The 479,801-nt window shown below is 35.3% G+C and overlaps 23 protein-coding genes and 3 long non-coding RNA genes across 31 annotated transcripts; 12 read left to right on the top strand and 14 right to left on the bottom strand.

Moving 5' to 3' along the window:
• Positions 1-7,431: 7,431 nt before the first annotated feature.
• LOC138702274 (serpin A9-like) lies at positions 7,432-245,691 on the bottom strand. Its single transcript, XM_069829855.1, has 13 exons — positions 245,665-245,691; positions 240,829-240,891; positions 179,250-179,327; positions 37,712-37,801; positions 36,851-37,046; positions 23,035-23,141; positions 22,688-22,864; positions 16,914-17,127; positions 14,556-14,761; positions 11,607-11,660; positions 10,743-10,934; positions 9,804-9,939; positions 7,432-7,680 (listed from the first exon to the last, which is right to left on the bottom strand). The coding sequence occupies exons 1-13, from the start codon at positions 245,689-245,691 to the stop codon at positions 7,520-7,522; spliced, it is 1,701 nt and encodes a 566-aa protein (XP_069685956.1). The 3' UTR covers positions 7,432-7,519.
• On the top strand, positions 55,416-56,555 carry LOC138702308 (cuticle protein 19-like). The gene is made up of 3 exons (XM_069829899.1): positions 55,416-55,469; positions 55,585-55,668; positions 55,803-56,555. Exons 1-3 carry the CDS (start codon positions 55,455-55,457, stop codon positions 56,046-56,048), a joined length of 345 nt encoding a protein of 114 aa, XP_069686000.1. The 5' UTR covers positions 55,416-55,454; the 3' UTR covers positions 56,049-56,555.
• LOC138701915 (cuticle protein 19-like) lies at positions 59,344-60,134 on the bottom strand. Its single transcript, XM_069829277.1, has 3 exons — positions 59,978-60,134; positions 59,795-59,878; positions 59,344-59,645 (listed from the first exon to the last, which is right to left on the bottom strand). Exons 1-3 carry the CDS (start codon positions 59,990-59,992, stop codon positions 59,400-59,402), a joined length of 345 nt encoding a protein of 114 aa, XP_069685378.1. The 5' UTR covers positions 59,993-60,134; the 3' UTR covers positions 59,344-59,399.
• LOC138702307 (cuticle protein 19-like) lies at positions 64,460-65,165 on the top strand. The gene is made up of 3 exons (XM_069829898.1): positions 64,460-64,510; positions 64,625-64,708; positions 64,843-65,165. Exons 1-3 carry the CDS (start codon positions 64,496-64,498, stop codon positions 65,086-65,088), a joined length of 345 nt encoding a protein of 114 aa, XP_069685999.1. The 5' UTR covers positions 64,460-64,495; the 3' UTR covers positions 65,089-65,165.
• Positions 68,344-77,678, bottom strand: LOC138701916 (cuticle protein 8-like). Its single transcript, XM_069829278.1, has 3 exons — positions 77,641-77,678; positions 68,840-68,923; positions 68,344-68,674 (listed from the first exon to the last, which is right to left on the bottom strand). Exons 1-3 carry the CDS (start codon positions 77,653-77,655, stop codon positions 68,429-68,431), a joined length of 345 nt encoding a protein of 114 aa, XP_069685379.1. The 5' UTR covers positions 77,656-77,678; the 3' UTR covers positions 68,344-68,428.
• LOC138702306 (cuticle protein 19-like) lies at positions 72,022-72,734 on the top strand. The gene is made up of 3 exons (XM_069829897.1): positions 72,022-72,076; positions 72,197-72,280; positions 72,415-72,734. Exons 1-3 carry the CDS (start codon positions 72,062-72,064, stop codon positions 72,658-72,660), a joined length of 345 nt encoding a protein of 114 aa, XP_069685998.1. The 5' UTR covers positions 72,022-72,061; the 3' UTR covers positions 72,661-72,734.
• Positions 76,958-77,541, bottom strand: LOC138702305 (uncharacterized). Its single transcript, XR_011332830.1, has 2 exons — positions 77,454-77,541; positions 76,958-77,295 (listed from the first exon to the last, which is right to left on the bottom strand). It is a non-coding gene; the product is annotated as an uncharacterized lncRNA (long non-coding RNA).
• Positions 79,736-80,450, top strand: LOC138702304 (cuticle protein 19-like). The gene is made up of 3 exons (XM_069829895.1): positions 79,736-79,776; positions 79,892-79,975; positions 80,128-80,450. The coding sequence occupies exons 1-3, from the start codon at positions 79,762-79,764 to the stop codon at positions 80,371-80,373; spliced, it is 345 nt and encodes a 114-aa protein (XP_069685996.1). The 5' UTR covers positions 79,736-79,761; the 3' UTR covers positions 80,374-80,450.
• LOC138702303 (cuticle protein 19-like) lies at positions 85,099-85,841 on the bottom strand. Its single transcript, XM_069829894.1, has 3 exons — positions 85,797-85,841; positions 85,612-85,695; positions 85,099-85,472 (listed from the first exon to the last, which is right to left on the bottom strand). Exons 1-3 carry the CDS (start codon positions 85,809-85,811, stop codon positions 85,227-85,229), a joined length of 345 nt encoding a protein of 114 aa, XP_069685995.1. The 5' UTR covers positions 85,812-85,841; the 3' UTR covers positions 85,099-85,226.
• Positions 88,882-89,778, top strand: LOC138702302 (cuticle protein 19-like). The gene is made up of 3 exons (XM_069829893.1): positions 88,882-88,922; positions 89,020-89,100; positions 89,262-89,778. Exons 1-3 carry the CDS (start codon positions 88,908-88,910, stop codon positions 89,505-89,507), a joined length of 342 nt encoding a protein of 113 aa, XP_069685994.1. The 5' UTR covers positions 88,882-88,907; the 3' UTR covers positions 89,508-89,778.
• On the bottom strand, positions 92,898-93,697 carry LOC138702301 (cuticle protein 19-like). Its single transcript, XM_069829892.1, has 3 exons — positions 93,631-93,697; positions 93,432-93,515; positions 92,898-93,297 (listed from the first exon to the last, which is right to left on the bottom strand). Exons 1-3 carry the CDS (start codon positions 93,643-93,645, stop codon positions 93,052-93,054), a joined length of 345 nt encoding a protein of 114 aa, XP_069685993.1. The 5' UTR covers positions 93,646-93,697; the 3' UTR covers positions 92,898-93,051.
• Positions 96,737-97,512, top strand: LOC138702300 (cuticle protein 19-like). Its single transcript, XM_069829891.1, has 3 exons — positions 96,737-96,840; positions 96,939-97,019; positions 97,180-97,512. The coding sequence occupies exons 1-3, from the start codon at positions 96,826-96,828 to the stop codon at positions 97,423-97,425; spliced, it is 342 nt and encodes a 113-aa protein (XP_069685992.1). The 5' UTR covers positions 96,737-96,825; the 3' UTR covers positions 97,426-97,512.
• On the bottom strand, positions 102,383-128,095 carry LOC138702299 (cuticle protein 19-like). Of its 6 annotated transcripts, none has more exons than XM_069829885.1 (3): positions 120,317-120,466; positions 102,922-103,005; positions 102,383-102,759 (listed from the first exon to the last, which is right to left on the bottom strand). In XM_069829885.1, the coding sequence occupies exons 1-3, from the start codon at positions 120,329-120,331 to the stop codon at positions 102,514-102,516; spliced, it is 345 nt and encodes a 114-aa protein (XP_069685986.1). In that variant the 5' UTR covers positions 120,332-120,466; the 3' UTR covers positions 102,383-102,513. The 6 variants fall into 6 exon arrangements, with proteins under 6 accessions (XP_069685986.1, XP_069685988.1, XP_069685991.1 ...); XM_069829887.1 differs by lacking the exons at positions 102,383-102,759; positions 102,922-103,005 and adding exons at positions 110,065-110,440; positions 120,118-120,201; XM_069829890.1 differs by lacking the exons at positions 102,383-102,759; positions 102,922-103,005; positions 120,317-120,466 and adding exons at positions 110,068-110,440; positions 127,882-127,962; positions 128,057-128,095.
• LOC138702298 (cuticle protein 19-like) lies at positions 113,487-114,186 on the top strand. The gene is made up of 3 exons (XM_069829883.1): positions 113,487-113,538; positions 113,631-113,714; positions 113,865-114,186. The coding sequence occupies exons 1-3, from the start codon at positions 113,524-113,526 to the stop codon at positions 114,108-114,110; spliced, it is 345 nt and encodes a 114-aa protein (XP_069685984.1). The 5' UTR covers positions 113,487-113,523; the 3' UTR covers positions 114,111-114,186.
• Positions 122,009-122,685, top strand: LOC138702297 (cuticle protein 19-like). Its single transcript, XM_069829882.1, has 3 exons — positions 122,009-122,049; positions 122,142-122,225; positions 122,373-122,685. Exons 1-3 carry the CDS (start codon positions 122,035-122,037, stop codon positions 122,616-122,618), a joined length of 345 nt encoding a protein of 114 aa, XP_069685983.1. The 5' UTR covers positions 122,009-122,034; the 3' UTR covers positions 122,619-122,685.
• LOC138702296 (cuticle protein 19-like) lies at positions 149,292-152,713 on the top strand. The gene is made up of 3 exons (XM_069829881.1): positions 149,292-149,320; positions 149,417-149,494; positions 152,463-152,713. The coding sequence occupies exons 1-3, from the start codon at positions 149,306-149,308 to the stop codon at positions 152,706-152,708; spliced, it is 339 nt and encodes a 112-aa protein (XP_069685982.1). The 5' UTR covers positions 149,292-149,305; the 3' UTR covers positions 152,709-152,713.
• On the bottom strand, positions 158,012-158,918 carry LOC138701917 (cuticle protein 19-like). The gene is made up of 3 exons (XM_069829279.1): positions 158,869-158,918; positions 158,699-158,779; positions 158,012-158,367 (listed from the first exon to the last, which is right to left on the bottom strand). The coding sequence occupies exons 1-3, from the start codon at positions 158,881-158,883 to the stop codon at positions 158,122-158,124; spliced, it is 342 nt and encodes a 113-aa protein (XP_069685380.1). The 5' UTR covers positions 158,884-158,918; the 3' UTR covers positions 158,012-158,121.
• Positions 188,585-191,082, top strand: LOC138702295 (cuticle protein 19-like). The gene is made up of 3 exons (XM_069829880.1): positions 188,585-188,644; positions 190,543-190,620; positions 190,741-191,082. The coding sequence occupies exons 1-3, from the start codon at positions 188,630-188,632 to the stop codon at positions 190,984-190,986; spliced, it is 339 nt and encodes a 112-aa protein (XP_069685981.1). The 5' UTR covers positions 188,585-188,629; the 3' UTR covers positions 190,987-191,082.
• Positions 204,963-230,748, top strand: LOC138701914 (leukocyte elastase inhibitor-like). The gene is made up of 9 exons (XM_069829276.1): positions 204,963-205,261; positions 217,368-217,480; positions 221,430-221,606; positions 223,787-223,988; positions 224,643-224,851; positions 225,342-225,389; positions 227,295-227,489; positions 229,199-229,337; positions 230,495-230,748. Exons 1-9 carry the CDS (start codon positions 205,207-205,209, stop codon positions 230,668-230,670), a joined length of 1,314 nt encoding a protein of 437 aa, XP_069685377.1. The 5' UTR covers positions 204,963-205,206; the 3' UTR covers positions 230,671-230,748.
• Positions 245,692-247,331: 1,640 nt separating the features above from the next.
• LOC138701913 (uncharacterized) lies at positions 247,332-297,595 on the bottom strand. The gene is made up of 19 exons (XM_069829274.1): positions 297,284-297,595; positions 296,982-297,107; positions 294,897-295,044; positions 292,572-292,682; positions 289,917-290,122; positions 288,547-288,699; positions 287,331-287,475; positions 281,812-282,093; positions 280,585-280,664; positions 277,091-277,397; positions 274,516-274,658; positions 273,185-273,298; positions 272,385-272,521; positions 267,109-267,352; positions 258,376-258,588; positions 256,738-256,888; positions 252,357-252,471; positions 250,510-251,980; positions 247,332-248,371 (listed from the first exon to the last, which is right to left on the bottom strand). The coding sequence occupies exons 2-18, from the start codon at positions 297,053-297,055 to the stop codon at positions 251,892-251,894; spliced, it is 2,712 nt and encodes a 903-aa protein (XP_069685375.1). The 5' UTR covers positions 297,056-297,107; positions 297,284-297,595; the 3' UTR covers positions 247,332-248,371; positions 250,510-251,891.
• Positions 297,596-324,077: 26,482 nt separating this feature from the next.
• On the top strand, positions 324,078-346,877 carry LOC138701912 (glutathione S-transferase 1-1-like). The gene is made up of 6 exons (XM_069829273.1): positions 324,078-324,234; positions 328,139-328,279; positions 333,615-333,673; positions 338,499-338,640; positions 343,152-343,319; positions 346,445-346,877. The coding sequence occupies exons 2-6, from the start codon at positions 328,139-328,141 to the stop codon at positions 346,595-346,597; spliced, it is 663 nt and encodes a 220-aa protein (XP_069685374.1). The 5' UTR covers positions 324,078-324,234; the 3' UTR covers positions 346,598-346,877.
• Positions 346,878-349,192: 2,315 nt separating this feature from the next.
• On the bottom strand, positions 349,193-371,488 carry LOC138701911 (alpha-amylase-like). The gene is made up of 11 exons (XM_069829272.1): positions 371,268-371,488; positions 370,309-370,460; positions 369,064-369,232; positions 365,474-365,589; positions 363,741-363,871; positions 359,930-360,052; positions 356,799-356,923; positions 356,255-356,471; positions 352,699-352,817; positions 349,606-349,761; positions 349,193-349,287 (listed from the first exon to the last, which is right to left on the bottom strand). Exons 1-11 carry the CDS (start codon positions 371,457-371,459, stop codon positions 349,261-349,263), a joined length of 1,527 nt encoding a protein of 508 aa, XP_069685373.1. The 5' UTR covers positions 371,460-371,488; the 3' UTR covers positions 349,193-349,260.
• Positions 371,489-389,861: 18,373 nt separating this feature from the next.
• Positions 389,862-416,090, bottom strand: LOC138701909 (alpha-amylase-like). The gene is made up of 11 exons (XM_069829271.1): positions 415,712-416,090; positions 413,961-414,112; positions 412,725-412,893; positions 409,518-409,633; positions 404,611-404,741; positions 404,285-404,407; positions 399,756-399,871; positions 394,472-394,688; positions 392,129-392,244; positions 391,868-392,023; positions 389,862-390,333 (listed from the first exon to the last, which is right to left on the bottom strand). Exons 1-11 carry the CDS (start codon positions 415,877-415,879, stop codon positions 390,322-390,324), a joined length of 1,476 nt encoding a protein of 491 aa, XP_069685372.1. The 5' UTR covers positions 415,880-416,090; the 3' UTR covers positions 389,862-390,321.
• A 6,866-nt stretch (positions 416,091-422,956) lies between these two features.
• LOC138701908 (uncharacterized) lies at positions 422,957-431,931 on the bottom strand. The gene is made up of 3 exons (XR_011332721.1): positions 431,774-431,931; positions 428,444-428,558; positions 422,957-423,121 (listed from the first exon to the last, which is right to left on the bottom strand). It is a non-coding gene; the product is annotated as an uncharacterized lncRNA (long non-coding RNA).
• A 9,609-nt stretch (positions 431,932-441,540) lies between these two features.
• Positions 441,541-447,710, bottom strand: LOC138701907 (uncharacterized). The gene is made up of 3 exons (XR_011332720.1): positions 447,555-447,710; positions 444,078-444,192; positions 441,541-441,731 (listed from the first exon to the last, which is right to left on the bottom strand). It is a non-coding gene; the product is annotated as an uncharacterized lncRNA (long non-coding RNA).
• A 5,011-nt stretch (positions 447,711-452,721) lies between these two features.
• LOC138701906 (cuticle protein 10.9-like) lies at positions 452,722-471,707 on the bottom strand. Its single transcript, XM_069829270.1, has 3 exons — positions 471,551-471,707; positions 469,650-469,830; positions 452,722-461,423 (listed from the first exon to the last, which is right to left on the bottom strand). Exons 1-3 carry the CDS (start codon positions 471,554-471,556, stop codon positions 461,194-461,196), a joined length of 417 nt encoding a protein of 138 aa, XP_069685371.1. The 5' UTR covers positions 471,557-471,707; the 3' UTR covers positions 452,722-461,193.
• Positions 471,708-479,801: the final 8,094 nt, after the last annotated feature.

Raw genomic sequence — 479,801 nt, 5'->3', positions numbered from 1 at the left:
GATTATCGCCTTAATATCCTAAGGGCGACAAGGGGGGCACACATAGAAGTGCATTAAGGTGGTAAAAAACAAGACTTTGAGAGATTCTCTTTTACATGAAAAAAAAAAACAGAAATGAGTTACCTCGTTTCATTATTTAGTTATTTACATCTGAAGTTGTAAAGATAGTTTATGGAAACGGTGTACAATAAAATACAATACAATATAATAGGCCTATGATTAACACAATATATCGATGGTGTTGAACAGCAATCTCGAGCGTCAAAAAATGAACAAATTAAGATTTCACTTAATTTGCGCCAAAGAAATTTTCCGGAATCTTCTACAAACACATCTTACGTCAAGGCATGGATATAAACTTCGTAAGAAGAGATTTAAATTTATTTAGCATTATTTCACTCTATATTTATTTGTGGCATTACAGGATGGGGTGGAACTTATAATTCCAACCTTTATCCGTTAATTTTACTACATAAAAAGTATTAATAATTTGTGTAAAAAAGCAGAAAGATTACTCATCTGAACTGTTGTTTACACTAGGGGTTCCCAACCGGTGTGTCGCGCAGCCCCATGGAGTGTGTCGCGAAATTTTGGAATTGAAAAATAAATTTTATGCCATCCAGAAAGTCTCTTTACAACGCAATATTTTATTTGTAACGAAGTCTTTGATATGGTACATTTTATTTTGGGATAGATTTTACCAATGAAACGTGAACAACTGCAACAATGCCCAGTTCAGTTTTTATTTTTTTCCAACCATAAGACCACGTATAGAGAAACTCTGTGCAACCCACTAAGCGCAGACATCACATTAATTTAAATACGCGAGTTTTCAAAAACGATAATAACAATTTTTTATCAGACATCCAGCATAGATAAGTTGGAAATTTTGACACATACCTTTGCTTTTTATAATGTCATTCAAGCTTGTTCTTTTAGAATTTTCAATTGAATGTTAACATGGACCTATCTACAACACTGTATGTCCGGCACTACATAGAAGTTTTTATCAGTGCTGTTTTTCTGGCGGAACGCGCTGAAACGACGTTCCGGCACCATTTTGTTGCATTTTTCATCATGGAATCGAAATATGTGTGAATAACTATGTTTTTAATATTATTTTTCTTTGAATTCCGCTTAGATCTTCAAAGTTTTAGTGGGACGGAAAGGAGGTTAAAACGACAAAATTCCTATGCAGTGAACAGCAATCATCTCCCCGTCCGCTATGAAATATTCTACACAGAGTTCTATCGCCTTTTTCTCCAGAAGAAATGTACTAGTTTTATTATTGTTATTATTATTAATTATTATTATTTTGTCTATGCAGATGACGTGAATATGTTAGGAGAAAATACACAAACGATTAGGGAAAACACGGAAATTTTACTTGAAGCAAGTAAAGCGATCGGTTTGGAAGTAAATCCCGAAAAGACAAAGTATATGATTATGTCTCGTGACCAGAATATTGTACGAAATGGAAATATAAAAATTGGAGATTTATCCTTCGAAGAGGTGGAAAAATTCAAATATCTTGGAGCAACAGTAACAAATATAAATGACACTCGGGAGGAAATTAAACGCAGAATAAATATGGGAAATGCGTGTTATTATTCGGTTGAGAAGCTCTTATCATCCAGTCTGCTGTCCAAAAATCTGAAAGTTAGAATTTATAAAACAGTTATATTACCGGTTATTCTGTATGGTTGTGAAACTTGGACTATCACTTTGAGAGGAACATAGGTTAAGGGTGTTTGAGAATAAGGTGCTTAGGAAAATATTTGGGGCTAAGCCGGATGAAGTTACAGGAGAATGGAGAAAGTTACACAATGCAGAACTGCACGCATTGTATTCTTCACCTAACATAATTAGGAACTTAAAATCCAGACGTTTGAGATGGGCAGGGCATGTAGCACGTATGGGCGAATCCATAAATGCATATAGAGTGTTAGTTGGGAGACTGGAGGGAAAAAGACCTTTAGGGAGACCGAGACGTAGATGGGAGGATAATATTAAAATGGATTTGAGGGAGGTGGGGTGTGATGATAGAGACTGGATTAATCTTGCACAGGATAGGGACCGATGGCGGGCTTATGTGAGGGCGGCAATGAACCTTCGGGTTCCTTAAAAGCCTTTTATAAGTAAGTAAGTATTATTATTATTATTATTATTATTATTATTATTATTATTATTATTATTAATAAAATCAAATAAGTGTGTTGCGATATCGTGGCGTTCAATAAAGTATGTCGTCAGTCAAAAAAGGTTGAAAACCGCTGGTTTAAACAATTAAAAGTTTTCAACGTTAAACAAATTTATTATTATTTTTTTTTAATATTTTCACAAAAATCTTAATAACCTTGAACTGTATATACTCGTACATAAGTATAGAACTAAAAATATTAATTTTCTAAGTTCATTTGGACGTAAATGTAAAATCAATGCAACATTTACTATCACAGCATGCGTCAAAGTCCTAGGTTACTAAACAAATTTTATTCTAATAATATTTTAATCATTAATCCTCTTCAAATTAATAATCTTCTAATATATAAAAGTGTATGTATGTATGTATGTATGTATGTATGTATGTATGTATGTATGTATGTATGTATGTATGTATGTATGTATGTATGTATGTATGTATGTATGTATGTATGTATGTATGTATGTATGTATGTATGTATGTATGTATGTATGTATGTATGTATGTATGTATGTATGTTCCCTATACAAATCTACACGCTTTGACCAATATATGCCAAAGCTTGCACATTTAACCTTCATAACCAGGAGAAGAACATAGGCTATATTAAAATTGTTAAAATGGACGTTAAATTAATTAAAACAGTAAAAAATAGAAATAAATACGATCAAACATTCATGTATAATACCAAATGCAATCTTCTATAGTCAATTGTTCTTTATTATTGTCTGTTGTATTCAACATCGACTTTCATGAGGCCATGGAAAAAGCAAAACGATGTAAAATAACATTGTAGATACATCATGAAGGCCAAAATGTAGACAATTCATGCAGTAAGTATCCTTATGCAGTTCAGAACCGTATTATGTATTTCTCGAGACAGTTGTAGATAGTGAGCAGACTGTGTTTTATCAAACGAATTCTTAAATTCTTTGAAATCACAAGAATTGCCAACAGATAATATAATACTTAATATTGAATCACCAATTGTACCATTGCGAAATATTGATCCACAAGAATTATGCAATGGAACAGGAATTGGTGTGAAAAAACTCATGACAAACGTAATAGAAGTGACAGTATTAACTGGCAAAACGAAAGGAAAATATGTTTTTATCCCACATATTCTTATGATAGCCAGTAACATGCCATTCGATTTTAAGCAACTGCCATTTCAGTGCAACTAGCATTCGTAATGACCGTAGTAAAACAAAGCTCAAGGATAGTCGCTCAAGTTGCAGACATTCACCTAAATTTCCGTGTTTTTCATATTGTCAATAATTGCGTAACTTGCTTTCAAGTGAGCACACCTAAACATACACATTTATACAAAAGACGGGAAAACGAATTGTATGCATATCAATGATACTTTTGACATGTTCTATATGTAGTATGTGAATATACGTAAGCCCACTGAAAATAAGACATTAATTTACATTTTCTCTATTTTTGTTCATTTGAATTGATTGGGATGCCGATATTTTAAATCCAAGATTTGGACGGCTATCATTTCGATATACTATTTAATTCTAAAATATATATCTTTCAAAATATTATTGCCCATGTCCAATAACGTGTTATCTGTGTAATCAGGTTGCCAGTGTAGTATGTCAAGCGTTGTGGAAAGAACGGTGACTTCATTTTCTATAACATAGGATGTCTTTCAGAATATTATTATTTATGCTGAACAATGACTTCTTGCAAAATTATAGTCTATCTGCATTCTGTATATAAAATAAAAAGTAATATATTTGATATGTTCTGAATTTGTTAGATGTAATATCTTAAGCAATATTTAAAAAAAAAGGCCGGGTATGATATAAGCGGGCGTACAGCTGTCAAGGTGTAAAAAATATTCCAATATAAATTGAATTACATACGTATATATTGATTCTTTGGGACGACCGATAGATAAATTTAGGCTCACGATGACACCCCAACGATTCAGACTGGGAACAAGAGAATTCTCTAATTACCATCAGCTGTCTCTGAAGTTCAAGTGAAAGCATACATAGGCATGAAATTACGTGAAATGTATGTCAGCACAGCTTCAGTTAAATGTACAGATCTTATAATTATTTTTTCTCTGCCTCTGTACAACGTCACATTTGTGGCGGGGGGAGGGAGGAGACAGCAGAAAAATTAATGGTGTTTAATAAGCTGACAGCCACGACTAAGATAAATCACTTGAAATTTAGCGGTAACTGACCGGCAGAGATAGATAAACAAAACAAATAAATATATAAATTTAAAACAAAGTTGAACGTCAGGCACATGATAAAATATTTCCTTTTTCGGTGCTTGATCTACAATTGTTTTAAATTTAGTTAAACCTGGCAGGCATTTGGCTAAGTAGTATTAATTCATGTAAGTGAAGTTAAGTAAAGATTCATCTTTATGTGCGAGGAAAGCTTAGTAAAACAATTCGTTTTGGTTGTCTATAGTTGGGTTTCCGAAAATTTTAACAAACAGTTCATTTGAAAACAGAAGCAGAAAGGAAAACCCGGGCAACGCCGGGTACTTTCTGCTAGTCTAATATATAAAAGTGAATGTGGGTATGTATGTATGTATGTATGTATGTATGTATGTATGTATGTATGTATGTATGTATGTATGTATGTATGTATGTATGTATGTATGTATGTATGTATGTATGTATATATGTATGTATGTATGTATGTATGTATGTATGTATGTATGTATGTATGTATGTATGTATGTTCCCTATACAAATCTACACGCTTTGACCAATATGTACCAAAGTTTGCACATTTAACCTTCATAACCAGGAGAAGAACATAGGCTATATTAAAATTGTTAAAATGGACGTTAAATTGATTAAAAAAGTAAAAAATAAAAATAAATACGATCAAACATTCATGTATAATACCAAATGCAATCTTCTATAGTCAATTGTTCTTTATTACTGTCTGTTGTATTGAACATCGACTTTCATGAGGCCATGGAAAAAGCAAAACGATATAAAATAACATTGTAGAGACATCATGAAGGCCAAAATCTAGACAATTTATTCATGCAGTAAGTATCCTTACGCAGTCCAGAACCATATTAGGCCTATGTGTTTCTCGAGACAGTTGTAGATAGTGAGCAGACTGTGTTTTATCAAACTGAATTCTTAAATTCTTTGAAATCACAAGGATTGCCAACACATAATTTAATACTTAATATTGAATCACCAATAGTACTATTGCGAAATATTGATCCACAAGAACTATGCAATGGAACAGGAATTGGTGTGAAAAAACTCATGACAAACGTAATAGAAGTGACAGTATTAACTGGCAAAACGAAAGGAAAATATGTTTTTATCCCACATATTCTTATGATAGCCAGTAACATGCCATTCGATTTTAAGCAACTGCCATTTCAGTGCAACTAGCATTCGTAATGACCGTAGTAAAACAAAGCTCAAGGATAGTCGCTCAAAGTTGCAGACATTCACCTAAATCTCCGTGTTTTTCATTTTGTCAATAATTGCGTAACTTGCTTTCAAGTGAGCACACCTAAACATACACATTTATACAAAAGACGGGAAAACGAATTGTATGCATATCAATGAGACTTTTGTCATGTTCCTAATGTAGTATGTGAATATACGTAAGCCCACTGAAAATAAGACATTAATTTACATTTTCTTTATTTTTGTTCATTTGAATTGATTGGGATGCCGGTATTTTAAATCCAAGATTTGGACGGCTATCATTTCGATATAGTCTACTACTTAATTCTAAAATATATATCTTTCAAAATATTATTGCCCATGTCCAATAATGTGTTATTGTGAAATTTTATCTGTGTAATCAGGTTGCCAGTGTAGTATGTCAAGCGTTGTGGAAAGAACGGTGACTTCATTTTCTATAACATAGGATGTCTTTCAGAATATTATTATTTATGCTGAACAATGACTTCTTGCAAAATTATACTCTATCTGCATTCTGTATATAAAATAAAAAGTAATATATTTAATATGTTCTAAATTTGTTAGATATTATATCTTAAGTCATATTTTAAAGAGCCCTGGTATGATATAAGCGGGCGTACAGCTGTCAAGGGGTAAAAAATATTCCAATATAAATTGAATTACATACGTATATATTGATTCTTTGGGACGACCGATAGATAAATTAGGCTCACGATAACATCCCAACGACTCAGACTGGGAACAAGGGAATTCTCTAATTACCATCAGCTGTCTCTGAAGTTCAAGTGAAAGCACACATAGATATGAAATTACGTGAAATGTATGTCAGCACAGCTTCAGTTAAATGTACAGATCTTATAATTATTTTTTCTCTGCCTCTGTACAACGTCACATTTTTGGCGGGAGGAAAGGAGACGGCAGAAAAATTAATGGTGTTTAATACGCTGACAGCCACGACTAAGATAAATCACTTGAAATTTAGCGGTAACTGACCGGCAGAGATAAATAAACAAAACAAATAAATATATAAATTTAAAACAAAGTTGAACGTCAGACACATGATGAAATATTTTCTTTTCGGTGCCTGATCTACAATTGTTTTAAATTTAGTTAAACCTGGCAGGCATTTGGCTAAGGAGTATTAATTCATGTAAGTGAAGTTAAGTAAAGATTCATCTTTATGTGCGAGGAAAGCTTAGTAAAACAATTCGTTTTGGTTGTCTATAGTTGGGTTTCCGAAATTTTCGAAAATTTAACAAACAATTCATTTGAAAACAGAAGCAGAAAGGAAAATCCGGGCAACGCCGGGTACTTTCAGCTAGTAAAATATAAAAAGATTTGTATTGGATTTATAGTTTGGGTTTAAAGATATTTAACACGTACGTTTTGAAGTGCGCATTCAAGGAATTAAATTTGTTACTCGACTTGACCATATAATAGTTTTGCTCTCCCCAGTGAATTAGAGGTAATATTTGTCCAGAACGTCAAAATATGCGGACAATCGGCGTAGTCGGGGATACGAGAGGCACTCGTAATTCTAAGCTGCACACAACCGTGGGTTCGAATTCCTCTAGGGACGATTGAAGATTTCCCTTAACTGTAAGACTGATACCATATAATCCCATCGCGAATCTTCGGACTCACCTCGTCAGAACAGACTTCGCTATGACAAACTCTAACCAACGCTAGATAACCGCCTAGCTGATGCAGCCTATTAAGTATGCCATGTAAAAATAAAAATATACAGTATATGTTATAACAAATATTAAACTTATCTGAAAAGGTTTGCATTTTATTCCGAGAAAATAGCAAACATTTATTAACAAGTATATCACATTCATATAAATGAGTACATTCCTCTTCTTCTTCCTCATCTATTGCAGATTTTGGGGCGATGGATCCGTCACTCTTCCTGCGATGATGGGCACTAAATTGATATCATCTACAATGAAGAACAGGAACGGCTGGTCCACTGCGATCTCCAATATTTCTCCCTTAGAAATTCTTGATTTTCCAAAGTGAAATGGACTTGTTCCTGTAATTAAATTGATAACTGAAGTCTTAATTAACAATAACACATACAGAGAACAGTCTATTATACCCATAAACCTCAGATTCAAAGGCTATCACAGCAACCAGATCAAGGAAACTGAAGGTCTCGATATTCTATCACATGAAATAATAATTAATTAATTACTTAACTAACCAATTAACTACATAAGTAAATAAATAAATACATAACTAACAAAATAGATAAATAAACAGTAACAGTAATAAATAAATAAATAAATAAATATAAACAAATAAATAAATATAAATAAAGAACCAAATAAATAAGTAAATAAATATATAACTACATATAACACTAAACAACTACATAAACAACAAAATAAATAAATAGATAAATAAAGAATTAAATAAATAAAGAAATGATTAAATAATTAAATAAATAAATAACATTTATAAATAACTACATAAATAAATACATATATAAATAAACAACTACAAAAACAACAAATAAAATAGATAAATAAAGAGTTGATAACTAAATGAATAAATATAATTAAACAAAAAAGAACTAAATAAATAAGTAAATAAAAAATAAATAACTACATATAACTAAACAACTACATAAACAAGTAAATAAATAAATATAAATAAAGATCCGAATAAATAAGTAAATAAATAAATAACTACATTTATAAATAAACAACTGCACAAACAACAAAATAAACAAATAAATAAGTAAATAAATAAATAACTACATTTATAAATAAACAACTGCACAAACAACAAAATAAACAAATAAATAAGTAAATAAATAAATAACTACATTTATAAATAAACAACTGCACAAACAACAAAATAAACAAATAAATAAGTAAATAAATAAATAACTACATTTATAAATAAACAACTGCGCAAACAACAAAATAAACAAATAAATAAGTAAATAAATAAATAACTACATTTATAAATAAACAACTGCGCAAACAACAAAATAAACAAATAAATAAGTAAATAAATAAATAACTACATTTATAAATAAACAACTGCGCAAACAACAAAATAAACAAATAAATAAGTAAATAAATAAATAACTACATTTATAAATAAACAACTCCACAAACAACAAAATAAACAAATAAATAAGTAAATAAATAAATAACTACATTTATAAATAAACAACTGCGCAAACAACAAAATAAACAAATAAATAAGTAAATAAATAAATAACTACATTTATAAATAAACAACTGCGCAAACAACAAAATAAACAAATAAATAAGTAAATAAATAAATAACTACATTTATAAATAAACAACTGCGCAAACAACAAAATAAACAAATAAATAAGTAAATAAATAAATAACTACATTTATAAATAAACAACTGCACAAACAACAAAATAAACAAATAAATAAGTAAATAAATAAATAACTACATTTATAAATAAACAACTCCACAAACAACAAAATAAACAAATAAATAAGTAAATAAATAAATAACTACATTTATAAATAAACAACTCCACAAACAACAAAATAAACAAATAAATAAGTAAATAAATAAATAACTACATTTATAAATAAACAACTCCACAAACAACAAAATAAACAAATAAATAAGTAAATAAATAAATAACTACATTTATAAATAAACAACTGCGCAAACAACAAAATAAACAAATAAATAAGTAAATAAATAAATAACTACATTTATAAATAAACAACTGCGCAAACAACAAAATAAACAAATAAATAAGTAAATAAATAAAGAGCGAAATAAAGAAGTAAATAAATAACTACATATATAACTAAATAACTACATAAACAACTAAATAAATAAAAATTAAATAAATAAGTAAATAAAAAAATAAATAACTGAATAAGTATATATATATATATATATATATATATATATATATATATATATTCTAATAATCGTGCAGTGAACGAAATTACACGTTTAGTACACACTAATTAACCGTTCAAATATTTTCATTAGATTATGATGTAAAGTGTGAGTATTAGTATGTCTGTATTGCTTACGAAAATGGTGGATGTGGAGACCAGATGACTAATCACTATCAGAAAGAGAACGTAAGGCAAAGGAAGGACAAAATAATATTCTGTAAAAGTCTATTATTGCAAATACCTGTGCTGTTCTGTGTCCCGACACCAAACCTGTCGACATTAAGATTTATCTTATCGTAGAAACGAGATATCTTCGTCTGGTACTTCGCTATGCCTCCGAGGTCAGCTGATTTCTTGAACAGTTCATGCATTCCCATCTGCCAAACAAAACCCAGAAACTAGGTCAATACAAATCCAAGTATATTTCTGTAGTGCTCGGGAAAAGTGACACAAGTCAGTTTCCACAAACCTTTTTTGATAATTTATTGACAGCTTACGGAACATCTGTTCGCTTGTAAAAAAAATACAAAGGTATTCCTCCCATTACAATAATTCATACAGAAAAAAATCAAATCGACATAAACCAGTGTAAGATGTCAATAAATTATCAAAAAAGGTTTGTGGAAACTGACTTATGTCACTTTTCCCAAGAATTGCAGGTTTATGAGAAGTCAAGTTTTTTTTATGACGAGCATAGGCCTATTTAACTCTGTAATTGACGAAAGCGTCCCTCTCCTAGTAGTAACGTACTCAACTTTTACACTCTCCGTTGTTTTTGGAGCTCCAGAGAAAGCAGACCTTCGTCGCATCAATATTACGATAATTAATACATTATTAGTACATTTGATGGAATTTCGGCTGCGATTTTACCACAGTTTTTTTAATTTAATTTTAAATTGCTGGGATTTTAACTCTGAGAAAAATCGAGTCTTACCGTTCTTATGACATGATGAAAAACATTAAGATATTTATAGGGATCGAATGAGGAAATTAAGAGGAAAGCGTAAAATCGGGAAGATTGAAGAATGATAGGTTTGCAGTGAAAGATCTATCCTTGGGCAGAAAATTATGAATGATCTTCAAGGAATTAATTAATTACGACGAACCGTAGGCCTATAGATAATCAAGTAATTCATTTAATTTCTGAGCAAGACTTATAACACTGAAACTGTCACAGTACCTCTTTCAAGACAGGAATCAGGTTGGTACTCAAGTCGAACGAAAACTGGGGCATCAAGATTCGTGCTCGTTTGTTGTTCTTCTTGGCAGAGAAAAATGCAGCGAGTTGTCTAGATTTCAGTTGTTTTACTACATCGTCTAAGCCATGTTTCTTCGTGGGAACGATGAGAAGCAGGGATGCATCCTTATCAGTCTGATGAACAGTAAATGAAAACAAATGAGTGACTTAGGCATAAAACATGATAACTGACATTTTGATGAAAAATGAGATATGTAGCTTATAATATGGTATCTTACATTCTGCGTCTGATGCAGTAGTTAGTTTTCTAACATCTCAATAGATGGCAGAAGTATACAGATTTACTTTCCTGATAACTATACAGACTGTATTAATTTTAACTACCTAATAACTTCAAACTAAAACGTCATTTATCATGTTTTACTCCCGAATTCCTCAAATAATGTTGATTATAGTTGAGTGTAATTTTTATGTTTAGGCATATTTAGCAGATTCGTGGGCTAGCCTGTTTTAGACTTCATGCATTTTTAACTGATAAATAATTTTAATAAATTAAATTAGCTAGAGACGTTTAAATAATTTTACAATCACAACGTAACTGAAAACTACGGTAGTTTTTTTTCCTAAAATCCAAGTATTTAGAGTACTTGAATTATTCTCTCCCTTAAATTCATGCATTCCTAATTGGCATGCAAGCATTCTGGCGAAAATTCATTAATTTTAACTATAAAATTAATGGCTTATAATAATATTTATTCAGTATGAACTGTAACTGAAAGTTTTAAGTATAGTATTATACCTTCGTGTTTACAAATTTTCATCTCTGTTTTACTAAATTCAACTCACCCACATTTGTTTTGGACTGAAGAAGAACTCATCTGATGTCCGAGGAATCTGCATCTGAAAAGAAGTTATTCTTGATTCCATTACAGCACATCAGTAACACTTAAAACATTAATATTATGTTTATAATCTTCATTTCTTTGCCTGCTTTCTATTCAGACTCACATACATGTGCGGTTTAGGAATGAGAATATTAATTTAAACCGAGAGCGAGAATAAATGCTTAGGAAACTAATCGATTGGGGGTGGAGCCAAAATGAGTTTAATTGAGAGATACAGTATTAGCTCATGCCTCCACGTTAATTTAGAATCAGTCTACTCATTATAACCAGGTATCCAGCTGCTACAGTCGTCAACCCTATAGAAATGCAATTTTTTTAAGTCCGCTATTCATTAATTAACTTTTCTTTTCATTTTTCAAGTAAAGAGAAAATCATTTTTGTAGTTTTGATGTAGCTGTTGAAAGTAAGCACATTCTGGCTCGTGTCCCCTAATTCAGACGGTTATTTTGATAAATAATATCGCGGACTATTTTGTGGGTACATCCACGAACACACTTGAATTTGACCAAAGGAGATACAAATCTCGCTGATATTATTTTTAATACGAATAGAATAGTAATAAGTAATTGATTAACTAGCGGACTTACTCGTGTTAATTATGTAAGTCTGTCCGGATTACAGCTGTTTCGGTGCTTCATCACACCATCCTCAGAGCCTACTAGATCTCGGCGTCATCTCGAACTTCTCTGCCTGTTGTGTGGGTGCGTTTGATTGTTGAAAAGTTGAGTCAAATAGTGTGTGTGTACTGAAACTGATCTGTGTGTTGAGAATTTGATGAGGGTGTGTTTTAGTGTCTTTGTATATTTAGTATTGTTCTAGTGTGTTGAGTTTTTGGTTCTTGGGTTGTATGTGTAGTATTTCCATGTCCGCATTTATGTTATTGTATGTATGGTTAGCATTGGTTATGTGATCGGCGTATGTAGATATATTGTGTCTTCTGGTTATTGCTTTAATGTGTTCTTTGTAGCGTGTTTGGAATGATCTCAACACACAGATCAATTTCAGTACACACACACTATTTGACTCCACTTTTCAACACTTTTCAACAATCAAACGCACCCACACAACAGGCAGAGAAGTTCGAGATAACGCCGAGATCTAGTAGGCTCTGAGGATGGTGTGATGAAGCACCGAAACAGCTGTAAGCCGCACAGACTTACATAATTAACACGAGTAAGTCCGCTAGTTAATCAGTTACTTATATTCAAGTGTTAAAAGTAGTGTACGCAAGATTCAAAATGGAGAATAATAATAATTACTATAATATAATAAACATCGTATCATATTTCATTCCATTCGCAAAGACAAAATTAAAATATCTATTTACAATTATAACTAAATCCATCGGTGTCAACTATTCTAACTATACACGACAGACTCAACATGATACTTATTGTTAATATTTTATTGTATTTAAATACAATTATATTTTAAAAAATAAATTAATTTAAATGTAGCTGGCATGTATGGAAGTGACATAACATAGAAGTTAATTTATTGAACGTACTTGTTGATTATTTCTGAGTATATTGATATTTGACTTATGGTGTTTTCTTATTGATTTGTTGAAACAATTGCAAAGCTTCAGCGCCAAGGCAAAAATGGCAATATTAAATGGACATTATTATAGTGATACATGATTTTGATTGTTTAAAAGTCAACGGTTTCTTGCCCTTCATTGTTGGCTTCGTACGTAAGGGCTATTCCATATGAAATCGATCAGTAAAAAACCTCGCAATTTTTTTATACTCTAATTTTTTCCCTGTTTACAGAAGGTGCTGAGGAGAGTGCATTTGCAAAAATATACTATCGAAAGTCAAACGGTTTTCGTATTGTTGAGCGACAAATTTAGCGTATTTTATAAAAACAAGCCTCTTTCAGCGCTCAGAACTCTGGAACCATTTACTGTAGGACATTGAACGAGAGCTTATTTTGAAGCTGACATTTGGTAGGTTATGATAAGAAGTAATCCTTATTTTTATTGTGTACAGAGAGACAGATAATCTGATTTTACTTACTTTTAGGCTTTTTGCTCATTTTTAAAAATGTAAAAAAATATTGAGAAAAAACCTTGCATTATTAAGAGGAATTCGGTATTGTTTGCTTAGTGGTACAGCAATAAGTTTCGAGGGTATTAAATAGATTATTTTCACACGCCTAGACTTGAACAGCGCAGTACCGCACGCACTGGCCGAGAGATGATAAACGAGCGTTGGGTGTCATTTTACTCCTGTATTTATGAAAACTTGTGATAAAGCTAGCCCAGCTATGCGCTACTAGACGAAACATCACGTGTTTGTCTCCTGGCCTTGCTTGTCTCGGCTAGGTCCCGTCTCACAGTCAGCTGGTTAGTTCACGCGCGTACTATCTATTTTCATTATTTGATATTTCTTATCAACATACCATCACTAAAAAATATATGTTTATTTGTGCTTTAAATGCGGTATCTAACTATATATTTTTAAAATATTTTTTCCTAAGCAAAGGCGTCTTAATGAGGAAAAATCTAAATTTCTCTATTTCCATAAAAAGTAAGAAAATCTGTTTATATGTCAATATAAACTTTAATTTCTCAGCATCAAAATAAACCATGATTTTGATCATTGGCTGAAAGGATTTTGGAGCTACAGCAGTTTAAATTTGCTAATATTATGAAAATACGATAAATTTAAATATTTTTAATTTAAACACTATGAAGTTCTGATGCCTCAAACTTTGCACAAAGCATTGTATCACAATTCTCTACGTACAAAAAAGGTTCATTGCATTTAGAAATTGTAAGGTCAATTTTCTCTATATTTCGGTCGATTTGAGATGGAATAGCTCGTAAGGAAAATAATCAAGAATAATTTATCAACATTTCTTCACCAAACTCTAAGAAGAGCCTTACCATCAGGCTGAGTCGAATCCATTTTGCGCCAAGTTTTTTTGAAATTCCCCCATCGCAGCTGACTTCGTGGTAGAGGCCCCTCACCTGCACCTCCTTGTCAGGACTTGGACTGAAAGTCATGTTGCTCCTCTCTTCAAATGGTTGGCTCCAGCAACTATTGAAGGACATCTGGTTGCAAAAGGAGAGAAATGGAGTGTAGTCCTGATCTGAAATGCAAGTTGTGAGAACATGTGAATAAACCAACCGAGAAAAGAGTTTCAGTATACCGATCCTTACCAAATAAAGACAAAATGGGCCAAATAACGCTGATGAATGATGATGTATATGAGAATGAAATATTGATATACAGGATGGAAGGGGACTAATGCACCAAAATTTAAGAGGTGATTATACATGTTAAATGAACCAAAACTTTTATTGAACTCTTCCTTCGATGAAGCACCGTAAAGCTTTGGTTTTTCTGAACCGACGCATGCGACGTGCGAGGTGCGAGGCCAGCCTCGCACAAATCCGGAGTACACGAGAGATAGTGAGTGGTTTCTATGGCTGCGAGGTGCGCAGGTCTCACATCTCGCAGTTATAGAAGCCACCCATCTCTCGTGTAGTCCGGATTTGTGCGAGGCCGGCCTCGCACGTCGCATGCGTCGGTTCAGAAAAACCAAGGCTTTAAGCAGGAAAAAATTAGTCTTTGGCCAATGTTTGTAGCGCTCTATTGAGGTAATGGCCCGAGAGAAATGGCTGATTGCTATACAAACAGATAGGTAAAAATAATTTCAACAGTTAATGTCTTGAATATTTTTTTGCATATTAAACTGTTTAGCAACAAATTTAAATTGAATAATTGCGAAAATCGTTAAAATAAATCTTGCAACGCAGTGCACTATCGCACGTCACCGACTGAGTATAGCAGGGGGAGGGGAAGGTAAGGAGTGCAGGCCGCGCTTAGTAGAGTTATTTCAGTAGCCGTGATGTTGCCAAATGCTTCATAGAAGCATAACGATTTCCTCTAAAACAATAAATGTTAGAGAAAAAACTAATTTACATTTTTCAAATCTCTCCTCATGATCTATTACCAGTTTCATTTTGGTGCAGGCGTTACCATCCACCCTGTATGCATTCTAACGTACGAGCTATTCCATCTCAAATCGATCGAAATATAGAGAAAATTGACCTTACAATTTCTAAATACAATGAAACTTTTTTGTAAGTAGAAAACTGTGATACAATGTTTTGTGCAAAGTTTGAGGCATCAGAACTTAATAGTGTTTAAATTTAAAATATTTAAATTTATCGTATTTTCATAAAATTAGCAAGTTTAAACTGTTGTAGCTCCGAAACCCTTTCACCCAATGATCAAAAGCATGGTTTATTTTGATGCTGAGAAATTAAAGTTTATATTGACATATAAACAGTTTTTCTTACTTTTTATGGAAATGGAGAAATTTAGATTTTTCCTCATTAAGACGCCTTTGCTTAGGAAAAAATATTTAAAAAATATATAGTTAGATTCCGCATTGAAAGTACAAATAAACACATTTTTACTGATGGTATGTTGATGAGAAATATCAAATAAAGAAAGTAGATAGTACGCGCGTGAACTAACCAGCTGACTGTGAGACGGGACCTAGCCGAGACAAGCAAGGCCAGGAGACAAACACGTGATGTTTCGTCTAGTAGCGCATAGCTGGGCTAGCCTTGTCACAAGTTTTCATAAACACAGGAGTAAAATGACGCCCAAAGCCAGCTTATCATCATCTCTCGGCCAGTGCGTGCGGTACTGCGCTGTTCAAGTCCAGGCGTTTAAAAATAATTTATTTAATACCCTCGAAACTTATTGCCGTATCACTAAGCAAACAATGCCGAATTCCTCTTAATAATGCAAGGTGTTTTCTCAATACTTTTTTTTACATTTTTACAAATGAGCAAAAAGCCTAAAAGTAAGTAAAATCAGATTATCTGTCTCTCTGTATACAATAAAAATAAGGATTACTTCTTATCATAACCTACCAAATGTCAGCTTCAAAATAAGCTCTCGTTCAATGTTCTGCAGTAAATGGTTCCAGAGTTCTGAGCGCTGAAAGAGGCTTGTTTTTATAAAATACGCTAAATTTGTCGCTCAACAATACGAAAACCGTTTGACTTTCGATAGTATATTTTTGCAAATGCACTCTCCTCAGCACCTTCTATAAATAGGGAAAAAATTAGAGTATAAAAAAATGCGAGGTTTTTTACAGATCGATTTCATAATGAATAGCCCGTACAGTAAATGCTCTCTGTGATTTTTAATATTTTTCAGAGAAATACAACTAGAGCAGTTTCAGATGATAAATAATTTGACGTTTTTATTTTTAAACATACCAACAGTTACTAGTTCAGTCAGAGCTGAAGTTTGTAGACCAGAAGAAATCCAATCTTCGTACTCCTCCGGATTTACAGAAGAGAAATAAAAGAGATTGGAAAACGTAATTAGGAAGTTCTCGACAGTCCTGTTGTAAAATGCAGGCAGCGTATCAAGCACCTGTCCGCGCGATATCCGTCCGCTGGGCCGCAGTATGGGGAATGTGTCTGAAATCTGGAATACAGATCTGTACAGGTAAATTCATAGAGTAGGCCTATACATGCTGTAATCGATACAAACTGCCAAACAAAAATACTGGTGGTAGAGCACAGGGCTGCCGACAGAATTTATGGGCCCCAATGCAATACTGTATTCGGACCCCCATTGAAAAAGTAACAATTACAAGTTACCAGTTATTCTAACATTAATAATTATTTGCAAAATAGACTAAATAAAGATAACCCTATCTACAGATACGAACTTAAAAATATACACTTTTATTACGTTAAAAACTTTTAGCAAAACTTCAGATTAGTACAATATATTATATTCATAAAACATTCTTAAACACTTGTAATTTCTAACTTCTAATTTCTAATTTGCAGTCCAACATCAACAAACAACTCTCCTCGACTTCATTGATGCAAAATCATCAATTATATCATCAAAATTTAAAGACCTAGCAAGATCGCTCTCCACACTAAGGAGGCCAAGGTTACTCAGTCGTTCTTACACATTGTTTATCTGAATACGTTTTTTATTTCCTTCATTTTGATGAAGGATCTTTCAGCATCAGCAACTGTTACAGGAATTGTAGAGAATATTCTAATGGCTATACAAATATTTGGAAATAAGTGTTCAGTTTTAATTTCCTCAGACTATTTAGGAGATTCATACGTTTCAGTGGGGTTGGCCCTAAATTAGAGGCATGAATTAATTTTAAATTTTTCGGCTCATCACTGATCTCTTTGTTAATGTCTCCATAATATTTTTCACGCAGTCTAGCACCCATATTAATATCTTCCAATTTTTTCTGTCTCTCCTTGTGCTTCTCAGCTCCCGACTTATGCCTGTACTTGTCCATTGTGCAGTTAAACTATAACCGGTAACAGTAATGAACAGAATTTACTAGACGAAAGTTTCGACACGAAACATACAATGTACTGAAAAAGAAACGTATCCTGCGACTTCGGTTTGGAAGAGTCCACTAGCATATTGTGGTGGTTAAAAAGGACAAGCCAATAAATAATTGAACGTGTTCAGTACAAGCGACAGGAACATATTTCAGGCAAATGCCAGGGCCCTCAATTGTCGTGTCGGTGAATGTTAATGCGAGAAACCGATATTCTAGTCAAATATTTACATATGAAGTGGTAATTTGTATTAATTCTACTATTGTTGAGTTAATATGTCAAATTCATGTAACAAATGTTTTTACAAAATTTTATAGTATTCGTATGTTCTACAAATAGTTATTCATGGTAATAAAAAGTAATCGGACTCACTTAATCTGACGGGCCCTTATTGTTCACGGGCCCATATGCACTCGCCCCCTTTGCCCCCCCCCCTTCTCGGCGGCCCTGGACTAGAGCATACACAACTGAAGACAAAAAGTCAAATGTTGTTTTTCTGTAACTGTCATGGTTTTCCCAGAAAAAATGCATTTTATAAATCTAACTTCTTTGGAAAAGAGAATAGACAGTCGTTATTTAGGATACTTTGCATGTAAGCTGAAGCAGTCGTTTGTTAATCTCTTGTGTACTGCCATGTGTTGGGTGTAAGGTCATTGGCAATATGTCAGGGTGGTCCTCTCAAAATAAATACACTGGTGGCCATAATTCTGGAAACTTTTTGTTTTTGTACTGAATTATTATAACATCTGTATTGATTCACACATTTATACAAATTAAAATGTTACTCGTGACTGATTCGTTAATTATGGGTGATAATAAAGGTATTATATAAAATCCTGATTAATTTAACAATAAATAATCATTGATATGTGGGAAATTATGTTCTTGTCGTTTAAAATCTAAATATTAATTTCAGATTTCATTATAATTTCCCATTATTTACTATAATAAAAGCTAGTCCATTGTTGATTTTAAGATTATTGTTGATCAGTTGAAGCATTGTTGAGCACTTTTAGCATACAATGTGGACATTTTTTTAGTGTTTTTCTATAATTACACAGCAGTGGACTTAGCATTTCTGCGAGAAGAGTTCGAAGGAAGTTATTTGACAATGGACTGAAAGCAAGAGCACCCAGAAAAAATCCATTTATAAACAAAAGGCGACGAGAAAATCGTGTAGATTGGTGCAAAAATCATCAATCATGGACCAATGATGACTGGACGAAAGTGTTATGGAGCGATGAAACAAGGATTTCTATATTTGAAAGTGACGGAGTTAAATACGTTTGTCGCCGAAATGGAGAAGCTTTGAATCCTGAGTGCCTAACCTGTGTAGAACTTCCTGTATCTCTTTAGAAGATTTCCTTCGATCTTTCAATGCTAATCGACAAATCTGCCTCACAACTCTTGGACTTACTACCAGTCCTAGGAGTTGTTTTATAAGATTTTGTGGATTTGTACCTCTGCTATAGCTTCTGGACGCCAGACACTGTAGCACCATTACCAAGTGGAATGTGTAACCTTCTTCTCGAAGTGTGACTGCCCTACTACGTTTAGAAGGTGTTCAGTCCTTTCGTGGAGCCATTGTGAAAAAATGATCAATAAAGTTTGTTGTAAAGCAATGAGGTGTTAACCGAACGAAATCTTAAGTCAGACTAATGATAGAAACACAATAGTAATCTCCATATTTTATGCTAACAGTGCTCAACAATGCTTCATCTGATCAACAATAATCTTAAAATCAACAATGGACTAGATTTTATTATAGTAAATAATGGGAAATTATAATGAAATCTGAAATTAATATTTAGATCTTAAACGACAAGAACATAATTTCCCACATGTCAATGATTATTTATTGTTAAATTATTCAGGATTTAATATAATACTTTTATTATCATCCCATAATTAACGAATCAGTCACGGGTAACATTTTCAATTGTATAAATCTGTGAATCAATACAGATGTTACAATAATTCAGTACAAAAACAAAAAGTTTCCAGAATTATGGCCACCAGTGTACATTTAAGGAAAGGTTGAGAAGATTAGACTGAAAATGTAGTTGTAGGTGCAGTATAATTATCTAAGTTGTATCATGTAATTAATTAAGATGATATGTAATTACGTTGATTTCTAATTAATTAAGGTGATATGTAATTACTTAAATTGGTAATAGTTGGATGATATAGAAGTACTTATAAGTTAGGTTTACTTTTGCTTATTGTTAGCCGTTATTATAGAAGTTTTTATTTATAGGCTAGTCCTAGGTTTATTGCATCTAGTTATCTATAGTTATAAATAAATTTAGGGTGATTTTATTTTATTTTATTTCTTTTCTTTTATTGCTGTAATTATTGTATAATTGTAATGATATTATTGTATATTATATATCACTGCCACCGGGTGTATACCCAATTGTAGTGTTAATAAATACATACATACAACATTCATGTTTAGTCGCAATGCACACAAATAATGAAATTACTTTCGATCTTAAAACGTTATACTTTACAAATTAAAAATGAAATTATATATAATTAAATTTCACTGCATATTTTGTTCAGTAAACCGATATGTACAGACCGATTATTTAGTACTGACAGTTCAGCGACGCGAAAGAGGGAAAGTAATAGGAGTAGTGGGGAGAGCTACGGAGTAGAGATAAGAGCGAGCGGTCAGTAAAGAAATGCAGTACAGCTTAACTGTATTGAAAAGACATCGCTCTACCGGACGCGTGACATCCGACCGCTCTGAATGCAAGCAACTGACTAACCCGAACAACCCTTGGCGTAAATTATTGGACTCACCTGACCCAGGCGCATATTGTCGGCGACTGCCAGGACTAAATAATCGTACTGTACCGCCTATATAATATTGGCAGTTTATATTGTTTGCACCCTGTTCATTAGGTGAAAATTCCCTTTATGTGCGTAAATCATACAAATGATGCATTACAAAAGCTGTAAAATACAAGCGATAACTATAATGATAATGTTCATTTTGTCAGTGATAACGGTAATAATAATAATAATAATAATAATAATAATAATAATAGTAATAATAATAATAATAATAATAATAATAATAATAACAATAATACAGTAGAAACCCTCTTAACCGGCACCAAAGGGACCAGGCTACTTTCGGATACGAGATTTTGCCGGATAATTGAATAAATACCGGTATAGGCCTATAAAAAAGTTAGTATTCCATGGTGCCAAATGTTGAAACTTCAGCTATGTGAAGCTTATTTCTCTATCAGTGCTCATAACTGAGTAAACATACAAACTGTGTGGATTTTCATTTTTAAAACACATCAAACAACACAAATAATACATTAATGTTAGGTTCGAATATTCACTGAAAACGAAAGTTCGTGCGAACTTCCTAATGACGGCCCGAACATAATTAAATAAACATAAAAACTGAGTGGATTTTCATTTTTAAAACACGTCTCACAACACAAATAATACACTAATTTTAGGTTCGTGCGAACTTCCTAATGTGACAAAACTGATGGCCCAGACTGTGGCATTATGACAAATTTAAACTGTTTTTTTTTTTGGCCCAGCCAAGAGTGCCGTTGTTTTGGTATTGCCGATTATTTGGGTGCCGGATACGAGGGATTTGACTGTAGATGGTTAACAATATCCTGAAAAACTTCCCGATCCAAAACATATTTTATTGTTTCTTTCACTTTTTTCCATCTTCACAATTATGCCTTCTTTACAGTCCCGTCTGCGAAATTATGTCTTCAATTTCTTGCGTCCAAATGATTTTGAGTCTTTCTTTCTCTTTCTTCCTCATGACTTTGTCATCCCTTTTATATTAAAATAATCACTTAATGTTGCTATTATAAAAGCTGGAAGAAAATTTTTAAACAATTATTTTCCCCGTACTGATTATTATTGTTCCTGATTTTGTTTCTCCTAGAGATATTAAATTTATCAAATGTCGCTTAAAATTTGTTTCTTTAGAACAAAGTATCTACTTTATCTTTACCAATAAAAATAATAGTTCTATTCCACGCAAATCTGGTTTTCAGGTACAGCTTCCTGTGAAGCTGATTTGAATAATTTCAAGGGAAAAATTGTTTCGGGGCCGGGTATCGAAAGTCAATGCTCTAACGACTGAGCTACTCAGGAACTGTAACCTACACGCTTGAATTTTTCCCTTTATATCCACATACCTCAAGTGATCTGACAAGGCGCCAAAACCCAACACTGAGTACACACAAACTCTGTGCGACTTCAATTGTGGTTTTCTGTTAACGAACAGTGACGTGTGTTATGCAAATCTGGTTTTCAGGTGAAGCTGTTTTGAATAATTTCAAGGGGAAAATTGTTCCGGGGCCGGATATTCAGTTCTATTCCATTCACTATAGCACTTTAGACTATTGCATGTTAAATATTTATTTTTGTTTTAGGAGTAATATTTCGATTCCACAAGTAATGCTTTATTTCGACTGTTGCTATAACACAGTCGAAATTTGCTTAAGGAACTTTCTTATGAAAATTCTTCAAACGTTTTCCAAATTTCTCTTTCTTTTTTGGTTCTTGATAACATGAGTATTCCATCTCTTGAAATATGAAGCTATTATCTATATCAAATTGTTTGAAATTTAATATTTAATTTAAGTGTGATTAGATGGGAAACTGACCAATGACTTTTGTGTAAAGTTGTGGTACCCCACTATGGTGTCACTTGGAGAGGCTTGCAGCACGCTTGTAACTTGCTGTCGTGATACTCCACGCGCAGCTTGCTGGAGTAAAGCCAGGGAAGTGTATACGTTCACAGGAGAGACCATGACGTTCCCCGGGTTGCTTTTTGTTAGTGTCTGCAAGAAAATGTTAAACTATGTATAACAATTTTTTTTTTTGTAAATATACGTATTTTTCCAACATATCAAGGGGTTGAAATACACGAAAATTAGACATGACGACAATGATGCGATAACTATTATGATTTGTTGCAATTTAATAAGCAGATGTATTGCGAGTATATTACCTGAAGCAACTGCAGGGAGAATTTATTTGTGGCATCGTAAATCTCTTTGCTGTCTGTAATTGTTGAGAAAAGACACGGGTAGAGTGCCAACATAAGGAAACAAAAACCTGAAACAAGGCAAAAATAATGAACTCAATTATTTGAATAAAAAAGGAAAAAATTGATGCTGATGTTAAGATTCTTGACTTACGGGGATATATTTACCTAATGTCAAGCATGAAATAGTAAATATACATGTTTAAAAAAAAAGTTTGGTCTTTTTTATTGGTCTACTATATTCCTGCCAGAGTCCTTCATTACATCTAGCAGGGGGCACTTGGCGACATACGCTGTATTAAATAACGTTAAATCCTATGACAGTGTGGGAAAATTTTTGGCAAAAGTTCGACAGTTGAGGGTGGAATTGGTCGAGGGGGAGGGAGCCGATGGATAAGGGAAAGATTTATTAGTGTTGCAATGAGTAATATTAACATTGAGCGAATGATAGAATTAGGGGATAATGTTTTTGTTTTTTACTGTGTCTTTTGTATTTTATTGCGTGTGTATGTTTTTATTTATATACTTTATTGCCTTTATATCTATTATTTGGATTATTTGGTGCAGCTTCAACAAGAAATTGAATTGTTTATACTGTATATATGTATATATATATATATATATATATATATATATATATATATATGTGTGTGTGTGTGAGACACTGTGCGTGTCTGTTTTTCATATCTCCCTTTTATTTTATTTGTATTATTTTTGTGAAATTTGGTATAAATAAAGTTAGATTATTTATAATAGTGGTAATCAATGATAACGGTAGTAATAATAATAACTGTTGTTTCACTATTTTATTATTAGTAGGCATTATTTTCGTTTTGAAGATTCAAACTGTGCATAGTTACAGCACGAATGGCCGTATGAGCTCGTGCGAAGGATCTTGTGTACATGAGTTTGTATAATTTATTATGCATCAATAAATGCACTTACCTATCTATCTATCTATCTATCTGTCTATCTGTCTCCCTGTCTATCTGTCTGTCTGTCTCCCTGTCTATCTGTCTGTCTGTCTCCCTATCTGTCTGTCTATCTATCTATCTATCTATCTGTCTGTCTGTCTGTCTGTCTGTCTGTCTGTCTGTCTGTCTGTCTATCTATCTATGTATCTGTCTATCTATATTATATAGTAGGCATTGATTTCTAGGGGATAGCTCTCTTAACGTAATTCTGATTGACAATTAAATAATTTTTATTAAACGATAATTAAATTGTAATACTTTTGTAAAACAATCATATTAATGTTACAATATTGAAGTAAAAACTTTTTTTCGTATAAATTAAAAGTCAGGTAATCAAAACAATCTTCGTATACCTGAATGTTGATAGCTAAACAAAACGAACTTAATTCGGTCAATAACAAATAAATTTATAAATTAGTTACAATTCGAATTTTACTGCATTCCTCTGAACGCTGTATTTTGCTGGATATGAAGAGAAAAAACAAAACCGTTCGAAGTAATAGAAATTAGAATTAAATTACCAATAAATAAAATAGACACAGAAATAAAACACCGCAGACAGAAGTATTGCATTTGTCATAAAATAGTGTAGGTATGTGATTCTCTGATCACTGGATTCCATAAAGTGCTACATAATTACAAACCAGTGACTTACAAAGAATTTTAGACAAAAGTTTAAGGGAAGAATGTAACTTATTGTATAATTTCATAAAATATAGATATCGAATTTTAATTGTAGGCTATTGTTTATACTTTCTGATAATTTTAACTAATACATTTAAAATTGCATTTTTTCCCCAGGCAATAAAATTACTTGTAACCGAAACAAATCAACGAATGTTTCTTCTTTCATTTATTTTATTTGGATTATTTTACGACGCTACACCAACTACTATGGCTATCGACTGAATGAGGTGAAGATGAGTACAGGATACAGCACCGAAACCTACTCAGCATTTTCTCTTACAGGGTTGAGGGGAAAGCTTTGTATAAAGTTTCAACCGGGATTCGAACCTGGGGTCACTTGTTTACGGTCAGGTATGCTAACCGTTACTCCACAGCTGTGGACTCAACGAATGTAGTCCATTAATTGGACTGTTTTGAAATTCTTTGAAGTTTTATACCCCGTATTCATTCACTCTCTTTAACATTTTCCTGAGAAATTCAGAAGTTCGTCATTTTAAAACTGATAAACGATTCTAAAAAGAAGATTCATAGCACTACAGCTGCGACAATGTTACATTATTTGTTCATTTTACTGGAGGAATTTATGTACGGTACATATACTGTACGTGCATTAACATTTTTAGTAAAAGAATTTAAGATTTTAACCTACATTTATATGTCTCCTATACAATTTTTTTGAAAATGACAAAATAGAGGTCTTATAGGAATATACTGATTAAAGCAGAGTTGCTTTATATTCAGAGACTTACACAGAGACAGATTCCAGATACGTAATATCTTTTTTGCACATTATAAAACGTCTTACGAGAATTTAAGAAATGCTTTACCTATGTTTTGTTAAAGGTAATGTGTAGTGACGGATGAAACTTGTATATTTCGTCTAATGACGAAAGGAACGAAAAAAAAAAAACACTGAAATATAAAATATTACATCCAGTAGTAAAGTGCTTTGTATGGAGTGTAGCATTGTATGGGGCAGAAACATGGACATTACGACGAAGTGAAGAGAAGCGACTAGAAGCATTTGAAATGTGGATATGCAGAAGAATGGAACGTGTGAAGTGGACAGACAGAATAAAAAAGAAGCTGTGTTGGAAAGAGTGGGTGAAGAAGGAATGATGATGAAACTGATCAGGAAGAGAAAAATGAAATGGTTGGGTTACTGGCTGAGAAGAAACTGCCTACTGACTGATGCACAGAAAATAATGGTGAACGGGAGAAGAGTTCGGGGTATAAGAAGATATCAGATGATAGACGATATTAAGATATATAGAACATATGAGGAAACAAAGAGGAAGGCAGAAAATAGGAAAGACTGGAGAAAGCTGGGTTTGCAATGAAAGACCTGCCCTTGAGCGGAACACTAAGTGAAGTTATTCTGAAGTTAAATTACATATGTAGTGCTCATTGCAGCAAGATGTAGCATTCAACTTCTCCTAACTGTTTTGTTGATTATGACCAGTTTAAACGGCCATGAAATCGTGATCATTAATAAAACAGGCTGTTATTCCATGGAAACTTATTTCTTAATTGGTTCTGAATTTAGAAGACCATGACGTCGTGATCTTGCAACCTCTCCAACTAGACATTTTTATACATCTTGATTACACAACATTTAACACTATATCACTTGGGAATACAAAGTTTATATTGCTAGGATAGAGTACCCTGTTGGTCACAGCCATAACCAAATCACAAAACACTTGAACATACGCAGAACACATCACAAATGCCAACCACACTTATAGCAACATAAACACAGACATGGAAATTTTTCATCTCCAACCAAAAAGCCAGAAACGTAACACACTAGAACAATACGAAATATACAGACCCATAAAAGCACACCCCCACCAAATTCTCAACACACAACTCAATTTCAGAACACATTCCCCTTTTTTGACTCCACATTACACTACACAAACCCACCCTCACAGGAAACGCAATGAGAAGGCGCGAAGACCACCCAGTTCTGAGGATAGTCCACAGCCTGAAACTAGTCAACAAGGTACTATAACCTAATATTTAACACGTGAAAGCAATATAAACTTTATAATCCGACGTACCCTTGTTTCACAAACTTCACACTCGTGCCAAATAAAAAAAATCTTTACGAACTTGTATAATATTCACTTTTAAAGACCAGTTTCTGTTTTAGTGTTATTAATCTAAGTGACATTTGTGGAAATCAAAATATATAGTGTTGTAGTATATTTTCTTGGCTCATTTCAGTTTTCTCTATCATCAATCCACTATTTCTTATACCCTATTATTCACAAAGGCGCACAGTGAATCTGATGCTAGACAACAAACGCCACAATTATCAAAACACAACTTGAAATACTCGTGATCTTGGTCCAGTGAATCTAAAAATACCACATACACATACGCTCATGGGAATAGTTTATTCCCAGGAAAAATTTTAATTTTGTGAGGTGGTAGGAATTGCATGAATAGAGGTATGGAAATAGCTAACGTAATCTCAGCAAGAGCTGAATTCTTGTACTCACCAAGCTTCATATCTGCTGCCGCGATTCAACTGTCACTTCAGTGCAAAGCTAAGATGCAAGTGCAACTGTCCAGCTCTACAACGCCACTCCTTCCGATTGCATATCTGTGACATTTCCTTCGCGATATATAGCCCAGTATTTAGGACACGACTGTGCGCACTTACTATTTCGTGGAAAGTACGATAAGTTAATTAAGACTTAATTTCTGTATTCGTTTTCATTTCCAAGAAGGTTTTCTAACATGAAACCAGTACAAATATTTCACATTCGTATCTCATGCAGTACAATGGTGATTCAAAGAAATGATAATTTTGAACATTAGCTGAAAGGGACACACATTCTGTAATTAATTATACAATGTATAAAATATAAATATTTCTTGATATGGAACATATAATTGAATCGGTGAGAATTAAAAAGCACTAAGTGAAACTTTTTGGTAAAGTGAATTATACAGTGAAACCTGTTCAAGACGGAAGTGACATGGTCCTAATTTTTTTTCCGTTGTGGACAGGTTTCCATATTATTCAGGTGTGACATTAAAATGGAATATTGTGTCATTCGTATACATGAAAAACAAAATGGCATGCCGCAAATTGCAACAAGTACAAAATATTCCATTTAACACTAATCACATTAAATCAGCTTTCTGTCGCTTATTACGTTGGCGAATCATCTTGATTAAAATCTCATTTTCTGTATAAATATTATCGTAACTCACTCATTAGTCATTAAACATTACTAAAGTTTACTAATCTCATTCTATTTAATACCTAACACTATACTCTAATACTGTACTGCATATCACTGCACATTATCAATTAATTGGACTAAGAGCCATCTATTAGAAGCCTTGAATACTGGTTTATTTAATTTCTTTCCCAGTTCAATAGCTTGCTTTGCAGGATAGGTCCAGAAATTGGCATGCTCTTTGAAAGGTCATGAAGAACTCACTCTCACAACAGTTCATTTATTTCCACATAAACAGTTGCTTTCTGGTTCCTTTTTTGTCACCAATATCGGCCGCAAGCCACTCACTCATTACGATCTTTAATTTTTAAAGTGTCACACCTGAGTTTTCCACAACTGAACTTCAACATTAATTCACATAGATTTTGTTTCTAATTTTCCTTTATCTCGATAACTTTTACTTCATCACTTAATGTTAATGCCACATTTTATGCAACTTTTTTTTTTTTTTACCTGGAAATCACTACACTTGCGCTCTATTTAGCTACGACAGTTTACGGGTGTGAAGCATTGAAAATCTTTGAAGGGACTCGTCTGCCTAGTCAACAGGGTAATAAAATTTATTACCGACAGGCCAACACACCCTCCTACCCTCTAAAATTTTGCAAAGAAAACTTGTTTTTATCTTAGTGACCTATGTATTTCGTATATTCCTTGAAATTACACGCTGTTTCAAAATATAGTTACAAAATATAGTGTGTCCAAATATTGTTTCCGTTTTGAACAGTAGCAGACAGTTTCTGTTTCCGCGTTGGACAGTTTCCGTTTTATTCAGGAAAAATTACACGTAATACATACAAATTTCGCCGGGACCAATCAATTGTTCCGAAATAGACAGGATTCCGGATTATTCAGGTTCCGATTTGAACAGGTTTCACTGTACATGAATGTATGTATTTAATGCTCAACCAGATTGATTCAACATCATTTGGTTTCTGGCAGACCAGTACAAAGTCCTCATAGAAAATTTAAAATTTACAAGTTTTCTTACAAACATTTAAATGTTCCCAATCCATAATAGAATTTTCCTCATTACAAACGACACACTGAGGTGATGGTAAAATACCCAGTTTATATAAATATTCAGCCAGGCAGTCGTGTCCTGTGACAATCCTTATGGCGGCTACAGTCTTTTTACGGGGATGATCAGGGAGTATCTCTGACTTGTCAACAAGACCAATCCATTTCTTGCCATCACTCTTTATTTGAAGATCTGAGAGAAACTCATTCTTAAACGAGCGGTTAACTAATCGTTTCAAGCTGTGATACGAAAGTTGGGAGGTCGTCCGTAAAAAATATTTCAGTCACCTTTTTTGCTAGGAAGTCCGCAATCTCATTCCCTGAAATACCAACATACGAAGGTAAGTGAATTATACATTGTTTCTGATATTTTAAAGATAGTCCTATCGATTGGTATTGAAATGAACTACTTATAACTGTGTAAGGGAGTAGATTACTATCTATTCTTCAGAGTTGGTGAAGAAGGAACTAACTGTTGCACTTAACTCCGTTCAATTCCAAAAGTTGCATCACCTGACTTGACACTGACTGCATTTACGTGTAAAATAAATTAATATGTATTTGCATGGAGTAAACCTTTGTACCCTTTCAGAGTTTAATTTGTTAGTTTTTCAACATTTGTTTGGAATTATTTCGGAAAACAGTAGTTTGGAATGGATTCTGAAGAAGAACAAGACCAGTTAAAACTTTCTTGGTAAAGGTAAGACTCAAACCTCTTAAAAATGCAAAGAAAAACTTTAATAAACCTTCAATTCATACCACAGATAAAAGGGTTTTCACTTTTGGTCTCAGGCTCTTTTCCTGGTAGAGGACATTCATTCTTTGATTGCGATAGGAATTTTGGCCTTACAAAAGTGCTGTAATTTTGTGTTTGCAAAAATAACAATGAAGTAATCTGATGTACTAATTTATTGTCTGATACTTAATTAAATAGAATTGAGAGGAATTAAGGAGGCTACAATACATTCATTTGTTTATGTAATGATTGTAATGATGATAATGATGTCTAATCTGTTCAGCATTGTGTCCAGTTATTATTCCACATGTTACAATTTAATTTTATGCTTGCAAAAATGAAGATAAAGTAATCTGAAGTGCCAATTTATTATCTGGTACATTCATGTAGAATTAAAAGGAACTAACTGCAATGAATTTTGTTTTCCCCAACTACAGTATTAATATTTACATTCAATTTTTAACGTCAGTGACCCACTCTCTTCTTCTTTGAAAAATAAAATAAATGCAAATACTAAAAACCTAACTTTCCGACACTTTTTTTTTAATTTACAGGAAACACACAAAGTGTAGTTAGTTCCTTTCACGACTCACCAATTCAATTGTTATGACTTCTATAAAGGAAAAGTCTTGCTCTTCATAAATAGAAATTGACGAAACAATGTTACAAATATTTGCAACGAAGTTTCCAAGAAAAATATTTCGATCCACAATCCACTCAACAAGCAAGGACGGAGAACTGGAAACAAAGATAGAATTCATAAATAGATAACTAGATGTGGTGTCTTTTTTATCTTATTTGTTCATTTATTGACTCTGTAACAACTACTGGGTTATTTAGCGCCGATGGAATTTGTGATAGTGAGATTGTATTTGGCGAGATGAGGCCAAGAATTCACCATAGATTACCTGACATTCGCCTTACTGTTGAGAACAACCTCGGAAAAAAAAAACCAAGTCTTGACTATACACTGTATACAACTAACTTCAATTGGTTCAAACCGGTGTCTGGGTTACCTGTGACTGGGCTATACTTATCATTTTTCTTTCTTAATATTTTAGTGTCAACTAAAGATGTTAGTTTTACGTAGCCTTTCATGTTTACATTCAATAAACAGAGTGAAACCAAGAGAATAAAATTATGTTCAAGAGTTTATCAGTTAGTGTGAGCTGCAACGTGTTTATTGTATCAAATCCAGTTTAATTCGTAAATCTTTTTTCGTTGCGGAATGCACATGAGAAATTGTTTGTTAAAATACGGACGGAAAAACCCAACCATAAATTTAATGTAAGATTAGGTCATTCATTATCTCGTGAAACCTACTTGCGCGTGAAAACAGACACAGAAGCTTCCCTCCCTCGCCACGCTTCCACTTGTAGCTAGCTAGCTCACTTACCCCACCATAAGGTTTTTATTATGAGCTGCGGCGCACGCATGCATTTGGTTTCACTTGATAACGAATAGCCTATAACGTTCTTACACAGAACGTCCCAGCGATTGGAGATTCCTCCACCAAACGAACGAATACCGCTCAAGGCCGAGGTCAAAGTTTGGCGCCAGCTCAATTTGTGCTGGACTAAACAGCGAGTTAACATGTTAACTGCTCTTACTATGTAAGTACTGTATATTTCTTATTATTGCATAGTTGAGAGCGTGTGAATTAAAATCAGTTTATTGTCGTTATACGTTTATTGAAATACCACCCCAAAAGTTATGTGTTAACACTACAACAGGACATTTTCTGTGTATGGCACTTATGTGAAAATAAAGTCTTACAGGGGAGTGTACAGGCAATTTGCAAATAAGTTTCCTGGTGTTCAGATTCCACAAAGAAATCTTGTTTACTGTCTTAGGTAAATAGAAGGAATAAACGACATAATTCCTAACAGAAATAAACATGTTCTAACAGAAGAAAAATTACAAAAAATTGGACAATCATTCGAGCGTTCTCCAAAGAAATCTCTACTCCGTGTTTCAAAATGTAGGCATTTAAAAAATTCAGCATATAGAGCTTCTAAATTATTACATTTGAAACCATACAAAATGGCTGTAATACATGAATTGAAACCGCAAGACGTGAGTCGTGTGAATTTATGTAAATGGGTTTTACAAAATATTACGACAGTACTGTTCTTCGGCACTTAATCATTTTCTCAGATGTGGTTTGGTTTAATTTAAATGATTATGATGTGTTTTGAAATGTGGATATGGAGAAGGATGGAACGCGTGAAATGGACAGAGTAAGAAACGAAGCTGTGTTGGAAAGAGTGGATGAAGAAAGAATGATGCTGAAGCTGATCAGAAAGCGGTAAAGAAATTGGTTGGGTCACTGGTTGAGAAGAAACTGCCTACTGAAGGATGCACTGGAACAAATGGTGAACGAGAGAAGAGTTCGTGGCAGAAGATATCAGATGATAGACGACATTAAGCTATATGGATCGTATGAGGAGGCAAAGCAGAAGGCAGAAAATAGGAAAGACTGGATAATGTTGGGTTTGCAGTAAAAGACCTGCCCTTTTGGCAGAACACTAAATGAATGAATGAATGAATGAATGAATGAATGTGTGTTCAGAAACCTATAGGCACTGGAGCACAGACAATCCCCGATTAATTCACTAAGTTTATTTTTATTTTAGTAGGTTATTTTACGACGCTGTATCAACATCTACGTTATTTATGTAGCGTCTGAATGAAATGAAAGTGATAATGCCGGTGAAATGAGTCCGGGGTCCAGCACCGAAAGTTGCTCGTATTGGGTTGAGGGAAAAACCCGGAAAAAACCTCAACCAGGTAACTTGCCCCGACCGGGATTCGAACCCGGGCCACCTGCTTTCGCGGCCAGACGCGCTGACCGTTACTCCATAGGTGTTCACTAAGTTCCCTTGCATGATAAAAGAGTTTGGGTGTGGCATGCTATAACTGCACACGAATAATAGGGCCCATATTCTTTCAAGACATTATAATTCGGAGTGGTTTTGCACCCAAATACTCGCACCATTTTTTGAACAATTAACAGATAATGAACCTTTTATATAAATACAGGCAATGCACAAGGAAAATTAAGTAGACCTACTGCAAATTTCACCCTACAAACTATTCCAGTGCATGTAATGTTAAAAAAAAGAAACACGAGTATGTGAAATGTCAAATTTTCAAGAGCACTAGCCGCCACTGGTTTATTTACATCCGGACGTGCGTAGGCCTAGTTTCTTTTGATTCCCGTATCCGTAGACTGCTTAATATATGCCGAGACACTTATCAGTTCGGTCTAGTGATATAAGTGGAAGTAGCTGGTAATTAATTGAATTAAATGTAGGACGTAAAAGAAACTGGTTTATTCAGAAACTGATACGAAGTTCTCACTGCTCTTGACCTACAATCGTTATCTAACATCGCATTTCATTGCAATGACATTGCTAACATATCCTAGGAAGCCACAGCGCCTGCCAGGAATGCAACTTTACCCTAGTTTTAAACAATTTGAGAAAGTTCTTTAAGATGAGAGCAGCCTAAACAGAAATCAATGTGCACTGTAAAATAGACTTCATCATCATCGCCATTGTGATTACGGTCATATTCATTAGAGTTTTCATTAACGTCTTCATCAATATCTTAGTCAGAAATGTTTCCATTATTGTTAATGTTTTTATCATCATAGAGATGCCAACATCAGTGTCTTTAATCAACATCATTAATTCCTCACCATCATAAATGCCAACATTATATAATAATATTATTAATGTCTTCATAATCATAAATATCAACATCATTACTGTCATCAACATCATTACTGTCTTCATAATCATAAATATCAACATCATTACTGTCATCAATATCATTAATGTCTTCATAATCATAAATATCAACATCATTACTGTCATCAATATCATTAATGTCTTCAAAATCATAAATATCAACATCATTACTGTCATCAATATCATTACTGTCTTCATAATCAAAAATATCAACATCATTATTGTCATCAATATCATTAATGTCTTCATAATCAAAAATATCAACATCATTACTGTCATCAATATCATTACTGTCTTCATAATCAAAAATATCAACATCATTATTGTCATCAATATCATTAATGTCTTCATCACTCATTTAAAGTTTGTGTGACTGCAGCCTGTGTATATTTTTGTGTGGCTTTACTTTGTTCATAGTGTTTTTTCTCTCTTTTTATTTCTTGTGTAGCTTTACTTTGTATATTATAGTGTATTTTTTTCTGTTTATTTATATTATTTTATTTGTATTCCTGATGTTGTGGAAGAGAAGGCCTGATGGCCTTAACTACACCAGAATAAATAAATAAATAAATAAATAAATAAATAAATAAATAAATAAATAATGTCTTCATAATCATAAATATCAACACCATTACTGTCATCAGTATCATTTAATGTCTTCATAATCATAAATATCCACATCATTACTGTCATCAATACCATTAATGCCTTCATAATCATAAATATCAACATTATTACTGTCATCAATATCATTGATGTCTTCATAACCATAAATACTGTCATCAATATCATTAATGTCTTCATAATCATATATATCAACATTGTTACTGTCATCAATATCATTAATGTCTTCATAATCATAAATATCAATATCTTTACTGCCATCAATATTATTAATGTCTTCATAATCATAAATATCAACGTCATCACTGTCATCAATATCATTGATGTCTTCATAATCATAAATACTGTTTTCAATATCATTAATGTCTTCATAATCATATATATCAACATTGTTACTGTCATCAATATCATTAATGTCTTCATAATCATAAATATCAATATCTTTACTGCCATCAATATTATTAATGTCTTCATAATCATAAATATCAACGTCATCACTGTCATCAATATCATTAATGTCTTCATAATCACAAATATCAACATTACTGCCATTAATATCATTAATGTCTTTATAATCATAAATATCAACATCATCAATCATCAATATCATTAATGTCTTCATAATCATAAATATCAACATCATTACTGTCATCAATATATCATTAATATCTCCATAATCATAAATATTAGCATCATTACTGTCAACAATATCATTAATGTCTTCATAATCAAATATCAACATCATTACTGTCATCAATATAATTAATGTCTTCACCAGCATAAATGTCAACTTAATGTCATCATCAACAATTTCATTGTCTTCATCATCGTAAATATAAACATCATTACTACCATCACTATCAACTAATCTCTGACTGAATGGCTGAGTATCATACGGACAAAAAGTATGGTAATGTAGAATATAATATGTATACTTATTTACTATATCTGAGTTTCATAAATGAAGACTTTCCCGGAGTAAGGATGTATCCACAACCAACAGAATTATAATTCGTATTTCAGGAGAAAAAAAATAATTTCAGGGACAGATTTCATTAGGCCTATATTTACTATAACAAACATTTGACTAAACAAGGATTCAAATTTATTCAGCCATTAAACGCAATGATTTATAGTTATAAATAAAAGCTTTAAAATTATTTTTTCCACCTACATCACATATTTCAAGAATCTGATGTTACGCTCTTCTTCCAGGGAGGTCTTCAAATATGCATTTAAAAAATTACTTCAAAAGTTACGCGGTAGTAATAGAGTAAACTGTAAAATATAACGATGCAAGCAAAATAATATCAGAATAATTTCTGAGTAATGAACACGGTTATTTCGAAATATAATTTCAAACTAAGGCAAACTTTGACAAGATGCCAGAATTAATCTCTTACCTTTACCCTATCTATCACGTCCACCAAGTGTTGTCATTCAAACATAAACATTTAATAGCATTTGAGGAACTTAAAAGAGGACTAGTATTTCATCTTCAATACATAAATAGTTTATTTACATTAATAAATATCTAGAAAAATTTAAATACAAAATTCAACAACAGATATATTATGAGTTTACTAATTTTTGCTGGATGATGAATAAAGCCTTAAACATAAAAAATAACAATTGAAATTCTGAAAACTTATAGTAATAGCGAGATTATCATTTGTCCCTTCATTTTTAACCTCAGTTTAAATATAAAAACATTTAAACAAAAATAGGTTTTCCTGAAGCGATAAAAAGGCACACACTTCTGGATAAAGAAAGAATTAAAATACTCAGATGAAACTGTGTGTATGTATCTATGCCTACCCACATCACGTTCGTGATTCGGATTCCGCATATTACTGATAGATGGTAGAACTGTGAGCTATTTTATTGTTGCACACCACTTCGGCGGACCACGTTATGAATGATGTGTATCTGTGGAGAGTTAGGTCGTGTACTAGGGTGAGTGTATGTGTAAGTATTCGTGTAAGTGTAGTGTAGGAAATGGGTAGGAATGATGAAGATGAGGAAGGGAGTAAGGGAAACCCGGTGCCGGCACGTACCCTACCCCTGTCGAATAGTACCATGGGGACCGCCAGGCTTAACGTCCCCAACCGACGGACGAATCACTATCAACAGTGACATATGCCTTCTCTTCATATGCACTGCGGAGAGATTTAGGATTTAACCCATGCATATTGGTGCACTATTTAGTGATTAGAAGTTGTACACCGCCATCTCCCCTAGTCCAGAGGTAGAAATTTTACATGAAAATCTCTGACTCCGCCGGGAATTGAACCCGGGCCGGCTAGTCTGGAGGCAGAAGCGCTACTACAGAACTAACTCGGCGGACTTACTCAGTTGGAACTAAACCGTTTTAAATTAATAGGCAAAATACTGAAATACAAAAGAAAAATATGAAAACCATATGTTGAAATGACTAATGGATCATATCCCGAAATTAATAGTGAATTACATATGCATATCAACAGAAATAGCAGAAATGTCAGGAAGAAATAACTTCCAATATTTCAAATATTTACTTCATGAGATAGAATATGCATAAACATGATGATGATGATGATGATGATGATAAAAGCAACGATGGAAATTTAACAACAGCTAATAGAAAATCTTGTCCCCGTGGTAAGTTGTACTGCAAGTACAGATTTATACAAATTTAGTAATGAGGTTTGGCTCCATGGTAAGTGATCTCAGGTTTGGAGTGACCTCCAGCTTTCTTGACGACGGCGATGAAACCGTTGTGTTTGTCGGCGTGGTACTCCACGGTGCGGGTTCCTCCATCAGCTTCCTTCAGACTGTAAGATCCCTTCACTGCGTCTCCATCCCTGGACTCCCACTGTTCCTTGACGTCACCGGTATGTGGGTCATGAACGGCGTATTCAAACTTGTATTTTGGGTGAGCCTGAAGAATGGAAGCGATATTAATTTTTCGGTTAAATTTTTAGTTTTAGTTTTATTTGTATTAAGGTAAGCGTTCACTACATCGAATCGCACGGATCGGAAAAAGACTATCTTTGCAGTAATTGTTATGTAACCGCGTTCACTACATCGTATCGGACGCATCGCCTCGCGGCAAATCCGTCCACGTTTCTCGGATGGGCAACTTTTACGATGCGTGCGATCATGGCCTTCTTTAATAAATCAATTTTAATTGGTCAACTGTTACTATTATGTTGTGTCATGTTCAGTGTTGCGCCAAAATGGCAGACGGAAAACTTATTTCGCGTGTAGAAAATTGCGAAGAATTATACAAATTATTATTCGCTAACAGACGTAATTAATAGACCTAACCTCAACTCCTCTGCTTTCAGTAATGTCAATATCGTACGACGTCATGTTTTAAACAGCTGATAGGGGAATCCGATGAGGCGATGAGGTGAAGCCGTTACAGTGAACGCACTGCTCTTAAAATATCCGTTGCGTGCGATTCGTACGAGGAGTGCGATACGATGTAGTGAACGCTTACCTTTATAGACACGTGTATATATTGGACAACTTGAAAAGAATTGGCAATTCTACAGGAAATCGATATATGCCTGAGGTATGATTACTCTTTTCTTGTATTACCTCATGGTGAGAGGTTTCGCTGAATCCAGGAAATGCGCTAACGGCTGCCACTGCCACGAGCGCGAATACTACCAGGAAAGTTCTAAGGACCTGCAGGATTAAAATAATAATATATACAAAAACTGTCGTAAATTTGGTAATTTCATGCCAAAGAAAAACATACAAACATACAGAGATTCAATTGTATCTATACACATAAAGAGTACATACACACAACTGCGGACAGTTTTTATTGTCAGTTTCATAAACAAAACATCTCTTGCCGAATGTTACACGTTTAACAATTAGTACGAAGAATCTATACTAATAATAAATCTGTAGCCGAAATTTTTCTGGTAATTTTCCATTTTCCAAAAATAATTGGTCCTAACATATATAATTAACCGCTCTGAAACCGAAAATCGCTTTTTTTAAATTTTTGTTTGTATGTCTGTCTGGATGTTTGTTACCTTTTCACGCGATAATGGCTGAACCGATTTATATGACAATTGGAATGTAAATTAAGTTCGTTGTATCTTAGAATTTAGGCTATATGGCATTCAAAATATTTTATTTAAAAGGGGGGTTATAAGGGGGCTTGAATTAAATAAATCGAAATATCTCCCTTATTATTAATTTTCATGAAAAATATTACATAACAAAAGTTTCATTAAAAATAATTTTCGATGAGTTTTATTCCCTGAAAAATTTTGATAGGACTGATATTTAATGAGATAAATGAGTTTCAAAATTACAATAACAACGGCATCTAAGGCTGTGTAATGAAATAAAAAACAAATGACTTCGTCTATAAGGGACCTTGGACAACAATCGAAAGCTATGAAACATAGCCTACAGAGAATGTTTCTGTGTTTGTATGAAGTAATATGGGAAGCTAAATTAACCGATTTGTATAATTAATTATTAATTCACCATTGGAAAGTGTAGTTTCTCTAGATGGACATAATGCTAGGCCTATAATGTTATTACAGTAACTTCAGAGTGAATCGAGGACAGGTAAGATTAAAATAGCTTCTTATGCACAGAAAACTTGATAGGCATTCGTTTCCTGTATTTCCTAAAATAATTTTTATGACCAAATGAGTGGTCTCTGGATCAAAATGATCGCATTTTAATTTTTAAATACAATTTAAATTAAGTAACATAATAAACGATTTATCCTTCTATCAAACACGAATGTTCCCTGGATCAAATGTCCTATTTCAATTATGTAATTACTTTATATTTATTTCTAACGGGTGCAGCGGAGCGCACGGGTACGGCTAGTTTATTTATAAAACGTAAGGACATATTATTGTGATATATTATGTCTTCCTACACCTCTCTCAAGAATATTTTATCGAGTCAGTTTATATACCGTACATATAGCCTAAACGTTCAAATCACAAGTAACACCAACACAGAAACTTTACTATCTTATGAATGAAAAGTTTTTTTTTTTTTTTTTACATTATCGTATGTACATTTCTTTTATAAATACTGTACCTTAAGGCTTTCCATTGTTATTTAAATGGCGGTTACCAGTTCAGGCGCTGTATTGTGGGGGTTGTAAGCTAATGTCGACTATGGACTAGTGCTATCCTTTTATACACGAAAGTTGAAATAGAGTTTTCTGTTACGTCGCTAGTTATGACATAAGCGTGACAATTAGTTCCACGTTTCTAGCCTCAAATAACAACAGACGTCCTGGAATGAGGAATGGTTCCTCTGCACTGTAGGAAAGCACTCGCTTATTTCCTCGTCAAACAAAATACAGGGAAAGCACCACAATGGTATAAAAATGTTATGGTGCCGCAATTCTTAAAAAATACATTTTAGGTGTTGTAAAAGGAATAACATTCCTAGAATCTATACATAACGAAAAGGAGAGTTTGCCATTCTCTTAAACTAGTGCAACGCTTCAATGGTTAAAGACTTGTATTTATCCGGAAGAATTTTATGTTAAAATTCTTATTATGGTTGGCACAAATAATATAGAGCTCAAAATGGTGATAGTCTCGTTCATAATTTAAGTGGAATTGCCATTTAAGTAAACTATGAAGTGAGAACTACTGAATTTCCATCAGCGAACTGTTAAAACTAGTCGACTGAACCATCAGTTCCATTACACAAACCCAGTGGGTAAAATAAACGCCTATTACATGACACAAAAGGCCCAATTTTAAGAAGTATATGGTTGAACATTACATTTAATGACATTTTTAAGCTCTCTCAGTAATCCCACACTTGCAAATCTGGCATCCTTCTGTGCAAGGAATTGCTGGATTAGCAAGAGTCTAGTGTATGCAGAAGTAAATAAGTGGATGAATGGATAAGCAGGAAACAAACAAACAAACAAACAAACAAGTAAACAAGTAAATAAGTAATTAAGTAAATAAATAAATAAATAAATAAATAAATAAATAAATAAATAAATAAATAAATAAATAAATAAATAAATAAGTAAATAACTAGATAAATAAATAGATAAGTAAATAAATAAATAAACAAATAAACAAGTAAATAAATAAATAAACAAGTAATTAAATAAATAAATAAACAAGTAATTAAATAAATAAATAAACAAATAAATAAATAAGTAAATAAATAAATAAATAGCCTAACAGAGAGGCAAATAAATAAATAAATAAATAGCCTAACAGACAGGCAGGCAAATAAATAAATAAATAAATAAATAGCCTTACAGACAGGCAGATAAATATATAAATAAATAAATAAATAAGTAAATAAGTAAATACGTAAATAAGTAAGTAAGTAATTAAGTAAGTAAATACATAAATACATAAATAAATAAATAAATAAATAAATAAATAAATAAATAAATAAGTAAATAAATAAATAAATAAACAAATAAACAAGTAAATAAATAAGTAAATAAATAAATAAGTAAATAAATCAATAAATAAACAAATAAATAAGTAAATAAATAAATAAAATAAATATATAAATAGCCTAACAGAGAGGCAAATAAATGAATAAACAAATAGCCTAACAGACAGGCAGATAAATAAATAAATAGCCTAACAGACACGCAGATAAATAAATACATAGCCTAACAGACAGGCAGATAAATAAGTAAATAAATAAATAAACAAATAGCCTAACAGACAGGCAGATAAATAAATAAATAGCCTAACAGACAGGCATATAAATAAACAAATAAATAGCCTAACAGACAGGCAGGCAAATAAATAAACAAACAAATAGCCTAGCAGACAGGCAGGAAAATAAATAAATAAATAGCCTTACAGACAGGCAGATAAATGAATAAATAAATAAATAAATAGCCTTACAGACAGGCAGATAAATGAATAAATAAATAAATAGCCTAACAGACAGGCAGGAAAATAAATAAACAAATAGCTTAGCAGACAGGCAGGAAAATAAATAAACAAATAGCCTTACAGACAGGCAGATAAATGAATAAATAAATAAATGAATAAATAGCCTTACAGACAGGCAGATAAATGAATAAATAAATAAATAAATAGCCTAACAGACAGGCAGGAAAATAAATAAACAAATAGCTTAGCAGACAGGCAGGAAAATAAATAAACAAATAGCCTTACAGACAGGCAGATAAATGAATAAATAAATAAATAAATAAATAGCCTTACAGACAGGCAGATAAATGAATAAATAAATAAATAAATAGCCTAACAGACAGGCAGGAAAATAAATAAACAAATAGCTTAGCAGACAGGCAGGAAAATAAATAAACAAATGGCCTTACAGACAGGCAGATAAATGAATAAATAAATAAATAAATAAATAAATAAATAAATAAATAAATAAGTAAATAGCCTAACAGACAGGCAGGCAAATAAATAAACAAATAGTCTAGCAGACAGGCAGGAAAATAAATAAATAAATAGCCTTACAGACAGGCAGATAAATGAATAAATAAATAAATAGCCTTACAGACAGGCAGATAAATGAATAAATAAATAAATAAATAGCCTAACAGACAGGCAGATAAATAAGTAAATAAATAAATAAATAGCCTAACAGACAGGCAGGAAAATAAATAAATAGCTTAGCAGACAGGCAGGAAAATAAATAAACAAATAGCCTTACAGACAGGCAGATAAATGAATAAATAAATAAATAAATAGCCTAACAGACAGGCAGGCAAATAAATAAACAAATAGCCTAGCAGACAGGCAGGAAAATAAATAAATAGCCTTACAGACAGGCAGATAAATGAATAAATAAATAAATAAGTAAATAGCCTAACAGACAGGCAGGCAAATAAATAAACAAATAGCCTAGCAGACAGGCAGGAAAATAAATAAACAAATAGCCTAACAGACAGGCAGATAAATAAATATATAAGTAAGTAAATAGCCTAACAGACAGGCAGGCAAATAAATAAATAAATAAATAGCCTAACAGATAGGCAGGCAAATAAGTAAATAAATAGCCTAACAGATATGCAGGAAATAAATAAATAAAAATAGTTATACTTCATCATTCAACATACAGTACAGTTACTAAGGAAAAAGCTCTACATATCATGGCAAAAACAATACGCAATTAAACATCTTTGAAATCACGAACTTCTTCAAAATAAATATATTCGACTTAATACGCAGTATGCAACAGCATTTTTAATACCTCTCTGTCTTGATCATGTTGTCCTTGTTCTTGATTTATAAGCAGGCTGAAGTTCGATTCTACGAACTGGTTTCACTACTAAAAACACACGACTTATATCACGTAGCAATGTGTCCTCTTTGACTTTCCTCCTGGACGACTGAAAGAGAAATAAGCGTCCAGTACCTCCATCCCTTCCAACCCCTCTGTGTTCACCACCTAACTCTAGCTCGATGAAGTATATACATAGAAATTTAAAATTGTCTTTACTTCGTTTGAGATTTTCTCAACGTTACATCGCAAGATAATCAGAGAGATAATAAAATATACATTTTTTTTTGTACTCAAGCATTATAAACAGTCTTCATCGTTAGTGAAAATCGTGCATAATATGCCACTTTATTGTACCACAGCCGTATCTCCTCTACGTCGTTATAGCCAGTTAGAACTTACCGTGGTAAGCATTCTGTTTAAAATACTAAACGTGGTCGATGCACGGTAAAAATGTTTAACCATGAGTTAAGTAGAAAGTTTAATGATGGTTAAGCTAACCGACGTTGATGCACGTGATCATTTAGGGCCATATTCATATACATTCTTAGCGCGGGCTTCCGGTGGATGATCAGCGAATTAACGTTTTTCGTATTCATAAACCAGTGTTAGCGATATGATATAAATCCTGTACAAGTAATCAGTCGATAGCCGGGGCTAGTTTAGCACGCTCGTAGCGCGGGCTAGAGAAATGTCTATGAATAGCACCCTTAGTGCTCTTTATTAAGTCCCCAGTAAATCATTCTATTTTTGTTTGACTGCAGAATATATTCTACGCACACTTTTTTTTATTTGTAATGGGTCGATCTTTTATGAGTTGCAATGCCATTGAGCACAATGTGCAATTAGTTGAATGTTGATCAATTGTTTGTATTTAATTACCCGAGTTGCAATCACTGACTCAATTCATTAGGATGGAAATTTTAGAAAAATTTACTCAGAATGACAAACTTTGCTCACAAGTGTAGGTTCTGCATCTGATGGTTTCAACCACAGACATGAAACTTGTACCGTTTCTTTTACTTATACTACAGGTAAGTAAATTAAATAGCTGTAAAACTTAGAAACAGGGAATATAAATGATGTACTATTTTTCCTTTCAAATATGGATTACAATGCACTACACTAAACGATTTTTCAACTGTGACATTTTTAAATCGAGTTTTTGCAACAATCTTTCACTAATAAGAAAGTAAAATTGTATTAGACACGTTTGGTTACAAATTGCATCCTCTATGAACCATTAGCGAAAGGCACTCATTATCTTCACAGTTTGTATATACAGGGCGATTAAGGAGGAATAGTAAATATTTAGGGGGTGATAATATGGACTATTCTGACTAAATAGGTCCATTTTTCAATGGGTGTGGGAATATAGTTGCTAAAATGTTACGCATAAAAGAAGTTGGGGTTCGTTATCCGGCACTTCTGAAGGCTTTTAGTGAACAAAGCTGCTGTTGAATATGGGCTATTATCTCAGAGTAAGTGACTTGCTTCTGCTTTCCTACAATTTGCATTCCACGATGCATCATTATCGTCACATCTGTGTTAGTCTTTATCTTACGCGGAACAATTACAATTGACTTCTTTCTTTCAGTATGCTGGCTTGATTCGAGGGAATAATGAAGCAGGTAAGAGCTAGGCCTATATCTTCTCTTTTTCATCATCATCATCATCATCATCATCATCATCATCATCATCATCATTTCTAGCAAAGATTGTGCCCTTATTCCCTTCATTTCCCGTAGAAATTATTTACCAACACTAATACTTATATTTCAAAGGATTAGTTACTTATTTGAGAACGAATTTTTTAGCATTTTCATCTGACTGTCTATTTTGATATTAAAATGTCCTATAAAGTTACATTATGTCTAATGGTGGCGCATTTGAGGGGTTTCTAAGGATACATACACACATACATGCATACATACATACATACATACATAGCCTACATACATAGATACATTCATACATGCATGCATACATACATACATACATACATACATACATACATACATACATACATACATATACACACATATATACCTGTTCTGCCCCAGGAGAAGACTTTCACTGAAAACCCACAATTCTCCAATCTTTCCTATTTTCTGTCTTCCTCTTAGTCTCCTCATATGATCCATATAGCTTAATGTCGTCTATCATCTGATACCTTCTTCTACCCCGACCTCTTCTCCCGTTCACCATTCCTTCCAGTGCATCCTTCAGTAGGCAGTTTCTTCTCAGCCAGTGACCCAACTAATTCCTTTTTCTCTTCCTGATCAGTTTCAGCATCATTCTTTCTTCACACACTCTTTCCAACACAGCTTCATTTTATTCTATCTGTCCATTTCACACGCTACATTCAAATGCTTCTATTCGCTTCTCTTCACTTCGTCATAATGTCCATTTTCTGCCCCCATACAATACCATACTCCACACAAAGCACTTCCTTAATCTCTTCCTTTGTTCTTCTTTAAGAGAACAATAGAAGATGCTCCTTTTTCAATTAAAATTTTCCTTTGCCATTGCTATCCTCCTTTTGACTTCCTGGCAGTAGCTTATGTTACTGCTTGTAGCAAACCCGAAGTGTTTGATGCTGTTCACTTGTTCTTCTGCCTCTTTTAGAATTCGCACTTTCATCTTCTTTTTTTTTCTTCCTGTAATCATGGTCTTCGTCTTATTTGCATTGATCTTTATCCCATGGCGCTTACAGCTTTCATTTAGCTCCAGTAGCATATCCTTTAGTATCGTCTCCTCTTCTGCTAACAACTCCACATCATCACAAATCTGATACGCTTTATTCTTATTAGAGCTAAAATTATTGTTAAATTAACAAAAATAGTAGAGATTAAAAAATAAAACTGTTTAGAATTCAATTTCTGTGAAGTCTACACATATTAAAGTAAAAGAAAGTATGCTGTTTGCTCTAGTCCATGTTTTCCTTTCCTTCCCCTTGTTCTCCTTGTCTTTTCTTTGTCCTTTGATTTAATTTATTCCCCTTGTTTTCCTCGCAATCCCCTCGTTCTCCTTGTATTCCACTTGTTTTTCTTGTCTTCCTCATGTTCCCATTGCCTTCCCTCGCCCTCCGAGCTCTGTTCAACAACCGCTTCAACATAAAGAAATACTAAAGCTATGAACTTGTCGATTTTGTGTGTCTAGTGCCATCAGTGCAGCCGCATAAGTCAATGGAAAGCTGCTTCCCTGGTAGTATACACATAGAAGGAAATTGTAAGTGCTTCTGCGACACTACTGGAACGTCCTTCTGCAACCTGGAGGGATGTGTAAGTAAATTATGTGGTTTGAAAAGAAATGGTGATTGCAAAACATTGTTTCTTTCTCCGAATAAAATCGATTTCAAATTAATCATTTTTTTGCTTCCTCGATCTATTTATGATGTTGGTATGTTTCAATATCCTTTCAAACAAGTTTGCTCCTAAATTAATCGACGAACTCAAAACCTCTCTTGGCAATGGATATTGAAACATACGACCATCATACTGTACTTAGGTCGAGAAAGAAAAAATTATGTATATTTTGAGTCAAATTTTGAACTATTAAAATGTTTGTCTTGCTTGTTGTATCTCTCATACAAAGAAAAGTATTCCATACAAATACTTCGTAGCATAGCGTCTCTGAAATAATATTCCTTCTTTACATTATGTATACACATTACATAATTTTCACGGAATATGTAATCTGCATTTGCTGATAGGCTTGTATGATTACCCGTAAATCTTGAAATTTTGCATTCAACTTCGTGTGAATGGAAGATTTAAATTCTGTCATGTTAAAAACCACTCCCTAAACTGCATAACTCCGCTACAAACGTTAGCACGTAATGAAGCTGTTTCTCTACTGTGCATATTGCTGTAATGTAATTACGAAAGCCATCCGACCACAGTTGCGGATATACTGTGAGTTGTTTATGTGAACAGAATTAGTATACACAGCAGACAGCTAGTGAGTTAGAGCCGACTTGATCTATATGCGTGGCTGCAGTCAACCTGAAAGCTATGTTTTGGTACGAACTTCCTACCTATACTAATATGACCCATGAAAAGCATTTTATTTTTACGTGGCTTTCAGTAACTTATTTTACATTTGAGAATAAAATGTTACGCATTTCATTGTGAACCATCCGAGTATTAGTAATTATAATTAATAATATCAGTAGTCTTGAAGTATAACAGCAAAGAATGTCTGTGAAGTAATGATGTCATTATTCAGGCAGTTGAGAAGAAAGTTTTAAATTCGTTTACATCCCGGTAGCAGCGTTACCAAACATCCATTACTCATAATTAAAGTACACTATGGATATGGAAGTTGGCCCCATGTTTCGGCGGCTACTATGCAGTGCTATGCAGACAATAATGTTCACCGGTTGGACTGGCCTGCACAGAGTCCTGGTCTCAATCCCATAGAGCACATTTGGGACAAATAGGACAGGCGATTGAGGTCTCGGGAGATGCGGTCAACTTCCATTGTCCAACTGAGTGCCATGTTGCAAGAGGAATGGCGACGCATTCCATTGGATATCCTACACAAACTAGTGGAGAGCATGCCTGACAGGGTGGCTGGTGTTATAGCAACAAGAGGTGGTATCATGAGGCTCTAAAGGGGAAAAAACAGTGCCCAATTACTTTTTGGTAGCTAGTGTATTAAAATACTATTAAACCGTAAACGAGTCATAAACATCATGCAAAATATATGTTGTAATTGAGAATTCTGATGTAAAAACTTTTATAAAATGCCTCTTATAGGATAAAGATAATTTATTATGTAAAATAATATTATTTCCGGGAAATCTAAGGGTAGGGAAACAAAAATATGGTAAAGGCCTTTTCCATTCATACTATGCTCAAGATTCGTCCCTTGAAAAGACTGTCACTGAATACTTTTCATTCTGTACAGTAAGAATTAATATATGTAAGATTACAAGCGCTAAGTTATTTATTATTATTATTATTATTATTATTATTATTGTTATTATTATTATTATTTATTGTATGCAATCTTTTCTCTCATTTTCAGGATTTCCCACATCTACAATAATTTTGCGTGTCACCGATCAGCATGTATTCGGAAATGTTAAGTCTTGAGTCGTTAAAATTGAAGTGAGATTGTTGAAACCTAATTTACCGAGATTTTGGAGTAGGAAGATTATTTTTTTTAATTGTAAGCCTATGTATTTTTATTCACATTAAAATAAACATCAACCTTTGAAACATCCAAATTAATGCTTGTTCTCCATTAGTTCGTAGTTACCTCAGATTCTTCCAGTTGCTTTTTGGTGGATTTATGGTTATCATGGATCCGAGATTTAGAGATTCAAATCCAACCGAAGGCGATGGATTTTAATTGGCGATAAAATCCTTAGCATGGATTCCTTGGAGAAAAACACCGGGAGTCGTACGTCGTAGATTTACAGTAAAATAATCATGTCATTGAATGAGCAGATCTCCGTACTGTACAGTTACCGACGATGATTCACTTATTTATTTACTTTTTCAGTCTCGTAGTTTCAATAGAAGGTTAGGGCATTCACAAAGCAGCGCCATGTCATTCTTTTCAACAGCTATCTCATTAGAGGTTTTGATTTTATCGATAAATCTGCCATACGTGTTCGACTCGCAGATTTATCTAGAGAAAATCGAAACTCGAGTGGAATTTAATTGACTATCACACGATTAGAAGAAGGTAGAACAAAGATTAAAAGAAATAAAGTACTCTAAAAAAAATAAAATATTAATTGACTTGCTGAAATTCTATTTCACTAATGTTAACTTCACCAAAACGTTTCAACGGAACCACCATTTTCAGTTGACTGTCTATGCTGTAAGCAAATGACGATCGCAAAGCATGTTTTATAGTACCGTAAAGAATTTACAGTTTGAAATGTGGTAACCAAAGAAACAAATGGTAGGAAGGTGATAAAAACAGAAGAAAGTATATAACGATTAAAAGAAATAAAGTACTCGAATACAATAAAATAGATATTAATTGACTTACTAAAATTATATTTCACTAATGTTACTTTCACCAAAAGTTTGAACGGAGCCGCCATTTTCAGTCGACTATCTATGTGGGAAACAAATTACGATCGCAAAGCATGTTTTATAGTACCGTAAAGAATTTGCAGTTTGAAATGCTGGCAAACAAAGAAACAAATGCTAGAGTAGTGATAAAAAGAAACAAATGCTAGGGAAGCGATAAAAATAAACAAATGCTAGGGAAGCGATAAAATTGTGCGATAAGCAGTCATAATTGATTGAAAGACGTCCTTTCGTACCGTTTTACTGGTCAAAAGTAGTATGACGTAGTAAAAGACAGTGTAATAGTTGTTCAAAAACATTTCAACAGCCCTCCAACACAGTTCTTTTTCCTTTTAATAGGATTTATTTCTAATTGTTTGACTGTATGCTTTTATAGCGATTACTTATTAAAATTAGACAGTCTATAATTTAGATACGTTATTATACACTGATCCTCTGATTGAGGTTCTGGCTGATATGTACATCTATTATCAGGCAGTACATTTCACTTGATCATACGTATCACAGGAAGAACAAATTGTTTTCTATGCACCTGAAGTCTGATTAGTGTAATATGTAGCTAGTCGGCGATGTATTCAATGGAGGGGGAAAGGAACTGGTAGTCCTATCCCATTACCTCATGGCCTAGTTGCCTCATAAGTGGTGCATTTTTGTATCACTTGTGAGGTTCAGACCTGTCTTCGGACAGTTGACTAAACAATTAGCCTGTACACTGAACCACAAAATGGACAAAGAAGTAAGGAAGAGAGGAAGAAAAGAAAAACTAAAAGTAACCATAATCTACATCCTTTCATTGAGATATAACATAGATTCCTCTAGCGGTATGGAGTTCGTATGTTAACAGTAATACGGTACGTTAAAACGCCATTGTAACACAAACTTTATTTTGTAAAATGTACAAACTTATATTTAAATAAATATTTTAAGGCACACTGCATTACTGTATTGGCTTAATAATGAGGTTTGGCTCCGTGGTAAGTGATCTCAGGTTTGGAGTGTCCTCCAGCTTTCTTGACGACGGCGATGAAACCGTTGTGTTTGTCGGCGTGGTACTCCACGGTGCGGGTTCCTCCATCAGCTTCCTTCAGACTGTAAGATCCCTTCACTGCGTCTCCATCCCTGGACTCCCACTGTTCCTTGACGTCACCGGTATGTGGGTCATGAACTGCGTACTCGAACTTGTATTTGGGATGTTCCTGAATTATGGTTAAATCAGAAAATTAACAGGAATATGTACAGCAATATGTCTCTGTCTTTTGCTTATGCAAATCATTGTATGAGTTAATTAAAATTAGTAGAACACTTTTATGTGACGAAATATGTCAATTGAAGTATAATAGACATACATAATGATGGTCTTCTGCAGAATAGCCAGGGAAGGCATCTACTGCAGCTAGCAGGGCCGCCACGATGGCAATGAATGGAACAACCTTAATGAAAGATAAATAGCTTTGAATTAATAGTCTATTTATTACTATTGCGATGTTTAAAAACATAACTTCTGTAGTTACGTACCTTAGTCTGCTGCATGATGGTAGAGAACGCTCTGCTGATTGTTCTGCTGCATGAATGTGCTGCAAAATGAGAGAGGAGCTCTTTTATAGTGTGGAATTTCTCTGTCTTCTCTGTTATGTCACAGAATCGTTCGCGTAATGGAATATTAACGTATAAACACATTCGCCGGATGTTATATCTTCCTGAAGGTAAGGAACAAGAAAATTTATATGTACTATATTCCTTATTCTTCAAGTATTTTGCGTATTACATAATAATAATCACTATTTTGACGTAAAAGTCTACAAGGTGTCCCTTGGCTTTTGGAACACTGCCATAACTAACGTATTTTAGTGCATTCAAAAATAGTTTTGTATTCGCGTTATAGCGTTGACCAAAGCCTACAATTTGGAGTAACTAGCCAATACACTGTATTACAAAACATAGCAACACAAAATCATGTGCCTTTAATGAGACATCTTATATATCATTGCATGAATTTGTTGCACCTTTCATCCTCATTCAAATGATACAAGCTTGAAGTGTTATAGCTTTGTATTCAGGTTAGCAACAAAACGAAAACAATTTAAAGATCGTGTGTACATTTTTACCTATTTCATGAAAAATGTCTTTGAAATGATGAATTTCAAAACAAATATTCAAATTGCTTCTCCTCTTCTGTGATATAAATTTTAAAATGATTTTTTTTTTTTGTGGAGATTTCTGATTTTAAATGTACCCATAACAAAATCTAATGATGTCATATCTGGAGAGCGTTCTAGGCATCTCATTGGCCCGTTGGTTTCAATCAATTTTTGTAGGAATACCTTGTCCAGATATTCACAAATAACTGCTGCATTGTCTGCAGGAACGTCATTCTGCTAAAAAAAACACTTTTGAAGTATATCTTGAAGAGGTAGTTCGGACAAGAAGTCAACCAGAGAATTCTGAATAAATTATAGGCCTAGATAGGTATATGGCGCCAGGCAATGTTCATTGATAAAAGTATGGACCTAACAAGCGTCCATCTAAAATCCCATTCCATACATTAAATCCCACACTTATTTATGATTGGTTTTTCTGCAGCCCAATAGTGTGTATTATGACGATTCACTATTCCACTGTTATGAAAACTTACTTCATCTGTTCGTAAAATTTTAGATAGAAAACTGAAACTACTACATAGTTTAACTATTGCTTCAAAATTAAAATTAAATTGTCTCTCAAAATCTATATTTCTAAGGTCTTACATCGAATGCAATTTTAACAGATGCAGTTTGTGCCATTTTAAAATTCGATGTACTGAACTTTTGGATATACCTGATTCTTTGGAAATAATCTTTCGGTATGACTGTGGGCTTGGATCAATACCCGCCAACACTGGTAGTGAATTATCATCACAAGTCACTCTCTTCTTCTGACTTGGTTGTTTGCTATTTGACAATTCTGTATCACGGCAAAGTTTTGTTCAAGTCTTCCTTCGTTCTCGATAATGTTCAAGATACAGTCTATAATTATCTCGTGAATTTTTCCTGCATTCTACACAAATAAGAATCATATCCACATATTTATCGCTGGATTAACTAAACAGTGCGCACTACGTTTTTTCTATAGCATTTATTAATTTATGGTATCTGCTTGTGGTGTGTTGTAAGTGGTATATAAAAGAAACCTATTAGTATAGTAACAGGATTTTGTTTTATGCTCACTGTACACTTTATTTATATGTGAAAAAATCTTAACTGTTGTTAATATTTATGTACATCATTGTCTTCTTCACAGACAAAAATTAATAGCCACTATAATTACATAATCTATTACTTAAAAGAAGAAACCAACACCTTATCGAGTATTACGTCAGATTAACTCAATTCAAAAGGTGGTTTGAATGCATGGCTAATTATATGTCCAAATCAAATATACAGAATGTAAATTATGAAGTTTTCAATCAAACTTTACATATTTGACTTCTTACTTACCAATTTTATAACATCAGGGAATATTTAGTCGTTTTGTACTTTATTTTAATACTGTCATTCTCTAAATAAATATATTTTAATTGCTTTAGTTGCATATGGAAGTATTTAAGGTTCAATATTATTATTCTTATGGTGAACGGATGAAGAGTTCGGGTCAGAAGAAGATATCAGATGATAGACGACATTAAGATATATTAATCATATGCGGAGACTAACAGGAAGGCAGAAAATAGGATAGGTTGGAGAATGCTGGGTTTTCACTAAAATACCTGCCCTTGGGCAGAACACTATGAACGAATAAAAGAATGAATTATTATTTTAATGTGCAACCTTAGACACAAAAAATGATTGACCTCCTGTGAATTAGTCCAAGTCCAGCGCCTGGTTCACACGACTAGGGAAAGGATTTTTATTTCGCACCTAATTTACATCTTGAATACAATATCTGTTATAGATTAGTTATAACCAGGGAAAGGATTTATATGTAAATACATATTTACTTATAAAGCTAATATAATTTATATTTTGCATTATCTTTATGTTTCACAATGTGTAGGGTTGAAAAATCCTACTTTTATTTTCCATATTTTTCCATATTTTAGAGTTTAGTACATATTTTCGTTAATTTCCATATATTTTCCATATTTCATATAAAACAGTCCATATTATATTAGGTTTAACAATAAAACAAAACAAAATTCCATTAACTTTTAAAAATACATTTCAACAATAGAGATTTAAACACATGTTCAGTAATCCCTTTAACATCAGAGTTATTTGAAAATTAGCAGTCCTATCAACAATGGGAAAGTAAGTTACAAAACTGTATTAATTTAATTTAAAATTTTTAACAGACTTCAGTTGTGCAGCTCAACAGTTAAATGCCAGTCAGAGTACACATAGGTTCAGTTTTGTAAATCATACTATAAAGACGGTAAATATGCCAAAAGTACGTCATTCAGTCAATTTAAAATCAAAACTAACAAGTTACATTTCAGAATTTAAAGAAGATGGTTTATCAACTGACAATAAAATATTATTTTGTAATTTGTGTCAGTGTGCAGTATCATCTACACAAAAGTTCCTGGTGCAACAACACATTACAACTAGTAAACATCAGGCCAACAAACAACTAAATTCCAAGCAGAGACAATTGTTTTTAACACAACCAACAACATCGAATGTAAGATCTGAGTTTAACATCGACCTGTGCCGTTCTCTCATCTCTGCTGACATTCCTCTCTACAAACTAAAGAATAAGGTCTTCAGGGAATTCCTTGAAAAATATACTCAACATACAATCCCGGATGAGTCAACACTTAGGAAGACGTATGCTCCATCCATCTACGATGAGACAATACAGAAGATAAGAGATGATATTAAAGATAGTTCAATTTGGGTTTCCATTGATGAGACTCCCGACAAAGAAGGTAGACTTGTTGGTAATGTAGTTATCGGTTTGTTAAGTGAACATATTCTGAACGAATTCTTTTACATTGTGATGTTCTAGAAAAGTGCAATAACAAAACTATAGTTAAACTGTTCAACGAAGCTATGGGTATCCTGTGGCCAAAGGGTATTATGTACGATAATGTGTTATTCTTTATTAGCGATGCTGCCCCTTATATGGTCAAAGCTGGACAAGCATTATCTGTTGTATATCCTAAATTGACTCATTTTACTTGTGTGGCGCATGCATTTCATCGTGTGGCAGAAGTGGTCAGAGACAATTTCCCTAAAGTAGATTTGTTGATTTCATCAGTGAAAAAAGTATTTCTCAAAGCTCGCAGTAGAGTTAACGTGTTGAAAGAAATGTACCCTGAAATTCCATTGCCACCAAAGCCAATTTTAACTAGATGGGGTACATGGCTAGAAGCAGTTGAATATTATGCCGAACATATAGACTCTATTAACAATGTTCTCCTTGCATTGGACTCTGAAGATGCAGTCTCAATTGATACTGCGAAAACAGTTACCTGTGACATAAGTGTGAAGAATGACTTAGCTCACATTCAGCATACATTTTCATGCATCATAAAAACGCTCAAAAGTCTCCAAAATAGGCACCTTTCACTATCTGAAAGTTTTGAAATTATAAATAGTACTGTGGAACAACTGAATCGTGGTAGAGGTAAAGTTGCAGATGCAGTAAGAGCTAAGGTGGACACTGTACTTTCAAAAAACCCTGGATATGAAGAACTACAAAAGGTTGTTGCTGTGATGAGTGGTGAATCAACAGTGAAGATTAACTTGGACTTATCCCCAGCAGACATTGTGAAATTGAATTATGTACCAGTTACTTCTTGTGACGTCGAACGCTCTTTTAGTCAGTATAAATCTATCCTCAGAGACAATAGAAGAAGATTCACTTTTCAGCACTTGAAAGAAATGTTTGTAACCTATTGTTATGGTAACAGACAATAAAAATTGTGTTTTGTTGAAACTACATTGGAAGATAAGGTACGTCCATTATATTTTTTGTTTAGTTTGATTAAAATGTACCAATATTTAACGTACATAGTCATTTTTTTATAATTTTAAGTCCATATTTAATTCCATATTTTGGTAAAAATCCATATTTAATTCCATATTTTGGTAAAAATAACTACATATATATTTACATATTTCATATATTTTTAGTCCATATAAATCCGTTCCCTGGTTATAACACTTCATCTATAAACAAACAGAAAAAGTAACAAACAAACATACAAAGCAAAGGAAAAACATAGTGGAATCGTGCATAAGAAATTTATTGTCCATGTTTGAAACCTAAGCTCTCACGGAATCAAACGAAGCCTTCCAAAGGGAACTTAGCGTATGGCAGCCAGTCTGTTTTTTTTTTTTTTTTTTTTTTTTTTTTTTTTTTTTTTTTTTTTTTTTTTTTTAAAGATTATACACACCGGTTTATTCCTGGAAATTGTCTTTATATTTGTTATTATTAGGCAATGACATTGTGTACAGTAACACATTGTTTCATGACAATAATCGATCCCGAAGCTCGAAAACATGTTATACTGTCATTTAATAACAGTCAAATTCATAAAAACAATCATTTTGTTGCATAGAAACATTATAGCCCAATTAATATTTATATTGAAGTTAACCATTTCAAAGATATTTTTCATGAAATAAGTAAAAATGTACATATGATTTTCAGTTTTGTTAATAACATTATACAAAGTTATGGTACTTCATACGTATATAATTTCAATCAGAATGCAAGAAATTTATAGAATCATATACAGTAAAAAAACACAACTTTGTATTACCAGTTCTGTGAATTTCTATAACATCTCGCATAATTTATCTACTACAAACTTTAGGACAACAATGAAGAATAGGGACTGAACTATTTGAAAAGTCTGTCAAGAAAATGGAATGTCTCGTTAATTAACTTAAGGCAGAAATTATTTCCAATGTATCTCTTAATAATACACTCATAGCACGATCCTGTGACATAACTGCAGGTGAAATTGTACACATCGCAAACACTATAAAACAGTTGCTCTAACGTTTGCAGGCACATTCATCCAGCGGAACAACTGCTATACATTCTCTACCATCATGCAGCATACCAAGGTAACCTATGTGGCTAAGTACAGATGCTCTCCATTTGTGTGAATATTGAAACTGTTTTGAATGTCTAACATTAGGAAGTACTCTTATGAATTAGCTAAATTTATTTTCAATTAAGGTTCTCCCATTCATTGCCGTCTTGGTGGCCTTGATGGCAACAGCAAATGCTTTTCCTGGACATTTAGTGGATGACGATCATTATGTATGTATAACATATTTTAACATAACTATAAATCAATAAATTCACTTATTCACATATTTAATGGAACAACACATGCCAATAGCGTATCCTTCTTAAATTTTAATTGTGCTACGTTAATTTAATGTACAATTCAGGAACATCCCAAATACAAGTTCGAATACGCAGTTCATGACCCACATACCGGTGACGTCAAGGAACAGTGGGAGTCCAGGGATGGAGACGCAGTGAAGGGATCTTACAGTCTGAAGGAAGCTGATGGAGGAACCCGCACCGTGGAGTACCACGCCGACAAACACAACGGTTTCGTCGCCGTCGTCAAGAAAGCTGGAGGACACTCCAAACCTGAGATCACTTACCACGGAGCCAAACCTCATTATTAAGTGAATGTAGTAATGAAAATATAATTTAAATTATTTATGCAAATCTTAATTGTAAATTTTTACCTTTTACTAAATAAAAGCACTGTAACCATGACGTTGAAATTTAAGTGAATTACTGTTGACATACGAGTATCACAGCCATATCGTCACAAAATGGTGCAATATTTTCAATGAAGGGAAATGATTCATGTTTACTTTTAGTATCTATGTTTTCCCTTTCCGAATCAGTTTTCAGTACATTAATGTCTTGAATCATAAGCTTTGCACCACCATTTTAAGTGGTTGAATTACGTTGTTAAATGAATCATATATCACTACAGAAATAAGAAATATAAAAGATAGCAAAACATTCCTACAGAGCAATATTCTCATAGTAGGGGGTTCTATTCTTCTCACATGGTGAACCAGTCCATGAGAAATCTGAAATATAGACCTATTGTAGATAGTCTCAATGAGTTCATTTTCAGACTTTACGCTTAGTATTGTCTTTTTTTTAGTGATATTAATAATTTTGAGTTGTTACTCATCACTGGACAGTTTGGAGTTATAACTCGCATGAGTATTAATAAACATTACTTATCTCTCACTCATACTGGCACTGATTTTTTACCTTTGAGTAACAACTCTTCGTGACGTAACAGGCGAGTGATCTGTCACGATCCGATATTAATAAATGTTCCTACTTACTCGTGAATTTGAGTTTATACTACCGATTTTTTTAAACACCTCGTAAAAGGAAAGGTATAATACCTCACTGGGGAACTTGTAAACATAGTTACAAAGATATGTACAAATTTATGAAGGAGAATATATAATGGCTAGAGCAGATTTTCTTGCAAAATTCAAAGGGAAAAAGAGGAAAAGTTCTTGAGAATGAAATGAAAATGGGAATTTTCTCACGATTTGTTGTCGATCTAGATTTTCATATGGGCGTTCCAGGGGATATGGGTGTTTCCCAAGGTGATGTGTCACTTAACATTTCATTTTTTGTATTCCACAGATCTTACATTAGCATTGAAACTTCAAGATATGAAACAAGTCAAAAGTTACACAAAATCTTTTGGTGAGGACGAGGATTCTCCATAGATTACCTGGCATTTGCCTTACGATTGGGAAAACCTCGAAAAAAAAAAAACAACCAGATAATCAGCCCAAGCGGGATCCAATCCAAGCCTGAGTGCAGCTCCTGATCAGCAGGTTATCGAGTTTGCCGACTAATTTACGCTGGTGACCCTACAAATTTATACAATGCATGGTAAACAGTTTTATCAGTTGATCTTTATAAACATATAGAATACATAGAAAGTAGAATTATTCAATTTACAAGCATAAATCCTGTCACATTAAATAAATAATAATAAAGAAATAATTCGTCAGTTGTATAGAAGGTATAAGTATTTAGAAATTTTTTAAATTCTGTTCTCAACATTTTCTTATGCTCCTTGAAAGCTTTAAGATAATTACGAAGTACATTGAAGACCGTAATACATGAATAGTTAACTTTTTTTTTTTGTAACAGCTTACAAGCATACATTCTGATGAGGGCAGATAAAAATTTAATTTTTACTTCCTCCATGTTAATGATGCCAAAAGAAGTGCTTATACAAATTTTGACCACTCGACTACAATTACGAGGCCGTCCAGAAAGTGATTTTCCCTGGGGCAATTTACAGATAAAAGCACAATTGCATGACATTTATTGAAACAGGTACAGCAATTGTTGCGCTATTTTTCAACATATCCTCCACTGGAATTGAGACATTTGTCACACCATGGGATCAATTTTGTATTCTTGAGTCGTAGAAGTCAACCGCCTGGATTCGGAACCAGCGTTTGACAGCCGTCTGCACCTTTCTGTCGGTCGCATGATATGACGAACGTCTCAATTCCGGTGGGGAATATGTTGAAAAATAGCTCAACAATTGCTGTGTCTGTTCCAAAAAAATTTTCCAATGATTGTATTTTCTTTCTGTTAAAAGCCCCTGGCGAATTTATTTTTCAAGGCCCTCGCAATTGCGATCTAGTGGCCAAAATTTGTATAAGCACTTCTTTTGACATTATTAACATTGTAAAAGAAAAAAAAATATCTTTTTTATCTGCATCCTTCAGAATGTTTGCTTGTTAGACTAACACAGGGTAGATGAAGATCTGATTTGTGTCTTTTTTAAAATTATAAATGTTTTGTGTAGTATTAAATATACCTTGGTTTTTAATTTTAAAACATCATCAGGTAAAGAATATACTCACAATGTACAGTCAAGATTCCTAAGTTTTTGTTAAATCTTTTTTTGTAATGTTCTTTTATGCGTCCCAGCCATTATACTTATAGCTTTCTTTTATAAAACAAATACTAAATACTGGGATGTTGTAGACGTTTTTAAATTAATATCGCTTACTTCGATTCAATTTCCAACAACTGTCCAAGTGCTACAGGATGTAAAAAGTGAGTGAAAGTACTCATTACCTGATGCCATTGGAGCTATGGATTGTATCAAAATTTTTATAAAGAAAAAACCAAATATAAGCGTAGATACTTATTTATTGGCCTGGATCTGTACATGGCTCCCGTAGACAGTTATGGATAAAATTTAGAATGATGTGTGTAGAGTAATGTGTGCTGATATGGGGAACAAAATTCCAACTGCACAAAAAATGACATCCGCCTTTATCCGAACACAGATTTAGTATATGCTCCGCAAAATGAGGAAGTCAGGTTCTTTGAAGCACGCTTGCACATCAAATAATCGCCATGCACTACAATTCTTTCCCATAATTACGACCTAAATGAACATAATTACATTGATGCTATTTATCTGGAAGGGAAATGATGTGTGATAAATGGTTGGACAGATAGCATCCTGCATATCAAATGCAGCTTCCCATGTATGAACATTGAGCAGGTAAGGAACTCACGATATCGAGTGGCTCAAGACATCTTTCCTTCAGTCCTTCCGTATAGTCTCTTTTCATATTCATCTGTCCATGCACCCATCCAATCATTTGTTTGTCTATCATTCAACCTCCATGTATTTCTTTCGATCTCTTTGGCTGTCTACCTTAAAATATACTACAAGCCTATCCACTCACTCACTCACTACACATTGCATGAACCATGTGCACATTATGACACAAATGATAGAAAGAAACGAAAGGGATGAAAAGAAGAAAAGAAATACTAAAAGTAACCATCATCTTCACCCCTTCATTGAGATACAGTATATAATATATTCTTCTTCTATCGGTATGAAGTTCGTATAATAATAGTAATACGTTAAAACTTAACGTCATGGCGTAACATAACTTTATTTTGTAAAATGTACAAACTTGTAATTAAATAAATACAGTATTGGTTTAATAATGAGGTTTGGCTCCGTGGTAAGTGATCTGAGGTTTGGAGTGTCCTCCAGCTTTCTTGACGACGGCGACGAAACCGTTGTGTTTGTCGGCGTGGTACTCCACGGTGCGGGTTCCTCCATCAGCTTCCTTCAGACTGTAAGATCCCTTCACTGCGTCTCCATCCCTGGACTCCCACTGTTCCTTGACGTCACCGGTATGTGGGTCATGCACGGCGTACTCGAACTTGTATTTGGGATATTCCTGAATTATGGTTAAATCAGAAAATTAACAGGAATATGTACAGCAATATGTCTCTGTGTATTGCATATGCAAATCATTCTATGAGTTAATTAAAAAATGTTTAACACTTTATGTGAATAAATGTGTTAATTAAAGTACAATATACATACATAATGATGGTCTTCTGCAGAATAGCCAGGAGAGGCAACTACTGCAGCTAGCAGGGCAGCCACGATGGCAATGAATGGAAGAACCTTAATGAAAGATAAATGGATTTGATTTACTAGACTATTATTACTATTACGATGTTTAAAAACGCAATATTTTGTTATTAATCACGTGTGTTATTGTACCTTAATCTGCTGCATGATGATAGAGGACGCTCTGCTGATCTTTCTGCTGGTTGAATGTGCTGCCAAACAAGAGAGGAGCTCTTTTATAGTGTGGAATTTCGCTGTCTTCCCTGTTATGTCACAGAATCACTCACTAGAGTATTAACGTATAAACACATTCGCCGGATGTTACATCTTCCTGAAGGTAAGGAACAAGCAATTTTATACGTACTCTATTCCTTATTCTTCAAGTAGATATTTTGCGTATTACATAATAAGAAATTAATATTATTTTGACGTAAAAATTCTACAAGATATCCCTCGAGTTTTGGAAGGCCCCGTAACTAGCGTATTTTAGTGTATCAAAAAATAGCTTTGTATTTGCGTTATAGAATTGAACAAACCCTACCGTTTGGAGCAATTAGCCAATATACTGTACTACAGAACTAGTAACTAAAAGTCATGATCTTTTTTATTAGACATCTTATACATCATAGCATGAATTTGTTACACTCTTCATCCTGATCCAAATGATATAAACTTGAAGTACCATAGCTTTGTATTTGGGTTAGTAACAACACAAAAAAATTTAAATATCTTGTGTACATTTTTGGCTATTTCATGAAAAATATCTTTGAAATAGTAAATTTCAATACAAATACTTAAAATGCTTCCCCTCTTGTGTAATACAACTTTTAAAATTATTTTTAGATACGTGGCGCCTGTTAATGTTCTTTGAAGGAAGTATGGACCTAACAAGCGTCCATCTAAAATCCCATGTCATACATTCATACCTCACACTTATTTATTATTAACTTTTCGCACCAATGGGGATTTTCTGCAGCCCAGTAGAGTGTATTGTGACGACTCACTACTCAATTGTTATGAAATGTTACTTCATCTCTCCATAAAACTGGGACCACCATCTGTTTTAAACAATTAAATTATTTCAAAAGTAAAATTGAAACATGTTTCAAAATCTATATCTCTAAGGTCTTATATAAATGTAATTTGAACAGATTCAATTTGTGCTGTTTCAAAATTCAATGTTCTGAACTTTTGGTTATACTTGATTCTTTGGCAATAACCTTTTGGGATATCTGTAGGCTTTGATCAATATACGTCAGTAATGCTACTGAATTATTATCACAATTTACTTTCTTCTTATGTCCTGGCTGTTTGCTATTTGGCAATTCTGTATCACGGCAAAGGTTTGTTCAAATCTGTCTTCCTTCTGGATAACGTTGAAGATACAGTCTACAACTATCTCGTGAATTTTTCTTGCACTCTATTCAAATCAGAATCATATCCGCATATTAATTGCTGCATTAACTAAACAATGTGCATTACGTTTTTTTCTATAGGATATTAATTTATGGCATCAGTTTATGGAGTATTATCAGTTATATATACATGACTTTAATCCTTCGAAAAAGATATTAGGATACTAACAGAATTTTGTTGTATGCTCACTGTACACTTTTATTTATAAGTGAAAAAATCTTAACTGTTTTTAATATTCATGTATATCACTGTATTCTTCACATTAAAAAATTAATAGCCACTATAGTTGCATAATCTATTACACAAAAGAAGAAACCAATACCTTATCGAGCACTACGTCAGACTAACCCAATTCAAAAGGTGGTTTGAATACATGGCTAATTATATGTCCAAATAAAAAGCCATCAAATGTACAGAATGTAGATTATGGCGTTTTTAATCAAACTTTACATATTTGATTTCTTATTGACCAATTTTATAACATCGGGGAATATTTAGTCGTTTTGTACTTTATTTTAATATTGCCATTCTCTTAATAAATATATTTTAAATGTTTAGTTGCATATGGAAGTATTTACGGTTCTATATTCTTATTTCTTATGGTTAACGGGAGAAGAGTTCGGGTCAGAAGAAGATATCAGACGATATGACAACATTAAGGTATAAGTTATGGATCATATGCGGAGGCTAAGAGGAAAGCAGAAAATAGGATACATTGGAGAATGCTGGATTTGCACTAAAATACCTGCCCTTGGGCAGAACACTATGAATGAATAAAAGAATGAATTATTATTTTTATGTGCAACCTTAGACACAAAAAATGATTGACCTCCAGTGAATTAGTCCAAGTCCAGCGCCTGATTCACACAACTAGGGAAAGGATTTTCATTTCGCACCTAATTTACATCTTGAATACAATATCTGTAATAGATTAGTTATAACACTTCATCTATAAACAAACAGAAAAAGCAATAAACAAACAAAGCAAAGGAAAAACAGAGTGGAATCGTGCATAAGAAATTTATTATTCATGTGTCAAACCTAAGCTCTCACGGAATCAACCAAAGCCTTCCGAAGGAGACTTAGCGTATGGCAGAAGGCCTGATTTTTTTTTGTTCTAGATTATACATGCCGGTTTATTCCTGGAAATTATCTTTATATTTGAATAATTTCGAGAGAAAAATTGTTCCGGAGCCGGGTATCGAACCCGGGACCTTTGGATTAACGTACCAACGCTCTACCACTGAGCTACTCGGGAACTCTAACCGACACCGATCCAATTTTTCCCTCTATATCCACAGACCTCAAAGTGGGCTGACAACCGTCAAGCAACCAACTTCGAGTGCACACTAACTCCGTGTGACTTAAATTGTGGTTTTCTGTTAACGAACAGTGACGTGTATTATGCAAATCAAGATTTTCAGGTATAACTCCCTGTAAATCTTGATTTGCATCTTTATATTTGTTACTAGCCGTACACGTGCGCTCCGCTGTACAGGTTAAAAATAAATATAAAGTAATTACATAATTAAAATAGGACATTTGATCCAGGGAACATTCGTGTTTGATAGAAGGATAAACCGTTTATTATGTTGCTTAATTTAAATTGCATCCAAATAATTAAAATGCGATCATTTTGGTCCAGAGACCACTCATAGGTGCAATGACAATTCCTGTAACATGTTTCTAATTTTTATTACATGCAACCATAGTTTAATGAACATTGACATCATTTAGATTTAATGTGTATACTTTATTTTACTTGTTATAGGTTTCCATTGAATTATGGTAATAACTTAATTTTAACCCTTGTTTTCTACGTATTCAGTAAATGGCGTTTGGCCCACTATGGTTCTGAACCCATTCAAATAACTTAAATTATATTATATAATATTACATTACATATATTATATTATATTATATTATATTATATTATATATCAGAAGTTACTGTAATAACATTATAGAATTATGTACATCTAGAGAAACTACACTTTCCATGGGGAAATAATAATTAATTATACATATCGGTTAATTTAGCTTCCGATATTACTTCATACAAACACAGAAACATTCTCTGTAAGCTATCTTTCATAGCTTTCGACTGTTGCTGTCCAAGGTCCCTTATAGACGAAGTCATTTGTTTTTTATTTCATTATACGGCCTTAGATGGCAATTATTTTAATTTTAAAACTCATTTATCTCATTAAATATCAGTCCTATCAAAATTTTTCAAGGAATAAAACTTATCGAAAATTATTGTTAAAGAAATTGTTGTTATGTAATATTTTTCACAGAAATCAATAATAAGAGAGATATTTCGATTTATTTAATTCAGGCCCCCTTATAACCCCCCTTTAAAATAATGTATTTTGAATGCCATATAGCCTAAAATCTAAGTTACAACGAACTTAATTTATATTCCAATTTTCATCGAAATCCGTTCATCTATTATCGTGTGAAAAGGTAACAAACATACAGAAGACACAGACAGACATACAAACAACAATTTCAAAAAAGCGAATTTCGGTTTCAGGGTGGTTAATTATATATGTTAGGACCAATTATTTTTGGAAAATCGAAAATTACCAGAAAAATTTCGGCTACAGATTTATTATTAGTATAGATTATTAAGCAATGGCATTGTACATAGCAACAATAATCGATCCTGAATCTCGAAAACTTGTTATGCTGTCATTTAATAACAAGCAGTCAAACAAAATAATTATTTTGTCGCATAGAAACATTATAGCCCACATAATATTTGTATTGAAGTTAACCATTTCAAACATATTTTTCATGAAATAAGCAAAAATGCAGACATGATTTTTAGTTTTGTTAATGACATAATACAAAGTTATGGTACTTCACACGTATATAATTTCAATCAGAATGCAACAAATGTTTGGAAATACATACCGTATTATACGGTATCCCATTTAAAAACATAAATTTGTATTACCAGTTCTGTGAATTTCTATAACATCTCGCATAATTAACTACTACAAACATTAGGACAACAATGAAGAATAGGGACTGAAGTATTTGAAAAGTCTGTCAAGAAAATGGAATGTCTCGTTAATTAACTTAAGGCAGAAATTATTTCCAATGTATCTGTTAATAATACATTCATAGCACGATCCTGTGACATAACTGCCGGTGAAATTGCACACATCGCAAACACTATAAAAGAGTTGCTCTAACGTTTGCAGGCACATTCATCCAGCGGAACAACTGCTATACATTCTCTACCATCATGCAGCAGACCAAGGTAACCTATGTGGCTAAGTACAGATGCTCTCATTTGTGTGAATATTGAAACTGTCCTGAATGTCTAACACTAGGAAGTACTCTATGAATTTAGCTAAATTTATTTTCAATTAAGGTTCTCCCATTCATTGCCGTCTCGGTGGCCTTGATGGCAGCAGCAAATGCTTTTCCTGGACATTTAGTGGATGACGATCATTATGTATGTATAACATATTTTAACATAACTATAAATCAATAATTTCACTTATTCACATATTTAATGGAAGAACACATGCCAATAGCGTATCCTTCTTAAATTTTAATTGTGCTATATTAATTTAATTTACAATTCAGGAACATCCCAAATACAAGTTCGAATACGAAGTTCATGACCCACATACCGGTGACGTCAAGGAACAGTGGGAGTCCAGGGATGGAGACGCAGTGAAGGGATCTTACAGTCTGAAGGAAGCTGATGGAGGAACCCGCACCGTGGAGTACCACGCCGACAAACACAACGGTTTCGTCGCCGTCGTCAAGAAAGCAGGAGGACATTCCAAACCTGAGATCACTTACCATGGAGCTAAACCTCATTATTAAGTGAATGTAGTAATGAAAATATAACTTAAATTATTTATGCAAAATATAATTGTAAATTTTTATCTTTTACAAAATAAAGTCGGTGTTGAAGTTCAAATGAATTACTGTTGACATACGAGTATCACAGCTATATCGTCACAAGATGGTGCAATATTTCTCAATGAAGGAAGGTGACTCATATTTTCTTTCAATATTTGCGTTTTCCCTTTCTCAATCAACTGTCAGTACATTACTGTCTTGAATCATGACCTTTGCATCACCACCATTTTAAGTGGTGGAATTACGTTGTTAAATGTTACAAAAGGTAACAAATATAAAAGAAAGCAAAAAGTTCGTACAGGGCAATATTCCCTTAGTTGGAGGTTCTATTCTTCTCACATGGTGAACCAGTTCATGAGAAATCTGAAATATAGGCCTATTGTAAACAGTCTGAATGAGTTCATTTTCAGAGTTTACACTTAGTATTGTCTTTTTTTAGTGATATTAATAATATTGAGTTGTTACTCATGACTGGACAATTTCGAGTTCTAACTCGCATGTGTATTAATAAACATACTTATCTCTCACTCGGACTGGCACTGATCTTTGACTTTTGAATAACAACTCTTCGTGACGTAACAGACGAGTGATCTGTCACGATCCGATATTAATAAATGTTACTACTTACTTGTGAACTTGAGTTTATACTGCCGACTTTTTAAATCACCTTGTAGAAGAAGAGGTATAATCTCACAGACAAGCAAAGTATAAATATATGTACAAATTTAAGAAGGAGAATGTATAATGGCTAGAGCAGAATTTCTTGCAAAATTCAAGTGGGGAAAAAAGAAAAGTTCTTGAGAATGAAATGAAAATGGGAATTTTCTCACGATTTGTTGGCGATCCAGATTTTCATATGGGCGTTCCAGGGAATATGGATGTTTCCCAAGGTGATGTGTCACTTTTCATTTCATTTCATTTCATTTCATTTTTTGTATTCCACAGATCTTACATTAGCAATGAAACTTTAAGATATGAAACAATTCAAGAGTTACACAAAATCTTTTGGCGAGATGAAGTGAGGACAAGGATTCTTCATAGATTACCTGGCATTTGCCTTACGATTGGGAAAGCCTCGAAAAAACCCAACCAGATAATCGTCCAAGCGGGATCCAATCCAAGCCTGAGAGTACCTCCTGATCAGCAGGCTAGCGAGTTTACCGACTAATTTGCTCTGGTGACCCTACAAATTTATACAATGCATAGTAAACAGTTTTATCAGTTGATCTATACAAACATATAGAATACATAGAAAGCAGAATAATTCAATTTACAATCATAAATCCTGTCACATTAAATAAATAATAATAAAGACATAATTCGTCAGTTGTGTAGAAGGTATGAGTATTTATAAATTTTGTTAATTCTGTTCTCAACATTTTCTTATGCTCCTTGAAGATAATTAGGCAGTACATTGAAGACCGTAATACATGAATAGTGAACTCTTTTTTTTTGTAACAGTTTACAAGCAAACTTTCTGATGGGGGCAGAGAAAAAAGTTATTTTTTTTTCCACCATGATAATTATGTCAAAAGAAATGCTTATACAAATTTTGACCACTCGACTACAATTACGAGGCCATCCAGAACGTGATTTTCCCTGGGGCCGTTTACAGAAAGAAAGATAATTCCATGAAAAGATTTATTGAAACAGATACAACAATTGTTGCGCTTTGTATTCTTGTGTCGTAGAAGTCAACCGCCTGGGTTCGTAACCAGCGTTTGACAGCCGTCTGCACGTTTCTGTCGGTCCCATGATATGACGAATGTCTCAATTCCGGTGGGGAATATGTTGAAAAATAACTCAACAATTGCTGTGTCTGTTCCAAAAAATTTTTCCATTGATTGTGTTTTTTTTTGTTAACGGCCTCTGTCGAACTTATTTTTCAAGGCCCTCGTAATTGTGATCGAGTGGCCAAAATTTGTATAAGCATTTCTTTTGACATTATTAACATGGTGTAAGAAAAAAAAAAACTTTTTCATCTGCCCCGTTCAGAATGTTTGCTTCTTAGACTAGCAGAGAGTAGACGAAGATCTGATTTGTGTCTTGTATTAAAATTAAAAATGTTTTGTGTAGTATTAAATATACCTCGGTTTTTAATTTTAAAACATCATCAGAGAAAGAATGTACTCACAATTTACATTCAAAATTTCTAAATTTTGGTAAATATTTTTTGTGATGTTCTTTTATGCGCTCCAGTCACTATCCTTATAGCTTTCTTTTATAAAACAAATAGGCCTACTAAATACTGGGATGTTGTAAACGTTTTTAAATTAAAATCGTTTAATTTAATTCAATTTCCAACAACTGTCCAAGTGCTACAGGATGTAAAAAGGGAGTCAAAGTACTCATTACCTGACGCCATTGGAGATGTGGATTGTGTCAAAATTTTTATAAAGAAAAAACCAAATACAAGCGTAGATTATTATTTCTTGGCCTGGATCTGTACATGACTTCCGTATTCAGTTATGGATAAATTTATAATGATATGTGTAGAGTAATGTGTGTTGATATGGGGAACAAAATTCCAACTGCACAAAAAATGACATCCGCCTTTATCCGAACACATATTTAGTTTATGCTCCGCAAAATGAGGAAGTCAGGTTCTTTGAAGCACTCATGCACATAAAAAAATCGCCATGCACTACAATTCTTTCCCATAATTACGACCTAAATGAACATAATTACATTGATGCTATTTATCTGGAAGGGAAATTATGTGTGATAAATGGTTGGACAGATATTATTCTGCATAAAATATGCAGCTTCCCATGTTTGAACATTGAGCAGGTAAGGAACTCACGATAGCGAATGGCTGAAGACATCTTTCCTTCAGTCCTTCCGTATAGTCTTTCTTCCTATTCATCCGTCCATGCACCCATCAAATCATTTGTTTGTCCATCATTCAACCTCCATGTATTTCTTTCAATCTCTCTGACTGTCTACCTTAAAAAATACTGCCAGCCTATCCACTCACTCACTCACTCACTCACTCACTCACTCACTCACTCACTCACTCACTCACTCACCATTACATGAACCATGTGCACATTATGACACGCAAATGATAGAAAGAGACGAAAGGGATGAAAAGAAGAAAAGAAATTCTAAAAGTAACCATCATCTGCATCCCTTCATTGAGATACAGTATATAATATATTCTTCTTCCATCGGTATGAAGTTCGTATAATAACAGTAATACGTTAAAACTTAACGTCATGATAACATAACTTTATTTTGTAAAATGTACAAACTTGTAATTAAATAAACATTTTAAATCACACTGCACTACTGTATTTGCTTAGTAACGAGGTTTGGCTCCGTGGTAAGTGATCTCAGGTTTGGAGTGTCCTCCAGCTTTCTTGACGACGGCGACGAAACCGTTGTGTTTGTCGGCGTGGTACTCCACAGTGCGGGTTCCTCCATCAGCTTCCTTCAGACTGTAAGATCCCTTCACTGCGTCTCCATCCCTGGACTCCCACTGTTCCTTGACGTCACCGGTATGTGGGTCATGCACGGCATATTCGAACTTGTATTTGGGATGTTCCTGAATTAGAATTTAATTTATGGTTAAATCAGAAAATTAACAGGAATATGTACAGCAATATGTCTCTGTGTATTTCATATGCAAATCATTCTAAGATTTAATTAAAATTTTTTTACACTTTATGTGAATAAATGTGTTAATTAAACTACAATATACTGTACATACATGATGGTGGTCTTCTGACGAATAGCCAGGAGAGGCAACTACTGCAGCTAGCAGGGCAGCCACGATGGCAATGAATGGAATAACCTTAATGAAAGATAAATAGATTTGATTTAATAGACTATTATTAGTATTACGATGTTTAAAAACGTAACAATTGTTATTAATCACAGAGTTATTGTACCTTAGTCAGCTGCATGATTGTAGAGAACGCTCTGCTGATTGTTCTGCTGGATGAATGTGCTGCCAAACAGGAGAGGAGCTCTTTTATAGTGTGGAATGTCGCTGTCTTCTCTGTTATGTCACAAGATCGCTCACGTAATAGATTATTAATGTATAAACACATTCGCCGGATGTTATATCTTCCTGAAGGTAAGGAACAAGAAATTATATACGTACTCCATTCCTTATTCTTCAAGTACATATTTTGCGTATTACATAATAAGAAATTAATATTATTTTGACGTAAAAATCGACTTTTAGAAGACCCCCATAACTAGCGTATTTTAGTGTATAAAAATAGCTTCGTATTTGCGTTATAGAGTTGAACAAAGCCTACGACCATTTGGAGCAATTAGCCAATACACTGTACTACAGAACTAGTAACTAAACGTAATGATCTTTTTTATTAGACATCTTATACATCATAGCATGAATTTGTTATATTCTTCATCCTGATCCAAATGATATAAGCTTGAAGTATCATAGCTTTGTATTTGGGTTAGTAACAACAGAAAAAAATAAAGATCATGTGTACATTTTTGGCTATTTCATGAAAAATATCTTTGAAATAGTAAATTTCAATACAAATACTCCAAATGCTTCCCCTCTTGTGTAATACAACTTTTAAAAGTATTTTTAGATACATGGCGCCTGTTAATGTTCTTTGAAGCAAGTATGGACCTAACAAGCGTCCATCTAAAATCCCATGTCATACATTCATACCTCACACTTATTTATTATTAACTTTTCGCACCAATGGGGCTTTTCTGCACTCCAGTAGAGTGTAATATGACGACTCACTACTGAATTGTTATGAAATGTCACTTCATCTGTCCATAAAACTGGGACCACCATCTGTTTTAAACAATTAAATTACTTCAAAAGTAAAATTGAAACGTGTTTCAAAATGTATATCTCTAAGGCCTTATATAAATGTAATTTGAACAGATAGAATTTGTGCTGTTTCAAAATTCAATGTTCTGAACTTTTGGTTATACTTGATTCTTTGGCAATAACCCTTTGGGATATCTGTAGGCTTTGATCAATATACGCCAGTACTGGTACTGAATTATTATCACAATTTACTTTCTTCTTATGTTCTGGCTGTTTGCTATTTGGCAATGCTGTATCACGGCAAAGGTTTGTTCAAGTCTGTCTTCCTTCTGGATTACGTTCAAGAAACAGTCTACAAATATCTCGTGAATTTTTCCTGCACTATACACAAATCAGAATCATATCCACATATTAATTGCTGGATTAACTAAACAATGTGCACTACGTTTTTTTCTATAGGATATTAATTTACGGCATCTGTTTATGGAGTACTGTCAGATATATATACATGATTTTAATCCCTCGAACAGGGTATTGAGATACTAACAGAATTTTGTTTTATGCTCACTGTACACTTTTATTTATAAGTGAAAAAATCTTAACTGTTTTAAATATCCATGTATATCACTGTCTTCTTCACATTAAAAAAATAATAGCCACTATAGTTGTATAATCTATTACTCAAAAGTAGAAACCAGCACCTTATTGAGCACAATGTCAGATTAACCCAATTCAAAAATGTGGTTTGAATGATTGGCTAATTATATATCCAAATAAAAAGCCATCAAATACACAGAATGTAGATTATGAAGTTTTTAATCAAACTTTACATATTTGATTTCTTATTGACCAATTTTATAACATCAGGGAATATTTAGTCGTTTTGTACTTTATTTTAACATTGTTTTAGTTCCGTATGGAAGTATTTACGGTTCTATATTATTATTTTTTATGGTGAACGAGAGAAGAGTTCAGGTCAGAAGAAGATATCAGATGATAGACGACATTAAGATATATGGATCATATGCGGAGACTAAGAGGAAGGCAGAAAATAGGATAGATTGGAGAATGCTGGATTTGACTAAAATACCTGTCCTTGGGCAGAACACTATGGACGAAAAACGGAATTAATTATTATTTTGAATGTGCAGCCTTAGACACAAAAAGTGATTGATCTCCTGTGAATTAGTCCAAGTTCTCTTCGGTCATCGCTTGGTTCACACAGATTGGGAAAGGACTTTTATTTTCCATATAATTTACCTCTTGATTATATCTTCATTATAGACTAGTGATCATATTTTATCTATAAAGAACAGAAAAAGCAACAAACAAAGAAACAAACAAAGCAAATGAAAAACAGAGCGAAATCGTGCACAAGAAATTTATTGATCAAGTGTCAAACCTAAGCACTCACGGAATCAACTGAAGTCTTCCAAAGGGGCAGCCAATATGTTGTTTTCTTTGTCTAATATTATACATGCCGGTTTATTCCTGGAAATTATCTTTAAATATGTTATTATTAGGCAATGACACTGTACATAGAAACAACTTGTTTCATGACAATAATCAATATCGAACCTCGAAAACATGTTACACTGTAATTTAATAACAAAGAGTCAAATTCAATGAAACAATTATTTTATTACATTATTTTGTTGCTCACCTAATATTTGTATTGAAATTAATCATTTCAAAGACATTTTTCATGAAATAAGTAAAAATGTACCTATTATCTTTAGTTTTGTTGATAATACGTGTATAATATTAAGTTATGGTACTTCATGCGTATATAATTTCAATCAGAATGCAACAAATTTATGGAATTACATACCGTATTATACGGTATCCCATTTAAAAACATAACTTTGTATTACCAGTTCTGTGAATTTTTATAACATCTCGCATAATTATCTACTCCAACGTTAGGACAACAATGAAGAATGGGACTGAAGTATGTGAAAAGTCTGTCAAGAAAATGGAATGTCTCAATTACCTTAAGGCAGAAATTATTTCCAATGTACAGTATGTGTTAATAATACACTTATTGCACGATAATATGACATAACTGCCAGTGAAATTGTACACATCGTAAACGCTATAAAAGAGTTGCTCTATCGTTTGGAGGCACATTCATCCAGCGGAACAATCTGCTATACATTCTCTACCATCATGCAGCAGACTAAGGTAGCTTATGTGGCTAAGTATACAGTAGGTGCTCTCCATTTGTATGAATATTGTAAGAGTTTTGAATACCTAACGTTAGGAAGTGCTCTATGAATTCAATGAAATCTATTTTTAATTAAGGTTTTACAATTCATTGCCATCTTGGGAGTCCTGGTGGCAGCAGCAAATGCTTTTCCTGGACATTTAGTGCATGACGATCATTATGTAAGTATAACATATTTTAACATAACTATAAATCAATAAATTCACTTATTCGCATATTTAATTGAAGAACATACGCTAATAGGGTATTCTTCTTAAATTCTAATTGTGCTATGTTAATTTAATGTATAATGCAGGAACATCCCCAATACAAGTTCGAGTACGCAGTTCATGACCCACATACCGGTGACGTCAAGGAACAGTGGGAGTCCAGGGATGGAGACGCAGTGAAGGGATCTTACAGTCTGAAGGAAGCTGATGGAGGAACCCGCACCGTGGAGTACCACGCCGACAAACACAACGGTTTCGTCGCCGACGTCAAGAAAGCTGAAGGACATTCCAAACCTGAGATCACTTACCATGGAGCTAAACCTCATTATTAAATGAATGTAGTAATGAAAATATAATCTAAATTATTTGTGCAACTCCTAATTGCAAATTTTTATATTTTACTAAATAAAATCACTGTAACCATGACGTTGAAGATTAAATAGATTGCTGTTCGCATACTGGTACCACACCTATATCGTCACAAGATGGTGCAATATTTCTCAATGAAGGAAAGTGACTCATATTTACTTTCAGTATTTGCGTTTTACCTTTCTGAATCAACTGTCAGCACATTACTGGCTTGAATCATGTGCTTTGCATCACCATTTTAAGTGGTTGATATATGTTGTTAAATGAATCATATATAATTTTAAATGATAAAAAATATAAAAGATAGTGAAAAATATTACTACAGGGCAATAACCTCTTAGTAGGGAGTTCTATTTTTCTCACATTGTGAACCATTCCAAGATAAATCTAACATATAGGCCTATTGTAGACAGTCTCAGTGAGTTCACTTTAACACTTTACACTTAGTACTGTCTTTTTTTTTTAGTGGTATTAATAATTGTTTGTTGTTACTGGACAATTCCGAGTTCTAACTCGCATATAAACAAACTTATTGGCGTAATCTTACCAACACTGTCACATATTTTCAACGCTTCGCTGACGACAACTATTTTTCCTAAGCTTGGAAGTATGCCTTGTGCGTCCTATACCCAAGTTAAAACGCCGACTACTCCCAACGACTATCGACCTATTAGTATTCTACCTACCTTATCGAAGGCGTTAGAGAGGATAGTACACAGACAACTCATTGACTACCTAAACAGGTATGAACTCCTTGACACATATCAGTCAGGTTTTCGGACTCGACACAGTACAGCGACTGCACTGTTGGAAGTAACGGAAGACATCCGAAAAGCTATGGACGTATTGTATTCGCCATACTTAGACGACCACAGCTCAGAGGAAAGAAGTCAAAGAAGTCACATCAGCATGCTATCGATGTTTATGTTGTGCAGTTGGCCGCGTCCGATAACAGAATTGCTTTATAATAGAGTTGCCAAACATAGACGGCCTCAGCCCGAGTAGATAGGTTAGCGTACCTTGCCGCAAGAGATAACTACTAGCCTCTCTGTTTAAAAAATCGTACTTGCCTCAACCCAGCGGCTGGGCTAATTTTGAGTCATAATGTGACAACGCTACATAACTAACAGGCGTGTACCGTATGATTTATTATGTTTTGGGTAAGGCAGGAGTCAGCAGAGTGGTGTGAGTGAGGTGGTCTAAGCTTGGCGAGAACAATACGTAAAATTATAATACTGACACTATTAGACTTCAGCAAAGCGTTTGACCCTGTAAATATAGACTTACTGAAGAGAAAATTACGATCACTCCAATTATCAGAAAGCGCAGTTCTTGGTCCTCCTCTTATCTCAGCTAACGTCAGCAGTGTGTTTCCATTGGAAGTCGAACTTCCTCTTGGCGTATCGTTGATACTGGAGTCCCACAGGAATCTGTCTTATCACCACTACTACTCACTATTTACGTAAATGACATCCCTTCGACTCTACAGCACTGTAAGCATCACCTTTACGCAGACGATTTACAAATATATATCCATACAACTCGTGAATCACTCAATGACGCAATAAACATTCTTAACGAGGACCTTGAATCTAGAACTGCATGGACCAGAAAGTTCGGTTTGACTCTCAATGCAAGAAAATCACAAGCAATCCTATTTAGTGGGACATCAACGTCTATTATGCAACATTACTCCTGCTCTTCCAGTCGAATTAAACGACACAATAATCCCTTTTGCTTCCTGTGTTAGAAACCTTCGAATTTACTTCGATACGCAATTAAACTGGAATAACCAAGTAACTCATATTTCAAAAAAGTGCTTTCCATACTACATTCCTTAAATAGCAATCGAAAATTTCTCTCGCTATCACTAAAAAATTAGTGGAAACACTAGTAATGCTCCACTTTGATTATTGTGGTTTTCTACTAACTGACCTCAATATCAACCAGTCGCAAAGATTACAACGTGTTCATAATTCTTGTGTTTGCTTCGTTTGCGATGTCCGTCGCGCTGACTACATTATCCCATCCTTTCAAACTCTAAACTGGCTACGGCTTAACGAACGTAGAAATTTTCATTCCCTTGTTCTCCTTTTCCAAGCCCTTCACACCTCTACACCTACCTACCTTGCCTCCCGTTTCAGTTACCTATCATCATATCACAATCTCTTCACACGCACGCAAAATATCCGCATAATACCCATACCAACACATAAGACATCATCGTATTCATCATCATACACAATCTCGCTATCGCGCTTGTGGAATACCCTACCCAGTGACATTAGAGACTGTCGGAATTTAACAGTGTTCAAAAACAAACTCATTAAGCATTTTCTTACTGCGTAAAATGCCATGCTGTAAAATGAGTATACTAACTCATTGCAAATGTTTCGAAATTGTTACTGTTTTGCTCACTTTACATTTGCACAGACAGCTACTTACTTCTAGATATTTAATCATATTTCTTAATCACTAACATATTATGTAAACAATATACTGTATTAGTACCTTTTGTGCAATTTGTGATCTTATCTTTCTACTAGTATATGTATGTATATATATATATATTTCTCTCATTCTTTTTGTATTTGTGCTTTTTGTATTTATATCTGCAATTTTACTACTATTTCCTATTTACTTCTCCTCTCTGCATTTGTTACTTGTATAATTATATCTATCTGTATTCTGGTGGTGTGGTAGAGAAGGCCTGATGGCCTTAACTCCGCCTGATTAAATAGACGGACAGACGGACGGACAGACAGGACAGACGGACGGACGGACAGATAGATAGATAAAGTAAAAAATAAATAAAATAAATAAATAAATAAATAAATAAATAAATAAATAAATAAATAAATAAATAATATTTACTCTATGCTCCGCAAAATGAGGAAGTCAGGTTCTTTGAAGCACTCATGCACATCAAATAATCACCATGCACATTTCTTTCCCATAATTACGACCTAAATGAACAAATTACATTGATTGCTATTTATCTGGAACGGAAATGATGTGTGATAAATGGCTGCTCAGATAACTGATTAGCCTGCATATCAAAAGCAGCTTCCCGTGCAAGAACATTGAGCGGGTAAGGACCTCACGATAGCGAGTGGCTCAAGACATCTTTCCTTCAATCCTTCCGTATAGTCTTTCTTCCTATTCATCCGTCCATGCACTCATCCAATCATTTGTTTGTCCATCATTCAATCTCCATGTATTTCTTTCAATCTCTCTGGCTGCCTACTTTAAAATATACTACAGTAGAACCTCGATTATCAGTCATCGTATTAACCGATCGACGGTTTATCCGACTGTCTTCGTCTCGCTCTTTTCTTTCCTTTGCTGCGGTAAAAAATGTAGTAATATATCTTATATTATAATTTATTTTTTTCTACAGTGCATTATTACAAGTCTTTACCCTTACATAGTACCACTATCGGCAATAAGAACAGTTACTTGAAGGTGTTTTTCCCAATTTGTAAAATAATCGCTACCTGCCTTCAAAGAAATGGTGCCAAGAACATCCGCACAATTTACAGCAAACCCGTACAGCATTCAGTTCTTGTCCTACTGTTCGAGTGCCCGTACTTTATATTTTCAAATCAAAATATCTTCCACGGGTATCAAAAGTGTTTTGCTAAGTATCGAAATAAAAGTGCAAATAATTGAGAGTTTTGGGAAAAGAGAAATCGCGGATCATTTCGCATTAGAATACGACTTAATGAAAAACAAGGATAAAGTGTATAAAGTATGTAAATCTACAACAGGAGACCTCTACTATTCCTATCTTTCCGCGAACAAGAACCACAAGGAATTTCCTTGGTCCTTATAAACCCATCATTGACAACCAGACTTAAATTAGTGAACTTCTGGTCCACTATCTAGCATGTTAAACGAAACATTGCGGAGGAAATTACAAAACTGTAATATAACTTAATTAATGAAAATATTTTATCGTACTAATTATCCGATTTTTTCGATTAACCGTCCAGTCCACCCCCTTCATTACCACAGATAATAGAGGTTTTACTGTACCAGCCTATCCACTCACTCACTCACTCACTCACTCACTCACTACACATTGCATGAACCATATGCACATTATGACACGCAAATGATACAAAGAAACGAAAGGGAGGAAAAGAAGGAAAGAAATACTAAAAGTAAACATTATCTGCATCCCTTCATTGAGATACAGTATACCATATATTCTTCTGTCGGTATGAATTTCGTATAATAACAGTAATACGTTAAAACTTAACGTCATGGTAACACAACTTTATTTTGTAAAATGTACAAAATTATAATTAAATAAATATTTTAAATAATACTGCATTACTGTTACTGGCTTAATAATGAGGTTTGGCTCCATGGTAAGTAATCTCAGGTTTGGAGTGTCCTCCAGCTTTCTTGACGACGGCGACGAAACCGTTGTGTTTGTCGGCATGGTACTCCACGGTGCGGGTTCCTCCATCAGCTTCCTTCAGACTGTAAGATCCCTTCACTGCATCTCCATCCCTGGACTCCCACTGTTCCTTGACGTCACCGGTATGTGGGTCATGCACGGCATATTCGAACTTGTATTTGGGATGTTCCTGAATTAGAAATTAATTTATGGTTAAATCAGAAAATTAACAGGAATATGTACAGCAATATTTCTCTGTGTATTGCATATGTAAATCATTCTATGAGTTAATTAAACAACTTTTAACACTTTATGTGAATGAAGTACAATATAAGTTACTGTTCATACGTAATGATGATCTTCTGCCGAATATCCAGGGAAGGCAACTACTGCAGCTAGCAGGGCAGCCACGATGGTAATGAATGGAAGAGCCTTAACGAAAGATAAATGGCTTTGAATTAATAGACTATTATTACTATTACGATGTTTAAAAACGTAACATTAGTTATTAATCACGTGAGTTACTGTACTGTACCTTAGTCTGCTGCATGATGGTAGAGGACGCTCCGTTGATTGTTCTGCTGGATGAATGTGCTGCCAAACAGGAGAGGAGCTCTTTTATAGTGTGGAATTTCGCTGTCTTCTCTGTTATGTCACAAGATCACTCACGTAATAGATTATTAATGTATAAACACATTCGCCGGATATTATATCTTCCTGAAGTTAAGGAACAAGACATTTTATACGTACTGTATTCCTTAACTACAAGATGTTCCTCGACTTTCGGGCGACTCCCATAACTGCATATTTTAGTGTATCAAAAAATAGCTTTGTATTTGCATTATAGCGTTGAACAAAGCCTACAATTTGGAGCGATTACAGAACATAGTAACAAAAAGTCAAGTTCTTTTTTATTAGACATGCTACACATCATTGCATGAATTTGTTATACTCTTCATCCTGATTCAAATGATATAAACTTGAAGTATCATAGCTTTGTATTTGGATTAGTAACAACATAAAACAATTTAAAGATCATGTATACATGTTTAGCTATTTCATAAAAAATATCTTTGAAAAAGTGAATTTCAATAAAAACACTCAAAATGCTTCCCCTCTTGTGTAATACAACTTTTAAATTTATTTTTATGTATATGGCGCCTGTTAATGTTCCTTGATAGAAGTGTGGGCCTAACAAGTGTCCATCTAAAATCCCATACCATACCCCACTTATTTATGATTAATTCCTCTAACACAATGGGGATTTTCTGCAGTCCAATAGACTACGCCATTGTTATGAAATGTTACTTCATCTGTCCATAAAACTTTAGATATAAAACTGGGACCAACGTCTATTTTAAACAATTAAATTACTTCAAAAGTAAAATTGAAACGTTCAATAAATAGATATCAAATCCACAGAATGTAGGTTATGAAGTTATTAATCAAACATACTGTACATATTTGATTTCTTATTACCCAGTTTTATAACATCAGGGAATATTTGGTAGTGATGTATTATATTCTAATACTGTTACTTTCTCAATTAATATATTTTAATTGTAAAAGTTGCACATGGATGTATTTACGGTTTTATATTATTATTATTTTTAATGTGCAGACTTAGACACAAAAAATGGTCGATCTCCTGTAGCGTGAATTTGTCCAAATTCACTTTGGGCAGCCTGGTTTACGCGACTAGGGAAAATATGTTTATTTTGCACCTAATTTATCACTTCAATATATCTTTGTTATAGATTATATAAAACTTGATCTATATCAAACAGAAAAAGCAAACGAACAAATCAAAGAAAGAACAGAGCGAAATCGATCATATTAAGAAATTTATTGATCACGTGTCAAATCTAAGCTCTAACGGAATCAACTGAAGTCTTCCGAAGGGGGTTCGGTTATAGGAGTAGGTCACTTTTTTGTGTAAGATTATACATATGGATTTATTCCTGGAAATTAACTTTATATTTGTTGTTATTCGCATTGATATTGCTCATGACAATACCTTGTTGTTGCATGACAATAAACAATCCAGAATCTCGAAAACATGTTACACCGTCATTTAGTATCTAACAGTCAAGTTCAATGAAAACAATTGTTTTGTTACATAGAAACAACATGGCCAACCTAATATTTGCATTAAAATTAACCTCTACAAAGACATTTTTAATAGAATAGGTAAAAATGTATATGTAATATTTAAATTCTTTTCGTTTTGTTAATGCCATGAATATAAAGTTAAGGTACTTCATGTTCATATAATTTAAAAAACAGAATGAAGAATGCAACAAATTTATGGAATACTATATAGGCTGTCCCATTTCAAAAATATAACTTTGTTTAATCAGTATTTTAAATTTCTATAACATTTTTCATTATTACCAACTACTACAAACTTTAGGCGAACAATGAAGAATAGGGACTGAAGTAACAATTCTGTTAAGGAAATGAAATTTCTCGTTAATTAACTTAAGGCAGAAATTATTTCCAATGTATGTCTTAATAATAGACTACATTCATTGCACGATCCTGTGACATAACTGCCAGTGAAATTGTACACATCGCAAACGCTATAAAAGAGTTGCTCTAACGTTTGGAGGTACATTCATCCAGCGGAACAACCTGCTATACATTCTCTACCATCATGCAACAGACCAAGGTAACTTATATGGCTACGTATAGGTGCTCTCCTTTTGTATCAATATTGTAAGAGTTTTGAATATCTAGCGTTAGAAAGTACTCTATGAATTCAACGAAATCTATCTTCAATTTAGGTTCTCCCATTCATTGCCATCTTGGTGGTCCTGGTGGCAGCAGCAAATGCTTTCCCTGGGCATTTAGTGGATGACCATCATTATGTACGTAATAACTCAAACAACATATTTTTAATATAAGTATAAATCAATTCAAATTCACTTATTAGCATGTTTAACGGAGAAACACGTAATGCAAATAATGGTAGTTTTGTTAAATTCCTAATTGATCTATGATAATTTAATTTAAAATTTAGGAACACCCAAAATACAAGTTCGAATACGCAGTTCATGACCCACATACCGGTGACGTCAAGGAACAGTGGGAGTCCAGGGATGGAGACGCAGTGAAGGGATCTTACAGTCTGAAGGAAGCTGATGGAGGAACCCGCACCGTGGAGTACCACGCCGACAAACACAACGGTTTCGTCGCCGTCGTCAAGAAAGCTGGAGGACACTCCAAACCTGAGATCACTTACCACGGAGCTAAACCTCATTATTAAGTGAATGTAGTAGTGGAAGTATAGTATAAATTATTTATGCAAATTATAATTGTAAATTTTTATCTTTTACTAAATAAAGTCAGTATAACCATAACGTTGAAGTTTAAATGAATTACTGTTGACATTCGAGTACCAACATCATATCATCACAAGATGGTGCAATGTTTCTCAATGAAGGGAAGTGATTGATGTTTACTTTCAGTATTTGCGTTTTCCCTTTCTGAATCAACTGTACATTACTGACTTGAATCATAATCTTTGCATCATCATTTTAATTGGTTAAAATATGTTGTTAATTGGATCATTTATCAATATAAAAGTTAAAAACAAATAAGCTTAGGCAAAAAATTTCTACAGAGCAATAGCTTTCTAATATAGTAGGGTTTCTATTCTTCTCATATCGGGAATCAATCGTTGAGAGATGTAACATATATACCCACTGTGGACAGTCTTAAGGAGTTCATTTTTACACTTTACACTTAGTACTGTGAATTGTCTCTGATGCACTAGTGTAGGCACCACTACGTTTTCATTCAGCTCACTGTTGTGAGCCTCCGTAAGGAACGATCCCTGACCTGTATGAGTGCTCATTGTGCGGAACATGAAGCAAATATTGTGATGCTGCAGAAATATCAAGTTCGACATTTAAGACAAATCTTACAAGCACTTCTATGAGGAACCATACTTTCGTCATATTGTTCGTCAATCTATATATAATTTCGCTCTATGCAATGAACATATGTTTAGCTTGTTATACACATCAATGACAGCCGGAACGCAGTTTTCGAGGCATGACTGTCTTACCCGTTTCGCCGGCCTTGAGGATCCGAACGGTTTAGTTAGAATATTTACTGTTATGGGACAACTTTGTCTACACCAGGAATGGACATAACGGAGGGGAGGTACATGTGATCCAGTTCACACCTTTCACAATATTTCCGACGTGTTTACATCACAAGAACATAGCTTCTCTTCCGCTTGGAGATGTACAAACTAATTCGACATGCTATTATATTAAACATTTCTAATCAAGTCAAATATGTAATATAAGCATTCATGTCGTCATTATAGCTTAGCATTCATTATAAATAATCACTTATAAGCTTTAGATCGCCAATACCTGGGGTTCCCAACCGGTGTGACGCGAAATTTTGAAATTGAAAAATAAATTTTATGTCATTCAGAAAGTTTCTTTACAACGCATTTTTTTATTTACAATTAAGTCTTTGATATTGTATATTTTATTTTGAGACAGACTTTACCAATGAAACGTGAACATTTGCAACAATGCTCAGTTTAATCTTTGTGTCTGGTGATAATTTTAATTAAAGTGAACACCTGCGACAATGCATTGTAATTAGTTTATTCTTCCCACGTATTAGCAAACAGAGTACAGGAGAGCCTGAAAGCCCAACAGTGTGTGTCACCAGACGGAAATTAAAAGAAAGTTCTACAGGTACATATAAGGTAGAATCGAAACAAAATACATCCCTCGGATCAAAAGGAGTAATACAGCAGTGACTGACTTCTAGGTCTGAAGTGACTACTAGAGACCATATCCGCACTGAAAATGTCGAAAAAGCTGTTATTTATTCGATATATACAAATATTGAAAAGGGAAACTGTATAGGTATCCTTAATACCGATATGATGTCACTATACGAAGTTTGTACTAGTATAGACTTGCATCAATAAAACACCGGTACAGTACAGGTAAAACCATCTTAAGTAAAAGAAGCACGAATATATATAATTAACTGAAACAGTGTTCACCCAATTTGACCGTACCAGATTTATTCTCATGGGGGTATTTGAAACAGGAGCTATTCTCCCATAGATTACATGATGAAGATATCAAGAACATGATTCGGCATGAAACTCAATACATTGGTCAGAAATGTGTACGTGATGTGGCAATTTTTCCGGAAGTGACTTCAGCAGTGCCTTGTAAAAGAAGGAGGTCGCCTGAAGTAAATTAAAAAAACTGCAATTATTGTGCAAATAAACAAATTCCAGATGTGTATATAAGCTATTAGACTGTATAATACAGTGACCGGCATGTTCCGTGCTCTGTGACGTCATACCACGGAGCCGCCACGCTCTTTGCTCGGCAATCTCTGCATACTGAGCACAGCGAGGAGAGAAGGTTCAACTGAACAGTGATGGTGCGGCGCCTATGCACTGAAAGAGCGCGATCCATTCGTCTGAGGTAGTATGGGAACAGCACAATTACAATACATTTGTACGAAAACAAAACTGTACATCCGTGATAAATCAATGTAACAAAATGTTTTGGTTTGTAATCAAATTTAATATACTTATAATAATATGAAATTCATAATACAGCCAGCTGCAGAAGCGTTCGCATTATGTAAATGAGGCTCCGAAACTGCTATAAATATACAAATATAGAAATAAATAATTTAAGCAGTACTACAACACTTTGTCTACTCGGAAACTTGAAAACATTTTTAACAGACATTTTCCTACACAATATACAGATTGAAGTATATAGGCCCTAACTTGGTGAGTAGTATGCAAAGTATATTTCAACTTTTGAAACACACCATCACTTTGTGTTACTACCGTGCCCAAGTTAAATGCTTTGTCGAGATCAAACTGTGTTATGGAGTATGGAGGAATGGCGAAGTGTTTGATTTGTGGCAAGCTGTTTCAGCATGTAAAGAAATTCAATATACAACGCCATTATTCTCTATGCCACACAAATGATTATGACAAATATGGGGGAGAATATCGACAAGTACTAGTGCAGCAATTGAAAGATAAATTGTTAAGTGAAGCTGGGGAACACACTGTCAGTGAATCAATGGTAAGGTTAAGGCTTAAGATATAGGATTTCACTAGCCATTGCAAAGAACATGCGTTCTTTTAATGACGGGAATTTGCCAAGAATGTTGCCATCATGACCGCAGAGTAGTTATTCCCTAGCAAAACACAGGATTGTGATTCCATCAATTTATCTCCAAGAACTGTCGTATCATTGCTGCACTGACGCCACTGCGCTGGTGCGTGATAACAGTAATACGACTCAACTGCTCGCTCTTCCAAGCTCTTGAGGCCTGACTGACTCTTACGTCATAACTGCAGCATCTGCCGGCCACTGGTATAATACATTATTTGGTTAACTTCATACCGTTTTACCACACTTTACAAATAGTTCGCTGTAAATGACTCATCTTGCACACGTAAAAATGCTGTGCTTCCATTAGGAATAGGACAGTTAATAGACAAATGAGCGTGTGTACTGTAGGGTAAAGAAAAAGTAATGCAGCAGCATTCACTTGCTTCGATAACAGATATATTGCCACTAATCCATACACCCAAGCCATAAGTGTTCGTCCATTAGAAATAAAGAATAGAAGGAGGAATTTCAGTAGGCCCTTGGATTCGTTTACTAATGTCTAACAGAAACAAATGAATGTAGCAGACATACGTAATTGGAATAACTTCAGGAAAAGTCTGTCGATTCTCCCGTCCATCTACCCGTCTGTCCTAACATAACATAACCTAACCTAACCTAACCTAACGTATCTCTCCCAGTGAATATAATAAAATTATAACATACTTCCTCGCTATCTGATAGCGTGTCTGTGTGTCGGCCTCTATTTCTGTTATTTATGTTTCCTCCCTTTCTCCCATTCTGACTTTCTTTTCTCCTTTCTGTTTTACTAGATTTGTTTTTATTTTCTTATTTTTCATTATTTAGAAAATAAATGTTGAATTTCCTGTAATATACAGGCTGAAACAGAATGACTTTTTCAAAATTTGGGATGTTGTAGAGGGTGACATGGTGAAGAATTTTTACTCAGGAACCCATGACCGGAAATGAGAATTATAGCATCTACAGCACCGTGAGATGTTACTTTCCTGTTCTTGTGATGATGAACTTTCTATGCATTCAGTAGGTTAAATAAAACATCAAAGTAGTTTGAGGAACTTTATTGACTTTCAAATGTTCAGAGAGTGACAGCCAACTTGGTTACATAGCGTGCAACGAAAATTCATATTTTGTCTTATTCTCTAGAAGGTTTTACGTTCCTCTCTTACGGTAGCAAAACCTATAAAGATACGCTCAGTAAACTCATTACCTGCTTCTACCGTTCCTGTGTCCACAATAGCCTTCACGTACCCCCAAAGGAAAAAGTCTGGAGAAGTGAGGTGAGGGGAGCGCACAGGCCAATTATTCTCTGTGTGAGATGCACGGGCCAAGATATCGAAGTGCGATGGAGCATCGTCGTGCTGCTACCAATTACTGGCAAGCAATTGCAAGGGAACATTTATTGTAAATGTGAAAGTCAATAAAGTTCTTCAAAATACTTTGACGTTTTATTTAGCGTACCGAATATGTAGAAATTTCGCAATCAAAAGAACAGGAAGAGCAACATCTCACAATGTTCTAAATACTATAATTTCCATTTCAATTATATGTTCCTCGGTGAAAAATCTTCACCATATCTCCCTCTACATCCCCCCAAACTTTTAAGAAGTAATTCAGTTACACCCTGTAAATTCATTTATGAATGAAAATATTGTTAAAATGAAATTCTTCATTCAACAACACATTTCAACTGCTTCTAATGAGCATCCAAAACTTAAGACAATGATGTAGCCTAGCGACAATCAGAAAGTGAAGACAAAACGGAAATAGTGAATGATCTACTTCCCTTCATTGAGAACTATCACACTAACTTGTGGCGATATGATTTTCACATTTGAACAGTAATCCATTTGAATTCCGATGTCATTTACAATAACTTTATTTAATAAAAGGTACAAATTGAAAATTAGAAATTACATAAGTAATTTAAATTACATTCCGTTGTCATATTAGTTTAGTAATGAGGTTTAGCTCCATGGTAAGTGATCTCAGGTTTGGAGTGTCCTCCAGCTTTCTTGACGACGGCGACGAAACCGTTGTGTTTGTCGGCGTGGTACTCCACGGTGCGCGTTCCTCCATCAGCTTCCTTCAGACTGTAAGATCCCTTCACTGCGTCTCCATCCCTGGACTCCCACTGTTCCTTGACGTCACCGGTATGCGGGTCATGAACTGCGTATTCGAACTTGTATTTGGGATGTTCCTGAATTGTAAATTAAATTAATATAGCACAATTAAAATTTAAGAAGGATATCCTATTGACATGTATTCTTCCGTTAAATATGCGAATAACTGAATTTATTGATTTATAATTATGTTAAAATATGTTATAGTGTACATACATAATGATCGTCATCCACTAAATGTCCAGGAAAAGCATTTGCTGCTGCCATCAGGGCCACCAAGACGACAATGAATGGGAAAACCTTAATTGAAAATAAATTTAATTAAGTTCATAGAGTACTTCCTAACGTTAGATATTCAGACCAGTTACAATATTCTTACAAATCTTAGCCACATAGGTTACCTTAGTGTGCTGCATGATGGTAGAGAATGTACGTATAGCAGATTGTTCCGCTGGATGAATGTGCCTTCAAACTATAGAGAGACTCTTTTATAGCGTTTGCAATGTGTACAATTTCACTGGCAGTTATGTCACATTATCGTGCAGAGAGAGAATTAATGAGACATATACTGGAAATGATTTCTCCCTGAAGTTAAGTAATGATAAATTCCATTTTTGACAGACATTTTACGTACTGTACTTTAGTTCGTATTGTTCATGGTTGACCAAAGGCTACCGTTTGCTGTATTTGGCAATTATACGTGGTTTTACACAAATTCGTAGCAATAGAAATTTGTATTTTTTTTTTTGATGAGATACCCTAGGTTTTATTTAATTTTTTTGCGTTTGTCATTCTTATTCAAATGATATATGTTAAAGGTTAGTAATACTGTGATACGAGTAATATTGTGATAGTTCTTTTTGAGAATTTATTACAATTTTACTGAGCGATAGAAGGACTGGTTTTGTGCAGAAACTTGTGCACAAACATTGCCTTAATACGTTGACGCAAAAATCCGATCTTCCTATCGCTCAGTAAAATTGTAATAAATTGTCAAAAAGATCTATCACAATATTATTCGTATCACAATTCACCAACTTATACCCTACCGGAAAACATGAAGTGCCATATCTTTGTGTTCAGGTCTTTAATAAAAGAAAAACAATTTAAAGATTATGTGTACATTTTTACCTATTTTATAAAATATACCTCTGAAAAAAATACATGGTGTCGTGTGAAGAGCTGAGGGAGGCGGGATCGCGATATGACTTACAAAATAAAACAAAAACGTCTGTTTAACACACACTTACTGTGTGTTCAGAAACATGAACAACATTTAACATAAAGAATCTGTAGTTATACACTAAAGCAAAAAATATTTTATTAATGCAACAGATGTTTTTTTTTTTTTTTTTTTTTTTTTTTTTTTTCTGAAAGTAGCTCTCTAATCCGGACTCTATTTGATACACACATTGTGATATCACTTTGAAGTTCAAGGATATTTCTCGTTTTTTATTCGATGGGAATTAAAACGAGAAGTTTATTTTGCATAAATATGAGGTTGCGAATGTTATTAAAAATATATGAGCTCCTCTCGCAAGCTCGAGGTATTTGTGCATCTTTCCATCCAGAACTGAGCTACAATCTGTGAAAAGCCTAGTTTCAACATGCTTTCAATAGGTACCGGTATGTACATATTTCAATGACTTTTTCATTCATTTTTTTCTAAATTTCAACCAGTTGAACGCATCTGTCTAAAAATGGATTTATTTTTCTTCTTGCACTGCAGCCTGAGGTTTATTGTGCTTACCACTCCTATTTTGTGAATGATTGGGTAGCCGATCGGCCTTGCTCTTGTACAAGTACAGCACGCCGTACCGTGAACTTAACCCGGGCTATGGTATGGATGATGATAGACCATGTCAATTAATGATTGTGAAATGAGTCCGAGGTCCAACGCCGAAAGTTACCCAGCAATTCTGCTTCAATTGTTTAGAGTAAAACCCCCGAAAAACCCCAACCAGGTAGATTGTTTCAACCAGGACTTGAACCCGAGCCCACTCGTTTCATGACCAGACATGCTAACCATTACTCCCTACCGATGGACAAAGAAAAATGGGTTTAGTATCCGGGACGGCCGTTTTGTTTTGAGTATCTTTCGAAAAATGCTGAAAAGCTGTTGTTTAAATTTTTCCAAACTTAATAATAATAATAATAATAATAATAATAATAATAATAATAATAATAATAATAATAATAATAATAATAATAATTTATTATTATTATTATTATTATTATTATTATTATTTATTCTTGCGAAGTTAAGGCCATCAGACCTTCTCTTCCCCTTAGCCAGAATCAAAAGAAGCTGATACAATTTTACAGACTAATATTTAAAGAACACTAATAAAAAAATAAAATAGTCATACAAGCACAAGTTGAGTAAAATAATGCAAACACACTAAATGATATTTAAAAAATTATGTAAGGCTAGAAGTTACATTCAATGAATATGAAAGCGGTAAATGAAACAATATTACAAATTGCAAGAATAACAAGTTCATGTGTAAATTATAACTATAAAACACTGAGGTAAATTACATATATACACACATATACACAATTGCATGTCCGCAAAAAAAGAAAACTCAGTATTTGTCGTACCACATGCAGCAAAATTTTCCAGGAATCCTTTAATATGCAAATCTGGCTTTCAGGTAGTAGCTCCCTATAAAGAAGGTTTGAATAAAAAAGTGACGGTGTCTGTATAGTTCCTGGAGTAGCTCAATCTATAGAGCATTCGTTCGCTAAGTGAAGGGTCCTGGGATCGATACCTGGTCCCAGAACAAATTTTCCTTGAAATTATTCATTTATTTAATACGTTGCAATGAAATGCATTCTCTTTTGTCACGTGATGCCTAACAAAAATCAAGTTCCTTTATAAATCCTATGATTTTATCTCTTGCTGTTATTATGTTAACATCTTGGAATAGCAAACTATTATTCAAAGTGTTATCCTTTCTGAAACATTAGTAGGTAGGCTAACAGAAATGATGTTAATGTAATATCATGTCATTGTTGCACTATATTCTTCTATTTTGGTCGCTCTTTAGGTGGTATCCACTTATTTTAAGTAAAATAGTCGTTGTTTTCGATTTTACAGAGATTTGTACTTTTCGAGCCCAGTTAAGTACTCAACCAGTTCGGTAGTTGGGGATCGCATATAGAAATCTCGCCCAAATGTGGGTCGCTCTTCCAAAACGTTTGAAAAAGAAACTATTATTTCATTACTTACAAATATGTAATAAGTAAGATATCTAATTGAAAAATAGAGAATATAGAATGTATAAAATTTTAGAAAGAAAACCTTTTTTTCATTCCTTACTTCCAGGGATATGTAATATCTGACGTAGGTATGTGTTTATATGTTACTACTCCATTATGTGAATGATTCTGTGACATAACAGACAAGACAGTGAAATTCTACACATCGCGACACTATAAAAGAGTTGGTCTCTCGTTTGGAAGCACATTCATCCAGCGGAACAACCAGCAATACCTTCTCTACCATCATGCAGCAGATTAAGGTAACTCACGTGTCTGTCTAATCATAGATGTTACGTTTTTAAACATTGAAATAGCAGTAAACATGTATTAATTCAAAGCCATGTATCTTTCAAAAAGGTTGTTCCATTCATTGCCATCGTGGCGGCCCTTCTAGCTGCAGTAGCTGCCTTCCCTGGCCATTTGGTAGAAGACCATCATGTAAGTGTAATACTTTATATAAGTTATTCTTTACATAAAAGCGTTAAATAAATGTTAATCAGACAATTAAATCAAACAATAATTCTCATATTCAACAGATGTAGGCATGTTCATATTCTTGTTAATTTTATAATTTAACCATAACTAATTTTATAATCCAGGAGCATCCCCAGTACAAGTTTGAATACGCAGTTCATGACCCACATACCGGTGACGTCAAGGAACAATGGGAGTCCAGGGATGGAGACGCAGTGAAGGGATCTTACAGTCTGAAGGAAGCTGATGGAGGAACCCGCACCGTGGAGTACCACGCCGACAAACACAACGGTTTCATCGCCGTCGTCAAGAAGGCTGGAGGACACTCCAAACCTGAGATTACTTACCACGGAGCCAAACCTCATTATTAAGAGAATATAACAAAGTAAATTGATTTAAAATATATTTAATTTCAAGTTTGTATATTTTACTAAATAAAGTTGTGTGTTGCCATAACGTTAAATGTGAACTTATTACGGTTGATGAACGAAATCCAAACCGGATTTAAGAATATATGATATTTCTGAATGAAGGGATGTGAATGAGTCACTGTTAGTAGGCCTATTTCTTTGAATCTTTTTTCGTTTTAATTCAGTTCTCTTCAGCATTTAACCTACATTTCATAATGTCATCAGTAAGATTCGGATGAAGTAGCTGTATCAGGGTAGACATCCTTGGTCCGTACGTTTTGTTTACAAACATTAACTAACTTAGTTCTCGCGTATGTCGCAGCCGACAGTATGTACAGTCAGTTTTTATCGTCTGTACTGTCCATTCACTGCTTCCCAGTAGGTAGTTTTAGCTAGTGGAAGGAGGTAGTGTTTAGTCTGAAGCAAGTTAAGATGCTATCCTATACAGCTACACAGCCTATCCTGATGCAGCTACTTTATCCGAACCATAGTCATCAGCTATGAATGGTGATTTTATTATATTTTCCAAAGAAAAATACATTTTCACTGATTTTATCTGTAATAAATTACTGCATTTCCCATACATTATATTGGTCTCTAATCAACGCAATTTTACCAGTTACAGGAAGCTCAGAAGAAGAATTTTGTTAGAGAAAAATTTTGGACAAATAATTTAAGAACGAAGGGGGAAAATATCAATGACTGACAAGTGAAGTCAGTCGGAGAGTTTATGGACATAAGACGGCAGAGAGAGCAAGAGAGCGGCAGCGCACGTGAGCTCCGTGGACTCTGTGGCTATAGATTGGTGAAAAGCGTCACCGCAGCCATCTTCACTTTTGCATTCTCTTAACGTTTGAGTTTTGAGGAATTTTGAAAGTTCATAAATTTTCACCAATACTTGTAGAGAATTGAGAATTCAATTTATCCCAGATAATTTTTTTCACGTTTAAGTAGTCCATCGCGCTGCGATGCGCTCGATTCCATCTCAAACATTCGGATCGGCTCACACCTCACGGAGTTATAAGCATAAAATAGTTTCCGCAAAGCAGTTTTCGAGGCATGTTTTGCCTCACCCATCTCACCGGCCTTGAGTATCCGACCGGTTTGATGTGAATATTTACGGTTACGGAACTTCTTTGTCTACACGGTGGTATACTTTTCATTTCGCTTTGTTTACTTGTTCAAACATTATTAATGATTTTAATGTAACACTTTTTGAAATCATTATAAAGCAGTTGACGATCTACTGTGCTGAATACAGAAGTAGTTGTATGTTAAATGATGTACTCGAAGCCACTTTTTATAGATGAATGGATCGATGGATGGATGAATGGATTGATGGATGGATGGACGGACGGACGGATGGCTAGATGGATGGATGGATGGATGGATGAATAGATGGATGGATGGGACTGATGCATGAATGGGTGGAAGGATGGGATGGATTGAAGGGTGGATGGATTTTAGTTGGATAGATAAATGGATGGATGGATAGAAAGACGAGGGGAAGAATGGATGGATTGATGGATATAAAAATGAAAGGGTGGATGGAGGATGGAAAAAAATGTTATGTTTGATTTAACGACGCTCGCAACTGCCGAGGTAATATCAGCGTCGCCGGTGTGCCGGAATGCCATCGACCTGGCCCGGGATCGAACCCGCAACCTCGGACATAGAAGGCCAGCGCTATACCAACTCTGCCAACCAGGCCGACTTGGAGGATGGATGGTTATGATGGATGGAGAGATGGAAGGGTAGACGGATGGAAGGATGGCTGAATAGATGGGTGGATAGTTGGACGGATGGATGAATGGAAGTGAGGATGGATAGGATTGATAGAATGGATGAAGGAGGGATGGATGGAGAGATGAAAGGGTGGATAGATGGATAGAAAATTGGCTGAATAGATGGATGGATAGTTGGATGGATGGATGTAAGTAAGGATGGATTGGATGGATATAAAAACGGAAAGGTGGATGGAAGAGGGATGGATGGAGAGGTGGAGAAGTGGATAGATGGATGGATAGTTGGACGGACGGATGAACGGATGGACGAATGGATGGAGAGTCAGATGGATGGATGGAAGTATGGCTGAACAGATGGATAGATACTTGGACGGACGGACGGATTGATGGATGGATGGATGGATGGACGGACGGACGGACGGCCTGTTGGGTGATTGAATAAATGGATAGCTTGGCAGTATATTTTAAGATAGACAGCCAGAGAGATTGAAAGAAAAACAGACGTGTTGAAAGATGGAGGAATCAATGATTGGATAGATGTGTGGACGGATGAATAGGAAGAAAGACTATACGGAAGGATTGAAGGAAAGATGTCTTGAGCCACTTGCTATCGCGAGTTCCCTACCCGCTCAATGTTCTTGCACGGGAAGCTGCATTTGATATGCAGGCTACTATGCATCCAGCCATTTATCACACATCATTTCCGTTCCAGATAAATAGCAGTCAATGTAAATATGTTCATTTAGGTCGTAATTATGGGAAAGAAATGTAGTGCATGGCGATTATTTGATTGATGTGTTCCGGTGTTGCCGATGCGTTTTCTGCGGTTAGGTACGCTTCATTGGCATTTCATTGTCTAACTACGATCTTCATCTGCTGCAGTTGACCGTTCGGTAGTCTAGAAATACTAGTTCGATTTCTTCTTTATAAATTTACTGTCAATGTAGTTTATTTATTTTTTTTTTTTTACTAGGCGTTGATTAGAATACGTTCCATGTGGTGTTTCAAGTTTAGTATTTAAAACAAATTTTGGTGTAAGTACCGTTGATTTCGTATTAATTTCATTACAGCCTGTTTGCTCAGATTATGAACAATTTCGTTGCGAGGTACTCAGGCGCGCCCTGAGGGAAGACTGAAAACCCGACTGAGCTCGTCTCCAGGAGACACTTAGAAGACAATTCTACAGTTCAGGGACCGTTCCTTATTAGAGGAGCAATACAGTGACCTGGATGAACACGTGGTGGTGTTTACACTAGTCAATCAGATACAATATTGACAGTACTAAATGCAAAGTGTGAAAAGAACTCATTGGGACTGTCCACAATAGGCCTCTATGTTAGATCTCCCATCGATTAATTCACCGTGTGAAGAGAATAGAATCCCACACTCTAGTAAGACGCTATTGTCCTGTAGGAATTTTTTTGGCTATCTTTCATATTTTCTATCTTTTATAATAATATATGATCCATTTAACAACATACTTAAAATGATGATACAAAGTTTATGATTCAAGACATTAACGTCCTGACAGCTGATTCAGAAAGAAAAAACGAAAATACTGAAAGTAAACATGAGTCACTTCTCTTTACTGAGAAACTTTGCACAATCTCGTGAAGATATGGGTGTGGTACTCGTATGTGAACAGTAATCTATTTGAACTTCAACGTCATGGTCACAGTGATTTTATTAAATAAAAGATAAAAGTTTACAATTAGGATTTGCATAAATAATTTAAATTACATTTCCACTACTACATTCACTTAATAATGAGGTTTGTCTCCATGGTAAGTGATCTCAGGTTTGGAGTGTCCTCCAGCTTTCTTGACGACGGCGATGAAACCGTTGTGTTTGTCGGCGTGGTACTCCACGGTGCGGGTTCCTCCATCAGCTTCCTTCAGACTGTAAGATCCCTTCACTGCGTCTCCATCCCTGGACTCCCACTGTTCCTTGACGTCACCGGTATGTGAGTCATGAACTGCGTATTCGAACTTGTATTTGGGATGTTCCTGGATTGTAAATTAAATTAACAGACTTCAATTAAAGCTTAAGAAAGATACCCTATTGACATATGTTCTTCCGTTAAATATGCGAATAAGTAAATTTATTGATTTATAGTTATGTTAAAATATGTTATACATACATAATGATCGTCATCCACTAAATGTCCAGGAAAAGCATTTGCTGCTGCCATCAAGGCCGCCAAGATGGCAATGAATGGGAAAACCTTAATTGAAAATAAATTGAGTTAAATTCATAGAGTACTTTCTAACGTTAGATACTCAGAACAGTTACAATATTCATACAAATCGAAAGCATCTGTACTTAGCCATATAAGTTACCTTAGTCTGCTGCATGATGATAGAGAATCCTACGTATAGCAGGTTGTTCCGCTGGATGAATGTGCCTGCAAACGATAGAGCAACTCTTTTATAGCGTTTACGATGTGTACAATTTCACTGGCAGTTATGTCACAGTATCGTGCAAAGAAGGAATTACTCAGACATATATTGGAAATGATTTCTCCCTGAAGTTAAGTAATGATAAATTCCATTTTTGACAGAAATTTTACGCACCGTGCTTTAGTTCATATTGTTCATGGTTGACCAAAGGCTACCGTTTACTGTATTTGGCAATTATACGTGGTTCTACACAAATTCGTAGCAATAGAATTTTTTAACGAAATACCATACGTTTTATTTCATATTTTTTTCGCTCTTCATCCTAATTGAAATGATATAGGGTAAAGGTTGATAATATTGTGATACGAAAAATTGTGATAGTTATATTTGAGAATTTATTACAATTTTACTGAGCGAGGAGGAGGACCAGTTTTGTGCAGAAACTTGTGCACAAACATTCCCTTAATACGTTGACGCAAAAAACCGATCTTAGTATCATTAGTAAATTTGTAATAAATTCTGAAAAAGAACTATCACAATATTACTCATATTACAATATTACCATCCTCTACCCTACTGGTAAACATTAAGTGGCATATCTTTGAATTCAAGACATTAACAAAACAAAAACAATTTAAAGGTTATGTGTACATTTTTACCTATATTATGAAACACAACTCTGAAAAAATAAATTTTAATACAAATATGTTAGGTATAGGCCATGATGTTTCTACAGGAGTGGTTCCCAAGGTAGGGTCGTGATTCCCAAGAGGTCGTATAAAGAGCTGAAGGGGTCGCGATACTTACAAAATAAAACAAAAACGTCTGTTTAACAAACACTTACTGTGTGTTCAGAAACATGAATAACATTTAATATAAAAAATCAATAGTTCTACACTAAAGTAAAGAATTATTTTATTATTGCGACAGATGTAGGCTACTTTTTTTTGAAAGTAGATCTCTAATCTAGACTCTATTCGATACAGACATAGTGATTTCACTTTCAAATTCAAGGATATTTCTCGTATTTGATTTTAAGGGTATTAAAACGAGGAGTTTGTTTTGCATAAATATGAGGTTGCGAATGTTATTAAAAATATATGGGCTTCTGTTGCAAGCTCGAGGTATTTGTGCATCTTTCCATCCAGAACTGAGGTACAATCTGTGACAAGTCTAGTTTAAACATACCTTCAATAGGTACCGCTACGTACATATTTAAATGAATTTTTTCTTCATTTTTTTTTTAAATTTCAGCCAGTTAAACGCAACTATCTAAAAGCGCATTTTTTTTCTCTTGCATTGCAGCCTGATGTTTATTGTGCTTACCACCCCTATTATTTTGAATTATTGGGTAGCCCAATGATCTTGCTCTTGTACAAGTACAGCACGCAGCACCGTGAACTTAACCTGGGCTATGGTATGGATGATGATAGACCATGTGAATTAATGATTGCGAAATTAGTCCAAGGTCCAACGCCGAAAGTTACCCCGCAATTCTGCTCCAATTGTTTCAAGTAGAACCCTGGAATGACCACAACCAGGTAAATTGTCCCAACCAGGATTTGAAACCGGACCAGCTAGTTTTATGGCTAGACGTGCTAACCATTACTCCACAGCGGTGGACCAAAAAAAGTGAATTTTATTATCCGTGACAGCTGTATTATTTTGGGAATCTTCCGAAAAATACTCAAAAGCTGTTGTTTAAACTTTTAGCAAAATTAATTGCATGTTCGCGAAAAGAAAGACTCAGTATTTGTCGTACCACACGCAGGTAAATTTTCCAGGAGATCTTAAATACTTTGCACTGCAACGCATTCCGTTCTGTAACATGATATCTAACAAAAATCAAGTTCCTTTATAAATCCTCTGATTTTTATCACTTGCTGTTATTATGTTAACATCTTGGCCTAGCAAACTATTATTCAAAGTGTTATCTGTTCTAAAACATTAGTACGTAGGCTACTGGAAATGAATTGGCGTAATATTTCGTGTCATTGGTGCACTATATCCTTTTATTTTAAAAGGGTTGTGTGTATTAAAGGGATGGTGGATCGAAAAGGAGAAATGTGATAGTCCTCCATAACTATGGATAGTAAAGTTGGCTGACAAATATATCATATCATATCATATCATATCATATCATATCATATCATATCATATCATATCATATCATATCATATCATATCATACCATACCATATCATAACATATATCATATCATATATCATGTCATATCATACATCTCACATCACATCATATCATATAACTCACATCACATCACATCATATATTATATCATATCATATATTACATCACATATCATATAATATCATATCATATCATATCATATCATATCATATCATATCATATCATATCATATCAGATCATATCATACCATATCATAACATATATCATATCATATCATATCATGTCATATCATATATCTCACATCACATCATATATCATATCATATCATATCATATCATATCATATCATATCATATCATATCATATCATATCATGTCATATCATATATTACATCACATGTCACACAATATCATCATATCATATCATATATCATATCATATCATATCATCATATCATCATATCATATCATATCATATATCATATCATATAGTATCATATATCATATCATATATCATATCATATTCTTTTATTTTCGTCCTTATTCGGGTGGTATCCACTTATTTTGAATAAAATCGTCGTCATTTTCGATTTTACAGAGATTTGTACTTTTCGAGCGGAGTTAGGCCTAAGTACTCAGCCAGTTCGGTAGTGGGGGTCACATATAGAAGTCTGGGCCAAATGTGGATCGCGCTTTCAAACGTTTGAGAAAGGAAATGTGTAAAAAGTGTAATATCTAATTGAAAAATAGAGAAAGGAGTATGTATAAAATTTTAGAAAGAAAATAAAATTTTTTCATTACTTACTTCCAGGAATGAGTAATATCTGACGTAGGCATGTGTTTATATGTTAGTACTCAATTATGTGAACGATCCTGTGACATAACAGACAAGACAGTGAAATTCTACACATCGCGGCACTATAAAAGAGTTGCTCTCTCGTTTGGCAGCACATTCATCCAGCGGAACAACCAGCAATACCTTCTCTACCATCATGCAGCAGATTAAGGTAACTCACGTGTGTGTCTAATCATAGATGATATGTTTTTAAATATCGCAATATTAATAAACAGTCGATTAATTCAAAGCCATGTATTTTTCAAAAAGGTTGTTCCATTCATTGCCATCGTGGCGACCCTTCTAGCTGTAGCAGCTGCCTTCCCTGGCCACTCGGTAGAAGACCATCATGTAAGTGTAATATTTTAAATAAGCTATTCTTTTCAATACAGCATTAAATAAATGTTAATCAAACAATTAAATCATACAATAATTCTCACATTCAACAGGTGTAGGCATGTTCATATTCTTGGTAATTTCTAATTTAATCATAACTTAATTTATAATCCAGGAGCATCCCCAGTACAAGTTTGAATACGCAGTTCATGACCCACATACCGGTGACGTCAAGGAACAGTGGGAGTCCAGGGATGGAGACGCAGTGAAGGGATCTTACAGTCTGAAGGAAGCTGATGGAGGAACCCGCACCGTGGAGTACCACGCCGACAAACACAACGGTTTCGTCGCCGTCGTCAAGAAAGCTGGAGGTCACTCCAAGCCTGAGATCACTTACCACGGAGCCAAACCTCATTATTAAGAAAATATAACAATTTAATTGACTTAAAATATTTATTTAATTTCAAGTTTTTATATATTTTACTAAATAAAGTTCGTGTTGCAATGACGTTCAGAGTGAACTTATTACTGTTAATATACGAAATCCAAACCGGTTTTAAAAATCTGTGATATTTCTGAATGAAGGGATGTGAATGAGTTACTGTTAGTAGGACTACTTCTTTGACTCTCTATTCGTTTTAATTTAATCCTCTTCAGCATTTAACCTACATTTCATAATGTCATCGGTAAGTTTCGGATAAAGTAGCTGTATCAGGATAGGCATCCTTGGTCCGTGCGTTTTGTTTACAAACATTAACTAGTTGTCGCGTGTCCCACAGCCGACAGTACGTACACTCAGTTCTTATCGTCTGTATTGTCCATTCACTGCTTCCCAGTAGGTAGTTTTAGCTAGTGGAAAGAGGTACCCTAGTGTTTAGTCTGAAGCAAGTCAAGGCGCTATCTTATACGGCTATACAGCCTATCCTGATGCAGCTGCTTTATCCAAACCATAATCATCGGCTATGAATATTGATTTTATTATATTGTGCAAAGAAAAATACATTTTCACTGATATTATTGGTAATAAAATGACAGCGGAGATAAAGTCAAATAAAAGTCATGTTTACGGTTTACAAGTACTGTACGCATAGACTATGGCATGAGGTGTGCACGCTTTCCAAGTAGGTAGCTACAACACGGTACCGTACGCAGAGAGCTCCACGCGAACACCGAAAACAACTGCCACTCTGCGTTCTCAGTCAGTCCTCGTCCGTACGTGAACAGAGAACATTGAGATACGTAAACATATTATTCATTTGTGTTCAGTGAAGTGATCATAATGCCGAAGACGTGTTAAAAAAAACATAGGGTGTATTCTTTAATACAAGAATATGGTGCCCACATTTTTAGTAGTGATACTGGTGAAAGAATTAGGTGTCTGTTATGTATGTGTGCGTTAAAAAAGATAACAAAACAATCGGTAGAACATCACTGTAAAACACAGCACCAGATGAAAAATGTTCCTCGTATGTTAGAAGAAAATGTACACACCTGTGGAATAACGGTTAGCACGTCTGGCCGCAAAACCAGGTGGCCCGGTTTCGATTCCCGGTCGGGGCAAGTTACCTGGTTGACGTTTTTTCCGGGCTTTTCCCTCAACCCAATACGAGCAAATGCAGGGTAACTTTCGGTGCTGGACCCCGGACTCATTTCACAGGCATTATCACCTTCATCTCATTCAGACGCTAAATAACCTAAGATGTTGATAAAGCGTCGTAAAATAACCTACTAAAATAAATAGAAGAAAATAAGGGTTCAAGTTCAAATTCCGCCTCAAATATGAAATATGACTGACTTGAGGCTTTCCCGTCGTTTGATGTAGAATAACTCTTCTCGGGTTCTCAGCCAGGTGAGTTGGAGATGCGCCTGGCGGTCGGGACTAGGAACTAGCTCCTGATTGGCCCGCAGCGGGAAGCCCTACTATTGCATATATACCGGCTAGACATGGTCCCACATCACTTCATTCCCTGAAGAAGATGGCAGAGCTAGCCGTCGAAAGCTTGGAAGCAAATCTCCAACTCACCTGGTTGAGAACCCGAGATGAGTTATTCTATGAAATATGACCTTAGCCAGGGTTTGTGTCGAATGATCATAAGTTGCAATATTCCATTCAAAACGTTGAACAATCCTCACTTTAGAGGATTTATAGAAAAGTACGCAAAATAATATGTCATTACAATAGTTATATCAACGTACAACCAATATTTAGTGATTATTCCGTGTGTAAATTTACATCTCCCTCGCCCTATAGGGTCTACCTCCCCGCCCCTCTAGTGTACCTGCTGTGCTTACGTAAACAACAGCCCTCTGACGAGAAAAAATAGTCGCGTTGTAGTTACCTTCACATCCGAATGACTTTTTTTTCCGCTGCCTAGTAATAAATCACTGCATTTCCCATATATTGCATTGGTCTCTAACCAACGCAATTGTACCAGTGACAGGAAGTTTAGAAGAAGAATTTTGTTAGAGAAAAATTAAGAATAAAACTGGACAAATAATTTAAGATGGAAGGGGAAAAATATCAATGACTGACTAGTGAAGTCAATCGGAGAGTTTCTGGACATAAGACGGCAGAGAGAGCAAGAGAGCGGCAGCGCAAGTGATCTCCGTGGACTCTGTGGCTACAGATTGGTGAAAAGCGTCACCGCAGCCATATTCACTTTTGCATTCTCTTAACTTTTGAGTTTTGAGGCATTTTGAAAGTTCATAAATTTTCACCACTTCGTTTAGAATATTGAGGGTTCAATTTATCCCAGATAATTTTTTTCATATTTATGTAGTCCATCGCGCTGCGCCGCGCTCGATCTCCATCTCAAACATTCGGATCGGCTCGCATCGCATGGAGTTATAAGCATAAAATGGTTCCCGCAAAGCAGTTTTCGAGGCATGTTTTGCCTCACCCATCTCGTTGGCCTTGAGTGTCCGACCGGTTTGGTGCGAATGTTTACGGTTACGGGACGTCTTTGTCTACACGGTGGTATACTTTTAATTTCACTTTGTTTACTTGTTGAAAAGTTATTAATGATTTTAACGTAACTTTTTTTTACATCATTATAAAGCGGTTGGCTGAATACAGAACGTAGTTATACTCAAATAATTTAATGGAAGGAGACTTTTTATAGATGAATGTTTCAAAGGAAGTATGGATGGGTTGATTGATGGATGGATGGATGGATGGGTGGAAGGATGGGTGGATGAGTGGATGGATGGAAGGGTGGATGGGTGGTAGCGTGGATAGATGAATGGATGAATAGATAAAAAACGGATGAATGAGTGGATGGATGGAAGTGAGGATGGATGGAATGGATATTAAAAATGGAAGGGAAGATGGAGGATGGATAGATGGATGGAATAGATGGAGAAATGGAAGAATGGATAGATGGATGGAAGGTTTGCTAAATAGATGGACGGGTGGATGGATGGATGGACGATGGACGGATGAACGGTTAGATGGATGGACGGATGGCTGAATGGATGAACAGATGGAAGGATGGTTGAATGGATGGACGAATAGTTGCACGGATGGACGGATGAACGTATAAATGGCTGGATGGACGGATGAACGGATGGAGAGGTGAACGGATGGATGGAGAGATGAATTGATGGACTGATGAATGGATGGACGGATGGCTGAATAGTTCGACGGAAGGTCGGATGAACGGATGGATGGATACATGGATGGATGGATGCATGGATGAACAGATGGAAGGATGATAAAATGGATGGATGAATAGTTGGACGGATGAACGGATGGATGGCTGGATGGACGGATGAACGGATGGACAGATGGACGGATGGATGGACAGGTCAATGGATGAATGGACGGACCAATGGATGGATGGACGGATAGACAGTTGAACGGATGGAAGGATGGCTGAATAGTTAGACGGATGAATTGATGGATGGACGGATGCATGGATAGATGGACGGATGAATGGATGGACAGATGAATGGATGAACGGATGGATAGTTGGACGGATAAACGGATGGAGAGATGAACGGATGGATGGATGGATGGACAGGTGAAAGGATGGTTGAATGCATGAATACTTGGACGGATGGAAGGATGAATGGATGGATGAATAATTGGACGGATGGATGGATCGACGGATGAACAGGTGAACGGATGGAAGGATGGCTGAATATATGGATAGATAGATGGACGGATGGATGGATTGATTGACGGACGGACTGATGGATGGATGGACAGATGGATAGATAGGTTGACAGTATATTTTAAGATAGATATCCAGATAGATTGATAGAAGAACAGACGTGTTGAAAGATTTACAAATGAATGATTGGATGGATGTGTGGTCGGATGAATAGGAAGAAAGGCTGTATGGAAAGAATGAACAAAAATGTCTTGAGCCACTTGCTATCGTGAGTTCCTTACCCGCTCAATGTTCTTGCACGGGAAGCTGCATTTGATATGCAGACTACTATGCGTCCAGCCATTTATCACACATTTCCGTTCCAGATAAATAGCAGTCAATGTAATTATGTTCATTTAGGTCGTAATTAAGGGAAAGAAATGTAGTGCATGGCGATTATTTGATTGATGTGTTCCGGTGTGCCGATGCGTTTCTGGTTTGGTACGCTTCATTGGCATTTCATTGTCTAACTACGATCTTAATCTGCTGCAGTTGACCACTCAGTAGTCTAGAAACACTGGTTTGATTTCTTCATTATAAATTTACTGTCAGTGTAGTTCCATTTTTTTTTACTAGGCGTTGATTGGAAATACGTTCCATCTGTTGTTTCAAGATTATATTTAATACAAATTTTGGTGTAAGTACCGCTGATTTCGTATTAATTTCATTACAGTCTGTTTGCTCAGATTATGAACAATTTCGTTGCGAGGTACTCAGATGCGCCCGAAGGGAAGACTGAAGACCCGACTGAGCTCGTCTCCAGGAGACACTTACAAGAAAGTGCTACAGTTCAAGGACCGTTCCTTATTAGAGGTGCACTACAGTGAGCTGGATGAACACGTGGTGGTGTTTACACTAGTGAATCCGATACAATTGACAGTACTAAGTGTAAAGTGTGAAAAAGAAGTCATTGTGACTGTCCACAATAGGTCTATATGTTAGATCTCCCATCGATTAATTCACTATGTGAAGAGAATAGGATCTCCTACTCTAGTAAGACGCTATTGTCCTGTAGGAATGTTTGGGATATCCTTTATAATGATATATGATCCATTTAACAACATATTTCAGTCATTTAAAATGATGATACAAAGCTTATGATTCAAGACATTAACGTACTGACAGCTGATTCAGAAAGGAAAAACGCAAATACTGAAAGTAAACATGGGTTACTTCACTTCATTGAGAAATTTTGCACCCTCTTGTGACGATAAGGGTATGGTACTCGTATGTGAACAGTTATCTATTTAAACTTCTACGTCATGGTTACACTGACTTTATTTAGTAAAAGATAAAAAATATACAATTATGATTTGCATAAATAATTTAAATTACATTTCCACTACTACATTCACTTAGCAATGAGGCTTGACTCCATGGTAAGTGATCTCAGGTTTGGAGTGTCCTCCAGCTTTCTTGACGACGGCGGCGAATTCGTTGTGTTTGTCGGCGTGGTACTCCACGGTGCGGGTTCCTCCATCAGCTTCCTTCAGACTGTAAGATCCCTTCACTGCGTCTCCATCCCTGGACTCCCACTGTTCCTTGACGTCACCGGTATGTGGGTCATGAACTGCGTACTCGAACTTGTACTGGGAATGCTCCTGAATTTTAAATTAAATTTTCATAGATAAATTAGAAGATTTAACAAAAATACCTTTATTTGTATTTTGTGTTCTTCCACTAAACATGCGAATAAGTGAATTTATATTGATTTATACTTTTATGAAAAATATGTTGTTTGAATTATAATATAGGCTACATACATAATGATGGTCATCCACTAAATGCCCAGGAAAAGCATTTGCTGCTGCCACCAGCACCACCAGGATGGCAATGAATGGGAGAACCTAAATTGAAGATGGATTTCATTGAATTCTTAGAGTAATTCCAAACGCTGGCTATTGAAAACGTTTACAAATGGAGAAGATCTGTACTTAGACACATAAGCTACCTTAGTCTGCTGCATGATGGTAGAGAATATATAGCAGGTTGTTCCGCTGGATGAATGTGCCTCCAAACGATAGAGAAACTCTATTATACCACTTGCGATGTGTACAATTTCACTGGCAGTTATGTCACAGTATCGTGGAGAGAGAGAATTACTAAGACATATATTGGAAATAATTTCTCCATGAAGTTAAGTAACGAGAAATTCCACTTTTTGACAGAAATTTTACGTACCATACTGAGTTCCTATTGTTCATTGTTGATCAAAGGCTACCTTTGGGAGGATTTGGCAATTATACGTAGTAGTCTCTATTACACAAATGAAGGGTACATGGGAATAACGATCAAGGTCCGTTTTAGAAAGTTTCGAGAAAAACGAATTTTAAAGTTTAAGCACTTAATACTTTGTTATGTGTGTATTTAATAGAAATTGACGTAGTGAAATGTCAAGAACGATTAGTTCTTATTACTAGCTAGACCACATGATAGTACTTCCTTTCCACTATAAGATAGCATTATTAACTCAATTTCGATTTTTGATGGACATTGATCGCTTTTCCCGTGTACCCTTCAAATTCGTGGCATTAGAAATTTGTTTTTTTTTTAATGAGATACCCTACGTTCTGTCTGTCTGTCTGTCTGTCTATTTATATTGCATTATTTATCTCGATTCAAATGATGTACGGTAAAGTTTGGTAATGTTGTGAAACGAGTAACATTGTGATAGTTCTTTTTGAGAATTTATTACAATTTTACTGAACGAGAGAAGGACCGGTTTTGTGCAAAACAATTTAAAGATTATGTGAAAATTTTACCTACTTTATGAAAAATATCTCTGAAAAATAAATTTTAAGACAAATATATATTAGGTATAGGCCATGATGTTTCTATAGCAGTGGTTCCCAAGCTGGGGTCGCAATCTCCAAGGGGTCGTATAAAGAGCTGATGGGGTCGCGATATGATTTACAAAATAAAACAAGAACGCCTGTTTAACATATACTTACTGTGTGTTCAGAAACATGAGCAACATTTAACATAAAAAATCAGTAGTTATACATTAAAGTAAAAAATTATTTTATTAATCCGACAGATGTATATGTTTTTCTGAAACATATCTGGACTCTATTCAGTACACACATAGTGATATCACTTTTAAGTTCAATAAGATTTCTCGTTTTTGATTTGATGGGTGTGGTAAATTGTATGTTTTATTTAACGACGCTCGCAACTGCAGAGGTTATATCAGCTTTGCCGGAAGTGCCGGAATTTTGTCCCGCGGGAGTTCTTTTACATGCCAGTAAATCTACTGACATGAGCCTGTCGCATTTAAGCACACTTAAATGCCATCGACATGGCCCGGGATCGAACCCGCAACCTTGGACATAGAAGTCCAGCGCTATACCAACTCTCCAATCAGGTCGACTGGATTTGATGGGAATCATAACGAGAAGCTTATTTTGCATAAATATGAGGTAGCCAACGTTATTAAAATATATGAGCTTCTCTTGCAGGCTCGAAGTATTTTCCATAAAGAACTGAGCTACAATCTGTGAAAACCCTAGTTTAAACATACTTTCAATAGGTACCGGTACGTACATATTTAAATGAATTTTTTTCTTCATTTTTTTTTTAATTTCAGCCAGTTGAATGCAACTGTCTAAAATTGGATTTTCTCTTGCACTGCAGCCAGAGGCTTATTGTGCTTACCACTCACATTCTTGTGAATGATTGGATAGCCGAATGATCTTGCTCTTATACAAGTACAGCACGCCGCACAATGAACTTAACTCGGGCTATGGTATGGATGATGATAGACTATGTGAATTAATGATTGCGAAATGAGTCCGAGGCCCAACGCCGAAAGTTACCCAGCAATTCTCCTTCAATTGTTTCAAGTAAAACCCCGTAATAGCCCCAACCAGGTAAATTGAAGGGCTCAGAGCCAAGGGCGACCAACCCACAATTTTGTATTGTCCATTATTAAGCCTTTTTTCAAAACTATACATTGTTGTTATAGATTCATGATATTTTTTTTTGTATTTACTCAATGTAGACCATTTAAAATAAATTGTGAAACCAATCATTTTTGTAAGGATCCTCTTAATATCAACTCTTATTTACTCATTTTGTAATTGTGGGTTAGTCGCCTTTGGTTCTGAGCCCTTCAATTTTCCCAACCAGGATTTGACACCGGGCAAGCTCGTTTCATGGCCAGACGTGCTAACCATTACTTCACAGCGGTGGACCAAAAAAAGTGAATTTAATATCCGTGACAGCCGTATTCTTTTGAGTATCTTCCGAAAAATACTCAAAAGCTGTTGTTTAAATTTTTGCAAACTTAATTGCAAGTTCGCAGTATTTGTCGTACCACACGCAGCTAAATTTTCCAAGAGTTCTTCAATACATTGCTCTGCAACGCATTCCTTATTGTCACGTGATGTCTAACAAAAATCAGGTTCGTCTATAAATCTTCTGATTTTATCCCTTGCTGTTATTACGTTAACTTCTTGGCCTAGCAAAGTATTATTCAAAGTGTTGTCTGTTCTAAAACATTAGTAAGTAGGCCACTAGAAATTATGCTGGTGTAATATTTCGTGTCATTGTTGCACTATATTCTTCTGTTTTGGTCCTTATTCGGGTGATATCCACTTATTTTGAGTGAAATCGTTGTTGTTTCAGATTTTTTAGAGATCTGTACTTTTTCAGCGGAGTTAAGTACTCAAACAGTTCGGTCGCATACAGAAGTCTCGCTGAAATGTGGGTCGTGCTTTCAAAACGTTTGAGAAAGAAAATAATGTTTTTTCATTACTTCCAGGAATATGTAATATCTGACGCAGATATGTATTTATATGTTACACTACATTATGTGAACGATTTTGTGACATAACAGACAAGACAGTGAAATTCTACACATCGCAGGTACTATAAAAGAGTTGCTCTCTCGTTTGGCAGCACATTCATCCAGCTGAACAACCAGCAGTTCCTTCTCTACTATCATGCAGCAGATTAAGGTAACTCACGTGTCTATCTAACCACAGATGTTACGTTTTTAAACATTGAAATAGCAGTAAACATGTATTAATTCAAAGCCATGTATCTTTCAAAAAGATTGTTCCATTCATTGCCATCGTGGCGGCCCTTCTAGCTGCAGTAGCTGCCTTCCCTGGCCATTCGGTAGAAGACCATCATGTACGTGTAATAATTTAGATAAGCTATTCTTCACATAAAAGCGTTAAACAAATGTTAATCACACAATTAAATCATATAATAATTCTCATATTCAACAGATGTAGGCCTGTTCATATTCCTGTTAATTTTCTAATTTATCCTTAACTTAATTTGTAATCCAGAAGCATCCCCAGTACAAGTTTGAATACGCAGTTCATGTCCCACATACCGGTGACGTCAAGGAACAGTGGGAGTCCAGGGATGGAGACGCAGTGAAGGGATCTTACAGTCTGAAGGAAGCTGATGGAGGAACCCGCACCGTGGAGTACCACGCCGACAAACACAACGGTTTCGTCGCCGTCGTCAAGAAAGCTGGAGGACACTCCAAACCTGAGATCACTTACCACGGAGCTAAACATCATTATTAAGAGGATATACCAATGTAAATTGATTTCGAATATTTATTTAATTTCAAGTTTGTATATTTTACTAAATAAAGTTGGTGTTACCATGACGTTAAATGTGAATTTATTACTGTTCATGAATGAAATCCAAACGAGCTTTAAGAATCTGTGATATTTGTCAATGAAGGGCTGTAGATGAGTTAATGTTAGTAGGACTATTTCTTTCAAACTTTATTCGTTTCAATTGAATTCTCTCCAGCATTTAACTTAGGTTTCATAATGTAATCGTTGTCATCATTAAGGTTCTGATAAAGTAGCTGTATCAGGATAGGCATCCTTGGTCCGTGCGTTTTGTTTACAAACATTAACTAGTTGTCGCGTGTCCCCCAGCCGACAGTAGTGACGTACAGTCAGTTCCTATCGTCTGTATTGTCCATTGACTGATGTTTCAGCTAGCTAGGGGAGCGCTCTTCCCAGTAGGTAGTTTTACTCGTAGATAGTGGAAGGAGGTAATGTTTAGTCTGAAGCAAGTCAAGGTGCTATCCTATTGTACAGCTATACAGTCTATCCTAATGCAGCTACTTTATCCGAACCATAGTCATCAGTTATGATTATTACTGGTTTTATCGGTATTAAGTCACTGTATTTCCCATGTACTGTATTGGTCTGTAATCAACGCAATTATACCAGTGACAGGAAGTTTGGAAGAAGAATTTTGTTACAGAAAAATAAAGAATAAGACTAGACAAATAATTTAAGAACGAAAGGGAAAAATGTCAATGACTGACAAGTGAAGTCAGTCGGAGAGCTTATGGACATAAGATGGCAGAGAGAGAGAGAGAGAGAGAGAGAGAGAGAGAGCGGCAGCGCAAGTGAGCTCCATGGACTCTGTGGTTATAGATTGGTGAAAAGCGTCACCGCAGCCATATTCACTTCTGCATTCTCTTAACGTTTGAGTTTTGAGGCATTTTGAAAGTTCATAACTTTTCACCACTACTTTTAGAAAATTGTGGGTTCAATTTATCCCAGATAATTTTTTTCACTTTTATGTAGCCATCGCGCTGCGTTTCATCGATCTCCATCTCAAACATTCGAATCGGCTCACATCTCACGGAGTTATAAGCATAAAATAGTTTCCGCAATGCAGTTTTCAAGGCATCTTTTGCCTCACCCTTCTCGCCAGCATTGAGTGTTCGACCGGTTTGGTGCGAATGTTCACGGTTACGGGACTTGTTTGTGGTATACTTTTCATTTCGCTTTGTTTACTTGTTCAAACATTATTAATGATTTTAATGTAACACTTTTTGATATCATTATAAAGAGGTTGACGATTTATCGTGCCGAATACAGAACGTAGTTGCATGTCAAATAATCTACTTGAAGGCACTTTTATAGATGAATTGATCAAAGGATGGATGGGTTCATGGATAGATGGATAGATGAATGGATGGATGGATGGATGGGCGGACGGACGGTCGGATGGATAGATGGACGGATGGATAGATGAATAGATGGTTGGATGAGATTGATGCATGAATGGGTGGAAGGATGGGATGGATGTTTGGATGAATGGATGGATGGATGGAAGGATGGATGGATGGTAGTTGGATAGAAAGACGAAAAGGTGTATGGATGAATGGATGTATCTAAGTGAGGATAGTTAGGATGGAAATAAAAATGGAAGAGTGGATAGGTAAGATGGATGGAGAGATGGAAGTGTGGATAGATGGATGAAAGGATGGCTGAATAGATGGATGGATAGTTGGACAGATGGATGCAGGTGAGGATGAATGGGATTGATGGGATGGTTGGAGGAGAGATGGATGGAGAGATGGAAGGATGGCTAGATGGATAGAAAATTGGCTAAATAGATGGATGGATAATTCGACGGATGGATGGATTAAATGAATAAGATGGATATAAAAATGGAAAGGTGGATGGAGGAGGGATGGATGGAGAGGTGGAAGAATGGATAGATGGATGGATAGTTGGACGAATGGATGGACAGATGGATGGATGGATGGATGGATGGAAGAATGGCTGAATAGATGGAAGGATAGTTGGACGGATGGATGGACGAATGAACGGATGGACAGACGGATGGATGGAAGTATGGCTGAATAGATGGATAGATAGTTGGACGAATGGATGGACGGATGAACGAATTGACGGACGGAAGGACGGATGGATGGACTGATTGATGACTGGATGGATAGCCCGGCAGTATATTTTAAGATAGAAGCCAGAGAGATTGATAGAAGAACAGACGTGTTGAAAGATTTACAAATGAATGATTAGATGGATATGTGGTCGGATGAATAGGAAGAAAGACTATAGGCTTATGGAAAGAGAGAACGAAAAATGTCTTGAGCCAGTCGCTCTCGTGAGTTCCTCATCCGCTCAATGTTCTTGCACGGAAAGCTGCATTTGATATGCAGGCTATTATCCGTGCAACCAATTATCACACATCATTTCCGTTCCAGACAAATAGCAGTCAATGTAATTATGTTCATTTAGGTCGTAATTACGGGAAAGAAATGTAGTGCATGGCGATTATTTGATTCATGTTTTCCGGTGTTGCCGATGCGTTTCTGCGTTTGGTACGCTTCATTGGAATTTCACTGTCTAACCTACGATCTTCATCTGCTGCAATTGACCGTTCGGTAGTCTAGAAATACTAGTTGGATTTCTTCTTTATAAATTTACAGTCGATGTAGTTCCAATTCCTTTTACTAGGCGTTGATTGGCAATATGTTCCATGTGCTGTTTCAAGTTTATATTTAATAAAAATCTTGGTGTAAGTATCGCTGATTTCGTATTAATTTCATTACAGCCTGTTTGCTCAGATTATGAACAATTTCATTGCGAGGTACTCAGACGCGCCCTGAGGGAAGACTGAAACCCGAATGAGCTCGTCTCCAAGAGGCACTTAGAAGAAAGTTCTACAGTTCAGGGACCGTTTCTTATTAGAAGTGCACTACAGTGAGCTGGATGAACACGTGGTGGTGTTTACACTAGTGAATCCGATACAATTGACAGTACTAAGTGTAAAGTGTGAAAAAGAACTCATTGTGACCGCCCACAATAGGCCTATATGCTAGATCTCCAATCGATTAATTCACTATGTGAAGAGAATAGAATCCCCTACTCTAGTAAAACGCCATTGTCCTGTAGGAATTTTTTGGCTATCTTTTATAATGATATATGATCCATTAGCAACATATTTCAGCCAGTTAAAATGATGATACACAGCTTATGATTCAAGACATTATTGCACTGGCAGCTGATTCAGAAAGGAAAAACGCAAATACTGAAAGTAAACATGAGTCACTTCTCTCCACTGAGAACGTTTGCACATTCTTGTGACGATATGGGTGTGGTACTCGTATGTGAACAATAATACAATATATTTAAACTTCAACGTCATGGTTATACTGACTTTATTTAGTAAAAGATAAGAATATACAATTAGAATTTACATAAATAATTTAAATTACATTTGCACTACTACATTCACTTAATAATGAGGTTTGGCTCCGTGGTAAGTGATCTCAGGTTTGGAGTGTCCTCCAGCTTTCTTGACGACGGCGACGAAACCGTTGTGTTTGTCGGCGTGGTACTCCACGGTGCGGGTTCCTCCATCAGCTTCCTTCAGACTGTAAGATCCCTTCACTGCGTCTCCATCCCTGGACTCCCACTGTTCCTTGACGTCACCGGTATGTGGGTCATGAACTGCGTATTCGAACTTGTACTGGGGATGCTCCTGAATTTTAAATTAAATTATCATAGATCAATGAGGAGTTCTAACAAAAATACCTTTATTTGCATTTTGTGTTCCTCCACTAAACGTACGAATAAATGAATTTATATTGATTTATGCTTTTATGAAAAATATGTTGTTTGAACTGTAATATACATACATAATGATGGTTATCCACTAAATGTCCAGGGAAAGCATTTACTGCTGCCATCAGGACCACCAAGATGACAATGAATGGAAGAACCTAAATTGAAGATATATTTCGTTGAATTCATGGAGTACTTCCTAACGTTAGATATTTACAACTCTTACAATACTCATACAAAAGAAGAGCATCTATGCTTAGCCATATAACTTACCTTAACCTGCTGCATGATGGTAGAGAATGTATAGCAGGTTGTTCCGCTGGATGAATGTGCCTCCAAACGTTAGAGCAACTCTTTTATAGTGTTTGCGATGTGTGCAATTTCACTGGTAGTTATGTCACAGGATCGTGCAATGAGTGTAGCCTATTATTAAGACATACATTAGAAATAATTTCTGCCTTAAGTTAAGTATCGAGAAATTCCATTTTCTTGACAGATTTTTTTTTACGTATTTCATTTCCTATTCTTCATTGTTGGTCTAACGGTTCTAGAAGTTGGTAATAATGCGAGATGTGATAGAAATTCACGACTCTGATTATACAATGTTTCGTTTTTTAAATGGGACATTCTATATATCATTCCATAAATTTGCTGCATTCTTCATTCTGATTCAGATTATATAAGCATGAAGCACCGTAACTTTGTATTCATGTCATTCACAAAACAAAAACAAATTAAATATCACGTGTACATTTTTACCTATTTCATAAAAAATATATTTGAAGAGGATAATTTCAATACAAATATTAGGGGGCCATGATGTTTCTATGCAAGAAAATAGTTGTTTTCATTATTGTTCTATATATACTTTTAATATTTATATAATCACTGATTAGCTTTACAACTTCTTTACTGTGTTAACTTTTCAGGAAATTACCTGGTTGACAAGTATCCACAGGGAAATGAAGAATAACACTTCGAAACTAGGCAACTAGGTGATATCCTAAAAAGTTAACACAGTAAAGAAGTTGTAAGTTTAATCCGCAATTATTTTCATTGAATTTGACAGTTTGTTACTAAATGACAGTGTAATATGTTTTCGAGATTCGGATATGTTTATTGTCATAAAACAACAAGGTTTTACTATGGACAATGTCATTGTCTAATTATAACTAATATAAATGTAATTTCCATGAATAATCCCGCATGCATAATCTTAGAAAAAAAAAAAAAGACAGGCTGCCATACGCTACTTCCCTTCGGAAGAATACGGTTGATTCCGTGACAGCTTAGTTTCGACACGTGAACAATAAATTTCTTATGCACGATTCTGTTCTGTTTTTCCTTTGCTTTGTTTGTTTGATGTTTTTTTCTGTTTCTTTATAGATCAAGTGTTATAATGTATAATTAATCTATAACAAAGATATATTGAAGAGGTAAATTAGATGCAAAATGAACATTCTTTCCGTAGTCGTGTGAACCAGGCGCTGCCCGAAGTGGACTTGGACAAATTCACGCTACAGGAGAGCGGTCATTTTTTGTGTCTAAGTCTGTACATTAAAAATAATAATATATCTATATGCAACTAATATAAATAAAATATATTTATTGAGAAATAATAATTACTGAAATACAGTGCGATCCAAAAGTCCCTCCGCAGCTCCATTAGTTATAGTAATCCCGTAGAATGCTGGCGCGTAATCATGTAGAAAGTTGACACTTCCCCATTAATTCCAGTTTGACAACCTCACATCCCCAGTCCATCATGTGCTTAGCGGCCAGTGCTGCCACTTGAATTCTCTGCCTAGTGGATTCTCGGCTACACCGTGGCTACACAAGCACTGCGGAGAAACTTTTCGCTCGCACTGTGTTCTAGTTGAATAATGATGCTGTCCAGATTATGCAACTATTGTGGCTAATTTTTTTATGTAAAGAAGACACTAGCTACTTAAATATTACCAACAGTTAAGATTTTTTCACTTATAAATAAAAGTTTATAGTAAGCATTATTACAAAATCAAGGCGCCATATACCTATCTATAATTTATTCAAAAGTCTCTGATTGACATCTTGTCACAACTACCTCTTCAAGACTTCTTGTCACAACTACCTCTTCAAGACATACTTCAAAGGTGTTCTTTTTTCAGCAGAATGGCGTTCCTGCAGACAATGCAGCAGTTGTTTGTGAATATCTGGACCAGATATTCCTACAAAAATTAATTGAAACCGACGGGCCAATAAATTGGCAAAAACACTCTCCAGATATTACACCATTAGATTTTTTAAGGGGACACTCAAAATCAGAAACCTATATAAAAATAAAAAATAATATTAAAGAGCGTATTACAGGAGAGGGAAAGCAATTTCAGTGTGTATATTGAAATTTACAATTTCAAAGATTTTTTCATGAAATAGCCTAGCTAAAAATTTACACAGTGTCATTACCCTTAAAATGTGTTTGTTTTGTTACTAACCTAAATACAAAGCTATGATACTTCAAGCTTATATAATTTGAATCAGGATGGAGAGCGCAATAAATTAATGCAATAATAGCCTATATAGAAAGTCCCATTAAAAAAATATGACATTGTATTACTGTGTTCTATAATATAATATATTGGCCAATTACTCCACATGGAAGGTTTTGAACACCGCTATAACGCTAATACAAAGCTATTATAAGCTACACTAAAATATATTTGTCATGCGGGTATCCCAAATGGCAAGGGACACCTTGTAGACTTTTACGTCAAAATAGTAATTACTTATTTTGTATTACACAAAATACATACTTGAAGAATAAGGTATAAAATATATTGTTTCTTACATTCAGGAAGATATAATATCCGGCGAATCTGTTCATACGTTAATATTCTATTACGTGATCGATCCTGTGACATAACAAAGATTACAGCGAAATTCCACACTATAAAAGAGATCCTCTCCTGTTTGGCAGCACATTCACCCAGCAGAACAATCAGCAGAGCGTCCTCTACCATCATGCAGCAGACTAAGGTATAGTAACTCACGTGACTAACCACAAATGTCATGTAATAGATATAGTAATAAACAGTCTATTAATTCAAAGCTATTTATTTTTCATTAAGACTCTTCCATTCATTGCCATCGTGGCGGCCCTGCTAGCTGCAGTAGCTGCCTTTCCTGGCAATTCGGCAGAAGACCATCATTATGTATGTATATTATATTTCAGTTGACATATTTCTTCACATAACAGTGTTAAACATATTTTAATTAACTCATACAATGATTTTCAAATTCAATACACAGAGGCATGTTGCTGTACATATTACTGTTAATTTTCTGATTTAACCATAATTCAGGAACATCCTAAATACAAGTTCGAGTACGAAGTTCATGACCCACATACCGGTGACGTCAAGGAACAGTGGGAGTCCAGGGATGGAGACGCAGTGAAGGGATCTTACAGTCTGAAGGAAGCTGATGGAGGAACCCGCACCGTGGAGTACCACGCCGACAAACACAACGGTTTCGTCGCCGTCGTCAAGAAAGCTGGAGGACACTCCAAACCTGAGATCACTTACCACGGAGCCAAACCTCATTATTAAGCCAATACAGTAATGCAATGTGATATAAAATATTTATTTAATTGTAAGTTTGTACATTTTACAAAATAAAATTTGTGTTACCATGACGTTAAGTTTTAACATATTACTGTAAACAAGCGAAATCCATATCGCTAGAGGAATCTATGATATATCTCAATGAAGGAATGTAGTTCATAGTTACTTTTAGTATTCATTTTCTTCCTTTTTTCCCCTTTTCGAATATTGTCTATCATTTGCGTGTAATAATGTGCATGATCCATGCAGTGATGTGTATTGAATAAAAGAATAATGAATGAATTAATTAAAAATTAATTAACTAATTAATAAGCCCGCTGTGTCCATAAGGAACTTGGGTCTCAACCCTGGAGTACTCGCATGAGTTATATATGACTCCAGGTAGAAATATTGTCATATTTTTTTAGGTTGGTACCACTGACTTAACCGCTCTTCTAACTTCCTGCCAATGTATGTCAACAATCAGTGTTGCCATGTCAGCAGTTTTGTAGCTAAATCTGGTGTTTTCAAGACTATGGTCAGCTACAGAATTTTACGGTCAGCGGCTAGCTATTTATTTGGCGTTTTTTGATGATTCTGGCAGAGGGAGATGATATTTTTACGTTTTTTCTGTAAAGATGTTATAATTGTTTTTATATGTAGATGCGGACAACAATGTTAGTTAATCATAAACCAGAGTTTAGTTTGGTATTATCACACTTTCTCATTGTACTACTACTACTACTACTACTACTACTACTACTACTACGATGGCGTCATAGCCTAAAGTTGAGCCTTAGCCTTCTCAATTTTCTTCCTCCAACTGTCCCTGTCCTGTGCTAATCTCCTTTGTTGTTCCGAGATAGTCCTGCGAATCGATCGTTACCGCATCTATCCATCTATTTATGGGTCTTCCAATTGGTCTTTTACCATGTATTTTCCCTTCTAAGATCTTCTTTGGTATTTTGTTCCCTTCCATCCGATAGACATGTCCGGCCCATTCAAGCTTCCTTAATTTGATGAAAGTAACAATATCGAAACTTCTATATAATTTATATAGCTCGTTATTATAACGTATTCTCCACTGCATATTTCCTTGCACCGGTCTAAAAATTCTTCTGAGTATTTTGCGTTCAAATATACCTAGTTTACTTTCTCATTGTGCGAGTGTAAAATATAAACGTTTTATGTTAACTCGATTTGGTGTAATCTAATGTAAGCATTGTTTTTGTAAATGAATTGATACATTTAATCATAAATAATAGATAATGAACTGAATTATTATTTAATTCTTCATTCCGCATTATAGTTTATGTAACACAGACATACTTCAAACTTAAAACCATACTACTCATTGTTGGCAGGCACGTCTCCAACTCAGAGTGAAATCAGATTTCGAACCGACTGTGATTTGATTATTTCCGAAGTGTCCGGTATATTCTTGATCTACTTCATTCAATTTTGAAGAAATACTATATAATATTTTATTTAATGATGCCACGTAAAACTCCATACGTACAAAAAATTGGAGATGTGTGGAAAAAACATAGTGTTGAAAGATTGGATGGAAGAAGTTGCCGGTGATAGTTCCAAAGCTCGGTGTAAATGGTGTAAGGTAATACTGAATGCAAAATATTAAGATTTAATTACCCATGCTGTTAGAGATAAACACAAAAAGAGTAGCGAGTGTTTTTCTGTTGCTCGGCAACAGTTGCTGAGATACAGTGGCGAAAAATTAACTTTGGGAATTGGAAAAATGTTTCCAACACTAAACGCTTCTGGGCAGAGGTGAGTGTTTTTTCAATTTCCAAAGGATTAGAAATATTAGGTTTTTTCAAATTTTAAATCTCATTATGGTTCATTTCAAATTTTAGGTTGCGATTTTCAGTGATGCATGTGGTGGCCATTCCTTCAGAGAGCTTGCTAAAATGGCATTTTATTTCCTTATCCTACCATTGTCAAATGCAGAGGTTGAGAGGCTATTTAGTCAGATGAATCTTGTGTAAAAGCAAGGGAACAGGATGGAAAATCTCAACCTAAATACAATTTTGACCATTCGAGCAGGACTGAGAAGACTTGACAAATGTTGTTGCACTTATGTAGTGCCCCAAGATGTATAGTTTGTATTTCGACTTTGGAAATGATGTATTAAGAAAAATCTGGAGTTTTTAACTACAGTTTAGCGGTTTTTTAAGCTTGTGCAGCGGTAAATGGAATTCTGAGTTGGCAACACTGTCAACAATACCATGTTTCAGTTTGATTCCTATTGTGTCAGTCAACAACACAAGTTGTTCGTTGATTGTGGGATCACACTTAACCCCGCGCGATTCCTCATGTAACCCATATTTATAGCGAGAATTTTTGTCGAGGCGTCTTGTTTTATACTTTAAGATTTATAATTAAGTTTTGCTATGGCAAAGGATGTCGTTCAACGAGAACGAGCACGTATTCTTGAGATATTTAATTCAATCCTTGATGAGGAATTAGTTGGTGGAAGCAGTGAATAAGAAATATAAGAGAATACAGTAAATGCAGTGCAACATAGTGCAACTCAAATTGAAGTTACAGAAAAAGTAGACAGTGATTCAGAAGAAAGTGCAGAAGATACGGTGACGAAGATATAACGACCTGAGACCGCTTTGTCGGACGTTATACTGAAAAAGACAAAACAACAAACTGGGAAAATGTCAAACATTATAACGCATCGTCATATTATAGTCACTCATCTTCCAGGTGTAAAACAAGTGGCTCGAACTGCAACAGCAAAATTCTATGCCTCAATGTATGCTTTGAAGATCACATAACGTGTAAACAATAAGAAATAGTTTTCCTTTAACATAACAAAAATACTTAATATTGATATATCCGTTAATGTACGTGAAAACCTTAAAATACGTAATAGGGTTCCATAGAACCCCGCGCGAGCACCTGTGTAATCCTCCGGGTTATGAAGGGGAAAAAAACTCATCATTTAACTCCACGTAAGTGGTGAGCTACTACACGTAAGTGGGGTGATCATACAGCTGTTTGAGTCTACTGATTGACATAATTCTTTCATTCGAATTATCACCAAACAGAAAAGTTAAATTGCGCATTGTTGCCTCGTTTCATTGGTAAAGTCTGTCTCAAAATAAAATGTACCATATCAAAGACTTCGTTGTTAATAAAATATGCATCGTATAGAGACTTTCTGGTTGACAAATTTATTTTTCAATTCCAAAATTTCACGACACACTCCATGGGGCTGCGAAACACACCTGTTGAGAACCCCTGGTATGAATGCTTATATTACATACTTGACTTGATTTGAAATGTTTAATGTACTAGCATGCCGTATTAGTTTTGTACAGCCCTAAGCGGAAGAGAAGCCAAGTTCATGTGTTGTAAACACGTCCGAAATATTGTGGAAGGAGTGAACTGGATCACATTTACCTCTCCTCCGTTATGTCCATTCCTAATGTAGACAAAGAAGTCCCATAACCGTAAATATTCGAATTAAACCGATCGGATCCTCAAGCCCGGCGAGACAGGTAAGAAGATCATGCCTTGAAAACTGCGTTCCTGCTGTTATTTCATGTCCATAACTTTGTGAATTCTCAACCGATCCGGATGTTTGAGGTGTATATCGATCGAGCGCGACGAGATCGACTAAATAAATGTGAAAAAAGATCCTAAATAGTTAGATCATCAGCTTTCAAAAAGCAGTCGTGAAAATTTGTGAATTTCTAAAATTCTCGAAACTCAAATGTTAAGAGAATGCAAAAGCAAAGACGAGCAAAACAGGAGGAAAGAGCATCTCAAGTTCGATTAAACAAGCCCAAGACAATCTGTGGTGTAAAAGAGACGGCAGAGGGAGCAAGAGAGAGACGGTGCGAGCTCCGTGGACTCTGTGGCTATAGATTGGAGTGTCACAGAGCCGTCTACATCTATACTGTATTTTATATTCAAGTACACTCTGTAAACCATGTATCCGTCTTTAGTAATGTAAGACTAAGACATTCATTCATTCAATAAACAAAACAAGTTTAAAAAATTTTATTCACCAATTTCGCCACCGACAAACTTACTTCTGCGTCCATAAACTCTACGACACACTTCACTCGTCAGCCACTGCTATTTCTCCCCCTTCATTCTTAGATTATTTGTTTATTTTTTATTCTTTATTTTTCTCTAACAAAATTCTTCTTCCGAACTTTCTCTCACAGGTACCATTACGTTGATTATAAATCAGTTACAATATATATGGGAAATATAATAAATTATTAATCGATAAAATCAGTGAAAATGTAACTTCTTTGAACAATATAATGCAATGACTATTCATAGCTGATGACAGCCATGACTAGAGACCTCAATCTCAGCCACTACTATTTGAAGTTAAGTGAGTACAGAGATTGTACAATGAGCCAAATTTAACGACTTGACGAACTGTAATGGCGCGCGATGTTTTACGATGTAAATAAGACTATTTCCTCTTCAAGGGCAACAACAGTACACACATAAAAGAATGATTTCAAGAGTAGGACTGTATTATGTATTACAAAAGAATGAACATAACTTTTGCTGTGAACTTTTAAATTAAAATGTTAGTGTTTCACAGATACTAATCTTAATGAAATATTTAAGCCTATACTACAACAATCTTTGATGTAAAATTTTAATCTAAAATGTTTCTGTATCAGAGGCACTGCTTTGAACATATTTAAACCTATATTACAGTAATCTTTGCCGTAAAAATTTAACTTAAAATGTTGCATTTTATAGGTACCGCTCTTAATGCAATGTTTAAGTCTATATTACGATAATCTTTACTGTAAAATTTAACTTAAAATACCGATAATACTGTAACACAGGCATACTGTCCTTGTGTACAAGTGTACTTTCGAAAAAAAAATTGAAGTGCTTGTTCTCAACTTTGTTGAATGTTGGCGTGCAACATATTTGATACAGATCTGTGCTAAATTCGACCGCTGACACTGAACTACTAGTTGAAGGTAGGCCGTCAGGTTCTCTTCTTTCTTTCAATTTCAAAAGGTATATATATATATATATATATATATATATATATATATATATATATATACAGTCTTCCAATCCCTCTACCCACTTCTGTACATTCGCACTTGTCTTAGGCGACTTTATTTCAACTAGTAGTGCATACTATCATAAATATTGCTAAACTGACGCATACTGTATTTCTTTAGGAGTAAGGAACCTATTTTAGAAAGACCCTATCGTGCGCATTACTTGTGTTTGTGAGCAGGGTATCTACTAAAGGACACATGACGTAATGAATGCCCCGTGAACACATCCTCATTCCAATGTTGTTGAACTAAGAAAACGATCTTTGCTGGTAACATTATGAAATGTAGGTTAAATGATAGAACTAAATTAAAACGAAGAAAGATTGAAAGAAATTGTACTACTAGTAAATCATTCAAAGACCTTCATTCAGAAATATCACTGATTCTTAGAGCCGGTTTGCATTTCGTATATTAATGGTAATAAGTTCACACTTAATGTCATGGTAACACAAACTTTATTTAGTAAAATATACAAACTTGAAATTAAATAATAAATATTTTAAATCAATTTACATTGTTATATTCACTTAATAATGAGGTTTGGCTCCGTGGTAAGTGATCTCCTGTTTGGAGTGTCCTCCAGCTTTCTTGACGACGGCGACGAAACCGTTGTGTTTGTCGGCGTGGTACTCCACGATGCGGGTTCCTCCATCAGCTTCCTTCAGACTGTAAGATCCCTTCACTGCGTCTCCATTCCTGGACTCCCACTGTTCCTTGACGTCACCGGTATGTGGGTCATGAACTGCGTACTCGAACTTGTACTGGGGATGCTCCTGAATTTTAAATTAAATTATCATAGATTAATGAGGAGATTAAAAAAAATACCTTTCTTTGCATTTTGTGTTTCTCCACTAAACGTACGTACAAATGATTTTATATTGATTTATACTTTTATGAAAAATGTGTCGTTTGAACTGTAATATACATACATAATGATTGTCATCTACTAAATATCCAGGGAAAGCATTTGCTGCTGCCATCAGAACCACCAAGACGGCAATGAATGGAAGAACCTAAATTGAAGATAGATTTCGTTCAATTCATAGAGTACTTCCTAACGCTAGTTATTTAAAACACCTACAATATTCATACAAAAGAAGAACATCTATACTTAGCCATATAAGCTACCTTAGTCTGCTGCATGATGGTAGAGAATGTATAGCTGGTTGCTCCGCTTAATGAATGTACCTCCAAACGATAGAGCAACTCTTTTATAGCGTTTGCGATGTGTACAATTTCACTGGCAGTTATGTCACAGGATCCTGCAATGAGTGAAGCCTATTATTAAGACATACATTGGAAATAATTTCTGCCTTAAGTTCCATTTTCTTGACAGAATTTTTTACGTATTTCATTTCCTGCTCTTCATTGTTGGCCTAACGTTTCTAGTAGTTGGTAATAATGTGAGATGTTATAGAAATTCACGACTCTGATTATACAATGTTTCGTCTCTTAAATAGGATACCCTATGTATCATTCCATAAATTTGTTGCATTATTCATTCTGATTCAAATTATATAAGCATGAAGTATCGTAACAATGTATTTATGTCATTCATAAAATAAAAACAATTTAAATATCTTGAGTAGATTTTTACCTATTTAATGAAATATATCTTTGCAAATGTTAATTTCAATATAATATTAGGTGGGCCATGATGTTTCTATGCAAGAAAAGAATTGTTTTCTTCATTCTTCTATGTACACTTGTAACACTCACTGTATATAGTCATTGATAAACTTTGAAACTTCGTTACTGTGTTCACTTTTTAGGAAATTGCCTAGTTGACTAGTCTCCAAAAGATAATGAAGAACAACACTTCGAAACTAGTCAACCAGGTGATTTTTTTTAAAATTTAACACAGTAAAGAAGTTGTAAAGTTAATCAGTAATTGTTTTCAATGAATTTGACTGCCATTAAAGACAGTGTAACATGTTTTCGAGATTCGGAATTGTTTATTGTCATAAAACAACAAGGTGTTGCTATGGAACAGTGTCATTGTCTAATAATAACTAATATAGGGGAGAGTCGGGTAGTGTCGGACATCGGGTAATATCGGACAGTGAGTTTCTTTCATCTACCACACGATGATAGTACCTGATTGACATGGTTACGTTTCTGTGATGTCGCATAGAGAAACGTAACCATGTCATTCAGGTACTACCATATGGTGGTAGATGAAAGAAATGCACTGTCCCATATTACCCGATGTCCGATACTACCCGACTCTCCCCTAAATACAATTTTCAGGAATAAACCCGCACGTATAATCTTGAAAAAAAAAAAAGACCAACTGCCATCCGCTACGTCCCTTTAGTAATACTGCGATAGATTCCGTGAGATCTTAGATTTGACACGTGAACAATAAATTTCTTATGCTCGATTCCGCTCTATTTTTCCTTTGTTTTGTTTGTTGCTTTTTCTGTTTGATTACTGATTGTTATAACTAATCTATATATATATATATATATATATATATATATATATATATAATCAAGGGGTAAATCAGGTGCAGAATAAACATCCTCTCCCTGTCGTGTGAACGAGGCGCTCCCGAAGTGGACTTGGACAAATAATAAGTATTACTATTTTGACGTAAAATAGTAATTATTTATTATGTAATACGCAAAATACATACTTGAGAAATAAGGTATAAAATATCATGTTCCTTACATTTAGGAAGATAAAATATCCGGCGAATGTGTTTATACGTTGAAATTCTATTTCGTGATCGATACTGTGACATAACAGAGAAGACAGCGAAATTCCACACTATAAAAGAGCTCCTCTCCTGTTTGGCAGCACATTCATCCAGCAGAACAATCAACAGAGCGTCCTCTACCATCATGCAGCAGACTAAGGTATGGTAACTCACGTGACTAACCACATATGCCATGTAATAGAAATAGTAATAAATAGTATATCAATTCAAAGCTATTTATCTTTCAATAAGGCTCTTCCATTCATTGCCATCGTGGCGGCCCTGCTAGCTGCAGTAGTTGCCTTCCCTGGCCATTCGACAGAAGACTATCATTATGTATGTATATTATACTTCAATTGACATATTCTTCACATAAAAGTTTTAAACATATTTTAATTAAGATACATTGATTTCCACATTCAATACACAGAGGCATGTTGCTGTACATATTCCTGTTAATTTTCTGATTTAACCATAATTCAGGAGCATCCCAAATACAAGTTCGAATACGCCGTGCATGACCCACATACCGGTGACGTCAAGGAACAGTGGGAGTCCAGGGATGGAGACGCAGTGAAAGGATCTTACAGTCTGAAGGAAGCTGATGGAGGAACCCGCACCGTGGAGTACCACGCCGACAAACACAACGGTTTCTTCGCCGTCGTCAAGAAAGCTGGAGGACACTCCAAACCTGAGATCACTTACCACGGAGCCAAACCTCATTATTAAGCTAATACACTAATGCAGTGTGATTAAAAACATTTAACTATAATTTTGTACATTTTACAAAATAAAGTTTGTGTTACCATGATGCCAAGTTTTAACGTATTACTGTTAACATACGAAATCCATACCGCTAGAGGAGTGTATGATACATCAATGAAGGAATGTAGTAGTTACCTTCAGTATTCAATTTTTTCTTTTTTTCACCCTCTTTTCGATTATTGACTATCATTTGCGTGTCATGTGCATTATCCATTCAATGACATGTAATGAATGAATTAATTAATTAATAAGCCCGCTTTCTCCATAAAGTACTTGGGCCTCAACCCGGGAGTACACGTGTAGGTTATACATGACTCCAAGTAGAAATATTTCGTCATACTTTTTGGATTTGTATCACTGACTTAACCGCTCTTCTAACTTCCTGCCAATGTATTGCCAACATTACCATGTTTCAGTTTGATTCCTATTGTGTGTGAATCGACAGCAACAGTTCTTTGAGTTTGGTATCACACTTCACATCGCGTGATTCCTCACGCAAATCAGATTTATAGCGAAAATTTTTGTCCAGGTTTCTTGTTTTATAGCCTACTTGAAGATTTATAATTAAGTTTTCCTATGACAATGGATGTCGATCAACGAGAACGAGCATGTATTCTGGAGATATTTAATTCAATCCGGTGTGAGGAATTAGTTGGTGGAAGCAGTGAATAAGAAATAGTAGAGAATACAGCAAACGCAGCGCAACATAGTGAAATTCAAATTGAAGCAGGGTGCGAATTAACGGAGGGATGGGAGGGATTTCCCCCCTGTTGGAAAGTTATCCCCCTCTCAAATTCATATTAACATCCCTGCCAAGGAGAACTTCTATCCCCCATCACAAAATATAATAATTATTCTAATACGAGTATACTTTATAAAGTATAAAGTAAGCAAAGAAAATAATATTGATGTATTATCATCACCGGCAAGCTGACAACAATCAGTAACTTAGGAATTACACATCTTATCATCAGCCTACTCATGGATATAATTATTATTATGACAAGATGTAAAACAAGCAACTCAGTGCTACCAAGCGTTGAGCCGTATCGAATGAGGATAATAATAATTTTTTGTGTGGTATTCTCTATCTAGGATTCTATCCCCCCCCCCATCAGAAATCTTAATTCGCAACCTGAATTGAAGTTGCAGAAAATGTAGACAGTGATTCAGAAGAAAGTGCAGAAGATACAGTGACGAAGATATAACGACTTGAGATCGCTTTGTCGGACGTTATACTGAAAAAGACAAAACAACAAAATGGGAAAATGTCAAACATTAGAACGCATCGTCATATTATAGTCATTCATCTTCTGATTGTAAAACAAGTGGCTCGAACTGCAACACCAAAATTCTTTGCCTCAATATATGTTTTGAAGATAACTTAACCTATAAACAATAAAGGCTCATTCACAATAAAAATGAAACATAACGTAAGCGTTAACTTAAGAATATAAACGTTACGGTAAAATTAAGAAGTCATACCATCATTCACGATGGGAACATAAACGTAACAGCAAACATACTTGGTAACCATGGAAACATAACAACGACGCCATTTTCTCATACTCTGTCGTATACTTCAGCGCTCCACGATTGCGTTCTGTTTGCAAATCACATAAGCATAAGCATGAAAGTTTGGAGTTTGCAAACTTTCATGTTAACGTCTTACGGTAATGTTTATGTCAATGCTTATGTGAAGCATTGTGAATGATTCCATTTGGTAGCCTGGGCGCAAACTTCTGTGTTTATGTTACGGTTATGTTTAATTTTCATTGTGAATGGGTCTTAAGAAATCATTTTACTTTAACATAATAAAAATATTTAACCCTCAACAGGTATCTATGGGTCAATATAGACCCATATTGCTTGATATCGTAATGTACACTTAAAAAGCGTAAACTAGTTGAGGGTTAATATTGATATATCCGTTAATATACGTGATAACATTAAAATACGTAATAGGGTCCCATAGAACCCGGCGCGAGCTCTCATGTAAATTATGTTCGCACTTTTCATCCGGGTTAAGATTGTTAAGAAGTGGAAAAACTCATCATATAACTCCACGTAAGTGGGGTGATTATACAGCTGTTTGAGTCTACTGATTGACAATGTCCTTTCATTCGAATTATCACCAAAGAGAAAAATTAAATTGCGCATTGTTGCCTCGTTTCATTGGTAAAGTCTGTCTCAAAATAAAATGTACCATATCAAAGACTTCACTGTTAATAAAATATGCGTTTTAAAGAGTCTTTCTGGATGGCATAAAATTTATTTTTCAACTCCAAAATTTCACGACACACTCCATGGGCCTGCGCGACACACTGGTTGAGAACTTTTGGTATAGGGATCTAGACCTTGTATGTGATTATTTATAATGAGTTCTAAGCCATAGTGACCATATGAATGTACGTATATAACGTACTTTACTTGATTTGAAATGTTTAATGTAATGGCATGCCGCATTAGATTTATACAGCCCTAAGCGGAAGAGAAGCCAAGTTCATGTGATGTAAAATCGTCCAAAATATTGTGGAAGGAGTGAACTGGATCACATTTATCTCTCCTCCGATTTGTCCATTCCTGGTGTAGACAAATAAGTCCCATAACCGTAAATATTCAAATTAAACCGATCGGATCCTCAAGCCCGGCGAGACGGGTAAGACAATCATGCCTCGAAAACTGCGTTTCGGCTGTCATTTCATAACTCCGTGAATTCTCAACGTATCCGGATGTTTGAGGTGTATATCGATCGAGCGCGACGAGATCGACTAAAGAAACATGAAAAATCCCGAATAGTTGGATTCTCAGCTTTCAAAAAGAAAACACAGTCATGAAAATTTATGAATTTTCAAAATCCTTAAAACTCAAATATTAAGAGAATTCAAAAGCAAAGACGAGCAAAACAGGGAGAAAGAGCATCTAAAGTTTGATTAAACAAGCCCAAGATAACCTCTGTGGTGTAAAAGAGACGGGAGAGAGCGCAAGAGAGAGGCGGCATACGCGAGCTCCGTGGACTCTGTGGCTATAGATTGGTGAAAAGTGTCACCGCAGCCATCTACATCTACTCAAGCACACTCTGTAAACCATGTACCCGTCTTTAGTATGTAATACTAAGATATTCATTAATGGCTTTAATAAACGAAATAAATTTAAAAAAAATCATTCGCTAATTTCGCCTTTAACTGCCCTCGCCGACAAACGTACTTCTGCGTCCATAAACTCTCCGACACACTTCACTCGTCAGCCACTGCTATTTTCCTCTTCATTCTAAGATTATTTGTTTATCTTTTATTCTTTAATTTTCTCTAATAAAATTCTTCTTCCTAACTATCTCTGACTGGTACCATTACGTTGATTATAAACCAGTTACAATATATGTGAAATATAATGAATTATTAATCGATTAATTCAGTGAAAATGTATTTTTCTTTGAACAATATAATGCAATGATTATTCATAGCTGATGACAGCCATGACTAGAGACCTCAATCTTAGCCACTACCATTTGAAGTTAAGTGAGTACAGAGATTGTACAATGAGCCAAATGACTTGACGAAGTGTAATGGCGCGCGATGTTTTACGATGTAAATAAAACTATTTCCTCTTCAAGGGCAACAACAGTACACACATAAAAGAATGATTTCAAGAGTAGGACTGTGTTATGTATTACAAAAGAATGAAGATAACTTTTGCTGTGAACTTTTAAATTAAAATGTTAGTGTTTCACAAATACTCATCTTAATGAAATATTTATGCCTATACTACAACAATCTTTGATGTAAAATTTTAATCTAAAATGTTTCTGTATCAGAGGCACTGCTTTGAACATATTTAAACCTATATTACAGTAATCTTTGCCGTAAAAATTTAACTTAAGATGTTGCTGTTTTATAGGTACCGCTCTTAATGCAATGTTTAAGTCTATATTATGACAATATTTACTGTAAAATTTAACTTAAAATACCGGCACTACTGCAACACAGGCATACTGTCCTTGTGTACAAGTGTACTTTGGAATAAAAATTTTAAAGTGCTTGTTCTTAGCTTTGTTGAATGTTAGCGTGCACAATATTTGATACAGATCTGTGCTAAATTCGTCCGCTGACACTGAATTACTAGTTGAAAGTAGGTCGTCAGGTTCTCTTCTTTCTTTCAATTTCAAATGGTTTATATATATTTTTTTAATTACAGTGCTGTTGTAAATACAGTCTTCTAGGACAGATTATGTCAGTCTTACATAAATTACACACAATTATGTCGCCACTTACACAGACATACTGACTTCCGAATTCCTCAACCCACTTCTGTACTTTCGCACTTGTTTTAGGCGCCTTTATTTCAACTGCAGTGCATAATATCATAAACATTGCTAAACTGAAGCTTACTGTACTTGTTTAGGAGTGAGGAACCTGTTTTAGAAAGACCCTGTAGTGCGCGTTACTTGTGTTTTTGAGCAGGGTGTCTACTAAAGGACACGTGACGTAATGAATGCCCCGTGAACACATCCTCATTCCAATGTTGTTGAACTAAGAAAACGATCTTTGCTAGTAACATTATGAAATGTACGTTATATGATAGAGAGAACTGAATTAAAACGAAGAAAGATTGAAAGAAATAGAAGTAAATCATCCACAGTCCTTCATTCATAAATATCACAGATTCTTAAAGCCGGTTTCATTTCGTATATTAACGGTAATAAGTTCACACTTAATATCATGGTAACACAAACTTTATTTAGTAAAATATACAAACTTGAAATTAAATAATAAATATTTTAAATCAATTTACATTGTTATATTCACTTAATAATGTGGTTTGGCTCCATGGTAAGTGATCTCAGGTTTGGAGTGTCCTCCAGCTTTCTTGACGACAGCGATGAAACCGTTGTGTTTGTCGGCGTGGTACTCCACGGTGCGGGTTCCTCCATCAGCTTCCTTCAGACTGTAAGATCCCTTCACTGCGTCTCCATCCCTGGACTCCCACTGTTCCTTGACGTCACCGGTATGTGGGTCATGCACAGCGTATTCAAACTTGTACTGGGGATGTTCCTGGATTAGAAATTTAGTTATGGTTAAATAAGAAAATTGGCAAGAATTTGAACGACAACACTCCTACATCTGTTGAATATAAGTAGGAATAATTATTATATGATTTAATAATTTGATTTACGATTATTTAATGCTTTTATGTAAAGAATAGCTTATATATAGACTATTACACTTACATGATGGTCTTCTACCGAATGACCAGGGAAGGCAGCTACTGCAGCTAGCAGGGCCGCCACGATGGCAATGAATGGAACAACCTTTTTGAAAGATACATGGCTTTGAATTAATACACTGTTTATTACTACTGGTATGTTTATGAACGTAACATCTGTGATTAGTCACGTGAGTTACCTTAATCTGCTGCATGATGGTAGAGAAGGTATTGCTGGTTGTTCCGGTGGATGAATGTGCTTCCAAAGGAGAGAGCAACTCTTTTATAGTGCCGCGATGTGTAGAATTTCACTGCCTTGTCTGTTATGTCACAGGATCGTTCACATAATTGAGTACTAACATATAAACACATACCTACGTCGTGTATTACATCCTCCTGGAGATAAATAATGAAAAAATATTTTCTTTCTAAATTTTTTTTACGTACTGCATTCTCTGTTTGTTAATTAGGTGTTTTTTTATATATTTGTAAGTGACGAAAAAATATTTTCTTTCTAAAACTTTTTTTTACGTACTGCATTCTTTGTTTTTTAAATAGATGTTTTTTTATATATTTGTAAGTGACGAAAAGATATTTTCTTTCTAAAATTTTTTTACATACTGCATTCTCTGTTTTTAATTAGATTTTTTATATATTTATAAGTGACGAAAAAATATTTTCTTTCTAAAACTGCACGTACTGCATTCTCTGCTTTTTAATTGGATGTTTTTTTATATATATGTAAGTGACGAAAAAATATTTTCTTTCTAAAACTTCACGTACTGCATTCTCTGCTTTTTAATTGGATGTTTTTTTATATATATGTAAGTGACGAAAAAATATTTTCTTTCTAAAATTGTTTACATACTGCATTCTTTGTTTTTTTAATTAGATGTTTTTTATATATTTATAAGTGACGAAAAAATATTTTCTTTCTAAAACTTTTTTTTTTACGTACCTCATTCTCTGTTCTTTAATTATATATTTTTTATATATTTGTAAGTGACGAAAAAATATTTTCATTTTAAAACTTTGTTTACGTACTGAATTCTCTGTTTTTTAATTAGATGTTTTTTATATATTTGTAAGTGACGAAAAAATATTTTCTTTCTAATTTTTTTTTACGTACTACATTCTCTGTTTTTTAATTAGATTTTTTTTTATATATTTGTAAGTGACGAAGAAATATTTTTTTCTAAAACTTTTTTTTACGTACTGCATTATTTGTTTTTTAATTAGATGTTTTTTTAATATATTTGTAAGTGACGAAAAAATATTTTCTTTGTAAAATTTTTTTACGTACTGCATTCTCTGTTTTTAATTAGATGTTTTTTTATATATTTTTCAAGTGACGAAAAAATATTTTCTTTCTAAAACTTTTTTATGTACTGCATTCTCTGTTTTTAATTAGATGATTTTTTTATGTATTTGTAAGTGACGAAAAAATATGTTCTTTCTTAAATTTTTTACGTACTGCATTCTTTGTTTTTAATTAGATGTTTTTTATATTTGTAAGTGACGAAACAATATTTTCTTTCTAAAATTTTGTTTACGTACTGCATTCTCTGTTTTTTAATTAAATGTTTTTTTATATATTTGTAAGTGACGAAAAAAATATTTCCTTTCTAAAATTTTGTTTACGTACTGCATTCTGTGTTTTTTAATTAGATGTTTTGTTATGTTTGTAAGGGACGAAAAAATATTTTCTTTCTAAAATTTCATACGTACTGTATTCTCTATTTTTTTAATTAGATGTTTTACTTTTATATATTTGTAATTATTCTTTTGACGTAAAACATCTACTGGATATCCCTTAACCACTCGGAGTCCGGGCACTGTATACACGACCTCTTAATTTCTGTCTCACAAATATTCTACCTGTCTTCGTGTACATACAGTAAGCAGACGCTGAACTCTGTATTACTCGACCGAGGCCAGTGGAGTCCTGCAGTCCGCAGCGCCACTTACACTGCCCCTGCATTTGTACAGCGTCATCGCTATAGTTCACGTTACGCCCGCGGCTCCACTCGCCTTGGTCGAGTAATACCATAGCATTCCAATCAGGGGTGTGTAAAGTGGTGGAATATGACAAATAAATAGTAGGTTTCGTTTTAATTTCCAAGAAACATGGGAGAAACACTATTTTGTTATTATGAATAAAGGTAAACTTCAATGCCTCTACTGTTCGTAGAGATTTATATAAAACGTTGTAACACGACACTGGACTTCGTTCTTGAATATAAAAAGGATTTTGACGAACATACTTAAACTTATAGACAAGAGTTTAAAATAGGATTATTAAAAATGGTTTATATTAGTAATATAGTTGTTACATACGATAAAGCACTGTATTACTTTAATGTAATTTGTTGCACAGGTTGAAATAGGTTAGTGAGAACGTTTTCAAGAACCTACAAGAATAATTTGTTAATGGAAAAGCCAACAATCACTACTAGTTGAAAAATCAGTCCGATCAGTTTATCGCAATTGAAACACCTAGGCAAGTCACAAATAACAACAGCCCTTTTCTAATGTCAGCTTAAACCTGCAAGGAATTATAAATAACTACCTAATGACAAGTCTCATAACTTTAGTAATTTCGCAGCTATGATGTTGGAAATCGTTGAATCCACGTATGTGTGCTAATATTTTTTTTCTAAACTAAACCTGATGAAAAATATTGCATATACACGTCTAAAAGCCTATCATCTCGTAACTGTTTTCTGTTTATGTAGTAATGGTATTAATCCTAATATAGACAGATTCGTCCTGACCAAACAGTATAGACGATCTAGACTTTATAAGTGATTATTTATAACGAGCACTAAGCCATAGTGATTGTATGAATGTCTATATTACGTAATTGATTTGATTTAAAATGTTTAATGCAAAGGCATGTAGTATTACCTTTGTAACAGAAAGAAAAGCCAAGTTCATGTGCTATAAACACGTTCGAAATATTGTGAAACGATGTACTTGATCATAGTTACCTCCCCTCCGTTGTGCCCATGCCTGCTGTATTTGTTTTATTTTACGACGCTGTATCAACATCTAGGTTATTTCGCGTCTGAATGAATTGAAGGTGATAATGGCGGTGAAATGAGTCCGGGGTCCAGCACCGAAAGTTACCCAGCATTTGCTCGGATTGGGTTGAGGGAAAACCCCGGAAAAAACCTCAACCAGGTAACTTGCTCCGACCGGGATTCGAACCCGGACCACCTGGTTTCGCGGCCAGACGCGCTGACCGTTACTCCACAGGTGTGGACTGCCTGCTGTAAGATCCTGTATTAAATGCAACTTGTGTGGATGCAATAAAAATTTATGCTGTTTCAAAATTCGATGTACTGAACTTTTGAATATGGCCTACATGATTCCTTTGCAATATCCTTTACGGATACCTGAGAGTTTTGATCAACATACGCCAGAACTGCTATTGAATTATCAACACAAGTCACTTTCTTCTTATATATTAGTTGTTTGTTATTTGGTAATTCTTTATCACGAAGTTTTCGTTCAAGTCTAGCGAAACAAACTCATAAAGCTGTCTTTGTTCTGGGTAACGTTCAGAGAACAGTCTGCAGTTACCTCGTGAATTTTTCCTGCATTTTCATAAATCAGGATCATAACCATATATATGAGTATATCTCTTGAAAACATGTTTCAACGTCTTCCAGTAACAGTCAAATGCTTTGAAAACAATTATTTTGTTGCCATAGAGACAGCTTGGTCTATCTAATATATTTGTATTGAAATGTATTTTTAAGGCTAATATGTTTCATGAAATAGGTAAAAATGTAGACACAATCTTAAAATTAGTTTTGTTTTCTTAATGAACTGAATACAAAGATATGGCAATTCAGGCTTACCGGTAGGCCTTATCATTTGAATCAGGATGAAGAATGCAAAAAAGTATGAATTAAAATATAGGGTATCTCATTAAAAATAACTTTCTATTACTACGAATTTGAGTAACACCACGTATTTATTGGCAAATACACCAAATGGTAGCTTTTGGTCAACAATGAACAATAGGAACTAAAGTATGGTACGTAAAATTTCTGTAAAAAAATGAAATTTCCCGTTACTTAACTTCAGAGAGAAAATATTTCCAATAAATGTCTTTGTAATACTCTCTCTGAATGATACTGTGACATAACTGCCAGTGAAATTGTACACATCGTAAACGCTATAAATGAGTTGCTCTATCGTCTGGAGGCACATTCATCCAGCGGAACAACCAGCTATACATTCTCTACCATCATGCAGCAGACTAAGGTAGCTCAAGTGGCTAAGTATAGGTGCTCTCCATTTCTATTAATATTGTAAATATTGTAACTGTACTGAATATCTAACGTTAGGAAGTACTCTATGAATTTAACTAAATTTCTTTACAATCAAGGTTTTGACATTCATTTCCTTCGTTGTGGTCCTGGTGGCAGCAGCAAATGCTTTCCCTGGACATTTAGTGGATGACGATCATTATGTATGTATATAATTCAAACAACATATTCTTCACATAAATATAAATCAATATAAATTCATTATTTGCATGTTTAACGGAAAAAGCACATAATGCCAATATAGTATCCTTGTTAAATTTTAATTGAACTATGATAATTTAATTTACAATCCAGGAACATCCCAAATACGAATTTGAATACGCCGTGCATGACCTACATACCGGTGACGTCAAGGAACAGTGGGAGTCCAGGGATGGAGACGCAGTGAAGGGATCTTACAGTCTGAAGGAAGCTGATGGAGGAACCCGCACCGTGGAGTACCACGCCGACAAACACAACGGTTTCATCGCCGTCGTCAAGAAAGCTGGAGGACACTCCAAACCTGAGATCACTTACCACGGAGCCAAACCTCATTATTAAGCTAATATAGCAACGGAATAAAATTTAAATTATTTCTGTAATTTCTAATTCTCAATTTGTACATTTTATTAAATAAAGTTAATGTAACCATGACACTGTAATTAAAATGGATTACTGTTGAAATGGGAAAATCATATCGTTACAAAATGGTGTGATAGTTCTGAATGAAAGAAGTAGCTCATATTTACTTTCTCTATTCGCGTTTTGTCATTTTCTGATTGTCAGTATAACCTTTGGATGGTCATTAGAATCAGCTGAAATATGTTGTTAAATGAAGAATTTCACTTTAACAACAGTTTCATTCATATACCAATATACAGGGTGTAACTGAATTACGTTTTCAAAATCTGAGGGAATGTAGAGGGAGATATGGTGAAGATTTTTCTCTCAGGGTCCCATGACAGGAAATGAGAATTGTAGTATTTGGAGCATTGTGAGAGGTTGCTCTTCCTATTCTTGTGATGACGAAATTTCTAGGCATTCAGTAAGCTAAATAAAACATTTAGAGTATTTAAATAACTCTACTGACTTTCACATTTACAATAAATATTCCCTTGCAATTGCTCGCCAGTATCTAGTAATAGCACGACGGTGCTCCATCGCACTTCGATTTTTGTTGTTGTTGTTATTATTATTATTATTATTATTATTAAATGAAAATATCAGCTGCATTCGACTTACCAATTTGAATTGATGGCTAACAAATATAAGATGAAATTTTCTACTAACAAAACAGCAGTATGGGCTTACCAAGGAAAATATTCCGTTAGAAGAAGGATATGTGAATACAACAATCCCATAGAACAAATATCTTAATTTAGATGTCTGAGAATCAATATATCATATAGAAATGAAGCTGATATCCCAACAAAAATCCTCAATTATAACACCAACGTGAGTATCATTTTTATTAATAAGGTCTTCAAACCTTCACTAGTCCAAAAACATACAGGAGTCAGAGCATTCAAGACCCTAGCCAGGCCTATTTTAACCTATATCTGCGAAGCCTGGACAATACGTAATTGTCTAAAATTGTTGCTAGCGAAATGAAAATGTTACGCCGTACAGTTGGTTATACACGGTGGGATAAAAGGAAATATACCGATATATTGGAAGAGTTACACATTAGATCTGTTACAGAATATATTGACTCATATTGACTCCTACAGAATAGAATTTACTCTGTGCTCTGGACAATGAAAAAGTAGATTTCTTTCGAAGCACTCTTGCAGTCAAATAATCGCCATGCACTACATTTATTTAGCATAATTATGCTTACGATCTAAATGAAAATAATTACATTGTTTGCTATTTATCTGGAACAGAAATGACGTGTGATAAGAAATGCTTGCACTGTTAGAGACTACATAACCCAACGCAGTTTCCCGTACAATAACATTCAGAGGGTAAGGAACTCACAGTAGCGAGTGGTTCAAGGCATCTTTCCTTCACTCCTTCCGTCTAGTCTTTCTTCCTATTCATCCGTCCACACATCACCCAATCATCTGTCGTCCATTTTTCAACCCGTCTGTTTTTCTTTCGATCTCTCAGAAACCTACTCCCAGATGATCCTTCTTCGCATCCAACCATCCGTCCGTCCGTTCCTTCGTCCGTCCGTCATCCATCCATCCATCCATCCATCCATAAAAGTCACCTTCAAGTAGGACGCCTTAAATTTTGCGGATTTCATGAAAGGTTTTATTATTTATGGGCTAAAGAATGTGCATTGTCTAAATTTTTTTTATGTAGAACTACCGGTACGTCATTTTATTCCGCTTGGTACATCGTCAATAGTTTTGTAACAATTTCTAAAAGTGGTGTTACATTAGAATCATTAATAACTTTTGAACAAATAAATATAACGAAATAAAAATTATACTATCGTGTAACAAATTAGTCTCATAATCGTAAACATCGCACTAAACATGTCGGATCCTCAAAACCTGCGAGATGGATAGTCAAAACGTGCCTCGAAAAGTGAGTCCGAGCGGCTCATAACTTTGTGAGATCTGAGCCGATCCGCACGTTTGAGATGCCGGTCGATTTGTAACGACGAGATTGACTAAATATTTGATAAAAAAAATGACTCGAGGTAAAATGGACTCTCAATTTTCAAAAGTAGTCGTGAAAATTTATGAACTTTCAAAATGTCTCGAAACTCTAGTGTTAATAGCATTCACAAGTGAATACGAGCATAACAGGAGGAAAGAGCATTTCAAGTTCGATTAAACAAGCCCAAGACAACAGCTGTAGTGAAAAAGAGACGACAGAGAGAGCAAAAGAGCTCGTGGAATCTATGGCTGTTGATCGATGAAAAGTATCACTGCAGCCGTCTACATCGGCTGAAACTCATTCTGTAAATCATGTATCCGTTTTCAGTCTGTAAGCATACTCCGCAAAGCATTTCTTTCTCCAATTTCGACCAGTATCACTGTCGTTGTCAAACGTATTTCTTCGTCCATAAACTCCCCGATTCTCTTCACTAGTCAGTCACTGCTGTTCCCCCCCCCCCCTTCGTACTTAAATTATTTGTTTAGTTTTTATTATTTATCTTTTTCTAATCCTTCTTTGAAACATTCTGTCACTGGTACCGTTCGGTTGCGTATAGATAAACCAGTACAACATATGGGAAAATAGTAATTTATTATCGATAAAGTCAGTGAAAATGTAATTCTTCTATGAACAATATTTAATACAATAATTATTCATAGCTGATGACATGAGATGTAGGTTAAATTATGGACAGAACTGAATTAAAACGAAACAGTCCTACTAAGGGTAACTCATGCACAGGCCTTCATTCAGAAATATCACAGATTCTTAAAGCCGGTATGGGTTTCGTATATTAACGGTATTAAGTTCACATTTAACGTCATGGTAACATCAATTTTATTTATCAAAATGTACAAAATTGAAATTAAATAAAATATTTCGAACCACATTACATTGTTATATTCACTTAATAATGAGGCTTGGCTCCGTGGTAAGTGATCTCAGGTTTGGAGTGTCCTCCAGCTTTCTTGACGACAGCGATGAAACCGTTGTGTTTGTCGGCGTGGTACTCCACGGTGCGGGTTCCTCCATCAGCTTCCTTCAGACTGTAAGATCCCTTCACTGCGTCTCCATCCCTGGACTCCCACTGTTCCTTGACGTCACCGGTATGTGGGTCATGTACAGCGTATTCAAACTTGTACTGGGGATGCTCATGGATTAGAAATGTAATTATTGTTAAATCAGAAAATTAACAATAATTTGAACGACAACATGCCTACATCTGTTGAATATAAGTAAGAATTATTATATGAGTTAATAATTTGATTAATGTTTATTCAACGCTTTTATGTAAAGCATAGCTTATTTAAAGTATTGTACATACATGATGGTCTTCTACCGAGTGGCCAGCGAAGGCATCTACTGCAGCTAGAAGGGCTGCCACGATGGCAAAGAATGGAACAACCTTTTTGAAAGATAAATGGATTTGAATTAATAAACTGTTTATTACTACTGGTAAGTTTATGAACGTAACATCTGTGATTAGTCACGTGAGTTACCTTAATCTGCTGCATGATGGTAGAGAAGGTATTGCTGGTTGTTCCGCTGGATGAATGTGCTGCCAAACGAGAGAGCAACTCTTTTATAGTGCCGCGATGTGTATAATTTCACTGCCTTGTCTGTTATATCACAGGATCGTTGACATAATAGGGTACTAACGTATAAACACATACCTATGACGGATATTACATTTTCCTGAAGGTAACTAATGAAAATTATATTTTGTTCGTCTTATTTTATAGTCTGTAATTTTTATTCTTCATGTAGATATTTTACGTATTACATAGTTTTTATTATAATATTGACTCGATCTACAAGGGGAAAATGATAACGATTTGACATGAACGCTTTTGCTGTAAACTCTGACAAAACTTTGTAATCATTCAATTGAATTTCTTGGTTATGTTGGAAATAAAATTTGTCGGTTAGTTCCTATACATATAATTGAATAATAGCTACTGCTGATTCTAGAATTAATAGTGTATTTTTATATTTAAGTTGGTTATTTAACGATGTTGTATCAACTACTAGGTTATTTAACGTCGATGAAATGGGTGATAGCGAGATGATATTTGGTGAGATGAGGCCGAGGATTCGCCACAGATTACCTTGCATTCAGATTACGGTTGGGGAAAACCTCGGAAAAAACTCAACCAGTTAATCAGCCCAATTGGGGATCGAACCCGCGCCCGAACGCAACTTCAGGCTGGCTTAATAGTGTAATTTGGGTTCTAATTAATAGGTGGCATCTTGAAAGGTGAAAGACGAACTTCGTGCCCCGTGGTTTTTTGCGTGGCCTATCTCATTTCATTCTGTATTGAAGACAATATTCCGTTTAAAGCATGGAAGAACAAATTCAGAACTTTGGTAAAAATAATATAGTTCTCCTTTATAAGAGTTGATCGTATTTCCTGAATGCTGCTCTAAAATCTAATAATAATAATAATAATAATAATAATAATAATAATAATAATAATAATAATAATAATAATAATAATAATAATAATGTACAATTTTGTAGACAAATGGATTAGTTTTGAAGGTCACGTAGATAGCTTCCATCCAGCCATAAAAATTAAAAATTTGTAGTGTTTTTGCCGACACTCTTAAAAGATTCTGCGCTGTATCAAGATACACCGGCACTTAAAAGACGTCACCCAGTCTCAGGAAAGAAGCTACAGTTTGAATGTTTTATTTTTGTATCGATTTACAAATGGAGAGTAGGCCTATGAGTCTATGATAAGAGAAGTAATTAATGAAGGGTATTCATTTTTTTTCTTTTCGTATGAAGCGACATTACGAAATGATTACTCTCAGTTGTCAACAAATTTCTCACCATGGTTCACGCCTTACGTTCTCAGTTTTTTTAAGGGAGACTATAGAGAAAATGAAATTTTCTACCTTTCTAAGGTATAGCTTTCAGTCTTGATACACATATGTATCTTAGCCACCTAAAGAGTTACCAAAATTTGGCTTTCATGATACACTTATTATTTTCAGTTATTCATTTTTTTGAAAGGGGCAAATTTTCAAAACTCTACTCATACAAATTTCGTTTAATCAGTCGAGCCTTTTTATAGAACACCACTACTATATTAGGAAGAGGACTACGCATTCAGTTTGTTTTTAATTAATACTAGAATACAGAAACAATAATTAGTAAAATAACCCGAACTTTTTTTAATTCTTTTGTTTATGTCACATATACTTTTTTTATTTTAAAAGTTAGAGAGTTGCAAAAAAATCATCCACAAAATCATTAAGCATTGAATGCTGAAAATACAGAAAAAAGTTTGTTTTTATTAACTACAAAATTTTAGAAGCCTTAGAATAGAAATACACAAAATATTATAGCGGAGAAAAATTACTTTTATTTGACCATACTATAATACACTAATTAATAACATACATTAAAGTACTGCTATTCATTATGTTATTCCAACTATCGATTTCTAACTAAGCATATGCCATATTAATATCGTACGCGCAACAACTCGCAAACCTTGAGAGGAGCAATCGAAAATCCCTGGTAGAAGGATACATTGAAGAATCAATTCAAAATAAAATTGAAATCTCAAACAAAATATTAAACTCAATTGATAGGTTATACAAAACACTCAAATAAGTCTAGCGGAACAAATTTATAAGGTTGTCTTCGTCCCGGATAATGTTCAGAGAGCAGTCTGCAGCTATCTCGTGAATTTTCCGTGTATTCTTCATAGATAAGGACCATATCCACATATACGCTTATATCGCTTGAAAACATTTTTCAGCGTTTTTCAGTGATAGTAAAATGCTATGAAAACAATTCTTTTGAATAATTTCGAGGGAAAAATTATTCCGGGGCCGGGTATCGAACCCGGGACCTTTGGTTAAACGTACCAACGCTCTCCCAACTGAGCTACCCGGGAACTCTACCAGACACTGATCCAATTTTTCCCTCTATATCCACAGACCTCAAAGTGGGCTGATAACCGTCAAGCAACCAACATTGAGTGCATACTAACTCTGTGTGACTTAAATTGTGGTTTTCTGTTAACGAAGAGTGACATATATTATGCAAATCAAGCTTTCAGATATAACTCCCTGTAAAGTTGATTTGAATAATTTCGAGGGAAAAATTGTTCCAGGGCCGCGTATCGAACCTGGGACCTTTGGTTAAACTACCAACGCTCTCCCAACTGAGCTACCCGGGAACTCTACCAGACACCGATCCAATTCTTTTGTTGCCATAAGTACAGTAGTGGCAAAAAAACCGGACAACCCTTGTAGTGATACAAAAAAATCCTGTGCTGTGCATTGTGTCAAACTGTGGTAATTTCAATATGGATAGTGAAGCCAGAGGTATGTAGGGGAGACTGTTGTACCTTTAGCATAGTGTACCTTTGAACATTTTTTGTTTTTTAATGTTTGCTGCTACCTAGAGGACTGAAAATGAAGTAGATTGTAGAGAAAGCCGCTAAGTAGCTCTGGTCGTAGTTTCAGTTTGATTTATTGCAAAGTGTGAGTTCCGTGGACAAAAGAATTTTTCTAGTACCAAAAGTAAACATTTCGTTCATTGATGTATGTTTTCTAACACAAAACCAGATTGCATTTGTTAATATCTTTCAAGTACAGTGTGTTCCATATCATCTGGTGAGTAATAACATATTTTAATTTCCATGATTTATTTGACTCTCTAGTTTTCGGAGCCATATTTGTTTAAACGTGCACCCTCTTGTACCTTTGAACACAAAACATCTTGTACCATGGAACATGTTCCAAATTACACGATACTATCGGTTTTTGTTTTTCTTTTATTTTAAGGTCATGTCACGAAGTAAGTCTGGAATTAAAGAGGTCCCCAATTGATTCGGATGCCTTGAAGAAAGCTGTTGAAGCAGTTATTGCTTCTCCAGGAAATAAAATCTAAATCAAAGAAGCCTGCTCTGGTTTATGATAGCAAATACATTGTAAATATGATTGTCAGTTCTTACAGCTATATTCCCATCTATATTCCATGTGTTCCAACTAACAAGAGGGTATGTTCCAAGGTACATGATCCTGTTGTACCTTTGAACACATTACATATCTCTTCATTTTATTTTTTCCATCCTTAATAGATCTGTAAAACAGGAAAGTACATACAGGAAGTTGTAAAGGAATCTTCAGTAATTATTTCAAGCATTTTTTCATTTAAAAAATTTTATTTCCCAAAATTAAAAAAAAAATAAAATGTGAAAAGTGTTTAAAGGTACAACAGTCTCCCCTACTGCTATTTAATGTAAAAATACGCAGTTATCTTTGCCGAATAGAGGTAGAAATGTAATATTGATGCCAGATGAAAATAAAACTCTCAAAGTTTTTTCGTCTGTAAGTTTGAGGCACTGAAGGAAACAACAGACGGTAAGAATCGAATAAATGCAATAAATTTCATTGTTACAATTAATTATACAAGATGGATGTGTTTTGTGACTAGCAAAATTTGAATCTGTGACTCTGAAATCAGCTACAAGGGTCGGTCCGGTTTTTTTTTTCCACTACTGTACATCGTGACCTACTTAACATTTGTATTGAAATTTATTTTTTCAGATATATTTCACAAAATAGGTAAAAATGTACACTTAATCTTTAAGTTGTTTCAGTTTTGTTAATGACCTGAATACAAAGATGTGTCACTTAATGCTTACCGGTATATCATTTGAATCAGGATAAAGAACGCAAAAAAATGAAATAAAATGTAGGGTGTCTCATTTAAAAAACAACTTTGTTTTGCTACGAATTTGAGTAACACCACGTATAATTGCCAAATACACCAAACTGAAGCCTTTGGTCAAAAATTAACAATAGGAACTAAAGTATTGTACGTAAAATTTCTGTGAAAAAATGGAATTTCTCGTTACTTAACTTCAGAGAGAAATTATTTCCAATAAATGTCTTTGTAATAATCTCTCTGCATGATACTGTGACATAACTGCCAGTGAAATTGTACACATCGTAAACGCTATAAAAGAATCGCTCTATCGTGTGAAGGCACATTCATCCAGCGGAACAACCTGCTATACGTTCTCTACCATCATGCAGCACACTAAGGTAGCTTATGTGGCTAAGTATAGGTGCTCTTTATTTCTATGAATATTGTAAATATTGTAACAGTTCTGAATATCTAACGTTAGGAAGTACTCTATGAATTCAACTAAATTTCTTTTCAATTAAGGATTTGACATTCATTGCCATCTTCGTGGTCCTGGTGGCAGCAGCAAATGCTTTTCCTGGACATTTAGTGGACGACGATCATTATGTATGTATATAATAATTCAAACGTATTTTTCACTGAAATATAAATCAATATAAATTCACTTGTTTGCATGTTTAACGGAAAAACACATAATGCCAATGCAGTATACTTGTTAAATTTTAATTGAATTATGTTAATTTAATTTACAATTCAGGAACATCCCAAATACAAATTTGAATACGCCGTGCATGACCCACATACCGGTGACGTCAAGGAACAGTGGGAGTCCAGGGATGGAGACGCAGTGAAGGGATCTTACAGTCTGAAGGAAGCTGATGGAGGAACCCGCACCGTGGAGTACCACGCCGACAAACACAACGGTTTCGTCGCCGTCGTCAAGAAAGCTGGAGGACACTCCAAGCCTGAGATCACTTACCACGGAGCCAAACCTCATTACTAAGCTAATATGGCAACGGAATATATTTTTAATTATTTCTGTAATTTCTAATCCTCAATTTGTACATGTTATTAAATAAAGTTAATGTAACCATGACATTGAAATTAAAATTGATTACTGTTGAAATGTGAATATCATATCGTCACAAGTTACTGTGATAGTTCTGAATGATAGGAAATAGCTCATGTTTACTTTCTCTATTCGCATTCTCTTTTCACTTTCTGATTGTCAGTACATCATTGTCATACGTTTTGGATCGTCATTAGAATCAGTTGAAATATGATGTTAAATGAAAAATTTCACTTTAACAACACTTTCATTCATATACCAATATACCGGATGTAACTGAATTACGTTTTCAAAATATGAGGGGATGTAGGTGGAGATATGGTAAAGATTTTTCTCCCAGGGTTCCATGACAGGAAATGAGAATTGTAGTATTTAGAGCATTGTGAGAGGTTGCTCTTCCTATTCTTGTGATGACGAAATTTCTAAGCATTCACTAGGCTAAATAAAGCATTTAGAGTATTTAAATAACTCTACTGACTTTCACATTTACAATAAATATTCCCTTGCAATTGCTCGCCAGTATGTAGTAATAGCACGACGGTGCTCCATCGCACTTCCATTGCTATTATTATTATTATTATTATTATTATTATTATTATTATTATTATTATTAAATGAAAATATCAGCTACATTCGACTTATAAATTTGAATTGATGGCAAACAAATATAAGACGAAACTTTCTACTAACAAAACAAAAGTAATGGGTTACTAGGGCAAATATTCCATAAGAAGAAAAATATGTGAATACAACAATACTATAGAACAAATATCTTCATTTAGATGTCTGAGATGCAATATATCATACAGAAATGAAGCTGATATCCCAACAAAAATTCTCAATTATAACACCGACATGAGTAGCATTATCATTAATCAGGTCTTCAAACTTCTACTACTCCAAAAACATACAGGAGTCAGAACATATAAGACCCTAGCTAAGCCTATTTTAACCTATGGCAGCGAAGCTTGGGGAATACGTAATTGTCTAACATTTTTGCTTGCGAAATAAAATTGTTACGTCTTACAACTAGTTACACACGATTGGTTAAAAGAACATATACCGATTATATTGGAAGAGTTACACATTGGATATGTTATAGAATTATATTGACGCATATCGACTCATACAGAATTGGAATTCCCGTTTGGTCCGATTGGTTGATTTCTTCCGAAGTTTTCCCCAGCCGTGGGACTGGTGCCGGGTGGTCTATGTCGTGTTCTCGGCCTCACTTCACTTCATCCCCATTTGGTCTGATTACCCCTGGTTGGGGTTTTTTCCGATGTTTTTTCCAAATATAAAGCAAATACCAGGTAATCTGTTGGTGAATCCTCGGCTTTACCTCATGTCACTACATCTCGCCAAAAATTGAAATTGAAATTGTAAAAAATTCTAAAAATTGTAATTGTAAAATTTTGACTTGTTTCACATCTTAAAGCTTCATTGCTAATGTAAAATCTATGGAATACAATAAATGAAATGAAATGAAATGAAACAGCACGTCCAAAGATTGTACCGATTCCGTATACCCCTTCAACTTCAGAATTATCGTATTAAGGACAGAAAATCACTTTGAAGATCACTGGCGAGTAACCGTAACAGGCCATTCGCATAATACGTGAGAGGCCGAAGAAGAAACATCAACTTTTATCGACATTTTCAGTAGCAGTACAGTCTCTATTCGTCAGTCATCACTAGATCTAGTGCTCAATCATGACTGTCATGTTTCCTTTGTCCGAGGGATGTATTTCAGTTCGGGGTTTCAGACTCCCCTCAGGCAATGTCGAAATATCTGGGAACGTAATTACGATAATTTATCAAAGAAGGTGTAAGGTGATTAGTATGAAATCAGGTAATTGAGTGCACCAAAATTTGCATTAAATAGAGAAGTGGAAACAAAACATGGAAGATACTTCCAATCAACGCTTGCTACACGAAATGAATATCTTGAACTACATCAGCAAGAGGTACATAAAGAATAAACCAAGCCACCCTTTTCCGGACTATAGAGTGGCCACCTACAGCAGATGAAGATCGTAGATTGAGCAAAGAAATACCAATGGAGGAAAACAAATGCGGAAACGCATATGTAACACCGAAACATATCCTCTACATAGGACCTATAAGAAATCAATTATTACAGAACTATAAATCATCTCTCTCGAGAGTTCTATAAAAACTAAAAAATCACAACCTCCTGCACTTGGTTTAAGAGTCTGAAGATAAGAAATGACATTTATTATTTTTCCCAAAGATCAACTAAGTATTTACTACTATTTTCCGAGTAATACTTCTACATTTTATGAGAGTATGTCCTGGGAAAATTAAGACGAAAATATTCAACAAGCTAACAATATGTCCACATGTCCACTACAAAGGACGGAATTTTTTATAGATGTACAAGCAACACGGCGAAAGTATAGTTTCGTACCGAAATGCTTGAAAGATTTGTCTTAAATCTCGATATCGATATTTCTGCAGCAGCACAATATTTGCTCTATGCTCCACACATTGAGAAAGTAGACATTTTCCGAAGCACTCTTGCAGTCAAATAATCGCTATATACATTTCTCATAATTACGACATAAATTAATCTAATTACATTGTTTTCTATTTATCTGGAACAGAAATGACGTGTGATAAGAAGCATACATAGCCTAATGCAGTTTCCCTTACAAGAACATTGAGCGGATAAGAAACCCACAGTAGCGAGTTGTTGAAGACATCTTTCCTTCACTTCTTCCGTCTAGTTTTTCTTCCTATTCATCCGTCCACACATCAATCCAATCAGCCCTCGTCCATCTTTTAACATGTCTGTATTTCTTTAAATCTCTCAGTCTACCTTCAAATTTACTCCCAGGTTATCCTTCCTCCAATCCATCCAACCGTCCGTCCGTCCGTCCGTCCGTCCGTCCGTCCGTCCGTCCGTCCGTCCGTCCATCCATCCATCCATCTATCTATAAAAGTCTCCTTCAAGTACATTTCTTGACTTAGAACTATGTCATTTTATTTCGCACGCTATATCACCAATCGTTGTGTAACAATGTCCAAAAGAGAGTTTACATTAGAATCATTAATAGCTTTCGAACAAATAAACATAGCGAAATGAAAAGTATATCATCATGTAGATAAGGAAGTCTCATAACCATGAACATAGCAGTAAACCGGTCGGACCTGCAAGGCCTGCAAGACGGATGAATCAAAACGTGCCTCGAAAACTGCGTTCCGGCGGCAATTTTATGCTAATAACTTTGTGAGATCTGAGTCGATCCGGACGTTCGAGGTGCCGGTCGATTTGTAACGACAAGATTGACTAAATATATGATAAAAAAAACTCTAGGTAAAATGGACTCTCAATTTTCAAAGAGTAGTAGTGAAAATTTATAAACTTTCAAAATATCTGAAAACTCTAGCATTAATAGAACTAAAAAATGAAAACGAGCACAGCAGGAGCAAAGAGAGTCTCAAATTAGATTAAACAAGCATAAGACAAAAGCTGTGGTGTACAAGAGATGGAAAGAGAGAGCAAGAGAGCTCGTGGAATCTATGGCTGTTGATCGGTGAAAAGTTTCACAGTCTACATCGGCTGAAATACATTCTGTAAACCATGTATTTGTTTTCAGTCTGTAAGAATATCCTGTAAAGCATTTATTTCTCCAATTTCGACCAGTATCGCTGTCGTTGTCAAACGTATTTCTTCGTCCATAAACTCCCCGATTCACTTCACTAGTCAGTCACTGCTGTTCCCCCCCCCCTTCGTACTTAAATTATTTGTTTAGTTTTTATTATTTATCTTTTTCTAATCCTTCTTTGAAACATTCTGTCACTGGTACCGTTCGGTTGCGTATAGATAAACCAGTACAACATATGGGAAAATAGTAATTTATTATCGATAAAGTCAGTGAAAATGTAATTCTTCTATGAACAATATTTAATACAATAATTATTCATAGCTGATGACATGAGATGTAGGTTAAATTATGGACAGAACTGGATTAAAACGAAACAATCCTACTAAGGGTAACTCATGCACAGGCCTTCATTCAGAAATATCACAGATTCTTAAAGCCGGTATGGGTTTCGTATATTAACGGTATTAAGTTCACATTTAACGTCATGGTAACATCAATTTTATTTATCAAAATGTACAAAATTGAAATTAAATAAAATATTTCGAACCACATTACATTGTTATATTCACTTAATAATGAGGCTTGGCTCCGTGGTAAGTGATCTCAGGTTTGGAGTGTCCTCCAGCTTTCTTGACGACGGCGATGAAACCGTTGTGTTTGTCGGCGTGGTACTCCACGGTGCGGGTTCCTCCATCAGCTTCCTTCAGACTGTAAGATCCCTTCACTGCGTCTCCATCCCTGGACTCCCACTGTTCCTTGACGTCACCGGTATGTGGGTCATGTACAGCGTATTCAAACTTGTACTGGGGATGCTCCTGGATTAGAAATTTAATTATTGTTAAATCAGAAAATTAACAAGAATTTGGACGACAACACTCCTACATCTGTTGAATATAAGTAAGAATTATTATATGAGTTAATAATTTGATTAATGTTTATTCAACGCTTTTATGTAAAGAATAGCTTATTTAAAGTATTATACATACATAATGATGGTCTTCTACCGAATGGCCAGGAAAGGCAGCTACTGCAGCTAGAAGGGCCGCCACGATGGCAATGAATGGAACAACCTTATTGAAAGATAAATAGGTTTAAATTAATACACTGTTTATTGCTAGCCTATTGCTATGTTTAAAAACGTAACATCTGTGATTAGTCACGTGAGTTACCTTAATCTGCTGCATGATGGTAGAGAAGGTACTGCAGGTTGTTCCGCTGGATGAATGTGCTGCCAAACGAGAGAGCAAATCTTTTATAGTGCCGCGATGTGTATAATTTCACTGCCTTGTCTGTTATGACACAGGATCGTTCACATAATGGGGTACTAACGTATAAACACATATCTATGTCGGATATTACATTTTTTTGAAGGTAAGAAATGAAAAAATATATTTTCTTCATCTTATTTTATATTCAGTAATCTGTACTCCTCATGAGATATTTTACATATTACATAGCTGTAATTATTATTTTGACTCCATTTACAAGGGGGGAAAAATGATAACGTTTTGACATGAACAGTTTTATTGTAAACTCTGACAAAACTTTGTAATCATTCAATTGAATTTCTTGTTTTTCCGTACAAAGCGTGAAACAACAAATTCAAAACTTTGGTAAAAATAATATAGTTCTCCTTTATAGGAGTTGATCGTATTTCCTGAACCGCTGCTCTGGAATCTGATAATAATCTGTAATTTTATGGACAGATCAATAAGTTCTGAAGGGAACGTAGATAGCTTTTATCCAACCGTAAAACTCTGTTTTTCTCGACACTCTTAAAGATTCTGCACTGTATCAGGATACACCGGCACTTAAAATACGTCACCCAGTCTCAGGAAAAAAGCTACAGTTTGAATGTTTATTACATTTACAAATGGAGAGGGGGGCCTATGGATCTATGATAAGAGAAGTAAGTAATGAAGGATATGCATTTTTTTTCTTTTCGTATGAAGCGACATTACGAAATGATTACTCTCAGTTGTCAACAAATTTTTCACTGTGGTTCACGCCTTACGTTTCTCAGTTTTTTAAGGGAGAATATAAAGAAAATGAATGTTGCTAAGGTATAGCTTTCAGTTTTGATACAAATATTATGTATCTTAGCCATCTAATAGGGTTATCAAAATTTGATTTTCACGATACATTTTTTTTTTTTTTTTTTTTCAGTTATTCATTTTTTTTAAAGGGGCAAATTTTCAAACCTCTACTCCTCATACAAATTTCGTTTAATCAGCCTGGACCTTTTTAGTGAGCACCACTGCTATATTAGGAAGAGGACTATGCATTCAATTTGTTTTTTAATTAATACTAGAATACAGAAAAAATAGTAAAATAATCCCAATATATTTTAATTCTTTTGTTTATGTCACATATATTTCTTTTTATTTTAAAAGTTGGTGAGTTAGAAAAAAAATCATCCAAAATTGTTAAGCATTATATATTGAGTATTCGGAAACAATTGTGTTTTTGCATGAAGAGAAATACACAAAATATTATAGCGGAGAAAAATTACTTTCTATTCGACTATACTATAATACGCTAATTACATGTGACATAACTGTATCTTAATAACATACGTTAAAGTACTGCTATTCATTATGTTATTCCAACTATCGATTTCTAACTTAGCATATGCTATATTAATATCGTACGCGCAACAACCCGCAAACCTTGAGAGGAGCAATCGAAAATCCATGCAGAAGGATACATTGAAGAATCAATTGAAAAGAAAATTGAAATCTCAAACAAAATATTAAACTCAATTGATAAGTTATACAAAACACTCAAATAAATATTAACCCAACTTCAAATATTCCACTGGAAGCCATTCTCCACATAAATTTCACAAACTGCACAATCAACAACATGTATTTCAAATAAAATAAGTTCTGTTAGCGTTAATTTTAATATTCTAATAAGTTGAGTTCATTTCCTGTGTTTTAATGTGTGTTGCTTTGAGGTTAAAATCTCCAAACCAAAACCCTGCAAAAAATCGATAAATACTACAAAGAGACAAAAGTTCTCCGTGCCTGCCATCTGTTGCAATAGTCGAGAACACGCTGAAAATACACTCATGGTCACAGTTTCATTATCAGTAAAGTAACAAGGTAAGATATTTGTAAAAACTCAAAACTTAGACATTTAATTATGGTCAAACAAAAACAGTCGTAGCGATGCATCTTGTCTATAGGACTAATGGTAATTAAGACGCTCATATGAAAATTATGAAAGTTGCTTAATTCTAGTTTCATAAACATATTCGTGTCTTAATTTCTACCATTTTAGGCTCATTGTAAAATATAGGTCTACTATTAAAGTTGACACTTCAAGAGTGCGTAACTTTAATGATTATGACATTAGGACGGTTTCCAGTCATCTTACAGTCATTAAACTTTAACAACATATATATATATATATATATATATATATATATATATATATATAGTAGAGTATTTTGAACAGCTTGTAGAAAAAATCCATATTTTGTCCAAAAATGTCATGTTTTCTATATCCTCCTGAGTCCTGAGAGTATAGTATACTATACTATACTATACTATACTTCATACATGATTATGATATACGATGTATATGCAGAGACCCGAAGTTTAGTATAATATACCGCATTTGTGCTCTAACTGTAATCTGTAATGTTTCCCTTTGAAGGAGGAGGGTTCGGTCCGGTACTGTGGATTGAATTCGGCGTAGCTCAGTGGTCAGAGCGCTTGGTACGTAGAACCAAGGACCCGGGTTCGATCCCCGGTGTCGGAGCGAATTTTTCTCCTCAAATATTAATTGTCAATATTATAGATATTATGCTGTAGAAAAAATTAATAAATCTATAATAAATATTCCTTATGTCAGTGACATTTTTTGAAGTATAGAAATATATTAAACTTTAAAAATAAAACAATAAATGTCTCAGGACTCAGCAGTCTCAGATTGAAATCTACCACATCAATAAAATACTAATTTCCAGTTATATCCGCAAATACAGTATGTTCCACACCACACCACTGTGTGCCTCACTCAGTGACGTAACTTCGTTGCGGGTGAAATTCTCACATTCCGTCCGATATAAAAGCAATGCTCTGTGTGTTTCCAGTATACACTAACAAGAGATAGATCAGACAAGACTTACTACCATGCAGGCGTTTAAGGTATTCTTAATATATAATTCCTATAGTCGTATTTCAACACTCTTTACAAATAAGTTAAATTATATTAATATGATTTTAATCCTCATTTTTAATAAGGTTGTTGTAATCTTCGCTGTGGCGGCTCTCCTATTTGTCTGTACGAAGGCTTTCCCTGGCCATTTTGATGATCATCATGTAAGTATTCTCTACATTTAAAGCACTTTTTTCGAACCTCCAAAGTTTTATAGAAAGTGTAGGCCTACTACAGAGTGGTTTATATAGAACTAACATATTTCTTTCTTTATTTATTTCAAAACAAATGATGCTAGCCACAATTTGTTATACCACAAATGTAGAGTAACTTTGGGAGATTACTAACCTCTATAACAAATAGTGGAAATGCTTTATTTATTCGGCTGGAAATTCACTTAATGACCAGTTTTTAACGTCAAATTAAGCAGGAGTTTTGAATCTCTGTCACGAGATGGTGCAGATGTTTATTCAATCAATAATAATTAAATAATAACAATATTAGAATAATAATTCAGAATTTTTTATTTCTAAATTGCTGTCTGGTAATGCATTATCCCACTGATCAACTGTTTCGATCAAAGTTTTTCTGTACAAAACGTTAAATTAATACGCAGTACTTTTCTATGACAACGGCTATAAAAAGTTACAATACTTTAAAAACGTGTATGTAGACTCTACAGAAGATTTTAATATTTCTGTCAGAGTTTACATTTAGAACAATATTCAGGATTTTCGGCCTAAAATTAGAATGACACACGGTGAGAATTCAGTGCGGTGGCCAGCACAAATTTGGGCCTTTACATGATGAAATGTGAGATATCAAAATGACAACAATAAACATCATGTCCTAGGAAAGATTCCGATCTATGGTAGTGAATTATATTTAACGTTAAAACTGTGCACTTTAGTTGTTGCATGCACATCGGTTGGCTTATTAATCTCTAATTCTGTTTATTAATGAGCATATCCTGAACAACATAAATGATTGTTAAAACGTAATAGGGTAAAGGTTGGCAAATTGTGATACTAATAATATTGTGATAGTTCTTTTTGAGAATTTTTTACAATTTTACTGAGCGAGAGAAGGATCGGTTTTGTGCAGAAACTTGTCCACGAAAATTCCCTGACGCAAAAAACCGAACTTCCTCTCGCTCAGTAAAAAAAAAAAAAAAAAAAACTATCATAATATTATTAGTATCACAGTATTACCAACTTTTACTCTATATTATATTAGATACAAATTATATCACCTTCGCAGTTTTTTATTCTAAAATTATTTATATTGACCACTGTGGCACATTTGTAGGAAATGAAACTGCAAACTATATGCTACCGATGTTACATACCCATGAAAGATATTGTTAAAATGTTATGTTTTATTTAACGACGCTCGCAACTGCAGAGGTTATATCAGCGTCCCCGGATGTGCCGGAATTTTGTCCCGCAGGAGTTCTTTTACATTCCAGTAAATCTACTGACATGAGCCTCTCGCATTTAAGCACACTTAAATGCCGTCGACCTGGCCCGGGATCGAACCCGCAACCTTGGGCATAGAAGGCCAGCGGTATACCAACTCGCCAACCAGGTCGACTGAAAGATATTACCGGTTTATTTTCTTACCAAAGCGACTTATAGTAATAGAATGTATTCTTACAATATTTTAAGTGTGAAGTATGCAAAAGGACATAAGTGCCAAATTCAATATTTTCAGGAGAAATAAAAAACTTTATACAGCTCAAAGATAATTGCTTCACTTGTCACTGAAATAACTGTAAATAAGATGCAATTTTTCGCAACAACTTCAACTGAATGCTAAAATTGAACCATAATGAAAATTTCTTAGAAGACAGCTGTTATAAAACAGGTTGCGCAAGTTAATAGCACTTGCACCTGTTTGAAAGATATTTAAAATAATTCATACAAGAAATAGCATCAGAGGGATGACAATTTTTCTGCACGTTCCCTGTGGCATTTTGGATCTGAAATCATAATAATCTCAATTTCACCAAAAAAAAAAAAAAAAATGAAGACGAGCTGCAATACGCAATATATCACCTGGATATATAATAGCACAAAATTTCGATATGAAAATTTCCCCAAACAAAACAAAAATTATGGTGTTCCAAAGTAAACAGCCAGTTAGGAGTAAAATTTGCATTGGAACCCATACGTTAGAACAGGTAAACTCATTTAAATATTTATGTTATAGTTTGACATATTTACCTGTTACTGATATATCTGAAAATATTCAACATTTTAATGGAGCCTTAAGAACCATCAACCAGGTTTTCACAACCACGAAAACCCAAAAACATAACAGGTTAAAAGCATATAAAGTTCTAGCAAGACCTGTCCTCATGTATGGTAGTGAGGCCTGGACTGTTCGAAACTCAGATGTTCAACGCCTAACAACTGCGGAAGTGAGATTTCTAAGGAGGACTGCCGGCTACAGCTTGCTTGACCACAAAAGGAATGAACTAATTACAAAAGAATTGAAAATTACACCTATTTATGAACATCTCAACCACTATAGACAAAAATGGCTTAACCATGTCAATAGAATGGACCGTTCCAGACTCCCGAGACAAATTCTCCGCTACATACCACACGGAAGACGATCTTCGGGACGCCCCCTGAAAAGATGGACTGAGACCGTAACAGACCACTAGGCCTAATACCTGCAAGGATGATGATGATGATGATGATGATGATGATGATGACAAAAAAGGGCACTTGGGTCCTTTTGCATATTTCACTCTTCATTTGTTAACTGGTGATTTACTTACTTACTTACTAGCTTTTAAGGAACTCGTAGGTTCATTGCCGCCCTCACATAAGCCCGCCATTGGTCCCTATCCTGAGCAAGATTAATCCAGTCTCTACCATCATATCCTACCCCCCCCTCAAATCCATTTTAATATTATCTTCCCATCTACGTCATATAATAGCACAAAATTTCAATATGAAAACTGGTGATTGTCTACTGAAAATACACAAAATAATTCAGAAAAGTCAAAACTCATATGGGATACACTCACTCAATTTTTACAGTGAAAATAATTGTCAATTCAGTATTTCTCATAGTAAGTATAGTGTGACTGTAATTACACATATAATTTATATAATTCAGGAACACCCCCAGTACAAGTTCGAGTACGCAGTTCATGACCCACATACCGGTGACGTCAAGGAACAGTGGGAGTCCAGGGATGGAGACGCAGTGAAGGGATCTTACAGTCTGAAGGAAGCTGATGGAGGAACCCGCACCGTGGAGTACCACGCCGACAAACACAACGGTTTCGTCGCCGTCGTCAAGAAAGCTGGAGGACACTCCAAACTTGAGATCACTTACCACGGAGCCAAACCTCATTACTAAGTGTTTGATGTACATATAATATATTTACAATAAATATATCCAAATTCAATGTTAATTTATTACTCATAATAAAAATTTTGTTACGTTTCAACGAAAAGGACTTCATGTTAAATGTTATAAGTTAGTTTATAACGCAGAGTAAGTTGAAGTTTCATTATAAACATTCAGGCTATTATAGAGTGTTCATAAAGCTTCAATACTTGAAGTTTCTAAATTTATTACATGAACTGTATATCGCCTGAGTATTTAGAAATTACACAGACACATTTATACATACATAATCATATTGGATAACATCGTTGACAGCAACTCGAGCTGGGAATGTCCCCATACCTTTCGCAGGAACAAGTTTACACGCTTGTACATGTTCTGCGACACAGTTCTTAATATTACGAGAGGGTTTATGTCTATTGTCCGCCTATCTTTATAAGCCAATCCCTTCAATCCCCACAAAAATAAATATATCTGAAGGTCAGATCTACTACTGCGTCACGCCATCTACACGCAGTCGTATTCTGTTCTATATTGTTGCCAAATTTCTCAGCGTAAACTGCAGCTGTTACAATTAATTCAAATAACATTTCAACAAGATAGTGTTTCTGACGTAAGTTGGGAATTCATAAATGGAACATTTCCACAGCGATGGACTGGAAGGAGCGGATGGAAACATCTTCTCAACGGTATCTGCTCAGGACTTCACTCCTTTGTCTGGGCCTTTAGTTATGCAGTTATGTGAAGCAGACAGTATCCATAATTATAGGCCTATTAACCATTTTCAAGGACGAATAAGAGAAACTGTCACTTTCAACGCTCTTGGTCGTATGTGACAGAAATTATTGGTTTACAGCTCATATGTATGCCGGCCAACCAGAGGAGCTCACATCGAACTTCAACGATTACACAGTAAAAACATAGAAAGTTATTTTTTTTATTTCATTGCTATTTCATATCTTTATCCTTTATCGCCACAATAAGAGCTGGATGGAAGTCTCATATTTGTTTATGAGGCTTATAAAGAAGTGATGTGAGTATTCCTACTGCCCATTATTTACGTTGCATGCATTATAATGCCATTTAGAACTATAAACGCTCAGATATGAATCATGAAACGGTCTCTTGTTTCCTCGGCGGTTTAAAAACAGAGATCTCTATCAGTAATTTGCAAGTCACGGCGCGAAGAACATAACGGCGATGTTTCAGTAGATGAAATACTTGGTATGAGTGTAGTACTTACACTTAGTGTTTATTTTATAAAAATTCAAAGAAAAATGGAAAATGCATGTAAAAATTGGTTGGGCAAAAGAGTAAAGTACCTACACTCGCATTTTACTGTTAATCACGTTGAAGATTATCGCTTCAAAAGAGCAATAGTAGTAGTGACAGTAGTCCATGTATTGTGCGTCCCTATCACCACGGCATGGCGCGTCCTCAGGTTGCGGATCGAGGAGACGGCCTCCAGATATGGAGGGTAGCTGTGAATATATTGAATAAGCAGTCGCGGACAACCGATGAGGAGTAGTCCTCCAGTTTGGGGGTTGGGCGAAGAGCTAACAACCCATCACCGTAAAAAAAAAACAGCTCGTTACGAATCCTTCAAATAAGCCTCGGAATGGGACTGATTCTCTGGCACGACCACAGCAAAGGAATAAGGTTTTGAGATTTGTTACTTTGAATGTTACAAGTCTATATAGAACTTGCATGGTAGTAAAAAGAAGGAAACAGGCAAAATCGAAATTCTTACAGGATCCAGTTGAGGTGAATAGAGATAATTATTTCAATAAAAGACGGGAAGCAAATCGTACGCTTAGGAATAAAAAGAGATATTACTTGAAGGAAAAACTGAATGAGGTAGAAACAAATAGTAAAAATAAAAACATTAGGGATTTATGTAAGGGCATAAAGGAATTCAAGAATGGATATCAGGCAAGAGTAAACGTGATCAAGGATGAGAATCGTGACTTGCTTGCAGACGCTCATTCAATCCTGAACAGATGGAAAAACTATTTTGGACAACTACCAAATATACATAGGCCAAATAGAAATGGTCGGGACGAAATTGAAATACAAACTGCTGAGCCATTTATACCCGAACCCACACTTTCTGAAGTCGAAATTGCGATAGAAAATCTAAAAAATTATAAGTCTCCAGGTATCGATCAAATTCCTGCAGAATTAACACAAGAGGGTGGAAGCGCATTATCTAACGAAATTTATAAGCTTGTACTTGCTATTTGGGAAAAGGAAATTGTACCAGAACAATGGAAGGAGTCCATAATCATACCTATCTTTAAGAAGGGGCACAAGACTAACTGTAGTAACTTTCGAGGAATATCACTTTTGTTGACGTCGTACAAAATTTTGTCCAAAATTCTGTTGAGAAGATTAACTCCATATGTAGATGAAATTATTGGGGATCATCAGTGTGGGTTTAGGCGTAATAGATCAACTATTGACCAGATATTTTGTATTCGACAGATAATGGAGAAAAAAAGGGAGTATAAGGGTACAGTGCATCAGTTATTCATAGATTTCAAAAAGGCATATGACTCGGGAAACAGAGAAGTTTTATATGATATTCTTATTGAATTTGGTATTCCCAAGAAACGAGTTCGATTAATTAAAACGTGTCTCAGTGAAACGTACAGCAGACTTCGTATAGGTCAGTTTCTGTCAGATGCGTTTCCAATTCACTGTGGGCTAAAGCAAGGAGATGCACTATCACCTTTACTTTTTAACTTTGCTCTAGAGTATGCCATTAGGAAAGTCCAGGATAACAGAGAGGGTTTGGAATTGAACCGGTTACATCAGCTGCTTGTCTATACGGATGACGTGAATATGTTAGGAGAAAATCACAAACGATTAGGGAAGACAGGGGAATTTTACTGGAAGCAAGTAAAGAGATAGGTTTGGGAGTAAATCCTGAAAAGACAAAGTATATGATTATGTCTCGTGACGAGAATATTGTACGAAATGGAAATATAAAAATTGGAAATTTATCTTTTGCATAGGTGGAGAAGTTCAAATATCTGGGAGCAACAGTAACAAATATAAATGATACTCGGGAGGAAATTAAACACAGACTAAATATGGGAAATGCCTGTTATTATTCGGTTGAGAAACTTTTATCATCCAGTATGCTGTCAAAAAATCTGAAAGTTAGAATTTATAAAACAGTTTTATTACCGGTTGTTCTGTATGGTTGTGAAACTTGGACTCTCACTTTGAGAGAGGAACAGAGATTAAGGGTGTTTGAGAATAAGATGCTTAGGAAAATATTTGGGGCTAAGAGGGATGAAGTTACAGGAGAATGGAGAAAGTTACACAACGCAGAGCTGCACGCATTGTATACTTCACCTGACATAATTAGGAACATAAAATCCAGACGTTTGAGATGGGCAGGGCATGTAGCACGTATGGGCGAATCCAGAAATGCATATAGAGTGTTAGTTGGGAGGCCGGAGGGAAAAAGACCTTTAGGGAGGCCGAGACGTAGATGGGAAAATAATATTAAAATTGATTTGAGGGAGGTGGGATATGATGATAGAGACTGGATTAATCTTGCTCAGGATAGGGACCAATGGCGGGCTTATGTGAGGGCGGCAATGAACCTCCGGGTTCCTTAAAAGCCAGTAAGTAAGTAAGTAAGTAAGTAAGTAAGTAAGTAAGTAAGTAAGTGACAGTAGTAGTAATAGTAGTAGTAGTAATATCAGTAGTGGCAGTATCAGTAGTTGCAGTAGTATTATCAGTAGCAGTATCAGCAGTAGTGGTAGTGGTAGCAGAAGTAATGATAGTATCAGTAGTGGCAGTAGTAGTATCAGCAGTAGTGGTAGTGGTAGCAGAAGCAATGATAGTATCAGTAGTGGCAGCAGTAGTAGTAGTGGTAGCAGAAGCAATGATAGTATCAGTAGTGACAGTAGTAGTATCAGCAGTAGTGGTAGTGGTAGCAGAAGCAATGATAGTATCAGTAGTGGCAGTAGTAGTATCAGCAGTAGTGGTAGTGGTAGCAGAAGCAAAGATAGTATCAGTAGTGGCAGTAGTAGTATCAGCAGTAGTGGTAGTGGTAGCAGAAGCAATGATAGTATCAGTAGTGGCAGTAGTAGTATCAGCAGTAGTGGTAGTGGTAGCAGAAGCAATGATAGTATCAGTAGTGGCAGTAGTAGTATCAGCAGTAGTGGTAGTGGTAGCAGAAGCAATGATAGTATCAGTAGTGGCAGTAGTAGTAGTAGCAGTAGCAATAATAGTATCAGTAGTGGTAGTAGTAGTATTAGTAGCATCAGTAGTAGTGATAGCAGTAAAAATAGTAGTAGCATCAGTAATGACAGCAGCAGTAGTATCAGTAGTAGTACTCTAGTAGTAGTGGTAGCAGTAGCAATAGTAATAGCATCAGTAGTGGCAGTAGTAGTATCAATAGCAGCAGTGGTAGTATCAGTAGTGGCAGTAGTAGTAGTAACAATAATAGTAGAGTAGTAACAGCAGTAGTATTATCAGTAGTATTAGTAGTGGCGGTTGTGGTGGCTGTAGTAATGGTAGTAGTAGCAGGAGAAGCAGTAGCACTAGCAGTAGCAGTAGCATATCATGGAATTTTTTAAAAAGAACAAGCTTTTGATAGAGGAATATTGAGTTTGGATGAGGAAACACAGCGTAATACTGTATAACACCTCCTAAATATATAGGCTACAGGTCGTAACAAATCCATTGAAAAACTCTGTAACTGTAGGTAGGCCTATAATTACGTGAATTATTCTTGAGCCACTGCCAAAAAAGTTAAAAAGATATCAATTGCAAAAGAAACCTTTTAATAGAAAAAGGAGCACCATCTGAAAAAATAACGAAGAAAGAGACTAGAGAAGTGCTTTGTGTAGAGTGTGGTATTATATAGAGCAGAAACTTGGATAGATTATTACGACAAAGTGAAGAGAAGCGACTAGAACATTTGAAATGTGGATCTGGGAAAAATGGAGCGTGTGAAGTGGACAGACAGAATAAGAAATGAAGCTATGTTGGAAAGAATGGGTAAAGAAAGAATAATACTGAAACTCATCGGGAAGAGGAAAATAAATTGGCTGGATCACTGGCTAATAACAAACTGGTTATGAAGGACGCACTTGAAGAAATGGTGAACGAAAGAGAAGTTCGAGGCGGGTGATAATACCAGATGATAGACAACACAAAGATATAAGATGGAACGTACGTGGAGACGAAGAGGAAAGGGCCGGAGAATAGAGTTGTATCTTTAGAATATTCAATTGCAACTGTCTTACTATAATAATTACAATAACACTTTTATTTCCAAAATATTTTCGTATAAAACATTTTTCTTTAAATATTTTCACAGTTAAGAATAATGGAATAATTTCTATATACAAAATATAGTAACAAGGCTCGACTATTAATTTCGTTATGCATGTAAAGTTCAATAATGAGGTTGGGCTCCGTGGTAAGTGATCTCAGGTTTGGAGTGTCCTCCAGCTTTCTTGACGACGGCGACGAAACCGTTGTGTTTGTCGGCGTGGTACTCCACGGTGCGGGTTCCTCCATCAGCTTCCTTCAGACTGTAAGATCCCTTCACTGCGTCTCCATCCCTGGACTCCCACTGTTCCTTGACGTCACCGGTATGTGGGTCATGAACTGCGTATTCGAACTTGTATTTGGGATGTTCCTACAAAGGAAGTACAATCATTATAATATCAACATCAGCAATTAGTAGGCTATACAAAAGAGTGCCTGCTTCAAAACATTTGGTCAAAATCTCGTAATCGGAATCAGAACTTAAATTAAAATAATTTTTGGCTTCGAACCAAAGCCTGCTGGTTTTAAACTGCAACCCTGCAGGTGGTTAATCACTTACACATCGAAATCGCAATTTATAGTAGGAATATGTGTGAATATGAGACATTTAACTGAATAAAATTTATGAATGAAATCCGGTAAGTTACTAAGAGTAGGCTGATACGTACATTAGGTAATGCAGATGTTGATTCGTTACTTACATAATGCTGAACATCTTCAATATGACCAGGGTGGGCGTGCACAATAGTAACTAGAGCCACCACAGCAACTACACCTACAACCTGAGACCAAAACACGTATGTAAGTAATATAAAATTGTGGTAACATTGTATAATATCAACCTTATTATCATTCTTTTTATGTTTCTTACCTGAATGTGATGCATTTCTTCTGATAGGAAGAGTTCTTCGTTCCTTATGATTGCTGTCTTACACTGTGATACAACTGGGAAATATCTCTCTTTTATACATCTAGAGAAAGATATTTACCTCCACAGTATTACGTCATGTGATATAATCTGGAATGCAAGGTACCGAGAAATTTGTAGAGATTCCACTCTGAGGAGAATGGCGTGGCGATAAATTCACCCAACCATATCTCTGTTATTCAACAGTATGAAATCGGATTTAGGTCTATCTCTACATGTAATCCATATAAATAACAACATCTTCTTCCTCTACGTGCAAAGAGGGGATTCGTGAACTCTCAGACATGGTTGGAATTCCACAATGGATATATTTACTTATTGTTTTCTATTTGCGTGTGTCGTCTTGCACTATTCAGCTTTATGTCTAATCAAAGTCAATGAAATATCAAACTGTTTAATAAATTTGTTTATACTCGACCATGCCGAAATGTAGTAATTATACACCTGGTAGCAGCCCTTTGATGGACCTCATTAAAGTACACCTATTCATTAAAGTTCAGGTGTTCCACCAATCAGAAAATACCATTGTAGCAATATGAAAGCGCAAGTATCGATTATTCTCGGATATGCAATCGAAAGACAACAATAAATCAATAAATCACCTATATTTGAATAAAGTCAGTTCTGCTACTATAATAATTAGCGTTAATTGTAAATAATATTCAAATAAATTCAATTTGTCATCTCGTTTTTCAATGTCTAATTCAATGTCAAGGTTATATCAAGATTAATGTTTATTTTACTCTCTAGATTTATATCAAGGTCAATGTCGACATTTGTTTCTCGGAAAAAATCAATACTTTCGCGTCTGCGCACATCTCACAATTTACGAGGTATTGCACAAGGTCAGTTCCGCTCCTCAGTCAGATACGAATAACATGAATACTTATGAATAATTTCAAGTTAGAAATATGGTCGAGCATAAAAAGTCGTATGAAACTTGCCTATAATGGTAATTAAGACGCTCGTATGAAAATTATGAAACTCGCTTGCGCTCGTTTCATAAACATATTCGCGTCTTAAATACTACCATTATAGGCTCGTTGCATAATGCACTAAACTAGTACCAAATCACTCGGTTAATTAAACCAGAAGTACTATCGAATCTTTTCCACTATCGAATTCGTATCTGTAGCTTAAATTTACTATCGAATTAATTCATTCGATAGCTTCTTTCGTTTTCGATACAGTAATTTACGTAGGTCTATAAGGATAACATATTTATGCTACATCATTTATCTTATATTTTATCACCATTAAAGTTAAACAATTTCACTAATGATAACATGGCAAATAATTTTTATTAATTTACATAAATTTATAGGTTACAGATTCTTCTGGAATAATTTCAGTTAATTGAGTTGCCTAGAATTAAAGTGCGCTTTACACAAAAACCTGATTTGTTAGAAAAGTCGAAAAACTAGTGCAGTTAAACAAAAAACAGTGATTTTACTGCTGAAGTTAAGGAAGGAGGTGCATCATTGTATTACAAAAAATTAGTGAAGTTCTTAGCTACTATAAAAGCTAACTGAACAAAACTTCTCGTGCTTAATATACATACATTACATTTTATAAAATACTATTCAGAATATTTAAAATGACTAATAATTATCTGTAAAAAATAATATAAAATTTGTATATTTTCTTATAGACGTAAAGTTGTTGTTCAGTCAACTGTCCGAAGACAGGTTTGAACCTCATAAGTAACACCAATAAGGCATCGCCCATGAGACAACTAGGCCAGGAGATAATGGGGTAGGATGGCCAGTTTCTTTCCCCTTCCAATGCATACATCGCCGATTAGCTACATATTCCATTAACCAGACTTCAAATGCATATAAACAAATTGTTCTTTCTCTGACACATATCAGATGTACTTCCTGATAATAGATATAGGCTACATATCAGCCAGAACCTCAATCAGAGGTAAAAACGTAAAGTATTTACATAATAAAATACGTAATTAATTAAATATCTGCAGGATTCTTTTACCGAGATGTTTTAAAGATCTACAGTAACAACATAGTCTAGGATCTTTTACCTATTCCTTCCAGAAATGCCTTTTTTTCTCTTAATCGTTATCTTCAATATTAAATTGTCTAAAATTTTTTATTAAAAAACAAATATTTCCTGAAGAATTAGGTGAAAGATCTTAGACTATGTTGTTGATGTAGGTCTTTACAATATTTCTGTAAAATAATCATGCAGGGATTTAATTAATTGCATATTTTACTACGTAGCCTAAATGCTTTACAGTTGTAAAAGTAATATGTAAATTTGATGTTATTTTTACAGGTATTATTAGCTATTTTAATATTCTGAATACTGTTTTATAAAGTGTAATGTATGTAGACTATAGTAAGCTTGAAAAATGTCGTTCATTTAGCTTTTATAGTAGCTGAATGTGAGACATAAAAAATTGAATTTCACTCAAATTTTTTTAGTCCAATAGTGTACTTTTAGGCAGATAAATTCCAGCTTGGATCCAAACGAGCGGTTTATCACATTCTGCACTGAAACATACTACTTTAATTCCCTATTTCATAATTTGGAGAAAATGCACTTTGAATCTACGCGACTCAATTGCTTCTACAGAATAACTGAATTGTACTCTTTTCAAGTGGTTATGTAAATTTAATGTATTTTTTAAATATAAAACATGTTTTGCACAGCAGGCTTAATGTTGAATTTTCTGATTTTCTCTCGAAATATTGCCATTCGGATGATCTATTTCTTTTATTTATGTTAGTAATATGAGATACAGGAAATAATTACAAAGCTAAATATATATGAAACCGGAAAAATTACTGAATCGCTTGCACCTACAATGAGGATATGGGCCTTAATAACAAGAAAATCGCGGAAAACCTTGATTTCTTAAATTGTAAATTGAAATAATTACTTCTAGAACTTTCGTCACTAATGCTTTTTGGCAATGGTAAACTACCGGGACCGCTAAAGTTTAATATTCCCTGTGATGGGTTATTAAATTTGTTTATATAATTCGAGTTCATAGGCATATATTTGATTATTTCATTTTTCAGCGCTCTCCCCTCCCCCAAAATACAAAGGGTGGCAACAAACCTATCACTGTTGCATTAATTTATGATCATATACATGCATATAAATAGGAGATCGATATTTGACGAGTCTGCCTGGGTGGCGCAGTCGGTAGAGTGGTAGCCTTCTGTGCCCGACGTTGAAGGTTCGATCTCGTGCCAGGTTGATGCCATTTAAGTGTGCTTAAATGCAACAGGCTCATGTCAGTACATTTACTGGCATGTAAAAGAACTCTTGTGGGACAATTCCGGTGATATAACATCGGCGGTTGCGAGCGTTGTTAAATAAAACAATTATATTTTACTTCGAAAAGACGAACGATCTTCTAGCCCAAGTTGGGAAAGACAAAGCTATATGAACATAGAGGAGATAACGGTGAATGTTGAATTTGGTATTGCCAGTATAGGGAATTAAAAACAAACACTGAAAATACCTTAATTTTGTAGTGTGGAGTAGTAGAAACTCGATGTGGTCCCACCCAATCCGCCCTAAATAGGTTCCTTACTTATATAGGAAAATTGTCGTACTTGAATGAAGAAGGTGGCCATATTTCGTCGTTGTGACATAATTTGAGGTGGAGTGGGAGAATGATTGCAGTGTCGCCAACTGTGGTAACCATTCATATAATCTTACACACCTAACCTAACCTAACCTACTACACATCTATTGTAACATTCCTCACGTTTAGCACACCTGTTGTAACATTCCTCACAGTTTCATTTCGTTTGCCGATATTGGCATCCCTGCTACACCTATAGCATATCGTCTGCTGAAAGTCAAGAGTCGTCTAGTGGAAGTGAAGTGAAACTGCGACTCTGTTACTTACGTTTCCTAAGTTGATTCTGTGTTATCTGCAAGAATTATTGTGTCATTGTAGTGATAACTGCATTTATATTGTACAATAAAAATTTAAATGTGTCGTGGCTGAGATAAAAGTGTTCTAAATTGATTTCCAACGCCACAATCCCAGTGATAAACGTGTGAATATTAGTTAGGAGTCCGTTGGAAGTGGCCGTAGGAAACTTAACATTGACCGAGATAACTCTCTATGGATTATAAATACGAATTTGAAATAGTAACTTATTCGAATTGTTATCACTATACGGCAGAATAGTGAATGAATTAATCATTCGAATATTTTAAAAACTATCGAATGAAACGATTGTCGGTGACTATCGAATAATCTGATATTTTCTATTCGACAGCGGCCATCACTAAGCCTAAGTGAAACGATTTTGTAGGATAGTGCACCCCAAATTTTGCAAATGACGTTCGTGATTGATTGCATGATAGCTGTTTACAAGGTCAATGGATTGGCAGACATGTTATACATGATTGGTTCACCCCAGTCCAGATCTGACTTCCTGTAAATTTTTTACTCTGGGGGTGGACGAAAGAGGAGGTGTACCGAAGGAAGCCAATCAACTTGGAAGAATTGGAATCAACGATCTCCAAGGTGCTCACAACATTTTGTAGTAAGCAGTGACGGACGTGCCAGTTCGTTCATGGAAATGTGTCGATAATGGCGGGGCTTATGTTCAGATTTAAAATGATGCCAAGCAAAACTCCAAGAAATTGAGTGTATAATAACTAGAGAGCGGTATTTACGCAAAAACCTATTTTTTTTATTTGCCCTTTCCTTGGATAAATCGCAATATAGCGAACGCCAGTAGGGGAAGTTATCCCCACCCACATGAAATGTGCATTCGACACAACACTCGCCTATCACGTAGAGTGTCTGGTGAGCTAGTAGGGGAAAAGTGGAAGGGGTCATGGGCGGAGCTTCTACGTTCGATATATTGCGATTTGCCCGGCCTGGGTAGCGTAGTCGGTATAGCGGTGGCTTTCTGTGCTCGAGGTTGCGAGTTCGATCCCGGCCCAGATCAATGGCATTTAAGTGTGCTTAAATGCGACAGGTTCATGTCAGTAGATTTATTAGCATGTAAAAACTCCTGCGGGACAAATTATTATTATTATTATTATTATTATTATTATTATTATTATTATTATTATTACTCTTATTATTATATCTTCCTCTGTCTGTCAGCAATTTAACATAAACTCACTGAGTTGTACCCGAATAAGCATTCTCTTATATTCCAAGACAGATAACAACCCCTTCCTTTTTTCTCACCATTTGTAAGTACAGCAGTGAGCGACACAATAGCCACAATAGGTGCTGATCATCTACTGTGAAGCGAACTATAGAAATGTGATTGGTGAATGAAAAACACTCTTAGTTACATTCTTTAACAAAAAGAGCCTATTTTTTATTTTATAGAGCCTAAATAAAGGAGTTTAAGAGCCTATTTTAGGCGCCTAAAATGTCACTTTTTATGGCCTAAAATTCCGCTCTCTAATAATAACACAAGTTACACCACAATCGGTTTCCAAATAAAGAAGTTATGAAATCATTACTCTTTAGGATTACGCCATACTTAATTATTAATATTAACGTATGTTAGTTAAATGCAGCTATGAACTAAAAAAATGGAAAGGTATTTTCGAGTGAATTTATTGGGATCGGGCCCTCGTCTTATAGATGGTCTCTCAAAGGTTGACAACCACTGCTCTACATAGTTCATACTGTACTGTACAGTGCTTATAGTGCAAGCACAAAATTAAAATGAAATGGTACTTTAATATATAACAGCTGAAGATTTGCTATCTTGATTGTAGTTTGGTTTCGCTTCGCAGTACTATATTACATTATTTGTTTTGCATCAAGTTTCAATGTTAGGCAACACTTCCAAGCGTATTAAGATTACGCAATGCTAAACTTGTAAGAAATTAAGTTCAAGATTCCACTCAAGGAATTCCAACGCGGTAATAACAAGAAATTCCTGGGGCAGGACTGCTCTATTTCTATAACACAAGAATGTGTTGTTAATTACCTGTTAAAGATTCACTAGACCTTCAAGATTTAAGAGAGTTAAATATATTCGTTATGTAACAACAATCGCTGGCATTTGTTTCTGCATTTAAGCCCTTTGGGCTTCCCTGTTCTAATTGTGGTTTGGTTGGGTTTTTCTAGGGCTGGTCTGTGACAGATTCTTACACTTTGCTTATTTTGGCTATTTGTGCACTTCTATAGACTACGTCTTAATATCAATAACCATTTTCCAAATTTGAAATATTAAAAAATTGAACCTTTTAAAAAAGAAATTTATAAAACAAATGTGTGCATTTTTTACCCTTTTATTTCTGTCGACTATATTCACCTTCATCATCATCATCATCATCATCATCTCCGCACTACAGCCACACATGGGCCTTGGCGTCCTCAACAATTCTTTTCCATGTTTGTTTTTCCTGTGCCTTCCTCCTCCAATTTCTCACTCCCAATGCCACCAAGTCATCTGTCACGCCATCAAACCATCTGAGCTTAGGTCTTCCCTTTTTCCTTATCCCTCCAGTTTCATTAAAAAGCAGCTTTTTGGCTATTTCGTCTTCTGTATTTTGCAATTCATTTTGCGTAATTTTCAGAAAAGTCTGTGAATATGTTAGAAATTTAATTTTTCAGTCGTTGACTTTACTACATTATATATTTTGTTAGGTGTTAACCTTTACATAATAAATTGTGTGATGTATGAACGTTTTCGTTGACCATGTCAACATCATCAGATACACTGATGATCTGATGATGTTGACATGGTCAACGAAAACGTTCATACATCACACAATTTATTATGTAAAGGTTAACACCTAACAAAATATATAATGTAGTAAAGTCAACGACTGAAAAATTAAATTTCTAACATATTTCGTCTTCGCTCATTCTCATGAGATGACCAAGCCAGCTTATCCTTTCTGCTTTTATAATCACCACTATATCCGGTTCTTCATATAACTGATATAATTCCCGGGTAAACCTTCGTCTCCATATTCCTCCCTCTTTAATCGCTCCATATATTCTTCTTAAGATCTTTCTTTCGAAAGTTCCCAGAGTCCTCTCTTTTTTGTCAGGGTCCAAGTCTCCACTCCATAAATCAACACCGGTCTTATCATTGTTTTATAAATTTTAGTTTTAATCGTATAAGGAACATTTTTTGCTTTTAATATATTTGCTAATCCAAAATAGCTCTTATTGGCTGCTATTAATCTAACCCCTATTTCACTATCCATGGTATTGTTTTCTGTTCGATTATATTCATGATTTTATTGAATATCATTGGTTTCTGTCCGATTATCAATATATATTAAATGTGTTTTTCTCTCTTTTTCTCTTTCTTCTTCTTCTTTTTTTTTTTTTTTTTTTTTTTTGCTCGTGTGTATTATTTATCGGTTTTAATTAAGTTACTGTATTTAGTAAACTGTCCTTGTAAATTTTATGTTATATTACTGGCTAAGACCACACCGTACACGAGCCTGGCTCTTACGGTAGTGGCTAGAAACATTTTTGTTTTATAAATTTAATTTGTACTCACGTTGCTAAATAAATAAAATATTGATATATGTAGTGTTAACAATTACATTCGTGTAATGTGGACCTCACAATTTTGCATACAGTGCCACAATTAAATTTATTACATATAACTTACACTTTCTTGCGGAACGCTCCAATATACTGTACCTAAATTTCACACCTAATACTTTTATTTCCTTTTATCAAACAAACGTCATATTTATCTCTTCCCTCCTGCACTTGTCACAGAATTTTTATGCCTCGTCACTGATTTAGGCCAATCATAATATCGCTATTTCTCTCTGTCTTGTTACAACACTGCCTGTCTTTATCGATCCCCTCTTTTACTTTTAACTATAATCTCCTGTTTCTTTCCTAAGTATTTTTTTTTTCAATTATATTTTTCATTACCACCTAATAACAATCTATTTATTTTACTAATTTATCTAATTTTCTTTCATTTTCACTATCCTTCCCTATAATACTTATCACTAATCATTACTAGAGCTCGGATTATATTTAATATGAAAATGAGAAATATGTACTAAAATGGCAAAATATGTAATAAATAAAAAATATGTAGCTTAAAGTGTAAGCTTCATTACAGCGTGTCCAAAGCAATATGTAGCGCCGAATCACTGCTGAATGCAACCCGCAATAGGTTTAAGGAGTGGGGATGGAGAAGTAGCCGATACTGATCACAAAGTGAAACGATGGTGGATTACGTCATTTAGTTGTGACCAATGATTGTTTATTTGTCAAATTATCAAAGTTAATGATATACATTTACACAAAATTATTCCTTTAAATGTTTCTCTACAGTTACTTTTATCAACAGAACACAATCAACATTAATTGTTTGAAAATGAATGTAAGACATGTTACTCTTTTCTGTTTGCCTGTGTACACGTAAAAGGCAAAAAGAATGAGCCGCTCACAATTTCTAAGTTCCTGAGACATAACATTGCGCATGCTCGTCTCGTCAAAGCCGTAGTTCACCAATAACGCATAATTAAACCATTTAAATTTGCTGTATTTTGTTTAAGAGTATAAAATATGTTATAAAAACGAATGGAGGATTGATTCTAGATACATCAGGGCCTCTGAAGAGTGAAATAATCATAAAATTGATAAATACAAAATCAACCGAAGTGAATATGAACAGGAAAACCACTTATTATTTCGAATCGATATTAACAGTCTCAGTAGCGTAAGTCGTTACGGCATTGGTCTATTGAACGAGTTAATAGTATTAGCTCAAGGTTCGAATTTCTCACAATTTTCTTTTTTTAATTACAAATGTGTCATCATATATGTCTTGTAAAGCTATATTTATGTGGCGACATCTCTTAGAATATGCCCAAACTCTAATAAATAAATAAACTTCCTTGTCTCCTCCAAGCAATACTCCTGTCTGTTAATAAAACGTTCTGTCTCGTCATTACGCTTGAAGATGACAGAGAGACAACTCCGTCAACAAGTCATTGCCCTGGTTCTAGCAGGTTATTCTGCGTCGATGGCGGCCAAAGAGATTGGAGTCCCATTGTCAACTGCTAAGCGATGGGCTAAATTTTTTATCGAGAATGGTGAAGTTGTGAATCGTCCCATTCCTGGTCGGCCGCACATCTCTACAAGGGAAGAGGACGCCATGTTATTGAGAGAAGTTGAGAACCACCCGTTTAGAACTGCCTCTCAACTCAAGATGGCGTCCAATCTTCCAGGTTCTCCACACACCGTGAGGAGACGTTTTAGAGAGCGTGGCATACGGTGTCGTCGAGCTGTGAGGAGAGAACATTTGACGATGGAGTATGCCGTGGACCGTCTAACATATGCTACTCTCCAACAGGACTTCGATTGGAGAAATGTAATTTTCTCCGGCGAGGTGATTGTCTGCAGTAGCAGCGATGGTCCTGCCCCAGTTTATCGTATGGATGGTCACCGATAGATGGACGCTTCATGAGACGACTTAACAGATCGGGTCGCGTGAGCGTCGCGTGTTGGCGATGGATCTCATACGATGGGGCAGGACTTCTGGAAGTCTACGAACACATTTTGGCAAATGTAATGGTCTCTTTCGCCTGAGAACGATATCCAGAAGGAACAATTTTCTTTCGCAGGATAATCACCCGGTACAGACCGCCAACCGGATTCAAAGATGATTTACAAGGCCTGATGTCCACCTGGTCGACTGGCCTCCAAAATCGCCAGATATGAATCCGATTGAAAATTTGTGGGCTATAGTCAAACGGACCCTTCGCTCTAATTGGGCAGAACAATCACCTGACAGCTGACGAATTGTGGGACAGTTTTCTAGGTGCGTGGGAGGAGGTGGCCATGAATTTAGACCTATTCCATAATCTTGTGGACTCCATGCTGCGCAGAATGAGGGCAGTTCTTAATGCAGGTGGTTTGTGGACGACATACTAGTCCACACCACAGGTATTTTTATTAATATATTAACAAATTGTATGTTTTTTTTGTTTATCTAATTATTTATTTACGTTTGATATGTGTCCGGTATTTTAGAATGTTAAACAAGTATTTTTATTGATACAGGCCAGGTCTCGCCTATTAATAGCTCACAGGTGATGGACAATATTATTTTTACAAGGCAGGCATAACGAAGTTTATGAACAAATGCCATTTCACATTTAAACTAATAAATTAATTAAACATTAAAATTTAAAAAAATAATTTCACCTTATCGGGAGGCGAACTCTCAACCTCTGATACGGACATCAGACATCTTACCACTAAGCCACGCACACAGCTCGTATATTTGACTACATTGTAGACGGATGACTTTCAATGAAGAGACACCACAGCAATGCCTTGAAGTGCAGTGCGTTTACACGAGTGAAGCACGCGACAGAACTTAGCATTTCTATCGACCAAGAGTCGGTCCATTCTTTTGCCTCCCCAAAGATCTTTTTCCCTCCGACCTTCCAACTAAAAGTATATATGCATTTCTGGATTCGCCCATACGTGCTACATGCCCTGCTCATCTCAAACGTCTGGATTTAATGTTCCTATTCAGACGGAATTTCAAGACCTGGAAGAATTCCGGATCGCAACACAATCAATAACCGATTGAGAAATTACGAACGGTAGCTTCTGCAAGAGATGACAAACCTGTAGGCAGAGCTCAAACTGTGTGTATACCGGATAATAACGAAATAGTGCATGCTGCTGTCATTCGTAGTCCAAAACGATCTGCACGTCGACAAGTAGTTGTCCATAAGATATCCAAACAGGTCTCTTCGTCGGATATTGCACATAAACTTAAATTATCATCCGTACAAAATTCAAATAGTGCAAGAGTTATCGAATCGCGACTTAGTCTCAAGGGTGAAATTTTGCAATGAATTTATTAATTTAATCAACGAAGATACAGGGATTATTCGTTACTTGATAATGTCAGACGAAGTCCACTTTAAATTGTCTTGTAGTGTAAATAAACACAACACGCAATACTATTTGCGACTTTTTTTGTGAGGTTATTTAAAGTACAATGTGTACGAAACTCGTTCAGCAGATTTAAATTGAGGCAGAGAATCAGGGAACATACTGATGAAATTTCTCTAGACATGCTACTGCGCGTCATGAAAAATATCAGGTGAGAGAGTGCATCAATGTCAATGGACGATACCTGGCGGACGTTACTGTCACGAATTAATTTTGAATTTGTGCTCTGCAAAAATGGCAAACTTGTGCCCCCTAATTGTTAGGCAGGTTACCGAGTAGTAAAGATTTCAAAATCATGAGTTCACTTTGCCCCACTTTGTGTAATCCCGGTTCTTACGCTGCCGCTTTCCGGGTAATGTGCATTTCCCTGGATTTCTCTGAATATATTTTTCAGAGCTGTAAGATTTCACAAGATGTCAACCATTCTGAAAAATTTAAATTGTACTATTTCTGCAGTATCAGAGTATTTCTATATATCACAATGAAAGTAAAAAAGTTGAAAGAAATAAGATTCTAATATAGTACACAAAGTTAGGAAAACAGCAGAATATAAAAAAGTAATAACGTTATATTTTAGAATTAATGCACTTTATTACACAAAATATATAAATAGAAAGGAAAGAACTATCAATTGCGAAATTGTAGATTTGGAACACTTAGTAATGAGGTTTGGCTCCGTGGTAAGTGATCTCAGGTTTGGAGTGTCCTCCAGCTTTCTTGACGACGGCGACGAAACCGTTGTGTTTGTCGGCGTGGTACTCCAGGGTGCGGGTTCCTCCATCAGCTTCCTTCAGACTGTAAGATCCCTTCACTGCGTCTCCATCCCTGGACTCCCACTGTTCCTTGACGTCACCGGTATGTGGGTCATGAACGGCGTACTCGAACTTGTATTTGGGATGTTCCTGACAAATATGAATAAAATTTAATTTAGAAAAAAATGTAACAAATACACGTTCAACATTTCATAGATTGGTAAGACTCTAGTATATAGTCCTACGAAGCGCCAAAACATCTGTACGATTAATCTAGAAAACCGAACGCTAGTATCGTACCTAGCGGATATGGCGGGCGAGACTTAATACCAGTGAGCTCTATACTAAACTGAAGGCACCATCGCAATGCTCTTTCCTGTCTGAAAGCGTGACTGTTGGTGAGGGTATTGCTCTCTCTTTCTAACTAATGTGTTTCAATGAGTACTTCGTGAGGTTCATGTTGCACATGCGCAGTAAGCAATGTTAGAAAGAGATAGCAATACGCTCAGGCGCTCAGAATTCGCGTCACGCTTTTAAAGCATTGAGTTCTGCCTCCTGTTTAGCAATAGCGGCGAATAGACCGAGAATTTTTTTCACATCCATTTTACTACTGTCTTCCAACATATTGAACTTTATAATGAACAAGCCTCAGTTTTACATAATAATAATTTTCAAACTATTTTAATTTTACAACTCTCGCACATTGTCTGCCATTTTAATATACTGTATAAATTATAACTACATTTACTGGAAGGTTTTCTATCTGAATGTTATTTTAATACCATGTACGCCATTTAACCACTTTAAGAAAAGTAAGCAAGGTTAAACTTTTTACCTGTGTTTTATAAGTGTGTTTTATATTAATATTTTTCACCTACGTTCAAATGTATTTGTTTGTTAGTAAACTATCACCTGAAGATGACTTGAAAAGTAAGTCGAAAATATTCGTGATGTATATTAATACAGGGACATCACTTTATTTTTACCAACATTTTTAACATTAACCTGGCTATACTCGGAAACACTGTTGCCCCCTTCCATTACAGGAGTTTGATGTTACTAGTGCAATATGTAAACAAATCATTTTACAAGGTATAGGAGGAGAGAAAAGTAGTGCATTTATGTTGCAGGGAAATACGATATTACGATTTTCAGTTTGATCATCACTTTTACGGAATTTATCAAAATACAGTAGAGTAGTAACAATTTAAAAAAAAAACTCAACTTTTCAGGCGGCTATGTTCGTTATGTAATGTCTACTTTATTTAGCATATTAATTATTGATGTTAACATACAATATAGAGAGTGCATTTAAATTGAGGGGGTCATAAGTAAAGGGCTGTAAGTGCACTTAAGTTACTTTTGAGAAACTGGGGTTTAAATATTTAAGCTTTCGTAAAACCGGTGAAATTTTTATTTAATTTTTAATGTGTGATGCGATTAAAATATCCCTTTGCCACTAAAATTTTAGATACTTTTGCTTACACTGGATGCACTTAACTCATGTTATTACAAATGTCACTAGCATTCCTTTGCTTCTAGCCACCTCAATTCAAAAAAAGCTAATCTGAATTTTTAAACAAGTTGCTGAAAATGGTTGCCGTTCATTACAATGCAGGCTTCAATTCAGTACGCATATTATTAAAAACATTTTGAAGCATATTCTCTGAAATTGAATTTATCGTTTCTTGAATATAATTTTTTAGTACGATATTATTAATGTAGGTTCTTTCTTCTATAGAAAACGCAATCATATTTCTGAAACACACTATACACTGCAGTGTTTACTTCACTGCTTGAAGACTTCGAATGCAACAGCGGCCGTAAGTTTGTGTATCTGACAGGAGCAAGAACATTAGTGAAGGGGTGAGAGTGAAGTACATTCAGAAATGCAGGTACAATAAAAATGCAACTAAAAATAAAATGATGTCCCTGTATTTGTAACTTAATGTAACAGAATCTACTTCTGCCATCTTAACATGATAAGTGATTGACTGAAAATAAAAACTAATTATCTGGTATTATCATTCACAAACTTATCTGAACTCAATATGACTTTTAAATTTATAGAGTTCACTGCTTAATACGAGAGGTGATTAACAGTGTTGCCAACTCTTTGTGAAAAAATGATTCTAGACGAGTAAAAAAATTAACATTTTGTGTAAAAAATAGCTCGATTGCGAAATTGGATAGAAATCCACATTGTTAAAGATTTGACAAGATGTTAAAACATGTGCTTCAAGTTCATTGTATCATATGTAAAGCCTATCTACCAAATAATATAATACACACTAGCGCAGTGAGGGGGTTTAGGGGATAACTCCCCAGAGCTTCCCAGAAAAAAATACAACTCCAAAATGCAAGAATATGTTTAAAAAAATCGAGCTTGCAAAAAATAGGCTAGATTAGTGCTGAAATAAGCTAGTACAGTCAACTCTGCATATAGTGAACTCGGTTATAGTGAACATTCGGTTATAGTGAACCTAAATCGTTGCTTCCGACCCGCATACATTAAAAAGTACATTCATATTTCCGTTTATAGTGAACCCTCACTTCGGTTATAGTGAACCTAAACCTAGAACTTTCCCAATAAAATGTAATTTTAAAAATGACCAAAATGGTAATTTAGAAAACCCTTTCTTCTATAAACTTCCAAGAATATGTTCAGAATAAAATCTCAAACCTTCTACTCCTTAAGTGCATTGAAAGACAAAGGAATCGTTCAGCTTCCTGGACAGTTTGAAGCATGTTAAAGAGAATAGTGTACGCTGTGAGGGATAAAAGAAGGATTAGTTCTGACTCCTTTAAAAGAGGTTATTAGAAGAATAGGAAGAGAAAGACGTGTTTTCTATTGTAAAAGGGAGTAGAGTGATGACCAAAGAGTAAATACAAGAAAGATTACAGTATAATGGTCCTCAACCCTTCCTCCCGCATCTTTGTAAAAGTGAACCCGGGGAAATTCCAAGGCCGAGTACATAGTAGCATACTTCTGGTGGGAAGAAGAACGAAATTGGTCAGTGGCTACTACCTATATGGCCAGATTATATTCAAGTTTCGAACTGTGACCACCAGGATGTCGAAGCGTAAAGTGTTTAAGTTGGAAGATAAAGAAAACATCAGTCTTGATATCGAACGTGGTCTGTTCCAAGCGGGCATTAATACTGTATATATAGCAATGTTAGTAGTATAAAAATAGACACTTCGGTTTTAGTGAACCTCGGATATAGTGAACGAAATATGCTGGTCCGCAGAGGTTCACTATAACCGAAGTTGACTGTATTCGCAAAATTCCCTCTTAAAAATACTATGATTACCTCTATTAACTCATCGTTTGTGTTGAGTTTATCACAATTCATCAAGATCAGTCTGCACTGTCGCAATGACGGTAAAGCTAAGCTTTCTACTTGTCAATTTAAAACAGCGATGTCATCCCTATTTCATGATGTGCTCGAATTTCGCTCGAACAACAGCACGCGTTAAAACCTTACCTCCCCTGCTACCATTCTCTGACCTATAGCCTATGCTAGACGTGATAGGAGAGTACGAATTTAATACAGTGCATCACTCGACCTTATGCTAAAGAGTAAAGAGCATTGAAATCATTACAATATCCTCAATTTATTTTGAATAATAAAATAAAAATTTGTTTCAGAAATAATATGTTCGGCAATACGTATCGGTAAACAGTTTTCTTTCTTTCATGAAACTTAACAAATCTATTAATATTAAAGATTTTTATTAATTTGTCCTACAGAATAATATCTGTAATATTGACAATTAATATTTGAGGAGAAAAATTCGCTCCGGCGCCGGGGATCAAACCCGGGTTTTTGGTTCTACGTACCAAGCGCTCTGACCACTAAGCTACGCCGAATTCAATCCACAGCACCGGATCGAACTCTCCTCTTTCAATGTTTCCCTTAGATTACTGTGCTCTTAACTGCGGAATCCCGGCCAAATAAGTCACTCAGCTGAGTGCGCCCCTTGTATAATGGCAGTTCACTTGGACATAATACGTCAACATAATATATATGTCTAACTTGGGGCCAAAAGGGAAACATTGAAGTAGGAGACTTCGATCCGGTGTTGTGGATTGAATTCGGCGTAGCTTAGTGGTCAGAGCGCTTGGTACGTAGAACCAAAGACCCGGGTTCGATCCCCGGCGCGGGAGCGAATTTTTCTCCTCAAATATTAATTAACAAATCTTGGTTAAGGAGTCGACTGACAATCATTTATATTCAGTTTTAAGGATTGTAACTGCTAACGTAATATATCCTGATATAGAGAATGTTATATCTAAAATTAACATCATACGTCTTCAGTAGGTCAAGAGAGAAAAATGAATTCTTGTAATGTAAGAAAATGTGTTTTGACTTTATACTTGCATTGCAATTGTAATAGATGAGCAATGAAATGGAAAATTTGAAAATAATTACCTCTAAAGTTTCCAGTGTGTTTATGCACCAGTATTTGTTTCTTTCTTCCAATGCTTCGTGACGCAATGTAATTTAAGTACAGCACATTGTTTTTCTTAGAATAATATAGGCTACTATATATCATTTAACTAGTGTTCCCAGACATTCCGTAAAATACGGGATCGTTCCGTTTTTCGCTAATGTGTTCCGTTGTCCCGAGAAAAGTCTTCGGGACAGCTTTCCGTCCCGTATTTTAGAGTTCTAAACTGAGAAAAAAAACGGAAAAGTTACAATGTCTATTCTCTATTCGCATTGTATTCTTCATCTGACATAATTAGGAACATTAAATCCAGACATTTGAGATGGGCAGGGCATGTAGCACGTACAGGTGAATCCAGAAACGCATATAGTGTGTTAGTTGGGAGGCCGGAGGGAAAAAGACCTTTGGGGAGGCCGAGACGTAGATGGGAAGATAATATTAAAATGGATTTGAAGGAGGTGGGATATGATGGTAGAGACTGCATTAATCTTGCTCAGGATAGGGACCAATGGCGGGCTTATGTGAGGGCGGCAATAAACCTCCAGGTTCCTTAAAAGCCAGTAAGTAAGGAAGTATTCCATATTACAAATTACAAACAACGCACTTCATCACTGCAGATGACTGTAGATGGACTATTATGAAACAATATTATTGCGAGTTATTAATTTCTCAAGGCGAGTGATGGCAACACCAAATGTTTAGATGAAGTCTGGGTGGATATTTTTGAAAGTACTGAAGGAGAACTCATATGAAAATAAACGTAAAGAAAACTAAAGAAATGAGATTAAATAGTAAAAAGACAGATAAAGTTATAATAAATAATAATAATAACATTGACACTGTTCAGGTATTTAAATATTTGGGTAGTATAATTGACAAGGATGGTGGAGCCTTTGAGCATGTAAAGAACCGAATAAAAATGCAAATAGTGCATTTGTCTAGTTGTACCCAATATGGAAATCTTATATTATATCTAGATCTACAAAAATTAAAATCTTTAACAGTAATGTGAAATCAGTCTTATTATATGGCTGTAAGACATGGAAAACAAGTAAAATTATACAAAATAAACTGCAAACATTTGTTAATAGATGTGTACGAAGAATTTTAAAAATTAGTTGGCCAGATATAATCACAAACTCAGAACTATGGAAGATAACAAATCAGAAAGAAATCACAATAGAAATCAAAAGACGAAAGTGGAATTGGATAGGGCACACAATCAGGAAAGAAGATGGAGCAGTAGAAAGAATGGCTTTGGATTGGAACAAGTAGAACAAGAGGAAGGCCAAAAATACATGGAAGAGAACAGTTTTGGAGGAAATTGCTAGGGAGGGGAAAACATGGAGCGAAGTGAAGAAGTTGGCTACAAATAGGGTCCGATGGAGGCACTTTGTGAATGCCCTATGTTCCTCATGAGGAGATACAGGAGTTTGATTGATTGATTGATTGGAGACTCTCAAATTTGAAAAGGGTAGTGGAGTTCATTATGTGTATCCCTGGAACAAATGCGTATGTCGAAAGATTATTTTCTCGCATGAACGCTCTATGGACTGATGAGAAAAATAAATTGTCTGTAAAAACAGTAAAATCAATGCTTGTTGTAAAATCATTCTTTAGTGAGGACTGTGTTGCTTTTCATGACAAGATTCTTCAAAATAAACAATTGTTAAGGGAAATTCATTCTTCAGAGAAATATTGCAATGCCAAGGCGGATTGATTTATAAGAATATTGTCACGTGAGTAGAGTATTTTGTAGTTATTTCTGTAATAACTTAGTAAAAGCAATTTGGAGGCAATTTACATAAAGAAGCTTAAACTTAATGCAAATATGCTACCTAAGAATTTTGTTTACTTACTCTTATAATTAGTAAAGAGCTTGTGTAGTAAACTTTACTACACACTCGCTTTGAAAGATTGGCATATTTGATGGGTGCGCATATTGAACTTACTCAGTGATAACTGATAAGTGTCCCGTATTTTTTTCCTCCAATATGTCTGGGAACCCTACATTTAACGTGCAGTACTGTTAATTTATAAATTAAAGGTATAAAATCATAATTACTTATCGCAATTATTTCAATTTTCGAATTATGTTTGTGCCTTATTTACTTGTCTTCTATAGAAGTTATGTAAATCCATTACAATTTACTTATTACTGATTATTATTGTGCATGACGTATTTCAGACACTTCTAACTTACTTACTTACTTACAAATGGCTTTTAAGGAACCCGGAGGTTCATTGCCGCCCTCACATAAGCCTGCCATCGGTCCCTATCCTGTGCAAGATTAATCCAGTCCCTATCATCATATCCCACCTCCCTCAAATCCATTTTAATATTATCTTCCCATCTACGTCTCGGCCTCCCCAAAGGTCTTTTTCCTTCCGGTCTCCCAACTAACACTCTATATGCATTCCTGGATTCGCCCATACGTGCTACATGCCCTGCCCATCGCAAACGTCTGGATTTAATGTTCCTAATTATGTCAGGTGAAGAATACAATGCGTGTAGTTCTGCGTTGTGTAACATTCTCCATTCTCCTGTAACTTCATCTCTCTTAGCCCCAAATATTTTCCTAAGCACCTTATTCTCAAACACCCTTAACCTATGTTCCTCTCTCAGAGTGAGCGTCCAAGTTTCACAACCATAAAGAACAACCGGTAATATAACTGTTTTATAAATTCTAACTTTCAGTTTTTTGACAGCAGACTGGATGATAAAAGCTTCTCAACCTAATAATAACAGGAATTTCCCATATTTATTCTGCGTTTAATTTCCTCCCGAGTGTCATTTATATTTGTTACTGTTGCTCCAAGATATTCGAAGGATAAATCTCCAATTTTTATATTTCCATTTCGTACAATATTCTGGTCACGAGACATAATCATATACTTTGTCTTTTCGCGATTTACTTCCAAACCGATCGCTCTACTTGCTTCAAGTAAAATTTCCGTGTTTTCCCTAATCATTTGCGGATTTTCTCCTAACATATTCACGTCATCCGCATAGACAAGAAGCTGATGTAACCCGTTCAATTCCAAACCCTGCCTGTTATCCTGAACTTTCCTAATAGCATATTCTAAAGCGAAGTTAAAAAGTAAAGGTGATAAGACATTTCTAACAAATCGTATTATTTTTATGATTATAATATTTTCCCTACGAATATAATGTCTTACTGTAACATTATCTATATCCCCGTCTGAAAGCTGAATAGCCGTACAATATCATCATAGTCTATTATATACAGTCACGAAGCTTGAGTTGTGAGGATACTAGGAACAATAGACTGTGCCGGTACCATTTCGCATTGTCTGCAATGAGGCGATATTAACGATCCTAGTGGTTAGCAACTATCTATGGATGCATATTTACTACGTATTGAGCTTCGTGACTATGTACTAGACTGTGATAATACGCCGTCTTTTACAGCAGAGCACGACGCATAACAAATGTCTTTAAAATCATAAGTTTCCGTGCTAATTTCCTGACACCATTGCTTTAAAACATAAGAGAATAAAAAAGCATTCAATAAACTTCAATAAAATGTATATTTGAACACAATTCTCACGTTATATGCACATCTGACTTATTTAAATTATATTAGATAAATAAACGTTCCTTGAAAAATGCATTGTTGAATTTGTGTTCAAGTATAACAAGCTTTAAAGCTCTGGGCGAGCAGCGAGAGAGGCAGAGAAAACGACAGAAAGAAAAGAGTGAATGATCGTTGCGTCTATAATGATATGATCTGTGATTACACAGCAGACCGAGAACATCCGCACCGTGTGAAAATCGAACAATAAGACGATATTAAATTTTAAAGCATTATGCCTTTTAAAGTAAATGGTTTCATAATGAGCTTTGTTTTCGTATGCTATTTTAGAAACGCATGTTTAACTAAAAAGAAAAAAATAATCTAGACTCTGGTCAGACTAGCACATAAAATATCCTATATTTCAGGCTACAATCAATTTCTTGAATTTCTAAAGCTATGTCACTCTAAATATGCTATATTTAGCTAACAGTAAGATAGCTAAGTTGGTAACACTGGTGATTAATGCTTACGGCTCGAGAATAGCTACGTATTGACGCATATTTGCGATTATCCAGAAGTTTTGGCGCCATTATACAAAATTCTGTACATCTCTTCCAAATTGACACGATAATGGACATCGATACTTACGTAATGATGATCTTCTAGGTGTCCAGGAAAAGAGTTCACAACAGCAACCAGAGCTGCCACAACGATTAAATTTACAATCTAAACAACAGAAAAGAATGCATTCAAGTTACTGAATATGAATATTGTGGGTGTAGTTTTACATATTAGAGCTATTTTATTGGTTTTTTGTATATTTCTGTTCTGGTGATCCATTTCAACTGAATTTTAAAAGTAGGTAGTTCTCGTGTAATATTGGATTTTGTTTCACTTTAATCCTAGTCTAAATTTTAAAAATTTTCAGGAAACAAAATATGGACAAGAACAAAGGAAAACTAATCTTCTTTGTGATCTAATTGACAAATAATTCTGATATTGGCACAGATGCATTATAGGGGCCAATCTCCTTATTGGCCGAATGGTATGAATGCTACTATCGATATGTATTGTTGTTATAATCGACATAAAATATGTTGTCACTTCTAAATTAACAGTCAGTTTTATATTGTTGACTTGTAGCCTACTTCAAAATGGAAATGACGGCACTAATAGTAAAATATATTTTGTGCGAGATCGTGCGTATTTGCTTGGTTTCCGCACAAAACCAATCCGCGGAAAGTCTAAAATTCCACATTCAGTATTCCCAATCTAACACACATAACAATTTCCCTCTTCTTACCGCTTAAGTGACATATTGATTTTACTGCTTTAGGCTTTTAACATATTATTTTTAGAGACGTTCAATATAGTAATAATTATAAGTTGGAAACTTATTGTTTTTAAATATTTGCAAAAATTAAGCAAACTCTACAACTCCACTAAAGTTACTGCATTCGTGATGCAAGTAACATTAAGGAAGCCGTGAAAAAATCAACAAGATTCCAGACTCATCATAGACTGGGGGAAAAAAAAGACAGACGTATATCACGGCCTGCTGGAGTATAGCAAACACAGAAAACATTTTAAAGCAATAATGTTGAAGATAGATATTTTTGTTTTGCAAATCTGCCGTCATTGAACAGAAACCAAGATGGAGATTTCATTGCAACTAATTAGAAATTCCTCTTTCAGGTATGTAATAAACGATCTTCGCACAAAATAATATACGATGCACGAGCGGTAGGTTTGTTTTCATGTTCTCGGAAATTAAAAAAGCTCAACTACGTTTCGCTTTTTCAATCTTTTCCTCGAACATGAAAACGTCAACATATCGCTCTTGTAACGCATATGACTATTGTGCGAGATCGTGCGTATTTGCTTGGTTTCCGCACACAACCAATCCGCGGAAAGTCTAAAATTCCACATTCAGTATTCGCAACCTAACACACATAACAATTTCCCTCTTCTTACCGCTTAAGTGACATATTGATTTTACTGCTTTAGGCTTTTAACATATTATTTTTAGAGACGTTCAATATAGCAATAATTATAAGTGGGAAACTTACCACTGCAATTTCACCGAAATTACACTGTTAATTATTGTTTTTAAATATTTGCAAAAATTAAGTAAACTATACAACTCCACTAAAGTTACTGCATTCGTGATGCAAGTAACATTAAGGAAGCCGTGAAAAAATCAACAAGATTCCAGACTCATCATAGACTGGGGGGAAAAAAAGACAGACGTATATCACGGCCTGCTGGAGTATAGTAAACACAGAAAACATTTTAAAGCAACAATGTTGAAGATAGATATTTTTGTTTTGCAAATCTGCCGTCATTGAACAGAAACCAAGATGGAGATTTCATTGCAACTAATTAGAAATTCCTCTTTCAGGTATGTAATAAACGATCTTCGCACAAAATAATGTACGATACACGAGCGGTATGTTTTCTTTCAATTCTCGGAAATTAAAAAAGCTCAACTATGTTTCGCTTTTTCAAACTTTTCCTCGAACATGAAAACTTCAACATACCGCTCTTGTAACGCATATTACTTTTCCGTGGACCAAAAATATAACATCAGTAGTAACAAACTGTTTAAAATTTTTATTTAATTTTTTAATTTGATAGCATTTAATGCTTATCATACCTGGGACCAGATGGGCGGACTTCTTCAAGAGCCTAGCTGGACCCCTGTGGTCCAGAACAGCCAAGAACCGAGAAGAATGGAGATCGCTACAGTTTGCCAGTATCGAGTGAGAGTGCAAGTGTACACACACAAACGACGAACAAAACTTATATAGAACAGAATCTACCGTCATGCGGATTAGCTCACCGCATGATCTCTAAAGAGCTCCCCTTTTAGGAGGCCATAGCCCTTCACGGGAAATCCAAAGGCTATTTCATTCATTCATTCATTCAATGCTTATCGCATATCGAATGCTAAAAACGCTAATCGAACCATTACTTCCGCTGACCTTTTTTGCGTATAATGTGTGATGAGTGGCCCCTATAATGCATCTGTGCCCCGATATCAGCTGCGTTGATTATCTATCGTCCGAATGAAATTAAGGTGATAATTCCATCGAAATGAGCTCAGGGTCTAGCGCTGAATGTTACCCAGCATTTTCTCTTAGTGGGTTGAGGGAAATCCCCGGAAAAACTTCAACCAGGTAACTTGTCCCAGCCTGGATTTGAATCCGAGCCCTCTCGTTTCGCGGTTAGACATGCTACGGTGGACCTATTAGTATAAAAAAGAATAAGATATTTTTCTTACCGTAAGGACCTGCATTTTCACTGTTTTGTACGTCTGTTTGATTTAACAAGTTGCTTCTGGTGTGATATCTCGGAGAAGTTGGTTTTTATAGAATCTCTCTCGAAGCAATTATGCAATAAACTTGCTGGCTTAGTATTTTTATGAAGGCTTCGTGACCACAAGAGTGGAACTCATCTAATAGTGACTTCTTCGAATACTTTCATTTCCACTGATGCTGTTTACTACTCTTACGTCCGAATATTTATTTCCACAACTTTCACATTAATCATCTCTGATGAAAAAGAATGTCACGCAGTTATGAATGAAAATTGTTTTAAAATATTGACATTTCGATATTAATAATAATAGTAATAATAATAATAATAATAATAATAATAATAATAATGGCTTTATTCTCCCACATCACACAAGAGTTTAATGTCTGATTAGCGTTGCGATATTTCATGATCAAATGAAAGTGAGAAATCGAATAATTTTACAAAATACACACGCGGCACATATTAAATATTAATTATTCCGTAAGGTACACATTTTTTCTTACTCAAATTTTATTTCATGTAATTCCTAAATGAAAATTAACATGGGACATAACATTTAGTTTTTATTTACATAAACAATGATGCACAATAGGGCCAACACAAAAAATTATTTTATTACACAATCCACGCTATATTCACATAAGTTTGAAGTGATTTATTAAAGAATAATATATTGAAGACTAATTTATAAACATATTACAAAAATGAATTTTCCTTATACCAAAAACGGATAGCCTACTCCCTGGAACAAATGATGTATTTTAATTATTTCGGTACAATAGCAATTAAGAAACATGTTCTAGGAATTATTCTTGCACCAAAATGTATGTTCCCTAGACGAAAATGACCTATCTTAATTGTTTAAATACAATATCAAATAAGAATCATGTTAAACGAATTATACTTACAACAAAAAACGGATGCTCCCGGTACAAAATTATATTTTAATTATCTGGGTACAATAGCAATTCAAAAACATGTCCTAGGAATTATTCTTGCACAAAAATGTATGTTCCCTAAACGAAAATGATCTATCTTAATTGTTTAAATACAGTATCAAATAAGAAACATGTTAAACGAATTATACTTGCACCAAAAACTGATGCTCCCAGTACAAAATGATGATATTTTAATTATATAGGTACAAAAACAATTAAGAAACATGTTCTAGGAATTAAATACAATAAGCATACAGTATCAAATAAGAAACATGTTAAACGAATTATACTTGCACCAAAAACGGATGCTCCCGGTACAAAATGATGATATTTTAATTATCTGAGTACAATAGCAGTTAAGAAACATGTTCTAGGAATTATTCTTGAACCAAAATGTATGTTCCCTAGACGAAAATGACCGTATCGTAATTGTTTAAATACAATATCAAATAAGAATCATGTTAAACGGATTACACTTGCCCCAAAAACGGATGCTCCCGGTACAAAATGACGATATTTTAATTATCTGGGTACAATAGCAATTAAGAAACATGTTCTAGGAATTATTCTTGCACCAAAATGTATGTTCCCTAGACGAAAATGACCGTATCGTAATTGTTTAAATACAATATCAAATAAGAATCATGTTAAACGAAATACACTTGCACCAAAAACGGATGCTCCCGGTACAAAATGATGTTATTTTAATTATCTGGGTACAATAGCGATCAAGAAACATGTCCTAGAAATTATTCTTGCACAAAAATGTATGTTCCCTAGACGACAATGACCGTATCTTAATTGTTTAAATACAATATCAAATAAGAAACATGTTAAACGAATTACACTTGCACTAAAAGCGGACTCTCTCGCGAAAAATGATATTTTAATTATCGGAGTATAATAGCAACTAATAAACAAATGTTATAGGAATTATTCTTGCATCAAAATTCACGTTCCCTAGACGAGAATGCTCATATTTTAATTATTTAAATACAATATCAAATAAGAAACATGTTAAACGAATTACACTTGCACCAAAAATGAATGCTCCCTGGACAAAACGATTTTATTTTAATGACTTCATTACTTCATATATATCTGGTATTTTATAATGTGGACAAATATATTATGTTACGGAATACTAAGCGATGTGATTGTGGGACCTTATCTTTCTATGAAAATGTGAACCAGATATCAGTACACACTTGGCGAATTATTGGACAGCATTGTAATAGATTTTCTATATGATTTACCACTGAACAAACACATGAGAATGTGGTTTCAGCTAGATGGGGTCACAACACATCACGCTATGACAGTTCATGAGAAATTAAATAACATTAAGTGTTCAATGGACGAGGACCACCTGTCATAACCTCCACGATCACCAGACCTCACACCTGTAGGTTTTTTTTCTATGGAAATATGTGAAGCATCATGTTTTTCATACAGAGCCAGCATCTTATACATGGATTGAAAGAAAGGACTACGTATGTTATCCAGCATATTCCAGATTACCTGAGTGTAATGCAATGTAACTTCTAATCTAAGAATGTAATAATGTTGTGCCTACAGCATTTCGTTCCAAAATGTGTTTACTAAGACATTTATTCCAAGGAAATAACTTGTTATGCCTACATTTTGATGGAACAGCTATAGGCCTACTATGCGACTTATTAACTGCTACTTTCTGTCAAGACATGTCGAAATAATTCATTTCGTCCTTTAGATCAAGTATAAAATTGATATAGGAGATGCAAATAGTGAAGCACAATATTACAATATGCATTAATTGTAAATTACTTAAAATTCTGTGTACAGATCTAGAAACAAAATTTGGGCTACCTGAATTTTCCAAGTTCCAGTTATAACTCATACCGCGCATGTCCAGTGCTCGTAAGCAGTATGTTATAACTGGAACTCTGGAAATTCAGGCAGCTCAAATTTTGTTTCTAGGTCTGTACAATATATTTACATCATTATATACTAGACCGTCCCGCGTCGTGGTCTAAGGCACCTGTCTAGGACTCGCGTTACGGAATGCGCGCTGGTTCGACTCCTCATGGGGGAAGAAATTTTCTCATGCAATTTCGGCCAGTGTATGGGACCGGTGCCCACCCTGCATCGTGATGCACTTAGGGAGCTACGATAGGTAGCGAAATCCGGTTACGTAAACCAGCTATAACGGCTGGGGGGGCTCATCGTGCTAACCACACGATACCTCCATTCTGGTTGGATGATCGTCCACCTCTGCTTCGGCATGTGGCCGTGAGGCCAGCAGCCGGCTGGTCATTCTTGGCCCTTCGTGGGCTGTAGCGCCATGGATTATTATACTAGGCCATTACAATAACTGAGAGGTTGGCTGGAAGAAGGGCGTAATTCGAATTACGGCGTTTATCCGAAAAATGGCTGTATGCGTTCTTTGGCAGTGTTTCTACCAACCACCAAAATATTATGCCTCTAGTTCCAATAGATTGCAATAGAGAGATATTATTGAATTGCGTCCGTCTTCCAACTCACTGCTGTGATTCGAAGAGCGGCGAAGGTACAGTAACTGCAAGGGTGTTCGCGTTGTCTGACGAATATAACATTTCTGATGTTGAAAGAATCAGTGAAAATGAATGGAAACGGAAAGGTAGAAAACGGAAACAGTTTAACAAACTATGAAAGAATAATCTAGCAAGCGACAACGAAATTACGGCAAAGCTTACACAAGTAGGTCAGGAAAAATGGTGAAAGAAATACAGTATTGCTCTTTATTTTTGTCAATGGAGAATGACTATAAGGTACTAATAATATAGGCGTATGCAGTGCTAAAAAATGTTAGATCCAGGCTAGCAGTCAGTCATTTAGGAACGACCATATTTCTGACAGGTTAGCAGCAAAACATTTAAGCCAGTTGCTGCCAGAAGAAATATAAGATGTCTACAGAGGAACAAGCCATTTTCCACCGAGGATTTTGGGAAACTGGAATCAAAAACCAACAGGATACATTTCTTATGGGATATTTGGAGAGGAGGACCATTAAGCAACGTCAAACAACTGTAAAACCACAGCACAGAGAATGTTCTTGGGTATACAGTATCTTGACTGAGAAGAATTTTTATGCAAGTCCTTTATTCTGTCATTGTTCGCAATATCTAAGAAACGACTGATGACTGTACAAACTATAGTGAAACTAGGTGATACTATAATGACAGATATGAGAGGCAAACACTCCAATAGGCCTCACGAGATTCTATATATTATTTATGTTAGGTTATTAGATCACTTAAAGTGGTATAGCGTTTGTAAGCCCATATTCTAGGTACTTTCAGTTCAAATAATAACGTGAAATAAGTGGGATTAATTATGTTTAATGTTCTGATAAAAATTTAGCAAACGAACATATTATATATATACAGGATGTTTCCGGGCTAGTGTTACAAACTTTCAGGGATGATGGCGAAGGGCACATGTATCAATTTGAGATAAGGAACCATGGTCCGGAAATGACTGAGTCGAAAGTTATAAGCAAAAATAGTTGTGTGGAAATGGAATTGTAATTTCGCACCACGTGCCCTCCTTCCCTTAACCTTTGGAACAGTCGTGAAAAGATGGTATGGGCCGGATGTCTCCTACGTGGGTACTTGTACCGATACAATCTTTGAGCTTGTCTACTGTTCCCATTGGCTCATCCGTATTCGAAAATCAGGTCTGTTTATTCCGCTCTCGTGTACTCCATTTCACTAGGACTGATCGACTGGACACTGCAACTTGTACACATACACTGCTGTCTACAGACGTGCATATCAGGACCGACCTCGTCCGTTATACATTACGCTATCTGCATTGCTTTAGTGTAGTTTCCTGTCCCCCATCCCTCAGACAGCGCGCTGAACGGAATACTGTAAGTAGACAACGTAAACAACGTCAGATGAATACAGTATGTGCAAGATGTACAGATAAATACCAGTACACATAAATAAGGTGTACAGAGGAATAACATTATTTCATTTCCACACAACTATTTTTGCTTGTAACTTTCGACTCAGTCATTTCCGGACCAGGATTCTTAATCTTAAATTGATACATGTGCCCTTCCCCATCATCCCCGAAAGTTTGTAACACTAGCCCGGAAACACCCTGTATATATTTTTTGTAGAACATACATTGTATGTATCTTCATTATTGTAGTACAGACCTATATCCAGGCTTTCCTATAGAAATATAGAAAAGTTAACAATATTGCAGTATTTTCAACCCTCTTCTATGGAAGAAAGGCGTAATTAAAAAAATTGAAAGCTTCGTTCTCGTACAATATTTAAACATTAACCATGGAACTCACTGTAATCACAAGAGAACGTATTACCCTACAATACTGGGTGTTCAGTTCAAAATGTGTCATGACTCGCTGTATGCCGTCATGTGGCTAGTCGATGAGCCTAGAGAATTCAATCTTCCTACACTTCCGCAGAGGTGATGCCTAGCAGTACGGCGTTCATTCTGAAGAGTATTTACCGATACGTACGGTGACGCCGGTAGTGGCAGGAATGTGAACTGTTTCGAAACATGTACTGAGATAGTTTTTTTCTTACTGTCGAGATATGGGGAGAAGGTTATATTTGTTGACATTAATTTCGACGGTCAACATGGACACGGAGCATTTGATTTGTGTTGTGGAATGTTGCCGTACGCAACCGATGATAACAAATACTCTGCGTACGACTTGCCCGCGCAAAACACAGTTCGAAAGAGGTTATGGTAGCACATAGACCGTACAGGCCGCCATCTGTTGCTACGACGTTCAAGTTATACCGTACACATTCTCAAGTTCGGATTGAATGCCTTGATTAATAGGCAACTTCTCTGACATAAAAACTGAAACTCGCTTCAAATCGCTGACTCATCAACAGTGACGTCATGACACTTTGAAATGAACACCCAGTATACTGTATATGAATAGTGTCATATTCCAGCAAGAGATGCGGGGTACAGATAGTTTTTTTCTGATTTACGCCCTTCTTCCAGCTAACCCGTCAATTGTACATTAATTAAGCGCCTATATTATAGTAACTTATCGGCATAAATTTACATCACTAGGTATATAATAGGTCATTACTCTATTTTTCAACATAGCGTGAAAACCAATCATAATCAGCTCCACGGCTGCTGGTATGAAACATGGCTTCAATTACAGCTTAAAATTATACAATTTATTTCTTCTATTACATTTAATATGTATTTTTGTGGTTTTCTTATTGTAATAATAAATGTATATTTAAATTTTAATGTTAATAAAACAATAAAGAAATGAAGAATATAATGCATAATATATTTAAGGAAGACAAGAGTAGTTTATTTATTTTTCCAGAAAATCTTCTATTAAGCAATTTACTAATCGGGTATCTTTCAATTTGCGTTTAAATGTATTTTCGGAATTTATACATGTTATAGCCTATTTTCTGGTAGTTTGTTGAAATATTTGCATCCTGTTATTGATGGCAAGTAAAACCTTGTCCATTTTAACCAACTCTAAATTAGTCCGCGGTTTATTACTGCAAATAGGTGTACATGCTGACATTGTTGTGTAATTCTCTCTTTTATGGCAGCAAGGAATTTCAACATAACGCCCGTCTCATGCATTTCTGGATTCCTTGAAAGAATCGTGTGACGTAACAACGATGTTCCGGATAAATTTAGAGGTATAAAAGATACAACTGGCGCACAATACATCACCATTCAAAGCTTACACACGCTTTCATCACCTTCCTGGAAGCAGACAAAATGCATAACCTCGCCGTAAGTAGAGTATCGCTTGCAACCTCAAAGGAAAACATTGTATCTTCTGGATAATTTCATAATAGATTTGCATTGTATCTTCTGTTTAGAATCTTCGGCATTAGAAAACTGTAGTTCCATGTTACTCTTAACCGACTTTTCGAAAAAAGAATGAAAACTTTATTGTCCTTATCTAAGTCTTAACTATAGAAAAAGTATAACGAAGAGAGTTAATTTTATTTAAATAAGGTTTTGAAATTTTTATTCTGTTCCAACATGATGAGAGAACATTGGATTTTTCTACCATATAATTAGACGCAGAAACTATAAAACGTTTGGAATCTAGTTTGTATGGGCTGCAAAGGGGAAGACATGGAAAATTAAACCTATCTGTTCCTAAAAACAACTTTTAGCAATAATTCTCTTTTTCCTGTTTTCCATAACGAGAAATCCGATACGTAACACCTGAACGTTGGGTATTATTGCACAAATGAAAAAGTACAAATTTAATAGTCAAACATCTCGCATCTACTTATTCATTTTTCATTTGTTCTTTCGTGTGATTTGTTCTTTACGTCGTTCATTTATCTACATTTATTTACCCACTCATTCGTCCCTTTATCCATAGTCGTTCATTTGTCCATGCAGTCTATCATTAATCCATTCATTCACTTATCTATCCATGCAGTGTATCATTTATACATTCATTCACTTATTTACTCATTCAGTCGTTTATTTGTCCATTAAGTATATCATTAATGCATTCAATCACTTATGTATCCATGCAGTCTATCATTTACACATGCATTCACTTATTTACTCATTCAATCGTTTATTTGTCAATGCAGTCTATCATTAATCCATTCACTTATCTATCCATGCAGTCTATCATTTACACATGCATTCACTTATTTACCCATTCAATCGTTTATTTGTCAATGCAGTCTATTATTAATCCATTCACTTATTTATTCATGCAGTCTATCATTTATACATTCATTCACTTAGTTGCCCATTCAGTCGTTCATTTGTCCATGCAGTCTATCATTTATCCATTCATTCACTTATTTGTGCGTTCAGTCGTTCATTTGTCCATGCAGTCTATCATTTATCCATTTATTCACTTATTTGCCCATTCAGTCATTTATTGTCCTTTCAATTTGCTAATTTAATCGCTCATTTATTCGCTCAGTCGTTGATCATATCCAAATTCAAGACCAAATCAACGAACAGCTCATGAAAGGTCAAGGGCGACCAGCACACTGGCCTCACGTCCACATGCCTCAGGAGAGATGGGTGATCATTCAATCAGTACGGGAGTAATGTGTGGTCAAGACGATGATCCCTCAGCCGTTACAGCTGTTTCTCGAAACCGAATTTCGCTACCTACCACAATTCCCTAAATTCGTCACTATTCTGGGTGCACACAAGTCCCATACACTAGCCAAAATTTCGACGAGAAATTTCTTTCCCTATGAGTGCACAATCCATAAAGCGAGTTCAGGCATGATACCTTAAATCACAACGAAATGACGTGGGACTAAAATTGAAGATGCTGTTTCGTAATTGTTACAGAGACAAAAGTAATCAAGAAAAACCTATTAATATAAGTCATTTAAACCTAAAGATCACAAATATTGATTCAGAACACTTTCAAAATAATTAATAAAATTAGAATAATTAATGTACAGATCCAGAAACAAAATTTGGGCTACCTGAATTTTCCGCATAATATAAGGTTTTTTTCTTCTACAGAAATTCGGGCACTTCTTAAGTGATGGGGTCATCTAATAGTTCGACTTAGAGATACGTCAGAAAATTGAATAATTGCATAACACAAGTTTCCAATAAATTAGCCTATTACAGTAAAGTGTTTAAATTTTACATTTGACTCAATCTAGTAAACTGTTTTCTTCCAGATAATAAGTCTATTTGCTGCAATGATCCTTGTTTCTACAAGTGCACTTCCCAGTCATGAGGAAGATGATCACCATTACGTGAGTTATATAGCTACTTAGAATACAATACCGAAAATTATCGTCCTTATGATAATAGGATACACATTTAAAATGAATTTAAACAATACGTATAAAAGTCACTATTAATGTTATTTATAGGAAGATCCCAAATACCAGTTCGAATATGCCGTGCATGACCCACATACCGGTGACGTCAAGGAACAGTGGGAGTCCAGGGATGGAGACGCAGTGAAGGGATCTTACAGTCTGAAGGAAGCTGATGGAGGAACCCGCACCGTGGAGTACCACGCCGACAAAGACAACGGCTTCATCGCCGTCGTCAAGAAAGCTGGAGGACACTCCAAACCTGAGATCACTCACCATGGATCTAAGGCTCATTACTAATTCAACAAGGGAGCCGAATATTAAGTTTGTGATATTTATTGTAGTCTTGATACGCTTTACTAAATGTAAGTGAATGGGACATATTAAACAGTGTGTTAAAATTGTTACACATAAGCTCTATTCTCAGAAAATCCTTAGACATTTGAACAAGTTCCTTATTTCAGTCCCATTTTCCTGTTTTCCTCTTATTCTATAAAATCTCTGCAGCGGTACAATCATTTAAGTGGGAGTACGGGTAAAAAGTTTCGTAATTTTCAATCAAAAATAGCATTTTTATATTTTTTGGGGGTGTGAAAAATTAATCAGCAATCTCTCATTTAAATTTTGAGCAAATTTTATTGCTCTGCGGCACTTGGAAGCATTAAAGTTACGTCATATTTAAATGGCTGCACTCTTGAATTTGAATTCCATGCAGACTTTACAAGTTTAACATCCAACATTTTAAGCACATTTTGTCATGTTCAAAGTGTAAAGGCTCTCAAAATTTTGATGCTAGGAACATTAAATTTTCACTGCATGGTCTATGAGCTGTTTCGATTGATTAAAATGTGTCTCAGTGAAACATACAGCATAGTCCGTATAGACCAGTTCCTATCTTATGCTTTTCCAATTCACTGCGGGCTCAAGCAAGGAGATGCACTATCACCTTTACTTTTTAACTTTGTTCTAGAATATGCCATTAGTAAAGTCCAGGAGAACACAGAGGGTTTGGAATTGAACGGGTTACATCAGTTGTTTGTTTAATCGGTACCGTAAATATATTAGGAGAAAGTCCAAAGACTACTATACGAGGGAGAAACACGGGAATTTTACTTGAAGCAAGTAAAGAAATAGGTTTGGAAGTAAATCTAAAAAATACAAAGTATATGATTATGTCTCGTGACCAGAGCATAGTCCAAATGAAAATTTAAAAAAATTGGAAGTTTTTGCTTTGAAAATGTGGAAAAATTGAAATATCTTGGAGCACTTAATACATATGGCAGTTTAAAGGAAATTAAATGCAGAATAAATATGGGAAATGTCTTATTATTCGGTTGAGAAGCGTTTGTCATCTAGTCAGCTGTCAAAAAATCTGAAAGTTAGAATTTATAAAACAGTTATATTACCGGTTGTTCCGTATGGTTGTGAAACTTGGACTCTCACTCTCAGAGAGGAACATAGGTTAAGGGTGTTTGAGAATAAGGTGCTTAGGAAAATATTTGGGGCTAAGAAGGATGAAGTTACAGGAGAATGGAGAAAGTTACACAATACAGAACTGCACGCATTGTATTCTTCACCTGACATAATTAGGAACATTAAATGCAGAAGTTTGAGATGGGCAGGGCATGTAGCACATATGGGCGAATCCAGAAATGCATATAGAGTGTTAGTTGAGAGACCTGAGGGAAAAATAACTTTGGGAAGGCCGAGACGTAGATATGAGGATAATACCTAAAAATGGTTTGAGGGAGGTGGGCTATGATGGTAGGCACTGGATTAATCTTGCTCAGGATAGGGGCAGATGGCGGGCTTATATGAGGGCGGCAATGAACTGCGGGTTATCTAAACGCCATTTGAAAGTATGTTCTATAAGCTGTAATTAAAAAAAACAGTACTAGTAGTATAAAAAACAAGTACTTTTGAAATTAAGAAACTAAGTTAGCGGTCCCTAAAAATTGAAATTTTGAAGTTGCAAATATTTTTCAAAAAATGTATCTTTATTTATAGGGCCTATATGTAAATTTAAAATTGGGAGTACTTAGTTATCTTCTAACCATACTAGAGATGTTGTAAGAGTCATGCAGGAAATTTAAGTTTAATAAGAGATATATTTTGAAAATATGTAAATTTTCTAACTCACTTGTGATATAAACAATTTAATTTATTGAAATTATAAATTTCTTTTGACTCTTACTTACTTACTTACTTACAAATGGCTTTTAAGGAACCCGAAGGTTCATTGCCGCCCTCACATAAGCCCGCCATTGGTCCCTATCCTGTGCAAGATTAATCCAGTCTCTATCATCATATCCCACCTCCCTCACATCCATTTTAATATTATCTTCCCATCTACGTCTCGGCCTCCCCAAAGGTCTTTTTCCCTCCGGTCTCCCAACTAACACTCTATATGCATTTCTTGATTCGCCCATACGTGCTACATGCCCTGCCCATATCAAACGTCTGGATTTAATGTTCCTAATTATGTCAGGTGAAGAATACAATGCGTGCAGTTCTGTATTGTGTAACTTTCTCCATTCTCCTGTAACTTCATCCCGCTTAGCCCCAAATATTTTCCTAAGCACCTTATTCTCAAACACCCTTAACCTATGTTCCTCTCTCAGAGTAAGAGTCCAAGTTTCACAACCATACAGAACAACCGGTAATATAACTGTTTTATAAATTCTAACTTTCAGATTTTTTGACAGCAGACTAGATGATAAAAGCTTCTCAACCGAATAATAACACGCATTTCCCATATTTATTCTGCATTTAATTTCCTCCCGAGTGTCATTTATATTTGTTACTGTTGCTCCAAGATATTTCAATTTTTCCACCCCTTCGAAGGATAAATCTCCAATTTGTATATTTCTATTTCGTACAATATTCCCGTCACGAGACATAATCATATACTTTGTCTTTTCGGGATTTACTTCCAAACCGATCGCTTTACTTGCTTCAAGTAAAATTTCCGTGTTTTCCCTAATCGTTTGTGGATTTTCTCCTAACATATTCACGTCATCCACATAGACAAGAAGCTGATGTAACCCGTTCAATTCCAAACCCTGCCTGTTATCCTGAACTTTCCTAATGGCATATTCTAAAGCGAAGTTAAAAAGTAAAGGTGATAGTGCATCTCCCTGCTTTAGCCCGCAGTGAATTGGAAAAGCATCAGATAGAAACTGACCTTTTGACTCTATTACACTGAATCCAAAGTTTATTGAAACATTGAGGAAATAATGAGGAAACATCAGTAATATTAAGAGGAGACTCCACTAAAAATCATAAAAAAATTCCATTTTTAATTGCTATTTCACTTCTTTAGAAAGAACCATTTTTATACCCCAAGTGGACTTAGTTCAATTCTGATTACAAATATATATAGTCAGTCTCTCTCTCTCTCTCTCTTGGACGGAGGATGGACCCGAAGGCTTGCACTGCAGCCTGAGGCTTATTGTGCTTACCACTTCCATTCTGTAAATGATTGGGTAGCCGAACGGCCGCGCTCTTGTACAAGTACAGCACGCTGCTTCGTTAACTGAACCCGGGCTATGATATGGATGATGGTATGTGAATTAATGATGGCGAAATGAGGCCGAAGTCCAAAGCGGGAAGTTACCCAGCAATTCTGCTTCAATTGGTTGAGGGAAAACCCCGAAAAAAAAAACTCAACTAGGTAACTTGTCCCAACCAGGATCTGAACCCGCACCCGCTCGTTTCATGGCCAGATGTGCTAACCATTATTACTCCACAGCGGTGAACCTACAAATATGTTTAATTTTATTTTAATTAAGGATGTAAGGGGCATTCGCATTTAAAGAGCTATCAAAATTGATTTTTTTTTCAAAGAATTATTTTTTTAGAAATTTATGATTACAAATCTAGTGATATTTTGTTCTAAAGTTGACTCCATGAAGTTATTAGATCAGAGGTCTCCAAAAAGCGTAACGTCATTCGTGCTGTCGATGCTGCCCGCCGAACACAATGTGCTAGGAGGGGGAGAGACTCGTACCTCAACAGATGGGAGCGGTCAGTGGGGGATTGCGGCAACGGTCTGCTTATGTTTACAAATAATAACATCAAAAGAATAAGAAATATCATACGTTTTTATATTATTTTGACATATTATGAAGCTTATACTTTTGATTGGGGAATATTCGTGAGCGAATGCAAACATGGAAAATAGAATAATTCATTTCGCATAAGCTGCACATTCCAAACATCTAGCACTGCCACAAACCATGTAACACGATTGTACATGCCGATTATATTCTGATTGAGTCTTTGCAGATGACAATTCAAATTGTTGAAATTTTCCGAAATACCAACTAGGAATGTTAAATCAGTAACAAACAGTTCATCTTTCAGCTCCTGAATGTTCTTCCCTTGTAAATTAAAGGGAACAATTAGTTTCAATGAACAATGTAGATATACTGAAACAATATATACAATAAAGCATATGCATAAAAATCTTACCTAATCTTCATATTCCTCTCTTAGGCCTAATTGCTCTAACAGCTTACGAAATTTGCGATATTTTAGGAAGGAACCATTAATTGTGTTGACCGATCGTACGACGACATCCATCATCTATTTCATATTTACAACTTTACTCCACAGTGCTTCCTGGTGAATTAAAAAATGCAAATATGTTACATTTACAGGCACTCCCTTATCATTCAACCATTTGTTTAGCCTGCCCACCAATCCTGTCCGTTTACCAGTCATGGCTGGAGCCCCATCTGTTGCTATTGACACAAGCCGTTGCAAATTCAACCTTTCTGTTCTATGGTGTCTTTCAGTACCTGAAAAGCATCTTCTCCAGTTGCATTTTCCTCCAGAGTAATTACATCTAGAAGATATTCAGACAAAGTAAAATGTTCATTAATTCCTCGGATGAAATTGGCTAGGTGAGCTTTGTCATTTCTATATGTGCTTTGGTCCAATGCAAGTGAGTAAGTTACAAACTGGTTAATTGTTGTTTCGACTTCAGATTCAATTACATTTGCAATCTTGCAAATCCTTCTCTGAACTGTGTTTGGAGACAATTTAATTTTCTTAAACTCGTGACTTCGTTCTGGACACAGTATTTTAGCAACGTCCTGTATGCACGATTTTACAAATGCTCATTCTGTAAAGGGCTTCATTGATTTTTCAATATTCCAAATTAGAACATAGCTAGCAAGTTTTTTGTTTAAGACTGAGGATACGTGTGTGATTTGTATTTGTATTTTCTCGTTTCAAATTTATCAAAATATTTGTATTTTACCTAAAATAAAACGAGAAACTATAAGTATATCATGCGAAACTGAGTGTAAACGTATTGTAATATACTGATTATTATGTATAACCAACAGTTATACAGACGTCCCAAAATAAATTATTTTTACAGTCCAGCATACCTGTTATTTTATTGTATGATATTCTTTGTGAAGAGTCGAGTAGTGTCGTCGCATGTTCAATTTTAACACGCCCTTAAGAATTTTCTAACAAATTAAATATTTCATATTCTCCCCACTAACACAAATATATATATATATATATATATATATATTTCTCTTCCCTTTCATCCATGAATGTACTTCGGTCACAGTCTACTATATACAGTCGCGAAGCTTGAGGTGTTTTTTTGCAAATCTCGTGATAAAGCGCTCCAAGCGGTTAGCAACTAGAAACAATAGACTGTCCATGGTCGACTTTGGACTGTGTCGTATTTCTATCGAGTGCTAGCTCGTTGCGTATTTCACATTGATGCTTGTGAAATGTTCGTTATTGGTTATAATGAAAATGTTAATGGCTAAAATATAATAATTTGAATAATAATATGGGACAAGGAGGAGACGTTTGTAGTGCTATAAATTGTAGCAACAGTAAGAGAAAGAGGCCAGAGTCATCCTTTTTCCGATTTCCGAAAGATTCAGAAAGGTTCCTGTTTTCCACAAGAATGCTGTGCAGAAACAAAACTGTTAATTTGAAATTCTTTGTGACTGTTAGAATACATTATATCCTTAAATTTCACAATGAAATGTTTCAGTCTAACCGAAAGGACATTAGATACCGGTTAAAGTTCTATCACTTAGGCTGCTAAATTTCCAGAGAAATAAAGGTTAGGTCTACTTTTTTTTTCAGAGGATATATTTTTAATTGTAGCTATTAATTTTGTTATTATTTTTATGTGTTATTTTACTAAAGACGTAGAAAAATAAGTTTGTTTTAATGAAATTTATTGATCACGTTTTATTTTCAATTCTGGTGGGATTATTATTGCTTAGGCCTACTTTTTTCTTCAAAGGATATGTTTTTAATTATAACTGTTAATTTTGTTGTTATTTTTATTTGTTGCTTTACTAGAGACATAGAAAAAGTCTGTTACAATAAAATTTATTGATCACGTTTTATTTCCAATTCTGGTGTGAATATTATTGCTTAACCTCATCCCACTTTAACTACGTAAACATACACTACAAGTACCGGTACACGTAAGTTACTCCATTAATTCATATTTCCATTATTATTGTTTTAAAGAGAAATGCAAATTAATATTTATTGGTTTCATAGTTAATTATCGCTATCGCTATAATCTTAAATGAGTGAAGCTATTATAGTAAATTTCAGTTCGTTTTGCACAAACAAAAATTATATTAACTTATTTCTTGCAGGTATCTTCGAGTTTATGGTGGAATTTAATATGCATTCATTAAAATAATAAATTAATTTTATGCATTTAATATTTCAATAATTGAAGGAAGTTGTTAATTTTTTCCAAAAGAACACGACAACGAAAGTGTAACATATTTATTTTGTCGGCTAATAGGAGAGAGATCTGCGATGATGAGGCGATAGTAGCGATCCTAGTGGTGGGCAACTACCCATGTTTGCATTTTTACTACATATTGAGCTTCGCGACTGTATATAGTAGACTGTGCTACGGTCATGATTAGAAAACATTGTGAAACGGTCGAACACTCCGTCCAACACAATGATAATGGCAGTCCGCTACTGCTCTTCGTTTGCGCATAAACATTGAGTACAGTACAGGTGGGGATGGGTGAGGCGGAGCGGGCTCACTACATACTGACTTCGGTTCCGTTCAGGGGCTTACTCGCGAGTACGGTTTTGGAGACGTCTGTATTAGATGAATGTAGCGGAGGATAATTTTAATAGGCGAGCGTTACATAAATATTAATTTTACTTTCAAATCCATTTTTCCGTAAGTTTATTTTTCTTGATTCAGTATAAATTTTTTATGCCAAATATTAACCAATCTGGATTAAATTTTTACTGCAAGTATTTATGAGGTAGCTGCATGTTTCTATGCATTTATTTTGTAAGAAATGCTGCTAGTTCATTGTGTTAATTTTTTTTCATTAATTATAAAAAAAGTAACAATTTCAAGATTTTAAAAGGAAAAGAAAATTGAAAGTTAATAAATGAGAAATTTCATACATACATATAAATGTTTTACCATGTCTTGTGAATGTAACCACAAAAAAGGAAGCATAAAAATTGAGATCCTCTACTAAAACCTCTAAAAGAATAGAAAAAATAAAAAATCAAAACATTTGGCACTTCAAAATTTGAATTTTGTAAGTCCTTCACTTAGTAAACATGCTCTCAAAATTTGGTTAAAAAAAAGAGATTCGGAAAATAGTTTCCGTTTTTAGTGGACTGTCCCCGTAATCCAACATGTGATTCCAACCTGAAACTTAGGATCACGAAATCAGCGTCTATATACAGCAATTAGTTCTCCTAACCTAAACTTTTGGTCATATTTAGTTAATATTCAGTAATTTTGATCAGTTTATCCACTAAGGTTGAAATGAAATGTATCTACAACTACTTAGCTCGAAACTTAGAGGTGTTCTTATGACTAAGTCCCCTATCTAAGCCCCATGATTCCGTCCGTGTTTCTCAAGGTCTTTCAATCGCCTCCTCTCCGGGGAATGACCAATTAGGAAAACGCGATCAGACCGTAATTGTCCCCTCATTCGGAACACGTGGCCATACCACGTTTGTGGGCGAGATCTTTTCGGATAGAACGCAGTGCTTTAAAAAATAACTGATGTCATGGAGTTGGCAAACACTTTCTCATATTGTATACCTAACTTTTATCAGTTGATAATTAAATTCGTATTTATACTGAGTGAACAATTTATCTCCCGTCCGGAAAGCGGAAAATTTGGCTATCGGAAAGCACGCTTCCATATGCTGTTTAAGGAAACGACGCAGTATCGACGATTCGACAAACCTCAAATTATTAAATGTCTGACGATAGAAGCTAGTTGGAAGCAAAGTCAGAGCGAAGAGGAGGAAATGCACAACTATTAATGTCCCTCTGAAGCTTTCGTTCAATTACATACAGGGCTATAATAATTATATGTTGTCTTGCAGCTCAACCGCTACTGTTATGTAAACACGTTATCTAATGTTGCCATCTGTTCGCTTTTATTTGTGTGAATATCTGAAAACCGTTCACTAACGATAACGGTTTTGTTATATTTTTATGTTTAAATATTCTCACTCAATTATCCTTCAAAAGTGCATATTTAGTCCCCTTCCACCTGGTATATCATTGCATTAAATTTGTAAAATAATAACAATAATAAAATTATTATTATTATTATTATTATTGTTAATAAAACTATTCGCATATTCCAGTGACTTTAATCATCTTGAAAATTAAGGAAATTGTTATTCATATTTCATAAATATTTTTAAAAAAATTTGTGTTGTATCTGAGATTATAAATGAAGGGTTCAGAGCCATAGTGCCAAGCGCCATATTATATTAAAAACGGAGAACACAAGTGTTAACGTTAAGTGATCACCATAATTCAGTGAAATATATAGTAAATAATATAAAGTATGTACATTAATGCTAAATATATGTCATTCTTCATTAAACTATAATATTCACTTAACTTTAACCTTGCTTTCTCCGTTTTTAATAAATGGCGCTTGGCCCACTATGGCTCAGAACCCTTCAAATAAGCATTGCGAAATACTAAGTACACAAGAGACTTGTGAAGGTGAGCTTCTCTTCCTGTCTATTACTTTTTCCTAACCGGAGGAAGGGAAGTCACAAATTATTTCATTGATAAATGATAATATTCGACTACATGACATGCAAGGCGCTCAACAGGCACAATTTAAGGGGTCCACAGCTGCATAGATTTGCCTACAATGCTGCATATTTGTAAGTACGTGGATTCGATCACACAAGGGGAATGCTAGGAGAATAAGGGAAATAAAAGAAGAAAAGGGGTATGAAAGGAGAACAATGGGATGAAAGGAGAACAGGGGAAATATAATGCGAACAATGGCAATATAAGGAGAACGAGGGGAATAAAAGGAGAACGAGGGAATATAAGGAGAACGAGGGAATATAAGGAGAACGAGGGAATATAAGGAGAACGAGGGGAATATAAGGAGAACGAGTGGAATATAAGGAGAACGAGGGAAATATAAGGAGAACGAGGAGAATATAAGGAGAACGAGGGGAATATAAGGAGAACGAGGGGAATATAAGGAGAACGAGTGGAATATAAGGAGAACGAGGGAAATATAAGGAGAACGAGGAGAATATAAGGAGAACGAGGGGAATATAAGGAGAACGAGGGGAAAATAAGGAGAACGAGGGGAATATAAGGAGAACGAGGGAATATAAGGAGAACGAGGGGAATATAAGGAGAACGAGGGAATATAAGGAGAACGAGGGGAATATAAGGAGAACGAGGGGAATATAAAGAGAACGAGAGGAATACAAGATCAAGAGAAATGCAAGGAAAAGAAGGAAAATACAAGGAGAACAAGGGAAATACAAGGTGAACAAAGAAAATACAAAGATAAAAAGGAAAATATACTGGAGGGGGCACTACGACCCAACACTGCGACCTTTCAAGATCTATTGTGCAACCCTGAAACTAGGTGCATTTCCAAACCCACACCCGCTGACTACATCAATGTTCGCTGTGTACCCAGGATTCTTGCAGGCAACCCCACTCGTTCCTAGGCTTAATAAGGGGAAACAAAAGTACCCCGAGAAGAAGTCCAACTCTTCCCCGCTTAACAGCAATGCCTGCCTAGTGTAAGCCTTTGAAGGAGAGGAGGGGAATTCTGCTAGCTGCAACGCCGCACTTTGGCCCTGTATCTCCCACGTGCTTCACTAGAGACTTCCGAAGTCGCTTCTTTAGCTGTGTTAGTTGTAGTTGTCTCACAAACCATTCTAAAGCCGTTAGAATTTAATCTCAACTTTTAAAGGGAATATAGGTATCCTAGTCACTTAGCTGTTCTCTATTTATGAAAATAGATTATCACATGGATCTATTTCTCATGAACTCTGTGAATGTTTAAGAACTTACAGATTCCGCTTTGCTAACAGACTTAGCATGGCCAGTGTAGCAGCCACGTGACAACGAGCGTTGTCGCGCCACACATTGGGCCCAGACTCAAGAAACGTGAGCGTTTACGACGCATTGCTGAGAGCAAATACGTTTCAAGGATATACATTAACAAGCTGCAGTTATTCTTTAGCAGGAGATATAGCATGCATGAAGATTACCTTCTTGGTAATTATAACATACAATAACAAAGGATCTTACGTTACTTGGAAGCTTTGTGCACGATGTGACTTCAGATGTCACCACTCATTTCATTGTCTAGGATGGAATAAGCGTCTATGTAAAAACGTCTGATGAAGTTATAAGAAGTAAATTGTGGAATCAGGCCCTGTTTTATAACTGAGCAGACTGGGCAAATGCCCAGGGCTATAAAGTTTAGGAGTCGCAAGTGTAAGAATTTTTAAGCCAAAATTTTGACTGGAAGCTCAAAATCTAGAGCTTTTTTTTTTTAGTTGGTTATTTAACGAGTCTGTATCAACTACTAGGTTATTTAGTGTCGATAAGATTGGTGATAGCGAGATGGTATTTGACGAGATGAGGCAGAGGATTCGCCATAGATTACCTGGCATTCACCTTATAGTTGGGGAAAACCTCGAAACAACCCAACCAGGTAATCAGCCGAAGCGGGGATCGAACCCGTCCCCGAGCGCAACTTCAGAGCGGCAGGCAAGCGCCTTAACGGACTGAGCCACGCCGGTGGCTCAAGAGCTCAAGTTTAATAATTTTTAAATTGATTTTCTTTCTGTGTTCTGGGATGATATTTTAGAGGATCAGTAAGTGTCGTAACAGTTTACAGAAAGCACTTACCAAACAACGAAAAAAGGAATTAATTCGAATTCTATTAAAAATATGCTATAATTATTTGTGGATCAGAAGCACCAAATTACACATCTCAGGGAAAGTACAGTACTTCATGATGAAGTAGGTACTAAGGACACTGACTAGATGAGAGAACAAAATTAAGGACTGACGTGTTTCTCAAAATAATTTACTCATTGTTAGCTAACTTGTCAAGAAGGAGAAAAGCATAAATCGCAGAGAGTATAATTTTGAGGGTTGCCAGGAATGCGGCAACCATGCAATATTGGAACAAGAGACGAGATGGGATGATCAGAGGTGTTTGAATAGGAAGTCATAAACCTATGAGTGTTCAAAGAAGCTACCAACTGCATCCCAGGATATAAAATGAACTAGGACCTATGCCATTCTTCACTCTGCTTAGGACGGAAAACCCTCGTTATGTGGTGCAGTTAGTGGCTGGTGAAGTGGAGGAATTCCTTAATACAATTACCAAATTAGGTAAAGTATTCTCGAGGTTGTCGTGTACGAGTATAATGTAAGAATACAGTTCTGGTATCGTTATCAATGCTTCTAGCTTGAGGTAATCTTCAAATGAGACCAATTATTCACAAACTCTCTGTTAATGTCTTCTAGATAGTCCTGTGCTAATTTCAGTTAACATCTAGGTTTACCACATCAGGTGATATAAGAAGAGACAAAATTTCAAAGCGATATTTATCAGTATCTCGTATATGCTTTTCTCCTTCTTGACAAATTAGCTAACAATGAGTGAATTATTTTGAGAAACACGACAGTCCTGAATTTCATCATGAAACACTGTACTTTTCCTGATGTGTGTAATTTGGTGCTTCTGATCCAAAATAATCAAAGCATATTTTTCGTAGTATCCGAATTAATTCCTTTTTTCGTTGTTTGTAACTGCTACGAGAGTGAATGTCCTTTCTTGTAAACTGTTACTACACTTATTAATCCTCTAAAATAATAATAATAATAATAATAATAATAATAATAATAATGATAGTCATACCTAAATTAAATTAAATTATTAAACTCGATTACAATTATAACTTCAATTTGACTGCGCCCGTAAGAAATCGTTTAGCCTTTTCTTGAAAGTGGTTATTGTCTGGCAGCCCCTAATCCTCTGAGGTAGAGAATTCCATTCACGGGGGACTGAGACAGTAAAAGAGGATGAATAGTGGGATGTTCTATGGGCAGGAATTCCTAGGATTTCGCTCTCCTGTAACCTGATGTTTAGATTGTGATTGGAGGATAAGTAGTTAAACTGGGAACGAAGATAATTTGGAGTAGAAGTGTGGAGAACTCGAAACAGAAGAGACAGGGAATGAAGTGTTCTACGGTTACTAAGTTGCAGCCAGGATAAAGATTTGAACGAGGGTGTAATATGGTCAAATTTGCGAGCATTGCTGATGAATCTTAACCACACATTGTGCACACGCTGCAGCTTGTTCGAAAGTTCAGTTGTCAAGTCTGTAAGTATTACGTCGCAATAGTCAAACAGTGGTAGTACGAGGGTTTGCACTAAAGTCTGTTTTAATTCTGACGGGAGGAAGTTTCTGAATGAGTTAAGAGAATGCATGGTATAGCACACTCTCTTCGATATTTCCTTTATTTGGCATTCCCAATTGAAATTTTCGTCCGAGGTTTCTGATAACGGAATGGTACGGAATAGTGGCGTTATTTACTGTAATGATTGGGATATGTCTGTCGTTCATTGTGTTCAGTAGTCTCTTATGTCCAATTATTATAGCTTGTGACTTATTAGCATTTAACCTAAGTCCGAACTTATTCGCCCATGAAGAAACTTGATTCAAGCCATGATTAAGTTTGCCAATAATTGTTCCGGGGCCGGGTATCGAACCCGGGACCTTTGGTTTAACGTACCAACGCTCTACCAACTGAGCTACCGGGGAACTCTACCAGACACCGATCCAATTTTTCCCTCTATATCCACAAATCTCAAAGTGGGCTGACAGCTGTCAAGCAACCAACATTGAGTGCACACTAACTCTGTGTGACTTGAATTGTGGTTTTCTGTTAACGAACAGTGACGGGTATTATGCAAATCAAGCTTTCAGGTATAACTCCCTGTGAAGTCGATTTGAATAATTTAGCTCAGTTGGTAGAGCGTTGGTACGTTAAACCAAAGGTCCCGAGTTAGATACCCGGCCCCGGAACAATTTTTCCCCCAAAATTATTCAAATCAACTTTACAGGGAGTTATAATAACACGTCACTGTTCGTTAACAGAAAACCACAATTCAAGTCACACAGAGTTAGTGTGCACTCAACTTTGGTTACTTGACGGTTGTCAGCCCACTTTGAGGTTTGTGGATGTAGAGGGAAAAATTGGATCGGTGTCTGGTAGAGTTCCCGGGTAGCTCAGTTGGTAGAGCGTTGGTACGTTAACCCAAAGGTCCCGGGTTGGATACCCGGCCCCGGAACAATTTTTCCCTCAAAATTATTCAAATCAACTTTACAGGGACTTATACCTGAAAGCTTAATTTGCAAGTTTGCCAATAGTTGCATCAATTTCGTCTGGATTATCCCAGAACACAGAAAGAAAAGCAATTCAAAATTATTAAACTTGAGCTCTAGATCTTGAGCTTCCAATTAAAATCCTGCCTTAAAGTTAGCGTAAGCATAAGACTTTTTATCGCCATGGGCATTTGCCCAATCTGCCCAGTTATAAAACAGGGTCTGATTCCACCATTTACCTCTTATAACTTCATCAGACTTTTTGCATAGACGCTTATTCCAGCCTAGACTGATCTGAAAACCTAATAGTAAGGGACAAGCGACTCACTCTGTTTAAAGAACATTAAATTCTTGTATTTTACCAGGAAGAGGATTACGGCCTCCAATTTGGCTGCAGGCTCTGGAGTTCCTTGATCGAAGCCCTCGGCCTATGACTTCCCCAAATTGTAAGCCTCAATGGTAACCCACATACAGCGAGAGACGAGGAAGGTGTGAAAACGTACACGAAGCAGCGTTCAATGAACTGCTCTCCTCTCCACTCACGTCCTCGTAGCAGGCCGTTTTCTCTTTGTATCCATTCGCCTAGGCAGCATTCCTCAGTCTAGGTTAACCGCGCGGTAGAACTACGTGCAGGAGGAAAACAAGCAAGGTCGAAACAAAAGTGTACAGTTGCTGTGTTTGGAACCATTCCAAGAATAAAAAGTTTATTTAACGGCTCACCTTTACTATGATGTCATTCAAGACGATATCACAATAACAAGATACGAATTGCATTCATTTTTAGTGTGCCCAGTGTTGGACGTCAGCTCACAAGCCTGCTGAAGTATGGAGAGTTTCAACACCTACGTGATGTCCAGGCGGATCACCAACATGCTTACACGTGAGTCATTCATTCAGTATGTCTCCATGTAGATCAATCTCATTGCAGTTAGAATCGCTACTCAGCGAAATGCCACGCAGTTAGCGACACCTAGACTACAGACAAGGCGCTGGTTTTTTTTAGTAGGCCTATGCCCAGATGGGCTACTTCTCTAATACGGATCAAATTATATCCCACAGTCAAAATTTAAAGCTTGTTTATAACGTGGAAAGCAAAAGGCAAACATTATCTGCAGTATTAGTAATTGTCATACTGTAAATAATGTCACTTACCTACAGTAAGCTACTTATTCAGCGAAAATTAGCTGTCAGCAACCGTGGAAATGAAAGCAACATCGTCATCACACGTGAAAGTTTGTTGTCATGGGAACTGTTTTTATAATGTTTCGCTATAAAAACTCACCAAAGGCTTATTTACTTGAGGAAACATATATGCTTATATTGGCTAGAAATCACGAAACTGGCCAAAACAGGCCCTTGAAATTTATTGTACAACTGACTGGAAATTTTAGAATTTTACTACTAAAACAATAACAACCATTATATTGTAATTTAATTACTATTTGGACAATTGTAATTGAACCATATTATACCTGAGAAGCAACTCAGTGTGGAAATGTCAGTTCTGTGACGTGTCACCGACTGCATCTTCAAAACTATTTTATCATCATTTAGTAATTAAAAGAGTGAAACACAATATTTGACAGGATTAAATGTTAGAATGTCCGTCTCCTTGGTCTCGAGGTAGCGTGCTAGACTCCTGATCAAGGTGGCCCAGGTTCGATTCCCGGTAGTGAAGTCAGAGGGAATTTAATTCGGACCTCTTCAGGGTAACTGATCTGTCCATTGTCCCAGTGTGCGTGGTGTCTCGTAGTGGCCCCCGAGTACCCTGACCCAGTAAACGGTGGAGTCCTGCAGTGTGTGTGTGTGTGTGTGTGTGTGTGTGTGTGTGTGTGTGTGTGTGTGTTCAGTATAGTTGTGGGTCTAGGTACAATAAGCCTCAGCTGCGGTGCCGAAATTATAAAAAAATAATGTTAGCATACATCTGTCATTTATTAGTTTATTACGAAAGATAGTCACTGAATTGTTTCTTTAATGCTCTAAATATTATTTAAATCAGTCCTTAATAGTTAATGTCAGTTCTGTAACACATACTACAGGCGATATAAGTATCCACTAGATAACGGCGAAAGTCCAGAACAGCTCTTTAGTTGTTTGGTATATGAAAGCGTGATTTGTAATTTTTATATTAGAGAAAGAAAAACATATGTAACAGTTTTATTACCAGTCAGTTCTGAGATAGGTGAATGCTGAAAAATACGTAAAATGTGTCATGTAGGTTTATGTTAACAGTGAGATGCAAGGTGTGCATATTCAACATAATCTCAAACCCAGTAATCAACAGGAGATTTAAGGAATAACAAATTGAAAATTGGTTTTTGTCAGTTCTGACAAGGGAAGGGTTTCGGCTCGAACGGGAATTTTTGGTTAAAAATTTATATAGAGGCTTACCTCACAATGGTTATGAAGATCATAAAAGCATTCATATGTGTAACTATCCGTTTGGTTGGTATTCGTCAATACACTTCTTTAAAAATGTACATGAGGATTCTCTATAAAATGCATGAAACAGCATGGAGCAGAGCAATAAGCACAACACGCAGAAGCAACACCTGAACAATCTTCTGAACCACACTCCAGTGCTGAAAAATCAAATGCCACCTGAATTACATTTTTGAAGTCCGAGACTTGTTCAGGATTCACGTAATCAGCTGACTGTCAGGAATACTGAAGCATAGGGCAGTATACTGGAGCAGACAACTGGTTATGAATAACAGAGTGCATTTTCATTATAAACACTCGGTTTCCCAAGTTAAGTTCTGGATTCTCAGCAAGAGTCCTTATGTAATCTGTTATTCTCCGAGCATATATTTTGTATTGTCTAAGGAAATAAATATTCAGAGGCTGGATATGTTTAGTTTTTTCAGGTGGAATGACCATACATTTCATGTCTTAGCCTTGGAATGATTCATTTATTAAGGTTGTGTCCTTGTGCGCATTCAATGGATCACACAACAGTGTACGCTTTTGTTTAGCTGCAATATTTTCAGACAGAACGTTGGAGAAAGATGTTCTTAAATGGGCTTTAGACATTTTACCACTCGCACTAGCTTCAAGGCTAGACTAGGCTAGGCTTACGGGTAAGATGTCCCATCCCCTTAACTTGTGCAGTGCTCTCCCCAACCCTCAACTTGTACAGTGCTCTAACAGACAAACCACACATTACACAAACGAATGCTTTTGGGAGCTTTACAGAGATGTAAAGATGGGCCTGTATACAAATTTTGGATACGAAATTCCTATTCGAGCCGAAACCCTTCCCTTGTGAGACGTCACAGAACTGACACTTTCGTGGACATTATTATATAAATTGTGGAATAAAATAAAATTCTCTTTTAAATAATCGTGGCCAGTTATGTAACACTGACCTACACATTAACAATAATGTACAGAAAAAATAAACTAAATAAATACCTACATAATATAATGTGAAAAGTAGGCGTATCTCATTTTGTCCGATTTTGTGAATTTTAGCCATATGTGTCACTTCTTGTAGTGACTAGTTTCTGTAGATTGTTAAAAAATGATCTTTAAATTATTTTATACACATTTTGAATCTTAATGAGGAAAGGAGGACAAGTTCACAATATTATCTAGATATAAATTAAGTTCCACGTAAATGGCATATATTCTTATTGTATTTTTCACAATTATCTGGACAATTCAGTCTATTTAACGTCTTGCAAAAATGATATTTTTGTAGTTTGTTTTCTTTAACTCTTACTTACTTACAAATGGCTTTCAAGGAACCCGAAGGTTCATTGCCGCCCTCACATAAGCCCGCCATCGGTCCCTATCCTGTGCAAGATTAATCCAGTCTCTATCATCATATCCCACCTCCCTCAAATCCATTTTAATATTATCCTCCCATCTACGTCTAGGCCTCCCTGAAGGTCTTTTTTCCTCCGGTCTCCCAACTAACACTCTATATGCATTTCTGGATTCGCCCATACGTGCTACATGCCCTGCCCATCTCAAACGTCTGGATTTAATGTTCCTAATTATGTCAGGTGAAGAATACAATGCGTGCAGTTCTGCGTTGTGTAACTTTCTCCATTCTCCTGTAACTTCATCCCGCTTAGCCCCAAATATTTTCCTAAGCACCTTATTCTCAAACACCCTGAACCTATGTTCCTCTCTCAGAGTGAGAGTCCAAGTTTCACAACCATACAGAAGAACCGGTAATATAACTGTTTTATAAATTCTAACTTTCAGATTTTTTGACAGCAGATTGGATGATAAGAGTTTCTCAACCGAATAATAACACGCATTTCCCATATTTATTCTGCGTTTAATTTCCTCCCGAGTGTCATTTATATTTGTTACTGTTGCTCCAAGATACTTGAATTTTTCCACCTCTTCGAAGGATAAATCTCCAATTTTTATATTTCCATTTTGTACAATATTCTGATCACGAGACATAATCATATACTTTATCTTTTCGGGATTTACTTCCAAACCGATCGCTTTACTTGCTTCAAGTAAAATTTCCGTGTTTTCTCTAATCGTTTGCGTATTTTCTCCTAACATATTCACGTCATCCGCATAGACAAGAAGCTGATGTAACCCGTTTAATTCCAAACCCTGCCTGTTATCCTGAACTTTCCTAATGGCATAATCTAGAGCGAAGTTAAAAAGTAAAGGTGATCGTGCATCTCCCTGCTTTAGCCCGCAGTGAATTGGAAACGCATCAGATAGAAACTGACCTATACGGACTCTGCTGTATGTTAACTCTACAATTTAAATAATTATTTAAACACTTCTGATTTAAATGGTAAATTAGTTGTCACGACAGAGTGCAGTGGTGTTAGGAGTATATTTTCAGGTAGCAATAGTATTACAGCAGTAGTAGCAATAGCAGCTTTAGTAACAGAAGCAATAATAGTATTTCAAAAGAAATACTGTAATTAAATAAACAGAATATATATGTTTTCTGAATTACACCCAAAAGGCAGTTTCTATAAATCCAGAATATAAGATTTAAGTAATAAAATGTATGTACTATTTCAGTAGGTAGTTGTATGTCATTATTAGAGCCTGGATGTTTAGGCATTTGTAACAGTTAAAATAGCCAGGCAAAAAAAGGCAATAATCAGGTGGATTGTTTATTCTTTTTGGATTAGCTATCATGTACAACACAATGTAGGTGTGTATACAGTATTTCCACGAACGTGTTTTTCCTGATTTTACTGATATTGTTGATACGCAATGTAAATAGATTAAAACAAGACATTGGTTTCTATAGAAATCCTCCCCCACCAATAATTATTACCCAACTGCTGTAATAGAAATGTGCACAATCCAGTAACAACAACATGCAATAATGCCCTCTTAAAACATTACCTAGATCTAATTTGTATGATCGTGCAATATACGAGACGCGTCCATAAAGTAACTTTCCCACTCGTCCCACAGCTAGCAAACCATATGTTGCGCGAAGCGACTGCGTGTACGTAATAGAGTAATGTCCTGGCATGGGGCATGCGCTAGCGGAACTTCCCGAGTGCTCTCAGTAGCTTCGTTTCATTGGTTGAAGATGGACGCTCCTATTCCAGCTCTCGCCGTGTGTGAAGTGCGATCAGTGATAAAGTTTTTGAATGCACAGGGCATAGCGCCGATTGAAATTTATTGTCAGCTCGTCATGAGCAAGCAGATGGTGCGTTGCTCCACGAGGTCGTCTGTGATGATGGCTGGCCTCCTACTGCGCTCCTCGTCATGCACATTTTGGCGTCCTGCTGAAAATAGTCTACAGCAGCAATTTCAATTTCAATCGGTGCTGTGTCCTGTGCATTCAAAAACTTTATCACTGACAGCACTTCACACGCGGCGGGAGTTGGAATAGGAGCGTCCATCTTCAACCAATGAAATGAAGCTACTGAGAGCACTCGGGAAATTCCGCTAGCGCATGCGCCATGGTAGGACATTACTCTATCACGTACACGCAGTCGCTTTGCGCAACGTATGATTTGCTAGCTGTGGGACGAGTGGGAAAGTTACTTTATGGACGCGCCTCGTATATTTCAAATTCGAAAAGTAAGAGAGAAATACAATATTGCAAATAAATAGTGTAGGCTACGTTATTTGATTGTCAAGTGTTTATAACAATATCTCGGAAATATGTGTAGAAAAATTGTAGCGAGCGTTTCTTTATACTTTTTCTCGATTTTTATATATTGCACAGTCATTCTCCTGCATGACATTTTTAACTATCCAACTATGAGTACAAAAGAGTTCAAGAACAAAATAAATATTTTAGAATATTGTAGTCCTTTTGTGCTAATACATTATAGTGGAATTTATCCGAAAAACAGTAAGATACAATATATGTCAAACCAAAGGACGAAGCTTTGCAATGAAACAAAGTAATTTCCTTTTTGAAAAAAAATATAGCAACATAACAAAATGAATTGGGTTGGACATGTAAACAGAATGCACAGATCAAGGTTACCAAAACTAATAATGAAATATACTTCAAATGGAAGAAGAGAGCAGAGCTGACCAACGAAGAAACTGACGCATGAAGGCCGGAGTAGGTCAATAATGACCTTTTTCCTTGAAAGCTCAATGTTGATGATGGAATGTATTGCGTCTTTTCTTAATGCATATTCGCTCATCGAAAATCACCGAACATTCACTAATTACTTCGCAGCTGATAACTACTACACAAAGGCATATCCATCATCGGTTGTATTATTATAAAGCCAATTCGAAAGTAGTTGCCCTTTAACATCTAATTCTCTGGATAAAGGAAACATGTGACTGTTGAGAAGTTGAAGGTTCCAATGGCGTTCTTCTTCCTTCTGCAAGGTAGAAACGTGACTTTGAATATTGAACACAAGGTAGACATCAAATTGAAGAGACTGTCGCTCGCGATAAAGTACTACTATCTTTTTTTAATTTTATAATTTTTTTTTTATTTAACTTTTTTATTTAACTAGCTAGCTAGCGAGTACAAAATAAATTTATAAAATAAAAATGTTTCTAGCCACTACCGTAAGAGCCAGGATCGTGTACGGTGTGGTCTTAGCCAATAATAAAACATAAAATTTACAAGGACAGTTTACTAAATACAGTAAGTAACTTAATTCAAACCAATAAATAACACACAAGAGCAAAGAAAAAAAAAGGAGAAAAAGAGAGAAAAAACCACATTTAATGTAAATTCATAATCAGACAGAAGCCAGTGATATTCAATAGTAACATGAATATAGTCGACAGAAATAGAAGGTAAAAAAAATACATTTGTTAATATTAACTTATATATCATGAATAATTTCATAAATTTGTTTTTTAAAAGCTTCAATTTTAAAATATTTCAAATTTGGAAAATGGTTTGTAATTTTATTATAAAGTCTTGGGCCGAAACTAGCACCATGTTTAAGAGCTGCACTTGTATTACATTTAGGCTCAATTAATGGGAAAGTAGACTTTTTATCTTCTAGTACGATATTCATATCGATTAGATTTATGTCTTATTTGATTTCTGTGGTAGTAAGTTAGTAAACTATACTTATAAATTTCATCAATAGTTAATACTTTAATATCTGTATAAATTAAATTTGTTGGGTCAGACAAATTTTCATTAATCTTCTGAGTAATAAAATTAATGGATTAAGTACAGATGATGCTACTCCACCCCAATTCATTATACCATATTGTATTAATGATTGTACTAAAGCTAAAAATATTATTCTCAGTGCCTCCTTAGTGATAAAATTTCGAAGTATTATGAATTTATAAATTGTCTTTCTTTTACTTGTACACATGAAATCAATTTGTTTTCAATTTGATTAAACAATGGTATATCAGCTACGAGGCTATCTAGCGTGGAATTGGTGGTAGCGAGATTGTATTTTGGAGAGATGAAACCGAGAATTAGCTATGATATTACTTGGCTTTCACCTGACTGTTGGAAGGCCACTCTGAAAGTTTTGAGAAAAAGCTATAAAATGTTAAAACATGTGGTTGTCAGTGTTTCTGTGTTTATTGTGATATTTCGACAGTAACAACAGATGAAAATGCTGTGCGAGTAGAGCAGATGCTAAGGGAAGATCAACGGTGCAAATTCAGGAAGCCCTGAACATTGGATCGGCAGCAGTGAGGAAGGTTGAATTTAGGCGTTTTCGTAACGATCAAATTCGTCACAGATAAGTTTCGTCACGGTAGGTTTTTGTAACAATGTCATGTTTTGTCACAGAATATGATTCGTCACACGGTTTTTTGTTTTGTGACGATGCCTTCCGTCACAGCCTCGATTTTTGGGCCTTCAAACAATTAGCAGTGAAACAAAACATAGAGATCAGTACAATTCAACCTTTCCATGTACTGTATATTAGAAGTTTCACTCTGGACCGACTGGAGAAGATGATACAGTGAAAGATACTGTTGTCCAATGTGTTAAGACGTCTGTGCCACGTCTCACATGTGTTTGTTGTTCTCGTAAGGTTCTGCAATGTCTGGACATAACAGTTCCAAGTGGATGGAAGGAAGATAGGTACCTACTTCCTCTACCACGTCGCAGTCCCTTAACGTAGGTATCTTCGGCGTAGTTAAAAACAGTAACGAGATTGCCTGTGATTGTATCCTGAAGCAGGTCTAAGTGTCGACCATGTCTTCCTCAGAAACAAACGCTAATGCTAATAGCGAGTGGAACTGGTCTCGTAAGTTAACATTGTCTTCCTGGAGGTACTCATCAGCAGGCTTCGAGACTTGGGACCCGATACAATAAGTTTACTGTGCATGTACTATAGGTTGTTGACTCGCTGCAGGTAGTGAAAGATAGAGATGTGTTGAGGTAACAACGTTGCTATTTAGAGTAGAGTACGTTAGTATGGGGAAACACACACACATACGGACATTTTGAAAGTAAATATACATCACACAATGACAATGTCAAAAGAATGTGAAAAGCATTTATTCTCCTGTCTTTTATAAGCATTTGTATTTAATTATACACAGTGTTAATGGTGGAAATAAACACATAGCAATTTTAATTTCTCCATTTATTCTATTGGTTGTATTTAGGAAGTGCAGTTACATTACCGGATTGCAATGTACTACAAGATACATTTTCAGTGTCTCAAACGTAAATCTTTTTCGGTTATCTGCCAAACACAGTTTGTACTGTGACAAGCTACGCTCTACGACGCATGACGTGATAGTAGCAAAACGAAGAAACCTAACCTCATTGCAGTCTCTAAGAGAGAGTCCTTTATTCTCGGGTGACTATGTCCACTAATTTGCTGTTTATATTACACAATGTTCCATATCCGTTATTTTTACATAAAATTGATTTCCACTTCTGTTTTACATGTTCAGTAACCGGTGTACTTGGTGTCTCATTAATTCTCTGTGTCATTTCCTCAATTAATTTGAGGGCTTCCGGCATCTCTTGCTCTGGCTTTTCTAACCGTGTAATAGTTTCAGACACAGTTTGTATGAAAACCAAATTATTCGTCAGAACCTTCAAATCCAGAGCTATTTCCTTTGCGTATTTGTTGGCATTCATTCTACAGTACCTCCATCCACTGTACGCTTTACCACTATACTCAGCACGCCGTTATGCGGATTTCCTACTGAACTGCTCTATCGGGTCCGAAGTTTCGAAGCCTGCTAATCAGACAACCCTTCTGACTGGCGTCGTCTCCAAAAACACTGTTCGAAATAAAACATACAACCAGCGAGTTTTTGTCTGTGGGAATACATTTGAAACAACCGTCATGGCGTTTATTATTACGATGTACCGAAGTACATATGATATTTCAGTGCAGAAATTCTGCGTCATCATATGATGCATGAGTGGAACAGAGAAAAATTCTCTCCGTCGGATCCCGGCCACTTAGTCACTCATAATGAGTGCACCTCTGCACATGTGTGGCCATTGTGCCACTGTCATACATCTGTGACGCAGTGCATGAGGATAGGCCACTAGAGGGAACCCAAGAGGTGGAACTTAAACCGAGAGGATTCATTCCGACATCGGGATGGGAATCCGGTGTGGCTTAGTGGATAGAGCGTCAGCACGTAGAGCTGAAAACCAGAGTTCAAATCCCGGTGCCGGAGAGAATTTTTCTCTGTTCCAGTCATCCATCGTTATGACATTTGCTTTATAGCCAGTCGATACAAAGTGTGGTTACAATAAATTGTATAAGTAATTGATTAACTAGCGGACTTACTCGTGTTAATTATGTAAGTTTTTGCGGCTTACAGCTGTTTCGGTGCCTCATCACACCATCCTCAGAGCCTACTAGATCTCGGCGTCATCTCGAACTTCTCTGCCTGTTATGTGGGTGCGTTTGATTGTTGAAGGTGTTGACGCCGAGATCTAGTAGGCTGTGAGGATGGTATGATGAAGCACCGAAACAGCTGTAAGCCGCACAAACTTACATAATTAACATGAGTAAGTCCGCTAGTTAATCAATTACTTATATTCAAGTGTTAAAAGTAGTGTACGCAAGATTCAAAATGGGATAAATTGTAGATGAAAAGGATCATTTACCACCTGTTATGTGTATTAAAATAATTTCATAGACACGCCTTGTTCTCTTTGTAAGTGCAACGACAACTGGAAACCACTGTCCATGGACGCTGATATGCATAGCGTATAATTGTTGGAATATTTGTGGTCCATCCATAAATGCCAGTAAACATTTTTCTGTAATTGTTTCAATTGCCGATCAGTTGTGAATATAAGAACTATTTGTCCAAGTGCAGCATCAAAGTGTAAAAGCCATCGGTCACCGTCAACTGTTTTCTTGTATCTCTCTGCAATATCAGTGATGGTATCTATAGAAATAAGCCAACAAGAAATGAACAACCTTTGTCTGTCTAAATCGTAATATATGACAGAATATGGCCGTTACGAATTTGTATACTGTGATAAAACGTAGTGTGACGAAAATGTAATGTGTGACGAAACATACCCATGACGAAAAAAGTGTGGTGAAAAGGTCGGAAGATTATAGATGAAACATTTCATGTCAGGAAGGTCTGTAGTCTGACTTCTCCCGTTTCTCCATCCTAGGTATCTTACATAATTCCGTCAACATTTCTGCATTCCGTCATCATTCCATAGTATTTCCCGATCGCGCCGGCTGGCGACGCACGGAGGGGGCTGGCCTAGAGACGAGTGGAGTTGCCTGCTCGAAATCTAAGTAGGCAGTGAACCTTGGTGTAGTCAGCCGGTGTGGGTTTGGGAATATGCCTGGCTTGAGAGCTAGCGCAATAGATCACGAAAGGTCACAGTGCTGGGTCATAATGCATCCCTTCAGAAATTCCATTCCAGTAGTCGCTGGATCCCCCACCAACCTCAAGCGTGAGCAGAAAAGTATTCTTGTAAAATTCTTTCCATCATTTATTATCATAATACTCTGCTCTCTTAAATTGATTTCGCATATTGGGAATTAAATCAACGCCTTTCCCAAAATATGCTGTGAAATGTTTGATATACAGAATTTTGTCTGGAAAAGAAAGCAAAAACGATCAAAACTGTGTTAAGCTTTTTTGTTTGAAATATCTCAAAGAATAATCCCTGAAATTAATGACATTACTTACGGCTCACTCTGCATGTATGTTATTCTAACACAGTGATGTCAAAGCAAGCGCATTTCCTGACCTTGACGTCGTGCGCGGGCATCAAGCGCTAGGTATGAAAGGAGAAGGGATTATGTATATGAATAAGCAGCCTGTTGGATTAAAAAACGGTGGTGTATAAACTTTAAACGGAACGTGAAATTTTATGTCGTTATTTTTATTTGGCTTCTTTCTGTTTGATATTACCTATATTGTCTGTAAAACAAAAGTACTAACACTGTTTTCTTAATATTGCAGTTTAGTTTTAAACGTTAATAACATAATAAAGAGTTAAGAAGGAATATTCACATAAATTCCACAGTATTACAACTATACTGTACTAAGTGGATGAAATACATCATTCATAAAGAAAGTGATATCCCAAAAAAGAGATTGAGTATGACATGATAAGTTGGAATTGATGGTATCTTTAACCTTATAAAATTAATCAATAAACTAATCCAAATAATATTTAGTACAAAACAAAGTTACCTAGGTACTGTATAGGATATGTTTTAACTGTAACCAATATTACAAAACAAAACTCTTATCGGATTATGCTTTAAAGGTGATATTGGTGCGCAACTTCCTATCATCAGAATATTAAATTATTTTCTCGAAAACTGCTGAAGCTATAGAGCGAACGTTTTTGCAACACATGGGCACATATCTTTTGTTTAAGATGTAACAGTTGTTACTTTGTTAATTCATTTCCTTGCAAACTTTTAAGCGCGAATATTTTCAAAAATTTTAATACACTATCTTCAGTAAAACGTATTTACAAAATACTAATTTACGAAAACATTGTTTCAATACCTGTAAGACTACTAAATATACATATGACTTTTCTAAAAAGAAGTTGAGAAAATATTCCATTTCAATAAGAAACAAACTTGTGAAAAATGAGCATTAAAATTAAAACTTACATTCTTATAATGCACTTAAACTTCTCAGACAATATAAAAATTAACATGGATATAGTTTTAATAAATTCTCTTCCCTTTATCCTTTAAATCAGTGCTGGCCATCCCTGAATATAGCTCGACCAAGCGGCACATCTCTTTCCTTTCCGTTTAAAGCGCTCAGGCTCTCCTGACCTCTAAAGCGCGCGCTTGCGCCTATGGGCATCAGTTGACATGACTTCTAACATATGACAAATACGCCCATAAATAAAATATAGCGGTAGTTATAATCCTGAATAAAAAAATATAAGTATAGATAGAATATAAACTAGTGCGATTTCTAAACTCAGGATATCTCCACTACCAGTTTGGAGAGTAAGTTGTAAGCTAGAGCTGGTTAAGGTACGTAATTCACAAAGCCAGAGTAGTAGATTGAAACAAAGTTTAACGTATAGGCCTAATGAGTGCCTTAATTTGTTCTAAGTTTGATTATAATAATTTATTTTGTTTCAGTTTTTGGAATGATATTCTTAGTTCTGAGCTCACAAATCCACGTATCCGCTGCGGAAACTACGAGTTCAGCAGTCTCCGAGGCTGTAACACACTTTTCCCTGGATCTGCTCAAGGTAAAACGGCACATTACACAGCAATTCTTCACGCACTTACTGACCTCGGAACACATTTCTCTCTTTTCCCTGTCCTTAAGCAAATCTCTGTATTTGCTCACATACCAGTTAACTGAATAACTCTACAATTAAAAACAAAACGTTGTCTTCGCTAATCTATAGTCCGGGTCATCTTACTTGATATCCTAAGGGCGAAACCTAACCATTTTTCCTCCATTACTACATATGCTTTTTTTTAGTAGGTTATTTTACGACGCTGTATCAACATGTAGGTTATTTAGCGTCTGAATGAAATGAAGGTGATAATGCCGGTAAAAAAGTTCGGGGTCCAGCACCGAAAGTTACCCAGCATTTGCTCATATTGGGTTGAGGGAAAACTCCGGAAAAAACCTCAACCAGGTAACTTGCCCCAACCGGGAATCGAATCCGGGCCACCTGGTTTCAGACGCGCTGACTATATATGCTAGTGGATTATAGTAATGTTCTAGTTTGCATGTTGAATTTTCTTTTGCCAACTTAGTTTCGAATTTCGATACTGAGCAATACTACAACTAGTAGTGCTTTTCTAACTGTTATGTTGGCAGCAGGAACAGCTGTTGTCGACAGAGCACATTCTGAAAATTCAAATTGTTCAAGATTTCTGAGCCGATTACTGGAAGCTAGTGAAATTCGGACATACTAATAATTAATTAATATCAGTATTAGGTATATTAATACACAAGTTAATAGTTATTTTATATGTTGTGTTGCGTTGTGGTTACAATTCAAGATTATAGTCAGATAAGTGTAAATAAATATAAAATACGGTGTGATACATGCACTTGGGTGATCGATAGAAAATACACACGGAGACAGGAATTATAACTAGAATAGCAAAATTATTAGGCGTAAGTAGCCTAAGTGTTCTTAAACATATTCAAAGTGGCATTCGATTTTCGGAGTTTGTACTAATCATTTCACGTGATCAAACAAAACACATTTTTAGGTTAGGTCTCGTGAATCGTGAACTGTTTAGTCAAAGCAATGAACTTCATGTTGTCAGACAAAATACATTTTAATATTAGATCATATTAATCTACTAATTTCCAACATAATTAATGTGTGAGAGGTCCTGGAGGAAAATATGGGCCTACTCTTTCACAAATTATTCAACCATTTAGAAAACACCTCAACATAAAGATGAGATGTAGTAAATAAGTAAATAAGCAAGACATCGTTGTTGTTAAAAGTATATCATTATTATTATTATTATTATTATTATTATTATTATTATTGTACATGGCATTATGATTTTACCCTGTTCGGTGATATCTGGTATTAGTTGGCAACACTGAAGAGCCGGTCCAAGTAGCCTTTTAGGAACTAATCTTACGTAATCCTCACTATAATGTCAGTACTGACTACAGTTCTAAGCCGTAACTGTAGTTCAACGTTAGCACGCTATGTTCCATTCAGGCGGTCCGGATTCGATCCCCGACAGGTAGACATGAAAAAAAGCAGACGTTGCAGAGGGTATTTTGTCAAGGTACTTCAGTTTCCCTCTCTTTCCACCGACAAACTCCATCTCCCTCTGATTTCATCCCTTATCTGCAGTACTCATAGTTAGAAATAAGCAGGAGTGAATTCTTAGAAGTAGTACGGGTTTCCAACTCTGATACAAGATTTAAAGACTTAGAACTCTGGGCCCCTGGGACTTATCAGGTAGGCCTACTCGCCTGGAGATGGGCTAATATAAGTATAAGTGCATATATTCGTCTCGAGAGCGGTCCTTGAAAAGCAGAGACAAGGCAACTATTGATATAGGAGATTGCATTTTTTTTTCTTTCCTTTTCTTATTTTAGGGTAAGTGAAGCTATTAACGTCATGCAGATTATAACGTCATCTAATATTTTATAATTTTGTCTGACTCTACATCCTTCTTTTAACATCATGTCATATACATCTCATCGATACGAGGGACTGATTACTTACTTATTGGCTTTTAAGGAACCCAGAGGTTCACTGCCGCCCTCACATAAGCCCGCCATTGGTTCCTATCCTGAGCAACATTAATCCAGTCCCTACCATCATATCCCACCTCCCTCAAATTCATTTTAATATTATCCTCCCATCTACGTCTCGGCCTCCCCAAAGGTCTTTCCCCCTCTGGCCTCCCAACTAACACTCTATATGCGTTTCTGGATTCACCCATACGTGCTACATGCCCTGTCCATCTCAAACGTCTGGATTTAATGTTCCTAACTACTTCAGGTGAAGGATATAATACGTGCAGCTCTGCGTTGTGTAACTTTCTCCATTCTCCTGTAACTTCATCCCTCTTAGCCCCAAATATTTTCCTAAGAACCTTATTCTCAAAAACCCTCAATCTCTGTTCCTCTCTCAAAGTGAGAGTCCAAGTTTCACAGCCAGACAGAACAACCGGTAATAGAATTGTTTTATAAATTCTAATTTTCAGATTTTTTGACAGCAGACTATATGACAAAAGCTTCTCAACCGAATAATAACAGGCATTTCCCATATTTATTCTGCGTTTAATTTCCTCCCGAGTGTCATTTATATTTGTTACTGTTGCTCCAAGATATTTGAATTTTTCCACCTCTTTGAAGGATAAATCTCCAACTTTTATAGTTCCATTTCGTACAATATTCTGATCACGAGACATAATCATATACTTAGTCTTTTCGGGATTTACTTCCAACCCTATCCCTTTACTTCCTTCAAGTAGAATTTCCGCGTTTTCCCTAATCGTTTGTGGATTTTCTCCTAACATATTCACGTCATCCGCGTAGACAAGAAGCTGATGTAACCCGTTCAATTCCAAACCCTCTGTTATCCTGAACTTTCCTAATGGCATATTCTAGAGCGAAGTTAAAAAGTAAAAGTGATAGTGCATCTCCCTACTTTAGACCGCAGTGAATTGGAAAAGCATCACATAGAAACTGGCCTATACGGACTCTGCTGTAAGTTTCACTAAGACACATTTTAATTAATCGAACTAGTTTCTTGGGAATACCAAATTCAGTAAGAATATTATATAAAACTTCTCTCTTAACCGAGTCAAACGCCTTTTTTAAATCTATGAATAATTGATGTACTGTACCCTTATACTCCCATACAAACAGAATGCCAATACTTACATTCTTTTAAAGACTTCTCTTCTGAATATGGCATCATTAATGTGTTTAAGTTTAAATTTTAAACTTTTGATTGTGAATGCGTGCATAATTTTTAATGATTGAAACTAGTCATGTAACATTAAAAGATTCAAATAGTGTGGTCACTTTTAAAAAGACTTAGTTTATAAACTTTACAAATGTTCATCACATGTTAGAACCACACTTTATATCATTGATTTTATATCCGTTTTAATTTAGTTTATAATAAGCACATATGTTTCTTCTTGTATTTCACCTATGCTCAATCTGTCAATTTATGTCTCTCACCTGAAGATGGTTTTAAAAAAAAATCGAAAATATTAGTGGAATTATAACCTTGGAATGTGAAATAACAGAAAATTGTGTCTGTACTAATTGATAAGTTGTAGACGGAAACTATAAAATATTATTACGCTGAATTTAATTTAGGAGTAATTTATTTATTGCGATTTTTTCATTTAATATTATCTATTTGTAAGTCAAGAAATTTGGTTGTTTCTATTAGAGACCTGTTGTCAATTATTGCACTTGAAATTTGCGAGATTGAATTTTGGCAGGATTTTAAATTGGATGCAATAATAAGAATTCTGTGACTCCGTCACTTTTCCTTTCCCTTATCGTTTCCCCATACAACATTTGATTTAGTCGTTCACAGTTACAATAATGGGGCTTTACCTCTCGATTCCGAAACAATTATTAAAGTTCAAATTAATTCCTAGAAACTGTCGCAATTATATTGTATTTGCAGAAATTCTTTATAGACCTACTGTACATATTTATGTGTAATGTTTCAGGCAACTATCCTCGACAATAAAGAAAATGTGGTTATGTCACCAGTCAGCGTGTATACTCTGTTAGCCATGGTACAACAGGGAGCAAAGATGAAATCTCTGAAGGAAATGGACAATGTTCTGTATGCTTCCTCCAACACGACAAGAGATGGATGCCACAACCTGACTCTCAGCATTCAGGTTAGTATTTAGTGCATAACAGATGTGCATAAGAAAATACCTTTCTCACTATAACGGAGGTTTCGTAATTCAGTACACAAACTGAGATAATAAATGGAGAGGCCGAGAAAAATACTTCTTGTCGAGACAACATGACGTCGGCGAGTCTTCGTTATCCCGTTATGCGACAATCAAATCGTTATAGTAAAACATCTGGTAAAGAAATTTGTTTCTTAAAACTCCGCCGGGAACGTTGGAGAAGTTATGTAGTTACAATAAATCTTGTTGTCATAATATCACTTCATTATAGCCAGTAAGGACATAGTCTATATACAATCACAAATCACGATTTCTTGCGTAAGAACACAAGACTGGGTGTTCAGTTCAAAGTGTGTCATGGCTCTCTGTATGCCGTCATGTGGCTAGTCGAGATGAGCCTACAGAATTCAATCTTCCTAAACTTCCGCAGAGGTGTACTACCTATGTGTCAGAGAAGTTGCATAGCAAGTACGGCGTTCATTCTGAAGAGTAGCCTACTTACTGATATGTACGGTAACGCCGGTAGTGGCAGGAATGTGAACTGTTTGGAAACATGTACTGAGGTGGGTTTTTTTCTTACTGTCGGGATATGGGGAGAGGGTTAAGACGATTTCTTACGTATTTATTGACATTAACTTTCACTGTCAACATGGACACGGAACATTTGATTTGTGTTGTGGAATGTTGCCGTACGCAACCGATGATAACAAATACCCTGCGTACGACTTGCCCGCGCAAAACACAATACGAAAGAAGTTATGGTAGCACACAGACAGTACAGACCGCTATCTGTTGCTACGACGTTCAAGTTATACCGTACACGTTCTCAAGTTCACATTGAACGCCTTCATTAATAGGCAACTTCTCTGACATAAAAGCTGAAACTCGCTTCCAATCGCTGACTCACAACAGTGACGTCATGACACACTTTGAAATGAACACCCAGTATTCTTATTCTTTGCTAGGAACGTTGGAGAAGTTGCATAGATGAGAACTTGAGGTCTTTAAGAATCCCTGCATTTCTTTTACAAGAAATCTCGTGGTAATAATTATACTTATTATTTCATTGTAGTCATAAGGATATAAATAGAGTTTCTATGCAGACCGGTCCCACTCCAACCTCTAACAAAATCTGTTGTCGGACAGCGAGCGGTCGTACGTCGGTGTACGGACAGATCTGTGCACGCTTCCCTACGCAGACCAGCCCCACTCCATCCGTTAGCTCCTTCAAGCCAAGCTTTTCGCACTACCATCATTAAGCCGACAGAATATTATTAGCCAGGTCCGGGTCTTCATATGTACGAGCATATGAGTATGATATAATAATTATTTCAAGTTGTTTTAATGAAAATTAAACGAGTTTTCCATAGGGGGTCTTCAAAAGCTCATTAGAATAATGATTTTAAATTTCAGATCAATTTATGACAAAAAGAACATAATTTAAATTAAAGAAATCAATTGTAATATACAAAACCAATCAAAAAGAGATAGCTATTTTGGACGCTGGTGACCTAGGTTTGTATATCTAATTCACCATCATTACAGAACTCTGAGGTCGAGACCACACATGCTCACCGGAGAATTATTGTCTCACTCTTTACAATCACGAATTGTGTTGCTACCATGATCCAATGATGAAGATCTTCCTTGCCGTTGACTGCCGTGGCGAAAATCAAATTTTCCATATGGTCCCACAAAAATAAGTCCAAGCTGTTAAGATCTGGTGATCTTGGTGGCCAAGCAACCGGTTCAGCATGACCAATCCTTCGATTAGGAAAGATAGTATTCAGAAAATTACAACCAGTAATGCGCCAATGCGCTGTACAACCATCGCTCTGGTACCTCATGCGTCGTCTCACAGTCAAAGGAACATATTCAAGCAAGATGGGGAGAGTTTTCTGGAGAAGTGGTGATAAATGTCATCGTTAAGATGCGGTGACAGAAGATAACACCAGCCGCTGATGCAGACACAAACTTACCAAATGATGACTGCCACAGTTTCCAGAACAAATATTGTTTGCACACTTTCAGGCACTATGTTGACAACTTGTTCGTCGCATAGCAGGACAACGACGCATCGTCGATTTCATGTAGTCTGGCAGATTGTCTCTACCCTTCCCTTTCAATTCTGAAACATCTTATTATATGGAATTCTTTTTTAGAAGGCGGATTCTCTCCCATCGCTGAGATTTCTCAACAAAGCAAGAGTGCAAGGAAGCCACAACTTCGTACCAGACTTCAAGAAGACTTTGGTTAAAGTTTTCAGATCCAGGTTTTATGTTCCGAAACAAGATCGAGGTCAACAAAGTAGTCGCAGTGACAACCGAACTTTGCCAATGGGTTTGACGAAGATCGTGGTTCCACGTAAGTAGGCCTACCGATATAGCTGCGTTTATATGTATTACCCAATGCTACACAAATTGTTTTAATGATTATTATGATTATTAATTATATTAGAGGAGAAACATTCGCTCCTGCGACGAGGATAGAACCCGGGTCCTCGGTTCTACGTACCAAATGCTCTAACCACTGAGCTACACCGAAGTTCAATCCACAGCACCAGGTCGAATCTCTCTTCTGTAATGTTTTTCCCTTTGTGGCCTGATTCCAAATGCGACATATATCTTGTCAACTGCCATTATACAAGGAGCGCACTCAATTGAGTGACTTGGTGGCTGGGATTCCACAGTAATATGCACTGTTGGACGAAAAATCTACGTAAAGATTAATTTTTGGTCCTACAGAATATATCTGTTATGGTAACAATGATTGTTAGAGCAGAAAAATTCGCTCCGGTGCCGGGGATCGAACGGTCCTCGGTTCTACTTACCAAGTGCTCTAATCACTGAGCTACGCCGAAGTTCAATCCACAGCACCGGATCGAATCTCTCTCCTCTAGTTTAGAACATAATATTTGAATTTTATTCTATCGGCCGCCCTAGAGAATTGGCCGCCTGAGTGCACGCACTCACTGCACATCTACTCAGCTAGTCCTGATTCTATGTTTTATATCAACAGATAGAAATACGCCAAAAACTTTCTTTGCTCTTGCCAACCTCCTGCATTTCAACGGATATTGGGCCCAAATGGACAGTGCACCTGTTAAAATCAAGTTCAGTAGGGCTCCAGGAGAAGAGATTCAAATAGACGGAATTCAGTTGAAGAAGAAATGCTTCACAGGAGAGTCCCCAGATATCGGTGCAAAGTGGATTCATTTGCCTCTCGCTGTAAGTATTGCTTTTTTATAAAAGACTGCTCTATCAAGGTTTTTAAACTGTAAAATAAAGAAGAATTATAAATGTGAATCTATGAATTACACAGTGCCAGTATTACTTCTTTCGATTTCTATTGTTTCTCCTTTCAAGTCTAAATTTGTTCCACATAAAAACAGAACTTCTGTAAGATAAACTCACTTAGGAATGGGATTGTTTTTATTCTTTCACTACTTTAGGGTGCTATTCATAGACATTTCGCTAGCCCGCGCTACGAGCGTGCTAAACTAGCCCCGGCTATCGACTGGTTACTTGTACAGGATTCATATCATATCGCTAACACTGGTTTATGAATACGAAAAACGTTAGTTCGCTGATCATCCACCGGAAGCCTGCGCTAAGAATATCTATGAATACGGCCCTAAAATGTTTATCTTAAAATGTAAGTTAAATATTATTTATAACAGAAGTGATTTAATTACATATTTTGTTATTCCTTCCTTAGATTCACTGTGCATCGGAGAAGAAAGGAATAAAACCTAAAACATACTGGGTAAGTGAAAAAAAGACGAAAGTTGCAGGAAAAATTATCCTTTCCTAAATTCCTCAACTTGAAACATAACGGCAAAGGAACCTACGAATTAGGGGATAACTATCCTAGTCCAGTGTTAATTTCAGAGTGTGGCTTGGGTAAGAAATTTAATCTCTGAAATGCTTACAATGCTCTACAGTCAAATATTACACTAATTATATTTATTTTCGTGCTAAAAGTATTAATTATTTAGCATATATAGTGTTCAATGCTTGTTACGAATCCTTCAAATAAGCCTCGAAAAATGAGAGTATAAGGGTACATTGCATCAGTTATTCATAGATTTCAAAAAGGCATATGACTCGGTTAAGAGAGAAGTTTTATATGATATTCTTATTGAATTTGGTATTCCCAAGAAACTAGTTCGATTAATTAAAATGTGTCTCAGTGAAACGTACAGCAGAGTTCGTATAGATCAGTTTCTGTCAGATGCGTTTCCAATTCACTGTGGGCTAAAGCAAGGAGATGCACTATCACCTTTACTTTTTAACTTTGCTTTAGAGTATGCCATTAGGAAAGTCCAAGATAACAGAGAGGGTTTGGAATTGAACCGGTTACATCAGCTGCTTGTCTATGCGAATGACGTTAATATGTTAGGAGAAAATCCACAAACGATTAGGGAAAACACGGAAATTTTACTGGAAGCAAGTAAAGAGATAGGTTTGGAAGTAAATCCCGAAAAGACAAAGTATATGATTATGTACGAAATGGAAATATAAAAATTGGAAATTTATCTTTTGAAGAAGTGGAGAAGTTCAAATATCTTGGAGCAACATTAACAAATATAAATGGCACTCGGGAGGAAATTAAACACAGAATAAATATGGGAAATTCCTGTTATTATTCGGTTGAGAAGCTTTTATCATCCAGTCTGCTGTCAAAAAATTTGAAAGTTAGAATTTATAAAACAGTTATATTACCGGTTGTTCTTTATGGTTGTGAAACTTGGACTCTCACTTTGAGAGAGGAACATAGGTTAAGGGTGTTTGAGAATAAGGTGCTTAGGAAAATATTTGGGGCTAAGAGGGATGAAGTTACAGGAGAATGGAGAAAGTTACACAACACAGAACTGCACGCATTGTATTCTTCACCTGACATAATTAGGAACATTAAATCCAGACGTTTGAGATGGGCAGGGCATGTAGCACGTATGGGCGAATCCAGAAATGCATATAGAGTGTTAGTTGGGAGACCGGAGGGAAAAATACCTTTAGGGAGGCCGAGACGTAGATGGGAAGATAATATTAAAATGGATTTGAGGGAGGTGGGATATGATGACAGAGAATGGATTAATCTTGCTCAGGATAGGGACCAATGGCGGGCTTATGTGAGGGCGACAATGAACCTCTGGGTTCCTTAAAAGGCAGTAAGTAAGTAAGTAAGTAAGTATAGTGTTCAATAGTTACTGCACTGTACTGTTCACGTGTAAACTGTTAGTTCTAACAGGATCATCGCACCTAGCGATCATTTGAACATTCTTTTTGGCATACGGTTATCTTTCATTCTTTCAAGGTGTCCCAGCCATCTTAATCTTTGTTGAAATAAATATCATCCGTGCCTTTCATTATTCTTGAATAAATTCACAAGCAGCGCAACTGTTCGTGAATTTATCGCAATCGTGCTATTACTTTATACCTATGATATTTTTTCCTGTAGTTAAATGGCAGAGGGAAACGTAATAGGATTTTAATGCGGATTTAAAATAAACAGACTTACAAATGACATGTGAACATAAAATATGATTGCTCATTTGGGAGATAAAGCTCTTCAGATCAATACAATACAAAAAAAACTGAAAAAGAGATAAATCCAAGATTGTTTGGTCTAACGATTCTCTCAGAATTGTCTTCAATTTTATGCTTACAGAGTAAGAGGGGAGCATCGCTGATGATTATTCTTCCCACAACAAAGCACGGACTGGACAATTTAGTGGAACGCCTAACTCCTCAGCATGTCAACAGATTTATCAATTACAGACGTCAAGATAAGAAAATGCTCGACATAACTTTACCAGAGTTCGAAATTTCCAACGCTACCAACTTAATTCCGTACCTACGAAAGGTAAGGGGCTCATATCTTTATATAGACGTTTATAACAATTAATGGTAAACATTAAATAATAGTACAATAATGTTTCATGTTCAGTTATTCGACATTATTAATGTATAAATACTCAGTGACTATTCGATTTTGATTCCAACATGTTTCTTTATAAAAATTAGTTCTACAATTACAGTGAATTGAAAAACTACTGTAGAATCTTACATCCAAACAGTAACTGTACACTTTAATTTCATTTTTAAAATTCATAATTCCATTAATATACATTGTTTTTGTCGATTCTAATTTTTTATTTGATTTGTTGATTTCCGAACATCACCATACGTTACGGTAGATATAGGTAGACCAGGCCTGGGTATAAATACTGTTCTCCAGCCAGGAGATCAACCGTGAAACGAATGTGCTTACTATTGCGTCATCTATTGGAGCGAAGTATACTGTTTTCGCTGTAAGAAAAATCCTAATGTAAACACAAGCACGTTGCTGTCATACCCGTGATTGGCTCCCAGTCGAAACACTCACACGACGCAGAGAAATATAGTTCGTGTTTGGAAACCATAATCTTGTATTATTTGAAAATAAAAAATTCAATTCTAGTTGTTAAATACAATGAAACATATAACTTCACTCATATGTAAAACGTTATGTAAAAGAAAAACTACTTTTATATTTTGTTATGTACTATGAACGCGGATTAATACCAACAGTAACACCGCGGTAGTCTGTTCTTCTAAGAGCTGGCGTCATTAGATAAGCACGTGGTACTGAAGTATGGCTTCTGTATCCTCGGTGTGTGTGGTTATTAGTCATAAGATTGGAAACCTTCTCAAAAGCGGAAAAACAAGTAGTCTTAAATGTATATAATAATTTATGCGATAATTTAATTACAGTGATTATAAAGTAAATGTTTCCTAAGGAAACGAATGCATAGTAGTGAGGTTAGGTCTACTTGACGAGTAACGGGAAATGTTTAACATGAAACAGAATGTACAACAGTAGGCGGGAACATGTACTGAGAATCTATGGCGCCAAACAGTGGCCAATGAAGCCTCACTTCAGTCACGTGCTATTGTTTACATTAGGATTTTTCTTACAGCGAAAAGATTATAGATAATATTACCGTTATAACGCCAGTTTAAAAAACATGCGCTCTCCTGCATATGTTATTTCCTGTATGGAGGGATTAAAAGACCAGGAGATTAACCGTGATCTAATTTTGTAACTAGGGTAGTATAAGTATGTGTGTATCAGTGTTATCGTTTGTGCTTTGAAAGTTAGCCAATGGAGATGCTTATACCCACGTGTGTGATCTTATGACATCAACATTCATTCTTAGCATAACCACGCTGCGTCTCATTCCTCTGAGACTTTCTCCTGGTTGGAGTACAGTAACTCGATTGAGTCACTCCAGACCACCCCTAACTCCCCACTCCACCTTCCCCGGCTGAGACAGTAATGTTTTGGTGCTGTACGAGCAGGCAGGAAGGTCAGTGACGGATTGTATCAAGCGGGCATCATAGCTTTTACGAACTTTCGGCTCTCGGTCACCTAAAATCCACCAATTGATGCACAGAACTTTACTGTATGTTTATTCATAAGCTGTGTACGCGAAATCTTTCTAATAACTTTATAAACTCTATTAGAAGACTATAATAAGATAAAACAATAATAAAATATTACTAATACTACATTATAATTGTTTTTTTCAGCTTGGACTGCGTGATGTTTTCCAAAAATCTGCCAACTTGTCAGGAATTTCAACATCAGATCAACTTTACATATCAAAGTCTTTCCAGACATCACGGATAATATTAGACAGCTTTGGAGCCAGAACATCTGAATTAACAGGTAACTTAATTTACCTTGCTGTATTTTCCTAAGATTTATAATTTTCCATGTCTAAATGTGTGAAAATAACAAGACAACTATGTCTTTATGATTTACTTTCTTCGCTTAAAGGGAGAAAAACTTTAAATATGACGAGAAAGATTACATTTTCTTTTTCCCCCCTCTTTAAAATACCCTTTGATATGTGATAAATATATTACATAAAATTTAACGATTTGCTGTGACGCCATATTTAAAGCTGTGATGCACAGGATTTTTAAACGACACTAAACTTCACTGGAATTGCTCGCAACTTTAATATTTTACTTTCTTTTCCATATAAAAAGTTAAATATCTTTGGAACTACTAATGCTATAGACCTGATATTTGTTATACACATTTTTAGGCTATTAAGGAAAGTTACTGTCGAAGAGAATCATTCCCCAACGTTTATAAAAAAAATTATGTCACCTTTAAAGACAGTGGATAAAAATAAAAACATCAATGTCTTGGAGTATGGAATATAAACTATAATACTTCAAATTTCACAGTTTTTCTTGTAACTATTTCTGGAAGCAATGGACAAAAATCTATAAGAACATAACAGTTTGAATATGATACGAGTTTTTAAACTTTCCACGATAACTGTGATTAGAATTAGGCTTTTGGGTGATCAACCGTGTCCTGGAACTTGACATTTCCAACGTTTCGGAACTACATAGGCCTAAAGGTTCCATCACCAGGGCAAAAGGTATGACCAGAGAGATCGCCTACTCTATTGGGATGGTTGCACCAGGCTAATCCCGACGGTTGAGCGGTTTTCCGTGTGTTGCATGGCCTTCGTGCCGGTCGCGCACCGCTCCGTCGTCCTACATTACGTAAGCGAACGCTCTGTATCTTTAAGAACATCAGTTAAATACAGTTATAACCAACACCTGTAATATGAACTGCGATATTTAAAATAATCTCAATTTTTCTCGTAACTGTTCTTGGAATCATTGGGTAGACATATTACGAACATAACGCCGATAATGATAATTGTGATAATAATCGTGATAATTATAATTTCTATCGGATTTTATTAAAGCAATCTGTAATATCAATTAATCAAACAGGTTTTCTAAATAGAGATGACTTCAATATCAATCTAAACCATAAAAAATGATCCTCTGTTACAGAAATAAATTCTCCAACCGCATTTGATGAGTGGGATCAACCAGAACAGACCACAGTTGTTGATGAACCATTCCTGTTCTTCATTGTGGACGGACTGAACCACCTGCCTCTGTTGGTTGGCAGAGTAGAGAGACCTGTGACACCAGTTCCAGTCTATGAAAGGAATTTATCCCGATAGTCATGTTCAATGTGTTATAGAATTTTATTATACAAATTATAAATGTTGGTGAAGCTACAAATAAAGAAAGTACAAACATATTTTGTATCTGTTTAGAAGAATTTTACGCTGTACGTTTTGTATTCTTATTGTGAGAGCATGGTTTAGGTGCCTGGATTTCGAAGACCGGGTCTGGGATAGACCCTTGCAATTAGGTTCACATGATTCATTGTGTGACCTATATACAGTACATAGTGTAAGGGATTAAACCAAATACCTTCAAAGATAATTCATGGAGGACGTGGGATTGAAAACTCGTCTGTCAGTGTTGTTCTAGCTCCGAACACTTCGCACATTTGAACAGAGAAGTAGTTAATGAACGTTTCCAAATCGGTGGATTGGACGGGATGGTCCCGTGGGATGGCCAGCTCGGTCCCCCGACATAACATCAGATTTTTTATTAACGTGCAAATATTTTTAGAGGCAAACGGGTATAGTAAACTGAACCACATTATGCAAATCTCATTTTTCGAAGTTATTTTTCAGACATGAAAATATACTATATTTTTAGGTTCATTAATATTTCCAGGCGATTTGTTTTCTTTACGAACGCCTGGCTAAAGTAGTTACACGGAGGTCCAGGCTTGTGAGGGTTGTCTATCATCCAGACTTACCATGAAGGTCTTTGTACTACAATAGGTAACCAGGTAACTTAACTTGTGTCCAAACACAATCACATTTTGTGATTACGTTTTTACATTAACGCGTAGGATTAAATTCATTATTTATTTTGTACTGTAATACGTTCGAATTTCGAACACAACCTACATTTTATTCTCGTAAGGTTTATGGACTGCAATAAACCAAAAGCGATGAAAGTAATATTATCCAAATTTTTGGCCAATCGTGTTTTTTAACGACTTAATGATGTTCTTGGTAGGCCTTGTAAGTGAAACTTACAGCACAGTGCGGTAAGTGAATAGCAAATGAGTAACACCTATCGACAAATACGAGTAAAAACAAATGAATGACACCTACAGACAAACTAGAATGATTAATAATAAATTATTTTTTACTAGCCATACCCGTGCGCTCCGCTGCACCCGTTAGAAATAAATATAAAGTAATTACATAATTAAAATAGGACATTTGATCCAGGGAAGATTCGTGTTTGATAGAAGGATAAATCGTTTAATATGTTACTTAATTTAAATTGTATTTAAATAATTAAAATGCGATCATTTTGGTCCAGAGACCACTCATTTGGTGCAATGACAATTCCTTTAACATGTTTCTTAATTTTTATTACATGCATCCATACTTTAATGAAGACTGACATATCATTTAGATTTAATGTGTATACTTTATTTTACTTGCTATATGTTTCCATTGAATTATGATAATAACTTAATTTTAACCCTTGTTTTCTATGTATTCAGTAAATGGCGCTTGGGCCACTATGGTTCTGAACCCTTCAAATAACTTAAATAACTTAAATTATATTATATTATATTATATTATATTATATTATATTATATTATATTATATTATATTATATTATATTATATTATATTATATTATATTATATTATATAAAAATGTGTTGATAGCGGATGTACACCGATAAGTAAGTTTTTAATTTGTTATGGGGGCTCTTGAATCTCAGGAGGAACAAATTTTATTTTACAACAGCGCAACATAATCTGCTTGGCTCATTACTCAATTTTTTTGCATTGCATTTAATGCATATGTATTTTATGTATTTTAACACGATTCAATTGAACATAGTTAAAATTTGGATTATAAAATAATAGAATGCTAAGTTAACATATTATTACTGCATACTAAATCAATACACTCTTGTGGGTCGTTAATTCTCTGAGATAAACATTATTTTAAGAAGTACAGGAAACGAATACACAGAATAGCCTATCAAGTTGTTTGTGCATAAGAAGCTATTTTAATCTTACCTGTCCTCAATTCACTCCGAAGTTACTGTAATAACATTATAGCATTATATCCATATTGAGAAACTACACTTTCCAATGGTGAAATAATAATTAATTACACAAATCGGTTAATTTAGCTTCCGATATTACTTCATACAAACACAGAAACATTCTCTGTAGGCTATGATTCATAGCTTTCGATTGTTGTTGACCAAGGCCCCTTATAGACTAATTCATTTGTTTATTTCATTACACCGCCTTAGATGGCAGTTATTTTAATTTTGAAACTCATTTATCTCATTAAATATCAGTCCTACCAAAATTTTTCAAAGAATAACACTTATCGGAAATGATTTTTAAAGAAATTTTTGTTATGTAACATTTTTTACAAAAATCAATAATAAGCGAGATATTTCGATTTATTTAATTCAGACTCCTTATAACCCCCCCTTTTAAATAATGTATTTTGAATGCCATACAGCCTAAAATCTAAGTTACAACGAACTTAATTTATATTCCAATTTTCATCGAAATCGGTTCAGCCATTATCGCGTGAAAAGGTAACAAACATACAGACAGACAGACAGACAGACATACAAACAAAAATTTCAAAAAAGCGATTTTCGGTTTCAGGGTGGTTAATTATGTATGATAGGACCAATTACTTTTGGAAAATCGAAAATTACCAGAAAAATTTTGGCTACAGATTTATTATTAGTATCCTAGATTAAGATCGGACAAAAAAATAGTATGCAATACATGTGTGTTAAGTGTTGCAGAAATTCAAAAATTGAAAAGACTCTATTTTGTCTCGTCTTTTAAGAATTTTCCTCGATTCTGTAAATCTCACTTACCACACTCGTATCGCAATATACTACATCGAAACAAAAAAAATATATATTTTTTATAAAATACGTAGCACTCACTTCTAAACTAAGACAACAGAATTAAAAGATGTACTATTCAAATTTTCCTTTGTAAATAGTAAGATTTCGTCTTCTAGGCAATCCCCGTTCAGGAAAAGTATTTAATAATAATGAAAAAAAAAAAAAAAAAAAAAAAAGAAACACACGAAATAAAATAATCACTCAACTGTTACACATAAGTTAATATTTTCTTAACTATAGTGCTTATGCTATAGAAAGTTTTACAAAAGTGATCAGATTACGAAGAAAGCGTCACGTTGCTGTCCTCATACAAAGACGAATAAATCCTGAATCCTTGAGTCTTCGGTACACAACGAACATTAATCTACTTGAAATCCCAAGATATGATAATAGTAGCCAATAGAACTGTCTTGACACGTTTGCAGATTCTCTTCCTGTTTTGTACATTAAATGAATATCGGATAATGTATCATCAGTGAATTCTTCCACTACGTAAAATGTTGGTGAGCGAGATTTCTGCAAAGTTAATGGCCCTTAACTGACTGAGGAAGAGTTTGTGTTCGAGTAAATATAGTTTCATTCATAAAACATTAGAACTTAAAATAAGTGGTTCATTTATAGGAAACTATTAGAGCAAGGTGAGAAAGTAAATAGGGCGTTGTTTTACACGCATATTTCTAATATCAAAGTACAGGGACATCATTTTATTTTTACTTCAATTTTTATTGTACCTGAGTTTTTGAATATACTTCACTCTACTAATGAAGTTCCAACTGTCCTCCACACAGGACCAATGCCGCATATGGTAAACAGTACTGAGTTAGTGAGTATAGTAGCCTACGTTCCAGAAATATGTTTGCGTTTTCCAGTAACGAAAGAGCTTTCAACATTGAATCATATTTTCGCACAGGTACTGTCGTCCGTTTGCCTAATTTCCCCCCACCTGCTTTTGCTCACCCCTCTGTAAAGGCTAGTGGCTGGGCTGTCTTAGCTCTTTTCTGAAAACATTAAATTCTGTTAGGAATTGGACGTCTACGTAATATTATACAACTGTTTAAAATAATTTAAATAAGAGGGCCTCGTTAAGTAATTAACTGTCACGTGATTTCCTCCCTTTCTACGATCCTGCGACATAACCACTTGGACGGACAGTAGATAGCATGTCTGAGTAATTTTATCTGTGCGGGTCGGGCAGAAGTGAAGATTGAATTTACAGCAGGTAGGTACAGAATTATTTCAACACGAGTTACTAGTACGAAGGACGAAACTGGTAATTTAAATTAGATGCAATTAGTCTATAGTGCGCTAACATGCACAAAAGAACTGAAACCTGTATCAAAATGAACGGTGACCATTTTCAAAAATGTGTTCAAATATCCATATTACGATTATCTTTCAATTTAACTTCATTCTCTATATTGTACGCTATGTGCTGTAGACAATATAATACAGTACACACTGCATAATGATTACGTTCGCATGGATAACTCAGTTCGTGAGTAAAAACACTTATTGTTAATACTGTACTGTATTTTGATTAAACAAAAACCTAATGAAAATGATCAAACTCAAAGTTGCGATATTTCCTAGTTTACGTAAATGGATGAACTACTTTTCTTCCATCCTATACCTAGTAAAGTGATTTGTTTGTATTTTACGCGAATATCGTCGAACTCCAGTCGTGGAAGGGGGTAGTAAACAGCGTTTCCGGTTCTCAACCGTTAATCCAAAGGTTAATATTAAAAATGTTAGTAAAAATAAAATGATGTCCCTGTATTTGCACGCTTCCTTAAAACCATACACAGGGTGGAGGTGAAATAATCCTGCAGATTTTCAGGGAGAATAGCTCATGTTTGTACGTAACAAAAAATTGTAATACCATATTAGTAGAAAGTCCATAGTTTTCTCAGAAAAAAATTTTTTACTGAAATGTTGAACTATTCGATAACTATTGCGAGTAGTATTGATTTTTGCCCACATTTTTAGAAAATCGAATAAAGAATTTATCCCTCTGGTATATTTCAATAGCGTGGACGGTTTTCGTGTAGAATTAATTTAAAAACCACTAATTTCAAGCCACTGAACGATGCGAGCAGTTTGTAATATTGTAGGCAGAAAAAAATATCGGAGGTAGTTCACTAAGGGTACGTACCTACAAGCTGGAGCGACGATAAACGGTAAAAGAAGCAGCGATGCTATATCAGAGAGAATTGAAGCATGCATTGTCATTGAGGTGTGCATATTGGAGTAAAGATAAAAGCGAAGATACACGGTAAAAGCGACGAAAAAGATAAGTTCCATTTTCTTCGCTCTTGTCGTTCATATAATCTCTGATTAAGATAATATTGATCTGTATAATGACCGGTGGTTATCAATATATCCGAATATTAATAGATTTATTATTATTTCGGCATATTAAATTAATTGTTGTAGATATTGGCAAATTGATCAGTTGTGTATTTATTCGTGATACATTATGTGATCACAATAACCAATCACAGCACAACGAATTTATACTACCTTTGGGATGAGAAACGGGTTCAATTTTGTACGTATTTAAGTTATATTAAACTTGAACCTAGCAGCTGATATTTCCTATAATCTTCTTTCATTAAGTGGATGCATAGAATATCTTCTACTGATAAATCAAAATGTTCGCTTCCCGCGTCCTCGTTGCTTCGATATGAACACTTGATTCTTTGATAATGCCAAAGCGTCGCTAGGCCATTTCTTTTATCATTTATCGTTGCTCCAACGTGTACCTACCCTAAGGCAGACAGATCTGAGTTCGCTGACCTCTTATATCTGTATTACAAGAACAAAAAGGCGGCGATATTGCCAAACTGCTTAAACTTCCAACTTATGCGATCTGCGCCAGGAATTTGATTCGAGATTTAAAGACTAGGAAAATTTTCAGTTTTATTTTCGATTCTTATCTGTAATTGGAACTTATTTATTCACTTTACGATACTTAATTGAAGGATAAATATCAAAACAAAAGATTTTATCTGACTTTTGATGAACTTTCCATGTGTTAGATTTCCCCGATTGTACATACATGTTCGGATCCACATATCTGTGCGAACAGTAATTTTTCCTATGATGAAGATAAATAAGCCATGTCATGGAAGCAAAGTATCGGATCACAACTTAAAATGTGCTCTTAGATTATGCACTGTACGAACAATTGTTCCAAACTTTGAGAAATTGCTGAGGGAAAAGCAAATTAAATCCCGAAAAATCAGTGCTAATGCCAGTGTTGAATGAAATGAATGTAGTTAATTTCTGCATTACTGTTCCTAGGACTTTTGTATGTTTTGTTCAACATTTTCCCGAACAGAAGCAGTTTACACATTTACAGTAACTATCATGCATTACCCGAATAATTAACATGAAATGTATACCTATTACATTTCTGAAAGTAATGGTATCCAAACTGATCAACTTCTAACTTTGTTGAAAATAGGCTACAATGTTTTTCAAATTGCTTAACATTGTTTATTTAGTTATTTCTATTTAGCCCGTATCTCTTTGCATCAGAAAACAATCATAAACCTATGCAGTAAATTCATATTGTGGTCCCGCCGCTGAACGTCTTACCTGCCCTGTTACGACTTTCCCTCGCTGAGAGGGCGAGCGGACAAGGCTTGATGACGACACAGTGCTCTGAGTTGGGGACCATTGAACTAGATAAAAAATCTACTCGCTTTTGTTACAAATGAAGCAGATTTAGAGATGTGCGTATTCCGTTAGGTAATCTTGCGCAACGTTTCCAGTTTCAACAAGTTTAAAAAAAGCTGTATTTTTATAACGTAAAACCTGAAAATACTGAATGAAGTTTCACAAATTCTGATACGCATTACGAGTACCTTATAGTTAGGGCCTATGTTGGAGTTCGATATAAGAAACCTGCACTGAACATCTGTAACTAGTACAGTCCAACCGTCAGTAAAACGGGGCAGCAATGTAAGATGTGTAACGTCAAAAGTATAATGATTTTAGAGAAATGTTTTCAGATTTAAATCATTAAAAGTTATTGTATTAAAAAGCAATGTAGACATTCCAAGAGTTCTCAAGTGATACTTTTTATAAGGAAATAGAAACAGTATGTGTATACAGAGTACGAATTAACAGGAGGATTGGGGGGGGGGGGTCCACCTCCGTTAGAAAGTTATTCCCCTCTTATGAATTCATATGAACATCCCTACCAGGGATATCTTCTATCGTCCTCACAAAATATAATTATCATTACTTTTTTATTCTTACTTTCAATGTTTACATTTTACCACAGTAATGTCAACAACAGAAATAATAATTATTTTATGTAGGCCTATAGTATTCTCTATCTAGGATTCTATCACACTCTCATCAGAAATCTTAGTTCGCACCATGGGTGTAAAGTATTTAACCACATTCTACTATATAGCTACTGTACAGTCACGAAGCTTTAGTTTTGAGGGTGCTAGAAACAATAGACTGTGACGGTACTATTTTGCATTGCCTGTAATGAGGCGATATTAGCGATCCTAGTGTTGAGCAACTATCTAATGTTTGCATATTTACTCAGTGGCGGCTCGTGAACTTGTGGATTGGGAGAGCTGCAGTAGATTTCGGTACATGCAAATTTCACTTCTTGATACCATTACTAATAAAAATAGGACAAAAATAAATGCACTACATATCAAAAAACCAAAACTTTCTGACTTAATCGGGAGATGTCTGTGGGACCATTTGCTAATCCCTAAGAAAAACTAATACCATCGATTTCAGTCTGAATTTCAGATCGGCAGACACTCAACTTACAATCTACCAGTTCATTCTGAATTGTCTTAGAATAACCTTAAACAGTGGCATGTTCCAAATGATTTTTGAGAGGCTCGTTTAGATTACTCACGAACTGTAGCAACCCACGAAACACATCAGGGTTCTTCGAATCGTTTTTTCATCATGTCCCCTAACGGGAAGTTCATATTGGCCACAAAATTTGATACAATCAATATATTTTTTTAAATAATTTCACGATTTTTTCTCAATTGCACAGCAGTATGAGTTGCGTAACATAGCCAATGAAACAATATTTTTTCAGGTGAGACTGCGAAGATTCGTGCATTTTGCTTTTTAGGGCCAAACATCCTAAATCTGTCACACCACTCCTAGTCCATGCAGCATCACCACCGAAGAGGAGGCAAGGAAAACAAAATACAGATTTGTTTTTTGTTCACATCCCGTAACCACAAATCCTTAGCGTAAATTTCATTGTTATACTTCCTTACATATATGCACTATTTCGGCTGGATGAAGCTTAAGTAAGATTTAAGTCGGGTAACGGACGACCCTTTAATTTCACTTCATTACATCAATATTCTCCGCAAGGGAAAGTTGAGAAAAATAAAATTAATATTCTGTAATTCACACACACTCATGCTTGCAAATTTGCACTGGTTAAGTTACGGTATTAAGACGTCACACCAAAGCAACACTCAGATATACTGATGGTCAACAATTTTCTAAAACTGGAAAAGAATTCTCTTTCGTATTTTACGTGCTATATCAAAAGGATTCTACTCATGCAATCATTTTGAGTTAAGGCAAATATTAGGTTCTGCTGGAGGCTGGATATATACGTAATAATAAGGCAAAATACAATATTAATTTCGTTATATAACTCGATAAGATTCTACAACAATAAGTATGTGAAAAGAAAATAAAAATTTGTCATTAAGTTTCAAGGGAATAGAGAATCCATTTGACGCAGCATTACAATAGCGGTGTGAGAGGAGAGGAAAGATCCCTTGTGGCCTGGCTCTGCAAGCCACTGCAGCGAGATATGGGTTTTAAACAGCGGCAGTTTCCCTCTGCTTCCCTTCACCTCTCTACCCTCTGACCATGCAAGACACACTCTCTATGAGCTGACCACCCTGCAGATCCCAGGACGACTTTGAAAGCAGTGCAATTCCAGTACAGTCGACGCGCAAAAAGATTGTGCATAAGATAATAGTACACATTCCCGGTCAGATGAAATATAAAGCAATTTACCAATAAAAGCTGTAACAATTCTTCTACAAATTAAAATAAATATTATTTTTATTTTCCTGTCAAAGCAGGGAGTGCTGCAGCTCCGCAGCTCTTATGGACGAGCCGCCCCTGCTTATAGTTAGAGACTATGTTGAAGTTCGATATAAGAAACCTGCGCGGAACAGCTGTAACTAGTACACACCAACCGTCGGTAAAACGGGGCAGCAATGTAAGATGGGTAACGTCGAAAGTATAATAATTTTAGAGTAATGTTTTGAGATCTGAATCATTAAAAGTTATTATATTAAAAAGCAATGTAGATATTCCAAGAGTTCTCAAGTGATACTTTTTATAAGGAAATAGAAAATATATTTATACACAGGGTACGAATTAAGAGCAGGATTGGGGGGGGGGGAATCCACCCCCCTGTTAGAAAGTTATTCCCCTCTCATAAATTCGTATTAACATCCCTACCAGGGATATCTTCTATCGCACTCACAAAAAATAATTATCATTACTTTTTATTCTTACTTTCAATGTTTACATTTTACCACAGTAATGTCAACAACAGAAATAATCATTATTTTATGTATAGTATGGTCTGACATGTTTACCAAAGAGGCGGGGAAACAATGGTCGAGGACAGCAAAGAACAGAGTTTTGTGGAAAGAACTAGGGAAGGTCATTGTAAATAGATAACGTAATCAGTGTTAAGATATTGTAAATAGTGAAGTCAGTATTACTAAAAGTGTAAGATAAGTTTTGTAAATAGTAAAGTCAGTGTTGAGAAAGTGTCAGGTAAATAGTGTAAATAGTAATCAGTGTTTGTCAAAGTGCCAGTGTCAGTATAATGTGTGTAGTGCAAGAAAAAAAATGAACAAAGAACAGTGCTGAGACTAGTTAAAGTTGAACAGGGTTATTAACTATGTCACAAAAGTAGTATACACGACAAGCTCGCCTGGATTGGCTCACCAAGCGAGTACACTTGAGCCATCCCTGTCGAGGGGATTCTAACCCCATCACAGGAGGCCTGTGCCCAACATGGGACATTATGGTTAACATTCATTCTCTATCTAGGATTCTATCACACTCTCATCAGAAATCTTAGTTCGCACCCTGGGTGTACAGTATTTAACCTAAATCTACTGTAACTTATGTGCTTTGTAGGCACTTAATAGAACATTTTGAAACGAACAGAGTTAGCCTACGTTGTATATATTCCAGAATTAGGAAATTGCAGTACGTGCATGACACCAGTATGTTAAATCCACGATGAAGTTTGAATTTCATTGTATTAATATGAAATAATTATAAAATTCGTCGTCTTACCTGAAACCCATCCACGGATCTGCGCGACCGCAACAGGCACCACGTCTTCTCACAACACAAGTACTAGTAAGAATGATGGAGAGAGATTCAAACCAAGGGCTATAGATGCCACTAGAATCGGTTTATCAACCAACCCCCCCCCCCGCCCACTTCTCTTATATCCAACGAAAATAAGCGAACCTCGGACGAAAAATATAATGTGAACATAACGCGTAAGAAGTAAACGAATTGATGAACGAATGAATGACAAATAAAGTCTATATTAAATAATGTAAGATTAATGACAAATGAATAAAATAAAGATGTAAGAATGTTTAAGACGCAGTATAAGCTCCATATCCTCTCTGTTTTATCGTTCAACTCTTCACTATTTTATACAGGGACATCATTTTATTTTAGTTGGTTGTTTAACGACGCTGTATCAACTACCAGGTTATTTAGCGCCAATGAGATTGGTGATAGCGAGATATCTGACGAATGAGGCCGAGGATTCGCCATAGATTACCTTGCATTTACATTACGGCTGGGGAAAACCTCGGAAAAAACCCAACCAGGTAATCAGCCCAAGCGGGGATCCAACCCGCGCCCGAACGTAACTTCAGACCGGTAGGCAAGCACCTTAACTGACTGAGCCACGCCGGTGGCTACATCATTTTATTTTTACTAACATTTTTAATATTAACCTGGCTATAACTTTGGATTAACAGTTGAGAACTGGAAACATCGTTTGCTACCCCCTTCCACGGCTGGAGTTCGATGATACTGACGTAAAATACAAACAAATCACTTTACTAGGTATAGGAGGGAAGAAAAATGGTTCATCCATTTACGTAAACTAAGAAATATCGCGATTTTGAGTTTGATAATTTTCATTAGGTTTTTGTTTAATCAAAATACAGTACTGTATTAACAATAAGTATTTTTACTCACAAACTGAGCTATCCATTCGGACGTATTCATTATGCAGTGTATATTATACTGTCTACAGCACTTTAGCGTACAATATGGAGAATGAAGTTAAATTGAAAAATAATCATAATATGGATATTTAAACACATTTTTGAAAATGGTGGCCGTTCATTTCGATACAGGCTTCAGTTGTTTTGTGCATATTATCGCACTATAGACTATTGCATCTAATTCCAATTACCAGTTTCGTCCTTCATACTAGTAACTCATGTTGAAATAATTCTGTACCTGCTCTGTAAAAGAGTACCTTATGTACTGTAAATTCAATCTTCACTTCTGCCTGATCTGAAAAGATAAAATGATTGAGATATGCTATCTACTGTCCGCCCAAATGGTTTTGTCGCAGGGTCGTAGAAAGGGGGAAATCACGTGACAGTTAATTACTTAACGAGGCCCTTTTATTTAAATTATTTTAAACATTGCATAATACCGTATTACGTAGACGTCCAATTCCTAACAAAAATTAATGTTTTCAGAAAAGAGCTGAACTAACCTTTACAGAGGGGCGAGCAGAAGCGGGTGGAGGAAACCAGAATGCGACGTAGGCAAACGGACGACAGTACCTGAGCGAAAATATGATTCAATATTGAAAGCTCTTTCGTCACTGGAAAACGCGAACATATTTCTGGTATGTACTACACTCACTAACTCAGTACTGTTTACTATAACCTTAAGGCGGCCTTGGTTCTGTGTGTAGAACGGTTGGAAGTTTACTAGTAGAAGGGTGGGAGTGAAGCAAGAGGAGAGAGTTCTACTCCTCTTGGCCTATATGGATCATATGCGGAGACTAAGAGGAAGGCAGAAAATATTAAATATTGGAGAATGCTGTGTTTGCAGCAAAAGACCTGGCCTTGGACAAAAAACTATGAATATTATTATAATATAAAAGTAATGACATAATAATTATTATTACTTATTATCTGTGCTTTTTTTCTGGCGGAATGCCGTTTCAGCACCTTTATCTTATGTTTTTCATTATGGAACTGATAAATGTGTTACAAATTATGTTAAAAACGTAATTATTCTTCGAGCTCCGCTTAAACGGCCCACAGGCAGAAGATGTTGTAGGATACGTCGTACTAGAAGTTGGAAGTAAATTCGTTTAGACATGTTCGCTACTTTTACCACAAACGTAACTGTAGTTCGACAGGTAATGTCCCGTCGCTCTAATTTCCGGCAGCCAATCGCGTTGCATGTAGGCTACATTTATACGTGTGCGTCTTGTGATTCGCTGATTCATTTCTTAAGGCTCGATAAATACTTAATATAATCGCCCGTCATTTTAGCTCTTTCGTTGGCGTTTGCAGAAAGCACACGAAGACGTTATTTGCCGCTCAATTATTTGCTGAATTACATTGCGTTTGATTTATTATCATAGGAGCTACGACATGATAATGTTTAACAGCGTGGCAAATAGATTCCTCGTATGGTAGCTCGGCAACGTAAGAACAAAAATGGCGAAGGATACTACCTACCTAGACTTTATAGAGCCTTCACATTCTAAGACGTAAGCAAAGAGGCGGAGTCACGCCGGAAATAACAGCGTCGGAACTATAGTACAATTTTACTGATCGTTAGAGATGATAGATTTACCGAACTATTTGACAAAAATGTAAGAACCTATACTTGCGAATTCTAAATGAGGCAATAGAGCAAGTGGACAGCTTCGACATTTTTATACAGTGCATTAAAATAGTATCCTTAATTATTGAAAATCCGTTAATTTCTACATCTTTTTTTATGGAATATTCAGTAGCCTAATCATGATTCATGCCATTATCCACAGAAATCGAACAATTTTTGTTGTTAAATACTAATTAGTTATTATGTAAGTACATGCAATCCTAGCATTAAAACACACTTGTTATGATGCACAATTGCCCTAATTTTGGCACTGGTGTCAGAAAAGGTTACCTAGCAACTAGTACTCCATGACGTCACAACACAATTTTATATAACATATCTGTAAGAAAAAGCTTCAAAACAACAACAAAATAACCATTGTCTTAGAAATAGTTACTTAGCAACCATGCAATAATTACGTCATATCTAGTATTAATGTCTCTACTACGTCATAACATTACATTTTGCAAATTGATAATAGTTTTTTTTTTTTTTGCATATTTTAATGCTAGAATAGCATAAAACGTTGTATGTACCACGTGTATAGTCTTCATTATAAACACTCGTGAAAATTAGTGTGCTTCCTTACGCTCATGTGTTAAGCATTCGGGTGTGTCAAAATTACTAAGATTATACATTAGTTACATAAATTGCGAATTCTTTCATTTGGTGACAAATCGCATAATATTTCTTATTTAAATACAGAAGCAGGTAATTCTTGCATACTATTGCAAGTTTCATTAAAATAAAAACACCACATTTTCAATGTAAAAATAAGTATTTTATATTATTCAAACATTAAAAAAATATTATCTTCACAATAATTTATATGAATATATAAAAGTGCTACAAAATTAGAACAAAGTAGAAACTGTGTGATCACATAATATGAATATACAAAAATAAATTTAATTTCAAGGTGACAGTTAATGATAATAAGGGAGACATCACATGCCACAATTAGGCATTATCACAGAGCACTACAAATGCTCAACACTGCCTACTATTCCGAAGATTTTAAAATATCATTTACATGCACATACAATATGCACAAGCTAGTTTGCACTTGCAATTTGAGCAAAGGATCTCTTTTGCGGAGAACTTTCTATATCTTCAGATAGGTCTGCAATTTGATTTCTAATGTTTATTGGGAAATTTGTCTAACAGACTTAGTTTCAATGTTTTTTTTTTATTTTAGTAGGTTATTTTACGACACTTTATCAACAGCTTTGGTTATTTAGCGTCTGAATGAGATGAAGGTGATAATGCCGGTGAAATGAGTCCGGGGTCCAACACCGTAAGTTACCTAGCATTTGCTCATATTGGGTTGAGGGAAAACCCCGGAAAAAACCTCAACCGGGTAACTTGTCCCGACCGGGAATCGAACCCAGGCCACCTGGTTTCGTGGCTAGACGTGCTAACCGTTATTCCACAGGCGTGGACCTTAGTTTCAATCGTTATGCAGTCATATATTCAGCTATCTTTGTACACCTCATAATGTACATGTGCTTTAAGTCTACTCCATTGCAAATTTGTATATGGTGAGACCCAAAAAAAGTCAATACCCCACTGTGTTCTGAGAGCATCTCTTAACAATATATTGGGATATGCTAACATGCAGTTAATTTTTTCAGTAAAACCTCAAATTAACAGACTATTTTGGGCAAAGAATTGTCCGTTAAACCGAAAGTCCATTAAATCTGAAATTTTTTAAAACAATAATATTTTTAGGATTATAATTTGAACATATTAATCTTACATTTTAAATGTACATACAGTTTTTCTGACGTCTACATCACAATAACAAATCACGTCACAGAGGATTTGTGTACAGGAGTGGCAAAAAAAAAAACCGGACTGACCCTGGCAGCTGATTTCAGTCACAGATTCAAATTTTGCTAGTCACAAAACACATCCATCTTGGATAGTTAATTGTAACAATGAAATTTATTGCAGTTGTTAGATTCTTAGCGTCTTTTGTTTCCTTCAGTGCCTCAAACTTACAAACAAAAAAACTTTGAGAGTTTTATTTTCATCTGGCATCAATATTACATTTCTACCTCTATTCGTCAAAGATAACTGCGTATTTTTACATTAAATAGCAGTACATACTTCTGGTTTCACTATCCATATTGAAATTACCACAGTTTGACACAATAAATAGCACAGGATTCTTTTGTATCAGCTACAAGGGTCAGTCCGGTTTTTTTTGCCACTACTGTACATTCTTATCTCACTACATACAGCGTGCTTCGGCTGACGACCAATCATAATGATAGTTGCATGGTGCAAAATCGTATCACAGCATCACACAGAACTGCATTTCATCTCATTATATAGAGTGTGCTTCCATTGAGGACCACAAATAATAACAATAATAATAATAATAATAATAATAATAATATTTTAAAATATAACAAAAATGTCCGGAAAAAATTAAAATATTATGTTTTATTTAACAATGCTTGCAACTGCCGAGGTTATATAGTGTTGCTGGTGTGCCAGAATTTTGTCTCGCAGGAGTTCTTTTACATACCAGTAAATCTACTGATATGAGCCTGTCGCATTTAAGCACACTTAAATGCCATCGACCTGGCCAGTGCTACACCAAATGCGCCCACCAGATTGACCAGAAAAAATTATCTGTTCAATGAAGGTTTACTGTACTCGTAAATTCCAATACCTGAATGTATCGAATATGAATGAGGTCTCGCCCACCTCATTGCATATTACATGACCAGTGTGAACTAGTCAGTTTGTTTTATTACCATTAAGTACGAGAAAAATTCGTACCGGCACCGGGAATCGAACCCAGGACCTCTCAGCTGTGCGCGCTGAGTGCTCTTAACCAACTGAGCCATGCCGGGACACGATCCACGACGCCGGCCGAACTCCTCTCGTAGTATTATGTTACGGCCTTACTACCTGCATTTAAGACGATACACGTCATGTACTGGGTGTTCATTTCAAAGTGTGTCATGACGTCACTGTTGTTGGGTCACCGATTTGAAGCGAGTTTCAGCTTATATGTTAGAGAAGTTGCCTATTATTCAAGGCGTTCTTCAATCTGAACTTGAGAACGTGTACGGTATAACTTGAACATCGTAGCAACAGATGGCGGTCTGTACGGTCTGTGTGCTACCATAACCTCTTTCGAACTGTGTTTTGCGCCGGCAAGTCGTACGCAGGGTATTTGTTATCATCGGTTGCGTACGGTAACATTCCACAACACAAATCAAATGCTCCGTGTCCATGTTGACTGTCGAAAGTTAATGTCAACAAATACGTAAGTAATCGTCTTAACCCTCTCCCCATATCCTGACAGTACGTATTTCCAAACAGTTCACATTCCTGCCACTACCGGCGTTACCGTACGTATCGGTACGTACTCTTCAGAATGAACGCCGTACTTGCTAGGCAACTTTTCTGCCTCTTAGGCTATACACCTCTGCGGAAGTGTAGGAAGATTGAATTCTCTAGGCTCATCGGCTAGTCACATGACGGCATATAGCGAGCCATGACACATTTTGAACTGAACACCCAGTATATACAGGAGCTCATATTAATATGCAATGAGGTGGGCGAGACCTCATTCATATTCGATACATATATAATGTTAACAGTTTTCAGAAACTGTTGTTGAATATGGCCATAAAGTCATTTAATATGCGCTCCTGTATATATATGACGTGTATCGTCTTAAATGCAGGTAGTAAGGCCGTAACATAATACTACAAGAGGAGTTCGGCCCACGTCGTGGATCGTGTCCCGGCATGGCTCAGTTGGTTAAGAGCACTCAGCGCGCACAGCTGAGAGGTCCTGGGTTCGATTCCCGGTGCCGGTACGAATTTTTCTCGTACTTAATGGTAATAAATCCAATACCTGAATATTGTATAAAACTGCCACCCATCTCTTATTGACAGAGATTGTTCTGCAAGGGAATAGTTTGTCCCGAGTTCAAGACATTGACGGCAATGTCCCAAAAATGTTTCTGTTGAATTCTCTCATAACCACAATGGGGAAAAGTTCTGAAAAGAATAATCATACAACAGTACTGCATGCCCATACAATGCTGTTTGACGCAAGAGACCACAACTCTGACAGGGTAGCAGCATGTATCTAAAATTGTAAAATAACGTAATTTATTTGGGTTCTAAAGATATAGATGTAGTATCATGTATAAATTGTCTAGCCGTTGGTTGCTAAGGAACTAGTTTGTTGTTTATCTATTTTTATTTTATTTTAACAAAGTTCTTGCGCACACATGGTGAATTATGTATTAAATTATCATAAATACCTATAGAATAATACATGCAGAAGCTTTCTGTCCATGAACCCAGTTTATTTTTAGATTATAGCAGAAAACTAACGAGGTTTGTGCAATCCAGTGCATGCAAATTATCACTTTGAAAAGATAGGTGATTATATGACACTGTATAATTATTGAAACCAAGTTTACTAGGTAGACTGGCCAGAAAGTGGCTGGAGATACGTGCTCATATGCAGAGAATATATTTCTCACCACAAGTCTTTCGCAAGAAGTTGCTATGAATAAGTTGTTTGTGCAAGCTAGTTTGTGCATATTACCTTGGTATGATACAATGTATATCTTGAGTTTTAAACTCCCGCAATAATTAACATCATTTTTAAATGTGTTAAAATTTCACTAGACTAAGGGGATTCAGGGAGAGGGGAACAAAATATGCATATGCAATCCCTAAAACAAACATTGGTAATTAAAGAAAAATACGAGGTGTGATCAAAAATAGCCTCATTCATTTTTGTGCCATCCAGTAGCAGACACAGATGAAACTAGAGTAACATGTGACTTCAGACAGACTGTGCATTTGTTCCAAGACTCCTCAGTGTTGACCAGAAAGAAATCTCTCTTCAGGTTGTGCGTAATCTTGATTTCACGGAAAAAATCGCAACTAGAGATGAAGCTTGGACCCTGGAACAAAAGCAGTAATATCAATGAAAGAATCCACATTCACAACCATCACAAACCAATGTAAAGTTCATATTTTAATCGTTTATTTTAAAAAGGGCACAAGTCACATTTTTGTGGAAATTGATGTTTTGTTATAAATATACTATATTGGGATAACCACATTAAGTTTAAAAAGGGCACATTCCTAACTCGCCTCCATTTGTTGCTATGGAGGTTAGATAAATACTTTTATTTGAGAAAGGGCACAGATCCGAACGAACGAGCTTTTGAAGGAAAATGCCCTATTAATGAAAAAAAATAGAAGACATCAAAAAAGTTCTCAAAAATGTAAGTGAAGAGGCAAAGTCTTTCTATGACACCATTGTGAATTGGCTAACTTCAACACAGGGTAATGCAGAGTAAAGTTTTTCATAATTTACAATTCATGTTGAGAAATAGTCAGCTAAGTCTCTTGTTAATAACATATATCAAAATATAATTAATTATTTATTCCGTCTTATGGATTAAGCATTGATTACATATGAAAGAAAAAATTGATGTGTTACATCTTATTTAGTCTTAATACTAACGTTTTCGCCCTTTGTAGGGCATCTTCAGGTACCACGAGATATAACAGATACCAACAAACACATCCCTTCATTTCAACAACCTGTGTACAGTGATGATTTAGATTTTTCACATGATTTTATAGGAGCACAGAACACTTAACAAGAATTTTACTCGCTCCATGAAATTAGTCATATATACTTTTACGACTCTATACATTTAATAATATCATGTCTTTTATACTTCTAGTAATTTATTGATTTTACTATGATCAGCACATTGATTTCTACTCTCTGTATGCTTCTCTATTTACTTTCAACAAGTTATTGGCAACAATACAATATATTTAGGACACCAATGTATTGAGATCTACTTTGTACGCCAACATCACGTATTCAGTATTACTTCATAGCTATGCAAACTTACGTCGTTTTAATTTGTTTTTAATATTTGACATGATCTTTTAAAGTTGTTTTGAAGATTAATATTGTCACTATGTCATATCTTTACTCCAGTTATGTCAGTTCCAAATGTAAAGCAAAGTTTTTGTAATTGATTTTAGATGATATCTGTTATATCTCGTACCTGAAGATGCCCTACAAAGGGCGAAAACGTTAGTATTAAGACTAAATAAGATGTAACACATCAATGTTTGTCTTTCATATGTAATCAATGCTTATGCCATAAGACGGAATAAATAATTAATTATATTTTGATATATGTTATTAAAGTTTTTCATGTCAAAAGTGAAAATACGGTAAGAGGCATATTTCCATCCTTTATCACAATTTTGTACACATATTGTTCATTAAAGCATTGAATTGGATGGTGATTAGCAATAGTGATCCAAGCGCCAAAAACCTGTTTCTAGATATTGGCGATTGAAATAAATCTGTTTTTTTTTTTTTTAATATATATATATATATATATATATATAAAACGTATTATAACATTCATACTATTACAAAAATAGCACAATAATACCAAAAAAGGCTAACTGATTTTTGATAAGAGACCAGCAGGTGAATTAATATCTTAAACCAAAATAAATAAATGAATTTTATGCAATAAACGAATTTTTGCTTATAAATAGCAGCAAAATTAAGATATCGTATTCTTGATTTTTTCCGAGTTAAATTAGCCTAACATCAACAAATATGTGCAAATATCTCATATAAATATATATATTTTTTTCATATTGTCGGTTGGTCTATTATTGCGTAACTCCGACCAATTGTAGTATGTCCACTTTCTGAACTCTCATTGTTTCTGTGTTTAGTTTAGAAAAGGCACATGTCCAAGACAAAAAATCCATAAAAACCACCCTTTTCATTTAAAAAATCTGAAACTCGTGTGTAAAGTGTATTTTAGTATCTTTCTCAATATGCAACACAAAGAATTGAAAGAAAGAATTTTTCTTTAATTCAAATAGTTTTTTGTCTCTCCTGTAAAATTGGGAAAATTTGACTTGTGTCCTTTCTAAAATAAACGATTCATTTACAGTTTTTTAACCATCAAGGTTCAACATGGGTACACTTTTCAAGATCAAACTTTTAACAAGTAATAGTACCTCACTATTCTCTGTTACCTACCAGACGCTGTTTGATGCAAGAGACCACAACTCTGACAGGGTAGCAGCCGGCAGATATTCCTCTGGTTCATGCATCACACCTCATTTTATAGGTTTGGCAGTCCTGCTATTTGTGGATTTTGGCTCTTTCTAAGATTCAAAATGCAACTACTCAACAGGAACAGATTTCAAGATTTTAGGGCAGAAGAAATCAAGACCAACGCAATGGAGCACCCAAAAGTCTCCCTAATAAAGTAGGAAAAAAAAAGCTTTGGAAAATGCTTTCAATAGTGGAAGTATTAAATAAAAATGGGCCCATTTCGAAAGGAACTCGGTTTTGATTTAAAAAGATTGGCCTACTGCAATTTTTTTTTATGTAAGGCTGGATACTTCTTGATCACATCTCGCATAATTTTATTCTAATGTGAGCATAAGATAATATTATTCATTAGTTTCTGTGTTAAATTTTCACCTACGTCATAATTTCTTTTACTTTAAGTATAGTATTTTTTTTTTCTTGCAAATTTGGTAAATAATTTAAAGCATAACTTTCTTACATACTTTATAACCTCATTTTCTTTTTGTCACGCAACCACAACTCGTCAAATGATGCGATTTGGTCCATAATCAAACATTATAAAGTTCGTGTTTTCCTCGGGTGTCTGTAAAAACACTGGTCATAACTCCCCTTTCTACAATGGGTTTGTCACAGTATTATATAAAGTAAATTTACTCAAAATATAGAATAAATAAATAATTATAAAGCTCCCAGATACATTTTGGTCATTAGTAAGACTTGTGTCTCACACAAGTCATAAGCATATTAATATCATGATCAAAAAGAGATTCCACAAAAACATACCCATTACGAAAGAAATATCAATCGTTCTTTACTTCTCTACAAAATCGCCAACCAAAACAAAACATGTTGGCTTTGAACCTTTCCAGTTTAAAATGTCCTCGTATTCCAGTACCTCACACCTAATAATACACACGATTGATGGACATCTCTGTTGACCTCGAAGTAATAGCCTCGCATCTGATTCTTTGTAAAACCGAACAGATTGTAGTCCAAGATGGACAGATCTGGACTGTATGTTGACAGGTGAAAATGTTTATTTTTCTCCATGTACAGCAGTGTGAGGGTCTGCCTGTCATGAGAACAACTTCTTTTCGTAGGCATTTGGCATGTATTGCAATGATTCTAATTAAGTGAAGAAGTTAAACCATAAGAGCTTTACTTAACTTCTGAGATGGTGGCACAAATGCGTTTATCAGAATGGTGATTTCGTTCAGAAGTAGAGAAAGATAAGAAATGTTCCTTGTAATGACTATGTTCCTCTGGATAACTTTTACTGATCATGTTACTAATGTGTAAGGGAATGTTGGTATGACCTTGTTAATTTATTTGCTGTGTAAGGGATAAAGAAGCCCAGGCCTTGGTCGCCTAAGTGCCACACAGTATAGCTTGGGAACATCTTCATACCTCCCATCTGAAAGCAATGACAAAAGATTCATATAAATCAACTTCACTGAAAGTGATATTAAATTATGGAATTTCTTCAAAATGAATTGTTAAATACGAGTAGAACATTAACAGGTGATTATCGTAAATTAATTCAGTTATCCATACCCAAAGTCAGTAAAGAAATACGAAATGGTGGACCCAACTATTTCTAAGGCAATTAAGTTGAAATTGTACACAAGAGGAACTGTGATCATATAAAACAAAATTAGGGGGTATGCGTTTGTTGATATGTAAAAAAAATTTTTTTGCTCATATAAGGGATATCCTAATATGCATATACAAATACTTTCTTTCTAAAAAATACTGAAACACTGAGAACTAAGGTTCACTTTAACACATACCTGATATATTCTTTTTCATTTTTCGACATAGGATATGAAATCGATTCTGTTCCTTATCTGCAACTTTTAACAAACCTTGAAGCACTCTTTTACCAATTGGATCATGTGGATTCCACTGAAAAAGAAAGATTAAAAAACACAAAACTCACTTTTATTCATTTTTAAATATACTACTGGAAATATGAACATTAATGTATGGAGTGTAGGCTTTCACGGCCGGCGTCAATAGTAGAAAAGTTTTCCGGGCTATGAGGCCGTGGTCTGTTGGTTGTGAGACCAAACGTTTCGTTCACTGCTGCGGTGAACATCTTCAGTGGTGAAGATGTTCACCGCAGCAGTGAACGAAACGTTTGGTCTCACAACCAACAGACCACGGCCTCATAGCCCGGAAAACTTTTCTACTATTAATGTATGGGTTAACCATTTTTCTAAACTTTCTCTACATTCGATTTATCTTCTATGGTCATGGTCTTCGTTTTATTTTCTGATATTTTCAGGTTATATGCTTTAACCATATAGTTAAGGCTAGCAGGAAAGAAATGGGGATGCTCTAGGAATACTTTGAACACTACATACAAAATGTTTATACAGCCAGTGCTGACATACTGCAGAGAAATTTTACTTACTTCACCTTTCATGAACGAAATAGAATACGTTCAAAACCAAGCTCTCAGACTCATCACTGGTGGAATCAAAACAACTCCAATAGATTCTATGAGATTCCTCACTAATATTAACAGCATCAAAATGACAATAGAAGAAAAAGCACTGAATCAATATGAAAAACTTATTAGATTACCAGGAAACAATTGGCAATCATACAGTCCTCTCTGTAGATTGAAAACTAAAAAAAGTTTCATATCCACTGTTCAAGAATTAAAACAGAAAATCAATATCCCGAATTTAAAAGAAAACCTACAAATTAAACCAAACCCTTTAACTCTATTAAATATAGAATATAATCTAAATTTAACAGGAGAAATACTGAAATCAGAAGTAAATACTGAAATACTAAAACAATTGTCTTTAGAGACAATCAATATTAGGTACCCTCCACAAAACTGGCTTCATTTATACACTGACGGATCCTTGATCTCCAGAGAACAAGGTGCCGGTGCAGGTGTTACGTGCTGTCTCTTCTCACTTTATAGATCTCTTGGGTATGGAACAACAAGTTTTGATGGAGAAATCATTGCAATAAGTGAAAGTCTCAGGAATCTTCTATGCCACATCAATAAATTTAAAAATGCAGTTATATTGTCAGACTCCAAAGCAGCTATTCTATCAATAGTCTCTAAACACACACCTTCATCTCAAACAGCAGAAATAACTAAAATGCTCTCTCAATTAATATCACTCAATAAAAAAGAATTGTATTCCAATGGATACCATCCCATTGTGGAATCCTGGGAAACGAGAATGCAGATGCTTTAGCAAAGAAGGGCAGCACTGCTACGTACAGACCTGTTACTAAATCTACGTATTACTCTGTGAAAAGATTTATTAAATCTACATACTTAGACTTCAACAAACAAAATTTGATAACACAATCTCAAGGGAAAAAATGGAACTCTCTGCATCAAAATCCACAGTTAATTCCCGATTTACCACACAAATCGTCTGTAGCTGCATTTAGATTGGCAACAGGCCATGATTGTTTGGCCAAACACCTGCATAGAATTGGAATATATCAGTCCCCTAACTGCCCATTGTGCAACTCAAACCAAGAAATGGATTCGGAACACCTCAAAATTTGTGCTTCAGTGGCTGGCCATGATAATATCTTTGAAAAAATATTGGAGTGCAAGAGGTCAAATGTGGAGTGTCGTTTCAAATCGTATTAAATACATCCTCGGTCGAAATTTAGTTTGAAGCGATTTCGCATAGCTGAGACGGTATTCTTTAAGACCCAGATCTCATATTGAAGCAATTCGTATTCTTTCCCGCCTTTTTTCTATGATGAAAATTATGTGTTGGATCAAATCATATTATGTACAACTCCCATGATGTGTCGGATCAAATCGTATTATGTACAACTTCCATTACTTAAAATCTTAAATGTATAGCGTTGGCCAGCGTGCTGTATCTTCCCGCCATTATTGAGTTTCCCTCTGTTTTACAACATTGTGATTATCAAGGTATGTACAATAGCAAAATCTATTAAGAGCATTAAGGTATAATCAGAGAGAGGAGAGATGGTGCCCAAAAGAGAGCACAATATGTAGCTAAGAAGAGGGAAGTAGTGTAATTTACCTCTAAATTAAGAGCAAGTGGTCCACACCTGTGGAGTAACGTGAGCACGTCTGGCCGCGAAACCAGGTGGCCCGGGTTTGATTCCCGATCGGGGCAAGTTACCTGGTTGAGGTTTTTTCCGTGGTTTTCCCTGTACCCTATATGAGCAAATGCTGGATAACTATCGGTGCTGTACCCCGGACTCATTTCACTGGCATTATCACCTTTACTTCATTCAGATGCTAAATAACCTCAGATGTTGATAGAGCGTCGTAAAATAACCTACTATAAGATAGAGCAAGGGAATCACATTACAATAGAAGTAAAAGTCAGAGACTTTATTTGGCTTCCGACTTAAATATTGCAAAACTCTTCAAAATGTACAATTAAAGTGTTAATACCCGACTAAAGAGTAAAAAGATTGTCCCCCCCCCCCCCAAATATTTATCGGACAGAATTCAATTGGCTATAGGATTTTGTACACCGGACAATGATGAATGCAGTTATTGCGCACACATGCTATTCCTAATAAGAAACTGCGATGATATATATATATATATATATATATATATATATATATATATATATATATATAGTATGTTTATTATTGTTATAGAGCTTAATAAAATACTGATATATGTAAGGATTAAAGAATAAAGTATACAGAGTGGGCACAAAGTCCTATTACTCCACATTATTGTGTGTCATGAGAATAATGGTGAACTGACTCTTTAGATACTTAGGTATACACAGTTAGTGTACAGTGGTAATTTTGTTTCTATGATTAAATTATGACCACAATTACATCAATAGTGTGCATATTTGAGGTATTTCAGATATTTAAGGGGGTAACGGAACTATGTGCTCACTCTGTAGATGCCATAATTATTTAACATTTATGTTCAATGTGAGTTAGAGATCGAACCGGGTGGCCGCACGATCCAAAGTAGGGCCTATGTCTCTTTAGGCAGCTCCGTTCGAAGGGTTGCAGGTAAGAAACTCGCTGTTCCTTATCATTATTTTCCAGCAGAAAGCAATAAAAACTATTGATGTATCGCCCTACATAGTATGCTGCTGTAAGAACCACAGAAAAAACTGACAAATGACAGGGCACAACTCAGCGTGGTTTATAGATGCAAATCGTATTATGTGACAAAATCGCTTCAAAACGTATTAAATCCACTGTGTCGGTGCAAAACGTATTAAGTGCAAACTTCAATTGACAATATCATGCATTAGATTAAACAATCAGTGTGAGTGATTATTACATTCGGTGTCATTTCACAATGCCTAAAAGGTGACACTAAGATATTTAACATTTTTCCATTATCTTAGCCATGAAACGTTTTTTACGTTTCCTGTAAAATTTGTTTTTCTGCATTTAATACAATTTGAAACGACACTCCACAAATGACTTTATTGTCAAATGCCTGGCATTAGAAAACAACAACAACAATATATAGTTAAGGCATGTATCTCTCTTTGAATATAATTAAGGTTGTTTGTATAGGATGGAAATTGTCAAGGCCACAGTTACTGAAGAAATGACAGCAAACAGAAAAGATTAAATATGGGAAATTTTGTTAATTCTGTTCTAAACTTTCATATTCATACCTCCTACTAAACTGATAAACTATTTATGCTTGTAAATTAATTTAATCTACCTATTATGTATTATATATTTCCTATAGTTTTTTACTTGTTCCACAGTTCAATGCTAGTGTTGACGTAAGATCTATGCAATACAACTAATAAAATAAAATTAAAATAATAATTATTATCGAATCAAGTGTGTCTGTGTGCTATTCAGTCCCGGATACATGCGGTCTATTGTAATTTATTGTGGTCATCCTCATATTTTCTACTTTATTTCTTGCTTTGTCTTTCAGATGTGTCTGCTGTAACAGGAGATTTTTGATCTGCAGATTGTGACGTAATATCTCTGAATCCTTTTTAGTCTGCAAATTTACGATGTAGGACCTTCAGCTTCAATTCTCTTTCAAAAGAAACCATGTTAAGGATCTTACCATACTTTAAAAGTTCACCACTTTCGAATTTAATTATAGGCATTATCAGCCTACTAAAGAGGACACAAGAACAGTTTACAGAACCTAAAATTACTTACTGAAGAATTACAATATATCTGTACCTGTCTTTGAGGCAAGTTAATTTCTCTACCATCCTGACTCACTAATTTCGTTATTAGGCCCCAATATGGCTTTGAAAGTCCTAGTAGCTCTTGTACCTGTACATCTTTCATGAATATGAGAACTTTTCCCAAAATATCTTCCACACAGCAACTGCAAAAAATCAGCAAATCACAAAAACTACTCAAATTTTGATATATTTCATATAGAATTTGTATATAAATACACAGACACAATAAGAGAATTCAGGCTTCCACAGCTTTCAGAAGAATTCTAGATTTCCAGTGATATGTTGAATCTGAATATCAGCAACGTTTCACAACTAGGTTTAAAGTTTTTGGGAATTTGCCCAGAATCAGTGCATGTGATACTGAGAGCTCCTCTCCAACAGCTAGGTTGCTCTTTGTCCTTACTTTCCATTCTGAATGTAGGCGGTCTCTAATTTTGGCACAGTGCAAATATCCAAAAACCTCATGCCATGTTGAACACCATGAAATTTTCAAATTTTAATTTCATAACCCGTATATAAAAGTTTTATCGTCAGTGTTGTATTGCTCAACATCTAAAGATCTGCCTACTGGATTTATTGCGAACAATCATTTCATTCATTCATAGTTTTCTGCCCAAGGTCAGGTCTTCCATTGCAAACCCAGCATTGTCCAATCTTCCCTATTTTTCACCTTCCTCTTAGTCTCTGCATACGATTCATGTATCTTAATGTTGTCTATCACATGATATCTTCTTCTGCCCCGAACTTTAAAATGGATCCAAAAGAATAGGTGACCTTGATGTTTTGGGTAATACCACTTTGGTAATGGAACATACAAGCAGCATCACAGCATTGGAGATATTAAGTCTAAACACATGGTTTGAAATCTAAATCATGAAGTCATGGTGAAGTTTTAAATAATGACACGATAGACATTGTGGAACAGTCTCTAAATGAAAGAGCAGTTCAAGTTTTCGTCCCATCATGGTTAATGACTTCACTGTTATCATTGTTACAGTCCGCATCACCGTTTTTGGCGTGTGAAATAAGTAATGTGAACATTAAGTACGAGTGTTTTACCTTTGCAGCAGTCAGTTTGACAACTGTGTTTGACAAATGATTGATGTGACGTGTATAGGAAGTGGTACCATTCTCAGCTGCACTAGCAACATGCTCGCAAACTGGGCACTATACTCTAGGACACAAAACCGCTGGCACCAGGTGTATGAAAGAGTAACTCTCAAAATTTTTGTCCTATTCTGGTTGTCAAAGTTACCTATTGATAAATTGTTTACAGTCAACACTAACCTGAAAGTTAATGTGTGGTACAAAGTTACTTGCATAAGCAGTGAACCTTAAACTGTATGTGTCCCCTGGGTGGTGCAAAATGAGCAACAGCACAGGCAAAAATATGAAAAACCTCTCAAAACTGTACTGGAATGCCAGAAGACTCATGGATTGAATCCTTATGTCTCGCCATTAGATAATAACAATAACAATGTTACATAAAGTTTTAAATTTCATTTTTATTTAGTAACACAGCTGTGGACAGCCAAAGTGACACTTAGTGGTAAAGAAATAAAAAAAGGTGCACTGTATAAAATACTCAGTGCCTAGCAATAACTTCTTATGTTATATTCTTACGACTTACGTTGCACTTGCACTGAGAACAGCAGCTGGTGGATAGGAGCTACAACTAACACAACAGCCATTTTTAAACTGGTTCTTGCAATGTAAGCATGACGTGACCACAGTCAACTTAAGAATCTTTAACTTGCTGAGCGAGCCCCACAGTAACTTGCCGCTTGGTACACGCCCAGCCTCTTGAGTTAATATGCAACTCTTACCCCAGTCCTCTGGGATGCTGCAAGCAAACACATAAAATGATATTACTATTTAATCTCTATTAAAGACGTAGGAAAAAAAAAGAGAGATCCTCATTAATACATCATTGTTGCTATCAGAAACGTAATTTCATTCTCTCCTAGTTTGCCTATACTTTTGTGTCCACTCTTCTTAAACAACAATAATAAATCAAATGTACCTGTAAATTATTAACATTATTATACAGTTAAAATGTGTCTGAAAACACCACCTTGAGGTAATCCAGAATGCGTCTGTCTTTATTTATAGATATTGAATATTTGTATGTAACAAAAGTTTCTGTTATGTACTAGGGATTTTTGTAGCACATTTCTAATTAAAAAAGCAGGGAAACTAGTACTTCAAATAATTTCTTTCCTTCAGCAGGTCAAAAAAAAAAAAACTATTTATTTTTGTAGATAGTACAGTGGCACTGTTTTGTTTAGCTGCGCGGTTTTCATTTTCCTGTCGCTTGCCGCTAGGAGCTTATCTGCAGCCTACCAGTCTGCCGGCACTGAAACATTTATTTTTAAGTGCCACCCATAGATAGAAATCACATGGTGTTAAATCTAGACTTCGTGGGGCCCACAAATTTTTACTGATTGTATTGTATTGTATTGTATTTATTAACATTCCATGGTATTCATACATGCTTACAGCTAGAATATGGAACAAGTCAAAAAACTTAATACTATTATAAAGTCTTAATTTATAGTCACAGTCTAGATGATATATATACAGACGAGATTTACAACATAGTCTACTAGTACAACACAAAGTTTTAGTATCAATTTCATGAAGTGTTATTGAATGTCATGAATTCACCTACAGAATAGAAGGCGTGAGAAATTAGGTACTTCTTTAATTTGGCCCTAAATAATTTTATGTTTTGAGTTTCATTTCTTATATAGATAGGGAGGCTATTAAAAATTTTTACTGCCTATAATGCACTCCTTTTTGATAGCACGATAGACTTGCCGATGGAGTATGAAAGTCATTTTTTTGACGTGTATTTATGCTATGAACTGTTGAATTAGTTACAAAGTTTTCACGATTACATACGAGGAAGATTATTAATGAAAAGATATACTGACAAGCCATGGGCATTATTTGTAGTTTTTTGAAAATAGTCCTACACGATTCCCTAGATTTGGCACCTACTATTGATATTTACTATCTTTTGCATAGATCTAATAGCAAAACAAGCTGAATTTAGTTTGGGGGTAATTTCTTTAATATGATTTTTCCAATTTAACACATTATCGATTTTTAAGCCAAGAAATTTGGGTGTTGTTGTTTCTAATAGGGATCTATTATTAATTATTGCGCTAGAAATTTGCGACATTGAATTTGAACAGGATTTAAATTGAATTATGTTAGTTTTGTTACAATTTAATACTAATTTATTGACTGAGAACCAGTCACATATTTTGAAGAGAATTTCCTCTGTTGAAGATTGGAATGTGTTGGAGTTAATGGCTGTAATTACTATACTTGTGTCATCTGCAAATAATGTAGGATGACCTACATCTTTTTTTAGGGGGGGGGGGGGCAAGATCATTTATAAACACTAGAAAAAGTAGGGGACCTAATATTGATCCTTCCGAAATTTCGACGTAATTCTCTCATGGATTCTTTGGCAGTATGAGCAATGGAGAGTCTTGTTGGAAATATACTGAGGAACGTTCTCCATAAGTCAGTTCATCTAAAAAAATCCGCATACAATAAATGAGCTGAAAGACTATATAAGAGCCAAAATCGAGTCAATCAGTGAAGCAGAAATTCTTAAAGTAATTAACAATTTCATAAGAAATTGTCAACAGTGTGTAGCAGTTGGTGGGGGACATTTTCAACACCTACTTTGAGCTGGGTAAGTACAAATTCCTATACTAAATGTTTCAGTGTCAGCAGACCGGGTGGTCACTTGGCCGCAGATAAGCTCCTAGCGGCGGGCAACGGGAAAATGAAAACCACGCGGTTAAACAAAACAGTGTCACTAGAAATTACTTACCGAAATATTAAAGGCAGAAATACTTGAAATGATCAATGAAATATATGATGATCACTTTCTTATACATATATACAGATGGTTCACTATCTTAAGAAGACAAGTCTGGAGTTGGATACTACATCCCATTAACACATGAAAAGTACTTCAGCCCATGCTCTTCTGTTTCAAGCCTTCACACAGAGTTACTTGCTATTGATGCAGCTCTTCAATGCTGCAAAGCTTCTTATTATAGACATCTGCATATTTACAGACTCAAAAACAGACCTTCAAACAATAGTCAAATATACACAAACTGCTTATGCTTTCAGAGTTATATCTATTGTGCAATTAATAAATCAGCTTTCTAAAACTGGTAAATACATCACCTTTCAATGGATACCAAGCCATTGTGGAGTGCAAGATAACGAGACAGCAGATGAAATAGGAAAAACTGCATCAAACCTTTCACCAATACCACGACCTACAGATTCCCTTGACAAAATAATAAATAATATTCATGACATGGCAAATAAGCAATGTACAGAAGATTCGTTAAGTGGACAAACAGGAAGAGCACTATGGAAAATTTTGAAACAACCCAACAATATTAAAATCTACTGTGATATTCCCAGATATGCATAAACTTTTGCTGCATGGGCTATAGTCCTGTCGTTCTAATTTCTGGTAGCCAATCGCGTTGCAGGTCGGCTACATTTAAACGTGTGCGTCTTGTGATTCGCTGATTCATTTCTTAAGGCTCGATAAATACTTAATATAATCGCCCGCCATTTTAGTTCTTTCGTTGGCGTTCGCAGAAAGCACACGAAGACGTTATTTGCCGCTCAATTATTTGCTGAATTACATTGCATTTGATTTATTATCATAGGAGCTACGACATGGTAATGTTTAACGGTGTGGCAAATAGATTCCTCGTATGGTAGTTCGGCAATGTAAGAACAAAAATGGCGAACGATACTACCTACCTAGACTTTATAAAGCCTTCACTTTCTAAGACGTAAGCAAAGAGGCGGAGTCATGCCGGAAATAAGTGTCGGGACTATAGAATTGGACACCTTGTTACAGAAGTTTACCTGCACTGCTTTAAATTATCAGAATTACCACTATGTAAAAAATGTTTAACAGAAAAAAAAACAATAGAACACATCCCACTTCACATAAACTGCAGAAAAAAATGAAAACCCACTCCCTACATAAAATTCTCACCAATCCACAGTTCTGGAAAATTACACATTTGTTTTACAGTGGACATCATGTAATCAGCTTATAGCTGGACATACGTCGTATTAAGTAGTAAGAAGTAAGTACTTACCATTCCCAAAACCCCCATCTACGATAATGGCTCGAATTCATAACTGACTTCCTTGTTCACGATAAACAGAAACACAAATGGAAAATGACAGCTTACAATAATTCCCGCCAAATTTCTTTCACTAGGATGCAGCACTCTCAAAGTCAGTCACATCATTACATAGATTAGTGAAATTCAAAGACTCTGTACAAGAAATGGAGGGTATAAAAATATAGTATTTCAATGTGCTGGTGTATTAGAAACTTTCGTTACACAATATATAAATAACTCAATGGCATTATTATCGACTGCTTTACTACAGACATAGGTGGAAATGATGTAATTTCCTGTTACTTTATAACTTCACTACATAACTAATGGATGACGTCATCCTATTACAAGAATTAGTATGTACGCCATAAGAAGAATGCATGCTGCTTATAAATCGTTTTATTAAATGCCGTGTATTAAAAAAGTCTGTACAAACAATGCAACGTTTAAGCCCATTCAGATGTCCAGCAAGAAAGTGTACAGTCCTTGATGGATTTATCAATACCTCAGTGCAATAGGGGACAACTTGAAAGTTTTGTATGAGATATGGTGTATACCAGACGTCTCAAGGCCAATGCATAAAAGTTGTTACAGAGAGAAAGTGTAAATAGCGTAGTCAGCTAAAGAGATAAGCGCAATACTCGAAGATAGCTGATTGCTGATTCATGTCACATGCATGTGTGAGCTAAGTTGTAACTGTCACAGGAGAAATTCCACAAAGCTGCACTTCTGAGCTGTACTGTCACAATAGATGGTTGTTTTTGCAAGGAATAAAATTTTACAAGTAGTTTGCAGTAATAATAATAATAATAATAATAATAATAATAATAATAATAATAATAATAATAATATAATAAACTTATTTTCTAATTATATATTAATGACTAAAAATAAGACATCTGAAGCATGAAGAACCATACATATTACCTAATTATTTAAGCACAAGGAACTGGCCACTCTACCCCATTATCTCCTAGCCTAGTTGCCTCATAAGTGGTGCCTTGTTGGTATCACTTGTGAGGTTCAGACCTGTCTTCGGACAGTTGACTAAACAACAACAATACTTCATTTCCAATAAATGGTTCTTGGTATCTCTCTTTTTTTTTTTTAAGTTTATACTATATTTAATAAAATAAAATTCAATTAAATAATAATAATAATAATAATAATAATAATAATAATAATAATAATAATAATAATAATAATAATAATAATAATTAAATTACAATTAAACTTGTTGGTTGTTAAAGTACAGGGACATCATTTTATTTTTACTTCAATTTTTATTGTACCTGAGTTTTTGAATGTACTTCACTCCCACCCCTTCTACTAATGAAGTTCCAACTGTCTTCCAGACAGAATCAAGGCCGCTTATAGTAAACAGCACTGAGTTACTGAGTATAGTACGTTCCAGAAATATGTTCGCGTTTTCCAGTGACGAAAGAACTTTTAATATTGAATCGTATTTTCGCACAGGTACTGTCCATTTGCCTACGTCGCATCCCGATTTCCCCCACCTGCTTCTGCACGGCCCTCTGTAAAAGCTGGGCTGTCTTAGCTCTTTTCTGAGAACATTAATTTCTGTTAGGAATTGGACGTTTACGTAATATTGTACAACTGTTTAAAATAACTTAAATAAAAGGGCCTCGTTAAGTAATAAACTGTCACGTGATTTCCCTCCTTTCTATGATCCTGCAGCATAACCATTTGGACGGACAGTAGATAACATGTCTGAGTAATTTTATCTATATGGGTCGGGCAGAAGTGAAGATTGAATTTACATTACATAAGGTACTCTTTTATAGAGTAGGTACAGAATTATTTCAACATGAGTTACTAGTACGAAGGACGAAACTGGTAATTGGAATTAGATGCAATAGTCTATAGTGCGATAATATGCACAAAAGAAATGAAGCCTGTAGGCTATCGAAATGAATGGCTACCATCTTCAAAAATGTGTTTAAATATCCATATTATGATTATTTTTCAATTGAACTTCATTATTCTCTATATTGTATGCTAATGTGCTGTAGACAGTACAATGTACAGTGCATAATGAATACGTTCGCATGGATAGCTCAGTTCGTGCGTAAAAACACTTATTCTTAATACAGTACTGCATTTTGATTAAATAAAAATCCTAATGAAAATTATCGAACTCAAAATCGCGATATTTCCTAGTTTACGTAAATGGATGAAGTACTTTTCTTCCCTCCTATACCTAGTAAAGTGATTTGTTTGTGTTTTACGCCAGTATCATCGAACTCCAGTTGTGGAAGGGGGTAGCAAACGGGTTTTCCGGTTCTCTAAAGGTATAGCCAGGTTAATATTAAAAATATTAGTAAAAATAAAATGATGTCCCTGTACGTATTCTTACAAAACGTCAATATTAATATATTAATTACAATAATAGTTAAATAATTTGTTTCGTAATGTTTTCAATAATTAACAATAACCAAAACATCTTAGAAATTCACAATTATTTTAAATTAGAACTATTCAAATTTTAAATCTGGTCTCAAATTCTTTTCTCAAATCCTTCAGTACTTTATTATATTTGTTTGATTCAAATTAGGTAACAATGTTAGATTAATAAAGTGGTAACAGTTACCCACCGGAATATGCGACTCCCACAATTTCACTTTCCCTATGAAAACTTTTATTTCTTCATATATTTGCGGTAATAAGGACATTCTTTCGTCGGAGATGGAAACAACATCGTAGCAGTTGCAGATGTCTATTCAAATGTCGCAACACGAACTGCTCCAAGAAGGCCCTATTGAGACGTCTGGTGTATACTATATGCTTTGAAATCTTTTAGTTCAATATGGAAGCAAGTAACTGAAGAGATGAGAATGGTATAGTCCAAAGCCACACTTTTATCAAAAACGGATTTTTGTGCGAGTTCATTTTTTACACATATGGAGAAGCTACTAGTGAAATATTATAAAATTTACTTAACAAATAACAGAAATACACGCTGAAGAAATTATGATACTGCATCTAAAGCATTGGATTCTCAACTTTCAATATGCTCTCCTGTAAAGTTTTGTCTTTGTGGCTTAGGGCTACACCATTCTCACTCCTTCAATTTATTGTCAGCAATGCACCTAATTATCCGGAGAATTTGAAGAGTCGCAGATTAAAGTGTATGTTTTAGTGAACAAACAAAGCTTTGAAAGTCGTTTATCTGAAAATGACAAATTTTAACTTATTTATGTATTGAAGTGAAGTACTTGTTATCATGTTGAAGAAAGGTCAATGTCATAGATCGTCATCCCATTGACTTCTCACATACATATGAGATTGCCCGCTGCCCTGATCATCTAATTGAGGGCAAGGAGGTCTGCATAGAGCTGCGCTGTAGTGGTGTGTCTATTAATCATGGTTGTGAGAAAGTAAGGGGAAAATTGGTGGAACAATACAATGTGACTGCAGTTTAACCATTTTTAATATATTATTTTTATATTTAATGGTATATAGTAATTTTTTACGAAAATTAAATGCAATTCAAAATTATTCCCCAATATGACAGCTCATTATTTTCTTTGAAGTCGTACGAATAAGGTAATAAAAGAAGAATTATTATTATTGAACATAACTATTCTAAAATAAACATAATATTGATCATTGTTAAAATGTTTAAAATGAAACAAAGAATAAACACGTCAATGAAAAGTGATATTCTCAAATGATAGGACCTACGTAATTTTTAGTCATAATTTCTCTCACTTTATCGTCTCTTTTGCAGTCTCTTGTTTTTCAACAACTTTTCTCTTTGGTGTTATTTTTTGGACACAGCTTAGCTATGGGCATGATTTAATATTTTCGTCACCTAGTTTATTTCTGCGATGGGACGTGACAAATTTAATTGTGGAAAACAACTATCACATAAAGATGTGGTACAAAACATGCATAAAGTAACTACATGCGACATGATTTGCAGTCTGGGTAATCTTTCTCTTGGTAAACATAAATAGAAATCATTCAGGATTTTTCTGTGTTAGGACATAGCATTCAGTTCATATTAATTTTTTACACCGATGAACACTAGCTGCAATTCAGGTACAATGTTATAAACATCTACTGGGAATGGTGTTGCGAATTGCCTGAACTCTGGCTCGATTTTTGCAAAGTCTTAAAACCTACATTCAACCTTACACAACTGATTTAAGGGGGGAGGTACACCACTGGCCTATAAAAATGCACTGAAATTAATTTTTTTATATCTCAGCTACTATAAAAGCTAAATGAACAAAACTTTTCATGCTTAATATATATACATTACATTTTATAAAACACTATTCAGAATATTAAAATAGCTAGTAATTACCTGTAAAAATAATACCAAATTTGCATAATTTTTTTACAATCGTAAAGCATTTACATACCGGTAATAAAATATCTGCATGCAAATCAAGCTTTCAGGTATAACTCCCTGTAAAGTTGATTTGAATAATTTCGAGGGAAAAATTGTTCCGGGGTTAGGAATCGAACTCGGGACCTTTGGGTAAACGTACCAATGCTCTACCAACTGAGCTACCCGGGAACTCTACCAGACATCGATCCAATTTTTCCCTCTATATCCACAGATCTCAAAGTGGGCTGACAACCATCAAGCAACCAACACTGAGTGCACACTAACTCTGTGTGACTTTTGTGGTTTTCTGTTAACGAACAGTGATGTGTATTAAGCAAATCAAGCTTTCAGGTACAACTCCGGGGCCGGGCATCAAACCCGGGACTTTTGGTTAAACGTACCAATGCTCTACCAACTGAGCCTATCCAGGAACTCTACCAGACACTCTACCAGACACCGATCCAATTCGTCAGATCTCAAAGTGGGCTGACACTGTTCGTTAACAGAAAACCACAATTTAAGTCACACAGAGTTAGTGTGCACTCAATGTTGGTTGCTTGATGGTTGTCAGCCCACTTTGAGGTCTGTGGATGTGGGGGGAAAAATTGGATCAGTGTCTGGTAGAGTTCCCGGGTAGCTCAGTTGGTAGAACATTGGTATGTTAAACCAAAGGTCCCAGGTTCGATGCCTGGCCCCGGAATAATTTTTCCCTCGAAATTATTCAAATATCTGCATGATTCTTTTACTGGAATGTTTTAAAGACCTACATCAAAATAGTCTAGGATCTTTTACATCCAAAACTGAACTGTACCTTACTTCTCGAATCACAGTCTTCGGCAAATTTAAGACTTCTATCCTGGTGAAATCTGTTGCCTGAAGGTAACTGTAAGAACTATTTCGGGAATTGTGCTTTGCTACAAATAAAGCTCTAATTCGAGCTCCTGAGATAAGACCATAAGGGTAAGCTCGTGATTTCCAATTGCTCAAGTAAAGTGAAACCTCTTCTCCAAAAGCAGAAGTCACATCTTTTAGCTTCAGAATTATGGTCTTCATATCTAAACATAAAACAATCATTACACACCTTTAATTGCAAGTAAAACATAGTTTCCTCTACTTTCACTGTATTATGAAAGAGAAGAATCAAATTAAAGAATAAAATTATTACACAATACATTGTGATGATAAACTGAAGCACCATAAGTTGAAATATTATAACCTGAGCTTTCCATGCCAGAGGTCCAGGTTCAAATACAGTGAAACCTCGATTCTGGGTTTTTCAGGGGACTGGACAAATTATACCCAGAATCGAGAAAAACCCAAAATGGGAGTTTTGTCAAAATTCAAAAAGAAACAGATGAACATATTTAAAAATTAATTTTTATGGTCTAACCTTAACTAAATACATGGCTTGTGGAAAGGCAAACCTCAAGAATATGCCATCCTCAATAACAATAGGCAGATATGACTTCGAGAGAGTGGATGAGTTTAAATACCTGGGATCAACAGTTACTCATTCTAATGATATTTCATATGAAATAAAGCAGAGGTTAATGGCTGCCAATAGAGCTTACTTCGCCTTAAGAAAATTACTTTGTTCAAGAATTTTATCTCGTACCACAAAGATAACTATCTATAAAACACTTATAAGACCTGTACTAGCATATGCTGCTGAGACGGGGTCCCTAACAAAAAAGGACGCTGGAAATTTGGATGCCTTTGAGAGGAAGATACTCCGTAAAATAATTGGCCCAGTATTCGAGAGAGGAAGATGGAGAAGGCAATATAATAATGAGTTGTATTCCATCTATAAAGATCCGCCTATTAGAAGAATAGTAAAAGCAGCAAGATTAAGGTGGGCTGGGCACGTGGCACGGATGAATGACGTAGAAATTCCTAAAAGGATATTAAATGGAAATCCTGGGGGCCAAAGAAGCCGTGGACGACCAAGAATAAGATGGCTGGATGGAGTTGAGGAAGACATATGTAAGATGGGATATAGGAATTGGAAAGCAATTTCGCAGGATCGAGACAACTGGCGGAAAATCGTGGAAGAGGCCAAGGTTCACAATGAGCTGTAACACCAAGAAAGAAGAAGAGAAGAACCTTAACTAAAAGAACAAAAATACTTTAAAAAGCTTCAAGACATTAAGTTCATTGGTTGATTCCATTAAGTTTATCTGTCACTTCTTGAAAAAATAAGAAACAATTGCGCACAAACGTGCAATTTAGTTTGGTATGAGTTACTTCTCTTTACTATATTCCACGAGTTCTCACTGAGCAACGAGTGGAGCTGGATGTGAATGACCGCGTGCCGTATTAAGTAGCAAAGTGAAAATAGTACAAACAATTCGTTCTAAAGTTTAAAGAATTGTGAAGTGAGTGTTTCGAGCAAAATGGATCCGGAAAATCTTACGGAAAGCATCGTCAAAATTAATAAGAAGATAGAAGAATTGCAAGAGGAGAACATGATGTTGAAGAGGAAAGTGAAAGACTTAGAAGAAGAGAAACTGAAGAATAATTTAGTATTTTTCAGGATCGAAGAACAGGAAAGAGAGCAATCTTGGGAAACATATGAGGTGATGCTGACTGTGTGCTGGAAGGGGATGGGATTAAGGACAAACCAGCATACAATCTAAGGAAATGGTGTGTCAGTGGAATGAAGGATTAATTAAGGGTGCACTGAATATGGATGAATAATGTTTAAGTGTGAGAAGGGTCATGATGAGTTTCTTTAATTAGTAGGAATGAGTAGGACGTATAGGAAGAGTAGAGGAGCTAAAAGTAGGACTAGACTAGATAGGTATCAGTAGGACAAAGAAGTAATATAGATAGATGTAAAGCAAATAATAGAGGGTAGGCCTAGTTAAGAAGTTCAGTAAAATTATTGTAGTGATTTGTAAATAAGTTGGGTCTGTGAAAATGCAGAGTAGAAAAAGTAATTGTTATGTTATTAGGAATAGGAAATAGTAGAAGGTAGGATTAGAAGGAAAGAAGGAATATTTAATAAACGCAGAAATATAGTAAGTGTGGTGAACGAACATGAAAGACATAGTGGGTGAACATTAAATGAGGAAGAGATGCGGTCATTAACATCGGGTATTGTGCAAGTTGTAAATAGTATATGGAAGGGACTGCTGGCCCAAATACTATAATGTGAAGGGCCAGCAGGACCAAAGGTTTGAGTGAGAATAAACCATACTACCAAACCATACTACCATATTCCACCAGACTTCTTGAAGAAATCAAGAATGGATGTCTGCTTTGCAGTCCAGGCAGTCTTGTTCTTGTAACTGCATGGCAGTGTGTTAAAATTTTTAAAACACTTTGGTTTTTCATATTTGCCAATTACCAAGGGTTTCAACTTCTCAGAACCATTTGCATTTGCACAGAGAAGAACAGTAATCCTCTTCTTACTTTTCTTCCCACCATGGCAGGTCTCTTCTTACATGTGGAGGTTCTTATCTGGCATCAGGGAGTAGAAGAGTCCCGTCTCATCGGCATTAAAGATATCTTTGGCATCATAGCCTTCAATGAGACATGGAAACACCTCATCTTTCCAATGATTCACCGACTCGTCTGGAAAACTTGCACTTTCACCACACACATTGTATGTGATGTCATGTCGCTGCTTAAAGCGCTGTAGCTATCCATTAGAAGCCTTAAAATAAAATTGTCCACTTTCAATCTTGTTGTGAACTGATTCTCACATGCTGTGGCACGTGATTAATGCATGGTTTCTGACTAGCGTGTGGAATCAGCTATCAGTAATCCTCTCCTTACTTTTCTTCCCACCATGGCAAGTCTCTCCTTTCATGTGGAGGTTCTTATCTAGCATCAGGGAGTAGAAGAGTCCCGTCTCATCGGCATTAAAGATATCTTTGGCATCATAGCCTTCAATGAGACATGGAAACACCTCATCTTTCCAATGATTCACCGACTCGTCTGGAAAACTTGCACTTTCACCACACACATTGTATGTGATGTCATGTCGCTGCTTAAAGCACTGTAGCTATCCATTAGAAGCCTTAAAATAAAATTGTCCACTTTCAATCTTGTTGTGAACTGATTCTCACATGCTGTGGCACGTGATTAACGCATGGTTTCTGACTAGCGTGTGGAATCAGCTATCAGTAATTCTCTCCTTACTTTTCTTCCCACCATGGCAAGTCTCTCCTTGCATGTGGAGGTTCTTATCTAGCATCAGGGAGTAGAAGAGTCCCATCTCATCGACATTAAAGATATCTTTGACATCATAGCTTTCAATGAGACATGGAAACACCTCATCTTTCCAATGATTCACCGACTCGTCTGGAAAACTTGCACTTTCACCACACACATTGTATGTGATGTCATGTCGCTGCTTAAAGCACTGTAGCTATCCATTAGAAGCCTTAAAATAAAACTGTCCACTTTCAATCTTGTTGTGAACTGATTCTCACATGCTGTTGCACGTGATTAATGCATGGTTTCTGACTAGTGTGTGGAATCAGCTATCTTGCTTGCGTGGGTACATGTGGCAGATAAGGAGAAGGATGGGAACTGTTACTGAAACGATCTTAAACAAGGATATAAGCATTTAGGGTTGGAAAAACACACAATCGAAGCTGGTTTGCCTTGTTAGGACAAAAAATGTATTTCTTAAATGTTGTTGTTTTCTAATGCCAGGCGTTTGACAATAAAGTCATTTGACCTCTTGCACTCCAATATTTTTCAAAGATATTATCACGGCCAGCCACTGAAGCACAGATTTTGAGGTGTTCCGAATCCATTTCTTGGTTTGAGTTGCACAATGGGCAGTTAGGGGATTGATATATTCCAATTCTATGCAGGTGTTTGGCCAAACAATCATGGCCTGTTGCCAATCTAAATGCAGCTACAGACGATTTTCGTGGTAAATCGGGAATTAACTGTGGATTATGATGCAGAGAGTTCCATTTTTTCCCTTGAGATTGTGTTATCAAATTTTGTTTGTTGAAGTCTAAGTATGTAGATTTAATAAATCTTTTCACAGAGTAATACGTAAATTTAGTAAGAGGTCTGTAAGTAGCAGTGCTGCCCTTCTTTGCTAAAGCATCTGCATTCTCGTTTCCCAGGATTCCACAGTGGGATGGTATCCATTGGAATACAATTCTTTTATTGAGTGATATTAATTGAGAGAGCATTTTAGTTATTTCTGCTGTTTGAGAGAAAGGTGTGTGTTTAGAGACTATTGATAGAATAGCTGCTTTGGAGTCTGACAATATAACTGCATTCTTAAATTTATTGATGTGGCATAGAAGATTCCTGAGACTTTCACTTATTGCAATGATTTCTCCATCAAAACTTGTTGTTCCATATCCAAGAGATCTATAAAGTGAGAAGAGACAGCACGTAACACCTGCACCGGCACCTTGTTTTCTGGAGATCAAGGATCCATCAGTGTATAAATGAAGCCAGTTTTGTGGAGGGTACCTAATATTAATTATCTCTAAAGACAATTGTTTTAGTATTTCAGTGTTTACTTCTGATTTCAGTATTTCTTCTGTTAAATTTAGATTATATTCTATATTTAATAGAGTTAAAGGGTTTGGTTTAATCTGTAAGTTTTCTTTTAAATTTGGGATATTCTTAAATGTGGGTAAAACACTAAATCGAGAAACATTAAATTGGGGTAAAAAAAGCATTGCATATATGGGACTTCTGCCAGGACTGCAAAATAAAAATGCAAAATGCAAGTAAATCTTAAATCGAGGCACCCAAAATCGAGGTTCCACTGTATCAGCAAGTTCAAGTGGAATATACAGTGAATAAAGATACAGAGAACGAACAGATTTTCTCCAGATGTTACAGTTTCTTTCCACCATTGCTCTAAAATACACAATTATCCTCATCATTGATGTAAATGATCAACTCCTTGGAATGCAAAAGTGAATGTTTCAAAAAGTAAGTAGCTACGAGTAAGAATCCTAAGAGACAAGCAGTGCAATTGCATATCAAGTATTACACAAAGAGATGAGATGTTATTGAATTGCATAGTAAATGTTCTGCTTTAAACTTTTTTCCATTTATAATTATATTCTAGCAATATCATTCTTTTGAAAAACGTACCTGGAACACCAAAGCCTGATGAATGATCAACTTTTTCACTATTAAACTTCACATCATTATGCAAGCGATCACAGATCATTCCCTCAACATCTACAAGTTCCATGTGTGCCACATCTTTCAGGATTCTATCAGTGACACTATAAAGAATGCTCAACTTTAGTATCATAACAAAATAAACATGTTTCAAAGTACACACAGAATTTAAAGAAAGATGACTTTCAGCACGCACAAGATGAAGACAATTTTTTAAAGTCTGCAGGGTTATCCAGTTACGTTTGGCCATGCTGTTGCTAGGTGAGGAAGCATTTATTTCTCATCTGTGCTCCGACAATCTGTTCTCAATACAGAAAACTATAATTTCCCAAAGTAGCAGGATTGTTTCCTAAAGATGTCATGGCATGTTCCATACTTTTATCACATCAAGTTCAAGAGTTACAAAAAGGTAAAAATCACAAAGGGTTAAGTCTGGGGATTGAGGTGGCCATAGATTTTGTTTATTAATATGGTGGTGATTGTGGTAATGGTGATGTCAGTGGTGGTGCCAGTAGCAACAGGGGAAGGGTCGGTAACATCGACAGTGGCAGTGGCACCAGTGGTGATGATGATGATGGTGACAGTGACAATGGTGGTGGTAGAACATTAGATATCTACCTACAATTAGTGGTAATTATGAGTGCTTTGTGACTATTATGTAGACCACATTACAGAAACTGCTGTAGACAGTTGTTATGCTTAATGGTAAGGTTTTAAGTCAGACACATTGTCCTATATGAATATTCGATTATATTTTAAATACTTACTTGTAAGAATCAGACTTTTGTCCATGTGACTGTATCAGTGAGAACGTGCTTTCTTGAGGTAAGAACACTCCTCGTACATCAGGTAATAAGCAGGATTTTAGCTTTAATCTGGAACTGATGATTCATTATCGTTATAAGACAGATATTAATAAACAATTCCATACGATTTCTCTGCTTTGTATCAATGGATAGAATTTTGAATTGGTTGTTGAGTTTGACAACTAATGAAACTAAGATTCATACTTATAACTTCACGTAATGATTTTTTCTCTTTTTCATCTTGCTCAAAATGTATGTAGGCCTACTAATATATACAAGGTTTTTCAAAAGTAATGCATAATGTGTTTTATAATTAGGTGGAAGGTGGAAGAAATTTCTCCAGGATGGCTATCATTTCCATAAGCTCGGGCACTCAATCACGTGTCCGAGTTTTTCATAATGTTGAGAGTCACGCAACTAAGCCTGGATTTCGGAGAGTCATAATCTGTTCAACTGATTAATTTATTAAAGACTAAATCATAACAATCAGTAATTACTGAAGACTGAATCATATTAATAACATCATCTTGTCAAGATAAAATTATTCATTAGAGTATTTTTCTATTCCTATTATTACAAATACTATGAGAATCTAAGACTGAGAGAGTTTTATCAACAGTTCAAAAGTTCAGGTGCTGTTTATGAAGCTAGAAAATGACTTTACTTAACAGAACAGAAATGTATACTAATAGTAATAAAAATAATACACCGGGCCGATTAATTAAAAATCTGACTTGATTTAGCCAGCCCGGTGTTGCATCAGCTTTGTGATATGAACTCGGATAATACAAGGAAAAGAAATAAAAATAAATTAGGTACGATATCTTACCTCAGAAGCCAGAAGGAAGTTAAGTCCAAAATCTCCATTTTGAGTTATGGTGAGATGAATGTTACACTTTGCACAGCCTTATGACAGACTTATTTTGAATATTGAAAAATATACGCAACTATCGATCCCTGCAATTTGGGAGTAGCAACCTCAAAACAAGAATAAAATCCTATATGTGAATCAATTGAAACATAAAAATCCATGTTTTGGAGCTTACTTCCTTTTGCCTTCCGACACATGATATTTTGTGACGTAAGTGATTTGGAAGAGTATATAGATTTTATAATTTTGTGCTAACAAAGACTGGTATTTCAGGTACGTACAGAGTTACAGCCTATTCTTAGCAGGATATGAAAATATCTAAAACATAATCTACTTTATAAATTATGTGAAGTGATTAATTTTATTACTCTTTTTTTTTTTAATGTCTAAAATATGAATTCATTCACGTCTATAAACTTACGATTGACAGAAGATATCAATGGATGTCCCAGCTGGTAAATGCAGCATATACAGACAATTAATGCTTAAAAGTGGACAATAATGTATAAGATTCCCCGTAAGTACCACGTAATGCCGTTGTGTAAAATAATTTCCATCTGCAACCTGTGAAAAATCATTAACAGATGTTTAATTTAAGACATTTCTATTCAGTAATAATGAGTGCAGTATACCCTTCATACGTGGTTGCACAATATTTACAGATCCAGAAATAAAATTTGGGTCACCTGAATTTTCCAAGTTCCAGTTATAACATACTGCATACCCAGTACCCCACTGAGCATGCGCAGTATAACTGGAACTTGGAAAATACAGGTGGCCCAAATTTTGTTTCTGGATCTGTACAGAAGGGGATCCATGTGCAAGGAAACAATGGATTTAAATAAATAAAATCCTCTGAAATTATTAATCTAAAAGACTAGTTTCCTCATTGCTGGCGGTTTATTTCTCTGAGAACAAATTAAATCCTTTTATGTTCCAAGAATTCTGAAATTGGTCGATTGTAGTTTCCACGCTTATAGACCCAATACTAATTTTCAATAGATAAGAAAATACTTCCTTTGAAAGACAAGTAAACCCTGCACTGAAGATTTATTACACATTGAAGTGTTCCTTAATAAGACTATTTCAGGCAAAATTAATCAATTAACTATTCCTTACTTTACCAATTTCTCTACTTTCCAGATAAATGTCTGTAATTTAACATTTCATGTCCCAGTATCTTTCAGCACTGCTGAAATTAAATTTGGCATACTTACAATACATTCCTCCTACTTATTCTGTATTTTTAATGTTCTCAAAGAATTGTTTCTAATTAACAGTAATTAATTTCCAAAATTTTGGGTGAAAATTGTGCAATTAGCATGCATTTTTCTGATATTTTCCACCAATCTATGAATATGTAAATGATTCTTACTTTAAAATGTTTGTAAAAGCTACATGGACAAAATAAACTAAAATCTTTTACTTATCTCTTACGAAAAAAAATATATATGCGGCATATATATTTTTTGTAATTTCATACAAGGCATTATTTTAATATTTACACGAGAGATAATATAAGAAACAAGATTTCCACTGCCTTTCGAACCACAGACCTAGAAGTCCACTATATGGCCAAGAATAAGTTACTGCAGAATCGATATTACTGCAATCAATAGGAGGAAAAACACAGTGAAAATTATAGATCCTACTGTAAGGTTTGAGATTTCGTCATATCAACCAGCTGAGGTGGACTCCGAAAATAAGAAAATTGAATCTACCCTCCCTTATTTTCAAAATTCTTATAAAAGTCATAATATAGAAGTGACTAACCTTCTTTTTTGGGAGCAAGAGCCACCATTCCCAAATTATTTCAGCAGTGGAGAGAAAAGTATAAAGTTCATAAAAAGCTGCAAGATGATAATATAGTTATAGCTACAATGAAATACTCTATCACGATATTTCGGAATCACTTATATGGTAACGAGAATATATAAAACAAATTATATTTTTCCATTTAAATCAAACATATTGTTTTTTTTTCCGATGTTATTTATAAAATTCACTGTGAACTATTCTGTATCAATTGGCAAATTCTGTATATGGGGTCAGACTTGGAATAAATAAATGCTACAGCAAAGATTTTAGTATATGTTAAAATGTGAAAAACAAACAAGCATGCAGAGTCACATTAAAATACCTCACTATAGTCGAGACGCTGTTATTCCCAGCATGACTCCTCCTCTTTGATTACGCCTTAGGAAGTGAAGGCCCTATAAAGTCTAGGTAGGTAGTATTGTTCGCCATTTGTGATCTTTCACTGCCGAGCTACCAGACGAGGAATCTATTTGCCACACCGTTAAACATTATCATGTCGTAACTCCTATGATAATAAATCAAACGCACTGTAATTCAGCAAATTATTGAGCGGCAAATAACGTCGTGTGCTTTCTGCGAACGCCAATGAAAGAACCAAAATGGCGGGCGATTATATTAAGTATTTATCGAGCCTTAAGAAATGAATAAAGTCTTCATCAGCGAACCACAAGACGCACACGTTTAAATGTAGCCAACCTGCAACGCAATTGGCTGCCGGAAATTAGAGCGACGGGACTATAACTTTTTGACTTCTTAGAGAAAACACATGTAAAACATAAAACTTTGGAAAATGTGTGCCACAAGTCAGTGATGTATGAAATGGAGAGGGAAAGGAATTGGCTACTCTACCCCATTATCTCCTGGTTTATTTGCCTCATGAGTGAAACCTTATTGGTATCACTTATGAGTTTATGATGTTCCAGAGGTATCTAAGAAATTCTTTCATCACAAGAAAGATAAATGTGTATTTGAACCTCATGACGGTGTACCTCCCTATTAGGGAAACTGTCTTCTCAGTACCAAAATGTAAAGTTTTCTTCATCATTCTAGAACTTAAACTAACTGAACATCATCAGGTAGTATTCCATTTAAACTAAATGGAACTTGTAACTTTTGTCCATTTTATTATGGTAAAGAAACTAATACGAAGACTACAGAAAGTAAACAGGCCACAGTACCTCATACATCGTCCCAATCAAGCTGATCAGCACACAGCACATGGAAAATGGATACTGATTATCTTCGATCACTGTAGTCTTATGATGCACTATTATCTGGTAAGTGGTACTTGTTGCTGCTACTGCTTCACCAGTCAACAGACTGCATCTTGAAATACTTTCTATTCTAAGTGTCCTTGATGATTCTTTCTTATTAGATTTAAGGTCATTTTCTTTTACAATGAGACCACTACCAACTGTAATGGTTGCATTGTCACTCAGAGAAGAACCAGCCTTAAGTGTTGTAGCACCACTTTCCTTTCCTTTTCTATACTTGAAATGAAACAAAATATATTACAAAATGACATAAAATATTAAGAATATATGTTGTTGTTGTTTTCTAATGCCAGGCGTTTGACAATAAAGTCATTTGACCTCTTGCACTCCAATATTAAGAATATATAAATTATTTAATTTGTAAGTTCAGTAAAATGTACACTGTATTGTTCTTTTATAACGATTTAAATTATCATCTCTAGAAACACCAGAGAACAGAAGATTACATAAAACTGATATAAATAAGACATAACAAATTAACTTGTTTTAAAATAGAAGTCAATAACATAATATAAAGATAAGTAGTGATGATAACAAAATGAAGACAAAGCAGGGAGAACACTTCATGTCAAATGTCTGTGGTGTTGAGATAATCCCAGTATTACGTGGACATGAAGCATCCTTTTCCCTGTGGCAGCCAGCTTTCATGCTAAGCCACCAGATGGCAGCATCAGCTCCTTTTGCACCTGAAGTGGACATGAAGTGTTTTCCCGCTTTGTCTTCAAATTTTTTAATTGAAGCAGTGGGCCGAATAATGGTCTATGTTACAAATTTTCAAAATCGACTTTTTAATGGAATAATGCTCTATATAGTCTTACACAGCTGTCACAAATATTGTTTTTCAATATCTGTACCAGAGGCACTTCTACACGAGTTACAACCATGACTTTCTTAGTTGGAACTATGGTCTACGATGTAACATCTTTGTTCCTCCTGCACAGTTAGCAGATTGTAACAAAGACCATTATTCGACCCAATGCTTCAATTACTGAAACCATTTAATGTAGATGAGCTGAAAAGTCTATAGCCAGAGTTAAGGGCCAAGATTATACAATTCTATTTTGATAAATCCTGACTAGGTTATTTTGAGTTTAATAAATTTAAGAAAAAAATTAAGCAAATTATTTAGTCCCCTTTTCCTTTTTCTTAATTTCAATATGCTATTTATTCATTCCAAATTATATTCTGTTCTTGACTTGATTCTCTATTTTTATCTTCGTAATTATTCCTGTTTTGTAATACAGTTTTGTAATTTTATTGAATCTTTGTTATGTCCTTTAGTAGGAAACAGTTATTTATAAGAACTGCCCCCGAACATGAGTTTGCTGAAACGGGTGCGCGCTATGTAAACAATATATATTTATTTTGTATTTTATGTAGCAATGTATACTAAATACTTAAAAATTACTTTCACATAATTATAAAATACAATCGAATAAGCATTTGTACTAGTAATAAAACACTTGGTCTTCTATTAATGATATTAAACATAAACATCCACAAACAGCTAAACATTTAGGACAGATTGCAAAAAACTTAGATGTTTTAAGATATAAACAGTGGTCCACACCTGTGGAGTAACGGTCAGCGCGTCTGGCCGCGAAACCAGGTGGCCCAGGTTCGAATCCCGGTCAGGACGAGTTACCTGGTTGAGGTTTATTCCGGGGTTTTCCCTCAACCCAATACGAGCAAATACTGGGCAACTTTCGGTGCTGGACCCCAGACTCATTTCACCGGCATTATCACCTTCATTTCATTCAGACACTAAATAACCTAGATGTTGATACAGCGTCGTAAAATAACCAAATAAAATAAATAAATATAAACAGTGTTTTATGCAAATCTAATCTTTCAGGTGAAGCTCCCTGTAAAGCTGGTACGTTCAACCAGAGGTCCCGGGATCGATACCCGGCCCCGGAACAATTTTTCCCTTGAAATTATTCAAATCTGCTTTACAGGGAGCTTCACCTGAAAGATTAGATTTGCATAATATATACGTTACTGTGTACGTTAACAGAAAACCACAATTTCAAGTCACACAGAGATTGTGTGCACTTGTTGTGGGTCTCTGGCGTTTCGTCAGCCCACGCGAGTTGTGTGGATATAAAGGGAAAAGTTGAGACGGTGTCGGGTGGAGTTCCCGGGTAGCTCACTGGTACGTTCAACCAGAGGTCCCGGGATCAATACCCGGCCCCGGAACAATTTTTCCCTTGAAATTATATAAACAGTGTTTATTTAATTAACCTAGTAACTAAGAATATGGACTACAAGAACTTTCTTTACATAGTGTTTAAGTTACTTAACTTGTAAAACAACTTGACAAAGAATAAAAGAAGTATCTTCCGCCAAGATCTTTGGCTTTTTTTGGCCTATAACAATGTTGTACGGTCATGAACACGTCACGCATCCACAATACAACATAAACTTCAATTATTTAATAAAAAACTAAAAAAGGGATTAAAAAATATAGAAACGTGGCTTAATTGGGGAGCAAAGATGATAAGTTCGTTGGTTGTTCTAATATCTTAGTTTATTAAACTGTGTGTAGCAGTTCATATTTTAACTTCTGACTCTCAGGAAGAGGGAAAATTGGAGTGTAGGATGAAGAACAAGGTGGCTGTATAATGGCTATGTTCGCAGGGGAATGGCGGACAGCTAACATGAGCAAATGAGTTTTAGAAAGGAAAGCAAAAATGAGGGAAAGGCACCTTCTAATCGAATCTGTAAGCCAACAAGCAATTTGCAAAATAAAGGGGTTTAGGGTGAAACCCTCCTATCGAAACTCTGGACACCCACCAGACAATTTCTGACTGAAAGCAGGGTAGCAACAAACCTGCTATAAGGACTACAAAAATCAAGGAAAAAGTGTGCTAGGACCACTTGCAGAACAGTAATGTAAATGGGAATAACGTGTTCGAACAAGGAAGTTAGGCTTCTAGTAGCAGAAAGAGTGATCGGGTTTATTCTAGGGGAGAGCGTGATCAAGAGTCACTTGGTTCTGACAATGGAATATGGGATACAGGTGAGAAAAAAGAAAAATCGTATCTTGAAGACCTCAAAGTGTATAGTTTAGTTGAAATTCGTAAGTAATTTAATTTTATAATTAATCTACCTTCTTCAGTAGCAATTATTGAAGAAAGTAAATTATTAATTTCAAGGGAAAAATTGTTTCGAGGCTGGGTATCGATCCCGGGACCTGTATCAGCACTCTAACAACCGAGCTACCCAGGAACTCCACCTGACACCGTCTCAACTTTTCCCCTTATAACCACAACTCGAGTGGGCTGACAAGACACCAGAGACCCACATCGAGTGCACACAAACTCTGTGTGACGTGGAATTGTGGTTTTCTGTTAATGTACCTACAGTAACGTATATATATGTCACTGAACTCTTACCTCTGGCAGCATTTATCACTTGGAGAATATATCACTTCAACATCCTCTGCAGCAAAGACAATGTAAACAAAACTGACATTCTGTAAAATGAAAGAAAAGGAAATTACATAATATAAAAAGAAAAGACTGATTAGTTGGCGATTAGAAAGGCTGGGTCAACGCACAGTGTTTTTGTTCTCAACACATGTGCTCATTTCTCACCAGAGCTCCCAGAGAAAACTTCTCTTTACCTGGACCACAGGTTTGTCCAACACAAGGTACAAATCAGGGGTACACAGGGGATCGAACATGGGTACACAGGATTATAAGTCCAGTGCTCTAGCCACTAGACCACTGCGGCGGCTCAAAATAAAGTATAAATAATATAAAATAAGAATACTCAAAATCATTAAAAAAGTTCCTATTCGGACTGAAAGTATAAAAATTTTCAGAGAACTAAAAATCTTACCTGTACCCTGCATATATATTTTAGAAACAGTGTGCTTTATTCATCAAAACATAGATTCCTTTAAAACAAATTCAACCTATCATGAGTATAACACCAGAACATCCCAAAACATACATCTGAATTACCACAGGCTTGCCAGAAGTCTTAACAGCATATCACATAGAGGCAGCAATTTATATAATAAACTTCCACAGAAAATCAAAGAACTTAACATAGAAAATTAAAAAAAGAGGTAAAGAACATTTTATTAACACATATGCCATTTTGCATAAATGAATATCTAAATTTAAAATTTTAGAATTTAACGTTTCTTGATACTGCCCTTGACCATTTATGTTTCAGGTAACTCAGAGTTGAAGAAAAGACAGGGAAAAGCAAAAAGAGAAGATACTAGATAGAACAGTGGAGACTGAAGATCAATTTGCATGTCACTCAATATTAAACTGTTAAATTTATTTAGAATTAAGTCTATTTTTGTATTATATTGTATGTTATGTCATTTTTCTTGTGTACTGACGACGCCATGAATACTTGTAATTCTATTCGGCTAATAAAGATCTAATCTAATCTAATTTTCTGATGTACGTTATACTGAGATTTCACTGTACTGAAGTGACGGAGATGCTTCTTCCAGGCAATTATAAATGTGGTCTGTTTGTATTCACTATGTTAAATCATATTTTGTCTTGTGACCTTATGGCTGGTATATTTCAGTTATTTTTGTAATGTAATTTTGATTCTAGTGCATATAAATGACAGTATACACTGTAATTTCTCACCTGAAATTCTTCTGTCACAAGAGTGGAGCTTTTCACTAGCACTACAGACTTATGAAGGCCAATCACATTATTTGCGCCACTGGTAAGCACGCAGGGAATACTGCAACTGGAGTCACTCAGTGTCCAATACCCACTTTTGGAACAGGTTGACAAGAACCCCACAAGCATTGAAGTGCAGTGCATGATGCTATAGCGCCATGACTTCGATGACAATGGGTTCAACCTGCCTCTGATTTGTTCCCATACTTGATGTAAAGTTAAGTAATTTCCTAAGTATGTAGGCTGAAAAATATACATAACTATAATAATAATAATAATAATAATAATAATAATAATAATAATAATAATAATAATAGTAATAGCAATAATTGAAAACATTCTTCTGTGTAATTGTTCATCATGCAAAAGTCATATTTCAGTCATTTCATCTCAGTCTAAGTAACTTCGTACTAGTGCAATGGAAGTGACATTCCTCACAAAGATATTAAAATTTCAATTTTTTTCTCTCTTTTTTTACTAGAAAGTATCAAGAAAAACTACTGAGCAATGGATTTGGCAATTGACAGCCATGTGGTATATACAGACGTGGACAAATTATTAGACTAAATTAAGTAATTGATTAACTAGCGGACTTACCCATGTTAATTATGTAAGTCTGTGCGGCTTACAGCCGTTTCAGTGCTTCACACACCATCCTCAGAGCCTACTAGATCTCAGCGTCATCTCGAACTTCTCGCCTGTTCTGTGGGTGCGTTTGAAAAGTGTTGAAAAGTGGAGTCAAATAGTGTGTGTGTACTGAAATTGATCTGTGTGTTGAGAATTTGATCGGGGTGTGTTTTAGTGTGTTTGTATATTTCGTATTGTTCTAGTGTGTTGAGTTTTTGGTTCTTGGGTTGTATGTGTAGGATTTCCATGTCCGCATTTATGTTATTGTATGTATGGTTAGCATTGGTTATGTGATCGGTGTATGTAGATGTATTGTGTCCTCTGGTTATTGTTTTAATGTGTTCTTTGTAGCGTGTTTGGAATGATCTGCCTGTTTGTCTAATGTAGAACTTGTCGCAACTATTACATGTGAGTTTGTATACACCTGTGTGGTCGTATTTATTTGTTTGTGTGTTGAGATGTCTTTGTAGTGTGTTTTCTGTTCTGTATGCTATGTTGTATTTCTGCTTTTTGAATGAAGATGCGATCTTATGTGTTCTTTTGTTTTCATATGTAAAGGTACGGTCACACATCGCTACTTCTGCAGCGCAACTTTTGTACTGCAGCTGCAGAAGTTGTGTGTCGTGTTCACACGTAAGCCAAAAGTAGAGCGCTGTACGCTACTTTTCGTGCTGCGCAACCCGAGTGCTGCAAAAGTTGCAACTGGAGGTTGCGAGTCTGTTCACACACAAGGCGCTACTTTAGCAGCCGCAGTCATGCTGCAGGTTTCTATTTCCATGTTGACTTCTCAATATACATTTTGTGGTTATGTTCGCATTATTAAGAAACTCATGCAAAAGCTTCCTTATCTATTATTTGCTTTTCTGTCGTATCTAGTATTCAGAAATTGACATTATTTTTACTATAAAGCTTTTAAAAACGCCTATATACTTAAATGATAACCAACAGTATATTCACGTAATCAATGTTGGCAACCCTCCTGTTTCGAACTATGCTACGGAAAATTTAAAAAATGAATTATATCGTCAGCAATTATGCTCAGACTGTCTTGTGTATTTAATAACTGTTACAAATAATTTATTTTCATCACATTTAACATTAAAATATATCCAAACAATAAAAGTATCATTGGCACATTCAGGTGGTAACACTGGTCGCAACCGCAGAAAAAGTTTCAACAAAACCGATATAAAAAATGCTGCGGCTGCAACCCTGAGAGCCCTGTTCACACATCACTACTTTTAAGCTGCGCGCAGCATGGAAAAGTAGCGAGCAGCAGGTTCGGCAGCCGCTACTTTTCGGGTTGCACCATTGTTCACAGATCGCAGTACAAGAGTTGCGCAGTTTTTTGTACTGCAGCACTGCAAAAGTAGCGACGTGTGACCGTACCTTTAGTGTGATGTATTTCTTGTGTTCTTGTGTTTGTGTTGTGTTTTGCGTGTTTTTGTGTTTGTTAAGTTTTTGTTTTGTCTTTCTTATGATGTTGTCTATTCTGTTTGGATTGTAACTGTTTTCTCTGAGGATGGTGTGTGAAGCACCGAAACAGCTGTAAGCTGCACAGACTTACATAATTAACACGAGTAAGTCCGCTAGTTAATCAATTACTTATATTCAAGTGTTAAAAGTAGTGTACGCAAGATTCAAAATGGAGACTAAATTAATTATATGTGCAATAAAGCTGTATTTATCGGTAGAAATAATGAATAAAAATGTATTTTGCACAGAAAATTGAGTCTTGAGGTTACTAATATTTTCTGAACATTCCCTTATTCTTTACTAACACGTTGCATTTTTTCAGGGATGCTGGAAACCAAAGATTGACACTTTCTTTGAATATCAGCATCATTTAGCCAGATATCAGACAGTGCTTAAATGAGTCCATGTTTTGTTGTAAGCCTCTTTTTGTTCACTTTCTTCTTCAGTATAGATCACAGATTTTCAATTTCGTTCATGTCCGCTTTTCTTGCAGGCCATGGGAGAACAGAATGTTGAATATCTTCAGTAGTATATAATTAAAAACACCAGTAGTACCAACACAGCCAGACAAAATACATACTTCACCACTGGAAAAATACGAGGCGCATCCAGAAAGTAATTTCCCCTATTAAAAAAAAAAAAAAAGAACACACACTTTCAGGAAAACATTTATTGGCAACAGGTACAGCAATGTTTCAGCTATTTTTCAACATAGCCACCATCAGAATTGAGACAATTGTCGTATTGTGGGATCAACTTTTGTATCCCTCTATCGTAGAACTCTGCCACCTGTGAATGGAACCAGCATGTGACAGACGTCTTCAGCTCTTCGTCATTACCAAAACGCTCACAGGAGGACAGGAATTTGAGGTGCAAGAAAACGTGAAAATCGTTGGGAGCAAGATCAGGACTGTAGGGTGGGTGATCAAACAACTCCCAGCCAAATTCCGTCGAAACAGCTGCTGTGCGCCGAGCCGTATGTGGACGAGCATTATCATGGAGGAGCACAACACCTGCAGTAAGCATTCCACGCCTCTTGTTTTGAATGGCACGTCGCAATTTTCGCAGTATTTCACAGTAACGGTCAGCGTTCACTGTTTCACCTCTTGGAAGGAAGTCAATGAGCAGAATGCCCTTCTTGTCCCAGAACACCGTGCACATCATTTTCCGTACTGACAGCGTCTGTTTGAATTTCGTCCTGACCGGAGATCCACTATGCCGCCAATGCATTGACTGCTGCATAGTTTCCGGGGTGAAGTGCGAAATCCAAGTCTCATCATCCGTGACGATCCTGTCGAGGAACTCGTCGCCGTCATCGTGATACTGTTGCAGAAATGTCAGTGCTATTCACTAGAGGGAACCCAAGAGATGGAGCTTAATCTGAGACGATTCTAACCGGCGTCGGGGTTGTATCCGGCGTGGCTTAGTGGATAAAGCATCAGCACGTAGAGCTGAAAACCCGGGTTCAAATCCCGGTGCCGGAGAGAATTTTTCTCCGTTCCATCACTCTTTCATCATATGATGACGCAGAATATCTGCATGGAAATATCATATGTACTACGGTACATCAAAATAAATATGATATGCGTAATAAATCACTTTGTGATTTAAGACGGCGCCTATACCGTCGGATCCCGGCCAACTAGTCACTCATTCAAGTGCACCTCAACACATGTATGGACTTCGGTCCTGCGTTCATAGACATCTATGACGTAGTGCAGAGGGCGGCCACTAGAGGGAACCCAAGAGATGGAGCTTAATCTGAGACGATTCTAACCGGCGTCAGGGTTGTATCCGGCGTGGCTTAGTGGATAAAGCATCAGCACGTAGAGCTGAAAACCCGGGTTCAAATCCCGGCGCCGGAGAGAATTTTTCTCCGTTCCATCACTCTTTCATAATTAAACAAGTAAATACAGACAGTGTCGACCTTCTCGTTCCAAACATTTTTGACACCTGTTGATAAAACTAAGCGTCACTCACTATAGTTCCATTTGAGGTTTAAGTGTCCATTATGCACATTATTTAGAACAACTCAAAAAGACTGGCTCTCTGGTCAGGACAATCAGGACTTAATTCCTGTGTCACTGTAAATTTACATGGTTTCAACTTTAACAGCTTTGTAAAGCTTTACATGGAACCATACGAAAATATGTTTATTGTGAAACACATTGAAGCAATTTAGTAGGCGTATTTTACAGTCCAAAGCCAATGTCATCCAAAGTCCCGTTGGTTAGTAGATACTCCTTGTTCTTGTTTAGGTTTCTTTATCTTTAACACTTCCAGTATCTGGCAACTTATTTTTATTCAAGTTGCCTAACATGAAACAGTGAGGAATATTAACACTCACTTACTTACAAATAACTTTTAAGGAATCCGCAGGTTCACTGCCACCCTCACATAACCCCGCCATCGGTCCCTACCTATCCTGTGCAAGATTAATCCAATCTCCATCATCATATCACATGTCCCTCAAATCCATTTTAATATTATCCTCTCATCTACGTCTCAGCCTCCCCAAAGATCTTTTTCCCTCTGGTCTCCCAACTAACACTAAATTCGACCTTTTTACTGCTGATTTTATTCTTTTATGAACAAAGAATCCTGTTCCTAATTGGTGATTATTGTTTCCTTCCCCATAATACAACAAGTAATTTTCTATTTGTGATATGCCATTCCCATCTAACCTAACCTCTTGTACTCCCACGAAGTCTATTCTATATCTAGCTAGTTCTTTTGCTACTAATGTTACAACACTAAGAATCTAAAACTAAATCATCTCTGAACTTCACTTGCTGATTCTGTTGACACGTGAGTCATAACATACATGAATTGTACATGAAAATGTTTTGTGAAAAGGGGCATATACAAATACAAGCCAGCCTTGTCCAACACTGTTACCATAAGCACCAGTTGTGTGTGGTAGTCGAGTGCACACTGAATCACTCACTAGTTTCCAATCTGTTTTAAGTTGCATTAGTGTAGATAAGATTAGATTAGGTAAGGTTAGTGAAAACTATCCCTCTAAATTTATATTCGTAATAACAAAGCATTTAATAAGCATGACTTAAAAAACTGAAGGCACTATACGGAAAAATAGCCAAACATTCTACGAAAGATTACTAGCATAACTTAAAAAATTGAAGGCGATAAACGGAAAAATAGCCAAACATTCTATGAAAGATTACTAGCATGACTTAAAAAATTGAAGGCAATAAATGGAAAAATAGCCAAACATTCTACGAAAGACCACTAGCATGACTTAAAAAATTGAAGGCAATAAACGGAAAAATAGCCAAACATTCTACGAAAGATCACTAGGATATGTATATTTCATTAGTATTTTCTTTAATATCACTTAAGTACATGCTTCAACTTACTGGTTTGGTAACCATACATTCATGTGGAGAACTGAGGAATTCCCTGCTAACTGACCTCACACTATCATTTCCTTGAGTACTGGGATAATGTATGTTGATAGTTCTAACCAGCAATAATTGCTGCATAATTTGCACACTTCGTTTGCTGTTAAGTAAAAAGTTGATGAATTATTATTCTAATAAAAGAAGTAAAAATAAATAATTCAATTATTACTAGGGACCTGAAAATTTCGAATTTTTTTATTGTGGGGTAGAAAGTATTTTTCTTCATCTGTAAGGTGATTTAGCATAATTTTCTAGCAGATTTGAAAGTGCGAAAAAATGCGAATTTCCTATCAAATTGCGGAATCAGGAGAAAAATGCTATTTAATAGTGACTTATCACTAGAATGCTATTTTTCAAGCGAAATGCTCATATATATACTGTATACAAAAATTAAAGGCACTTTTTAAGTCCTTTGAATGAAGCTACATGCAAAGATGTGTTTTCCAAATCTGCTCAGTCAACAAAGAATAAATCGTCAATTTTGAAGAAAAAAAGACACTGGCTATAAGAACTTTGAGGCTATAGCAAAGACACTCTACCCAAAGAATGTAGCTCTATTGAACAATGTTGACATGTTTCCAGGATTTTCGAGTATACCAAAACAAGAAATTCGAAGTGCATACAATTCATTTTTAAGAAGCTTATTTGAACAGCAGGTAAAAAATTAAAAATGTGATATAATGAAAGTGTTTAATGGTTTAGGAACAGAGAATAAAGCATTTTCAGAATGCTGTTTGCAAGTATTGTGGACACCAAAAAACAATGTTGACAGTGAACGTGTTTTGTCACAGTATGGTGCTGTTGTTTTAGACAGACGATGTAATTTGAAGGAGAAAAACGCTGAACTGTGCACAATGTTATCTTCTGAGAAACGAAAGGTAGAATGTACGAAGTTTCCTTTGGAAAAAAATAGATGCAAATTTGGAAAAAGTAGATGCTAATTATGAGAAAAGGTAGATGCTAATTTTGATGAAAATAGATACTAAAAATTCAGGTCCCTAATTATTACTATAACATTACATTAATGAAAGGCAATCATTTTCTCCCAATTAGTCCGAATTAGTGAGATTCTACTGTTTAACAAAATTTATTTGATAAATGTTTTGACAATTTGCTAAACTTGAATATTGTACGAATGAACAAGAAGGAATATAAAACTGCAGTTTCTTACCTTAGTAAGCCATTAACAGAGAGAAATTCAATGTCAAATTTTTCTTCAAATTGAGTCAATTGTGCCATTACCCATAACAGATCTCTATAAGAATATTCACATTTTATGTATTTCATAATGCTCGTCATATGTTTTTCCTTCTTTTTCATGCCACTAGAGAAAAAATAAATAAATATTAATAGACGTACACTGCAATAATTTCCCTTAAGTATTGCACAAAGCATCTTAAAGATTTTTTATTTTTTGCAAGATTAAAAATTGAAAGATACATCCTGAATGGCCTGTAAAAAACTTGTACCTTTAAAGTCGTAACTCTCACATTTTTACACAATATTTTAAAATAAACATTGTACTGTATATGGAAAAAAAATATGGTGTTCACAAGAAACTACTTGTAGTATTAGTAGTAATAGTATTTATTTATTTAACCTGGTAGAGATAAGGCCGTCAGGCCTTCTCTGCCCCTCTACTAGGGGATTACAACTATAATATGAACAATAAAATTACAATTAATATTAAATTTACAATTACAATAAAAATTAAAGTACGACAAGATTACCTGATTAATGAAAGCTAGACATTTTATCATAGAAGTTAAGAACAAAGAATATTTTTGTATTTACTGAATTACAAATTAAACCTAGAATAACAAAATTCTATAGTGAGGAAATTACCGGATATTGAAATATTTTGTGATAGATTAAGAGAACTATTTACAAGAAACCATGTCTGAACGAGTCTCAATTACTGATCAAGTGCCTAGTAAGTTTGCGTTTGAATTCAATTTTATTTCGACAGTCCCTGATGCTAGCAGGTAACAAATTCCAGAGTCTTGGCAGGGCTATTGTGAAAGAGGATGAGTATGAGGAGGTGCGATGGGATGGTATTGTTAGTATTGTTTCATGGCGAGAACGTGTGTTCAGATTGTGGTGGGAAGAAAGGTAAGTGAAGCGAGATGACAGGTACGAAGGAATAGAAGAGTTCAAGATTTCGAAGAGAAGGAGAAGTGAATGTAAATTTCTTTTCTTATCTAGTTTAAGCCAACCTATTGTTTCCAGGGATGGGGTAATATGATCATATTTACGAACATTGCTTACAAAACGTACACACAAATTATGAGCACGTTGAAGTTTGGTTTTGTTGTCGCTGGAAAGGCAGTCAGTAAAATGTCAGCATAGTCAAAATAGGGAAATACAAGCGTCTGCACAAGGGACTTTTTTAAGCAAGAGGGAAGATGAACATTTATCCTTTTTAGCACATGGATAACAGAATATAGAATATGTGTAAGTATGCAAGAAAAATCACGTAAGTTAATCTCTAATTTGTAACATACATTAACATCAGGATTCTAGGAACTGTTTTGTACTTACTGAAGAATAATACAGCTTCTGCCACAGAGAACAATATCATATCTGTTATCATCATTTTCCAGCCGATGAGCATTGTATACAGAAACTGTTTGACCAACCTCTGGTACTAAGACATCTGCTTGAGTCATGAGAAAGTCAAGGCAAATTCGTGTATTATCCTGCAGTTGAAACATTCTGAATGGAAGACAAACTTTAACTACCTTACCCTGAAAATGCAAGAACCATGTGACATTAGATTCTGATTCTTGTCTGTGTCTTAGTGGTTATCACAACAAAATTCAAATACGCTGGCATTACACATTCTATCACTGGAAATTAGGAATGGTTAGTTTCCAATGCCTGCAGATTTGGTAAAGTAAGACTCTTCTGGAATTTTACTTTCAGACAATCCAATTTATCTCCTACATCTATATTAAGTATTAAATTACATAATTCTGATTGCTGTCTTATACAGTGTAAATGTCCGATTATTAAAGAGTCCTCTGAAGTTAAGTATTTAGGCATAATTTTCGATAATCATTTAAAATGGAACCAACATATTCATTACCTTTGTAATAAATTACGTAAAATAGTATATTATTTTGTTTTATTGAGGAATTACTTGTCAATAAGTTTATTACGCACAATATATTTAACTTTATTTCAATCGGTAATTATGTATGGAATTATAGGATGGGGTAGCTCATTTAAATCCAATTTTAATCCACTTTATTTATTACAGAAGAAAATAATTAAAATATGTCTTCATAAACCTATCCATTTTCCATCTCAAAATTTGTTTCTAGACTTTAATGTACTTAACATAAGACAAATTTATTATATTGTATTAATAAAATTCATACATAAAAATCGAAATAATTTTGAATTGTATTCTCATAGTTATGAAACAAAAGGTATGAATTCTTTAAGATTGTTTGAACCAAAATGCAACACTGTTACAGTAGTTAATCATAGTAGTAATTTAGGCCCAAGAATATATAACAAATTTATATTTAAATATCCTAATCTTGTCAATTCTAATAGTTCTAGAATTAAATTAAAAAAAGTTATGTATGGATTTTATAAAAATTGAAAAATTGTAAATTTAAATTTATATACTATAATTGCATAGTAGACATAAGACAAATTGTATTGTATATTTATTAATTTCAATTCAGGAATCCGCCCCTGAGCACGAGTTCTCCTCTTTCAGGGGCGAGCTAAAGTTTTTTCTATATAATAATATACCGTATGTTATGTTATAATTATTAGCAAAATAATAAATAAATAAATTTAACAATGGTTTGAACTGAAGATATTATTCATAGTCAAAGTTCAACGTGGGCAAGAAATGACTAATAAATTTTTCCTAAAGATCACAGATTTACTTTCTTCCCAGAGGAAGCCATGCAAGGATTTACTCACCCTTAGAATTTGAAAGAATATTTTTTATATATGTAAATATTGACGCATCATGTATTTGAATAGCTCTAATATGCAGATTTTTGCCACTGTCCATTAACCAACAGGGAGCCTTCTTTTTTTGCACCCTTTCTCATGATAACACTTGTCGTTGACAGTAACAAGCCTAGCAACTACACTTGCTCAACTCCTGACTGTAACATGTTACTTGTAAGAGATAGTTCATTCTTAAAATACAACTCCTTAATGTACTTCCTAATGACAATTTAAACAAATCAATCACGTTTTTTATTGAAATTCCTATAATATAGTTTCCTACTAAGCAATGAATGCGTTTTTTAAGTTTAGAGACAAATAGCCTGTTACTGATGAAATTTTACAGTAATTAAGTTTTTCATGTGACCTTCTACAATGATTCTATTGCATTTTCAAGTATGTTAGATTTTTCTTATCATAATAACCCTAAGTTCAACAATACTGCACTCAATTTGCCCTATGGATGGGTAATTTTGGATATAATGTGTATTATTGAAGTAAAAGTGGTATTGGTATTATAATTATTATGTGATGCAAAAGTGCTTTAAACATTTCTCCACTAAAATCCTATGGCAGGGTCGCAGAACTGGAGAAGAGAGGGGTGGAAGCATGGGGAAAGAGTTTGTTCCCCTGTCCACAAGGCCGGAGCTTTCAATGACGTTTGGCAAGCACACTGAATATATATTTCTTCTCCCCCTACCATATCCTATGACGCGAGAGTTGAAGGGAAGGGATGAGTTACATGTTCCAGCTTGTGACGTCTGCCACAACTGCAGCAAAGTCTTGCATCCCTGTCCTGTGATGTTATCATTTCCTATAATAGGAGGCAAATTCTCTGGTAATTTGTACAAAAAGAACCTGAGGATAAAATCTTGCCTTAACATTATCTCTCTACATCAAAGCTTTCAAGGTCTGCTGAGGAGTAAAAAATAGTTTTGCAATAACTCCTATGTGCAAAACATAAAATTTTTCAGCAGGAAGAATAAATACATTTATTCATTCTATGACAGTGGTACCGGTACATAGGAGATTGTGAATTCTTACATTTTTGAAAGAAAGAAATATAATTATATATTGGAGATTTTATTGTTTGCTGTATCACTATTTAAGTTATTTAATAGAGCAAAAATCTGAAAATCTATAAATATATCACATAGGAGTTATTGCAGGAACAACGAAAATATTCAGGAGTAAATCATAATCTATCTTATAATTTACCTCATAATTAACTAGGCCAAAACTAGGCTCCGATATTAAAGAATCTTTATCACTGAGAAGTTTGAAACTTGATTTTGGCGATGTTTCCAGTATTTTCACAAACCTTCCATTCTGGAAAAAGAACATAAGAAAATAAATTAAACTATCAGAAAAATATACAATAACACAAATTATGGCGTAAAAGGAAAAACATTGTAATAAAATGTATGATATATTATAGTTTACTGAAGCTCTGGCAGAAGATGGTGAAATTGGATTTTCTTCCCTGTTCTACTCATTACCAAATCTTTCACCAAATCTTTGAAAAATATTGGAGTGCAAGAGGTCAAATGACTTTATTGTCAAACGCCTGGCATTAGAAAACAACAACAACTCATTACCAAAAAAAGGATTTACTCAATCCAGTAATATGTTGAAATGACAGGAAATTCCAAGAAAAAACTAAATCTTTTCAAAGCTATTATCATTTATAAAGAAGATATTATGAACTGTAAGAAATGGTGGCCAATTTTTTTAAGAAACATTCAGCTGTTACTGACAGCTAAAGTGAGGAACAATTCTCACTTTCCACATTCAAACACTTGATCAGAACAGAAACACCAGTTTATACAGTATTATTGTCTGAGAGTAAAGTGAGGACTAGTTGCTAAAACTTTCAGACTTTTGTGAGGGGGGAAAAAACCTGATTATAAACCCCAAATTCGATTTTAATCATAAAATATATCAGGTATTTCACAACACAATCATTCAGTGGCCAACAAGGAACACTGACCTTTATGATTCTAAGACCAATCAGTTATTGGACATAACACAGTAGCAAACAGACTTTTTAATTTGAAGTATATTGTTCGATGTAAAATAATGTTCGTATAGTAACTTATTATATCCTAAGACGTACATAAAAAAAACAAAGATTTCCTTTCTGTGACACTAATAAATATATTTCATTGCAAAGTTATTGCATTGTATTGTATTTATTAACATTCCATGGTATTCATACATTGCTTCACAGCTAAATATGGAACAAGTAAAAAAACTTAATACTATTATAAAGTCTTAATTTATAGTCACAGTCTAGATGAAAAATATACAGACGAGATTTACAATATAATCTAATAGTACAACACGAAGTTTTACTATCAATTTCATGAAGCATTATGGAATGTCTTGAATTCACCTACAGAATAAAGGCGTGAGAAATTAGGTACTTCTTTAATTTGGCCCTAAATAATCTTATGTTTTGAGTTTCATTTTTTATATCGATAGGGAGGCTATTAAAAATTTTTACTGCCATATAACACACTCCTTTTTGATAGCACGATAGACTTGCCGATGGAGTATGAAAGTCTTTTTTTTTTACGTGTATTTATGCTATGAACTGTTGAATTAGTTACAAAGTTTTCACGATTACATATGAGGAAGATTATTAATGAAAAAATATACTGAAAAGCAATGGGCATTATTTGTAGTTTTTTGAAAATAGTCCCTAGATTTGGCACCTACTGTTATTCTAATTACTCTTTTTCGTAATAGGAATATACTGTTACTATTTGTGGAATTTCCCCAGAATATTATTCCAAAACTCATTAGAGTGAAAGTATGCAAAGTATATTGTTTTTAAGGTATTGATATTTACTATCTTTTGTATAGGCCTAGATCTAATATCAAAACATCCTGAATTTAGTTTGGGGGTAATTTCTTTAATATGATTTTTCCAATTTAACACATTATCGATTTTTAAGACAAGAAATTTGGTTGTTGTTGTTTCTAATAGGGATCTATTGTTAATTATTGGGCTTGAAATTTGCGAGGTTGAATTTGGACAGGATTTAAATTGAATTATGTTAGTTTTGTTACAATTTAATACTAATTTATTGACTGAGAACCAGTCACACATTTGGAAGAAAATTTCTTCTGTTGAAGATTGGAATGTGTTGGAGTTATTGGCTGTAATTACTATACTTATCATATGCAAATAATATGGGATGATCTACATCTTTTATTAGGGGGGCAAGATCATTTATGAACACTAGAAAAAGTAGGGGACCTAATATATTAAAATTGTTACAAGAAATGTTATAATTTTATTGCTGGAAAAGAAATAAGGTCAACAATTTCATAACTATTATGAAAAAACATCCTGAATGCCTCTATATCCATAATGAAGAGCCCTAAATCTTTGTAATGCACTGCAAAGTATTAGAGTACGTAATAACTTTCAAGTTAGGAAGTATTTTAAAAGTCTAATCAAAACAGATGTACATGGACATTCATACTTTCTCCAAACAGTGATTCATTTGTTAGTCAATTTACTGTCAAACTTACGCTGTATTCCACTATTTTCTTTACTAGCCGTGTCACCTTATAATTATTACCAATAATTAGGGTGTTCAGAAGAGATGAATGATCCCTTGAAATTATATGATGTAGCTTCTCAGACATCAACTCCATCAGACTCATACGTGGAGTTGTGCTAGGAAAAAAATAAAATTACGTATTAACATCAAGATAACGAACACAAAGCTGTACAATTAAAGATAAAAAAAAAAAAATTGAAAATTCTAGCAGGTTTCCTGTATCACAGATCTGAATGAGGGCCTATTTTGAGTCCAGAATGTTTTATAACATAATCAGGAACATCCTATCCAGTACTGAAAATATTGAAACTGTAAGCTAAAAAGTAACAAATAACCATTCCGACACTGGATCCAGATTTGAAGAAATTAAGAAACATAAAATAACAGGTCTGAAGTAGGAGAAACTCGTTTACTTTCCTGAACCTAGACCAGTTGCAGAAATACCCAATCTCCTCAAAGTAAGATTAACAGATGATCCTGTCTTCCGGGAACAGTTCCCAAATTTTGCTTTTCATCCCAGACAAAATTCGTTCCCGGATTTAATAGTTTGTTCCCAGATATCCCTGGGTTTTCAGTCTTATTTTTTAATATGATGTAATGATCCTTGCACATTTCTGCGAATGAATTTTGCTAATGTATCTTTGCCCCTTTTTCATGATAATGTTATGTTTTATTTAACGACGCTCGCAACTGCAGAGGTTATATCAGCGTCACCGGACGTGCAGGAGTTCTTTTACATGCCAGTAAATCTACTGACATGAGCCCGTAGCATTTAAGCACACTTAAATGCCATCGACCTGGCCCGGGATCGAACCCGCAACCTTAGGCATAAAAGGCCAGTGCTATACCAACTCGCCAACCAGGTCGACCTTTTTCATGAGGATATAATCAAAATTGAAGGTGAGAACGTAACTACAGTCAAGTCTTCCATATTGTTATCAAGATTAATAGAAAAATTGAACTCCAGGAAAGGAGAGAAATTATTCCAACGTCAATTAAGCTACTTTCGGCATCTTTAGAAGACGATGGTTCTTATTCCAAAACAAAATTTCTCACTTCTCTTGTGAATTTTATGGGTCAATGTTACTTATGTCCCGGCCACTATAGTGACACAGGCCAATTTTACACATATTTAGTATAACTTGTTGCTTCTTTGACAGGTTAGGTTTGGTTAGTTTAGGTTTTTGTTATAGCCTACCTTGCAACATTGGCAGTGATAAAAGTGAAATATTCGTTCAGTGGGCGTTGGATACTCTACATTCACCATTTTATGAAAATACTGTTTAAAATCTCAGTGATTGGTTTATTCATTCACAAGATAAGATATCTATGGAATGTGACCTGGGGAAAGAGAAAAATTTTAAAGTATTTTTTATTTCCCTTCAAATGTAAATGAACTTGACCTGGATTAAATGTTTTGTTTGAATAAATATGTGACTTTAGAGAAAATAACAAAGTGGAATGAAGAAAATGCTACTGTTTACTGAAAATGGTGCGAAATTGTTTAATTTTTTTTTTCTCTGAGAAAATGATTTCCTTTACACAGCTCCAGAAGTTGACTGAACTATCTCTGTGTCTTCCTGGAAGTAATGTTTTAGTAGAGAGTTTTTCCTTCAATGAACATGATGTTAACATTCCATCCCTATGCCGACGTACATTTCCTCAATGTTGGAAGTTAAACGTTAGACTAGGTTAGATAAGGGAATAGATAAGTGACATAGGGCGGAAGAATGTGACAAGGTTAGAGTAGGTTAGATGAGACTATAGCTAAGTGATAGGAGAATGAGAACTGTGGTATAGGTTAGAATGAGTTAAATGAGGGAACAGTAGACTTGAGGCTGTGGAATGTGACAAGGTTAAAGTGGATCAGATGAGGGGATAGACAAATGACAGGAGACCAAGGACTATGACAAGGTTACCTAATTACAGATGTTGCTACTGTCTCCCCACATAAAGCCACAGTTGGTGTCACTAGAGGAAACAAATACCGAAAGGAATTTAAACAGTAGGCCTATTTAGGTTATACTTAGTAAATTTGTTCATTTATACTTACATGTATAAATGGCTCAGTGCTGTTAATTTGCCCTCAACAGTAATGAATTTTGGATTCTTATTGTGGACATTCATGATCCTCTGAAGGATTAGAAGAGTAGGATTTAGGCTCAAACTGTAGCATTACCTGAAAGCGCCACAATGAAATATTAAACCAATAAATTACATTCTACACGTCTACTGGTGAATTACGTTAAAATTGTTATGTCATTTGCTGTGTAACATACGACAAATGTATAATATACAATTTACTTTCAGTAATCTTCAGCCCTGATATTAAGTTAATTTAGGTACGGTACTTACTTATTCATAATACTTTTAACATAAATGAAAATTTTGTTCATACTTTCTGTTCATAAAAATTAAGCACACCCGCAAAATCTATTTAATTTTAAATTTTCATTGCGCCTACACCGTTGCCAACTTAATTCTTAGAAACCTGCAATAAAACTGCAGAAGCTAAGTTTTTATATATCAATGTAAAACCTAATTAATTTTCCGCTGTGAATATTAAAAAAACGCTAAATTATTATAACAGCAATATTAATTGTTGATTTTCACTATCTCAACCCAGAAACACATCACATCTAGAAGGAAAACCAAATCACTGGTAACACTGATGTTATGCAGGGTCGCCAATAAGATGGCTATAACATAGGAAAATTTCCCACATTCCGGGAAGAATTAATGTCTTGAAGGGAAATGGAAAGAATTTCGTCGAAGAGAGAATTTTGAGTATTTTTTACAAGTTATCTGTTTAATATAGGGATATTTTATTTATATCTAGGGTGGTACCAAAATAACAGAGCTGACCGATCAGCTGATATAGAGCAAACATTACGCAGTGTACTTTAAATGTTAAGTTTTATTTAATGAGGCTCGCAACTGCCGACGTTATATCAGCGTCGCCGCAGGAGTTTTTCACATGCCAGTACATCTACTGACATGAGCCTGTCGCATTTAAGCACACTTAAATGCCATCGACCTGGCCCGGTATCGAACCCGCAACCTCGGCCCGGCCCAGCGCTATACCAACTGTGCCAACCAGGCCGACCAGTGTACTTTACATACAATGTATTAAGAATATGATAGCCTATCCTAGAGTTTATAAAGTTTTGTAGATTCTAATTTAACAACTTCCTCGTTTTATTGTGCATACTACTAGCTTGTTTTGTAGAACAAAATGAAATATCCTAAATATTTGTTCAGTTAGCTACTGCAACGAAAAGTTAATGTTGAGCAAGAAACAAAGAATGATAGTGTGAATTATAAATAAATTTATTTAAACAATTAAATGTTTTTCCTGGGGGTTCACTGAACCATTGAACGCAAAAGATGCACTGCCACTGGTACTATAGCCTTTGTCCAAAACACACTTCCACTATTACCAGTGGGTATTACACAATGCGCACAAAATACAAAAAATAACACAAGCAAAAAGCTAACTATAAATACTGTATAAGTCCCAATGTGAAAGATTACAAACACTGGTTAAGGATACCGTAGGGTAATTTGAGGTAGGCCTAGGTCTATTTGTTTAATTTTCTGTATTTGAAACAAACATCATTATATAAGTTTCCCTCAAGTCTCGTAAAAGACGGAATAGTCCCCTTTTTGGCTTAGGTGTTTGGCTTAGGTGTCCGGCGTTCCGCAATGTTTGTCGGAACGCGCAAAAGTCCCTTATTTTAATCAAATTTTATTTCATAATGTAACAATCAATAATTTTTATAACTGATGTTTACTTCATACATTAATGTTAAAAGTATTATTTTTATTTGTATAAATGTTTCCAAATGTTTGATTTTGAAATTAGCAAACATGAATGAACTATGTAGGTATGTAAGGCAAGCTACTGTTACACAATCTCATTTAATACATTTTTAGTAACTTCTAACTTCAATTTCCTTACAAAAAAATAAGTCAATAGTAAAAGTACCTCGTATTTTCATGATGAATTTATGGCGGGCTTAATCATTAAATAACATTATCGTGCTTTAATCCATTGCAGTGAAGTTATTAATATGCATCCAGTGTACATTATCGTGATTTCTATTTTTGTGGTCAAAATCAGACTAAGATCTTATATTCCTCTAGCACTAGATGTACAGTGAACGTCCCATAGCCTACCCGACGTTCATACCAGCGAATAGGGATTATAAATAATGGTACCTCTGATGTAGCCGGACTGATTTCAATGACCTTCAAGCCAGCTAAAGCGTCAGATTCTGCTTTCTCCCTAGAGTTGGCGCTGACATCACACCAGCTAGCAGTCGACACAGCGGAAATATAACACATACAATTAATACATCTAGGTACATTATGTACTCAAATAAAATAAATTGGATCCATAAAATAATAAATCCTTCATTAACTGCAATGTCTAGACTTTAGAGTTCATTTATAATGAGAGTTGTGACGTTGACCCCAACAACAATTAAAATATGTAATGATTTGATAGCGCTGAAAATGGAAAAACAAAACTCTTACGAGAAGTAAAAACCATATACCTATATTATATTATTATACAAATATTAAACGAATTCGATACTTAATTTTATATTGTATTATATTATTATTACAACTAGTTTGTCACTGAGAAATAAGGAAAAGCTGTTAACTTGAATTTATTTGAAGCAAAGCGTTACTGGATTATGCAATAAGGTAGGCGATGTTTGGATCCTGTGCCTTAACTCTATTCTCAATTATTATCTTAGCGTATGCTCGATTACACTACCTCTAGCGCTTGAAAGTGGAACTAGCCGCTGGCGCACAGAGAAACAAAACACAGGAAAATTCGCTCAGTGTTCATTCTTTATAATCCCTATTCGCTGTTTTTTACTATAACTCTTCTCTGCCCGATATCAGCTGATTTATTCTGGTGTCACTACTCAGTAAATTATGTCTCTTTTATCTACTTTTAGTATGTTCAAAGATATGAATAGTAATGATGGAGGGGGAATAATTTACAGCTGTCGTAACATGAGACTGAGACATCCGTATCAACCAAAGATTATACTTAATGTGTGGTGCCAACGAAGTAAAGGCCCGTTCTAACGATGACACTGATGAAGCGATATTGCTTTATAAAATTTCATGACCAGGAGTGTATTTCAGGCCTGGAAAGACCTGGCAACGTCAGAGTACTATTTTTCGAGGCCGGGCGGCGCCAGGACACTTTTAATGATTTTCATATTATCGTCAAATTTTGTATTTAAGGGGACCCGGACGTGAGTTTTCTATATTTTCAACATACCATACTTTTTATTTGTTTCTCTGGAAATATCAAAGATATCTGCATGAAATTCTTTATGTAGATTTACAATAGTACAGTGAATAAATATTGAAAAGTACATTGAAGTTGGAAAAGGAGTTTGATCACAATACAAATCTTAATTCTGGATGTAAGTAAAATAAAATTAAAAACAATGTCGCATTCAAGTACCAAGGCCTCTGGATGTATTAATCACATGGGAGAATTCGTCATTTTCTTGTATCAAGAATAAGGAGGACATTATAATATGACAAAAAATTACTACTACTGCGATCATTATACATAGAATATTAGTTAATGGAATTTTATAATTATAAATTAATAAATTTAATCAATTTTAATAATTAATTTCTCATGCATAATGACCTTAGCAGTAGTCTATATTCCAGAACCTATTGCAGATTGCAAATTCGATTGCTTCACGCAGGAATTTGAATCAGTCTTGACTCCTTATCACGTGTGTTACGTGCTATCCCCAATTCAACGCAACAGAACAAATACTGCAGCCGTAGTGTCCGCAGTCAGCATATTGTATCTCACAAATGAAGACGTAAAGATGCCAAAAATAAAGTAATTGATGATCCTTCAAACCCGAGACCCTACGAATGGCGATGTTTCTTTACTGCAATGCTGAATAAGATACATGTCTGGGAATTTCGACGCCTCTTAATATTGAAATATGTATTGGCGTAATTTCGGTGACATTCAATAATAATAATAATAATAATAATAATAATAATAATAATAATAATAATAATAATAATAATAATAATAATAATAATAATAATAATAATAATAATATATTATTATATTATATAATAATATATTATTATTATACATTATATAATAATATATTATTAGTATCATTATTATTATTATTATTATTATTATTATTATTATTAGTATTATTATTATTATTATTATTATTATTATTATTATTATTATTAAAATCTTGGCTTTTTTTAATTTTAACGTCATATTTTCAGAAATTTAAGATCGTTTTGTAGGTCAATTTTATGTGATTTTTAAGTAATCAACTTCCGAGCCCTATTTATGATAATTGAAACGTACGATACCCTTTGAGCGAACCATAGTAAAACATTTTGATATAAGCTGGGACTAAATTCAGAATTTCGCTTCTTATGAAGAGGAAATATATTGCATGTCCTTCATTAATTAGGCCTACTTGTCTTATCGTAGACCCATACTCTCCATATCTTGAAAACCGAAACAAAATGAAAGATTGAAACCAACACAACATAGTTTCATTCTTGAAACTAGGTGACACATTCTACGTCCCAGTGTATCTTTTTCACTTTTTGTTGTATATATCAGATATGAAATTTTATCTTGATATCTTCCAGATAAAGAATTTGGAAGGAGAACAATTTTGTATAACATCGAATTAGATATCGATTCAGTTACATTTCTTTACACCGATGGATTTGAACTAGGGTTCCCAGACGTCCCGTAAAATACGGGATCGTCCCGTTTTTCTCTAATGCGTCCCGTTGTCCCGAGAAAAGTCTTCGGAACAGCTTTCTGTCCCGTATTTTAGAGTTCTAAACTGAGAAAAAACGGAAAAGTTACAATGTTTATTCTATATTACAAATTACAAACATCGCACTTCATCACTGCAGGTGACTGTAGATGGAATATCATGAAACAATATTATTGTGAGTTATTAATTTCTCAAGGCGAGTGATGGCAACACCAAACGTTTAGATGAAGCCTGGGTGGATATTTTTAAAAGTACGTACTGAAGGAGAACTCTCACATTTGAAGAGGGTAGTAGAGTTCAAATAGAGCAGGGCTGGGAACCAAGAGCGGATTCTACTCTCTCACGGGGAGCCATATGATTTCTCTTCATCCCCTTTCTTCCCCGCCGAACACCGTGCAGCGTTGATTCAGTGACGAATGAATATTAAGCGTCCCCGTTTAGAGTCTGGATCCGCTCCCGATGCCCAGCTCTGATATAGAGTGTCAGTTGGGAGGCCGGAGGGAAAATATATTTTGGTTAGGCCGAGACTTGGATGGGAGGATGATATTAAAATGGATTTGAGGGAGGTGGGATATGATTTTAGACACTGGATTAATGTTACTCAGGATAGGGACCTATGGCGGGCTTATGTGAGGGCGGCAATGAACCTCCGAGCTCATTAAGAGCCATAAGTAAGTAAATAGAAAGTACTATAGATATATCCATCAAAATTATACTGCTTATTCCACATCATATTAAAAGTGCTTTTACTCACTTATTTACGCATTTATTTATTTATTCATTTATTCAACTTACTTATTCACATACTCACTCTCTTTATTTATTCATTTATCCATTTATTTATTTATTCATTAATTTATTTATGTATTTATTTATTCACTTAATTATTTACTTATTTATTTACTTACTTATTTACTTATTTATTCACTTATTTATTTACTTATCTATTTATTTATTTATTCGTTTATTTATTCAACTTATTCAGTTATTTACTTACTATTTATTTATTTCTTTAACTTACTCAATTATTCACGTATTTACTCACTCACTCACTTATTTACTTACTCATTTATTTACCCACTCATTTATTTATTCACTCACTCAATCATTTATTTATTTATTTATTTATTTATTTATTTATTTATTTATTTATTTATTCACTAAGTTATTTATTTATTCACTCAGTTATTTATTTATTTATCTATTCACTCATTTATTTATTCACTGAGTTATTTATTTATTCATTCAGTTATATATATATATATATATATATATTTATTTATTTATTTATTTATTTATTCACTCAGTTATTTATTTATTCACTCAGTTATTTATTTACTCATTTATTTATTTATTTTATTTATTTATTACGATGGAATTAATACTATCAGGACTTCTCTGCCACAGCACCATAAATACAAATATAAACAGAGGGGAAAAATAAAAGTACAGAAAAATAAAGTCACATTAGATACAAATGGAAAATATTATGGTGTATTAGTTTTCTAATTTAGTGAATAAAATAAGTAATTAAACATCTAAAGCCAAGTAAGTGACTGATTGTACAAACAATTTGAAGAGAAACAAAGCTTACAATTATTTCGAAAGTAAGTAACAATTTGGAGCAATACGAAGAACTTTAGACAATAAAGTGTTCTAAATTTCTTGATAATATAACAATACCAAGCTACATAAACATACAAACATATTATTCATGTCATAATATACGTCAACATGGATATGAATCCGTAACCCGTCCTAACAATAGTCAAGACAATACTGAGTCTGGATACAATACGTTTATAAACAAAATGCCACGCGCTTTGTTGACGTGTTACTCTGGATACAGGAACATGAATTCAAAATTGTAAATTTGGATTGCAAGCATTCAAATATACGTAGACCTATGTCATTGAAACTACGCCAATATCTCTTTACTTAATGCTTTTTTTCATGTAAGTATTCCTATTTCAGACATCTTTAAGGATAACTGTGTTAATGTTTTGATAGGAGAAATTTCCTGTGAGATAAAAATTAAGTAGAAATGTCGAAGAATGTTTATACGGACCGCAATACTTTTTTTCGTCATAAGTCGTAACCATTTGATTTATACCGCCGCATATAAGTGATCTATATTCATTTTCACATGCATTTGCATCCAAGCAATCATATGCGTCTTAGGTTTTCAGTCGACTCACACTGGTTTAGTTTTGTTTTCGATCGCAACCGATCGATATCTCTCATTCCCTCCAGCTTTGCCAGTCAGGTTTCTCAATGAGTAGGCTAAGGTACATATTCTCTTTGGTTTGCTTTTATTTCGAACTTTAATTCTGAATTCTAAATTACTTAAGAATTGATTCTCCTCCAACTGATATATTTTCCACATGCCATATTTTAATATTACAATAAATTTGTGTATTTTTTTATATTTTACATTTTGTCATTTAGTTTGATGATGAGACTTCCTAGTGTATACTTCAATAGTTGTCAGTTAATTCAGTTTATTTTTATATCCAATTAGTACATTATGCAACGAGCCTATAATGGTAGTAATTAAGACGCGAGCATGTTTGATTATGAAACGAGCGCAAGCTCGTTTCATAATTTTCATACGAGCATCTTAATTACCATTATAGGCAAGTTTCATACGACTTTTTATGCTCGATTATATTTCTAACTTGAAATTATTCATAAATATTCATGTTATGGTTATGTAAGTGAGGAGTGGAATTGACCTGAATTGTGAGATGTGCGCAGACGCGAAAATATTGATTTTTTCCGAGCCACGAATGTCATTGACCTTGATATAATCTAGAGAATAAAATGAACATTAGTCTTGATATAACCTGGAAATTAATTTAGAATTGAAATACGAGATGGCAAATTGAACTTATTTGAATATTATTTACAATTAACGCTAATTATTATAGTAACAGAACATAACCTTCTGCGACAGTATTGGATTTCCAGCCTCCGTGACTTTTCGCTCATTGTCTTTCGATTGCATATCCGAGAATAATCGATACTTGCGGTTTTATAATGGTACAAAGGTGATTTCTCATTGGCTGAACAACTGAATTATAATGAATAGGTGTACTTTAATGAGGTGCATTAAGGGTCTACTATCAGATGTATAATTACTACATTTCGGCATGGTCGAGCATAAAAAAATTATCTTATTTTATCTCGTTACTTCTAGGTTATGACGTTTGTACTACCTGCCTATTGTTTGAAAGAAACTACTAAATTAACTACATGGGTTCAGTGTTCCTCATGCTTATACCTGGAATTTAAGCATTCATTTCACATTTCATGGAGAACTATGTAGGTTGGTAGAGATTTACAGTATTCTAAAATGCTTATTTGGGTCTTTAGTGTCTATTTCATGGTTTTAGTACATAATTTGCCTATTTCTATGCATAAAAATTAATCCATTTTGAATCTTGCGTACACTGCTTTTAACACTTGAATATAAGTAATTGATTAACTAGCGGACTTACTCGTGTTGTCCACACCTGTGGAGTAACGGCTAGCGCGTCTGGCTGCGAAACCAGGTGGCCCGGGTTCGATTCCCGGTCGGGACAAGTTACCTGGTTGAGGTTTTTTCCGGGGTTTTACCTCAACCCAATAGGAGCAAATGCTGGGTAACTTTCGATGTTGGACCCCGGACTCATTTCACCGGCATTATCACCATCTCATTTAGACGCTAAATAACCTTAGATGTTGATAAAGCGTCGTAAAATAACCTACTTACTCGTGTTAATTATGTAAGTTTGTGCGGCTTACAGCCGTTTCTCAACACACACACACACACACACACACACACACACACACACACACTATTTGACTCCACTTTTCAACACCTTTCAACAATCAAACGCACCCACATAACAGGCAGAGAAGTTCGAGATGATGCCGGGATCTAGTAGGCTCTGAGGATGATGTGTTGAAACGCCGAAACAGCTGTAAGCCGCACAAACTTGCATAATTAGCACGAGTAAGTCCGCTAGTTAATCAATTACTTATAAAAAATTAAATTGAAAAAATGTGTACTAGTACTTAGAAGAATAAAATAGAGGATTTCAACAATGAATATCCTTGTAAGATTACATGATATTCGTTTTATAGTTCGAGAAAACGTCTGAAAAAAATGTTGAAAAGTGGGAGAGTTCGATATAGGCTTAATTATGTTGAACAATTTTAATTACGGTTTCTGTTGTTTAACCATAGAACTGAGAGAAAGTATCTATGTGAGCTCCAAGCCCTATTGACCACTTGTCTCACTAAGATTTCCGCCGTTCCATTGCAGGGACTTTGGAGAATTTTAAAGACGTAACCTAATAGCTACCTCATAAGAGGTAGCTTTACCAAAGTTTAAAATGTAAGATACAGCCAGTTCCCTCGTTGTTTTCAAAGCTCTAAGACAAATATTGGGTGTTGTCGCAGCCACCGCCAATCACATAGGCGTGACCAGGAGATCCAGTTCAAATTCGATGGTGCATTCATTCAAATATTATATTTTATAAGCTTCCAAGCGCTACAGAACACTCGAACTTGGTCGAAATATAAATAAGAGATTGCTGATTCATTTCTTCATAAAAGAAAAGAAAGAAAACGAGAATGTGTTTTTTGTTCGAAAATAACTAAAGTTTTACTCTTCTCCTCCATTATACACTTTTTCAACATTAAAATAATGTTCAATATCACCTTTACTTTTTAACTTCGCTTTAGAATATGCCATTAGGAAAGTTCAGGATAACAGGCAGGGTTTGGAATTGAACGGGTTACATCAGCTTCTTGTCTATGCGGATGACGTGAATATGTTAGGAGAAAATACACAAACGATTAGGGAAAACACGGAAATTTTACTTGAAGCAAGTAAAGCGATCGGTTTGGAAGTAAATCCCGAAAAGACAAAGTATATGATTATGTCCCGTGACGAGAATATTGTACGAAATGGAAATATAAAAATTGGAGATTTATCCTTCGAAGAGGTGGAAAAATTCAAATATCTTGGAGCAACAGTAACAAATATAAATGACGCTCGGGAGGAAATTAAACGCAGAATAAATATGGGAAATGCGTGTTATTATTCGGTTGAGAAGCTTTTATCATTCAGTCTACTGTCAAAAAATCTGAAAGTTAGAATTTATAAAACAGTTATATTACCGGTTCGTCTGTATGGTTGTGAAACTTGGACTCTCACTTTGAGAGAGGAACATAGGCTAAGGGTGTTTGAGAATAAGATGCTTAGGAAAATATTTGGGGCTAAGCGGGATGAAGTTACAGGAGAATGGAGAAAGTTACACAACGCAGAACTGCACGCATTGTATTCTTCACCTGACATAATTAGGAACATTAAATCCAGACGTTTGAGATGGTCGGGGCATATAGCACGTATGGGCGAATCCAGAAATGCATATAGAGTGTTAGTTGAGAGACCGGAGGGGAAAAAACCTTTAGGGAGGTCGAGACGTAGATGGGAGGATAATATTAAAATGGATTTGAGGGAGGTGGGATATGATGATAGAGACTGGATTAATCTTGCACAGGATAGGGACAGATGGCGGGCTTAAGTGAGGGCGGCAATGAACCTTCAGGTTCCTTAAAAGCCATTTATAAGTAAGTAAAATAATGTTCAATTGTTTGTGTATTATTCTGAGTAGAAAATCTAGTTGCTGGTGCAACAATAACGAAGAAGTTTTAGAACATATCCTCTTAAACTGCCCTGTCACAAACATCCATAGAACTAATCTAAAATCTGCAGTCCCTGTAACCTTGGACAATTCTCTCCAATATATACTGATTACACCTCATCTTTGGAATGTGGCTGATGAAATATACAACCAGCATCGTGCTTTTTACCCATCATTTGTAAGAAGAGGAAATTCATAGTGAAACATAGAGGAACACGTGTTGTCAGCAAATAGCTGGATACACTACGAACATAGATTAGCAAGTAAAAAGTAACCAACAATAACTATTTTGCTGTTTCGTCTGGCAGTAGCTAAATTCGCAACACTTACTTAAATCGCGGTCTGAATATTCATTGCTGGTCGCGGTGGTTAATCGTGAGACATGCCTCCTAACGACGTGGAAGGGGTTGCTATAAATTCCTTTTGCCATCATAGAGCCTCAAGCTATTTTCCTTTCCCCGCATTCCCTACTGTAAACCCATGAATGCCCAAGAGGAAAGCGAAAATTTTTCTCACCTGTAGATCCTCATCATCCTGTCCGAAGTCATCTGTTTTTCACATGTCCTGCCATTTACGGTTGTTTATCGAAGAATCCAGTACAATTACCTAATTTTTTTTTAATCACACGAATTACGGATGATAAATTTATTTATTTATTTATTTATTTACTTCATTCATTTATTTATTTATACTTATTTAAGTATGTATACATATATATTTTTATTTATTTATTTATATACATTTTTTATTTATTTATTTTCGTTTTTATTTATTTATAAACAAGATCAAAATAACATTATACATTAACATAATATAATAATAATAATAATAATAATAATAATAATAATAATAATAAAACTCATCTTCATGATCATTATCCTGATGATGTAGATTCACATTCCTCGACTCACCATAGAATAATGTTGAAAGCACGGTTAATTTTCCCAAGTTCCATAATGATACTATTTTTAATCAAAGCAAAAGTAAACAATCAGTAGAGATACAGGGAGAATTTGGATTTAAATCTGTTTGTTGGTTTTCGTACGTTCCTGATTATTAACACTGTCTTGTTTCAGATCACAACGATGAAAACATTGCTATTGTGTGGAAAGTCATTTTGGAAAAGAACATACACGTGGAAGGAATAGGCTATGGTGACACATTAACAACTCTCCGCAAGTAAGTTAACAGCAGGGTTAGCTTAATAGCCGCTGAACTATTTATTAATGTAAATCAGACACAAGTTAAAATTTGAAAAAATGAAATAATAATTTACATGTATGTCCGTCTGTACGCTTCAGGGTGTATGACACTTTTACAAATAGTTATTTATTTGATTGTTTCAGGCAACAATGACGAGAATAATGCCTACAGTGTGGAAAGCCCTTTTGGAGAAAACACACACATGGAAGGAATAGGCTATCAATATGATGACACATTAACAACTCACCACAAGTAAGTTAACAGCAGGGTTAGCTTAACAGCTGCTGAACTATTTATTACTACATATCCTATCTAGTGTATTTTCTTTAGATTACTTGTAGCTATTTATAACAGAATTCGATTCTGTCTTGGAATAATTCGCACTAAAATGATTATCAATATGTAGGATAATTCGCCGACGCGATAGCGCAAAAGAGGAGCAGCAGAGGACGACAAGGAAGAAGCACCGGAGGAGCGCAAAATAGAGGCAGCTGAATAGCGCAAAAGAGGAGCAACAGAAGAGCGCAAAAGAGAGGTAGCTGAATAGCGCAAAAAAAGGCAACAGAAGAGAGCAAAACAGAGGCAACTGAAGAGCGAAAAAAAAGGCAGCAGAAGAGCGCAAAAGAGGAGCAACAGAAGAGCGCAAAAAAGAGGTAGCTGAATAGCGCAAAGGAGGAGCAGTAGAAGAGCGTAAAAAAGAGAGGCAGCATAAGAACGCAAAAAAAGAGAGGCAGCATAAGAACGCAAAAAAGAGAGGCAGCATAAGAACGCAAAAAAGAGGGGCAGCATAAGAACGCAAAAAAGAGGGGCAGCATAAGAACGCAAAAAAGAGGGGCAGCATAAGAACGCAAAAAAGAGGGGCAGCATAAGAACGCAAAAAAGAGAGGCAGCATAAGAACGCAAAAAAGAGAGGCAGCATAAGAACGCAAAAAAGAGGGGCAGCATAAGAACGCAAAAAAGAGAGGCAGCATAAGAATGCAAAAAAGAGAGGCAGCCTAAGAACGCAAAAAAAGAGAGGCAGCATAAGAATGCAAAAAAGAGAGGCAGCATAAGAATGCAAAAAAGAGAGGCAGCCTAAGAACGCAAAAAAGAGAGGCAGCATAAGAACGCAAAAAAGAGAGGCAGCATAAGAACGCAAAAAAGAGGGGCAGCATAAGAACGCAAAAAAAGAGAGGCAGCATAAGAACGCAAAAAAAGAGAGGCAGCATAAGAACGCAAAAAAGAGAGGCAGCATAAGAACGCAAAAAAGAGGGGCAGCATAAGAACGCAAAAAAAGAGAGGCAGCATAAGAACGCAAAAAAAGAGAGGCAGCATAAGAACGCAAAAAAGAGAGGCAGCATAAGAACGCAAAAAAGAGAGGCAGCATAAGAACGCAAAAAAGAGGGGCAGCATAAGAACGCAAAAAAGAGAGGCAGCATAAGAATGCAAAAAAGAGAGGCAGCCTAAGAACGCAAAAAAAGAGAGGCAGCATAAGAATGCAAAAAAGAGAGGCAGCATAAGAATGCAAAAAAGAGAGGCAGCCTAAGAACGCAAAAAAAGAGAGGCAGCATAAGAATGCAAAAAAGAGAGGCAGCCTAAGAACGCAAAAAAAGAGAGGCAGCCTAAGAACGCAAAAAAAGAGAGGCAGCATAAGAATGCAAAAAAGAGAGGCAGCCTAAGAACGCAAAAAAAGAGAGGCAGCATAAGAATGCAAAAAAGAGAGGCAGCATAAGAACGCAAAAAAGAGGAGCAGCATAAGAACCAAAAAAGAGAGGCAGCATAAGAACGCAAAAAAGAGGGGCAGCATAAGAACCAAAAAAGGGAGGCAGCATAAGAACGCAAAAAAGAGAGGCAGCATAAGAACGCAAAAAAGAGAGGCAGCATAAGAACACAAAAAAGAGGGGCAGCATAAGAACGCAAAAAAGAGAGGCAGCATAAGAACGCAAAAAAGAGGGGCAGCATAAGAACGCAAAAAAGATAGGCAGCATAAGAACGCAAAAAAGAGAGGCAGCATAAGAACGCAAAAAAGAGGGGCAGCATAAGAACGCAAAAAAGAGGGGCAGCATAAGAACGCAAAAAAGAGGGGCAGCATAAGAACGCAAAAAAGAGGGGCAGCATAAGAACGCAAAAAAGAGAGGCAGCATAAGAACGCAAAAAAGAGGGGCAGCATAAGAACGCAAAAAAGACGGGCAGCATAAGAACGCAAAAAAGAGGGGCAGCATAAGAACGCAAAAAAGAGGGGCAGCATAAGAACGCAAAAAAGAGGGGCAGCATAAGAACGCAAAAAAGAGGGGCAGCATAAGAACGCAAAAAAGAGGGGCAGCATAAGAACGCAAAAAAGAGAGGCAGCATAAGAACGCAAAAAAGAGAGGCAGCATAAGAACGCAAAAAAGAGGAGCAGCATAAGAACGCAAAAAAGAGGGGCAGCATAAGAACGCAAAAAAGACGGGCAGCATAAGAACGCAAAAAAGAGAGGCAGCATAAGAACGCAAAAAAGAGGGGCAGCATAAGAACGCAAAAAAGAGGGGCAGCATAAGAACGCAAAAAAGAGGGGCAGCATAAGAACGCAAAAAAGAGGGGCAGCATAAGAACGCAAAAAAGAGGGGCAGCATAAGAACGCAAAAAAGAGGAGCAGCATAAGAACGCAAAAAAGAGAGGCAGCATAAGAACGCAAAAAAGAGGGGCAGCATAAGAACGCAAAAAAGAGGGGCAGCATAAGAACGCAAAAAAGAGGGGCAGCATAAGAACGCAAAAAAGAGGGGCAGCATAAGAACGCAAAAAAGAGGGGCAGCATAAGAACGCAAAAAAGAGGGGCAGCATAAGAACGCAAAAAAGAGGGGCAGCATAAGAACGCAAAAAAGAGGGGCAGCATAAGAACGCAAAAAAGAGAGGCAGCATAAGAACGCAAAAAAGAGAGGCAGCATAAGAACGCAAAAAAGAGGGGCAGCATAAGAACGCAAAAAAGAGAGGCAGCATAAGAATGCAAAAAAGAGAGGCAGCCTAAGAACGCAAAAAAAGAGAGGCAGCATAAGAATGCAAAAAAGAGAGGCAGCATAAGAATGCAAAAAAGAGAGGCAGCCTAAGAACGCAAAAAAGAGAGGCAGCATAAGAACGCAAAAAAGAGAGGCAGCATAAGAACGCAAAAAAGAGGGGCAGCATAAGAACGCAAAAAAAGAGAGGCAGCATAAGAACGCAAAAAAAGAGAGGCAGCATAAGAACGCAAAAAAGAGAGGCAGCATAAGAACGCAAAAAAGAGGGGCAGCATAAGAACGCAAAAAAGAGAGGCAGCATAAGAACGCAAAAAAAGAGAGGCAGCATAAGAACGCAAAAAAGAGAGGCAGCATAAGAACGCAAAAAAGAGAGGCAGCATAAGAACGCAAAAAAGAGGGGCAGCATAAGAACGCAAAAAAGAGAGGCAGCATAAGAATGCAAAAAAGAGAGGCAGCCTAAGAACGCAAAAAAAGAGAGGCAGCATAAGAATGCAAAAAAGAGAGGCAGCATAAGAATGCAAAAAAGAGAGGCAGCCTAAGAACGCAAAAAAAGAGAGGCAGCATAAGAATGCAAAAAAGAGAGGCAGCCTAAGAACGCAAAAAAAGAGAGGCAGCCTAAGAACGCAAAAAAAGAGAGGCAGCATAAGAATGCAAAAAAGAGAGGCAGCCTAAGAACGCAAAAAAAGAGAGGCAGCATAAGAATGCAAAAAAGAGAGGCAGCATAAGAACGCAAAAAAGAGGAGCAGCATAAGAACCAAAAAAGAGAGGCAGCATAAGAACGCAAAAAAGAGGGGCAGCATAAGAACCAAAAAAGGGAGGCAGCATAAGAACGCAAAAAAGAGAGGCAGCATAAGAACGCAAAAAAGAGAGGCAGCATAAGAACACAAAAAAGAGGGGCAGCATAAGAACGCAAAAAAGAGAGGCAGCATAAGAACGCAAAAAAGAGGGGCAGCATAAGAACGCAAAAAAGATAGGCAGCATAAGAACGCAAAAAAGAGAGGCAGCATAAGAACGCAAAAAAGAGGGGCAGCATAAGAACGCAAAAAAGAGGGGCAGCATAAGAACGCAAAAAAGAGGGGCAGCATAAGAACGCAAAAAAGAGGGGCAGCATAAGAACGCAAAAAAGAGAGGCAGCATAAGAACGCAAAAAAGAGGGGCAGCATAAGAACGCAAAAAAGACGGGCAGCATAAGAACGCAAAAAAGAGGGGCAGCATAAGAACGCAAAAAAGAGGGGCAGCATAAGAACGCAAAAAAGAGGGGCAGCATAAGAACGCAAAAAAGAGGGGCAGCATAAGAACGCAAAAAAGAGGGGCAGCATAAGAACGCAAAAAAGAGAGGCAGCATAAGAACGCAAAAAAGAGAGGCAGCATAAGAACGCAAAAAAGAGGAGCAGCATAAGAACGCAAAAAAGAGGGGCAGCATAAGAACGCAAAAAAGACGGGCAGCATAAGAACGCAAAAAAGAGAGGCAGCATAAGAACGCAAAAAAGAGGGGCAGCATAAGAACGCAAAAAAGAGGGGCAGCATAAGAACGCAAAAAAGAGGGGCAGCATAAGAACGCAAAAAAGAGGGGCAGCATAAGAACGCAAAAAAGAGGGGCAGCATAAGAACGCAAAAAAGAGGAGCAGCATAAGAACGCAAAAAAGAGAGGCAGCATAAGAACGCAAAAAAGAGGGGCAGCATAAGAACGCAAAAAAGAGGGGCAGCATAAGAACGCAAAAAAGAGGGGCAGCATAAGAACGCAAAAAAGAGGGGCAGCATAAGAACGCAAAAAAGAGGGGCAGCATAAGAACGCAAAAAAGAGGGGCAGCATAAGAACGCAAAAAAGAGAGGCAGCATAAGAACGCAAAAAAGAGAGGCAGCATAAGAACGCAAAAAAGAGGGGCAGCATAAGAACGCAAAAAAGACGCGCAGCATAAGAACGCAAAAAAGAGGGGCAGCATAAGAACGCAAAAAAGAGGGGCAGCATAAGAACGCAAAAAAGAGGAGCAGCATAAGAACGCAAAAAAGAGGGGCAGCATAAGAACGCAAAAAAGACGGGCAGCATAAGAACGCAAAAAAGAGAGGCAGCATAAGAACGCAAAAAAGAGGGGCAGCATAAGAACGCAAAAAAGAGGGGCAGCATAAGAACGCAAAAAAGAGGGGCAGCATAAGAACGCAAAAAAGAGGGGCAGCATAAGAACGCAAAAAAGAGAGGCAGCATAAGAACGCAAAAAAGAGAGGCAGCATAAGAACGCAAAAAAGACGGGCAGCATAAGAACGCAAAAAAGAGAGGCAGCATAAGAACGCAAAAAAGAGGAGCAGCATAAGAACGCAAAAAAGAGGGGCAGCATAAGAACGCAAAAAAGAGGAGCAGCATAAGAACGCAAAAAAGAGGGGCAGCATAAGAACGCAAAAAAGAGAGGCAGCATAAGAACGCAAAAAAGAGGGGCAGCATAAGAACGCAAAAAAGACGGGCAGCATAAGAACGCAAAAAAGAGGGGCAGCATAAGAACGCAAAAAAGAGGGGCAGCATAAGAACGCAAAAAAGAGGGGCAGCATAAGAACGCAAAAAAGAGGGGCAGCATAAGAACGCAAAAAAGAGAGGCAGCATAAGAACGCAAAAAAGAGAGGCAGCATAAGAACGCAAAAAAGAGAGGCAGCATAAGAACGCAAAAAAGAGAGGCAGCATAAGAACGCAAAAAAGAGGAGCAGCATAAGAACGCAAAAAAGAGGGGCAGCATAAGAACGCAAAAAAGAGAGGCAGCATAAGAACGCAAAAAAGAGAGGCAGCATAAGAACGCAAAAAAGAGGGGCAGCATAAGAACGCAAAAAAGACGGGCAGCATAAGAACGCAAAAAAGAGAGGCAGCATAAGAACGCAAAAAAGAGAGGCAGCATAAGAACGCAAAAAAGAGAGGCAGCATAAGAATGCAAAAAAAGAGAGGCAGCATAAGAACGCAAAAAAGAAGAGCAGCATAAGAACCAAAAAAGAGAGGCAGCATAAGAACGCAAAAAAGAGGGGCAGCATAAGAACCAAAAAAGGGAGGCAGCATAAGAACGCAAAAAAGAGAGGCAGCATAAGAACGCAAAAAGGAGAGCAGCACAAGAACGCAAAAAAGAAAGGCAGCAAAATATCGCGAAAGATGGCAAAAGACGGGCAGCATAAGAACGCAAAAACAGAGGCAGCATAAGAACGCAAAAGAGGGCAAAAGACGGGCAGCATAAAAACGCAAAAAACAGAGGCAGCTTAAGAACGCAAAAGAGGGCAAAAGACGGGCAGCATAAGAACGCAAAAACAGAGGCAGCATGAGAACGCAAAAAACAGAGGCAGCATAAGAACGCAAAAACAGAGGCAGCATAAGAACGCAAAAGAGGGCAAAAGACGGGCAGCATAAAAACGCAAAAAACAGAGGCAGCTTAAGAACGCAAAAACAGAGGCAGCATAAGAACGCAAATTGGGCAAAAGACGGACAGCATAAGAACGCAAAAAACAGGGGCAGCAGAAGAACGCAAAAGAGGGCAAAAGACGGGCAGCATAAGAACGCAAGAAAGAGAGGCAGCATAAGAACGCAAAATTGGGCAAAAGACGGACAGCATAAGAACGCAAAAAACAGGGGCAGCAGAAGAACGCAAAGGAGGGCAAAAAACGGGCAGCATAAGAACGCAAAAAACAGAGGCAGCATAAGAACGCAAAAGTGGACAAAAGACGGGCAGCAGAAGAACGCAAAAGAGAGGCAGGAGAGAAACGCTAGAGAGGGACAGCAGAGGAGCGATAAAAAGGAGCGGCAAATTAACGGAGGATAGAGGGGCGATAGGGCTATCAAAGAGACAAGTGGCTGCAAAGAGGTGGAAGTGAGATCATGCAGACTAGTGGCGACAACCTTTTTAAGTGTTCATACATATATAAATCCTATTTTGTTCAAATAATACATATTAAAGTACGCATCTCAATTTCTTATGTCCAGTCAAATAATATAAGATGTAATGGAAAATTAATAAATGTTATTAATCGCAACTAACTCTGTCTTTTCTAACAACAATTGAGAAATGTGACCAATTTCTAAGGATTTTTTTTTTCAAGCATTAGCGTTTCTGTGCAGAGATTCAAAAGATATGGGTTCTATGTCCGACAGGACGAAGTTCTTTTCTTTGACAGGGACTGGATGTAATCTTTGTACCTAGTTCTATATATCGTTTGCAGCTGCATTCTTGTGCCATGCTGATGATACTACCTCATTCAAAATTTCAAGGAAATGAATAATTCTATTCTTAAGGAGGGTGACTATGTAGTCCTTCAAACTTACTATTCCGAGTCGTAAAGCGAATACATTCAGTAGCAATATTCACAGATACGTTACTAAGTATTTTACCAGCTGCTTCAGAGGAATAAAGTTAAATACGTAAGTTACGACCAATTAGGAGCGTTATCATATGATAGTAGTCTAGCTATTTCTGCTGAATATATAGACCTAATAAGTAGCGATGAGCAGAAAATCACCGACCCGTGATTTTATTATGGTGATCGAAAAATCTCGATCACACCTGTGATTAAACAGCTCTTTAAACAGTGATCACAGGTCGAAGACTAAAGGCCCATTCACAATGAAAATTAAACATAACCGTAACATAAACATAGAAGTTTGCGCCCAAGCTACCAAATGGGATCATTCACAATGATTGTCATAAGCAATGATATAAACATTACCGTAAGACGTTAACATGAAAGTTTGCAAACTCCAAACTTTCATGCTTATGCTTACGTGATTTGCAAACAGAACACAATCGTGGAGTGCTGAAGTATGCGACAGAATATGAGGAAATGGCGTCGTTGTTATGTTTCCATGGTTACCAAGTATGTTTGCTGTTATGTTTATGTTCCCATCGTGAATGATGTTATGACTTCTTGATTTTACTGTAACGTTAAGTTAACACTTACGTTATGTTTAATTTCACAGAGTTGGAAAATGCATTGCGGTAGAAGGGCATCATTTTGAACATTTATTACGCTAAGGTACGATGCTTATGAAATAATACTGTACAATACCCGTACAGTGGTGATACTCTGTGTACCTACATTTCATCAATGTTTAATTGTCTACACCAGTGAAAGAACCACGTACTACACAATGGTTTTACAAAATCTGTTTATTTTGTGATGAGGAATTAGAAAACAAAATAAAAAATATTGGTTCCCATTTAAAAAACGTACCTTGACCAAACGTTCTCCAGATAAAACACGACAAATGGTATTCACTTTCCTCCATAATATCAAGCAACTTTTATTCAAGACATTTCTTTCTACAATGCTTAGTTTTGGAGATATTGCACACTATCAACTTAAATGGTCCACAAATGGTTAAAAAGCAACGGACACAATGTCTCATTGCCTCCTTGCCTACTGTGATGTTGGAATGTTTCGAATGGGTCCAACCATTCATTGCGCTCTTCGTACACAGCCATTCATAATTGTTGTTGTTATTTACGTTGGTGTAAGAACAATCGCAAAGTGTTTCATACAAAAGTTGTTTAGTTTTTTATGAGGAATGAGAATACAACATAAAAAATGTAGGTTCCTATATAACAAATTAAATTGACCCTAAAATAACCATCACTTCCTCCAAATAAAACACGACAAATGGCATTTACTTTCCCCCATAATATCAAGCAACTTTTATTCAAATCATTTATTTCTACAACGCTTAGTTTTTTAGATATTGTACAGTATTAACTTAAATGGTCCATCCTGTATAGACCTAATAACTAATAATTAACATATTGAGGTAAATAAAGCAGTTTATATATTACCAGCCATTTAATCTGAACTAAGATAAATCCTTACAGATTAGCTTATACGGAGTATACCACACAAGAAGCTGCAAAGTTAGCACACTCAGTTTCTGATTAATATACAGTAGTGAAGTATTTATTTTCTTGACTATTACACTTTTACTACGTCATACTACTTTCGACCAATAAAACGGTACGAAAGGACGTCTTTCAACCAATCATGGCTGCTTATCGCACAATTTTATCGCGTCCCTAGCATTTGTTTAATATTATCGCGTCCCTAGCATTTGTTTATTTTTATCACTACCCTAGCATTTGTTTCTTTGTTTGCCAACATTTCAAACTGCACTGGTCTGGACGTCAAAAAACAGAAAATTACAAACCACTCCAGTCTATGCACAGCACTTTCAAATATGACTCGCATTGGCATTCAAGAACAAGAATTAATAAAGATCACTGGTCATATATGAAGAGCACCATTCGGATATTCTGAATAAGTTGAGGGATACACCATGTACATCAACGAGTTCACTTCTTTTACGCACACGTCCAATATAACATCAACAGAACCACCTACCACTAAAACATTCAAATTTTAAAATTGTACTTTCAATAATTGTTTCTTTTAAAATTATTCATGTTTATTTTTTATTTCATCATCGTTAATTAAAACGTTTCTTGTTTATTTCATCATCCCTAATTAAAACTTTTCTAACACTCGTTTATATTATTTAGATTATGTTTGTTATAGCTTCTGCTTTATGATATTATGGATAGTCACGTATCAGAAATTGTTTAATACTAAGATTTATTGAAAATCATTTGTCAAATGACGTTTATTACTGGGATCCGGATGATTGAAGTGAAATGCAAATATTTTAATAAAAATGAAACTGAATCAACAAAGCCTTCTTGACTAGTAACAGTCCACAGAGTTCAATGATGATTCCATAGTTGGCACAACTGATACCGGTAACAAGAAAACATAATCATAAAACACTACTACCATCTAGCGTAATGTTGAGATGGTACAATAATACATTTGAAGACAGTTATATTTTCGTAAGCCAATTAATATTTTATTGTATTGGAGTACTTTGTTACTTCTAATCTTTATATACTTTCTTCTAATCGTGTAATAGTCAATTAAATCCCACTCGAGTTTTGATTTTCTCTAGATAAATCTGCTCGTGTTCCACTCGCAGATTTATCGATAAAATCAAAACCTCTAGTGAGATTACTGTTGATAACCGATTTGCGCTCTCAGTGCGTTTCGTTTATGCTAACGCTAACCGATTCTTAGGCTGATTGAAGCTGTTGATGTCTTTTTTTTTTGGTTAGTTATTTAACGACGCTGTAACTACTACTAGGCTATTTAGCGTCGATTGGTGATAGCGAGATGGTATTTGGCGAGATGAGGCCGAGGATTCGCCATAGATTACCTGGCATTCACCTTACGGTTGGGGAAAACCTCGGAAAAAACTCAACCAGGTAATCAGCCCAAGCGGGGATCGAACCCGAGCCCGAGCTGAACTTCAGACCGGCAGGCAAGCGCCTTAACCGACTGAGCCACGCCGGTGGCTTATTGATCTCTGTGACAAAATTTAATCGTACTATTGCTTCATAAACATTCTTCACCCTATCCCCGTCTCACTTACAATCAATTCATGGTTGCATATTACGGAGTAAAATGGTAACTACTGTCGGTGACTCAGGAGAAGACGAGAGCGGACTGAGGAGGAAGGGATGTGAACAGATAACGTACAACAACACGTGCAATATTTGTACTGCAGACTGCAGTAAGCGGAAACATTAGGTCTCCTCCTGTTCAACTTAGCTTTAATTTCCATACGCATTGTTATTCATGTTTCCTGCACGAGTAATAACCTGGCTACTGGGATGCTTATCTGAGCGATGTTTATAATAATCAACAGCGATAGTCAAGAAGGTCACATTCTTTCCGCTCGTCTTCTCCTGAGTAACGGACAGTATTCTTAAAGAAAGAAATCCTCAGCGATTGGAGTTTAATTTGCTGAGAGAAGAGTTCGGAGTGAATACTTTAGTTTCAATGGGTTAAATATCAGTTATCTATTCCATTCTAAAATAAGAGCAGTTAAACGATGTTTCATACGGAAAAAATAAAATACAAAATAAAAACTGTGTAAGTATTTCTCAAGAAGACTCTAGAGCAGTGGTCGTCAGCACTCGCTGAAATGTGCAAAGAGTAAGCGGAGCCGTCCCGTGTGCACCGTCGTGCAGCGGGAAGAGGTAGAGAGCATTCCCGCTAGCAGCTACGAGTGCACCATGGTACACTGTGTTCTCCTCGGGTAAGAGACGCTAGCCCCAGAGTGCTCTGTGCTGACGACCGCTGCTCTAGAGAACAACTCGAAACAGAAATTCCTGCTCTTCAAATTTGGTTCCTGCTACACGATCACTGTACTATTACGACTCGTTTTTATTTTATTTTACTAGGTTATTTAACGACGCTGTATCAACTGCGAGGTTATTTAGCGTCGATGAGATTGGTGATATCGAGATGATATGTGGCGAGATGAGGCCGAGGATTCGCTATAGATTACCTGACATTTGCCTTACGGTTGGGAAAAACCCAACCAGGTAACCAGCCCAAGCGGGAATCGAACCCGCGCCCGAGCGCAGCTCCGGATCGGTAAGGAAGCGCCTTAGACGACAGAGCTACGCCGGTGGCCATTACGACTCGTGTATAACATTATGTTCTTGGATAATATTTTGTTTGAAAAAGTCGAAATCTATCATTTTAAAACAGTCGTAGAAAAAAATACTCTGAAAGAAAACTTCTTTGTGCAATAACACTGCGTAAATATTCTTTTGCGCCCTACTATGCCAGGTAAGAATATATGGGTTTCTGCCAGAAAGAAACAATGTATATAACTAGGAGTTTTGAAGTAATGTTACGATGGCACAGTACCGGTATATCTGGATGCCATATTACCTGGTCGCTGGATTGAAAGGGGAGGATCTATCCCTTGACCTTCGAGATCACCCGACCTGAATACACTTGATTATTTCGTATGGGGATCTTTAAAACCTCTTGTGTACAATATAAGACCGCAGTGTAAACGGACATGGAATTAATTTCCGGGATTGAAGTCGTCTTTGATGTCATTTGAAGCACGCCAAGGATTTGAAAGTGTGCGTAGAACCTCGCACGCCGATGTCATGCTTGCATTGAGGTTGGCGGCCGTCATTTTGAGCAACTGCTGTGAGGTAAAATAGGTACGTTCATTCACATTTGTCAATAATATGGTAAGTAATAACTGAAGTGAACCGGATTTGAACTCGGTACACCGGAAAGAATGCAGACCTGACGATCTAGCAGAACCGCTAAGAATAATTTTACATGTAACTTAATTCATTCCGAGAGTCTAAACATAGATTTATATTTTAGTATGTATAGTGTTTATCTCTGAAAATGAATAATAATATAACCGGGAAAGGAGGAAGTTTGGTTCAACAACGCATAAGAAGTCGCCAGGATTCCCATCTCGTCTGCATCCCATTATAACAGCGGTACACACCATTTAATAATTTTGTAGCGAACAAGGATAACGCGGAGAAACTTAAAATATATTTCGCATTAAGACTCTTTTCGTCCGACGAAGATTCTTTAGCATTCAAAGTAACCACATTGTTTTTATAAACTGTTTTTTTTTTTTTTTTTGGTAGAAACGAAGAACTAACCGTTAGTAAATGAAGAAAACAGTGAAAACTTCGATTCTGTACTTTCACGACTTTATCTAAATAAAAAATTGATAAATGTAGTGAAAATTAATAGGTTTTAACTCGTTCTTCCTAGTTTTTATATGTACAGGGCTTTCATTTAAAATCTTCCGAGTCTAAATAACTATTTATTTCTATTAAATTTAATTTAAACAAAAACACGTCAATTTAGATACTGAGAAGAAGTTTAAAATCGGTGTCAATTGCATTTTAAGTTTCATTTCCTCACCTTCTTTTGAACTTTCAATTGGCTTCCCTATATTATGATACTTAAATGTGAAAGATTATTCAGTAGTTCACACATATCATTCATTTTGGTCTCACATCTTTTGTTTTCTATCGTCGCCTGACAATCTGTATTGTTGTTATTGTCGTTTAGAGCTGAAGAGTATAAAAAAACCGCAAATACTTATGTTGATTGTAGGTTATTTCAGGTAGTAACACAAACTAATATTAAGGAATATTATGGTAGTGTGTCTCTTTAAAAATTACATTATTTATGAATGGTTTTGATAATATGGCATTGCTATGTAGAGGTTGGTTTCCCTGAAGTCTCATAAAATACGGGATCATCCCGTTTTCCGTTAATGCGTCCCGTTGTTCCAGCTTTCCGTCCCATATTTTAGAGTTCTAAATTGAGAAAAAAACGGAAAAGTTACAATGTCTATTCCATATTACAAAATTACAAACATCGCACTTCATCACTGCAGGTGACTGCAATACCAAACGTCTAGATGAAGTCCGGGTGGATCTTTTTAAAAGTACTGAAGGAGAACTCTCGCATTTGAAGAGGGTAGTGGAGTTCATTATGTGTATTCATGGAACAAATGCATAAGTGTGTGGAAAGATTATTTGTGCGAGATCGTGCGTATTTGCTTAGTTTCCGCACACAACCAATCCGCGGAAAGTCTAAAATTCCACATTCAGTATTCCCAACCTAACACACATAACAATTTCCCTCTTCTTACCGCTTAAGTGACATATTGATTTTACTGCTTTAGCCTTTTAACATATTATTTTTAGAGACGTTCAATATAGTAATAATTATAAATTGGAAACTTACCACTGCAATTTCACCTAAATTACACTGTTAATTATTGTTTTTAAATATTTGCAAAAATTAAGTAAACTCTACAACTCCACTAAAGTTACTGCACTCGTGATGCAAGTAACATTAAGGATGCCGTGAAAAAATCAACAAGATTCCATACACTGGGGGGGAAAAAAAAAGACAGAAGTATATCACGGCCTGCTGGAGTATAGTAAACACGGAAAACATTTTAAAGCAACAATGTTGAAGATAGATACTTTTGTTTTGCAAATTTGCCGTCATTGAACAGAAACCAAGATGGAGATTTCATTGCAACTAATTAGAAATTCCTCTTTCAGGTATGTAATAAACGATCTTCGCACAAAATAATGTACGATACACGAGCGGTATGTTTTCTTTCAATTCTCGGAAATTAAAAAAGCTCAACTACTTTTCGCTTTTTCAAACTTTTCCTCGAACATGAAAACTTCAACATACCGCTCTTGGAACGCATATTACTATTTCTCACATGAACGCTCTATGGATTGATGAGGAAATTAAACTGTCTGCAAGAAAGTAAAATCAATGCTTGTTGTAAAATCATTCTTTAGTGAGGACTGTGTTGCTTTTCATGACATGATTCTTCAAAATAAACAATTGTTAAGTGAAATTCATTCTTCAGAGAAATATTGCAAGGCCGCCAAGGCGGATTGATTTATAAGAATATTGTCACGTGAGTAGAGTATTTTGTAGCTATTTCTGTACAACTTAAGGGGTTAGGTACAGCTTACAGCAGTAATTTTGGAAATATTCAACATTTTTTCCTTCATTACACTAGCTTGTACAATAATGAAAATTCTTATGTGTAAAACATTGTCCTTCTGCAATATGGAAAAGATATTTTTACGATTCAAAAAACTTATATATATTTTTTTTCAAAATTCAAAATGGTGGCAGTTCACTGTGCAGTGATGAAGCGTTTCCCTGGTAACTAAAAAAACTATCCAACATCCTGTGATGAAATTTTTTGTGGGTATTTATGCATATCATATCTACAATGTGATGCAAGATCACTTCTCTATATTTGATAGATTGTATGATAAAAAATAAATTCATTTTTAAAAATTGTCAAATAACAGTATTTTCTTCTAACACAAAATAAAATAAAAAAATTATTAAGGAAGTGTAGTTGAAAGAGAGAGATATTGTAAATATGAGTTTCAGCAATAAAATACTTAGAGGGAACATGAAAAAGTTAACCAGTTTATGAGTTATGAGGGAAAAGCTTCATCACTGCACAGTGAACTGCCACCATTTTGAATTTTGAAAAAATATATAAATATTATTTTTTAAATCGTAAATATATTTTTTTCATACAGCAGAAGGACAATGTTTTACACATACCAATTTTCATTATTGTACAAGATACAAGAATGTTGAATATTTCCAAAAATTTTAGGCTACTGCTGTAAGCTGTACCTAACCCCTTAATAAAAGCAATTTGAAGACAATTTATATAAAGAAGCTTTAACGTAATGCAAATATGCTCCCTAAGAATTCTGTTTACTATTTGTTTACTTATCCTTAATTAGTAAAGTGTTTGTATAGTAAACTTTACTATACACACACACTTTGAAAGGTTGGCATATTTGATGAGTGCGCATACTAAACTTACTCAGTGACAACTGATAAGTGTCTCGTATTTTTTATAATATGCCTGGGAACCCTATTTTAAACTTCCGCACTATAAAATATTAACAGTTGGTTTTGACAGCATGAGATATAATACTGACAACTGATAAACTTCCAAGAAACAGATGGAATGCAAGTCATAAGGACTAAATTGTATAGATCAGGCTGTCTTGCGATATTATATAATAAAGTTAGAAAATTAGCCAACAGATGGCAGCAATGACCATGCACCGAGTGTAAAGTGTTGCGTAATGCTCGTAAGCCTTTATAAGTGAAAAGGACAAATACATTATCATTATTAGTCTCTTTTATCTGCTGGAGCTCTACGACTTAGACGCTGCAGGCCACCTACCCTCCTCAGAAAGGTACGTAAAACATCTGAACAACGTGTAACATTTCAAAGACCCACATGTTATAAAAGTGACGAACTCATCTCTAGATGTTATTTTTAGAATACTTTCAACGTTACGTCGTGGTGGAGTTTTAAATGATTATGCAATTGCAATGAAACATGATGAAGTCTGCAAACATCCACTAAACGAAAAATAGCCCTCAAAGTTTTTGTCGTTATCATGGTCACCAACGTAACGATTTTTATTGTTATTGTTTAGATCAGTGTTCCTCAACCAGTGGTACACGTACCTCTGGAGAAAAAAAAATAAATTACGATTTATTTAACGACGCTCGCAACTGCAGAGGTTATATCAGCGTCGCCGGTGTGCCTAATTACAGAGGATTGAAGGGTACAATATTTTTGTCCATGATATCGATGGGGTTCCCATACGTCCCGTAAAATATGAGAATGTCTCTTTTCTCTCTAATGTGTTACTTTGTCTCGAAAAGGTCTTCGGGACATGTTTGTCCATGATACTGATATTAGTATCCTGCAATGTCAGAATATGAGAAGCAACAAAGATATTACAGATTACAAACTTCATCTTATTTCATATGAAAAACTAATCGCAAGATCTGTTCTAAAATTTTAAGCAATTAAAACACGAAGGAATAGGAGTGAAGGACAGCGAATTTTTTATGACAAGGTAGAACAAACCCACAGGCTTTCTTTTGTAGAGTGAACATCGGCGAATATCGAACTTCGTCATACTCGACAAACTTTAACAACGCTAATTTATATACTTATTAATGGAGAAAAATTCGTTCCGGCACCGGGAATCGAACTCAGGCACGCTGAGTGCTCTTATCATCTGAGCTATACCGAGACCCAAACCACAGCGCCGGCCTAACTCCCCTCTTTTGTAATTGATATGGTTCCAATACGTCTCGTAAAATATGAGAATGTCCCTTTTCTCGTTTATGTGTCCCATTGTCCCAAAAAGATCTTCGAGACATGTTTGTCCATGATACTGATAGGGTTCCCATGAATGGCTCTGATTTATAACAGTGTATTCTGAGGTGACTCGATTTTGTAAGGAGTATATTTTGGATACATATTGTTCAATTGAGCCGTTCAGAGCAGAAGTGGTGTAAGTCAAAAATGGGTAATGAGGGTTAAAGTAAACATTCTGTAAAATACAGCGCAAAGTAGCAATTAATATTCAATTTAACTATTAGTAGTCAGTGGATAGCAAGAAAGCCATATTAATTGCTACTTTGCGCTGTATTTTACAGAATTTTTACTTTAAACCTCATTACCCAATTTTGACTTGCACCACTTTTGCTCTGAACGGTTCAATTTATTCTTTAAGAAGGCCTATTTTATTTTCAATAATAGTATGTAACTTGATTAACTGTGTTGTTGTAACCTGTACAAAGATAACATGGATAAACGTGGTAAGAAATACGTACACACCAAAGCTTAATTATTTTAATCAGTGCTGAGTGTCCCATATTTTTTTCTGATATTTACGGGAATCCTAAACATTGATATTATAGTAAACTCATCAAGGAATAAGATTAGACGACGCAGAATAAATCCTTCGAAAGTCATTTATGTTGCCAGTATATTTTAACACAGTACTTTTTGTTATTGTAAATTAATGGTTATTTCAGATCACATTGTAAGTGCAGATAAAATCGAAGTTGATAAGTTCCTTAACGTGAAACGTCTTTTTTTAATTGGGTTATTTTACGACGTTGTATCAACATTTAGGTTATTTAGCGTCTGAATGATACGAAGATGATAATGCCGGTGAAATGAGTCCGGGGTCCAGCACCGAAAGTTACCCAGCATTTGCTCGTATTGGGTTGAGGGAAAACCCCGAAAAAAACCTCAACCAGGTAACTTGCCCCGACCGGGATTCGAACCCGGGCCACCTGGTTTCGCAGCCAGACGCGCTGACCGTTACTCCACAGGTGTGGACTGAAACGTCTTATGTTCGAACTACAAGAGGGAAAAGTTGTAACGCTTCGATGTTAAGGTTTACTCTGCTGTCACTCATAGTACCATTCAGCATATTCCGAATCTCACCGAACCGGTGGACATCAATGACGTCACGCTGCAGCGGAATAGGAACAAAACTGCTGGAAGGTTCAATGGCTATCATGGCGGCTATAGCCTACGAGTTGTTATTGTGCTACTCTAGCAAGATTTTGCGAAATTTCCATACTGTCATCTCGCTCAAAGAAAAGAGAACGTAAACAATTTATTTCTTGAACCAGTAGTAATAACTGGTCCGTTGACATGTTCGTTCATAAGCCATTAACATATTTTTTACGTTGTGCTCATTACAAACAATATAGCAGAACTAAAGCAGAACACACCGCCATGACACAACAGTGCACGATGTCATTCGTCTGCTAATTCCCGCCCTATACAAGAACCAGTCAGATACGCTGATGGCGGCTGATGGAAACTGCCACCACCTCTGCAAGCTGATGGCACCGGTGCGACACCGGTGGAGCATCAGTGACGTCATCGTTGAAATTCGAAACACCGTGATGCGATCAGATTGCTCAGCGCTGAGATTCGAAATATGCTCATTGAAACAGAAGTGTAAGATGAACTTCGTGCCTTGTGATTTTACACGCGGTCCCTCTCATTCCATTCTCTATTTAATTTGCCTTAAACCAATTGGTTTGTCGTCAGGACGATAACTCATCCTGAAATTGGTTTTTCTATTGCTTCCCTACAGCGCCAAGACAAAAATGTCAGGATGAGTCCTAAAAGAAATGGGCCACGGACTTAATCACTCCTTTCTAAATTTTTCCCACTTACTTTTCATAGCTACTTTACTAAGATATTGACGTTCACGTTCTTCGTCGGGCGTTGTCTTCTTCAGATATTGGCTTCGCACTTATTCCTGATGACTGGTGACCTATAGCTCCCCCACTCCAGGCTCTTGCGTGCCCTCACCATATAAAAATATATTGACATTTATAAACATTGTAACGCTCCAGATAATATTGGAATTGCTTGTTTATGCGGATGTCGTGAATATGTTAGAAGAAAATCCACAGAATATTAGGAAAAACACAGGATGAAGATGTGCATCCACTCTTCTTCAGTAGGCCTCCTTCTTCCTCTCTTCCCATCTAAGAGTCTGTCTTCTTTGACTCTTCTCACCATCTGATCTGTCTTCATTCCATCTATACGTTCCTTCCAGTAATTTCTCCTGTCTTTAATAAATTTAGTGATGTCTTGAATTTTATTATTTGGCCTAATTTCAATATTGGTTATTTTATCAAACAGTGTTTTCCCTTGACGATTTTGACTTAATTTTCGGCGGCTTAATTTACACGCTTTCTTTCACTCCACGGTCTCGTTCTTTTAGCCTCTGATTTCGGAATATTTTATAGCTAAAAAGTTCTCAAGAATGTAATTTCACTCATTAGGTTAGACTATAGGGGAGAGTTGGGTAGTATCGGACAGTGCATTTTTTTCATCTACCACCAGATGGTAGTACCTGAATGACATGGTTACGTTTCTGTATGGTGGTAGATGAAAAAAACGCCACGACATCACAGAAACGTAACCATGTCATTCAGGTACTACCATCTGGTGGTAGATGAAAAAAACGCACTGTCCGATATTACCCGATGTCCGATACTACCCAACTCTCCCCTATAACGTCACAACACTATATAGAAGATGTTCTGCCCTGCAACAGCCTACTCCACTACATAATGCATTAATTTGTGTACGAATCTCACGCTGTAAAATAATATGTAACGGATATTTTAGAGGGTTATACGTGTTGTTTGTTGCTATTAGATTGCTTACGTTAATTATTATCGACAGTTGTCAATAGGAAATCATATTCACAAAACAATTTTCTCTCTTACTTCACATGGGTATTATTTGAGTTACAGATGGTTTTGACACTGTACTATTGTGACCCTTCCTGCCCATCGAGAGCAGCTCTATTGACTGCACATGCCACTGGTGTCAACGTGACCAAGAAGAGTGTTAACTTGCTTACTAAAGACCATTTGAAACCAGAGTTCGTTAAGGTATGTGGCGATGGAAGCCATTTGTTACGGAGGTGCAGGGGCGTAACTGTAGGGTTTTGGACTGGCAAATGTTCAGGACTCTTCCGTTACTGTTGTTGTTAAAGTTATTATTATTATTATTATTATTATTATTATTATTATTATTATTATTAATTTATTTTGTTTGTTGCAATACGTGGCATTCATTTCTGTGTATAAAATATTTGATAAGTAATAGACTGACACTATGATTTCTGACTTGAAATATCTCCAGCATAAGACTAAGTAGCTCGCAGATACGTACAATCTTAGAAAAAAGCTTTGTCGCACAGATACTTTGTAGAAAGGAGGCAGTGCGCATGACCAAAGGAAGTGCACTCTGGTTCACAAGAGAAGGACTAGTTGAGGTAATGAAATTAGTTTTGTTTCGTTATATGTCTGATCACGCGCACTACCTCCTTTCTGGGACTTATAAAATAATTGTGCGACAAAACTTTTTTCCGCAAAGACATTTCCGCGAGAAATTTTGAGTACACGATCAGCACTTAGTAATGAGATCTTACTGGGACTTGGTTATCAAGAAAGCCATCGAAATCCAGCTAGATGACAATAATTTCAACAGAGACGGGGGTCTACAGCTGAGTACAGCATGAAAACCTGCCATCAATACGCTTAGACCACCAGCACACGACAGACAGTCGGACCAGCAACTAGCTCCTGATTGGCTACCACTTCCACCAATCAGAATGCGCCTGGCTGTCGGGACTAGGAACTATCTCCTGATTGACCCTCAGCGGGAAGCCCTACTATTGCATATATACCGGCTAGACATGGTCCCACATCACTTCATTCCATGAAGAAGATGGCAGAGCTAGCCGTTGAAAGCTTGGAAGCAAATCTCCAACTCACCTGGCTGAAAACCCGAGAAGAGTTATTCGAGATCTTAGAAGTGACAATTAGGGACTAGCCTCTCTTTTTCTAGTGAAAAAACACTTCCCTTCATACAGTTTTCCGGAAGTCTGTACAGCTTTGATGTTGTTTCCGACCATCTCTGTTATAACTGTCAATGCGGAGTGTTCATTTTCCAAGCTTAAAATAATAAACATATATCTGAGAAGCACCATGCGTCAGGAAAGATTAAAATGTTTAACACTTCTATCCATCAAGCAGTCCGTGGCTAAGAATCTGGACTTCGAAGAAGTAATAGGTAACTTTGTCGAGGCCAAAACAAGAAGGAACGAGTTTTAAGGCATGAAGAATATTACACGTACATTTATAAAATTTAACTAGAAATTAATTCAGAATAGGCATGTAAATTGTATTTAGATATAATAATCAATAATATAGAATTATAACTCACGAAAATATCTACAATAAACATAATGAAATAATAAATGCATTAACAAAATTGTATAACCAACCAACAAAATTAATTACAGTTATACTAGCTTCTTATCTATTTCGTATTTCTAATATGCATGATATAGAAATTATTCAGAACTCAAAAATGGTAGGGGGTCCACCTTAAGGGGAGTAAGTAGTGATGCTTATGCGATTACAGAATTTCTGTACAAAAATTTAGTTCAGCATTTATAGGCGTTTAATGTTCAGAGTGGAATAAACATTTCCATGGTTGTACAATAAATTATTCTTAATTCAGTGGTATAAAAGACAACTAATTGTTTTTTTTATCCAAGTGCAAAAGAAAGGCCGTATCTGGTAACCTGTTTTCCCACTTTGCTAAGTGTACCTCATTCTTCAGGTGCACATTACTTGCTACAATCTTCACTCATATACCTTGTATTTTTTAAAGTTACCAAGTAATTTATATTGTAAATTATAAAGCAACATTTAGGTAAATATTTCGCCCTCAGTGAAACAGAAAAAATAATAAACTTTGATTAACAATTTTTGCCATTTTTTTCAATATATATATATATATATATATATATATATATATATATATATATATATATATTTTTTTTTTTTTTTCCCCCTCATGTTATGTGCGTAATATTCATAAACTCGTAGGTCTGATTTATAGAACACAGGTTGCAGAAAACACTGTAAAATTTCATATAAATAGATTCAGTAGTTTCAGAGAAAAATGCACTTAAGTTAGAAAAATATTAACTTACGGAAAACTGCATTTAAAAGTAAAAAGGATGTATGAATTTAAAGAGGCCGTTTGAAGGGTTTACCTGCAGAGATACTCCCTATATTATATGTATATATTGTTTTAAAGAGCAAGTCTTCTACTTTTTTAAACACAAAATAAAAAATCGGATTTTTAACCCATAATCACTACCCAGTTCCCTTAAAACGTTTTTAAGGATCTCCAAGTCTCTAGTTACGCCACTGTGGAGATGATAGTGAAAGTCATAGTGATGGTACGTTAATAGTAACAGTAAGAGTTGAAGCAATATAGCAACTATAAACAGAGGAGAGTATAATTAAGAAGATCGCCGAAGTACAGTAATTGCGAAAGGAAGCAGAGCTGTAACCCATCCGCTGTAACGACATTTTGATAACCCAAATGTAGCCTACATAACTGGAAGAGTTTCTTTTTAAATAGACATTAATGGTTCAACACTGAGAAGTCAGAAATAACCATCTTACATCAGTAACGGCGTCAGTTTGTAGGGGAATATCGGCGTGCTAGTGGACTACCCACTCTAAGCTATTCTGTACCAACGATTCCACTCCCCTCCTCCAGGCAAATATTGGAAACGTAACTGTAACTTCTTTCTGGGCATTCCCAATTCAATCCACTCATTATGTACTTCATATTTAACTCATAAATTCCTCTTAGATACTTCATATTTCTCTTACCACTGACAAGCAAACGTTCTGATGGGGGCAGATAGAAAAGTTAAATTGTTTTCTTCCACCATGTTAATAATGTCAAAAGACGTGTTTTTACAAATTTTGGCCACTCGATCGCAATTACGAGGACCGTAAAAAAATAAGTTCGCCAGGGGCCGTTAACAGAAAAAAAACACAATTTCATTGGACAAATTTATTGGAACAGACACAGCAATTGTTGAGCTATTTTTCAACATATTTTCCATCGGAACTGAGACATTTCTCATGTCATGGGATCGACAAAGAGAGGAGCAGACACAGTCAAACATTGGTTCCGATCCGAGGCGGCTGACTTCTACGAGACAAAAATTGATCCCATGGTATGACAAATGTCTTAATTCCAGTGGAGGATATGTTGACAAATAGCGCAACAATTGCTGTATCTGTTTCAATAAATATTTCTATGTAATTGTGCCTTTTTCTATAAACGGACCCAGAGAAAATCACTTTCTGGACGGCCTCGTAATTGCGGTCGAGTGACCAAAATTTGTATTAGCACTTCTTTTGACATTATTAACATGATAGAAGAAAAAATTTTAACTTTTTTATTTCCCCCTATCAGAACGTTTGCTTGTGAGCACAAATCGAAACATTTCAAATTTTAATATGTTAAATGTTCATTAAAATCATTCTTTCCTTCTTTATTTATTCGTTTCTTCATTCGTTCCTTCATTTCATCCTTCGTTCGTTCCTTCGTCCTTTCGTTCGTTTCTTCGTTCGTACCTTCATTTCATCCTTCGTTCGTTCCTTCGTCCTTTCGTTCGTTTCTTCATTCGTTCCTTCATTTCATCCTTCGTTCGTTCCTTCGTCCTTTCGTTCGTTTCTTCGTTCGTTCCTTCATTTCATCCTTCGTTCGTTCCTTCATCCTTTCGTTCGTTTCTCCATTAGTTCCTTCATTTCATCCTTTGTTCGTTCTTTCGTTCGTTTCCTCATTCTTTCCTTCATTTCATCCTTCGTTCGTTCCTTCGTTCTTTCGTTCGTTTCTTCATTCGTTCCTTCATTTCATCCTTCGTTCGTTCTTTCGTCCTTTCGTTCGTTTCTTCATTCGTTCTTTCATATCATCCTTCGTTCGTTCCTTCGTCCTTTCGTTCGTTTCTTTATTCGTTCCTTCATTTCATCCTTCGTTCGTTCCTTCGTCCTTTCGTTCGTTTCTTCGTTCGTTCCTTCATTTCATCCTTCGTTCGTTCCTTCATCCTTTCGTTCGTTTCTCCATTAGTTCCTTCATTTCATCCTTTGTTCGTTCTTTCGTTCGTTTCCTCATTCTTTCCTTCATTTCATCCTTCGTTCGTTCCTTCGTTCTTTCGTTCGTTTCTTCATTCGTTCCTTCATTTCATCCTTCGTTCGTTCCTTCGTTCTTTCGTTCGTTTCTTCATTCGTTCCTTCATATCATCCTTCGTTCGTTCCTTCGTCCTTTCGTTCGTTTCTTTATTCGTTCCTTCATTTCATCCTTCGTTCGTTCCTTCGTCCTTTCGTTCGTTTCTTCGTTCGTTCCTTCATTTCATCCTTCGTTCGTTCCTTCATCCTTTCGTTCGTTTCTCCATTAGTTCCTTAATTTCATCCTTTGTTCGTTCTTTCGTTCGTTTCCTCATTCTTTCCTTCATTTCATCCTTCGTTCGTTCCTTCGTTCTTTCGTTCGTTTCTTCATTCGTTCCTTCATTTCATCCTTCGTTCGTTCCTTTGTCCTTTCGTTCGTTTCTTCATTAGTTTCTTCATTCTTTACTTCATTTCTTCGTTTGTTCGTTCCTTCGTTCTTTCGTTTCTCTGTTCGTTCCTTCGTTCGTCCTTTCTTTCGTTTGTTCCTTCCTTTGTTTGGTTATTTATTCATGGCAACCAGCGTGCAATGGAAAATGAATGTGTGTTTTTGCTCACATTATCTTAAATTATGACCTTTGACCATGCCGATAACATCTGATTCTCCCGTTCTTACCGAATGTCTAGTACGTTCCAGTGTATATACGAAGTCCACATGAGAGGACAGAACAAGACAAAGCATACAAACTCAGAAGATGAGTGATATAACACGTAATTCACTACGTGCAACAGTAAAAAAATATAATTATTCAAAATTAATAATAACACCTGATTTTGTACTGTTTCGTTCAAATGTAAATTTAATAAGAAACAATAAAAACAGCGACAGTTCAATATTTTAATTCCATTTAAATTGCACAATCTCTAATTTTTTTCGAATACTTTAATGATTTTACATCCCCTATTTAATAATGAAATAACACTTAAGAATGTCTAGTCATTAAAGTTCTGTTTATTTTAATGACTTAAAATATTCCATTAACAAAAGCAACAAGCATGTTCAATGATTTCTGATTTCTTTGAATGAATATAGGCTACTGTAATTTTATGAATGTCCTTGGCTTACTTTTAAGAGGTCGTAACTGCATCTGAGGAAATTGTACGAAAAAGCAAAATAATTTCGTATTGATTTTACACCCCATGTAACTGTATATTAAGTTTACTTTTTTTCTTTCTTCAGATCAATCCACAACATACAGTACCTGTTCTCACAGATGATGGACTCACCTTGTGTGACAGGTAATATGTGTACGTAGTACATAGACATACTTTTTTGTAACAAAATACATTTCAGATCTCACTCTTCTCGTCTTTTGTGTCGTAGCGAAAATTAGATGTAAGAAAAATCTCCTAGTCTATTACTTTTTGTATGTTATTTTTATATTTCAGGCCAAAAATTCAAATAATGTAGCCCGATACTTGTATACAATTTCTGAACATTCATTCTCAAATAATATTACGTCTATGAAGATGTAATCCGTTAATAATCAAACGTTAATACTGTGTATGGTACTGTGGCCCTCCTCTTTTACTCAACAGTTTTATTTATTTTTTTTTAAGTTTATTTATACACTCTTTAACATCAATGGCAGCGATGCAGAACTGCGCTCCAATTGTAGCATACATCAGAAGCCAGACTAGTGTAATTCATCCCCTCTCTCAAGGCCACGCGTCAACCACATGACAAGGTACAGAAGATTTGTATTCACTGTCTAGAAGTGGAATTCGAAGCAATATCGATCGGAAAGTACTAGTTTAAATAGCAATGAGGAAAATGAATACTTTTGTATTCAAAATAATCACAAAGCACGTTGTCTCATTTGTGAACAGTTTATTGTTATAATTATTATGGCCGGAAATACTTTCGTCATTTTTTCTGTGGACACAATTGTGTTGTAATTCGCCACATGGTTGTAGACGGATCACGGAGAAGCCATTCAACGCCGGTGGATTGTGGAAGGGAAACCAATGCTTTCCCCATGTTTCCAGCCCTCCCTCTGTGAGTTCTGTATCCCTGATCTATGGTCATATCGCGTGCTTAGGATCTGTGGGTATACCAATAAGTCGTTGCTACTATTGAGTTCCTGTTTCTATTGTGTGTTGTAGATGGCTTGTGTTCATGTAACTTTCTTTTAAATTTTGATCGATGTTTATGATATTGGTGATTGAGGCGGTGATGAATCATGGTATGTAAATGTCCAATCCGGCATTTGCCTTTGTAAGTGAGAGAAACAATGAAAAACCTCAGTCAGATTGGTCGGCCACGGGGTTTGAACCCGGAACCTCCCGAATGCAAGTCTCAAACGCTACCGTCTGAGCCAACTCGCTGATACAACTGTTTTAATACCATATATTTCGATTTTTTTTAGACTTTTCACGAAATAAATACCATGTGCTATCCCGTGTTCTTATAGCAAAAATGTAATCTGCTGAGAGATCTGACGTCATGTACTTCACGCGAAGATTAGCAAATAACTGATACGGATTTATAAATGCATAGCGTCATGGAAACGAGAATTATATAATTTAAGATGCATCAAGAGACTGTCTTATCATACAAATCCCAGCGTGTGCAATCTGCTTCATAGGCCTACTTCTTTCGAAACCAAACCGCCTTATGATATCGACGTGCACATATTTCACAGATAGCAAGCAATAAACAAAATCGACTTAGCATTTATCTAGAAGAAAGAAAATAACTCATTCGAAATATTTTCCACTGTTTGTGTGTAAATTAAAAATTTGCATTAAATAATCAATGATATGCTTCTTATAACTAGAGATTTTAAAATGTAGGCCTACATGGATTCATGCACGACTCGTAAATGGCAAATCATGCACAATGAAGCGAAAAAACAATATAAAAATATACATTATCAAAATTACGTTCAACATTATGATACATTTTTTTTCTTTTGAAACAATGTAGGCCTACTACGATTAATTTATACAAATTTTCTTCACTTAAGGGAAGACTCCACTGAAAATCATGAAAATTTTTCCAATTTTTTTTAGCTATTTCACTTATTCAGAATTTATATTTTCATACCCAAAATGGATTCAGCTCAGTTCTGAGTACAAATACTTGTATGTTTACACTTTTTAAATTAAGGCTGGAAGGGGGCGTGGAATTTAAAGAGCTGTCAAAATTGTTTTTCATCGAAGAATTCTTTTTTAAAATTTCTGATTACAAATCTAGTAACTTTTTGTTGGCTACCTTTAGTTACTAAATGAATGTAGCGGAGGAGAATATTAATTTATATAAATATTTATTTTATTTTCAAATCTATTTTTCTGTGGTCATTTTTGCTGATTCAACATCAACTTTCTTATGCCAAATATTAATCAATCTGGATGAAAATTTTACTGCAAGTATTTATGAGGTAGCTGCATGTTTCTATGCATTTATTTTGTTTCTTTCGGAACCAAATCGCCTTATGGTATCGGCGTGCACATATTTCACAGATAGCAAGCAATAAAATAAACTAGCAGCATTAAGAAAAATATTAATAAAATAAACTAGCAGCATTTCTCACAAAATAAATGCATAGAAACATGCAGCTACCTCATAAATACTTGCAGTAAAAATTTCATCCAGATTGATTAATATTTGGCATAAGAAAGTTGGTGTTGAATCAACAAAAATGAACACAGAAAAATAGATTTGAAAATAAAATGAATATTTATGTAAATTAATATTCTCCTCCGCTACATTCATCTAGTAACTACAGGGAGCCAACAAAAAGTTACTAGATTTGTAATCAGAAATTTTAAAAAAGAATTCTTCGATGAAAAACAATTTTTACAGCTCTTTAAATTCCACGACCCCTTCCAGCCTTAATTTAAAAAGTGTAAACAAACATACGAGTATTTGTAATCAGAATTGAGCTGAATCCATTTGCGGTATGAAAATATAAATTCTGAATAAGTGAAATAGCTAAAAAAATTTGGAAAAATTTTCATGATTTTCAGTGGAGTCTTCACTTAAACCCATGAGTCTATCTGACAGCACGTTCTTCAACACAGAAAATGATCTTTGTACGTCACAAGATGTGACAGGTACGTAAGTGAAGAAATTTTAAACAAAGTGAGGCCGAATTGTAAGTCTTTTGTATTTTCGCACGACTATGACCCCATCGGGAATCGAACCCAAGACCTGCCTTTGCAGCGTTACGCCTTACCTGCAATGCTGCCGTGGGCCCCAAAATACGCAAGTACCCCTACTTACGTTTTTATCACAACAATCACAATAAACTACATCACCCTCCGTCTTTAGAAATTACTTTCCCACAATCCATTTTTGTTAGACACAAAATCTCTTTTTGCAGTTCTGACAGGAGCCATAACAACGACTTCATTCCACACAGATACGTATAACTTAGTAGATTGCAGTTCGCCAGCATACTGCTTCTGCCTTTCTTCTTTTCAATATTTTGGCTTTAGACTTGTGATGAGCGTGAGTTGGGGGTTGGAATTTCCAATGTAAAAACGAAAAAGGGTTTAGTAGAAAGTCCAAAGACGCTATTTTAGTTGTCAGGTGGGATGTCACGAAACCATACAAGCTTTCTTTTATTTTTTTCTCAATAGATATATAACGTGGAAATACCAGATTCTATGAAGCAACATTCATAAAAGGCACTATTATGCAAGTTAACATATGCATTAACGTAAGGAAAAGGGGTAAAATATGCAATATAGAAGTCTAAACACGTACTATTAAATATAAAATCTTCAAAATATGTATTATGTATGAATTTACTTCCAAAAAAAAGTTTAAAACCTGCAAACATGCACAGGAACGGTTATTTGAAATTGATAAGTTATAAAACGAATATTTGCAAAGTTTGAGAAGTATAACCATCTTATATAAAGCATGCATTTGCATTGAAATCCTGGCTGAAAATAAGTTATGAGAATACTTACGAAATATTCTGAAACTTAAGGTAATCCTCACTCTATCCCGTTCCATCTATTTGTTATTAGTTTTAGCATTTTTTTTTAAGTGTGAATTGAATAATTCCTTCGGAATATGTATGGTAAGACTTTCCTGTGTTAAATTTCAACGTACCTCGTTTACATGTTTCGACCTATTTATGGGTCATCTTCAGAACTGGTCGTTGTTGGTCTCGGCGCCACTTGTTCAGTTTCCTGTGAGGGTGTGTTCCTGTGGTATAGTGTAGAGTCAAAGAGTGTGTTATTTTGAAGTTGAGTTGTGTGTTGAGAATTTCGTTGGGGTGTGTTTTTGTGTGTCTGTATATTTCATATTGTTCTAATGTGTTTAGTGAAAATACGTTGTGAGTTGGTTAAAATGTATGGAGAAATTCGGGTTTTACTTTTTTTTTAATTTGTATAATATTTAATTTTTGGTTGGATGTGTAGTATTTCCATGTCTGTGTTGATGTCTCTGTGGGTGTGGTTAGCATTTGTGATGTGTTTTGCATATGTGGAGGTGTTTTGTAATTTTGTTATGGCTGTGATGTGTTCCACATATGCAGAACACATCACAAATGCTAACCACACCCACAGAGACATCAACACAGACATGGAAATACTGCACATCCAACCAAAAAGTCAGTAACTAAACACACTAGAACAATATGAAATGTACAGACACACAGAAACACACCCCAAAGAAATTCTCAACAAACAACTCAACTTCAAAACACACACACTCTTTGACTCTACACTATACCAAAGGAACACACCCTCACAGGAAACAGAACAAGTGGCGCCAAGACCAACAACCACCAGTTCTGAAGATGACTCATAAATAGGTCGAAACATGTAAACGACGTACGTTGAAATTTAACACAGGAAAATCTTACCATACATATTCCGAAGTGATACAGTGTTAAAAGTTGTGTCATCAATATGTATAAATAATTTCAATAAAATAAAATATTGAATCAAATGAGGCTATGAAGCAAGGATAAGAAATTTAAGAATACTTATACCGTCAGAGTCTTGAAATATATGCGTATTTCTCAACATTACGTGTTGTTTAGTCAAACACTTTAAATTCTTATTTCACATAAAACAACAGTATTTTCTTCTGTACTTACAGCCATGCTATTGCAACGTATTTGGTGAACGCATATACAGCAGATGACTCATTGTATCCAAAAGATCCAAAGAAAAGAGCAATAGTGGACCAATTTCTGTACTTCGATGCAACGAAGCTGTTTCCAAATATCAGAGGGATTTGTGTAAGTATAAAAAATTATAAGTGAGTTGCCTAGAATCAAACTGCACTTTCTCCAAATTATGAAATATGGGATTAAGGTATGTTTCAGTGCAGAATTTTGCAGAGAATGTGATAAACTGCTCATCTGAAGTCAAACTGGAATTTATCTGCTTTCACTTTAGTAGTAAAATGACAGTTTGTTGTCTAACTGCAGTTTTCTCGTCTGCACTCGTCTTTCCTGACAAATCAGATTTCTTCATAAAGTTCAGTTTGATTATAGGCGACTCATAATGAAAACGTTCTAAGCCAGTGTTGGTCCGTGCTATAATTGCATAATGGATGCAGTGAACTTATAGTATATATGTCGGTAAATTTTAGATTTTGAGAACACAGATGGATGGAAGAGAAGGTCTCATGGTCTTAATCCTGTCAGATTAAATAAACGAATGAATGAATAAATAAATAAATAAATAAGCCTAAATAAATAAATAAACAAACAAATAAACAAAATAAACCCAAATAAAACCAAACAATCCCAAATAAACCTAAATAAAACAAATAAAACAAAATAAAACAAATAAACAAAATAAAACAAATAAAACAAAATAAAACAAATAAACAAAATAAAACAAATACGCAAAATAAAACAAATAAGCAAAATAAATCAAATAAACAAATTAAACCAAATAAACAACTTAAACGAAATAAACTAATTAAACCAAATACACAAGTTAAACGAAAGAAACAAGTTAAACCAAATAAACAAGTTAAACCAAATAAACAAATTAAACCAACTAAACAAATTAAAACAAATAAACAAATTAAACCAAATAAACAAATTAAACCAAATAAACAAATTAAACCAACTACACAAATTAAACCAAATAAACAAATTAAACCAAATAAACTAATTAAACCAAATAAACAACTTAAACCAAATAAACAAATTAAACCAAATAAACAAATTAAACCAAATCAACAAATTAAACCAAATAAACAAATTAAACCAAATAAACAAATTAAACCAAATAAACAAATTAAACCAAATAAACAAATTAAACCAGATCAACAAATTAAACCAAATAAACAACTTAAACCAGATACACAACTTAAACCAAATAAACAAATTAAACCAGATCAACAAATTAAACAAAATAAACAAATTAAACCAAATAAACAAATTAAACCAAATAAACAAATTAAACCAAATAAACAAATTAAACCAAATAAACAAGTTAAACCAGACACACAACTTAAACCAAATAAACAGATTAAACCAGATCAACAAATTAAACCAAATAAACAAATTAAACCAAATAAACAAATTAAACCAGATCAACAAATTAAACCAAATCAACAAATTCAACCAAATAAACAAATTAAACCAGATCAACAAATTAAACCAAATAAACAAATTAAACCAAATAAACAAGTTAAACCAAATAAACAAGTTAAACCAAATCAACAAATTAAACCAAATAAACAAATTAAACCAAATCAACAAATTAAACCAAATAAACAAATTAAACCAAATAAACAAATTAAACCAAATAAACAACTTAAACCAAATCAACAAATTAAACCAGATAAAAAAAATTAAACCAAATACACAACTTAAACCAAATAAACAAATTAAACCAAATAAACAAATTAAACCAAATCAACAAATTAAACCAGATAAACAAATTAAACCAAATAAACAAATTAAACCAAATCAACAAATTAAACCAAATCAACAAATTAATCAGATAAACAAATTAAACCAAATAAAAAAAATTAAACCAAATCAACAAATTAATCAGATAAACAAATTAAACCAAATAAAAAAAATTAAACCAAATCAACAAATTAAACCAAATAAACAAATTAAACCAAATCAACAAATTAAACCAAATAAACAAATTAAACCAAATACACAACTTAAACCAAATAAACAAATTAAACCAAATTAACAAATTAAACCAAATCAACAAATTAAACCAAATAAACAAATTAAACCAAATAAACAACTTAAACCAAATAAACAAATTAAACCAAATCAACAAATTAAACCAAATAAACAAATTAAACCAAATCAACAAATTAAACCAGATAAACAAATTAAACCAGATAAACAAATTAAACCAGATAAACAAATTAAACCAAATCAACAAATTAAACCAGATAAACAAATTAAACCAAATAAACGAATTAAACCAAATAAACGAATTAAAAAAATAAACAAATTAAACCAAATAAACAACTTAAACCAAATAAACAAATTAAACCAAATAAACAAATTAAACCAAATAAACAAATTAAACCAAATAAACAAATTAAACCAAATAAACAAATTAAACCAAATAAACAAGTTAAACGAAATAAACAAATTAAACCTACTAAATAAATTAAAACAAATAAACAAATTAAACCAAATAAACAAGTTAAACGAAATAAACAAATTAAACCAACTAAATAAATTAAAACAAATAAGCAAATTAAACCAAATAAACAAGTTAAACGAAATAAACAAATTAAACCAAATAAACAAGTTAAACCAACTAAACTAATTAAACAAATTAAACAAAGAAAACAAGCAAAACAAACAAAACAAACACGCAAAGCAAACAGGCAATGCAAACAAGAAAAGCAAACAAACAAAACAAGCAAAGAGCGGTTTGACTTACATAATATTCATCGAATTCTTCGAATTAAACCATGCCTTAATTTCATTTTATCTGTATACTAATAATAAAACTGTAAACTATATTTTTCTGGTAATTTTCGCTTTTACAAAAAAAATAAGCTGATAACATGTATAATGATAATGAACTGTTCTGAGTTCGATAGTAGTATTTTTAGAATTTTTGTTTGTATGTCTGTATATTTGTTACTTTTTCACGTAATAATGGCTGAACAAATTTCTACGAGAATTCGTATGTGAAATAAGTTAGATCTCACGTAGATTTTAGACTATATGGGATTCAATATACTTTATTTGAAAGGGAAATTATACGGGGAACTGAAGTAAATTAATTGAAATATCTCGCTTATTATTGAGTTTTAGGATAATAGTACATCACAAAAGTTACTTTAAAAATGTTTCCGATAAGTTTTATTGTAAGCAAAATTATTATAGGACCGATATTTAACTAGATAATACGAGTTTTAAAAAGCAATGCGTTTTATATTCGTGTCGTTTCAATCGGGCTGATATAATAACATGAAAACATGACTCTGCGATTATTTAAGGTGGTCTTGTATAACAAACGGAAGATAGTCATTTAACATTCTCTTTTTTTTTTTTTCTTGATTTATTATGTCCGATGGAGTAAAATTCATATTCAGGGGCTATATAAGAACAGATACTTAATACGTTGTATAATATAATATAACAAATCATAAAGCTACAGTCTGTGAAAAACATAAAACATGATAAGAATTAAAGAAATAAAATAAATAAGAACAGTAAGGTATCACTGAAGTTTCAGGGAGAAAGATGAAAACGTTTCAAACCATCAAATAAATAAACTAAACCAACCGAGAATTAATAGTACATTATGCAACGACCCTATAATGATAGTAATTAAGACGCAAGTATGTTTGTTTATGAAACGAGCGCAAGCGAGTTTCATAATTTTCATACGAGCGTCTTAATTACCATTATAGACAAGTTTCATACGACTTTTTATGCTCGACCATATTTCTAACTTTAAATTATTCAGAAGTATACATTTTATTTGTATCTGACAGAAGATCGGAAGTGACCTTGTTCATAGCTCTTGAATTGTGAGATGTGCGCAGACGCGAAAGTATTGATTTTTTCCGAGGTACAATAATGTCATTGACCTTGATGTAATGTAACATGAACTAATTTTGATATAACCTGGAAATTGATTTAGAATTGAAAAACGAGATGACAAATTTAATTTATTTAAATATTATTTACAATTAACGCTAATTATTACACAGAACATAACCTTCTGCGACAGTATTGGATTTCCAGCCTCCGTGACTTTTCGCTAATTGTCTTTCGATTGCATATCCGAGAATAATCGATACTTGCGGTTTTATAACGGTACAAAGGTGACTTGTCATTGGCTGAAAACCTGAACTTTAATGAATAGGTGTACTTTAATGAGGTGCATTAAAGGACTACTGCCAGGTGTATAATTACTACATTTCGGCATGGTCGAGCATAAAATAAATAATCTTGCTAAAAACGTTTTCCTTTATTATTTCTTAAAACACCGGGGAATTTGATAAAACTTTGTATTATAATGGAAGTTGATTATAAGTTGTTATTAAAAATGCTTAATTCCTTTCATACCAGAAATTATTGAGCCATGCTGAGAAAAGAATGTCTGTTTGTGGGTAGTGCAGTGAAGCGCATGATTCTGACTAGTTGTAAATATATTCTCCAGTTTAGGGGTATTTGCTATATCTAGCGCAGTTATTTTCTTCAATATTGAGCGCAGCTACGTAAGGACAGATTCTGGTCTGAAAACACAGAGACAAATATGAAATAACTAACAGTTTTCTATAATGTTACAGTTTCCTGTCTTGTTCCTTGGAAAAACAACCGTGGACGAGCAGCACAAGACTGGAGTTCATGAATCATTAACATACTTGGACAAGTTCCTGGAGGGTAAAGTGTGGGTTGCAGGCGACAAAATGACCATTGCAGACTTTGCTTGTGTTGCATCAGTATCCAGTATCGAGGTGGGTATAGTCAATGTAACAATATAACCGGTACAGAAGGAATGGAAGCTATGGTTGCTTACGCCTACTTAAAAGAAGACATAATAAAGTGAAATTCTCCTTGCTTGTAATGATGTAGAAAAAAAAAAAAAGATCATTTAGAAGGTGATGTTATGTGAACTTCAGTTAGCCTAAATGTAGAAAAATAAAATGAATCCTTCAACTGTAGTGGCAAAGATACTTGGAGGCAAGTGAGGCAATGCCTACTCAAAAAATCTCACGATTAAAAATAATTATAAATACTGCAATAAATGTAATTTCTCCGTCGTAATTGAGCCGTTCAGAGCAAAAGTGGTGTAAGTCAAAATTGGATAATGAGGTTTAATGGTTATATATACGTGAACGGCCACAAATATGAGAAAATGCAGGCTTTAAATTTCTAAAATTTTATAAGAAAATGAATTCACAATTAGACAAAAATTACAAGGTACCACAACAAGACTAATTATTAGAACTTAAATATGTGGTAAAAGTATAAAAAAGTTTACTAATAATATTTTTCAAACCAGTCTTATTAGAGAATGAAAAAAATATTCTGCAATTACATCATTTGGTAGCCATAACATTGTTATGGATCTCTGACATCTTAAATATTTTTCCTGCATGTAATAAACACTTATTTCTAAAAAGTAGACTACTCTCAGACATGTAGAGTTGTTTATTTTAATAAAATTAATTGTTTATTTGTCCTATATGAAATATATTAAAATCTACATAATGTTTTATGACCTAATTTTTCTATTTTCAAAGAAATGGGCATAATTGTAGTCTACCTTTTGCATAAATGCATGTACAAAATTTCATAATTCTGTCTCTAATGGTTGTGGAGTTATGAAATAATTTGTGTGAAAATGTTCAAATTTTGGAAAATGTAATTTAAAGTAAAAAGTGAATTCTAAAACATATTATTGGTAACCTTTTTATACTTTTATCAGATATTTAAGCTCTAATAAGTCTTGCTGTGGTACCTTGTAATTTTTGTCCAATTGTGAGTTTATTTCGTTATAAAATTTTAGAAGTTTTGAGCCTGCATTTTCTGATAATATTTATGGTCATTCACGTACATATACCCTTAAAGTAAAAATTATGCAAAATACAGCGCAAAGTAGCAATTAATATGTCCTTCATGATTTTCACTTACTACTAATAGATTAAATAAACTGAATATTAATTGCTACTTTGCGCTGTATTTTACAGAATGTTTACTTTAACCCTCATTACCCATTTTTGACTTACACCACTTCTGCTCTGAACGGCTCAATTGGTGTGATTGAGAAAATCTGCCGATTGATTGTACTCGGTTTTTCATTCATCGACCGCTAGATGGTGGCACATGTCAACAACAGATATGCTCGGACAGAGTGATGAGGATCTACGGGTGAGGAAAATTTCCACTTTACTCTTCAACAGTCATGACTTTACAAGTGGATTGGAAGAACAGAAAACAGCGTGAGGTTTTTTTGGAATTAATTAATATAAATAAAATTATCAACCCGAGTCAAAGCATGTGTCAATGCTCAGATCAAATCACTAATGGGACACTCGTGCAGAGGTGCTTCCATATTGCAACTGCTACTTCTTTGTTTCGCTTGTGCAGATACTGACAATACTACCATCTAGTGGTGATAGCTTCAGGCGCCTCATTAAAAACTGTAGGTCGCTACTTCAATTTGGAACTTACCGACTTTCGGAGTTCAAAAAATAAACTATAAAATATCAGCCGTGGCGAAAATGTGACTCGCGAGCACATTGTAGCCCGCAATATAGCTGTGCATTTCTCTTGCTTCCTACCTCCCTCAACCCCCACCCTCTCACTCACTGGAGTCAAATTCCGTTCCATTTGTATTTGTCTCTGACCTGTGAGTGGCGTATCGTCGCAATGTCTCTCTCGAAACCATGTACCTCTACGAAATCGAAAGTTTCAAGTAGGATGGGAGGACGCATTTTTTTGTTGCCAATATGATGAGAATATCAAATGTATGATTTGTTCACAAGTATTACGAGGAAACGGTTGTATAACACAAAACGGCATTATACTACATGTCACTCATGAAACATTAAAAGGTTAAGCATTATTATTATTATTATTATTATTATTATTATCATTATCATTATTATTATTATCATTATCATCATCTCTGTACGTCGATCCTTTTTCAACAGATGTACGAATAATGCGGTTAGATCTTCAATTTAAACGCACAGATTTACAATGTGATGTTAAATGAAAGCTAGATGTAAGGACTTGACAAATGTTGAACTTTTCAAATCTTTGCCAAAAAATAAATATCCGTAGCTTCGTTCTTTCGCTACAACTTACGTTTGTGAAAAATTATTTTCAAGAATGAAAATAGTAAAAACCAAATTTAGATCACGACTGACAGACAAATACCTTCGTGATTAACTACGACTGGCAGTAAGTGACATAATTCCTGATTTTGAAACTCTGTCGCAGAGACATTCTGAAGACAGTTAATAGGTTGTGATAATGTGTCCTATGTTTTCTTATTCATTTCTTTCTTCGTTACACGTACTAAACATTAGTTTGTAAGCTTACACTATATAAAATTATATTTAAGTGCTTGACGTAAGAGAAATGAAAATCCGTTAATAAGTCAGACAGTTGCTTCACTTCCCCTTTGGGTATCCACCTCCCTCCATAAGTGCTATGCACGTTGCAGTTTATACAGTGGCTCGGTGCACGATCACATTTTCGCCACGGCTGGAATATAGTAATACCAATCGAAACATGATGAAGGAACTATATTATTGGGAGACATGTGAACTTATGAGAAAGCATGTCTCATCTCCTGACAACCTTTTTTTACGTTATCAAGAGACACATTACTACCTGATGTCTTATTTAATTTCAAAATTTTATTCTAAAAAGATTGCCCTATTGTATCAATAGACTATCTTGTTACGTTGCATAATGTAGCCCTATATCAACTCATATTGCGATTTTCATATTGCTATAGGCCTACTATAAATATTTCTTACAAGATAGACTACTTCTAACGAAAATTTTATGTTGCCTATTAGGTTAATAATGTGTTCCTTATAATTTTATTCTTTATTGTTTGCAGGAATTAGGTTTTGATATGTCAAAGTACCAAAACGTCAAAAGATGGCTGTCTCGTTGTGAAAGTAACATACCAGGCTACAAGGAACTAAACGAGCCTGGTGCAAAGCAATTGGGGGAATTAATCCGTGGCCGTCTGGAGCCAAACCAGATCTGAAACTACCATAAGGAACAGAACGATGAAGAATACATTTAAATAAGATATATTTTGGGTTTCAATACGTGTGGATATGAAACATTCTTACCGACCCTTATTGTATTATAATCTGAAGAGGAGATGTGTAACAGTTGACAATATTTCCTTGCTGTTGTGACAGACGAAGATGAAACATTACAGAAAAATATTTGTAATTCATATGACAGCAACTTATTTTCCTGTAAGTCAGTGTGTATTGATGAATTAATTAGATTAAACAAAATATAAGCATTTAAATTTTCTTCTGTTGTGGGACGTGCATTCTCTTTATTCCTCAGTTTAAGCTCCTAAATCATATAATAAGCTCTCACTCTCCAGCTACTGGTAAAGCCTTGGTTTTTCTGAACCAACGCATGCGACGTGCGAGGTGCGAGGCCCACCTCGCACAAATCCGGACTCCACGAGAGATAGTGAGTGGTATCTATGGCTGCGATGTGCGCAGACCTCGCATCTCGCAGCCATAGAAACCACTCACTATCTCTCGTGTAGTCCGGATTTGTGCGAGGCGGGCCTCGCACCTCGCACGGCGTCGGTTCAGAAAAACCAAGGCTTTAAATGGCCTTCCTTTTTTCCAAACTAAGTCTCGCTCTGCTTTAGTTCTTCATACAGATTGGTTTTCCTCCAACCTAATAAAGACTTTTTTCTAATATTTTCTCCTCACTCCAGTGAATTTAGTAACATCTTAAATGCCACTATTTGTTCTAATTTATGTTTGTTTTAAATATTGTTTTTCGTGAAGAGTCCTTAAAATTTTCATTTCACAAGTGCTTAACATTTGTTTATTTTTCCTTAATCTGCTCTGGTCTCTGCTGCAAAGGTTAAATTTTCAATAAAATGTCAAATTTAATTTGAAACATGCTCACATGTAGCTAGAGATGAGCATGGCAATAATTAATTCCGTCTCACTATTACACTTTTACTACGTCACACTACTTTTGACCAATAAAACGGTACGAAAGGACGTCTTTCAACCAATCATGGCTGCTTATCGCACAATTTTATCGCGTGCCTAGCATTTGTTTAATTTTATCGCGTCCCTAGCATTTGTTTATTTTTATCACTACCCTAGCATTTGTTTCTTTGTTTGCCAACATTTCAAACTGCATTGGTCTGGCCGTCAAAAAAACAGAAAATTACAAACCACTCCAGTCGATACACAGCACTTTCAAATATGACTCGCATTGGAATTAAAGAACAAGAATTAATAAAGATCACTGGTCATAGCTATGCATCTTCCCTGAAATCCTATTTACAAATAAATGAAGAGCACCATTCGGAAATCCTGAATAAGTTGAGGAATACACCATGTACATCAACGAGTTCCACTTCTTTTACGCACACGTCCAATATAACATCAACTGAACCACCAACCACTAAAACATTCAAATTTGAAAATTGTACTTTCAGTACTTGTTCCTTTTAAAATAATTAATTTTTATTTTTTATTTCAACATCGTTAATTAAAACTTTCCTTGTTTATTTCATCATCCCTAATTATAAAACTTTTGTAACACTTGTTTATAATAGGTTATGTTATAGCTACTGCTATATGATATTATGGATAGTCACGTATCAGAGATTGTTTAATATTAAGATTTATTGAAAATCATCTGTCAAGTGACGTTGATTACTGAGATCCGGATAATTGAAGTGGAATGCAAATGTTTTAATAAAAATGAAACTGAATCAACAAAGCCTTCTTGACTAGTAACCGTCCACAGAGTTCAATGAAGATTCCATAGTTGGCACAACTGATAACAAAAAAACAGCTAAACATAACACACTACTGACATCTGGCGTAATATTTGTAATGTTGAGGTGGTACAATAATACATTTGAAGACAGTAAGTTGTATTTTCGTAAGTCAATTAATATTTTATTGTATTGGAGTACTTCGTTACTTCTAATCTTCATATACTTTCTTCTAATCGTGTAATAATCAATTAAATCCCACTCGAGTTTTGAGTTTCTCTAGATAAATCAAAATCTCTAGTGAGATTACTGTTGATAAAAATGTAGCCTACATCTGGGTACAATTAATTTTTGTAGTCATATTTCGTGAATAAAGACACGACCAAGTTGTTAACGACTAAGGTCCTTATTTTATAACGGAATATAACTGCCGCCACTGTGGTTCAGTAGTTATAGCGCTGTAATTATAATCCTGTGGATCTGAGTTCGATCCCCGTCGTACTCCCAATTGATAACTTGTGCTTGGCACGACCGTGGTTCAGGTAACACAGGGGTTTTCTGCGGAGGCTCCGGTTCCCCTGTGGCACCTCAACAAATCTCCATCATCTCATCTCAACGCGGGTATAGCGTAGACCAGCCTTTCGTGGCGCACCTCTGTAAATTTGTCTTCGTAACAGGCTTCATATAGACGTATGACGAATAATAAATTACCCGCCATTAGTTAAAAAAATAATAATTAAGTTAACTTCAATTTCACTTGAAGCACATTTTACGTATATTATTCAATATTCATGTCCTAATGTGAAACATACCATATTGTAAAAGTAAGCGTGGAAAGGTAGTAGTGGAAATAATATCAGTACAAAGTGTAACAGCGTCATTTAATAATCACTTAACTTTTTTTACCTGACATATGAGTATTCTCTGGTTTTTCATTCTTGTGGTGAAGAGAGTCTCGACTGAAAAATAAATATTGTAGACTTAAATCATAATGTCTTCAAACGAAAGTTCTAATATTACATATCTTCACGAATAAATTAAATTTTAGTGTTAGACCTACTTCAAAAAAAGAAAAATTAAAATTTATGTAATCGCTATAATTGAACGAATAACTACTATAAATAGGACTAATTATATTATTTCAATTATGTATTTTAGCAGAAGTATAGCCCATCATTTAAACATCAACAAAAAAACTATATAACTGTAATGTACGAGTATATAATAGAATAACAGCCTATGCAATAAAGTTCATAATCGCTATGGAAACTACCTACATTGATATGAATGGCCAACACGCCATCAAATTCTGAAGACAAGATCTGGACATAAGCAGCTCCAGTGTTATTGACAGTCACACTTTTCCCAGTACAGGAGTTTCCAGATTTGGAGCCCGAGATGACGTCACAATAGGTTCCAGCAGGAAGACAAGTCTGAAATGCAATTAATAAATAATCAATGTCACGAAACAACACATTCTCTTTCATTGTACAGAATGTAAGTAATATACAGCTTGCCCAAGTCAAGTCTGCGAGTGGGGATACCGGGATGGAGTGTAGAGGAATGTAGAGGCAAAACACAGTTGCCACATAGGTCATTTGAGGCTCAGATTTCAAAGTGTGTACATCGTTTGAAATACACTACGCTTTGTTGTCCTTGTCTTCAGAAAAAGGCAAGCTCTGACAACAGTTATGCTGTCTCCTAACCTCCCCTCCTCATGCTACTTTCTCTCCTATGCCCACGCTTGCCAATCGGAACGCCAAACCTCACTGTCGAAAGTGTGTCAAGCAGATATAGAAGTACAGTCTATTTCGAAGTGTCTTGTTCACGGAATGTTCTTACGTTTTCATTAGCGCTCTATGAACTGAAGCGCAATAGGAAAACTTTACTGTCGTATATGACTGTACGGGTCTCCTTTCGTTACCGCCTCCTTTCACTACAAACCTGCCTACAACTTCCCCTCTCGGCTCGCAGACTTAACTTGGTCGAGCTGTAAGTAGCAGAATTTATGGATACAGTTCGTCCAAAGCACAGTTCACTGAGAAGAGGAGAGTAGGCTAGACCTAAGAAACGAAGATGAAAATATAAGCATACGCGGTATAGGTCTCGCAAGCACGGATTACCGACGGAAGGAATGCGAATCAAATACTGCGATAAGGAAGAGCGGGCGAGAAGAAAGGTCACGAGATAACTTGAATGATATTCAAGAGTACAGTCGGAAGAGAAATGACATCGATAGAATCAGTCTTGCGTTGTGATAGTTACATTACGACTTTAGTTTGTTCCATTGCATGTGAATGCGTGTCTTGTATCGCACGGTATTATTTCATTCCTAAACATATGTTGCGAGTTTAATTAGCTTCGAATTGTTCCCCTGCTACGTTCTTTATTTCCACAGCGATGTCCTCATTTGTTCATCTTCTTGGAAGAGACAGTACTTCCATCGGCCCGCATCTCTTCACCCTCGTCGTGCCTACAAACACACATCAAAACAGGAAGCAACGCCACCATTGATTTTCGGTAATCGTTTCTTGCGCGAGCTATAGCAAGGTTTGTGGTCACGTGAGTTACGGCTAGTCTGCTTCATTCAGTAGACGCTTGGTGGCTCACTGCTAGTGGATGAGGCTGTCATGCGAGTGATCCCGGGTTCGGTACCCGCTTCCAGCGAAAATTATGTTCGTAGTGGACGAAACCCCTGTCGATTCTGTCGAAAAACGGAGCTGCTGCGCAACAATCGACACCATAAGGCCAGGACCGGTATTGCTCATGTCCTCAAGCGTCGTGGATGGGAGGTATACGAGGAAATCCACTGCGTTTCATCCTTAGATTCGAACAGAAGAGCAGATATTGTAGCCATCAACAGGACTCAATCTAAGGGAATACTTCTTGATTCTACAATCCGGTTTGAGAGAGATGCCCTGCAGGCACAACACGTTGATGAGGAGAAGAAGTCCATTTATGAGTCCTGCATCCCATACCTAAGTGAGAAATATAACCTTCCCACTAGTCAGTGGAGTGTTTCTGGTCTTTTGTTTGGTGTGAGTGGCACTCTTCCTAAGTTCACATGGAATATTTTAAAACCACTCGGTCTCCGATTTTTTTAAATTCAAGAAATTTTATTGGATATTCTTAAGGATTCACTCCAAATATTGCATTACCATTTATATTTTGGCCATTGACGATTCTTTTGGGTTTGCATTTCTCTGGATGTTTTACTAAACAATTCCCGTATTTAGTCTTTTTGTCTTTCTAAATTATTTCTGTAGTGCTTTTATTCTGGATCTTTATGGTCACCCTCATTGAGGGCAGATTATTTTGTTAAAAATAGTTGTTGTTGTTGTTAACACACACCATTATGTCTCATTACCATCTTCTGGTTTGAAAATAACATAATTCTTTGTATTGCTTGATTCTGGCTCGTCCGCCTGCCACGACAGATGAGGCGTAGATCGCTTTTTAAGTGCTTTAAGGCAATTATAAGAACAATGTACAAGAGTGAAAGCACTCAGGTCACGTGGTGCTAGTGCACACGATTGTTCACTATGGTATAGGCCTACAATGTTTTTCCCAGTACAAATTCCATATTATCGCGCTAGAATTTAAACGGAGGCCTCAGACGATGAAACCGACTTAGTTTTTATCAAGGACATAATTTCATATGTGCATAGTATAAAAAGACATTAGCACATTTTCAATTTTTATCAACAGACAAAAACTGCAGCACGTTGAAGTAATTCTTATCATTATTCAGGAGGTCTGGAGTTCGATTTCAGAGGCCGAATATCATGACTTGGGTTTTTCGCTGTGTCTTAGTTTTCTCCAGCTGCTACTGTACTACAGCTGGCGCCAGCGTTTTTGGCGTGTGTCCTAGAGTATAGTGCCTAGTTTGTGGGCATGTTGCTAGTGCAGCTGAGAGTGGTACAACTTCCTATACACGTCACATCAGCCCTTTGCCAAACACAGTTGTCAGACTGACTACTGTAAAGGTAAGACACTAGCACTTCACGTTCCCATTACTTATTTCACACTCCAAAAACGGTGACGCGGACTGTAACTCACAAGAATTACTATCCGTCTCCTTGTTATTCCGAATTAACCCTTGACTACCAATTTCATGCATTATTGTAGCATGTACAGCGATAGACCTGTTATTTTTCCGGCAAATATCGCTTCTTGCAAAACGTGCTCTTGTAGACATGATGGACAACCACGTCATTCTTGACAAATCCGGAAGCAAAAATAAAACGTGTAGAGAAGCAATTCACTTCAATTTTCACATTTAATAAGTACTAATGATAGTGTAACGTACTACGTAAGAAAACATGAAACATTGACAAACATTAGGTGCTGTTTATGTTTTGCAGCCATACCTGTAGTGACTGTATCAGATGTGTGTTGTACTGATCGTTGAAGGCAATGAAACCCTTGTTTCCTCTGCAAAATGCTATCTGTTTATCTCCGTTGTCCCACCAGTCATTCATGGCAGTTCCTGGAAGTTGTAAACAAATTATAACAATATTATATCAAGAGGTAGAATTACTTAATCAAACAGCACATAGCATCAGCATTTGGGAGGTAGAGCTACAATAAAGTTTATGCAAGTTTGTAGCTAAATATTATGTAAAATCCTTTGATATTTGTGACGACATGGAAGAATGTTTATCAGAATATTTGAAGACCGTCGATACATGTGAAATGAGAACAGGAGAAAAACGTACAATAATCTATACTAATAATAAATCTGTAGCCAAACTTTTTCTGGTAATTTTCGATTTTCCAAAAATAATTGGTGTTAACATGTATAATTAACCATCCTGAAACCGAAAATAGCTTTTTTGAAATTTTTGTTTGTATATCTGTCTGTCTGTCTGGATGTTTGTTACCTTTTCACGCGATAATGGCTGAACGGATTTCGATGAAAATTGGAATATAAATCAAGTTCGTTGTGACTTAGATTTTAGGCTATATGGCATTCAAAATACTTTATTTAAAAGGGGGGTTATAAGGAGTCCTGAATTAAATAAATCGAAATACCTCGCTTATTATTGATTTTTGTGAAAAATGTTACATAACAAAAGTTTCTTTAAAAATGATTTTCGATAAGTTTTATTCTATGCAAAAGTTTTATAGGACTGATATTTAAGGATATACAATACTTTTAAAATAACAATACAATACATTTTCACTGCCGCCTCAGATTATAGCGTTGTTGTTCCTGCAGTAACTCCTATGTGCAAAATATAACATTTTTGAGTAGGAAGAAAAAAACATTTATTCATTCCACGGCAATGGTACATAGGAGATCGTGAATTCTTACATTTTCGAAAGAAAGAAATATAATTACATATCACTATATATGCTCTATCACTATTTAAGTTATTTAAAGGGTTCAGAACCATAGTGGGCCAAGCGCCGTTTACTGAAGATGTAGAAAACAATGGTTAAAATTAAGTTATTACCATAATTCAATGGACGCATATAGCAAGTAATATAAATTATACACATTAAAACTAAAAGATAGGTCAATCTTCATTAAACTATGGTTGCATGTAATAACAATTAAGAAACATGTTAAAGGAATTGTCATTGCACCAAATGAGTGCTCTCTGGATCAAAATGATCGCATTTTAATTTTTTTAATACAATTTAAATTAAGTGACATATTAAACGATTTATCCTTCAATCAAACACGAATGTTCCCTGGACCAGATGTCCTATTTTAATTATGTAATTACTTTATATTTATTTCTAACGGTGCAGCGGAGCGCACGGGTACGGCTAGTGATCATATAAAGCTTTCTCCCGAAGTTGCATTTCTCATCAGAGGTTTCTGAAAAAAATGTACGGTCTCTTCTGTACGAAGTTGTCATATACACAAGATTCGACTGGGATTCTTATAAGTTGACTAATAGGACACAAAGATGTCTCTGAAGTTTTTAAGTAAGTTTTCGTACAAATTTTTATCACGATCTTCATCATCCTTGCATGTATCTGACTTGGTGGTCTAATATTATTTACTTTTGAGTTTTGGATGTCTCCCCAAAGATCTGCTACCTCTCATTTCGTAATACAGGAGCTCTTTGAAACAAAATCATTTTCGTGCCGTCCTTTTTCCGATGGCGTTCTCCCCGTAAATGGAACAAATGGTTCTATACCCATTTTCATGCTACGGAGTTCATGGAGATCGCGTCTTTTTAAGCTTCCCAGAAAACACGTGTCATGTGAGCTTAAGCAACGTTGCCTAGTTATGTTAAGACTCAGTCACTGTTAGTTATGGTAAGTTAAATGTTACATGAGCTTAGACAAAATATTGTGGCCACCGAGAGTAGAAGTATTTAATATTGTAAGTCGTGTGAAAAGCATTTTAACGGCATCAGATTCCTTCGCTTTTCGGTTAAACTCAAACAGAAGGATATGTCGGATATTTCATTTTTTCTAATTGATACGTACTCCACTTTCTTTAGCTCGTAATTAACAAAATCTTTCTTAAAATTAAAAAAAAAAAATCTCAAGATGTATCCAATAACACAATATTTTGAGATTAAAATGTCTATTACAATTTTACTACGTCATACTACTTTTGACCAATAAAACGGTACGAAAGGACGTCTTTCAATCAATCATGGCTGCTTATCGCACAATTTTATTGCGTCCCTAGCATTTGTTTAATTTTATCGCGTCCCTAGTATTTGTTTATTTTTATCACTACCCTAGCATTTGTTTCTTTGTTTGCCAACATTTCAAACTGCATTGGTCTGGACGTCAAAAAAAAAAAAAAAACAGAAAATTACAAGCTACTCCAGTCGATGCACAGCACTTTCAAATATGACTCCCATTGGCATTCAAGAACAAGAATTAATAAAGATCACCGGTCATAGCTATGCATCTTCCCTGAAATCCTATTTACAAATAAATGAAGAGCACCATTCGGAAATCCTGAATAAGTTGAGGAATACACCATGTACATCGAGTTCCTCTTCTTTTACGCACACGTCTAATACAGGCTAACATCAACTGAACCACCAACCACTAAAACATTCAAATTTTAAAATTATAGTTTCAATAATTGTTCCTTTTAAGATTATTAATGTTTATTTTTTATTTCAACACCATGCTCTACCTCCATGCCCCCCAAGTGCCTTCATGGCATGTTACAGGGATACCTTTACCTTTACCTTTACCTTTACCTTACCTTTACACCGTTAATTAAAACTTTTCTTGTTTATTTCATCATCCCTAATTAAAACTTTTGTAGCACTTGTTTATAATAAGTTATGTTATAGCTTCTACTATATGATATTATTGATAGTCACGTATCAGAGATTGTTTAATGCTAAGATTTATTGAAAATCATCTGTCAAGTGACGTTGATTACTGGGATCCGGATAATTGAAGTGGAATGCAACTTTTTAATAAAAATGAAACTGAATCAACAAAGCCTTCTTGACTAGTAACCGTCCATAGAGTTCAATGAAGATTCCATAGTTGGCACAACTGATAACAAAAAAAAAACAGCTAAACATAACACACTACTGACATCTAGCGTAATATTTGTAATGTTGAGGTGGTACAATAATACATTTGAAGACAGTAAGTTGTATTTTCGTAAGTCAATTAATATTTTATTGTATTGGAGTACTTCGTTACTTCTAATCTTCATATACTTTCTTCTAATCGTGTAATAGTCAATTAAATCCCACTCGAGTTTTGATTTTCTCTAGATAAATCAAAACCTCTAGTGAGATTACTGTTATAAATAAAAAATCCCAAATAAATTTCTTACAAAGATCCTATTGTCACGAAATATAAAAACGCTACGAACTTATATATCAACTAGTTATTTTTAAATTGTCTTGCGCTTCCAGTCGACAAGCAAATTTAGGATGCAATATCCTGAAACAGATAACAAATGAGTGTATCGCTCACCTGCGACGACGTTCCTGAAGTCCACCATGTTGTAGATCTGCCTCCAGCGATGCTCGCACACCCATCCATTGCCACACGTGTCGTCGCTGTTGAGGGATGGCGATATAATGGTGCCATTTCCATCCTGTGGCGGGCCTTCATCGGAATAAGTGAAGTAGTAACTAGACATAATGCGTGGGTAACCGTAGGGGTAGGCAAGCATGAAGGCCACCGCCATCTGTTGGAACACAGCAATCACATTTCGCATTACATATATTTCAGGCACACTGAAGTCTTTTCTACAAAAGTGATATCTGGCATATACTTTTCCCAGATCTTCTCTTCGGCTCTTACTTAAGTGATCAATAAAAAATAGTGCATTTATTTTGCTAGGGCCCGCTCGCGGAAACTCAGTATATGCGCCATTGAGTAGCGCTACTGCCCACACGCGACCGCAGACAAACAAACAAACAAACAAACAAATAAATAAATGAACGAACAAATAAATAAATAAACAAATAAATAAATAAAACCCCTAAAGCTCGTCTTAACCACAACTTATTACCTTGTAGAGTTTGGGGTCCTTGTGTGTAAGAATCTGAGATCCGCCCGCCCTGTGGGCCCTCTGGGTGTCATGATTATCGACGAACACAACGGCATCTCCATCGGGAATAAAACCCCACTGTGAGCCTGCAATGATACGTTCTTCTGTTTACATTGTTTTAGTAATAATATGTATATGCAAAATGTGTGGGGTCAAGAACTCCTGTCTTTACCGTTGCCGGAAGTGAAATGTATTGAAATATCTCCGAAGTCTGCTATTGGAACTTAGAACTCATTACTTTAAAATATTATTTTAAAAATAATCTCAAGCCAGTAACAAATTGTGTTGGCCATTTAAATACAATAAGAAAAGAAATTGAATCTTCGATCTCGTTACACACCACACATGGGGCAGACGTCTGATTTCTGTTGCCTTATTCCAGGATGAAATCAAACCGAGACATGGTATAACTACAGTACAGTATATACAGACACGAAGCTTGAGTTGTTGAGGGTGCTAGGAACAACAGACTGTGCAGGTACTATTTCGCATTGTCTGTAATGAAGCGATAGTAGTGATCCTAGTGGTTAGCAACTACCTATGGATGCATATTTACTACGTATTGAGCTTCGTGACTGTATATGTACTACAGTAATGTCATATTGTCATCATGAGCCAGTAAATAATACACCAATTTTTTTTTCTTGGTCAAGAAATGCGGACTTTTTCAAAATTAACAACTTCTTTCGGACAAATTATTTCAGCCGCTGCAATCATTACTATTTTTACAACTCCCCTTAATTAAAATGATTAAGAACATAAGCTATTTCCCACGTCCCTACATAGCAGGCTTTCTTATATTTATTTATATTGTCTTTCTTTGCCTGACGATGATTTAAGATTGTTTTCAGTTCCTGGAATTTAATAGCTCGTTCCATCCCTACAATAGCACATAATATTGAATCAGTTTTTTTCTATAATATTATTATGAAATGATCAACTAACTTCATTTAAAGATTAAAAAGTTTGGCTTTTCTATAACACGCGACGTTAAAATTTCCAACTTGAATTTTTCTAAATTCTCCGTTGCGGGAATCTGTGACAGATTAGGTTAGATTAGCTTAGTTTAGGCTTTTCGTATGCCTTGTAGGCCTAAATACGAATCTGTGACAGGTTAGGTTATGTTAGTTTAGGCTTTTTGTATGCTTTGAATATACCGAGTTACCGTAAGTGAAATGTGCATTACGCGTTGTATTTTGCAGTGTTATACCTCTTTATTTCAAGTGTTAAATAATCACTACTAAGTTATCTACACCGATCAACTCATTCAAATTTTTATCTACTTTCTAAAATGTTTTCAATTCAACTGACGTCCTACACGAATTCTTCACATTCCAAACTAACTTCCTTCTGAAAATTAGACAATTTTTCCAGTTTTTTCGTCAAATAATCTTCAGTATCGCGTGCTATAGAAAACCCAAGAGGTTAAAATTGAGATATAGCCTAGAAATTTTATCCTTCAAGGCAAGAGATCTAAAAAATATCAATATTCATGCAGGTATAGAAGAATTATAGTAACATTTACTGAGAAATAATAATAATAATAATAATAATAATAATAACAGTAGTAGTTGTAATAATAATAATAATAATAATAATCATAATAATAATAATAATTACAATAATAATACCACCTGTTACGTGGCAATTGTATGTTTTAATGTATTTTGATGTTGTTTCTATATACTGTACTACTAATTGAAAGCTAACATATTACATTTTCTCGCACACAATAACAAAAATCTTCCTTTTCCCATTCTGTACGAAATCGTCTTTTCCTGCTTATAGACAGAAGGTTTGGAGAGCGATATGATACAGTCACTGCTTGCCTTCAGGACTAAAATGAAGCAGACAATAATGTACAGCAAACTCCTTTTGCCCGTTTGAATGCTTGTGATTATACGGTGTAATCACGATACCAGCTTTTGTCACTGCTGGTATACAGTAATATTGTAAAACCAATAAACCCGACCTCAAGCATCTTGCTTTTTCGAGTGTGATCCAGTTACATTGTATTTATACAATAAATTGTAAAATGTAGGCTATTTTACTATGAGATTGTAATCAATTTCGAATTTTGAAGAATATTCATATACGAGTATTACAATAGTATTGTAAAATATTTGTTATTGTGTGTAAGTTTTTCTTGCAATAAAATCTTTATAATCTTTGTAAAAAAATAAAAAATAAATAATAGGCTATAGGTAATAGCTATGCAGTGTATGAGGCAACTGTTAATAAAATATTTGTGCCATTTTAAAATTTTTACGCTAAAAAGTTTCATATTATAGTATTTCATATCATGTATCCTTACATTTTAAGTATCTCCCCGGTTACTTAATAGCCTCTAAAATACAGACGTGGACAAATTATTAACAAAATTGACGATTTTTACGATAATTCCATTTACAAAATTTGACTTTTCAATTTAGACTACAGTTGACAATTTTGCATATTTCTATCATTACAGTAGATGTAAATATGCAAAAATGTAGGCTATTCTAAACTGAAGAGTCAAATTTTGTAAAAGATATATAATAAAATCTTCAATTTTGCTAATAATTTGTAAATATGCAAAAATATCAACTGCAGTTTAAAGTGGAGAGTCAAATGTTGTAAAAATATATAATAAAATATTCAGTTTTGCTAATAATTTGGAAATATCCAAAATGTCACCTGTAGTCCCAATTGAAGAGTCGAATTTTGTAAAAATATACAAAAATATCAATTGTAGTCTAAATTGAAGAGTAAAATTTTGTAAAAATATACAATACAAATCTTCAATTTTTCTAATAATTTGTAAATACGCAAAGATGTCAACTGTAGTCTAAATTGAAGAATCATATTTTGTAAAAATATATAATAAAAATCTCCAATTTTGCTAATAATTTGTCCACGTCTGTACTATAGGCTACTTCATGCACTTGGATGAAGATTAGAAATGTCTACAAACTAGCACAATACTGCACATAATAGGCCTACCTTGAATCAAGAAAACATACGTGCCTGAAGCATTAACTGGAGCATGCTGTACATTTTCTGCATACTGACACAATGAGAAAGTCAAATAAACTTATGCAAATAGATCTTACCGAAGCCGCTCAGCCACTTTACTGCGTTGTTGCCACGGAAAGCTCTGCCCAGTTCTGCACCGTACTTGAACTCCGTAACGCGTCCGAATGGGGTGTATTCTGTTGCCCTCACGCCTCCATCACCTGCAAAACATGCACGCTTGAAATCCGTCCGTTCATTTTACCTTCTTACGTAAGATGACTAACAAAATAAAACGTTGAATTTATTTTTAAATTTCATCGTCTTAAGGCGAAATGATTTAGGCCAATCTCTGTACACTCTTTTAAACAGAAATTAGTCGCTGTTCAGAGATTGTCCCATCTCGGAATAGCTCGGGAATCATCGTGTACGCCAGTGATGTCAAAGCAAGAGCAGTTTTCTGACCTTGACGTCGTGAGCGGGCATCAAGCGCTAGATATGGAATGAGGAAGGGTTGTGTATATGAATAAGCAGCCTGTTGGACTTAAAAAAACAGTGATGCACAAACTTCAAACGGAACGTGAAAATTTATGTCGTTATTTTTATGTGGCTTCTTTCTGTTACATATTACGTATACTGTCTGAAAGAAAGTACTAACACCAATTTCTTAACATTGCAGCTGTGTTTTAAACGTTAATAACATAATAAAGAGTTAAGAAGGAATAGTCACATACATTCCATACTAGTACAACTATACTGTACTAAGTGAATGAAACACATCATTCATAAAGAAACTTATATCCCCCCCCCAAAAAAAAAGATTGAGTATGACATGATAAGCTGGAATTTATATTGATGATATATTTAGCCTTATAAAAGTAATCAATAAACTAATCAAAGCAATGCTGTGTACAAAGCAAAGTTACCTAGGTATATGTTTTAACTGTAACTAATATTACATAACAAAACTCTTATCGCATTACGCTTTAAAGTGATATTGGTGCGCAACTCTCTATCATCAGAATATTAAATTACTTTCTCGAAATCTTCTGAAGCTATAGAGCTGACGTTTTTACTACACATGGGTACATATCTTTTGTTTATGATGTAACAGTATTTGCTTTGTTTTATTAATTTCCTTACAAACATTTTCCATGCGAATATTTTCAAAATTTTTAATACACTATCTCCAATAATACGTATTTACAATACTTATATTACATTTACGAAAACATCGCTTCAGTACCTGTAAGGCAACTAAATACACATATCTGAAAATTTCACTTTTATGTGAAAGGAAGTTGAGAAAATATTCCTTTTGAGTAAAAAACAAACTTGTGAAAAATGAGCATTAAAATAAACTTACATTCCTATAACGGGCTTAGGTATACTTCTCAGGCAAATCTAAAAATTAACATGGATACAGTTTTAATAAGTTCTCTTCCCTTTATCTATTGAATCAGTGCTGGCCATCCCTGTATACAGCACGACCAAGCGGTATATACTACATATTTCGTCTGTCTCTTTCCTTATCCGCTGTAAAGCGCTCAGGCTCTCCTGAGCTCTAAAGCGCTCATTTGCGCCTATGGGCATCAATTGACATGACTGGTGTACGCTATGTTTATACGTATTGCGTTTTACGTAGAGAGATTCAAACGCATGTCTTTGAAACGAGAAGAAAGAGCTCTATCGCTAAGCCATAAAGGCTTCGTATTGAATAAATGTCGTTTCGTGACATACCGATGCAGTACTAGCTGCTACGACTTGATTTCATACCCGATGACGATGAATTGCGCGTTAATCGGAACACTTCAGACAAATATACGCTACAGGAGAGCGACCGTTTTCCATGTCAAAGGATATGCAATGACGTATTCGCAATGTAGCTGTTCTTCATTTCACTTAGGGTTCTAAATATTTTTAAGGTATTATGAATTTGATGGGGGTGATGGCTGAAATTTCTGTTTCCTACATTTTTTAAGTCAGACACTTAATATTTTGTACATTTCATCCCCTTCCTCTAAGTATTCTTGCATATAAGTTTCATTATGATCAGATTAATTGTTTTTGAGTTATTAAAATTAAAAAATAATTATTCAATAAAAAAAGAACAAAGTAGGTCTATCCATAATTTTAAATTTACATCTAAAATGGAGATCGATCGATCAATCAATCAATTTAGGGCATTTAAAAACCCAAGAGGCTTTTAGCCTCATTCACGATATATCGCCATTCGTCTCTGTTCTCTGCATCTTCTTGTCGTCCTTCCACTGTAGAAAGATTATCATATAGGCTACTTTGTCCTGCCAATGGAGACGAGGTCTACCATGAAGTCTCGTACATCTTGGAGAATAGTCGAAAGGTTTTCGTAGAAAAGAGTCTTCATCACGCCGTAGAACATGTCCAAGCCAACGTAGTCTTCGACCTTTTTATTAAGGCTACTATATCCGGATCTTTATAAATATCCCTTAGTTCCCTGTTCTTCAAAATTCTCCGTGTGTTATTTTCTTGAATGGGACCAAAACTCTTCCTCAAGATTTTTTTCTCGAAAGCAAAAAGGGATTTTGTTGTTTTTTTTTTTTTTTTGTTAATATCCAAGTTTCACAGCAATATAGGAGAGTTGGTAGGATTATTGTTTTATAGCATCTTATAGATAATCTACAAAGGAGTTTGGAACTAAGCAATTTATGAAGGGAGTAGTAACACTTATTTGCCGTAACGAGTCTGTTCAGTTTCTTTCCCAAATAAGCCTGTTTCATTAATTATACTTTCTAAGTATTTAAATTCAGTAAATTTTTGAAACTCCCAATCTCTATTATAAGTGACCCTCTATTGTTTGAGGTACGTGATATATTCATGTATTTAGTTTTACCTGAATTAATTTTTAACCCTGTTATTCTTGTTTCTTCTACTAAGAGTCTAAAAAGTTGCCTACTCTCAAAAGTTTGTCCTAGAAGGACAATATCATCAGCATATGCTAATAAATTAATTTTACCATTGCCCAATGAAATTAATGGAGATAACCTTTTTAAAAATATGTATAACTTCAAAATTTAAATTATTAGTATCCACTAAATATGTTTCATTTTTTTAAACTAAGAAGTATTCAGTTTATCAAAAAAGCTTTACTGCGTTTTGCTAACCATAAAATAAAGAACACGCAGTAAAACGTTTATGTTCCTAGCATCAGAATTGTAAGATCCCTTATACTTTGAACATGACGAAATGTACTGAAAAAATATGTAAAGTTTGCACGCCATTCAAATTCAAGACTACAGCCATTTAAATATGACGTAATTTTTATGCTTCCAAGCCAAGAGGGCTATAAATAAATAATACAAATATAGGTCTTTGTATGTTTATCTAAAAAAATATCGTTACTAATTAAATCGAATGCATTCTAACCACAAAAAATTTGGTTATGTCTAATTCATTTCAAATTTCACAGTCCCTTTTCTTCCTTTAGGTTTCTCCCTTAGTGTATTAAGTAAGCTGATCCGGACTATGACGGCACACCCGACAGAGGTTATAAACTAGAAGGAATTGGATACAAATCTTTTTGTCACACTGTTACGCTCCTATCCTGAAAGATTACACGCTGCCCAGGAGGCACTTGTGGGCACACAAGTTAGTTATGTGGAATATGTCGAAAAATGAATAATTAAAAAAGTTATAACAGCCAACTCTATTCACATGGATTTACTTTTACTTTCGACCCCTAGGCAAATCCTGTATAATGTTGAGGTCAGATGATGACGATGTTGTTGATGAGTGGGTGGTTATAATGAAGTACAGAATGTTTCTAAATCTGTCATCTGCGAAATAAGATGAACTGCAATACAAAAATGACAGGGTATTCACTGCAGTAGAATACTACATTTTCGTCCACATAATGATGAAGATTTCACTTACCCATATCAATAACCTCTTGATAGAAGAAAGGTCTGCTGTCGTTAGCAAATCCATGTTCTGTGTTTAAATTGTTCACTTGATTGTAGATGTACTCTAGATCGGATGGCCACATATGTTTAGCAGCATCAATCCTGTATGATATAATAATGTGTATCAGTTTTGAAAATGTATCAAATTTTTAGATATCTACTAGGAAAAAATTCGAAATAAAAATGTGATAAAAAGTTATTGCATTGTAATTATCAATGTGTACTACAGTGCTTTTCTTTCACACTCCACTGTATTATATACGCACATTCAAATATGTATATGCGAATTAAACTTCCAACTTATTGAATAACATAATTTTCATTACAAATCTAATAAGTAGATAGCGGATTTTCGATCCCGATACTGAATGTTACGTATAAAGTCAGTTACAGGGAGGTCATTCAACTCATAGCTACGCTCCCTCCGTAAGCCAAGTCTTGTTGCTGAGTAGGGATCGAAAATTCTCTGTCTGATAATAACATACAAGAATATGGCGAAAAGAGTTTTGAGGGTCTCAGTCATATAAAGAGGTAAGCCACAATGAAGATATTTACATAAAATTAATATTTTGCCATCTGTGCTCATAAATCCTAGATTTTACAAAAATCCTTTCTTAAAAGTCGTTGCACACAAAGTTTCGAAATGGATTGCGATTGGACTTTTCTTGAATTTTACGCAACTCTCTGGAAAAGTCAATTCTGCCGTCCGGTTTTCTTTGTGACGTGCAATGCATGTCTGCAGCATCCTTATTTTCCATTAATGCAATATTTTTCTTATATGTGTGTATATATTATATGTACACTATAAATAAATAAATAAATAAATAAATAAATAGATAGATACTGTAGATAGATAGGTAGGTAGGTAGATAGATAGGTAGGTAGATAGGTAGGTAGGTAGACAGACAGACAGACAGACAGACAGACGGACGGACGGACGGACGGATCGATAGATAGATAGATAGATAGATAGATAGATAGATAGATAGATAGATAGATAGATAGATAGATAGATAGATAGATAGATAGATAGATAGATAGATAGATAGGTAGGTAGGTAGGTAGGTAGGTAGGTAGGTAGGTAGGTAGGTAGGTAGGTAGGTAGGTAGGTAGGTAGGTAGGTAGGTAGGTAGGTAGGTAGGTAGGTAGGTAGGTAGGTAGGTAGGTAGGTAGGTAGGTAGGTAGGTAGATAGATAGATAGATAGATAGATAGATAGATAGATAGATAGATAGATAGATAGATAGATAGATAGATAGATAGATAGATAGATAGATAGATAGATAGATAGATAGATAGATAGATAGATAGATAGATAGATAGATAGATATTACAATGGGCCTATATACTAGTATTTGCGTTTTCGTCCTCCTGTAGCTGAACGGAAAACTTTGCACTGATCTGCTCACTGTCCAGTCCCTTCACAATATTTTACTTAATATTTGTTCGTTGGAGCATATTATTTCCGCTATAAGCACTGAACGACTGAACTCCCGCTACCTTCGTATAACACCGCCTCCTTAGGATCACAGTAATCGGTGGTTATCTTATGCTGAGTGTAAACAGGGACTGCATGACGTAGACCAGTAGTCACAACCTATGTGCACATAACCTGTTTCTTTGTTTGGGTTCCGAAACCGCCAGCTCTTGTGGCAAGAAATATTGAACTAACATTCCGAACGTGTGTTCTGAATTAAATACATCACCTGAAACCCGCCACACCTGCATCGACGAGTTCGTCAAGTAATTGGACCAGTTTCTCTCTGACGTAGTCTGTGCCTTGCTTCAGATCGTGAAGTCCGGCAAGTTCACAGTTGCGTACCTGAACAACAAGACCGCAGTGTGAGACCTTACAGTTAACTTATGACTCTCTTATACAAAAATATTCCTCTTCTGCATATAAGAACGAGAGGTATTTAAAAATAAGGCAGGAATTGTGCATGTCGTAAACCGGGGCTACTTTGACTTTCTGGGTTACTTTGATAGTTTTCGGGGCTATTTTGACACTATAATTTTGAAATGTATAATATTGTTTTTATTGCTAATACAGTGCTGTTGGAGCAGTATGTGATTAACTGTCAACTTCTGGAGTAGAAATCCGGGTAACCCCACCGTTCTGACATCAGAAGACGAAAAATGTTTTGCTCATATATTGGGAACTGTTGCAGATTGGGGATTTCCCCATGATAAAAAGTGACGTACGAAGTGTTGTGAGCAAATTTGTGAACATGCAAGGTAGAAATGTTCCCCAATGGGAGAATGATATTCCTGGTGGAGATTTCATGGAAGTATCTGCTTCCAGGAATTACTTATCCACGAGAATGGAAAGAATTGAATTCTCCGCGCAAAGTGCAATTCGTGAGTGTATTGCAACAGAGAGTCAAGAAATACACTTATTTGTTTGTTTGTCTGTTTGTCTGTTTATTTATTTATTTATTTATGTATTTATTTATTTATGTATTTATTTATGTACTTATTTATTTATGTATTTATTTACTTATTTATTTACTTATTTATTTATTTACTTATGTATTTATGTATTTACTTATGTATTTATGTATTTACTTATGTGTTATGTATTTCTTTATGTATTTACTTATTTATTGATTGATTGATTCATTGATTTATTTATGTATTTATTTATGTATTTATTTATTTATTTATTTACTTATTTATTTACTTATGTATTTATGTATTTACTTATGTATTTATGTATTCACTTATGTATTTATGTATTTACTTATGTATTTATGCATTTCCTTATGTATTTACTTATTTCTTTATGTATTTGCTTATTTATTTATTTATGTATTTATTTATTTATTTACTTACTTATTTATTTATTTACTTATGTATTTATGTATTTACTTACGTATTTATGTATTTACTTATGTATTTATGTATTTCTTTATGTATTTACTTATTGATTGATTGGTTTGTTTGTTTGTTTATTTATTTATTTATTTATGTATTTATTTATGTATTTATTTACTTATTTATTTATGTATTTATTTACTTATTTATGTATTTACTTATGTATTTATGTATTTCTTTATGTATTTACTTATTTATTTATTCATTCATTCATTCATTCATTTATTTATTTATTTATTTATTTATTTATTTATTTATTCTGGTGTAATTAAGGTCATCAGGCCTCCTCTTCCACAACACCAGGAATGTGGTCATGAATGAATGAGATGAATATCATGAATGAGAAAAATGTGAAGATGAAATGTGACTATGATGCTCTGTATGTCTTTCAGTATGATTTGTCCAGATTACTTTTTATAATTATTCTCTCTTAATTGTGACTTACAAATCTTACATTCCTGTTTCTATTAATTCTATTGATGTACTCGTTTCATTAACTTTTCTTCCTGTACACTCATTCAGTGACATTGACTGTATTGCACTGTTAATACAGTTCAGATAAGTCCAATTAAATCGAAAATAAGCAACACTTTTGTCCTCTTGTATGTATAAATATTCTTAAACACAGAAATTGATGTCAAAGTAGCCCACAGATAGGGCCAACTTTGAACTACAACGAAAGCATATGACATGTCAAAGTAACCTCAAAGCACGGGGCTACTTGGGCTTGACACCAAAAGAAGGGGCAGTTTCTTATATGTGGTATCATGTTACGGAAATCATACCATTATAGATTCATTGCCGAAGAATAATATTATGATATAATTAAAAAAACTTTTGCATCATTTTAACGAAAGTTTCAAAAGACCCATAAAAAAACTCTTAAAACTATGTCAATGTAGCCCCTGTTTACGGTACATTATATTGATATTATTGACTTCACGTGGCAAAAGAGTAGGCCATTGATAGGTCTACTGGGCATAAAATCCCCTGAAAAAATAGACAGGATATCCGGAGTCCAGTATCGGTTGGCTTGTAAAATGAAGTGGTCGTGTAATTCGAACCATGTTTCATCAGAAAAAGGTGACTAATTCAGAACGGAATCTCCTATCGGCAACGAACACTCCAGTTACAAAATCGGATTCTATTCGTATGATAGCACAGTTGTAATTCGTGGACAGCTGTAATTTTATAGGGTTTTAATTTAAGCAGTTTAATGAGAATTCTAAAAGAGGATTTTGAAACGCCTGTTTCCTAAGCAAGACGACGGAAAGATTTTTTTGGGATATGTTCTAGTTGTTCACCTCTTTCATCTGATTTTTATTCCTTAAGACTTCTGCGTCTGGTAACAAGATTTTTGTCGTTAACAGATCCTATTTCTCGTAACTTTTTAATAAGCTGACGGATAGTTTCAATAAATGTAACAGCATTGCCAGAATGTTTTCTTGCGAATCACACTACCGCTGTTTTGCACGGGTTCGTTTTAACATTCGTATCGCTCTAGATTAGTATTTCACTGTGTCAGTTTGTCGCCTATGGAACTCTTTATCACGTCATGTCAGGGGCTGCCGAACATGGAATTGATTTGTGAGTGTTAGCCGATTTCTGTAGGATATTCTGTGGGTTTGTATACAGTAAATGTCATTTAGGTCAATCATAAAGTAGAATTATTAGGATATGAATTGTAAATAACTATGTATCATGCTTAGTCAATATTTCATTATATGTAAGTCCATTAATGTGCATGATATTCATTTCATATTTAAGTATAACTATTAAATTACTATTTTTATATTGTTTCATTCTATATTTCAATTCTGGTAGTGTGGAAGAGAAGGCCTTATGGCCTTAACTCTACCAGAATAAATAAATAAATAAATAAATAAATAAATAAATAAATAAATAAATAAATAAATAAATAAATAAATAAATTGATAAATACTTATGTAGTGGCATAATTTAATACTGAACAATACGAGTACAACTTACGCACAGTGATAACAATTTTAACACAGAACTGAGTAATACGTTAACATCCTACCAAACTCTAAGTCAAATTGACTGGCGCAACTCAGCGCCTCTCGATGTCTATTTCACCCCGCGATTACGGCTGAATTCTCATAGTAAGGAGCCGCGCTCTGACGGCCCCGAACACTACTAACCGCTCTGTATTGCTTACACTTATGCCATTCTTTGCTCCCCATTTATCAATAAAATTAAATGATCTTGAGTGAAGAGGAATGTAGGTAAAGTAATTACTGTTATGAAATGGACTGAAGTTTTTAAAGCTGAAGGATGTGGGAGAATGAGGTGAAAACCATCTTATTCCTGTTTCATTTACAACAAGAAGCAGTGCAATTAATACCAGGAATCGATTCCGAGTTGCGCATTTTAGCATGATACATCAGACATCAGTACTCACGTTGCCAGGGTCGTTGTAATTGTTGATGCCACAAGGAGTGTGGAAGTCCTGAGGTCCGTAGGGAATGGCCGGGTAAGACAAGTTGACAGGATATGCGATGCTGCCCGCTACACCGCTGGCGTTGGGGTGATTCCCGGACATGTGATTCAACACGACATCTACGTATATTCTGAAACAGGAAATAATAATGTCAAGAGCTTTATGTACAAAAAACGTCGTGTTAACTTCTCTCATGTTTGTAAACAGCTGTCAAAGTCGACCCTAGCCGAAATTTCTACCTTCGATCTACCACAACACTAGCGGTCATCAAGGGCAGGTTGGATTAAGTAATGCTCGTCATTCGATGTGAGATTTCTAGATCAGTGATGGCCCAAATACCACCACAAGCTAGAAGTCGGACAGGTTTCTTAATTAGACAAAGCGCTCGTACGTTAGTTTAAAAAAAACGCAATTGAATAAAATACTATTACTACTACTGCTATTGCTACTATTACTACTACTGATACTGCTACTATTGCTGCTACTGATACTATTACTGCTACAACTATTATTGCTATCACTACTGCTGCTACCATCACTACTACTACCACTAATACTACTAACACCAGTACTACTACTACCACTACTATTACTAACACCAGTACTACTACTACCTCTACTATTACTATCACAGCAACTACTATCATTACCACAACTACTGCTACTATTACCACCAATACTGCTGCTAATGCTACTGCTATCATCTATTACTACTGTTACTACTACTACTACTACTACTATTACTACTACTCTTACTAACACCAGTACTACTACTACCACCACTACTATACCTCATTTTATTTCAAGGAGTGCAGTTCGGTGGCTCCTTTGAACACCCACTTACAGATTTATGACTTCCTACACAAACACCTCTGACAATTCCATCCTGTCCCCTCGTCCCAACATTGCACAATTGCCGCAATCCTGGTGACTCTGAAATGAGACTGACGGGATTCTTGGAATTCGGAAAAGATGCAGCAACTCTGCCTCCACGTGGATTTGACGAGAGCCTGTAAATTCTTCTGAACAAGGGTTGTGATTGGTTACTGACAGGAGAAGACAAGATTTCCGTCACAGTAAGGAAGACATTTATTTATGACAACCAATTAGTAGGGGGCAGTAGAAGGTCTGTCGGCAAAGTCATTTCTATGAAACTGCACTCCATGAAAAAAAAAAAAATAGAATATACTGCCTCCGATATATCACCTGACTTTCACGTCGTTGCAGCGTCGAACCATGCTCCTGAACTGAGCCTCATCACCAGATCGACTCGTGATGTTGTAGGAAATAACTTGGTACCTCTCCCACCAAGGTCGATTTGGTGATAGCACCAGCAGATTTTCATGGACTGGCGAGACCTGCAACGGAAAGTAATAATAATAGTAACCCTTGTTAGGACGCTCACGTATTGTCGCAACACTTAGAACTGTATATATATATATATATATATATATATATATATATATATATATATATATTCACAAAGGACAGAAAGAGAAAACATTTTCTCCACTCTTGTCTCAAAATGGCCTGATAAACTGGCTCGGTTTATTTTCGAGGTAATCTTCAACTGCAAAGCGAGTGTGAGATAATCCCATGGTGAAGTGAGAAGCTGGGTGGAAAAATGTACAATTTCATAGTGCATGCTGCTCTCTAAAAGATCATTCATGAATCATTTAAAAGTATTAATTCTTTTCTGAGTTACAGCTCATTTTATGTCGCAGGAAAGTTGATCTTTTTTCCACAGAACGTATAAAGCGCATCATGTCGATGACAATGAATGTTTTAATTTATTCTTATTTTTAGCATTGTTTGACTTGAGTTCTGAGGTTTCTGTCACTCAATATGGATGTGATGAATGTTTTTGCCCATACAGACTGACAAATACAGCACTGATTATAGTTTTAGTGAACTGAGTAGATCAATGAACAGGAAAATAGAGGATGAGATATGAAATGTTTCAGAAGAAGAAGCTTGTAAAATTAATGGTAGGATTGGTGATTGGTAGGTAAGTCATATGTGACCATCTACTGTCATCTCACTATCAGTTCCATCGATACCAGACAACCAAGGATAACCACACAGTTGACATGCGTCGTTAAATAAGTTATTAAGGAAATATGAAATGCAATAGAGAAATTAAAAATTAATTAACAACTCTGTACCTGGACGCCCGCATATCCGTGGGGTGCTAAGAATCTCTCACATTCTGCAGCGATGTCGTCGAACTTCCATTCGAAAAGGTGAACAGTGGCGCTTCTGCCCTCCGCCGTATGGGGGTCTTTATGTGCCGAAACTATTTCCACGACAATCAACAAGAAGGAAGTAACCGACAGCCTCATAGCACAGCTTGGCATGGCCAACTGCCGGCGCAGATGACTGCTTGCCATGGAGAAAACTAGCCTTATCTTGTATTTTGATATCGAATTTCTTTAAATAACTGTTTTTATACAGCGTGTTCCGAAACTCATTTCAGTCTTGCATCTGTGATAATAATAATAATAATAATAAAAATAAAAATAATAATAATAATAATAATAATAATAAAAATAATAATAATAACAATAATAATAATAATAATAATAATAATAAATAAATAAAATCATGTTATCTTATCCAATTAGACTTAGTTTTCATATGGGAAATGCCTGTTATTATTCGGTTGAGAAGCTTTTGTCATCCAGTCTGCTGTCATAAAATCTGAAAGTTAGAATTTATAAAACAGTTATATTACCGATTGTTCTGCATAGGTGTGAAACTTGGACTCTCACTTTGAGAGAGGAACAGAAATTAAGGATGTTTGAGAATAAGGTTATTAAGAAAATATTTGAGGCTAAGAGGGATGAAGTTACAGGAGAATGGAGAAAGTTATACAACGCAGAACTGCACGCATTGTTTTCTTCACCTGACATAATTAGAAACATTAAATCCAGACGTTTGAGATGGGCAGGGCATGTAGCACGTATGGACGAATCCAGAAATGCATATAGTGTGTTAGTTGGGAGGCCGGAGGGAAAAAGACCTTTAGGGAGGCTGAGACGTAGATGGGAAGATAATATTAAAATGGATTTGAGGGAGGTGGGATATGATGATAGAGAATGGATTAATCTTGCTCAGGATAGGGACCAATGGCGGGCTTATGTGAGGACGGCAATGAACCTCCGGGTTCCTTAAAAGCCAGTAAGTAAGTAAGTAAGTAAGTAAGTAAGTAAGTAAGTAAGTAAGTAAGTAAGTAGTAGTAGTAATAATAATAATAATAATAATAATAATAATAATAATAATAATAATAATAATAAATAGTAAATAAATAAATAAATAAATAAAATCATGTTTCTTTAACATTATTTTATCCAATTAGACTTAGTTTTCATATGGGAAATGCCTGTTATTATTCGGTTGAGAAGCTTTTGTCATCTAGTCTGCTGCCAAAAAATCTGAAAGTTAGAATTTATAAAACAGTTATATTACCGGTTGTTCTGTATGGTTGTGAAACTTGGACTCTCACTTTGAGAGAGGAACATAGATTGAGGGTGTTTGAGAATAAGGTTCTTAGGAAAATATTTGGGGCTAAGAGGGATGAAGTTACAGGAGAATGGAGAGCGTTACAGAACGCAGAACTGCACGCATTGTTTTCTTCACCTGACATAATTAGAAACATTAAATCCAGACATTTGAGATGGACAGGGTATGTAGCACGTATGAGCGAATGAATATAGAGTGTTAGTTGGGAGACCGGAGGGAAAAAGGCCTTTGGGGAGGTCGAGGCGTAGATGGGAGGATAATATAAAATGGATTTAAGGGAGGTGGGTATGATGATAGAGACTGGATTAATTTTGCACAGGATAGGGACCGATGGCAGGCTTATGTGAGGGCGGCATATAACCTCCGGGTTCCTTAAAAGGCATTTGTAAGTCAGTAAGTAAGTAAGACTTTGTTTTCATCGTTTGTAGGAATCTTAAATTTCTGCACATTTAAAGGGCAAAATTAAAATTCTTTCAATCATTTATGTTGTCAGTTTCTTTCTAAATGTATCAATAAAAAGAGGAAGAAGGGAGGAGTTACCAATTAATCTCCATCAAAAAGAAAACAAAAAGAGGAAGAGGAAGGGCTTTAAAACTATGAACATCAGTTTTGAGATTTTATGATGATACGAACTACTGAAGGCATATATAAGTGATGCTGAAAAAGTAGTTTTCTTCTCGTTTATCTATTTGAACGGTACTGTACATTATTTCATCTAGAACTGAAGATTAACTCGAAAGAGCAATATAAACACTAAATTTAATCGTGAAAGAAACTCAATATGGAAATTTCGACATGTAAATCCAAAATTATGGCTTTCAAAGGAAAAGAAAGAAAGAACTAGAAAGAAATTATGCCTTGAGAATGTAATACTGGAACAAATTAATAATTTTAAATATCTACACTAAAATATACCGTTTTTTCTCGAATATCCCACGCCCTCGAATAAGCCGCGCATCCCACTTAAAAAAAATCAACATAATTGAAGAGGTGGATTCCAAAACCAACTAAGTCAATTTTTGGTGATGTTTAGCTATGCTGCTTAGTGTGTTCTCCTATTACATGCTACACAATTTTATTCTAATGACAGAATATAAGTCAAATCCAATTAAGGCATGTCGATTTTAAATGTCAAAATTGACGATTTTTTCCAAATATAACTAAGACAACTGTTGTTTTAGTCCAAACCCAACTAATTCGGTGCGCATGCGCACTGACTATCGATACAGCTGACTTAGCAGTGTTTGGTGCGTTTTATTTCAGTCCATCTATTGTAGATGTACGTTGCAGTTCGCTACTAATATTCCTGACGTAATATTAAAAAATACCATTAGCTTTGGAAAAAGGAATGACGTTCTTAAGCTGATGAAATACATACCCGAGGAAAATAGCAAAGCCAAACAATTTTATGAACAAGCGCTGAAGGAACCTGAAGGGGATAATGATAATACTTTTCGTATGTATGACGAAGAAAAGCCATTTGTTTAAATGAAAATTAAAAAATGTAAAATTTCATATTGAAAGATGGCATTCTTGGAAATAACGAAACTACGTTTTTTGCAGGCTCCTATGATTTTCACGTAACTGTACTTGGCATCGGAAAGGGTTGTTATGTACCCCTCCCAAAAAGGCTCGATTTTCTTGGGCATTGCTACTGTGATACACCGTGCACTCTGATTATGAGATCACTCACTACCGGTCTGTCACCTCTCGCCGCAATTCAGCTGTCGGTGTGATTCCTGACGCACAGGACGTCATTCAAATTCGTGATCAGAGATCGGAAACAACCCCTGTACTGCATGTTGAACGTGTTGCCACGTCTCTCACGCCAGAATATTAACAAATTTAAGCATGCATTTTTATTAATTTCACGAAAACGTAATAGAACACACAAACATTTATTTAAACTAATATTAACTCTTTGCTAGATAATATCTACTGATGTAATTGTTTTCGTAATTTTACTAACGATAATATAAGCAGTAAATTTCTTTTCTTGGAAAACTATCAAGTTTTAACCCTATGTTGTATGGACATTTTTTGATCCTGTAGACCGTCTTCGACAAAGGACGGCACTTATACTCCTTACATCCTGTATGTAAGTGGAGCAGCTCCGAGCCATGGCATCGCTTTTACATATCTTTAATTTTTAACTACAGTAGGCCTCTGCATAGATACCTAATTGAAAGCAACATAATCTCGTACTTCATAAAAATTTCGATTTTACGTTCCATAATACGCGTACATTGAATTTTATAAATATTTTCTCATTCAGACTTTAACCAATGAAGTTACTTACATATGATTCGAGGAAAATAACAGCGTGGCGTTATAACCATTATAGCTTCATACTACGGTAGACCTATTGCTGAGGTCATCGGGCATGAGGTCAGCTATGGAGTGTTTCATAAAACAAAACTAACGTCATTATCTCAAAACAAAAAATTAGCAAATTACAAACCGCGGAATGTAGTCTTAGGCCTACTACAAGGTTACTGGAGATGTAATACTGATAACCACTGCTTTATTTATCTAAAATCTAAGTGGGTTGTTTCAGAAGATTTGTGATGCTGGTAGAATGAATTAATTAAATTTGTTTGTGTTTTCTCAGACAATCATAAAAGAGGAATGGGAACAGGTAAACGGCTTAATAACAAATTAATTTCAAACTGAAGAAATAATACAACGCGTGAAAGAACATCACAACAGACGGACGTAACAACTGGAGGGACTAGAGCAGGAACAGGGAACAGCCACTCTCAGAGAGCTTTTATATATATATATATATATATATATTTTTTTTTTTTTTTTTTCAATAAATTGGTTACAACCCGTGTTTCGCCTGAGGCATATCACGGAGGAAATTTACATTGTGGTATACAGTAATAATGAGATTATTCTTGCAGAGTGCGGAAGATATGCTTGAGGAAGGCAGCGATCTCAACGATGTTGAAGTGGAGTTTGAGTACCATATGCGGAGGAGTAGTCCTTAGTGCTTTAAGTCGAGATCCTGCGAATTGTGAGCATTCCATTATCAGGTGAAGGGCTGTTTGAGGAGGTTTTTCAGGACAGTTGCAGAGTGGTGAAGGACATTTGTATGTATTTATTCACACTGCAATGGGTATATACCCGGTGGCAGTGGTAACTAATTACACTCAATAATGACAATAATAAACTTATTAATTAAAAATACAATTAATAATACTAATAATTAATACTAATAATAATAATAATAACAAAAACAACAGCAACAACAGGGAATATAGTAAATTAAATGAAACGATCACTTAAAATAACATTTGAAATATTCTAATTTGTATCTTAAAACTAAGATCGAACTAAAACCCACGAGTATATGTTCATATCTGCACAAGTACCTTTCAACATTACACTCATTTCGCTGTCAACTCACTCACTGCACTGGAACTACGACACATTTCACTGATTCTATCCTGATTTCACTAACACTTCAAAAACATTTCACTGTTCAAATTCTTTGCACTGCCACTATAAACTATAAAGCTTCACTGTCAGAAACACGTTTCACTTACACAGCACACTTCACTGACACGACATACTTCTTCACTGATACAACACACTTCACTGACACAACATAATTCTTCACTGATACAACACTTCAATAACAACATATCATTTACACCCTTTAAATACTGTGTATAATTACCGTCTATTAGTAAGATCCTTAAGCCTATTTTTAAATGCATTTTTGGTTGTTGGTAAAGCCTTTAGTAAGTCTGCAGGTAAAGCATTCCAGTCCCTCATAGTACGATTGAGAAAAGAAAACTTTCCAGTGTCCGTCCTCTGCCTTCTTTCCCTCAATTTATATGAGTGATCGTTCCTTGAAGAGTAATTTGGCGGCTGCAAGCTATTTTTTATTTCTCTCCAGGCAGGCTCAGCTCTGTATGTTTTGAACAGTGCGCATAATCGAATTCGCGTTCTCCTGTCCGTGAGTGTGTCCCATTTTAATGGTGAATTTTTCCGACAACACTTAAGAGCCCGCTTTTGTTCATTTGTACAGGTATGATCTGAAGTGGCCATGATTGGTCAAGAATTGAGTGGTTATGTAGCTTGGACCTAGGGATAAGGAAAATCTATGGGGTATATTGGGTATGAAGGTCTTGGTGTGGAGTCCTCGCTCGGAATTGATGTACGTTGAGTTCCAAATTCTTCTATAGTGATTTGTCAACAGTTGCTTGCACCGGGTAAGTGGGATTCCCTTGTAGTCGATGCTGGCTCTGTGGCTGGCATCGATCTTCGCGAGGTGGTCCGCTCTTTCGTTACCCTGAAGGCCGGCACGACCTTTCTCCCAGTGGAGGTTGATGAGGGTGGAGCTCTTGAGGTTAATCAGCTTGTTCCTAGCATCGACGGCTAGTGGATGATTTGTCCTTTTATTTGCTATTGCAAGAAGAGCTGCTTTGGAGTTCGAGTGTATTGCCTATGATGCATTACCATACCGATGGTGGCTTATCCAGTCGACAGCTAGATTTATCCCAATAAGTTCGGCTTGGAAGACGGAGCAATCAAGGCCGAGTCTTCTTATTTCTGAATGAATTTCTTTAGAGTTTTTCATCACTACCTCTCAGAGAGCTTAGCTTCTCCGCTACAGTTTCTGTTGTACGTAGATACTCATGCATACTGCTCAGTTTACAATACAAGTTTCCCATCCCTGGACTAGAGGAAAGCCGCATTTCACGAAGAAGAATAAAATATGCTGGTCGTCAGTGGCTTGGAGTAAGCAGTTCTAATAGGAACGGGTTATTTGGCTCAGTGTTATTGTTTTCGATGATGATGATGATGATGATGATAATGATGATGATGATTATGATTATGATGATGATGATGAGGAGGAGGAGGAGGAGGAGGAGGAGGAGAAGGACGACGACGACGACTTCTTTTAGCGAAATGGTTTCCAGTAGATATTAACTTGTTAGTCCCATTTGTCAGTCTATTACTGTATTTTAATATAAAAACAAATCGAGGAGATTCTGTCTGTGACACACCCACGGGGCTTTATACTCGTACACATGGATCCGTGTTGGACAGTAACGGTTGGGTTTGATGTAGGAGTTGGTTGTGAAATGAAAGACAGGTTAATTATAGTAGAATTTTATTTATTAAAGGACTGTGACATGAGAAGTAACAAACGTAGATCAAGTAGGGCTAATATGGTACAGTAAAAAAATGTCGGGCTGATCTGATACAGACTTTAAAATGTACCAAAATCTAAGTATAAAAATGTTTAAAATTGCGATGTATTTTAAGAGTAATTCAGCAAGACAAGCCGTACAACAAATTCTGTTACACGTTCAATAATTTTATTATTTATCAATATTTTAACTCTGTAAAGTACAATTGGGTACAAATAGGTGATAAGAATTAGACAAGGTGATAATGGAGAAAAGAGATAGAATGTTAGCAATAATCAATGAACGGGGTGATGGTGGATCGAAAAGGAGAAATGTAAAGATTCATCATAATTATGAATTGTAAAGTTGGTTGACGAATAAATATCATATCATATCATATCATATCATATCATATCATATCATATCATATATCATATCATATCATATCATATCATATCATATATCATATCATATATATCATATATCATATCATATATCATATATCATATCATAACATAACATAACATAACATATCATATCATATCACATCATATAATATCATATATCATATCATATCATATCATATCATATCATATCATATATATCATATCATATATCATGCCATAAATCATATCATATCATATCATATCATATCATATCATATCATATCATATATCATATCATGTCATGTCATATCATATATCATATCATATCATATCATATCATATCATATCATATCATATCATATCATATATCATATCATATCATATATCATATCATATATATCATATATCATATCATATCATATATCATATATCATATCATAACGTAACATAACATAACATAACATAACATATCATATCATATCATATCATATCATATCATATCATATATCACATCATACAATATCATATATCATATCATATCATATCATATCATATCATATCATATATCATATCATATATCATGCCATATATCATATCATATCATATCATATATCATGTCATGTCATGTCATGTCATATCATATATCATATCATATCATATCATATTATATTATATATCTATAAGTGTTTTTTCCAGTTATTACCACGCTTCGGTCCTGGGCACAGAAACACATGAAGTTCAGAACGCACGGACGATAGTGTTTTATTGGTCGAGTGGAGTGGGAGTTGGAGGGCGCTGTGTCTTCGTGTCTCAACATGTAAACAGTCCGTCACAGTACGGCACAAAATACGAGTATATTTCACCCTGTACAGATGCAGTATATACAGTATATTCCTAGTGTAGACAATAAATGTCTACCATTAAAGTATTAACGTGAGTTGTAACCTTCAATCAGGTGTCCCTACGCCGAAGCCTGTTACACGTACCGCAGCCAAACATCAATACATACAACGGTAATGCACATTACGGACCAACCTGTGCTGTTGCAGTCACCTTTCCACACGGGTCATGACGTCATTTATACTCCGTGTACTCTAAACCTCATACTGGTTATTCTGTGTCCCTAGGCCGATGCCTGGTTATTACCAATGACTTAGTTTTACTGCTTATTCCTTGGACAGAGTACATCTATAAAAAATAAATTCTAATATCACATTAGTCCCAAACGAATACTTTTCTCAGAAAAAAAAATTCCCTTAAATATTCTTAACACTGTTTTACTCGATAAGTACTATACGTATGATTCTCACTTTAATTTTTATCATTAGGGGAACTGGTAAGGAATGATTTATCCCTTTGGAAATTAAATAAAAATAATAACACTTATGAGAAAGGCGAATGCCTGAAGATTTTACGGAAACGGAGTTTCTGCCAATACCGAAGAAAAATAATGCCAATAAATTTAAGGGCTTCAGGACTATCAGCCTGATATCGCACAAGGCGAAGATACTCCTGCGAATACTGAATCGACGTTTATATTCTAAGATGGAAGAACAGTTGGAAGAAGAGCAATTTGGCTTCAAGAAAGGAAAAGGTACAAGGAATGCAAATGGATTACTACGAACAATTGGCGAAAGGTACCTAGAGAAGAATAAAGAAGTGTATATAGTATTTGTGGACTTAGAAAAGGCGTTTGACAGAGGGTATCGGGACAAACTGATGGACATCCTGAAGAAAATACATAGGTGTAGATTGGAAAGACAGGAGGCTGTTCAGTAACCTTTATATGAAACGAGTCAAAGTTAGGATATGAGAAGAAATGTCTGAAGGAAGTGAAATAGGGAGAGAAATACAAGTATGCTCTTTATCATCTACCCTTCAACATCTACTTAGAGAATTTGGTGAAGAACTGTTTTCAGAACATGGGAGGGGTAAAAGTAGGAGGAAGAAGAATAAAGTGCCTAAGATTTCCTGATGATATGACATTGTTAGCAGAAGAGGAGATGATACTAAGGGATATGCTACTGGAGCTAAATGACAGCTGTGAGCAGTATGGGATGAAGATAAATGCAAATAAGATGAAGAGCATGGCCATAGGAAGAAAAATATAGAAGATAAACTTGTGAATTCTAAATGAGACAGTAGAACAAGTGAACAGCTTCAAATACTTGGGTTGTACTATAAGCAGTAATATGAGCTGCAGTCAGGAAGTCAAAAGGACCTGGCGTCGACCTGGTTGGCTAGTTGGTATAGCGCTGGCCTTCTATGCCCAAGGTTGCGGGTTCGATCCCGGGTCAGGTCGATGGTATTTAAGTGTGCTTAAATGCGACAGGCTCATGTCAGTAGATTTACTGGCATGTAAAAGAACTCCTGTGGGACAAAATTCCGGCACATCCGGCGACGCTGATATAACCTCTGCAGTTGCGAGCGTCGTTAAATAAAACATAACATTTAAACATTTAGCGATGGCAAAGGAAGCTTTTAATAGAAAAAGGAGCATCATCTGCGGGTCTCTGGAAAAAGAACTAAGGAAGAGACTAGTGAAGTGCTTTGTATGGAATGTGGCATTGTATGAGACAGAAAATGCACATTACAACGAAGTGAAGAGAAGCGAATAGAAGCATTTGGAATGTGGATATGGAGAAGAATAGTGTGTGTGAAATTGACAGACAGAATAAGAAAAGAAGCTGTGTTGGAAAGAGTGGGTGAAGAAAGAATGATGTTGAAACTGATCATAAAGAGAAAAAAGGAATTGGTTAGGTCACTGGCTGAGGAGAAACTGCCTACTGGAAGGAATAATGAACGGGAGAAGAGTTCGGGGCAGAACAAGATATCAGATGATAGACGACATTAAGATATGTGGATCATATGCGGAGACTAAGAAGGCAGAAAATTGGAGAAAGCTGGGTTTGCAGTGAAAGACCTGCCCTTGGGCAGAACATGTATGTATGTATGTATGTATGTATGTATGTATGTATGTATGTATGTATGTATGTATGTATGTATGTATGTATCGTTAATTTCTGCCATTAGGCAACCCTACTGCACTGACTAAGAGACGGAATGCTGCTATTCAGACCAAGTGCTTGTGTGTTTTCGTAAGTGAGCAGGCGATGCTCTGTTGCCAAACTACGCAAATTTTCAGCCCAACTTTCTAATTATTAACCATGCACCTAATTACAAAACACAAAGGAGATCTTTATTAATTTTAATGTATTCTATTGTCCCATTCAATGAGCAGAGATCTATCATTTCCATCCTGTATACTTGAGGATCTCAAGGTCAGAGTATATTAATTTGTATCTTATCATGAATAAGATCAGGCAATTATAATATTTCGCAAAGCACGGAAATGCATTTTATGTAACAATGCTGTTATGTAACAGATTAGAAACGTCGAAGGCGTGGTTATGGCTGTGTTTCAGAGAAATAATCATATTCGTTTCAACCTTCCTTGTTCAATAATTTATAACATTTTAATATTCTGTCTGGGTATCAATAATACTCGTCAGTGTCACCGTTTTTTTTAACGGGCGATTCTCTTTCGCTCTGTTCCGTGAAGATTCGTGCTTTTATTCGCTTCTAATATTATTTTGCAATTATGAAAATCCAAGTTAAAAATTGAGAGAAACAAAATTATTTATAGCAGTGGCACTCAATATTACTCAGTTATATTACCGGTTGTTCTTTATGGTTGTGAAACTTGGACTCTCACTTTGAGAGAGGAACATAGGTTAAGCGTGTTTTAGAATAAGGTGCTTAGGAAAATATTTGGGGCTAAGAGGGATGAAGTTACAGGAGAATGGAGAAAGTTACACAACACAGAACTGCACGCATTGTATTCTTCACCTGACATAATTAGGAACATTAAATCCAGACGTTTAAGATGGGCAGGACATGTAGCACGTATGGGCGAATCCAGAAATGCATATAGTGTGTTAGTTGGGAGACCGGATGGAAAAAGACCTTTAGGGACGCCGAGACGTAGATGGGAAGATAATATTAAAATGGATTTGAGGGAGGTGGGATATGATGATAGAGAATGGATTAATCTTGCTCAGGATAGGGACCAATGGCGGGCTTATGTGAGGACGGCAATGAACCTCCGGGTTCCTTAAAAGCCAGTAAGTAAGTAAGTAAGTAAGTGAGTGGCACTCAATACGCGACCCTCCGGCCGCATGCGGCTCTTGAACTAATAGGGTAAAAGTTGGTAAATTGTGATATTAGTAATATTGTGATAGTTCGTTTCGAGAATTTACTACAATTTTACTGAGGGAGAAGAAGATCGGTTTTTTGCTTCAACGTATTAAGGGAATGTTTATGCACAAGTTTCTGCATAAAACCGATCTTCTCTCGCACAATAAAATTGTAGTAAATTCTCAAAAAGAACTATCACATAATTGAGCCTTTCAGAGCAGAAGTGATGTAAGTCAAAAATGGGTAATGAGGATTAAAGTAAACATTCTGTGAGATACAGTGCAAAGTAGCAATTAATATTCAACTTATTTAAACTTTTAGTAGTCAGTGGATAACAAGAAGGCCATATTAATTGCTACTTTGCGCTGTATTTTACAGAATTTTTACTTTAAACCGCATTACCCAATTTTGACTTACACCACTTTTGCTCTGAACAGCTCAATTATTACTAATATCACAATATTACCAACCTTTACCCTATTACTATTCCTTTTATGAGAAATTTTCTTTTATTTCTGTAATAATGTGCAATTGGAGAAAACTTTGTTTATCCTGCATCATAATAGCCAGAGGAGGTGTTCAACATCTACACGTATTTGTTTTCTTTAAAAAAGACACAGATATGTCTCGTTCTTAGTATGTCTTGATATAATAATGGGTTATAAACGTTTTTATCTTAATAGACATTACAATAGCGTGCATTCAAATTTTGATGACAGGTGCCCACAACATTCTCGGTCAAGGATAGAAAACTGAAAATGTCAAAAATATCCGTAATATTTGAACAGAAAGTAATGTATTCCACTGTACATAAAAACGAATTGAAAAAAAAACATCATCACACCACGTAGCAGAAATTAAGCCATTTACAGGAGCGGAGATTCTTATGACGTATCTTCTAGCTGTATATGACACTTTATTTTATTTAAATTTCCAAACTGAAAACAGGTTATTGGTAAACTAAACAACAATCAAACTGCTTGTATTGATATGATTTTGTAAAAAGAGCATCAGACAGTATTTATTTATTTATTTATTTATTTATTTATTTATTTATTTATTTATTTATTTATTTATTTAACCTGATAGAGATAAGGCCGTCAGGCCTTCTCTGCCCCTCTACCAGTCTAGTATATACAGTCACGAAGCTAAATACGTAGGGAATATCCATCCATAGACAGTTGCTAACCACTAGGATCGCTACTATCGCCTCATCACAGACAATGCGAAATAGTACCGGCACAGTCTATTGTTCCTAGTACCCTAATCACCTCAAGCTTTGTGACTATATACTAGACTGTGGTACCAGAGTCCACACTTCAAATTCAAAATAATAGTATATATGTAGATGACGTTTCTTTATATTGAAATAATAATAATAATAATAATAATAATAATAATAATAATAATAATAAAAAACATCGTTAAGCTTCAATATAATGAAATGCATTGTGGCTCTCGGCAAATTACTATTTCTCACTTTTGGCTCTCCCCTAATTATTTCTAGAGAGTACCATTAATTCAGAGTCTCAATACGTAGGGAATAGTTGCTAACCACTACGAACTAAGATCGCTACTATCGCCTCATCACAAACAATGCGAAATAGTAAAGGCGCAGTCTATTGCTCCTAATATCACAGTCTAGCAGGCCCGGTGAGAGGGTATGAAAGGCATGGCTGTATCCTGGGGGCCCGGGGCTTTCAGGGGGCCCGGATTACGTGCTACGAGGGAGAGTCAAAAAGTAACCTTAATACTTGTTTTATTACTTGAATATGTACAATAAGACTACAAACACTTCATCACTTTTCAATGTAGTCCCCAGTACCTTGAATGCAAGTGTTTCTGTTATATTATGTTGAAAAGTGATTAAGTATTTGTGCGAGATCGTGCGTATTTGCTTGTTTTCCGCACAGAACCAATACGCGGTAAGTGTGAAATACCACATTCAGTATTCCCAACGTAACACACATAACAATTTCCCTCTTCTTACCGCTTAAGCGCGACATTCATTTTACTGCTTTAGGCTTTTAACATATTATTTTTAGAGACGTTTAACATAGTAATAATTATAAATTGGAAACTTACCACTGCAATTTCACCTAAATTGCAATGTTAATTATTGTTTTTAAATATTTGCAAAAATTAAGTAAAGTCTACTACTCCACGAAACTTATTGCATTCCTGATACAAGTAACATTAAGGAAGCCGTGAAAAAATCAACAAGATTCCAGATGCCGATGTTATTACTGCAATATGTTATATAAATAATATTGTTAAAATATTAAAATGAAAAATAAATCATTACATAACCTTACCGTTTGTTTTAAGTTCGCATTTATAGACTGGGGAAAAAAAAGACAGACGTATATTGCGGCCTGCTGGAGTATAGTAAACACAGAAAACATTTTATGACAACAATGTTGAAGAAAGATATTTTGGTTTTCCGAAGTTGCCGTCATTAAACAAAAACCAACATGGAGATTTCATTGCAACTAATTAGAAATTCGTCTTTCAGGTATGTAATAAACAATCTTCGCACAAAATAATGTACGATACACGAGCGGTATGTTTGTTTTCATGTTCTCGGAAATTAAAAAAGCTCAACTACGTTTCGCTTTTTCAATCTTTTCCTCGACCATGAAAACGTCAACATACCGCTCTTGTAACGTATATTACTATTGTAGTCTTATTGTACATATTCAATTAATAAAACAATTATTAAGGTTACTTTTTGACTCTCCCTCGTATATAGATAATTTAAAATGTAAAACTGAAAGTAATAATATTATTTCATTTTTGCGACATTTTTACACACACGGATCATAGTGAAATCGTTGCATTTGGCGTGGCATTTACCGGGAAAACAGTTCTCTACTACGATAAATAGTACACGCTTGTTCCATCTCCATTCCACGCCACACACAGAGTAACAGTCGTTTGGTTGGCTTGTTCGGAAGCTGACAACCCTGTATGTTAATGTTTTAATCAATTTTGTTTGCAGATCATGAGTTATAATTTTCTTTACTTGGTTATTTAACGACGCTGTATCAACTACGAGGTTATTTAGCGTCGATGAAATTGGTGATAGTGAGTTATTTGGGGAGATGTTGTTGAGGATTCGCCATAGATTACCTGATATTTGACTTATGGTTGGGGAAAACCTCGGAAAAAATGCAATTAGGTAATCAGTCCAAGCGGGAATCGAACCCACGCCCGAGTTGACCTCCGACTCGGTAGACAAACGCCTTAGGCGACTGAGCTACGCCGGTGGCTGAGTTATCATAAATCTGGTGCTCAGAAAAGAAAGGAGAAGGAGACGAAGGAAGAATTATCTAAGAAAGGACAGATAACATTATTTGAAAGCTTTGGTTTTGTGTTGAAGAAAGTTAGAATGTGTGAACAGGAGGAGGAAGTGGAAAGTGAATCTTTGGATCAAAGAAAAGATATTCAAGATGAAGACGAAGTAAAATCAGGATCTAATGAACGTTCCGAATCAATAAATACAACACGATCAGATTTTCCTTGCCCCACTTGCACCATGACCACTAACATCATGGGCAGCAAGCTCTAGACCTTTTGATTTTGACATCGGGACACTAGAAAATTTGCAGCTTTCTATTGGGTTCATTCAAGAATTAGTTCTTCGTGGGCCTAAATCACTCCCCAAAGAGTTTCCATGTGACATGAATGTGTAATTTATTTTCTCATTGTGTTCTGCAATGCACCTTGAAAAATGGATAAAGCGTACCAAGAGAAACTGCCGTATCTTCGGCAAGTTGCACGTTCAGTATTATGTTTTCTTGGAAGTTTTTCTGGTGGAAGAGACTATGTTATGCTACTTCAAATACGAGTGTTCTCAACACTCGTATATCGTTTGAAAGGGAGGCCCGTAGAATCTTAGCCAGGGGACCCAGCGAATAGGGATTATAAAGAATGGACACTTCGCGTCGGTACCTTTGATGTAGCCGGACCGATTTCAATGACCTTCAAGCCAGTTAGAGCGTCAGATTCTGCTTTCTCCCTAGAGTTGGCGCTGACATCACACCAGCTAGCAGTCGACACAGCGGAAATATAACACATATAATTAACACATCTAAGTACATTATGTACTCAAATAAAATAAATTGGATCCATAAAATAATAAATCCTTCATTAACTGTAATGTCTAGACTCTAGAGTTCCTTTATAATGAGAGTTCAGACGTTGACCCCTACAACAATTAAAATATGTAATGATTTGATAGCGCTGAAAATGGAAAAACAAAACTCTTACGAGAAGTAAAACCATATACCTATATTATATTATTATACAAATATTAAACGAATTCGATACTTAATTTTATAATGCATTGTATTATTTTATAATATAATTTATGATATCTGAAATATAAAATATTATTATTATAACTAGTTTGTCACTGAGAAATAAGGAAAAGCTGTTAACTTGAATTTATTTGAAGCAAAGCGTTACTGGATTATGCAATAAGGTAGGCGATGTTTGGATCCTGTGCCTTAATTCTATTCTCAATTATTATCTTAGCGTATGCTCGATTACACTACCTCTAGCGCTTGAAAGTGGAACTAGCAGCTGGCGCACAGAGAAACAAAACACAGGAAAATTCGCTCAGTGTCCATTCTTTATAATCCCTATTCGCTGGGGGACCCATTTGGGCTCTCTACGGCCCTGCAGTCTAGTATATACAGTCACGAAGATTGAGTTGTTGGGGTACTAGGAACAATAGACTGTGCCGTACTATTTCGCATTGTCTGTAATGGAGCGATAGTAGCGATTCTAGTGGTTAGTAACTATATTATGGTGGATGCATATTTCCTACTGAGCTTCGTGATTGTATAGATCAGACTGTGCTAATACTCTCAACAACCCTAAATTCGTAATAGCTAATGATTCTACTTTAATTCTGAAACAAAAAGTCACGAAAGTGAAAATTTTTAAACATTTCTGTGTTGTTTCGGTAGAGGGAGATAAGTCATAAAAATGAGTTTGGAGATAAAGGAAAATTAAATTTTGGACCATTGTTGCAAATAATTTTCTACACAAATAAAACACATTAACTGTTTGTATTATTTTGTTTTTTGCACACCTGCTTGTATAATTATTTACAGAGATTCATTCTCGAATTTTGAATGTTAACGATTAACATCACAGTCATTGTCAATGGAAAAATGAGAGGCATTTAAAAAGTATTGGAAAAACGTTCTTGCAAAGGAATTTGGAGCTGAGAGAATCTGAATATGTGAGTTCCAAGCCTGTTGGTCACTTACCTCACTCAGAGTTTCCCCTTTCCACTGAAAGAACTTTAGAGAATTTTGAAGAAGTAAAGCCGAAAATGGACGTAGGCAAAACTAATGGCTACCACATGAGGGGAGAAGAAGCATTACAGGACAGCAACAGGCCAGGATCGAAGATGTTAAAAGCCTACACAATGCACATGAAGTGGGACGGGTCTGCCGCAGTCCTCGCAAGAGAAGGGATCTGAGCCCTTACACTGTGCGAAGGACACTCGAGTAAACTAGCCCCAAGTACCGAAAGCAATACGTGAAAGCCAAGGCTCCTATTTCGAAGATTCTAATTTGGGAAAAGCGTCGAAACTTGTGTGGAGAGGGAGATATAGGTCCGTGGCCCACTTATTTTAGAACTTATTCCGACATTTATTGTCTTAGAGCCTCGGGGAACCCACGGAGAACCACAAGCAGGATGAGTTGTCTCAATTTAGGAGACTATCTAATTGGTTCTGTGGTGTCTATTAAAATATAGCTCGATCGACCCTGAAAGCATGACTCTGAGAAGGGTCTTTGTTATTATTGTAACACTCAGAGTTGAATTTCACCGCGAGACTGGATGTTAGTGTGTTTCTGGCATAAGATGAGTTTGGGAAGAGCCTTAATTCTAAGGGCCGATTGTATAAACCATTTAATCTTAGATCAGAGGTTAAATTGATCCTTGTTCTAGCTGAACTTGGAATTTTGTGTTGTTATAAAGTCTAATCTGAGATTAATTTATCTCAAACTAAAGTCAACTTTGACTGAAGAAATTTCTCCGATTAAGTTAGATGATCCAAGTTCAGTTATTTCTTTTCTGTTTGAAATATACGAGTGGCAGACTATGCAAATAGAATAACCATTGTTATTAATCTTAATACATATGGTAGGTACACTTACATTTTTTTTTTTTCAATTTCTTGCCTTAATACATAAACAATCTTATATTTTATAAGGCTCTATCGTGTTCAGCAGTATCAAATAACATACCTATAATTATATTATGTTTATAACAACCATTAATTATTAATGGATATGACAGGTACATTAATAAATTTTCAATCTGTTGTTTTATAAAGCTTTATTATGTTTAGCATTATCAAACACCATAACATGATAACAATTTGGAGAACAGTCAACCTTCTTATTGTCCGCCATAATTTACATTGCACAAAACAAACCAGTGTCTCCAACAGATGTACGGAAAGTCGCCAAAAAGTAGTTGTAAAGTCGCTAGATTTCTCATTATCAACAAAGAAAGATTAAATTTTGTCACTATGGGGTGCTAAAAAGTTCGCTAAATCCCTATTTAAGCAATATAAAAGTTAAAAGAAATTGTTATTGAAAAAGAGTTGAAGTCGTTAGATTGGCAACACTGAACAAACTTGTACAACATGGTCCGCGCATCACATATTTCACCTGTTTATGCGATGTTGCCAAATCCTTTTCATGTGAACTTAGATTGCATTTCAATCAAGGTAATTTGATCGCAGAAAAGTTTTATACAATAGAAGTGTTTGAACTCTGTTCACTTTTCGATCTTCGATCAAAGTTGATCTTTAGTCGGGGAGTTCTATACAATTGGGCCTAAGTCTTCTGTGAAAAACAAGAATTGCTTTATTACTAAAACAGTTTCTTCTAGTCTAGCGATGTTGTTGACTTTTAAGTTATCTGTGGAGAAGAACAGATGTTGGCTATCCATTTCGAGACTTCGGTGTATGTAACACTTCTTCCCAACCTCATACATTTATTCTCGTCTCTTTTGAGTCCTTGTTCTTTGCTTTACGATTATTTCCGTAAAGGCAAAGATTAGTTGTCAAAATTAACTGAAGTAGGCATCTTAGAGTTCTAAAATGTTGTCAAAGTTTTCAATTTCAAATATTCATTTTATAAGGAAACTAGAGGTTGTTTTTGCTCTATTTTCATAACGGCTAATGTTAGCTTACTTCCGTATAGTAATTTCTCATCGAAATTTTCTGTTTAACTACAGTTAGACAGGAGTTTCTGATTGCAGATCATATTATGTCAATAATAATTATTAATTAATCTGTCCTTTTTGGGGGAACTTAATATCTGTAATTTTGTTTGTCAATTTATCTTATAGAAAAAGGACATTTAAACAGTTTGAGACACAGTATGTAACAGTCAATTCCAAAATTACCCCAATGTACCTAGTGAGGAGAAGGGTGTAACTCTAAGACAAAATGAATTTTCAAATAAACTCATAATTAAGTAACCACTTTTACGTATTTCAGCTTTATTAGAGAAACATATTTCTGAATTTTATTACAGTATTGGTACTTTTCTTAAGGACTTCGAGCTTCAGAACTGTTCAGAAGCGATAGTATATAATAAAAAATAATGACGGTATGAAAACGGAAGGTGAAATCAAATTCCTCGAAGAAACAAAACCTCTTCTGAAGCATCTCTTAAACCTGAAATCTTAAAGAATATTCCATGGATAGAATATTAATGAAACGGCGTTAGCAGATTTGAATAAACTGGGTTTAGTTTTCTGGTAATTCTCAACGAAAACTGCATTCTCTTCAAACATTAGGAACACAGAAATAGCACACACATCTTCAGTTTTCTCAAGGTATTACTTTGTATTGCAGATATTGAAGGATGACAGATGTCCATCTTCTTAAAGGATCACTTTCTTCGAGAATGTGTTGTTGGTTCTTGTAATCACAATTTCTCCTGGAAAACAAAAGACAATTTACATAAGTAGAACCTAAGTCTCTGAAGTAGATTATGTTTTCATGTTCCCCCCCCCCCACTTCATTCATGTGAATTTCACTTCTAGACTCACTGCTAATATTCTGTTAAGACCATAAGGCCTACAAACTCAGGGTGTCTGATGTAAGTTGTCCATTTTTATTTAGGCAGCCCAAATTTCAGTCCAGACATATGGGAAGTATAGTATTCAGCGGTTTCGCAGGCGGAATCAGGGGTGTGTATTAGAGTCCATTTGAATATCTTCGTATGATAATGTAATGTTAAACATGTACAGACAATCTGTTAGTTATTTATTTTCTTTCGACTTTCCAACATTTCTGATAGTCGCGTTTATCATTCGATAGTTTTTTATGCTCGACCATGCCGAAATGTAGTAATTATACACCTGGTAGCAGTCCTTTAATGCATGTCATTAAAGTACACCTACTCATTAAAGTACAGGTGTTCAGCCAATGACAACTCAGCTTACAGGTGTTCAGCCAATGACAACTCAGCTTACAGGTGTTCAGCCAATGAAAACTCAGCTTTGTACCGTTATAAAACCGCAAGTATCGATTATTCTCGGATATGCAATCGAAAGAGAATTAGCGAAAGTCACGGAGGCTGGAAATCCAATACTGTCGCAGAAGGTCATGTTCTGTTACTATAATAATTAGCGTTAATTGTAAATAATATTCAAATAAATTCAATTTGTCATCTCGTTTTTCAATGTCGAATTCAATAATCAAGGTTATATCAAGTTTAACGGGATTACATCAAGGTCAATGACATTATTGTTCCTCGGAAAAAATCAATACTTTCGCGTCTGCGCACATCTCACAATTCACGACCTAGAACAAGGTCACTTCCGATCTTGTCAGATACAAATAAAATGTATACATCTGAATAATTTCAAGTTAGAAATATGGTCGAGCATAAAAAGTCTTATGAAGCTCGCCTATAATGGTAATTAAGAAGCTCGTATGAAAATTATGAAACTCGCTTGCGCTCGTTTCATAAACATCCATACTCGCTTCATAATTACTATCATTATGGGCTCGTTGCATAATGTACTATTATGGAGTCATTTGGTCTTCTTATAGCACCTATATTATTTCTTTATGCGTAGGCTAAGTTATCTCCAGTCCCTTAATTTGTTTTCTTTCATTCGGAATGGAATGGCTTAGTGGATAAAGCACGTAAAGCTGGAAACCCGGGTTCGAGTCCCGGTGCCGGAGAGAATTTTTCTCCGTTCTAACGATTCTTCACCAGATGATGATAGTAGTAGTAGTAATAATAATAATAATAATAATAATAATAATAATAAAATTATGAATTATTAGAGAATAGAAATTGTAATTCAGACTGTTCCAAAATGGTGATATTTTCTCTGATTAAAATGTTCTTTTACATGTAACTTATGTAACTTCCGAAATCACTTCCCATAGAAAAGTCTCCCCAAGACTCTACTACATATTTCATATTACAACACTTAAGTTTAAATTCAGATACTGACCTCCACGTGAATTGCTATGACTCCGTCATCATCAGATATCAAAATCTCAATGTACGCAGTGCCGTCCTCGTTGACGGTGATAGTCTTGCCAGTACAGGATGAGCCGTTCTTTCCACCGGAGATGACGTCACAGTAAGTACCGGCAGGAAGTCCAGTCTGTGTTAATGAAAGAGTAAGTTCTCCATATTTAGTTTTCCACGTTATAGAATGATCTTATAAGAAGCCAATAATATTTTGCACAGTTTTTAGCATTTCACTTACCTGTATTGTCTGCTTCAGATCATTATCATTGACGACGAAGGCCACAAAGCCACGGTCGCCTCTGGCAAAACCTATCTGATGGTTACCATTGTCCCACCAGTTGGTGATTTCCGTTCCTGTATTTAAAAAATAAACTAAGTTTAATGGGTTACGAAACCAAAAGTAACCGTGATTAAAATGTAATTTTGGTGCACCATGTATAATCACCGGTTACTTACACATGGTTAGCTCACTGTTATATCTCTGATATGAGTATGTATCTCTAAGTTATGGTGTATCGGATTTGGCCATTGTTGTTTATATCGGATTCCATATTTGCAATAAATTTCAATTTCGTACCGTTCATTCTTTGAGTTTTACTGTAAGATAATAGTGGCGACAAGGATTGGATGGAATGGATCAGTCGAACGCCAAGTTCGTAAAGTGAAGAACTCGTTGAAGAGAGACTTTTTTTTGGGGTATTGGGAAGTTCGATTATCAAGGTTCTTGCTAAGGCAGCACACTGCTACGACTATCAGAAGCGTTGCTGCTTGTGAATAATGGATTTAAATGAGGGCCTTCAGACGCAACCACAGCCACTCAATTTAGGCGCTGCAGACAGTCTGAGTGGTTGGCTTCGCCGTTGGTGGCGACCACTAAAAGTGGCACTTCCCGTCCCGTTCAGTTCAGAACACTAAAATGAAATAATGCGCTTTAACGATAAATTACAACACTATTTGATGATTACTTTGGAAATGCGGACAAGTGAGCTATACCCAGTACTATAAAGGTAGGCGTTCACTACATCGTATCGCACTCCTCGGACGAATCGCACGCAAAGGATATTTTAAATGTAGTACCTCACCGCCTCATCGGATTCCTTATCAGCTGTTCGGTTTAAAACATATGACGTGCGGTATTGATATTTAAAACAGAGAAATTTTGAGGTTAGGCTTATTAATTCTATTCGGTTGAGAAACTTTTATCATCCAGACTGCTGTCGAAAAATCTGAAAGTTCGAATTTATAAAACGGTTATATTACCGGTTGTTCTGTATGGTTGTGAAACTTGGACTCTCACTTTGAGAGGGGAACATAGGTTAAGGGTGTTTGAGAATAAGGTGCTTAGGAAAATATTTGGCGCTAAGAAGGATGAAGTTACAGGCGAATGGAGAAAGTTACACAACACAGAACTGCACGCATTGTATTCTTCACCCGACATAATTAGGAACATTAAATCCAGACGTTTGAGATGGGCAGGGCATGTAGCACGTATGGGCGAATCCAGAAATGTATATAGAGTGTTATTTGGAGGCCGGAGGGAAAAATATCTTTAGGGAGGCCGAGACGTAGATGGGAAGATAATATTAAAATGGATTTAAGGGAGGTGGGATATGATAATAGAGAATGGATTAATTTTGCTCAGGATAGGGACCAATGGCGGGCTTATGTGAGGGCGGGAATGAACCTCCGGGTTCCTTAAACGCCAGTAAGTAAGTAAGGCTTATTAATTCTGAGTGATAGCGAAACAATCCTATGGGAATGCCTCAACTTATAAATCTTCGTAGTTTTCTACAACCGAAGTAAGTGTTCAGCCTTCCAGTTTGATGCGATATGGTATAACGTAATATTAACAGCTGAGCAATTACAATTGATTTATTAAAGAAGGCCATGATCGCTCGCATCGGAAAAGTTGCTTCTCCGAGAATCGTGAACGGATTTACCGATACCGATGCGTGCGATACGATGTAGTGAACGCGGTTACGTAACAATTACAGCAGACTTGAATAATTTCTAGGGAAAAATTGTTCCGGGGCCGGATATCGATCCCAGGACCACTGGTTGAACGTACCAGAGGTCCCGGGATTGATTCCCGGCCCCGGAACAATTTGTCCCTTGAAATTATTCAAGTCTGCATCACAGGGAGCTTTACCTGAAAAACTAGTTTGCAATTACTGCAAAGATTGTTTTTTTTTTCTGATCCGTGTGATTCGTCCGATGCATGCGATACGACGCAGTGAACGCGTACCTTAATAAAAATCCGAAAGCACCGAACGATTTTTTTCCGACATCGAAACGAACGTATCCTATATTTTCATGCCGCATTCTTGCCTTACATTTTCGAGTTGCTCTTCATCCCAACCTGAGTTTGAATTACTGACAGAGTCGTATTTTAGGGTATTTCCGTCACCAAAACTGTAAAATCTATTATTTCAAGGGGGCTTTTCCAAAATACTTCATACAGTATATGGCAAATAATTAAAAATACTTTTCAGAAAACATCACCTATCTCGAGATTTCCATGCATAAAGGACAGTTTGACGTCTTCACTAATAAAAATCATTTAGTCTGTAATGGAATATACCTCGCACAACATTCCTGAAGCGCACCATGGCGGCGTGTGAGTGCCATCGGTGTTCGCACACCCAGCCATTGCCGCAGCTCCCGTCTTCGTTCGTAGTCACATGCAGAATGTTCTTGTCGGAGTCTTGCGGAGGGCCTTGGTCGTGCGTCTCGAAGTCGAAACTGGACATGACGCGGGGGTAACCGTACGTGTGGGCCAGGATGAACGAGATTCCCATCTGCAACAACGATTTTAGTTTACTGGCGTATGTAAGCACATAATTATGTCCATATACATACAGTTTAGTTAAATCACAATAGAACGACTTTACAGAAATTTAATTAATATCCCTAAGAAGTTATGGTTTTCGGAATATGTATTATAGGTATTTCTCGTGTTAAATTCTATCGTACTTGGTTAACATGTTTCGGCCTGTTATGGGCCTTCTTCAGAACTAATGGTTTTATTGAAGTACTGTGAAAGTCCAAGACATTGACATGCATAAAACGGGAAAATGAAGACAGTTTACAGGAAGAGGAACTGAAATTAATCAAAATTGCTTAAAAAGATTTAGACAGACATAACATCAGTGATGATAATAAGTCTACTTGGTTCAATAATTACATATCGTACATAGGCGGAGTTATGGGGAGGGTCACTGTCTCCTCCAAATTTGTCTGAACTGTTTCTTTTTTTTTTTTTTTTTAACGTTAGAAAATATTGAATTGAAAATACCTTTTATGATTTTGTTTATGATTTTACATTCCTCCTGAGACACACTGTATATTACACACGTTTTATTTCAAACAGCATCACGCTATCACTTTTTTGCGTAAAAGCACTCAATACTCTTACACCCTTTATACAGTAGCAAAGACAACAAGAAAAAGTATGGCAGAAAGTGACGGCAATGATGGTGCTATTAAACGTTCTCGTTTCACTTTCTTTTGGCTGCCACACCTCTTAGTGTTCCCGATGTAGGAACACGTCCTGGAGGTCAAACCTTTATTTCTCCGTACTAGAGTTTCCCATTCACTGCTTGCCAACAAAGATAAAGACTGCCTAATTCAATAGAGATTCACTTCTCTAAGTCCATTGACCATTGTTAGATTCTAATAAACGGCAGAATGGGAGCATTGTAAGCAGATATATTTATCTATCAACCTATCAATTATGCCTACCATGCCTACATGTCTACCAAACAACTTACGTATCTAACCATATAAGCATCAATCTATCAAAGTACCTACCTACCCATCTATCTATCTATCTATCTATCTATCTATCTATCTATCTATCTATCTATCTATCTATCTATCTATCTATCTATCTATCTATCTATCTATCTATCTATCTATCTATCTATCTATCTATCTATCTATCTATCTATCTATCTATCTATCTATCTATCTATCTATCTATCTATCTATCTATCTATCTATCTATCTATCTATCTATCTATCTATCTATCTATCTATCTATCTATCTATCTATCTATCTATCTATCTATCTATCTATCTATCTATCTATCTATCTATCTATCTATCTATCTATCTATCTATCTATCTATCTATCTATCTATCTATCTATCTATCTATCTATCTATCTATCTATCTATCTATCTATCTATCTATCTATCTATCTATCTATCTATCTATCTATCTATCTATCTATCTATCTATCTATCTATCTACCTTCTATCTATCCATCTATCCATCTATCCATCCATCTATCCTATCATCGTTCCATCCATCCATTCTTCCATCTAACTGTTTCTCCTGCCTACATCTACCCCTACGTCTATCATCCATTTACCATATCTATTCACTCACTCGCCTACTATGTATAGCCCGCACAAGGAACGATTACCGAAAAGCAATGGTGACGTTGCTGTCTGTTTTGACGTGTGTATGTAGGCACGCTGATGTACTGCGACGTGTGAACAACGGTGCAACCCGAAAAGTAGCGGCTGCCGAACCTGCTGCTCGCTACTTTTCCATGCTGCGCGCAGCTTAAAAGTAGCGACGTGTGAACAGGGTTCTCAGGGTTGCAGCCGCAGCATTTTTGATATCGGTTTTGTTGAAACTTTTGCTGCGGTTGAAACCAGAGTTACCACCTAAATGTATCAATGATACTTTTATTGTTTGGATATATTTTAATGTTAAATGTGATGAAAATAAATTATTTGTACCAGTTATTAAATACACAACACAGTCTGAGCATAACTGCTGACGATATAATTCATTTTTAAAATTTTCCGTAGCGTAGTTCCAAACAGGAGGGTTGCCAACATTGATTACGTGAATATACTGTTAGTTATCATTTAAGTATATAGGCGTTTTTAAAAGCTTTATAGTAAAAATAATGTCAATTTCTGAATACTAGATTCGACAGAAAAGCAAATAATAGATAAGTAAGCTTTCGCATGAGTTTCTTAATAATGCGAACATAACCACAAAATGTATATTGAGAAGTCAACACGGAGATGGAAACCTGCAGCATGACTGCGGCTGCAAAAGTAGCGCCTTGTGTGTGAACAGACTCGCAGCCTCCAGTTGCAACTTTTGCAGCACTCGGGTTGCGCAGTACGAAAAGTAGCGTACAGCGTCCTACTTTTGGCTTACGTGTGAACACGACACGCAACTTTTGCAGCTGCAGTATAAAAGTACCGCTGCAAAAGTAGCGACGTGTGACCGTACCTTAACTATCACAACGCAAGACTGATGCTATCGATATCATTTCTCTTCAGACTGTACTCTTGAATATCATTCAAGTTATCTCGTGACCTTTCCTATCGCCCTCTCTTCCTTATCGCAGTGTTTCATTCGCATTCCTTCCGTCAGTACTCCGTGCTTGCGAGACCTATAGCTCTCTGTCACTATATTGTTGTTGTTTAGTAAACTGTCTGAAAACAGGTTTGAACCTCACACGTGATACCAAGAAAGCACCACTTATGAGGCAATTAGGCCAGGAGATAATGGGGTAGAGTGGCCAGTTCCTTTTCCCCTCCATTGCATACATCGCCGACTAGTTATATTACATTATGTAACAAAAAAGTGTAATATCGTATTGGTGGAAAGTTAATGGTTTTCTCAGAAAAAAAAAGGTTTTCTTCTTTTTCCCCAAATGTTTAACACCTTTTTATTCGGTAACTATTGCGAGTAGAATCGTGATTTTTGTCCATATCGATGGAAATTGTAGTAAATAATAATAATAATAATAATAATAATAATAATAATAATAATAATAATAATAGTAATAAATTTATCCCTCTGGCGTATTTCAATAGTGCTCACGGTTTTCGTGTAAATTTAAATTAAAAACCACTAATATGGAGAAGGATGGAGCGTGTGAAATGGACAAAATAAGAAACGAAGCTGTGTTGGAAAGAGTGGATGAAGAAAAAATGATGCTGAAATTGATCAGAAAGAGGAAAAGGAATTGCCTGGGTCACTGGTTGAGAAGAAACTGTCTTCTGAAGGATGCACTGGAAGGAATGGTGAATGGGAGAAGAGGTCGGGGCAGAAGAAGATATCAGATGATAGACGACATTAAAATATATGGATTATATGAGGAGACAAAAAGGAAGGCAGAAAATAGTAAAGACTGGAGAATGCTGGGTTTGCAGCGAAAGACCTGCCCTTGTGCAGAACACAATGAATGAATGAATGACTTCAAGCCATTGAACGATACAACCAGATTGCAACGTTGTAGCCAGAGAAGGAGGCAGTTCACGTAGACTGAGTTCCTTGACCTCTTATATCTTTATTACGAGAAGAAAGGAGACTGTGTTAGCGGCGAGATTGTCAGACTCCTGGAACTTCCACCTATCTCTATATCTATATCCATCTATCTTTGTATCTATATCCACTTATCTCTATATTCACCTGTCCTTTCTCATCTTTTACAATCTATACCTCACTTAAATGGAATTCCTTATAACAACGTATAGAGGCTACAAGACATTAATAAATGCTTCAAAAATAGAATAATGAATAGTCTTAGCAATTCAATGTAATTATTCTGATGACTTTTTTTTGTGTTTTTATGATGCTTTATCAACATCTATGGTTATCTAATGTCTGAATGAGATGAAGGTTATAATGCCAGCGAAATGAGTCCAGGATCTACCGTCGAATGTTACCCAGCATTTACTCTCAATGAGTTGAGGGAAAACTCCGGAAAAAACCTAACCAGGTAACTTGTTCTAACCAGGATTTCCGATGTTTAACTGTCATTGAATTACATAATAATTTCTTCTGTTAGACATTCATTTTGATAATGCTAAACGTTCATAATTATTCTCTTTATAAATTTATTCTAAGCCTATTTATTACCTAACATTATTTTTAAATATATTAACATTCTATGTATATTGGTTCAAATTTGATACCGGTACTCAGTTTGTATTATTTCATTGTTTAATTCAGGATTCATGGTATTTTACCGTTTAATTCATAACTCAGATATATACGTTATTTTTGTCAGATCTATTTCCTGCAATTGTTGTAACTTGCAACTTTATTGATATAGGCCTATATGTATACTTTTTATTAGTCTAGTGAAAGTGAAGGCCTTATGATGCTTATAGTTTGTCTGCAAATAATATGGGATGACCTACATTTTTTATTAGGAGGGAAAGATAATTTATGAACACTAGAAAAAGTAGGGGACCTAATACTGACGTCACCCAGAGCTGAAGATATACCGTGAGATGTGTACACATACATCTTTATGTACAGACACATCTGCCTCGACATGGGGAACTATTAATAATGGAATTCCTCAAGGATCAATATTATGTAAATCAGTGTACAGTGCGCGCCAGCGATTTTGGCAAATGGATTTAGTTAATCAGAATTTCTGAGCGAATTATTCACTGGTGCAAGATCAGTTGATATCTCTCTCAGGCTCAGCGACGGCAGTTGTACAGGTAAATCGGACAGAGCGTTTGATAAAAATTATTTTATCGTACCTAAAAGTCCAATGTAAAGCAAGACAATGTTTTTTTAAAGGAGGGTTTATATTTAAACTGGTTTACTGGAAGTAGGACAAAGGTTGGTAATATTGTGATAGTTCTTTTTGAGAATTTATTACAATTTTACTGAGCGAGAGAAGAACCGGTTTTGTGCAGCAACTTTTCCACGAACATTCCCTTGATACATTGACGCAAGAAACCGATCTTCCTCTCGCTCAGTAAAATTGTAATAAATTCTCAGAAAGAAATATCACAATATTACTGGTATCACAGTATTACCAACCTTTACCCTATAATCAATGAACGACAGAATATTTTCATACTTACTCTGTAGTTTTTGGGTGTCTTGTAAGTGAGAATTGCATTGTTGCCACCTCTTTGATTGTCATGATTGTCGATGAAAACCAGAGCATCACCGCTGTCTAGAAGGTTCCAGTTCGGGTCTGTAACAACATTTTTAAACAGAGGGAAATGTTTAAATTCAGAATAAATAGAACTATCGTAAGAAGAGTTCTCATTTAAGCATTAAAAGCCAAAGAATATACCAGATGAACGCGAAACTATGAAGATTATGTACAAAAAGAATAAGAAATAGAGGTTAATTACGAAGGAAAGCAACTTGGTATAAAGAAAACATAACTTCATCACGTACGCAGAATAAGATGTTAATAGAGACATAGCACAACTGTAATATAATAATTAGTGCGGAGAAGTGCGGACGTTGCATTTTTAATTATTGTTTGGAATCCCTTCTTTCGGTTTCAAAACGACAGCTATTCAACGTGTGGCGAAATGCTTCGAAATCAGAACGGATTATGGGAATGGTGTCATTTGCACTTTGTGCTTATGACTTGGAGTTTGTACAGAAAAAAAATATATTATACAGGGACATCATTTTATTTTTACTTCAATTTTTATTGTACCTGAGTCTTTTAATGTACTTCACTCCCACCCCTTCTACTAGTAACTTCACAACACAGAGCCGAGGGCGCGTAAGCAGTAAAGCAGTACTGAGTTAGTGAGTATAGTACGTTCCAGAAATATGTTCGCGTTTTCCAGTGACGAAAGAGCTTTCAATATTGAATCATATTTTCGCATAGGTACTGTCGTCCTTTTGCCTACGTCGCATCCCGGTTTCCCCCACCTGCTTCTGTTCGCCCTTCTGTAAAGTCTAGTAGCTTGGCTGTCTTAGCTCTTTTCTGAAAACATTAATTTATGTTAGGAATTGGACGTCTACGTAATATTATACAACTGTTTAAAATAACTTAAATAAAAGGGCCTCGTTAAGTAATTAACTGTCACATGATCCCCCCCCCCTTTCTACGACCCTGCGACAAAACCACTTGAACGGACAGTAGATAGCATTTCTGAGTAATTTTATCTTTTCGGATCGGGCAGAAGTGAAGATTGAATTTACAGTACGTAAGGTACTCTTTTATAGACTAGGTACAGAATTATTTCAACATGAGTTACTAGTACGGAGGACGAAACTGGTAATTGGGATTAGGTACAATAGTCTATAGTGCGATAATATGCACAAAAGAACTGAAGCCTGTATCGAAATGAACGGTCACCACTTTCAAAAATGTGTTTAAATATCCATATTATGATTATTTTTCAATTCAACTTCATTCTCTATATTGTACGCTAATATGCTGTAACAGTACAATATACACTGCATAATTAATACATCCGAATGTATAGCTCAATTCGTGAGTAAAAACACTAAGTGTTAATACAGTACAGTATTTTGATTAAACAAAAACCTAATGAAAATGATCAAACTCAAAATTGCGATATTTCCTAGTTTATGTAAATGGATGAACTACTTTTCTTCCCTCCTGTATCTAGTAAATGTGATTTGTATTTTACGCCAGTATCATCGAACTCCAGTCGTGGGAGAGGTAGCAAACGGTGTTTCCCGTTTCAATCGTTAATACAAAGGTATAGCCAGGTTAATATTAAAAATGTTAGTAAAAATAAAATTATGTCCCTGTACTTGTAACTCCTGCACAAATTTTCACATAAATTTGTTATTTAGGAAATGTTATTAGTTTTCTTTAAAACCACCCTCTATAAAGGAATAATTTCTCTTACACAAAGGTAATCAGGGTTTGGACACAAAAAATTTAAGCTATACCTGTAACCCCTGTACATAGTTTCATGAATATCTGTTAGACAATAGAGATGTTATTAATTTTGTCTAAAACTACCCTCTATAAAGGAGTAGTCACTCTTACACAATCATAATACAAATTTGCACGCGAGAAATATATGCTAGCAGTAACTCGTGTACAAAGTTTCATAAAAATCTGTTGGTCAGGAGAGAAGTTATAATTTTGTCCTGCTAGATTAGCGTTTTTACACACCGCGGATAACATTACAGAGCAGTGGTAGAATATGATACCGAGGGGAGATTGAAGTCAGCAGACTTCCGTTTAATATCATCATCACTAATTTCAATTTGAGTTGCTATAAAATTGAAGTTTAAGGCAAAATAAGATTCATTTCTGCCATTAATCAAATACTACATATACACTCAGGGACAAAAAAAACCGGACACTTTAATATTTGCTGGTATTTTGCAAAACATTATCTTCTCATACAATATTATGGTAGCCATCTGTTGTTATGGAGACGTTTATACATTGTTGATTGTTTTTTGTTTTATAAACAAGCCATTACAACCAAATATTCCAATTTTGCTTTTGGAGTCTCAGCTATAACAATTTTGTCTCAACCATTTTGTGCTTCATTATCGTTATCATTCGTTATTTCTTTATTTTTACATTTTCTGAGTTTAAGTGGGGTTGTAACATTTGTCTTAAAACAAGATGTGACCTGAAGATGTGGCTCGATCTGTAGCCCTTTACGATGATGGACACAGTGTATGTTACATTGCAAATGTTATGAATATGGCTAGAAGCACAACCCATGATGCTGTAAAACGGTATAGAGAGACCCTAGAATATACCAGAAGACCAGGTCCGGGTCGTCCAAGAGCTACAAATCCAAATGAAGACATGTATATGGCGTTGAGAGTTCTTAGGGAGTGCAACCTGCCAGCTACTAGTGTAGCCCAGCAATTTGTTAACATGCATGGACGCCCAATTTCGGCCAAAACAGTTAGAAGGAGGTTGAAAGCAAGTGGACTGATATCAAGTAGACCTGCAACTGGTCCCAGACTTCTCAGGATGCATCGAGTTGAACGACTGTGTTTTGCAAATGATCACAAGGATTGGAGAAATGGACAGTGGAGCTGTGTTCTGTTCACCGATGAGTCCCGTTTCAATCTGTGCTCACCTGATGGACGTGAAAGAGTTTGGAGAAGGAGGGGAGAACGATTTTCACAGTGTTGCATTTCCGGAAATGTGCCGTATGGAGGTGGTGGAGTGATGGTTTGGGCAGGAGTGTGTACGGATGCTCGCACAGAGTTGGTTTTTGTTGAAAATGGAAGACTAACAGCTGGTAGGTATATAAATGAATGTTTGGCTGATCATGTTGTGCCATTTGGCCAATTTGTTGGCGATAATTTTGTTTTAATGCATGATAATGCACGGCCGCATATTGCCCATGCGGTCGGAGATTATCTCCAAGAAGTGGGAATCCATGTTCTTCCATGGCCAGCAAGGAGTCTAGACATGAACCCAATTGAACACGTGTGGGACATGCTGGGACGGCGTGTTAAGAATAGACGACCGAGACCAGAATCGTTACAAGAGTTGAGGCGAGCACCTGGCGAAGAATGGGAACTTATTCCTCAAGAAGACATTGCTAACCAAATTGAGAGCATGCCAAGACGTATGGATGCAGTTTTTCAAGCCAGAGGGGGTAATACCCGTTACTAAAATGAGTTTTTAATGTTTAAGGCACCATAAAATGAAAAAACAGTTAGACCAAATGATGCCATAGTTATACGCCCTTTGTAATTTTTTTGTAAATTTTCTCATCAGATATTTTTTTTTCAAATGTTGTCGTATAAATGAAACAATATTTTGTTTAAATGGGTTTTGTTTCATTTTGAAATAATTTGCAACAAAACACAAGCAAATATAGAAGTGTCCGGTTTTTTTTTGTCCCTGAGTGTATAAGAAATAGATAGACCTGTTGCCCAATCATACACAGAAACATTACAATTTTATTTAAGAACTGGAAAGGTAGTTTCGATAGTGCTATAAAGAGACGGAAAAAAAAAAAACAATTATTTTTATGTATAATTGATGTATCCAAAAACAAGATAGCCTACAACTAAAGCTGAATAAACATTTCACTGTCAATAATTTGCATAACTTAAAACTACAAAAACTCGTTGCAATATGCTGTACACCATTCGAAATAAAAAAAAACACTAGCTTGCACTACACTACACTACGCATGAATGAATAATCCCTTCAGTGTTCTCAAACAATAAGACAAATACAATATCTTGCACTACATTACGCTCGAGTGAATAACCCCTTCAGTAGCTCACAACAGACTGAGGTGAACAGCATGCATGCAACGCCCAACAAACGTCTTGAAGTTCATCGCGTACGACAGGTGCAATGTGAGAGGCAACGTTTCTGTAAGTCACGTAGTTTCATTTACGAAGGACTTTGTATCTTCACCTATATAAGCTGATTATAACGAGTATATTCTGTGTATGTCATCTGTACCTGCTTAGGATTACATTGCGAAAATAACTCGCTGGACTGCTACTGCACTAAAAATAATGGTTAATTTATAATTAGGAACTAGAAGTTTGAAAAACCAACATAGGCTACATAAGACAACTCGTTCGTTACAATTAGACATTCATCTGTAGTAAACTCTTGCAAAGCATTATCAGCAGAAATGTATCATGTTATAACACTTACCGAATGTATGAAGTGCAGCGAGTGGGTACTGGCCACCAAAAGCGTAGCACATCTGTTCTCCGTGCTTGAATTCGGTGACTCGGCCAAAACTATTGTATTCAAACTTACTAACTGCGTCATTGCCTGAAACATCATTATTTCTATTACTAATACTCATGTCATGTTACTACTTCCTACTAGAGCAAGGAACCAATACCTGTAATTTGTTTCTCCATCAGTGACAATCTTACAATTTTTTTAAGTTCCATTTCTATAATATTTCTAAATAACAATAATAATAATAATAAACTTGGAGGATTTAGCAAAGAACTGTACCAGATACTTACCGAAGTCTATGACCTCCTGGTAGAAGAACGGACGAGATCCTTCTGCGAACCCGTGCTCAGTGTTCAGATTGTTTACCTGGCCGTAAATGTACTCCAAGTCGGCGGGCCATACATGCTTGGCTGCATCCACCCTGTTGGAAACATAACAATAATTCACATTTCTAATTGCGCTCCCTTTGTATGTCAAATCAACGCTGAACTTCTAATTCTCCTTGATCACAATACCACAGTCTAGTATATACAGTCACGAAGGTCAATACGTAGTAAATATGCATCCATAGATAGTTGCTAACCACTAGGATCGCTACTATCGCCTCATTACAGACAATGCGAAATAGTACCTGCACAGTCTATAGTTCCTAGCAACCTCACAACTCAAGCTTCGTGACTGTACATACTAGACTGTGACAATATTTTGCATAATCAATGCTTAAGACTAGCCTACATACAGTATATTGCGATAAAGAAAAAAGCAAGAGATGTAATCGCAGTGAGATAAATAAAAATACAAGTTAATGAAATTGTATGTGTTTATTTATGTGCAGTATTTATGAGACTTGAAAGTAATGTAAGAGCGTACACACAATGAGTTGTTAGCACTGAGGGATAGAGTCGGTGGGGGTGCTACCCACTAACATGGGCAATAAGAAATAAAGACGTAAATCGAATTACAGCCAATTACATTATTTATGCGAACAACGACAGAATACGCTCAGAGTGGTCATCATGTACAACATACGAATACCAAGACCTATAGCCGAACTTCCTTAAATGGAACTTTTATTGCTCGATTTTTTTATATCTCGAAGTAATTTTAATTTCTCGGCTTATACCAGACATGCTAAAACTGTAAGCTGAGGAGATTAGATTCAAAGAAATGCATCCCGCACCACACAGATAACGCGTGTAGGGTGGGAGGCAATTTCAAGAAAGAACTGAAACAACGACGGATTGTAGTGTTTTTCTGATGAGAGTTTATGTATCTGGTTACTAAGATGGACATAAATAAAACAGAGTTATACCACAGTCTAGTATATGCAGTCACGAAGCTTTAGTTGTGAGGGTGCTAGGAACAATAGACTGTGCCGGTACTATTTCGCATTGTCTGTAATGAGGCGATATTAGTGATCCTAGTGGTTAGCAGCTATCTATGGATGCATATTTACTACGTATTGAGTTTCGTGACTGTATATACTAGATTGTGGTTATACTATGAACCACTTCATTGCATTAGTGTTGAGATATATTAAAAAGCTAATGTTTGTTCGAAAGTAAAACGTATTTAGTGTTGTGAACTAAGTTACAAATCTTTATGAAATCAATAACCATATGGCATAGATACCTTTTAAAGTAATATTTACAAAAAAAAAAAAAAAACATTCATTTTAAATTAAAAAATTGTAAATACCTGCATACAACCAATATACCCAACTTTATTCTTCAATATAAACCCCTAAATTTTTAAATAAAACAAAATAAACAAATTTTATGTTATATTATTGGCTAAGACCACACCATACACGAGCCTGGCTCTTACGGTAGTAGCTAGAAACATTTTTGTTGTATAATTTTATTTTAATTTATGCTAGCTAGCTAGTTAAATAAAAAATAATGCATCTAAATTAATTATGTTTATGAACCGCTCACTAACTTGTAAATTCACTAACATAAGTAACAATAATTATAGCCATGTGTTAACTAACCCAACATAAAATAGTTTCTGAAAATGAAAATGTTTAACGGCCGTAAAGTGTCTTTTTAATTTTCAGTTTATTAATTTATTCATTCATTCACTCATTTATTTATTCACTTACTCATGTATTTATTCGCTCTTTGATTTTTTATTCGCTCATTTATTTATTCACCCACTGATTTATTTATTCGCTCATTTATTTATTCACTCACTGATTTATTTATTCGCTCATTTATTTATTCACTCACTGATTTATTTATTCGCTCATTTATTTATTCACTCACTGATTTATTTATTGGCTCATTTATTTATTCACTCACTCATTTATTTATTCACCGATTTATTTATTCACTCATTTATTTATTTATTCGCTCATTTATTTATTCACTCACTGATTTATTTATTCGCTCATTTATTTATTCTCTCACTGATTTATTTATTCACTCATTTATTTATTTATTCGCTCATTTATTTATTTATTCGCTCATTTATTTATTCACTCACTGATTTATTTATTGGCTCATTTATTTATTCACTCACTCATTTATGTATTTACCGATTTATTTATTCACTCATTTATTTATTTATTCGCTCATTTATTTATTCACTCACTGATTTATTTATTCGCTCATTTATTTATTCCCTCACTGATTTATTTATTCACTCATTTATTTATTTATTCGCTCATTTATTTATTCACTCACTGATTTACTTATTCGCTCATTTATTTATTCACTCACTGATTTATTTATTGGCTCATTTATTTATTCATTCACCGATTTATTTATTCACTCATTTATTTAGTCACTCATTTATTTATTCACTCATTTATTTATTCACTCACTCATTTATTTATTTATTCATTCACTCATTTATTTATTCACTCATTTATTTATTTATTCACTCATTTATTCATTCATTCACTCATTTATTCATTCATTCATTCATTCATTCATTCATTCATTCATTCATTCATTCATTCATTCATTCATTTACTTTTAACTGTCAATTTGCTTCTTCTTCATTTCCATGTTTTCTTCAATACTTTCTTTCTCGTAGCTTCTGTGCCTAGAAATTATAGATTCAAAATCTGGTGTTATGTCGGTTACAGCAAAACGTAGTTGTGCAAGAAATAATATTTAGAGCTTACCTTCTCATTGTGAATATATAGAATGAACGGCCATGTAATGTCACCTTATATTAGTTTTATACAGTCCACGTATAATTTTAGAACAAATAAGTCATTGAATTTTGCCCTAATGCTCGCGACAAAAGAACGTTTCTTTCCACTCAGAAATAAATTTTCTTTTTCTGAATACCGGTCCATGAGAACACGCCTTCCACTGCTAACAACAGTAAGCTAAATGCCACCACTTTCTCGAGTGGCCTGTTCACCCTCCGCGTAGTGGAGAGAGTGGAAGGAGGTACGTACTACATCAGTATTACGTAGTATATCCCTTTCTCCTCTTTCCAGGGGTTGGAGTTAAAACTCTACTTTTGAACGCCTTTGGTCTATACAATTTATACGTAATAATATTTCTATATCTCGAAGTTTTAGTTTCGATATCTCGATGAATATTTTACTCTTATGAAGACCGATCATGAACAAAGTCAGTTTAATATGTTAGGAATTATTGTTGATTCTAAGTTGACATGAGAAATCATATGATCATATTTCTACTAAACTTTCAAGAACTTTGTTTACTCCTTAAGAGATTAAAAACTGTTGTACCTGGAAACTATATTCGTGATGCTTATTTTGTTTACTTTCAAAGTACTCTTACCTATGGAATATTGCTATGGAGCAACACTGCTTTTATAAATAGGGTCCTATTGCTTCAAATAAAGAGCCATAAGAATGTTATCAAATGTAGCTTTTAATGAACGTTTTAAACCATTATTTGCGAAAAACAAAATCATGACTGTAATAAATTGACATATTCTAGAGTTAATTTTGTATGTTAGAGATAATCTTCCAACTTTAACATTAAGAAATGATATTCATTCCTTCGGCACAAGACAAGGAAATTATTTTTTTTTTATTTTAGTAGGTTATTTTACGACGCTTTATCAACAGCTTAGGTTATTTAGCGTCTGAATGAGATGAAGGTGATAATGCCGGTGAAATGAGTCCGGGGTCCAACACCGAAAGTTACCCAGCATTTGCTCATATTGGGTCGAGGGAAAACCCCGCAAAAAACCTCAACCAGGTAACTTGCCCCGACCGGGAATCGAACCCGGGCCACCTAGTTTCGCGGCCAGATGCGCTAACCGTTACTCCACAGGTGTGGACAAGACAAGAAAATGATTTTAATATCATAACATGTAGACTTGCTAAATCCCAAAAAAAGCTTTTGTCAAATGTCATTGAATGTTGCAAATAAATTTCTATCACATATTTTTAATTTAAGCAGAGCTGCTCTCAAATTTTACACCTCTAGTTGGTTAATTTTAAATCCGTTTCATAATCTTGACGAATTTTTTTGAATGTATAATCTCTTTGTAATTTAACTGACCTTGTCTATACATTTTTTTAGATATGTAATTTAAACTATTAAAATCTTCTTAACTCGATTTTAAAGTGCAAATGAAAGTTATGTAAATATATCTAAATATAATAATACTTACTTACAAATGGCTTTTAAGGAACCCGAAGGTTCATTGCCGCCCTCACATAAGCCCGCCAGCGGTCCCTATCCTGTGCAAGATTAATCCAGTCTCTATCATCATACCCCACCTCCCTCAAATCCATTTTAATATTATCCTCCCAGCTACGTCTCGGCCTCCCTAAAGGTCTTTTTCCCTCCGGTCTCCCAACTAACACTCTATATGCATTTCTGGACTCGCCCATACGTGCTACATGCCCTGCCCATCTCAAACGTCTGGATTTAATGTTCCTAATTATGTCAGGTGAACAATACAATGCGTGCAGTTCTGTGTTGTGTAACTTTCTCCATTCTCCTGTAACTTCATCCCGCTTAGCCCCAAATATTTTCCTAAGCACCTTATTCTCAAACACCCTTAACCTATGTTTCTCTCTCAGAGTGAGAGTCCAAGTTTCACAGCCATACAGAAGAGCCGGTAATATAACTGTTTTATAAATTCTAACTTTCTAATAATAATAATAATAATAATAATAATAATAATAATAATAATAATAAGAATAATAATAATAATACAAATTTCTTAATTCTTGCGATATTTGCACACTCACCTAAAGCCAGCAACTCCAGCGTCGACTAGCCTGTTAAGGAAATCAATCAGCTTTTCTCGAACATAATCCTGACTCTGGTCCAAGTCGTGAAGTCCCGATAGCTCGCAGTTTCTTACCTGTAATATAAAACCACTGAATTCATTCTTGGAACTTTTCGCTACGAAACAAACTGACTTGAAATCACAGGCACTTAAATTAACCCCGTGTGAATGAACTCTGCATTATAGTAAGAACAAATTTTGTTATCCGAACCAGATCTGAAGAACAAATGAAGAGTATCAAATCAGTCATGAAAGACTTTCGAAGATAAGTTCATCTACGAACGGTTCAATCCATACATGGTGCCAAACTTACCCTTACAATTATAATTTTCTGCAGTTAAGGGAATAGTTATTCATACTTATCACAAGGTAGACCAACGTTTTTCAATATTTTTCAATATGTGACACACTAAAGGTGTAATTTAAATTTCCGCGTCACACTCATATAATCTAAAGCTGCGGTTCCCAACCCAGGGAACAATTTTGAGAGTTTTAGGAAAGAATGAGGACTACAAAACACAAATAAATAAGATAAATATATGTACATTAATATAAAAAATAAAATATTTTCAATTTTATAGGCATTATTTTTAGTAAACGTAGGGGGGATTGACAGAAATGGCGCATGGGGCAAAAATAGTTGAGAAGAGAAAAATTCACATTATTCACAAATAGAACTGACATGCTATTTTGTATGTTTATTTGAATGTTATGATATAAATATAAAATTTAATGATAGAAAATTACTACATTAATATTAATATAACAATTATGTTATTACGCATGTTTTCTGAATTTGTTGTTTAGGAAATATGAAAACATATATTATTATTACATGTTTGATCAACGTAGTTAATGTACGATTTTTTTTTTTCATAAAGACAAGTAAAATATTTTCGGTGCTATTCATAGACATTTCGCTAGTACGCGCTACGAGCGTGCTAAACTAGCCCCAACTATCGACTGATACTTGTACAGGATTCATATCATATCATATCGCTAACACTGGTTTATGAATACGAAAAACGTTAGTTCACTGACTATCCACCGGAAGCCCGCGCTAAGAATGTCTATGAATACGGCCCAATATTTTTTAACGTTGGTAAGACATTCTAATTTACTGATCTGGCAACCCTAGCTGCGCGTCAGTCATTGTCTTCTCTGCCGCTCGCACGTCTACACTGTGTTTACTGAATGTTGACTTGTAGTGCGTTCGCTCAAAGTTTTTCTTGTGCACTCACTTTTTTTACTGCTTTTTCACTTTTACTTTTCCAAATTTTTAATATGACAAGCTTTATTATTTCATATTAGAAATGAGGAGGCTGAATTTTGGAATTTACTATCAAGTAAAAGTGCAACCGCCTCCCCAATTATCCTTCTGGTCCCCTTGTTGCCTTCTATTCCCTTGTTCTCCTTGTATTCCCCTTGTTCTCCTTGTACTCCCATTGTTCGTCTTGTGTTCCCCATTTTTTCTTTTTATTCTCCTTGATCTTTTTGTCTTTCCCTTGTTCTCTTTATATTTCCCTTGTCCTCCTTGGGTTCCCCTTGTTCTCCATGCGCTCCCCTCGTCCTCATGTGTTCCTCTCGTTCTCCCTCTGTTCCCCTTGTTGCCTTTGTGTTCCTATTGTTATCCTTCCGTTCTCCTTGTTCTCCTTGTTTCCCTTTTTTTCTTTTATGTTCGTTTTTCTTCTTATGTTCCAATTTTCTTCCTGTGTTCCTCTTTTCTCCTTGTACTCCCACTTGTTCTCCACCTGTTCCCCTTGTTGTCTTTGTGTTCCTATTGTTATCCTTCCGTTCTCCTTGTTCTCCTTGTTTCCCTTTTTTCTTTTATGTTCGTTTTTCTGCTTATGTTCCAATTTTCTTCATGTGTTCCTCTTTTCTCCTTGTACTCCCACTTGTTCTCCCTCTGTTCCCCTTGTTGTCTTTGTGTTCCTATTGTTATCCTTCCATTCCCCTTGTTCTCCTTGTTTCCCTTTTTTCTTTGTATTCGTTTTTCTTCTTATGTTCCAATTTTCTTCCTGTGTTCCTCTTTTCTCCTTGTACTCCCACTTGTTCTCCCTCTGTTCCCCTTGTTGTCTTTGTGTTCCTATTGTTATCCTTCCAATCCCCATGTTATCCTTCCATTCCTCTTGTTCTCCTTGTGTTCCCCTTGCTTTCATGTGTTCTTCCTTTTCTCATGTGTTCCCTTTGTTCTACTTGTCTTCGCCTTGTTCTCCTTATATTCCCCTTCTTGTCAATACATTTTCCTTGATCTCCTTGTCTTCCCATATACCCCATTTTAACCTCCTTTTAACTACATAATACACAGATTCACATTGCGGGCCTCTTGATCCTGCGATAAACACTGAGTTGGGCCACAGCGGAGACATCACGAAACGGCACACAACGAAAGAATCCCGTGGACAGACTGTCGTAAGGGAAACGCGTACGTTTCCACTAAGCCAAAGTGGCGAACTAATTTATTTATGTGCACAAAATAGTCTTCAATTTCTCTATGTCTTTTAGTGAGAGTTAAATAAAAAGAAACTACAGTACAAACAAAAATATCATTGGCAACATTAATTAAATTTTTGAAAATTATATTAAATTTTATTTTTTTATTTAAGTAGGTTATTTTACGACGCTGTATCAACATCTTAGATTATTTAGCGTCTGAATGGGATGAAGGTGATAATGCCGGTGAAATGAGTCCGTGGTCCAGCACCGAAAGACGTTAAATGTGTGTTGGAAAAGTACATGTTATACAATATATTACTACTTTTACTGTCAGAAAATCGTTGTAACATATATTACAAAGAAAATGTATTTACTCATTATCATAACACAAGCTTCTTCAAGAATTTTTCCATTTTATATATTGCGTCCTCAGATTTATGACTATTTTGAACCAAAATTTGACTGCCATTCAAACGCCACGTAACTCCTGATCACCTGGTTTGCATAGTTCAAGCAGTGAAATTTAAATACAAGACAAAGAATACATACCCGACTCTATTCAGAAGAAAGTCTCTACACTTCCTACCTTTCGGGTATCGAACCGGACTTCGTTGTATTTCTGACCGGAAACACTACCACTTGAACCATTCCACTTCACTTATAATAAAATAGCCGATATTATTCTCTGTAACGTGTTTCATAGAGCAGGAGATTACAAAATTGAGCTTACAATTTCGGGTGAGTTGTAGTCGTTGAGGATGCAGTAGGGGTGGAAGTGGCTGTGGTCGAAGGGCACGCCAGGGTACGAGTAGTTGTATGTGTCAGCAGTGCTGCCCCCTGTTCCCACTGCGTTGTCCCAGTTTCCAGTCATGTGGTTCAGCAGCACATCCACGTAGATCCTGAAGCACAAATTGCGCAACATATGAAAGTTTTAAGATACACGTCTTGAATTAATTGTGTGGAATAATATAAACATTTCTAAAAAAAATGAGAGAGAGAAAGAGAGGATAGCACATCCTTCCTTCTACGAAATAAATCGTAGGCTAATGCTAATTCAAAGGAAATAATGTATACACCAAGACATTTCATCAGGAAATTCAAGAAAAGGGAAATATACGACGATGTTTCAAAAAGTAAGGCAACAAGAGCTCTCACGGGTGACATAGCCCCCTTCTTGTTCGAATTTTCCTCCAGGGCAGCAGCAGCAGACCACAGCTTTATCACGCAGCCATTAGATGGCGCGTATGTTGCGTCAGACTCTTGCAACATCAGTTGTAACATAGCAGCGCGCACGGAAACATGGTAAAATGTGAAAGTGCATTGTGTGATCCGGCTTTTTGCGTCTGAAGGGCACCTCACCAGCAGAAATTCATCGTTTACTTGTTGAGATGTACGGTGCGAATATCATGTCATGGAAATGGCGCTTTCGGTGGGAGGAACTGGACCATCCTCCCTACAGCCTCGACTTGGGCCCACTGATTTCCATATCTTCGAACCGTTGAAGAAGCACCTGAATGTTATGCCATTCAACATCGATACGACCGTTCAGCAAGCCGTCATGAGGTGGCTTTAGGGACTCGGCGCATAGACACCTGGTCTACTGTTGGAACACGTGTTTGGAAAAACATGGTGACTATGTTGAAAAGTAGTGCGCACCAGTGTCCTACTACTGTGCCTCAATATATGTGCCTGTGAAATAAAGTTTGTCCATGAGAGCTCTTGCTAGCTTACTTTTTCAAGCACTCTCATATCTGTTGAATGTTTCTCCAGTTCTGGCGAGTAGCTCTTGGTAACGAGTCCAACAAGTATGTTTTCCATCTCTTGCATTCACTGATGATGGGTCCGATATGGCGTTCCGAAACATTGGGTGTTTCCGCGGCATAATACTATACAAAGACCCAAACAGTTTGCATCACATTGTAAGAACTGAAAGTCTTAAAACATATTGATAATTATTGGTTCTCACCTCACACCTACGGCGTTGCAACGACGGACCATATCCCTGAAGGCTGTCTCATCGCCTGACCTGCTGATAATTCTATAAGACATAGGCTGGTATCTCTCCCACCAGGGTCTGTCAACGGAAGTTACAATCAAATACTCGTGAACGGGGGATGTCTGAAAGTAAAATATAGAACGCAGTGAGTAAATTCATCCTTAAACAGTCACGTGATAATATTTTTATACTTAATTATTTTGTTTTCCTACCTTCTTGAAAAACTGAACAAACATATGGCAATATCACTTCCTTTACATCTCCTTATACACAGATTTTGTGACATGAAACTTTTATATTCAATCAACAATAAACTAATTGGGATCAACGTATAATAGAGTATGTGTTGTTTGTTAAGTTTGGTGATAAGAAGTTTAGCCGAGTCTGTATTCTAATTTTTTTACGCGATTGAGCTAACTTTACATAAAAAATTAAATTCTCTTAAAAATTGATAATTGTTCGTTGAAGTACTATATTTGAAGGGTCACCCTTGAAAGATATTTTTTGCGGATAAAGTGGATACATTGAGGAATCATGTCCTTCGTACGTCACAATAAAACGGATTGCAGAATTTATGAGAGGAAGAACGGAGATCAAAGCTTAACACCGTGTTGGAAAACTTGTTTCTGTGATCACTCCAGAAAGTGTCGATGCCCTGCATTATATAATTTTGAAGAATCGACCATTTGGGCTCCAGCATATATCATAGACTTTGAAAATTCCCATGGACGTCTTTTTCACACCGTACATCATGATTTTGGTATGAGCAAATTATCTGCTGAATTGATTCCTGAATTCCTGAACGCTGATCAGAAGCGACTCAGAATGAAAACTTCCAAGCCGCGTTACACACGTTCTGAAGAGAATTCGTCTAACTTTTTGGCTCGTATTGTAACTGTGCACTAATATGGATCCACAATTATAGTCCACAAACAAAATATAATTAAAGAATGCAAACACTCTGGTTCTTCCTGTCCAAAGTAATTTCGTGTTCAAAAATCGTCAGGAAGGGCACCAGCATCAATCTTTTTGGAAAAAGACGGAATAATTAAGACAGACTAATTGGAATAAGGTAAAACAGTGAAAGGACTGTATTATTTTTCGTTAGTAACTAACAAAAACTTTCAGGAAAAAGCTATAGACCTAGAGAAACGTCATAGTAAAATTTCCAAATCTGTCCGTTCTGTCAAGACAATGAGCTCGTTTACAAGTCCCTGATTGCGTTGCTGAGAACTAATGAAGTCTCCTTTGAATTGATTGACCATCCCACATATTTGACAGATTTACCACCCACCGACTATCACTTATTTCCGAAACTAAAAAAATAGAAACATTGAAAGGAACAAGTTAGAGCATCGCTTGAAACAAAACACACAATTTTATTAACTTCACATTGAATGCAGACACTTCTCCACAATTCATGCCGGGAACTAAATCCATAGTTCTTGGATTTTCAGCTAGAACTTGGATACAGCGAGAATGTTACCAGAAAATATAAACCAGAGATAATTGATATGTAATAATTATAACGAAACAGGCTGTCAAATATGATAATTAGTATTATATACCTAAGTAATATTACAAGATATAATATACTCCTTCCTTCATTAACATATTTAACTTGTTACAATTTTTTTTTACTTTGAACTGATCCTGAAATTTTACAGGTGCAAGCGGAACTTCAAAGTAATGTGAGTCCTTGCACTCTTGCAGGTACGTACCTGGACACCGGCGTAGCCATGTGGAGCCAGGAAGTTCTCGCATTCGTCAGCAATGTCGTCAAACCTCCACTCAAAAAGATGGACTATAACGCTTCTATCGGGCCACACATTGGGGTCTTTCTGACCCTGAGCAAAAGCCAGAACTGCTGCCAAAAACAACAGCTTCATCGTGGTGAAGTGCAGCCTTCACTGTGAGAGCGAGCTTATATAGCGTAGCTTCCTACAGAAAATCCCATAAGTGTTATCTCAATATATTAAGATAAATCTGGATTTGCATTGTTTACTTTCTTTTCAGATCGAGATAAGATTTATTGCCATTGATTATATACAATCACACACCAAGGACTGGTTTCATAAACCTTACTAATAACATTGCTTAATAATGTTAGAATTCATAAGATTAATCAGTTAACCAAACTATTTTTCATAAAAATGTTTACATATATAATAAAATATTTTTCTTGAGTACCCCAGATTCCCCAAGACGTGCAGTCGTTGCAGAATTCCGTCTCCTCATCCACAACTGTGAAGTAACAGTTAGCATGTATGACCGTGAAACGAGCGGGACCGGGTTAAAATCCTGGTTGGGGCAAGTTACCTGGTTGAGGTTTTTTCCGGGGTTTTCCCTCAACCCGTTAAGAGAAAATGCTGGATGATTTTCGGCGTTGGGCCTTGGCATTATCTGGCATTATCACCTTCATATCATTCAGACGCTAGATAACCATAGCAGTTGATATAGCGTTGTAAAATAAAGAAATCCTCTCCTCACCGGCCATGACTATCTAACGCAGGCATGTCAATTGATGCCCACAGGAGCAAGCGCGCGCTTTAGAGCCCAGGAGAGCCTGAGCGCTTTACAGCGGAAAGGAAAGAGACAGACGAAAGCGGTGGTATATGCCGCTTGGTCGAGCTATATTCAGGGATGGCCAGCATTGATTCAATAGACAATGGGAAGAGAACTTATTAAAACTGTATCCATGTTAATTTTTAGATTTGCCTGAGAAGTATAAGTGCATTATAAGAATGTAAGTTTTAATTTTAATGCTCATTTTTCACAAGTTTGATTTTTTTATTCAAAAGAAATATTTTCTCAACTTTTCGTATAGAAAAGTGAAATTTTCAGGTATAGGCGTATTTATTTAGTAGCCTTACAGAATGTTTTCGTAAATCTAATATACCGTATATACGTATTACTGAAGATAGTGTATTGAAAATTTTGAAAATATTCGCATGGAAATTGTTTGTAAGGAAATGAATTAACAAAGCAACTACTGTTACATCATAAGCAAAAGATACGTGCATGTATTGTAAAAATGTCAGCTCTATAGCTTCAGCACATTTCGAGAAAATAATTTAATATTCTGATGATAGGGAGTTGCTCACCAATATCACCTTAAGAGCATAATGCGATAAGAGTTTTGTTATGGAATATTAGTTACACTTAAAACAGATACAGCACCTAGGTAACTTTGCTTTGTACTGTGATATTGTTTTGATTAGTTTATTGATTACTTTTGATGAATTAGACAGTTATATCAAAATCGACTAAATTTATATTTAACAAAGTCGCCCATAAACAATAATATAAATCAGGAATGGACAGAAATAAAAGAAATAATAATACGAGCAGCAACAGAAGCGCTAGGAACAAGGAAGAAAAATTACAAACGAAGAGGACTAAAAATATGGAATGAGGATATGGCAAACCTGACCAAAATGAAGAAAGATGCATACATAAAATATCTTAATCAAAAAACCAACGACAATTTAATTGACTATAAACATAAATGTGCAATTGTCCGTAGAGAAGTTAGGAAAATAAAAAGAAACTCCTGGGATAAATATATAAATGATATAGAATATGATATTCATGGTAGACAGGATAAAGCTTATAAAATTTTAACACATCTATGTAAGAAAGAAAGAGATAATCTACAACTAAAGCTGATACCAGAAGAAACATGGCTACAATATTATCAGGATCTTTGGACAGAAAAGGAAGAAACAGAAGAAGAAATTTTAACACAAATAGATGAAAACGTAGATCCTATTACTTTTGATGAATTATTATTAGCCCTTAACAATTTTAAAAATAAAAAATCCCCAGGAACAGATAATACCAATAGTGAATTAATAAAATATGCTTCATCACCACTGAAATACAGAGTATTAGATTTGATGAACATATGTTGGAAATACGGACACATACCAGAAGAATGGAGAGTAGGGAAAATATGTTCAATATATAAGAAAGGAGATAAGAAAAATTGCTCTAGTTATAGAGGAATAAGCATTTTGAATACATGCTATAAAATATATGCGTCAATATTAAAAGCTCGACTTAATATCGTAATAGAAAACATGCTTTCAGAAAGCCAAAATGGATTTAGGAAAGGAAGATCTTGTGCCGATTGTATATTCTCCATAAATCAAATAATAGAGAAACATAGAGAACATAATCTACCAACATACATGACTTTTGTGGATTATGAAAAAGCATTTGACAATGTTTGCAGAAACAAACTATGGATCATAATGAAAGAGAAAGGTATTCCACAACATTTAATATCAGCAATTAAAAGTTTATACGTTCAAAATAAAATTGTAATTGGAACATCAATGGACAGAAAGAATATAGCAGCAACAATAAATAAAGGAGTAAGACAAGGGTGTCCACTTTCACCGTCACTTTTTAATATTTATATTGACAAAATCGTAATGGATTGGCAGATGGATTTAAATGAACATTTTAAAATTAAAAAAAATATATTCCTAGATACATTGCTCTTTGCGGACGACCAAGTTTTAATATCCAGTTCTGAAAATGGGGCACAGAGGGCTCTATTCCAATTAAATAATATAAGTAAAATGTATATTTTGTTTTGTTTCATTATTGTGCAAACATGCAAAACTTTGTTTCGTATATAGTTAACTGTACAAAATTGTATAGAGTACTGTTTTTCAGTATAGTGCAATTAACAGTGAAAGCGTGCTTCAATTAAAAGCTGAAATTAATTTACATTCTTATCACAAATTTGGTTCACATACAAGTTCTTAGCTCCGCCACTGTGGAAGCAGCTACTCTTGCCCGCAGCCGTACGTCAGGGCTTAAGGATTTGTACGTACGCACGAGAGTGTAGTCACTTGACGGTCCCTGACCTAGAAAGAAGGGTCGTAGTATTAGGATACGCGGTCATATCCTCAAATGCGGTTAAACTCAAGCCGTACCCCATCCCCCGCACCCTCCCCTGTCCGCTAAATACACTGCTAGAAATACCGTTTGCTGTAAGTTATTTGGATGGTTCCTCGGAAATTATTTCTGAGCTGTGCAGTGGTGACAACTCATAACGGAAAGTGGAAGCTTAAAGGAAATTATTACGTCGAGGCGCATTGAAAATCAAAATCTGTAATTAAAATGTTTTCTATCCTCAGAGGCACGAAATTAAACTGTAGGATCATCCTCATATTCTTCATGGAGGAATCGCCACTGACTTGAAGAGGTGAGTTTTCACAAGCTTTCCTGATTTTGAGGACAATGCATAAACATTTGTGGCCTTAAATATTTTGTTCTTCACATGGTAATGAAGATACGATAATTATACGAATGTGAAACGATTATTTTCAAAAATCATATCTCGAAGGATGTAGAAATTTATAGGGAGATTTTTTATTTCAAATGAAATGTATGGGGGAAAAATCGTTGTGAAAATTCATTATCACTTGGTGAGCCTTTCTTGTCAGCATGACCACGAATTTAATTCCTTTATCGTTGCTTCAGTCTTATTCTGAAAGGTGAATCAGAGTTAAGTTTGACCCTGAAGATTAGAATTTAAAAATTAAAATTATCGGACAGGTATTAAAAAAAACTTGCAAGTCAAGGGAAATCCCTCAGGCGATCTTATTCCTGTTGAATTCGTGTCTCAAAAGTCAGATATAATCAGAAAATATTCCAGTAAGCTGATAAAAATCAGAGAACTTGATAAAGTTAATCTTAGTTACAATACCGTTTGAAAATACCTTGGTTCCGTGGACACCCTTGAAACCACTCGCGAATCTCCAAGTTTTCTTATCGGGATTAAAATGACACTTTCTTAATTTGGAATCATCATTAATTTATCTCTCTTTGACAGTTATATTACTTTATATCTGCTACAATCTCTAAGAGTGGCTATATAACAATAATTGTTATTATTATCATTTTATAGCACGGGAGTCGATTCTTACGTTAGTTTTAATATTATCTAATCTGTCTATATAGGCTACTCTAAATTCTTGATGAGTAATACGTACTTACATATACCTGGATATCACAGGGTTGGGGCGTGCCGTAAGCGTGTTCTTTAACGTATGATAATGCAATTTTGTATCTGAATTACCTTCGAAAGTATTCCACTAATTTATCTGAAAAGTTACTTGACTCTTAAACTTTGGTCTATGTTGAGATCAGACGTCATCAATTGCTTTCATATAATATTATGATTTTTTTTACACAAATTTGCTTTTGTGTATCGAAGGAAATGTGATCACTAAATCCCTTCCTCGTGCATGTGACTAATGAATAGACAATTAGAGCGTGTGTTTTCCACTCTGAAAACCTTATATCACACCCGGGAGAAGTTATATATACCTAGTGTTCTACCCAATGGCAGATCTTTCACTGAAAACCCAGCATTCTCCAATTGTCCAATTTTCCGCATGCGATCCATATAGGCCTACCTGCATCTGATATCTTCTTCAGTCCCGAACTCTTCTCCCGTTCACCATTTCTTCCAGTGCATCCTTCAGAAGGCAGTTTCTTCTCAGCCAGTGACCCAACCAATTCCTTCTTCTCTTCCTGATCAGTTTCAGCATCATTCTTTCTTCACCCACTCTTCCCAATAAAACTTAATTTCTTATTCTGTCTATCCATTTCACACGCTTCATTCTTCTCCATATCCACATTTCAAATGCTTTTAGTCGTTTCTCTTCACTTCATCTTAATATTTATGTTTCTGCCTCATACAATGTCACACTCCACACAAAGCAGTACACCAGTCTCTTCCTTAGTTCTTTTTCCAGAGGTTCGCAGAAGATGCTCCTTTTTATATTAAAAACTTCCTAGGCCATTGCTATTCCTTTTTTGACTTTCTGGTTATGCGGGCAACAATTTCAGATTTTATTTGGTTACCGTAACTTCGCTTCAACTTTTGTGTATGTGTGTGAGTGTATGTATGTATGTATGTATGTATGTATGTATGTATGTATGTATGTATGTATGTATATATGTATGTATGTATTTATTTATTCTGGTGTAGTTAAGGCCATCAGGCCTTCTCTTCCACAATACCAGAAATACAAATACAATAATAGAAATAAAAAGAAAAAATACACTATAAACAAAGTGTATGTATGTATGTATGTATGTATGTATGTATGTATGTATGTATGTATGTATGTATGTACTTATTTATTCTGGTGTAGTTAAGGCCATCAGGCCTTCTCTTCCACAAAACCAGAAATACAAATACAATAATAGAAATAAAAAGAAAAAATACACTATAAACAAAGTGTATGTATGTATGTATGTATGTATGTATGTATGTATGTATGTATGTATGTATGTATGTATGTATGTATGTATGTATGTATGTATTTATTTATTCTGGTGCAGTTAAGGCCATCAGGCCTTCTCTTCCACAAAACCAGAAATACAAATACAATAATAGAAATAAAAAGAAAAAATACACTATAAACAAAGTGTATGTATGTATGTATGTATGTATGTATGTATGTATGTATGTATGTATGTATGTATGTATGTATGTATGTATGTATGTATGTGTGTGTATGTAGGCCTATTATGTAGGCTTTAAAAAAATCTTTAATTGATATCCGGAGAAATAGATTCAGGCATACACTAGCGGGTCGCAATTGGAAAAGGATGGATCTACTAGAGCTAGTGTTTATTGTAATCTCTTCGCAGCCTACTGAGACATAGTCATGCTCCTTTTGATGGAGAAGTTAATGACATCAAAAATTCCTTGGTCCAGCTTTTATGTAGACGTACATTACCGGTATTTCAAATTGTTGTCCTTGTGATTCCCAGCAATAATTGCCACCTATATAAAATTTCTATCTACCCGTGATATTCTGGAATGTAGAAAACTAATAAAATCACTCCAAGCCCTTAACAATAAGTGACTCTACAGTGAAAACCTTCTCATTGTGGCATAGCCGGTAATGAAACAGCAAATGACCTAACAAGGAAAGGGACTCGCATCCTTCAATGTAGGCCTAATCCATCTGCAGTTCCCCACATAAACATACATAGAAGAGTACGTGAATCCTATATAGGCGATCTCAACAACAATCCAACCTACCAGACTGAACAAGGAGGAACGCAGTATGACAACAGAACATGATTGCCTTGCTAACCCAAGAAGGCCATTTTCGCATGGGTATAGACTACTGAACAACCCATACAGCATTATGTCGCCTGACCTTGAACTCGGAACATCTGTCTGTCTGCTCTACAATGTCAAGCTGTACTGCCATTAACAGATATTGGGAGGCCCAAAACAGAATGTTATCCATCCCATTGCTGTCCGAAGACAGGTCTGAACCTCATAAATGCCAGTAAGGCATCACTCATGAGGAAACTAAGCCAGGAGATAATTGGATAGGGTGGCCTGTTCCTTTCCCCCCCTCCATTGCATACACCGCTGACTAGTAACATATTACACTAATCAGACTTCAGACGCATACAAACAATTGTTCTTCCTCTGACACAGATCATCAAGTGAGATGTACTGTCTGATAATAGAAGTACCTATCAGCCAGAATCTCAATCAGAGATATCTCTCTCATTGCATTTTTTAATTGTTTTACGTTGAATTTAATGTATTTGTCATGGCAGGTATATATAGGCACTTTTAAAGAATTTCTCTACCCATTTGAAATTTCTTTCATAACTTATCTACTTACAGACCGATTATTTAGTCCTGACAGCTCAGCGACGCGAAAGAGGGGAAGTAATAGGAGGAGCGGGGAGAGTTCCGGAGTAGAGATAGGGCGAGCGGTCGGTAAAGGCAAGCGAGTGAATAACCCAAACACCCCTTGGCGTAACTAAATGGACTCGCCTGTCCCACGCGCACATCTCCGGCGACTGTCAGGACTAAATAATCGTACTGTACAAGCCATTTTGATTGTTAATCTCTTCTCTTGTGGATAGGAACAGTACAGTCTTCAAGCATACTACACAGCAGATTTTGTTTTAGAAACACAAATTTATTAAAATCACATATTAATAGGAAAAGTACATATTAATACAGAAAGCAATGAAATTCTTGATTACGTGCAGCATGCGTGATCTTAAAGCCAGCCAACGATGTTGTTTCCGTAGTAGGTTTTAACCAGTGGAGTTGGTTGTTGCTGTAAACAAGTTAAATAATGAATATTATAAAAAGGAATAGAGTGCATAAGATGTATTACCACTTGAAAAGAGGATACATACTTTATCTCCTATCTCACATCATTCAGCACGATAACGGTAGTAGGAAAGAATAATAGGAAGGCTGCAATTACAATTTCAATTTAATACATAACGTTTTTCTTTTCAAATTGCAGTAAATGCTCAGGAAAAAAATTAAAATCTTTAATATTGTTATAATGGTCAGGCAGAGGAATCTATTTGAAAAAAAAAAAAGTTAAATAGGTTGATTCATTTGCAACCAATAAATTCGCAAGCCTGTATTATAGGATAACGAAAATTCTGTGCAGAAAATAGGAGAAGTTAGAAACTAAATATCTATATATATAATTTGAACTGGTAATGGAAATTACGGGAAAACGGCTGAACGGATTTTAATAAATGACCCCTCATTTTGAAGCTTGGAACTCAAAGTTTTTCGGAAAAATAGTAGTTTTCAGTGAAATGTCAATTTTTAAACATAATTTTCCTATTTTCCAAAATCCATCTGTCGTCAGTTTTGAGAACTAGATAATAGCATTCACGGCCGACTTGATATTCCCTTCGCTTTTTTGTAAAGCAGAAGCGAAGCAAGCATCAAGACGGCCGTGTTGCATTACAGAATAAAACAAAACACATACTACAGCAAACAATATTACAAGAAGGCCATGATCTGCAAGAATGATGACATATTTAGAGCTCAAATTAAATTGGTTATTAAAAACTTAACTTATTAAAAATAATTTACAGGTTCGATTCTGTGGTGTGTAATTTTTTGGGTACAGCTGTGTATTGGATATTAAAAACTGCAAAACTTCAGGTGGTTTGATGACATTATTACCATTAGAAATGAAATATTATTGTAGTTAATGCCACGATGTGACTATTTTTCATTAATTATACATATTAATGCTATATTGATGATATGAAAGCGAAACGTTTTGGCGTTATATAAGTAGATGTAGAGAACAACTTAAATTAGATTTTGATTTCTATATTTTACTGAATGGCGGCTATATAGTATATATAGTGTATGTTACTGAAAGCTATAAAACTTACGTAAGATAATAATATTATTAAAAATCAAATAATTTTATATTTATTAATCAAGTGGGGTTGGGTCTTTTTCATATATTTAATGGCGGTGTGGTGTAGATATTTATATGCGTGGTTCTCTTCAGTACCGAGAGAGAGAATATCTTTTATTGTTATGGAAACAAATAACTTTCCGAATGTCTGGTATTCTTCATTGAAAATAAATCCGAAAAAAGTTTATTTGAACGTCTAATGAACTTAGTTTGCAGCATTTGCTGCACAAGCCACTAGTAATCATATAATTTTGAAATAAGAACACCGTTATGGTTTGATTCCTAACAGGGAAATGAAATTTTATGCCCCTCCCTCAGAAACCAGACGTGTTTCCCATGGTTCGCGTAAAGGGATTAACCATAAGTAATGACATTAATTTCAAGGAGTTATTCTTTGAGATATTTCAAACGAAAACGTTTAATACAATTTTGCTCGTTTTTGCTTCTTTTTCGAGAAGAAAAATATTGTATATGAAATATTTCATTGCTTATTTTGGGAAAGCTATTGAATTAATTTCCAATATACTCTGTCAATTTAATTGATAATAAATTTTTGAAAGAAATTTAGTTTTATCCTTTATATGTGCAGAAATTTGATCCGAACAAATGTAAGATTTTGCAGTAGCGTACGCAGAATTTTGTCAGAGGGTGGGGGTCATTATTAAAATTGTCTTTTTTTCTCTTATAAGGAGAAGAAGCCCAAAGACTTGCACTGCAGCCTACAATTTACATTATCGGTATTTTAAATTTTGTGTATTATTATTATTATTATTATTATTATTATTATTATTATTATTATTATTATTATTATTATCAGCTTAGTTTTCACAGGGGGATGTGAAACTGTTTCAGGAAGGTTCGCGACAACATCGTCACGTTACAGCTGCGAAGAAACATTTGTAAATGTGAAATTTGCACTAAACTCACGAGAATCACTACGCAACTTTTTGCTAAAAAATTGTAAAATTGAGCTTTGCGTTCGCTTAAACACATCAAAGAAGACATGGACTTATCAAATGAAGTTTATATTAAAAATATGAACTGCCAAATACACGAAACGTCAAATGAACATTTCACAATAAAGTCAGAGCTCAAACTAATAAACGGGTGAATATCGCTCTTAAATGAGTTTAAAATCGACAATGCACAATATTTAACATATGGATTGCAGAACTGTCAAAACAATTTTTCAATATGTTTCACAAGTTACATTTCATATTGTGTCAGTTTAATTTTATTACTAGGTTAGTATAGGTGGTAAGTCTTTTTATGATAAACAGAACATTGTTATAATTCGAACGTGCCGCAACACCAAGCACAGGGATAATACTGAAGGATGGGTAGATTTTGTTACTCTGATAGTGAAAAAATAGAGAAGGGAAAACGAATATGGATAAAAAAAAAAAAAGTAGCTACTAAGATCTAAATAGGCTATGTCACTTTTTTTTTTTCAAAAAGTTCAAGGGGAAGTTCAAACTCTGTAACCCCCTAGCGTATATCCCTGGGTTAAAGCAATAGAAGCCTCTGGGCTATTCCATCTCAAATCGACCGAAATATAGAGAAAATTGACCTTGCAATTTTTAAATACAATGAAACTTTTTCTGTCCGTAGACAACTATGATACAATGCTTTGTGCAAAGTTTGTTCATCAGAACTTCATAGTGTTTAAATTAAAAATATTTAAATTTATCGTATTTTCATAAAATTAGCAACTTTAAACTGTTGTGGCTCCGAAACCCTTTCATCCAATGATCAAAATCATGGTTTATTTTGATGCTGAAAAGTTAAAGTTTATATTGACATGTAAACAATTTTTCTTACTTTTTATGGAAATGGAGAAATTTAGATTTTTCTTCATTAAGACGCTTTTCCCCACGAAAAAATATTTTTAAAATATATAGTTAGATTCCGCATTGAAAGTACAAACAACATATTTTTTACTGGTGCACCGTTATAAGAAAGTATTGAAAATATCAAATAAAGGAAATAAATAGTACGCGCGTGAGCTAACCAGCTGACTGTGAGGCGGGATCTAGCGGAGGGAAGCAAGGCCAGGAGACAAACACGTGATGTTTCGTCTAGTAGCGCATAGCTGGGCTAGCTTTATCACAGGTTTTCATAAACACAGGAGTAAAATGACGCCCAACGCTCGCTTATCTTCAGCTCTCAGCCAGTGCGAGCGGTACTGCGCCGTTCAAGTCCAGGCGTATGAAAATAATTTATTTAATACCCTCGAAACTTATTGCCGTGACATTAAGCAAACAATGCCGAATCCCTCTTAATAATGCAAGTTTTTTCTCAATATTTTTTTACATTTTTACAAATGGGCAAAAAGCCTGAAAGCAAGTAAAATCAGATTATCTGTATATCTGTATACAATAAAAATAAGGATTACTTCTTAACATAACCTACCAAATGTCAGCTTCAAAATACGCTCTCGTTCAATGTTCTGCAATAAATGGTTCCAGAGTTCTGAGAGCTGAAATAGGCTTGTTTTTCTAAAATACGCTAAATTTATCGCTCAACAATACGAAAACCGTTTGACTTCCGATGGTATATTTTTGCAAATGCACTCTCCTCAGCACCTTGTATAAATAGGGAAATAATTATGGTATAAAAAGTACGAGGTTTTATACTGATCGATTTCATATGGAATAGCCCCTCTAAGGTTTAATACTTGTAGATGATAATCATATTTGAAACGTAAGTCGTAAATATTTCCATGGAATAGAGTCAGTAAGCGTATAGGCCTATGTTTACGAAAGACTTTCGCTGACATAATGAATAAGGCCTAGATAACGGAAATGTATAGTTAACTTTTATCATATTATGATTAGCAGTATGGTCTCAGTTCTATGAACTGTTCCGAAACTATTCATGCAGCTCCGTTAGTAACAGTGTTGCCAACTGGACGGAAATTCCGTCAAAACTGACGGAATTTCAACGTAACGGACGAGAAAAGAATCGCTTTGACGGGTGACGGACTTCATGACGGAAATTACGATTTACATCGTTTTTTTACTTTTTTAGCTACTGTTATTTTTAATTGCTTCAATTTTGGGGACACGCAGACCAACCCAGCATATCAACAGCAGAAATAGAAGCAGATAATGTAGATGAATTATTATTTCAATCAAGATTGGTAAGTAAGTTGTGTTAAAATTTCCTTTTTATTTGTATGTAGATATGAGTGGGTATTTTTTTTATTTTTACCGATTCTGATGGGGATACAATTTATGTGTTGGCAACCCTGGTTAGTAAAGATGTTCATTATCTAAATATTCATAAAGATTATGTTCTACCGTTAAGAACGTCATGCGGAAACAGGTCATATCTTTTGGCAATAGTCGTGATTTGAGTTGCAGAAAGACAAGACAAACAAAATCGTGATTACTAAACCCCATTTCAGTTTGGTTGATAGGCCTTTCCCCTCTACTCACACCCTCTACCATCAGTGAAGGGGAAGATATTATTGTCCATCTTACTAACGTTCGACTAATCCACTTTCAATATAGTAACAAATTTTATTATAGAAATGTTTACCGGTAATATATATTTCGATAGTCTATACTAAGCGTTTATATTTCATTTTATTACTGTTTATATCAACTGGCACATTAAAATGCTCCTGAGAGCAGAAAATAAATGTTTTCTTCACCGCTAGTTGCTACTCTACAGCATACACAATGAGACAATCTTCACTGTGTCACTCCCCACTAACTTCATAATACAAATTAACATTTCTTAATTTAATTAATTATTAGTTGGAAATATTGTAAGAACGACACTAAAATATACTCAAACATGTAATTGTCAAACATCTGTGTCATTATATTTTGTATTCATTAATGTACTATATTTAATATTTTATTTTCTAGTGTGTACAGTTTAGGGGGTGCAGGTATAAGAGGTAACAGCTACCGGTCTGTCACTGATGGACTCAGGGCAAGTAGAAGGGGAAAGAAATGCTTTCGCAGCCTCTCAACTTGTATGAAATGTCGTTTAGTAACAACGTACAGTATCATAGATGTTATGTTATGTTTTATTTAACGACGCTCGCAACGGCAGAGGTTATATCAGCGTCGCCGGATGTGCCGGAATTTTGTCTCGCTGAATATCATAGATCGGTCAGATTCCTAATCAAATTTGTAAAACAAATTGCTACGTTAAATTCATATAAAAATAGAAAGTTGTTACTGTTAGTAGCTGGGGGGCGTTGTCCATTCCGACATCCAGGTGCTCCTGGACCACCAGAGCCGGGAGATCCTCGAGGACCGTCAGGAGCGACTGCCGTGTACACAACGCTGTCCCACTGAAAGCAACGTTATTGGATAATATTAAGATCTCATGCTATCAAACACGACATATCTCCCATTCACAGCACAGTAATGGCTGTAAATCACGGAGTAGCACTTAAATCAAGAAGGAGACGAGTAGGTAGGAAGCGATGGGGTCTGTACAGCGTTCTGGTCGCCATTTTTTTCTCTCGCAAAACAAGCTTCAACTATCATTGATGCTTGAGCAGACAGGTAGACAAAGCTTGTCGGTCTTAGCCACTTCTCATTATAACCAAAGCCACCGTTTTTGGCGCGTGACATAAGTAATGGGAACCTTGAGAGCGAGTATCTTATCTTTGCCACAGTCTGTGAGCGATAAAACTGACAACTGTGGTGCTCACTGACTGGCTTCTTACTTATGGACACGCGCCAAAAACGCTGGCACTGGCTGTATATCTTGTGTCCGCTGGTTAGGTTTATCGGACACAAGCAAAGCTTTGGTTGAACCGTGTTCCCGAGATGTTATTATGAAAAGGCTCAGGGCTTTCCCTTTGAGAACGTTACTGAATGTTTAATGGTTGAATAAGTAGGGCATATCTCTTTCGTAGTTATGAGCAGACAGCGGATTTTCGGTCCCGATACTGAACGTTAGTTGTACGTCAGTTTCAGGGAGATCATTGAACTGATTGCTAAACTTCCTCCATACGCCAAGGTACGTGACGTCTTTTTGCTGTGTAGGGACCGAAAATCCGCTGTCTGATTATGATAAGCATTTAATCAATTGGTATTATTTATGTAATTAAATTTTACAAAATACAAGTTCTTCTACCAAAGGTTTCACATTACTAGTGAAATATTTCTGAAAAGGAAATTTAGCCTAAAACCACCAATAACAAAAATTTCTCGCACTTTTGACTGTACATCACCTCAAATTCATGTCTTACACAATAGCTATTTTAAAAAAACTATAATATGACTAGAAGACAACTCAAACTGAATTCTATAAACAAGTAAAAACTTTAGTACTATAGCTCGCGCAAGGAACGATTACCGAAAAAAAATGGCGTTACTGTCTGTTTTGACGTGTGTATGTAGGCACGCCGAAGGAGCGAGAGGTAGGGGCCGATGGAAGTAGGCCTACTGTCCCTTCCTAGAAGATGAACAGATGGGGACATCGCCTGTGGAAATTAAGGGCGTAGCAAGAGAAAAATCCGAAGCGAATTAAACGCGCAACATTATGTTTACGAATAAAATAATGATGCTCTGAGAGGGGAACGCTCCATCACTACATAATAAAATAAACGCACTTGGAACAAGACACGTATTCATATGCAGTGGAACTGAAACTAAAACCGTAATGTAAATATCACAACGCAAGGCTGATTCTTTCGATGTCGTTTCACTTCCGACTGTACTCTTGAATATCATTCAAGTTATCTCATGACCTTTCCTGTCACCCGCTCTTCCTTATCGAATTCTTTCGTTCGCATTCCTGTCGCCGGTAATCCCTGCTTGCGAGACCTATAACATAAAGGTTCGATATCAGAATAAATGTCACGTTAACTATTAAACAGACTCGAGAACCACTTCGAACATTCCAGAGTTCTTCGCGAACCAATTTGGACCATTTTAAGTAGAGTCACCCCGATCTTGTTAGTTTTATTTTCGTATGTATTTTAACAAGGGAAGATAAGTATTAAATCTATCTATTAGTCCCTCTTGAGAGGAGGAGCACGAGCTGGCGACTGCCATCGCACGTAGACCGCTTGATTTGGCCTACTATACTACCCGGAATGGAATGACGTGCAAGCTTTAAAGGGACATATAGGTCCAAACTGACCAAAAATCACATTTTCTAAATCCAGTTTGAAAAATATTACATAGTGTTGGGAATCCTTCCACAGAATTTTACGTCCCAAATGTTAGTCTAAATGGGTTTTAAAATTTAAAGAGCCATGGCTTGTTAAGTGCCACGCCCCTTCTCTGTGGACTGGAAAATAATTGTAAAAATGATTCTTCTTCAGGATTTAGAATAATTGATTTATCAATTCTTTCGTGTGCTACAAACAGTACCTGTTGCTGTTGTTGTTCTTGTGTGTCACAAGAGGTAAATACACTTAATCGTGTGACATGCATATTCAAACTTTACGACTTGTTATCCGCAGTACCCAATTTTCAATAAAGAAGGAACATTTTCTCAGAAACTATTTGAGATAAATTAATTAAATTTTGTGCACTCCTTTACTATTGCATAATGAAAATCTTCCTGTAAAAAGGTTTTAGCTGAATATTTAAATAATTTTACTTTGGCAAAGCAATGATATAAAAAATACTACTACATTTGTTGAAATTTCCGTTTCTTTTTTTTTAATTGTTCTTAGAGCATATATGTTTCAAGTTCAAAGCTGATGTACTCAGAAAATAATCACCCCTTTCGTCGAGTTTTCCTTCAGAAATCTCACTAAAAATGCCGAGTGTCAAACCCAGGTAGTCAAACCCAAGTATGTTTAAGGTGACAATCAATCGGCAGTCTGATTGACCTAAATTTAAAGCGTTCTTATATTTAAACCCAAGTATGTTTAAGGTGACAATCAATCGGCAGTCTGATTGACCTAAATTTAAAGCGTTCTTATATTTAAACCCAAGTATGTTTAAGGTGACAATCAATCGGCAGTCTGATTGACCTAAATTTAAAGCGTTCTTATATTTAAACCCAAGTATGTTTAAGGTGACAATCAATCGGCAGTCTGATTGACCTAAATTTAAAGCGTTCTTATATTTAAACCCAAGCATGTTTAAGGTGACAATCAATCGGCAGTCTGATTGACCTAAATTTAAAGCGTTCTTATATTTAAACCCAAGCATGTTTAAGGTGACAATCAATCGGCAGTCTGATTGACCTAAATTTAAAGCGTTCTTATATTTAAACCCAAGTATGTTTAAGGTGACAATCAATCGGCAGTCTGATTGACCTAAATTTAAAGCGTTCTTATATTTAAACCCAAGTATGTTTAAGGTGACAATCAATCGGCAGTCTGATTGACCTAAATTTAAAGCGTTCTTATATTTAAACCCAAGTATGTTTAAGGTGACAATCAATCGGCAGTCTGATTGACCTAAATTTAAAGCGTTCTTATATTTAAGCAAATGGTGCCTAATTTTAACTTATAATATCATGAAATTAAATTAAAAACCAGTTTTATAGTTTTCGAATTCACAGAGAACAGATATTTGCTGCAGAAGAACTCACCATGATGCAGAGCATGGCTATGGCCATCAGGAAGACAGTGATGAAGAGTTTCATGTTGGTTGTTGTAGGCTCTATCTAACGAGAGTATACCTCTACCATATCTGAGCGCCGTATTTATATCAAAATGCAATTGTTGTAACTTCCTCATCACCAGAGCATCCGACAGAGGCTGTGAATTCACCAACAGCGATAAATCAACAAATGTTAATATATTTATTCACGCTTCTCTCGCTCTGAAAGAACCTCTCATGTTTGCATGCCTGTAATTGATGGGGAGTATATGTTGGATTCATCATAAAATGTATGAATAAAGGAATTGTTGATACAGTTTTTATACGAGATCAAAGGTAACAGTGTTTATTTCTGTCAGTCGCATCGCATTATTTACGAACAACGCCACAGAAATTACATAACTTTCAACTCATTCAAATGATTCCATTTAATTTGTAGAGTAATTTGTAGTCGTGAAAGCATATTATGCAATTATGAGGGGCATCCGGCTGACGCGACGCCGGCATCACGAATGCAAATTATTACAAACTTCGAAACAGTAAGCAGAGTTCTGGTGAAACGCGTGCACTACTTTCCTTCGAAATAGTGAGTGAAAAATCTGTCTCTTCTCGCCGTATGTTAACTTTCATTGTTTTTCAAAACAACGCAGGTTTTGCTAAAGATAGGTCCTTCATACTGTCGGCACCTCGATACTTCGACATTTCGACACTTTCGATGCCTCCATACTTACGACACCTCGATACATTCGACACACCGATACTTTCGTCACGTCGATACTTTGATATTTTCGACACCTCGATTTTTCGACACTTCGACACTTTCGATAACTAGATATTTTCGACGCCTCGATACATTCAACACCTCGATACTTACAGAACTTCGACACAATCGATATTCCCATACTTTCGACACCTCGACACTTTTGACACCCTAACACTTTCGACACCCTGACACTTTCGACACATCGATACTTTGATGTTTTCGACACTTTCGACGCCATACACTGTCGATTCCTCGATACTTACGACACTCCGACACTTTCGACACCCGATACTTTCAAAGCCTCGATATTTTGACACTTTCGACGCCTCGATACTTTCGACACCTGGACACTTTCTACCCTCGATATTTTCGACACCTTGCTACTTTCGACGCGTCGACACTTTCGATATCTAGATACTTTCGACACCTCGACACCGATATCTCGATACCCTCGATACTTGGAAGTATAGAGAGCGATCGATATTTTTTTAGAAGAAAATACTCGATACTTTTTAGGTTTTAGTAGGTTCTTTTTATTTATTTATTTATTTATTTATTTATTTATTTATTTATTTATTTATTTATTTATTTATTTATTTATTTATTTATTTATTTATTTATTTATTTATTTTTATTTATTCATTTCTTTCTTTCTTTTCTCTCTCTCTTTCTTTCTTTTAGCAGTAGTTTAGAATATTTAGTGGTGGTATTTTGTTGCTGTTGGTATGTGGAACGCTAACATTCGGAAATCTTCTTGCAAATCGTTTTTTTATCTTTACGCAATCACTCTTTTTCAGATAAATTTCTACTATGAAAATCCTTTGCTCTAATATCAACACAACCACTTCTACATTGAAACACTTCACCAACACAATTAGAAGAATAACACTCAATCTAACGTCAACACAACCACTCCTACAGAGACTAAACTGGACTTCCGAGCGTGCGGGAGACGGTGTGCCTAGTGTTGCATGGTCTTCGTGCCGGTCGCACATTATGTGTATGTGTATCAGGAATGCGCGAGAATCTTGACAGAGATATTTTGCCGCATCGTAATACTTTCTCTAACCAGAAAATACAGAATTCCCGTAAATTTCCGCACCATAGTATGTGTTTAATATTTGCTCCACCAGGCTCAACACACACTGCCTTAGTTTATATTCACTGCTGTATCTTCTCCATATCCATTTACACCGCCGTAGCAACTACTTTGTCAACAACCTAACGGCCTGTGTAGTTCGTGCAAGACGGCTCCCCGACATATTATGTCACAGCAGTAAGCGATTAGTTGGACTATAACTTTTCTCGTTGGATTGGTTGCAGAGGTTCTGTCGAATGGGCTCCACGCTCACCGGATTTGAAACCCCTGTACTTTTCTTCCTGGTGATGTGAAGTCACGGATCTACAGCATCAAGATTGGAGACATGGAACATCTACGCCATAGGATCAAGGATGAATACCTCTCCATTACATGGCTTTGTGATCAGTGTTTTAATCAACATGCAGATCAGGAACTTAGCAATCGTATCACTGATCGTGGGACTGATCGACCGTGATATGCTGACACACGTGTGAGATGAAATGGATTATCGGCTAGATGTCTGTCGTATCAGCAAGGATGGGTACAATGAGCATTTGTGGGATGTGTAAAAAAAAGCTTGGAGACTTTACCTACATTTCTGTGCAATAAAATGTAGTATCCGTTGCTTAGTTTATTTTTGGCGAATTTCTAAAATCTTTCACGGAGTTATGAAAGACGTGTAGTTAAAAATAGATGAATGGGAAGGGCTTGAACTTCGCGACCAGGGATTTATCAGACTATTAGTCTAAGAATGGGACGTGGCTTTGCCAGGGCTGAGGTACGATGACCCATTTGTCAGCATCGGATTCACTAAGCCACCCGGATCACCTGTTGGAATTGAGCAATTATCGCATTTATAGAGCGAGCCTAAGTACAAGGACGCGTTTCGGCTCCAGTCCTTGAAAAGCCAGAGAAGACAAGAGGGCCTTTTTAGTTATCCTGTACAATCTATACGCGCAATTCTGTTATGCAATTTTATTCTCATTCATTTGTTATGAAATAACATGACCCTTCCAATTGTGATATTGCATGTCTAGATTTTACTGGTGAATATATCTTTTTTTTATCTGAAGGAGTTTATCTTAAGTGAATACTAAAAAGTGCCGATAGAAAAGAAAATAGTCACCCGCACTCGAACTGGGAAAAGGAGTAAGTGTTTCGTACCGATAAGGCCTAGTGCAAGTGTGACTGTACCAGAGAAAGGCAATGTCGAACGTGTTTTGCTAGCTTCTGTTTGTTTACAGCGCTGATTGCTGCACCAACATTATAGTTAGAGATGGTATATTTTCGTAGTCACGATAAATGCAAAATTTGTTCAAATACTATCAAAAGCTACGAGTAATTTTATGTTTAAAAGCATGTAAAGTAACAGTGTCGTGCAATTTCGAACATGAGAGAGGATATCAAGATATGATGAACTTCGCCCTACTCCATAGGCATCCCAACAGTACGTGGAAATGAAGCATGTAAACTAATATAATCGAGTCTGTTGAAAACCGGTAAGAAGCCTTATGTTCGGTTCATATTTGCCTAGTATCTGTAACCGAAGCTCCCTTTGCGTTTGCTCAATCTTTCTCTTTCCTTACACAGTCTATGCTCAGTGCCTTTCTTCTTAGTAGCTCCTCCTCTCCCTTCGCCTTTATGTTTTAGCTGCAAAGGGATATCAGGCACATATCTTGCGAAGTTACGCACAGTAATGAGTATAGGTAATTTTTCTTGTTATTAATATGACTAAACATTCACAAAAATATACGTAGGCCTATAAATAAATCAAACAAAATACTGTATATTTTAAAAATGCATACGCTTGTATTACCGACTAGTATTGTGCAATATTAAAACATGAGAGAGAAATTCAAGACATTACAAACTTCATCTTATTCCATATACAAATCTAATCGCAAGATATATGCTCAAATTGTAAAAAAAAAATTGTTAGCTTGAAATAGGCCAGACATCAAACCAATTTAAGAATAGGCTAACGAAATATTTTTCTAACAATTCTTGTTAACAATAATAGCTGTTTCAGGTTTCTCAATGTTTAATGGTTATATATATATATATATATATATATATATATATATATATATATATATATATATATCACAGATAAATATCTAAATTATTTCATTATTATTATTATTATTATTATTATTATTATTATTATTATTATTATTATTATTATAACTATTTCTTACCAATGTTTATTATTGTTACACTAACATTACTTATCCAACTTTCATTATTTACTTTCATGTTGTTTTATGGTCTAGTTATTAATGTAATAACTATGTAAGCAATTGTATTCAATTAGAATTAGAGTCTGGCTGGGCGGAAGAGAAGGCCTACTGGCCTCAGCTCTGCCAGATTAAATAAATTATTATTGATTGGACACTTTGGTACTTTTATCTTAATAACTAATAAATAAATCTGCTAATGAACACCGGTAAAAGGAAATAAGCGTAATGCATAGATAAAATCTGACATGTAAACAAATGCAAGAATAAAATAAATTACAATTACTTACAAAATAGAAGAGCAAATAAGTACACACTTACTATTGTAACGTTCATACTTTAAACTCAAAATACATAAGTTACCTGTAAAAGAGTAATTTATTGTTAATATAGCCTCTGCTATATTGTTATTTCATTAATAAATCATTTTTAAGGAGATAAAAAGTTATTAAGAAAAACAAAAACATTCTCAAGCTATAATGATTGTTGTTTCATGATCTGTTGCTTCTGACGATACCTAACTGCAATCCTGAATGAATGAATGAGGACGAAATATCAATTGAAATGTACACGATGATGATCGCGTCCTTGCAACGATTCCTGAAACTCCTGGATGGCTCAATGTCGTCTGTCTTTCATGATCCAGAGCCGTCCACCCGAGAAAGACCAAAGACGTTATATAGTATACTAGACTCACACAGAGCGCTGGTGTGCTGTCCAAAATTGAAACCAGTCTGCGCATGTTTACGCCGCCATGCTACTGGTAGAAATAGAGCGGAAAACACGATTGTTCGTTTTGTCTCTGGTGTTTTTAGTGAACAGTGTGAAAGTAATGGCAATAGAATTTTGAAAGATGATAAATATTATCGCCGCGGACTCATGCTGAACATGTCGGCATCATACAATAACGTGCGGTGTGCTTTTAAAACATAATTTTGCCGATCGATTGTTGCTCTGTAGGTTTCACTCTAAGCGTCACGTTGTCACGTCTACTTCCTCGATAAGAACAAGCACTAGTTTGTTATATTTTTAAATGACTATTATTAGTGTAATTATTACTATATCATATACGAGTACGCTGGCTTTCTTAACTCTTAATAATAACTCTTTAATAATAATTTTTAATCACATACCTTAATGTTCGTCCTCAGCACAAGACATTGCAACCTCGGTTTTAGTCCACGTGGATTAGACAAGTAAGTGTCATTTAATAATGGAAGCAGCTTATTGGTTGCAATATTGAAATTGAGGCGAGTGATTGGAGCGGCGACACAAGAAATTGAAAACAATAATGCAATTAAATTTCAAAGACCTGCCGAATGTTATGCACGAGGCCGCTCAAAGACCTGCCGAATGTTAACCATGAGAGCGCGGCGATAATACCATCCCTGTTTAATTTTCCAAGCCACTTGCAAAAGGTACGATATAATATTATCTCTGTTGTTACAATATCAATATCATTAAAAATCAATCAGTAGTTTACGACAATAAAGAATACTTATCAGACTGTAGAGAAATCCCACGGAGTTAATTATTTAGACTAACACATCAAATGTTAAAACACTAGTGGAAAGATAAATTTTTGTTTTTATTATGTAAGTGAATTTATCTGCAAGATTATAAACTTTCATTCAAGATCCATAAATGGATAAATAAATATACAGATAATAAATAAATAAATAGCTATAATAGCTAAGCCGTCTTTGTGAACTTATGATTCAGAGTTCACCTATAAATAACTCTTTTACATTTTGCCGGGCATATATTTTATTAACAAAAGCAAGGAATGGCATTTTATTGATATTACATATGTGCATAAAAATTATGTACCATCACTGCGCAAGCAATGATAATATATCTATTTTATTTATTTAAAATAAAAATACAATACCGGTATGTAAAAAATCCACACATGAAAAGTATGTGGTTTTTTTTATCTTGCATAAAGTGATTCTTTAGTTTTAGGTCATCACATTACCTATTTTTGCAATTTATTAGGTACCGGTACCGATACTTTTTATAATTGATAGCATTCCCTTTATTAATTGAAGAATGAATTCAATGTAATTTGGCTAACTTCGCACATTATATTTTGCCAGATTACCTATGTCCTGTGGTCTAGAAGTATCGGTAATATAATTTTCGATTCTCTAAAACGTAACAACAGGTCTATACTGATTATCACATATTTATTTCACTTAAGAATTTGATTATAATAAGAACTTGTGTAATCAAGGTGCATATATTTATGTCTTGTGATCTAAGAGTAATGTATGTTAATATAATTTTAGATTCTCTGAAACCTAACAATTTGCTGATTGTTGTAAAATTATACAATCTATAATGTGTATTGTGTAGGCCTATTTATGGATGTATGAGTATGTTTTCTATATATTGCTGCGTACGTATTTTATTTTCTTTAATGTTCTAACGCATATCAATGAAACTTTGAATATGTTTATTTGTCCTAATTTTACGTTAAATGTCGAAAATGGCCATAATCTGTCAATTTTAGATCACCACAGCGTTAATTTGCGTGATTTACGTACTGCTATTATACGTCTGCTCTCCAACAATATGGCGGCAAGCGCAGCGTTCAATTTGCCCCGGTTTCCTCGTTTCGCGCAGCCGAGACTGTAGGGGCTTGAGAAAGACTCGGACATTTGTTAAACCGAACACTGGGTCACTTCGCGAGACGGAAGAGCTTTGCATACTGTCTATAGCGCCAGGCGTTCTGTAACAATATATCATTTCTATTTTTCGTAACCGGTTGTGCACGACTCCAGTTCCTATGCATTCCAAGTAAAAGCTATTGAAATATGTTGTGAACGAAGATGCTTCAATATTTTACACTGATGTAATATCACATTCAACACACTCTTGTTCGACTAGTGATCATGAATAAAAACAGGATTCTGGAATGTTTTCTTCTGAACAATGATGCAATGATAGCTGTATCGTACAGTTTATGTACGTAACTGAATGTTTTATATTTTAAATCATTAATAGTTAGTTTACAAATTTTAATGTAAACTTCTACTTTAGTTAGTGTTTTAATGTAATTTTGTATTTTAATAGTCCCATTTGGTCATTTGTACAAGCTGTAAACAATGACTAGGTATAGAAATGCTTCAAATGCATGATTATGCACAATAAATAGCGTCATATGTTATGAATAATATATATTTCCTCACATCTCCCAAATGTTTATGTCTGTAATGGAGAAAGAAACTACCGTAATTCTAAAAAGTTTAAAATATTTAAAAATGTATAAATCAATCTGAAGTAAAGTACATCTCTTTCACCTTTCTCAAATTTTAACATAAAAACAATATAAAAATGTGAAAATTATTCACTGAAACAGGAACGAGTAAAGAAGTTCTTTGCTCGCCTGGAAGTAACAATTTCAGACTTAGTTCTTTTATCAAATGCACAATTAAATTATGCTGACACATTTTATTTCATATACATTGAAGCCTAAATATTAGATCGGAGGTGAGGCTATTTGCAGATGACTACATTGTTTGTAGAAAAATTAGAGACAGTTCAGATGAAATGTTATTCAAACCGACCTGAATGAAATTTATAAATGGGTCTTAATAAACAGGATGAAGATAAATAAAATTGTCCTAAAGGCAATTTTTTAACATTCAGGAAAATCCGAGGAGAATTTAGACCTTTTTTCAGGAACTCAATGGTGCTGTAATTCCGATGGAACAATATTGTCAATACTAAATGCATACTTGGGAGTTCATTTAAACTCCAGACTTACATGGGAAAAACAGATTGAAAACGTTACGAAATAGCATGGAGGAAACTTCACTTTATTATGATAACCCCTCCGAAAGAAAGCTGTGGTCCGTGCCAGGAATCTGTAAGTTTGCTCATGTGGGTGAAGTGAATGGGCGGAGTCTATCTGTGACGGAGTGTATTGCGGGCAGTATCAGCTTGAGGCCACTAAGGGGCAAGATGCTCGTGGTAGCAGATTTTATTAACAGAAAGTGTGACGAGATTTTTTAATGTCTATAGAGCCCCTCCCTTCAAGCTCGCTTCGTTCAAGTAATGCCTCCCCCAGAGCGGTCATTGGCCCTAGCCCTCCCACACACCACTTGCGCAGAGGTCTTGTTTCGTCTTTCTACTCTACAGATTCCTGCGACGGACCATAGCTGCAAATGATGGGAAATTGCATACCTAACGTTATAGCGATCGTTAATGGAGTATTACACCAACGCTCTTCACCTTTCCTTCATGTTATTTGTCATTTTTGTTTTTAATTTACATGTTTTACAATTCAGTTAAGATAAACTTCTACTCATAGAAATATGCAATCACTTTGTAAACGATAATAATAATAATAATAATAATAATAATAATAATAATAATAATAATACCTCTGATTGAGGTTCTGGCTGATATGTAGGGCTACATCTATTATCGGGCAATACATCTCACTTGACGATGATGTGTCAGAGGACGGACAATAAAATTGTTTGTATATACTACAGTCTAATTGATGTAATATTTAGCTAGTCGGCGTTATATACAATGGAGGGGGAAAAAGGAATTGGCCACCCTTCCCCATTATATCCTTGCTTAGTTGTCTCATAAGTGGTGCCTTGTAGGTATCAGTTTTGAAGTTCAGGTCTGTCTTCGGACAATTGACTGAACAACAATAATAATAGATTAGGCCTATGTCAAATAAATTCCTTAGAAAGAATCCAGTATTCATAGTTTTCTGCCCAAGGGTAGGCCTTTTACTGCAAACCCAGCATTCCCCAATATAGGTCGGCTAAATTTGTTAAAGTTAAAAGATGACATGAGAATGACATGATAAAATAACTTAGATTGGAATCATTAGAAAAAGTATAAAAACTAAGATGACATCATCACCTACATCATTATATGTAGATAAAAGAAGCATGGATAGACATAAGGTTGGCTTAAACTAGATAAGAAAAGAAATTTACATTCACTTCTCCTTCTCTTCGAAATCTTGTACTCTTCTATTCCTTCGTACCTGTCGTCTAGCTTCACTTATCTTTCTTCCCAACACAATCTTAACACACGCTCTCGCCATGAAACAATACTAACAATACCATCCCATCGCACCTCCTCATACTCATCTTCTTTCACAATAGCCCTACCAAGACTCTGGAATTCGCTACCTGCTAGCATCAGGGACTGTCGAAATAAAATTGAATTCAAACGCAAAATTACTAGGCACTTGGTCAGTAATTGAAACTCGTTCAGACATGGTTTCTTGTAAATAGTTCTCTTAATCTATCACAAAATATTTCAATATCCGGTGATTTCATCACTTTTGTTATTTTAGGTTTAATTTGTAATTTAGTAAATAAAAAATATTCTTTGTTCTTAACTTCTATGATAAATTGTCTAGCGTTCATTAATCAGGTAATCTTGTCGTACTTTAATTGTTATTGTAATTGTAAATTTAATATTAATTGTAATTGTATTCTTCATATTATAGTTGTAATCATCTGGTAGAGGGGCAGAGAAGTCCTGACGGCCTTATCTCTACCAGGTTAAATGAATAAATACTAAAATACTAAATAAATAACGGGTTGGTTAGAGAAGCCAACTTACTACCGTAGGAAAGATCATGATTGGAATGGCCTACCTGCAGGAGTCTTTGATCGAGAATGCTCTTCGTAATATTACACAAGTTTGTTCTTTTTTTCAGAAATAAAATTTATTACATTACATTTATTACATTTACATATTAACAAGAAAAATGTATATTAATACAGAAATCAATAAAAATTCTTGTTTACAGGCGGAGTGCGTGATTTTGAAGCCAGCCGACGATGTTCTTCAGGTCAGAGATTTCAGCCAGTGGAGTTGGTTCCTGTAAAACATAAAAATGATCAATAATCATGGGGTCTGTGATTAAACTGTCAAATTCATCATTCCTAATCATATACTGTTGTAGCCTTTGCCGTTTAAAGTTTAATGGACAAAAGAATAAAAATTAAGCTGAAGTCTAATGTACTAATCATTTTATACATCTTGATTACAAACTTTCAAGATTTATTATGGAAATTACTTTCTTGTATTAAATTGAAACTGTGTTGGAAATTTGCCATATTTGACAAGTTTCTGCTCAGTTCTAATTTAACAGAAGAAAGTTATTTCCATAACTCTTGAGTAATAATTTTAAACTACATGATGAAAAAATCTGTCTATTCCCTTCTGAGTCCTGAGAGTACAGTATACTAGAGAAATAAATCGTCCGGCCTTAATTAAGGATGACCACGAGGATCCGGAAATTAATAGCAAATAAAAATATAGTCAACCAAATATGAGCACAGTTATAAAAATAAAATGTAACAATTAAGCACCACTGATTACCAATTATAAAATAAAATCTTAGAAGATGACTGTAAAATTATACTATATAAATAAAAGATTTTATTCAAAATTAGCATATCCTTAATTAAGACCTTCTGAGTAGTATAAATGAAATTATATAATCTGCAGGGAATATTTAAGAATTTGCGAGATGATTTTTTGAATTTCAAAAGATGATATTGATAATTGTTTTAAAAAATTATACGTAAATTTTGATAAAGAACTCCGAGCACCAAAAAATAAACCTGTCACTGACCAATTGAAGAGAGGGATGTTATACTTGGCACTAAGGTAGGGAATACAAGGTTCATAAATAGCCCTCTTTTCATGATCAACCTGATGAGCTTGGTTTAGATCTCGCTCCATGCGTATAGTTGGATCTATGATAATAGCCTTTTGTTGTTGTCTGTTTATTGCTATTATATCCGCTCTTCTGTGAGAGTCGTCTTCAGAAATACATGAACTTCTCAACACGATTATTATACAGGGACATCACTTTATTTTTACCAACATTTTTAACATTAACCTGGCTATACTCGGAAACACGGTTTCCCCCTTCCATTACAGGAGTTTGATGTTACTAGTGCAATATGTAAACAAATCATTTTACTAGGTATAGGAGGAGAGAAAAGTAGTGTATCCATTTATGTTGTAGGGAAATACGATATTAAGATTTTCAGTTTGATCATCACTTTTACGGAATTTATCAAAATACAGTAGAGTAGTAACATTTTTTTCAAAAACTCAACTTTTCAGGCGGCTATGTTCGTTATGTAATGTCTACTTTATTTAGCATATTAATTATTGATGTTATCATACAATATAGTGAGTGCATTTAAATCGAGGGGGTCATAAGTAAAGTGCTGTAAGTGCACTTAAGTTACTTTTGAGAAAATGGGGTTTAAATATTTAAGCTTTCGTAAAATCGGTGAAATTTTTTATTTAAATTTTAATGTGTGATGCGATTAAAATATCCCTTTGCTACTAAAATTTTAGATACTTTTGCTTACACTGGATGCACTTAACTCATGTTATTACAAATGTCACTAGCATTCCTTTGCTTCTAGCCACCTCAATTCAAAAAAGCTAATCTGAATTTTTAAACAAGTTGCTGAAAATGGTTGCCGTTCATTACAATGCAGGCTTCAATTCAGTACGCATATTATTAAAAACATTTTGAAGCATATTCTCTGAAATTGAATTTATCGTTTCTTGAATATAATTTTTAGTACGATATTATTCATATAGGTTCTTTCTTCTATAGAAAACGCAATCATATTTATGAAACACGCTATACACTGCAGTGTTTACTTCACTGCTTGAAGACTTCGAATGCAACAGCGGCCGTAAGTTTGTGTGTCTGACGGGAGCAAGGACATTAGTGAAGGGGTGAGAGTGAAGTACATTCAGAAATGCAGGTACAATAAAAATGCAAGTAAAAATAAAATGATGTCCCTGTATAAGATGTAGCCTATGTGCAGAGACCCGAAGTATAGTATAATACACCTGCATTTGTGCCCTAACTGTAACCTGCAGAGTTTTTTCAGCATTTTTCCTCATGTCAGTGACCTTCTTTTTAGGTGTAGAATTATTGTGTAATTGTAATCCCCTGGTAGAGGGGAAGAGAAGGCCTGATGGCTTTATCTCTATCAGTATAAATAAATAAATAAATAAATAAATAAATAAATAAATAAATAAATAAATAAATAAATAAATAAATAAATAAGTTATATTTAACTTTAAAAATAAAACAACAAATATCTCAGGACTAAGGAGGACAGATCAAATTGCAAAGACATTCGAAAGAGAAAAAGCGTTTTGTATTGAAATAGTAAGTTGTTACCGTTAGTTGCTACAGGGCCAAATCCTCCATTGCATCCAGGGCTTCCTGGGGCACCAGAACCACGGGGTCCGCGAGGGCCTTCAGGAGCTCCTGGTATGCATACAACGCCGTCCCACTGAAAGCACGTCAAATATGATATTACTCTCAGATGCCGATGAATAACGCAGTAGTTCTTTCATTCATAACTCCAAATCTTAATGAAAGTTCATCACAAACTAAAGGATTCGCATACCCTACCCAAGTATGCCGGAGAAGTTGACCAGTGAATAGGGATTATAAAGAATGGACACTGAGCGAATTTTCCTGTGTTTTGTTTCTCTGTGCGCCGGCGTTTAGTTCCACTTTCAAGCGCTAGAGGTTAGTGTAATCGAGCACACGCTAAGATAATAATTGAGTATAGAGTTGAGACACAAGATCCAAACATCGCCTACCTTATTGCATAATCCAGTAACGCTTTGCTTCAAATAAATTCAAGTTAACAGCTTTTCCTTATTTCTCAGTGACAAACTAGTTGTAATAATAATTTTTTATATTTCAGATATAATAAATTATATTATAAAATAATATAATACATTATAAAATTATGTATCAAATTCGTTTAATATTTGTATATAATATAATATAGGTATATGGTTTTACTTCTCATAGAGTTTTATTTTTCCATTTTCAATGCTATCAAATCATTATATATTTTAATTGTTGTTGAGATCAACGTCTTAACTCTCATTATAAAGGAACTCTAGAGTCTAGATATTACAGTTAATGACGGATTTATTATTTTATGGATCCAATTAATTTTATTTCAGTACATAATGTACTTAGATGTATTAATTATATGTGTTATATTTCCGCTGTGTCGACTGCTAGCTGGTGTGATGTCAGCGCCAACTCTAGGGAGAAAGCAGAATCTTACGCTCTAACTGGCTTGAAGGTCATTGAAATCAGTCCGGCTACATCAAAGGTACCGACGCGAAGTGTCCATACTTAATTACCTGTACGCTGAGTAAACCTTAAGGGGGTGGAGTGATAGATGAAATTTCTATGTTCTACATTTTTCAAGCTACATCCTTGATTTTTTGTAAATATAATCACGGTGTGATAGATAATAATGAGGTGAAGTTTCATTTCTCTGAGTCATTTAATTTCTGAGTTATTAACAAAAATATTTTGAAAATTTGCATATTCCAAAATGTTTAAAATTTTTTTGCAAGACCAGTGGAATATTTAGAAAAACATCACGCATTAGTTTTGCTATATTTTTACTACAAAAGGAGAAAAAAAAATATAACCACTGCATACCTAAAAATAAAAATTTTTCTTTGCCACTATAAATATTTCATTTGTTATTTCAAAAAGTATTCATCTAATCATAAAAAAAAACTCGGGTATAGAACATGCAGTAAAAATTTCATGTTCTTAGCATCAAAATTGTAAGAGCCTTTACACTTCGAATTTCATGAAATGTACTGAAAAAATGTGATAAAACAGCTTGTAAAATTTGGATGGAATTGAAGTTCAAGGATGCAGCCATTTATATACTGCGAAATTTTTATGCTTTCGGGCATCGCAGAGGATTGAAACTTGCTCGACTTACAGCAATAAGAGATTGCTGATTCATTTTTACAAGATAACGAAAATGTAATTTTTGACTGAAAACCTTTATATGAAATGAGTCAAAGTCAGAATAGGAGAAGAAATGTTAGAAGGAAGTGAAATAGGGAGAGGAGTACGATAAGGACATCCTTTTTCACCTACCCTGTTCAACATCTACTTGGAGAATTTAGTGAAGAACTGTTTTCAGAACATGGGAGGAATGATAGTAGGAGGAAGAAGAATAAAGTGCATGAGATTTGCTGATGATATGGCTTTGTTAGCAGAAGAGATGATACTAAGGGATATGCTATTGGAACTAAATGACAGCTGTGAGCAGTATGGGATGAAGATAAATGCAAACAAGACGAATAGCATGGTCATAGGAAGAAAAATAAAGAAGATAAACTTGCGAATTCTAAATGAGGCAGTAGAGCAAGTCGACAACTTCAAATACTTGGAATGTACTATAAGCAGTAATATGAGCTGCAGCCAGGAAGTCAAAAGGAGGATAGCAATGACAAAGGAAACTTTTAATAGAAAAAGAATATCTTCTGCGGACCTCTGGAAAAAGAACTAAGAAAGAGACTAGTGAAGTGCTTTGTATGGAGTGTGTCATTGTATGGGGCAGAAACATGGACATTACGACGAAGTGAAGAGAAGCGAATAAAAGCATTTGAAATGTGGATTTGGAGAAGAATCGAACGTGTGAAGTGGACAGACAGAATATGAATTGAAGCTGTGCTGGAAAGAGTGGGTGAAGAAAGAATGATGCTGAAACTATCAGAAAGAGGAAAAGGAATTGGTTGGGTCACTGGCTGAGAAGAAACGGCCTACTGAAGGATGCATTGGAATGAATGGTGAACGGGAGAAGAGTTCGGGGCAGAAGAAGATATCAGATGATAGAAGACATTAAGATATATGGATCATATGCGAAGAGTATGAGGAAGGCAGGAAATAGGAAAGTTTGGAGAAAGCTGGGTTTGCAGTGAAAGATCTGCCCTTGAGCAGAACACTAAATGAATGAATGAAGGTACATCACGTAACACAACAATGACATTATCCAGTTGGAATGTTCATGCTCTCACATGCACGACTGAAAGTAAGTTAACATTTGTAGTTTGTTAGTTCGTTTTATGGTTTTATTTTCTTTTATTTGATTCGTGAAAGACAAGCTAGAGTACAGTATACCACTTCGTACAACGTATAATATGACTGGAATAATCTCGGACTACGTGTCACATAACCTGGGGGCTATGTGTCACAGACGTCAGGGCAATGTGTCACAGAATTTGGTGCTATGTAAAGACCTCGGGGGTTATCTGTCACAGACATTAGCTAAATCCTCACAAACTCTCTCCAATCTTGTTACAAGCCTCGGTGTATCGTTATCACAGCCCTGGTGGTTGCGAAATGTTGCATAGTGGACTTACCGAACTTAATATTCACTCTAATAGCGTCGAATTTCCCTAGATAAATTCACTCGCAATTAATCTTTCTCATAAATTTTTCGGTAAACTCAAAATCTCTCATGACATTATGCATAAGAATTTACCTTTACTTTGTTATATGCATTGCCAAATAGGCTACTTTATGTCTAGAGTATGCAGACTTGTCGGTGTATCTAAGACTAAAGTAGCTACTCGAAATTTGCCGAGGCAAATTTCGTAATTAAAAATCTAACTGAATCTGTCGGGGATGAAACTCCAGTCTGTTTGAAGTACAAAACTGTTTGTTGACTGACTGAGTTATGTCTCAAAAACTTTCATTTTTTTTAAATACCTCAATTTAATTAATAATTTCATATAGTAGAATTAACCGTAAAATACAGCAGTAGCCCTAGTTTCTGAATTCATAGGCAGATATATTTGCAGTAGATAAACTCACCATGATGCAGCAGATGGCTACAGCCAAGACGAAAACAGTGATAAGGAACTGCATGTTGATGGTTGTTGTAAGCTCTGTAGACAGAATGATTTACCATCGCCTGGCCATCGTATTTATACGAAAACAAGATTGTTGATACTTCCTCATCATCAGCACATCCGACAGGAGGCTGTAAAGTCACCAACAGTGACAGATCAACAAATGATAATTCGTACATTCACGCTTCTGTTGCTCTCAATGGATCTCTGGAGTCTGCTTGACTTTAATTGATCAGGAAGTACAGGGTGCACAAAACTTTGATATACACCTATGAAGCAACTTTTATACCGAAGAACGCATCATTGTACAATTGTACGTGCTCGTTATTAATTCTCTATACAAATAATTAATAAAGACAACATATTGTAAGGTTGTGTTACTTATTTTGGTGTTCCCGCCGATAGAGAAACTATTGGAGCGTAACTGTATAGAGGATTTCTGCTTACCTTGTGTTTGTTTAATGCATCATAAAATGTATGAATAATGGGATGATTTGTACATTTTTGTACTAGATCAAGGGTAACAATATTTGACAGACAGTTTACATTGTTTGTGAACAAGGCTGAAATATTTCATAATTTTAACACATTTATTTCATTTCCTTGAAATTCATTGTCCCTCTTTTTTTTTTTGGTAAACTTAATCGTGGAAATACATTGTACAATTATATGTGTCATTGGATTCACATCAGTTATTATTATTATTATTATTATTATTATTATTATTATTATTATTATTATTATTATTATTATTATTATTAGAGGAAGTGTTACAAATATGAAATAGTGTGATATACGACCTGAGAAGTGTTGTATTCTACGCACTGATACTCTCTTTCGCGGAATGTGTTAATTTGAAGTTAGAAGCTGAACTGTTGAAATGTTTATCATTATTGCGTTTTCGAGGAAAGTGAAAATTTTTGGCGGTAAGTTATTTTCTTGAATATACATTGTTATTCCTCAATGTTAGAAATATGAATTGTGTACAGTAGTGGCAAAAAACCGGACCGACTCTTGTAGCTGATTTCAGAGTCACAGATTCAAATTTTGCTGGTCACAGAACACATCCATCTTGTATAATTAATTGTAACAATGAAATTTATTGCATTTGTTCGATTCTTACCGTCTTTTGTTTCCTTCAGTACCTCAAACTTACAGACGAAAAAACTTTGAGAGTTTTATTTTCATCTGGCATCATTATTACATTTCCACCTATATTCGGCAAAGACAACTGCGTATTTTTACATTAAATAGCAGTACATACCTCTGGCACAGGATTCTTTTGTATCACCTACAAGGGTCGGTCCGGTTTTTTATTTTGCCACTACTGTACTTATATTCTTAAAGAGAAATAATCTACGTTTATAGCAACGTATGTTTAATTGTTTTCGTTTTTAAATTATGATATATGTTTTGAGGTTATAACTTACAACATTAATGTGTCACAAATATGAAATACTAGTATTATTAGTATTCCATCTTTATATCCTGGTTTTCTGTTTCGTTACTAGTGTTGACACCTGTAGGAGAAGGGAAAACATCACATTCCAACAAACGAATGAAAAGGCAATGTAAGAAGCCATAAAACAAGTTCGAGAAAAGACGTGAGAGACGATTCAACTGGATTCAGTGTTTCGGTTGGGAAAACACCTTCTAATGAAGATGATGAGTGCTTGTCCTGTGCTTTTCTTAGTGGAGACCATTTTGACTTTGTAATTTTGTTAATCTTGTAATTTTTTAATAGTATTCCATATTTGTACCTCCATTTTTATGAAGGAAATATGTTAAATTTTGAGGAAATTAATATTTTCAAACATTTTATGACATCTTAGAACTTCTAAGTCTCTACAGGGAAATTCAGGACGATACTTTACGTTCAGTATTCAAAACATCTAGGTTCCAAAACGAATCATCGTCATCAATATCATCATCACCATTATCCTGAAGGAGGAGGTTGAACTCTAGCGCTACGTCCATCGTACTGACGATTCTTTCCCCAGCTAGGCTTATTCTCAACCACAACAGCTAACTTTGCTAAGGTTCGCTGTACAAGTCGGTATGTAACTCATTTAATCGCTGTACACAAAAAGCTTTATTAGACTGACGTGCTTAAGGATACGTCTTGTCCCGCTCGATAATTACCAATACAAATACTAACACTAAAAGTGAAAGAATACTTTTCGTCTGTATTATCTAATTAAAATCTGGGAATTATAAAATAACTAGTGGCTTGTGCAGCTAATGCTGCTGCAAACTAAGTTCGTTAGACGTTCAAATAAAAATTTTTCAGATTTATTTTCAATGAAGAATACTTGTCTTTTTGATAGTTATTTGCTTCCATAATAATGAAACATACTCCCTCTGAATAGATTTTTTTAGGCCAAATACTTTTTCTTGAACCTATCCAACTTCAGTTTTTGAGTTTCAACGCGAAAACGCAAGTATCAATGTCAGGACGATAGCAGTAGCTATTTCAGGTCATTGTGGATTGTAGGCAAAAGTTAAAAAAATTCAGGTTTGCTAAGCTTTCGAACAATAGCATTTTCGTATAGCTGCTGCATGTATAACTTCAAATGTAGAGCGTAAAATCATTTTATCCTACCAAGAGATCTTGCTGAAATGATCTGGAGACTACAAAATTTTCTAGGCCTCTTATTTTGTCAGTAAGTAATACCTTTTGATCTTTCCTTAGGAACTGTAATTTTTGCGCTCTCTCGAGCCAATACTGAAGACAATCACACATATCAATATCTACACTACACCGCCATTAAGTATATGGAAAAAGACCCAACCTCACTGGGTTAATAAGTATAAAAATATTTGATTTTTAATAACAATATTATTATCTTACTTAAGTTTTGTATTTATATATAGCAGTCACTCAATAGATTATAGAAATAAACATCTAAATTAAGATATTCTCTGCATTTACTTTCATGTCATTAATATAGCATCAATATTATGTACAATTAATGAAAAATAGACGCATTATGATATTAACTATAATAATATTTAATTTCTAATGGTAACAATGTCATCAAACCACCTCAAGTTTCGTAGATTTGAATATCCAATACACAGCTGTACTCAGAAAATTATACACTGCAGAATCACATTTTAATAACAAATTGAATTGAGCTCTAAATATGTCGGCAATCCTGCAGGTCATGGTCTTCGTGTAATAGCCTATTGTTTATTGTAGTGTGTGTTTTGTTCTGAAGTTCAATCAAGTCGGCGGTTATTCAATAAAATTAGTTCTCAAAACTGACAACAGATGGATTTTGGAAAATAGGACAATTATGTAGGAAAATTGACATTTCACTGAAAACTACTACTTTTCCGAAAAGCTTCAAAATGAGGGGCCATTTATTAAAATCCGTTCAGCCGTTTTCCCGTAATTTCCATTACCAGTTCAAATTATATATATAGATGTCTAAGTGCAGCTCTGTCAACTGACGGTTTTCAGTAGCAAGATGGTCATTGGATTCCGGAACAATGATATGGGGAAGATTTTTTCAAGTAAATCGTTTCTCCTTTTATTCCACCTTTGCCCCATTATTACTGCATCATCATATCACTGTTGCAGACTAGTACAGTGCTGTAATTGAAGAGCTTTTCTTCAAAGCTGAACATGTTCAAAAATTACGAAATTGTTTTAAATCGATTATGGTAAATCTTCTGACATTTAACTAGATGTAAATTTATTTTTCAAAGAAAGTGAATATATCCCATTTAAACAGCATTGTGAATATTGACTTTTGCATCAAAGCTGAACATGTCCATCCAGATCATTTCTTCCAAACATTTTTTCTCAAAACTGAACATCTCCAATAATTACTATATTGTTTAATATACTTTTTGAAAGCAAAGTAGCACATGTCCAACTTAGCTCTAACAGCTGTTTAAATTTCCCGCTATTTTCCAATAAATTTACTGTGAAGGGAGGCGGTAAAAAATTACATTACGTTCAAATGTTATTTTTAGCAAAACTAAACATATCCATATCTTTATGACAAAGCTGAACGTGTCCAAAAGTTTTCTTGCAATTACTGGTATCGTTGGACTCAGTCCTCTTAAATTCATGTAACATATCATGCTCTCTATATACTTTTATTATGTAAAATCAAAAATAAAAATTTTTCTTTGTTTCAGAAGATAAAAGTTTTTGGCTTCTCCTGAAAAATTTAGTCGAGTGGACATGTTCAGTTTTGAAAAAAAAAGCTCTTCAACTGTAGTTTGAAAGTGTCATAACATGAAGAACAGAAATTGTAGGAATAGCTGTGGTGCAGATTTTTCCCCAAGTATTATATTCCTTCTCCATTTTAATTTCACTACTCTCCATTGTCACTGAATTAGGTATTATCTCATTATATTTTAATTGTTCACAGTCATACGGTAAGTAAATTGGCTTACAAAAAGGTAACACACATTCGATTCTCAATGCTTTCAAAGTAAACTTTTTATATTTCCGTGCAATATACAAAATTAAAAACTACTTTATCTTCATAAAATGTATTTATTTAAATTTAAAACTACGATCAACATGGAAAAAAATTGTAAACGCTACTTGTTTGTTAACTGCATAACATAATCTTGGAAAGTGAAGAAAAATAACTCGATTGCGTTTCGTTTTTTTTTTCAAACTTTTCTCCAATTTTGTTACAACGCATTTATCACATACGTAGAGAAATGCAATATAAATAAATTAATACCAGAAGAGAAAAATTTCCTCCGTCGAACCTGGGTCCTTGGCTTTACGTACCAAGCGCTCTAACCATTGAGCTACGCCGAAGTTCAATCCACAGCATCGGATCGATTCCCTCTTCTTCAGTCTTTCTCCCTTTTTATATTAATCTTTACGTAGAATATAAATGAAGAAAATCAATTAAATTGGATTTTTGCCAAGTTTTGTACATGTGCCCAGTTTCTCTTGCAGTTCTCTAATTAACAACAGTATTCGTAAAACAAAAAAAGAAAATTAAATTGAAGTTTTTGTTAAAATAGAAACATCCGCTTGGAATATGTTAAGATACTTACATGCATGTACACAAAGACACATTAAAAGTCCTTTCTCATAAAATTCAATTTAAAACTAAAATGAAAGAAATCTAGGATAAATATTAGCAATATAGGTGGAATATAATTTTATTTATAAAAATACATACATTATTTCAGTTACAACTATTAGAAATAAGCGTATTGTTACATTTTATCTTTACGACATGTATGTTCGTCTCATTGTGTCCGTTTCCATTTGCACACTTACTCAATATCTTACAGTTGCCATAAACAAAGTGAAGACTGCAAACTGTAAAAGTAAACACTTCATGTGTATTTCTGTCATTTAGCAAAAATCTTTAACTTTTGCCGAAATTTAACATCATTATTACAATTATTACTTCAAAAAAGAGTAAAATAAAAAAGTAATCCCTCAGCCTCAGCAGATGAGAACGGTCATTCAATCAATACGGGGGTAATGCATGGTAAGCATGATGATTCCCCAGTCATTGTAGCTATCTTTCGAAAGCGGATTCGCGAGCTAGCGTAGCTCTCCAAATTTACCACGATGTTGGATATGCACCGGTCCCATACACTGGCCGAAATTTCATGAGAAAATTTATTTCCCCCACAGGATTCGAACCAGCGCGCATTCCGTAACGCATGATGCATTAAACCACGACTCTACGGCAAGAGACATTAATTTAAATTTAAAATATAAGAATTTACAATTACAAATTTTACAAATATACTTTGTAATTTCGAACAGCACACAAAAAGTTAGTATCTAGAATTAATGGTAAGGATAAACAAACAAAAGACAATTAAATGTAAGAGTTTAAATCGACGTCTGGTGCTCTACTTTCCAAAACATAACATAAACAGGTATTAGAAAACAAATACAAATTTATAACATTAAGAGTGAATTATGGAAACAAAATAATAGTTAATTATGACACAAGTTCGTAAAGTTTCTCCTTTTGGCACGAAGGCAAAAGCATAACTTTACGAATGTGTTCCATACAATATTTTTTTCTACGATAGCACAAATTTACATTAAATATTTCAAGTTAGAGATGTTATAAAATCACAATAACCACCTCTGTGGTGTAGGATTCAGCATGCTGGTTTCTTACGCAGAGGGCTCGGGTTCGATTCCCGATCGGGTTGAATTTCCTGGTTGATGTTTTTCAAGTTTTTCCTCAACCGTAAGGCAAATGCCAGGAAATTCGGCCACAACATCCCTGAAAATCACCAGCCTCATTCATCACCGAAATCATATTTCTAAACAAATCAGTAATATATAGGCTATACAGTCGTCATCTAATTCACAACAATAGAACCAGTCTCAACAATAGTATACAGGCCTTCGGATTTCAACCAAAGATTAAATCGCGATATGACCCCAAGATGTTAAAGCGAGTACAAATAATAGCGAGGAAAAAAAATCACAATGTCATGGCCGTCTAAATTGAGAACCATTAAGAAGTAAGTATCCAGGAAATGGCAGCCTGTTTTATTCATGTTCACGATTTTATGGCCATCTAAACTGGCCATATAATCAACAAAGCGATTAGAAACAGTTGAATGATAAATCTTCTTACAATGGGTACCTATTACATGCAACTTCAGAATAATAATGGCTAAAATGTAGATATGAATGTTAAATTTGTTATTTGTGTTACGTGTAATATTTAAGTAATGAAAGATCGTTGTAATGCATTCATTTCTTACTGAATTAAGTTTGTGCATTGAATATTACATTTGTGCGAGATCGTGCGTATTTGCTTGCTTTCCGCACAAAACCAATCCGCGGAAAGTCTAAAATTCCACATTCAGTATTCCCAAACCTAACACACATAACAATTTCCCTCTTCTTACCGCTTAAGTGACATATTGATTTTACTGCTTTAGGCTTTTAACATATTATTTTTAGAGACGTTCAATATAGTAATAATTATAAATTGGAAACTTACCACTGCAATTTCACCTAAATTGCACTGTTAATTACTGTTTTTTAAATATTTGCAAAAATTAAGTAAACTATAAATCATTACATAACCTTACCGTTTGTTTTAAGTTCGCATTTATAGACTGGGGGGAAAAAAGACAGACGTATATCACGGCCTGCTGGAGTATAGTAAACACAGAAAACATTTTAAAGCAACAATGTTGAAGATAGATATTTTTGTTTTGCAAATTTGCCGTCATTGAACAGAAACCAAGATGGAGATTTCATTGCAACTAATTAGAAATTCCTCTTTCAGGTATGTAATAAACGATCTTCGCACAAAATAATGTACGATACACGAGCGGTATGTTTTCTTTCAATTCTCGGAAATTAAAAAAGCTCAACTACGTAGGCCTACGTTTCGCTTTTTCAAACTTTTCCTCGAACATGAAAGCTTCAACATACCGCTCTTGTAACGCATATTACTATTTTTTGGCAGTACTTACTTTTTTTACGCACTAGTGTTTTAAAGGCTTATTTTACACACTGATAACAGTGAATAAAATGCAACTTTACGCGCTATCGTAGAAAAAATTGTTTTATGTTACTAATGAAATACGGTATGAATCCTAAAATAAAAAAAGTCTAGGTTATTCATATTATGCAGAATGGTAACGAATAACGAAGCAAGGCATCTCCAGAAAGAAAACAAGTCACAAGCCCTAACTCGTAAATTAAACAAGAAATGTACGGCAAGGTTTTATTTATGGCGTTCTAAACGCCTAGTTGCCCTTTAACGAGCCATATTTTGAATATACCTCTATATTATGAGGTCGAGTACACTGATTGTGTGAATCTGGTTAGCTTAACCATCGACGTTTATTTATAGCTCAACTTTCACACTGCTAAAATGTCGTAAGCATAACGGAAACAAAAATATTGCCCTGGGAAAGTGTTTCTTCAGAAACGTGAATAACATCTCACTGAGCAAAGTTTTGTTATTCAGAGGTACAATCTCCAACCAAGACTCGACGCATAACTAGGTCCAGCATCGCATATGCTGTTTATATAAAGTATTATAACATATTACAGACGAGCAGGCCTATTTCAATATTTGGAGTTTTAATTTAACTTCATAAATCAGAAAGCAATGATAATCTATACTGACGCTGTCTTTAGTATTTCACCACTGTACTGAAATGCATTCCTACATTCTTCACAGCTTATGCTATAAGCTTTATTTAAGTTAGTTATTTTACGACGCTTTATCAACTGATTTGAGATGAAGGTAATAATGCTAGCGAGATGAGTCCAGGGTCCAGCGCCGAAAATTACTTAGCATTTGATCTTAATGGGTTGAGGGAAAACCCCGGAAGAAAACCTCGGTTATACGAGAACTGAGGTAGTTTGTTTCCCACATCGCTTCCACACCTTCAGCTGTCTCCTCTGTAACACCAACATTTGGTGACATTACGAAAGTTTCACGCTAATGTACACTCAGGGTATACCTTGCATATACGAATCTGTAACAGGTTAGGTTGTTAGGTTAGGTTAGGTTAGGTTAGGTTAGGTTTTTGTTATGTCTTGTATATACTAATCTTTGACAGGTTATGTTAGGTGAGTTTAGGATTTTATATGCCTTGCATATACGAATTTCTGCAGGATTTTCATAATATGATGATTTTTGTTTAGTGATGTCAGCGTAATGGCCGACGTGGAAACAAAGTTACAATATTATAGGAATTTTGTGTCTATTTCAGTATTATTTGTTGTATTTCACTGTATTCCAGCGGTTATTGAATTAATACAAGTTTTACGTTCTTCATATTACATCGTATCGTGTGTTTTATATCCCTACGTTCCTCTCCTTCACTAGAAACCACAACGTTTGCACTTCCATTACCACGCACTTGTCATTTCACACGTAATTTACATTTTCGAACAATTTCCTTTGCTTGAAATATTTGCCTATAATATCCTTAACTTTTGAAATCATCTTCGCAAAAAGGCAATTACAAATTCCACCGTTTTCATTTCAAAAGTCACTGGAACTACCTCAACGCTCGTTTTTTTCCAAAACCTCACCAGGTAACTTGTCCCAACTAGAATTTGAACCCGGACCCGTTCGATTCACGGTGAGGCTGGCTAACCGTTACTCCACTATGGTGGACTTTAAGCTTGTTATTTTCTTCCAAAGTCATTTAGTCTTCTTTATTCTGTCCAGCACTAAGGATTATTTACGTCTGTTATGGTTATTATAATACATAATCTTTAGACATTTTGAGTAATCTTCTTAAACGTATTGTTGGTTTTAGCTGGTATTTCAATTATTAGTTTTCGTAATCTTCGTGAATTCAATCTCGCTACATGATCGTTTTAATTCTGTCGATATTAAACCATAATTGAAGTTCTTTCTACGTAGTTCACATCCAATCATATCAATTATTACTCGCGTCCTTTATGAGCAAAGAATCTTTAGCTTAAAAGTGTCCTTGTAAGTTGTTTATTTTATTTTAGTTGGTTATTTAACGACGCTGTATCAAGTACTAGGTTATTTAGCGTCGATGAGATTGGTGATAGCGAGATGATATTTGGCGAGATGAGGCCGAGGATTCGCCAGAGATTACCTTGTATTCACATTACGGTTGGGAAAAACCTGGGAAAAAACCCAACCAGGTAATCAGCCCAAGCGGGGATCGAACCCGCGCCCGAACGCAACTTCAGGCCGGCAGGCAAGCGCCTTAACCGACTGAGCCACGCCGGTGTTTAGTAAAGCAATTGTTATACAACTAAATAGAATACAGAGTGAATATAAATTCAACTGGCAAATTTCCAGAAGTTGTAGAGGACACCCAACTAAACAATTAGAGACGGGTTGTAAAGAGTAGTGAAGTGCATTCCATAATATCTCCTACTCAAATCCCATCCTCACCTTCCCGTGGTGCAACCTGTTTCAAACAAACAAGGCTCTAGGAAGCGAGTCACAGCGGTATAACTGTTCCACAAGAAATGGAGGATGTTCCATTTCTGCATGATGACCTTCCATGGTATGCTTAAGCGTCTCCTAAGTGGTGAAGAGGGGATATGGTCGGTGGAGTTGTCTGACAATCCTCCCGACTACGTCATATGGACCCGCTAACCAACGGCAGCTTTCTTTTACATAAAATACTCTTTATCACAATACTTTGTTTACAAATACAATGTCTGTACACAGTCCTGTTGATTAGTTAAATATAACACAGGCCTGCAAAATTGAAGGGTTCAGAGCCATAGTGGGCCAAGCGCCATTTATTAAAAACGGAGAAAGCAAGGGTTAGAGTTAAGCGAATACCATAGTTTAATTAAGATTGATATATCATTTAGTTTTATTGTGTATACTTTATATTACTTGCTATATGTTTCCATTGAATTATGGTAATAACTTTATTTTAACTCTTGTTTTCTACGGTTTTAGTAAATGGCGCTTGGCCCACTATGGTTCTGAACCCTTGAATTAAGGGTCATAAGAGCTTTTCTAAAGATTTATGCTACATTTATAGTTTCTTGAGGTCCTGATTCCAAAACTGAGCTCAGATTTTCTCTATCACGTATAATTTTTCCGCAACATGGATTGGCACTTTTAACAATGTAAATGTAGCGTTATTGCATTTAATATAGAAAAGTAATGAAGTGAAACATGTCCTGCTGTAAATATTAAAGGTATATTTTACAAAACTATTAGATTGTCATAATTAACAATTTACATTTAGTCAAATGCTTTATATTGCCTTTTTTTTTTCTTCACGGTGAAGTTACGTTTGTTACCTTTACTCTTATGTGAGGTTCTAGAGATGTTCTTAGTGGCCAGTGTTTTTGTTCCCAGTGACTGCTTCTTTGCTTTCCTATACAATTCAAAGAGGAAATAAGGAAACTTAGTAGCCTATACCCAGCTTGCTGATCAAGAAGCATGCAAAACTCTCTCAGATCTCCACAGTTATGAATTATGATCTTTATATTTCATCTTTGTAAAAACCAGTCCAAGATTCTCGTAAGTTTCTTTAAGGTGTACTGAATGATCAACAGATAACGAAGCATACTTTTTGCGTTTGTTAAAAACACTGATCACTGCTTCAGACTTATTTTCGAGGAATCGATAAAAGTCTCCATTCATCCACTTCGTACTGAATACTAAATTTTTATATCAAACCAGGAATATTAATGCAGTATACTAAGGCACCGTCATGTGAAAATTAAGGAGTAAATTCCTTTTATCTACTCCTATAACGATGAAGAAATGTTCCTGGTGTCAGCAAATTAATTTCTTTTAATCTGGTGCGTAAGAGTTCAGTTTTTTCCTTGGATAATCCTAAATCTCTTATTAAATCAGTGAGTTCAAACTGGTAAACTCTTCAGGACTTTCACTTTCTACATCACACAGCTTTCTAGATTGTGTTTCTGATGCTGATCAACAAAGTAGTACAAAATTTTGTATTACAACACTTTGTTATAGATGCAGCAAAATCACCAGTATATTAATAATATAAAACAAAATATAGTTTTGTGTAAACATGATGTGTGATGTGCCATTTTTATGTCATTTCTGGCTTCAGCACACAAAAATACATAAAGGAGAGCTAAATTTTTTTAAACAGTTTTTCATCTATATTCGCATTTCACATCTTAGTTCCAAAGTTTGAAGTTTAATTTCTTGCACACAACGTGAACTGCAGGCCTAAATTCTGTAATACATAGCCTACCTGTATGACCAGCGTTTATTTATCATGTACCTGTGAGACAAGATCGGTTATTCGTCTTTGCTGTGAAGAAAAGAGTAATTTCTCGAAAACTATGACTTTTCATAAACACATTGTATACAAAGTTTTTGTTTATTTTTTAACCTAAGAATATGACCCGAGCTCCTGTGCAGAGTCTATCGGAACATTCTGTATACATAATTATGTACATTTTTAGCATTGCGCATTATAACTTCTTAAGAGTACAGTCAACTCTCGATTATCCGGGAGTGGGCTGTCCGCGTTGTTGCTTAAATGGGGCCAAAAAGACCTCTTGGAATATCTCGGGGGGCAAGACAACATTTAACTGGAAAAATATATACCGGTATATTTTTTTTAACCATAACCGTCAAATACGAAAACATTTTTCATTCCAAAGAAATACAGAAGACACTTTCTGATTACTTTGTCAAAATTTAATTTTCGTTAAAACTGATTATTAAGTTTGTAGTTAATTGTCTACTATTTTTGTGATTTTTTGGGTGAATGTTCGTATTAAAGGCAAACGACGATAATAAACCCTAGACAATGTCCTTGGATTCTAACTTCTGTAGGCATTGTCGCAGGAAGAAAGAAACACTTGCCCATGTTTTAGGTTCCTGACCGCAGGGCGAAATTCTCAGAAATTCACGCCACCATCGTGTTCGCTCCTTCACACCTACCGTTTATGAATAAGTCCATGGCCTTACCGTTAATGGTAGTTGTCGTAGGATCGACATAATCGCTTTTTATAGAAAATACTTCTGTAGGATACATCCTTGAACCTACTGTCAGATTTGAGCATCACAAAAGTCAGCCTGAGAAAGTGAATAACGAGAAGAATGACGGTAGCAGGCGGCACTATACCACGCTATTTTGTGAAAATTTGGAAAAGTCACGGACTATCCATTAACAGAATTACAAGCATTGTTATTATTGTAATTGGGGGTTCTTGTATATATTAAAAATAATTTTAATTTAGTAGTCTGACGCAATATTTGGGTTTGCCCTGCGACACAGAATAGCTCACAATAAAATTTAAAATGAAAAATTATATAAACAGGTTTCAGACAAAAGTGAATAAGACATAAGAAAAAAAAAATAAACCAAGTGTAATTTAAATTGAATGTACACCATAAAGATGCTGACGAAATATCGCTACAGAAAATTTTATTATGGTGGTGACGATGGCATCTTGAAGATCTCTCGTCAGCTTGTATTTTTCCCTCCACTTTACAAAGGCTTTCGGAATGGTGCCTCTCGCTCCGAAGAAGAGACCGGTAACTGTGATTTTTTTCTATGTTGTATTTCGCCGATAGGTACTGAATCGTGGGCTCGTAGATTTTCTTTTTCTCTCCGTTCACTTCAGATGGTTGAGTGGCTGAGATTTCAAATCTGATGGTAGGATCAATTATTTCGGCTGTCTGTTTATTCCTATTTATAGCTATGATATCGATCCTACGATTGCTTCCACCATCAGCAGTACAATGAACTTCCTCGTGAATGTGCATCTGCGATCACAGAACGTATGGTGTTGTGACGTTTTATTCTGAGTACTTCTCCCTGTGGGAGAGAGGTAATACTTGGTGTTATTTTGATCTCTGATTTCATATTAATTTAGTGTTTTTTTTTTCAACAATTATTGTCTGTATCTTTAATTCTAATTATTATTATTATATTTTGTTTACTCTGTCTTTTACGGCAACTGTAAATATATATATAGTTTATTATAAAACATATGTATAATTATATTTGTTAACCGTGGCTTTGTTTAAACCGCGACCACTATCGCGGATAATCGAGAGTTGACTGTACAAGGGTTTTAAATTAGGAATTTTTCCAGCCGTGTGCAATCATTAGGAAACAGTGGCACAGCGAGAACCAACACAGGTGAGCTGCAGTCAGTTGTGGAGCTGCTGGGGTTCGTCGTAAGGGTCGGGCCCCCTCTCTGCCGCTATACGCGCGTGTTCAGCTGCGATGCGGGCGTAGAGGTCCGCGTGTCGCACCTTCGCTGCTGCTACCGTCGGAGTGTCGGCCACGGGGTTGCTGAGCACGGGGTGGAAGCCCTCAGCGTCTGCCACGTACTCCACTGTACGCACCTGGTGTCGGGGATCCACGTATGCAAACATTCCTGAGCCACAAAAACCACACTATGATATGTTGCTTGTTATCAAAAAACAAAGTGCAAAAATATATACCACAATACTTGTTCCCATTATGTCCTTCTTATCAGCGGCGGTTCCTCTATATGAGCACAGGAGCACGTGAACACCTTAAAAACCAACAATAATCGTACGTATTACTGTATTAATATTATTACATCTATTACCTTCCAATGTGCAATGACGTTCCTACATTTTTCGTCTCGACAGAATGTCTCGTTCGTGTGTCGTGTGTCTTTAAATCTCCTTTGGACAGGTTGACAGCAGCTCGCACAATTTGTCTATAGCAGGGTGGAATAGCCTGAGGCGAGAATATTTTCTGGCTTGTTACAATGGTTACAATAGCTCTGGCTCGCACAGGTCTGAACGTGCTAGTGACAGAGAAAGAGAGATGCTCCATCTTCCTGGTCTGACATCCTGTTCCTTTCTCCCTCATTCCTCGTTTTCTCTCTTTACTCTTTCTTTTCAAAATACCGATACGCAAGGAGGCTGATTCTGTTGTCTTTTGTTCAGCAAAGTAAAGAAAATACAAGCTGCATTGTTGCGTATTGAAAGTTGAAACAGTAACACTTAAAGTTTGGAGACGGACGTGTGTGAAATTGTGTGTTAAATTAAAAGAGAATTAAAATATTCCTCCGTAACACAATGACAGAAGACCGATTAAATACATTGGCTATGTTGGCATGGAAGAAAAACTTGTTATCAACATTAGAGTTATTGATAAGTTTGCATCTCTCAAAACTAGGCGCATGGAGTTTCTCTACAAATAAATCTAGATCTTCAACAACAGCAGTGAAGGAGAGTCCTATGAATTAATTTTACTCTACTCTTGTTTAATGGTTTTAATTTTGGTTTATATGCGTAGATTTGGTACATGCATATTAGAACTCGTTTATCTCTGACGTGTGACTCAGCTATACGAGAACATATCGGTGTGTTCATTACCAATATTTTTTTTTTTGTGAACACCCATCCAAGAAAGGCACGAGCCGCCACTGCTTCTTGTACGTTCGTACTAGAGTGCGGGTTTACCATTTAGCGAACACAAGTACGCTCCCTCTCGGTTTTGAGTCGAGTGGTGCTTGTAGCAAACAGAACCCGAGGCTAAGGTTCTATTTACATGGAAATTAGCCTTAAACGTAATGTAAACATAAATATTTGTAATCGTACCCTTTGAAATGGAATGAAATTTCGGGAGAGGGCACTACAACCCAGCACTGCGACTTTCACGATCTATATGGATATCCTGAACTAGCACCAACAGATAGCGCACGTGTACTATGAGGAATGCGCTTTGCGTGTGCATTTGTTTTTCGGTATATAAACATTGAGGATATACGTAGTGTATTAGTATATTAAATACTCTTAAAAACTACTAAAAATGGCAAATTTTTGTTATGTTCCTATATGTAAAAACCAGGGAAAGTTTTTTGTCTTCAATCAGGTCCCGAAATATTCTGAATATATGCTTTAAACCTTAAAAAATATAAGTAATAAAATTGGGCCTCGAAAGTGGTAGCTATTAAATAAAAGTAACTACTTCAAGTAAGGAATTGTTGACTATAGTTTCATTTTGGAAGAGGAAAAATAAAAATTAATAAAAACGTATGCAACCTTGACAGCGAGCTATGTTAGCTTAGATTATATGCAGTAGTTGTAGGAGTCTCCGAATTTTACGCCTGCAGTAAACTCTCGATAAACTGGGATGTTTATTATCCAGGACGATCCCTAGTGAAATCCATTTCGTGAATAATGTTTTTAATGTACTGTACCCTAATTATTAAAGCCATATTTTAAGTTCAAATTTTCAAAATCATCCCACACAGTATTCAAAACTGTATGTCCTTAACCTACAAAACACACTACTAATCGTGATACTATTGCGATCATATTATATCATCCTATTAAAAATTGTGTTTGATCTTTTTGCAGCTAAAGGAAAATTACAAGGAATATCTTCTCGATAGTCTCTTCCCTATAAAAAACACATTGGTGGCTGCATATCCTGTTTTTAGCGTACGGTTCTTAAATACTAATTATTAAAGAGGGCAATATTCACTTTCGACATATTTCCTATTTTTTTATTCGTGCATATTGTTCTCAAAGTTCTCGTTTAGGTTCATGAACATTCAATTTACTCGTATCTATATTCTGTATACTGCAGATTTCCCCACCCATCTCGGGGAATCGCTCAATATTATGCAGGTTTACGTTATTATTTATTGTAAATTAAATTAAATTATGAGGTAAGAAAATATTGAATTATATTAAGTTATAACTAGGTTATACAAAATAACTGTAAATATAATTTTGACACGCACAGAAAACCAACAAGCGGGAAAACGTAATCAACTGTAGCATATGACAAAACATAGCCCTACAACATGTTGCGCCGCATGGAACGCTCCTGCCATCTAGCGGTAAAACTTTGCATAAGATATCCCTAGTGCGCTAATACTCAAGCTAGACGCATTTCCAAACCCACACCGACTGACTATACTAAGGTTCGCTGCTTATCCAGGTTTCGAGCAGGCAACCCCACTCGTCTAAACTATGAAAGGCATGTCTTACAAATATGTAATTCTAAAAGATAAGGTATGGAAAACTATTGTACATTATTTATTAAAGTTATTCATCATTTCGGTGAACTTCATTCTAAAATATAGAGAAATTATTAAACGTAAACATGCGAAAATCATTATATTCCAAGGATTTCTGTACGTTTCAGAACAAGACAACTAGCATCATCGCTACAAATTGTACTGCAACGTCATTATTTGACTCTATGACGAAAAATGTACTCAATGCGGAGCTGTTCTTTTCACGCCAGGGAAAGTGAGAATCGTTTCTCCATACATTTTTCTCTATGAACGAACGAACGAATGAATTAATTAATGATTACTCAATTAATTAATTATCAACGAACGAATAAATGAGAGGAGAAATATTTAACAACACGCGTCCTTGCAAGGAATATGAAGGCTGAGAGGAAGATTTATGTGAGCTCCAAGCCTGTTGGCCACTTGTCCCACTCAGATTTTTGCCGTTGCATATGAAGGAAAGACGAAAATGAACGTAACCAAATAGCTATCACAAGAGGGGGAGAATGAAGAACGAGGGATCAGCAACAGATCAGGATCTCAGAAGATGTTAAAAGCGAGGCACAAGACGTCGCAGTCCTCGCAAGAAAAGGGATCTGAGCCCTTGCGCTGTGCGTGTGACACTCCAGTAAGCTCCCCTGAGGTACCCATGGCGACAGAATTATAAAAAAAAGGCTTCGATTTTCTTGGAGAGTTTAATTTCAAAAATGCTGAAATTTATGAGGGAGAGAAATCCGTGGCCCATTTCGTTTACTTCATCCCGAGATTAGTCTTAGCGCCTTACAAAAACCAACTCAATGTATGATCACAACTATCATCATCACGATCATCACAATAACAACAGGTTATCACACACTATTGTTACCATAATGATCACAAAACAATAAACATCAGCATGTCTATTACCGTCATCATCACTAACATTAATATGCTACAATCATCATGACTATAATTATTACACTTCATATTAATAATAATAATAATAATAATAATAATAATAATAATAACTATTGTTACCATAATGATCACAAAACAATAATCATCAGCATGTCTATTACCGTCATCATCACCATCATACTCTATAACTAGACTTCGAAGTTGAGGCACATTAACTCTAGTAGTAGTAGTATTTATTTATTTAACCTGGTAGAGATAAGGCCGTCAGGCCTTCTCTGCCCCTCTACCAGGAGAGTGCACACAGGATAAAGCAGCTGGCGGGGTAGTCCTCTCCCATCATACACTGTGTGAATTGGAGATTTCGCAATATAGGCCGAGTAACTACATTAATAAATCAACTTTTGCCAGAAGGACAAAACGTAAATATGTATTATCGTCTCTCAGATGTAGAAACATAATATTTTCTTAGACCTACGAAGAGTTCAAAAGCTTATATTTTTAACAATTATTATTATTATTATTATTATTATTATTATTATTATTATTATTATTATTACCAGAGCATAAACATTTATAATTAAAAGAAACAACATAAATAAAGAAATTTTAAAGTATAAATCACAGAAATAAACTTATCTTAAAATAATAACATTACTATAAAACACACAACATTTTAGATAAACGTTTAGAAAACAATATTATGTTCTATTGGTATAAATCTAACTTCCATATGTGTGAAACTCGTGTTCGAAGGGAACATATGTGCAAAGATTAATAAATTATGTATTACGAAGAAAGGAAAGTAATATATTTAAAATGAAAATAACTCAAATATTTTATTTAGTAAGAATTGTTTTGTATTGTATTGTATTCAGTGAGAAGTCAAAATGAAAGTTTTGTATGTTAACTTGATAATAAAACAGAGTAAATTGAGAATCAAATTAATTATAATAAAGTATTGCCAAATCTCAAGATATATTATATTTAAAATATATCACATTAATTTGTATTAATATTAATTTCAATTATGTATTCTAAATATCTCTTTAATTTTTATTTGAGCTCATATATGTTATGATTTCTTAATAATTTATAGTCTATACATTTCAAATTTCAAAATCATGTTCTAAATTTTTAGTCCATAATTAAGACCTTTTATTTTTTTATATTTTTCCCCCCCAGCAGATGTGATGCATTTTACCTCTTCTTGTATTTTATTTTATTGTGGAAGAAAGTTAATAATGTAGCCTATATTTAAATATTTTTGTTGCAATTACATTCCATTTTAGAAATCGCAATGACTTCACATCGTCCCAAAATGTTTCAGCTTCAGTGCTAGTGCCTACGAAATCTTCAACGTCAACTATATCTAGACAGACAGCACGATAGACGACGGAAAAAGTAAACAAGCCCTCGCCTGTTCCCACACCTCCATGCAATAATCCGCTATCAGTTAACTTGTGTCGCCACAACTTCGAGGTCTAGTTATAACTTAATAACGACCACATTTACACCATAACCACCAGCAACAATCTGCTACCATCAGCATTAATATAAATCTGCTGTAATCATCATCTTCATCATCATTATTAACATTATTATCACCATTACCACCAAATTTTAATGTTGTCGTAAGTAATGATCATATCACCAATACTATCCCCACTATGACACTTTATTGCTATCATACTGATCTATCACCATAACCACCAGCAACAATCTCCTCTTGTCATCATCATTATTAACATTAGTTTTCTGTCGCCACCGTTTCTACTGTATACAGTGGAACCAGCGAATAGAGATTATAAAGAATGGACACTGAGCGAATTTTCCTGTGTTTTGTTTCTTTGTGTGCCAGCGGTTAGTTCCACTTTCAAGCGCTAGAGGTAGTGTAATCGAGCATACGCTAAGATAATAATTGAGAATAGAGTTGAGACACAGGATCCAAACATCGCCTACCTTATTGCATAATCCAGTAACGCTTTGCTTCAAATAAATTTAAGTTAACAGCTTTTCCTTATTTCTCAATAACAAACTAGTTGTAATAATAATATCTTATATTTCAGATATAATACATTATATTATCAACTAATATAATACATTATAAAATTAAGTATCGAATTCGTTTAATATTTGTATATAATATAATATAGGTATATGGTTTTACTTCTCGTAAGTTTTTTTTTTTTTTTTTTTTTTTTTTTCCCCATTTTCAGTGCTATGAAATCATTACATATTTTAATTGTTGTTGGAGTCAACGTCTCAACTCTCATTATAAAGTTAATGACGGATTTATTATGTTATGGATCCAATTTATTTTATTTGAGTACATAATGTACCTAGATGTATTAATTATATGTGTTATATTTCTGCTGTGTTGACTGCTAGCTAGTGTGATGTCAGCGCCAACTCTAGGGAGAAAGCAGAATCTCACGCTTTAGCTGGGTTGAAGGTCATTGAAATCAGTCCGTCTACATCAAAGGTACCGACGCGGAGTGTCCATTCTTTATAATCTCTATTCGCTGTTGGAACTCCACAAATAGACACGGCAATGGTCCGTGTGCGAGACGAGGTACGAACTCTGTCTTTCTACGGAATACTGCGGACATTGGTAAACATAAGGGCTGTACAATATTTTTTTTATGGAGTGCGGACCGAAACATAAATAATTAACGTATATAATTTTAAATAATATATTGTAGTATATGCAAAATATATAACAAAACAAATCCGTGATTAAGTATAATATATACGTGATACATCTGAAACATAAAACAAACTTCTGGAGGAAAAACTCTCGAAATATATCTACATACGGGGCTTTCATTTCAAAACTTCCCACTCTAAATAACTAGTTAATTAAATTGAATTCAATTTAAACCAAAAAAAAAAAAAAAAACGTAAATTTAGATATCAAGGGGAAAGTCTTAAACAAGGCTTAATTGCATTTTAGATTTCACCTCCAACCCCCAGCCACTCTCACTTTGAAATTTCAAATGGCACCCCTATATTTTTAGACTTAAATATGAAAGAGCATTCAATTGTTTATGCAACATATTCATTTGTTTTCGCATCTTTTCTTTTCTATCGTCGCCTGGTAACCTGCATTTTTGTTATTGTTGATTAGAGCCGAAGAGAATAAAACTACAAAAACTTATTGAGCATTTCTTGTAATAGCTGTGTTTGTGTATTAAATTATTTTAAAATGGCGTATACCCTTCAAGAGAGAACATAAATCATCTCTATTGATTAAATTTAGGAAATACACAAAATTAGCTGTGTTTTCATCCTACAATCAATTGATAATAACAAAGCCTCTTATAATCACTATAGAATGCCTCGTAATTAGATGAATTTTGTTTTATCCTATGCACTGTTCTGATCGAAATGTCAAATTCTTGAGGGATGGCTCTGATTGATTCACCTTTTTTTAAACCGTTCCAATATTTCTAACTTCTGCATCAAACATAAGTACACATTTTTTGTTCCCTGCCTTGCTGCCAACGTGTACGAGTATCTGCACACTACTGCATGGTTCAACTGGTTAGCCCTGTGCAGCACGAGACAGGATGCTTTGACTTAAGGTACTGTCGCACGTCGCTACTTTTGCAGCGCTGTAGTACAAAAAACTGCGCAACTCTTGTACTGCGACGTGTGAACAACGGTGCAACCCGAAAAGTAGCGGCTGCCGAACCTGCTGCTCGCTACTTTTCCATGCTGCGCGCAGCTTAAAAGTAGCGACGTGTGAACAGGGTTCTCAGGGTTGCAGCCGCAGCATTTTTGATATCGGTTTTGTTGAAACTTTTGCTGCGGTTGCAACTAGTGTTACCACTCAAATGTGCCAATGATACTTTTATCGTTTGGATATATTTTAATGTTAAATGTGATGAAAATAAATTATTTGTACCAGTTATTAAATACACAACACAGTCTGAGCATAATTGCTGAAGATATAATTCATTTTTTAAATTTTCCGTAGCGTAGTTCCAAACAGGAGGGTTGCCAACATTGATTACGTGAATATACTGTTGGTTATCATTTAAGTATATAGGCGTTTTTATAAGTTTTATAGTAAAGATAATGTCAATTTCTGAATACTAGATACGACAGAAAAGCAAATAATAGATAAGGAAGCTTTCGCATGAGTTTTTTAATAATGCGAACATAACCACAAAATGTATATTGAGAAGTCAACACGGAGATGGAAACCTGCAGCATGACTGCGGCTGCAAAAGTAGCGCCTTGCGTGTGAACAGACTCGCAACCTCTAGTTGCAACTTTTGCAGCACTCGGGTTGCGCAGCACGAAAAGTAGCGTGCAGCGCGCTACTTTTGGCTTAAGTGTGAACACGACACGCAACTTTTGCAGCTGCAGTATAAAAGTAGCGCTGCAAAAGTAGCGACGTGTGACCGTACCTTAACCTTGTATCGTGAAGTATACGAGAGTGAGCGTCTATTTGTGGAGTTCCACTGTAACCACAATATTTTAATATTTTCGTCATTGTTAATATTACAATAAAATTAGCTGTTCGTGGATAGTATTCTCTTTCATTCCGTTCCGTTTTCATTTCCATCAAGAAGAACAATTTCCATTTCCCCTCCTAATCTATGTTACAGTATTAGGGGATAGAAATACATATTAAACAGAACTGTGAATCATGTAGCCTACGTAGTGGTGGCACGAGGCAACTGCACTTACCACGGATGACTCCTGTGCCGTCGCTCTGCTCACTGTGTGTCCTGTCCACGTGACCGGGGTACCTGCCTGCCGTGTAGGTGAAGCTGTAAGGCTGGGGAGGACCGGGGGACACTTCATCCTGCTGCGGCAGGACGGGGACCGCGGCTCCCAGGCACACTACTGCCATTAGCACTGCCACGACCTGTTAAAGTGTAAATTATTACTACTACTACTACTACTACTACTACTACTACTACTACCACTGCCACTACCACAACCACCGTTACCGCATGACGTCCACACCTGTAGAGTAACGGTTAGCGCGTCTAGCCTCGAAACCAGGTGGCCCGGGTTCGATTCCCTCAACCCAATATGAGCAAATGCTAGGTAACTTTCGGTGTTGGACCCCGGACTCATTTCACCGGCATTATCACCTTCATCTCATTCAGACGCTAAATAACCTGAGATGTTGATAGAGCGTCGTAAAATAACCTACTAAAATAAATAAAATAAAAGTTATCGCATGACTCTTTGCACAATTTGTATGGCTTGCTACAGATAGTACCGTACACATTGATATGTTGTCACTTATAGCTTAGCTCAAATGTGTTACGTAGTTGGGTTTTTTCGAAGTTTTCCCTCAACCAATTGAAGCATAATTCCAGTATAACTTGGACTTCAGACCCATTGACATAATTACCAAACCCGGGTTAAGTTTACAGTGCAGCGTGCTGTATTCGTAAGAGCGCGACCGTTCGGCGGCAAATATCATTCACAGAACAGGAGTGGTACGAGCAATAAGCCTTGAGAACAGGGAAACATTCTCTTGGAGTAACAGGGAATAACTTTGGTAATAAGTCCAAGAGATCGGCTCCGCTTTCCTTGTATTTCCTGATTATAATCGCTAACCTAAGCTATAGTCGCGACGCTGTTATTCCCGGCGTGACTCCTCCTCTTTGCTTACGTCTTAGGAAGTGAAGGCTCTATAAAGTCTAGGTAGGTAGTATCGTTCGCCATTTTTGTTCTTTCGTTGCCGAACTACCAGACAAGGGATCTATTTGCCGCACCGTTAAACATTATCATGTCGTAGCTCCCATGATAATAAATCAAACGCACTGTAATTGAGCAAATAGTTGAACGGCAAATAACGTCCTCGTGTGCTTTCTGCGAACTCAACGAAAGAGCCAAAATGGCGGGCGATTATATTAAGTATTTATCGAGCCTTAGGAAATGCATCAGCGAATCAGAAGACGCACACGTTTAAATGTAGCCGACCGGCAACGTTATTGGCTGCCGGAAATTAGAGCGACGGGACTTTAACATAACATAACATTTACCAGTTTAGCTTAGCTTAGGTTAGGTTAGGCTAGGTTGAGTTGGGGTGGGTTGGGTTGGGTTAGGTTAGATTAGATTAGGTTAGGTTTAGCTTGGATTAGTTAGAATTAGCTAAGGTTGGGTTAGGTTAGTTTATGTTGTGATAGGTTATTTTAGGTTACAGTCGAAATTATGTGTTTCCGAATTTTTTTTCCATCACCTTTCGAAAAACCGAGCACAAAATCGTCGTTTGTGGAAAAAAAAAAAAAGTTTGAAAATCGAGCTGTGGTCGTCCTCTAGAATCACCTTGGCAAGAATCAATCGAATTACTAATCTTTTTCAATATAACAGACTGTGATTTTAGTTCCTTAATGCCGGCTTGTATAATGATGACGCAATTTTGTTTTTCTTTTCTCTCTTTTCATTTCCAAGAATAATAATTGTGAATATTTGTAAAGTAGGTCACGAACACCTCGTATATTAATTCTGGAGTAATACATTTTCACTCGTTGCTAGAAATTAAATCTCTAACACAACCAGAAGAGCGAGGATGGCATTACTGAGCCACTGACACAGAACAATCCAATAGAAAGAATCGCTAGGCTTACCTTCATATTATTGAATGCACAGCTTCTATCACTCTCACTAGAATATTCCAACTGCTGCAGACCAGCTCTCGCCGTATGTTTGAGTCAGGTGAAAGTATGTTGCAAGTAAAAAAATAACTCCAAACCAGCCAATAGGATTTATATACACACACGTCTTGTCCTTCCCTACGTGCGATCTTGCGCAAACATCTGACGAAACATCTTCAAATTCCGCCGTAGGGAGATTATAACCTTCAGCGTAACCTGTCGGTAAGGCTTATATCTGCTAATTTTTTAACGGTAGTACATGTAAGTATGGTCCCTATGTCAATTAAAAAATATTAATGCACATTTTTGTTTAATTCTGTTCTTAGAACAGAGGCGAGGTTTAATAATGGCGCCGCTTCTGTTAAATATTAATAAGATAATATTGTAATTTAAGAGTATGGAGAAGGAGGAAATCAGAAATGAAGTCTAATTATTGCTCATGTGTTCTGAAATATTTATGTAGTACCAATTTCTTCTCTATTAATTTTCTTGTTAATAAATGAGTAAAGATGTTTTAATTATATGATATAACATATTATTCACAAAAATGTAATAACATTCATGAAATTAATACAATGAAATTATCAGGTTTCCGAGCATGACAGTTCAATGACAAGACATTGATTCACATCCGGGATAAGTCTGTCATTCATCTCGGATTTTCCGCGACCATCCCGATTTAGAGCTAAGTATCCCATGTCCCGATGAAAACTGTTCGGGACGCCCACGTATCTCGGTTTCTGAAGAATTCATTTATATAATTTCTTAAAGCCATTTTTACGTTATATGAAACCAAAATAGTGTTAGTTTTATTTCTCTATGCTTGTATTATCAATAGTAATCTCACTAGAGGTTTTGATTTTCTCCAGATAAATTAATTGACTATTACACGATTAGAAAAAAGTAGTCTATATAAGGATTACAAGAAATAAAGTACTCTAATACAATAAAATATTGACTTACTGAAATTCTATATCACTAAAGTTATCTTCACCAAAACGTTTGAACGGAGCCGCCATTTCCAGTTGACTGTCTATGGTGTAAACAAATGACGATCGCAAAGCATGTTTTATAGTACCGTAAAGAATTTGCAGTTTGAAATGTTGGTAAACAAAGAAACAAATGGCAGGAAGGTGATAAAAACAGGAGAAAGTATATAAAGATTAGAAGAAATAAATTACTCTAATACAGTAAAATAGATATTAACTGACTTAATAAAATTCTATTTCACTAATGCTACCTTCACCAAAAGTGTTTGAATGGAGCCGCCATTTTCAGTCGACTACCTATGCGGGAAACAAATGTATGTTTTATAGTACCGTAAAGAATTTTCAGTTTGAAATGTTGGCAAACAAAGAAACAAATGCTAGGGTAGTGATAAAAACAAATAAACGCTAGAGAAGCGATAAAATTAAACAAATGCTATGGAAGCGATAAAATTGTGCGATGAGCAGCCGTGATTGATTGAAAGACATTCTTTAGTACCGTTTTATTGGTCAAAAGTAGTATGACATAGTAAAAGTATAATAGTCTTAATAAAAAAAGTATTGCTGTTATCTTCACATTATTATGTATATGAGTACGATACAGAGAACGAAGTGTTACACGTATCGTACCAACTTGGGCAGATGTGGAGTCATACGACTTCATTGAGAATGTAAGCTCTGTAAATGTAGATTCAGGTAAACTTTTCGATGACTTTGTAATTATGTAGTCGGTAATTACTGTTATTAGTATGTTTTTCAGTACATAGCATTGCGATTTTACCTTTGGCGATAGGCTAGCCTATCTGGTATCAGTTGACAACATTGAAGATTAGGCGATATTAGACTTTTTAGGTACTACTCTTGCGTGGTCGTCACTATAGAACTGTTTCATTGCTTTCACATAAACGAAAATCGAAAAAATCGAAAAATCGAAAGAGAATTGGGAGGAAAAATTTTAAAAGGTACGCAAAACGCGTCCTTGCTAGGGGTTGGGGGCTGTACAAAACTAAATATGTGAGCTCCAAGCCTGTTGGCCACTAGTCTCACTCCGGGTTACGCTGCTCCACTGAAGGAACTCTAGAAAATTTTGAAGGGGAAGCCGAAATTGGACGTAACCTCTTAGGTACCACATACGCGAGGGGGACTGAGATTTGATCAAGTGATCACGGAACGGGAAGAGGAAGAGCTGGCTGGTGTTTGCCGTTAGGATGGCAAGACGCTGTCATCTGTTGTTCGATGACAAAGCATGTGAAGGCCGTCGGAAGAAGCGCCGTGAAATCTAAATCTGCAATTTGATAGGTCCCTGTCCTTTCAATTGCGACTAATTGAGTGACCTCCTATATTTAATAGACAATTTATATATGTTCTGAACTAGGGCATACGTCGTTTATAATAAAGGGGAATATATATGGGGAAGGGCATATAGGTCCGTGGCCCATTTCTTATAGGGCTCATCCCGACATATGTCTTACGCCTGAGGAAAGCCACGGAATACCTTAGGCAGGATGAGTTGTCTCATATAAGAGACTAGCCAATTTATAAACAAAGTACGGCATCAGTATTGCAGTACTGCAACTGGTAGTGGCAATTCGTTATGTAGGTCGATATGACTTCGGGCCTTCATGTGGGACAATGCAGGACAATATCCATGCTCTGAGCAGAATTCGAACCCACGACAGTGGTCTTCACTGAGCGTTCAGTGTTACGAGTCCGGTATCTTTTATCATGCACACCTACAAACATCTAGTCTCTTACACTAGATATTCATTTTACGTGATAATCACAGCATATTTTGTCATTGTACTCTTACATCTTCAAACTTGAGCACGCATTGAAATACGACCCAGTATATCTTGGACTAGAGAGGTGACTATTTCGTTCGTGGCTAATAGTGTCCTGCAATGTTCGAACATGTGAGAGGCAACCAAGACATTACAAACTTCGTCTTATTTCGTATGAAAAACTAATCGCAAGATCTGTGCTAAAATCCTTAAGAGATGAAAAAATGAAGAGGTGGAGTAGAGGACAGCGAATATTTTCATAACAAAGTGGAACAAACACGATAGGCCTCTTCCTGCAGAGCGAACATGGGCGAATAACGAACTTCGCCATACTCGACAAACTTGAACCGAACATAGCGCCTGTAAAGCCTATGGTTAACGATTTCGTTTATATGACGTCATTCAATTTTCGAACAATGAATTGTAATGGAATTTTGAGTTTCAACCAATCACAGTCATACATGACGATAATTTTTGAAACTCGATTTATCACAATCAATTTATCGCATGTTCGTTCTTTTGTTTAGTCAGTGTAGCCAACTGTTTCCCCGTAAATCAATGAGCATGAATCCATTAATGTAACGATGACATAACAACCGACAGATTAACCAAAAATATCATACAGAAGTAACTAAATAAAGTGCGAAATCCTACTTCCACATCTACATCTTAATCTTCTAATTCCATGTCCATTGTATCTAAAGAAAATGATACTCCTTCATTCAGATTTAATAACTGCGTTTTCAATTGTTCATTTAATTAATGTATTAATCAGGTTATTTGTAATTATATTATAAAATGTTTAAATTGAATTATGATTTCAACAGATAATGAAAATGTATTTCTATACAGGTTTTTTTTCACTCGGTTATTTAACGACGCTGTATCAACTACGAGGTTATTTAGTGTCGATGGAATTGGTGATGGCGAGATGACATTTGGCGAGATGAGGCCGAGGATTCGCCATAGATTACCTGACATTTGCCTTACGGTTGGGGAAAACTTCGGAAAAACACAACCAGGTAATCAGCCCAAGCGGGAATCGAACCCGCGCCCGAGCGCAACTCCGGATCGGCAGGCAAGCGCCTTAACCGATCGAGCTACGCTGGTGGCTTCAATACATGTAGTAGATGTCATTGTTAAACCTGTATTTCACTTTTCTCAATTGGCATTACTGAATAACATCCAATTTCTTTATTGCAGTAATCGATATTCATCTATTTCAACTTTATAATGTCTGAATAGGTAAGTATTCATAAATATACAATTATTAATATTTTGTGGGCAAATTTTAGATATATATTATCTACATTTTTTATTTTATTCACGAAATAATCCTAATAAATGTCACTCGAGGTCTGAGTCTTCCCAGATTTGTTTTTAAATTATGGTTTATTTAACGACATTCGCAACTGCAGAGGTTATATCAGCGTCGTCGGTGTGGTATATTAGCAACAAGAACCTGCACGATGATCTCTGTATTCCTGAGGTGCAGGGGCGTATTTTGCGGGCTACCGGGGCTACCGGCGGTAGCCCAAGGAAATTACAAAAGAAAAAGTTTATAATATAACATACTGTAATAATTTTGTATTATTAGTTTTACCATAGTAATTAAAATTAAAGTAATTGTTAGATATATTTTGTGTAATAATAGGGTCAGCGGTAGCCCAAACCCTTTAACCAGTATACGCCCCTGCTGAGGTGACGGAGGTCCTAAGACAGAGCTACATCAGACTGTACAACTCCTTCCTAAACCACATTAATCCGCTACTTCAAGTAATTGTCACTAATCCACCACAAGATCCAGCACATAGAAGACTAAAAAGAAAACGGCATAGTGATATGAGGCTACAGGGTACTTTTGGGATTGCCAGTGGGCAATACCCATAAACAAGTGTCAAGTTATTTTATTTTCTTTCTCTTTCTCTCTCTCTCTCTCTGTTCCTGTTCCCAACTACAGTATAATGTATTTATTCATGTACAATAAAGTTTACTTAATTAAAAAAAAACTGCAGAGGTTATATCAGCGTCGCCAGTGTGCCAGAATTTTGTTCCGCAGGAATTCTTTTACATGCCAGTAAATCTACTGACATGAGCCTGTTGCATTTAAACACACTTTTCCCAGATAAATCTCAGACCTCTTGTGACATCACTATAGATAATCACAGCATATTTTACCATTGCACTCATGTTTTCAAACTTGAATATGCATTGAAATGCGACTCACAAGACGTATATCTTGGACTAGAGTGACGTTTTAATGATAGGGTCAGTTCCCTGGTGGAGAGTTGACAGCCACAATCCGGCGCTCCGAATCAGGTCTGCAGCTGGACCGGCTTTCATCATTCATAAAAAGTGAAATCTTTCTGACGGAGAAAATGACGAGAAATTTACTAATGTTGCATCTTTCAGTAAGAAAGTGAGTCAGACAGCCTCCGCTAAGTTCTTCCGAGTCCATTAACCACAAATTTGTGAAATTCTTTATGGACATCATGTCATACGAAAGTAATAATGGGCAAGAAAACACGTTCCGCCCAAGCAGTTGCCAGAGAGATCTTGAGATGAACGAATACAACTAGTAGTACACATTCTTCTTTTCCTATGAATGCTAAAAGGATAAAGGATGAATGAAGCAACATTTATGTTAAACCCAATGGTTCTCCTTCTCTTTGTATTCCCATTGTTGTCTTTCCTTTTCTTTACCTGTTCTCCTTGTCCCTAATGTTTACAAATCCAGGCGACAGGAGTTCGAACACTAGTAGCGAAGTAGAAATAATTTTACTCAATCGCAACTAGATGTAATATTTTTCCGTAAGATTAATGAAGAGACTAGTGAAGTGCTTTGTGTGGAGTGTGGCATTGTATGGGGGTAGAAGCATGAACATTACGGCAAAGTGAATAGAAGCGAATAGAAGCATTTGAAACATGGATATGGAGAAGAATTGAGCGTGTGAAATGGACAGACAGAATAAGAAAAATGGAGCTGTGTTGGAAAGAGTGAGTGAAGAAAGAGTGATGCTGAAACTAATCAGAAAGAGAAAAAGGAATTAGTTGGGTCATTGTCTGAGAAGAAACTGCCTACTGAAGGATGCACTGGAAGGAATGGTGAAAGGGAGAAGAGTTCGGATCAGAAGAAGATATCAGATTACAGACGTCATTAAGATATATGGATCATATGCGGAGACTAAGAGGATGGCAGAAAATAGAAAGATTGGAGAATGCTATGTTTGCAGTGAAATATCTGCCGTTGGGCAGAACACTATGTATGTATGTATGTATGTAGGCTATATAGCAATGTGTCTGGAATGTTTTCAGAGATAATTTTATGTCTGAAATACTCTTTCAGCCGTCGAAATACAATAATATATTGCCTAAAAACTACACATCCGAAGCTTGCACAAATCTTGTAGTTTCTAGAGGGATAATTTGGGTTTTAATTGTCTTACTATGTAAAGTATTATTTACCTCTTCATCAGTAAATATAGTGTCATCTATCTGATCACTCTAGGAATACAGAAGTAGTCGTGCGTCTTTCTTAACAGCCGGGAGAAATACATAGCTTAACCCATCTTCTCGCATGATTTTTTGTCAGTTTACCGGAACTACTTGCATCGACTACGACATTAAATGGCTTGTTTGTCTACACGTTGTATTACTTTAGGTCCAAATTTCCCTTTCGGTTCTTCAAAGCTATGTACAATCGTGTTCCTAGACTTCCAGACGCATATCTATGGATTTGGACGGTGTACGAATGAGTGACATATGCCATGGATTGCACTACTATTGTAGCAATGTGAGTTAAGAGAAAAATGCGAGAACTGTGGTACGGTGTCGCGGAAGTATGAGTATCGGAGTGAGCGCAAGAAGCGGCATAAGTAACAACGATTTTCAAGTCAATATATTTCATAAACGAGTAAAACTCGAAACGAACGTCTATCACCACGTTTCTTAACGAACGAAAATTAGCTTAAATATGCATTTTCATTAAATTAAAGCAGCATGACTGAGGCGGTTAATGCCATCAATTTTAAACGGCGATTCCTCGGCTCGGATTACAGTCTTTAAATTCTCTCTGCATTATAATTAAATGGAAGACAGTCTGCAATAACATATCCTTCTAGTAAGCCAAGTTATGTAGTCTATTGTAAGTGACATTGTGGCTATATTCGCTACGCCACCTTACGTGGGAAGCGGCACGTTTTACTGTTAAGCCCAACCCTACAAGGAAATGAATTTCGCTCCGGCTGAGTGTGGAACAGAAATAAATCCGAATGGAATCTCATCCATATGGATTCCCATTCAAATGTGACCATCCTTCCATTGTGCGACGGTGTTAACGAGACGCGATCCGGAGCTTCCTGGTGCATCTCCCTCGACCTTGGCATTTGCTCAATCCGGTGTCATCTTCTCGCGCAAGTGAACACTCCTACAAGAATGCCGCTGAACTTGACCTTTACTCTTTGCTCATGCAGACAATGTGATCGTCGAATCAAGCAGAGCAGTTTGGAGAAATCTATTATTACTTGCAAAGTCCGGGAAGTTTCCTAACACCTAGGGGCGAACCTAGCTACAGTCGGAGACTCAGGAGAAGACGAGAGCGGACTGAGGGGAAAGGGATGTGAACAGATAACGTACGACAACACGTCAATATTTGTAATGTAGTAAGCGGAAACATTAGGTCTCCTTCTGTTCAACTTAGCTTTAATTTCCATACGCGTTGTTACTCATGTTTCCTGCACGAGTAATAACCTGGCTACTGGGATGCTTATCTGAGCGATGTTTATAATAATCAACAGCGATAGTCAAGAAGGTCACATTCTTGCCCCTCGTCTTCTCCTGAGTAACGGACAGTACTTGGCGCCTCTAGCCATAGAAAAATATTTCCGCCCCTTATTTCGCCTTATACGAGTCATTTGGATCAACGTAAATAATTGATTCTGCGTCATATTACTGTTTCTAAAATCGGAAACGCCTGATTCAGATAAACCACACACTCCGCTATTTTCGGTACTGTTCGCTGTTAGTTACACTCTGATGTATCTCAACTCGAACTGGAACAAGTTGGCCGTATTTGTTTTTCAAATAGCACATCTATTTTTACACTTTTTCTCACAATTTCCTCTTTTTTATTGCCGTCTTTCGCGAGTTTCCAGTATTGTTTAGTCAACTGTCCGAAGATAGGTCTGTATCCGATAAGTGAAACCATCAAGGCATCACTCATGAGGCAACTAGGCCAGCAGATAATGAGGTAGGGTGGCCAGTTCCTTTCCCCCTATGTATAAGCTTAAAAACAATAAATTGTTCTTCCTCTAACATATATCGTCAAGTGAGATGCACTGTCTGATAGTAGATTTACATATCAGCCTAGATCATATATGTAACAGATAGGTCGGCCTTATAGGCTTTGACGTTAACAACTTTTGTCAGGTTTACTACGCTGCCATCTAGTTGTTACAT

The sequence above is a fragment of the Periplaneta americana genome, chromosome 6, assembly GCF_040183065.1.
Source record: "Periplaneta americana isolate PAMFEO1 chromosome 6, P.americana_PAMFEO1_priV1, whole genome shotgun sequence".
Taxonomy (NCBI): Eukaryota; Metazoa; Arthropoda; class Insecta; order Blattodea; family Blattidae; genus Periplaneta; species Periplaneta americana.
The sequence above is the reverse complement of the archived record's forward strand: the minus strand, read 5'-3'. Positions and strand labels throughout refer to the sequence as shown.

Coding starts and splice junctions, on each gene's coding strand:
- LOC138702298 (XM_069829883.1), top strand. Junction 113,715..113,864: donor CGGCAGAAGACCATCATTAT/GTATGTATATTA, acceptor ACCATAATTCAG/GAACATCCTAAATACAAGTT.
- LOC138702300 (XM_069829891.1), top strand. Junction 97,020..97,179: donor ACTCGGTAGAAGACCATCAT/GTAAGTGTAATA, acceptor TTTATAATCCAG/GAGCATCCCCAGTACAAGTT.
- LOC138702302 (XM_069829893.1), top strand. Junction 89,101..89,261: donor ATTTGGTAGAAGACCATCAT/GTAAGTGTAATA, acceptor TTTATAATCCAG/GAGCATCCCCAGTACAAGTT.
- LOC138702295 (XM_069829880.1), top strand. Junction 190,621..190,740: donor AGGAAGATGATCACCATTAC/GTGAGTTATATA, acceptor TGTTATTTATAG/GAAGATCCCAAATACCAGTT.
- LOC138702301 (XM_069829892.1), bottom strand. Junction 93,298..93,431: donor TAGTGGATGACGATCATTAT/GTATGTATAACA, acceptor TTTACAATCCAG/GAACATCCCAAATACAAGTT.
- LOC138701906 (XM_069829270.1), bottom strand. Junction 461,424..469,649: donor CGGCACAGGAGTCATCCGTG/GTAAGTGCAGTT, acceptor TTTGTGGCTCAG/GAATGTTTGCATACGTGGAT.
- LOC138702304 (XM_069829895.1), top strand. Junction 79,976..80,127: donor TAGTGGATGACCATCATTAT/GTACGTAATAAC, acceptor TTTAAAATTTAG/GAACACCCAAAATACAAGTT.
- LOC138702274 (XM_069829855.1), bottom strand. CDS start 245,691: ATGATTGGTCGTCAGCCGAAGCACGCT. Junction 17,128..22,687: donor ACTTTACACAAAAGTCATTG/GTCAGTTTCCCA, acceptor TCTGTATTCCAG/ATTTCAGACACATTCCCCAT. Junction 11,661..14,555: donor GGATTCGACTCAGCCTGATG/GTAAGGCTCTTC, acceptor ACTTCTTTTCAG/ATGCAGATTCCTCGGACATC.
- LOC138702306 (XM_069829897.1), top strand. Junction 72,281..72,414: donor TAGTGCATGACGATCATTAT/GTAAGTATAACA, acceptor TGTATAATGCAG/GAACATCCCCAATACAAGTT.
- LOC138701914 (XM_069829276.1), top strand. CDS start 205,207: ATGGAGAGTTTCAACACCTACGTGATGTCCAGGCGGATCACCAACATG. Junction 205,262..217,367: donor GATCACCAACATGCTTACAC/GTGAGTCATTCA, acceptor ATTTTGTTTCAG/TTTTTGGAATGATATTCTTA. Junction 227,490..229,198: donor TAATTCCGTACCTACGAAAG/GTAAGGGGCTCA, acceptor TGTTTTTTTCAG/CTTGGACTGCGTGATGTTTT.
- LOC138701911 (XM_069829272.1), bottom strand. CDS start 371,459: ATGCCAAGCTGTGCTATGAGGCTGTCGGTTACTTCCTTCTTGTTGATT. Junction 369,233..370,308: donor TGCAACGACGTGAAAGTCAG/GTGATATATCGG, acceptor TTCCTGTTTCAG/AATATACGTAGATGTCGTGT. Junction 349,762..352,698: donor ATCTGATACAGTCACTACAG/GTATGGCTGCAA, acceptor ATTGCATTTCAG/ACTTGTCTTCCTGCTGGAAC.
- LOC138702296 (XM_069829881.1), top strand. Junction 149,495..152,462: donor GCCATTTTGATGATCATCAT/GTAAGTATTCTC, acceptor TATATAATTCAG/GAACACCCCCAGTACAAGTT.
- LOC138701916 (XM_069829278.1), bottom strand. Junction 68,675..68,839: donor CGTCAGAAGACCACCATCAT/GTATGTACAGTA, acceptor ATTCTAATTCAG/GAACATCCCAAATACAAGTT.
- LOC138702299 (XM_069829885.1), bottom strand. Junction 102,760..102,921: donor TAGTGGATGACCATCATTAT/GTATGTAGCCTA, acceptor TTTAAAATTCAG/GAGCATTCCCAGTACAAGTT.
- LOC138701909 (XM_069829271.1), bottom strand. CDS start 415,879: ATGAAGCTGTTGTTTTTGGCAGCAGTTCTGGCTTTTGCTCAGGGTCAG. Junction 399,872..404,284: donor CGCTGCACTTCATACATTCG/GTAAGTGTTATA, acceptor ATGTTGTTACAG/ACCCGAACTGGAACCTTCTA. Junction 394,689..399,755: donor AGACACCCAAAAACTACAGA/GTAAGTATGAAA, acceptor TCGTTGTTGCAG/ATGGGAATCTCGTTCATCCT.
- LOC138701915 (XM_069829277.1), bottom strand. Junction 59,646..59,794: donor CTGCAGAAGACCATCATTAT/GTATGTATATTG, acceptor ACCATAATTCAG/GAATATCCCAAATACAAGTT.
- LOC138702297 (XM_069829882.1), top strand. Junction 122,226..122,372: donor CGACAGAAGACTATCATTAT/GTATGTATATTA, acceptor ACCATAATTCAG/GAGCATCCCAAATACAAGTT.
- LOC138701912 (XM_069829273.1), top strand. CDS start 328,139: ATGGTTTTGACACTGTACTATTGTGACCCTTCCTGCCCATCGAGAGCA. Junction 328,280..333,614: donor TGAAACCAGAGTTCGTTAAG/GTATGTGGCGAT, acceptor TTCTTTCTTCAG/ATCAATCCACAACATACAGT. Junction 333,674..338,498: donor GGACTCACCTTGTGTGACAG/GTAATATGTGTA, acceptor CTGTACTTACAG/CCATGCTATTGCAACGTATT.
- LOC138702307 (XM_069829898.1), top strand. Junction 64,709..64,842: donor TAGTGGATGACGATCATTAT/GTATGTATAACA, acceptor TTTACAATTCAG/GAACATCCCAAATACAAGTT.
- LOC138701913 (XM_069829274.1), bottom strand. CDS start 297,055: ATGAATGTCCACAATAAGAATCCAAAATTCATTACTGTTGAGGGCAAA. Junction 292,683..294,896: donor AGAAAATAGTGGAATACAGC/GTAAGTTTGACA, acceptor TTCTTTTTCCAG/AATGGAAGGTTTGTGAAAAT. Junction 267,353..272,384: donor ATCAGGCTTTGGTGTTCCAG/GTACGTTTTTCA, acceptor TTTTATGTTTAG/ATATGAAGACCATAATTCTG.
- LOC138702308 (XM_069829899.1), top strand. Junction 55,669..55,802: donor TAGTGGATGACGATCATTAT/GTATGTATAACA, acceptor TGTACAATTCAG/GAACATCCCAAATACAAGTT.
- LOC138701917 (XM_069829279.1), bottom strand. Junction 158,368..158,698: donor TTGAAGATGTTCAGCATTAT/GTAAGTAACGAA, acceptor CTTCCTTTGTAG/GAACATCCCAAATACAAGTT.
- LOC138702303 (XM_069829894.1), bottom strand. Junction 85,473..85,611: donor TAGTGGATGACGATCATTAT/GTATGTACACTA, acceptor TTTACAATTCAG/GAACATCCCAAATACAAGTT.